At 37.5% G+C, this 576,716-nt stretch overlaps 12 protein-coding genes, 2 long non-coding RNA genes and 1 other non-coding gene across 38 annotated transcripts in view; 6 read left to right on the top strand and 9 right to left on the bottom strand.

Annotated features, from left to right (window-relative positions):
• LOC103037193 (POU class 2 homeobox associating factor 1) overlaps positions 1 to 22,406 on the bottom strand; it is a 26,380-nt gene extending 3,974 nt beyond the window's left edge. Inside the window, exons 1-2 of the mRNA XM_022674419.2 lie at positions 22,263 to 22,406; positions 4,926 to 5,041 (exon numbers count right to left, since the gene is read on the bottom strand). Of these exons, the coding sequence (XP_022530140.2) occupies positions 4,926 to 5,041; positions 22,263 to 22,278 (132 nt within the window). The 5' untranslated portion in view covers positions 22,279 to 22,406. The remainder of the gene's footprint in view (positions 1 to 4,925; positions 5,042 to 22,262) is intronic.
• Positions 22,407 to 52,631: 30,225 nt separating this feature from the next.
• zgc:113279 (uncharacterized protein LOC553749 homolog) lies at positions 52,632 to 71,684 on the top strand. The gene is made up of 11 exons (XM_007260521.4): positions 52,632 to 52,798; positions 52,927 to 53,179; positions 55,858 to 55,979; positions 56,078 to 56,099; positions 56,183 to 56,226; positions 57,801 to 58,369; positions 60,935 to 61,040; positions 66,158 to 66,304; positions 66,389 to 66,449; positions 69,130 to 69,287; positions 70,969 to 71,684. The coding sequence occupies exons 2-11, from the start codon at positions 52,957 to 52,959 to the stop codon at positions 70,975 to 70,977; spliced, it is 1,461 nt and encodes a 486-aa protein (XP_007260583.3). The 5' UTR covers positions 52,632 to 52,798; positions 52,927 to 52,956; the 3' UTR covers positions 70,978 to 71,684.
• An 18,369-nt stretch (positions 71,685 to 90,053) lies between these two features.
• atf5b (activating transcription factor 5b) lies at positions 90,054 to 94,883 on the bottom strand. Its single transcript, XM_007260522.4, has 4 exons — positions 94,629 to 94,883; positions 93,446 to 93,676; positions 91,940 to 93,074; positions 90,054 to 91,551 (listed from the first exon to the last, which is right to left on the bottom strand). The coding sequence occupies exons 3-4, from the start codon at positions 93,067 to 93,069 to the stop codon at positions 91,365 to 91,367; spliced, it is 1,317 nt and encodes a 438-aa protein (XP_007260584.2). The 5' UTR covers positions 93,070 to 93,074; positions 93,446 to 93,676; positions 94,629 to 94,883; the 3' UTR covers positions 90,054 to 91,364.
• A 338-nt stretch (positions 94,884 to 95,221) lies between these two features.
• LOC111194223 (uncharacterized) lies at positions 95,222 to 108,119 on the top strand. Its single transcript, XR_002650998.2, has 3 exons — positions 95,222 to 95,443; positions 97,216 to 97,272; positions 107,875 to 108,119. It is a non-coding gene; the product is annotated as an uncharacterized LOC111194223 (long non-coding RNA).
• A 29,123-nt stretch (positions 108,120 to 137,242) lies between these two features.
• On the bottom strand, positions 137,243 to 309,240 carry phldb1b (pleckstrin homology-like domain, family B, member 1b). Of its 15 annotated transcripts, none has more exons than XM_049467221.1 (27): positions 309,156 to 309,240; positions 273,737 to 273,838; positions 268,375 to 268,498; positions 264,292 to 264,462; positions 236,090 to 236,215; positions 222,985 to 224,483; positions 199,781 to 200,050; positions 197,937 to 198,083; positions 196,223 to 196,360; positions 188,024 to 188,152; positions 181,392 to 181,547; positions 179,936 to 180,046; positions 177,092 to 177,181; positions 174,124 to 174,240; positions 171,549 to 171,707; positions 169,252 to 169,392; positions 166,563 to 166,679; positions 166,349 to 166,451; positions 164,873 to 164,923; positions 162,428 to 162,716; positions 154,916 to 155,006; positions 154,645 to 154,791; positions 152,225 to 152,444; positions 151,641 to 151,726; positions 147,005 to 147,034; positions 140,374 to 141,717; positions 137,243 to 140,167 (listed from the first exon to the last, which is right to left on the bottom strand). In XM_049467221.1, exons 1-26 carry the CDS (start codon positions 309,228 to 309,230, stop codon positions 141,577 to 141,579), a joined length of 4,830 nt encoding a protein of 1,609 aa, XP_049323178.1. In that variant the 5' UTR covers positions 309,231 to 309,240; the 3' UTR covers positions 137,243 to 140,167; positions 140,374 to 141,576. The 15 variants fall into 15 exon arrangements, with proteins under 15 accessions (XP_049323178.1, XP_049323179.1, XP_049323184.1 ...); XM_049467222.1 differs by having other exon boundaries at positions 174,124 to 174,237; XM_049467227.1 differs by lacking the exon at positions 309,156 to 309,240 and adding an exon at positions 298,824 to 299,135.
• On the top strand, positions 258,884 to 309,184 carry LOC125782619 (uncharacterized). 2 transcript variants are annotated; one of them, XR_007425341.1, is made up of 4 exons: positions 258,884 to 258,966; positions 268,385 to 268,525; positions 308,104 to 308,160; positions 309,082 to 309,184. It is a non-coding gene; the product is annotated as an uncharacterized LOC125782619 (long non-coding RNA). The 2 variants fall into 2 exon arrangements; XR_007425342.1 differs by lacking the exons at positions 258,884 to 258,966; positions 268,385 to 268,525 and adding an exon at positions 273,251 to 273,340.
• Positions 309,241 to 313,013: 3,773 nt separating the features above from the next.
• On the top strand, positions 313,014 to 318,640 carry LOC107197927 (transcobalamin-2). Its single transcript, XM_015608649.3, has 4 exons — positions 313,014 to 313,142; positions 316,987 to 317,131; positions 318,306 to 318,436; positions 318,527 to 318,640. Exons 1-4 carry the CDS (start codon positions 313,067 to 313,069, stop codon positions 318,586 to 318,588), a joined length of 414 nt encoding a protein of 137 aa, XP_015464135.3. The 5' UTR covers positions 313,014 to 313,066; the 3' UTR covers positions 318,589 to 318,640.
• A 6,474-nt stretch (positions 318,641 to 325,114) lies between these two features.
• med13b (mediator complex subunit 13b) lies at positions 325,115 to 364,124 on the top strand. The gene is made up of 30 exons (XM_049467220.1): positions 325,115 to 326,069; positions 329,084 to 329,318; positions 331,663 to 331,831; positions 335,797 to 335,942; positions 339,121 to 339,318; positions 339,423 to 339,617; positions 342,042 to 342,201; positions 342,326 to 342,433; positions 342,538 to 343,239; positions 344,272 to 344,482; positions 345,305 to 345,335; positions 345,455 to 345,576; positions 346,442 to 346,532; positions 346,679 to 346,887; positions 347,949 to 348,148; positions 349,573 to 350,483; positions 353,021 to 353,188; positions 353,281 to 353,504; positions 354,618 to 354,807; positions 354,937 to 355,279; positions 356,468 to 356,684; positions 356,806 to 356,997; positions 357,932 to 358,155; positions 358,263 to 358,405; positions 359,489 to 359,647; positions 360,486 to 360,644; positions 360,757 to 360,917; positions 362,122 to 362,286; positions 362,392 to 362,492; positions 363,274 to 364,124. The coding sequence occupies exons 1-30, from the start codon at positions 326,004 to 326,006 to the stop codon at positions 363,404 to 363,406; spliced, it is 6,333 nt and encodes a 2,110-aa protein (XP_049323177.1). The 5' UTR covers positions 325,115 to 326,003; the 3' UTR covers positions 363,407 to 364,124.
• Positions 364,125 to 370,094: 5,970 nt separating this feature from the next.
• On the top strand, positions 370,095 to 427,083 carry auts2b (activator of transcription and developmental regulator AUTS2 b). Of its 4 annotated transcripts, XM_022674542.2 has the most exons (15): positions 370,095 to 370,246; positions 406,935 to 407,002; positions 407,120 to 407,218; positions 421,127 to 421,471; positions 421,560 to 421,801; positions 422,042 to 422,086; positions 422,402 to 422,497; positions 422,845 to 422,916; positions 424,180 to 424,209; positions 424,304 to 424,375; positions 424,535 to 424,676; positions 424,947 to 425,027; positions 425,125 to 425,208; positions 425,314 to 425,530; positions 425,658 to 427,083. In XM_022674542.2, the coding sequence occupies exons 4-15, from the start codon at positions 421,378 to 421,380 to the stop codon at positions 426,796 to 426,798; spliced, it is 2,316 nt and encodes a 771-aa protein (XP_022530263.2). In that variant the 5' UTR covers positions 370,095 to 370,246; positions 406,935 to 407,002; positions 407,120 to 407,218; positions 421,127 to 421,377; the 3' UTR covers positions 426,799 to 427,083. The 4 variants fall into 4 exon arrangements, with proteins under 4 accessions (XP_022530263.2, XP_007260587.3, XP_007260585.3 ...); XM_007260525.3 differs by lacking the exons at positions 370,095 to 370,246; positions 406,935 to 407,002; positions 407,120 to 407,218 and adding an exon at positions 410,687 to 411,187 and having other exon boundaries at positions 421,560 to 421,780; XM_007260523.3 differs by lacking the exons at positions 370,095 to 370,246; positions 406,935 to 407,002; positions 407,120 to 407,218 and adding an exon at positions 410,687 to 411,187.
• Positions 427,084 to 427,141: 58 nt separating this feature from the next.
• On the bottom strand, positions 427,142 to 440,051 carry zgc:112083. The gene is made up of 10 exons (XM_022674561.2): positions 439,756 to 440,051; positions 438,534 to 438,689; positions 436,486 to 436,712; positions 435,950 to 436,061; positions 435,268 to 435,420; positions 433,381 to 433,455; positions 433,068 to 433,188; positions 430,555 to 430,693; positions 429,257 to 429,381; positions 427,142 to 427,881 (listed from the first exon to the last, which is right to left on the bottom strand). Exons 2-10 carry the CDS (start codon positions 438,682 to 438,684, stop codon positions 427,476 to 427,478), a joined length of 1,509 nt encoding a protein of 502 aa, XP_022530282.2. The 5' UTR covers positions 438,685 to 438,689; positions 439,756 to 440,051; the 3' UTR covers positions 427,142 to 427,475.
• Positions 440,052 to 451,209: 11,158 nt separating this feature from the next.
• map6b (microtubule-associated protein 6b) lies at positions 451,210 to 466,490 on the bottom strand. Of its 3 annotated transcripts, none has more exons than XM_015608641.3 (4): positions 463,147 to 466,490; positions 463,004 to 463,116; positions 457,953 to 458,172; positions 451,210 to 451,453 (listed from the first exon to the last, which is right to left on the bottom strand). In XM_015608641.3, exons 1-4 carry the CDS (start codon positions 463,663 to 463,665, stop codon positions 451,247 to 451,249), a joined length of 1,059 nt encoding a protein of 352 aa, XP_015464127.2. In that variant the 5' UTR covers positions 463,666 to 466,490; the 3' UTR covers positions 451,210 to 451,246. The 3 variants fall into 3 exon arrangements, with proteins under 3 accessions (XP_015464127.2, XP_007260588.2, XP_015464128.2); XM_015608642.3 differs by adding an exon at positions 456,143 to 456,191 and having other exon boundaries at positions 451,374 to 451,453; positions 463,004 to 466,490; XM_007260526.4 differs by having other exon boundaries at positions 463,004 to 466,490.
• A 105-nt stretch (positions 466,491 to 466,595) lies between these two features.
• thap12b (THAP domain containing 12b) lies at positions 466,596 to 471,175 on the bottom strand. Its single transcript, XM_007260529.4, has 5 exons — positions 470,881 to 471,175; positions 469,694 to 469,814; positions 469,420 to 469,527; positions 468,856 to 468,892; positions 466,596 to 468,757 (listed from the first exon to the last, which is right to left on the bottom strand). Exons 1-5 carry the CDS (start codon positions 470,967 to 470,969, stop codon positions 466,881 to 466,883), a joined length of 2,232 nt encoding a protein of 743 aa, XP_007260591.3. The 5' UTR covers positions 470,970 to 471,175; the 3' UTR covers positions 466,596 to 466,880.
• An 877-nt stretch (positions 471,176 to 472,052) lies between these two features.
• trnap-cgg (transfer RNA proline (anticodon CGG)) lies at positions 472,053 to 472,124 on the bottom strand. Its single transcript has one exon. It is a non-coding gene; the product is annotated as a tRNA-Pro (tRNA).
• A 2,846-nt stretch (positions 472,125 to 474,970) lies between these two features.
• Positions 474,971 to 508,213, bottom strand: dyrk1ab (dual-specificity tyrosine-(Y)-phosphorylation regulated kinase 1A, b). The gene is made up of 11 exons (XM_007260530.4): positions 507,237 to 508,213; positions 493,388 to 493,584; positions 493,188 to 493,280; positions 488,278 to 488,466; positions 487,885 to 488,032; positions 486,158 to 486,444; positions 485,230 to 485,376; positions 484,832 to 484,972; positions 483,404 to 483,707; positions 480,011 to 480,135; positions 474,971 to 479,748 (listed from the first exon to the last, which is right to left on the bottom strand). The coding sequence occupies exons 2-11, from the start codon at positions 493,505 to 493,507 to the stop codon at positions 479,155 to 479,157; spliced, it is 2,148 nt and encodes a 715-aa protein (XP_007260592.3). The 5' UTR covers positions 493,508 to 493,584; positions 507,237 to 508,213; the 3' UTR covers positions 474,971 to 479,154.
• Positions 508,214 to 513,685: 5,472 nt separating this feature from the next.
• On the bottom strand, positions 513,686 to 541,942 carry alcamb (activated leukocyte cell adhesion molecule b). 4 transcript variants are annotated; one of them, XM_007260531.4, is made up of 16 exons: positions 541,651 to 541,942; positions 526,011 to 526,117; positions 525,373 to 525,586; positions 525,213 to 525,277; positions 522,245 to 522,332; positions 521,831 to 522,007; positions 521,240 to 521,364; positions 520,956 to 521,088; positions 520,695 to 520,807; positions 520,479 to 520,605; positions 519,833 to 519,954; positions 517,716 to 517,848; positions 516,888 to 516,917; positions 516,361 to 516,469; positions 516,098 to 516,211; positions 513,686 to 515,968 (listed from the first exon to the last, which is right to left on the bottom strand). In XM_007260531.4, the coding sequence occupies exons 1-15, from the start codon at positions 541,706 to 541,708 to the stop codon at positions 516,118 to 516,120; spliced, it is 1,695 nt and encodes a 564-aa protein (XP_007260593.3). In that variant the 5' UTR covers positions 541,709 to 541,942; the 3' UTR covers positions 513,686 to 515,968; positions 516,098 to 516,117. The 4 variants fall into 4 exon arrangements, with proteins under 4 accessions (XP_007260593.3, XP_007260594.3, XP_022530354.2 ...); XM_007260532.4 differs by having other exon boundaries at positions 516,361 to 516,466; XM_022674633.2 differs by lacking the exon at positions 516,888 to 516,917.
• Positions 541,943 to 576,716: the final 34,774 nt, after the last annotated feature.

Here is a 576,716-nt window from a genome sequence, read left to right as displayed (position 1 = left end):
TATAATTGCATTTTACATTTCCTAATTGAAGTTAATCACAGAATATTGTTGTGATTAACCAGATTAAATTTTTTTTATCAATTGAGACCACTAAAATTAACCTTTTGTGTTTATATGCATAGAACCATGATGGTTCATATTTCTTGGCTGATGAGGTAATAAAACTGATGCATATTAAACAGCATTACCAGGACCATGGTGTTGTAGGCCAGCAACCACACACAGACATTTATACTGCAGCAGATATCAGTTATTGGCAGGTAAAACCATTACATGTTGTGTTCAAAACAGTTGTCTATGGACCTCCATTGCTAAAGCTCTGTGAGATAATGATGGGTTGCTTTAATGAGCTACAGTGGATGAGAGACGGAAAGTGAAAAGTGGAACAGAGCCACCACAAACATCAGCTCAACACATTATAACCACATTATAACAATAAACACTCTGCAACATCTGTATTTCTGTGTTTATTGTGCAGCTGTGCCAAAACAGCCTACTGTACTGTACCTTCTACTGTCATGTCTGAAGAGTATTGGCAGCAGCATGGCATATATAAGTTAACTGCCTGACATTTCTTGCGCTGTGATGGATCGCTTTGTGTTTCAAGTGGTTTTGTTGAAGAATAGAGTGCTCTAGTAGGAGGAGAAGCCAGACAAACCAAGTCTCCCTAAAGCTGCGGGAGTCTCCCGCATTTCGGTAGCGGCTCCCTGATGCCCGCGAATCACATATAATCTCCCGGAATTCAGAACGAGTGCCCCAAATGCGCACACAGGCCACAGACTTTTTTTCTCTAATCACGTGTGGGAAGGAGAGAGAGAAAACAGAGAGGGTTCTGATTGGCCTGTTCTTTGCAAAGAGTCTGTGAGACAGCCAATCAGTTTTTAGTGTAGGCGGGCAGTGTTTTTCCCCCCTCCCGGACGGGATTTGTTCAGTGAGTGAGAGAAAGCAGATCATGGCGTATGCATGGGGGGGGGGGGGGGGGTGCGTTTAACCTCCCTGAAATCAACTTTTGCAACTTGGGATGTCTGAGAAGCTGTCTGGATATTCTATACACATACAGTATATCTAAATGTGCTGTGTTTAATGTATCATATATAATAAGAGGAAGAAACTAAAGAAACAAAACCTTTAGCTAAAACAAAAAAGGAAATGAATCAGCGGCACAATTGTGCCTCATAGAACATAGGAGGTGATGTGTGATTTAGAGATTATCAAAAGTTGAGTATTTTAATGCCAAACATGTCAGGAAGGATAGGTCAAAATTTCTAGGTCTAGTTTGCAAAAGTATGTTTTGCATATTGTGGCGTGGAAGAGGAAGGAAGACCTGTGAGACTCATGCTGAATGCTCAACAGCTCCTTTTATTGAACCAGCTTGCCACTCACTCACAGTCTTCAACAAGACTAGGAGAGTTAAACCATAACCACAGAGCTCAAATAGCCCAAAGGCCACCAACCCAGCTGTGTGTCTCCCAGATGGCAGATCCAGAGTGGTGCCCACCCTCTCTGCATAACCCCTCCCAAGGGAGATGCCCCACCCCTGTCATCCTCGCACACAGGAGAACAGAAACATGCCTGCAGGCAGCCACACACACAACCCAGAGCCACCACAATATTGTGAAAATTGGCAAAACATCTAAGTGGGCGAAAGTGCAAAGTCCAAATTGGAATGTTGAAGGTATTGACCCAAGGAATCCAGCAAAAAAGAGTTTTGAATGTAGGTCTTATGGTTTTGGAGTTATTAAGCAAAATGTGAAAAATGAACTTTCCTTGTTTGTAGTGTCGACCAATCGACCAATCGGTGCCATTTTTGTTGTCCTCTGAGATGCACTAATACTACAACTACCTACCAGGTTTCATGCCTGTACGAGTTACGGTTTAGGCTTTTTCAGGAGAAAAAGTATAGTAATAATAATAATAATAATAATAATAATAATAATAATGAGAAGAAGAAGAAGAAGAAGAAGAAGAAGAAGGAAAATCTGAGCTGAAACAATAGGGTTCTACCCTAAACAAAATAAACAGAAGCAATATAAAACCTATGGTACCATCAACCAGTTATCCAAACCATAATCCTATTTAACTACTTTATTTAAACCAGAAAAGAGATAAAACAATAACTGCAACAAGGAGTGGTTCTCTAATAAAATTACAGCCAACTGGTAGAGCCCTTATTCACCCTCCGCACTAACACCAGGAGGTTGAACAGCCAGTGGATCTACCTCAATAAAATAAATAAGCCCAAACCACAATATTAAATAATAATTATCAATTTTAGCTTGCCGTTTATACAGAATAGACTGTTATTCAGTAATGGCAGCTTAGTGGGAATGGTGTATATGCTGGTAAGAAAGGCAAATCAAAGCCCTTAATATGATTGCGAAAAAACCTGCACAGAAGTTTCATTTTTTCAAGGAGGTTATGCACCATTCCAACTGCATGCACAAACTTAATCTTCATGGAGAAATCACAATAAGGAAACCATAACAACATACATTATCACACATGTAGCACATATATATTAACAGTGGTCCTGAGACCAGTGAGAGAGCACAACTGGCCTTGCTCTCTCTGGGTGGGTACAGTAGATGGTGCCCTTTCACCTCATCATTCCTAGGGTGATGTGGATCAGCACAAGGCTGCGTCTGTGAGCTGGTGTATCAGAACCGAGTCGCTGTGCTTTCCTCCAAATGCGCTGTGATGCTACTCGGCAATGCTGCATCAGCAGCAGTTTAAAAAGAGGAAATGAAAAAAGCATAATGTGCCAATGGGACAACAGTGAGCCCAACAAACTTTAGAAAGTAGAATGTTTTCTTAAACGTTCTTAGAAGTTCTTAATCTGTAAAGGTTTCTAGATGTTTTAGAACCTTTTTTATTTAATACTTTTAAAAGTTAATGCTTTTAACGTTATTTTCTGTCAATGTTTAAATTTTTTGCTTTTTGTTGAATGTTCTGTTAACATTTTCATGATGTTAGTGTTCGTTATGGGATGCAAACCATTATTCTGTAGTGTTATATATAAGCTAATCTTCCTGGAACCTTTTCAAAAAGTTGCTAAACGTTCTTCTAATGTCCTTAATGTTAGTCAGGAGGTTTTTTTCCCTGGTGAACAGTCAGTCTGCTGTTGGCAGAGATACAGATCTCTCGGATGAGAAACAATCAGAATGCTGAAAGCCGATCACAAAATCTTCTTTTAAAAGCAGATTTAGAAAACATATTTTAACTCGCATACCCGAGATGAGCATTTCATCAATTTTGCGTTTTTGTACATACCACTTATGTTTTCAGTGCTAAAGCCCAATCTTCTTAAGCATGTACCAAAATAATTTTGTTCATTAAAAAAAAATTCAGCCCAGCTAACAAATTTTAGAACATAGAATGTTTTCTCAAACGTTCTTAGAATGTACAATCTTTCAATGTTTCTAGATGTTTTTAGTACCTTTTTTTAAACACTTTTAAAATTACTGTTAACATTTCCATGATGTTGGAAATGGAACGATATGTCATGCAAACCATTATTCTTTAGTGTTATATATAGGCTAGTCTTCCTGGAACCTTTTAAAAAAGTTGCTAAACGTTCTTCTAATGTCTTTAATGTTAGTCAGGAGGTTTTTTTTCCTGGTGAACAGTCAGTCTGATGTTGGCAGAGATACAGAGATACACTTAACGTGCACTGCACATTTTTTACTGTATCTTCTTTAAAAAGCAGATTTTACAAATTATTTATCTTGCATTTCGTCAATTTTGCTATTTTGCACATAACACTTATGTTTCCAATGATAATGCCCAATATTCTTAGGCATGTAACAATGGGATTTTGTTCATAAAAGAGTTGAATGTTTTCTTGAATTGTTCTTAGAATGTTAAATCGCTCACGGTTTCTAGATGTTTTTAGTACCTTTTTTTAAACACTTTTAAATTGACTGTTAACATTTTCACGATGTTGGAAATGGAACGTTATGTGATGCAAACCATTATTCTGTAGTGTTATATATAAGCTAGTCTTCCTGGAACCTTTTAAAAAGTTGCTAAACGTTCTTCTAATGTCCTTAATGTTAGTCAGGAGGTTTTTTTTCCTGGTGAACAGTCAGTCTGATGTTGGCAGAGATACAGATCTCTCGGATGAGAAACAATCAGAATATTGAAAGCCGATCGAAGAGGGCTGGTGCTGAACAGTACAGAGTGGGAGCTCTCCACTCTCACTTTTTTTTTATATGGAGCTGAGATGGTTGGTATCGAGCACCAGGTTGGACTATATTTATGTTTTCACATGTTGTCAGGTATAATTATGAGGTTGGTAGGCAAGCTCTTTGGCAAGGCCACTGAGTGATTTGCATAGGCCTGATGCCCTGCAGCAAGACGGGGGAATGGTTTAACTGACACGGAAAAACACCTGGATTATATAAGGATAAAATCCCCCTGGAGTTTGGCTGGTTTGTTGGCCGCCTTCCTCTATTAGTTCCCCACCAAACAGAGCCGGTGTCCAGCCGGGAAGCAAACAGGGCACGTCCCGGAGTGTGCAAACACCACGGACAAAAATGCCTCTTTTGTGCGTGTGACTTCTTTAAGCCCGGCAGATAATGCAGTCAATCTGACACTAAACAAACAGCCAGTCTTTATCACCTGAACGCAGTCTAATCCATGGATTAGCTCCATTCTCTTTCATATCTCAAAATGCTCTTTTACCTCACTTTCATTAATGAGACGAGAGCAGGCCATCTGATAAGGCATTAAAACGTGTAGAGACCTGCAGTAATAGAACAGAAGAGAAAAAGAAAAGGGCTGGAAGGACTAAATGTGTGTGTGTGTGTGCGTGTGTGTGTGTGTGTGTGTGTGTGTGAATGGTGGGTGTGTTTGCGTGTGAATGTGTATACACGTGTGTAAGAGTGTGTGTGTGTGTAAGAGTGTGTGGATGGTTGTTTTCTCACCGCTGTTGGGGGCACAGTTCTGGCTGTAGTTCCTCTCTTCCTGCGCAGGAGTTCTTTGACGGGGTCTTTAACTCGGACACCCTGATACGGTTTAGATGCAGTCTGCTCTGACAGTGCTGTGAAAAAAATAAAAATAAAAATAATAAAAAGGATTTCTATTCAAGCATTGCATAAAAAGCGTTCATGTGTGATAAGAAACATTATTTTTAAAAAAGCATAATTGTAATTGTCATAGAAAATATGACAAAAGAGTAAATATGCTAATAGTAAATTGTCACCAGGGCCAGGACAAGGTGAGACAAGTGCTGATTAGGAAACACAGGTTTATTGTTAACACAGATCCCAAAGGGATTGGTGTACACAGTACAACTAATGAACAACAGGGCAGCAATAAACAACAACATACCAGAACATAGTGAGCCAGAAGCACAGTTGGTACACGAGTAAACAATCAGGAGTAAAAGGATAAGGCAAGAAAGTAGTCAGAGAGGAAAGCAAGGTCGGTAAAGAAAGATCAACAGCAGAACTACAGGACTAGACAAGACAGTAAGACTGTAAACTAAAAGCGAAAAAGGGTGGATAAAAAAAAGGTAAAAAAAAAAGCCAAGAAAACGCGTTGTAACAGTGCTAGTAAACTAGATAATATTCGGCAGAGAACCAAAAGAACAAGGGGCTATTTATATAACTGCAAACAGGTGTGGGAAATGAGCAATCAGAAAGAGGGAGAGGCTGAACACTGCACTCTGACTCTGTCAAATCATTGTAGTTCAAGGGCTAAGAATGCTGGGAAGTGGAGTCTTTAGGAGAACAATTGTCCTGAATGGGCAGACTGACAGCGTGTTTTTTTTTTTTAACTTCATTTTAAAATTGATATTTTCCTGAATACAAATCAAACAGTTCACATCCTCCAAACCTTAAGTTTCATTATGTTTGACTAGTTTTTAGGTCTATTGCAGGTTTTGGGTTGATTCCTGTTACTAATCTGGAATTATTATTACGTGGAGTAGAAGAAAAAACAGGCAGAGATTTCAAATTCCTCAAATTTTTAGAGTATAAATCAGTTAATTTTCTGCAGAGAAAAAGGGGTTTTGTATCACCTACAACTGTAGCCTGTATACAGGACAAGGCATTTCAAGAGGTTAAAAGATTGTAATAGTTTTATCCTCTCTCTGGTTTCATAATATCATTTTACTCTTTAAATCTGAAACCTGATAAATACAAGATTTTAGTGGATCCCAATTCAATTTAAGCTGAAAATATCTGTCAAGCTGAAGATAGCATATATCTGATAAGGATAGTCCTTTGATCCTGTTGCAAAGGTATCAAAAGTATTTACATTTACACCAATTATTACTTAGTATACACATTCATTATCAGTCACGAATCAAGATTTATATATATATTTTTTTTGCGCAATTGTCCCACCCATTCAGCTGCTACTCAGCTGTACATCCCCGTCACTAGTGATGTCTAACGCTCGGAGGAAAGCGCAGCGACTCTGTTCTGATACATCAGCTCACAGGCGCAGCCTTGTGCTGATCAACATCACCCTAGGAGTGATGAGGGGAAAGAGCACCAACTACTGTCCCCACCCAGAGAGAGCAAGGCCAGTTGTGCTCTCTCAGGGCTCTGGCAACTGATGGCGAGCTGCATGACCAGGTTTCGATCACAGTGGCAGGGTAAAAATAATTGTAAATCTACATTTTAACGTCTGAGATGAAAACGTCCTAAAATGCACTTAAAACTAGGCTTTAAGAAGTGTTAATTGTTTTTTTATATGTCTGCTTTTATCTCTGTTGAACAATTTGAAGCATTTCAAACCCATTCACACTAAATGACTCACACTAAACACTAAATGTTTACATTATAATTAAGTCATGCAGAAAGAGTGAGTTTGGGAGTTTTGTAATTCCCCTTTATTTGCATGAATTTTTACAGGCAGGGACACTCATATTGGTTTTAAATTCTACATTTATTTTTACATTCTACAATTATTTTTATGTGCACTAAGACAAAAAGCTTAAAGGGAAAGTAGCGTTTTTAGTTCTTGATCTGTTACAGGGCTGCTGTGATGATAACTAGTTATCTACATTTATAACCTGCTGATTATTAATGCTCTAATGTTACAGTTATATAATACAATTTCACACTGCATTATAACTTTGATTTGATATGGTTTTCATAGCACCGTCGAAAACACCACCACTGCTATTATCTGTAACAGTCGAGCATTAATAATCAGCAGGTTATAAATGCAGATAACTAATTATTATCACAGCAGCCCTGTAACAGATCAGGAGCGAAAAATGCTCCTTTCCCTCCACCATCAGGCAAGATCAATACAGGGACCAAGACAGGGACTAATATCGTCCTTAATGTCTGATGGCCAAACAAGGACATTATTCACAGAAAAAAATGTTTACATTATAATTATAACTAAGTCATGCAGAAACAGTGAGTTTGGAAGTTTTGTAATTCCCCTTTATTTGCATGAATTTTTACAGGCAAGGACACTCATATTGGTTTTAAATTCTACGTTCAGGCGTATAAAACTTCTACACAGTGCTGTAACTCATGAGAAACAGTAGCCATGACAGTGAGGAGTGTTAGTCTGACCTGCTGATACAGTTTTTCATGGGTTAGCCCAAACTTGATGTGTTTACACAACTGAAAAATAGCCGCCACAGTTCATTTAGGTTAGCTTGACTTTATCGTCCTGTACTTGTGATATGTATTCTAAACTACGTGATAAATTTTTTACCTCACACTGCAGACGAGACATCGTTCAGGACTTATCGAGTCCTCCCACAGGATATAATGAAGTACTGGCTACTGAGCCAGACAGCCAATCAGCAACAACAACAACACTGATAAGGGAATTCTGCAGCGGCTGGGCAGGAGACGCCGTGTGTGTTTAGGAGGGAGTTTATTTGATGATTAATGAATCTAAAGAGCAAATGTGAGAAAAGTTTTTTGAAGCATTAAAGAAAAGGGATTTCCATCCTTTCTTCATTCACTACATGAGCGTAAGAGAGGGTGCACCTGTACTCAGCATTCATATTTAATCAAGCGATTCTTGGTAGTGATTTAAAATGCAATCACTCCATGAGTCACTGTTTGAGAACTGTACTGTTTGAGCACTATTTCCTGCAGTAGTAAAAGTCACACTTTCCCACCCTTAGGAAGAATCTTAGTTGGTCAATATTGACCTCCTTAAGCAATCATGCAATCATGTAGTGCTGTGAGAACCGGAGCTTAATGTAAGACCATTTTTTAATATATTTTTTATGTGTTGAGATTGTAGTTTTATTCATCAGACAAGCAGATACCTACGGAGGCTGGGAGGGGCCGTGGATTAAAAAAAAGAAAAAGAAGAATATAGCAGTTAGTGCTCACGATTTCTTTAATCCGTGCTCACGATTTCTTTAATCCGTGCTCACGATTTCTTTAATTCGTGCTCACGATTTCTTTAATCCGTGCTCACGATTTCTTTAATCCGTGCTCACGATTTCTTTAATCCGTGCTCACGATTTCTTTAATCCGTGCTCGTGATTTCTTTAATCCGTGTTCACGATTTCTTTAATCCGTGCTCACGATTTCTTTAATTCGTGCTCACGATTTCTTTAATCCGTGCTCACGCTTTCTTTAATCCGTGTTCACGATTTCTTTAATTCGAGCTCACGATTTCTTTAATCCGTGCTCACGATTTCTTTAATCCGTGCTCACGCTTTCTTTAATCCGTGCTCACGCTTTCTTTAATCCGTGCTCATGATTTCTTTAATCCGTGCTCATGATTTCTTTAATCCGTGCTCACGATTTCTTTAATCCGTGCTCACGATTTCTTTAATCCGTGCTCACGCTTTCTTTAATCCGTGCTCACGATTTCTTTAATCCGTGCTCACGATTTCTTTAATCCGTGCTCACGATTTCTTTAATCCGTGCTCGTGATTTCTTTAATCCGTGCTCACGATTTCTTTAATCCGTGCTCATGATTTCTTTAATCCGTGCTCACGATTTCTTTAATCCGCGCTCACGATTTCTTTAATCCGTGCTCACGGTTTCTTTAATCCGTGCTCACGATTTCTTTAATCCGTGCTCACGAATTCTTTAATCCGTGCTCACGATTTCTTTAATTTGTGCTCACGATTTCTTTAATTCGTGCTCACGATTTCTTTAATCCGTGCTCACGATTTCTTTAATCCGTGCTCACGATTTCTTTAATCCGTGTTCACGATTTCTTTAATCCGTGCTCACGATTTCTTTAATTTGAGCAAATGATTTTTATGCGCACTAAGACAAAAAGCTTAAAGGGAAAGTAGAATTTTTTTGCTCTTGATCTCTTACAGGGCTGCTGTGATGATACTTAGTTATCTACATTGATAACCTGCTGATTATTAACGCTCTAGTGGTACAGTTAGATAATACAATTACATTCTGCATCATAACTTTGATTTGATGTTTTTTCAGCACCGTCGGCGATGCCATCACTACGGCAAAATTTGGACACTGTCTTACCTAACTGTAACACCAGAGCATTAATAATCAGCAGTTTATAAATGCAGATAACTAATTATTATCACAGCAGCCCTGTAACAGATCAAGAGCGAAAAATGCTCCTTTCCCTCCACCATCAGGCAAGATCAATATAGAAACAAAGACAGGGACTAATACCGTCCTTAATGTCTGATGGCCAAACAAGGACATTGTTCACAGAATAATACTGTATATGCTGATGAGCCCTGACACTGTCCTCATAGGACCAGCAGGTACAGTTGCTTTTTTTTCACGGGTGCAATATACAGTAGTAGTTCTCTCATAAAAGGTTCGCTCACCAGTGGAGACCCTTATCCAACCTGTAAGCTAACATCAGGAGAGTCCCACTTTTCCCAAATTTTATCATTAATTTATTTATTTAAAGCATTTGGTTAACTTTTTCACAATTATTTAACATTAAGAACAGCTTCTAAGACATGGATTAGGGTTAGCCCCTTGGACTACTAGCATTTTAAATAGATATAAAATGATGGCTCACCAATGAAGATGCTACTCCACCCTCTAAACTTTCAACTTTAACTCTAAACATCAGGAGAGGGACTGAGGGTCCACCAGTAGAATTCCACTAACAGGGATTGGACAATGAAGCTGAAACACCTGGTTTAAGACCACAATAATTTATTGTGGTGACGGACAGTTCTGGTGGAAACAGGAGTTGAGGTGCACATTAAATTCTGCGTGATTTGTTCAGCCGTGGTTTTATGTTTTTTGGATACAATCCGGGTTAGCACCCGAACATCCCTTTCAGACAGCTTCCTCTTACAGAGTCCACAGTTAATCCTGTTGGATGTGGTCAGTCCTTCTTGGTGGTATTGGTGCCGACATTACCCTGGATACCGTGGCTCTTGATGCATCACAAAGACTTGCTGTCTTGGTCACAGATGCACCAGCAAGACGTGTACCAACAATTTGTCCTCTTTTGAACTCTGGTATGTCACCCATAATGTTATAGTGTGCATTGCAATATTTAAAGCAGAACTGTGCTCTTACCCTGCTAATTGAACCTTCACACTCTGCTCTTACTGGTGCAATGTGCAATTAATGAAGATTGGCCACCAGGCTGCTCCAATTTAGCCATGAAACCTCCCACACTAAAATGATGACAAGTTTTTCAGTTTTATTGTCCAACCCATGTATATTATACTACATCAACACAAACCCCCATAAATAAATAACCTCAATAAGAGAGAACGTGGCCGCTGCAGAGTATGCTGTGAGCTGCTTCATCAGGTCTTGAGCCTTGATTATTCACCACAATATATACAGTTATTCACTGTTCTGGAAGTACTGATATTACCCTCTCATAAAAGGTAATGAACCCCCTGCAGGATGAGCCACTGCCCCAAGCTACGTTCACCTTAAGAAGGTTCCTGTGTGGTGAAGGAGGCCGAATGAACAGTCGAGGCACAGTAGAGTCGTGACCTCAGATTGGGGGCACCACCGCCAAGAGGCAAGTGCTAATTAAGGTGGAGAGCTGGAGCAAAATTGGCTGCAGTTAGGCTGCAGGATGGGCGGGTTTTTATAGACTTTTTTAAGTCCTTGGGGCTTGTCTATGCAAAGCACAGTTGAAGCAGAATTCTGGGTGGTGGCTAGCGGGGATTTAGCTACTACATTTATGGGTTAAATTAGAACTCGTTTTCTAGGAACTCGTTCAATCTGATTCATGCACTGACTCAGTTGATGCGATTCTTTTTATTTGTTGATACTGATGATTCCTATTGAGACTTCTTTAGATGGTCCATAACAGATGACTTATACATACTCAATTAACATTTAACTGAATTCCTATTAAATGCAATTTAACTCTTAGTTGAATGCAAATGAATCTAAACAGAACCTACAGTAAACCTACACCTACACCTATACCATGAATCAACTCTAAAACCTAACCCTAAACCAAACCTTAATCTAAAACCTCAATCTAACCCTGAACCAAACTCTAAAATGTTAAGATTAGAAATTGGTTTAGAGCTGGGTGTAGGGTTTCATTCAATAGAGAGACATTTGCATTCACTTTAGAGTTCAGTTGCATTTAATAGACATGCATTTGAACATACAGTTGCAAGAAAAAGTATGTGAACCCTTTGGGATTAATTGGATTTCTGCATAAATTGGTCATTTAATGTGTTCTGATCTTCATCTAAGTCACAACAATAGACAAACACAGTCTGCTTAAACTAAAACCACCTGTTGCATCATCCGTCCTCTCTTGAGTTTCAGACAGTTTGGAGGACAGACGGTCTTAAGTTTTCCTGCAAAATGTCTTTTATAATATGCAGACTGTCTGTCTTACCAGGGACACATGAACATCAAGGCTTTTAGAGATACTTTTGTAACCTTTTCCAGCTTCAAGCAAGTCAACGATTCTTGAACGTAGGTCTTCTGAGAGCTTGATCTTTTGTGCTGAGAGGCATGATTCACATTAAGCAATGCTTCTTAAGAACAGCAAACTCAAAACTGGTGTGTGTGTGTGTGTTTTTTATAGGGCAGGGCAGCTTTAACCAACACATCCTTTAATCTAATCACATCCTGCCTCCAATTAGCTCTTAGAAAAGCCATTAGTCTAGGGGTTCTAAAAGTTCACATACTTTTTTCCCCCTTACTGTGAAGCTTAACATGTTGTGTTCAATAAAACCACGCAAACATATAATGATTTATGTGGTATTAGTTTAAGCAGACTGTGTTTGTCTATTGTTGTGACTTAGATGAAGATCAGAACACATTTAATGACCAATTTATGCAGAAATCCAAGCAATCCCAAAGGTTTCACATACTTTTTCTTGCAACTGTAAGCTGGATGTTAGTTAAGCATCTATGAGACATCTCTAATAGACCATCCAAAGAAAGAGATTTACACTGACATGGTGGGAAAGGCCTATTTTATCTCTATATTAATCAGTTAAATTACTTTCTTATTCAAACAGCAAATTCTTTATTATAAGATCAAAGCCTTCAGAAGCCTTCAGATGTGGGTTATGTAGATCACTGATGCCCTGCAGAAATATTACTCTGGTAATTAAAACACTGTAGCTACTTCTTAAGGTGCTTGCACACTGAACGCGGTATGCCGCGCGGCATTCCGCTGTGCTGCCGCTCTGCTCTACGCTGGTCAGTTGCGGGTGCGTTGCGCTGCTGCTGACGCCAAGCGTCTCCTGCTGATAATAGGCGGAGTTTTCTAAAACCCATCACCTCTGTGAGCGGTGTTTTGTAGTTTTGAGTCTCTACAGCCTCTGTGGATCTGTATGTTTCTCAGCCTCAGAACAAAGCTCTGATTCTTCTCTTCCTCCTGTTATCTCTATATGAGTGTAGGGAAGTGATGTACAGCTGAGGGGATTCACTAATCGCTATTATTAGTCTCTCGCGCACGTTTATTGTTGTTTGGACTACAGTTTCTCTCTAGTCGCGTGAGTTCACGTCATGCGTTTTCTGCCGAGGTACCGCTTGCCGCGAGGTCAAAGTTGAACCATGTTGAACTTTGCCCGCGGTAAGCGGTAGCGCGGTGGAGGCGTGGTTATGGGCGGGGAAACGCGCCGCTTTCCGCTCTGCTCCGCGGCAGCGACGCACCGCTCTACCGCTCTAGACACTATTGAATCCTATGGGGGTCAGCGTACCGCGCCGCACCTACCGCGTGCAGTGTGCAAGCACCTTTATCCTATTAATCTAAACATGTCGAGAGTGAGATTAAAGTGATTTTTTTTATTATTTAATGATTTAAATCTTTCTGATTTATTGGTCTGGTCACCGACTGCAAATCCACTGTTTTCTGTCTGGACTGCACATGCAGGACTATCCTCCCTAGAATTGAATGCATTAAACTAAAATATTTGATATTTATATAATATATAATACTTTACAACTGCCTAATAAAAGGCATTTCAAGTTGAATATTATGTATAATATTGTGTATATTAGGATGATTGCAATAAATTTGGAATGGTGGCGAAATACCCCAAGAAGCACAAAGGTGATAAAAGTCACATTCATTACTCTGTAGGTAGAAGTAAAGATACTAGTGTTTAAAATACTTCTGTAGAAGTTGAAGAAGTATCAACTCAAGCTTTTTACTCTTTAAGTAAAAGTGTTTAAAAAAGTACTGGATTAAAAACTACTTAAAGTATAAAAGTAAAAGTAATGTAAGGGGAAAAAATAAAGCCATTAAGAACAGAAGCTTAGGCCACGCCCTATAGTCCTATAGTTCTATAGTGCGCTACACCCAGCCTCCCCAAAACACATTTTTCTAAAAGCCATAATGACTATAATGTTAAAATATTAAAATGTTAATGTTGATAATATAATTTGGGATGCACTAGGCTGTTCCCTAATGTTTCAGCTGCATATATGCTGATTGCAAAATAATGTATTTTATTTAGTAGAATGTAAATATATTAAAGTTAAAGTTTAGTTGGACTGGAGTTTGTCTGGAGTTCTCTTGAGTCTCTGCAAGGATCATCTTCATACTAGACTACATACATCTGCTATGTTCTTACTGGAATGTGTGGGGTGGGGGGGGGCGTGTGCAGGTGTGATGGATCACAGTATAAACCAATAGGGTGTCGGAACGGTATATGTTTATACTTCTCTTATACATCCAATAACAATCAGATTCACTCCATCTGGATGGAGAGATTTATCTGGATACGGGTTTTATTGAACGATGAGAAGCCGGAATGAAAACGAGCTGAAATGAAATAGGAGTAACGAGGATATTTTTAAAATTTAAGGAGTAGAAGCTGAAAAATAATTACTCCAGTAAAGTACAGATAACCAACATTTCTACTTTAATAAGGTAACAAAATATTTATACTTGGCATCTCTGATGAAGCACAATGTTATAAGAACATTTATAAATATTTAGAAAAGGTTTCAGGAAGGTTAGCCTGTCATGTTGCTAAATAATGTTCCAGGAACATTCTGGAAATGTGTGACATAATAATGATTTGCACGACATTCCCACCTAGTCAAACACCAACATTATGTAAATGTTCGGCGCTCAGAGGGAACACAATTGGCCTTGCTCCCTCCGGGTGGGTAGATGGCGCGCTATCCCCACATCACTCCTATGGTGATGTCTGCAGCACAGGGCGTCTGTGAGCTGATGTACTGGAACCGAGCCGCTGCGCTTTCCTCCCAGCGTTAGCGCTGTGATGCTACTCTGTAATGCTGCATCAGCATCAGTTCAAAAAGAAACAGTGGCTGACTTCACATGTATCGGAGGAAACATGTGCTAGTCTTCATCCTCCTGGTGTGTTGGGGCATTACTAGTGATAGGGGGAGTCCTAATGAGTGGGTTGGGTAATTGGCCGTGTAAATTGGGGAGAAAATGGGAAAAAAAAGTAACATTCTTTAAAATGAAAATTGATACATTGACACAAGTGACACAAGTGACGTTGCAACAACTGTATCAATATGTTTAAAAACGTCAAATAAAAACATTCTGAGAACATCCAGACAACATCCAGACAGAGTGAACATTCTAAGAACGTTAATCGCAACCTTCAGAGAACATTCTAGTAATCAAAGACTGTTAGCTGTTCTTGTACAGTGGTGCACACTCTCATGCGATGTACAGTTTTCTTCTGATAAATGTTTAAGATATTTACATGTTCTTCACTGTTCTAGCTCGTACTGATGTTGTCTTCTCATGAATGTAATCCATCATGATGATAAGAACCACCTGTCACGTTCTCCAGCCCAACAACGGCTTAAACTCAGTTTTTCACTGTCAAATCAGCAAAGATCAAAGATCCGCTGTAGCTGACGTGACACTGCCTGAAGGCTAAAAACACTATGCAGCATACTATTGTTTATTTTATTTTATTTACCTTTATTTAATCAGGGTTGCCAAATTGATATATATGAAAAAAACTCTTTTACAAGTAAGTCGGGGCTAAGAAAGCAGCACATAAACAAAGATTGACCAGAAACTAAAGCTACACCTGAAATAACAACAGTTACAGTAATTAGAAATAATACACAAAAGCACTACAATAACACACACTGCCTGACCAAAAAAAAAAAAACACTCTCCACCTGGATGTAAGTAAGTAAATGATGTGGGGTTGGTTGGTTGATGCTGCAGTTGGTCTGCAGGTTTAGGTTCAGCAACAGTATGTGCTGAAAGAATGAGTTCAGCTGACTCTACCTGAATATACTGAATATAGACCAGGTTATTCCATCAATGGATTTATTTTTCTTCATATTCCAAAATGACAATACCAGGATTCATGGTGCTGGAATTGTGAAAGAGTTCAGGGTTCAGGGAGCATGAAATCATCATTTTATCATTTTCACACATGGATTGAGAGAGAGTTCACCACAGAGTCCAGATCTTAACCTCACTGAGAATCTTTGGGATGTGCTGGATGGAGAAGAGCTGCTTTGTGCAGTGGTCAGACTCTACCATCATCAATGCTGCTGCAAGATCTTGGTGAAAAATGAATCCAGCAACACTGGATTGAAATAAATCTTGTGACACTGCAAAAGCTTATTGAAACAATGACACAGTGAATGTGTAAAGCTGCAATCAAAGCTAAAGACGGTTCAACCAAATATTAGTGTGACCTTTTTTTTTCCAATTTGCTTTAAGGAACCTCAAATAAGTTTTTAAAGGTTCTTAAAAGCACTCAATAGTTTCAAACTGAAGAACCCTAAAATGTTCCTTAAGGAATTTATTTGTTCCCCTATTGAGGAGGTTAAACGTCCACCAAATAAAATCTAAACAAGTAAAATTGAAAACTCATTTTCAAGACAATAAATCTTATTTTTTTCTATCGTAAGAATTGTGTCTTATCAAGCATTAAATGTCTAAGATTGTTTTGCTTATTTTTGGAAGTCTCACTTTTTTATTTCACCTTTTATGAAATCTCAAAATAAAGATTAGTTGCACAGGAGTTTATCTGGAGTTCTCTTGAGTCTCTGCACGGATCATCTTCATACTAGACTACATACATCTGCTATGTTCTTACTGGAGTGTGATGTGGTGATGAGGTGTGATGGATCACAGTATAAACCAATAGGGAGTGGGAATGGTATACGTTTATACTTCTCTTATACATCCAATAACAATCAGATTCACTCTATCTGGATGGAGAGATTTATCTGGATAGGGGTTTTATTGAACGATAAGAAGCCGGAATGAAAACGAGCTGAAATGAAATAGTAGTAACAAGGCTATTTTTAAAATTTAAGGAGTAGAAGCTGAAAAATAATTACTCCAGTAAAGTACAGAAAACCAACATTTCTACTTTAATAAGGTAACAAAATATTTATACTTAGATACTTGGCATCTCTGATGAAGCACAATGTTATAAGAACATTTATAAATATGAGTGCACTTTTTTATTTCACCTTTTATCCAATCTCAAAATAAGCAAAAAGTCACCAGTCAGGTTGTTCAGGTTCTTGTGTCCAAATGTGTAATTTTAGATTATTTTTTCTTATTAAAAAAATCCTAGCTCACACAATTGGCATTAATATACAATACCATATACCATACATCAGTTTATCAATACACACTAAGAAAAATAGAGCTGCACCTTATATTAAGGTCCAATAGAGGACCTTTCAGTTTCAGTCTTTTTGTACTAGTAAAGGTTTTAAAGATTTTAAACATTACCATTATCTGAATATGTATCAAGAATGTGATGATCCAAAATTGTCTGGCTTTAAAAAGGAAAAATATATAATTAAAATATACATCTCTGGAAAAAATAAGAGACTAATTAAAAATTATGATTTGTTTTTAATTTTACCAAATTGAAAACCTCTGGAATATAATCAAGAGGAAGCTGGATGATCACAAACCATCAAACCAAACTGAACTGCTTGATTTTTTTGCACCAGGAGTAAAGCAGCATAAAGTTATCCAAAAGCAGTGTGTAAGACTGGTGGAGGAGAACAAGCCAAGATGTATGAAAACTGTGTTTAACAGATTTATTCCAATAAATATTGATTTCTGAACTCTTAAAACTTTATAAATATGAACTTTTTTTTTGCATTATTTGAGGTCTGAAAGCTCTGCATCTGTTTTTTTGTTTGTTTGTTTTTTTGAGCCATTTCTCATTTTCTGCAAATAAATGCTCTAAATGACAATATTTTTATTTAGAATTTGGGAGAAATGTTGTCTGTAGTTTATAGAATAAAACAACAATGTTAATTTACTCAAACATAAACCTATAAATAAGAAAATCAGAGAAACTGATTCAGAAACTGAAGTGCTCTCTTAATTTTTCCAGAGCTGTATATTGTTTATTAGCACAGTGATACAGAATTGTGATATGTGTGATACGTATGTACCTTTTGACTGATTAAATGGTACCAAGCTGTTTTTTTAGTGTGTATAAGCACATATTTCTCAATGTTTAAATGCATTTTTCTTGTTTTTGTAAATATATATTTTTTTGCCATGTATATACAGTATTATTAAACTGAATTTCTGTAGAAAATCTTGTTATTGCACTGACTGAACATCCATCACTGACTTAATAGGTAGTGCACAAGGCAAGACCACTGCTTATCTTTCTCTCTAATGAAACTGAAGGAATTTCAGTAAGAGTTCAGACCACACAGAAAAACTGCATAAATCACTTAATAACCGACCAGGAAAAATAAACAAACTCAACACAACCTTCTCCTATCTCCCACTCCTACACTTTAAGTGTGCTATAGCACTTTTAGACTAACACCCAGAAGTTTGGGACAGCATGAAAAACACAAATATAAAAAATAAGTAAAAGAAAACTCTGGATAAAAATGAAGAGAGCACTTCAGTTTCTGAATCAGTTTCTCTGATTGATTTTGTTATTTATAGGTTTATCTTTGAGTAAAATGAACATTTTATTCTATAAACTACAGACAACAATTCTCCCAAATTACAAGTAAAAATATTCTCATTTAGAGCATTTATTTGCAGAAAATGAGAAATGGCTGAAATAACAAAAAAGATGCAGAGCCTTCAGACCTCAAATAATGCAAAGAAAACAAGATCATATTCTTAAAGAGTTTTAAGAGTTCAGAAATCAATATTTGGTGGAATAACCCTGGTTTTTAATCACAGTTTTTTTTTTCATGCATCTTGGCATCATGTTCTCCTCCACCAGTCTTACACACTGCTTTTGGATAACTTTATGCTGCTTTACTCCTGGTGTAAAAATTCAGGCAGTTCAGTTTGGTTTGATGGCTTGTGATCATATATCTTCCTCTTGATTATATTCCAGAGGTTTTCAATTTGGTAAAATCAAAGAAACTCATCATTTTAAGTGGTCTCAATTTTTTTTTACAGAACTGTACATCCATTCCAGAATTCTGCGATTAAATTTCATAAAAAGTTGATATAGAGGACATTCATTTGATTTGGTGCAAAAGCAGTATCCACAAAAGAGTTTAAGGAACCTTAAATAATGATTTGAAGAGATGTATGTATTTTTCCCTATACATCCCTTAATATCATTAAACTATTCAAGGAATTGGGAAGTCTAAGCCTAAGAATCCCTGTTACCTCCTCTTGCTGATAGAACCACATGGGCAAGGGATTGCTTTAGTAAAGCTGTGTTAAACACTACAACATAACACACAACAATATAATATCTTGGGTTATTATTGTCTGCACTTAAATAAAAGCCAAATGAAATGTAAGAAACACTGTGCATTTTTCCTAAATTGGCTTTTTTGATTTGTGGTTGTGCGTGTATATTAGGGTTGTGACGATTCTCTAAATCCTCGATTCGATTTTATTTCCGATTTTAAGATCACGATTCGATTAAATTCTCGATTTTTCTTTTTTCTTTTTCTAACAGCAGAGAGGCCTATGCTAGTTTTAGATTAGTCTATGGTCAGTCATTGGTTTGATTCATCCAATTTACAATATCTTATTTTAAAAGGTGGGCTTGATATAAGTGATGCAAAGTGATTCAAGTGATCTGTAATACACCACATTAGGCACTAATGCTCAAATTTAAATAATTTAATTAAGATATATATGTAATGCCATCTAGTGGCTTTTTTTGGTAGCAGCAGTGTGCACTATTAAAACAGCAATGTGCAACATAACAAAATAAATAATAAAAACATACAGGAACAGTCATGTACAAAATAATAGAACAATTAGAGCCTTAACAAACTGAACTCTATCCTACTATAACAGTTAAACATTAAAAATAAGACTTTAAGACTTTTTCGGTCCCTGAGAATGACAAGTTTTTTTCTTTAATAAAGATATATTATTAACTTTATCTGAGAGAAAGATGCTCCTTAAGGTACCAAAACTATTAACATATTTGAGGCTAGACAAAACAACTGTTATTTTTATATGTTCAAGTTTTTCTTTAAGAAGATGAGAATGTCCACATTCTCTGGAGAAAGGGCAGCTCTTTGAGCAGTCACAATGTCCGCGTATCGAAAGTATCGGAATCGTGACACCCCTAATGTATGTGTATATTAGGATGGTTGCAATAAATTTGGAATGGTGGAAGAATTCAGTCAGTGACAAAATAAGCCAAAAGTATAGATACTGGGGTTTAAAATACTTCTGTAGAAGTTGAAGAAGTATCAACTCAAGCTTTTTACTCTTTAAGTAAAAGTGTTTAAAAAAGTACTGGATTCAAAACTACTTAAAAGTATAAAAGTAAAAGTAATGTAAGAGAAAAAAATAAAGCCCTTAAGAACAAAACCTTTTTTTTTTAATTGGCTCTTTCTTGAACTTAATTTTAAAATCAATATATTTTTTTAAATGAACACAAATCAAACAGTTTATGTCTCCAAACCTTTACTTTCGTTTTTTTATGTCTATTTTCAAACATGCAGAATTTGTGTTGACTCCTGTTACTGATCTGGAATTATTAATGAAGGCAGCTTCTTCAAGTGTCCTGAAGGAGATTTAAAGTTAGAATAGCAGCCCGTAAAGTTTTAGAGTGTAAATATTTTAAATTATTTTACTGCAGACACCTGTAGCTCTTATATGGGTCCATGCATGTTAATAGATTATTATATATATTTTTTTCATTTTTGATTTGTGGTTGTGCATTTCTATGAAGAAATCATGGTGGAAATCACAGTTGAGCGCAGAACTGCCTTGGAAATCACAAAAAATAATACATGTAATTTAACGTTTTTAAATCCAGTCACCTTAAAAAACAAGCAAACCACCAAACTAAAGCTCTGTAAGTTGTGGGTCAACAGTAGCTCTGAATAACTGCAGTCTGGCGGCACAATACAAGCACAGCAGGATTTCAGGGGGTTCAAAAAGAGGAAGCTCTGCAGCTGTGAAGACTTCTTTTTTTTATGCAGAAGAGAGACAATTGTGCTGTTTTGCATACCAAGATTAAACCACCAACCTCCCCCCATCCACCCCTCACCCCTCCAGAGCAGGACTGCTCTGCAGGGTGTTTAACACCTCCGCCGAGAGCGAGAGGACTCTCAAACGATAAGCTCATCACTACTCACGGTTTTATTATCACACCACAATAAAACACGGCGCATTACCACGCCTGCGTGATCCAGACAAACTGAATATAACCACTTCCACAACTGCACAGGGTTAATTATTACTGCTGGAAATAAAACAAGCAGCACCAGCTGACCATCTGGGTGCTGTAGGAACAAGCAATGAAATGAATATGGGCTAAAAAAAAAAAAACTGGTTATGGAATGTTTTAATAAAGTGATAAAAAACAGTGATATGAAAAATGTTGGGCTTTTCTGATCATTTTCATAATTTTTCTTCATAAATCATTGGTTGTTCAAGTCAGAAATTCTCCTTTATACTCAGTGTTGGGCACAATACTTTGAAAAAGTAATTAATTACAGTTACTAGTTACTTCTCCCAAAAAGTAACTAAGTTACTCCACTATAAAAGTAACTAGTTACCAGTAAAAGTAACTATTGCGTTACTTTTGTGTTACTTGTCCCCATTTATTTCAACGCCGTTATTCCCATCACTGTTTATACTAAATATCAAATGTTTGCAATCAGTGTTCAAAAATTTGCAAACTAAATTTCTATAATAAAATAAAAAGTAAAATTAAGTATATAGAATTGTGTCCGGCACGATGCCACCAATAGCTACAAAGCTTTAATGAATTTTTGAATATTAAAAATTAACATCAAGATCAAGAACCTATATTGGTTAGATTTGGTGTCTAACCAATCAAACCTGCACCAAGATTTTAGATTCATTTACATAACCCATGTCATTTTTAAATAGAATTGTTTATGAAATACCAAATTCTGAAGTGCTTTAACACATTATCAACATTATTTTTAATGCTGTTTTCACGATAATGATACTCTTGGCCATATAACACCAAAACTGAAAAACACTGAATTAAATTTCAAGAATACACTTCTGCAACAAAATGAAAATTTAAATAAATAATTGCATACGATATGATGTGGCACACCCCTAACTGAGATATTAAAAAATACAAGAAAAAATACAAGAATTTTACCAGAATTTTGATCCAGAATGTCACGATACTAATAATAATGCACTCCAAATATCTCCATATATCCAGGATTAAAGTATTAAAGTAAAATAAATGATACTGGACAGATATAATCTGTCTCTAGTAGATATATAATAAGAAATTAAAACAGTGTGAATTTTTCTTTAGCTAAAAATATGCCTTTATATCTCAATATTTTGTTTAAATGTACTTTTGTAGAATAAATAAACATATTTACCTATTTTTAAGTTTTTTGGCTTTAAAAAGTGTTTTAAAACTGCCCAAAATTTGCATTTAATCTTTTCTCTTTTGCAGTAAATATGTAATCATAAATTGTACTTACATTTTCCCATGTGCATACTCTGATTTGCAAAAAACAAAAAAAGATTTGGTTATTGTGTAAGCATTCAGATTTTCTTTCCGAATGTGCGCACGCTCGCCTCAGAATTCAGCATCGATTGCTTGAGTGAGCTGCTTTATAAAAGCTGCAGCAATGCAGTTTCAAGTGATGTCACCAAGATGCAGAAGCACCAGTTTCCCACTTAATTTAAATGTCTTGTGCTGTCCTTTTTTAAGAGTGCTGAGATCTTTAGCGTAACATTAAACACATTACAGCATTCAGACCAAACTCAACATTGTTTAATTTTAATAAGGACTCAAGAACTTACACAGTATTCTAGCTTTAGGAAATCTGAAATGTTTTTTATCCAGACCAGTTGTAAGCAGGTCTATCACAGTGATTTGATTTATCTACTGAATAAGAAGTGACAGCAGTAGTAAAGCTGGGCAGTGCTGTGGCTACTGCCACCATGGCACCATTGGACTTGATTTAACACAGTGGATCAACACCAGCAGATGACAGACATGTCTCTCCAAACCATCACTGATTGTGAAAAAAACTTCACACTAGACCTCAGGTTCAAAATGTGAAACTCATATATTATATAGATGTATTAAACACAGTGATCTATTTTAAGTGTTTTTTCTTTCATTGTTGATGATTATGATTATGGCTTACAGACAATGAAAACCCCCAAAAAACAGTGTCTCCAAACCATCACTGATCATCAGTAAATTTTACATTTCATTTTTAAACGAAGGGAGCAGAGTCTGGAGGAAGAGTGGAGAGACACACAGTCCAAGCTGCTCGAGGTCTAGTGTGAAGTTTCCACCAATCAGTGATGGTTTGGACAGAGGGAGACATGTCATCTGCTGGTGTTGATCCACTGTGTTTTATTATCAAGTCTAAAGTCAAAATCTTACAGCACTTCATGCTTCCCTCTGCTCAAAACAACTTTTATGGAGATGCGGATTTTATTTTCCAGCAGGACTTGGCACACTGCCCACACTGCCAAAAGTAAATTTTCTGAGACACTGATTTTTGGGTTTTTTAATTTTTTTTCATTTCTAAATGAGTCAATGCTTTTCAAGAAATGGAAAAAGTATAAAATGTCTCACTTTAAACTGATATCTGATTTGTGTTTATGTTATACTCTGAATGAAGTGTGGGTCTATGAGAATTACGATTCATTGCAGTTTGTTATTATTCACATTCATTTTACACATTTTTCAGAGTATCCCAACTTTTTTATAGAAGTTGAGAACATGGAAATCTATTTAACATATTGTATGATTTAAAATGATCATGAGTTGTTTGAATCTGCTGCCCAAATTACGTTTGTGAGAGTTTTGGAGCTGAGCTGAAACTGCCAGGCCAGTGGATTTATCAGTATCGAAAAGGAAGCACCTGCTCAGAGTTTAAGGTTCACTGACCATCTGATCATCACCGTGTTTCCTGTCCCAGCTCTTCTCAATTTTAATTTAGCACCAACAAACCCAAGGCCCGGCTTAAAAAGAGCAAAATAACAGACGATCAAGACCAGGAACAAGACAGTATTGACACAGCATCCAGCATAGTACATTTATCACTTAACCCCTTAACATGCCGTGTCCTGCATACAGGCTACAGGTGTAGGTGATACAGAATACTTTTTTCTGCAGTAAAATTACTAAATAATAATTTACACTCTAAAAAAATTGAGGGTTTTTAAATCTCCTACAGGACACTTGGAGAAGCTGCCTGTTTTCTCTCTACTCCACTTAATGATTCCGGTTTCAGGTTTGAAACAGACGAAAAAACTAGACAAATATAATGAAATTAAAGGTTTGGAGGATGTAAACTGTTTGATTTGTATTCAGGAAAATACTGATTTTAAAATGAAACAGGAAACTTCATTATTTTGACATTAGTAGATTTACTTAAATATATTTTTTTATTTTTTGTTTCAATTACAATTATGATTTCCAGTAATGTTTCTTATCAAACATGAAAGCTTTTTATGTAATGCTTGAATAGAAATCCTCAAGATTTAGTGGTGTAACGTCAAGCAGACAATTGCCAAAAGTCCTGGCCTGTTAATGGTTACATTTAAATTTATTGTTAATTGAGCCATTAATCATATATATATATATATATATATATTGTTACATCAGAACAAACCACTTTCTAATAATTAGCATTGCTCTTTGTATTCCATGGTCATTTCCACTGGGTTACCCTTAACAATTAACAGAGAACAATAATAATGAACAGAGAAAAGTAAGGAAATACAGAACTTACTGCATCTATATCAGGTTATGGTTACGGTAGAACAGCCTTTCTCCATGGCGCTCAATACAAAATGAAAAATACACTACTGTAGCTTCCTAAAAAACTGATGCATTTAAACAAGCATTGTCTAATGCAAACTACAGCGGTGGCTTGATGCAAAAAGATGCAACTGATGCAATTTCCATAGGCCTCAGTGGATACAAAGTAAGACGTCAAAGCAATCCATCAAAGTGCAACGTGCACAGTTATCTTGTCACAACACTACCTGTGATATACTGTTTACTCCCTTCAGGGTAGCGTCCAGTACATTCACTACCATTACTAAACGACCCACAAACAATAAGGTCAAGCACCCAGTGACCCACACTCAACCCCCTGACCTTTAATGCAGCTGTACGTTATCATAAACCTATCATTTTCCAGCTTTACGCCTGGAGCCACCAGTAAAGAGTGTCACATTGTTCAGAGAAGAGACACAGTTCCTGGTCACAAGTGCTCACAAGTGCTCACACGCAGCTGGCCCTCCACGCGGGAACTCACTGCCTGTGCTGTTCAGGGTGAGGATTTCACATTCTGCAGTCTGGAGCTGCGTCTGACCAAAGCAGCACAGCAGTGTAGGTGCAGGTAATATATGGCTTTAGAAGATTAGACAGAGATTAAGCAGTGAAAGCCCCTTCAGGCTGCCCTCGGGGATCAGGGCTGGGAGGAATCTGCCAGCAGAAGTGTTGCAGAGATCACTTAAAACATGTCATCTAGAAGTGAAGTGTGAACACACATTATTTAAAGTGACACATAATCATTAATGTCAAAAATACACGCGGCATATCTTTAAATACTGTGTAAAACATGGTGCATTGCAATATGTTGGAATATGAAGGAAATGTACTGTATTTATAACGGCCTATTTGTCCTAATTGATCAAAATTCTGATAATTATTTATAGTGTTTTAGTTAAGACTTTTATTACAGTACCAGGCCAATTTTTGGCCACACCTTGTCATTCAATGTTTTTATTTATTTGATGGAATAACTCTGGTTTTTAATCACAGTTTTCATGCAAATTGGCATATTTTAAGCACCACATACCTGTAGTCATTCATGTCAAAAATACACGCAGTTACTTTGTTGGTCTATTTTTAAATGCTGTGTTATAACATGGTATACTGCAGTGTGTTGGAATATGAAGGAAATGAACTGTATTTGTATCACATAGCTTATTTTTCCTAATTAATCAAATTTCTGATCAATATTCTTATTGAGACTTTTATTACAGCACCAGGCCAATTTTTGGACACACTTTGTCATTCAATGTTTTTATTTATTTGAGGGAATAACTCTGGTTTTTTAATCACGGTTTTCATGCATATTGGCATGTTGGCGGGCTCCAGCTCATCCCAAATCACTATCTCAGTTGATCAGGTTTAGATCAGGGGATTAATGTGGAGGATTAACACTTTTTTTTACTGTTTAATATGTAATTCCATATGTACTCCTTAACTGTTTATCCTGTTTACATTATTTTAAGCACCACATAATCAATAATGTAAAAAATACACGCAGTTACTTTGTTGGTCTATCTTTAAATACTGTGTAGAACATGTTATACTGCAATGTGTTGGAATATGAAGGAAATTTACTGTATTATTAAAATTCTGATCATTATTCATAGTTTTTAGTTGAGACTTTTATTACAGCACCAGGCCAATTTTGGACACACCTTGTTATTCAATGTTTTTATTCATTTGAGGGAATAACCCTGGTTTTTAATCACAGTTTTCATGCATATTGGCATCTTGGCAAGTTCCCGCTCATCCCAGATCACTATTTTATTTGATCAGGTTTAGATCAGGGGATTAATGTGGAGGATTAACACTTTTTATACTGTTTACTACATAATTCCATATGTATCCCTTAACTGTTCATCCTGTGGTAATGGGAAACACAAATAAAAAAGCCAAGTTAATCTGTTTTAGAAAGGTTAATCTACTGACATACATCAAGCAAAGAAAACATAATTCCATGTAAAGTTCTTCAGTATTTAAAAAGTGACCCAGGGATGAGATGTTCAGGACAAATGAGACAAGAAGATTTGAAATGCTGCAGGGCGCAAACCCAATACTGCCTATTTCTCAACGATCCCAATCCCAGCTGTGAAGCTTTTCCTCAGTGAGGAAAGGAGTGTGGATGATGCATACACAACATACTAGTGCATGTCAAAATATTATATTGAAAATATCATTGAAAAGTTGCTTTATATCAGTAATTCCATTAAAAATGTGAACACAGATCTATGTTAAGCATGTGTTTATTTTATAGTTGAAAACCCGACACCAGCAGATGAAATGTCTCTCCAAGTCTTTATTATCAAGTCTAAAGTCAGTGCAGTTTTGTTTTCCCACAAAATCTTACAGCACTTCATGCTTCTCTCTGCTGAAAACAACTTTTATGGAGACGTGGATTTCATTTTCCAGCAGGACTTGGCACACAGTACCAGTTGGTTTCATATAATATTCATATTTTCTAAGACACAGATGTTGGGGTTTTCATTGGCTGTAAGCCATACGTAGATCACTCTGTGTGTAATATATTACATTACATTACATTACATTTGGCAGACGCTTTTGTCCAAAGCGACTTACAATAGTCAAGTACAATGTAAAATAAGTTTAAAGGTAAAAACATCTTTGGATAGGGATAAAAGGAGGTCAAAGGGGAATAATTGGATAGAGGAGTGAAGGAGGGGAAGAAGGAAATGAGGTTAGAAGTAGTTAGTTAGTTAGAGGTGTTAGTAGAGTAAGTGCTCTTTGAAGAGCTCTGTCTTCAGGAGTTTATTAAAGATAGTGAGAGATTCTCCTGATCTGGTAGTAGAAGGTAGTTAGTTAGAGGTGTTAGGAGAGTAAGTGCTCTTTGAAGAGCTCTGTCTTCAGGAGTTTATTAAAGATAGTGAGAGATTCTCCTGATCTGGTAGTAGAAGGTAGTTAGTTAGAGGTGTTAGGAGAGTATTAGCTCTTTGAAGAGCTCTGTCTTCAGGGGTCTCTTAAAGATAGCGAGAGATTCTCCTGATCTGGTAGTAGAAGGTAGTTAGTTAGAGGTGTTAGGAGAGTATTAGCTCTTTGAAGAGCTCTGTCTTCAGGAGTTTATTAAAGATAGCGAGAGATTCTCCTGATCTGGTAGTAGAAGGTAGTTTGTTCCACCATTGGGGAACTCTGTATGAGAACAGTCTGGATTGCTTTGTGTGAATGTTTGTTTGGTAAAGCGAGGCGACGTTCATTGGAGGAGCGCAGCGGCCGGGAGGTAGCGTAAGCCTTCAGGAGCGAGTGCAGGTAGGAAGGAGCCTGTTCTGTCATCACCTTGTAGGCGATATATATCTATTTAATATATGAGTTTCTGAAATAAAGTAACTTTTCAATGATATTCTAACTTTTTGAGATGCACTAGTATTCCAGTGTTAAATGAAAAGTGATCAAAGGAAAACTATTTTTATTGTTAAATGATATACAAAACACTAATTGTAAAAGTTAATTGTATATACGTGACTATAATTCATCTCTATACTTAAAAGAACTTAGTTATGATTTACTATTTGTGATTATAAAATGAAACCACAGTACTACTATATTACTATTCCTATATTTGATCTCTGAACACATTTCATTTTAAATTATGTACATCTTTCATTAACGTATAAAACCATGTACAGTGTACAGTAATGTGGAAACGTTTATGGGCACCTTAAGCATTTATTTTAGCAATTTCAGCTAAATAACATTTGCCTGCAAAGCACACATCACAAAAGAACAAATGGAAATAAACTTACATGCAGTTTAAGGTAATAAGAATTCTTCATTTTGAATAAAACAGCTGATATTCTGTGAGCTAAAACCTTAATAATGTCTGTATTTATTCTAATATTATATATATATATATATAAACACAAACACACTCGTACACACTGACATGCCAAAAGTTATGGGACCCCGTGTCAAGTGCAGCAGTTGCCAGATATCCTGAAAAACACTTAACAAGTTGAACTGTCGGAATTGAAAGACTTGAATGACAGACTGTTCAGTGCTGCTAATGTGCTAATGTGCTAAACCCCCTGAAGTGCTAATGACCTCCTGAACTGATGCTTTTCCTCAGGAACTGCTGTCAGAATATCCACTTTCACTCAGGATCAGCTGAAAATATCAGAAACCTCAGATGCTACAGCTGGCCTGTCCTTCTCCTCTACCTTTCTCCATAAACTGCACATATCTGATATACTGTCATTTTGAGCATTTATTTGCAGAAAATGAGAAATGGCTGAAATAGCAAAAAAAAAAATGCAGAGCTTTCAGACCTCAAATAATGTGAAGAAAACAAGTTTAAAGTTTTTAATCACAGTTTTCATGCATCTTGGCATCATGTTCTCCTCCACCAGTCTTACACACTGCTTTTGGATAACTTTATGCTTTAAAACTCCTGGTGCAGAAATTCAAGCAGTTCAGTTTGGTTTGATAGGGCTTGTGATCAACCATCTTCCTCTTGATTATATTGCAGATGTTTTCAATTTGGTAAAATCAAATAAACTCGTCTCTTATTTTTTCAGAGCTGTGAATTTATATATATATATATATATATATAAATTCTAAGTAAAACAATCTTACATTTACAATAATTAGTAAGACTAAAAATTATTATCAGAGCAAGAAATAAGATATTTTTGCAGTATATATATATATATATATATATATATATATATATATATATATATATATATATATATATATATATATATATATATATATATACTGCAAAAATATCTTATTTCTTGCTCTGATAATAATTTTTAGTCTTACTAATTATTGTAAATGTAAGATTGTTTTACTTAGAATTTTCACCTTATTTCAAGTCATTTGAGCTCAAAATAAACACAAAAAGTCACAAATCAAGTTATTCTGATACTTGTGTAGAAAGTTAAGCAAGAAAAAAAAATACTTTTACTTATTTTGAGGCTTTTGTCATTGCTTATTTTAAGAATACTTTATAAAAAAATGTTGCTTACCCCACTGGCAGATTTTTTTTGCTTGATTTAAGGATTTATGTCACAATTTCAATAGATTTTATCTAGTTTATGCCAATGGCTGCTTTTTTAACAAGGTACAATACAGGACATTACAACAAAATCAGAATTTGAGTTTTATGTACTGTACATTTTTTTTATGGACAGTAAAATAGAAGTCGAATGTAAGATACGACCTTTTATAGAAGAGTGGGGTTAGAAATAGGCTAAAGGGCACGGTTCGGACTCGGTGCTGTGGGAACTACATGAAGCTGAGAAACCCTCAGCTTTAGAAATATCACCTTCTTCAACTACTGTCTGCGGGGCAAGCAAATACATTAAACTTCACAAAAAAATGCTGAGAGAGGAATGAACACATACACACGAGTAAAGGGTGAAGTGCAGTGTTAGCAGTAGAAATATTCCCCATGGCTTGTTAGCACTACAAATCCTTGCACCAGGGCACACCCATGCACATATTCACATTTAAACAAACAGGCATTGTGGCCAAGAGAGAAAGACTCATGCCAGCCTGCAGCCAACACTGTTACAAGTAACAGCAAGTTCACCTTCTGCAAACATGCCCGTATTTATTATGTACAGGAAGGGGAGACGTTCTTGTGAGGACAGCTGAACTCACCAAACGCTGTGTAAAAATCACTGTACCAAGAGACAAGAGCTGAAACACTCATTTATATATGTATTTATTATTTATTTATTTATGCACCTGACATTTTCTTTTAGTGCGTTATTTACTTTAACACATGGTTAACACAGACAGACCTTTCAGAACTGCTTTTTTTTTTTTTAGCCAGTGCCTTTTACAAATGGTGTGTGCCAAATTCAACTGCAGCTTGTATGTGCATGCCAAATTACCTCTTTCATTATCAGCCCTTTATATTGTTTTACAGTCCAGTAACTGCATGTGGATATAGACTACACATTCAGCCTATCATTGTTGTCCAATGAAAAACAAGCATCTCAATTTGCGTCAATTTTAAGTTAATTACATAATTAGACAAATTACTAAATTTTCTAAAGTCCTTTACACTTTACAAAATTTATTGATGAACGGACCAACAGAAATACATCAAAATGACCTGAAATAAACTCTTCTTACATTGACTTCTATTGAAATTTTAAAAAGTTTTTCTCACTTCTGTAGTCTTCTAAAGTTGCTGTTTTGGAGATTTTTGGAGTTTTTCATTGGACAGCGTTGATATAAGCAGTTATGCTTGTGTTATATGGGGTCATTATATTTTTTCTTAAATATGAAACTCAGAATTTATGCAACGCAGATGCAGCAAATCTGAAATTATGTATCTTTTTTTGCTTTTACGTATTAGTATTAGCAATAGCGCTACGTGCTTCTTCCTCGTACCCACACTGCATCTCTTGGTGCAGCTGTGCAGCTATAGCTGCAAAAACAAAACAAAAAAACAGCAAAAGCAAACCACCTGACCTTTTCTTTTTTCACCTCCTGGACCTGAGCATGAACTTCAGAGCAGCTGTTTCCTGTTTCTCCACTCCAGCAAAAGATGCTCCACAAATGAGCTGCTAACTCATCCATTTCCCTTTATAAAGCTACGAGTCTCTCCTCTCTCTAATATGAGGTTTTTAGTTGTTGTTCGTGAAGAAGGCAAAGTTTATACACAGTGTATCAGTGTGCAGCATGTGAGACAGTGTTTCAGATACAGATTTGTTTAACCCTTGTGTGGTGCTCATATTTTTGCTACTCGTTTACTTTGTTACGTGTATTTAATTCAGCAAAATCCTAAATCCTAAAGAGAAACACCACAAAAGACCTGGATGTGGCTGCAGTGTAACAATTCTACAAAGAAAAATCCATTAACATTTATGTTCCTCCTTTTTTTGTGTGTTGTTGGTAAGTTGTGTAAGCTTTCTTTATAAAAGTAATAATAATCTGCTTTAATTTCTTCTGCTTTTATTTTTAAAAATCTAATAAAGACATTGTTTTAAAAGATGTATCTTGGATGTATCTTGGAGTTTGACATTATTGTAAGGAGTGCCCCCTACTGGGTCTTCCAGGTCCAGAACTACTGAGTAACCCCCCTCTTTACTGTAGAGAGAGCTTCATATGGTTAAGACAACAGAATAAAACATAATTTTTCAAGGTCATTTACACAGTAAAGCCCAGTCTATAAAATCTAATGGAGGTAATGGAGTGCGATTAATACGCTGTGATTGGTTTAGCATTAGCGTTCCTGATTTTGCCTTTTGCCCTCATTCATTCCCATTTTCCTGGAGTCAGAGAGGAGTTAAAGAAAATTAATGAACGTGTCAAGGGTGTGGCGTTTCGTTCCTCATATTTGGGACTATATATATATATATATATATATATATATATATATATATATATATATATATATACAGACCTGAGCAATTTCTCAGTGATGAAGAAAGCAATCATGTTTCATGCTTTCACGCTTTAAACCACACCTTAAGCTGCCATCTTTCCTGAACTGACGCTTTTTAACAGTGCAGTTTCAGCTTGCACTCTGTTGCACAAGCATCTCTGGAGCTGGTTGTGTAAGAAGCTGCACATTCCTCACTAACATTTAGTTTAGTGTTAAATGTCTGTAATGATGTTAGAATAGTTTTATTTTTTTTCTTTTCTTATTTTATGCGCTCCAACACGTTGCACAATGCTCTAAAGGGACTTTTTTTTTTTAGTTTAAAGTAAGACAGACTTCCTCTTTCTGTGGCACAACAACGGTTGGTATGATGCCAGGGATTTTTTCTCCCCCCTAATGCTTATCTAGGTTAAACAACAGCTTTCAACTAAACCATGAGTCCCTTCCAAAGTACTCCATCAGCAGCTAGTGCTCAGTTATACCCTCCTGTACAGGTTACTCGATTTTTTTTTTCTAATACTGTTTTATAATCTCATGGTTCCAAGACTTCTAGAGAAAACTAGAATGGGAAAGTTCGTGAACGAACTTTAAGGTGGCTTGGAAAAGTGTGATAATAACACTGAAAAGTGGTTGCTAAGTTGTTGTTAAGTGTTTGCTAGGCAGTTGCTATCTAAATTGGTTGCTAAGGTTTTTACAGACAGTTGCTAGTGTGGGTGGTACGGTGGGCTGTGTGGGGTGTGCAGTATGGGGTGTGGAGTGTGCTACGGTGTAGCTATGGTATCTGTGGAGGTTGCTAGGTGGTTGCTATGGTGTTCATGGTGGTTGCTAAGGTGTTGCTAAGCAGTTGCTAGGTGGTTGCTAAGGTGTTGCTATGGTATTTGTGGTGGTTGCTAGGTGGTTGCTAAGGTGTTGCTAAGCAGTTGTTAGGTGGTTGCTAAGGTGTGGCTAGGTGGTTGCTAATGTGTTGCTTTGGTGTCTGTGGTGGTTGCTAGGTGGTTGCTATGATGTTTGTGGTGGTTGCTAAGGTGTAGCTAAGCAGTCTGTGGTGGTTGCTAGGTGGTTGCTGTGGTGTTTGTGGTGGTTGCTAAGGTGTAGCTAAACAGTTGCTAAGTGGTTGCTAAGGTGTTTCTAGGTGGTTGCTAAGGTGTTTGTGGTGGTTGCTAAGGTGTTGCTAAGCAGTCTGTGGTGGTTGCTAGGTGGTTGCTGTGGTGTTTGTGGTGGTTGCTAAGGTGTAGCTAAACAGTTGCTAAGTGGTTGCTAAGGTGTTGCTATGGTATCTGTGATGGTTGCTAAGGTGTTGCTAGGTGGTTGCTAAGGTGTTTCTAAGCAGTTGCTAGGTGGTTGCTAAGGTGTTGCTATGGTATCTGTGGTGGTTGCTAAGTGGTTGCTATGGTATCTGTGGTGGTTGCTAGGTGTTTGCTATGGTGTTCATGGTGGTTGCTGAGCAGTTGCTAGGTGGTTGCTAAGGTGTTGCTAGGCAGTTTTTAGGTGGTTGCTAAGGTGTTGCTTTGGTGTCTGTGGTGGTTGTGAGGTCGTTGCTAAGGTGTAGCTAAGCAGTTGCTAAGTGGTTGCTAAGGTGTTTCTAAGTGGTTGCTAGGGTGTTGCTATGGTATCTGTGGTGGCTGCTAAGGTGTTGCTAAGCAGTTGCTAGGTGGTTCCTATGGTGTTGCTATGGTATCTGTGGTGGCTGCTAGGTGGTTGCTATGGTGGTTTCTTATGGTTCCACATAAGTCAAGATTTCCAGAGAAAATGATCTTGAGAAGTGTTATTGCTTCTTAATCTGCTTCTGTACAACTGGAACTGAAAGAAGAAGCTGAAATCTCTTGATCTGTCGAACTAATTATTTCATTACAAATGAGTTTAATTTCTTGTTACAGTGACTATAAGAGTTTGTGGGACATTCCACTGAATGGGTGCAAATTACTTGTTATAACTCTCCAAAATTAAACGTTTATTAAAAAAAAAATAAGTTCAACTCTGAATCTAAAAACACATGTATTTAACTATAAACACACACTGGTCAATCTCAGGCAGCTTTACTTATTTTTTAACAAGGTTTTTAATCTGAAGATGGTTATTTTTTTTTTCTCAGTCCTGTTACCAAAACTCATGTGACATTTAAAAAGCATGTTTAAAACCAAGTCCAATTTTTTTGACTTTCTCCCAAGAAAGTCTTTATTTTAAATACATGGTTGACCGCATTTTCAAATAATTGTTATTTATGACAAAAAAAATCACTACACATGCATGCACATTGTATTTTTCTAAAACATGCAAAGCTTTTTTGATCTGATCAAGAAGACCCAAACCTGAAATTGAAATCTATTATCATGCAATTTATTAACCAAACGGATTAATGATGAACCAAACAGAATTGAAAACAAACGGTTTACACTAACTAATATTCACATTAATAAATTAATAAACCAGGTCAGTTTATGCTGACCAGCTCTGTTATGTGTTGGCTGATGTAAAAAAAAAAAATCATAAAAAGTAACCCAGAAGGATCAAAATCTTGATCTTTTATTGTTCATAGAGACCACCTTCATTCTTTTCAGGAGACTCACTTTACACTTCAAAATCATCTTCTTTTTGGTCGGTTTGATTTTCTCAGTAAGAGTTGCTTCAGACCCACAGTATTGCCTCATCATCTCAGTGAAAGGAAAGATCTACCAATGAATGTTTTAGACCTGAAGTGAGATTTGAGTTCTGGCAGTTCTTTATATGTTTCTTGAGAGATTTTGTATCTTAGAAAAATATATTTTTTAAACATTATTTTTGGAAATGTTTGGCTTTTTCCAACTCATTTTCCTTTGTCTTTCTCCTTTCTTCCTATAGGAATGTTTCACAATACAGTGGTAACAATTGAATATAGGTCATGATTTATTACATATATTACATATAATCAAGGCAATATATATTAAATGTATATACAGTTCTGGGGAAAAAAGACACCACTTAAAAAAAGAAATTGAAAACCTCTGGAATATAATCAGGAGGAAGATGGATGATCACAAATCATCAAACCAAACTGAACTGCTTGAATTTTTGTACCAAGAGTAAAGCAGCATAAAGTTATCCAAAAGCAGTGTGTAAGACTGGTGGAGGAGAACATGATGCCAAGATGCATGAAAACTGTGATTAAAAACCAGGCTTATTCCACTAAATATTGATTTAATACTATATACTTACAAAAATATACTTTTTTTCTTTTACAAGGGTGGTTATTTTCTCATTTTCTCATTTTGAGGAATATTACTCGTAACTCTTTCAGAAACTGGATGGTCTCGTCTGTGTTCCCTGAAGACTGTAAGACATACATAAATGTCATCACGGATATCCTAGCTGGTGGTACTCGGTCAGGCCTGAACTCGCACTCTTTACACTTTAAAGCTTCTCTCTCGTCATCAGTATGCGAGAGCACATGCTGTATTAGGTAGGAGAGAGGTTTGCATATTTTCACACACTGTCCTCTTCTACACCCCATATAGACTTCAGAAAAAAACTCAGAAATCTTTTCAGCACAGCAACCGAAACAGGGGTTGGACAATGAAACTGAAACTCCTGTCATTTTAGTGTGGGAGATTTCATGGCTAAATTGGAGCAGCCTGGTGGCCAATCTTCATTAATTGCACATTGCACCAGTAAGAGCAGTAAGAGTGTGAAGGTTCAATTAGCAGGGTAAGAGCACAGTTCTGCTCTAAATATTACAATGCACACAACATTATGGTATTATGTGACATACCAGAGTTCAAAAGAGGACAAATTGTTGGTGCACGTCTTGCTGGCGCATCTGTGACCATGTGATGCATCAAGAGCCACGGTATCCAGGGTAATGTCAGCATACCACCAAGAAGGACCAACCACATCCAACAGGATTAACTGTGGACGCTGTAAGAGGAAGCTGTCTGAAAGGGCTGTTCGGGTGCTAACCCGGATTGTATCCAAAAAAACAAAAAACCACGGCTGATCAAATCACGGCAGAATTTAATGTGCACCTCAACTCTCCTGTTTCTACCAGATTTTTTTGCATCCTACAAACCAAGATCATGTTATCAAAAATGAGACTATAATTACTGAAATGTTTAATATTTAAAAAAAAGTCTGGAAGAGATTTGCATATTCAAATAATCATGTGGAATTTCATCAAAGGTACAGAAGGTACTGTATCAAGAACCTTTTGCGTTGTGTTAATCATGTCCTGAAACAGCAGCAAATTTTGCAGAATATAAGGCACAATTAAAATCCTTTAATTTTCCAGAAAATCGACAGTGCACCTTATGATCCGATGCTCCTATGAATACTACCAGTCAGGTATTAAGGAGCAGTAAAGCCATTCCTCTGAAGTACAGAGTTAAAAAGGTGAGTTTTCAATGAAGTTTCTCCCGCACTAAGGCTGGGTGCAGCAGCATTAGCATTAGCAGCTAACCACAGCGCTTCCTCTTTCGCCCTTTAATTTCGAGTATATTGTACTGTAGTCTGCGTGTTTGCTGTGTTAAAACAAGCTATGTGGGAAGAACCGCTAGCTGATAGCGCCGTGGGTTACCACAACACTCAGGGTTCCTCAGTCTAGCGCTATCGGGTGGCATTTACATTAGCGGCTAATGCTCACGCTACTGCTCTCAGCCTTAGTGATGTAGAAAATCACCCTAAGAAAAAATATTGGAAATCTAAGCTTACTGTAAATAAACAGAAGTGTTTTACTCAGCTAAATAAACATTTTTCAGAAGAGAAATCTGTGTAGAATAAAATTGAGCGCTTGTTTAAGTTTAAATATATATATATATATATATATATATATATATATATATATATATATATATATATATATATATATATATATATATATATATTTAAGAATTACAGTTTTGTTTGCTTAGGTGCTTCCTCTAGCTTCACCATTAGAAGGGAAACATGGCGACACCCTTGCTCACTTTGATGTAGGCATCCTTATAATCCAGTGTGCCTTATGTATGAAAATAGACCAGTCACACAGTGGAAACGTGTATTGTGTTCAGAGGTGGAAGTAATGGTTGCCTTTTTGAATAAATTGACAATATACCACTTGAAACACTTTACCATTTTTGTGAAGGAGACATGTTAGTGTTCTGTCTCCCTTAAGGAGTTTTTTTTATAGAATAATCACAGGTTAAGAACAGTTTAGAAACCTGTAATTTTATATTTTTATTAGTCATCCACTGCAGTAGTCTTACTTTGTTGTTGCTAAGCTCAGCACATTCTTTCTGCTGTAATGAAATCCCAGTGACTTGCTCAGTCACACACCTATGGCCCATACATAAAGCATCTGGTGACCTAATCAGTGTGGAATTACTTCTGACTTTTACTACTGACTTAGCAGTGAAAGCTTTAACTCTATCATCCCCATCATCACTTCACTCCAAAGCATTTAAAAAAAAAAAATTCTGTCTGAATTATTTGGAGTGCTTTTATTGTACAGTTATTTTTTTTTATCTTCCTATCTCATAAAAATGAAAAAAAAAAAAAACAGAATAAAGGGTAGGGCACTATGGGACTGTGCCACCTAAACTTTTGTCCCTAATGCGATTTGTCCCCCTTACATTACTTTTACTTTTATACTTTAAGTAGTGTAGAAACCATAATTTTTACACTTTTACTTAAAGAGTAAAAAGCTTGAGTTGATACTTTAACTTCTACAGAAGTATTTTAAACCCTAGTATCTAAACTTTTACCTACAGAGTAATGAATGTAAAAACTTTCCACACATTTGAAAACAAGATATTGGTAAACAAAGGGAAGATAGGAGGTCTATATACAGGGGAACACAGGTGGAAATGATCAGGAAACAGGTGAAGATGTCTGTGGCAGTAGTTCATTTTCTGAGTCCGATTCTGGATATGAAGTAGTGCTAGAACCAACAGACATGACAACCTCACGTGTTAAATGACTTTCAACACTCAAATCTAAAAGATGCACCAAAGGCTCCACCACATTCTATATGACTATGACTAGGACTAGGTCTATGACCACCAAGAAATAATCCATATGTTCAGGGGCAGTACTCAAATACACTAACATGTAGCATTAAAGTGCTTATTGATTATCCAAAGAAGGTTGGCTCCATGGATTCCTGCAGTTCTACTATCATCTCAGCAGAACTGGGAATCATCAAACCAGGCTACATCCTTAACTAACCTGTTTTGGTGAAATTGTGCCTTTATGTTATGCTCTCTAAGATGGTTTTCTGTGGCTTCTTGTGTAACTGTAGCTTTTCTGCCAGCTCGATTCACTCTGGCTACTCTCTATTCAACTCTTTACGCATCTCCTTGTTTTCATTTGCAAAAATTCCACCATTCTGACTAAAGAAACTGTGCTAGAATTACTCAAACCAGCTTTTCAGGCACTAACAAGATCACATTTACCCCATTTTTTGAGGGTTGATGTGATTTTGCCTGAAGTTGTTTCTGCATGATGTTAACTCCCATATTTTACAACTTGCACAAAAGTGAACTTGGCCAATAAAATCCTTCTGATTGTGATTGTGAAAGAATCAGGTGAGTGAGTGAGTGTCCTTTGTGAGGGGTCAACTGGAACGCTCTCTTGTTATGTGCTTGTTATGATTAATCAGCATGTGCTGTACGTATCACTGCCTACATCAATCAAAAAACAGCAGAACCTGCTTCGTAAGCAGGACTCCTGCAGCCACACTTTCGCTGAATTGGACGGGATTACTCAATGGCTGGAACAGGCGCGAAGGGTAAAACCTGGAGAAGGAAGTTTCTTGGGTGTTTTTTTTCTTGAACTTGAACTCGATGGGGTTCCAGGTAAAGAGCCGTATCAATCTGTCAATCAGTTGTGTTACCACCTCTCGACCCTGAGAAACATGATTTAGTTCATATCTTTCCCAAACAATGTTTTGAAAAGCTTTTCACGCTGAAAGATTCCTGTATGAGGGCAATGTCAAGTTCTGCTCAGCGCTTGTGCTGTAACCTGTGCGGCAGCTGCAAGCTCGGGCACGTCCGGCCCATACCCGTTAATCATAACCCACTCCAAAAAATGCATGACTAGAGCCGTCAACACACGGCTGTGTTTGTTTTCACAATAGCAAGTCATCAATAACGTCCTTTAGATTAAAAAAAATCATTTGTTCTAAACCTGCAGAGAATCCTTTTTTCAGGGTCATCGCTCATTAATCCAGAACCCCAAACCCCCACCCCTCCCCATCAGGCACATTTAGTTAATCTTTGTGGGCTAATATTTTAGCACTCATCAGACCTGTTCAACCGTTTCTAGCTAAAAGTGATTACAATTCAGGGGAATTCAGAGACCAGGATCTCAACTCCAATCCCAAGGAATGAATCAGGGGACAAACTGTGACTTGAGCCGTGCAGGGATAAGCTCTGGCACTGTCTTATAAAGCACAGAGCTGTACAGAGCACAAGGTCAATCGATGAACTCATAGATTATTAAAAATTACACTCTGCTTATGACCCTAAAGTCCACTAATCACTGGTTTGTTATAGAGACTAACAGTAAATTAGTGTTGGTCTTTACCCTGCAAAAAGGCTTGTTAGTTTCAGCGTATTGCCTTCGTGCTCTGTACAGCTCTGTGCTTTATGAGGACTCTGAAATGCGTTTTATCCAGATTAAATCTGTTTTTAATTTTAAAAAGCTGCAGCTGCATCATATCTACACAGATAGCAAAAACAACTCAGGTCATTTCCATAACCTGATTTTGATCCAAATGCTTGGCTCGCATTCGAGCTGCATGTGCAAACAACCCAGTTGCCAAGTATAATATGAGAAACGACCAAAGCCGCATTTTCCAACACTTCTTCCCTCCTTATAAGGGAATTGCCCCAAAACCCGTGCTGAGTATAATACCTGCACTTGGCCCGAGGGAATCATCTCACACTTTTTTTTGCCAACTTTCTGATTGCAGAGTATAAACCACATTTTGCCCATTTACACATGGCTGAAGTCAATACATCTGCCAGTAAAAATTAGTGTTGTTTTTTTCCCCTGCAAAAATGCGAGCCAAGCATTTGGCCCAAAATCAGGTTATGGAGATGACCTGAGTTATTTTTGCTATCTGTGTAGTTACAGTTTCCAAGCTAAAATTTAAACAGAGTTAAACAGCTGAGAGTTGATTTTCACTCTCAAAGTGTGATTTTAACTCTTTCAGAGTTAAATGGTGTTCAGTGTGGGAGTTATTTGACAGAGTTGAATATTTCAGTGTTAATCCCACTAAACCCAATAAATACTGGCCAACTCCTCAGAGATTTAATTAAACTCCGCCCAGTTAAACACGTTATTTGCATAATGGGTGTGTCCCCCAGATCCTAACTTACCATCAGTGTGAAATCTTGCCCACCAGGGCTCCTTCCATTGGGTATTCTGTTATATTTTGTTTAATGGTTGTTTGTCTAGCTAATATATTGTAGGCTATAAGAGCAAGTTACCATCCTTTGTACAGTAAATTATGATTGGCTCAATTTCAATCATAAGTGTTGGTAATGCACTAAGAAATACAATGGAAAATTACACCCTAACCTGTCCTGAATAAGAATTAAATAATAAAAAGTCATATCAATTGACTAATCTTCTTCTCATTTATAATTTTTTTTAACTCTTTCCAGTGTTAGTGTAACAATTTAGGAAGTTAAAGAAATACAAATGCGAGTTAAAAAGGAACTCTGGCAAGGTGTTAGACGTTTAACTATTTTGAGTGTTGATTTAACTCCAAAGAGTGTGGAGCTATATAAACCCTGAAAAAGAGTTAAAATCAACTCTGTGGGAGTTGATTTAACACTTGCCTTTTTGCTGTGTAGCGGTCAATCTTGTAATAAACCACAATACATTAAAAACTGATTTAATCTCGCTAAAACACCTTTCAAAGTCCTCATAAAGCCCAGAGCTGTACAGAGCACGAGGGCAATACACTGAACTCATAGATTATTAAAAATTCCACACTGGTTATGACCCTAAAGTTCACTAATCACTGTTTTGTTATAAAAAGTCTTGTACCTTCTTGGCTGATGTATTGACTTCAGCTATGTGTAAATGGGCTGAATGTGGTTTATACTCTGCAATCAGAAAGTGTGGGATGATTCCCTCGGGCCAGGTGCCGTATTATACTCAGCAACCGGGGGGCTGCCAAAAATCATCTTGGGGCAATTGCTTTATTTAACTCAGCAACTAGGGAGTGTTGGAACATGCAGCTTTGGTCATTTCTCATACTATACTTGGCAACCGGGGTGTTAGCACATGCAGCTCGAATGTGCATTAAGCATGAGAAAAAAACCAGCTTATGGAAATGACCAGAGTTATTTTTGCTAATCTGTGTAGATACAGTTTCCAAGCTAAAATTGGAAAATAGTAGCCGTCAATCTTGTAACAAACCACAATACATTAAAAACGAATTTAATCTGGCTAAAACACTGTTTTGTTATAGAGACTGGAAGTAAATTAATGTTGGTTTTAATTCTGCAGAAAGGTGTTCACCACCTTGGCTGATGTATTGACTTCAGCTATGTGTAAATGGGCCAAATGTGGTTTATACTCTGCAATCAGAAAGTGCGGGATGATTACCTCAGGCCAGGTGCCGTATTATACTCAGCAACCGGGGTGCTGGCAAAAAACATCTTGGGGCAATTGCCTTATGTAACTCAGCAACTAGGGAGTGTTGGAACATGCAGCTTTGGTTGTTTGAATGTGAGCCAAGCATTTGACCATTTTTGGGTCTAGTCCTATAAGTACACATATTCAGGCTTGTTGTCTAGTCAAGTGCACATTTTAGAGCTTCAGGTGGTCCAACAAAACAAAATCCTGCACTGTGATCTGAAGATCGCTGCTTTGAATCCTAGATCATGCTGCTCGGCATCAGCAGCCGGAGTTCGAGAGAGGCCAGTTGGCCTTGCTCTCTCTGGGTGGGTAGATGGCACTCTGTCCACATCACTCCTAGGCTGATGTTGGTCAGCACAGGTGTTTTATTAGCTGATGTATAGGAGCAGGGTGTGCTGGCTGCCCTGATGATGCAGTTGGTTAGTTTCACATGTATCAGAGGAGGCATGTGGTGGTCTTCACCCTTTTAGAATTGGTCTTACAAATTGTGGAAGAAATGTTATAAAAGTAGAGAAAATAAATGATTTAAATCTGGTTTTATGTGCAGAGTTTGGGTCCAATGTTGAATCACACATTTTATTTTATTTTAAAATATGCATTTAGGTTCTAGACGTGAAGTGCACATTTTAGAACTGAATATGGTCTCGAAATACATATTTACAATCTGATCCTTAAAACCCAATCGTCTGCACTTTATTAAGAGATCAGTGGGAAGTCTGATCTTGAAGTACAGATTTGAGGTCTGTTCCAGAAGAAAAGGTTCATACAGGTGCTTAAAATACTTTAAAAAATGCTTGAAAACAAGCAATTTGACTAAATATTTAGCTTGTTAGATGGAGAAATAAAATCAGTTGCTTAAAATGACCATCAGTGTATGATAATGTGGGAAATGTGGGAGCTGACTCGTACAGCTAATCATTTTACCACCCCTGCTTTAATGGTTTAAGATTATATATAAGGGGGTATACTGATATATAACTTGTTAACAGTGTTGGGAAGGTTACTTTTAAAATGTAATCCCTTACAGATTACTGATTACATCACTCAAAATGTAATTTGTAACGTAATCAGTTACATTACTTCAAGTGAGTAACGTAATCTGATTACTTTGGATTACTTACAATATTGTCGTTTTTTTAAGCCTGAATGAATGTAGCAACCACATCTTGCATATTATTGTTTTATTTTTCCTTCCAGTTAATAGATAGACAAATAAAACAGCCTTTTCAATCACCCTATAAAAATACTTATGAAACCATTTAATCAAACAATTTTATAAAACACTTATAACCATATAAAACCAAACAATGTAACAACAACTGTAAGCTAACTATTTGCAGGTTTGCCACTTTCTGCAGGTGGATTTTTTGCCAGGATTATCTAGGGGTGTAAATCACAAGATTCATTACGATACGATACAATACGATTATTTTAGTCAGCGATACGATAATGTACGATACCTCAAATTATGTCTTTATACGATACAATTCGGTCCAATAGGATTTAATGCGATTACAATCTGTTCCTTTTCTAAGAACTCACAAATGCAAACAAAATATAATTTGAATGTTTTATTATTAAATGTCAAATGCAGTGTAATCTTAAACAGTAAACAATAATTCACTTCAACACTTTAATTTCCATTATTTAAGTTCCATTTGAGAACATCAAATGCAGAAGAAAATGTAAAAAAAAAAAGCGCCTGTTATATTTAGAGTTTACAATGTGTGTATGGATGTTGGTGATGAATAGTCAATCATTCTCTACATTTCCTGATTCAGTAGGGTCTTGACAAACAAATTACAAAATTTGTAATTTATATCACAATGCATTGAAGAGTTACACTGCATTATATTAGGTGTCCACCAGGCGTCTCCAAAGTGTTCAAAACCTCTCCAGTAAATCTGTCTCTATACAGCCAGAGTTTGTAATTTTTTTGTTTGTTTGTGATAAAATAAATGAATGTAAGTCTATTTCAGAGTAATATTAATACTTTTTGATGAAATGACAAACAAAATCACACGTATGCGCGCTGTGGGCGCACTTATGTTTAGCAGAGGGAATTTGGTGACAGCGGTTAGGCATGCCCCGCCCCCAGCCATTAGGAGACCAATCAGGGAAAATTACGTACCAATGTTTTCGTCTAAGGGTGGACTATTGGTTGAAATAGGTGTCAATCACTTTTGTGACGCTGGAGAAAGGCTATGACCTGATTTGATTGGATTGGATTGATCCAGCGCTCACGTTATTGGTTCAAAAGACGATCACTCAAGAAAAATAGTGGTTTGTGGACCGCTGAAAATAAACGCATGTTTGTGAGGAGAAGTGAGCAGGCGAATAAAGGACTTTATGGATATTTTATCTGCGGTTCAGTGCTGTACTGTGGATGCTGTGATAGTAAGTGAATTTTCTATAATCTAATATGATGTTATTTTATATACTAATAATATTTTATAAGGCTATTTTGTTGGGGAGGCGTGTTCCCCATGTAAACAATGTGAAAAAACAGGCTGTTTTCAGTTGGCGATTTCTGGCGACTGGTTTCATGTAGATGGTTGTAAATTTGCATGCAGGTAGTTAAATTAGTACTAAAGAATATGAGTCGGTTATTTGGTCGGTGTGTTTAGAATATTTGACGCTTATAAGCATTCAACTTTACATAGTCAGAACGGGCCCGCCGACGGGCTAGGGGGCGCTTCTGCAGTGAAAACATTCTGAGCAGGAGGTTGTGAATCATAGAATATTCTGATGTCGTGATTTATGTGAATGTGATTGCGTTTTGTCAGTGTTGGATCGGAAGACCAAAAATAGAAAAGTACCGCAATGTAATCCATTTATTTTAGCAGAGTAACTGTAATCTGATTACCATTTACTGAAGCAGTAACTGTAACGGATTACAGTTACTCATAATTTGTAATCTGATTACGTAACGCCGTTACATGTAATCCGTTACTTCCCAACACTGCTTGTTAAGGATTGTATATAATTGCATGTCTGGGTGCCTACTGGTGTATAGCTAATTATTATGAGTTTATATATAACCCAGAAACTGAAAAGTCCTTAAATCTGACCCTAGAAAAAGTGTATGAACCCTGAGAAGAACATATTTTGGATGCGGTCCTCAAGTGAACCCTTTGAGTCTAGACATGTCTCTTTCTGAGGCTCACATTAATGATGCCTATTAGAGACTTAAGGCCCTATTATTCACCCTGTACAAGATGTATCGTGATGTTCTGTGCTATCTTACAGTGGAATTATATATAAATATATTAAAGAAGCTTGCTGGAGTGGGGGGGGGGGGGGGGGGGGAGTGTGCAGGTGTGATGGATCACAGTATAAACCAATAGGGAGTCTGAATGGTATATATTTTTATATCAGATTCACTCTATCTGGATGGAGAGATTTATCTGGATAGGGGTTTTAATGAACGATGAGAAGCCGGAATGAAAATGAGCTGGATTAACGAGGCTATTTTTAAAATGTAAGGAGAAGAAATAATCAGATTCTGATAATTGTGTGAAAATATAAAAATAATTACTTCAGTAAAGTATAGATAACCTACATTTCTACTTAAGTAAGACAATGAAATTTGTGTACTTTATTAATTGAATTATATATTGGCATGTTCGAGTGTTTCCTTGGTTAGTACCAGGCCCTACAGCCTTGAGGTACGATATGAGTACTTTTTTGTACTCGAAGGTACACTCTTCATAATTGTACCCTCAAAGGTACAATATTGGTCTTTACAGGGTCAGATTTGTTTCCTCTGAAGTACAAAGTAATTTCTAACAGAAATAAGTACAAATGTGTACCATTTAACCTGCAGCCAAAGGGTACATTCAGTATACTGTATTACTGTACTAATGAACAGTATATATTTAAATTGCACATTTTTTATTTGAAAGCCAGACAATTTTGGATCATCAAGTTTTTGAGCCATATTTAGTTGATGATAATGTTCATAATCTTTATAATCTTTACTGGCACAAAAACCATGGGTACAAAAACCCACAATATAACGTACAGCCCCAGCGACAAGCTTTGTACTCTTTTAGGTACAAATCTGTACTTATATTTCTTAGAGTGAAGTGTGCTCACAGACTCCCCTTCATGAGTACTTAATGCACTCCTCTTGTAAGTACGGATCAGTCTTTTATAACATTATTTATAATTTCTCACGTTCCTCTGAAATAGTGTAACATCGCTCAAATAAACCTGATAAAACTGATGAACAGGAAGTTAAAAACTCGGGCAGTGGTGGCTCAGTTTTTTGAGTTTCTTGATTAATCGATAGCAAAGTTGTGTGTTTGATACTCAGGTCCAATAAGCTACAACCTCTCTGGTTCCAGGAGATTCTGACCCTGAAGTTCTCAGCTGGGATATGTGAACTGGGTTACTGATAACAGGGTTGTGTGGGTTGGATATGGGGGTTCAGCAAGCTGCTGTTGTTGCGCCATTGAGCAAAGCTCTTATCTCTTTATATGCATAAAATAAAATAAAATAAAAAGCACAGTTAAAGCTGGCTGTAGTGATTTAAAATATGCTGTAATAACTGTTTCCTATTAATATCAAGCTAGAAAATATATATATATATATATATATATATATATATAATCAACTGCAAATTTAATCGCATTAAATGGTATTCACGTTTTTGTAATCATGCTGAAATGACAAGAATGGACAAGTTTATATATATAGTTTTTTTTTATGCAAACTTATTAATCACAAACACCAAATAGAACCAGAAAATGTAATATTTACAGTCATTCTGCCCTCTAGTGCTACAGTATATTAATGCAATGTTAGATTTCTCACTGAACAGAGACAGAGGCTTTTTTAAATGCAATTATTAATAAACACAGATAAAAATGAAAGCAATACAAAGGATTCTCTGAGCTATGTCCTTTGGGGTGCATGTGATTCCATAAAAACCTTTTTAAAGAAAATGCGAGCGTAAGAACCCCTAAATTATAATTTTTTTAATGTTTCTTCTAAAATACACTGCACACAAATAATATGATAAGCACTCAACAACAAGCACACTCAGTAAATCTACTGAAACTTGCTGCATGCAAGAGTTTCAGCGTTTCTGTAGGAATATTTTATTAGTATTTCCTCGATAATACACTGCCACTGTGCTGTATTTTACAGTTATACTGACATCTAGTGTTACACTAAAGCACTGCCAGATTTCTCATAAAGAAAACTACCAAAAGCTTTCTTTAACCAGAGGTGGAAAAAGTACTGAAACATTGTAGTTAAGTACAAGTACCTTTACTTTGCTAAAATTCTACTCAAGTAAAAGTAAAAGTACCCATCTAAAAACCTACTCGAGTAAAAGTAAAAAGTACTCAAAAAAAATTTACTTTGAGTAAAAGTTACATAGTTACTTTTAATTATTTGATGTTAAAAAGTACAAATCAAATAAAATCTTTTTAATAAACTATTGATCCACATAATAATTTGGACCTTTCAGTCAGTATTTGTTCAGACCACCCCATAAAACATTTTCAAGAACAAGTGGCATAGGTTTCTATGATATATATATATTTTTTTTACTGTTAAAAGGTTATGGTCATATATGTGACTATAAACCGTATTTTTATAGTTTTACAGTTCATTATTATTTTTTAACTTGCCATTGCTATGCTTTAACTGCTATTTACATGTTTTTTTTACATTTAAGCAGATTGTTTAATGTTTCCAATAAAAACTTTGCATGTGCATGCGCAGTGCCATAAAGAAGCACATATCGATGGGTAGCATAACTCGACAGAACACCAGTTCCCCTGAGCACAGCTGATTCACACAGCGTCCCTCCCGCTAACTGTAATAATAAACACTGCTGGGAAAAGTTCAGCTGCGCTGCCATGGAGAACAAAACTCATTTTTTTAAGTTCAGACAATTAGTTTTTTCCCCCCCAGCATTTAATTATTTACTCAGTAATGGGGAGTTTTCCAATGTAATGAAGTAAATTACTTGCGTCAAAATGTACTTGAGTAAAATTAAAATGACCTATTTTAAAAACTACTTTAAAAATTACAAATTACTCATAAAATCTACTCAATTACAGTAATTTTAGTAAATGTTATTCATTACTTTCCACCTCTGTCTTTAACCCATTAGACCCTGTGTGTAAGCCCATAATTCACTTCTTCACTCTTATAACTACAGTTCTATAATAGTTATTTTCAGATTCACAGGCCCTACAACCATAGAACCATGTGGAATTCCTTAATTCCCAAAAGTTCCTGCATTCTGATTAATACAGTAGCGGAATAATTAACCTGGGGCTCAAGGGGTTAAAGGAGAACTCTCTGGTGTAGGGAAACATGATAAGTATGATTTTTTGATGAAGAGCCCACTTCCATGAATATTATAAAATAATAATAATAATAATAATAATAATAATAATAATAATAATAATAATAATAATAATAATAATAATAATAATAATAGGAATAATAATAAAAGAAAAGAGAATAAGTTAAAAAGCAATAGCACAAAACTATTAAAAAATTAAAAAATAAAATAAGGAAAGAAATAAAAAGGAAGTAAAGAACTAAGATAAGAACTAAAAAAAAGAAAAAAGTTAAGAATAAATTAAATTAAGTAAAACAGGTACAAGCTGTCTGAAGGTGGTTAGACATTAAAATGTTTGATATTAAATTGATAGATATTAAATGATTTTAATACATTTTAATAAAATTTTTGACTTTATTCTAAACTTTTTTATTTTAGTTTTTCTTTTAGTTTTTATTTCCTTTTTATTTGTTTCCTTATTTATTATTATTATTATTATTATTTCGTTTTTTATAGTTTTCTATTATTGCTTTTTAACTTATTTTGATTCTTCTATTATTTGTATTGTTTTTATTGCTTTTTTTTTAGTTAATTTATTTATTTGTATTTTTATTGTATTATGTAAGAGTTCATTTTAACTCATGTTTGTTGTATTAATCTTATTTTCTTTTGATCTTATTTTTTTATCAATTAAACCAAGTTTTATTATAATTATTAATTTTATCTATTTTTATTTTTTTTATCTATCTTTATATTTTATTTACTGTTATTTTTAAATTATTAAATGTAGCTATTATTTCCTCTGTCGTGCCAATTCCTGTTTCTGTAAATGCTCAGCTACGTTGAAAATGAGGGCTGTCCTCAATGTACTTCTGAGTCAAAATAAAGGTTGGTTGATTGATTGATTGATTGAACAGGATTTAAACATTTACATTACTTTATTAGTTCTTTCAACTCCCTCTGCTATATCTGTTATTAGTAGTAACTCTGAAAGCAGTGCTTTGACAGCCTCACCACTGGATGTCAGTGTTTAACTTCTTTTTCAGTACTTCTCCAGTACTGATCTCAATTCAGATCTTCCAGAGAGTTGGAGAAACTCTCACTGAAACATTGTGCCACATTCTCTCAGTTAATATATATATATATATATATATATATATATATATATATATATATATATATATATATATATATATATATATATATATATATATATATATATATATATATATTTTTTTTTTTTTTTTTTTTTACCCAAAAGTGAGCATTCTTCAGCACATCTGGATGAGAGAAGAAGACATCTGTGTGATCATTAACTGTACGTTTTAAGGTGAACTGATGTTATTTTCACAGCACTGTAAGTAAGCGGGTGGGGTTAGTGTGAGACTGCCCGAGGCAACGGCCTTCCCACAAGTGAACTGACACTCACTGATACAGGACACACCCTCAACATTTCTACTAATAATCATCATACCTGAACAAAGCATGTGAGGATTATTCAATGACTGGATCTGCTGCAATGTAGTATCTTTAAAAATAGTAAAGTATATACACTGCCTACTCCAAAAAAAAAAACAATCCACCTGGATTTCAGTAAGTAAATGATCTGGGGTTGATGCTGCAGTTGGTGGGCAGGTTTAGGTTCAGCAACAGTATTTTTTCTAGCCTGATGGCACGAGCATATTCCAAGATGACACCCCAAAGATTCCCAGTGAGGTTAAGATCTGGACTCTGTGGTGAACTCTCTCTCAATCCATGTGTGAAAATGATGATGTCATGCTCCCTGAACCCTGAACTCTTTCACAATTCCAGCACCATGAATCCTGATATTGTTATCTTGGAATATGAAGAAAAAATCCATTGATGGAATAACCTGGTCTATATTCAGTATATTCAGGTAGAGTCAGCTGACCTCATTCTTTCAGCACATACTGTTGCTGAACCTAAACCTGCAGACCAACTGCAGCATCAGCCCCACATACAGCTCTGGGAAAAAAGAGACCATTAAAAAAGGATTAGTTTCTTTGATTTTACCAAATTGAAAAGCTCTGGAATATAATCAAGAGGAAGATGGATGATCACAAGCCATCAAACCAAACTGAACTGCTTGAATATTTGCACCAGGAGTAAAGGCATACAGTTATCCAAAAGCAGTGTGTAAGACTGGTGGAGGAGAACATGATGCCAAGATGCATGAAAACTGTTAGTAAAAACCAGGGTTATTCCACCAAATATTTCTGGACTCTTAAAGCTTTATGGATATAAACTTGTTTTCTGTGCATTATTTAAACCATTTCATCTATCTATCTATCTATCTATCTGTCTGTCTGTCTGTCTGTCTGTCTGTCTACATTTAAATGGTAATATGTTTATTCTTTGCTGGATTTTTCTTTACTTTTTATTCTCTGGATTTTTATTTTGAACAGAGTTGTGTAACTTACAGAATGATCCATGTATTGTTATTTATTTCCCCCCTGTATTGCATTAAGCAGGGAAATGTAAACTGTGAACATGCAGTCATACATAGGTCATATTTTTTTCAGTTTGAAAAGCAGTTTTTAAGGAAGTAAAGTTGTGCAATATGATGAGTGTTATAATTTACTATAGGTTATATTTAAACAAAGCTTAAACCAAATTCCCCCATTCCTATAGACTGCATTTACCATGTATTCTTTGCACCCCCGTACCGTGACGGTATAAACAATACATGTACCATTATACCCTTAATATACTGTGTATATCTTTTAAGAGGATGACACAGATAACTACACTAGCTGTAAGCTAAGAGTACGAGGTTTTGAATTAAAAGAGGGAGCGCTATGAAAATACTGGAGGAACCAGTCTGAAAGATCTGATTAAAAGCAGTAACTGGCAGTAGGAACACAAATAAAATAAAAAAACACATCCAACGAACATTTTGCTGTAGATGCACTTTATGGATATAATGGTTGTATTGTACAAATTAAACTACATCCAATCACAACTCTGCTTCTGTAAAGCCACCTTCCAGCAGACTTCCAGACCCAAACTCTAATCCAGTGGGTCCTAACAAAGTTCCCAGGGGGTGTGAGAGTGGATCTGGACTTTATCCAGATTTCACAGTTTTTTCACTGAATCAGACACTGACTCACTGATTCACCTTTCTACTCGACTCTTTGAATCAACTTGATTCTGTTTACTCATGTATGTTGTGGGTCTGAATTATTGGTTTTGCTTAAAAAATTGATCATTTTTACCTCCAGTTTGGAAGGCCTTTATCCAACCCACACATTAGGACTCATCCTATCACTTTATTAGTGCCTCCAACACCAGGAGGGTGAGGACCAGGACATGCCTCCTCCAGTACATATGAATTCAGTTACTGTTTGTTTAAGAACTGCTGTTGATTCAGCATCACTGGGTAAACGTGCACTCTATCCATCCAGAGACAGCCTATCCAATTGTGATCTCTGACCCGACCCAGCCCGTGCCCGTGCACGTTCTGCCCGAGCCCGACCCAACCCGAACCATAAACTGTTATTATGAGCCCAAGCCAGACTGATTGAATGAGTGAAATATGATCACGAGGTGCCGCAGCGCTGCCGCTGTTGTGCCATATCCGACTCCCTGCTGAATCTGACTCCGCTTCGCAGACAGAATCGGCACAACACCGCCCGCTGTAAAACTCGGGGAGTGAAAAGCATTTACAAATAAATTAAACACGAAAATGAGGGTATTCTATCAGTCATTTCAGTTCGTTTTAGTTAGTTTTATAAACACACAATACAGTTCCAGTTAGTTACTTTTTATCTTTTAGTTATTGTTTTTATTAGATTCAGTTAACACAAAGGGTTTTTCACTTTCAGTTTTAGTTACTTCATTCGTTTTCGTTAACAATAATAATTGGTTACTTAGCAACATTGTGATTATCACATCAGAGCTTTATATAAAATAAAAATATAATTAAAAAACAGATGCCTACATCTCAGACTATTTTCTGAAGCCCGACCCAACCCGGCCCGAGGAATGTGGTGTGAAATCTCGGCCTGATCCGACCCGATTTCGAGTCGGTCCTTGGGTCAGGTCGGTTCGGGCAGAGAATCTAAGCTCTACACACCTTTTTGAATATAGAGCTGAATAACGTTTTAAAATATGAATTCTGTGGGGATATAAAACATTTAACAATATAAGCAGAGGTTACACTAGCTGCTGCATTTTAAAAAAGGAGGTAGTAATTACAGTATATTGGGAAAAAAACGTGATTGAAAGTTGTCTGTTTTGCCATTGAAAACTATGGGGATGGGTGGGGTTACACATCTTTCTGCAACCGAACAGCACACAATTCACATTATCATGCTGCAATAGCAAAACTATAGCACTCTGGACTTCATGTTGCTGCTACTTGCCTATTACTCTCCCTATTTATTTTTATTTTTTTGTGTGTATTTATCTTGATATCTATTTCGTTCTATTCTATTTGTATTGTGTTCTTTTATTTTGTTATAGTGTAAACTGGATCGTGAGATCACAATTTCGTTCCACCTCATGTACCACATGTGATGCGAATGACAATAAAATCTCCTTGAATCCCTGAATCCTTGAGTGCTTTTTAGAAGATAAAATTTGTCTTCATAATTTGTCTTCAAATCAGGATTTTTTTTTGCTCTTGCCTATTTGAAAATCAAACACAGAGACAGTCTCTAAATAGTGAATTATTTAGGATTGTTTGGTAACTTGTGTATTTAACAGTTGCTGGATGTTCCTCTTGTTTTTTTTTCAGTGTATCATCTTCACTGTCATGACAGAACAGGTAGAAGCTGAACCCCTGCAGGGCAGTTAGGCTAATTTCCAGCTTTCTGTCTCTTCTGTCTCTGTCCCGCCTCCCTTACTGCAGACTGAAAGACGTCCTTACCTCACACAACTATGCATTTCCTCGCACGCACACTCTCGCTGAGGAGCACAGGTGATTCTATATACAATATCACACAGTGACTGTGCTCTAATATTATTTTAATGATAGTTTTTTTAATGCTATTTATGGAACTTATATAAAAAACACTGCTTTTTTTCTTTTATTTTCTTTTTTTACAGCTTTACCGCTCTCTAAAGGGAGACTAGATAATGAGGAGTCCTCTGGAGGAGGCAGACGACGAGAGGATGCCGCAGAGCCGTGAGTGGAGAGATTACCATCATGGTGTTCATCAGTGTGACACTTCACCACTTCCAGCAGCACCAGCCTCAAACACAAACCCACCAAACTCGCCCACCTCAGCACTTACAGGGGTCGGTCTGGAGCTGCATAACCACATTCCAGACATCAAGCAAGCTTCAACCTCTTCAACAGGTGGGTTCAAGATTTAGGACTGTGTTTATTACCAGTAGTTTTTAATGTTGGTATGTGATCATTAGGTATTATCATTGTTTATATAAGAACACTATTGCAGCCTGGATCATTTCTAATGATGCTATTTATGATTATTAGAATACATAGATTAACTATGCAGTTGCAAGAAGAATAATCAAACAATTTTTTGAGGTTTTGGAGTTTCTGTGCACTTATCACAAATAAAATAGTTTTGTTATTATTGAGCTCATTGATATGCACTGCAAGGGTGGGCGATATGGCCCTGAAATAATATGATATTTCATGGTATTTTTGCAATATCGATACTCTTGGTGAAATAAAAAAAATAATCTGAATTAAAAATAAGAGTAAAAATAATAATTCAAGAATAAACTACTGCAACAAAATGTATTTTTAATTTTACTATTGCATACGATATGATACTGAACACCCCTAACTAAGGTATTAATAAAAGCAAAAAAAAAAAAAAAAAAAAAAAACAGATTTGTAACAGTGATTCAGTCAATGATCCAGAATGTCATGATACTAATAATAATGCACTCCAAATATCTCCATATATCCAGAATTAAAGTAAAATAAATGATACTGGACCGATATAATCTGTCTCTAGTAGATATATAATGGGAGATAAGAACAGTGTGAATTGTGCTTTTGCTAAAAACAGCCAAAAAAAAGTGAAAAAGTAGTACCCTGATGTGATAATTAGGGGTGGGTGATATGGAATGATATTTCAGTGTTTGATATTGTTCATAAAATAAAAGAAATGTTGGCGATATTATTGCATGTGATACGACATGGCACACCCCTAAAGTAAGCACAGTGCAGGCTAGAAAAAGTAAGTGAAACTCTTTCCAAGAGATAACTATCACAAATGATGTCTCAAATCATTAAGAAGATGAAATTGAAAGTGTTTAAGGTTTGAAAGGTGCTTTACCAATTAAATAAACGTACACAAATCCGTTCCTTCTGGGAATTATTGATTGTTGTGAACTATGGCTTCATGTAAAAGACTTAAAACAATGTGTTATAATAGAGAAGCTGGAATTTGCTTTAAAAATTTGCTAAACAATAAACCTCAGTTCAGTGTACATCAGATTAAATTTAGACAAATTGCCCACAAACTGAGAAAGTTTAGGCCCATTTCTGCTTTAATTGGGAGTGGGCATTCTGTTAAAATACAACACCCAAAGGTAACAGAAAAAGACCAACAGGAAAGACTGCTGCTGCAAAACATTAAAACCTGCCATACCTTTACCCAGGACCCACCAGGATGTTCCTCAAATGATTCTTCAGAAAACTTATATGGACAAATAAGGCAATAGTGAAACAACACTGTGTTTAAAAGAAAAAAACACTCTCCCATCCAACCATCTGTGAAGCATGGTGGAGGAAGCATCATGCCTCTGGTCCTTTAAAACCGGATCACCCAAAGCCCAGAAGTAAATTAACTAAAGCATGGTTGAAGACTTTGTGTTTTAGAACGAGATTCCTGACTTTCACTCTGTTGAAACGCTGTGGAGAAATAATGCTTCTGTATTTTCTTGCACCTGTACTGTCTCTGGTTATACTAGTTATACTGGCTACACTGTTTATCCTGCGAGAGCCATTATCTTTATATGCAGAAAACTTGCAGAGTGATGTTTTAATATCTTTCTTTCTCTTCTTCTATCTTAAGTAATTTTTACATTGCTTCACTGGAATAAATTAAAATGATAATTATTAAAATTATATAGAATAGATTTAACAAGGCTGCCAGAAATTAAGCCCAAGTGTGCATTTCAATTATTTCTTTAAAATATTAGGCTAATTGGTTGACACACAGGGTCCTATATTAGTGATCTACAGCAGCTTGATTTAGGGTGTCAATGTGTCTTTGCTATCGCAACGACAGGAAAAGTATGGTTTGCGCTGCTCAAAACACTCAAAAAGCATGGGTATGTTTTGGGCATAATGTTAAATAAACCAATAATTTTGTGACTTGCAATTTCCTTTAAGAGGCAGGTGCAGTCTGACTTTGGCTGATTGCTATTTTAATGGCGCAGTGGAAACTTTTTTTTTTTTTTTTTTTTTTTAAAGTTTGGTCTCATCTATTGCACTGGAAAAACAATAGTACTAGAGCCATTGAGACAAAGTAACTGTTTAGGGGTGGTTTATAGAATAAAAAGTCAATATAAAATATAACATATCACACAGACTTCCAATCCAATGGAAATAAAAAAACTATTGAATATTTAAGTTAATTGGATTTATTTGCTGTATACATTCTATAGTAGAATATTAGAGTCTTTTTTCAGTGCATTACAGACACAAAAAAAAAACACTTTTTTCATCTTTACCATCATTGGAGATAATTCAGGGCTAAAAGGGTTAAATAAGTTTAGTTTGGATATCCGAAACAATTATATGCGATTATACTTTTTTTAATGCAGTGCATGTTAGGTAAATTAAGGGTGATTGGAACATACTGTAGGGCTCCAGCTGTGAAAAAAGCAAAATCTAAATCTTCTTTATAACAAAAATGCATCATTTGTTTGGATATTTTCCATTTAAAAAGCTCAAAAACTGTCCTAATCACTGCATTTCACTCTATGTAGTATGTATACAGCACATAATAGAACATAATATGAATATAACAGCCAACTTCTATGCTCTTTTAGGTCCAAAATCCAGGAAAGGCAAAAATGATAATAGATACCTGGGTGTCAGAGTGAGAATGCCAGTAAAAGACATGCTGAGGAATTTTCGCATAGCCAAGGGCATGGATCCAAAAGAGCTGCAGGTATGAGCTCTCCTCCAACCCACAGTACAACCACACAGACTTCATACAGCTGAGGAATTCATTTCACTTATGCTATCTTTCTTTTCTGTTTGTTACAGGAGGACAGTAAAGGAACAAAAGGTTTGAATGAGTTTACAGTATAGTAAAGTATCACCACTCATCACAGGTATGATTTTTTTTTTCATTTTGATGTTTTTGTGTAGGTAAAAAACGAGTCAACACAAGCGCTGATCGGAGAAACAGACTGGTAGGTATGCTCTTCTAAATTGGTCGCTAACTAAAAAGTAAGTGGCTTAGTGGCTTAGTGGTTGGCATGTTCGCCTCCCAGCGCTGGGGTCATGGGGTCTGGGTGGAGTTTCAATGTTCTCCCTGTGTCTGGGTGGGTTTCCTCCTACAGTCCAAAAACATGGAGATCAACAATTGGATACTCTAAATTGCCAAAAATATGTAATACTCTAAATTGATCTGGTCAATTGGATTGCCCTAAATTGACTTGGTGTGTATGTGTAAAAGTGTGTGGTATGTATATACGTTTGTTTAAGCTTGTGTATGTGTGTGTGTGTGTGTGTGGGTGTGTAAAATATATGTATGACTGTGCCCAGATATGGACTGGCACTCTGTCCTGGGTAAATGCTGTAGTGCCCGATGCAGTCCTCCAAGTAGATGGTTGTTTCCGGTTGAGAGTATGCTGTGCTCTATTGGCTGCTGATTCTCACCGGTGTGGATGAGTGCTGATTTTGAATGGTTGTATGTGTATAAAAAAAAAAAAAGAAAAAAAAAAAGTGTAAATTGTAAAGCGTCCTTGGGTTTCTAGAAAGGCACTATATAAGTTAAACTTCATTCATTCATTCATATTTCCCCAATGGTGGAACAAACTACCTTCTACTACCAGATCAGGAGAATCTCTCACTATCTTTAATAAACTCCTGAAGACAGAGCTCTTCAAAGAGCACTTACTCTCCTAACACCTCTAACTAACTACCTTCTACTACCAGATCAGGAGAATCTCTCACTATCTTTAATAAACTCCTGAAGACAGAGCTCTTCAAAGAGCACTTACTCTCCTAACACCTATAACTAACTAACTACAGGGGTTGTACAATGAAACTGAAACACCTGTCATTTTAGTGTGGGAGGTCTCATGGCTAAATTGGAGCAGCCTGGTGGTCAATCTTCATTAATTGCACATTGCACCAGTAAGAGCAGAGTGTGAAGGTTCAATTAGCAGGGTAAGAGCACAGTTTAATGCAAACAACATTATGGGAGACATACCAGAGTTCAAAAGAGGACAAATTGTTGATACACGTCTTGCTGGAGCATCTGTGACCAAGACAGCAAGTCTTTGTGATGCATCAAGAGCCACGGTATCCAGGGTAATGTCAGCATACCACCAAGAAGGACCAACCACATCCAACAGGATTAACTGTGGACGCTGTAACAGGAAGCTGTCTGAAAGGGATGTTCGGGTGCTAACCCGGATTGTATCCAAAAAACATAAAACCACGGCTGATCAAATCACGCAGAATTTAATGTGCACCTCAACTCTCCTGATTCCACCAGAACTGTCCGTCACCACTATAAATTATTGTGCTCTAAAACCAGATGTTTCAGTTTCAATGTCCAACTCCTGTACTTTTAATCTCATTTCCTTCTTCCCCTCCTTTCCTCCTCTATCCCACTATTTCCATTTGACCTCCTTTAGGCCCTTTTTTTTTACCTTGAACTTCTATCAATATATGTACATCATTATTGTAAGTTGCTTTGGACAAAATCATCTTCCAAATGTAATGTAATTTAATGTAATGTAATGTATGTTTTTAGAAAAAGTGGCAAACCAAGAGTTTGGAGGAACTTGCCATCATAGTGGAAGTGCTGGAAGAAGATCTAAAGACCAGTACATCTCCAAGTCCAGCAAATATGCACCAGTCTTCTACCCAATCCCCAGAGCCAGGAGACAAAAACTGGTGTGAACACAAGACCCAACAGAGCTTTACGTTCGATTCACCTCCAAATCGAAGTTTCTGTGAAACAAATACGTTTCTCATGCGATCCGTCGAGCTCTACAACTCCTTCCCCAGTTCTGCTTATAACCAGACCATCACTCCCAACAGTCAGGAGGGTTATGACCATTATGAGTCAGTCTATTATAGACCCAAGAGCCAGGCTGGAATGATCTGCTCACCTGGTGAAGGTGAATACCAGGTGCCCTCTCCACAAGAAGCAAGTTGGTGTGGTTCCACAAGGGAGATGAGCGGTCCAGCGTATCCCTACTCAGTTCAGGAGGACTGGGGCAGTCTGGCATTCTTCTGGACCCAAATGAAAAGAGAGGAGCACCTACAGAGTTCTATAACTGACCAAGAGCTTCTGGCCCTGGATAAGTGTGGGAGAACGTAAGTCCATCTTTGTGGTACTCTAATTTTGTATAAAAATGAGTTGGAGCGCTTCTACAGTGTATAGACACTGTATAACTGTAAATAACTAAATAACTGTAAATAACGAGGGAGCATCTTTGCTGATGTTGCACTTATACATTGACGTAGGAACCGGGCCACCCAATATCAGAAATAAAAAACGATACTACAGAAAAAGCAGAAAGAAGAAATTGTTTTAAAATAAACTTTTATTTTCAATGTGCGCCAAAATCAGCACCCCCGCCATGAAAAGCACCCCCTCTCAGGGTCAGTGATGAGAGCAATAAATCGCAACAATAACTATATACTGCAAAAATAATTGACTTTTGGGTAATATCTTGTTCTGCTAACCAACTAGGAGGGTTTGGGCTATCTAACATTTATAATAACTGCTGCCAAAAATCTCTATAAAACTCAAACTTACTTTTTTTTTTTTTAAATAAAAGGACAGTAGAAAAAATGAAAAACAAGAATTTAAGCTAATGAGTTTTTATTTTTGTAAAAAAAATTGAGAAAATGTAAATATACAACAGAATTGACATGCCTGTGCATAATAATAATAATAATAATAATAATAATAATAATAATAATAATAATAATTAAAAAATCTGTTGTATTGTTATTTTAAATATTAACTGTTATCAGTTCATCATTTTTTTTGTCATGTGTATATTTCATATGTATATAATTCAGACATTAAACACATTTCTTTCCTAACAACAGTAAATGTAATGTGGAGTAACATGTTTAGGTTGTAAAGTCACCTTTAGTTGGATTTAACTAATACACAGAAATGTTGTTCTAAGTCACTATAGGGTGGGCTTCGATTCATTTTAACAAATGGGTCCACCCCTCAATGTCGAACCTGCTCCTACGGCTTTGCACTTACATATAGAAACAGCAAACAGAATTTTAAGAAAAATGAAAAGTTGAATCTTCTCTCAATGTTCAGATTTGTCCATTGTTGTATCTTGTAACACAAGTCTGATGGTATAATCCAACTTGCAAAAAACAAAAATGGAAAAATCCAAAAATAAAGAAAATATATATATTTTTTCATTTTCATGCACTACATAAAAAAGAACGAGTATTTACATACAATTTTACACTTTTACATTTAAAGCGTTCAGAAAATTTGATTAAGAAACGTTAAACTGACTAATTGCGCATGCCGCAGCTTGATTTAGGGCGTGTCATTGTGTCTTTGGTATCTGAGGATGCTAAAAAAAAAAAAACACGCCTTGTTGTGCAGCTCAAAACTAACAAAAGGCATGAACTGTTTCTCTTAATTAAAAGTGGGTGTGTTTTGGGCGTAACATGATGTAAAACATTCAGTGTGCTGGTTGTCATCCCCTTTAAGAGGCAGGTGAGCTCTGACTTTGGCGCGTTTGTATCTTAACACTGCAGCGCTTTTGCGCATCTCAGCAGAGGACACTGACCTGCACGTTCACACTGTGAAGATACACCAGCAGATTATTTAAGGGGACAGCAATGTTGTTTTGTTCCTTATTTTTTCTGTTTGTTGTTGATGTGAAAATGTGATTTGCACACTGCAACACCTGCATAAGTATCGACTCTGTTGATTGACTGTTATCAGGGTTTAAATGGGTCAGTTGCGCACCTGTGTTTTTTGCAGCCCTTTTTATTTCTAAACTCTGATGCTATTTTAACAGTGCAGGCAAATAGACTGTTTCCATGTGGGGCAAGTAATTTAAATACCTTTGACAAAATAAGTCAAGTTATTAATATAAATGTTAAAATATGAAGTGATTATACTGATTATTGATTATACGAAAATATATAAGAAATAAAGAAGCCTTTGTTTGCATCCATATCCTAAATAGTGATGTTCTACTGAAAGGAACTCAACAGAATGTGGTGCATGCCATTTGCTTACCTTAAAATATCAGCTTTATACACATGTTAATGCTCCACTGACATTAGAAACGGCACTATGTAACTTTGGAAAAGCATGCAGGTAGACCTGCCATAGTTACATTATAAACTTATGGAACAATTCATGATTGACTTGACCTCAATAATAATTGATGAATGTGATATTGTCTATTCTGTTTATTTGTAGGATTAATCACATGCATAAAAATGAACAGTATCAGCCAGTCATACAATAACCAATGCTTCAATAACTAACTCCATACACACAATGTTTTTAAAAGGGTATGAATGCATTGTTGTTATTCTATTATGTCTTTAAATGACAATATTTTTTCTCTCAATAATTCCACAATATCATCCACAAAAAAATGTATTGTGACAGACCTGATACTGTCAAATTACGCATACGCTTCTTTCATAATGTAACAACAATGTGGAACAGGAGGAATCCTTTATATTAGATATTGTTTCCCAAAATTCTGACAAAACATTACATAAACTAACCTTAAAAACACGCTATTCTTCGTTTAATCTCAGAAGAGGTGCAGGATATGCTTTACATTATATATGAAAAACAGTAATGCTGTATACTATCCTGTAGAAGATTAGATTACTGTACTAATCCTCAGATTATTGTGTTCCTCACAGGCTGCTACACAGAGCTGTAGACGAGGGGAAGCGAGCTCTCGTGTATGTGATCGCCAGAAGGATGGCAGAACTGAAGAAGCTGGATGTTAAAGATACAGAGGGAAAGGTAACACTCGGTTAAACACATCCTGAACACACACACACACACACACACACACACACATACTCTAAAACACTGAACACTCAACACAATAAGCGCTTTGATTTTACATAATTGGAATGTGATGAGTGGTAGCTAATGATCAAATGGATCCAGAGCATCGTTTCCTTTATGCTCACAAGTTCTGGCAAGAAGTGTGTTGATGTAACAGTTCCGCCTCCAGACAGGTTCTTGGCTCGGTCTCGTTTATTCATCCTCAGCTGAACCCTGAAGCGTAGCCTTCAACAGGCACGATAAAAAACACAGCGCTGTAAATGTACATGATTTGAATTTGATTTTAATACGAACGCAATTAAAGCAAGTGTGCTGATATATAAAACAGTTTACTCATTTGCAAACTTCATATTTCATATTTGAATCATGTAAATTCATAGTGAAGTGTTTTTTTTTTTTTTTTTTAGTATACAGTACCAGTCTGTGACCAAACCACCATCAATTACTCAGTGCATACATATTTACTCAGCTATTTTTTTTCTTCAGTTAATACCACACTGTAAGCCCGGATAAGTTGAATTTACTTTAAAAATTTGAGGAAACCGGTTGCCTTAAAAAGGTTAAGTATTAGGCGCTGAGTGGTCCAGCGGTCTAAAGCGCTGCCACAATGAGCGGAAGGTCGCAGGTTTGAACCCCCACTCTTGCAGCTTTACCATCAAGCTGCCGGCGCTCAGAGGGACCACAATTGGCCCTGCTCCCTCCAGGTGGGTAGGGTGGGCGCTCTCTCCCTACATCACTCCTAGGGTGATGTCCGCAGCACAGGGCGTCTGTGAGCTGATGTATTGGAACCCCCGAGCTTACCCCCGAGCGCGCTGTGATGCTACTGTGTAATGCTGCGGCTCGAAAAGAAGCGGTGGCTGACTTCACATGTGTCGGAGGGAGCATGTGCTGGTCTTCGCCCTCCTGGGGTGTTGGGGCATCACTGGTAATAGGGGGAGTCCTAATGAGTGGGTTGGGTAATTGGCCGTGTAAATTGGGGAGAAAAAGGGAAAAATTTTAAATAAAAAAAAAAAAAGGTAATGAAAACTTAGCATAAGTTAGCATAGCTCAGAATATCAAGTTATTACAACTAAAGGGAAAGTTGATTTAACCTTTTATTTTTGTCACACTTAGATAAGTTGAGTTTACTTAACGTTTTCAAGGTTTAAAAGAATTGCTCAATTTAAAGTAATGGGAAATGAAAACTTGAGTTAGAATAAATTAAAACAAAAAAGGTTATTACAACTAAAGGGGAAGTTGATTTTTTTTAAGGTAGCCCAGGGGGAATCACTACACACTGATGGTGATTGATGATAGTCAGAAACTGTTGGACACACCCAGTATGCAAATAGATTCTGACAGAAGCCAATAGAAAAGAAGCTGCCAATGACAACAGACTAAACTTAGTTATTATAAGTTGGTTCAACTCAAAGATCTCAGTTTGAATAGTACAGTATATGTGCCCACAAATGTTCAACTAACTCAAAATAGTTGAATATTGTTTAGAAATATCCAATTTTATGTGAAACAGACTTAATTATTTGAGTTAAAATAACGTATGGGTGAATAGATAAATATTACAATAACTACAAATTCTATGTCTTGACCAGAGGTGGAAAAAGTACTAAAAAATTGTAATTAAGTAATAGTACCTTTACTTTGGAAAAAATTCTACTCAAGTAAAAGTAAAAGTACCCATCTAAAAATCTACTCGAGTAAAAGTAAAAAAGTACTCAATTTAAAATTTACTTTGAGTAAAAGTTACATAGTTACATTTGTTTATTTAAAGTAAAAAAGTACAAATCATAAATAAAATAATTATTAAAGTAAATTGGACCTTTCAGGCAGTATTTGTTCACACCATACCATAAAACATTTTACTGTTAAAAAGTTATGGTCATATTTTTTTTAACTTGACATTGCTCTACTTTAACTGCTATTTACATATTTTTTTTTCCACATTCAAGCAGATTGTTTAATGTTCCCAATAAAAACGTAATGAATTATCATTAAAAACATGAACACATACAAAAAAAAAACTGTTGGCCGGTGCATGTGCAGTGCCATAAAGAAGAACATATCGATGGGTAGCATAACTCGACAGAACACCGGTTCCCCCGAGCCGCGCTTACAGACCCCAGGCTACACAGCTGATCCACACAGCGTCTCTCCCGCTAACCATAATAAACACTGCAAGTTCAGCTGCGCTGCCATGGAGAACAAAACTCAATTTTTTTTATTCAAACTATGTTTTTTTTTCCCCAGCATTCATTTTTTACTCAGTAACGTGGAGTTTTCCAAAGTAGCAAAGTAAATTACTTGTGCCAAAATGAGCTTGAGTAAAAGTAAAAGTACCTATTTTAAAAACTACTTTAAAAATTACAAATTACTCATAAAATCTACTCAATTACAGTAACCTGAGTAAATGTAATTAGTTACTTTCCACCTCTGGTCTTGACTTAGTTATATTAACTTAATACACACTAACAGCCCACAAATACAACAGCTACAAACAGCAAAAGTACCATAGACAATAGTAAAAACGACCACAACAATCAATACTTAATGTTCCTACAAGTACAGCTGTTCAACAAGGATCACACATTTGTATGGCTACAGTAACATTACACCAGAGCAGCCAAAACATTAAGTATGCACAAAAATTCACCAGTATTATTGTGGTTAGTTTCACATTGAAGGGCAGGCTTTAAAAAATAGGCCTTTTTTATAAGACACAACACAATATCGTTCTCATATACAGTCACAATTCCATGATAGTTATATTATTATTGAACTAATCCAGCATAAGCGCTGTTTTCTGACTAACCAATTTGTAGTAGCCCCTTCATCAGAACACTGCTGAGAAGGGGTTAGACAGCCGTGGCCCTGCCCCCGCAGTGAAAATCATGAATCTGATTGGTTAGATTGTCCTACGACTTTTCTATTAGCCTCATTACTACACTCTTCTCAAAATCAGAAGAAGGGTCCACACAGACACACTAGGGCAGAAGCCATTTTTAAAAGCAGTTTTGATTGGTTAGAACTGCTATCAGTCAGATATGCATCCTATAGCAACTGAAAAACGCAGAATAATGCTTTAAATTAGTTGCTTTTTATAAATTAGTTAATTTATAAAATGCATGCTTATAGTTTACAATAACTACAATATATATTTCCTGATTAAATATTATGTAATGATTTGCATGCACCTATTTTCACCCCTTCTCTGAAAGGTTAGAAGGGCCTCACTGCACACCACTGATTAATCCTACTAAAAATAATATATTTATTTGGAACATTTATCACATTTTACCACATTTTACAGTTTTAAAGTATGCTACTGGGCTATACACTTCATTTTAATAGCTGTAGCTACAATAATAACACTCACCTGTGCTCCATTTTCCCTTCCTGGTCTGGCAAAAGGCCCATCTCACTTTTAGCTGCCCTCAAATAGTGCCTAAGCAAAACAGAGGCATGCTAGTAGGCCCCATTTTGGGCCATACCATTTAGAGGGGAGATCTTTGGGGCTTTTTGGGGATTTTAATTATTCTTTTATTTTGTCTATGTTTATTGTGTGGGATTGTGGCCTATGATATGTAAAATTACTAAATTACTAATTTATATTTTACTATATATATTTTTTCTATTTTGTGTTTATTTGATTTATTGTTTATTTGTTTATTGCAAGTTTGAACACATCTGAAATTCAGTGGGGTTTTTTTTCATTATTTTAAAATATTCTGCATTGTAGATTAAAACAAAAATCATCCAAACTATGAAAAAAAAACATAAATAATTTATAGTTAACAAAAAAGTATTAACCCCTTAACAGACTAGGATTTTTGTTAATTGTCTGCCTGACATTACACCACTAAATCTTGAGGATTTCTATTCAAGCATTACATAAAAAGCTTTCATATTTAATAAGAAACATTACTGAAAATCATAACTGTAATTGTAATATAAAAAATATTTAAGTAAATCTGCTAATGTCAAAATATAATGAATAAAATCATAAAACTGGCTCTTTTTTCAAAGTAGCTCCTCTTGCTTAGATTAGACAGTTTTGCACATCTCTGCTGGATTTTCTCAGTCAGTTTTATGAGTTAGAGTCACCTGGAATTCAGGCTTTCAGTTAACAGCTGTGCTGAACTCGTCAAGAGTTAATTACTTGAATTTCTTGCCTCTTAATGTGTTTCTCAAGTGCAGTCACTGCAAAGACCATCAAAAAACGTTATGATGATGAAACTGGCTCCCATCAGGACCACCCAAAGAAGCGAAGAACAAGAGTATTCTCTGTCGCTTTTACAGCGGCAGTTTGTATTATTAGTTTGTTTCTAAACTGAAAGCAGAAGCATTTCTGAGAGGAGAAGAATATGGATAAAATATAGTGTTTAATGCTACCAGTGTGCTGAAACAACCATCTCTGCTAAGCCTAATATATTAATTTTAAAAACTGGGGTGCCGGGTCGTTTTCCACGAGAGTTCTTCTTCTGGCCACGTCACACATCTTTACGTACTTACGTCACACGTACAGCCTCTAAAAGAGGATCCGGCTCAGTTTTACTGAACGTGAGCAACTGGTGGAGCAATGGAGACTTCAGAAGAGGAAACTCAGAGCTCAGTAGCTCATTCACTCATAATAAAACTGTGCTCTCTCTCTCTGACTGAACATAACCTGGAATCGGATTCATCCGCTCAAAAGAAGACCACATCACACCCGCCTAGTTTAAAATGATTCTTACACATGCTCAGTGCAATTACCCATTCTCACCAGAGAGGGACCTCAATCCCATAAATCCCAAAACTTACAGACATCAGCTTTAAAGGAGGATAATAATAAATTATACAGAAAAAAACAGATAGAGGACTACAGTCTGTAATTATAGAAAAGTTAAAAGTATAAAAAGTTCTACTATATATTCAGTGGATCTGATTAAAAGGACAATGAGTGTAGTAAGTAGGTGGTATTCTAATAGTAGGTATTCTAATAGTAGTTTAACAATCAAAATTCACGAGCAGTCCTTCTGATTGATAGATATGTAAGTGGTGTGTTTTTATTTATTTAGTTTATTTTCTGTCTGCAGACTCCTCTCCACCTGGCTGCACACAGGAATCAGCATCTCGTAGTTGCAGATTTGATTTCTCTCGGTGCAAACATCAACGAGAAGGACCGATATGGAAAGACGTGCCTCCACATCAGTGCGGAATATGGATATGTCAGAGTTTTGGAGGTAGCGCTGTGTTCATGATTTACATGATGGTACTTGTTGTGTGGAATTAAAACTGTGAGATTGACGTTTCATTACTCTTAACAGGTGCTGAAGAGCTGCATGAGGAATGGAATTTATATTGACTTGGAGGCCAGAGACATGAATGGTATGTTGTTTTTCATTAAGAGTTTTCAGCTTCTGAATTTCAAGACTTGAGGTTCTACTATTGCAATCTTTACATGAGCCATGAACCGTGCACTGCGTAACTTGATTTAGGGTGTGTGTTTGCTAAAATGGAAAGTACACCATGTGCGGCTCGAAGCACACAAAATGCATGCAATAATTATTTTATTTAATCATGGATGTGTTTTGGGCATAACATAAAATAATCAATCATAGTTTTACAGTATGATACAGTTACATTATGATACAGTTACATTATGATACACTTACAGTATGATACACTTACATTGTGATACAGTTACATTATGTTACAGTTACATTGTGAAACAGTTACAGTATGATGCAGTTACATTGTGATACAATTACAGTATGATACAGTTACATTATGATACAATTACAGTATGATACAGTTGGTGTATGATACAGTTACATTATGATACAATTACAGTATGATACAGTTGGTGTATGATACAGTTACATTATGTAACAGTTATATTGTGATACAGTTACAGTATGATACATTTAGTGTATGATACATTTACAGTATGATACAGTTACAGTATGATACAGTTACATTATGATACAGTTACATTATGTAACAGTTATATTGTGATACAGTTACAGTATGATACATTTAGTGTATGATACATTTACAGTATGATACAGTTACAGTATGATACAGTTACATTATGATACAGTTACATTATGTAACAGTTATATTGTGATACAGTTACAGTATGATACATTTAGTGTATGATACAGTTACAGTATGATACAGTTACAGTATGATACAGTTAGTGTTTGATACAGTTACAGTATGATACAGTTGGTGTATGATACAGTTACAGTATGATACAGTTAGTGTATAATACAGTTACAGTATGATACCGTTAGTGTATGATACAGTTACAATATGATACAGTTAGTGTATGATACAGTTACATTATGATACAGTTACATTATGATACAGTTACATTATGTTACAGTTACAGTATGATACAGTTACATTATGATACAGTTATATTGTGATACAGTTACAGTATGATACATTTAGTGTATGATACATTTACAGTATGATACAGTTACAGTATGATACAGTTACATTGTGATACAGTTACAGTATGATACAGTTAGTGTATAATACAGTTACAGTATGATACCGTTACATTATGTTACAGTTACATTGTGATACAATTACAGTGTGATACATTTAGTGTATGATACAATTACAGTATGATACAATTAGTGTATGATATAGTTAGTGTATGATACAGTTACATTATGATACATTTACAGTATAATACAGTTACATTGTGATACTGTTAGTGTATTATACAGTTAGAGTATGATACAGTTAGTGTATGATACAGTTACAGTATGATATCGTTAGTGTATAATACAGTTACAATATGATACTGTTAGTGTTTGATACAGTTACAGTATGATACAGTTAGTGTATGATACAGTTACAGTATGCTATTGTTAGTGTATAATACAGTTACAATATGATACTGTTAGTGTATAATACAGTTACAATATGATACTGTTAGTGTATTACAGTTACAGTATGATACAGTTGGTGTATGATACAGTTACAATATGATGCAGTTAGTGTATGATACAGGTACAGTATGATACAGTTGGTGTATGATACAGTTACATTAGGATACAGTTACAGCATGATACCTTTACAGTATGATAAAGTTACACTAAGATACAGTTACAGTATGATACAATTACAGCATGATACAGTTACAGCATGATACTGTTACAGTATGATAAAGTTACACTCAGATACAGTTACAGTATGATACAGTTACAGCATGATACAGTTACAGTATGATACAGTTACAGCATGATACTGTTACAGTATGATAAAGTTACACTCAGATACAGTTATAGTATGATACAGTTACAGTATGATACACTTGGTGTATGATACAGTTACAGTATGATACAGTTGGTGTATGATACATTTAGTGTATGATACAATTACAGTATGATACAGTTACAGTATGATAAAGTTACACTAAGATACAGTTACAGTATGATACAGTTACAGCATGATACAGTTACAGTATGATACAGTTACAGCATGATACTGTTACAGTATGATAAAGTTACACTCAGATACAGTTACAGTATGATACAATTACAGCATGATACAGTTTCATTATAATACAGTTATGTTATGATACACTTATAGTATGATACAGTTACATTTTAATACAGTTACAATATGATACAGTTACATTATGATACACTCTGATACAGTTTATATAATGTAACTGTAAAGATAATAAATCCTGGAATGTCAGGGGGAGCTTTAGTAACAGTTTAAATCAACCGAGTATAAAACAGATTTCTCATAACTGTTGAGTTTTACACTGACATTTTTAACAACTTTATTCACTAATCAGTGACATTTCTACTACGAGTCTTTCCAAATTCTTTTTGCCCTATAACCATGAAGCCAACATAATCGAAATCTGTGACACTCAAAAATGATTTGTAGCGTTTTACATCATTTAAAGTGAAAAAAGTGAAATGAATCACCAAATGATACCAAATGTGTCTCAGCTAATCAACTAGATTTAGGGTGAGGGAGTAAAGGTTGTGTATTTACTGTGTGTGTGTGTGTGTGTGTTTGTGTGTGTGGTCAGGACTCAGTGCGTTGCAGCATGCCTCAGTGACTCTGAAGAGCACAGTGTGTGAGCTGGAGAGGAGCGTGACTGCGGATCAGACCCGGCTGCACTCTCTGCGGAAAGAGCAGATGATGGAGACGCTGGAGTGTCTTCTGCAGATGGAATGCAGCCTGCAGGTGAGTCACGACCACGTGTCCACGTGACTCATATGAAAGTGAACACACTCACACGCTTCCTTTGAATTTGTTTTCTTAAATTAAGAATAGGGATGGGCAGAGGTGAATGACGAACAAAGTATTTCAAAGTATTTATTACGCAATGCTCTGTATCACACAAACACGGCTTTCCACTGTAATAGAACACGTATCAACCAAACCAAAGGAAGAATGCCGCTGTCTACTTAACCTAAAAAAAGTGATACGTGTATACGCGTCACAGTTTCGCAGGTCACACTTTTTTCATTGGTTTGGTTTTTATTTGATAAAAATTTTGAACACCATTTTTGTTCCAATTCATTAAATCACAAAAAATACATTTCAGTGTGTAGTTGTAAGGTGACAATGCCAGTCAGCTGGAATTTTTCATAAATTTCCTTCAGGATAAATAAAGTATCTATCTATCTAACCATCCATCCATCCATCCATCTATCTATCTATGGGAGATAGTGGGAGACTGGTTCAATTACAGGTCTGGGCAACAATTTTTGGTTAACGCTTTATAATACAGCCCACATTTTAGAGGATAACTTCTCTGAATGAACCAGTACATTAAAATACTTACCAGGTCCCACAGGTACTTTAACTGTAGGTATAAATAAAGCACTCAGAACAACCAGGAAGAAGAGAGTAACAACTAGGCAACTTTTTGAAACTTATCTTGTATTTTCCCAACACTTATGGTGTAACTGTTCTCTATGAATCAGTATTATACAAAACACTTATGGGCTCCTACTCGTACCTAAATATAGGTTCCAATAAAGCACAGGAGAACCTGCAATTTCCCTCAACATGTGGTGCAATTTTCCTTTAAAATAATATATAATCATTTTGCCCTTTGTTCATGGCAGTTATGCCAGGCTTCATTTCAGTCACACTCCAGTGAATTATAGTTCTAATATATATTTTGTTTAGTTTTAAAGTGCTTATGTAGATGATGTCTCGTATTTATAATCATTGTCTTATGTTATATAGGCTATGTTCACATTACCAGGCTGAAGTGACTCAAATCTGATTTTTTTTTTGCTCAATGTGGCTCAGATCTGATTTTTTTCATTGCTGTGTGAACGTGCCAAATCAGTTTTTTTTTTTTTTGTCAAACCAGATTTGAGTCACTTTCATATGCGGTCCTAAATAAAACGCATATGTATCCGATCCACGGACATGCAACATGAATGTGAACGGTCAAATGAGAATTTATGCGTCTTTTTTCATTAGCATTAGTGCTATGTGCTTCTCTCTCGTACCCACACTGCATCTGTGCTGCAAAAAAACAGCAAAAGCAAACCACCTGGCCTTTTTTTACCTCCTCGACCTGAGCATGAACTTCAGAGCAGCTGTTTACTCTCCACTCCGGCAAAAGATGCTCCACATATGAGCTGCTAACTCATCCATTTCCCTTTATAAAGCTACGAGTCTCTCGTCTCTCTAATATGAGGGTTTTTGTTGTTGGTGAAGAAGGAGACGTTTATACAGGTATCAGTGTGCAGCATATGAGGCGCTTCAGGGACAGATTCGTTCACATTACACATTACAGATACAGATCACTTACATTTACAGTGAAGTGTATCATCGTCAAGCAAAAAATCTGATTTAAGCAATGTGATAAGTTTTATTGATTGTTCTTTTCTCTTTTCTCCAGGTCATGTAGCCCAGCAGAGGACTGTCCAGACCCGCAGCTGCTTCTCACACAGCGAGTGCTTTCTGCTGAACAAGGCAGTGTTGTTACCTGACGGTAAATGTTTTTGGGTTAATACAGGTTTGTACCTGCCACAGACGCAGCATAATTGCATGTTCTCAATACGTTTAATAGAGTAAGGACATCTGTGGCATGGTAAAAGCTATGTATTATGCAACCAGAGCTTTTGTGAAGTGAAATCACAGGAGAGAAAGCCTCCTGTCTCACTCGCGACACAATAATGCAACGGTTGTGCATCAGCTGGTTTCTGTGAAACTTCCACTGTTTGTTACGTTAAAGTAGCAGAATATTGAACTGAAATGTGGTGCGATCTGCAGCTCTGCTTCCTGTCACTTTAACGGGTTAGTCTCTTTTATAACTATGCTCTAAGAGCAAAAGACTAACAGCTGTGAAGGATCATCAGACCTGTAGATTCGTGCCATGTTCATATAAGGTTACGTGAACTTTTTGACTCACTTGTTTTGTTTGTTTCGTGTTTTCTGAAGCTGTACGTTTGATTGATGTTTGAAATTATATTGAACAACAATTAAATCTAATTATATTATATAACATTGGGACTGGGAATGTGGGGCTATTCTGTATAAATACCAGTATTCATTTACTACAGCATTTATATATCTGAATAATACTCTGTGAAAATGAATTGTGTGAATAATTCAGTTGCTTTGACTATGATTTTTGTCATATCGAATTTTGTCATATCAAGTTTTGTTTCCTTTAAAAAAAATAGGAGATAGTTATGAAATGTAGTGGATGTAGTTTCATAATCTCATCCTAGTTGGAGTTTTTGTGCCAATAACACAGAAATCAGTGCTGAAATGTCTCCATATTGCCATATTTTGCTTGTTTGTCCATTAATGCAAAAATACAGTATCTATTATGTCTTACTTTAAGTATGGAATCATATATACAGCTTCTAAAAATATTTAACAGACCATTTGTTTATGAGTCAGTTTCTCTGATTTTGCTATTTGTAGGTATATATTTGAGTAAAATGAACATTGTTGTTTTATTCTATAAACTACAGACAACATTTTTCGCAAATTCCAAATAAAAATCATTGTCATTTAGAGCATTTATTTGCAAAAAGATGCAGAGCTTTCAGACCTCAAATAATCCAAAGAAAACAAGTTTATATTCATAAAGATTTAAGAGTTCAGAAATTAATATTTTGTGGAGTAAAAATTTCCTTGGCATGTTCTCCTCCACCAGTCTTACACACTGCTTTTGGTGCAAAAATTTAAGCTGTTCAGTTTGGTTTGATGGCTTGTGATCATCCATCTTCCTCTTGATTATATTTCAGAGGAACTCATCATTTTTAATTGCTCTAATATGTTTTTTCAGAGCTGTATAATATTAAACACACATATTTTTAAATTGTTATGTAGTTATTTTATATATATATATATATATATATATATATATATATATATATATATATATATATATATATATATATATATATATATATATATATACATATGTAATAACTACTGATTCCAACATTGTAACACTGGAATATTTGTAAGTGATTCTAAAACCACTCCAACTACTACTATATATATTGCTCATTTTACATACAGTATACACCTAACACATCAGTTTATAGGTCATGTATTCACATTTATTAGGGTTTTGAGGGAATTATTTTGTTTTTGTGCATGGTAATTCAATAAAACAATAAAACACTCATATGTGCCATTGTCTTTTTGTGTTTTGCTCTGAACAATACATTCATGTATATTTTAGTGCCAATACATATCAGCATTTAAATAGCTATGGTTTTGAAATAATAATAAATCTAAAATTTTACATTAAATATAATGCAAACTGTGCAACGAGGGAGAATAGGCTAATCTCTAATCACATTTGGTGTGAGGGTTTTAATTATTACTTTGATCTCTTTTTTGGGTGCAGAATAAGTGAGGACAAAAACCATATTTCAACCATCTCTCACTTTTTTATGTTAAAACATTGTGCTTTATTTAGTGCTGGACAATATGTCCAAATTTTATATTACGATATCATTCTGAAGAAGGCCAGATTCATTCACATTACACACAGATACAGCTCACTTACATTTATGAATGTGAACCGTCAAGAACAAGCCAAATCTGATTTGAGTACTGTGGCTTTTAATGTGAACATAGCCTTAGTGTTTTGCATAGAGTCCCCCAACCTTAAATCGCCATGAACTTTTGCGAAAATGAACTTTTGCAAGATGTTTAATATTTAACTAAAGTGTTCATTTAACTCCAAAGAGCTTTATAAACCCTGGAGTTGAAATCAGAATACAGAAATCTCTGTGGGAGTTAACTAAGAAATTGACTTTTTTTGCTCTGTATCAGCTGCAGTCAATCATTGTCACTAAGAGGAAGTTAAGAGGCTTTGTTCTTGGTCTTGGCAAGTCAGTATAAATGGGTTTCAAAGTCCAGGCTGCAGTTGAGGTAAAGTGATATTTTATTTATTATTCATAAACAAGTTTATTTTATTTATTTTTGCGTTGTAACTGAGGCTTGTGAAGGATATATCAGTTATCAAATCAAATCAAATCAAATTTATTTGTATAGCACGTTTTACAACTGGTGTTGGCACAAAGCAGCTTTACAGAAACATGATCACAGGACAAAGAATCAGGCAAAACATTAAAGATAGAAAATACAGAATACAGAACCCCCAGTGAGCGCGGAGGCAAGGAAAAACTCCCTCAGAGCTGCAGGAGGAGGAAGAAGAAACCTTGGGAGGACCAAGACTCACATAAAAGGGGGGACCATCCTACCACTGGTCAAATGGCTTTTTAATAAATTTTTAAAAAGTCTTTATACATCCACATGGGTTTTATATATTCAGGTGTATAGCAGCTCCACTAATGGCTTATAGAGTAAGATGGATGATGAGCAGCTGATCTGTGGTGGGTGGTGGATGGAGAAGAGCTGACTTCAGAAACTTCCATCAGTCTGGCCGGACAGGAGACGCGAGAGCCTGAGGGTCCAACATCCATCGGTATCGGGTCAGACAGGTGGGCAGTCAGTAACTCGGAAGAAGGCAGAGAGATGGAATTAGTTTTGACTGGATTTATGTAAAACAGAGAATATAAAATATTATCAGAGTGTGGCTAATGACTCCGGCAGAACTGAATAAAACAGCCTAACTAAAGGCAGAGAGCCAGAAGGTAACATAGACATGGAGGCTCCCTGAAACACCTGCATCCACCCACTCCACCGTCCACATAGTTGTGTCCTTCAGATCTCCAAATGCCAGCCATGCAACTGTGTTTCATCCAGTTACATGGATTTACTGAATACTGTAAACAAGAGTGAGAGTAACAGAATGAACAGCTAAGCTCTTTTATCTTTAGAAGATGAAGGTAAATGTCAGATCATGACTCAACCCTCCTGACCTGCATTCCTCACTCAGGAACATCTCGACTGGTTTGATTTGTGTTCTGAATAATTACTGACTAGATGGAAGTAGAAAGGGCATTTTTCTGAAAGACAGTCACACAAGGATGGTTGCGCAACTAACATGACTCACATCGAATGCTAAGGTATCGAAGGTCATGGTATAATGTGGTATAAAGTGATTGCTATGGTTTGCTAAGAGGTTGCAATGCAGTTGTTAAGGTGTTGCTATCTGGGTGCCCCAGTATCCCAAATGGTTGCTATGACATGGTTGCTGTGCTTTGACACAAACAACCATGACTTCCTACTATAGGAACTATACTCTCAAACATGGGGATCTCAGACAATGCTCTGTCATGGTTTAAATCATAGCGCACTGGGTGCTCGTTCAAGGTGTCATGGCATCATCAGCCCACTGGGGTTCCCCAGGGTTCGATACTGGGACCCCTTCTCTTCTCAATATACACCGACTCTCTTGGTCAGGTTATCCGCTCACATGGCTTTTCCTACCATTGCTAAATCTCTCAAAGACTGAACTTCTGGTTATACCAGCGAAACCATCTTTTCTACACCTTTGAACTTCACGATAACCATCGACTCTCTCTCTCCCCGACAAAGGTTGCTATAGGAACCTGGGTGTTATGGTTGACGACCAGCTCTTCTTCACCCACGTGGCCTCAGTTGCTCGATCCTGCCGCTTTGCACTTTATAATATCAGAACTATTCTACCGTTTCTGACGCAACAGGCCACCCAACTCCTGGTACAAGCAGTGGTTCATCTCATGCCTCGACTACTGCAATGCCCTACTAACTGGCCTCTCGGCATGTGTAGTAAAACCACTCCAAATGATCCAGAATGCAGCAGCACGTCTGGCTGATCTTCAACCCGCCAAAACCAACAGGCACATTGGTCACCCCGCTGCTCATTGAGCTCCATAGGCTACCAGTTGATGCTCGCATCAAATTCAAAGCTCTTACAACCGCCTACAAGGTGATGACAGAACAGCTCCTTCCTACCTGCACTGATCACTCCTGAAGGCTTACGCCACCTCCCGCCCGCTGCACTCCTCCAATGAACGTCGCCTCGCTTTACCAAACAAACATTTACACAAAGCAATCCAGACTGTTCTCATACTGAGTTCCCCTATGGTGGAACAAACTACCTTCCACTACCAGATCAGGAGTATCTCTCACTATCTTTAATAAACTCCTGAAGACAGAGCTCTTTAAAGAGCACTTACTCTCCTAACACCTCTAACTAACTACCTTCTACTACCAGATCAGGAGAATCTCTCACTATCTTTAATAAACTCCTGAAGACAGAGCTCTTCAAAGAGCACTTACTCTCCTAACACCTCTAACTAACTACCTTCTACTACCAGATCAGGAGCGTTCCTCACTACCTTTAATAAACTCCTGAAGACAGAGCTCCTCAAATATCATTTACTCTCCTAACACCTCTAACTAACTACCTTCTACTACCAGATCAGGAGCGTTCCTCACTACCTTTAATAAACTCCTGAAGACAGAGCTCTTCAAAGAGCACTTACTCTCCTAACACCTCTAGCTACTAAACTAACTACTTCTAACCTCATTTCCTTCCTCCCCTCCTCTACTCCTCTATCCCATTATTTCCATTTGACCTCCTTTAGACCCTGTCTAAAAATGTTTTGCCTTGGACTTTTCTATGTCCTCTATTGCTAAATGTACATTATTATTGTAAGTCACTTTGGATAAAAGCGTAATGTAATGTAATGTGTTGCTAGCTGGTTGCTCTAGTATCCTAAATGGTAGCTGTGGTGTCGCTAAGTGGTGCTAAGGAGTTGGATGCTGGAATCTGCAGTGGTTGCTATGGTGTTGCTAAGTTCTTTTTTTTAGGTGGTTGCTTTGGTTTGTTAAGGGGCTGCAAAGTCGTTTTTAGGTGTTGCTACCTGATTGCCGTGTTATCCCACGTGGTTGCTGTGGTGTTGACAACTGGTCGCTAAGGTGTTGCGATGGTATCTGTAGTGTTTGCTATGGTGTTACAAAGTGGTTGCTAAGATGTTGCTATGGTGTCCTTTGCAATGTGCAGCCATAATGAAGGTCACAGAGGCTACAGAGATAGTGCCTAGTAATAATCAAGCACAGAGTCTCAGATCTTAAACCCATATTAGAGTTTTTTTTTCCCACATTTCTAAGTTTGTAACTGAAGGAAAATGATGACTGTAACTGTAATTTGTGAAATGTAATTAATTTGATCTACTGTAGAGGCTTATTTTTGTACTGTAATGCCTAAAACATGCTGTAATTTTCTAACAATTTTTTAATTTTGTCATGTATGAGTGTGCTATACTTTTTTTTGTTTGTTTGTTTATTTTTTTGCTATTTACTGTACTTACTTTTGATTGTTTGTTACAGGCAGGTAATATGCTGCAATTTAGTTCTGTAGTAGATGCTTGTGGTAACATTATTTTATTTTTGCTACGTTTTTCTTTTTGTTACACTGTAATGATTTTATACAATATCAGAGTCTTGGTAAGCTACTGTTTAAGTTTCTTTTTTTTTGTTTCTGCTAAATGTACAAAAATGTTATATTTATACTAAATAAAACATTTATATTAATTTTCCTGCAGTAGTATAATTCAATGTGTTGTCATTTATCGTAGAAACACCCTGAAATATCATGATTATGATTATAGGACCATATTGCCCATCCCTACTGCCATGTCAGAGTGCTGCAAAATTTTTGTAAATAATTATTTTATCTTACGGTATAATTTGTATTTTTTTTTTTGTTTCATGGGAGCAGACAGTCATCATAGAATGCCACTGCTAGTTGCACCATGTGTGATGGTGCAACTACATGTATATGACGCCATGTACAGTTGTGGTCAAAAGTTTACATACACTTGTAAAAAAACATAATGTTATGGCTGTCTTGAGTTTTCAATAAGTTCTACAACTCTTATTTTTCTGTGATAGAGTGATCGGAACACATACATGTTTGTCACAAAAAACAGTCATAAAATTTGGTTCTTTCATAAATTTATTATGGGTCTGCTGAAAATGTCACCAAATCTGCTGGGTCAAAAATATACATACAGCAACATTAGTATTTGGTTACATGTCCCTTGGCCATTTTCACGGCAACTAGGCGCTTTTGGTAGCCATCCACAAGCTCCTGGCAAGCTTCAGGTCGAATGTTTGACCACTCTTCTTGACAGAATTGGTGCAGTTCAGCTAAATGTGATGGTTTTCTTGCATGAACCCGTTTCTTTAGCACTGTCCACATGTTCTCAATGGGGTTTAAGTCAGGACTTTGGGAAGGCCATTCTAAAACCTTAATTCTAGCCTGGTTTAGCCATTCCTTTACCACTTTTGATGTGTGTTTTGGGTCATTGTCTTGTTGGAACACCCAACTGCGCCCAAGACCCAACCTTCGGGCTGATGGTTTTAAGTTTTCCTGCAGAATTTGGAGGTAATCCTCCTTCTTCATTATCCCATTTACTTTCTGCAAAGAACCAGTTCCACTGGCAGCAAAACATCCCCAGAGCATAATACTACCACCACCATGCTTGACAGTAGGCATGGTGTTCCTGGGATTAAAGGCCTCACCTTTTCTCCTCCAAACATATTGCTGGGTGTTGTGGCCAAACAGCTCAATTTTTGTTTCGTCTGACCAGAGAACTTTCCTCCAGAAGGTTTTATCTTTGTCCATGTGATCAGCAGCAAACTTCAGCCGAGTCTTAAGGTGCCTTTTCTGGAGCAAGGGCTTCTTTCTTGCACGGCAGCCTCTCAGTCCATGGCGATGTAAAACACGCTTGACTGTGGAGACTGACACCTGTGTTCCATCAGCTTCCAAATCCTTGCAGACCTGCTTCTTGGTGATTCTTGGTTGACTCTTGACCATCCTGACCAATCTCCTCTCGGCAGCATGTGATAGCTTGCGTTTTCTTCCTGATCGTGGCAGTGACACAACTGTTCCATGCACTTTATACTTGCGTATAATTGTCTGCACAGTTGCTCTTGGGACCTGTAGCTGCTTTGAAATGGCTCCAAGTGACTTCCCTGACTTGTTCAAGTCAATAATTCGCTTTTTCAGATCCACACTGAGTTCCTTTGACTTTCCCATTGTAGCTTTTGTAGCTGAGTCTAATCACTGGGTCAAATGAGCCCTATTTAAATGGGCTCATGAGAAGTCAACAGCTGTAGTCAATCAGAATCACTTACAAGAAGTGAAGAGGCCATGACATGAAGCTAATTTGATTGACACAACTCGCTACATCACCAAAATTGACAAATTTTGTTGCTGTATGTATATTTTTGACCCAGCAGATTTGGTGACATTTTCAGCAGACCCATAATAAATTTATGAAAGAACCAAATTTTATGACTGTTTTTTGTGACAAACATGTATGTGTTCCGATCACTCTATCACAGTAAAATAAGAGTTGTAGAACTTATTGAAAACTCAAGACAGCCATAACATTATGTTTTTTTACAAGTGTATGTAAACTTTTGACCACAACTGTATACTCCAGACAAACCAAGTCTCCCTAAAGCTGCGGGAGTCTCCCGCATTTCGGTAGCGGCTCCCTGATGCCCGCGAGTCACATATAATCTCCCGGAATTCAGAACGAGCGCCCCAAACGCGCACACAGGCCACAGACTTTTATTCTCTAATCGTGTGTGGGAAGGAGAGAGAGAAAACAGAGAGGGTTCTGATTGGCCTGTTCTCTGCAATGAGTCTGTGAGACAGCCAATCAGTTTTTAGTGTGGGCGGGCAGATGTTTTTCCCCCCTCCCGGGCGGGATTTGAGAGAAAACAGATCATGGCGGAGGCAAAATTGATAATTATTGTACTATGATATGAAATTTTTTTGATGTTGTGCAATTTTTTGTGATATTGTAACTGTCAATTTTTGTCAAATAAAGGCTTTTTTTCCAAAAAAAAAAAATTTAAAAAAAGGAAAGGAGAGGCAGGGCCTTCCAAAAAAAAAAGATAAAACTCATTTTCACCTCTGAATACTCTAAATTTAATAAAAAAAAAGTAAAATTAATTAATATAAAAGTAAAATTTTGTTATCCTTTGGTGTGTGTGCAAGTATTTTTTATTTTTTTTTTTTTGGGGGGGGCGGGGGTAACCTCCCTGAAATCAACTTTTGCAACTTGGGATGTCTGATACTCAGCTAACCATGCTGACAACTGACAGTAATTATGCTGACAGCAGACCGCAACTTTAAAGATGCTTTGGACAACAGACGAATGAGACGTAGGACTGTAAGTGGCAGTGAGAGGTAATAAATCAGCACAGGTAGGAGTTTTCTATTTTCTGGTGGTTTCTCTCATTCTTTTAAGTGTGTTTTTGTAGGCAACACCCTGGAGGCAAAAATCTGCAGGGACTAGTTTAACAATGCTGCTCTTCTCACGCACTGAGCGCCGGGGCGGCCTGTTCTCTCACCGCCTCCGAGTGGTCGAGTTGGATTCCAGCGACGCTGCAGATAAAGAATGAACAGGTGTGTTCTTCTCCAGAAACCTTCAGCAGCCCTTCCTGCTCATAAAAATAAAAAGAGCTTACACAAACAAACAGACCTGTTGTGCTTCATTCATGTTTTTATGTCTTTTTCATGTTTTTGAACATGTTTCTGATCATGTAACTAGAAACTCCAGAATCCCAACATGACGTTCTGATCTTCTTCATTAACTGTTCGGTAGAGAGAACCAAAAATCAGTCAGTGAAGACCTGGGGATCACATTGGCTCTTTGTGTTTGTTTATTTAATGCTGTCAAGCGTTATATAAATAAAATATATATAAATATATATATATATATATATATATATATATATATATATATATATAGCTCTGTGATTAATTCATTAAATTAAACATATTCAGTATTTTAACTGCACAGATAAAATGTATTAATAATTGCATGCAAGTTCTTTTCAAATTTCTGACTGTAGTCTACTCAAACAAAACTCTGGAGAAAAATAAGAGACCACTTAAAATTATGAGTTTCTTAGATTTTACCAAATTGAAAACCTCTGAAATATATAATCAAGAGGAAGATGGATGATCACAAGCCATCAAACCACCAAACTGAACTGCTTGAATTTTTGCATCAGGAGTAAAGCAGCATACATTTATCCAAAAGCAGTGTGTAAGACTGGTGGAGGAGAACATGATGCCAAGATGCATAAAAAACTGTGATTAAAAACCAGGTTTATTCCACCAAATATTGATTCCTGAACTCTTAAAACTTTATTTGACTTGTTTCCTTTGCATTATTAGCGATTAAGGAGCTCTCTCCACCATTCAAACGCCAATCCGATATCAATCCTGGTTTTAGCGAGGACTCTTCCTTTTTGGCTTCAGAGCTTGATTCACTCCTTAGATTCTTTGGGTTTACTATATGGATGAATGAGCTCTTCTGAAGTCTCCATTGCTCCACCAGCCACTCACGTTCAGTAAACTGAGCCGGATCCTCCTTTAGAGGCTTTATGTGTGCCGTAAGTACGTAAAGACGTGGCCAGAAGAAGAACTCTCATGAAAAGCAACCCGACATGAATAGAATGAATATATCAGGCTTAGGAGGGATGGTGGTTCCAGCACACTGGTACCATTAAACACAATATTTTATCCATATTCTTCTCCACTCAGAAATGCATCTGCTCTCAGTTTATATAAAAATAATAATACGGACTGCTGCTTTAACATCTTGTTAACGTCCAGAGGAACACTTCACATGGAGCCTAATGGGATCCATCTGAGTGCTGTAATTATAGGACTTATTTGAGAACCCAACTGGGTCTCAGTTAAAACACACATACAAACCTACTAAAGAGTCCATGCCCACCCACCTGTAACCCACCAAGCCCACATTTCACCCATGTGAGCCTCACACTTTCATGTGGCCCAGGGTGGCTGTAAAAAAGACATGTACAATAGGATATTCATTCCAATAACTCTTTTACTCTGTTTTACATACAGCTGACTCTGGAAGCTCTGTGAAGATGAGCTCATCTCACCTGGTAAAGACCCTCGTTTGCAGGTCTGTACTTGTCTGTTTGCTGAACCGGTGTTGCATAAAGCTGTTATTGTCCCAATAGACAAAGAGCGCCATCCAGAGGTAAAACTCCATCAATTACAAATAAAGAGTTCTACGTCCACAGCAGACCTCTCAAAAAATAGAATATTATAAAAAAAATCATGATTATGACTTACAGCTCAAGTCAAAGGTGGTCTCAGAAAATTATATTACCGTATTATGTAGCCAGCAAATGACATGACTCTCCAAACCATCACTGATTGGTGGAAACTTCACACTAGACCTCGAGCAGTTTGGACTGTGTGTCTCTCCACTCTTCCTCCAGACTCTGATCCCTTGATTTACAAATGAAATGTAAAATTTACTGATGATCAGTGATGGTTTGGAGAGACATGTCATCTGCTGGTGTTGATCCACTGTGTTTTATTATCAAGTCCAAAGTCAGTGCAGTTTTGTTTTCCCACAAAATCTTACAGCACTTTATAGAGATGCGGATTTCATTTTTCAGCAGGACTTGGCACACTGCCCACACTGCTTAAAGTACCAACTGGTCTTATATAATATTCTAGTTTTCTGAGAAAATGATTTTTGGGTTTTCATTGGCTGTAAAGCATAATCATCAACAATAAAAGAAATTGATGCTTAAAATAGATCACTCTGTGTGCAATGAATCTATATAATTAGAGTTAATCTTTTTAATTGAATTGAATAATTCAATAAACTAAAATAAACTTTTCAAAGATATTTAATGTTTTTGGGCTGTGAGTCATTTAGTAGATGTTTTATGAAAAATGGTGTGCATAAATTGTACATCAAGCATGATTTACAATAAGAAGTAATATAATTAATATTATTATTAAAACCAGATTGAATAAAGATTCTGAGATGTATGTCTGGGAGATGTGATATACAGTATAATTCAAAAATGTCCAAATTTCACTGTGTGCTGTTAAACATCTCGATCAATTGCAGCTCCAGATGAGCCCTATGTGGGGGCTTGGATGATTTAAGGCATTCCTATGTCCTGTAACACCTGCACCTTTAAGATCAGCCTCACCGGAGTACTAATAAGCTGACTCCGCCCATCCCACACACCTGTGGGACATCAGCTTATTACTGAGACTATTTATACTGGGACTTTACCAAGTCTAGTTGCGAGATATTGCCACTCTAGTGTCTTATCGAGCGTTTACGGCTGTGTTTATTATATCTGGTTTTTTGATCCTTGCCTGTTTTTTTTACTACGATTTTGCCTAGTGATTTATTCCTGGTTTTGAACTACTGCCTGTATTTTGGATTACGATTTTTGCCTTGCGTTTTGGATTAATAAAGCCTGCCTGCGTTTGCATCCACATCTCCTTGGTTGGTTCTTACATGTCCTTTCAAATAGCCCTGAACCAAATAAGATGAATGGTTTCAGCAATAATGTCCTAAAAAAAACAGTATTGCACAATGTTTCGCAATAAATACGAGGATCTTTGCAATATTTTTCATCAAGGCCAAATGCATGACCCCTTGTCACCATATAAAAGCATGTCTACACTTTTTGCTTCGGCATCTAACACTAATAAATATTACATTTCATCTGCTGAAAAAAGATTGTAAGGCATAAAATCTGCATGTCACAGCAGCACTTTCACTCTGTCTGAAGTGAAGGTCCCTGAACTGCTGTCAGATAATATTATGGGTCAGATCAGTTTGGATCATCCTAGAGCTTGTCTTTTCTGTAGCCTGTAGCTGGAATGCTTTTATACCGTTTCTACAGCTATAAATGTTTTGGTAAGTTTAATGTTGATAAAATATCAACAGGAAAAATTAAGGAATAAAGGAAACCACATGATCAATAAGACTGATCACCTATGTGAAATTACATGTTGATTTAAGTCAAATTAAAAACACATCTACTTCTGGCTCTCTGCTTTTAGTTAGGCTGTTATATTCACAACCTAAGAATGCCAGACAAAGCAAGTCTCCCTGAAGCTGTGGGAGTCTCCCGCATTTCGGTAGCGGCTCCCTGATGCCCGCGAGTCTCCCAGAATCTCCCAGAATTCAGAACGAGAGCCCCAAACGCGCACACAGGCGACAGACTTGTTTTCTCTAATCGCGTGTGGGAAGGAGAGAGAGGAATCAGAGAGGGTTGTGATTGGCCTGCTCTCTGCAAAGAGTCTGTGAGACAGCCAATCAGTTTTTAGTGTGGGCGGGCAGTGTTTTTCCCCCCTCCCGGACTGGATTTGTTCAGCGAGTGAGAGAAAGCAGATCATGGCGGAGGCAATATTAATAATTATTGTAATATGATATGAAATGTTTTTGATGTTGTAACATTTTTTGTAATATTGTAACTGTCAATTTTTCTCAAATAAAGGCTTTTTAAAAAAAAAAAAAAAAAGAAAAAGGAAAGCAGAGGCAGGACCTTCCAAAAAGAAAGTATTTCACCTCCGAGTTCTCTAAATTTAATAATAAAAAAAGAGAAAATAGTAAAAAAAGTAAAAATAATTAAAATAAAAGTAAAGTTTCGTTATCCTTTTGTGTGTGTGAGGTGGGGTAACCTCCCTGAAATCAACTTTTGCAACTTGGGATGTCTGGAATGCTTACTGTCCAATGAAAAAACGGTATTTCCGTTTTAGTGGATTTTTAGTTTACTGCATAATTTGAAAACAAAAACTGTCCCTTTAACTGTGTCATAAATCAAGTTTCTTATTAAAATAGACCAATAGAAATTCCCCCAAAATTACCTGAAATATACAGTTTTTACATTGACATCCATTGAAAGTTAAGAAGGTTTTTAATTCAGATCAAAATGTGAAACTCGTATATTATATAGATTTTTGTATGTATGACACACAGAGTGATCTATTTTAAGAGTTTATTTCTTTTATTGTTGATGATTTTGGCTTACAGCCAATGAAAACCCAAAAATCTGTGTCTCAGAAAATTTGAATATTATATAAGCACCACATATGTTGGTACTTTTGGCAGTGTGGGCAGTGTGCCAAGTCCTGCTGGAAAATGAAATCCTCATCTCCATAAAAGTTGTCAGTAGCAGAGGGAAGCATGAAGTGCTGTAAGATTTTGTGGGAAAACAAAACTGCACTGACTTTAGACTTGATAAAACACAGTGGATCAACACCAGCAGATGACATGTCTTTCCAGCAGGATTTCCAGCAGGATTTGGTACACTGTCCACACTGCCAAAAGTACCCATTGTTCTTATATAATATTCTAATTTTCTGAGATACTTTTTTGGGGGTTTTTATTGGCTGTAAACCATAAGAATTAACAATAAAATAAAAAAAACACTTAAAATAGATCACTCTGTGTGTTTAATACATCTATTTTATATATGAGTTTCACATTTTGAAATGTATTACTGAAATAAAGTAACTTTTTATTGATACTCAATTTTTTTGAGATGCACTAGTATATTGGCAATTCTAGCACAGATAATTTGTGAACTATATTTTGTGATGGATTATGGGTGTTTGAGCGTGATCTAAATATAGAGAAAAGTATCTACTGTTGAGATTTGGAAAAGCATCACAAAAAGGCTGATACACTACATAGAGCACTATTAGATAGATAGATAGATAGATAGATAGATAGATAGATAGATAGATAGATAGATAGATAGATAGATAGATAGATAGATAGATAGATAGATAGATAGATAGATAGATAGATACTTTATTTATCCCGAAGGAAATTTAGGCATCCAGCAGCAACAACACAATACAATAAGAAACAGATTCAAACATAAATTAAAACAAAGAAGAAAAGAGAAAAATATAAGGCCATTACTGTAATGATAATGATTCTGAATGCATTTAATGATTCACAACTTGCCATTACAGGGTGGACACATGCATAGCAATAAAAAATGAAATAAAAAGTAAAATAAAAAGTGATTAATTTGGAAAAATGTGATTTTTGTGTATTGTAAAATCTTACAAAATAATTTGAATAATCTGAATCTTAATCATTTGTTGAGTGTTATGAGATATTAAAAGGCACAGTATATAGTAACAATAACACTTTAGCATTTATTGTGTCACATTTTCTCATTTTTATAATGTGAGTGAGGCTTTTTGTTTCTTATTTCAGAATCAGTAAATAATTTCTACAGAATTGTTTGAACATTACACTCAGTTCCTCTGATCCCACTACTGGTGCAGTATTCTCTGCAGCAAAACTATAATCCACTTTATTCTTATTAAAACAAATGATAATATTCCACAGATGCTTCTTATGTGAATTTTATTCCTGCCCGTTTATTTCTGTGCCAGTAGGGAGAGTCGTACCCATTTTTTACACGTTCTTTGCACTGCTTTGCTCTGGTGCCATCATGGGGTGAAACTGTGCTTTACACAGTGAAGCCTCTCCTCTCGGCTATACTTCTAAAAACTGCTGTGTGATATCAGGATCATTAGGTCTAATTTCCAGGGTTATTGCAGAAGCAATAAGTGCGAGACATTTTAATAAATCTTTTTTAATAAAGCTGCACTGAAAGCTAATGATGAAAGCCAAGCCCTTATGTGGTAAACATCACTGTAAATGATATATATTCTACAACAACGTGCTCACCTGCTGTTTTTATTTGGAATATTTTATAAAAGCTGTTTTTCTGTAAACAAGGAAAACAAGAATAAATGCAATATAAACTCACCTACAAATGTTTCTAAAACTACTAAATCAAATAAAAGTGCCTGATTACAATAAGAGATTTATATCCTTTATATTTAATAAAGTGTTTTATGGTTTTCAGTGTGTTTTGGTTTAAGCGCCCCTAGAATTTGTTCGTTATTATCAAAACACTGTGCCTTTTGGCCCTCTTAACTTTCAAAAAATGTTTATACTATTCATCATATTTCACAGCTTGATTAGGTTTTATTTACCCCTTTTATTTCACATCATGCTACAAGGGGAACATTGTCAGGGAAAACTGACAATTCATAAATATATGAATTATTTGAGTCGCAAACATGTTAAATTTGAATATTCATGCTGAACATTTTCTATTTAAAAGATCATCTTAAGCTGTACCTCAGATGAATAAAATGCTATTTTTTATGAAAATAGCAAAATAAATTATTAAAATGCCAACATTATTAAAATGGATATTTTGCTATAATGAACCCCGCCTACACCATGCGGGGAGGGGAACTGTGATGATGATACTTGGGGTACAGTTCAGAACAGCTTGGGACGGTTCTCAAGCCAAATCCCCCCCGCAGCTAGGTAAGAGATTAAGATGAGGGTGGTGATGGGGTGGAGGCGGGTGCGAGGTCGAAAGTCACATAGGTGAGGAGCACCTGGGAGGTATAGGACCAGGGGGAGGAGCTAGGGAACTTGAGGCGTGGTTCATATCCCAAAACTTTGTTAATTCTTAACAACACTTAAAACTTAAAGATACACCTATGGTCAAAAATAAATGTTTTTTGAAAAACTGTTTGATTATTTTTTTCTTATTTTAAGAAATCCTAGCTCACACCATTGGTATTTATATACTATACCATATACCATACATCAGTTTATCAATACACAGTAAGAAAAAAAGGGCTGCACCTTATATTGAGTAAAAGTCTTTTTTTGTACCCCTTTTTGTTTGTACCAGTAAACATTTAAAAGATTTTAAACATTATCATCAACTGAATATGTCTCAAGAACTTGATGATCCAAAATTGTCTGGCTTTCAAATTAAAAATATATATTTAAAACATACAGCTCTGAAAAAAATAAGAGACCACTTTATCTGATGAGTTTCTTTGATTTTACCAAATTGAAAACCTCTGGAATATAATCAAGAGGAAGATGGATGATCACAAACCATCAAACCAAACTGAACTGCTTGAATTTTTGCACCAGGAGTAAAGCAGCATAAAGTTATCCAAAAGCAGTGTGTAAGACTGGTGGAGGAAGAGAACATGATGCCAAGATGCATGAAAACTGAGATTAAAAACCAGGGTTATTTCACCAAATATTGATTTCTGAACTCTTAAATCTTTATGAATATTAACTTGTTTTCTTTGCATTATTTGAGGTCTGAAAGCTCTGCATCTTTTTTTGTGTTATTTCAGCCATTTCTCATTTTCCGCAAATAAATGCTCTAAATGACAATATTTTTATTTAGAATTTGGGAGAAATGTTGTCTGTAGTTTATAAAAGAAAACAACAATGTTCATTTTACTCAAACATAAATCTATAAATGGCAAAATCAGAGAAACTGATTCAGAAACTGTTATTTTTCTTTCTTTTATGTTATTTAAACACTTCAAATAATTATCTGCACTGCAGACATGGCTAAAAACTCACCACTGTATACAATGTAGAAAAAGTACTGTAAAGTGAAGGTTAATATTCCTCTAATGAACAATTAATGTGTAAAAATGTGTTCATTTAGATTAAATCTTGTGAGACCGCTTACCGCTGTGATATGAAATGCTCATGAATATGCTACAGAAAAAAAGAATCAATAACTTTTTTAAAATATAAACTATAAATATAAATATATATAATTATATGAATTGCACAAATAAAACAAAACACCAAAAGAGCTGAGTTATTAAAAATAAATGAAAATTAAATACAATTTAATCACAGCAAAAACCTAACAAATACATTCAATATTAGAGTAGATACACAATGACATGCCAAAAGTCATGGGATAGCAGGATGTGAATTAATCATGAAGTTAATAGGCATTTACTTTTCCCAGGGGGCTACATCAAAACCTGGGTTTTTTTTATAGAGATCTGGACCAACAGAGTGATCTCAGTTTGAATTTTTTATCTTTAAAAATACAGTAATTATATGGTTTTGATAAGCTGTTACAAAGAGTACAATTAGGAAATTTGAATATAAAAGCAAGCATAGTGAAAACAGTAATATTATATCATTTGTGAACTAATTGTGAACATAATGTTAGTGTTTGTAATAAAGACCAGCATTAAATCCTCTTGGTTTGTAGCTTAACTACCTCATTTGCTGATCTGCAGTACTTTTTACTCTTTCTTTTTTTGTAACTATATTTCCTCCCCCAGTGTTTAAACTCTCCCCTGGGAGGGAAGATACAAAAATACATACTGAAGAAAAACACAAAGGGACTCCGGTTCTTTTTTTAGTGAGAGAAATCTAGTCTGTTTTGGGTCGGATGGGTTTATGAGGTGGATATGCAAAGGGCTGTAGGTGGTACACCTTAGAAAGAAAGCTTGAGAACAGCCTTGTCTGTGTAAGTTGTGAGGTGCTATCTTGTGATTGAGTGAGGTCTGATTGTGGGTGTTAGATGAATGAAAAAAAAAAAATCCATTTGTGAAATTGTGCTGCAGGCATTTAACATTCCTCAATTCACAGTGTTACATGTGTACTGGGAATATATTACAGAAGCCAATTAAACCAATTAAAGAAATTACCAGTTTATGTTAAAAATCATGGTACACAATACTAGTTCCTGTCTTTGACATATGATATAATTCGGCATGTCAGCATATATATAGATTAATTAATATATAAACAATTGTGTGAGATACTGATCTCATTTGTACTGTATCATCTGTATAGTAAGTCTGCAAATAACAACTTTTATAGTAGTTAAATCAGACTACTTGTAGAAAATGTGTTATTAGTCAGTGATACTTTTTGTTCTATCAACCTCTCTGCTTCCTGTTAGTGTATATACGGTATATATATATATATATATATGTATAGACAGACAGCTACTCACATGTCTGTAATTTGTAGGTATTTTTAAAGATGTATATATTTACAACACTTAAATATCTGAATATGTATTATATATAATAAATATTTGTCCATGTTTTTCTTTTAGTGCTGTTTTTAGTACTTTACTTTTAGTACCAGTAATAACAGGTAGTAGGTCCAAATTAAAACACACAGAATGTATTTTCTTATTTGTATGTCATTTATGTATTAATATTTATATATTCATATTCATATTTAGTATTGTCTTCCATTGATCAATTTGCTCACAACATAACATTTTTATAATCACTATTTTCAGTTATGATGACTAATTTTTGCAGCATTACTTTGTACACACAAAAAAAAACAGAAGTATGATATGAGTATTTTTTGTACTCAAAAGTACACTTTTTCTAATTGATCAGATGTGTTCCCTCTGAATTACAAAGTCTTTCCTAACAGCAGAAAGTACAGATTTATACCATTTAACCAGCCAAAAGTACATTATCACAATTCTGTATCACTTGTACTAATAAACTATCTATATTTTATTTATACATTTTTTCAATTAAAAGCCAGACAATTTTAGATCATGATGTTCTTGACACATATTCAGATGATGATAATGTTTAAAATCTTTATTGGTGCAAAAAAAGACTTTATAAGGTCTATATAAGGTACAGCTTTAGCAACAAGATTTGTATTCTTTTTAGTACAAATCTGTACTTATGTTTCTTAGTGTGTAGTATTATGTCTTACTATGTCTTTTCTGGGACTAAAGCTAATTAGCCAAATCTGGTTTAAATCCAGTATTTTTTTTGTTTCACATTGTCTTTGATAAAAACAGAAAAAGAGCACCCTTTACAAATGCAAACACAAATGCATACAAAAAAACCCCACAACAGCGTGATTTGGTTCGCGTTTATTGTGCCATTTGATTCGGATACACATACATGTTTCCACACGCAGAAAATAACCGCGCGTTAGCTCGTCGTGTTTCAATACTGATCGTTTTTGTTGGGCATGGCTTATTTATACAGCAGGCCTAATGTGCACCTGGATATTTAAAGATAGAAATGACATTAGGCCCACAGTAGTTTTTTTTTTTTTTTTTTTTTTAAGATTTTCAGCAAATGACAGTGATTGTTTGCCGCAAACCTGCACAAGAAAGCAAACAAACCCCTCCCCCTCCCCTAATGCTGATTCAATTAATGCAATTCCATGCCTTCTAAATAAATACAAAAAAAAAAAAAAACACTGAATATTTTTGGTGCGCAATGTTGATCAAGTAAATGACGATAAAAGATCGAAGGCAGAAATAATTAATGTCTACTCGCTATCGTAATGCACAAAGCAGTCATATAGTGGGTCATGCAGTAAATCCCAGTAACCCAAACATGCTTTTTTCAGTATTTCGGACATGCATTCAGTACCTGAGCCAGTGAAGTGAGTCACCAAGAAATCTAGAATTTTACTCGTGTGCTATAAACCACAGTACATTGGTTGTAATAAATGTACAGTATTTTTAAAGTGTTATTGAAAAAGAAAGCTTCTGCATCCTACGCTATTACATAAGCTACAATCCGTAAAATTCTGTACACGTAAGACAAAATAATGAAAGAAATTGTGAAAATATTAAAAAAGATCATGGAATTGAAATAAGCAAATGACGTATGATCCGTCTTCACGTCACGTTACAGTGCTCTTTATATAGTTACAGCATACAAAATAAAAAATAACTCATTTTAAAATAGCTGTTTTATCATCTTACTAAGCTGTACCATGCCCCACCCCATTAGCATGATCACTATAAATACACACCGGTCGAGTTAGCATATGCAGAATAGCTGTTAATTTCTCGTAGTTTGGTATAAATGATGATGCAATTCGCACTGAGCAATGTAATACAAAGATGAAGAGGATTTATAGAATGCATAATCTCTTTAATGCTATTGTTAAGTAAGAGTATCGCGTTGTTTCAGCTCAAGGCTATTATTATCACAGTGCTCCAAGACATTTAAAAAGTCCTTCATTATCACATCGTATGGCCTGCACTTCCAGTGATTAAGCAAAAAAAAAAAAAAATTCATGACCTTTTTCCCCTTCTTTTGAGCTCTGCCAACTACACTTGGAAAATCAAAAGCATGCTGCCTCCAGATCTGGTCAGAAAGTCCTCGCAGAAAGAGCTGATCTTTTAATGCTGGTGGTGAGAACAGATTTAGGCACTGGGATCCTCTTTCGAGCGCTGACTCCGAGCCTTATACACTTCGATTAGGAGGTCTTTGACGTACTGTATCTCTCGCTCCACAGACTCTGCTTTGTCTCGCAGCTCCCTGTTGCGCCCCTCCAAACCGTGAAGCTCCTCCTCCAAGCAGTCCTGCTCCGCCCTCTTACGCTGACGGTACCTGTTATTGTTGTGGTGACAGAGGTGGTGCACATCAGCATCAGCATCAGGCTGCTCTTTTTTTTTTTTAGTCTGAACCACATTTTTACAGACTAACTGAAGATCTACACATATTCTGTACAGACAAACCTAAATTATAGTATTAAAGCTGCTGATTTCAGAGCAACTTTGTAAAAACAATATAAATGCATGCTTTTAAATACAAATCTTTTAAATACTTTGCTGTTCAAAAGAAAACTGCAATCAACTCAAGTTTAACATGTAGTTATTATATTTTTATAATTAGCATGCATTAAATACTTGAATAAATACTCTATTATTATTATCGCTTTATTGTATATTTAAATCTTTTTATAAGTGCACCATGTAAAACAACGCTTCTACAATACCTGTAAGCAGCCGTCTTGTTCTGATCTCTCTTCTTCTGCTTGCGTTCTCCGTGGTTTCTCTCCGGGGGACCTACTTTGACATCTGGCTTGAACACACACGGGTTCTCCCGTGGCCTGTGCATTGGTTTCTGCGCTGGAAACTCCAGAGATCTAACGCAGTCCCCAGACAGACATTCAAAGCTTTGATCTACAAGGCATTCATGGTGTGAGTAACCACTGTTATTCTGCGATTCAACAGTCCCAGTTCTGACTGATTGATCCAGCTCATTCATAAAGCCGTGGTACGGTTCTAAATTGGCAGTGATCTGATTGAAGTAACACTCGGCCACTTCTGAATGTTTAAACGGCGGGCTGCTTCCGTTCTCCCCGCAGTGCATTGCCGGCATCACTACACCTTCGTGACCATGACCAGCCATCTTCATCCCGTGAATCTGACCTTCTCTCTTGTTGTGGACGTCCACCGGCACGTCGTAACTTTTCATCATCTCCGCTCTGTAAAAAACGTCTTCCGTAAAACAGTTCTTTTCTTCTTCCTTTAGCAAGATTGCACATTCTCTGACCTTCTTTGCGCTGGCATGGTTCTTCCCAAATATTTTGTCCACTGAACATTGGTCAAAAGCCATCTCTGTGTAACCTGAATGAGTCCCTTTGAAAGTCCATGTCTCTTTCTCGAACACTTCTACGTCTTTGCATCCGTTCGATGCTATCCTTTGGCTACTGGAGTGGGTCCGAACATAGCTGTAGGGGGCAGGTCGAGACATTTTGGGTCTGCCGACCGAGCCCCCACAGAAGCCTCTTAGGTCGAGCTCCCCTGTTGCCAGGGTAACAAGCCTGGGGTTTGTTTCGGACTGGTTTACATTGTACGAAGTACAGGGCAACTGGTAATATGACTGGGCGGCCATAGCTTGTAAGCCTTTGTCACATTTTTGCCATTTCTCCACTTTCATAGGCGTCGATTCGAACAGGTAATAATCCTCGAGTTGAGCAAGTTCCTCTTTCAGGAGAGAGGTCATTACCTCCAAGTCGGAGGGCACCTGGACATCATGCTCCAAGGGCGAAGGCGGTATGGATGAACCGGGAGACGATTCTGTTGAGGTTGCTTGTGGGTAGGTGTCAAAATTTTCCGTCATCCAATCTGTCAGAGAAAAAGTAAAAAAGTAAAAATTTAAAAAATTTAAAAAAGTAAAAATGCGTATAAAAATAAAAAGTGTCAAGCATAAAGCAAGGTGTTGTAATGTTCATTCCCATTCATTCCCATAAACTCATTCAATCTCATTCACTCATTTCATACATTCAATCAAACACGCTGAACAGCAAACGCAAACAGCAAATCGTTCTTCCTCGAAAAGCAACTATTCGTAACAATAACACACAATACAAAAACACACAATACGAAAAAAAAAAAAAAGCCAGTGGCTTTACTTACTGTACGCCATTAACACATATACTGCAGTGCGGTTTCCACCGACAATCGGGTAAAATAAAAAAAATCATCTCGCTGCTTACCAATTATGTCCTATGTCCGTGTTAGCTCCGCCCCTCTTCTCTAGGATTGGCCGTCGTTAGCCAGTAGGAAAGAGAACATTCTGAGGTCGACTGTGCAAATGAGGAGAGTTTTCCCGAGAAGGGTCTATGCCGACTGAATGCTGTCTGTTTTGGCTGAAATGCTGAATTGCGATCAAAGCGTCGGAAGATGAGCGATGCGTCACAAAGCACAAAGATGGGAAAAAGTAAAACCTGAAAAAAAAAATACATTCAAAAATTACTGTTAACATATTTTAAGCTTAAAAACTTCTGAAATAGAACATTTAACAAAATAATTAATAAGTTAACATGTCTCTCATACATTCAGTTTTATATATTTCATACATTTAAAAACCAAAAAACTCTTAAATTGACAGTAACCATAATAAATGCCCAAATTGAGAATGTAGTGTATATAATAAATACTCTACAGACAATCCGTATCCAGCAAAAAAAAAAAAAAAACATATTCTGAGACATTTTTTGAAACATGATTTACAAATTTACAAATCTGGGATAAATAACTGTATTTGTTTATTGTATATTCTAATTTATCATTTTTTTCCCACTTGTTTCTCTTGTTGTTAAGGTTGTAATTGCTGTTACCAACAATACAATACAAAACAAAACAGTGTGTTTAGTTCACTACAGTACACTACAGTTCACTACAGTACAGAACTCTGATCTGACTCACTTTCTCTGACTTTCCCTTTTTCTTTTCTTTTTTTTCCCTCATCTGTTCAACATCATCTGTGCCAAGAATCTGAATCTGAAACCTGAGTCACATGCTTTTTCTAAACTACTCTAGATGGTTGCCAGATATATTATTTAGAAGCACAAACAGAAAAACAGAAGACAGTGAGGTTAAAATACATTAAAACTAATTCTTTTTTTTTTAACGTAGGAAAAACTAAATTAAATACTTGGAAAAGTATTAGTAAGCAACTTTTGAGCTGAGAAAAGTCATAAACTAATGTATAAATAATTAAACCCTTTGAACTCAACTCAAATCACTGGTTTCTGCTTCTTCACACGAGAACAACTAACAGTTAGATCTATCAGAAGTTTCTCTAATACTCTATATAAAGAGAGCTGGAGTAAAGCAGATCTGGTGTTTGTTAGAATCAGAATCAGCTGCTGCTGAAAAATGAAAGTTGACACTCACTCCATGTTGAAGGACTGGCTGAAGTCTGAAGTGCTGGGCTCGACCACAAACTCAGTCCGGCAGATTGAAGAGCAGCTTCAGATCAGTGCAGCATCGCCTCCGTCGTGTTCGGTCACACAACCATTTGATGTCGTCGCAATGTGATCGGATCCGCTGGAAAAACGTTTAGAAAAAGTTTTGGGGACTGGGGAGCAAAACGCCTCTTCAAACACCAGCCTCCTCACACACTGTGTGTATCAATCCGCGGCGCGTCCTCCCTGAGCGCATATGCGAACTTTATATAGAGCTTAAAAAATATATATATTAAACGTTTTAAATACACCACAGGCTATAAAAAATATATATAAAAAGCCTTACGCGACATTTATTTATCTGAGTAGATAAATAGGTCTAGCAGCAGTGAGGAATAAAAAAATTAATATATAAAGCTTTTTTCCTGATTTTTTTTATCAGAAACTGTCACAGATAAATCAATAAAAATAGAAATAAAAAATAAAGCAAATAATTCTCTTCCAATTCTCTTCAATCCCGACCTCTAACAAGCAGCTCCTCCGACAGAAACCGTCAGAAAGTGAGCATGAGCAACACACACAAAAAAAACCCGACACTGTTTTTAAAGGACTAGTTAATCGCAAACGACGGAGGAAGGACACTATTTTTACATTTGAAGAGGAGATGTAACTCTCGTTGCAGCCCTGTTGCATCAGATCTGCTGGAGTCTTGCCCGTGTTGAAACTTTGTTGCCGCACACATATGTCCAAAGCCGGTAACAGCACAGCGCAGTACAGCATAACACAGCACAGCAGCACTGCAGGGTAATGAGAGCCGCTCCGTGAGGAAAAACAAGCTTTTTTCTCCTTAAAACATAAGCCTGTACATGAGAAACGTGTCTGAGAGGTTTGAAACGTTAGCCTTTTCCTCTTTACAGCCACAGATTTAAACCCCGCTCTGCTTTAACTGACTGACAGAAGGTTAAACTACTGTAATACACAGTGTTAAATTAATAAAACATAAATAAAATTGACGAAGAAGCGGTTTCCCGCCAATTAGAAACAAACAAACTAACAAACAAACCGAAAAAAGAGAGGAACGTCTCCACACGTATACGCTAAGTGTTACATAAACGTGTTAAACATGCAAGTAACGTTATATACAAACTTTATCCTGGAAAACAAACAAACAAACAAAGCTGATAAAATTATCCTACATTCATTACTCTGTAGGTAGAAGTATTGATACTATAGGGTTTCAAAAATACTTCTGTAAAAGTTGAAGTATCAACTCAAGCTTTTTACTCTTTAAGTAAAAATGTAATTCAGTACTGAAGTACTGGTTTCAAAACTACAAGTATAAAAGTAAAAGTAATGTAAAATGAAAATATATATATATACATTAAGGACAATGTTGAATGTTTGTCCACACATTGAAATTTTAACATTGAATCATCATAATTTCCTCAACCTTCTGCTTTTGAATCAGCATTTTACATTTCATCACCATAAATAAAATAAAAAAATTGGAGGGATGAAAAAGGGGTTTTACTTCTAATTTGCAGTAGCTGCTTTTTAATTTGGCACAGATTCTTCACCATACCTTGGGGAATGTTCATGTTCTATTAGTTTTACTGTTTTAGTGTTTTGTTTTAGATCAGCTGTTCCAGTAATCAGATTGGTAGTGGTGGGTAACTTTCTTTATACTCAGATTTAAATATTAAGAATTAAGTTTATTGTTGTTTTGTTAGTAGTTGTATAGTTCCTGCTTCTCAGGGATGTATATTCAGAGAGAGAATAAATAAAAAATGGTTTCACTCTTTAAAATTCAAATTGTTGATTCAATATTGATTAAACATTGAAATGCCAGCTGAGTTAGTTGGGATATTTCTCTCCAGGTCAAATCTCTTAGCAAATCTAAACTGATGATAAAAAAAAACAGATGAAAACTTTAATAGCCTATAGATTTAATCCTTAATAGTGGAACACATGCCACAGTTTGAGAACCAGTGCCATAAAATATATAGTATTTTGTATACAACGTGTGATATGTCAAAACGGTGAAACATTTTGAGCATTCTGAATGAGCTATGGTTTATGGTTTATTTAACATTGATTCAACGTTGAAATGCCAGCTGGGTTAGTTGGGGTATTTCTTTCAGGTTCTAAATATGAGCAAATCTAAAATAAAATAAAATAAAATAAGATGAAAACTTTGATTTAATAGACTATAGATTTAAGCATTATTAGTTTTGTACATCTACAGAAAAAAACTTTATTATGGAAAATGGGGTCAATGTGGTAAGTGTACAGATCTAAACCTATTTAACATATAAAAATAAAACTTTTCATTACTTTTGCTCAAATTGTTGTATGAAACAAATGGACAGTAATTGTGTGTTAAAATGCGTTAAATTTTTTTTTTTTTTTTTTACATGTAACTTTTAAGCTTTGAGCTCTAAATGGCATTTTTAATTTTCAATGTGTTGGTGAATATGCATGTGTGTGGATTCCTCATTCTATATGATTTATAGTTTTATGTGGTTTACAGTATTGCTTCCTCTTATGTGTTTTTTTTTTTTTTTTGTCCATGGCAGGTTTTCTAACCTGTGGGACTCTAACCGTGAGCTGTGAAGGTCCTCTAACAGGGAAAGGTAAGCTAACAAAACACCAATATAACTAAAATGATGCCATCTGACACAGTGTATAAGATCACTCTCTTGGCCAGTTAGCTTTCATTAGCACAGTAACAGGTGTAGGACTTGTGTTAAACAAGTATTTGTACAGATTTTTAAAAAGACACTTTGCTCCAGGTGGCTTAAGACATTTAGCTAAGAGGAAAAAAACACTTAAAAGTGATGAGTGTGGAACCTCTGGATTATAATCAGGAGGAAGATGGATGATCACAAGCCACCAAACCAAACTGCATAATTAATTTTTTGCACCAGTAGTAAAGTCATAAAGCTATCCAAAAGCAGTGTGTAAAACTGGTGGAGGAGAACATGATGCCAAGATGCATGAAAAAAACTGTGATCAAAAAACGTTTGGTTATTCCACCAAATATTAATTTCTGAACTCTTTTCTGAAATCTTTATGAATATAAACTTGTTTTATTTGCATTATTTGAGGTCTGAAAGCTCTGCATCTTGTTTGTTATTTCAGCCGTTTCCCATTTTCTGCAAATAAATGCTCTAAATGACAATATTTTAATTTGGAATTTGGGAGAAATGTTATTCATAGTTTATACAATAAAACAACAATGTTGATTTTACTCAAACATAAACCTATAAATAGATAAATCAGAGAACTGGTTTAGAAACTGAAGTGGTTTCCTAATTAATCATAAAGATAAAATGTTTTAATGTTACTAATAAGTTCATTAATCTGTACCAAGTTAATCTAAGGTGTCAAATGTCACATTTATACAGAATATTATTTCTTAACTTTTATTTATAAATAAAATGAAATGAAATGAAAATAAATAAATAAAAAAATTGCATGAATGAATAAATGAATGATAGTAAATGATTACTGTAAGGTAGTCGAAGCAAGTTGACATGATCTGTACACTGACACAAAAATTTTGTATGAGTGGTTGTGGGACCTGGCTTGAGAACCTTCTCAAGTTGTTCTGAAATGTACCCCAGCAACATAATCACAGTTTCACCCTCCCCCGCATTGCGTAGGCGTGGTTCATTATAGCGAATCTTAAGTATAAAACATATTCTGTTTTGTTTAATAAATATATATTGGGGGTGTCATAATTCTCTAAATCCTTGATTTTATTTTATTTCCGGTTTTAGGGTCACGATTCGATTCGATTCTCGATTTTTCTTTTTTCTTTTTTTTACAGCAGAGAGGCCTATGCCAGTTTTAGATTAGTCTGTGGTCAGTCATTGGTTTGATTAATCAAATTTACAATATCTTATTTCAGAAGGTGAGCTTGATATAAGTGATGCAAAGTGCTACAAGTGATCTGTAATACACCACATTAGGCACTAATGGTCAAATTTAAATAATTTAATTAAGATATATTTGTAATGCCATTGTGGCATGCTAGTGGCTTTTTTTGGTAGCAGCAGTGTGTGCTATTAAAACAGCAATGTGCAACATAACAAAATAAATAATAAAAAAATACAGGAACAGTCATGTACAAAATAATAGAACAATTAGAGCCTTAACAAACTGAACTCTATCCTACTATAACAGTTAAACATGAAAAATAAGACTCAGTTCCTGAGAATGACAAGTTTTTTTCTTTAATAAAGATTTATTATTAACTTTATCTGAGAGAAAGATGCTCCTTAAGGTACCAAAACTATTAACATATTTGAGGCTAGACAAAACAACTGTTAGTTTTTATATTTTCAAGTTTTTCTTTAAGAAGATGAGACTGTCCACATTCTCTGGAGAAAGAGCTGCTCTTTGAGCAGTCAAATGTCTGCTGCGTTTAACTTAGTATTATAAGTTTAACACTTAATATATATATATATATATATATATATATATATATATATATATATATATATATATATATATATATATATATATATATATATATTATTAAAGCCTAATGAATAAGGAATCAAATGAACAAATACCAAAAAGTAAGTATTGGTAAATATCTATATATATATAAATCCTAAAATTATCAATACTTACTTATTTGGTATTTGTTCATTGTTCGCTTTATAAGGACAAAGAGATAAATCGTTATAATAAATCTGACATTCTGACCTTTTATTTAAAGTTTTCTCCAGAACAAAAGTAGGAAAATATTTCTGTAAACACTGGTGAATGTGGTCTATTTTTACAACCCTTCACAACTGGCTGCTCTTTCCTTCCAGAGTGAAATCTGAGTGAAATATGATTAGTCTGTTTGTTGCTGTAGTAAAGAGAATACCCATGTCGAATGGTGTTTTTCCACTATTGTTACCAGGGAATTGAGAGCCCTGTGGTATTGAAGTGTACTTCACTTCATTTATTTATTTATTTATTTGCTTGTTTGTTTGTGTGAAAGGATTAGCTTTGTGTGCAGCAGGACTTAAATGCATGATCAGCTCTGGATTTCAGTGACCTATTTGGAATTAGGCATATAGAGGTGGGCGATATAACTCTAAAATAATATCATGATATATCATGGTATTTTTTGGCGATATGAGTTAAAAATATATATATTTTAAGAATACACTACTGCTACAATGAAACAATAAAAAAAAATATTTTTTAATACTTTTGTTGCATACAATGCGATATGATATGGCACACCCCTAACTGAGATATTTAATTATATATAATAATAATAATTTTATCAGATTTGTAACAGAAGTCAATGATCCAGAATGCCATGACACTAATAATAATACACTCCAAATATCTCCATATATCCAGGATTAAAGTACAATAAATGATACTGCACAGATATAATCTGTCTCTATTAAATATATAATGGGAAATAAGAACAGTTTGATTTTTTTCTTTTAATAAAAACAGTAAAAAAAAAAAAAAAAAAAAAGCAGTAACCTGTGTGATAATTAAGGGGTGGGTAATATGGCACCATATTTTAGGGTATAATATTATTCATGATATTTAAAATAAGATAGTTTCACACTATTCTAACAGAATAGCTCAGCTGCATCACAGTATGGCTAATTCTGGTATAATGAAATAAAGCAGTGGTCTCTAACCCTGCTCCTAGAGGCCTTCCTCCCTCAGGCTCCACCTCCAGCTCATATCACACACCCCTCTTTTTCTAATTAAGCTTTTTTTCTCTGGTCTGTTCAATTGGGGTTAGTGACAAATACTGTGTTGATTTATAAGCACACAAATGTGTGAATACTGTGTTGATTTATAAGCACACAAATGTGTGAATCCTGAACAATGTGTGCTGATTTATGTGTAATCTGATCAACAGAGCAACGTATATTTAAATTACGAAAAAATGTAAATTAAGAAAACATATTTATATCCTGCTTATGTTTTATTTTATATGTATTAAGGGTGTTCCATATCATATTGTATACAATAATATCTACATTTTTTATATGGTGAACAATATTACACCCTGAAATATGGTGCCATATCACCCCCCTAATTATCACATCAGGGTACTACTTTTTTCACACTGTTCTCATTTCCCATTTTATATCTACTAGAGACAGATTATATCTGTCCAGTATCATTTATTTTACTTAAATATATATGGATATATGGAGATATTTAGAGTGTATTATTATTAGTATAATGATTATTTTTATATCATTGACTTCTGTTACAAATGTGATAAAATTCTTTTTTTTTATATAACTCAGTTAGGGGTGTGCCATATATCATATCATGTGCAATAATAAAATTTTATTTGATTGTGTTTTTAGTAGTGTATTTTTGAAATCTGCTTTTTAATTCAGTGTTTTGTCATATTGCCATCATATTATCATATATCATTATCACGAAAATGCCATGAAATATCGTGATATTACTTTAGGGCCATATTGCCCACCCCTAATATGTATAATAATATGATATATATATTATTTGTGTCTGTTAGAAAGGCTATATAATTAGTGATATTATATATACGTAGAGTATAAATGACTAGAATAATATGTAAACATTTTTACAGTCTCATTTAATTGAATTGAATTAAATTGAATTCACACCCAATCTGTTCCTCACTGTTCATGTGTAAAAAATTCAGTCTATGTTGAATCACTGGTTTGGTAATGTTAGAAAAAGCACATTTACATACGTTCACCTGTTAGTAATAAGGGATGTAGCTTGTCACAGTAACAGTTTCTCAAATACGATATATTGTGTAATGAACAATTGTGATAAATTATATTATTGTAATTTATTTTTTTCTGTATGCCTTATGAGAGCATTATAATATAATTGGGCCCATTCTCTATTTGGAGTGTGAAACCATGTCACAAACAATACTAGGATTTAAACGTTTTTTGCCTTTAAATGTACTCAAGTATTGAAAGTAAAAGTAATATGATTTATTATGGCTCGAAAGTCCTTTTATCATTTTCATAGCAAGACTCATCAGTCATCTAATTTTAGGTGAAAAGATTGGAAGAGAATGTCAAATAGACAAATCTATTAAAATGATCATTAACATTAAACACAAAACATGAAAGCAAACACTTTCCATTTTAGCTAGAACCAAATGTCTCTAAATAACCTTTTTGTGAATAAGCAGTGTTTCAGTTTAACATTTATTTACAATCTTATTTAAAACCTGCTTTAAGCACAGATTCACAAATGAGTTTTCCTTTACTATACTGCATCTAATCCACTTATTCCATTATTTCTACAGCAATTGCCACTCCCAGCACTTTAGTTTGGGAGAAATATTGAGCTTAAATATTGAAATATTGAGCTGAGTAGCTACTGTATGTATTATATATTGCAGGTCAAAACTAGTTGCTTACTGTTCTCTGATTTGATGGGTTTGCTTTGTGCTTCTTTAGTTTTGATATGTTTATATGAACACATAAACCAAAAGTTACGACTTCTAACTTCTTCAACTTAACTAGATTTTTGCATAATGTAGTGGATTATAAAGTGAGATGTTTGATTTTGAAATGTAGTGGAGTTAAAGAAAAAAAAAGTGAAAAATAAAAAGAAACTTCACTAAAGTAAAGATATGCTACTTAAAAAGTTAAAAAGAACAGAAGTGCATTGCATATACTTAGTTATTGACCGTTTTTCTAAGTATTTATGTTTTGATTTATATGATAATAGTTTCTGTTTGTTTCATATGTCTGGTCTTGTAGCTTTTTACCATATTTACTGGACAGCACTATGTTTAACATTCGTTGCTTTTAAATGTGCTCTATTTCTTTTTATTGTACTGTGTAAAAGTTAGTTTTAGCGTAAATTTAACAGTTTTTTTATGTTGTATTAATCTTCTTTTGATTTTAATTTCTTGTCAATTAAACCAAGTATTATTTTATTTTTTTAATCTATTTTTATCTTTTATTTACTGTTATTTTAAAAGTTATTAAATGTAGGTATTATTGTTATTTTTTTATTTTGTCATGTCAATCTCTTTATATTGTATTTGTAAATGCTCGGCTACTAAACTGATTGTTTGATTAATGTATAAAATTGATATTGACACATACACACACATACAGTGTGGAAAATGGAAAATATATTGTGTAAAATGATTAATGATCATTTTTAAATAGAGAAAAAACCTGTAGACGAAAAAAAGCTCAGTAGTAAAATATTAACTTTAAAAATATATATTTTTTCTATTTTAAGAATGATTTAACAAAGGTAGACTCTTTTTTTTATCAGAAGTGTATTAAAGAAATAGGTAAATGCAATTCCCCCAAAAAAACACTATAATCTGAGCCATGGCTTTGACTTTAAATCATCCTGATGAAGTAAAAAATCTGACTAACCCTAACGCTGTGTAATTGCAGGAGTAGAAATGTGAGTGTATTGTAGTATTGTGTTTATAGGAGTGGGCTATAGTAGCTGTGGTGTGATATTCAGCAGCACATCGCTGGTTTGCTGGTACATTGATAAAGGTTACACCATAATTTCATCACCAGCTCCCAAAGAATCCCGCTGCCATTAATGTTTTATATGCAACTCAGGGTAACATTACAAATGCACGTGTGGGCTGTGAGGAGCCTCTGTTGCTAAGGTGGCAAGTGATCTCTTATCAGTTATATAGAATCAGTGCTCTCTTTTTTCTGTCTAAATCAATTAAGTGAGATAATAAATCAAGAATGACTCGTCTTGTAGTGGAATTTTTTGAGGACTGTGTGTTAAAATGAGGGGTGAAGCCACGCTGAAGACTTCTGTGCCGGTAGAGTTCGGAGAGTGAGTGAAATTATATTATATTTTTACTAAAGCTCTATTTTTATTTTTAAGATTTTACACTTAAGGGTGCATGCGTATTATAAAAAAAAAACATTTATATTTCATGGTTTTTATATAATAATTGTAAAAAATGACAATTTTAATAGAGAAAGAAAGCCACACATATTAAACCTGTAGGAGAAAAAAAAGTCAGTAGATAAAACTTTAAATATTTATTTATTTATTTATTTTTCAGATTTTTTAAGAATGATTTAACAAAGGTAGACTCTTTTTATAACAAGAATTAAAATATCTATTAATAAAAATAGGTAAATTCAATACCAAAAAAACACTATAATCTGAGCCTTTTGATTTGATTGGATTTGATTTGACTCATATTCATAAATGCGCCATACAATAATTTTTGTAAAACATTTAAAACAATTTTTACGCAGAAAATATTAATTTAAGCAGCTATATTTGTATAAAACTTCTACGTTTTAATAAAGATTTTTTTAAAGCCCCCTTTTAAAGAGTGTGCAAAAGCATTTAATCTGCTAAAACATTTTTCTACACTGTAAAGTGTTTAATCATAACTGTTAGTGTAAACACTGAAAATGTCACATTTTGATAATCACAGTGTTGATTTAACTCTGTCAAATTAAGTACAAATTTACAAAATAAATTCTCCATCAGTTTAAATGAATATTTCTTAATATTTTAAAGATAAAAAAACACAAATATATTATATTATCTTCATGGCTGCTCCAGATGAAGAGATATTTGAGGTGGGGTTGGTACAGAATTGCAGGCAGATTTCTGTGTGTTATTAGTGCACTTGATTCTTCAGTTAGAATAATTCTGAACTGATGCAATCCAGGCTTGTCCACTGGAAGGAGCCATTTTACAAACAAGTTGAAAGAGTTTCTTTTCCTTCTTTTCCTTTTTCACCTCCTCTCTTTTCACATGTCCACAGTGTGGTCGTATCGCACACTTCCTGTCAGCATCAGCCTGCCACGACTGTCCTGAAGGAAGCAGTTCCAATTCTTACTGTTTCCCATTTATTTATTTATGAATTTACTCCTGAAATTTACACTAAAACTGACAAAGGTTTGTGGAGGACCCCTGCTCATCCAAAGTTCCTCCTGCTAAAACAAGGAGTAAATTTTTTTAAAATAAGCAGGATTTATTTAAATGATTTTGCTGTAACTCTCCTTTACTCTCCCTACTTACTAACAAAGCTGATAAAAGTTTTCAAATTCATTCATTACTCTGTAGGTAAAAGTATAGATACTAGGGTTTAAAATACTTCTGTAAAACTTAAGCTTTTAATTATTTAGGTAAAAGTATAAAAGTACTGGTTTCAAAACTATTTAAAGTATTAAAATAAAAGTAATATAAGGGGAAAAAACTAAACAAATAAGGATAAAAGATTAGGCCACGCCCACAGAGTCCTGTAGTGCTCTACTCCCCTCTGCAAAACACATTTTACTAAAAGCCATAATGACTATAATGTTAAATTATTAATATGGTAATGTTGATAATATAATTTGGGATGCACTAGGCTTCTACCTGTTTCAGCTGCATATATGCTGATTGTAAATGAATGTATTTTAGCAGAATGTAAATATATTTAAAAAGTTTAGTTGGACGTTTGGAAAACTTAAGTTCCATTGAGTCTCTGCATGGATCCTCTTTATGCTAGACTACATATATTTAAAATTATTTAAAAGGAGTAACAAAGCTATTATTAATAAATGAAATTTGACAGAATAATAATAAGTCCAGTAAATTAAGAGATAACCAGCATTTCTACTTAAGTAACAGCAGCATTTAGTCTGCTAAAACATTTTCAACACTGTAAATGTACCCTTGTTAAATCAAAACTATTAGTTTTAACACTGAAAGTGTTATATTTTGATAATCACAAAGTTAATTTAAAGCTATAAGTGTTGATTGAACTCTGGATATTTACTTGGAAAATCGTTTTAAAAGTCTGGGCTCAGAATTCTACCAATGAAGTGTGGAGCTACTTTGAGCTTCTTAATGGTGTAAAAATACAGATTTCTTTGCATGACCAACACTATGCCCCAATCTCTTGCATTGTAAGCCTGTTGGGAGCATCGTCTAAAACCATTGTATTTGAGAATGCCCAGAAAGAATGGAATTTGGATATTTAACATATGTTTGTAGTAGGGGTGGTTGATATGGCACTAAAATAATATCATGATATTTCATGGTATTTTCGCGATAACGATACTCTTAGCGATATGACTGAACACTGAATTAAAAGTATTATTTCAAGAATACACTACTGCAAAAAAATGAAAATTACATTTTATTATTGCATACGATATGATATGGCACAGCCTTAACTGAGATATAAAAAATACAAACTTTTATCAGATTTGTAACAGAAGTCAATGATCCAGAATGTCATGATACTAATAATAAAGCACTCCAAATATCTCCATATATCCAGGATTAAAGTAAAATAAATGATACTGGACAGATATAATCTGTCTCTAGTAGATATATAATGGGAAATGAGAACAGTGTGAATTTTTCTTTTGCTAAAAACAGTAAAAAAGTGAGTAGTAGTAGCACCCTGATGTGATAATAAGGGGTGGGTGATATGGCACCATATTTAAGGGTATAATATCGCTCACGATATCCCTTAATGCACAGTGCAGACTAGAAAAAGTCAGTGAAACTCTAGTTTGTAGTCATTATCATGTTTCACTAGAACCTAAGTCCATTTCACAATGTATTTCTCTTTTAACAAGCTAGTTATGTTAATATTAAACTTTTTTGGTTTAAATTGGTTAAATTGTTAAAATGTCTACACTAAAATCAGCTACACTCATTGTTATGATTTATTTGTGTAGATTAAATGTAAATTGTAAAATTTTGGGAAGCCTTGCTCTTAATAATAATTTTTTAATAATTTTGGGCATGGTGAGCTTGGGTTGTGGAGCACCAGGCAGATTCCCATATAATACAGTTTGCTGGATTTGCTGCTCTAACTGACCCTCTAAACTGAGTAATTAACAGCTGAGTTGAATCAGGTGTGTTTGAGCAGGAAAAGCACACAACTGCAGAAATTCAGCTTCTGGACTCACCCACTCCTGACACAGGCACATAAACAGCTGCTCCAGAACACCCTATTCTATTAGCAGTGTTTTTGGAGGTTATAGGCAGTGTGTGTATATTTAAACACCTGTGTCAGCGATGGGTGCACCCTAACTTTATAAACTCTGAGGAAACACCAGCGATTTCTGGCTTTTTCCCCCTCTGGTATAAATTAGGAACAGCTCTGCCGGTGTGCATTGTTTTACATGTCGTAACAAAATTGTAATCCTTAGAGTGTACAAAAATTTACAGAGCATAAAGGGCTTAAAGGGGTTAAATTCACTAATGAGAGAGAGTGTTCACAAAAGCTGGACACTGTGTTTTATGGAAACTGACCCATACATCTTATTCAGCACACATTAATACATCCATTGTATTAAAAATATTGTTGCATCCAGAGAGAATTAACCAATTATTTTTACAACCATTTCTTTAACCATGAATATATTCTGGACAAAAATAAGAGACCACTTTAGTTTCTGAATCAGTTTCTCTGATTTTGCTATTTATAGGTTAATGTTTGAGTAAAATTAACATTGTTGTTTTATTCAATAAACAACGAAGAACATTTCTTCCAAATTCCAAATAAATTTTTTTATAATTTAGATCATTTATTTGCAGAAAATGAGAAATGGCTGAAATAACAAAAAAAAAGATGCAGAACTTTCAGACCTCAAATAATGCAAAGAAATCCCATCTTGATTATATAAATTGAGGTTTTCAATTTGGTAAAATCAAAGAAACTCATCATTTTTAGCTGGTCTCTTATTTTTTCCAGAGCTGTAGATTAACAAACTACAGATAACATTATTTCAAATATGGATTATTGTTATATTAACAGTCTATATAAACTGTCTATATCATTAAGGCCTTTTAAAATAATAAATTACTTGTATAACTGTCCAAGAACACAAGCCTGCCTGATTAAACACATCACTATCTAAGTCATTTTCTGAAACACATTGGATTAAACTGTACCAGCATCGCTGGTTTATATGAATAACCCAAAACACTGACTGCCCAGAACTGAGGAGCTCTCTGTTCAGAGTGCATTCAGAACTGCACAGTCCATCTCAGGAGCCGCCTTCACCTCACTACAAAATATCTCCACCATCTCACAGTCTCTTTCAAAATCTATTTACAGGGATCTGTTACATGGTTAGCATTAGTTGTTAGAAAAAAAACAGAGGTTTGTAGTAAAAGGTGGCTTTACTTGAAATATGTATCTGTAAATGATTTAAAACTGATTAATGATGGGCTCTTGTGCCATAAATTCATGTTATTTCTTTCTCGTGTTTTAGGTCATGGGAAACAAGGGTCTGTCACTCACAGCTACAGAAGTGCTGTGCGTGATGCTAACGATGTTGTGCTCTGAAAAGCAGAAGAAGAAAAGACTGTGCTCTCCTTCCTAAATAGCCAAAGAGGACATCATGGGCTGTTGGTTCTTCTCGGCGAAATTAAGGTATGACATAAATGTAGTTAAATAGCCACCAGTTTCAGTGTATGTAAAACACTCTCTACATTCCTGGGCCAAACACAATGGTGAGATGATTGAGTGCAGAAACCCACTAATGACTAAACTACGATTAATGTTTTTTTTGGGTTTCTTTTTTTGTGGGCTCTGGGTGGTCCAGCAGACTAAAGCGCTGCCACTATGATCGAAAGAATCATCTCGGTCATGCAGCTTGCCATCAGCTGCCAGAGCCCCGAGAGAGCACAATTGGCCTTGCTCTCTCTGAGTGGGTAGATGGCGCTCTTTCCCCTCATCACTCAAGTCAAACAGCACAATACAATACATGGAGAAATACATTTTAAAATTTTAGAAATTAAATAATAAATCCTTGTACACCGATCTGCAACATCACCATCGCTCTTCCCCTGTTTACTTTTGTGTGTACTTTTGTATCTTCCTATTGGTCAGGAGCACGTTGCAGAACATGTCAAAGTAAGTGATACAAAAAAACTGATCTTTTACTGCTCTTTGTCCATGTTACACTTCACAAACCTTTGGCCTTTGTCATGTTCGACACTAAAATCCGGATCTGGATTTAATTCAGGATCATGCTGCTTGCTATCAGCAGCCGGAGTCAAAGAGAAAGAGAGAATTGGCCCTGCTGTCTCTTCTGGTTGGGTAGATGGCATTAGTGCAGACCTCCCAAGTTGCAAAAGTTGACTTCAGGGAGGTTAACCCCCCCATCCATCCCCGGCCAAAAAAAAAACTGAACAAAAAAACTTGCACACACACCAAAGGATAACGAAACTTTACTTTTTTTTTAATTAATTTTACTTTTTTTTTTTATTAAATTTAGAGTATTCAGAGGTGAAATGAATTTTTTTTTTTTTTTTTTTGGAAGGCCCTGCTTCTGCTTTCCCTGCCTCCGCCATGATCTGCTTTCTCTCACCCACTGAACAATTCCCGTCCGGGAGGGGGGAAAAACACTGCCCGCCCACACTAAAAACTGATTGGCTGTCTCACAGACTCTTTGCAGAGAACAGGCCAATCAGAACCCTCTCTAACGAAATGCGGGAGACTCCCGCAGCTTCAGGGGGACTTGGTTTGTCTGTTAGTGGCAGGTGGAAAAGAGTCCTAAGAGTCCTCTTAGTGTTGAAAGCATTGCTATTGGTAGGACTAGTAATTGGCCTTCCAATCCGGTAAGAAAAAGGGATAAAAATATATATATATGGTTTGTCAATAATTTACAGGGTATGAGGCAGCTGATCAGAACATCTTTTAAATAGCCTTTCTTTTAAAAGGTCATATATACATATATATATATATATATATATATATATATATATATATATATATATAGACATAGGATTTGTTTCTATAAAGACATTAAGCAATAATACACAAGATACACAAGAGGGAGTGCTATAACGTGTAATATTGGCACTGTTGTGCCGCAGGCCAATATTACACATTATATTACGAACCTCGAGTGTATTATTGTGATTATACCACAGTTCCATTATCTCTTTTTGAGTTAAAGAGGATGAGAAAATATGATCTGTTTGGTTATAAACACTCTGAGTTAAAATAGTTCCATTGCTGCTCTGTTTGTAGCTGTGCTGTTTGGTTTGTAAGCGCTGCATTGTTTATAGGTTAACTGTATATGGCGGAATAATACATGGAGAGCTTCGTTTACAGTGCATTACCGGCTGATAACGGCACTCATAGAACTCCTCTCAGCCAATCACATTGCAGGGTTGGAACTAACTGTGCTATAATAGATATTAAGTAGCATTAAATATATATTCAGTTGAATTTTAGTTGAGCTTCTATGTGATGCAAATGAGAGACCATGCAAAAAAGGTTACCGAAAAAAAAAACCCTATCTTTTTACTTTAACTGCTATACTGATAATAATATGTGTAAACTCTAAACTGAAAACAGAAGCAGATAAGCTCCAGTATACAGATTTTATTTTGTATATAGACCTACACTTAATGCAGATGTGATGATTAGTATTGACGCAGAGAGTAGCCATCATATTCACCATATTCACCATATTTAAAGCATTTTTACAGTTGAGTAGTCAGAGAGTAGCATGTCTGTGTGTTATAATTGGCTGTTTAAAGGAAACTCAAGCTCTTACTGTGTTCACAAGAGAGCATGTCCAAGTCCTGTGGGGAAGCACATTATGCTTCTGACACAACATTCTTGCCAATCTAATTACACCACTCTCGTGCTGCGTCCAGGACATAATTTGATCTGTTCTGTCAACAGTCGGCACAGGAAACTCATATCAGAGCAACGGTAGAAATATGATTAACTGTGCAGCCCTACTGTTACCATTTATTAGGAAGCCTCAGTGTGGTGCATTATTTATGTTCCCCTACACTCTAAAAAACAGAGGTACGATATGAGTACTTTTTTGTACTCGAAGGTACATTCTTTATAATTGTACCCTCAAAGGTACAATATTGGTCTTTACAGGGTCAGATTTGTTCCCTCTGAAGTACAAAGTCATTTCTAACAGCAATAAGTACAAATTTGTACCATTTAACCAGCCAAAAGGTACATTCAGTATTCTGCATCACTGTACTAATGAACAGTATATATTTAAATTGCACATTTTTTATTTGAAAGCCAGACAATTTTGTATCATCAAGTTTTTGAGCCATTTTTAGTTGATGACAATGTTTATAATCTTTATAATCTATACTGGCACAAAAACCATGGGTACAAAAAAGTACTTTCACTGAAAGGTACTTTTTTGTACCTCAATATAAGGTACAGCCCCAGCGACAAGCTTTGTACTCTTTTAAGTACAAATCTGTACTTATATTTCTTAGAGTGTATGGTGAATCACACAAGTACAAGTGAGGGATTTTAACCAGTGTTCTGTCTTCACAGTAATGAAATATTACATTTCACTGCCTTTTTAACTGAGTTGTTCTCAAACGTGTCTGTATTCAGAGTTAAATTGACAGAATTATGTCATTTAGACAATTTATCCTACAGCACTTAAGCCCTGTCATTTATATTGCAGTTATAAGCTGTGTAAAATGGATTTCATATGTGTCAATAGGGCAGAAAAGACGTCATTAAAGGTGTACTTCCGCTAAAATCCACTTTTTCTTGTTCTTTGTGAAATATAGTAGCTCTCTCTGAGTTATATCAGTCGATCAGGAAAAGCACCATGTCTACGTCAACCTGTTAATTAGTATTCATGGCCACGGCCACCTCGACTCGCGACCGCCCACAGCCAGAGCTGAAACCAGGTCGTAATACGTCTTGTCAGATAGAAGCTAACAACACTAGGAACAGCATGGCAGTTCATTCCTGTGTTATATGTACGAATAACACATCAGTGTTATATACTTTACCCAGTAATTCAAAGCTAAGGAACAAATGGTTAGAATTTGTCTATGGAGGAACACCAGCAAAGTAAAATTGAGATAAATAGCTGTATGTTTAGAACAGTTCTGTTTAGTGTTTTAAGTAACTATAGGTTTACACAGGATCTCCAGAGGATTTTGCTTTTTACAGAGACTCTAAGACTAGGTCAGTGGCTGAACTGCACTTAGCAGGGCATTATTACACATGTTGTAAAGTAACATATGACATTGCAAAGACTGTTATTAGTGTAAAAACGTCTTTATTTTAAAGATGTTTCTAACTGTTGTTCGTCTCGCTTCTTCGCAATTCTGTTAGCCAATCAGAGGCGATATGTTTGCATGTATGCATATTATTGAGCAAGAGCTAAAATCCTATCATTTCTCCCCGCCCAGGGAGATCGCCTGTTCAAATCCTGGTCATGCAGCTTGCCATCAGCTGCCAGAGCCCTAAGAGAGCACAATTGGCCTTGCTCTCTCTGGGTGGGTACAGTAGATGGTGCTCTTTCCCCTCATCACTCCAAAGGGTGATGTGGATCAGCACAAGGCTGCGTCTTTGAGCTGTTGTATCGGAACCGAGTCTCTGCGCTTTCCTCCGAGTGTTAGCGCTGTGATGCTACTCAGCAATGCTCCAGCATCATCAGCAGTTCAAAAAGAGGCGGAGTCTGACTTTACATATGTCGAGGGACCTTTAACCTTGTGTTAGGGCATCACCAGTGATGGGGGATATACAGCTGAATAGCAGCTGAATGGGTGGGACAATTGTCCTAGCTAAATTGGGAGAAAATGGGAAATTAGAAATAAATAAATGAGTATAAATAGTTTTTGGTTGACTTACTGTACATAAAATGTGTATGGAAATCTTAGATAGGGAAATATTTAATACAAGGATTTAAATATTTATATATTATGTTGTTTAATGAAAAAACTGCTTTACAGCCACAGATTTTTACTTTTTTGCTTGAGAAGATTTCTGGTTCAGAAGGAACACTTTTGTCCTTATTGAAAATGACCTCTCCAGCTAATCTCCCATCTCCAAACTGCTAATTCTCTCTGCTCACCTCCTCAGTGAATAGCAATGCGTGGTGAGCACACTAGCGCACGAGCTGCAGTTGCATCATCCTGGTGGGTGCTAGACACTGCTGGTGCCTGAAGCGTGTATTTTATCCATTATATGGAAAGAGCTTTTTATGTCTAGAAAACTGAAGCAGTGAGTCATACGCTATATTTGTGACAGCACAGATGGACTGGGATGGAATGGAAAAAGGGAAATGTTTTAAATCCATTCAGATAAATTTGTGAATGCGTACATGTGAAATGTGTTTGGATCACTTGTCAGTTCCAGCAGCTGAAGTGTCCTGGATAAATTCAGTAGGTTAGTGGAGCAGATATTTTCTGCAGCTGCTGAAACCTGAACACAGAAACGTATCACAGGAGTGTAGTACTGATAAAACAAACCCACAAATATGGTACAAATTAGGGGAGTGCCATATCATACCATACGCAATAACATCACCAACATTTTATGATTATTATACGATATTATATGCTTAAATTTCGTGCCCTACCAACCACCCCTAATTAACAAATCAGGGTACTATTTTTTTTTTAGCAAAAAAAATTCATTTCCCATTATATATCTACTAGAGACAGATTATATCTGTCCAGTATAATTTATTTTACTTTAATTCTGGATATATGGAGATATTTGGAGAGCATTATTATTAGTATCATGACATTCTGGATGATTGACTTCTGTTACAAATCTGATAAAATTCTTGTATTTTTTAATATCTCAGTTATTATATTATATATTAGTTATATAGAATAAAATATATTATATATTATTTTGTTGCAGTAGTGTATTCTTGAAGTTTTCTTTTTTTATTTAGTGTTTTGTCATCGTCAAGAGTATTGTTATCACAAAAATAACATGAAATATTGTGATATTATTTTAGGCCCATATCGTCCACCCCTAGTACCAGTACATGTTGAGTTTATTTGACTATGGGTGCATCTGGCCCAGTGTTTAGAGTATTTAAGATTCTGAAATACAGAACTAGTCTGGACACACCTCTTCTCATTCAATGTGTTTTCTTTCTTTTTATGATTTTTTTTAGATTTTAAATTTAATATATTAATATTAAATATTAAAGCTATATAGGAACACATGCAGAATTGTTACTTCAGATTCTTCTACACATGTGGAAAAAATTGTTGGTACCCCTCTGATAATGAAAGAAAAACCCACATAATAAATAAAAAGTGGGGCTATATATAGGGCTACAGGTAGTCATTGTGCTGTTTGGTGACATTGTGTGAACCACACTTAACATAGACCAGAAGCATGGTTAAAAAGGTTTTGTGGAGGATGAATATTGTTTTATATCTTTAATATTAATCTACTATGGGAGCTCTGAGTGGTCCAGCATTCTAAAGTACTGCCACTATGATCAGGAGATGGTTTAAATCATGGTCATGCAGCTTGCTATCAGCTACCAGAGCCCTGAGAGAGCACAATTGGTCTCGCTCTCTCTGGGTGGGTAAAGTAGATGGTGCTCTTTTCCCTCATCACTGCAAAGGGTGATGTGGATCAGCACAAGGCTGCATCTGTGAGCTGATGTATCAGAACCGAGTCGCTGCGCTTTCCTCCGAGTGTTAGCGCTGTGATGCTACTCGGCAATTCTGCATCAGCAGCAGTTAAAAAAGAGGCGGAGTCTGACTTCACATGTATCGAAGGAGGCGTGTGCTAGTCTTCACCCTCCTGGTGTTGGGGCATCACTAGTGATAGGGGGAGTCCGATTGAGAGGGTTGGAAATATTAGCCTTGTAAACTAGGGAGAAAATTATACAAAAAATTTAAATAAAAGTATATATAAAAAAAGAATAAATATATATGACACTGCACTGTTTTCACAGTTTTTTCTCCCAACCCAGAAATACCACTGCTTTCAAATAAAAAAAATATCTTATGGATATCTTATCTCTGCTTTAATTGTAACTACTGTAGCTACTAATGAAGTGTGCTACAGTAACAAATGAACACAAAGCTTCAGAAAGTGTCTAATTTAAATTCCCTGAAATGTATAAAGAGAGAGAGGTTCAGTGGAAAAGTGCAGACCTGTGTTCACTCCTCCCAGGAATTATCCTTCTAATCTGCAAACTCTGTGAACCAAATGTCAAAACCTGCAATTACTGAACAAGAAGAAGAAGATCCTTCACCACTCAGCTGCTCTCTGTTACTCTGAGTCTGATTATATGAGTCAGATCTGTATAATGTATTACACCTGAACAGCCCACTGATCTGCAGAGGCAGAGGATCAGCTCAGTAAAGCATGATAGCAGAGCACTGCTGGCAGAATACTGTTTCCTCGCTAATCCTGGAATTACAAACACTAAACTGTATTTTCTTTTATTTTCTCTGAGATTCAGTCTATCTTGTTTGGGTTGATGTTTACCATCCACCACAAGCTGAACAAGCTGAAACTGAAGAACCTGGATTTTTTATGGATTATGATAAAAGATAAATAATCAAGTGCTTCATTAAAGGCTCTAATTCCATCACTTTTAAATTAATTTTAAATGTCTAGTTGTAGTCTCTAGTATGAATGAATGCCATGTTTTTTTGTAAAAAAAAAAAAGTGCTCAGGTGTTTCTATTTAGCTCTGTTTTATTTCACTAAATTAATGGACTCAGAAGAAAGACAGGTTTTGGACTCTTGCTCATGAATATTAACACATGCATTTATATCACCTCTGATTGGCTAACAGCACTGCAGTAGAGAACGTCTACCTGCTTCCCGTCTACCTGGTGATTTGGTGCTTGGGCAGTTTCACCACAGCAAATCCCCACAGTGTCCGCTCTATATCATAAAATCCGATGTGAATGGCGGCCGCTTTGACCGGTGTTCTGTCGAGTTGTGCTGCCTTGTCAAACTGTGCTCCCATAGTGTATCTTTAAGGTCTTGGTAAAATGCAGAATCAACTGGAGATCCGGTTTAAACTAGTGGTGTCAATCAATTAAAAAATTTAATCCAATTAATCACAACAAAATTCTGTGATTAACTGCAATTTATCACATTTGTTTTTCTTCAGACGCAAATTTTTATAGTGGATATTTAAATGTAAATAAAAGAATGAATTTAAGAAATGTAAAATGCAATTATATGTAAGTTATATTAGTGGTGTCAATGAAAGTTATATACAGTGCCCTCCATAATTATTGGCACCCCTGGTTAAGATGTGTTCTTTAGCTTCTCATAAATTGAGTTTTGTTCAAAATAATATAGGACCACGATGGAAAAAAAGAGTAAAATACAACCTTTAACTCAAGTGAATTTATTCAGTAGGAAAAAAATCCCACATTAAGAAATAATTATTTAACATCAAATCATGTGTGCCACAATTATTAGCACCCCTGATGTTAATACTTTGTACAACCCCCTTTTGCCAACAAAACAGCACCTAATCTTCTCCTGTAATGTTTCACAAGCTGGGAGAATACAGAAAGAGGGATCTTTGACCATTCCTCTTTGCACATTCTCTCTAAATCATCCAACGACCTGGGTCCTCTCCTCTGCACTCTCCTCTTCAGCTCACCCCACAGGTTTTCAATGGGGTTGAGGTCTGGGGACTGAGATGGCCATGGGAGGAGCTTGATTCTGTGTGCGGTGAACCATTTCTGTGTAGATTTGGCCACATGTTTAGGGTCATTATCTTGCTGAAAGACCCAGTGACGACCCATCTTCAGCTTTCAGGCAGAAGCCACCAGATTTTGTTTTAAAATGTCCTGGTATTTTAGAGCATTCATGATGCCATGCACCCTAACAAGGTTCCCAGGGCCTTTAGAAGAGAAACAGGCCCACAGCATCACTGATCCCCCGCCGTATTTCACAGTGGGCATGAGGTGCTTTTCTGCATACTCAGCTCTTGTGTTACGCCAGACCCACTTAGAGCATTTGTTGCCAAAAAGCTCTATCTTTGTTTCATCTGACCAAAGCACACGGTCCCAGTTGAAGTCATAGTACCGCTTAGCAAACTCCAAACGTTTGCGTTTATGATTGTGAGTGAGAAATGGTTTCTTCCGTGCATGCCTCCCAAACAGCTTGTTGGCATGTAGATAGCGCCTGATGGTTGTTTTGGAGACTTTGTGACCCCAAGAAGCTACCATTTTTTGCAATTCTGTAACAGTGAGCTTTGGAGAACTTTTTATTTCTCTTATCATCCTCCTCACTGTGCGTGGTGGCAAAATAAACTTGCGTCCTCATCCAGGCTTGTTTACCACTGTTCCAGTTGTTTTAAACTTCTTAATAATTCCTCTGACAGTAGATATGGACAGGTGTAGGCGAGTAGCGATTTTCTTGTAGCCATTGCCTGACTTGTGAAGGTCAACACACATCTGCCTCACTTGAATGGTATGTTCCTTTGTCTTTCCCATGTTGAAGATAAATGGCCTCTGTGTCACGTCATATTTATACCCCAGGGAAACAGGAAGTTGTGAATTACTAATTAAATGTTCCTACATACTCTGATCAACTTCGTAAACTACTGTAGAAGTGACAGAAATACTTTTATTAAATTTATTTCCTAAGAATTGTTAGGGGTGCCAATAATTATGGAACAGGTGATTTTATGAAGAATAATTATTTCTTAGTCAGGGATTTTATTTCCCCCTTAAAATTTACTTGAGTTAAAGGTTGGACTTTACTTTTTTTCCCCATCGTGGTCCTATATTATTTTGAACAAAACTCAATTTATGAGAAGCTAAAGAACACATCTTAACCAGGGGTGCCAATAATTATGGAGGGCACTGTATATATATAAGGTGAGATAAAATCAGCGTAGGTTGCTGGAATAAAGAATGCATGATAAATTGCATTGTAAATGTCTTGATTGTGAGAATTTCTGAATTTGAAATTAATTTGATGAGCATAAAAATCTCACAGGGCAGGAAAGCACGGTGTGTGTGTGTGTGTGTGTGTGTGTGTGAGTGAGAGAGAGAGAGAGAGAGAGAGAGAGAGAAAGAAAGAGAAATAGAGAGAGAGAAATAAAGCTCTCTGACCAGGTCAGAGATGGAAGTTCAATGGTTCAGCCAGGCAACAGATCAGTGCGTTGGGCGGGGGGTGGGGCAGATTACGGGAGAAGTTGGGGTTAAACTTGGTGCCTTAATTAACTTGTATTAAAAAAAAATAGTAGCGCATTACTGATTCCAAATTAACAGCGTGCGTTAACGCTGGTTGACAGCCCTAATTTAAACCTATATAGTTACTTACACAATATAGCTAACGCTAAACAGCTTTGTAAACAAAAGCTGTAAACTCCTGTGGGCGGTCCTGAGCCGAGGTGGGCGAGGCCACTAAATCACTGGTTGACGTAGACTCCCTAACGTCTCTCTGATCAACTCGTATTTCTGAGACCTATAGTATTTCACTAAGAACAAGTAAAAACTGGATTTTAGCGGAAGCAGACCTTCCAAGAACTTCCACAATATTAACAACACATTATTTGAACAATTGGCCTTCTCGTTTTCGGAGGCTGTTGCATAGATAGTATGCTGGTTTGAAAAATCAAGATTTTTTTTTTTGGCATCTGAACCTCATCCAAAATAAATATGCAAAATGATTCTCATGTTGGTTATTTCATGGTAAAATTCTATATAATGCTCCTTTAAACACTGACTCCTAGTGCTGTAGAATGTAGGACTGTAGTTAATGTTTATCCGCTGTGGTATTCATGCAGTAGAGAGCAAATGTTTGCTGTGTTTTCTTATCTTTTATCTCTCTGCTTATGGAAGCTGCAGTAGAGTAAGGTAATAACTGGTAATAACTGTTTTGGCCCGGACTGGAGCAGGTAAAGTCCCTGAGAGATATTGATTGATTGCTGGCTCTCTTTATCTGTAAACAGTAACTTACATTTTATAATCCTGGCTGGACTGCAGAACAGCAGGTTATATAATTTAATAATGTCAGGTGAGACAATAAAAGTGTTGGCTTTTTTTTTTTTTTACATTTCTGGACCGTCTGTAAGTGTGTTTTTATTGAAAATGGACAAGACAAATAGCCATGCTAATGAAAGCAGTTAGTAAAACATTATGATCCTCATAGGCGAACACTGTGTGAACCTAAACTCCAATTAGAAAATGAAGAGCTCAGACTAGACTAGTCTCTAACCACTTAGTGGACGAAGCTTAGCAACCAGACGGCCGTACTCAGAGTTGGCAATTTAAACTCACATGTTACATCAGTACAAATGCTGGGACTTGCACTTAATCGATTTTCTGGACAGTACTTTGAAATTATTAAAATTTCCCACCAGGTCACGCCTCTAAGGTTGCCAGGTTTTTCTTATTCAAAGCTTTCCAGGCATTAGCTTTTCATCCACACACAATCCCTTTCCTTTAAAACAAGCTCTTGCCTTAAGCCCTAATAAATTGGACAGAAATAGCAGATTGGCAAGAAGGGATTGCACTTTATGGGTGAAATGTGCATTTGGTTGCATTACGATGTAACCTAACAGCATGGAACCCAATTAAACAAAATAAAAAAAGAAATATGAAAGTGACAATAATTTATACTTTTATTAAACAGAAAAGGCAAGTTTAAAAAAAAAAGTCAAAGGCTGTGTTTAACCCTGTATTATTGCACGCATTACACAGCGGTCATTGCGCAATACTGGATAATAAACTGTAAACTGATGTGTGAACTAAACCTCAAGCACAGTCTAATATATGATTAGTTTATTCTAAATGACACCAATGAAAAAGATATATTTATTATGGTTTAGTTGCTTGTATTTTATGTTGACCAATTTAATCATTTTTAACCAACAAAAAACAAGAAAATATTTATTATTATACATATATGATGCATTTAATTCAACAGGCAAAGTTTTCTGCAAGCAACTATGAACAACAATTGAAATTTGGCCTGGATTAATGGTAATTTACATTAAAATTCACATATTTCTGTGTCTCTAACTACAACTGAAAACGAATTTTCTGCCACAGCCTTATTTTTAATGACCTGGTGCTCTAAACCTACAGGCCAGATGTGGTCCGCAACCATAAAACATCTGGCCCGTGAGGTTGTTTGAACTGTAATGAACGATAATGAAAAAAAAAAAAAAATAAAAAGCTTCTCTGGTGAGCTTTTGTTTACGTTCCTCCCCTGTTTCTCTGTCACGCTCGGCATGACTTTTCCGCCTGTTCTTGGGCTCCCTATCTCCTTATAAGGGCGTATTTTCCCAGGTGTGTCCCAATTCACAAAAGCCGGAGCAGCGGTAGTGTATTGGACCACGACCCTGACGTCACGGATTCGATCCCACGTGAAGAGCGGTGTGTTTATTTATTTATTTATTTTTTTTCTTTTTGGGTTTACCTGCTTTGAGATCAACTGTTCTGCAATTGGGTTCAACAACCCTCTGGGCTGGAGAGCTACTAGTCTGTAGCCCTCCATCCCATTACACTACATTTTTTTGTGGCCCACCACGTAATGGCTTGGAAAATATCAAACTTAATTGCCGACCCCTGATCAAGACAGCGCACTTGAGAGCGAGCGAGACACAGACAGTGCGAAGGCATTGTCGCGGTTGTTTTTACCTTGCTGTGCTCACTCTTTGTGTTCGTTTCATGCAAAGTATCGAAAACTATTTTTTTAGACCTTTTGGTACTCGGTAGTACCAAGACATTGCGGTTGGTGCTTTTTGGTATTGAATTTCGATACCCAGCCCTTACCACTGCCCAGTTGTACTTGTTCAAAGAATTGCAGGTAACTGAGTTTTGCGAAGGATACATCAGCTGCGTCCTGAAAATAAAGGGTCCTTTATTTTAGAACTGCCTTCTATGATGTAATGGTCCAGAAATTCAGCCCACCTCGTCTGCAACAAGTAAAAAACAACAAGTAAAAAGAATAAAGTATGTTTCAGTAAAGCATCCAGCCACAGCTATTTGCTCCAGTAGCCCGACTTAAACCCTGCCTTTACTGATCTCCAAAATAAAACAGTTTTTCAATAGAAAGCGGCCATTTTTTATACTGGAAGATGTGGATACGAAGATGAATGGAATGTCTTTAGTAATTTATTTATTGGAGATCCCGGCAGAGATCTGCTGCCCAGAGCTCAGTGTGTGGGCTGTGTGGAGCTGTGTGGATGTTTTATTTATTATCTGCTTTTTCTGATCAGGGTTGCAGAGTCCAGAGTCAAGCCAGAATCACTGAGCACAAGGCAGGAATGCCCCCTGGACCGGTCAGCAGTGTATTGCAGGGTATAACTCACACCCTCATTCACATCTAGTGAGCAATTCAACTTGGCCCGGTTGACCTACCATTACCTTCAAATTTTATACCGTTTTCTATGATGATTCTTTCGAGCTGTCAATTGCGCACCATGCAACTTGATTTAGAGCGTTTCCGAGTGTCTTTGCTATCGTAACGACGGGAAAGTACACCTCGAGTGGCTCAGAATGCACAAAAGGCATGTACTAATTTTTTTAATTAATCATGTGTGTTTTGGCCGTAACGTAAAATAAACCAATCAGTGTTTCACTTTTCATCTCCTTTAGGAACCAGGTGCATTTTGACTTTGGTGGATTGCTGTTTTAATGGTGCAGTGCTTCTGCACTTCTCAGCAGAGAAAACCAACCTGCTCGTTCACGCTGTGAAGATGCTCAAGCATTTTTTATACTGTTTATTGTTGACGTAAATGTTTGGTTTGTTCACTGCTGCACATCTTTGTGTATGTAACAAGATAGCAATGAACATCCGACTGTTGTCAGGGTTTTAATCAGTCAGTGATGCACCTGTGTTTACTGATTCTATCCGGGTAGATATGTTCATAAGCACTATTGCTATTTAAACGGCACAAGAAAAAGGTGTGAAAATAGAGTGCTGGCAGGGTGTAAGATAGCAATGAGCATCACAATGCACCTTGTGCAGGGCGTAAGATCGTTCCCTTTGACACATGCATAACAGGATACGTGAAAATAAAAATTAAGCTGGAAATACAGTTTTAAAAAAAATGGATACCACTTAAAAAATTATGAGTTTTTTTTTTATTTTACCAAATTGAAAACCTCTGGAATATAATCAAGAGGAAGATGGATGATCACAAGCCTTCAAACCAAACTGAACTGCTTAAATGATTTTTTTGCACCAAGAGTGGCATTAAGTTATCCAAAAGCAGTGGGTAAGACTAGTGGAGGAGAACATGTCAAGATTCATGAAAACTGTGATTAAAAATCAGGGTTATTACACCAAATAGTATATTGATTTCTGAACTCTTAAAACTTTTTTTTTTTGCATTATTTGAGGTCTGAAAGCTCTGCATCTTTTGTTGTTGTTGTTGTTGTTATTTCAGCCATTTCTCATTTTCTGCAAGTACATGCACTAAATGACTGTATATATATATATATATATATATATTTTTGGGAAATGTTGTCCATAGTTTATAGAATAAAAAAACAACAATGTTAATTTTACTCAAACAGTCAAGTTTCTATTTAAAATAAGAATAAATTTATAAAGGGTTTATGAATAGTTTATTAATGAGTTTATTAATGGTTATTAATTGGGTTGCAAATACTTAAAACATTAATAAGCAGTTAATAAATATATAACAACACAAAAATAGAAATGTCAACAGTGAGCTGAAAATTTGCAAATTTTATTCCACACACATTTATACTGTTAAACCTCAGATCTTCCTAAACACTGATCTTACTTTGTGTTTTCCATGAACCGGTCATATTAATATATTTGTAAGTATGTTTAACTATTTACTATAAATTAAATGACTTGAATGAGTTGAATTAAATGACTAAGCGAACAACGGATCACTGTTGCCTTTTTTTTAATTGATGTGTTGTAACTGTTAATCAATGATTTTTAAAGCATTTACAACCTAACCAATAATAATTAATAAACTCATTTATAAACCCTTTATAAGGGTAGTCTTATTTTAAAGTAGTATTAAAATAAGTTACGCTTCTTTTAAAAGATACAACCAGAGCTTAGAATGCATTGTTTTATCGATCGTGGCAAAGAAAACGGCCAAACACATGATACTACCACAACCATGTTTCACAGACAGGAAATTGTTTGTTTTTATGCTGGAATGCAGCATACACTGTTTCCTTTCTCCATATATAACATTATTGTCATTTAACCCTCCTGTCGTGTTCACCTCCTGCCCCTTTCATTCATGTTCCCGGTCAAAATTGACTGGTCTGTTTTAACTGCCCTTAAATTAGCACAAAAATAAGTGTAGAATTAGACCTAAAATAACTGCAGTGAAAATACACATTTTGTGATGTTTTCCACTTTCGCTCTACTTTCTCTGTCCTGGGAGAAAGAAGACCATTGCAAGTGTCCACATTTGGATTGGAATGTCTCCTCAGGTACCTGTTCTTCAGTTGTCTCTCCCTTTCCATCTGTTGACTGGTCAGTCTCCTCAGTCTGGATCAAAATCTAAGTTGTCTTTCACTTCTGAGACACCATCGTCTGGTTCAATTTCAGTGCCATTTTTATTATGTCCATAAACCTGGACCAGAACCTCTTTGACACATAACCACATGGTCAGGGGCCTACTCATTGTGCTCAGAGTAAAAGGAGTGCAAGGCAAACATCGAGCTATATATGAGGTTTGTGTGTATATTTTATACATTGATTAGTGGTTTACGTGGGAGGATCGCTACATAAGTGCGGGGAAAGGGATGTGTATCCAGAAAAAAACATTTTTCAGTCTGAAATGTGAGTGAGTGATTGAGTTAGGGTGGTGTGTATGGGGAATGCTTTCTTTTTTTTTTATAATTTTATTTCTAATTTTTCCCATTTTCTCCCCAATTTACACGGCCAATTACCCAACCCACTCATTAGGACTCACTAGTAATGCCCCAACACACCAGGAGGGTGAAGACTAGCACATGCTTCCTCCGATACATGTGAAGTCAGCCACCGCTTCTTTTCGAACTGCTGCTGATGCAGCATTACCGAGCAGCCAGCGTGCTTGGAGGAAAGCACAGCGGCTCAGTTCCAGTACATCAGCTCACAGACGCCCTGTGCTGCAGACATCACCATAGGAGGGATGTGGGGAGAGAGCACCATCTACCCACCCGGAGGGAGCAGGGCCAATTTTGCACCCTCTAACGCCGGCAGCTTGATGGCAAAGCTGCATGAGCTGGGATGGGGATGCTTTCTGTCTGATGTATGAATATAGTCTAGATACCCATTCATTTTCTATGCCGGTCAGTTTTGACCAGGAACACCACAGGTATAACAAGGTAGATAAAAACACTCAAAATTCAATGAAAGAGGTGCTTTTATATAACAGTTTTGTTTCACAAAATGAGTGAAGCAAATAAATTAAAAAAACTTAAGAAATTCAGAATGAATATGCTTTAATACGGACTGTGCCTTCCGCCAAAAAGTAGTTTCGCAACAACTGTAACAGAACTGTAACTACAAAACGGCGTATAGTTTATACAGAGTAACACAACGAAGGTAAGCTTGAAATAAAAAAAAATTGGGAATAAGCGAAGATGGTAAAGGTTAGGATCATGAAATAACTCTCCTTGCTGTTCTCAGAATTAAAAGGATCCGGAGCTATTGAAGGTCAGTGAGGGTTGCACTGGTGTCTGTATGGTTGTGAAGATGTTGCACCACTGGATGTAAGGTATCATATCCTGTCGACAGTCAGCGCAGTAGAAATGCACGGCTCCAGCAGCACTGGTGTCTTCCCTGCTCTAAAGTGTCCAACTCTACTGACGACACGCTTCACGGCTCTTTGGTTCGTTGGTATTAGTATAGTGACTGTCATGTCAGCTGGCGAGGAAACGCTCTTTCTCAGAGACGACAAAGAATACTGTAACTTCTGCTCGTCCTCTTCCTGTCTGATCTCTCCTGTCTCTCACTGGACGCCGTGTCTGTACAGAACCGGCACGGAGAGAGCGTACGCATGTCAGCTGCCTGATACTGAATAACAAACCAGCAGGCTTGTTACCTGCCACTCAGACTCCACCTTAAGCATGAAGAAATTCACCTAAAGCTTATAAATATTTTAAAATACTCTCTGTCACTACCTGTGTGTTTTTTATGCTGTGACTGTACACTGTGGGGTTCGAAAGTTTTTGAACCTTTAAAATGTTCTATATTTCTACATATATTTGACCTAGAACATGTATATACAGCTCTGGAAAAAATTAAGACACCACTTCAGTTTCTAAATATTTTTTTCTGTGATTTTGCTATTTTTAGGTTTATGTTTGACTAAAATGAACATTGTTTTATTCTATAAACTATGGACAACATCTCTTCCAAATTCCACATAAAAATATTGTAATTTAGAGCATTAATTTGCGGAAAATGAGCTTTCAGATAGTTTTCAGACCTCAAATAATGCAAATAATACAAGTTTATATTTATAAAGTTTTAATAGAAGAGTTCAGAAATCAATATTTGGTGGAATAACCCTGGTTTTAAATCACAGTTTTCATGCATCTTGGCATGTCTTCCTCCACCAGTCTTACACACTGTTTTGGATAACTTTTAGCTTGGTTTGATGGCTTGTGATCATCCATCTTCCTCTTGATTGTATTGCAGAGATTTTTATTTTTTTACAGAGCTGTACTTGAATCTGATTTTCACACAAATGCGGAAATTAGACGAGAACAAAATGAAACAAATTAAACAAAAATTATTAGCTTGCTCATTTATTTTTCCAATTCATCCAATATTACATATTACATTGTGAGTGGCAAATTTAAAAGAATGTGAACTATAGCTATGTGCTGCCCAAAAAAAGAAAATCTAAACTTTTCCGCCAACTGTTGACTAGAAAACAGTTCTGCACAGCGACTTTTTAGTGAATTGCTGCTTTAGGTCCCTCCTCAACATTTCTACTGGATTACTGTCAAGACTTTCAAAACATTCACTTTCTATTCTTCTTTAACCATTGGTAAGTCGAACGACTTGTGTGTTTAGGGTCATTGTCTTGCTGCATGACCCACATTATTATTATATTACATATTAATATAACATAAATATAACATAAATATTATATATTATTATCATTATGTTTCATCAATCATGGCATCATCAATCATTTTCTTATGTAAAACAGTATTGTCATTTTAAGTGAAACAATCATGTTTGGTCTCATCCGTCCAGAAAAAATTAAAATACTGCTCCATTAGCTTTCTGGCTTGTCTAGAAGAGCTTTAGCAAACTGTAAACAGACAGAAGAGTTGTTTTTTAAATAAATATAGAAAAGGTGGTTTCTCCTTAAAGCCCTGCCTCACACACTATTGGCCTTCAGTTGCTTAGGAGTTACCCTAGGTTCCTTTGTAACTCGCTGACTATTATACACCTTGCTCTTGGTCTGATATTACCCTTCTGGGGAGGGTTAATGATGATGTTTTCCTAAACTTGTACAAAATGTGTCTGATTATAGATTGTTGGAATCTAGTGACAAAAATGTATATTGCGATATATTTCTTAATTTCGGTCAATATGATATAATTTCGATATCAATATAAACATTTTGAAGGCCTCAGAAAAACAGCTTAAAATCCCTAGAATGGAAATCTGTACCTAATACTGTGTGAAATTTAATTTAAGTCTTTAAAGCCCCTCTCACAAAAACTATATAATACTTTAGAAATAAAATTAGTCAAAATAAATCACTGCTCACTTTTATCTGCATATAGCCTTTATATACAAACAAAATCATGACATCCCTGTCAAACATAAACCTATAATCTATACACAGATTCTGTAAATAATACATATCGCGATAAATATTTTGTCTCAATTATTGTCTAAACCTTTCTCAGTTTGATGAGCATTAAAAGTTCCTTTTTTCTGAGCTCCTCAGGAATCTCTTTGCATTGTGCAACAATACACTTCAAAAACGCGGTATGAAGAATGACTTCAGTCATGAACTGAAACGAGGCCTACAGGCCCATGCTGAAGGTAGAGGGCATGGTAGTGAAGGGCTTTGGTGGCCAATGGTGGAACAAACTACCTTCCACTACCAGATCAGGAGAATCTCTCGCTATCTTTAAGAAACTCCTGAAGACAGAGCTCTTCAAAGAGCACTTACTCTCCTAACACCTCTAACTAACTACCTTCTACTACCAGATCAGGAGAATCTCTCACTATCTTTAATAAACTCCTGAAGACAGAGCTCTTCAAAGAGCACTTACTCTCCTAACACCTCTAACTAACTACCTTCTACTACCAGATCAGGAGAATCTCTCACTATCTTTAATAAACTCCTGAAGACAGAGCTCTTCAAAGAGCACTTACTCTCCTAACACCTCTAACTAACTACCTTCTACTACCAGATCAGGAGAATCTCTCACTATCTTTAATAAACTCCTGAAGACAGAGCTCTTCAAAGAGCACTTACTCTCCTAACACCTCTAACTAACTACCTTCCACTACCAGATCAGGAGAATCTCTCACTATCTTTAATAAACTCCTGAAGACAGAGCTCTTCAAAGAGCACTTACTCTCCTAACACCTCTAACAAACTAACTAATTCTAACCTCATCTCCTTCTTCCTCTTCTCTACTCCTCTATCCCATTATTTCCCTCTGACCTCCTTAAGGCCCTGTCTATAGATGCTTTATTTTTAACTTCTATTATTTTTGTACTTAACCTCTTCTATTATTTGCACTTCAATATTGTAAGTCGCTTTGGACAAAAGCGTCTGCCAAATGTAATGTAATGTAATGTAATGTAATGTAATGTAATGTAATGTAATGTTCTTGCAGGTCATTTGATTTCTTGCTTTTTTCTTTCATTGGGAGGTGTCAACCATGAGGCATCCCTGTCAGCATGTATCACAGATTTGCACTTCTGAGGAGCAGAGAATGCAGGGAGTAATCGTTCTCTTTTGCCAAGGATTTCTTTTTCTTTTTTTTTGTCATATATGAAATGTAAAGATGTTACAATGGGTTCTTTGGTCGATGCCATGGAAGAAACACTTTTATTATACTACCAAACAGTTTTAGCTTGGTTTTGATTGGGTCTGATTTTTAGATCACAGGCAAAAACTTTTGCTCAGAGTCAGATCGGCGATCACTCAGCGCATGCTTAATCGTGTAGGGTTAACTGCTAAAAGACGCTCGCTGAGGCATCGCATAGTGAACGCTAACCAGTCACAGATGCCCAGCAAGCATCTAGCAGTTTTAATATCTAGACCAGTATTTTGGGGTAATATGTTGGTAATAGATTAAGACCATCAGCTATTTCCATTCATACTTAAAGCATAATATGACAACTTAAATGTAATTATATTTTACATTTAAGGCTTTTAACAGATGCCCTAATCAAGCTTGAATTTAAACCTTTTAGCTCTCACACTTTTTTATGAATCTCAACTGCCTATACATTAATGGAATTGAATCTTAAAGATGACAAACAGATCTGGGCAGTTTACCAGACTGGAATTAAGCCTAGACATAAACTATACTTCACTTCCAATGGGAAATCTCCATCCAAAATGCTGTGCAATCCAAGACTAGTCTTAATCCCTGTCTGGAGAAACAACTTCACTTTGATTATTATTTAATAACGGTTTGGTTTACTGCTTGGTTAAAGGGGCACTAAACCCCATGATTTTTTCTAATTTCACCTTTTTTCCAAATTTGAAAAAATTGGAAAAAAGAGAGGGTTTTTTTGGGAGAGGCACTGGGTGATGTATGGGTTTAGGGGCAGGGCAGGATGGAGGGAGAGCTGATTGCAGTAAACCGCAGCAGTGTGCCTCTGATAGTGGTGAGATGCAGATGGTTGGACATCAGCAGGGGGACGGTATTATTGATTAACTTATTTGCATATTGTGATGTGTCTGAATACCAAAGTGCACAAAAACATCCTGCACACCTATAGCACTGTTAAACCTGAGAGGGAGCTGCAGAGGGAGAAATTACCACAGTAAAAGCGTTTTTTAAAGGTTAGGAAATGTTTATAAAATGTTTAAACAGGACTGGTATGTTTCATTACTTTTAAGGAACACATTTCAGCCATTAATAAAAAAACATGGTTTAGGGTTTAGTGGCTCTTTAAGCCCACAGTGCTCTATTTTGGGGCCTATGAAACTGATGTTAACCATGACATCAGTAAGAGCAAAATAATAATTAAATAACATGGATTAAAACATTTTTGGTCAGTTTCCAAAACAGGGATTAGGGCAAGTCTTGGACTACACAACATTTTGAATGGAGACTTCCTATTGAAGGGAAAAGCTTTAAGATTTAGGATTAGGCCTAATAAATGCCTGTTCAAATGAAATTTTTAAAAATTAACTTTTTTTTTTTTTTTTTTTTAACTTTTTTCTACTTTTTTCTGACCTATAAACATAAAACGCAGTCATACCTTTAAGCTTTTCTCATCCTGACTTTTTATTTCTCTATATATGTAAATACATAAGTGGAATTGAATCTTAAATATGATACTTGGATAGTTTCCCAGCAAGGGATTAAGCCTAGTCTTGGACAATACAGTATTTTTAATGAAGACTTTCAATTGTAAGGAAAATATAATCTACAACTAGGCTTAATCCCTTGCTGGGAAAATATCCAAGTGTGTTTATCATATTTAAGATTAAATTACCTTAATGTATGTATATATATATATATATATATATATATATATATATATATATATATATATATATATACAGATTAATAAACAAACATCTAAATGAGAAACGCTTTAAGGTATGACTGATTTTATTTTTATAAGACAGAAAAAAAAAGTCAGAAACAATCTTTTATTATTCCTTTATCCCTCTAGAAAGAGATTAGGTCTAGTCCTACACTACATTTTTCCTTTAATGTAAAATCTCCATTCAAAATGCTGTAAAGTCCAAGAATAGGCCAAGATTTTTTGTCAATTGTCTGCCTGACATTACACCACTAAATCTTAAGGATATCTATTCAAGTATAACATAAAAATCTTTCATATTTGATAAGGAACAGTTATGAAAAGCATGCCTGTATTTGTAATAGAAAATATAACAAAACATATTTAAATAAATCTGCTAACGTCAAAATATAATGAATAAAATCATAAAATTGGCTTTTTCCTGAACTTCATTTTAAAATCAGTATTTTCCTGAATACAAATCAAACAGTTTATGTCCTCCAAACCTTTATTTTTTGTATGTTTGTCTAGTTTTTACATCTATTTTTACACATGAATGAATTTGGGTTGATTTCTGTTACTGATCTGGAATTATTAATAAGTGGAGTAAAAAGAGAAAATTCAGATACAGATACAAATACAGATTCTCCTGTAAGTTTCCTGTAGGAGATTTTTACATCCTCAAATTTTCTAGAATGTAGAAAAAAAGTTATTTTACTGCAGAAAAAAGGGTTTTGTATCACCTACACCTGTATCCTGTATATAGGACAAGGCATTTTAAGGGGTTTTCACCTCTGTCTGGGAAACGACCCCAGTGGGATTGATTATCTGTGATGGTGATAGACAGACAGAGAGCAGACAGACCCACATTGAAAGAGCTAGAATAAACAGAAATGTGATTTATGTGTAAAGTGTGAAGGATGAGAGATATCTGCAGTGGAACGTGAGCGGGGGAAGCGCTGTGTTACAGGTACAGTGGCTCTATAGGGGAGACCAGCATTGCGATCATCAGCGTCAGGCTGCTGTCGGGCTTCACGCCGGATGAGGCGTCTCTGAGGCCTGTGAGTGACACTTTAAGGGCAGATGTTTTCTTTGATCTCCCTGCTCGCATATCCCCGCTTCTGCTGCATGCTCCTCATCTGTGCCCCGCCGTAACAGCTGAACAGTGAACACACTCGTGAAACGCGTGGACCAGGAGAACGGAAACGTCATCATCTATTTGGATGAAGTGAGGAGCTCCTGCTGCTCCATTAGAGTCTATTTTGTTGACAGAATGGCACTAAAGGTTATAGAGCAGAACGAAGCTACACGGGGCGGAAAATAAGAATATATCATTATTGGACTCAACACTGTCAAAACAGGCCTTTTTCTTGAGTTCATTCATCATCAGTATCAATCGCAAATCCAGACCACTGAATTTTACTGTTTACTGAAAATTAAAATTAGGATTTTCTTTAAACTGTTAAGACCATGTACCACCATATCACAGAAACGCCTGTACCACACACACATGCTGCTACACAGTAAGCTACACATTTACATATGCATCTAAAAAAATGTAATGAATGAAACTGAAACACCTGGTTTTAGACCACAATAATTTATTGTGGTGACGGACAGTTCTGGTGGAAACGGGAGAGTTGAGGTGCACATTGAATTCCTCCATGATTTGATCAGCCGTGGTTTTATGTTTTTTGGATACAATCCGGGTTAGCACCCGAACATCCCTTTCAGACAGCTTCCTCTTACAGCGTCCACAGTTAATCCTGTTGGATGTGGTTGGTCCTTCTTGGTGGTATGCTGACATTACCCTGGATACTGTGGCTCTTGATAGATCACAAAATCCATAATTTTATTGAGTCTTACCATGGAAGAACTTTCTTACAAACTTCTGGTTTAGGAAGCAACTTCCACCATCATGACAAGCAAAGCCATGAATTAAAAAAAAAAAAAAAATTAAAAACATCCCTCCACACAGTGCAACAGTCCCTTTTTAAAAGAATGGCACAGCCTCTCTTCTCTGTTAAGACACTGGTTTACCCCCTGGTTTACCAGGTAGTACATTCCATTACCCACAATTCACAGCATGTCTATAACAGACATCCCAAGTTGCAAAAGTTGATTTCAGGGAGGTTCGGGAGGGGGGAAAAACACTGCCCGCCCACACTAAAAACTGATTGGCTGTCTCACAGACTCTTTGCAGAGAACAGGCCAATCAGAACCCTCTCTGTTTTCTCTCTCTCCTTCCCACACGCAATTAGAGAATAAAAGTCTGTCGCCTGTGTGCGCGTTTGGGGCGCTCGTTCTGAATTCTGGGAGCTTATCTGTGACTCGCGAAATACGGTACGAAATACGGTAGACTCCCACAGCTTCAGGGAGACTTGGCTTGTCTGCTATAAAGACAAGCTCAGTAGGCCCGCACTTCTTTTTAGACCACCACCCACTGACCCACACTGCAGACATGGCTCCTGGGGAACAGGCAGTGAAACAGTAAAACAGTTTTGGTGAGCTCAATAAAAATGTTAAAACTGTCCCATTCTATGGTCTGACTCTTCTTTTACTAGTGTGCACTCCTAGTATTGAACAGTTTTAAAGATGTTTGCTATTAGGGGTGTCACGATTTCGATATTTTATCGAAATCAATCGAAATTATGTCATGGTCTCGAGCCTCGAAGTCAAAAAGAGGATTGACGATCCCTCCCGCAAATGGTGCAGCACACTGTAGCTCAAAGAGCTGCCCTTTCTCCAGAGAATGTGGACAGTCTCATCTTCTTAAAGAAAAACTTGAAAATATAAAAATAACAGTTGTTTTGTATAGCCTCAAATATGTTAATAGTTTCGGTACCTTAAGGAGCATCTTTCTCTCAGATGAAGTTAATAATATATCTTTATTAAAGACAAAAACACTTGTCATTCTCAGAGATGTTTAACTGTTATAGTAGGATAGAGTTCAGTTTGTTAAGGCTCTAATTGTCCTATTATTTTTCACATGACTGTTCCTGTATTTTTTTATTATTTATGTGGTGTATTTATAATAAACCAATGACTGACCATAGACTAATCTAAAACTGGCATAGGCCTCTCTGATGTAAAAAAAAAAAAAAAAGAAAATCGAGAATTGAATCGAATCGTGACCCTAAAATCGGAAATAAAATCGAATCGAGGATTTAGAGAATCGTGACACCCCTATTTGCTATAGACCATAAAATTAGAATATGAGCAATGGTTTTAACCTTTTACGAGTTATTTGAAATTACAGTGAACAATTCAATAGAAATGTGAATATTTTAACAGCAAATTCAGGGCAATCTTAAAAACAGATAACTATGGCTTAAACAGTATTTAATATTGTAAAATAAGCAAAATTAAGCTATGTACATGGTTAGAACCCAAAGATTTACCAACTCATGTTTATATATACCATATGTGGGGCTCGTAGTGGGCCATGGCAGTGAGGAATGGCGTAGGGATCTGAGAACTGGTTGAATGAGTTAATGGCTGGGGTCAGAATGTTTCCAGTGTAACTTGTGATGGTTATTTCCTCACTGTTTCAGACCTAACGAGCTGTCATTTATCTCACGTTGCGTTCAGCATGTTTACAAGAGCTGTCAGATTCAGCAGCGGTGAGTCAGAGTGTCGTGTTGTCGTAAACATTTTACTTTACTTATCATAGTGTCCGCCATGCTCCTGATAATACTGGATACAGAGGGAATAATAGACTCAGGAAAAACTGTTCAACTGAGTGAAAATCAAGAGTGAATTGTCAGCAGTTTATAATGTTTTTGTAATTAACACTGTTACATTCAAGCAGTTTGTTTTCAGTTCTGTATGTCTCTTCCTGTATTTCCCTGGCAGTTTGATTCTCTCAATCTGGTACTAGATACTTTTTATACAGCTCTGAAAAAAGAGTCCACTTAAAAATGATAAGATTCTTTAATTTTAACAAATTAAAAACCTCTGGAATATAATCAAGAGGAAGATGGATGATCACAAGCCATCAAACCAAACTGAACTGCTTACATTTTTGGACCAGGAGTAAAGGCATAAAGTTATCCAAAAGCAGTGTGTAAGACTGGTGGAGTAGAACATGATGCCAAGATGCATGAAAACTGTGATTAAAACCAAGGGTTATTTCACCGAATATTGATTTCTGAACTCTTAAAATTTGAATATGAACTTGTTTTCTCTGCATTATTTGAGGTCTGAAAGCTCTGCATCTTTTTTTTGTTATTTCAGCCATTTCTCATTTTCTGCAAAAAATGCTCTATTTTACTCTATTTTACAATGTTCATTTTACTCAAACATAAATACGGTGGCCGAGAAAGCCCAGCGCAGTGCAAATTGAAAAGCGCTGCAAAAGCACAAAACACATCCATCAAAATTACAACACAGGCGCAGCAAATAGAAAAACGCGCTGCAAATAGAAAAACGTGCTGCAAATAGAACCACAACACAACGGAAGTGAGTCACAACACAACGGAATTTTCCCGGGGGACCTTAAAAGATGCTGTACCAGCTGTAACAGTTATACAAAGGACAATAAGTGGCAAACAAGCTTCTGAAAAGTAAGTTATGTTTATTACCTGTGATTACCACGGTTGTGTGCATATTATTAAAAGTTCTGCTTCACAAAACGCCTTGTTTGCCACTTATTGTCCTTTGTACACATAGTGAAGTCCGAGACGTTACTGAAGACGCAGCTTAGCTGGTACAGTATCTTTTAAGGTCCCCAGGGAAAATTCCGTTGTGTTGTGACTCACTTCCGTTGTGTTGTGGTTGTATTTGCAGCGCGTTTTTCTTTTTGCAGCGCGTTTTTCTATTTGCAGCACGTTTTTCTATTTGCAGCGCGTTTTTCTATTTGCAGCGCGTTTTTCTATTTGCAGCGTGTTTTTCTACTTGCAGCGCGTTTTTCTATTTGCAGCGCGTTTTTCTATTTGCAGCGCGTTTTTCTATTTGCAGCGCGTTTTTCTATTTGCAGAGCGTTTTTCTATTTGCAGCGCGTTTTTCTATTTGCAGCGCGTTTTTCTATTTGCAGCGCGTTTTTCTATTTGCAGCGCGTTTTTCTAGTTGCAGCGCGTTTTTCTATTTGCAGCGCGTTTTTCTATTTGCAGCGCGTTTTTCTAGTTGCAGCGCGTTTTTCTATTTGCAGCGCGTTTTTCTATTTGCTGCGCCTGTGTTGTAATTTTGATGGATGTGTTTTGTGCTTTTGCAGCGCTTTTCAATTTGCACTGCGTTGGGCTTTCTCGGCCACCGTACATAAACCTATAAATAGCAAAATCAGAGAAACTGATTCAGAAAATGAAGTGCTCTCAATTTTTTCCATGAGCTGTATGTCTCATAATTAATATTTCATGTTATTTTCGCGATAGCGATATTCTTGGCAAAATAACAAAACACAGAATTTAAAAAAAATAAAAATTAAATTAAATTATTGCATACAATATTATATGGAACACTACTAACTGAGATATTTAAAAAAAATACAAGAATTTTATCAGATTTGTAACAGAAGTCAATGATCCAGAATGTCATGATACTAATAATAATAATGCACTCCAAATATCTCCATATATCCAGGATTAAAGTAAAATAAATGATACTGGACAGATATAATCTGTCTCTAGTAGATATATAATTGGAAATGAGAACAGTGTGAATTTTTCTTTTGCTAAAAAACAGCAAAAAAGTCGTACCCTGATGTGATAATTAGGGGTGGGTGATATGTCAAGAAATTCCAGGCTATAATATTGTTCACAATATTCAAAAATGTTACAATATGATATGGCACACCCATAGTATGTAGCAGTTTTATTGGGATGTTCAGAAACGTTCATTTTCTTTTTTAAGGTTTCCAGCATTTTAGTTACTACTTAGTTAGTTAGTTTTCTCAGAGTTTAGTCTTTGTCTTTTTTTGTTGTTGTTAAATAATGAATTTAAAAAGCGTGTTCCTTCCAACTTTGCAAATGTTCTAAAAATGCTATGAAAGCTGTTTGTAAAGGACATTGTCGTTGTGCTGATGCTGATGTTTGACCTTCTCAAAAATAACAGGAAATACTAAAACGCATCATTATCACACTAAATCACAGGAAATGAACTTGTTCTTGTGATCTATTTGTTCTATAGGTCACTCTTAGTTGTGATACACAGTAAGGGTTGAGCTGTGGTTCCTGGATTGGGTGCAGATTTGCTTAATAACTAAAGAGAGACAGAAATTCCACACTTTGCCCAAAATACGAAGAAAATCCTGCTTTTAGATGAGTCCTTAGTTAGATGGTTATTTTAAATGAGCTCTTTTCACAAAGCAGAGGTCTGTTACTATAGCTGTGACTCATGAGCAACTTCAGTAATGAATAGAAATCAATGGCGGGTAATGCAAAGATTTTATCAGGCTAATGGGAATTTTTGTCTTTTGTCTTCGACATCTGACTTTTTCCCAACTTAAAAAGCAAAAGACAAAAGTCCTGTCTGGACCCGGTCTAGAACGAGGCCATGTCTGTGAAACTGACTCTGAAATGTTAGAAAAATAGTTTGGAGAGTTTGGAGTATCAATAAAATATTTTCACACACTCGCTACTGCTGTTTTTATAGGGTCAAAATAACAAGCCTTTTATGTTCACAGCTTGTTAAAATGTCATGTAAACACTGCGCAAACACTATTTTTAGTTTTGTGCTGAAAAATACAAATACTAAGGAATTTTCACATTTTTTTTTATTTTAAGTTTAAAGTTCTCATTTTTTTCTTGTTCTTTGTATAATACTATAGGTCTCTCTGAGTTGTATATTGATGCTGCACATGAAACTCTTTTTTCTCAGCCTCCACTCTCTGCAGTAACTAGAAAAAGAAAATCCTCAGAAATACGACTTGATCAGAGAGAGGTTAGGGTGTCCACAACAGCCAGTGACTTCATGGCCTCGCCCACTTCGGCTCAGGACCGCCCACAGGTAGAGCTAAACCTGGGCTACAGCATTAGGAGCTATAGCTAAGGAGGCGCTTACAGCTCTGTTTACAGCTCTTTTCAAAGCTAGTTAGCGTTAGCTACCTTGTGCAAGTAACTGTAGGTTTAAATTGGATCTCCGGTTGATTCTGCGTTTTACCGAGACCTTAATTTTACAATAAGTGAGCACGGTTGGACAAGGTAGCAACGTGATGAAACTGCTCAAGCACCAATCATCGAGGCTGAAGTAAGAGTTAATAGCCTTATCCCTAGGTTATTCATGCTGCTGTGGGGTGAGTGGCGTTGCGGCTACGGGGGTTATTCGCGCTGCCCTGGAGTGAGTAGCGTTGCAGTGGGGCAGTCTCTACTTGCACTAGCACCGCGGCATTAACAACTTAACAATTTCTCGGCCGCGCCGCCACTCGAGTCTGACGTTAAGTGAAGTTTAAGGGTGAACTTTATGTAGCACTCCATGTAACTCCATGTGGGGGGAAGGCAGGTAGGCATTCTCTGCTGCAGTGCTGTTAGCCAATCAGAAGTGATATATTTGCATGCATGAATAATTATGAGCAAGAGCCAAAACCTGTCATTCTTTAGAGACCACTAATCCAGCTAAATAAAGCAGGGCTAAATAGAAACACCTGAACACTTTTTTCACAAAAAAACATGGTTTCATGAGTGAAAACATGGTATTCACTCATACTAGAGACCACAACTAGACATTTTAACATGAATTTAAAAGTGATGGAATGAGACCTTTAAAATGTTGTTTTTTTTTTACTAAAAAATGTCAATTTATATTAAATGATTCATTCTGTCGTAGAGCTTGCCATTGCAAAAAAATTAAAAGTGAAAAGTTATTAAGCTGGAAAATATTTCTCTATAGTCTGAAGTGTTATATTATAGTCAAAAGAACAAAATATCTCATGATACATTTTGTAGTCTAAGTCTAGTGTAGTTTTTCTAACTTCACTTAAATTAAGAAATCCTCCGCTAGTAAAAGAATGAGGGAAAAGATGCTCATTAATGTTTCTTTTACATCAAATGTGAAGTAAATCTACATCACTTCAGTGAGTAAAGAAGAGGCTAACTGCAGCTCTTCAGTGTGCTTTGATATAAAGCAGTATCATTAAAATCTGAAATCTGACTCCTGGGTAATGAAGTTTCTTTTGAAAGCGCTGTTGCCTCGTAGCACACAGTGAACAAGAGCATCATTACAGAGGCTTTAGCCATTTCAACAAGAGACGAGAGAACGCAAGCTTTCTGTTCTTTTTAATAAACCTGAAAAAACTCCATCCAAAGTGCCACATGAATAGTACCATCATACCAATGTAGTGTGTCAGCGAGTGTGTGAGAGTGAGAAAACAGAAGTACTGAAAAGAGAATGTGTGTTTCTGTACAACCGAGTGAGATTCAGTCCAGTTCTGTACAGTTGTGTGCAAAAGTTTGGGCAACCGTAGCTTTATTAGATATTTAGTTTACTTCTTTAAACTTTAAACTTTTTTTACAATAAAAAAATTGAATACCTAATGTGCATTTATTCATATTTACAGCTCTGGAAAAGAAGGGACCACTTAAAAATTATTGTTTTTATTTATTTTACCAAATTGAAAATAATCAAGAGGAAGATGTTTGATCACTGCTTGAATTTTTGCACCAGGAGTGTAAAGCATAAAGTTATCCAAAAGCAGTGTGTAAGACTGGTGGAGGAGAACATGATGCCAAGATGCATGAAAACAGGGTTATTGCACCAAATATTGATTTCTGAACTTTAAACTTTATGAATATGAACTTGTTTTCTTTGCATTATTTGAGGTCTGAAAGCTCTGCATCCTTTTTGTTATTTCAGCCATTTCTCATTTTCTGCAAAAAATGCTCTAAATGACAATATTTTTATTTGGAATTTGGGAGAAATGTTGTCTGTAGTTTATAGGATAAAACAACAATGTTTATTTTACTCAAACATAAACCTATAAATAGCAAAATCAGAGAAACTGATTCAGAAACTGAAGTGGTCTCTTATTTTTTCCAGAGCTGTAAATGTTTTTTTTTTTTTTTTAACTTTTTTTTTTAACCCTTCTAAGCCTCACCACTTAACCTTACCCAATACCCAAATCATGTATTAGATAGCTCAAGAATTGAATTATTTTTGACCCTTCAAACCATAAACTCAATACAATTTAAGGCAATGAAATGATATCAGATTGATTCCAGGTCATAATTTGCACTGTGAGAACTTTTATTAAGAATTTAATGAGTCAAAGCAAAATCTGCAAGACCAATTAAACTCATAACTGCTCCTATGCTGGCAAGAAAGGCAAAGCATACCCCTGTATTAGAGTAGAGCAAGGGCTGATTTTCAGCAGACACACAGTTGTGGTGCACTACTCTACTATTCAGCGCTGCTCTGGGTGCCTATACTTTTACACACATCTCTATGTGTACAAAACACATGAAATAAAGTAACTTAGCAGTGAATGTATTCATATTCTTTACCCACATCTGTATAAATACTCATCTCATGTTTAGAATAATGAAATAAAAAAAAGAAAAAACACTGAAAAAGTAATCAGAATCAACAGTAACGGTGAGTTTTTGGCCATTTTCAACAACGTGAAATATACACACAGTTGAATTTCAGGAAAGAAAAGAAGAGCACATTGGTTTTATTCTAACAGTTTCAGAGCTGTTAAACAAAACTCATTTTAAATAAAACCTTTATTTTTTTTATTTCCCCCAGTAAACACTAAGGCATGAAAGATTCTCTGTGTTCTCACATCTGTAATAATCACAGCATAGTTCAGTCGAAGTCTTTCCCCATAAACTAACAAGAGTCAAGGCAGATTACAAAGACGTTCCACATTTAACGACTTTACAAGCTACTAATACACTGACTTTTTATTTTTTTTATTTAGGAATCTCTATTAAAGCTGACATCACGTTTTGTGATCAATCGTCGCTTTTTTTTTCTTTCTTTCTCCATCAATCCGAATACATGCCATGTGCAAATGTCCGTTAAGATTTTTCACAATACATCTCTCTCTTTTTTTTTTTTTTGTAAATAAAAATAACATAAAAAAGAAAAACTGCGATTGTGTCCCTGGTGTGCTGTTGTCCTGCTAGCCACGGACTTCCGTGCTCTGCATGATGAAGCGTGGGGGAAAATATAGTAATATCAAGGCACTGAATGATTTGCATTGTTATATTAACGTCCAGTAGATAGATTTTTCTTTCTTTTCCTTGTTTTTCTGTCCAGTAGTTTGATGCAGGTCGTCCTCCATGCCTTCAGGTGGCAGTGAAGAGTAGATGGCTGCTTCCTTAAGGGGTCCGGTCAAAAGATGTTGTCAGGACTTGGCAGATTTACACGTATTTAGATATTTAACTTTAAGAGAGTGTGTGTGTGTGTGTGTGTATGTGCGCACATGTGGTTCCGTACCGCTGACTTACACAGAGTGATGCAAGCAAACAGGAGCTATTATTTATATTAATATTATTATTATTATTATTACAGTGATAAACCTCTGAAGTCATGCTGTGACTGTGTAGTGGGGGTCATGCCCATTGTAGGAACTCTAAGCAGAGACGTTATTAATGAAGAGACCGGATGTTGGTTAAAAGAATATGAATAGGATTTCTTATAATGCTCAACATAGCGTCTTTGTATGGATGAAGCCCCGCCCTTCAATAAAAAGAGCCAATCAGCTTGCTAGTTGTGCTGAGATTGAAGGAGCTCCCCTAGTCATGGAGATCTGCGCAGGCGCAGTTACCAGTACAAGCTACGTTTTTTTTGGTGCATTATTGAGCCAAATGTTACAAACTACATATGAGATTATCAGATTTTATTAGCTATCTAAAATAATGTTTATTTAACGATGGCTTTACAAAGGCCTACAAGGACTTTGCTCAGGTTCTGTATTTCAAAAGCAATTTTGAAGCTGTTATATTTAAATGAATGGACCTAATCACAAGGCTGTTGAACCCACATGCTATCAAAAAGTCTAATACTGTATTTTTAACACTAGTATATGATCAGCTATTCAATTTGTAGACAACTGAAGTCTATAGTTTCTTAAATATAGCGAGAGATTCTCCTGATCTGGTAGTGGAAGGTGAATCTCTCGCTATATTTAAGAAACTCCTGAAGACAGAGCTCTTCAAAGAGCACTTACTCTCTTAACACCTCTAACTAACTACCTTCTACTACCAGATCAGGAGAATCTCTCACTATCTTTAAGAAACTCCTGAAGACAGAGCTCTTCAAAGAGCTCTTACTCTCCTAACACCTCTAACTAACTACCTTCCACTACCAGATCAGGAGAATCTCTCACTATCTTTAATAAACTCCTGAAGACAGAGCTCTTCAAAGAGCACTTACTCTCCTAACACCTCTAACACACTAACTACTTCTAACCTCATTTCCTTCTTCCCCTCCTTCACTCCTCTATCCTATTATTCCCCTTTGACCTCCTTTTATCTTGTAACCTGACCTCCTCATCTTGTAAAAGTTGTGATTGAGTTGTCAGTTTAATGCTCAGCTATGTAAGCTTACATGTTTCAGCAGTGTAAGTAGTTTAATACTGAATAGAATATATATGAAACTGAGCTTTTTAACGATTTCTTTCCTCTTTTTTTTAATATGTCATGTTATCATTAATAACTTCATGTTTGTGGTTGTCAGAAATGTTTGACTCTGACTCTGTCTTGATCTGCCGTCTTAGTGGATGTATTGCTCAACATCTATGCCAAGAATACAAAGAAATATGTGGTAGTTTTATGTTTTATATGTATTTTTTAGTTTAATGATGATTTAACAGTTCCTTAACTCAGAGTTCCTACTATGGGCAGGATGTGGACTACACAATTACATCACTTCCGGGGGAATATGCTCTAAACAGGGAGGAAATGACGGACTTTGGTGAATAAGGTTTTAGTTCTGTGGCACTGTGCGGACATTTATACTGCGATACCAATATATCTGAGAAATCTATGCACTTACTCTGATCTCTAAAATGAACTACCTGTATATTTTTTATAACTTAACTTACTCTCTCTCTCTAATTCAAAGCCACAGAATCTGTATTATATATTTTTCTTTTTTCACAAAAAAGAAAAAAAGAAAAATCTCCAGAATGGCTTTGACGTCATTTGGCAATATCCCACCTGAAATGTGAGGGAAAAAAAATCATAAAAAAAAAAAAAAAAGTTAAGAAACGTGATATTATGCATACTTAAAGAACAGAACTGCAGAGGAACGCTACGCTAAACTACAGCAAACAACAAGGCGCTTTCACAGCGGATCTCTCGACCGTGCGTAGGTTTGCTTCTCGAGCTCGTCTTCTAGGAATCCCTTTTTAAATCCAGGCAGACACAGAAAATCTGTGAAGAATGTGGATCTGTACAGTCGTGCTGAATTTACAACTTAATAAAAAAACAACGAACGAACAAACATGAACGTAATACAAAATAAAAGGCTTTTCCCCAAACAAGTAAACAGGAGGAAGAGGAGGAGGAGGAGGAGTCATTAGAAGTTTCCCTGCCGAAACCCTTTCCGTTTTGACCTTTTTCCACTCTGTGCTGTTCTTTATTTCTTTAGTTCATGAACTGCGTGTAGCCCTCTGCTCCTGTAACGATCACGTCCATCCATATCCTCATGGCCTCCGGAGACGGAGCCACCATGTAGTACAGTCTGTCGTGGGTCTTCACGCAGAACGTCAGCGAGGGATTGGGGCTCTGGAGCAAAGAGAGAGAGAGCGAGCGAAAAGAGCAGAATTAGAGATCAGAGACTGTCTATTATATATATATATATATATATATATTTTAGCACAGAAAAGCCTGAGATGAGTTTGTTATTCATTCTGACATGCAGTAACATGCAGAGCTTTCTTTACAGCAGGGGGGACAATTCCATATAAAATTCCAGCTCCAAACCAGCACTCAATAAGTGTGAGATACAGCGTACCTATCTCAAAATATGCTTCATAAATAACGTTAGGATGTTGTTCATAAGGTTACACATAGGGCCCTATGAATTTTTTTAGTTTTATTTTTAACACATTCCGTTTAATTTAAAATTTTAAAATGCTTTTTAAAAAGTTTGTTAGAGAAAATAGTGCTGGTGGAAAGATCAGGAAATCAATAAAAGTTAAAAAAATAACGAAATAGAGGAGCAACTAACTTCTATTGACTTTTAAAATATAAAAATACCCTGGATGTTTTTAGAATTAAATATAAAATGCAACTGTATATCGGTACGGTAATTTAGTAGAGTAGTTTAGTTTTTCTAACAAGGTGATAAAAGTAGAACTATTATAATTTAAAATGCAGAAATGCAAATGCCCACAAAACAATGCTATTCCTCAATAAATAAATAATCAGAACTTGCAGAAAGGCTGTTGACTGGATTAATAAAATACATTGAGATACTGATGTGCCCTGAATTTTGCAGTTAAGACGTTAGAAGCAAATCATATAAGGAGAATAATACACTGAGTGCTCAGTACTCAATATATTATACTTTCTTTACAGCAGGGGGGACAATTCCAACAATTCCAGTTCCTACAGTCCAGCTCCAAACCAGCACTCAAAGGTGTGGGATACAGAGTACTTATCTCAAAAACTATTCTTCATAAATTACATTAGGTATACAGTTCATAAGGTTACACATAGGGCCCTATTAATTTTTTTAGTTTTATTTTTAACATATTTCATTTCATTTAAAATTTTAAAACGCTTTTTAAAAACTTTGTTAGAGAAAATAGTGCTGGTGGAAAGATCAGGAAATCAATTAAAAACTATAAAAAAAATATGGGTGTGTTTTTTTATTTGTATTGACTTTAAAAATACATAAAACGTTAGACTAGATGTTTTTAGAATTGTATAAAATGCAACTGTATATCAGTACAATAATTTAGTAGAGTAGTTTATTTTTTCTAACAAGGTGATGAAGGCAGAAAAGCTCCAAACCAGTACAGATGTTGGACACAAAGTACTTATCTCAAAATATTCTTCATAAATGACATTAGGATGTTGTTCATATGGTTACATGTAGGACCCTATGAAATCTGTTTTATTTAACACTTATAACACTTTGTAAAGAAAATAGTATTGGTGGAAAGATCAGGAAAAAAATAGAGGAGCAACTAACTTGCATTGACTTTTAAAATAAAAAAAAAATAGCCTAGATGGTTTTTAGATTTGAATAAAATGCAACTATACATCTGTACAGTTTAATTTCATAATAGTTTCTCCACAAGGTGATGAAAGTAGAACTTTTAGCACAGTGCTTTCTATTTAAAATGCAGACATGCAAATGCCCATAAAACGATGCTATTCCTCAATAAATAAATAAAAAAACATTGCTGATAAGCTGTTGACGGGTTAATAAAAGACATTGGGATACTGATGTGCCCTGAATTTTGTAGTAAAGACTTTAGAAAACTTTGTTTTATATTGTTTATACGCATTTGGCTCCTGGAATCTAGTCCTTTGCACTTTAATACCCCAGCCAGCCAGCTTTAAGCACACACACCATGAAATACAGAAAAACAGAAGCATTTTAGGATTCAGGACAGATCATAAAAGAACAAATTCATAGTTGTTTTTTCTTAGATTTCCCTTTTCTGTGTTTATTTCTGAAACATTAACATGGCACACAAGATAACGCCACTACCCAGTCTGGGTGACGATGCTGCTCTACACCAATAAGAGTCCTTGGGAAAGACTCCTAATGCTACACTTCCATGACATGAAATAAACTGTATTTATAAAGGCTATTAATGTTAAATTACCAAAAGTATTAGTGAGTAAATCTGTATAAATAAATCTGTTAAAAATAGCTTTATATCAATTGTCCTGAAATCTTAAGTAGGTGTCATGCAGGGTAATTAATGCACACCTTTAATGAAGGGTTATTAAAGGCCATTATAAATCACTGCTAATAATCCCAGTCTAAGCAAACATAGTAATGGCAGAATAAAGCCGTTTTCACACCAGCACTATTTGGTTTGGTTAAAACGGACTCTGGTTGGTTTGTTCAATTGAGCAGGTGTGAAAACAGTAATTGCACTCTGGTGAAGATCAAAAGAACCACACCGGGACCTGCTCTGGAGTGGTTCACTTGTGGTGAGAACATGATCCTTTCTTAATCTGATCCAGCTATCAAATATACTCCTTTTTATTTGAGCTAAACTGCTGATAAGGTGCAGTTCAATCTGATATATTAGCAAGATAATGCTAATTACCACAGCCATGTACAAACGCTGTCTCTGCTGCTGCTCCATGCTGTTTACACGCATGGTCTGTGCTGTGTTCACTGCTTGCAGCCACGCGACTCATTTACTACATGTATCGTTCTGTGTTAAAGCAACTTCACACTGTACAGATATACATGGTTCTTGCTATATTTACTGCTTGTGAGGTTTACTGATGCATTTAGGTTTGTGCCTGTATGAAACCAAACAAAACGGAGGGAGAAACACTCCAAATAAATAAACTCATCAACTTATCCGGACCATAGAAACCAAATACAGATGTGAAAACGCCCTTAATACACTGAATGTAACCTTATCCCGTGTTTGATTACGGTAGGGGTTCAATACCAGCAATGCCAGTCCAGCACAGTTTGAAACAGAAACCTGGTACTGAACCTGGTAATTAACTGCTGAGTATAAATGAGTAGTGATAAACTACAGGTGGCAGGATTGTAAAACTGTGGCAGTGAGCTTGTATGAAAATTCACTACAGAAAGAAAAAAAATCTCTAATTTTTACACAATTGTACACAATTTTCTCACATTTTACTCGCCTTTCTCAGTTTGGTTAGCAGATTTGAATTTATTTTTGCCGAATTGAAGTAATAACCCAGTGATATCTGGCAACCAAATGACAAATCAACATGGGCTGAATGGAAGGTTTTCATCACATTTGCAATCTTCTACAAAAGGTAAAAAATAAAAGTAATCTGACCTGATACAAGTCTTTTTAAAATGTAATATCTAGATTATGTCATTTTCAAAATAAATTCATAGGTTCATTCATTTTTTTTTAAACATTCATGTTTGGACTGGTTAGGCTTTTTCCAATCCAGTACTGGAAGTTAAAAGTGCCTGCAGCTGCAGAAACAGCATGATATTTTTAACATGAATTTATCACCAGCACTGCTGCTGTTTACTGTCCACATCATCAGTGTGTGAAAGTGCTGCTCTGGCACCGGCTTTACAGGGAAACTGTAGCTGTAAGCTATTTAATACAGCTATTTCACTGTGACCAAAAAAAGGATGGCATTTACAGTTAAACCATTTACTGATTTATTATTTAATATAACATTGTGATACAGTTAAATCAGGTTTGTTAAAGCATACACCTGATTAAGGTTGTGCCATATCGTATCTTATCTTATGTATTAATATCACCAACATTTTTGAATATCGTATCGCCATATCACTCACCCCTAATCATCACATCAGGGTACTACTACTCTCACTTTTTTTTGCAGTTTTTTGCAAAAAGATAAATTCACACTGTTCTCATTTCCCATTATATATCTCTATAGAGATTATATTTGTCCAGTATCATTTATTTTAATTTTATATTTACTATTAGTATCATGACATTCTGGATCATTGACTTCTGTTACAAATCTGATAAAAATCTTGTATTTTTTAATATATCAGTTGGGGGTGTGCCATATCATATCGTATGCATTAATATAATTTAATTTTCATTTTGTTGCAGTAGTGTATTCTTGAAATATTTTTTTTCTTAATTCAGTGTTTTGTTATATCGCATAGAGTATCACTATCGTGAAAATACCTTGAAGTATCGTGATATTATTTTAGGGCCATATCGCCCACCCCTACGATTGACTACTGAGGCCCTATAGGACTGTAATTGGACCCCCTTTCTTCTTGATGTATAAATATAATTGTGATAAAGAGAGTTACTTGTTTGTTAATTTTAGGTTTTAAACATTAAATAAATCGATCTCGCATACAGTGCCTTGCAAAAGTATTCAGCCCACTTGAACATTTTTTTTAACTTTTGCCACAGTTCAGGCTTCAAACATAAAGATATGAAATTGTATTTTTTTGTGAAGAATCAACAACAAGTGGGACACAATCGTGAAGTGGAATAATATTTATTAGATACTTTAAACTGTTTTTAAGAAATAAAAACTGAAAAGTGGGGCGTGTAATATTGCCCCCCCCCCCCCCCCTTGCATTAATACTTTGTAGCGCCACCTTTTACAGTGGCAAGTCGCTTGGGGTTTCTCTCTATCAGTTTTACACATCGAGAGACCGAAATTTTTGCCCATTCTTTCTTGCAAAACAGCTCTAAAAAAAAAAAAAAAGTTACAAATATCCAATAAATTTCGTTCCACTTCACGATTGTGTCCCACTTGTTGTTAATTCGTCACAAAAAAATTACAATTTCATATTTTTATGTTTGAAGCCTGAAATGTGGCAAAAGGTTGAAAAGTTCAAAGGGGCCAAATACTTTTGCAAGGCTCTGTATCAGTGACCCAAAAAGTCTTGCCATATTTGATGAAAGTATGCAAACACACACACAAACACACACACACAAACTTACACACACAACATATGCTCACACACCAGCCAGATGTGCACTTAGTATGCATCACTTAGACACACACACACACACACACACATATCTCTCTGTAAAAGTGAGGAGGCAGCAGTTCAAAGATATGCTGGGGGAGATGAGGCAGAGGAAAAGTCTACAATTTCTTTTTTCAGTTAACACACAAAAGACGTCCTCTACAGCCACGACAAACACTGTCCACGACCGCAGCAGCAGCAGCAGCGCAATGCGCATAATCACTGCGGGGCTCGACTCGGCTGTGACTAATTGGTAATTAATCTCAAGGGGGGAGGATAAGAAGATAAGCTTGATCTCAGCAAAGGAACTGGAGATTGAATTCAGCTCTGTCTCTGGGCAAAGGGAGGCTAATCACATGCAGGATGCGGTCTGAGGGGCGGGTGCAAGAAAAGCATACATACATTTGTCAAGTTCAGGTTGAAAAATCCTTTCTGTGGCAACGGCCGGCCGAGCGAAAAGAATGGACAGGAAGGAGAGTGGAGGGGGAACAGAAAAAATGCACAGAAGATAAAAATCACAACAGAAGACGTGAGAAGCGAAGCACAGAGAGAAAAAAAGAACGTGAGCAGAATAGACTGAAAAGAAGCATCAGAATGGCAGAAAGTGCAGAGGAGTGTGAGGGTGTGTGAGAGTGTGCAAATGTGTGTGAGAGTGAGAGTGTATCAGTGCAGAAGCAGCAACAGAAGCATGTGGATGTAAAGTGTGGGTTCAGAGCTTTGTATATTTTTTGTGAGGGACTTAAACACTCTTAAAAAAATAAATAAATAAAAGTGCATTTAACCCAGTTAACTCACTCGTTCACCCATAGAGCTTAAAGTGGCATAATTTGCCCCTGCAGATAAATCACTTTTTTAGACCGTTATCCAGACTTAAACTACAGGGGTTGGACAATGAAACTGAAACACCTGGTTTTAGACCACAATAATTTATTGTGGTGACGGACAGTTCTGGTGGAAACAGGAGAGTTGAGGTGCACATTGAATTCTGCGTGATTTGATCAGCCGTGGTTTTATGTTTTTAGATACAATCCGGGTTAGCACCCGAACATCCCTTTCAGACAGCTTCCTCTTACAGCGTCCACAGTTAATCCTGTTGGATGTGGTTGGTCCTTCTTGGTGGTATGCTGACATTACCCTGGATTAGAGCTGGGCGATATGGGAAAAAATCTTATCACGATATAGTTTTCCATATCAGTCGATATCGATATGTATCACGATATAAATCAAATCACTTTGTGTCACACTTAAAGGTTTGTTTTTATTAGTGAGAGAATAAGGGAGTGATGGAAGTTTTATCACAATATTTTTTTCTGTATCTCCATAATTATTAGGGCTGGCCCGAATAGCATTTTTTGAGCTCCGGATATTTGGCAGTAATTGGTAGCGAATATTCCAATATTAGTTTTTAAAAAAAACAAATTAATCATGAACGCGAGCCAGAACCCGAGCTTGAACGTCAGCCTGACTCAGGCGCTGCATGAACTCGGGCTTTTTTCCAATTTTTTCCAATTTTCCATGACTGAAAAAAAAACTTGGGCTATAAGCTCAATATTAAATATTTCGTTTGTTTAGAAATTATTTTATATTCTTAAACCATGTTAAATTATATTAGATTAGTAGGGCTGGCCCGAATAGCGTTTTTTGAGCTCAGAATATTGGGCACTGATTGGCAGCCAATATTGGAATATTTGTTTTTAAAAAGACGGATTAAAAACTGATTAAAGTAAAACAAAAATTGCAACTCGGCCCCTTTAATTCACCACAAAGTTTTCCAAGACCCAGCCGGAAAAAAAAAGATTTCCCACCTTTTCCTCAGCTGGGTCGGGCTCAAAAAATGATTTGTGATAGGCTGTTTTTTGGTTTGTTTGTTTAAGCACTTAGGCTTTTGTACTGCTGCAGTGCAATATTTAGATTTTATATTCTGAAATTCGTTAGGTTTTATTTCTTTTAGCATTTTGAACTTTTTTTCCAATTTCAAATTTATTTTTTTCTGTTCGTTATGTTCTATCGGTCCTTGCGTTTTTTGTAGTTGAAGTTGAATTTAATATTGAAGTTCAATATTTCTAATTTATATTTTGAAATTCGTTAGATTATATTTATTATTGTATTTTGAGCTCACTTTAGTTGGTTATTTTCCAAATTCATATCTATTTTTCTGTTATTATTAAATGTTATTAGCTTATTAGCTTAGCTTGTCATTTAGCATACAGAACTTCTCACGGATTTTTAATGAATGTTGATTTATTAATTTAAAAGCTGTACCTTATTAAAAGTATTTTAAGCCAGACAGACACTGTGTGATTTTTTAATGAGTTTATCTGCACTTTTAAATGGTTTGTCCTGTAGGAAACGCACACGATTTGTATGCTGACACTGTTGTCTGACTGAGGAGCTGCTTTCCGTCAAATGCAGCCTGTAGGCAGGAAAAAATCCAGCCAGAACCGACCATATCATGAGCCAGTTTTAAAGCCAGTAATTTAGTAGAGCATTAAACTACAAATCTGAGATGTACCTGCTGTACTTCTTAATCTCTGCCCCCAAAACGGTCCATTAACTTGCTTGACAGACGCGTCAAATCCCCCGCGAGCACGTGCGGCGCACAGCGCACCGATTAATTCATGCGTTGAGCTTTAAACGCGCAGCTGAGCTGTAATTGGGGAAATATCACAAAAATCACAGTGTGATTTGTTACATTAAAAAAAAGACCATTTTCTTCCGCCTAATCTGAGAGGAAAGCGGTGTTCTCGACCGGCCCGAGTTCATGCAGCGCCTGAGTCAGGCTGGCGTTCAAGCTCGGGTTCGGGCTCGCGTTCAGGCAGATAATCTAAATGATAAATGATTTTGTGTTTTTGCACTTGGGCCATAAGCTCAATATTAAAAAGTTCGTTTGTTTAGAAATTATTTTATATCCTTAAACCATGTTAAATTATATTAGATTAGAGGAAAGTCATTTAGACATCATTCTTAAGGTGTTTTTGTCCTGTTACCGCTCCGCAAAAAAACCTCTTCCTTTAATCCGCGCCCCACATACACATTTTTGCAGCACCTGCCCCGAGGTCCTAATATAAATTGAATTAATTACATTTAGTGCTTAAAATATACTTAAAATTTATTTAAAACGTGCTGAACAGTGCGGCCGTTTATTCCCAAAGTCCAAACACTATGGTTGTTTGCATGTGTCGGGCCATACTCCACTATTCTTTAGGGTTTTTTGTTGCATGCATGAGAATAACTATTACAATTTTCTTAACTATTTATTAATTTGCTCCAGCGTCTTCTGGATTGATTACACGTTGTGTTTTCGTTGTTTGCCGCGCCACTTAGACGGAAATGGAAATGAATGTTTATCGAATTCTATTGCACAGGCTTATCATCGTCATCGAGGGAAAAATTATCGCGAAACAAATCGATATCGTTATATCGCCCAGCACTACCCTGGATACCGTGGCTCTTGATGCATCACAAAGACTTGCTGTCTTGGTCACAGATGCTCCAGCAAGACGTGCACCAACAATTTGTCCTCTTTTGAACTCTGGTATGTCACCCATAATGTTGTGTGCATTGTAATATTTAGAGCAGAACTGTGCTTTTACCCTGCTAATTGAACCTTCACACTCTGCTCTTACTGGTGCAATGTGCAGTTAATGAAGATTGAACACCAGGCTGCTCCAATTTAGACATGAAACCTCCCACACTAAAATTACAGGTGTTTCAGTTTCATTGTTCAACCCCTGTAGCTCCACACCTCTTTGCTAGAATCCAGAGGGCCCTGACATTTAGCATAGCCTTAGCATAACCTATAGCATAACCTAATCTCAGGGCAATTCCCAGAGATTAGTTTACGCTAAGGGATGTAAACAGTGTTTTTAATAAGCTTCTTGTGCACTTTTAAAGTTCCTAATGTCTTGTTTTAAATTTCAGGGCCCTCCAGATTCTACCAATGAGGTGTGGAGCTACTTTAACTATAACTGTCGCCAATTTAGTGTCACTGAGCAAAAACAGCACACTCAGAGGAAAGCTATAGATCCTCAGCTCTGATACAGCAGCTAACAGACGCCTGTGCCAGTCAGTAACCAGAGCCTGAGTGTATTCATACTGCTTTCTACCCATTATGGATAAATGGATTTAAACTGATTCTTTAACAGTGGACCCGTGGAACATTGTGTGGTGGATTAAATTAAACATTAAACGCTTTGAAAAGGTTTGAAAAGCTCTGCACAAGAAGAAAGTATCAACATTTTGACAGGTACTGTATAAGTCATTAATATAAGTAATAATTGAGACATTTGGAAACATCAAGTGATGGTTCTTCATAATGTGAATTGTTTGTTTTTTTACACTGACAGATCTCTTTTACAAATATATGTTCTCAATCACTGACCATTCTTAAAAAGAGAATTCTACTTAACCCTCCTGTTATTTACCAGTTTTAAAGTTTTAAAAGTTTTTAAAGTATTTTTTCAGTATGAGACGTCTTCCGCTTGCCTAAATTAGTGTAATCAACATATAATATGAAAATGGTTCATCTAACATATTTGCAAAACAAAAACTAAAACAAAATTTCCGTGTTATGTTTCAATTTTTTTTTATGAATAATGAGTGAATTATGCTAATTGAAGCATTTACTCTTAGTGGTAAGGAACAACACTGCACTTAATATTGATTGAATAATTAGTAATGGAGTTAGTAATAAAATAGTTTTGGTTTCAGACATCTTTTGGATAATTAAACATGATCCGGATCAATATGACCTGTGAAATCCATTTCTGTTCCTGACAAATGAACATAACAGGAGGGTTAAAATGCATTTAAGAGTTTTGACAAATATTCTGACGTTCCCCCAGAATTTTCTGATAAATGTGGCATTTGTTCATATTTATAAAAGCAATGCTGTGAATTCTATTATGTGTTTTATTTTTGGACTTTTATTTATTTTTTAATGGAACTAAAAGTGGTTCTGCTGAGGTCCGTCAAATACTTATTAGATGCACCTTTATTTTTAATAGTTCAGAATTTTTTTCTGGATTTTATAGTTTACCTTTGTGGCACTGCGTAGATGATCGTAGTAGACCTCCTCAATGGCCTGGAAGTAGATGACTCCTTTCAGCTTGGTCTCGTGTTTGTCTGTGGAGGGGAGAGAAACAAGGAGGAAATGACAGAGTGAGACGCAGTGAGAGCAGGACTGAAGCTGTGAGAGACAGTGATTGGGAGGCAGATGCTGTTATTATTTCAGGCTGTTAGTTAGCAGAGCTCCATTTGCCTCTGCTCGCCTCTGTAACAATTAGGGAGGGGGGTGAAAGTGAAAGCGCTCGCCCGTGCCGAGTGTGGAGCAGGATTTCCACAGCATTGCGGCGGATTTCATCAGCATCAGATAGGACGCGGCCGAGCTGCTGGATATTTGTATGCCCCCGGCTAACCCGAGGCTATCGGAAACCGCGGCAGCCTCCGCCAGCTAAGCAGCCGCTAATTACCCGTATCCCCCCACACCGCTAAGCAACCGGCTCTTTGTACTAAATCGCACGCTTTCTTCAAGCTTAGAGTGCAAAGACGCGTAAGAACACACTGGCAGAGGGGCTGGATTTGCATAGCTGAAGCGGCGAGGTGGTGAGGTGGTGCTCCTACCGGCGTAGTAGGAGAAGGTCCTCTTGAGGCGGTCGAAGACGAACCAGCGCTTCTTCCACGACTTGATCTTCCCGCCCATCTTGACCAGATAGCCCTTGCACATCTTCTCGGTGAGGATGACCTGGTAGCAGGTGTCGATGTTGTGGCCTGAGGACTCCACGTGCGAGCGCAGGTCAAACTCCTCTTTACGGATGGGCAGGTAGCGAGTCATGGGGCGAGCCTTCAGAAAAAAAAAAGAGAGAAGCAGAATAAGATCACTTATTATATTCAGGGTTAGGGGTGGGCGATATGGCTCTAAAATAATATCACAATATTTCAGGGTACTTTTGCGATAACGATATACTTGGCGATATAGGAAAACTAAAATAATTCATTCATTTCAGGAATAAAGTATAATGGTATAACTGTATAATCATAATGTGGCAAAATAAATAATATAGCATAAAATAATATAATGCAGCAAATAATATTGCAGAATATTTAGTGCATGCATATCGTTGCTGTCCAATGAAAAACACTCCAAAAAATCTCCAAAACAGAAAAAAACTTGTAAACTTTCAGTGGAAGTCAATGTAAACAAAGTTTATTTCAATGTAAGGGACGGTTTGTCTGTTCAAATTATGTAGTAAACAAAAAATTAACAAAAATGGAGATAAGTGTTTTTCATAGCACAGCGACGATATAAACTGCTAACTATATAAACTGACTACTTTTAAGATAGAACACCCCTATTATCACAATATGGATTTTTCATATCATGATATTTCTGTGTCACGATATATTGTATACGATATAATATTGCCCACCCCTATTCAGGGTTCATTCACTTTTTAACCAAAAAATTTCCAAGGTTTTTTATGACTTTTTTTAGGCCTTAAAGGCAAATTTCATGACCATACAATTTTTTAAACATCAGTTTAGACATGCACAATAAAACCAAAAAACAGCTAAAACTATAATCGAAATTATAGAAATTATAGAAGGTCTAAAATGACTCTGACACACAATATTAAATAATAAAATATGTGTCAGATTCTGAGAGCTCCGCTCTGTAGGGTTAAATTGCTGAATTAACTCAAAATAGATTTTCTCTATTAATAAACTGAATCACAAAGATTTGTAGACCAAATTTCCATGACTTTTCCAAAACTTATCCAGACCTGGAAATTGCTGTTTTCAAATTCCATGACTTTTCCAGGATTTTCATGATTGTACAAACTGTATATTTTAAAATGACTATTGCTCTCACGCAGCAGTGACCCCAGATTCCAGTTTATACATTATATGACTTTATATGAAAATTTTATTTTTCACTTCTTTTCCAGGCCTGTTTTTTGTGGATGTTATTAGGTCTGTCACAATAATGACATTTTTTAAATGATCATAAAATAAATTAACATGCCCTAAATAATTTTTATGTTTACTTTGGGCCTTGATATCTCGTTTCCTTGCATGTTAGTTTACATCCATCAATATTTCTGCCAGTCACACACTGACTAATGCATCAATTACTGTATCTGTATACACATAGAGCCAACTGTGACTGGTAAAGAAATATTTCTAATTCTGATTTTCTGTTAACTGATAACATATTATTTCAGGGGTCTGCAATTAAGTTTGGCCGCGGGCCAGATACGTGACTAGCCACAACAAAAAAAGAAATCTGTTTTGGAAAATGAAGTGTAATGGGATGGAGTGCTACAGACTAGTAGCTCCCCTGTCATCAGGGTCGCGGTCCAATACACTACCGCTGCCCCAGCTAGTGAATTGGGACACGACCGGGAAAGAATCGCCTTATGAGGAGATAGGGAGGCCGAGAACGGGCGGAAACTAAAGTCATGTCGAGCGTGACAGAAAGACAGGGGAGGAATATAAACAAAAGCTCACCAAAGAAGCATTTTATTTATTTATATATTTTTTCAATGTCAGCAGTTCCTCGGTTTTCCCTTCCTTTCACTTTAATTCTCATTAATGTCTGTTGTTTATTTGTTTTGTACTACATTGTAGATTAATAATAGACTTAACACTATAAAGCAACACATATGCAGTTAGGTAGTAGAGGTAAAACAAACAAAAAAAAGTTGGGTTGGGTTTTTATTTTAGGTGTTTGTATAGCCAGATATACAACTAACCCAGGGGAAGTTCTCAGCACCTCTAGAACTTTTTTTAAACAGTTGGAGAACCATTCCAGGAGAACCAGAGAACAGCAAAAGTGAGCAAGTTGGAATCAAAGCAAGTTTGAAAAAGTTTTAAAGAGTTTAATCATTTTAATGAAATCTTATTCATAAACTCATAAACTTTTTCAATGATGCTGCTCTTCACACTGAATCTCAGACATTGAGTCTGATCTGTGATCAGTCAGATACTACAGTGAGACTGCAGTCAGATCAGTGTCAGAGCAGAGTTGAGCTCACACTCACCTGAGAGAAGTTCTTCGCCCTCATCTTCACCTCCTTCTCGATCAGCTGCTGCCGGTGAACCGTCTCCTCCTGCAGCCTCTTCTCTGCCTCCTCCCTCCTCCTCCTCTCCTCCTCCAGCAGCTGCTTACGGGCCAGACTCTCTCGCTCCTGCAGGAGGAGAAACACACAGATATCAGAGGAGAGAGAGAGAGACGAGAGAGAGAGAGATAGACAGAGAGAGAGACAGAGAGAGAGAGAGAGAGAGATGAGATGAGATCTGGGCTTTACTCACTCTGGACTCGATTAGTCTGGCCTTCTCCAGCTGAGCTTCCTTCAGCATCTTCTCCATCTCTTCAATCTTCAGCGCGTCCATCCCGCTAGCACTGCACACAGTGAACACACACACTTCAGAATCCAGGATTTTACACTGTGTTCACTCTGTGGTATATGTGTGAATTTTGCCAATATTTTTGAATATTGTGAACTATATTATACCCTGAAATATGGTGCCATATCACATCAGGGTACTACTTTTTTACTGTTTTTAGCAAAAGAAAAATTCACACTGTTCTCATTTCTTATTATATATCTACTAGAGACAGATTATATCTGTCCAGTAACATTTATTTTACTTTAATCCTGGATATATGGAGATATTTGTAGTGAATTATTAGTATCATGACATTCTAGATCATTGACTTCTGTTACAAACCTGATAAAATTCTTGTATTTTTTTAATATCTCAGTTAGCAGTGTGCCATATCGTATCGTATGCAGAGACTGTAAAAAAGATGGACGCCGTGTCTCCGTTCCCATTCATTCAATGAAAATGAAGCCAAAATCTTCCGCCATGTTGGCGATCCTGCCACCTGATTCTGCGCAGTAGAGACCAGAGGAGGGAGAAAGACTGTGGAGAGCAGTCTACTCATTTAAATAACCCCGCCCCCGAGGGCTGCCTCGCGGTCACAGACTGCAGAGCGGGGCGGAGCGGAGCTGACTGTCTGTTATTGGTCCCGCCCATAACCAGCCCTTTTACCATAACCACACCTTTTTTGAATAGAGCTGAATAACGTTTTAAAAACCGAATTCTGTGGGGATATAAAAATTTACCAATATAAGCAGAGGTTACACTAGCTGCTGCATTTAAATAATGGAGGTAGAATTACAGTATATTAGAAAAAAACTTGATTGAATGTTGTCTGTTTTGCCATTGAAACCTATGGGGATGGGTGGAGTTACACAGCTTTCTGCAGCCGAACAGCAGGGGGCGCCCGACCTGTGGTGGCTTCACTTTTAAGAGACGAAGAGCTCTGTCCAGCTATATACAGTCTATGATCGTATGCAATAATACAACTGAATTTGCAGTTGCAGTAGTGTATTCTTGAAATAATATATTTTTTTAATAATGAAATATTGTGATATTATTTTAGGGCCATATCGCCCACCTCTAGTATGCATTATGTATCATTGGTTTTATCAGCAGAACAAATGTAGGATTATAAAATCATTAAGACCAATTATGAAAAGCAAATAGCTGACTGAATGCCAACCCAGTATTTCTTATTATGTCGGATACAGGTGCTCATTATGGTCTGTAGAATCTTATTGTAATAATTCCGTTCTTTTTTTATTGCATTTTGTTCCAATTCTCTGTCTAAACATCATGTGCTATGTTCACACTTACAACCTAAATCAGATTTGATTTTAGATCTACCTTTAGATCTACATCGCTTAACTTAAGTCTGATGGGCCTCAAGAGTGCACAAAATTACAGGTCGGCAGGTTGCCTCCAGAGCAAACGTTTGTATAGATAAAATAATTTTTGCTTTGATACCTTGGCTCAGAATAAACTAATCTGCATCCAATTTGGATGATTGAACTCTGTAGGTTTCACATATTATGCAAATGAGCAAAATAGGCATTTACAAACTAGTCCTAGGGTTTTTGCTTTAAAAATAAGACACAAATAGTTTTAAAAACTATATAATGCTATACCTATATAATGCTTCACCAACAAACAAATTAAAACATCATAGTTTAAACATAATTACATCCATTCATAAATGCAGCGCATTTCACAATGACCAAAAAATCAATCTGAACAAAAGTTTGGTAGAATTTTGGTGGACAGCTAGATAATCCATAATCATAACACATGAACACTTTCTGACAAAAACCTCAAAGCTTTATGATGCTAGTTTAAGCTTAAACCTGCAGATCACCAAACTGTTGTATTAGACCTTTCTGTCTATACTCTACAGTATTCACTACAGGTTCTTACTGTCCACATAGCTAATAGTAATAGTAGCTAATAGTGAAGATGCAGCCTGCTCTTCTGGAGATGCGTCACTGCGTGTCTGTAGTCTGTAGAGCGCTGGGGATTGTAGTCTTTGGGTTTATAGTCACTGACAACTGCATTTAATAATTATGAAAAATAAATAATAATTTATTTTAAATAAATAATAAATAACATACCCTGAAATATCGTGATATTATTTTAGAGCCATATCGCCCACCCCTACTGAGAACCCTGGGAATATTTTATATAGAAAGAAAATTAGAATTATATATAGATTATATTATGATATATATGTTAACCAGTAATACAGGTTTAGGGTTTTAAAGTTTAAAAATAATCACAACAATGCACAGCATTCAATAATTATAAATCAGATTTCCTAGCTATTTCTAAGGGCGTCCCCCAAGGTTCCATTCTGGGTCCAGTTTTATTTAATATATACATTAATGATATTGCTGCCTCTGTTTCTTCCTTAGATTGCAAAATACACCTTTAAGCAGATGACACAATCTTATATTGCTCAGCTGATTCTATACATGCTGCAGTAATAAAACTACAGAACTCTTTTAATGCTCTACAGATTGCGCTAAATAATCACAAACTAGTTTTAAATGCTAAGAAAACTAAGTTAATGCTGTTTTCCAGATCTCGTAATAGTGATGTTAATTGTGTAAATTTTACTACCCTGGCAGGATCCACCATTGAAAGAGTTACAGAATATAAATATCTCGGCATATGGCTGGATGAGAAACTCACTTTTAAACCTCACATTAATAAACTAGTCAGTAAATGTAGACAGAAGCGGGGTTATTTATATAGAAATAAAGCTTGTTTCCCCATGCACGCTAGGAAAACAATTGTTGAGGCAACCCTTTTATCTGTTCTAGACTATGGTGATGTCATTTATAAATATGCCTCCGCCAGTTCCCTCAAATTATTGGATCCAGTATATCACTCTGCTCTAAGGTTCATCACTGGCGACCCTTATAGAACTCATCACTGTGATCTGTACAGAAAAGTTGGTTGGCCTCCATTAGCTGCACGAAGGGAAATGCACTGGTTAATTTTAATTTATAAAACACTCTCCGGTCATATGCCAGAATACATCACTTCATTGATTAATTTTAATAACAGTAATTATCAGACTCGCTCCAGTGGTTGGATCAGCTGCCAGGTACCGAGAGTTTTTACTGAACTGGGAAAATCTGCTTTTAGCTACAGTGCACCGGCGAGCTGGAACTCACTACAGGAAACACTAAAACTCAGCTCACTGGTGTCACTCAATCATTTTAAACTTTTAATATCTAAACACCTTCAGACAGCCTGTACCTGTTTTACTCAATCTTAATTATTTATTTTACTTCATGTTTTAGTTCTCTTATTTTTTTTATATATATTTATATTCCTTTTATTTATTTTATATAATTTATTTATTTATATATTTATTTATTTATTTATTTTTTTATTATTTTTGTTTTTGTATTTACTTTCTTATAATTATTTTATTTTAATATTTTTTTTATTATGTTTTATCAGTAATACTGTTATTATATATTTTTAATTTTTTCAATTTTATTCTTATTACTAAATAGTTTTATTTTTTAGTTTCAGTTTTATTCTTCTGTTTCATAAATATTAAATATTTGCTTTTAATTTTGCTTTTTCAATCACTATTGTATTTGCTCGGCTACATTGAAAATGAGGGTCACCCTCAATGTACTTCCGAGTTTAAAATAAAGGTTGATTGATTGATTGAATTAAATTAATATTTAAAATTCTGTGGAAAAATCGCAGTTAAGATATTTTGACAAAAGCGTGCAATCCCTTATCCTGAAGGTGTCACAATACGGTCTTTTCTTCATGATCACAAACACACTATACACAAATAATAAAACCTCAACAGTTCCCCAACTTCGCTTGGTGACAAATAAGAAGATAATTGTGCAAAAATACAAGAAAAAAAAAAAGACTAATTAATTCAAGATGAGTTTCAATGTTTACACCAGCTTAATTGCTAGTTTTAGTACCCATGCACAATTAAATTCGTATTACTCTTTGTCGTGTTGCTCATTAAGAATCTTTAAAGAGCAGTCGGGTTTGGGGCGTTGGTACTGGAAACAAAAAAACTAAAAAAATCTGCACTAATTTACGGCTGGCAGGGTGGAGATGGAAACGGCAGCCCTCTGGCATCTGTTTACGGAAAAGACTTTTTTAAGTGTTGACATTTTTTTCACAGCCCTAATTACGCTCTTATTTATACTCGGAAAAGAACTGGAGACTTTGGTGGTTCATTCTGGCCTTTTTATAATTGGTAGGAGTTGCAAAATGCTTGTGTAATATACTAGTATATATATATATATATGGACACTGGATAAAGGGTAAACACTGCGTGAGTAAGATTTAGAGACATTCTTCTTTTAGAATTAGTTAAGAAATGTTTGCTTTTAACTTACATAAGACGTCTGTCTATATTCACAGTATATTGGATATATAACAGCACTATATTATTACCTTCATACCCTGCATCCAATACAAAGGACATTATATTTTCTTTATGTTTAAATGTTTTATTGCACATAACACTATTTGAGAGCTGTTTGTTGTTCATCAGAATAGACCATCAGAATCAGCCAATGAACAAGTTTATAAACCAATGAAACAGTAGCGTTAGCTTGGCCCCGCCCACTGCAAAAACATTGGAAAAAACAGTAGTAACAGTACTAGAGCCATTAAGGCAAAGGAACAGCTATTCTTTTTACTAATTTAATTAATGTGATTTAAAACACTTTTAATCAGGTTTTTTTTTTTTTACTGTTTATGTTTTACTGCAGCATGACGGCTACATTCTCGAGCTTTACACAAATTTTGGGAGTTATTCTGTTTTTTTTTTTGTTTGGTGTACTTTTATTGATCTACAAATTGTTTTATAGTATTGACAACCTGTTTTTATAATGTACATTACATTAATTAATTACATCAATTAATCATTGCAGTCGTATATAGCAGAATTTCAAATGAAGATATTTACCCTATTTATGATTTAGTATATAATTAATTTTATCTACAGAAAGTATCTATTTCCACTGGCAGAAAAAAAAAAAGTTCGCTTGTTTTAATCATTTTTTTCTTGAAAGAAGCATTTTTTTTAGTAAGCAATAGAACACACACTTTTAATGAATAAAATAATTGATTAACCTAAAGGGGTTTTAGGTTAATCTGAATACCACATTGGCCCTAAGACTGGAGCAAAGACCCTCTATCTAAGATGACTCAACACTCAACAACAGGCGTCTACAGTAAAGAGACCTTTATTAGTGCAGACCCCTGTCAGCTGTGCACGACTCTAACGGTCCAGACACCAGACAGTGGCCTTTAATTAAAAGGGCAGTGGCCCATTTAATGAGAGCTGGAGTCGCTGGCCCACTTTGCTGTTGCCCACCGAGCATTGTTAACTGGTTGATTGTTAACTGGTTGATTGTTAACTGGTTGATTGTTAACTGATGGATGGATGGATGGATGGATGGATGGATGGATGGATGGATGGATGGATGGATGGATGGATGGATGGATGGATGGATGGATGGATGGATGGATGGATGGATGGATGGATGGATGGATGGATGGATGGATGGATGGATGGATGGATGGATGGATATTAAGGTAAATATCTTAATCTGACTCATCTGTAAAACCTAACAACACTGATACAGATGCTGATACAGAGTAATAAGAGAAAGCTCAACAGAGAACTAAATCTACAGTAGATTATGGAGCCTCAAAAATCTAGTGTCCAAACGGCACTTTCAATTAATCCCAACATCAAAACTCTCAACATTTACCTTAACCCCTTAACAAGCCAGCATTTTTGTAAATTTTCTGCCTGATATTACACACAAAAATCCTGAAGATTTATATTCATGCATTACATAAAAGGTTTAATGTTTGATAATAAACTTACTAACTGTAAGTATTAAAAAAATATTTAAGTAAATCTGCTAATGTCAAAATATAATTAATAAAATCATAAAATTAAATATTTTCTGATATTACTTTTAAAATCAGTATTTTCCTGAATACAAATCAAACAGTTAACGTCCTCCAAACCTTTAGTTTAGTTATGTTTGTCTAGTTTTTACGTCTTTATTTTCAAACCTGCAGAATTTGGGTTGATTCCTGTTACTGATCTAGAATTATTAAGTGGAGTAGAGAGAAAACAGGCAGCTTCTCCAAGTGTCCTGTTGGAGAATTTAAAATCTTCAAATTTTCAGAGTGTAAATAAGTTATTTTACTGCAGAAATAAAGGGTTTTGTATCACCTACATCTGTAGCCAGTATACAGGACAAGGCATATAAAGGGGTTTTAGGTTAATCTGAATACCACATTGGCCCTAAGACTGGAGCAAAGACCCTCTATCTAAGATGACTCAACATTGAGCCTAAAATTGTCCAAACACTGCTGCTACCTTAAATGATCAGAAAAAAGAATATTTTAATATTCTAAAAAATAGAAATATTAAAGAATACCCAGAATACTCCAATTTATAGACAGACTGAATACTCAGAAATACCCGAAATAATATCACGATATTTCATGGTATTTTTGCAATAACGATACTCACTGACAAAACTCTGAATTAAAAAAAAATATTTCAAGAATACACTACTGCAACAAACTGAAGATTTTATCAGATTAGCAACAGAAGTCAATGATCCAGAATATCATGATAATAATACTAATAATAATGCACTCCATATATCACCATATATTCAGGATTAAAGTAAAATAAATGATACTGGACAGATATAATCAGTCTCTAGTAGATATATAATGGGAAATGAGAACAGTGTGATTTTTTTCTTTTGCTTAAAAACAGCAAAAAAGTCGTACCCTGATATGATAATTAGGGGGTATAATATTTCAGGGTATAAAATCGTTCATGATATTCAAAAATGTTGGCGATATTATTGCGTACAATACAGTAGGGCTGTATCTGTTGCTATAATTGACTCATTAAAAAATAATCAGAATCATATATATATTTTTATATATATAATTTTTTTTTCAGCCTGTGTGTTTTGAGACACTCAGCCTTTATTTAAGTGGTTTTAATCTCTTGTGTTTTTGAGGGGATTTTGAGGGAAGTTTTAAAATATTCTTAAACTCAGGCTCCAGCTTAGCAAACTTTCTCCAAACTGACTGAAAATGAAATGATTTCTATTTCTTAACAAAACAAAATAGAAATATTTGGAACTGGAAGACATGCCCAAATCTCATGAGCAGCATCCAGCCGACAGGCAACCAATCGTGAGCAGGCCTGTTCCTCCTCACGCTCACGCAGGTGCAGACTGGAGGAATAATGAAGGAATGAGCGGCGAGCGGAGAGAAACAGATGGCTGGTAATTGATCTGGGTGAGGAGATGGAGGAGGCGCGGCGGTGGCCGTCAGTAAGCTCGGTGTAAAACAGACAGATCGGGTGGTGTATGGAGCAGCGGGCGGAGTTCTGACCTGGACATGTTGTCGGGCGAGCAGGCCGAGTTGTTGCCGGTGGAGATGCTGGTGTCCATGCTGTCGGAGCTCTCCAGGCTGAGCGTGTCGTACGCCGGCTCTCCAGCAGAGGGGGCCGTGTGGTGCAGGATGGAGTGGTGGACCAGCGGAGGCGGCACCGTTAGGTGATGAGGGTTGTTGAGCTGCGTCTGAGAGCCTCGCAGCGCCTCCCACTGGCACTGAGCCTCCACTGCAGCCTTCTGCTTCAGCTCGGCCAGCCGACGCCGCTGCTCCTCGATCACCTGCTGCCCTGCAGAGCAAAGAAAGAGAGAGAGAGAGAGAGAGACAGAGAGAGAGAGCGCATCACGTTACAGAGGAATAACACACACACACACACACACACACACACACACACACACACACACACACACACACACACACACACACACACACGTATATACAGCTCTGAAAAAAATAAGACACAACTTAAACATGGTGAGTTTCTCTGATTTTACCAAATTAAAAAACTCTGGAATATAAATATATAAATATAAAGCTGAACTGCTTGAATTTTTGCACCAGGAGTAAAGCAGCATAAAGTTATCCAAAAGCAGTGTGTAAGACTGGTGGAGGAGAACATGATGCCAAGATGCATGAAAAAAAAACTGTGATTAAAACTTTAAGTCATTTCTCATTTTCTGTAAATAAATACTGTAAATAACAATATTTTGATCTGGAATTTGAGAAAAAATGTTGTCTGTAGTTTATAGAATAAAACAACAATGTTCATTTTACTCAAACATAAATCTATAAATAGTAAAATCGGAGAAACTGATTCAGAAACTGATTCAGAAACTGAAGTGTTCTCTTAATTATTTCTAGAGCTGTATAAACACTATAAATCATACACATACCTGTCCAATGTTTGGGGACACCTAGTGAAGCCATTTTTTTATATACAGTATTTTCTATTTTTTGTTTCTTTTTTTTTTAATATTCCTTTAAAGTCTATTGTTTTCTATAGTTACTGTTACATTATTACAGAAAGCTTTGCATTAAACTGTATGATTTATTAGGTAGTTGGTTTTAATATTAGTGACATTATCTTTCTTTCAATTTACTTTCTACATGAATTATTACAAGCTTTATATCATTACAGTTTATTTTAATACAGTACTTTTAACACCAGTAACAAAATATGGCGTAGAACTCTCAATCCTTTCTGCAGTTTAAGTGACTTTTGGACCATTAAAATGCTGATATGCACTGATATAGCAGAAGTCATCCTATGTTTTAAATTTTTTTTCCACTTTTTGTATTAATTGTTTTGGCTGCTGATTTTGCTTTGCAGTGTTTTTATTCACTATTTTTTATATTTTACTCTCCAACTTATTACCTGTGTGTATCTATGTAAACATAGATACAGAGATACAGTAAAAAAATATATATATGTAATATAGACCTAATAGTCCTCCAGTGAGAGATGATGTTGGAGGGCAAAAAGATAATGTTTAAATCAACATTTAGGCCCAAATCTGCTCTTTAATCCAGCCAAAACATGACAAAAATTACATTTATGATTTTTAAAACAATAGTTTTCTCGTTGTGATCTTGTTTTTTTCATTCTGCATATTCCATATTAAAATGGGTGCATTATCTGTCCCAATTAATTGTGTGTACCATTTGATATATTGTGCACATTGGGAAAAAAAAAAAAAAAAAAAAATATATATATATATATATATATATATATATATATATATATATATATATATATATATATATATATATATATATATAATTATAAACATTAAAAAATCCCCAAACATTTGACTGGCAGTGTACAAATGCAAATAAACAGACTGCATCAGCAAGTCATATACAGCAAATACAAATCCATTCACAGCCACAAAAAAAAAGACCATCAGCACCTGTTTGGGAATCAAGCATCTATTACAGTAGAAACACCGGATATCATAAAGATCACAGATAAAGCACCAAGACACCCGTGCATCCCTGCAGGATAACACGCTAACGCTGCACGGCTCAGTCATGCCCTCACACATACAGCACATAACCGTATGCACTGAATGCGCTCAATGTAAAAAAGATAATTAAATAAATAAAGAAATCAATTAAAAAAGCCCAAGCTAATCCCATCAGTCCTGAAGCTCTGCACTGTTTTCACTTCTTAACCACTTTAAATACTCCATGCTGGGAGACAACGCAGGGGAAACGCAGGCACACGTGAAGAAAGTGCAGGAAATACAACTCTGAATTAAAGGTCATGCCCCGTTAAAGGTCAGAATAAAGAATGAAGAAAAGAAAGAAGGAAGGTGATGAATGATAAAGTGAAGGAAGGTAGTGAGTGATAGTGGTGGTGAGGAGGAGGATGATGATGATGATGATGATGATGATGATGATGATGACGAGTCCAAACCCACTCCAGACTCCAGTGCAGTCTACCTGTGGGGCTGTCCGGGGTGGAGGAGGACTCAGACGATGAAGGCAAGCGGTCTGGGTGGAGGTGGGAGGTGGAGGTGGGAGGTGGAGGTGAGAAGTGGAGGTGGGGGGTGGAGGTGAGAGTTTAGGGGTTGGGGAGTAGGAGGGGCAGTGGAGGTGGATGTACAGAGTGGCAGACAGAGAGATACAAACAGCACAATGATTAGAATAAAACGTGAGGTGATTAGAGGGATGTAGGGTGGGGAGGAGTAATTAGAATATAATTGAAAAGTAACTTTATTTCAGTAATTCAGTTCAAAATGTAAAACTCATATATTATATAGATGTATTAAACACAGAGTGATCTATTTTAAGCAGTTATTTATTTTATTGTTGGTGATTATGGCTTACAGCCAATAAAAACCCAAAAATCAGTGTCTAATCAGAAAATTTGAATATTATATAATAAGACCAATTGGTACTTTTGGCAGTGTGGGCAGTGTGCCAAGTCCTGCTGGAAAATGAAATCTGCATCTCTATAAAAGCTTTCTTGATTTGGACTTGATAATAAAACAGTGGATCAACACCAGCAGATGACATGTCTCTCCAAACCATCACTGATTGGTGGAAACTTCACACTAGACCTCGAGCAATTTGGACTGTGTGTCTCTCCACTCTTCCTCCAGACTCTGATCCCTTGATTTACAAATGAAATGTAAAATTTACTGATGATCAGTGATGGTTTGTAGAGACATGTCATCTGCTGGTGTTGATCCACTGTGTTTTATCAAGTCTAAAGTCAGTACAGTTTTGTTTTCCCACAAAATCTTACAGCACTTCATGCCTCCCTCTGCTGACTGTTATGGAGATGTGGATTTCATTTTCCAGCAGGACTTGGCACACTGCCCATACTCCCAAAAATACCAATTGGTTTAAATATTCTATAATATTCTAATTTTCTAAGATTTATTTCAAATATGGGTTTCTTAGTCTATCGGACGGCATTTTCATCCCGCTAGCGCTGCGTTTGGCGGCTAATGCTAATGTTGCTGCATCCAGCCTTAGTGTTAGAGAAACTTTACTGAAAACTCACCCTTAAATATAATAAAAATATTGGAAATCTAAGCTTACTGCAAATAAACAGAAATGCTTTACTCACACAAATAAACAGTTTACAGGAGAGAAATCTGTGTAGATTAAAAGCCAGCGCTCGTTAGAAAGTAATTTTTTTTAAGAATTACAGTTTTTGTTTATTTAGGCGCTTTCCCCAGCTTCCCCATTAGAAGTCAAACATGGCGACACGCTTGCTTACTTCGATGTAGCATCCTTACTAGTGTCGCTTAATGTGCCTCATACACAGTACATGTGAAACTAGCACCATATATAATATACAGAATGCTTTTCGTTTTGTATTTCAGGTAAAATACTAATGTAGCAGACAAGATGTTCATTCAGTTATTTTTTTTGCCGAAGCTCTGATAAATAAAGCAGTGGTAGTACCTTTCTGCTGCAGGGCGAGCTGCCGCTTCATCTCGATGTCCTGCAGAGTGGCTGCGAGGTTGCGAGGGAGACTTCCTGTGCTATTCGCCACCATCACTGGACTCTGAGTAAGAAAATAAACCACGTTTTACACTCAGATATCAAATCACAGAAAAGGCATGATGTTTAAGTAAATTATGAGTAAAGAAGAGAGAGCTGGAGAGAGATTATTCACCCTGGAAGAAGTGTTGCGGCCGAGAGTAGCGGACGTGTACGTGGGCGACAGGCCAGCGCTGACCTTTGGCCTCAGTGAGGACTGACTGGCGTCGCTGTCCAGCCTGGAGCGATACACCTGCCCACCAGAGAAACAGAACACGTTACACACCAAACAACATCATTTTAAATTATATTACAATGTACAGTACACTGTTAAAGGTTGGGCACCACCAGTCAAAAGATGAGATGAATCAATCTACTACAGATGAAAAAAAAAAAAAAAAAAAGGTAAAGATGAAACAATCTCCTCATCATTTTAAGAAAGAGCAGAGTATTATTTTTGTTTTTGTACAATTTGAGAGAAACATATTGTACAACATGTAAGATAATTAAATGATAGACTTATATAAATAATAAATATAAATAAAAACAATAAATAGACATTACCTCAATAATATTTGATCATTTTGATATGGTCTGTTTTGCTTATTTGTACGTTTGTTAACATATATACCAGTGAACAGTATTTTAGCCAGTCATGCTAAATGACCAATCAGGTCTTCAATAACTGTGACTCCGTACACACAGTGTGAACAGACTGCAGTAGGTGAAGAAAAAACTATGATTAAAAAAATTATAATTGCTTTGTCATGCTATTTTATTAGCATTATATCTCTGCCATTTAAATGGTCTTCAAATGACAGTAAAATCATTTATCACAATAATTTTAGGGACGATACATCTATATATCTTATCGTCAAAGGCCTACTTCTGGGGGAAAAAAAAGGACAAAGTTTAATAAAAAAAAATAACATCTCTCCAACTGTTGAACATGGGGGTTAGTGTTGCAGCCAGTGGCATGTGAAAAAACTGATTCAATCGAATACCAGCATATTCTGAAAGCAATAACAGATGAAAAACAAGCCTATGGTAATGCCAAATTGGTCCCCTGACCTAAAAAACATCTAAGTATGTGGCTCAACCTCAAAAGAGCAATACATATCCAGACTTTATGAAAAGTCTCTGCAAGGAAGGATGGGCGAAAATCCTCCAAACTTTAAAAAGCTTTTAAAAGCAGGGACACTCTGCTTGTGTTCATAATTCATAACTTGTGTTCTTAAGTACTGACCATACTGTTTTTTCCTGTTTTGTTCATTTTAAATTGTAGTAGATGGAGATAAAACCTAGTTCCATTTAAAACATTAAAGTAATGATTCATCTTTAACTTAATGCCGTTTACTCACTTAGAAATTCACTGTAACAGATCAAACTTAGACCAGAGGTGCCCAAACTTTGCATGGCACTGTATAAATGTGTGTATATTAATGCATCTTAGTAATGAATTAAATATTAAAAACTGGGCTCACTTATCTATCGCACAGTGCATGTTTTTAACTAAACAGACTCCACTGTGTGTTTTGGCTAAAGAGAGCAGATGTGACCTTTTCTGGTTGACCTACAGAATGGTAGTGATGAGACTCAAACCGTATGGTGATGTTTCTTAGCAATCTGCAGCAGATCCTGAGCTTGCTACGCGTGAGAGATGTGAGATCTCTGAGTGTAGAGAGAGTTCAGTGATGAAGAAGGTGAAGCATGGAGGAAGAGGAGCAGAGGGTCGGGCTGTGCGGTTAATTCAATTTAATTAATTAGTCGCATCAGAAATTCCGTTATACGGACAGATATTGTCTGTTAACTCATTTCTTTACATGGTTCTTTTTTTCGTTTTTTGACTAGTGTGAATCATGTAGCTACAGAGTTTCTGTAAAAAATTATAGATTTTTTGTTTAGTACTGAAAGTGTTGCTCATGTGCGTCAGTCAGGATTTTAATCATTCTAATTATTCTATTAGTTTCTCAGGGGGTTCTGGGGTAATTTCTCTTTTATGGGGGGGTTTATCCTCTGTGATTTTATTCCTGCCTGGAACGACCATGTACGCGTTTTTCTCAGACGTCCTCTGAGCTTCTGAACGTGATGTCATGTGACCAAGAAAAAAAGCCAAAAACTCACCGGTCCTCCTGTTTTTTCAATTGCAGTCTAGATGCAAGAGTTTTATTACTGAGTGATACAAAGTGCTCCGGTGATAAGGTATAACACTGTTTTAGTCCAGTGGAGGAGTGGTGGGGAGAAACGATAGGATTTCGGCTCTTGCCCATGAATATTCATACATGCAAACACATTGCCTGACTAACTGTTGGGCTAACAGCTCTGCGAAGCAGTGAGTCTAGCTACATGTTTGTTTAAAGGTATGTCGCATCACTAACAACGTCATCTTATTTCGTGCTGGTACGGATAGTGCTCACACTGTATGTGTACCGTAAAGTCGAGAGCCAAGGTGGGCGGGGCCATGAATACTAATTCATGGGTTGATGTAGACACAGTGCTTTTCCTGATCGACTCGTTTTTCTAAATATGTTTTTTTCTTAGCAACTGCAGACAATGGTTGGTTGGTTGTTGGGGTTTTATTGCCACTTCAGCACAAATTTGGCTATTTGTGGCGTACACTTGCTTTTATATGTCTAGATAGAGTACAGTTGTTCAAAGGTGATAGCATGAAAAAAGGTTTCATGTTCTTTTCTTTTCTTTTTTGTTTTAAATTAAATTGTCCCAATTTAAAGTGTATCCTAATTCAACATCCTATATTATTCTACTATATTAATCGTTTTATTAGCTGTAGTTTGACAGGGCTAATCCGGGTCTACGTGGTTTACCTGCAGAGGCCTGCGGGAGTGAACTTTGAGCGGTAGAGGAGGGGGGCAGAGTGGGCTGCAGTCTCCAGCCTCCATCGCCTCCTGATACCAGCGCTCTAAATCTAGACCGGCCACTTGAGGCCTGAGCCACTCTGGGTGAACCTTCACACACACGTCCCAAAGCATGGAGGCGGAGCAGCAGAGGAGGTGGAAAGTTGTGGCATGAGAAAAAGAGGGTGAGGGAAGGAGGAGAAGAAGAACAGAGTGTTAATGAGCAACTGAAAAGTAAAGGTTTAGTGACAGAGCAGTGAGCAAGCTTCCCCTCAAACCAGAGGCACGTCTGCCAATAGAAAATCGAGTCAGTCTAAGAGAGAATCTCATTTGCTTTAGTTAGTGTATCTTACAATTTCTCCCAGACAAATTAACGGCTGATCTAATCAGTGAAGGTCGAGGCAGTTCTGGGCAGAGCTGCTTATAAACTGCAGCAACAACCACAGGAGCAGTTTCAGTAGCAGGTTCCTGTCACAGAGCTGCTCTACAGACTACAGACTCAGAAGATCCTTTATCCCAAGAGCCATGAGACTATTTTAGCTCCTTCCAGCGGAGCTGAAAGAGTTGAAAGGACCGATGAGGATCATGTACACCTGCACTTCGGGACTCTATTATTACTATTACTTTACCATAAAATCTGTACCTTTGCACTACTAAACACTACTGACACTTTACTGTACATTTTGTATATTCACACTCTGCGACTCTTTTTGACACTTTACTGTGCAACCTGTAATTTTTGCACTCCTGGACACTTTTACATTGTACTACATACAATTCAATACTTGCACAGGTTTTATTTTTTTTTTTCCCAGTATAGTAGTATATGCTGATACCTATATGCTTTTCCCTTTTATCTTATTTATTTTGTATTACTGCACTCCCTACTATTTACAGTCAGGTTATATATCCTTGTATATATCTTATAATAGTTTTAATGTTTTCCAGATCTGCCATCCACCTCTATTCCCATGTTTATCTTATGTTCTGCTAATGGTATGCTAACACAAAAGCATAAATTTGTCATTCTTCAGAAATAAATTATAGAGGTTATAGAAACTTAATGAACTGAATTATGAATTAATCCAACAATGAACAGCTTCCCTTTAATAGCAAATGAACAAAATCTAGAGTTCAGTACACGCAACTGACAAATACTGTTGTCTCTTCATTCAAACTAAATTTCATCCTCATCTTTCATAGACAAATTAAATGGCAACTTATGGAGAGTAAGAGAATAAAAAGGCTAAAAACAAATGCTTAGCTTCCAGGTAAAGCATCAAACACTGAAAGAATATGGCTGTGCTAATAAAGTGCTAAACTAAAAGCTAATCCTTCAAGGACCGCAACAGTATCAAGTACAACTAATAGGAATACTAAAAATATACAATCTTAAAAAATTATGCTAAACTAGGTGGCTGAGGGACAGATTGGTGTTAATAAGGAAAGGAAAGCACATTATTTGTTTCGTAATATCATTTGAAATCAGCTTGTTTTATTTAGACTAAAAGTAGCAGTGGCAATTGTGTTGGCTTTTAAACTGCAGCTGATCATTAAAAATAAATAGAAAAAATAAAAAAGTTGTTAATATACACTGCCTGGCAAAAAAAGGTCACAATCTAATATTTGGTTGGGCCGCCTTTAACTTTGATTGCAGCTTTACACATTCACTGTGGCATTGTTTCAATAAGCTTCTGCAATGTTACAAGATTTATTTAAATCCAGTGTGACTGGATTCATTTTTCACCAAGATCTTGCAGCAGCATTGATGATGGTAGAGTCTGACCACTGCACAAAGCAGCTCTTCTCCATCCAGCACATCCCAAAGATTCTCAATGAGGTTAAGATCTGGACTCTGTGGTGAACTCTCTCAATCCATGTGTGAAAATGATAAAATGATGATCTCATGCTCCCTGAACCCTGAACTCTTTCACAATTCCAGCACCATGAATCCTGGTATTGTCATTTTGGAATATGAAGAAAAAAATCCATTGATGGAATAACCTGGCCTATATTCAGTATATTCAGGTAGTCAGCTGACCTCATTCTTTCAGCACATACTGTTGCTGAACCTAAACCTGCAGACCAACTGCAGCCTCAACCAACCCCACATCATTTACTTACTTACATCCAGATGGAGACTCTTATTTAGCCAGGCCTTTCTTTACATAATTTTATAAAAGTTGCCAAACGTCAGGAAGAACATGTTTATAGGAGAGAAATATTTAAAGAACAAGAGATAAAAATAGAAGGGAAAAGAGACACACCTCAAAAGAGAGAGAAAGGGAGGAGCCATGAGGGGAAGGAAGGCAGGAAAAAGTGGGCGGAGTGAAAAGAGGCTGACGTGATTGAGCAGGAGAGGTGGGGGAGGAGTCCACCTTTGGCATCCCATAGATCTGGTTTAATTGGCCCACAGTAACGTACTCCTGGAGGAAGCCAGGAGGAGCACATGGACACAGGAAGGAGGAGAAGATTAAAGAGGAAGAGAGTGAAACAGGTCAAACAGGTAAAGACAGAGCAAATATCAATAATAACTTATTCCTAAAGAAACAGAATACTGATTTAAAAATCTACCAGTATAATATTCCTTTATAAGCTTTATTATAAGCTTAATGTACAGCTCTGGAAAATAAATAAGAGAGCACTCAAAAATTTAATTTTACCAAATTGAAAACCTCTGGAATATAATCAAGAGGAAGATGGATGCTATCCAAAAGCAGTGTGTAAGACTGGTGGAGGAGAACATGATGCCAAGATGCATAAAAACTGTGATTAAAAACCAGGATTATTCCACCAAATATTGATTTCTGAACTCTTTATAAATATAAACTTTTTTTTTTGCATTATTTGAGGTCTGAAAGCTCTGAATCTTTTTTGTTATTTCAGCCATTTCTCATTTTCTGTAAATAAATGCTCTAAATGACAATATTTTTATTTGGAATTTGGGAGAAATGTTGTCTGTAGTTTATAAAAGAAAACAACAATGTTTATTTTACTCAAACATAAACCTATAAATAGTAAAATCAGAGAAACTGATTCAGAAACTGAAGTGGTCTTTTAATTTTTTTCCAGAGCTGTATATCTAAAAAAATCATTTTTTTTGTTTACAATGTTTTTCAGTCTAATCTCTCTCTGCCACATATGTAGCACACTGCAGATTACCACATGCAAAATCCCCTTAAAATGTTAAAATGCACAAACCTGATTTCCAATTGAAGCCAATAACTTGCCAATTGCTTCATAAGTTGTAGTGTATTTACAGCAGCTGATACTATTTTCAGTTACAATGCAAAAAATTTAGTAAAGTATGAACATGACCAGTGATCCAATGTCTTTATTATAGCAAATAGTGCTTGGACCCCAATGGTTGGCACTTGGTGGTCTCATGATGGTTACAACAGGCCTTTGAAATGTAAAAACTAATGATGTTCTACATCAGTTTTAGAGATAGGCTTAACACTAACAAGCTGTCTGGGTTGCCAGCATTGATCATTAACATAAATGAACCATCACTTTCATCCACGATGAGAAAGGCATTAAAGAAATCTAAATATAAGAAAATGAAACAGCTTCAATGCTCACATTTTTCACAGCTTAATAATGCTATTTTTTTATTCTATTTTATTTTAAAGAAGTCAATGCTAACTGCTAAGCCCTGGTATCATGGTGTGGGGAGTAACTCTGTACAATGTCAGATTACATTTGGTCTTAAGTTTTATCTTTACTTCCTGCACATCCCAGTGTGCTATTTCAGCAGGACAATGCTCACCCGCTATTTCTGAACTTAGCTAACGTTTGTTGTTGAGTGTAAATGAAAGTCTATGGTAATCAGCTGTGCTGCAGATCTGGCAGATATGAATTAGGTTAAAAACACTGGAGTATTGTAACACCGCTAACAGCATCATTAATAATGCAGTGATCCCACAAACGCACACGCAAAGAACTGGGTCACGCATTAAAAAGCAGGAAATCTGTGAGTATGCAGCAGCCTAACGCAAGCTGGCAGAGTGAAACAGGAAACACAGAATGAGGGATAGAAAGAGAGAGGGAGAGAGAGATAGAAATAAAGATAAATTAAGAGAAAGTGTGGGGGAGAGAGAAAAAGTCAGATACAAACAGAAAGAAAGAGGGAGAGAGAAAGAGAGATTCATTGACAGAAAGAGTCAGACAGAGACAGATGGAAATCAAAAGAAAGAGCGAGAGAGAGAACAGAGGGAGATAGATAAAGAGAAAGAGAGAGATAAATTGAGAGAGAGAGAGAAAAAGAAAGTGGAAGAGAGAGAGATGGAAATAGAAAAAAAGGAAAGTGAGAAGAAGAGAGACAGATGGAGATAGAAGTATAAAAATAGAGAGAGGGATAAAGTGAAAGATAAATCAGATTAAGAAAGAGCAGGAGAGAGAAAGAGACAGCCGGAAATAGAGAGAGGGAAAGAGAAGAGCGAGAGAAAGAAAGAGAAAGAAAGAGATACATTGAGAAAGAGAGAGTGGGTGAGAGAGAGACAGATGGAGATAGAAAGAGATAGATCAATTGAAAAAGAGATAGTGGAGAGAGGTGAGAGAGAGAAAGAGAGAGATAAACTGAAAGAGTGGGAGAGAGAGAGAGACCGACAGGGATGGAGATACAGATAGAGAAGAGAGAGCGAGAGGGATAGAGATAAAGAGACAGACAAAGTTAGAGAAAGAGATGGGAAAAGAGAGAGACAGATGGAGATATAATGAGAGAGGGAAGAGAAATGGAGAGAGATATAAAGAGAAAGATAAATCAAGAGAAAGAGAGACAGAGAAAGGGAAAAGGGAGAGAGAGATAGATAGAGATGAAGGGCTGTGAGGTCTGGGTGATACCTCGCGGGGAGCAGCTACAGCCGGGGCGAGTGAGAGAGTGAGGCCGTGCTGAGCGGAGCTGCTGAGCTGAGGACTGCTGGAATACATCCTACACACATCCTCCATCCTGCAGTACTGCTGATCCCACCACCAAACCCATACACACACACACACCATACACACACCATCAATCACCAGCTCCATCCACTACTCAACTAACACCAGCAGATGACATGTCTCTCCAAACCATCACTGATCATCAGTAAATTTTACATTTCATTTAAAGTAAATCAAGGGAGCAGAGTCTGGAGGAAGAGTGGAGAGACACACAGTCCAAACTGCTCGAGGTCTAGTGTGAAGTTTCCACCAATCAGTGATGGTTTGTTTGGAGAGACATGTCATCTGCTGGTGTTGATCCACTGTGTTTTATTATCAAGTCCAAAGTCAAAATCTTACAGCACTTCATGCTTCCCTCTGCTACTGACAACTTTTACAGAGATGTGGATTTCATTTTCCAGCAGGACTTGGCACACTGCCCACACTGCCAAAAGTACCAATTGGTCTTATTTATACAGTATAATATTTTAATGTTCTGAGACACTAATTTTTGGGTTTTCATTGGCTGTAAGCCAAAATAATCATCAACAATAAAAGAAATAAAAACACTTACAATAGATCACTCTGTGTTTTATAAATACATCTATATAATATATATGAGTTTCACATTTTCAACAGAATTACTGAAATAAAGTAACTTTTTTAGCGGATATCATTTTTTTAATGACATTCTAATTTTTGCAATCGTACTTCCTATCCTGTTCCTTTAATTTAGGCCAAATTTTGACTGCATTTCCTTAAGGAACTGTTTTACTGTGTACTATTCATTCATTTATTCACACACTCCTGACTCTGGGTGTGCCATCATATCAGGGTACTACTTTTGTACTGTTTTTAGCAAAAGAGCAAAAGAAAAATTCACACTGTCATTTCCCATTATATATCTACTAGAGACATATTATATCTGCCCAGTATCATTTATTATACTTTAATTCTGGATATATGGAGATATTTTGAGTGCATTATTATTATTATTATAACTATCATGACATTCTGGATCATTGACTTCTGTTACAAATCTGATAAAATTCTTGTATTTTTTTTATATCTCTATAAGGGGTGTGCCATATCATATTATACACAGTAATAAAATGTAATTTTCATTTTACTGCAGTAGTGCATTCTCGAAATATTTTTTATTTATTTATTGTTTTGTCATATCGCCAAGAGTATCATTATCGCAAAAATACCATGAAATATAAGGACATTATTTTAGGGCCATATCGTCCACCTCTACTACTGACACACTCTCACCACACAACAGCACAGTTGTAGCTCAGTTGAAGGTGTCGGGCTGTGTGAGTGTGTGTGAGAGTGTGTGAGAGTGTGTGTTTACTAGAGGGTGTTTATGGGAGGTTTTATCAAGTTTTATCAAGTCAGTGCAGTTTTGTTTTCCCAGAAAATCTTGGAGCACTTCATGCTTCCCTCTGCTGACAATTGTTACTGGGATGTGGATTTTATTTTCCAGCAGGACTTACTTCCAGCACACTGCCACACTGGCCAAAATTGGTCTTATTAAATAATATTCTAATTTTCAGAGACAGATTTTTGGGTTTCGTTGGCTGTAAGCCAAAATAATCATCAACAACAAAATAAATAAATGCCTATAATAGATCACTCTGTGTTTAATATATATAAAAAATATTTTAAACTAAATTACTAAAAAATAAAGTAACATATCGCACACCCCTACAACTGACACACTCTCACCACACAATAGTACAGTTGTAGCTCAGTTGAAGGTGTCGGGCTGGCAGTGTGAGAGAGTATGTGTGTGTGTGTGTGTGTGTGTGTGTGTGTGTGTGTGATAAGTCAGGCTGCATGCACGGACCGCTGGAGCTCTGCTACCTCCAGAGGTGGGCGGGGATATGAGCTGCTGCAGGAAGTGTAAGAATAGGGCGCGGCCGGCCGACAGTAGGAGCTCTGGAGTTGGGCATCGTCTAACAGGTCAGACTCAGTGATGTGAAGCACTTCCTGTTTAGAGGTTTACATGTCAGCAATGCTCTGCCTCACGGGCTTTCATTTCCTGTTTCCCTGATCAGACGTGATGCGTATCGTTTATAGGATGTTGCAGGAGACGAGCGGATAACGACAATTCTACCAGTCTGTTTGGTTTTGCAATATCCTGAAATTCCTGATTCAACTTTTTTTTCCACAAGCATAAACTCCATTATTTAAAGATACACACAGCTCTAGAAAAACATAAGAGACCACTTCAGTTTCTGAATCAGTTTCTCTGATTTTGCAATTTACAGGTTTATGTTTGAGCAAAATGAACATTGTTTTTTTATTCTATAAACTACAGACGTCATTTCTCCCAAATTCCAAATAAAAATATTGTAATTTAGAGCATTTATCTGCAGAAAATGAGAAATGACTGAAATACAAAAAAGATGCAGAGCTTTCAGACCTCAAATAAGTTTATATTCATAAAGTTTTAAGAGTTCAGAAATCAATATTTGGTGGATTAATCCTGATTTTTGATCACAGTTTTAATCATGCATCTTGGCATCATGTTCTCCTCCACCAGTCTTACACACTGCTTTTGGATAACTTTATGCCTTTACTCCTGGTGCATAATTTGGTAAAATCGAAGGAAATCATTTTAAGTGGTCTCTTATTTGTTTCCAGAGCTGTAAATGTCTTAACTAGCTTGGTAGTAGATTTAAATGAAAAAATACTGTTTAAGTAAAGGTCAGCAAGCTATGAGTTCATTCAAGGTAAATGAGAGGGTCAGAATGGGTGAGAGATGGTAAATTAGAAAGCAGGAAGAAGGAAAGAGGAAATGTAAAGTTATTTCTATTGTACTTCTCTTTGTGTTGATTAACTTTCTCTTAGTCTGTTTTCAGCAGCAGTAATAATCCAGGCCTACCTCCTTTATTGTGCTGGAGCTCTTAGGGAAAGTTCTTCCGCCAGTTAAGCTGAGATATCTCTTCTCCAGACCAGTCAGACGCTCCTTCTCCTGTAAAAACACCCATTTGTGAGCTTCTGAAACATCGGTTTTAGCGCTGAAACAAATCCAAGACTAATTTAAGACAAATTTAAGCCTGATACAATTAGAAATGTAAAGTAAAAATGTAAAAATGGAATTTCGCTGATTTTGGAGAATGTTTGCTTAAATAAATTGTTAAATATACATGTTATTCAAGATACCTAAGGGTCTGTTTACATCTGGCATTAGCATACGGTTTGTATTAAGATATTATCAAGATACCGCATTTTTTGCACTGAAAGCCTCACCTAAAATCCTTTCATTTTCCAAAAAATCCTCAGTGCGTCTTTTAATCCGGAGCTCCTTATGTATAAATTCCACCAGTCAGGTATTAAAGAGCAGTAAAGACACTCCACTGAAGTACAGAGTTATACATGAGTTTCAGTTTAGTTCTCCAGCACCGAGACTGGAGCAGTATTAGCATTAAAGGCTAACTGTGCTAAGCGCTAGCTCTTTCCTCGTTCAGAGGTGAGTATATCGGACTGTAGACTGCTGCTAACCCTAGCACTGGGACTAGCACTGCTGGAGCAGCATTAGCATTACCCACTAACCACACTAAGCACTAGCTAGCTCTTCTGCCATTCAGAGGAAAGTATATCGGACTGTAGCCTAATGCTAACCCCGGCTAGCACTGCTGGAGCAGTATTAGTATTACCTGGTAACCATGCTAAGGACTAGCTAGCTCTTTTGCTGTTCAAAGGTGAGTACTATTACCCTGTAGCCTGCTGCTAACCCTGGTTAGCACTGCTGGAGCAGCATTAGCATTACCCGCTAACCACGCTAAGCACTAGATAAGCTTTTCAGCCGTTCAGAGACAAGTATATCGGACTGTAGCCTCCCCATTTACTGTGTAGCGCAAATCTAAGCTTACTATGAATAAACGGAAGCACTTTGCTTACCTAAATGAACAGTTTTTAAGAGAGAAATCTGTGTAGATGAACATCTAGCACTCGTTTCACTCTAAAAATAATGCGCCTTATAATCCATTGTGTCTTACCATGCAAAAAAAATGGTATATAATAGTAAATTCTGTTTACACTTGTGATTTAAATGCATCTCCAGCGTTAGTAGATATGATTCAATTTTCCACCACATAAAAGCAACATCCACATTTACATCATCACATCACTGCAGTGTAGACATCATGACTCCTGGCTTCTCTAAAACAATCCATTTCACACTAAACCAAGTGATTCTGGCCAAATCTCATCAGTGAACGATGCAAAAAACGTGAAAAATCCTCCATTAGTTCCACTTTACACTCTGTATGACATAAACAGACCCTTATCCACAGCTCTCAGCAGTGACTCATAGTCTCAGTTAATGATGGATGCCAGCAGTGTGGAGTTATTTTAAAGCAGAAAAGGAAAACAGACGAACACACACTTCTCACCAGTGTTTTGACTGCGGTCGCTTAAGCTAGACGCTCCTCATTAAAACAACAGTTCAATTAGACACACATAAACGCAGTGTGTGGCTAATTCAGGGCAGTTAGATGAACAGAGCATTCTCAGACAAGAAAATTAGCTTCCCCCCAAAAAAACGAATATAAATGCTGCATTAAAAAATGCAGCACACTGTAGCATAGTTAAGTAGCTAAGAGCTTAGCTTTTGAAATAAAGTGATAGTACCTAAAACGTACAAAATGTTTTCTCAGTATTAAAAAAAAAATCTGCTCAGAATGAGAATCAGAATTAAAAGCAAAAGCTTGGTTGGCGCACCTCTAAACATCATGACACCTTATGACCACATTTACACTTATCTGATTACACGCCCAAGAAACATTCAGAACAGACACAAATCCAATCACTCAAACCATTTTATCAAGTAGACTTGATAATTGAATTCCCCTAAAAAATAGAGTATAATTGAAAAGTTACTTTTTTTCAGTTCAAAATGTGAAACAAATATACTATATAGATGTTTTACACACAGAGTGATCTATTTTAAGCGTTTATTTCTTTTATTGTTGATTATTATGGTTTACAGCTGATAAAAACCCAAAACTAAGTGTCTCGGAAAAGTAGAATATTATATAAGACCAGTTGGTACTTTTGGCAGTGTGGCCAGTGTGCCAAGTCCTGCTGGAAAATTAAAGATTTTGCAGGAAAATACTGCACTGACTTTAGACTTGATAATAAAACACAGTGGATCAACACCAGCAGATGACATGTCTCTCCAAACCATCACTGATCATCAGTAAATTTTACATTTCATTTGTAAATCAAGGGAGCAGAGTCTGGAGGAAGAGTGGAGAGACACACAGTCCAAACTGCTTGAGGTCTAGTGTGAAGTTTCCACCAATCAGTGATGGTTTGGAGAGTCAAGTCTAAAGTCAGTGCAGTTTTGTTTTCCCACAAAATCTTACAGCACTTCATGCTTCCCTCTGCTACTGACAACTTTTATGGAGATGCGGATTTCGTTTTCCAGCAGGACTTGGCACACTGCCCACACTGCCAAAAGTACCAATTGGTCTTATTATATAATATTCTAATTTTCTGAGACACTGATATTTGGGTTTTCTTTGGCTGTAAGCCAAAATCATAAACAATAAAAGAAAAAAAAAACACTTAAAATACATCACTCTGTGTTTAATACATCTATATAATAAATGAGTTTGACATTTTTAACTGAATTAATGAAATAAAGTAACTTTTAATGATATTCTAATTGGTATACAGGTGGCTAATAGAGGCTAATGTGATCATGATTATGAAGATGTACCTTCTGAAGCAGCTGTAAAGTCACACTCCTGTCCTTGGCCAGTCTCTCGAACTCCTGCGCCGCCTGCAGACCCAGCTGACCGGCCTGGTTCTCCAGAGCTGCTACTTTCTCCTGCAGAGAAACAAACAGCTTCCTTAAGCAACAACAGAAACACAAACAGCTGCAGCTGCTGGGAGAACATGTGTCTGTATGACAGTCTGTGAATTTTCCGAGCTGCCTACAGCAACATTACTATCCACTACAGCAAAAACACCAGCTGAGGTCTAAACAAGTTCTTTCTGCTTTTCTACTGTGTGTTGAGTTGAGCTTATGCAGTAAAAAGAGAGAGAATTAGCTTAGAAACAATCCTGCTGAATAATGACTACAGCTTAAAATGCACCATATTTATGTACAGATATTCAGCAATCAAAAAGGTTAGGTTATTAAACTCTAATATGTTATATATATAATTATTATAATATCTGTGAAGTGTTTAAAACCGGCAAACGGCAGGTTTAAGTTCATTTTTACACTCTACTCGCATCAATTAAATTAAATAAAGTGTTCAGGATCACGTATTAAGCCTGGCATCAGTTTACTACCTCTTCTCAATAATAGCTATAATAGCTTTTAGTTTAGAAATATATTATATTGTAATGTTACGCCCAAAACACACCCATTATTAGATAAGAGAATAAATTCATGCCTTTTTTGCACCCTTGCGATACCAAAGACACACCATGAATCTGTTTGATGCTCAATTGACATCTCACCTATAGATCGCTAAAATAGGGCCCTTAGTGTTTGTTTGTATGTTTAACAAAAGATTGGTTGTCTTTCTCTGTGCCTTGAGGTAAATTTGTAACTAAATTTGCACTGCTGAAGTAAATTCATGACTAGAATTGAACTGTTAAAGTAAATGCATTGCATATTTTAGTTATAGGTTTGCTTTTTTTTTTTTTTTTTTTAAAGAGACATACAGCTTTGGAAATAAATTAAGAGACCACTTCAGTTTCTAAATCTGTTATAAACTACAGACAACCTATCTTCCGAATTTCAAATAAAAATATTGTCATTTAGAGCATTTATTTACAGAAAATGAGAAATAGCTGAAAAAGAAAGCTCATATCATATAAAACAAGTTCATATTTATAAAGTTTTAAGATTTCAGAAATCAATATTTGGTGGAATAAACCTGGTTTTTACAAAAAGTTTTCATGCATCTTGGCACCATGTTCTCCTCCACCAGTCTTACACACTGCTTTTGGATATCTTTATGTCTTTACTCCTGGTGTAAAAAGTCAAGCAGCTCAGTTTGGTTTGATGGCTTGTAATCATACATTTTGCTCTTGATTATATTCCAGAGGTTTTTAATTTGGTAAAATCAAAGAAATCATAATTTTAAGTGGTCTCTTATTTTTGTCCAGAGCGAGATCTGTAAAAAATGTGTGTGTGTTGTTGCTGGGGTGCTGTTTACCTTTCTTTTGGACACGCTGTTCTGGTACTGGGCTCTCTCCTGCAGGAGCTGCTGGGAAATGGTCTCACGCTCTTCCTCCAGACTGCTTTCCTTCTCCAGCTGCTGGAACTCCAGGTCCTCAAACTGCTTCGTTTCTGCCTCCAGAGTCTCTGCTTCCTATTATACACACACACACACACACACACACGCACCGAACACAGGGTCAGAAAACAGCATCAGGCGAGAGCAGAGCAGAGTGAGAGGTGGAGGCACTGGGCACTGGGCTACACAGCTTTATAGCACAGCCAGGGAACAAAAAGCAACAAGCTGCCAGGCTCGGGGCGAGTGATTTGGCTCGGCATACTGTATATTATGTCTGAAATTTTGGCAGAAAGTGAAATGTGGTACGTGTGCTGTAGAGTTATCGAATACCAGTTTTGCTGTGTCACCACTGAAAGCAGTAGTTTAACCCTCCTGTTACCTTTAAGTTTACTAACATCTTTTATGGTTGGGGTCAGTTTGACCCCAGCAATTTTAAACTACAGAAAATTATTGTACAATAATACAATTTCTACCCAAGTTAATGTCATGTTATATTTGTTTGTTGACTACCTAAATAGCCATTTATAAATAATTCTAACCCTCCACTCACCCCCCTTATACCACCATAATACATGTTATCTGACCATGGAGAAATATACACACACCATAAAATCTCATTAATTTACCTAAAATTAAAAACAGAGATATTATTGGTATATTGATGTTTTTATATTATGTCTAAGTAAATATTTTTGTAATCTAAAACATTTAAAATTAAACAATTTATATTAGCAACAACAGCAACACATATTATGTTTGGGCTCAGTTTGACCCCAGCAATTTTAAACCTCAGAAAATCATTATATAATAAAAATGTAATTGTTACCCAAGTTTATGTCACATGCTATATATGTTTGTTAAATACTTAAATAGCCTTACAAATAATAACACCTTTACATACAGAATACATGTAGTGTGACTACGGAGACATATTTCGTACACAGACTGATTTACATAAAATTAAAATTGAGAGCTTATTGGTCTTTTATGCCTTAAGTAAATCTTTTTTGTAATCTTAAACATTTAGAATTAAAAATATTTTATGTTATTAACCAATGTAACATTTTAGATTTTGGGTCTCCCCCAATATACATAGAAATGCATATACATAGACTGAGTTTAGCCTGCCTTCTGGCGCCGACTGCTACACTATGCGGAGTCTATATCAGTACAGTAATGGCGGTGCTCGGAGCTGAAGCTAGCGTTATAGGATGTAACCAGTGGTTTTTAATAAGCTTCTTGTGCACTTTTTAAGTTATTAATGCCTCGTTTTAAATTTGAGGGATCTCCGGATTCTAGCAAGGAGGTGTGGAGCTACTTTGAGCTGGATAACGGTGTAAAAAGTGATTTATCAGGGCAGTTAAAGTTATGCCCAGTGTCAACCAGTCTGAAGGGTGTTTGTACAAACTGTTAAAATTTCTGGATCTCTGAATGCTGTGAGAGAACAGAGGTGTGCTATTTGTCAAAGATAAGAACTTTTTATCATGTTTTACTACAACAAAAGTCCATTTTACACTGGAGTTCTCCTTTAAGCTCATTATAAAATTAAAACTATTTATAAATCGACAGGTTCAAGACTTAAAGGACCTGTTGCTAATGTTTTTGTGCCAAATATCACAGGACACCTTTAAATGTCTACAGTGGAGCCCATGCCTTTACATATTGTGTTTTATCAGCAAAATTCTATGGAAGATTAAAAAATTTGTAAAAAGTAGGTTTTCCATGATTTTGCCCCCTTCTAAATAATATATATTAACATGTAGTATTGTTCTAGATCTACAATGAAGCCCTGATGCTAATCTTGTCTGTATTGTAGTGAAAGAGAAGCTTTGCTTGATCTGCAGTGAATCCCTCATGCTTTCCGAACAGATCTCAAGGACGCTGGGCAGCGCTTGATATCAAATCATCAAACTGCATCTGACAGGGAAAAGCCAGAGGGTTTAGAGAGTTTGTGTCATCATGCTTTCTCTGAGCAGCCTGCAGGGTTCGTCTCTGTGAAAAGAGAGCTAGTCATCAAAAAATTCTGCCTTAAAAACAATGTGACAATGTGTGCTCCCTACCCTGATGAGCACAGAGCTAATAAAATAAGAGAAAATTCTTTCATTTCCCAAATTAAGCAGCAGTGGTGCTGTTTTATTCTGTATGAGTAAATTATTAAGATGTAAGCAAAGTCATTAAGAGCTGTTTGGAGAGAAGGTTTTGCCTTAAAATGAAAGTAAGAGAGGAAGGTGTACAGCCTTATAGGACAAATGTTTTGCAAACATTATATGAAGATATTTAGATCACTTTGTGTGTTTTTAGCAGATTTTTGGAGATGATGGGCAGAATGCTAACCATAGATTAACCATACATATGGGAGTACAAACACACCAGACAGTTCTTAGAGAGGTGCAGAGCCATCTTTCAGATTTGCTTTGGATTTGGTATGTCAAAATGTCTAAAGCAAACTTTAAAAAGCTATGTGTTGTGAATTTTTTAATTTTTTTTTTTTTATAATTTTATTTCAAATTTTTTCACATTTTCTCCGTAATTTACACGGCTAATTACCCAACCCACTTATTAGGACTCAATTGTGCTCCCTCTGAGCACCAGAAGCATGATGGCGAAGCTGCATGAGCTGGGGTTCGAACCTGTAGAGCTTTAGACCGCTGGACCACTTGGTGCCATGTGTCATGAACTTTATACTTGTGTGAAGTTTGGCATAACCATAACATCAATTCATGGTTATGTAACTGCTGCATCTCAAGCAAACCACGTGATTTATAGGCAGTGTTGGGAGTAACGGCGTTACTAACGCCGTTACTTTTTTTCAGTAACGAGTAATCTAACTAATTACTATGACTGTAACTATAACGCCGTTACCATTTCAGACACCCCGTTACTGCACGTTACTTTAGCCATGAACTTTTTTTTAACTTCGCTTTGCCCTGGTTAACCCCTCCTCTTTCCGGTGAACTTGAGCTTCTGGTCGCTGTGCCTGTGGTTTGGCGTGGTGAAGTGAGGCACAATTGTGACTATTTGCGTGCTCTTATCAAATCAGTGATTGCCGTGGACAGCCCAAGTTCCGAATTAAGGACGTTAAGCTCTTTTTAACCAATTATTCTTGTTCACTGAAATAGCGAAAACTGAAAGTGAAAAAACATTTGTGTTAACTGAATCTAATAAAAACGGTAATTAAATGGAAAAAACATAACTATCTCGAACTGTATTTTATGTTTATAAAACTAACTAAAACGAACTGAAATTACTGATAGAATACCCTCATTTTCGTGTTTAATTTATTTATAAGCGCTGTTGTACAGCAGAGTTGTACAGCGGGCGGTGTTGTGCCGAGCGCGCGGCACCTCGTGGTCCTTTAGTTCTTGTGTAAAGCGCTCGCGCTATAGCCGCAAAATACGACGGAAAACACTGAGAAACTGCAGAACTATGTATGGGATTACAATATGAGCGCCAGGCAGATGAAAGAGAAACAGGAGATACAGTATGTGAGAACATTTACCTGAGTAGCTCATACCAGAAATCTCTCTCTCTCTCTCTCTCTCTCTCTCTCTCTCTCACACGTTTCTTAGATTGATCTCTCTGATGAGATGTGTGAAAACTAATAAACGCTAGCAAGCCCACCCTAAAAACTTACTGAACAGAAAAAATAAAAACAAAATTAAATTAAACTATAATAAAAATGAAAAATGTAATCACGTAGCTCTGGGCGCACGTGAACGCCTCCGCGTTTCACTTGCAGCACTGTGTTTAGCTGTTCTTAAAAATCATTTTAATTAAATAATAGTTCTATGCTTCTATGTTACCGTGTTAATTAACATAATTCTGATCATATTTCGCTCATTTAAACAGCCCGAAAACAGACAGGGCTCATAATGACAGTTCATGGTTCGGGTTGAGTCGGGCTTGGGCAGAACGTGCACAGGCTCGGGCTGGGTCGGGTGGGATTTTTTGGGCCGACCTAAGCTCTATTCTCTTTTGGTGAAGCTGTTATATTAATACCATTTTAACGGTCATGAGATTGTTCTTTTTGTCCATTATTTTGTTTTGTTTATATATACATATTTCCTTTGAGTGTGGCTTGGTTTATTTAATTTCATCCCCAGACGCGTTTTTCCGTTTTTTCCAGTATTACAAGTTTTTGTTATTTTCTTTGGTTGTGTGGAGAATTTCGTTTTGTTTTTTTGAAATTCGTTAGATTATATTTTTGTCAACATTTTGGGTTCATTTTCGTTTGTTTTTTTTAAATAATAATAGTAAATGCATAATTGATTTCCTTTTTTTGAGGGTGAATAATAAAAGTAACGCAATAGTTACTTTTACTGGTAACTAATTACTTTTATAGTGGAGTAACTCCGTTAGTAACTCAGTTACTTTTTTGGAGAAGTAACGAGTAACTATAACTAATTACTTTTTCAAAGTAACGTGCCCAACACTGTTTATAGGTTGATATTGTTTTTTTTATTATTTTATAGAAACATTTGTTAGCAATGTTTTAACTTTTTTACCTGGTCCTAGCAAAAAAAAATAGGCAAAATTGGGCATCCAATTCCATTTTTTGGCCATTATTCATTTTTCTAGACACATTTTCAATATTCACCAAAAAAAATTGGTGAATGGAAAACCTGCCATAGTTCCCAAATATGTAAACCATTTTCAACCAAACCTCCTGCATGACTTTGCTTACAAAGAATGAATTATTCTGACATTTTGGAAAATTGCCCCTTAAACCTTCACAAAATGCAAAATATTCTTGATACATGAAAAGAAGATATGCAGATGACTCAACCCACCGGTTAATATCTACATTAATAGATTAGTAGTAAGGTTAGGTGTTAAAAGGTATCAGTTCAGACTCAGTTCAGACAGACGTGCACATCTACAGTACAGATTCAGAACAGAGGCACTGCAGTCAACAGACTTAATACTGAAGATACCAAACAGCCCTCTATCAGCTTATATACAGGGCTCAGCTCCAACAACGTCCAGGAATTCCAAGGAATAGTTCAACCAAAATGCAATAATTTGGTAATGGCATTACCTAAAAAGGGCCAATTCTTCATTTGGGTTTTCTAACATATACAGCTCTCGAAAAAAAAAAATAGAGACCACTTAAAAATGATGAGTTTCTTTGATTTTAATAAATTGAAAACCTCTGGAATATAATCAAGAGGAATATTGATGATCACAATCCATCAAACCACCAAACTGAACTGCTTGAATTTTTGCACCAGGAGTAAAGCAGCATAAAGTTATTCAAAAGCAGTGTGTAAGACTGGTGGAGGAGAACATGATGCCAAGATGCATGAAAACTGTGATTAAAAACCAGGGTTATTGAATATGAACTTGTTTTCTTTGCATTATTTGAGGTCTGAAAGCTCTGCATCTTTTTTTTTTTGTTATTTCAGCCATTTCTCATTTTCTGCAAATAAATGCTCTAAATGTGAATATTTCTATTTGGAATTTGGGAGAAATGTTGTCTGTAGTTTATCTATTATTCATTATGATTTATGGTTACTAAGCATCATTTGTCATTAGCAGCTGTGCTCCAGCCATTATGGTCAAACTATTCCTCTTTTAAACCTGCCATCACCCAGATTTCATTTGGAGTTTCCAGCAGATCTAGCGCCAGCTATTTTTTTTGTTCAGAGCCAGAAATGCAGAAATAGCACTTTTACTTTTTTTTTTTTAAGTCATACTTGAGCATTTGCATCATGCATACCAACATCCCACTGATCCCAACATCAGTTCAGGTCTCCAGAGTGACTGGTGAGGGGTTGGGGATGTGTGTATGTGAGTGTGTGTGCATGCGTGGCATATGTGTGTGTGTTTACAGTACAGGCCAAAAGTTTGGACACACCTTCTCATTTTCAATGCGTTTTCTTTATTTTCATGACTATTTACATTGTAGATTCTCACTGAAGCATCAAAACTATAAATGAACACATGTGGAGATTTATGTACTTAACAAAAAATTAGCTGAACCTCCACAGTCACCGGACCTGAACCCAATCCAGATGGTTTGGGGTGAGCTGGAGCACAGAGTGAAGAAGGCAAAGGAGCAACAAGTGCTAATAAACACCTCTGGGAACTCCTTGTTGGAAAACTTTTCATTTCAGGTGACCACCTCTTAATGAAGCTGATTGAGAGAATGATGCAGAGAGTGTGCAAAGCAGTAATCAGAGCAAAGGGTGGCTATTTTGAAGAAACTAGAATATTTATATATATATATATATATATATATATATATATATATATATATATTTTTTTTTTTTTTTTTAGTTATTTCACCTTTTTTTGTTAAGTACATAAAATAGTTTTCATAGTTTTGATGCTTCAGTGAGAATCTACAATGTAAATAGTCATGAAAATAAAGAAAACACACTGAAAAAGAGAAGGTGTGTCCAAACTTTTGGCCTGTACTGTATAAGATCAGGTGGTGCAGGAGGTAAGGGGGTGCAGTTGGTGTGTTTGGGTCCTCAGAGGGTTGTTTCAGGTGATGGGCAGCAGCACAGCTGGCAGTCCCGGTGTCTGCAGGGGCGAGCGAGACTGACCCTTTTGAGTTGATCCTGTAACTGCTCCCGTAGGGACTCAGGACAGTTATGGAGCTGGCTCTTCAACTCATTGTAGGCATCCTGAAGCCTCTCCAGGGCTTCCCTCTGGGTGTCAACATTAGCCCTCTCCTAGAGAAACCGTCCAGGAATAGAGAGAGAGAAAAGAGAGAGAGAGAGAGAGAGAGAGAGAGAGAGAACACTGCTCAAATCCACGCCATGCACAAGCATCTGAGGTTAGAGGAGGACATGACGACAGAGTTGTTTGGCCAGAGACAAAAACAACAAAAACTGCAGCTACTAGGGATGCACTGAATATTTGGCAACCAAAAATATCTGAATATGTGCTGAAAATGGCATAAAAACAGTTTTTATGTGTTCAGCAGAATAAGGGAGACACCGAATAAATTATACTGTACAATCAGTCAAGCAAGGAAGCTGACAAACGGCAAGTTTAAGTTCATTTTTACACTCTCCTCGAATAAATATATAATTGTAACATTATCTGAGCTAACCGCTTTAGTTTTAGCATTTGATTGTTTTTCAATGACTAGCTGCCATTATCTGTGTAAATTTCCCTCACTTGTGATTTGGATAACAATACAGAGGTACATTTATGACTGGAATAGCACTGCTTAAGTAGACCGATACTTAAAATAGCACTGCTGAGGTAAATTAATTGTTCTTCAAATGAGGCCAAAACATTCAAGCTAATTCATACTGATTCTTTTGATTTAGAACATTTTTGTATCATGTTTAGGAATACAATTTCTAGTTGATTGGATTTATTTTATATAGTGCTGGGCGGTATGGCCAAAAAAGCATATTACGGTATTTTTTTTAAGATTCTGGCAGTTCTACTGTATTTTTATTTTATCTTATTTATTTATTTTATTTTTGTGCATGAGTAGGCTTTAAATTACTATGGGGTTTACTTTGTCCCACAAAATTAAACAATATATGAAGAAATCAGAAAAACAGCTGAAGAATTTAAACAAGAGACCTTAAAAAGAGATACGCCGACAACTTTAACACGGCTCCCTTTACAAAATTAAATATTTTAATAAATAGTTCCATAAACGCTATAAATTGTCCTAAAAAAAATTATTATGAAGTATTCAAAGAAATATAATTTTCAAAAGCTCTTTTGCACAAGTAAGACACAAGTTTAATATCAATTCACAATATGTTATTACTGAAGCCATTAGAGGCATTACAGTATTACAATCAGCCACAAATCTCTTCCTTCTTCAGTTAAAAAATCCATTCAGATCATCTTTCAAGCTACAGTATTAATATATTTAAAAGGGCTGTAGTTACTGCTCTATTTTACTCAAATAAAAACACTCCTACAGTAGAAACGGCAGCAGGAGCCGATCTCATTTCTCTCTACAGGCAGGATAGCACTAGACGAGCATTAGACTGTGGTTTGACTCCACAAGGCTGCAGCTCCTTCTTTGGTGGTGCTGTTCTACATGGTGCTCCAGTGGCTCCTAGTGGTATAGCAGTATGAGAAAATGCAAAACTGCCGCCCAGTACAAATTTTTAGGGCTGTGAATCTTTGGGAATCCCACAATTCGATTCAGAATCAATTCTTGGGGTCATGATTATTTCAAATCGGTTGGATTTCTTTCTGGATTTCATCCTCCATAATTTAGCGGCGCAACAATAAACACCGTAACACGACACTACATGCCCCTCTGTAGCCTAATAGGGAGAGGCAGTAAGAGCAAAAACTTTCCCTGTCCTGTTGCTGCTGTCTCGTGACACTCACCTACTGTCCTGCGGAGCTCAACTTCTGTCGCGCTGAGCTTTTTAACTGTACCGTGGAGCTCAGCTACTGTCTCGCGGAGCTTTTTAACTGTAGCGTGGAGCTCAGCTACTGTCGCTCGGAGCTTTTTAACTGTACCGTGGAGCTCAGCTACTGTCTCGCGGAGCTCTGTAACTGTAGCGTGGAGCTCAGCTACTGTCTCGCGGAGCTTTTTAACTGTACCGTGGAGCTCAGCTACTGTCTCGCGGAGCTTTTTAACTGTAGCGTGGAGCTCAGCTACTGTCTCACGGAGCTTTTTAACTGTACCGTGGAGCTCAGCTACTGTCTCGCGGAGCTTTTTAACTGTACCGTGGAGCTCAGCTACTGTCTCGCGGAGCTTTTTAACTGTACCGTGGAGCTCAGCTACTGTCTCGCGGAGCTTTTTAACTGTAGCGTGGAGCTCAGCTACTGTCTCGCGGAGCTTTTCAACTGTACCGTGGAGCTCAGCTACTGTCTCGCGGAGCTTTTTAACTGTACCGTGGAGCTCAGCTACTGTCTCGCGGAGCTTTTTAACTGTACCGTGGATCTCAGCTACTGTCGCGCGGATCTTTTTAACTGTAGCGTGGAGCTCAGCTACTGTCTCGCGGAGCTTTTTAACTGTACCGTGGAGCTCAGCTACTGTCGCTCGGAGCTTTTTAACTGTAGCGTGGAGCTCAGCTACTGTCTCGCGGAGCTTTTTAACTGTATCGTGGAGCTCAGCTACTGTCTCGCGGAGCTTTTTAACTGTACCGTGGAGCTCAGCTACTGTCTCGCGGAGCTTTTTAACTGTAGCGTGGAGCTCAGCTATTGTCGCGCTGAGCTTTTTAACTGTACCTCGGAGCTCAGCTACTGTCGCGCGAATCTTTTTTTACTGTACCGTGGAGCTCAGCTACTGTTTCGCGGAGCTTTTTAAACCTTTTTTTTTTTGTTTTTTTAAAGCTCCGCACGACAGTAGCTGCACCCGCAAAAAAAAATCTATTTTTTTGAAAATGAGAATCGATTCTGAATCGTTCAATGTTTGAAACGCGATCTGAGCTCGAATCGTTTTTTTCCTGCACCCCTACTAATTTTATATTAGAATTGTAGTGTCTTATTTTGTATACATTACAGATAGAAAACAACATTCTTAAATTTGTCCATCACTGGGACGTAATTCAGGTCTGAAAGGGTTAATAATGAAAACCTCTGTATTCAGTCTTTGTTTAGTCTTTTGCCCAATTTTGTTTTTATTTCAGTGCATCTCTAACAGCTACAGCAGCATTTATTAGAACATAAACTATTCACACTAAATGGACGACAAGGCAGAACAGTACATGTGGGAGTTAACTGGCCTAAACAGCAGGACTACAGGACTGAAGGCCTTCAACAGGGCCGAACAGGCTTCTATCTTCAGGCATGTCTCAGCCAGAGGCTGCGGCTGAAGTGTCTCACTGGTGTCTGCGTGATGATGCGCCACCTCAGTCTGATGGCTGAATTAAATGGATTATTTCCTAAAGCCTGGCGATCAACATAAGCTGGCTGATAGGAAGCTTTTCCTTTCTTTCGTTTCAGAAAGAAAGATTTGCGACAACAGTCAAACCATTACTCTGGTAACCTTTAGAAGTTAGTCTCTTAGATCAGTCTAGCTTCTACATCGACATGCCTGAATGCATACGGGTCACATTCATGCATTTTCCATCTTTCGCATGAATAAAACATTCCCAGCCACATCACGACACACATTTCTCAGTACTCTGTCTGTGTGCTGGAGTCAAATGTGACCAAAACCCAATAAAAAGTAGAGAAGACTGTATCCTTAAAGAATACGAGGAGCCGGTAAAACACTGGTGCGCTCACATTGGACAGAGTAGGGCAATTCATAGAGTCAAACTCAGTCAGGTAAACAGAGGCAGCACATGAACTATCATGAAGACACGTAAAACGTTTCATAGATTTGTAGAAGAAGTCAGAGATCCAGAATGTTAAAATACTAATAATAATGCACTCCAAATATCTCCATATATCCAGAATTAAAGTAAAATAAATGATACTGGACAGATATAATCTGTCTCTAGTAGATATATAATGGTAAATGAGAACAGTGTGAAGTTTTCTTTTGCTAAAAACAGTAAAAAAAAAAAGTACTTAAAACTGTCAAAAACACTCCAGAGACAACAAAAAGTGCAACTTTTAGGAATGCACAGAATATTTGGCAATCGACCAAAAAGCGACTGAAGAAAAAAAAAGAAGGGTACCACTAAAATAAGACTTCCTTTATACAGGGTTTATAAATGGTTTATAGTTTATAGTTAGGTAATTATAAACCATTTATAAACCCTTTATAAAGGTAGTCTTATTTTAAAGTGGTACCAAAAAAAGTATCCTGTACAACCACTCGAGCAAGGGAAGTTTAAGTTCATTTTTATATTTTACTCAAATAAATATAATAGTAATATATTAGCTAAGCTAACTGCCCTAGCTTTAGCATTTGTTTGTTTATCATTCTCTGTTTAAATTTCACTCACATATGAGTTAGATAGCACCACAGAGGAACATTTGAGGTGCATTTATGACTAGAATAGAACTGCTTATGTAAACTGATACTTAAAATAGCACTGCTGAGGTAAATGTATTTGTTCTCTGTTGGATTAAAAAGGTAAAATTGTAGTTTGGAAATTGTTTTTTTCTTTAAAATGACAAAATACATGTAAACTATTTACTGTAGGTATGAGTTTAACAAGTTTGGCTGAAAGAAATCTGAAATATGTGCCTCAAAACAGTAAAAATACTCTTAAAACCATTAACTCGATTGTGTGTTTTCAGATACAAGACTTTATATTTTCTAAACTTGAGTTATTTAAGCATCAGCTAGCTAAAGCATGCCAAAGCTAAACATATTTCTCTCTTTTGTCACTCATTTTCTGTCCATTCAAAAGCAGTTGCTCAGTCGGAGTTGTTCTTGTCTAAATGTTTATAAGTGTTTGTTTTTTTTATTCAAACTTTGCTGAACATTTCACATAACACCTAAGTTTAGTATTAAACTAATAAAAAAACAATCAATACATTAAAATGTGTTCTCAGGGGCTGTAAGGATATAATCGTATCTGGGCTGGGTGGTGGCTAAATCTCTCACTCTCTTAAAGCTACATTGGCTCTAATCTAATCACTGTAAAGCTGCACATGCAATGTGATTTCATCCTTCCTGCTGGTGCGGCTCTTTACAATGTGTCTCATGCCTCAGAAACTCATATTGATATGATTATTCACAAAGCACTGATTCACGGTTTCTGATACATCTTCAGGAACCTCTTCACTCACAAGACACAAGACATTTAAAGAGCTTCAGAAGTCCCGCTTTTACTTTAAAAGGCCTAAATATTCACCACCAGCCTACAAGCTAACAAGAATAACCACCACAACCGCAAGCAAGAAGAACGAATAAGAATTACCACAATAAAACAAGACCAGAAGACCCTGTATATACAGCTCTGGAAAAAAATGAATAGACCACTTAAATTTCTGAATCAGTTTCTCTGATTTTGCTATTTATAGGTTTATGTTTGAGTAAAATGAACATTGTTGTTTTATTCTATAAACTACAGACAACATTTCTCCCAAATTCCAACAAAAAAATATCGTCATTTAGAGCATTTATTTGCAAAAAAAGAGAAATGTCTGTAAAAAAAAAACAAAAAAGAAAACAAGTTCATATTCATAAAGTTTTAAGAGTTCAGAAATCAATATTTGGTGGAATAACCCTGTTTTATAATCACAGTTTTCATTCATCTTGGCATCATGTTCTCCTCCACCAGTCTTACACACTGCTTTTGGATAAGTTTATGCTGCTTTACTCCTGGTGCAAAAATTCAAGCAGTTCAGTTTGGTTTGATGGCTTGTGATCATCCATCTCCCTCTTGATTATATTCCAGAGGTTTTCAATTTGGTAAAATCAGAGAAACTCGTCATTTTTAAGTGCTCTCTCTTTTTTTTCCAGAGCTGTATACTGTTAAACCACTCGAGCAAGGGAGCTGACAAACAGCAAGTTTAAGTTCATTTTTACGTTATCCTTGAATAAATGTGATTGTAACATTAGCTGAGCTAACTGCTTTAGCATTAGCATTTGTTCCTTTATCAAAGGACTGGCTAGCATGCTAATGCCAGAGTTGTGAGTTTGCGCTAAGCTAATAGCCTTAAAGGTACGTCTTCAGGAACCTCTACACTCTTTTACACGCTTTTTCTTTTAAAAAGGTAAAGTGTGACAAACAGAGGACATTCAAAGTGTTTTTTCACAGAGCTTCAGAAGTCCCACTCTTACTTTAAAGGTCTAAATAGTCACCACCAGCCTACAAGCTAACAAGAATAACCACCACAACCACAAGCGAGAAGAACGAATAAGAATTACCACAATAAAACAAGCCCAAGTGCCGAAGTGCACCTGAAAACCCTGTATATATAAGAAGTTTCATTGACCACTAAAGCCACCATGCTAATCCCAGAGCTGTGAGTTTGTGCTAAGCTAATAACCTTATAGACAGAGGGAAAGGGAGAGACAGGAGGACACAGTGAGAGCAGCAGAGAAGGCGTGAGTGCGGAGTGGAGCGATGAGTGGGTTAGTGGTTAATGGAGGCTGATTAGTGAAGCCAAGCTGTGTGTAGAGGACCTGATGAGGGACCAAAAGAATCCAAAATTCACCTCAACCGAATGTTGCCTTCATGAACAATGATTTGCCAAGCTACTAATTCTCTAATTCTGACTTAAAACAATCCAATGAAACACTAAACTCCTCAGATCCTCTGATGGAGATGGCCAGATAATGTGATAATGGAGAATGGAGGTTTTGGCTAGTTTTAAAACTGCGTCCCTTTTTTTATTGTCTGTTTTTTTTTTTACCTGGGGATGGCAAAAGCGACCAGCATAGGTCTGGAGTGGCCATCCTGGAGAATAGCATGCCTTTAAGGAATGTCAAAGACCAGAGAAGGCTGTTCAGTCCAGAGAGGCTCACCAGCATTTCATTCACACACACACCAACATACACACACACACATACATACATACATACTTCTAGCTGGACAGAGCAAACTTTTAACTCCAAGTGCCAAAAAATGTCATATGAAGAGCTATACAGCTTAAATACAGCTATGGTAGCTTCAATGGTAGAATAATGGTAATTTATAAAAAAGCACAAATAAAAATGTACACAAATTTCCCTCATTCCAATAAACAGCCAAGATTCAAGGCCAAAGTGTATGTAGATAAAAAATAACGATAGCTTATGCGCATATATTACACCTTTATTATTATATAAAAGCTAGCTACTGATTCAATTCAGGCCTTAACAGAATATGATTTTAAACACTTCTTTCAGTTACAGTATTTTTTGCACTATAAGGCGCGCCATCAATAAACATCTATTATCTGGTCTATTTCCAGCTTTACCGCTTCTATTCAGCAGCGGTAAAGCTAAATAAACAAAACTGTAATTCTTAAAAAAAAAGTCAGACAAGTCAAACAGGCACTGGATGTTAATCTACACAGCGCTACACTGAGGAACCCTGAGTGTTCCGGTAAGCCAGGGTGATATTAGCTAGCAGTTTGTCCCATGTAGCTTGTTTTAACATGCTAAACGCACAGGCTACAGTTCGATATACTCACCTCTGAACAGCAAAAGAGCTAGCGCTGGTCAGCGGCTAATGCTAATACTAATGCTGCTCCAGCAGTGCTAGCAGTGGTTAATATCACCCTAAAATCATCAGTGCTCCTTATAATCCGCTGCCCGCATTTACGTCCCGCTAGCGATGCGGTTAGTGGCTAATGCTAATGCTGCTGCACCCAGCCTTAGCGCTGGAGAAAGTTCACAAAAAAAAACTCACCCTTAGACAATTAGAACATTAAAAATCTAAGCTTAAAGTAAATAAACAGAAGTTCGTTACTCACCTAAATAAACAGTTTTTAGAAGAGAAATCTGTGTAGATTAACATCCAGTGTGTTTTATAATCTTCTTATACTTATTAGACTGGTTATTGTTTTTGACATGTGCGATAGTGAGCTTTGCTAATGCTAGCACTACCTCTAGCATCTGTAGTTGCAAAAACACCACTCTCTTGCTCTCACACACACACACACACACACACACACACACAGGGGTGTGCATCGACTGATGAGTGTATTGAACAGTGACGGCTGTACCAGTTTTAGTCAATTGCCTTTTAAACTCAAACTGGATGCAGGTTTGCAAATCGATGAATTTGGGCAACGTGGAAAGTTGTGTACATTTGTTTTCTGGCTGAAATATCACTTTCATGTAATATTTCTCTACCTGCATTTTCATTTCAGAGTACTAAAGTTTACAGTTTACAGCCAGTGAAATGAGTTCTGTAGTTTTATAGTGAGTTTTCTTTAAGCTTTGAGTGTGTTGTTTTGTGTGCACGCTGTACCTTGTCTTTCTCCCTCTGGATGGCGCTCTCCAGTTCGTTGAGTTTGTGCTGCAGCTGCTCGATGATCTGAGTCTCAGCCTCGATCTGCTCCAGCTCTGCCTGCTTCTCCCCCTGAAGCAAAGCCCTCTCCATCTCCGCCTGCACAGAAACACACACACACACACACACACATCAGAACATCTGTGTCTCCTGAAGACATTGCTTTCTATAATGCAGAACCCATCCTTAAATGATTCTGATATTTAACAACATTCCACAATTCCATTTTGGGGATTTGGAGACCCCTCTGGTGAGAGTGAGTAATTGCACACAGCATATACAAGAGTACTTTTAATGCAGGTACATGTAATAAATTGTGCTTTTGAGTATACAGTTTTGTTCATTTTGTTCATTTATAAAATACAGTAAATATGTAGATAGCAAGTAATACATCCAAAAAAATGATGAGTTTCTTTGATTTTACCAAATTGAAAACCTCTGGAATATAATCAAGAGGAAGATGGATGATCACAAGCCATCAAACCAATCTGTGTGTGATGCCAAGCTCAGACTACACAACATTTTTGCCTCTCACAATGTTCACTATGTCAGATTAAGCTGTTATCTTCATCTTCATTTTATCTTCACTACACGTTAGTCAGCGACCAATCCTCGTCCGTGTCCTCGCGTGAGTTCGTAGTTCATCGCGGGGGAGAAGCATAGAATCTGACAATCATGCCTACAGAAGCCCTTTGCGTGATGGAAGCGCTTTTGTGCTGAAGAAACTAAAAAAAAGAGGGAAAAGCGACTGTAGGCTCCTGGGTTCCTGGGTGACCCAAATGGACATTACATGCTTTTTGTACTCCAGAGAGAACTTAAGGTATGGTAAAGATGATGGTATTAGATGATTATTAGATTATTTTTCTGTTTCTCTGGTCCAACGAACTACAGGAGCACCGTCCTGCTTTCTTTTCCTGTGTTTACATCTGTGCGCCACAGAACGCTCTTTCTTCCTATTGGTCAGAGTCAGGGAGTGCGTCGTGGAGCAGCATGTGTCAAACTAGGAGATAAAATACAAAAAATTCTTACATGCTAGTCTTTCCGTCAGACGCTCCGACGCTGTCGCTCACGTCAAATTATTGATATTTGACTGTGTCACACTACACGACCTTTGTCGCTCACGACACTGAAATTCGAATCCGAAACACGCAATGTGTGCGGGTCAAAATCGGGCTAAAATCGTGTAGTCTGATCCGGGCATGAGTTGGTTGGTTGTTGGGGTTTTATTGCCACTCCAGCACAAAATTAGGCTATTTGTGGCATAAACTTGGTTTTATATGTGTAGATATAGTACAGTTGATTCAAATATTACATAAGTCACTACATATGTGTCAAATTTGATGTTTAAGATTAATATCCGATAAAAACTTTAAAATCTTTCCTGTTGTTTTTGTTTTCCAAAAAGGTCCTTCATGTTATTTTCTTGATAGTAAAATTTTCTTATATGGTTATGGGCTGGACAGTCGATGAGGATGTGTTTCATAGTTAGTGTGGTGTTCCACGATGGACAAGATGGTATTTCAGCGTTTGTTAAAAGATGTCCATGTGTTATTTTTGAGTGGCCTATACGGCATCTTGTGTAAATTGTCTGATCTGATCTTGAGTTGTGTTTGAAGGTTGATCCGGGCATGAGAGTGTATGTGTGTGTGTGTGTGTGTGTGTGTGTGTGTTTTACCTCCTGTTTGGACTCTTGAAGCTGCTGTTCGAGCTCTGTGACTCGGGCCTTCAGCTCATCAACCCTCGCCAGCACTCGCACCCGCTCCTCCTCCAGATAACCCAGCTCCAGCACCGACCCACCGCCCAAGACCCCCGATTCCTCCACCTACACACACACACACACAATTTAACAGAAGTCTCAGAATAACTCTCAGACATATGCTTGGATTATACAGCGAGGCAGATTTATTTGTAGAGCACTTTTCACACGCTTTACATAAACACAGAAAACACAGAAGACAAAGTTACAGGTAAAAGAAAGTTACAATAAAAGAAAAGTGCAAAAAATACAACTGTGATTTTACTCGAGTCATTAGAGGACTATCTTACAAAAACTATCTTACAGTAATGAATCAATTCCTAGAACACCTGTGCCTCAATATTTCAAAACCCCCAGGAGTTAATAAACCTTAAAAGAACTTGTACATGTTCACCATGCAGATGTAAATACTAAATTCTCAGCACTCTGTTCTCAGCTGTAAAGCTAAGCTAAGTCAACAAAACTGTAATTCTTAAAAAAAAAACATTTCAGAAGAGTTAGACAAGTCAAACAAGTGCTGGATGATAATCTACACAGATTTCTCTCCTGACTTATTTGGATGAGTCACTAGGCTAAAGGCCAATAATACTCACCTCTGGACGGCCAAGAGCTAGTGCTTCGCGTGGTTAGCGGCTAATGCTAATACTAATACTCCTAAACTGAAACTCCTGTATAATGCTGTACTTTAGCTTAGAGACTTTACTGCTCCTTAATACTTGACTGGTAAAATTCATATATAAGGCACACCGGATTATAAGTCTGTATTTTATGTACTGTATTTTTCACATTATAAAGCACACTTACAATCCTTTTATTTTCCAAAAATCTACAGTGGACCTTATAATCTTAATAAAGGAGTTAATAAAGCTTAGAATAACTTGTACATGTACACCATGCAGATGTAAATACAAAATTCTCAGCACTCTAGATGACAAAGAACAACAAACCTCACGCTGTTTATCAATCCTTAAGACACCCATGCTCGAGAACTTATAGGAAACTACAAGCAGCTCATTTATAAAGCTTAAAAAGAACATGCGGAGAAGATTTTAAGGTGAAACTAATTACAAATTATTAAAATAATCAATGTTCATGGATTCTACCTGCTCTTATTTGTAAGTATATGCAGCATATGCATGCTAAAGAACATAAAGAACAAAAAGAACCACAAAATGTACCACATTTTCAACCACAATTGGTGAACTTATTATTAGATGATACAGGACTCCACTGATTCTCATGAAACAGGAATTTGTATACATTTGTTCCTAAAGCCTACGTACATGTGTGTAATCCTGTCTTTATTTCTTCCTCCAACTGGGGTGAATTTTTACCTTCTGGACCTGGACTACCCACCTCTGTGTGTAAGTAACTATAGGTTTAAATAGGATCTCCGGTGGATTTGGTGTTTTACTCTGAGAGATTCTAAGACTAGGTCAGTGTCTGAACTGCACTTAGCAGGGCATTATTACACGTGTTGTAAAGTAGGATATGACATTAAAAAAGACTGTTATTAGTGTAAAAATGTCTTTTTATTTTAAACCTTTATAACCGTTTTAACTGTCTCGCTGTCTCGCAGTGCTGTTAGCCAATCAGAGACAATATGTTTGCATCATCTGAGCACTTTTTTCCCCCACAAAAAAACAACTCAAATGACATTCATTCATACAAGAGACCACAACTAGACACTTTAAATGAATGAAAAAACATGTAATGTAATGGCCCGGGTTAAAGATGGCACATGATGGCAAAGGTGTACTGACCTGTGCATTGTCTCCGTTCTGCAGGCTGTGTGCGGTCCTCACCTCCTGGTGTGTGCTCTCAGTACTGCTGCACTCCTCTCTCACAGTGTCCTCGTCACTCTCCCGCTGTCTGTGAGCCATCCTCAGCGAGGTGGCAGCGGCCAGGTCCACGGAGGGCCGTCTGACGCCCGGCGCCTCACCCGAGACCAAACCAGAGAAACCCATGCCCGGCTCGTCCCCCTTATTGTACTCCGCACACAGGTTCAGGATGGTCTCCAGCCGCTGGCGCTCCTGAAAGAACCACAAAAAAGTTGAAGTCAGAAGAGCTGGACCAGGAGGAACTCAGCGATCTGATTTCTGCTGCCTCAGAAAGAGAGAGAGAGAGAGAGAGAGAGAGAGACAGAGAGCACTGACCGATAGTGATCTGAAAGAGGAGGAAATAAACAGAAGCTCAGCTGCCTGGAGCTGCTCTTATCAGGCCCAGGTCTTCAGCCACTCTGAAACAGCATGTTCTGGCTCTTAGAACACACACACACACACACACACACACACACACACACACAGCCAGACTTACACTCCCTACCATATAAAGGAGCAGAGCGCTCCTGTTTTGTAGGGATCCTCCCTCAACTGAACAACAAGACACCACGACTCCGATCTCCTGCAGCTCCGTCTCTGAAGGAGAACAGCTGTCCTGACGTCTTGTGTCTCAAGCCCACCTTGAACTGCATACGGGGGAGGGGGTGATGTAACACACTGACCTTTTAACACCACATAGCATAGCAACTCAACTTAACTCAACTCTCTAAAAATTATGAGTTTCTTTAATTTTACCAAATTATAATCAAGAGGAAGATGGATGATCACAAGCCATGAAAGCAAGCTTAACTGCTTGAATTTTTACACCAGGAGTATGAGGCATAAAGCTATTCAAAAGCAGTGTGTAAGACTGGTGGAGGAGAACATGCCAAGCTGCATGAAAACTGTGATGCATAAAAAAAACAGGGCTATTTCACTAAATATTGATTTCTGAACTCTTAAAACTTTATGAATATGAACTTGTTTTCTTTGCATTATTTGAGGTCTGAAAGCTCTGCATCTTTTTTTAGTGTTATTTCAGCCATTTTTCATTTTCTGCCATTCTGTCATTCTCTAAATGACAATATTTTTATTTGGAATTTGGGAGAAATGTTGTCTGTAGTTTATAAAATAAAACAACAATGTTCATTTTACTCAAACATAAACCTATAAATAGCAAAATCAGAGAAACTGATTCAGAAACTGAAGTGCTCTCTTAATTTCTTTCAGAGCTCTATGTGACCGAACCAGCTCCAAGATTAATTGCATTATTGCATTCCTTAATACACTCATAATAAAAACAAAATGGAAAAAATAAATAAAAGACAGGAATGAAACTTAGTGTCTAGTGCATCAGAATGGCAGTGGGCCAGGCTTTTGTCTTGGTAAAGACGACCAACAAATCAGTGTGTGAAGACAATGTGGTCAAAGCAAAGATCAATGACCTGTCATGTAACCGACATACAGAAGGTCTGGTGTAAAACTAGTATGAGTATCATCACTGATCATCAGTAAAATTTACATTTCATTTGTAAATCATGGGAGCAGAGTCTGGAGGAAGAGTGGAGAGACACACAGTCCAAACTGCTCGAGTTCTATTGTGAAGTTTCCACCAATCAGTGATGATTTGTAGAGACATGTCTGTCATCTGCTGGTGTTGATCCACTGTGTTTTACTATCAAGTCTAAAGTCAGTGCAGTTTTGTTTTCCTACAAAATCTTACAGCACTTCATGCTTCCCTCTGCTACTGACAACTTTTATAGAGATGTGGATTTCATTTTCCAGCAGGACTTGGCACACTGCCCACACTGCCAAAAGTACCAATTGCCTTCAAATAAAATTCAAATTTTCTGACACATTGATTTTTGGATTTATCAGCTGTAAGCCATAATCATCAACAATAAAAGAAATAAATGCTCAAATTGATCACTCTGTGTGAAATACATCTATATACATATTTTCAGTGGTGTTCTAATTGTTTGAGATGCACTAGTATATTTTTCAGACTTGGCACTGCAATCTGACACTTCCTTCTGGGTGCAACTCTTACTCCGACTGCTTATTTGACAGTGATTGCATTACAATACTTATTTCTGATGTTTCTTACATTATTTTTTTATTTCTTTAATCATGTAGCAACCGTCAATGTACTGCAATGCTGCCATATATTTATTCCATTGATTGCTTTAGAAAAGCAAGGATAGAGTGATGGCCAGGATGGCCTGAGAACACTGTGAGCATTAGGTCTGAGATGCACCGCACTGCACACCTTCTGCAGTTGATCCTCACGAGGAAATCCACATGAGAAAACTGAAGATGAAAGAGGAGCCGGTGCTTAGTCTTCCAAGAGCTTCATTTCAGCTCATTCTCCATAATGCTCTCTAAAGTCATACAGAGACGCTGCTGCACTGTGATCTAGCGAGATGAGGCTTCTCCAAACCCGCCATTAGCCTAACCTGTAATCTGCAGCTCACACGCCCCTTAGTGATGTGAGAAACACAGCTGGGGGCACTCGTGCACTGAAGCACATGCAGCTCTTCCCATACAACACACACACACACACACACACACACATCAGAATCACTAGCTGTGTGAACTATGTGTTGAAGTACCTCCTCCAGAGATGGCTAAACATCAAATACCAGTTACTGGTGCCAAGAATGATGTGTGTTTTTAGAAATACACTATTTTCCACTGTGGAAATTGTGGGTTTAAAGGAATATCCAATTTTTAAATGTAGAAATTATTTATTTTTACAAATAAACGTGCTGGTAAGAATGGGTAATTGCACTGAGCAGGAGAATAATTTTAAACTGGGAGGGTGTGATGCGGTCTTCTTTCAGAGCGGATGACTCCGATTCCAGGTTATTTTCAGTCAGAGAGAGAGAGAGAGAGAGTGAGAGAGAGAGAGAGAGAGAGAGAGAGAGAGAGAGAGAGAGAGTGAGAGTGCGCTCAGTCAGTAACTTCACTCCTTCGTTTCTTTGGTTTTACTGTGAGTGAATGATCTACTGAGCTCTGAGTTTCCTCTTCTGAAGTCTCCATTGCTCCACCAGCCGCTCGCGTTCAGTAACACTGAGCCGAATCCTCTTTTAGAGGCTGTATATGTGACGTAAGTCTGTAAAGACGCGTGACGTGGCCAGAAGAAGAACTCCCACAAAAAGCAACCAGACACCCGCATTTTTCAGAATTAACGATAATTACCACAGCTATTAACAAACACTGTGTCCATGCATGTGCACTCTGTGTTGCGTTCACTACTCACAGCTGAGTGACTCAGTTTACTATGTATACATCTGCGCTGCAAGTCCAATCAGAGCCAATCAGAGGAAACAGCCTGCTCGCGTGGTTTATTGGTGCGCATTTTGGTGCGTTTAGGTTAATGCCTGTGTAAAACCAAACCAAACAGAGGGAGAAAATGCTACAAATAAACAAACTAATCCAACTGATCCAGACCAGAGAAATGAACTACAGGTGTAAAAAAAAAAACGCCTTTAAACACCTTAATTTTAAGAGTGTAGTATCAGATGTATCTGTGGAAGGTTATACATGGAGTAAATGAAATAAAACACACATACTGTAGCACAGTAGGTCAGTCCACAACAGAGCTCCTCAGAGCTGTGCTCTTACGCCCTGCTATTTACACTGCTGACTAACGGCTGTGCTACAAATCCCAGCTCCAGCCACATCATCATGTTTACTGATGATAATACAGTAGTGGGTCTCACCAGCGTACAGTAAAGAGGTGGAGAACCTTACACTTGAACAAGGCCAGGAAGGCCTTCAATGAATATAACGTTCTGCCAACAAGAGCTTCTTTTACAACTGCTATTAACTTTTTCAATGAACCATTAGATTCAGATCAGCTCAAACTGCTCATATATATTTCTATGACCGATCAAATCTTCAGTTTCTACTTGGAGAAACTTGCTCATATTTTAATCAAAGAGAGAAGTCTTCCCCGGCATCTGACAAAGCTGTTCGCCTGAGGAAATTACACGTCTTGAATCCCGAGCAGACGTATCCTTTAATCCCTCTGTTTCAGAGCTCCTGACTGCTCCTGCAGCGCTACAGCCTTTGAAAATGTCTTTTATTCCTCTAGACTAATTGAAGGCTCACAAAGTGTGCAGCAAGTTCCTCACCAAGCACATCTGGCCCGGAGTAGAGTTCACGGATTTCTGCAAAAATTAACACAGCAGTTCCAAGCAGCCAGAAAACACAGAGTCCAATTAAACCAACACTTTTATCCCGAGAGAAGACGAGGCCGGGCGGACTTTTACCTGCTCAGAAACAATACACTCTGCTTTAAAAGCTTCTCCACATGCGGTGAGCAGCTTCCCTCAGGCCAGGAAAACAGCCACACAAAACTCTGCTTGTAAAATGTTTTAAACCCCAGGCAAGCTGCAGCACGAATATAACCTCCATCCTGGCCGACAGAGTCTCTGAGATCCTCCACTTCCACTTAGGCTCTCAGGGAGATAAACAGAGACAACTTTCTACTACGGCTGTGCCATATCATATCATACGCGATAATATCGCCAAAATTTTTTAATATCGTGAATGATATTATAACCTGAAATATTGTGCCATTTCACCCACCCCTAATTATCACATCAGGGTACTACTTTTTTTTTTTACTGTTTTTAGCAAAAGAAAAATTCACACTGTTCTCATTTCCCATTAAATATCTACTAGAGACAGATTAGATCTGTCCAGTATCATTTATTTTACTTTAATCCTGGATATATGGAGATATTTGGAGTGCATTAAAAATAGTACCCACGACATTCTGGATCACTGACTTCTGTTACAAATCTGATAAAATTATTTTTAAATTTTTTAAAATCTCAGTTAAATTAAGGGTGTGTCATATGTCATATCATATATGAAATAAGAAAATTTCATATTCATTTTGGTGCAGTAGTGTATTCTTGAAATAGTTATTTTAATTCAGTGTTTCATCATATTGCCAAGAGTATTGTTATCGCAAAAATATCATGAAATATCGTGATATTATTTTAGGGCCACATCGCCCACCCCCTTCTTTCAACCATCCATCCCAAACATTCTCAATACACATTAGAACTGCACACAATCCTCACTAGTGATGGGATTTACATTGCAATATAGCTTGCAGTATTTTACATATAGTATAATAATCTGTGAAGAAGAGTAGGTGACTATAGCTGTGGGATGGGGGTGGGGGGAGCTACACTCCAGAGTTTTTTAAACTTTTAAACTTTTAGTTTCTAATCACAATCAGAAAGCCTGTGATTGTTTTAAATGTGTTTTTCAAATGAACTTATCTTTTTTTTACTATTTTAATTTATTTGATTTATTTGTATTTATTTATTATTATTTTTTTATGTTTTTACTCTAATGTTTTATATATTGTGATTATCATGTTCTTAGTTCATTATTATTATTCATTTTATCATTCCTTATCATTTTACTTCACTTTTACTATTATTCTTCTTTTTCTTTATTTTAGATTTTATAAATGCTTTACTTTTTATGTGTCAATTTGTTTTTATGGTCTTTTAGAATTCTTTTTACATATATATTTTCAAATTAATATATATTAAATGTTGATTTAAAATTAGTATTTCTTTTATTTATATTTTGTTACTATTTTATTCCTTATTTCTAATTTCTTATTAAATGTTTTTAATCCCTTTTATACTGTAAATGTGTGTATGTTTAAATATGATTAAAATAGTTTTAGTTAATTTTTTTAGTACAGTTAAGCAGACTTGGCACAATTTAAGTAAGACTTTTTTTTTTACTACTTTTACACAATTAAAGTATAATAAGTACAAAAAACATTGTTAGATTTTAGCAATTTTTAAATATACTGAATAATAATGTGGCTACAAGAACACTTTAGTGCACTTTGGCATAATAATGCTTAGTATACTTAAATCAGCTTTTTTATTTGCTAGGGTTTGTTAGAAAATGTCGGTTTTCTATGATTTTGACTGAAAGAAGAAAAAACCACAAAAATACAAAAAGCTCCACGAATGTACCCTCACTGTGTTTGTAGTAAGAGGTACTAGTTCTCCCACTGTGAAGTGATTCTATTCTCTGGGGGTCTGCTTTAGCTTTCTGGCTGCCTAACAAACCCACACATGCTGAGACAGATGAGCAAACACAGTTCCTCCTGTTCCAGCCCACTCAGAAACACACACGCCAGCCTGCCGCTGTGTGCTGCCTGTGATAAGAAGACATGCTGCACAACAACAAGCCGTTATACGACTGTTCCTTTCTGAAAACACTGTGTAAGCAGGTTCAGTACCGTCCATCAGTACTGAAACTTCTTATAAAAACTAAAAACATGTTATTTTACCTCAGAATTAAACAGCATGTTTTTTTCCTTTTAAGGTAAGCAGTTGAAATCAGGGTCTGCTCTGACTGGCTGCTGTTTTTCCTCACAGTGACAGCTCACAGCTCACAGCTAACAGCTAAAGCAGTGTAGCATAGCATATCAGAGTTCTGTTTATAGCACTGTAACAAGACAACTGTCATTACTGTAGTTACAATTATTTATTTTAGTCTTACTGGCTAATCTTGCTTTACTTTCTGTGTTTTCCTTGGCATATTCTGTGGTTAGCTAGATAAAGAGGCTGAAGCTGGTTAGCAATTGTTAGCATTTAGCCTGCTACCTGCCTAGCATGTGTTTATCTCCCTAGGTTTGGCTTCTTCACACAGCGCTTTTAAAGTTTCATTCTGATGTTTGGTACACTCTAGCCTCAGCTTTATTTTGAGTGATTATTTTGACTGAATGTAGTAGAGAAGAGATAGTATAAAAGCTAAATGTTCAGCTGGAGTTAGCTTGTAGCCTAGCATGGATACCTGTTTGCTTTCCTGGCCTTGAAACTTTTATGTTACTGTTATGGAACACATTTTGGGGGTCCAGTTGATTTAATAAATACTAGGGGTGTAACGATTCTCTAAATCCTCGATTCGATTTTATTTCCGATTTTAGGGTCACAATTCGATTCGATTATCGATTTTTTTTATGCCAGTTTTAGAATAGTCTATAGTCAGTCATTGGTTTGATTCAACAAATTTACATTTTTTGTTTCAAAAGGTGGCCTTAATATAAGTGATGCAAAGTGATCTGTAATACACCACATTAGGCACTAATGGTCAAATTTATATAATTTAATTAAGATATATATGTAATGCCATCTAGTGGCTTTTTTTTGGTAGCAGCAGTGTGCACTATTAAAATAAATAATAAAAAAAATACAGGAACAGTCATGTACAAAATAATAGAACAATTAGAGCCTTAACAAACTGAACTCTATCCTACTATAAGAGTTAAACATGAAAAATAAGACTAAGACTTTTTCGGTCCCTGAGAATGACAAGTTTTTGTCTTTAATAAAGATATATTATTAACTTTATCTGAGAGAAAGATGCTCCTTAAGGTACCAACACTATTAACATATTTGAGGCTAGACAAAACAACTGTTATTTTTATATATTTTTAAGTTTTTCTTTAAGAAGATGAAAATGTCCACATTCTCTGGAGAAAGGGCAGCTCTTTGAGCACAATGCGGCTACAGCGTGCTACGCCATTTGCGTAGCGTGCTGCGCCATCTGCGGGAGGGATCGTCGATCCTCTTTTTGACTTCAAGGATCGAGACCATGACATAATTTCGATCGATTTCAATAAAATATCGAAATCGTGACACCTCTAATAAATACTATAAATGAATGAAGTTACACTTGTATAGCACCGTTCTAGAACCCCCAAAGATTTACACTTAACACATTTTACACACAACCATTCATAATCAGCACTCATCCACACACCAGTGAGAAGAGGCAGCCAATAGAGCACGGCGTACTCTCAACCAGAAACAACCATCCACCTGGAGGACTACATTAATTACTACAGCATTTACCCAGGACAGAGTGCCAATCCATATATGGGCACACAGTCATACATATATTTACACACACAAATGTACATACATACCACACACTTACACATACACACCATATCAATTTACTTGGACGAACGGAATAAAATTTCTGGATCTCGGAACGCTGCTGTAGAGTGAAGGTGTGCTATACAACAAAGGTAAGTACTCTTTTTTATGTTTCACTACACCAAAAGCTAATTTTACACCGAAGTTCTCCTTTAAAATTGAGAACCGTTTGAAATTCAGTAGCTTGGAAAGTAAGGCCAAAGAGCTCCTACAAAAAAAATATGTGCCAAAACTTCAGCTATACTCCAGTAAACACAGGGTTTTACATTGTAGGGCATCTTTAAAAAGTGTGTGATGAGAATTGGATTGGGTGTGACCGTGTCTGACAAGTGACAGATTCAGTAAAAGCAGAGCAGACAGGGGGGAGACAGCAGTGATTGATGGTGTTCTTCACACAGACAAGACACATTCCTACTCTCCTTCATTTCCGCTCAGGCATTTCCACACAAATCCCCCTGTGCACTGACCAATCAGAGCGCAGCAGACCAAAGGCCATGCCACCTGACCCCAACTTTACGTTCCAATGCCCTCGCACTGTCTGGAATGACACTCAAAAAGCACTCACAAAACACACACACACACACACACTCATACCAAACACACAAGGCCCTCCCATGCTGCCTCACTTTACCTCCTGCCACCTCTCTCTCTCTATCTATCTTACTCATGTTCTCTATCAGTGTGTGAACACATCATGCCCCAAAATAATCCTCACTTTAAATACCAGATGATTGATAGACTTGTTACTAAACACATACAGTTTTATGCAATAATTTTGGGCACTTATATGTGTTTTTAAAATCCACTTAATCTTGTTTGCCCAGCCCAGTAATTTAGATTCTGTGTAAATTCTGTTTACACTAGTAAAAGGTAAAAAATCCACCGCAGTGGATTTTTACTTTCTGGACCTGGACTACCCACCTCTGTGTGTAACTATAGGTTTACATAGGATCTCCGGTGGATTTTTTTTGCAGAGACTCTAAGACTAGGTCAGTGGCTTACACATGTTGTACAGTAACATATGACATTGCAAAAGTGTAAAAAATGTCTTTATTTTAAAAGGTTCTAACTGTTGTTCATCTTGCTGCCTCGGTGCTTTTAGCAAATCAGAGGCAACATGTTTACATGTATGAATATTCATGAGTAAGAGCTGAAACCTACACTTCTCCCTCGCCCCACAGGACTAAAGCAGAGTTATACCAGATCACCGGACCACTTTTTTTCACAAAAAAAAAATAGCTCACATGGAATTCATTCATACTAAAGGCCAAAGGCTTTGAACAACAGCTTTGAAAAAAAGCAGTGTGTAAGACTGGTGGAGGAAAACATGCCAAGATGTGTTTAAAAGCCAGGGTTATTCCACCAAATATTGATTTCTGAACTCTTAAAACTTTATGAATATAAACTTGTTTTTGTTTTGCATTATTTGAGGTCTGAAAGCTCTGCATCTTTTTTTTTTTGTTATTTCAGCCATTTTTATTTGCTGCAAATAAATGCTCTAAATCAGGGGTGTCAAACTAATTTTGGCCGAGGGCCACATTGGCATATTGGCTGTCCTCTGAGGGCCAGATGTAACTTATAAATGTAATAAAATGTAACCAAATGTAATATTAAATGAATGTAATTACTCCTTAATGTTAAATAACTCTCAATATATTATTTATTCAATCAAATATTACAGTTGCATGGAAAAAATGTTTGCTTGTTGCTCTATTAACATAAATCCTTTTAATTTGTCATGTTATGAAATCCAAAAACTCCATCAATCAAGAACCAAACAATTCAAGTGAATAGAAATGACATCAAGTTATATTAACTTTGATCAAAACGTTTGATACTGAAATAAGGCTTAATAAATATAAAATCAAAAATTGTGAGCTGTGAAGAACATTAGCAGTTCCTCATCCAACCACTAGTCGGAGCTGCAGCAGCAGCACAAGCCCGCAGTCTTTACTACGTCAGAGCTACAGGCCAGCCACGGGCTACAGAGCTCAGCTGAGCCAGTCTGGAGCGTTTTTAAAATGTTTAAGTTCTTCTGTGTATGAAATAAAGATTTTTAACCCCACTAACCGGATAATACAGCTCTCTACAGTTCATCTTTCAGCCCAAGCAGCTAACAGCAGCAGTTTAGAGCAGCGTCACGGAATCACTGCTCGAATTACATTAAAAACAGGTCAGTTAGCGCGCTGCTAACCTCATATTTTTTTATAACTACGGAGTTTATTGGAGGTTATTGAAAGGGTTATTGGGGGCAGAAATCAGTAAAGGCTGGTTAGATAAGTGATTCACGTCCTCGTCCTTTGCTGAGGTGAAACTGCGACTAGCGCTGTCACAGTGATGTTTATTAATGTCATTAAAACAGATTTTGTCAGGTATTGTCTTATAAATATTTACACAGAACTTATATCTCTCCTAAAAAGCGTTTATTTTGGTCAGTAACACTCTTCGTAACACAAAAGGCATACCGGTCTTTCGCCTTGAAACACAGCCGTCCGTCTGCATCAACTTTTCTTTTTCTGGACATTATGGGATAAACATTTGTATGTCTCAATTCCATCCGCGAAGTTACGCCTTCCCTCCGGCAGGGTTTCCACATCAATGACTACACTGCCGTGTAGTGGCAGTAAGCCGTGACTTTGCGGGTAATACAATCGACAAGCATTGTGGGAAATGTAGTTTTTGGTCAAAGAACGCTCCTGACCTATTTATTATAGACACTAAGATCTTACAAGGTCTCGCGGGCCACATAAAAGGACGTGGCGGGCCACATCTGGCCCGCGGGCCTTGTGTTTGACACATGTGCTCTAAATGACTATTTTTATTTGGAATTTGGGAGAAATGTTGTCTGTAGTTTATAGAATAAAACAACAATGTTAATTTTACTCAAACATTAACCTATAAATAGCAAAATCAGAGAAACCGATTCAGAAACTGAAGTGGTTTCTATGGCATCACTCCAAATAAACCTTTTTTCACGCTGGTTGGTCACACTGAGCCTGGAAACAACAAGCCGTTCAGAACAGGACGCTGTGTGTTTACGCTGCTAACTCATCTGTGTAACATGTGGGCACCTCTTCACCTTGGCTGTAGATCTTCCTCCTCCCTGTGCTCTATACTCTATTGAGAGGGACTCTACTCTATTAAGGGTCTGGAAGCTAGCTCACTCAGTCTGAGCCGTTACTCAGCACAATCCGTCCAGACGGAGCGGTTAGCGTCGGGTGAACACGCTAATACGACGTTAAATACGAGGGGCTGATTTAAGCGTGGGGCTAATGTGGAACGCCAATAAACTGGCTATAAAAGCATCACTGGAGACATCATTTCATTCCTCGCTTCAGTGTGTGAAGTCGCTAGCTGTGGATCTGTTCCCAGACTTCAGTATTAAGCTGCCCCCCACCAAACCCACACCCCCCCATACACCCCCGCCTCCCCATGAGCCAGAGCCCCCCACTGCACTGCTAATACAGGCTAAGCTCCCTCAGACCTGCAACAAAAAGACAGATGGCTCCTGACCTTTTGCCATTTGCTGTGTTTAGTGAAGAATCTCTCCACTGGCTAAAAGTGTACAGGCTATAAAGAGCTAATATTAGGTATAAATAGAGAGACTGTTAGGATGGTTGGTGTAATTAGAAGCTTAGGGTTCTTAATACACAGGAATGAGAGGCATTTCCAGTAGGAATCTTAAACACATAAGCCTTGGGTCTGGGTTACATTTGGTACTTTCTTTAAGAAGAATCATTTCTGGTTCTCTAAAAAGCCGTGTTTTTGAAAAAATCTGCGAGTGTAAAATTACAAAATGAAAATCTCTATATCCAGGGTTCATACACTTTTATTATAATAAATGTTCATTATTTTTTCATGACTTTTCCATGTTTTCAATTCAAATTCTCATGACCATACATTTTTTAAAACATCAGTGCAGACATAGACAACAAAACCAAAAAATCAACTAAAAATATAACAAAATAATAAAAAAAAAAACTACTAAATTGCTTTGAGCAATGCTGACATAATGTTCAATAATAATAATAATACAATGTGGGTCAGATCCTGTGTAGGGCTAAATTACTGAATTAACTCTGTGCTGATGTATTTTATTAGCTCAAAACAGCTTTTCTGAGTCGATAAATGGAAACACACATTGGTAGACTGCAAATTTTCACGACTTTACCAAAACCTTCTGTGTATTTTTATTTTAGCAAAACTTTTCCAGGCCTGGAAATGGCTATTTTTAAATTTTCATGACCTTTCCAGGTTTTTCATGACTGTACGAACCCTGTATATCAGTTTAAGTAGAGATGCTGATGCAGATATACACATTTATAACTAATAGAGAGATAAGACACCCTGGTATAACTTTAAAAAAACAAATGTACCATTTATTTACCTTACATTTTAGCTTTCAAACAACTGCATGAAGACAGCAAAATTTGGCAAGAGGGTAAGTTTCACAGTTATTTAGCTAAATGGATCTTACATAGGCTGGTCACAGCTTTAAAACCATTTTTTAGATTAACAGGACAAATATAACAATAGATCTATTGAAACTAGTGTCAGAAACCTGTAGTAGAGCGACCAGAATCACTTGGTCTTTTTCTGTAATACAGTAAATACATCAGCAAGTGTCTGTTTAAAATTTCAAATGCAGATAATTCTAAAAAATATATAATAATAAATACATAAATTGATAAAAAAAATTATCAGCCGATAACAATATAATTTATGTCTCCTTAAATTTAAATACTCTTTATAGAGCATTTTAAGTTATAAGGTTGTTCTTAAAACCTTATAAAGGTTTCTCAGATTTTTGGACAGTATAAACAAGAGTGGTTCTCTAAAGTGGCAGTTCTTAAGGCAGTCCTCAGAGACCCCCGATAAAGCTCAGTATCAATTTATAGGTTCATATTGAGACCCCTAAATTATTTGGAGGTTCTTTGAACTATATTTAAAATTTTAAATTATTTTATTCCATTTACAAAAGTGGTTCTGTAAAGTTGCGGTTCTCAAAGCAGTCCTCAGAGACCCCCAAAAAAGGCATAATGCATAAGATAATAGGAACAGGGTTCTTGCACTATTTTAAAAGTCACATTTAATTATTTTTAAGACCTTTTTAAAATAATGTATTGTATTGGAAATCAAAACTTAACATTTCCCATTTGTTATCATTGTATACGATAACATAGCTAACCCGCCGCTAACATTAGCAATTTAGTTAGCTTGCCGCTAATGTTATGTTAGATAGCTCGCCACAAATGTTAGCTAGCTCTTTACTAACCTTAGTTCTCTTCCTGTTAATGTTAGCCAACTCTCCACTAACCTTAGTTCTCTCCCCGTTAATGAAGCTCACTCGCCGCTAACATTAGTATGTTAGCTAGCTTGACGCTAATGTAGCAAGACTCTGCTAACCTTAGTTCTTTTCTGGAAAATGTTAGCTAGCTTGCTGCTAATGTTAGCTCCACTAGCTTTAGTTCTCTTACCGCTAATGTTAGCTAGCTCCCTGCTAACCTTAGTTCTCTCCCTAGTAATGTTAGCTAACTCGCCACCAGCATTAAACTCACCGTCTGAAAATGTAATACTTAGAGCAAATTTACAGCAAATTTAAGACAATTTAGGACCTTAATTCCCCAGATTTTAATTTACGTCATTTAAGACTTTTTAAGGACTCGCTCTGAAGTGCACTTCAGAGACCTGTCTTGTAGTTCCCTAAAGAACCACGTTTAAAAAGGATAAAGGAGTAAGGTTCTCAGTAGAAGAAACTTTTAAATGTTTAATGAATCGCATAATGATTCAGTATAAATTTGTGGATTCTTATTAGAAACCTTACATTACATAGGGGTTATTTAAACTATAAAAAATTCCCAAGTTTACATTGTACAACATTAACAAAAGTGGTTTTATAAAGTGACGGTTCTCAAAGTAGTCCTCAGAGACCCCCAGATGGTCGAACACGTGGTTCCTTACAGATGTTATAAAAGGACTTGGAGTGTAAAGAATCTGTTTAAGTCAAAACTAAGGACCATCTGGGCGTCCCTGGGGAAAAGAATCAGTTCTCTGAGAAACCACTGAATGAAAAGTTGTTGAGAGAGATGCTTTTTAAACTGGGCAGACTGGACCATATAAACTATATGTTTAAATAAAATAAACATTGTTTTTTTTATTCTATAAACTACAGACAACATTTCTCCCAAATTCCAATAAAAATCTAAACATATTGTCATTTAGAGCATTTATTTGCAGAAAATGAAAAATGGCTGAAATAACAAAAAAGATGCAGAGCTTTCAGACCTCAAATAATGCAAAGAAAACAAGTTCATATTCATAAAGTTTTAAGAGTTCAGAAATCAATATTTGGTGGAATAACCATGGTTTTTAATCACATATTTTTTCATGCATCTTTGCATCATGTTCTCCTCCACCAGTCTTACACACTGCTTTTGGACAACTTGGTTTGCTGGATAGCTTGGTTTGATGGTTTGTGATCATCCATCTTCCTCTTGATTATATTCCAGAGGTTTTTAATTTGGTAAAATCAAAGAAACTCATCATTTTTAAGTGGCGTCTTATTTTTTTTCCCCAGAGCTGTATACTTACTGCTATATAAACTTATATTTGATAAGACTGTAAAGTAAATGATCAATCAACAGCAATGGAATCAGTCCTCAGACCATGCTCCCAGAAGCAGCAACCTCTGGAGATACCAGGCCAGAGCCTACGACACAGACATAGAGCAGCAACTGTTGGCTGGATGTTAATATTAGAAGTGTCCTCAGTTACCTTCATGAGCGCTGCCAGGTTGTGCAGCAGCAGCGTGGGCTTCTGCTGAACGAGGCTCAGCAGGTACAGCAGGGTCTGCTCCCTGCTCTCCACCACCCCGTTCCCCTGAACGCGGGCAGATGTTTGCCTCTGGCTCATGCTTCTCTCTCAGGTCACAGTGCTCCAGAAGGAGCCGGCGTTCACCAGAGCCGCACTGATTCCCACCACACGTCTGAAATCTGAATGATCACAGGACCAGGACCGGTGCCAGCTCCTCTCCAGACACTCCTCCTCAAAGGAGGGAGAGGAGGGGCTTGAGCTCCAGGGGGAGGTGCTGGCTGAAGCGCTGCTGTGCACTCCATGCACCCTGAGTCTGACGCTGGATGAAGATAGTCCTCCTTGAAAGCTGTGATCTGCAGCTTCAGAACATCAGAAGATTCAGGATGCTTATGATCATCATTTAAATCCCCCAATTTTTTTATTTTACCCGATTTGATTCACTTGATCAGCTCAGCAGCTCATTTACAGCCAACTAATGAACTCAAGAGGGTTGCCAGAACAGGAAAAACAAACAAAACCTAGAGCAAAGACTGCTCTACAAGCAGCAGAGTACATACACCTTTTAGGTAAAAGGTAAAAATCAAGCACTTTCAAGGCTCATTTTAAAGTTTTTCCAGCTGTAGTAAATTAATGATAATGGTAATACCTCAAAACTGCGATTGAGCGACAATCAATATATCGCAAAACTATTTTACACACTTCAGAGGGACTATGCTACTGAGAAAATAAAAGCTTCTAATAAATAAATAGCAGGAATTATGGATTTATTTGTGCCAGTTTTACACATTTTAAATACCAATGTTCTTCACCGCATGTTTACTTTATAAGTTTGATTGCTTTTTGTCACACTGCAAGAGATGGTATTATGTTTAAGTAAACACAACCAGAATTGTGTTTCTTAATACCAGAAGGAGAAGAAATTAAAACCTTTTTTTTTTACGCTCCGCAATTGTTTTGCACCTTTAAGCAAACTTAAGTTTTGCTGACTTCACCCTTAGCTCAAATGTGAAAAAGGGCTAAAAAAAATAAATGTGAGGGCAGTTTGGGAGGGTCACTAGGTGATGTATGGGTTTAGAGGCAGGACAGAAGGGAGAGCTGATTGGCTGAGCTGCAGCATTAAGACATCAGCATGAGGGCTGTATTATTGATTGATAGACTGATCTGCATATTGTGATGTGTCTGCGTACCAAAGTACAAGGACACATCAATCTCTCGTTTATTCTAATTTCAAGCAGTACAGGCATGTTTCATTACTTTAAAGGAACACATTTCAGCTATTAATAAAAAAATATATATGTGGTTTAGGTTTTAGTGGCTCTTTAAGTCTATTCTTGGACTGCACAGCTACACATTTTGAATAGAGATTTCCGAGGAAAAGTTAGTCTAGGAATAATCTCTTTCTAGGAAACCAACCCTTCATGTTTTTCCTCTTCCCATCTCACCTAACCAACTAATAAGTTGCAGAGAATGTGTGAAAGTTCAGGGAAAGCAGAGGAACCTCTAAAATGTGCACGAGCCAGGATCAGGATTGAGGAACACTGCAAATTTAGAGTTCATAAATATAAAGTGAGCTATGAGAAGGAAGTGAACACGGCCGCATCAGAATTCACTGTGGGAAGTGTTTAGACTGACGCAGCACATGCTCACTACTCACCACTGGCTTGATTACACAAGCTGAGAAAGTCATCAGTGATCCAAATAATCTGTACTAGGAAAAGTGAAGCTGCATGTTGCCTTCTCACCATTCCCTCTTTCACTCCCCCCTCAATCTCTCTTTCTCTCTCTCTCTCTCTGTTAATCTCCCTCCATGGACCAAAATCAACCCTCAGCCACAAGTTCAACACATCAGCTATACTTCTACACTTCTAACTGTTACTGTGACTCAAATGATCTGTTTTATATACTCGCTAATATTTAATTTACTCAGGGGTGTCCAAACTTTTTTTGTTGGGGGCCAGAAGGAGAAATATATGTGCAGTCACTGGCCACAGCCTCTTTAATAAAACAAATAATAAAATATACTACTTATAATAATACATTTTCTTGATTACTATCATTTACACATCATTTTACTTGAGTTACTTTATCTTTATCTATCTCTGACAGTGTTGTTTAAACTAAGATTTTTTTTTAAATTAAGTTTCGTTTCATAATGTCTATTAATATTATTATACTTCTACATTATGGCAACTGATTCCTGACATATAAAAAAATTAAATTACTATTTAAAAATGAAATGGATGGATGGATGGATGGATGGATGGATGGATGGATGCCATGTTCTCCCAAAAGCACAGGAAAATTAATGTAGGCATAATTAAGAAAGGAAAAGAGATGAGGAGTGTTTTAAATTGGGTTTATGTGATAGCGACACCTAGCGCTCAAACTTTGAATCTCACATTATAAAAACCTGCTTAATAGCAGAGCAACTTTCATTTTATTTCTAAAATTCCTTAGTTTAAACACCCCTGAATTAACTTAACTTAAATTAACTTAAAATAAATGATACTGGACAGATATAATCTGTCTCTAGTAGATATATAATGGGAAATGAGAACAGTGTGAATTTTTCTTTTGCTTAAACCAGTAAAAAAAAATTTAAAAAAGTAGTACCCTGATGTGATTATTAGGGGTGGGTGATATGGCACCATATTTAAGGGTATAATATCGTTCATGATATTTAAAAATGTTGGCGATATTATTGCGTACGATATGATATGGCACAGCCCTGTAGGGCTGCAACTAAAGATTATTTTGGTTTGATTATATTATTTTTCCAATTAATCAACGATTATTTCTGCCATGTCCTCCATCTCTAAAAACGACAGAAGAACAGCTAAACATGAGATATAAAAGGCTATTAAATGTCCGCATGTTGTTTAAATGTGGAGAGTACTGATATTTAGTGAGTTAATATGTAATCTGTTGTGTTTCGGCACTTTTGGAGACACAGACCAAGTTTCTTCTGTCCCCAGCTCTGTGTGTAATGTGGTACTGTTACAAATTAACGATTAGTCGACAATGAAATTTGTAGTTGACAAATATTAATAATCCACATTGTCGATTATATCGACTAATCGTCGCAGCCCTACACTCCTATACAGCATATAGTGTTTTTCCTCTTTATTATATTGAGTAATTGAACACAGTCCATGTTAAGGGTAATGGAAATGTGATGTCACTATATGAGCTTTAAAGATGAGCTCATCTCTGGCAGGTCCGGCAGTCTTACTGTAACTCCAGTGACTGGCAGATCGCTCTTCTGGACACGGCAACCATATGCCAAGTGTGTGTGTGTGTGTGTGTGTGTGTGCGCACGCCAAGCCTGTCTCTCGGGCAACCCTAGAGCCTGGTCACAATTTTGGTGTGATAAATCACACGCTGCAGCAGCCAAGACCTCAATCAGCTTCACCACTTATCCAGATCACATGACCGAGGTCAGCGGCTCACTGAACTGTTTCCACAACTAAACGCAGTCGATCGGGAGGGTTTCTGTCCTTCTGCGCTTTCTAAAACCCTTCCGGTTAAAAATCCAAGCCCTAACTAAATTTAGTGACCATCCTGTAGAAGGAGGTACAGTATATATATATACACATACATATATATAGGCTATAAAGCTCTGACTAAAACACTGGACATCAGGGGTGTACCATAACGTATCGTTCGCAATAATATCAGCAATATTTTTGAATATCATGAACGACATTATACCCTTAAATATTGTGCCATATTACCCACCCCTGCAGCTGCTAGGGTTGAGCAATATGACCCTAAAATAATTTCACGATATTTCATGATATTTTCGCGATAATGATACTCTTGGGAATATGACGAAAGAATACACTACTGCAACAAAATAAATATTTTATTTTATTACTGCATAAGATATGATATGGCACACCCCTGATGAACAGACAACAAAAAATTATGTATTATTTGTAACAGAAGTCAATGATCCAGAATGTCATGATACTAATAATAATGCACTCCATATATCTCCATATATCCAGGATTAAAGCAAAACTAATGATACTGGACAGATATATTCTATCTCTAGTAGATATATAATGGGAAATGAGAACAGTGTGAAGTTTTCTTTTGCTTAAAATAGCAAAATACTAGTTCCCTGATGTAATAAATAGGAGTGGGTGATTTGGCACAATATTTCAGGATATAATATCAAACAATACGATATTTAAAAATGTTAGCATTATTATTGTGTACGATATGATATGGCACAAACCTAGCAGCCTCTGCAATAAAAAAAAAAAAATATATATATATACATATTACAATTTTTTTTAGGCCATATCGCTCAGCTCTACCTGATGGATACTGGTAGGAACAAGCAGCTAGGGGTGAAACGATTACTCGAGTAATTCAAGTAATTGTTGTGAATTTAAAAATATAACTTGTCTAAAAAAGGAAACCAATTGGTCATTCATTATTAAGCCAAATGTCTTATTTTCTATTGTGTATTTTTTTTCCATTGCACTTTAAGCAAGCAAATATTTTTTATCCAAATACTCGATTAATCGAATCGATTTTTCAGCAGAGTACTCGATTACTAAAATAATTGATAACTGCAGCCCTACAAGCAACAAACGAGTAACTTGATATTGCACAAAACAATGCACATCCTGCAATGTGACTACAGCACATGTACATCGCAATGACAATGCTGAAATAATACACTGTGCAGTCCTAATTGAATGGTAACCTCTGTATTGTGATTATAACCTGCTATAACCTTTAAGTTTTTGTAATGCAGCCCTACATGCAATTCATGCAGTCATATTACAAGCTTGCTTTTAGATATTTGTTCTTTATCTTCTTCTGATTTTGCTAAAACTGGTTTTAGAGCACAATAATTTATTGTGGTGACGGACAGTTCTGGTGGAAACAGGAGAGTTGAGGTGCACATTGAATTCTGCCGTGAGTTGATCAGCCGTGGTTTTATGTTTTTTGGATTCAATCGGGGTTAGCACCCGAACATCCCTTTCAGACAGCTTCCTCTTACAGCGTCCACAGTTAATCCTGTTGGATGTGGTTGGTCCTTCTTGGTGGTATGCTGACTTTACCCTGGATACCGTGGCTCTTGATGCATCACAAAGACTTGCTGTCTTGGTCACAGATGCTCCAGCGAGACGTGCACCAACAATTTGTCCTCTTTTGAACTCTGGTATGTCACATAATACCATAATGTTGTGTGCATTGTAATATTTAGAGCAGAACTGTGCTCTTACCCTGCTAATTGAACCCTCACACTCTGCTCTTACTGGTGCAATGTGCAATTAATGAAGATTGGCCACCAGGCTGCTCCAATTTAGCCATGATGAAACATCCCACACTAAAACACTGACAGGTGTTTTAGTTTCATTGTCCAACCCCTGTATCTGTATTCTGTTTTCTCTGTCTATTTGCATGAGCAACATCCCAGCAAGACACACATCTTCTACACGTTCCACGCAACTGTGATTCTGATTCAGGCCGTCTTCTGTACGCCACACGCTCGGCTGAGCTCACCCGTCTCCGCCGAGCATGTCCACGGCTCCGGGCTCACTGTGGCCATGTGGCACGCTTCAGCTCCTTACAGATCTCTCACACACACACACACACACACACACACACACACACACAGAGTTGAGACACCGGATCCTGATGTTCAGGTTGAACTGAAGACACCGTTTGACAGATGTCACGGGTCGAGCGTGAGCTACTGTTTATTAGATGTGTTAAAGAGCTTTTAATTAGGATCTCATAATCTGATAAGAGCTATTTATAGTAAGAAACACAGTGAGTAATGTTTTTTTTTTCTAAGCAGGTTTCAATTTTTCACAGTAGAGATTATAAAATTTCATTTTAAGCTGAAACCTGATCATGTCTGATGATCTCTGATACGGCACAATGGCATAATCTGATAACTCAATCTGCTGTTCATGCTCATTTCTTATTGGATTAAAAACACACACACACACACACACACACACACTGTGCAGCTTTCCCTGCCTTATCTCTTCAGCAAAGAAGCTAGACACTTTTGTGCATTGTGTGCTGTTTGCACTCACTGGACTTGTGCAAATACGCTCAACTTGCTCAATATATCTGAAAGCAAAGTCAAAATCAAAGGTTATTTTTTTTAATTAATTTTTTTTTTTTGCTGGTTTGGCTTGGCTTGTTTCACTCTGAGCTAATCCTTTTAGAGAGCGCACATATTGATTTTGTCTTCAGGGCCTTTTGAGTTTAGGGACGGCAACAGGCCCAATAAAAGTGAAAGGATTTCTTTAAAAAAATGCATTATGGTATTAAAACGCCATGTCCCTGGAGCCATGTGACTTTTAATGTTGAATATTGGTGGATAATAACGAGCATTTAAAGCTTTGGGAAGTAAAAATTAAATTTGGAAACAAACCCTTAAAGCAGCAGCATGCAAGAGTTAGTATTGTGTGCTCCTGAGCTCCGCCTATCAGTGAGGAGCTCAGGCCATGTTCACATTACAAGCGTCACACAACTCTGGAAGACCACTTCAGTTTTTGAATCAGTTTCTCTGATTTTGCTATTTATAGGTTTATGTTTGAGTAAAAGGAACATTGTTGTTTTATTCTATAAACTACAGACAACATTTCTCCCAAATTCCAAATAAAAATATTGTAATGTAGAGCATTTTTTGCAGAAAATGAGAAATGGCTGAAATAACAAAAAAGATGCAGAGCTTTCAGACCTCAAATAATGCAAATAAATCAATATTTGGTGGAATAACCCTGGTTTTTAATCACAGTTTTTTATGCATCTTGGCATGTTCTCCTCCACCAGTCTTAATCACTGCTTTTGGATAATCGTCCATCTTTCTCTTGATTATATTCCAGAGGTTTATAATTTGGTAAAATCAAAGAAACTCATCATTTTTAAATTGTCTCATTTTTTTTCCAGAGCTGCATGTGACTAGCCTCTGGACAGTATTATAGTAGGACTTGCTAAAAACTGCAAAAAAGTAGTACTCTGATGTGATAACTAGGGGTGGGTGAAATAGCACGATATTTCAGGGTATAATATCGTTCAAGATATTAATATTTTTGGCGATATTATCATGTACGATACGATAATGCACACCCCTAATAATAAGTATTTCCCCCAAAAAATCTTTTAATAAACATGTCTTAAAGGTAGCAAAAGAAGAAGCCTAATAAAGTGTTAGTCAAGCAATTAACTGTGACTATGAGTCACAAAGACACAATAAAAGCCCCTGGCATTATAAATACGATTGAATAGAATAGAGCTCTGGTGTAAACGGCTATCAGACTATCAGAGCGTGACACTGCAGACACAATTACATCATCACCTCCTTCTCTCTCAGGAAAACACTCACAGTATCAGAATCATCAGAAAAGAGCGAAAATGAGCCGCGCTGGACGCAAAGAAACTTTCAGAGTCTGGCCGACTCAACAGACCGGACAACAGACTGGAGCGGCATGTCTGTCTCTCCCGCCCACCCCACCGTTAAAAGAGACAACAAACAATGGCGTCGTCATGGAGAAATCAGAGTCTTCTGCCACAGAGAGACGACAGATCACCGCAGTCACTTTCAGGCAGATCTGAAAGGCTTCTGTCTCTATTCAGTCCTGCTTATTGAAAACATGCCCTGTGCTTAAGTTTTAGAGTATATTCATATTTATATTACAACACAAAAAAGCAAATTAATCACTTTATACAGCAGTTATAATTGTTTCTCACTAAATTACACCAATATTTGCCAAAAAAATGAATTTAAAGACATGCATTGAAGGAATTCTTGCTTTGTGTTTTTGATCTTTTCTCATGTATGTGGAATACAGGAACAAGTGATGCAGTGAAATGAACATTTTTGACCAAAAAAGAAATTAAACATTTGGTTGAATACAGACCATTTAATGTGGCATTTTATATAACAAGTACTGTATGGCAAGTGCCGGCCTTGGCTGGGCTGGAGCATGATGCTAGGCTGTTTCTCTGAGCTGGACAACTCACCAAGCTGATGACAGACTGTGGCTATAGCCTTTCTGATGTCTCTGATGTCTTTTTTTGTACTGTTTTGTGTCAGTAAAGTGCCACTGTTGCTGAAAACTATTCTAACAATAGAGTAAACACTATATTGTGACCTAAAATAAGTTAGCTATCGTTTAGTGTGCATTATTTTCACAATATTCATTTCACTTTTCGTGCCATTTTTGAACTAACATTGCCAAATAACTTCTAAATTGTAAATTCAAACTTACGAAAATTAGAAAAGTTTCGTGAAAATTTTCGAGCAGCAATGTGTGGGTTGTTTGTGTAAAAATATTGTTGTTAAATAGCACTTACCAGCCTCTCCATCTCCTGCTCGCGAAGACGCTCCTCTCGCTGGCGGCGGTGGTACTCCAGCAGCTCGTCCTCGTTGTCGCTGATCTCCGTGATGCTGTTCTTGCGCTCCCTCATGCCTGGGTGAGCCAGGCGGAAGTCCCTGTGTCCTACCGACATCTTCCTGTGACTCCTGGGGCTGGCCATGGGCGAGGAACCGGGTAAAGAACCCAGACTAAAGGCTGGAGATAAGATGTTCCCGAAGCTTCCTTTTCTCTCACCGCCGCCCTCCATCAGGCCGGAGGTGGGCGAGGGGCTGCGGGCTCGGACCAGTCGGGGGCTGAAGAGCTCCTCTGTGGGTGATGCAGCTTTGCGTCGGAGTCTGGGACTGTCTGGAACCGATTTGGCAGATGGGCTGTCCGGTGTCCGGAGGGTTCCCGGGAGAGCCCCTGGCAGCACAGGTACCCCTCGACGAGCAACCGAGGGGCTGAGAGGGGGCAGTTCTCTCATGCTGCTGCTACAACCAGCCTCTAAGTTCCTTCGGACCAGCCGAGGACTTTCTGGAGGCTGCAGGTTGCGTGGCTGCGGCTGAGGCTGGATGATATGGATGATGGGGTCTAGAGGAGGCTGGAAGGTTCGTGATGGTGGGGAGAGTTGCTGCGATGGGCTGGAGGTGGGGGAGCGGTCTAGTTGGAACTGATCGCAGAACGGGCTGGATGGGCGATCTTGAAGGCTGGTGGTCAGCTTCACCCTGGGACTAGATGGAGAAGAGCAGGGGGACGTGGTGGTGAATTTGAGGCCAAGTTTGGGGCTCCCTGGCACCACTATCCTACCAACAGATGGAACATCATTGGGCATGGTTGAGAGGGAGAGTGAAGGCAAAACTGAGGGCAATCTGGGGCTGTTTGGAGCCTTGCCCACCGAGTTATCCTGACTAAGACCCCTGCGGCTCGGCTTTGGGCTGGGAGGCGCTTCCAGAAGAGCCTTCCTTTGGAGCCGAGGGCTTTCTGGAACCTTCTGGCTTCCACTACTGTTGTTGGGCAACATGGTCCTAGGCTGAGGTACAGGTGGCTGGCTGGTGTAATTGTAACTGGAGGACCTGACCGGCACTGGAGGCAGAGAGGAAATCTGGTCTGGACAACCGCTCGGTGAGGGACTCGTGAAGCTGCCGCTGCTTGCGGCTGAGGGCGAAGAGAGAGGAGAGAACGGTGGAGAGGTATTTTCATAGCTGGAGCCCACAGACATAGCACCAGGGCTCGTAGGGGGAGAGAGGAGGTAGCGACCACCTCCGTTTAACAAGGGGGACAAAGGAGACTGTGCAGCAGGGGGGCCAGCAGCCTTCTTAGGCTCGGAGGAGGAGGAAGGCTGAGGATCATCCATGACTAAGGAGTCCATAATGTCCTGGAGGTCCTTCTCAATTGAATTGACAATGGCACTGTGCTCAGGTCGCACTTTCTCTTTGGGGGCTGGGCGAGACTCAGGTGCTTCCGACTGATGGTTCCCATTGACCAGGCTCTCAGAGTCTGTTGGAAGGAAAAAGCTGCCGTCAGCAAACACACCACAGCAGTTAACATACCCCAACAACAGTACCCTGCACTACATATCATGTTTTTGTAACTGCCCTAATCTGATAAAACTTGTCGAATAACCAATAAGTCCATAACTGGGTTCAAGTTGATGTGTTAGGCCAGGACAACACTAACATATACGATTACGATTAGATTAGGATTGGGGACCACACTAACCTTTAGCATTAACTAGCAACTAGCGGACTGAAAAAAATCTGAGTACAGATTTTTAAAGGAAAAACATAGTCTTAATGTTAGTCTAGGCCTAATCCCTGTGTGGGAAACTCACCCATAAAATAGTCCTTTTTTAAAATCAATATATTTGGTTTTGAAGGAAGGGCAGCAGAAACACATTGATGTCATTGATTATAATATTATGCCCTCTTCTCATTCAGCAACACTACGTATTTCAATTTAAAAGAAAAAATCTTAAGTACTGCTAACTTAACATTGAGCAAAATTAAGAATTGTGAATCTGTTGGCAGGTAAAGAAATTAAAAGAAATTAAATGTTAAAATGCAACAAAGCATGAACGCTAAACATTTTTTTTTTTTACCAAAATCTCTTATTTTGCTATTTATAGGTTTATTTGTTTTATTTATTTGTTTGAGTAAAATGAACATTGTTGTTTTATTCTATAAACTAAGAACAACATTTCTCCCAAATTCCAAAAAATATTGTCATTTAGAGCATTTATTTGCAGAAAATGAGAAATGTCTGTCTTTTCATGCTTCTTGGCATGTTTTCCTCCACCAGTCTTACACACTGCTTTTGAATAACTTTATGCCTTTACTCCTGGTAAAATCAAAGTAACTCATAATTTTTTTAATGGTCTCATTTTTTTCCAGAGCTGCATTTCTCTTAAAATGTCTTGTGTATTAACCTGTAACTTTTCAATCTGCTGAAAAATGTTGGGGTGGATGAGTTTTTTTTTCAGAATAATGCTGTCAACTAAACAATATTAGATTTTATCGTAATCCAAATTATATTTGGATCACAATCCTTTCTAATATAATTTAAGCAAAAAACATATACCCAACAGAGAGCCTAAATTTACATCATCATAACTTAGCCTCAAAATAATTGAGCTTTTGCTGAGTAAGTGTGGAAATGACTCTCTCATAAAGCCCAGCTCTCAGAAGAGGTCAAGCACATTAACAAGAGCACATTTCACATCTCACCCTGACCAAAGCTCTTGTGTAATAAATGGACGCTGAGGCTGCTTCACCTGCACTCAGAAAAAGTGCCTTATTAGGCTTTTAAGATAATGGCACCTGGGCTGGAGGATCTGCACCTGCTAAATACAGCAAATGCTGAATTTAAACACACGAGAGAGTTCATTAATTTAATAGAATAGAAGAAACAGAAAGGCTTTGGGAGAGAAAGCAACAAACAGAGATGGGGCTTTAACTGGAAAAGGGGTTAAACCACTACAACCATTCTTAAAAGGGTTCTTCAACGTTTATTTACCAAGGAAAATGGTTTCATATAGAACTTAAAGCATCTTTTGGTTGATGAAATGGTTCTCTGATGGTTCTATAAAGATTTGATGCAAATTAGCATAAAAAAGGATTACCCTACTATTATTACGAGACAAAACACAGACTTCAGCACCAGCTATGCCTAATTTCTTGCTTTAAGTGTACAATATCCTACAACTCTGCTGAAAATAAGAGTGTAGCCAGCTCAAGCTGCTCAAGTAAGATGGTTGACTAGTTTAGTTCCTGATCAGTATGGGGTGTGTTTTTGTATGAGTTTTTTGGATTAGCTGGTCTTTAATCATGTTTAACCTGACTGAGCCAGACAATCAGTATGACCAAACTTGACCATGCTGGCAGATCAACATGATCAGAATGGTTAAGAACAGCATAGCCTTTCTATACCTGCCCTTCACATATGGACCTCAAAAACTGCACTTCTTTAAGCCCAAAACAGACTAGATTTATCTCACCGAACAAGAAACAAGCACTGAAAAAGTGCATTTTAACAAGATAAACAAGATAACAGATAACAAGATAAAATAAAGTGACCATCTGTATTTGAATACAGCATGCTAAAACATACTTTTAGATTATGCCCTGAGGTGCAGTCTCTATTCAGATTGAATGAATTTGGTCATTTTAATTGAGAATTATAAACACCATGGTGGCTCACGTAACCAGCAACTGCGTTCTCAGCCAGAATTAGGGTCTTCTGGGACCTACCAGACACCCTAATGTTTAAATGAATATATGTGGTTTTGCAGGAATAGTAGCAGAAGACCACTTATTGCCACTTTTTAAAATATTATGCCCTCTTCTGACTCAGAGACACTAATACTTTCAATTTAAAAGAAGAAATCCTAAGGACTGCTGCTTTAACATTGAGCAAAATTTAGAGAAATGTCCCAGGACCTACCAGACACCCTGTTTATTAAATAAATGTATATGTTTTTTCAGGAAGGGTAGCAGAAGCACACTGATGCTGTTTATTTTAATATTATGCTCTCTTCTCGCTCAGAGACACTAGAACATTCTATTTTAAAAAGAAGGAATCTTAAGTACTGCTGCTTTAACATTAAGCAAATTTGAAAGAAATGTCCCTCGACCTACCAGACACCCTATTTTTTTAATAAATGTATATGTTTTTTTTTTTTTGTCAGGAAGGGTAGCAGAAGCACACTGATGCTGTTTATGTTAATATTATGCCCTTTTCTCACTCAGAGACACTAGAACTTTCAGTTTAAAAAACGGAATCTTAAGGAATGCAGCTTTAACATTGAGCAAAATTGAGACACCCTGTTTTTTTAATTAATACATATGGTTTTGCAGGAATGGTATTAGAAGCACACCAATGCCAATTATAATGTTTTGCCCTCTCCTCCCTCAGACAATAGTAATTTTAATAGAATAAAACCTGCTTACATTAACATTAAGCAAAATTGAAAGAAATGTTTGAGGACCTACCAGACACCCTGTTTTTAAAAGAATATATGTGTTTTTTCAGGATTAGTAGCAGAAGCACATTAATGCCATTTATGTTAATATTTTCCCTCTTCTCACTCAGGAACACTACTATTTTCATTTTCTTTTAAAAGTATAAAATGATTAAGGACTGCTGCTTTAACATTGAGCAAAATTGATAATGTTTAATCTGTTGGCCTTACCCTCCAAAACAGCCCTAGTGTATTAGCTAGCTATTTGGCTCTATTGGGTAAATTAAATGCCCATCTCTGCAGTATAGGGTATGATTTAGCCTGGATGCCAGATTTCCAACCACATTAACCTTCAAAAATCATTTTTAAACACATTTAAATCATTTACCAGCAAAAGTGAGTAATGAGCTGGATTTTTCAGCAGAGTAAACCAACTATCCAAACCACATTTACACGAAATTACATTAAATATATGCTTTTTAAATAAAAAATAGAGGATATTATCTCGGAAGTGCCTCCATTATGAAACACACTGTGCTCTCAAACTCCTCACAAATAATGTATAACGCCGTTAGCTCATACAGATCCCCCAGATTCCTGCTGTACAGCCAGAGATCTCCTTAAAAACACACTAATGATCTGATTTCTGATTAAATCTCTGATCAGTTTTAGTATAAAATCTGATTTTAAGGCTCGCTGTTAGCAGACTCCAGCGTTAGGAGGTGAAGGCTCCTCTCTGTCTGTTCATTCTGTATAATAATCTGATATATTTGGGGTTTGCAGTCAGTTAATCAGCAGAAACGCTCAGTACTTACATATAAGGATAAGCTCTACCGTTCTGGCCCCTAAACCCAAACCAGCGTTCCGGATCCGACCGACCACGCTGGCTAAAGCCGGCCGCACGGTGCCCAGGCAGGGCGGAGCAGCGGTTCTCCTGTAGCCGGGCTCTGTGCACTCAGACTCGGCCACAGCGCGGCTCAGCCCCGCCCTCCCCCTGTCCGCGGTGCTGATGTGACGCACTGCTGGAGGAGCTGCGCGAGAGGGGCGGGGCCAACTGCTGCACTCGCTTCCTCTTAAAGAGACAGCGCCCCTTAAATCCCTCAACCACAAACACCTATATAACCATAATCAATTATTCTATTTACAAAAATAAATAAATAAATAAATAAGAATCCACTTAAAAATGATGAGTTTCTTCGATTTTACCAAATTGAAAACCTCTGGAATATAATCAAGAGAAAGATGGATGATCGCAAGCCATCAAACCAAACTGAACTGCCTGATTTTTTTGCACCATGCGTAAAGCAGCATGAAGTTATTCAAAAGCAGTGTGTAAGACTGGTGGAGGAGAACATGCCAAGATGCATGAAAACTGTCATTAAAAAACAGGGTTATTTTAAAACTTTATGAATATGAACTTGTTTTCTTTGCATTATCTGAGGTCTGGAAGTTCTGCATATTTTTTTCATTAATTTGAACATTTCTCATTTCTGCAAATAAATGCACTAAATGACCATTTTTTTCATTTGGAATTTGGGAGAAATGTTGTCTGTAGTTTATAGAATAAAACATAATTTTACTAATTTTACTCAAACATTTACATATGAATAGAATAATCAGTGAAACTGATTTAAAAACTGAAAGGTCTTAATTTTTTCCAGAGCTGTATATGCTGTATTTATTGTATCTATTGTAGTGTTAGGTCACGTTCACATTACCAGGCTAAAATGAATGTGGCTCAGATCTGATATTTTTATGGGGTCCTAAATCAGATACATATTCGATCCAAAGTCAAAGTGGTTTTTATTGTCATTTCAGCTATATACAGAGTACACAGTGAAACGAAACAACGTTCCTCCAGGGACCATGGTGCACATAAACACAGTGTAGACAGAACAATAGTGCAACAGTACAAAAGTGCAGACAGACAATACAACACAATACAGACAAAGAAATAATAAATTACAAGACAGTGTGCAAATTATGCAGTGTGCAAAAAGTGTGCAAAAAAGACCAGTGAGGTAGTAATTACCTCTATTACACAGTGTGCAATAGAGTCCAGTGAGGTAGTAGGGTTTTTAGTGCTTTCCATTTTCTGGGGTAAGTGGGGTAAGAGTGTGTGTGCATGTACAGAAAAACCATCAGTTCAGTCTCTGCAGTTGAGGAGTCTGATGGCTTGGGGGTAGAAGCTGTTGCAGAATCTGGTCGTGCTGGACCGGATGCTGCGGTACCTTCTTCCCGAAGGCAGGAGGGAGAACAGTTTGTGTGAGGGATGGGTGGGGTCATTCACAATGCTGGTTGCTTTGCGGATGCTGCGGGTGGTGTAAATGTCCGTGATGGAGGGGAGAGAGACGCCGATGATCCTCTCAGCTGTCCTCACAATACGCTGGAGGGTCTTGCGGTCAGAGACGGTGCAGGTCCCAAACCAGGCAGTGATGCAGCTGCTCAGGATGCTCTCAATGGTCCCTCTATAGAAGAGTGTGAGGATGGGTGGAGGGAGACGGGCCTTTCTCAGCTTCCGGAGGAAGTAGAGACGCTGCTGGGCTTTCTTGGCTGTAGAGCTGGTGTTCAGGGTCCAGGTGAGTTTATCTGCTAAGTGGACACCAAGGAACTTGGTGCTCTTAACAATCTCCACAGAGGACCCGTCGATGTTGAGTGGAGAGTGGGTGTGTTGTGCTCTCCTGAAGTCAACAACCATTTCCTTTGTCTTGTCCACATTCAGGTGAAGGTTGTTGACTGTACACCAGTCTGTCAGCCGCTGCACCTCCTCTCTGTATGCTGACTTGTCGCCTTTGGTGATGAGACCCAGCACGGTTGTATCATCGGCGAACTTGATAAAGCTGTTAGAACTGTGTTTTGCAGCACAGTCATGAGTCAGCAGGGTGAACAGCAGAGGACTCAGGACACTGCCCTGGGGGCCCCAGTGTTCAGTGTGATGGTGCTGGAGGTGCTGCCCCCAAACCGGACTGACTGGGGTCTCCCCGTCAGAAAGTCCAGGATCCAGTTGCAGAGGGGGGTGTTGAGGCCGAGCGAGCTTAGCTTCCTGATGAGGTTCTGTGGGATGATGGTGTTGAATGCTGAACTGAAGTCTATAAACAGCATTCTGACGTAAGTGTCCATCTTCTCCAGGTGGGTGAGGGAGAGATGAAGGGTGGTGGTGATGGCATCGTCCGTGGAGCGATTGGGACGATACGCAAACTGCAGGGGGTCCAGTGAAGAGGGCAGTCGTGTCTTGATGTTCCTCATGACTAGCCTCTCGAAGCACTTCATGATGATGGGTGTAAGTGCAACGGGACGGTAGTCATTGAGGCAGGACACTGTGGACTTCTTTGGAACGGGAACGATGGTGGTGGACTTGAGGCACGTTGGGACAGTGGCGCTGCACAGGGAGATGTTGAAGATGTCCGTGAGAACATCTGTCAGCTGGTCTGCGCACTCCCTGAGCACTCTGCCGGGGATGTTGTCTGGTCCTGCAGCTTTTCGTGGGTTGACTCTGCGCAGAGTGTTCCTCACATCCACTGCAGTCAGGCACAACACCTGCTCGTCCGGCTTAGGCATGGTCTTTCTCGCCATCGTGTTGTTTTGTGCCACAAACCGTGCATAAAAGTTGTTCAGGGCATCAGGGAGGGAGGCATCACGTTCACAGGACGGTGGCATTGTCCTGTAGTTGGTGATTGCCTGGATGCCCTGCCACATACGCCGCGCGTCACCCGTGTCCTTGAAGTGGCTGTGGATTCTCTGGGCGTGTGCGCGCTTTGCCTCTCTAATGGCTCTTGACAGGTCGGCTCTCGCTTTCCTCAGGGCCACCTTGTCACCCACTCTGAAGGCGCAGTCACGGGTCCTCAGCAGCGCACGTACCTCAGCAGTCATCCAAGGCTTCTGGATTGGGCGTGTAGTGATGGTCTTGGAGACAGTGACATCATCAATACACTTGCTAATGTAGCCAGTGACTGATGCTGCATACTCCTCCAAATCAACAGAATCGCCTTCAGTAGCAGCCTCCCTAAACATGCTGAACGCGGTTAGCCCGGCTAGCTGAATGGTGCTGTCCGGAATGTTGTCGTTCAGCCGCGATTCCACAAAAACCAAAGCACAGCAGTCTCTGAACTCACGCTGGGTTGTTTGCTGGAGTCGGATGTAGTCCAGTTTGTTGTCAAGGGAACAGACGTTTGCCAGAAAGAGCGATGGTATAGCCGGCCGGCTAGGACTAGCCTTTAGCCTCGCGCGGATCCCAGCTCTCTTTCCGCGCTTCCGCTCGCACCGCTTGCGATGGCACTTCCGCTGGGCTCCGGCGTCAGGAAACACCGCGGGCTGGCGGCCTGGGTCTCTTAGCAGGCTAAGCTCAAGTAGCGTCTGCAGAACCTCGTCCGGTAGCGTGTTTTCTGGCTGATTTCTCCACTGTAGCAGGGTCTGGCGGTGGTAGAACATGTGCACGGGTGTTCCGATGCACATATTTGCAGGAAATAAACGGAAAAAACGACAAATAGTAACACAAAAGCACCATTTAACGGACCCGGAGCGGCCGCTGCGTGTTAACGCGTCGCCATCTTGGGTAGGAATCGACATGAATGTAAACGGTCAAATCAGAATTCATGCGTCTTTTTGCTTTTATCCATTAGCATTAGCGCTACGTGCTTCTCTCTTGTACCCACACATCTCTTGGTGCAGCTGTGCAGCTACAGCTGCAAAAACAGCAAAAGCAAACAGCCTGTCCTTTTTTCACCTCTTTGACCTGAGCATGAACTTCAGACCAGCTGTTTGGTCAAGCAAAATTAGTCGAGACAGACTTGTCTAGTCTGTAAACACATTGTGTTTGCAATTCCAGGTTTTCTCTTAGATGTTTCTAGTTGGTTGCTATGGTATCCTAGGCGGTTACAGTGCTTGCTAGATGAATGCTACACTGTTGCAAGGTGACTGCAGTGGTATTTTAGGCAGTTACTATGGTGTTATTTTGTGGTTGCTAAATTGCTGCCAAGTGGTTGCTAGGCAATTTCCCAGTGCCCCGGATGTTTATTTTCCAATATTCCAGACGGTTGCTTTGGTACCTCATGTGGTTTGTTGGGTGTTATATGTGTTTTTGTATCACTGTGACATAAAAAGGGTGAAAACACTTTTGCATTTCATTCGTACCTGTAAAAAAAAATGCAGAAAAAAACTCTGCCTCAGTAGTACAAGAATAGCCAACCACCCAGTGACTTGGACTGAGGTGAGCGGATATGGGGGAATGAAGAGAGGGGAGAAAGTAGAATGGGGTGAGAGGGGGCGGAGATAAAAATACACCCTGTAAAAGATATCTCCGTTACTCAAAATAAGTGTGTTCAACAAAGCCGTCTGGACTGGGAATGTGATGGAGGTAGGAACAGTGTCAGCTGACGCTACAGACTGAGACAGGGTGTCCTCCATTGAGCCCTGCACACCGTGTTCAGGTAATCACATGGCTGTCTGATCTGATCTGGTTAGCTGACCATAGCATTAGCACTTAAATTTGCATAATGAAACAGCTTGAAATCAGCTTTGTATTAATCAATTTCAGTTGAATACAATCTACCAACAGGCTGTAGTCTTCATTTAAAGGAGAAAAATGGAATTATATGTAATGCATTGGATAGATATAGACAGATTAGATCCCAGAAGGACTACAAGACGAATGCTGATCTGGATAGTATTCTCCTGAACAGGGAAGCCTGAAAGCATACAAGAGTTGGTGACTAGATCCCAGTTGGTTTTGTGAAGTGCAGCTTCTCACTGCTTTAGACTCTTGGTCCTACCACTTACCCCTACCCCTCTGTTTTGCGTGTGCACGCTGAGGAATAAAGGTGTCCTAATTCTTGTTAGGCTGGAAGGGTAGGTTAGGGGACGGGATAGGGTTTGTTAGTCCTTCATACAGAGATTTTTCAGATTCAGCACACTTCAAACTGGGGGGTATGACAATCACTGGTAAGAAAACAACAAATATAAGAATTGTCCTTGTTAAATGTGGCAATTAGCATTATATCACCATAGTTTAATGTGTAGTTTCAATGTTTTATGGCCATATTTGTTTTTATAACAAGCATAAAAAGCATAAAATCGCTAGTAGTTTGTCTCAGTGGGTAGCTAGCTAACTAACTTTTCCGTTCCACCTTAAACGGTGCAACAGACAACAGGGGCTGCAGCATTTAAGGCGGAATGAAAAAATTAAATAAAATAAAAGCAAATCAAAGCTAATTTCAGCTCCCCTTTACAGAGGAATCCAGAAATGGACAATAATTTAACTAGTAAGTTAATAAGTTAAATAGTTAACCTGCAGCAGCTAGGTTGCTGAACTTTAGCGCTCCTGATGACGTATCGGGTGATTGAAGGGTTTCCCAATTCTTAATGGGAGGATTTCACCCCTTCCTCTTGTACCTATGTTCTAAAAGGAAGGGTTACACTCAAAAATAAGGGATAGGGTCAAGGGGTGAAATGGAATTGGGCCTGTTTTACCCCAAAGCAGACTCCTGAGAGTCCAGATCAGGCTTGACTACAGGAGTGAAGGCACCACCTTGGGTTTGAGTTGGCGTCTATATCCTAAAATAAGTAATGGAGGGATGGGGCCCAGTGCAGGAGCAGATGAATGGTGTGTACTGTTGCAGTGCCAGCGGAGGCTCCCTTACAGGTGCATGCCTACAGTTACCCCTCGCTGACAGAGGGAGCCGGCAGCGTGGACCGGGTCTGCAGTTGCCCCCATGCAGCTTTTATGAGGCTTCGTTAAGGCGGGTTTCTGAGCAAAGCCTGGCTCTCAGCCTCTCCCTCTCCCAGCGGCACACAGCCTCCTGTGTTCAGCTGTAAATACACCCAAACCGGGCAGCCGCAGCCTGCCTTTTCCTGTTCGGCTGCCACGAGGTACGAGCCTAGCAGTAAACACATCTGATCTGCTGCATTTCCTGAGCTGTAATGAATTCCTTCCGATCTGACGGAGCTTCTGTTTTACACAAATAAGCATCCCCTGCTGCTGAGAGATAAATATGCTGTCCTATTGGCTGCATTCACTGGCCTGTATATTATTCTTGTTGTATTTATTGGTAATTCCAGTGGTTGAGTAGATTGTGATTCAGCATTTAGCTTCTACATACAGTATTTTCTACAGATCTTTTATTTCAATACATAGGATAATTGATCCAAATTGACTAGTCCATGTCCCAGGTGACAAATTTAAGGGTTTGCCGAGCAAGCACAATTAACCATATAACAAAATGAATTACATGACTTTTTGTGTAAAAGTAGTGCATCACAAAATATTAGAATATCATTAAAAAGTTACTTTATTTCAGAAATTCAGTTCAAAATGTGAAACTCATATTTTATAGACCTATTTTAAGCAATTATTTCATTTATTGGTGATGATTATGGTTTCCAGCCAATTAAAACCCAAAAATCAGTGTCTCAGAAAATAAGATTATTATGTAAGACCAATTGGTACTTTCCAGTCCTGCTGGAAAATGAAATCTAAAAAAAAAACACTGCACTGACTTTAGACTTGATAATAAAACACAGTGGATCAACAGCAGCAGATGACATGTCTCTCCAAACCATCACTGATCATCAGTAAATTTTACATTTCATTTGTAAATCAAGGGAGCAGAGTCTGGAGGAAGAGTGGAGAGACACACAGTCCAAACTGCTTGAGGTCTAGTGTGAAGTTTCCACCAATCAGTGATGGTTTGTAGAGACATGTCATCTGCTGGTGTTGATCCACTGTGTTTTATTATTAAGTCTAAAGTCAGTGCAGTGTTTTCCCATAAAAAAATATATATTACAGCACTTTATGCTCCTTCTGCTAAATATTACAATTTTCTGAGATACTGATTTTTGGCTTTTCATTGGTTGTAAGCCATAATCATCAACAATAAATAAAATAAACACCTAAAATAAACCACTCTGTGTTATACATCTATATAATATAGTGCTAAAGGGGATTTTACCACTGGGACATTCCTAGCAAGAACTGTGCAACACTGCATAACCCACATAATATTTGTGCACAATTCAGCAATATTACTATACCGCCTAAGTTTACATTACATTTTAGTTAAGATATCGGTTCTAAATCTCTTAGCTTGTCCAGAAATGCATGTGTTAAGCGTGTTCTTTGGTTGTCGCTCAAATTTGAACACACTGGCCAGTGTTCATCCTTATTCACACGATATCACCTTACAATATATACAGGTGCAGACAAGCCTTAAGCCTAATATTGTGCTGAAAGTTTTTTTAATGTTTTATTTTTGTTTATATCTTATAAGGTATAGTTAATTCTCAAGTCTCAATTATGACTTTTTGGCATCACAGCTATAGGCTAAGCAGTGCAGCCCAACCAGAATTCATCATCTTTTTCCGATGTATTTCATTCTGAGACAAAATAATAGGGTTGTAAATGGGCTTGTAAAACAACATCTAAGCATTTGACCCCAACCAAAGTTGCATACTTACTCTTTTTATACATTTTTACATCAAAGAACAACTTAAAGTCCCCAATAAATGCATTAAATAGCGTCTTGTGATTTAAAATTCTGTATTTGAATTTTTTTACTTTTAATACCATTTTTTAGCAGCAGCAGTAGTAATAATTTTGATGCAGAAGCACTGCAGTTTGTGTGTGTGTGTGTGTGTGTGTGTGTGTGTATATTACCTGAGTTGACTCTTGTCTTCATGCTGGATGTGTGCTGTCCCTCTGTCCTCATGCTCTTCATTCTGAATGCCTCCTCGGGGTGATTGAAGCGGAAAAAGGACGACTGGCCAAAACACAGCATACAGCCTGAAAAACACAGCCAAACAAGCACTTTTAGGCATTTATTTAAATAGCTGATTCAGACAAAAATCTACATGATTTTGCCATTTCCCATCTCCAAACCACATTTGGCATCATTAGCTAAAAGGCTAATGTAGCTAACAATAAATTATCAGCAAAAATATCCAGTTAACATTAAATAAAGTGCATTTAAAGTAGGAAATGACAATATGGTCAAAATTATTTTAAACTCATCATGTATTCCTTAATTGTGGTCAACACAATATTCCTAATTACAATATTGATATTAAAAGTATAAAAGCAGTCATCCATGGTGTACATAATCATGCACTGAGAGAGTTGGGCGATATAGTAAAAATACTGTATCATGATATTTAAAGACATTTTAAAGACATTATAATACACAGTATTTACCCCAATATTTTAACATGCAGACAGTCAGCAGTGGTAGATTCTTAAAAACTGATATTTAAATACTATTTCAAGCAGAGTACAGTGTTCTTTATTCAGTTTTTTTGCTGCACACCATCCAATTATCCAATTAAACAGTTTTTTTCATCACTATCTGTAATGATATAAACAGTTGGGTTAGTGTATTTCAAGCCCTGATTATGTCAATGATATGCTTAAAAAGGCCAGTATTGTCAATACAATATGAAAATCTATCACAATACGATAAAATATCATGTCATATTGCCCAGCTCTGATTTAAAACTGGTTCTCGTGGACTAGGACTTAGATTCTTAGAGCTTATATTCTTTGATTTTCTGCCTGAACTCAACTTTCCCACCACTATCCTCGAGTCAGGTCGGGCTCAAGAACATTTTATATGATGTAAGCGTCTGTTTTTTAATGCAATTTGTATTTTATGTAAAGCTTTTTTATTATTAAATAATAGGTCTATGCTTCTTCAGTGTTGCAATGTTAATTAACAATTAATCATTCTGAACAGATTTCGCTCATTCAAACAGCCCGAAAATATTCTTAACACTCTACTTACCAAAAACAAATAAAAAATGTTGGGTTTGAATCAGGCTCGGGCATAATGACAGTTTAGGCCCAGTTGGGCCTGATCTAAACTCTATCTGGGACCCCAATAAAGTAATTCTTTTCTCCAGCCCAACAATAAATAAAATATATACTCCCTGGTGGTCCCTGAGGCCTGTTCACAATATACAATATGATGCATTGTATCGTTACATCGGCAGAAAATTACGTAAATTTGATTTCTGCCAGTTTGGTAGTTAAAACTACCAGCTTCCACATTTCACACTCTTGTGTTACATTCACAAACGATCACGACTGGACCTCTCTCAGGAGCTGAGTGGCTTTAGCAGTGTAGTGTGAGAGGTGCAGTCGGGGGCATGGAGCGTTTGCTCTCAGACTGTGACAGAGAGGGATGGGAACAGGCAGGAACATCATTCAGTGCACTGTCAGCTCTGTAAACTGCCTCTGCGCATGCTGAGTGAGGAGGAAAGAACAACAACACAAGCTTTTTTTATATATTATAAATATTTTATAATACAGATTTATTAGCCACAGATTTATTTGCATTAGTTTTTTGACAGTCTGTCATTGGCCAGAATAGTTAAACATTGTTAAAACATTAATTGGCGATTTCAGCCTTCTGTGAATATTCTTAGAATACATAGCCAAAACTATATGGACACTGGAGAGTCTGTAGGACAGCAATTAAGTTTGGCCGTGGGCCAGATATTTTCTAAGTCATTATGTGGCAGGCCACAAAAAAAATTCTGTTTTGTAAAATGAAGTGTAATGGGATGGAGTACTAAAGACTAGTAGCTCTCCAGCCCAGAGGGTTGTTGAACCCAATTGCAGAACAGTTGATCTCAAAGCAGGTAAACCCAAGAAGAAAGAAAAAAATAAATAAATAAACACAACACTCCTCACACAGGATCAAACCTGTGTCGCCAGGGTCATGATCCAACACACTACCAATGCCCTGGTTAGTGAATTGGGACACGGCCGGGAAAAAAACACCCTTATAAGGAGATAGGGAGCCCAAGAACGGGCAGAAAAACGAGAATGGGCGGAAACTAAAGTCACACGACAGAAAGACAGGAGAGGAATGTAAACAAAAGCTCGGCAGAGAAGCATTTTATTATTTTTTTTTTTATAAAATCCAAAGCCCTGCAATGGACTGGTGGCCCCGTCCAGGTGAAATTCCTACCGTGCATCCTATGAGCTAAAGGAAGAGTCCTAAAGGTTCTTTGGCTCTACTGCGACCCTGACCAGGAAGAAGTAGACAAGAAGATAGATGGATACAAGACATCTTCTAAACCATGGACATTAATATGTAGTTGACCTGCCTTTAAGAGGTTATAACAGCTTCAAATCTTCCAGGAAGGCTTTCAAGGGAGGAAGTGTAGTCAAGGTTGATTGGGAAATTTGTGTCCATTCAGTCAAATAAGCATTTGCAAGGTCAGCTACTCTGAGTTCCTCTGGATGAGAAGTCCTGGCCACCAATCAATGCTCCAGTTGATCCCAAAGGTGTTTAGTAGAGTTGGGAAAGAGGCTTTCTGAAAACCACCAAGATGCATCAAACTATGTCTATTGCTGGAGTAGAAAAGGGTTTTTTTCCCCAAAAAAAAGCCACAAAATGATGTTACATTAACATTAGGGGTGGGCGATATGGCTCTAAAGTAATATCACGATATTTCAGGGTATTTTTGCGATAAAGATATACTTGGCGATATAGGAAAACTAAAATAATTCATTTATTTCAGGAATATAGTATAATAGTATAACAGTGTAATCATAATGTGGCAAAATAAATAATATAGCATAAAATAATATAATGCAGCAAATAATATTGCAGAATATTTAGTGCATGCATATAAACTGCAAACTAAAACAATTATACAATAAATTCACCTAAAGCTTCACAGTAAATAATAGACTACTTTTAAGACAGAACATCTCTATTATCACGATATGGATTTTTAATATCATGATATTTCTGTGTCACGATATATTGTATACAATATAATATTGCACACCCCTGATTCACATTACAATCCACTTTGCTCAAATCAGATTTTTTGACGGTTCACATTCACAAATGTAAATGATCTGTATCTGTGTGTAATGTGAACAAATCTGTCCCTGAAACTCCTCACATGCTGCACATTGATACACTCTGTATAAACGTCTCCTTCTTCACCAACAACAAAAAAAACTCATATTAGATAGACGAGAGGCTCGTAGCTTTATAAAGTGAAATGGATGCAGCGTTAGCAGCTCAAATCTTTTGCTGTTGTGGAGAGAAACAGCTGGTCTGAAGTTCATGTTCAGGTCGAGGAGGTGAAAAAAGGACAGGTGGTTTGCTTTTGCTGTTTTTTTTACAGCTATAGCCGCACAGCTGCACCAAGAAATGTGTGGGTACGAGAGAGAAGCATGTAGGGCATGCGTAAAAGCGTAAAAAAGACGCATGAATATGAGTTCACATTCATGTCGCATGTCCATGGACCGGATACGTATCAGATTTAGAACCGCATATAAAAGTGACTCAAATCTGACTTGAACAAATCTGATCTGATTCACTTCAGCCTGGTTATATGAACGTAGCCTTAGAAGCATAAATAATTAAACAAAAAGTTACTGGAAATCAAAACCAAGAAACAACCCAAAACCCTTATTCCACCTTCTACAAGCTCTACTGTTGGTAAAACATATGTAGTTCAAAGATTCTCCTAGATCAGGGCTGTCCAATATCATCAAATGTTATGTTATGGCTGCAGGTTTTCATTTTATTCATTTCAGTTGATTAAATAAGTGGAATCAAGTGTGCTGCCAATGGTTTAGCATAAAAACCTTTAGTCACATCAACCCTTTTTGGATAAGACTGAACACTCAGTCCTAGATACCTCCAGTTTAGCATTGCACATATTGATCTCAGGCTGCTTGACCATGGAAACCCATTTCATGAAGCTCCTGACACACAGTTCTTGTGCTGATGTTGCTTCCATAGGCAGTTTGGTGAAAGATCCACCACATGTTCCTCTAGCACTTCAGAGATCTGGGCTGTCTGTGTGGTTTAGCATGTTGTGGCTCAGCTGTTTTGCTCATCGATGCTTTCATTTCACACTAATAGATGACCAAATAGTTGGTGAATCCCTTGGTCAATTCTTTAAAATCACTTCCACAGCATTATCCCTACTCAACCAAACTTTGCATGTACCCCTATGCCATCTATTGTACGGTTTATCTATAGAGAATATATGGCTATATGCTTTTAGTGTAAGGCCATACATACAGTTGCACGAAGAAGTATGTGACCCTTTGAGATTATTTGGATTTCTGCATAAATTGGGAAATAAATGTGTTTTGATCTTCATCCTGTAAAGATGACTGCAAGAGCACAGCGCAGAATAATCAATGAGGTGAGGAAGAATCCTAGAGTGTCAGCTTAAGACTTACCGAAATCTCAGGCACATGCTAACATGACAAAATATACTGTGGAGAGATGAAACTAAAATTGAGTTGTTTGGAAGGAAAACACAACACTATGTGTGGAGAAAAAGGCAGAGCACACAGTCATCAAAACCTCATCCCAACTGTGAAACATGGTGGAGGGGGCATCATGGTTTGGGGCTGCTTTGCTGCCTCAGGGCCTGGACGGATTGCTGTCATGAATGGAAAAATTAATTCCCAAGTTTACCAAGGCCCATTTAATGACCAATTTATGCAGAAATCCAAGTAATCCCAAAGGGTTCACATACTTTTTTTGCAACTGTATACTGCTAGTAGCATCATCTTGGATGTGGCTGAAAAACCCAAACATAGTGTTGCAAAGACCAACACTAAGATAACAATTCATATAGTTCTAATATATAGTTCTAATGTCCAAACTCCTACATAAAATGTACTGAAGTAACACTCTCATATGCTCATATGTAACATACAAACAGTATCTACAGCTAGAGGACAGGTAACAGTTAGGGGTGGGCGATATGGCTCTAAAATAATATCACGATATTTCAGGATATTTTTGCGATAACGATATATTTGACGATATAGGAAAAGTAAAATAATCCATTCATTTCAGGAATAAAGTATAATAGTATAACAAAATAATCATAATGTGGAAAAATAAATAATATAGCATAAAATAATATAATGCAGCAAAAAATATTGCAGAATATTTAGTGCATGCATATAAACTGCAAACTAAAACAATTATACAATAAATACACCTAAAGCTTCACAGTAAATAATAGACTACTTTTAAGACAGAACAGCCCTATTATCACGATATGGATTTTTAATATCATGATATTTCCGTATCACGATATATTGTATACGATATAATATTGCCCACCCCTAGTAACAGTATACCAAGTTTTTGTTCTCTTACTAAATAAAGCAGATGCTGAGTGAATAGAGTTCACCAGATGCTCTTTTTGTTCCAGACTGAAGAAGAGGAACATTTGATTACCTCTCAGGTCCAGACAGGACAAAGTGTGACAGGAACACATTAGATTCTACAGCATCAGTCTACCAGAGTATAAAACACAAATACAGCAATGTTTTCATTCTTAGTTCTTCTGTCTGAGAAGAAATGTTGACTTAGATTTTTTTTTTCCTGGACTGACTAGTCACAGCATGCTCACTACTAAGAAAAGCAACAATAAATAAAACTCTAGGGCTGGGAGATATGGCAAAAACGCATAAACAATATGTTGTATAGAAGTATCATTATTTTCACAATGCAAAATATTGATTATAATACTTTAATATACAGATTTGGAAAAAGAGACCACTTAAAAATGACAAGTTTCTTTGATTTGACCAAACTGAAAACCTCTGGAATATTATCAAGAGGAAGATGGATGATCACAAGCCATCAAACAAAACTGAACTGCTTGAATTTTGGCACCAGCAGTAAAGGCATAAGGTTATCCAAAAGCAGTGTGTAAGACTGGTGGAGGAGAACATGCCAAGATGCATGAAAACTGTGATTAAAAACAGGGTTATTCCATCAAATATTGATTTCTGAACTCCTAAAACCTTATGAATATGAACTTCTTTTCTTTGCATTATTCGTGGTGTGAAAGCTCTGCATCATAGTTTATAAAACAACAATGGTAATTTTACTCAAACATAAACCTATAAATAGCAAAATCAGAGAAACTGATTCAGGAACTGTGGCCAAAGCTGTATATATGCTTATTAGCCTGTTTTAGTGCAGCTCTGCACAGTACAGAAAATTGAAACTGATATTTTTCAGGGATGCACCAAAATAAAAGTAAAGTAAAAAGTAATAAAAGTAAAATGATGTTTTTGGCTGAAGGCAGAACACTAAAGACTAAATATGCATGTTCTCCTCCACCAGTCTTACACACTGCTTTTGGATAACTTTATGCCTTTACTCCTGGTGCAAAAATTCGAGCAGTTCAGTTTGGTTTGATGGCTTGTGATCATCCATCTTCCTCTTGATTATATTCCAGAGGTTTTTTAATTTGGTAAAATATTACCAATATTTTTATATATACATATATCGTCTGACTGTAAATAATTACTGCAGAGGCACCCAGACAAGTCAAAACTGAAGTGCAGAATTGTAGCCTTTTTAAAATGTAATTTATTGGGTGAAAAAAAGGCTAATGGCTAACGCTAACACAGCTAAACATCAACAGCTAGCAGTGGGCTTTCAACACCCTGCCAATGCCAGGACAGATAGTTGGCCTTGTAATTTTATTACGGAGACATTAATTCAAGGCTCTGACTTACGAGACAGCGCAGGCAGCGCAGACAGCAAGACATCAGGACAGCTACCTGCAGTTTAACACACTGATCTCCGCAGTCTGACCATGCAGATGCTCACCTGCTGTTATTAAATCTAGTCTATTTTCCTCCAGGATCTCTCCCTGTGTGCATTAGAGCTCTGTCTAATACTCAGATCCAGTGTAAGGTATGCAGTGAAAGACACACCCCTCAGATCTGTGTTTCTGCACGTCTCCTCTCTGTGACTGTAGGGATGATATTTATGAGCTACATATTACAGAACAAAGTCATGACTTGACTCAGGTAAAGATGAATTGCAGAGAGCTTCAGTCATGCCTGACTTGACTGGACACACCCTCAGAACGCCGTGCCCAGAGGCTGCAGCTTTCAGACGACTGTGATCCAACTCTTACTGGATTAGTGTTATTTATTCATCATTAATCCCAGCAGCCAGTGATCCAGGTGCTGCAGTGTAGTGCTGGTGTAATACTCCAAAATAGAGCTGACCTCTTAAACCCTACACTTTGGTGATTAGTATTGAGAGGTGTCAAGAAACTAAAGTACAAATACTTCATTATCTTACTTAAGTAGAAATTTTGGTTATCTATACATTACTTGAGTAATTATTTTTCAGCCAAATTATCACACAATTATATGCACTTTCTACTAGAGGTCGGCGATATTGCCCTAAAGTAATATCACGATATTTAATGGTATTTCCGTGATATCAAATCTTTTAGCGATATGACAAAACAGTAGATTTTAAAAAATATATATATTTACAAATGCCTAAATACAGAATTGCCATTAGAACCATCATGCTTAATTTTAGGAATTATACCAGAGGAAGTAATAGATAGAAACCAGATATTAATAGTAACAATTCTTCTTTTGATCACTAAAAAAATGATTACAGTCTCCTGGATAAAGCCACAGCTAAAGCCACAGCCACCCCCAATATAACAATACATAATAACTGCAAACCTAATATTAAAAACATTTTTAATTTTTAATCTTAGATAAAGTTGCATTTTTTCCTTTTCTTACTTGAGGAATTGTATAAGAACTTTGGAGGGGATGCAAAGTAGAGTAAAACTTTATACCTGTATTATATTGTAAGCACACATGTTCTGTACTACTGCACTGCACAGAAAATACAAAAATAATAATACACTCCAAATATCTCCATATATCCAGGATTAAAGTAAAATAAATGATACTGGACAGATATAATCTGTCTCTAGTAGATATATAATGGGAAATGAGAACAGTGTGAATTTTTCTTTTGCTAAAAACAGTAAAAAAGTAGTACCATGATGTGATAATTACGGGTGGGGCATATGACACAATATTTCAGGATATAATGTCATTCACAATATTCAAAAATGTTGGCGATATTATTGCGTACGATACGATATGGCACACCCCTACTTTCTATAATTTAGAAATAGCTTAGTTATTCCTGTTTCATTTCAGCTCGTTTTCATTACAGCTTCTAATCGTTTAATAAAAACCCCTATCCAGATAAATCTCTCCATCCAAATCACACCTGCACATGCCCCCCCACACACACACACACTCCAGCAAGAACATAGCAGATGTATGTAGTCTAGTATGAAGATGATCCGTGCAGAGACTCAAGAGAACTCCAGACAAACTCCAGTCCAACTAAGCTTCTTTAATATATATATTTACATTCTACTTAAGGGACATTCCAGGATTTTGGTACATTTCCTGTCCCACCACTTCAATTTTAAATGTACATATCCAAAATATCTAAATGACAGTTTTGTGAAAAATGTACTTATTATAAGACAAACTCTAACATATGGTGGAAAAATAAGCTACTTAGATATTATTCAAATAACCGAATACCTTTTTGGGCCACCTCAAAAAATGGCCGTTTTCTCTTGTCCCACTCATTGGGTGACCAACTCCTTTGGCAAATTTAACAATTAAAATAAGCTCTAAATAAATGACTTCCTCTTGTATATTGTTGATCTGCATCTCCTTTACTTATGAAAACGACTTCTTTGGTCTACACTGTTTTGCATGTTACAGTTTTTATGCTATTAAGTCGTGTCCCACAACATGTGCGCAACCCTGTTACCATAAGGAATTTTACCTGCAGAGAAAGAGTTCAAAATATTTTTCAACTGGCACAAAGGAAGTGACATCACAAGGACATTTTCTGCCCACATGGCAAAAGCAAGAGTAAGTGCTCTAACAATTTTCAATTTTTTTTCCAAATATGTTTGTCCAGGTTGTGTGTGTCACTCAGTGAACTCAACCCTGTTACTCATATTGTCAGACTAATATTGAGTAGAGTCAAAATGTACTTTATATACTTATATAACCATGTTTGTGCTTGATCTTGTATACATAGCTAAATTTTACAGTTAGCATCTGTTCCTGGGGTAAACCACAACTTAGCCTAGATTTGCAACCCTGTTACTCACAACCCTGTTACTGTAAGTTACCAAATATATTGCATAATCTAATTAAAACAACTGCTTCGATACCTGAGCTTGACGAATCAAACTTTTTGATAGTCTATTACCTGTATTTAATAAATATATGACTAAAAATGATCAAATTGAAGATCACATTTTCAGAAGTGACCACCCCTGAAATGTACCAAAATCCTGGAATGTCCCTTAAACACATTCATGGGCATTTTAATATAACATTATAGTCATTATGGCTTTTAGAAAAATGTGAGAACGTTGATGCTAAGTGTTTTAATAATGCTGTTATATGCTGGCTAAGTTATTATTATTATTATTTTTTGAACAACATGTGGCTATTGCTGCTTGATTTTGGGTTATGTATATCATACCTATGTGCTGGGTGCCATTTAGCTTGCAGTGCTTTGTACCAAATGTGAGGAGCAGAAATGTGTTTTTTTTATGTAATAAAGTCTACAGTGTTCTTCACTGCAATGTCTAGCTCATGAAAAAGCAATTTTGAGTGCATCATTTCTCATGCAGTTTTTTCAGTGTCTCTGAGGTCAGTCTGAGTGAGATATCAGAAACGGCATCCTCATGTTTTCTCTACGACACAGAAGCCCTGGGCTACCGTTAGCAGAGCTCACACCACAACGCATTAGGATCAACACAGGAAGCCCTGTGTCCTCACAGCTAAGCGCCTCCACTGCAGCATCAGGGTTCAAACCCACATGACTCAGCACAGTCCTCAGCTCAGCCCTGACAAACCCCTACACCGCCACAGTGTTAAATTTTCTGTCCTAAGTGTTAATTTAACACTGTCCTACCTAGGTAACATGGACATGGTCCCAATCACTATAGTGTTAAAATAACGCCACCACAATTTTATTTATTTTTAAATTTCATTTTCTCCCCAATTTACAAGGCCAATTACCCAACCCACTCATTAGAAGAGTGGCACATGCCCCTCCGATACATGTGAAGTCAGACTCCGCCTCTTTTTGAACTGCTGCTGATGCTGTATCATTGCCGAGTAGCATCACAGCGCTAACGCTCGGAGGAAAGCGCAGCGACTCGGCTCTGATACATCAGCTCACAGATGCCTTGTGCTGATCGACATCACCCTTGGAGTTATGAGAAGAAAGAGCACCATCTACTGTACCCACACAGAGAGAGCAAGGCCAATTGTGCTCTCTCAGGGCTCTGGCAGCTGATGGCAAGCTGCATGACCAGGATTCGAACCGGCAATCTTTAATCTTAAAAATTAATTCAAGTTAATTAAACACTGTATGGAGTCATATATTAACTCTATGTAACTGTCATCAGTCCGTTTTTTTATTTCTGAACTTCAGCTGAAAATATATACCAAAGTATCTATAAAATATTATAAAATGTGAGCTATCCCAGAAAGAAATTACTTTTTTTATTCTATCTAAGCTTTATTTATTTATTTATAACATCAAAAACTGCCCAAAAAAACAAGTGGTTCTCCCATAACACAATAACTCTTATCCACCATAAAACCCACCACCAAGAGGGTGAATAACGCTTCATCAGGAAAACCACCACAACTAAATCATATTTACCTACAAACACATAAAAAAAACACGCACACATACACACACACACACACACACACACACACACAATAACCCCAAAGAAAGAATAATGGTGAGTGCAAAACATGCTGAGAGTAAAGCAGTGCAAGTTCTGCCCGAGCCCAACCTGACCCGAGCTATAAAATGTCATTATGAGCCCAAGCCCGATTTAAACCCAACATTTTTTAAGAAGATTGTTAAAACTGAGCTTTTAAAAAACATTTTCGGTCTGTTTGAATGATCGAAATCTGTTTAGAATGCTTTTAAACAAAACATTGCAACACTGAAGAAGCATATACCTAATATTTAAGAAAAAAAAAAATATATATATATATATATTTATTTTTTTTAATTTTTTTTTTTTACAGCTACACACAGTGCTGTAAGTCAAGTGCATAATACGGACAAGTGGAAGAGCTTACGTGTGCGTGAGCCCCAGAGCTGCGTGATTATAACATTTTAACTTACTTTACTATATTGTGATTATCACATTATAGCTTTATTTAAAATAAAAATCGAATTAAAAAACAGAGGTCAGGTCGGGTTCGGTCAGAGAATCTAAGCTAAACTCTCACTGAGGGTTTGTTAGAAAAACCCATAGAGTTAAAACACATTTACACTGTGATTTTAATGCTGTGGATTTTACTATGTACAGCAAACAAACCATCACTGTGTACTTCAGCTTCAGTCTAACTGTGAACATCAAACACTGATGTGTGATGTCTGATCCAATCACAGACAAGATGATCCTACAGAACATCTCCCTCAGACCAAGTCCTTCATAATACACCCAAATCCAACAAAGAGCTGTTGTATCCCATCACATAACTACACAGGGTGTTTACATGATACAGAATCAGAGTCGAGGTCACGCAGAGCAGCGAGGGATCAGATACACTATCTGTGTTTATGTCTGGATGAAAGAGCAAAGGTTTTGACACAGTCGGACAGTTCTGAAGGAAGTGAGTCACATAAATACTGAAAACGGGAAATGCAAGACTGTGATATGAGTAGGGCTGTTCCAGACTTAGAATTGTGTCAGTCAGATCAGAGGTTGTCGTGGTTGTTAAATATGAATAATTGACTATTCGTTCATGTTTTTTTCCTTATATAATTATCTTAATTATCTTAATCAGAAAATTCCTTGTGATTTACACCACACTGAACAACTCTTAAACCTACCACAGAAATAATCCTGCACTTTACTCTCTACACTAATGAACTTTTTGCACTTTTTTCATATTTCACTGCTGTAGATAATCATGTACTTACTTGCAAATAATATCCATAACACATTACTGTTATCATGTATATATTTCCATCCTGTATGTACATTTAACACTGATTTAATAAATATATATATATATATTTAGTTAGTTTGGTATTTTTTGCTTTATTGTATATTTTCTTATTTTATCTTTATCTTTTTTCTTACTGTGCACATGAAAATAGAAAATAAACTCTTTGAATCTTGAATTAATTTTTTAACATCTTTACCAATAAAAAACAGTAATCTTTTCTTTTATTTTTTGTATTGTGTTTGGTCCAATAATATGAACAGATATGAACAGTGTTTTGTTTTTTAAAAAAAAAAGATTTAAAAGATTTAAAAGTTTTTTTTTATATATATTCACATCTTTTAAACATTTGCCATAAAATCTTGTAGTAAAATTAGATGCAAAATCAAAATAATGCATCAAAATAAATTTTAATATATGTTATGTAAAGTTAAATAATTCCATTCATCAAAACCTCTGTAACTATAATACTCTAAAAATAGTATGCCACCAAAAACAATCCAAATGTTTAGTGATTTACTAAAGAGAAGTGAAAATGCACACTATTAAAAAAGACACAGTGAACTGTAGTGTATATATTCATAAGCAATCATGGAACAATCAGGTTGGGTTCATTTTTAACAGCTTCCTTAATGACATACAGTGACTCTGTGAAACTGTGCACATTACCAAATGGATGAGCAGAACTTTAAAGGGTTAAGATGATTCCTATGATGAATGATCTCAATTGCAGCTTAATTTAATTACCCACATATAGGGGATTAAGCCTTGTCTCGGACTACTTAGCATGATTAATAGAGATTTTTTACACTGAAAAGAAAATATCATCTATGATGAGGCCTAATCCCTGTCAGGAAAACTGCCCCATAATATTGTGCCATCAAATGGATTTGTGGAATAATGAGACAGACAGCAGGCATGTATTATTATGTCTTTATGTTTAAAATAAGCTTCTATAGCCTATTTTATTTTATATTTAAATTACATTAAAATATATTAAAACAATGTATGAATGAAAAAAAAGCGCTGCCCACCACAAAATAATCAACCAACTAACAGCTCTTTTTCAACAGGATTAAAAATATTGGAGATGACGATGCAAATGTGTGTGTTTGTCTCTTAGAACTCATAGTATATGTAGGAGTAAACACGAGGTAACCACATGGCCTCCATTCACATGGTTGGGCACGTGCGTGTAAACGCATGTGTGGAAAGCTGTGCACCTCAGCCCAGCATAGTTTAGCACAGATATTTCCAGTTACAGCTGAATTCACACTTTTAATCCCAGAAAAACAAACGCTCTTAGTAACCTTTTAAAAAGCCATTTAAATGTCTGATTAAAAGGACGATTACTATTGTTTTGCTGTGTCTCTCAGGTTTTGAGTTGAGCTCGGCGTGGACTCAGCTCTTGATTGGTCTGGACGTGAGACAGTGCACGGGTGGGGTTGGGGCTGGTGACATCATGGGCCCTGCATTGTTTAATATTGCGATATATATTGTCAAAAAAAAGAACATTTGCAATGTAATTTTTTTCCAATATCGTGCAGCCCTAGTTAATTAAGCTATAGAACACCAGAGGGAGTGTGTTATTCGCAATAACACACAACATTGAGTGTTCTATTGCTTTTATACAACAGGTTTTTTTTTACAAAATAAATAAAGAAAATAAATCAAAGAACCTTAAGATATTCAGAATGAATATGCTTTAATGTGCCTTCCGCCAAAAAGTAGTTCCACAACAACTGTAACAGAACTGAAACTTAACTACAAAACGGTGTATAGTTTATACAGACTAACACCACGATTGTTAGCTTGAAATTAAAATTGAGAATAAGCGAAGATGGTAACTTAAACGTTAGGACCGTTAAATAACGCTAATACTCGTCTTCAGGTGAAAGCTTTGCATTTTTTGAGCATTTCTGCTTGTTTTGCTGGGTGGTGTTGGTTTTAGCTAGCCGGCTGGACTGTGGTTAGGTTAGCGTAGCTTGCTTTAGCTCAGCATTAACTTAGCTTAGCCTAGCTTGGCTGGTTAGCATTCTGGCTGTCAGACGGCATTAGCCGAGCGATTTTCTTTCCCTTTTTCCACAAAAGACGAGCCAGCGCTGCGGGCGAGCGTGCCGTGGCTGGGCGCTAGCCTGTGCTAAGCTAATGCTGCTGCTGGTGCCGCTGGAGGTGATGATTTTAAACTGTCCTGTGTGTATGCGCCAAGTTTAGTGTGAGAAGGCTGTGATGTTATCACAAATATAATCACGGCTAGAACACTTCTCAAGTGAGGTCGGAAATAACGGTTGTATAATTTGTCATAAAAATGTCAATTTCATGTGTTTTACTCTCTCCGACTGGTTATATGACTGGTCAATTTTCAAGAAGCAGTCCTAGTCATGAGCTGACCAAAACTGACAGGTCCTCCAGAGCTCTGGAGCATCTGCACTCTGCCCCCAACACTCAATCCTGCGTAATCACCGCTGGCCCTCAGTTGGCCCAGTTGATGGATTCACCCTAATTCTCTGTAAATGTGTGGGTTTTCACAGTGGATTTACCGAGCGTGGTGGTGTAAGGCATTAATCTGAATACAGAGACAGTGCTGTGAGAGATGAGGGCGTTTAATGGAGTCATGAATCATCATACCTGCTGAGGTAGGAGCAATTCACTCCTGTGCCGTCGTATATTACTACATCCCAAAAGCACTCAGGCCTCTAATAAACCACAGCGCTGCTGCTGCAAAGCTTCCTCAGATAAAAAGACTGTCACGCAATATCTACCCTGTTAAATGTGAACAGACTGATGAAAAAAGCGTGGGCTTGTAAAACGACTGAAGCAACCATATAATTTTATGTGGCTTTTAATAAACAAGTCTTACAGCCGAGCCTTTTACATCTCAGAACTAAATCACGAGGAATAGTCAAGAAGTATTTGTCCACAAATTCTTGAAATGAAATTGTGTTGAATTTAATGGCCTATATAATAGAAAATTGAATCTTGTAAACAGGGCAAAAAGAGGAACTTGAAGATTAGTCCTTGTTACAGTCAGCCCATTTTCATACTCCCAATCCTCACACTAATATACTGAAACTCTGCTCTCCACCGAAAAAACATAAGAAACCACTTAAAAATGATGAGTTTCTTTGATTTTACCAAATTTAAAACCTCTGGAATATAATCAAGAGGAAGATGGATGATCACAAACCATCAAACCAAACTGAACTGCTTGAATTTTTGCATCAGGAGTAAAGGCATAAAGTTATCTAAAAGCAGTGTGTAAGACTGGTGGAGGAGAACATGTCAAGATGCATGAAAACTGTGATTAAAAAACAAGGGTTATTCCACCAAATACTGATTTCTGAACTCTTAAAACTTTATGAATTTTAACTTGTTTTCTTTGCATTATTTGAGGTCTGAAAGCTCTGCATCTTTTTTGTTATTTCAGTCATTTCTCATTTTCTGCAAATAAATGCTCTAAATGACAATATTTTATTTGGAATTTGGGAGAAGTGTTGTCTGTAGTTTAAAGAATAAAACAATTTGATTTAGAGCTGTATATGGTCCCTTGAAAGATTTAAAGATAAGAAATAACTTTAAAGGTAAGTTTAGAGATGGTTATGCATTAGTATTGGACACTTTCAAGCCTAATTCTTGATAATTTAGCCAATACTAAGAGCTGGACAGACTATATGACCCATGTTTTGCAATTTTCTGCTGCAGACAGTATTCTGCTGCAGATAGCAAAATGAACATGTTGGCACAAAATGAATATGTCTGCAGAAACCCACTAAACTCAGTGTTAAATTTCACATTTTGTGTATTGAACTTTTGTTTCACATTGTCTGACTTAAAAATACACATATTTGTACAACTTGTAAAAGAAACATGTCTAATAAAGGAAGCGGATCAAACACCCTTAACACTCATAACCAGATACCCCTTTCTAGAGTGCATCACTCAATCCAGTACAGTGAGTAGCAGAACCCAGAAGAGCTGTCAAAGATAACTAACAGCACTCTGAGCTCCACAGTGCAGTTCTATAGGGGAATTCACATATTGTCACTATTCAAGTTCCCTCCATAAATGACCTATTTGATTTAAAACAGATAAAAGCTGCAGTGTTTTCTCTGTGTTTTCTCAGTGTTCCGGTGAACACATTCTTCAGCTATTTCCAAGTTCTAAACTGAGGAGGTTAAACATAGTATGTGTTTCCCCTGATGATTGTTTATAGCGCTGAAGACTCTGCCAGTTATTATAGATCGTTTTACCGCAGGTATTTTAGTGGCAGGGGAAGGTTATTGTACACTATGTCAGTTTCCCATTGCAGATTCCTGCTCTGGATATGAGTGTCTGCTTACATGTGAGCCAAAGACCCACCACAGCCAGCAGCTCTCAACCAGTCTCCTGGGTTTCTGTATAATATGATCATCTGCACACAGCAGTTCATGCAAACTGAGACAGTTCTGGCAAACGCCAGACCAGCTAAAGAGACATGGAAGCACTTTTGGCCGTCTAGACGCAAGTTCTGTCCAAACAGCAAATTAGGCCTAATTATCTACTGGGTTATTATCAGAACACTGTGCAATTTTTTTGGCGACTCCAAACTTTTACAAAATTACGTTTTTTAACCTTTTTGGCTCTATCATATTTATAAGACCTCAGACTACACAAAAATTATGTTTTACAGCTTAGTCACTTTTTACTTTTTTTTCCAGTCATGGCAAGCTGCACAACAGAGTAGGCAATTGGTGGAAAATTGGCATTTGATGAAAATGTGGTTGACCTATCATGTTGACCTTGCATTTTAATTTTCTATAATTATTATTGTAATTACTGTGATATTTTACTGTACAGGGTGGACAGCTTAAGCTTTACCTCAGCTAAGAATAAAGACAATATGAGAAATATTTGAGTGCAATAATGGTATTTTAAGTGAAATTAAAATACCATTAATTAATAAAAAAAAAGAACTATCCACCTGGATGTAAGTAAGTACATTATGTGGGGTTGGTTGATGGTACAGTTGGTCTGCAGGTTTAGGTTCAGCAACAGTATGTGCTGAAAGAATGAGGTCAGCTGACTACCTGAATATACTGAATATAGACCAGGTTATTCCATCAATGGATTATTTCTTCCCTGATGGCACGGCCATATTCCAAGATGATATTTTTGGTTTTAATGAAAATAGCGATATGATTATTTAAAATGCAATTGTGTGTTATTTAACCACTTTAAATAATTATTCAGCTTAAACAGGCAGCACTGCAGACATGGGGAAAAGCCTGTATCCAACATCAGAGAACACTGTCTAAAAATTGTACAAAAATTTCTTTAAGGTGAAGGTTAGCATTCCTCTATAATTATAATAATTCACATAATAATGTGTTTATTCGTTGTAATTTATACAACCATACAGCAAAAACAAAAGGGATGTTATATTAATATTGACTGTACGTTCTTGGTGGGATTTAGATAGAGTCAATAATACTATACACTTACACACTGACACATACAGTAATGACACTTCCATTTCCACTGGTTTTTAAGCCTCATGATGCGTTTCCTGTATGCAGGACGTTTTCACACCTCGGCTCTCTGCCAGACTCCAATTTCACTGCATTACAGTCGTCTGCACTGACAGATGACTTCCACCACAAACTTCATAATTAAAATCCATGCATCCGTTTGAGAGACGCCGTGAAAGTGTCAAGGAACTGGCACACTCAACAGGAAGCTGCTCCGACCATTCGCCAATTCAACTCAACTCAACTCAGCAATAATGACACACATTCATTCACTCTCTTAAAACATTCTTGAAAGGAGTCTTTCCTTATCACAGCTGTAACTTCTAAAACCTGCACTCATCAGAGAGAGTGCTGTTTGGGCCCTGTTCCAAATACACAGGGTCCCTGCATCTGCTTACAGCCTGTCAGGAGCCCGCAGAGCAACGTGACAACTGGTGCCCACATCACTTTATCATATATTAATACCAAGAGCTAAACTGCGAGTGCAAAAATTATTTATCGCATATTTCACTCACTTTATAAAGAGTGTGAGTAACTGCACCTTCATGCAAAATCAATGCATTTATATGCACTAGGGTAATTATATCGGAAAACTCTGGGTCACCTTGACACTTTGACTTGCGACGTGACTTTTACATTACCTTCACTGACTTGGATTTTGGCCCAATCCTATTATACTTTAGCACTTCACTGCTATGACATCAGAATGGCAGGGTCACCTACGGGTTCTTGAAGAGTTGTCCCAATTTGTAGGTGGAGAATTTTACCCCTCGAAGGGTTACTCTCAAAAACTAGGATTAGGTGGGTGGGCTCCAAGTGGTCCAGCAGACTAAAGCACTGCCACTTTGATCGGGAAATCGCTGGTTCAAATCCCGGTCATGCAGCTTGTCATCAGCTGCCAGAGCCCTGAGAGAGAACAACTGGCCTTGCTCTCTCTGGGTGGGTAGATGTCACTCTTTCTCCTCATCACTCTTAGGATGATGTCGATCAGCACAAGGCATCTGTGAGCTGATGTATCAGAACTGAGTCGCTGCGCTTTCCTCCAAGCGTTAGCGCTGTGATGCTACTCGGCAATGCTGAATCACATAACCAAAGAATTTTGTATTAATTGCATGATGCTGTATTGACTCAGGACTTGAGTGTCAAGACTTGGGACTTGTAATTTAGTAACTTATTCCCACCTGTGGTGAATTGCAAGCATCCAATATAATCTTATTGAAAAAACAAAGGCCCACTTTACTATCAAATATGAATCTTTTTTATTCTTTTTTTAATGTGTGTAATTCTGTCCATTTTACAACTTTTTCAATATTGCTGCAAAAAGGAAAATACACTTTTTTGCACCATCTGGTTATATTTGCATGCAAACACACACTGAGAAAACAATCAAAGAAGTCAGTCATCATACACATGTGCCACTAGTAGAGTTGTCTTTAGATCCCACTGTTTTGAATGCTTAAAAATATAATTTTTCCTCAGATTTCTGTTTTTTTTTTTATTTCTAATCTGGTCTCCTTTTTATATGACAGTTATCTTTTGATCTTTTGAATTGTGATATATCACAATATACAAAATCAATACCCCTGTGTAATGGGACATAGGTTCATACCAAAATCAGCCTTAGCAAAGACGTCTTGAAGAACCAGAAAAGAAACTGTGGGGCAGGGAAAAGAGCAGTGACCCATCTTGGTCAAGAGACTTCCAAACAAAAAAAGGCTACAGAAACCACACACACTGGTTGCTATGGCATTTTGTGTTACGGCGTATGGAAAGCATCCACGACTAAAGAGAACCAGTCAAAACCCAGCAGGTCACTGACTGGGCCAAGTGCACAGCAGGCACGACTGAACAATGCAGACACGGCCTAACCCAGCTTTTGACCCTTAGATCATGGGTGGGTAATTCTGGTCCTGGAGGGAGGTATTCCTGCACAGGTTTGTGATGTTCCTGGTCAAGTGTACCTGATTCAATTTACATGTTAACTTTAAGTTTTATTAGTTCTGTTTAGCACAGGGGAATTAGTAATCTTTGCTGAAGTCAGGCCTGTATTGCAATCCCCCACATTGGAAGGTCGCAGTTAACATTAGAGTACACTATTAAAATGGAAGTACATGGTTAATTTTTTTTATTGGTAAATAACAGTTCAACACAATGTAAGAGGAGATTAAAGCCCTATCTAGGTGGGATTAGTTTCTCAGGAGGTTCTGGGGAAATTTCTCTTTTATGGGGGTCCCCTGTGATTTTATTCCTGTCCGGAACAACCATGTATGCGTTTTTTCTAAGACGTTCTTTGTATAATACTATAGGTCTCTCTGAGTTGTTCATGATGCTGTATATGAAACTGTTCTTTAGCCTCCCTTGTCTGCAGTAGCTATTAATAGAAAATCCTCAGAAATACGAGTTGATCAGAGAGATGTTAGGCTGTCTACGCCAACCAGTGACTTTATGACCTCGCCCACCTCGGCTCAGGACCGCCCACAGCCAGAGCTGAACCCGGGCTACAGCATTAGGAGTTTTAGCTAAGGAGGAGCTAACAGCTCTGTTTACACAGTTTACAGAGCTAGTTAGCGTTAGCTAAACTGTAGGTTTAAATCGGATCTCCGGTTGATTCTACGTTTCACAACTCGACAGAACACTAGTCAAAAATAGCGACATTCGAGTCAGTTTTGATGATATAGAGCGTACTCTGAGCCTTCAACGTGGTGAAACTGCCCAAGCACCAAATCATCAAAGTGTTAGTAGCGTTAGCCTTAGTTTATTCATGCTGCTGCGGGGAGACCGGTGTCGCGACGGGCAGTCTCTTCTTGTACTCGCACCGCGGCATTAATGACATTTCTCAGCCACGGGGCCACTCGAATTTGAAATTAAGGGAAGTTTAAGTGTTAACTTTACCTAGCACTGAGTGATATATCTTTAACTAAGGCTGTATCTCTAAAAACATTTTGTCTTTTGAGTTTTAGAGCTGTAAAAAGGACTGTGGGGGGGAGGCTGGTAGGAGTCTTTCTTCAGAGACCTCTTATTCAGTGATCTAAAGCAGGGCTAAATAGAAACACCTGAGCACTTTTTTCTCAAAAACTACTAGAGACCAAAACTAGACTGTTTAAAATGAATTTAAAAACGATGGAATGAGACCTTTAAGACTCCAACTTGGTGCTTTTCTGTCAGTAGGTGTCAATAGGTGTACACACAGATTTCAGGTCCCTCCCTGACCACACAGGAACGCCAGAATCCTGAGGTCAAGCCTTACCACAAGGAACTCATACAGACTTTCAGGCTCCCACTCAGACAGCTATGTACAAATAAAGCTGAGTAAACTGTCAGATTGTGCAAACTCTAGGGTGCTGCAGCCGAGCTGAGAGAGAGAATGAGGATTAGAGCACTTGGGTCACATTGACCAGGAATAGCTGTGTAACAGTATACAAGCACACAGCACCATGCCAAAACGAAACTCCGCTGCCACTGCAATGCACTGAGAGTGTGGGCCAGGGTTATAAGCCAAGTTTTCAGTTGTCAACATTGCTGTATCTATGGTCCATAGCAAAAACAGTAAAGCAGACCAGTGTGGGTTTAATGTATTTTATGTAGTAACATTTGAGTCATTTTGATCTTAAAATAAAGAAAAGGCAGTTTTGGTTTAAGTTCTTTCAGCTGATACAGCTTCTCATTCATGTGGCATACTAAAATCTAATACACTCTAAAGTTTAGTGAATTCAATATAACGTTACATATCAATACATACCAACATAGAAAATGTTTCAGTAAGAGTGCTATGATAATTAAATGCATTTGACAGAACTGCACAAAATATATACTTACAATGGATGCATCAAAGGATGTGCAATTTTGTGTTAAGCAAATTTAATAAAATGTGACCACTTTTCTGATGTTATTGGGAATCTTCCATGACATATCTATCAGAAGCAGATTGGATCTGCCAAACATCACGTATTTCATTATATCATTTATATTCTTAAATATTGCAGATATGTCACAGAAACAAAAATGTTATAATGTACTTTTTTCAGCATTGTGCAGCCTAAATATCTGATATTTCCATATACAGCTCTGGAAAAATTTAAGAGACCACTTCAATTTCTTTGATTTTGCTATTTATAGGTATATGTTTGAGTAAAATAAACATGAACTACGGAAAACATTTCTCCCAAATTCAAAATATATTTTTTTCATGCATCTTGCCATGTCCTCCTCCACCAGTCTTACACACTGCTTTTGGATAACTTTATGCCTTATACTCCTAGTGCAAAAATTCGAGCAGTTCAGTTTGGTTTGATGGCTTGTGATCATCCATCTTCCTCTTGATTATATTCCAGAGGTTTTTAATTTGGTAAAATCAAGGAAAAACATAATTTTTAAGTGGTGTCTTATTTTTTTTAACAAAGCTGTATTTCTACAAGAGCAAAAGTAATGTAATTTCTATTAGACACTTGTAATATATTTTAGTACAAAAGTAAGCAACACACATGCAACATTTTTCCTCCATTCATTCATTCATCCATTCATTCACTTACTTACTTCTAAATCCAAACAGCCATGTCTCTTTTTAATCCTCCACAGAGAAATAAATGAAGACTGTCTCTTTAAAAATGAGCCACGTGGGATTTTTCCCTTACAGGCAAATTCAGAGCTGAAGTGAATGGCAGTGATAGCGTGTCTTTGTTATGGAAATGCTGCTCAGCGTCTCTCCATTGTCTCCTACTGTTTCTGTGATAAACTAAATAAATGAAATTATCAGAGGAAGATTTGAGCAGATCCAGGCTTGAGTTGAAACACGTGAGCACCACTTCCACAGGTGCTAACGTTACACTATATCCGGTAAAGTAGTCCTTAAAGATAGTTCTCCTCCTCTGAACTGGGCTTTATCTCCCGGCCGTGTCTGTGTTTAGTCCCCCGGGTGAAGCCTGGACTCTGAGCCGGCGCTGGGTTCACTTCCCCCGGCTGAGGGGTGGGATCTGAACCGCTGAGCTGAACGGTGGCAGGAGCTCAACAGCTGTCTCCGTCAATGGATCCAACTCATTTCCTCACTCAGAGAAAAGAGGGGTAGAAAAAGAGAGGGAGGAGGAGGAGGAGGGGGAAATAGAGAGAGAGAGAGCTGCTAATACTCCTCCTCACCCCTGAGTCACTCAGCTCCTCTACACTGAGGTATTTTACATATATTTATATACTTTATTATTCACCAGGTTATAAACACAAAACATACAGAGAAGAGTCTCACTTCTGAATTATTAGCTTAGCCCTGACATATACTGTCCAATAATATAGTATTAAATCTCTTTTTATTCTAATGTTTTTCTTCATTGTGTACAAAAACATGTGTTTTTTTAATATAGGTGGTGGATAAAGTACAAAAAAAACACTACCTGAGTTACATATAAATAAATATTACCTCAGTAAAAGTATGTAGAATTTAGTTCTGTGACATATTTTGTGATATTTCTGAAAGCAGACTATTTGTGTATATTTTGGTATTTACTATGTTTACTTTTAATATTTTTTTGTAGTCTACATTATCTAAATATTGTCACCTTCCTAAAATAAATATGTCTTATTTATATATAAATATTACCTCAGGAAAAAACAATGTTGAATCTAGTTCTGTGACATATTGTACTGTAATATTTTTTGAAAGCATACTAGTTTGTATATATTTTTGTATTTACTTGATTTACTTTTAATTGTTTATAGTGCATTTTATTTTATTTTTGGGGACAGAATTAACTTTTTTGTTGCTAAATCATCTCCTCCTGATGCTGCATGGCCATCTGTGGTAAAATGTCTACACCCTCAGTTAATCAGAAATTTTATTTTGCTTCTTTAGAGCTACCTTTCAGCTAAATTTACTGAACTAATCTCCACAATTTAGGGCTTGACCCCAATGGGAATTAATGATATTTTTACTGTAATATAAATGTTGCTTCTTATCAATAAAGGCTTTTTTTTTGCGTTGCATTTATTCAGCAAAATAGCAAACGAAGTCCATAAAGTTGTTAGAAACGCTCTATAGTTTGTGTCTGTCAAAATTATAAAATATATTCATAAAGTTTTAGTAGTTCAGAAATTAATATTTGGTGGAATTCCCCTGGTTTTTAATCATAGTTTTATGCATCTTGGCATGTTCTCCTCCACCAGTCTTACACACTGCTTTTGGATAACTTTATGCCTTATACTCCTGGTGCAAAAAGGAGTGGTTTAATGGCTTGTGATCATTCATCTTCCCCATCCTTCCTCTTAATTATATTATTCCAGAGGTTTTCAATTTTCTGTATTTTGTACTTTTTGGAGACAGCTTTATTTTCTTGACATAGTAGAAGATTCTTCTGCGCAGAGCTGCTCTTTTTAAGCTACGTGTTTAGAATAAACACAGTCCTTGTCCTTGTAGTAATTTCAAGATTCAAAATTAGCTATGCAATTTGCACTCACCCACTGATCAGACATTAGCCTACACAAAACAGAAGATTACAACCCAAACACACACACACACACACACACCCCTCCCCCTCAAGACCTGTTTGCTCAAATTATTCCCAGTCACAAAAACCTTGAGAATGCTGATCTAGGATCAGACTTCACTGTGATATGTATGATTATTTCACTGATATAAGCAGATTGTGGATCAGGGGGCTTTTATATGAATACAGGCACAGGTTTTTTTTTCCGTTGGGTCACGCAGACGCCCATTCAGTAATGTAGCAGAGTGATTTCACACTCGTGTATCACGTTTGGGTGTCTTTTCACGCTGGTGATGATCGCACGAGGGGGGACAGCTGTGATGGTTTGAATATGCTCACATCCAATCGAGTTCCAGTTTAGTCCGCTGACGTGACTGCTCTTATTTGATTGAATGAGGTCAGTCGGCTATGAACTCTGTTGGGGACAAAGGACCGGCGCAGCTAAATGAGTTAATTTGCTTCGATTTAATGAGTTGCCTCGGGAACAGAAGTTCAAGGGGTATATCCCCGAAGTTGAGTCAAAGACAGCAAATCTACAGCAAACGATTTGTGACATATACTGCAGATACAGTACTGGATATCTGCGTGTCCCTTGGCACAAAGAACACACGTGTACGTGACCTTTCCCACACCTGCCAGGATAATAAAGCTGCAAAGCAGAGAGCCAAGATAACACTTCCTTCCTTTCAGAGCAAATGTCAGGCTTTAAAGCTGTGCGACACTGTGTGCATTCTGGCAATTATCCTCTGTTAATGGATTGCCATGAAACATATTGTAGGTATATTGTGTGCAGGTAGGCCTGTCATAATAAAATCTTTTTGCAAATGATATTTTGTCCCAGAAATTATTGCGATAAATAATATTATTGGCATTGTTAGACTACTAATTTGGCACTAATTAAATGATAACATAATATCGTAACAAAGGAATTACACCCTTTTAAACCTCCTATTAGGGGCGTGCCAAATCAAATTGTCCAACATTTTTGAATATCGTTAACGATATTATACCCTGAAATATGGTGCTATATCAAACACCCCTAATTATCACATCAGGGTACAACTTTTTTGCTGTTTTTAGCACAATAAAATCACCTTGTTCTCATTTTCCAAGATATAACTACTAGAGACAAATTATATCTGTCCAGTATCATTTATTTAACTTTAATCCTGGATATATGGAGATATTTGGAGTGTATTATTAGTATCATGACATTCTGGATCATTGATTTCTGTTACAAATCTGATAAAATTCAGATTGTTGCAGTAGTGTATTCTGAAAATATTTTTTTATTAAATACCATGATATTATTTTAGGGTCATATCACCCACCCCTACCTCTTATTATGTTCTGGGTCAAACTGACCAGTTTTAAAGTTTGAAGATCTAATAAAAATTGCTAAAAGTATTCTTTTCAGTATGAAACTTCTTCTGCTTGCCTTATTTAGTAAAATCAACATATAATATGAAAATGGTTCTCTCACATCTTACATATTTGCAACCACCCCCTGCAAAAACTAAAACTAAAACAAAACTGCAATATTAAGCTTTAATGTTATGTAAAATTTGTGTTTTATATGTTGGTCTTTTAAAAGTAATGAAATAGTGAAACTTAAAAAAAAAAATAGTTTGAACGTGAATTTTTTAATGAAAAATGAGTAAATTATCCTAATTGAACCATAACCTGTTAGAGGTAACAAACACAATTGCATTGCTAAATATTAATAGAATAATTAATAATGGAGTTAATGGAGTTAGTAATTAAATATTAACACTACTTTTTAGGATTTTTTTTTGGTTTCAGACATCCTTTGGATAATTAAACATGCACCGGGTCAAAAATGACCCGGGAACAGTATTGCTTTTCCTGACGAATGAACATAACAGGAGGGTTAAAGACAATAAACTTTCCATTTCTGCTTACACATCTAATTTTGGAACCTGAAAAAAGGTTCCAGCTTGAACCAAAGTTTGTTAAAGTAGGTTCTTCAGTGTGTACTGTAATAATATACACACACATTGCAAAGTGCGGAGGCAGGGGAACCGTGGGTCTGTCACACACCATGGTGTGCAGCCCCGGTCTGTCCCAGCTGGTGCACGTTGAACCAGCATAAAGACCTTGCTCAGCCTTCACTCAAGAGATACCTTGGTGGTGAGAGGAAATGCTGAGGCAACAGGAACCTAAAAGACACTAAAGTTAAGCGACTAGAGCTTAACTTTAGCACTGGGCCGTTACTATGTTTCTTTAAGTTTAAATTTTGAGTGTTGGCAGAAGGCAGTTTTCCTAATAAAGGTACATTATGAGTTAATTCACTCCCTGCTTTTGCACTACCGGGTCACTGCAATATATGTACGTGCAAACACAATAGATGATATCAAAATTATTAAAATGATTGAGGTCATGTCCATTTATTGAACGATTGAGTCGATAAAATAGTTACTGTGACAGGCCTATATGCAGGAGAAGCAATGAAAGATGAAAATGCTAAATAGAGTTCAGTATAAGTCTCCATTCAAAAACAATATAAATATCATTTCACTCTCAGGCTCATATTTCCAAAACACTGTGACTCAGTGCCTGATAGCGTGTCACAACAATCAATTCCTGCTGTCCAAACAATAACGATCACTGGAATTCACTGGATATCACACCGCTAAACTGTGGGTGCAACATAAAGGTTCCCCAAGGAGCTTGTGGTCGGCCATAGTATCAATAAAATAATAAATTACTAAATAGAAGAATTACTAAAGAAGAAGAGAAGAAACTATGGTGCTCCATACAGATGACAAAATACTCGCATTGAAACCTCCAGTATGTGTGTTGTGTGTAGTAACAGCCTGAAATATGGTGTATTGACCCCAAATAAGTCAATGTTTTTACTGATTACACTGCAAAAAAACAAATCTTATCAAGTTCTAAATACTAAACATTGTAAGTGTAAGATTATTTTGTTTATTGTAGGAATAATGATCTTAATTAGTCTAATTGTAAGGAATATCAACTCAAAATAAGCACAATCTGATCCCCAGTGATTTTCGCTTAATTTAAGTTTTACTTTATTCATTTTATGACTGTGAACTGATTGCTTATTGAAAGAAGTTAAAATTAAATAGCCATTTTAGATGGCAGATTTTCTTTGCTAAATATAAGCATATACATCTAAATATACATATTTTTTGTATAGTTTTTACCAATGGATTATATTACTATATATTAATTGTGGTATTGGGATATGGTACTAATATTAAAATTTTGATCCACTCATGATATTGAAATTTTGATTGTTCGGCAATACTGGTATTATAGCTGATATTAATACTAATAATGAAATCTTGAGTATCAGCCATTAATTGACTTACTGATATTAAATCTGGAGTATTAGTCAGTATAAATACTAATACTGAAATCTTGAGTATTGCCTATTACCTACATTGAAATTTTGAGTGTCAGCCAGTATCAATACTTATATTAAATTCTTGACCATTGACTAATACTAATATTAAAATCTGGACTAACAGTCGATTTTGATAATAAAATAGAAATCTTTAGTATTTTTAAATATATATATATATTAAATTCTAGAATATTTGATGATGTAGATTGTAGTAAGATTTTTTTTAATTTTATATTTATCTACTAATATACTAATAGGAAAATATTTGAATTCCTTTCCTCCTCTGATATTGATCCAGCATTTTCTGGTGAAATCAGGCCTAATCTGATATAGTTTAAGAAAACACTAAAAGACTGTGTTTCCATTAGCCTTGTACAATACACTGATTTCTATTTTAAATTCTGTGGTTTTTGGTCTCTACAGAAGAAGCTGCAGTCTTGAGTAACTTCTCCTTGTTATTATTGGGCAGTGACGTAATGGCGAACACAACACCACCTCAGGAAATGTCCTGTAATCAGATGTAATCACTGTACTCCTGTTTACCCAGTATCTTCTTGTTTACTCTTTGATAAGATATGAGTGAAGGATTTGACCAGTCTGCTTTAACTGGTTGTGAATAGATACCTTGAGACAGGCGCACAGGCTTGGTGACTGGAAATCCGTCCATGCTGCACTGGTTTCCACAGGGGTGCAGAGTGATCACGCCAGCCTTGTTCTCAATGAAGCAGTGCTGAGCAGTAACTCCAGGCCCCTGGATGTTTATGTCCATAGCTCCATGGCCCAGTGTGGTCCTTCCTGAAATGATAGATAAGATTAAATTTGAGCACTTCAGCCATGATTCAATGTGTAAGTGTGTGTGTGTGTGTATATATATATATATATATATATATAGAAAGCACGTAGCAAAAAGTAAATACAGCCCTATCCAGAGGGGATTAGTTTTCTCTTTTATGGGGGATCATCTGTGATTTTATTCCTGTCCAGAATGACCACGTACAGGGGTTGTACAATGAAACTGAAACACCTGTCATTTTAGTGTGGGAGGTTTCATGGCTAAATTGGAGCAGCCTGGTGGTCAATCTTCATTAATTGCACATTGCACCAGTAAGAGCAGAGTGTGAAGGTTCAATTAGCAGGGTAAGAGCACAGTTCTGCTCTAAATATTGCAATGCACACAACATTATGGGTGACATACCAGAGTTCAAAAGAGGACAAATTGTTGGTGCACGTCTTGCTGGCGCATCTGTGACCAACACAGCAAGTCTTTGTGATGTATCAAGAGCCACGGTATCCAGGGTAATGTCAGCATACCACCAAGAAGGACCAACCACATCCAACAGGATTAACTGTGGACGCTGTAAGAGGAAGCTGTCTGAAAGGGATGTTCGGGTGCTAACCCGGATTGTATCCACAAAACATAAAACCACGGCTGATCAAATCACGCAGAATTCAATGTGCACCTCAACTCTCCTGTTTCCACCAGAACTGTCCGTCACCACAATAAATTATTGTGGTCTAAAACCAGGTGTTTCAGTTTCATTGTCCAACCCCTTTATGTGTTTTTCTCAGACGTCCTTTGAGAAATGTCACCTCGCATTTAATAAAATAGCTATTTGTCCACTGCTATGCATCATAATTAAACATTAGGCATCGTTTCCACAGAGATGCACGTAAACACAACAGCGAGAGGAAATGGAGGAGCTACTGAACGTTTTGTCATGTGACCGAGAAAGCCTAAAAACTCACTGATCCTCCTGTTTTTTGGAGTCCGGATGCAAGAGTTTTATCACTGAGTAGAAGTGTGAAACATTTTTCACAGACATCCCCCTGAGAATCTAATCCAATTTATATAGGGCTTAACTGACTTTGATTCTTATCATGCATACACTATGCGTCCCTGCAGAGCAGTGCCAGTGTAATTAGAGTGTAATTGTACTTGTAGGTTTTAATTAGCCCCTTAAAACTGCAATGGCCCATATGTGGGTGTACACAGTAGTTCATCACTGTCAAAAACTACACAACCTACACAACATGGCCTTTTTCAGCAGGATAAAGCTCGCCCACACACTGCAAGGCTTTCCCAGGAATGTCTTTGCAAGATTGTTACACCTCCTTATCCCCTTAAGGTGCCAGATTTATCACCAATCAGGGTACTAGAACTTCTTTCAATAGTACAGTTTCCCCTATTAGTCGTATTCTTTCATTCTATGTAATATTGTAATCACGTACATACACACAGCTCTGAAAAAACATTTAAGAGACCACTTCAGTTTGTGATTCAGTTTCTCTGATTTTGCTATTTATAGCTATATGTTTGAGTAACATTGTTGTTTTATGCTATAAACTACAGACAACATTTCTCCCAAATTCCAAATAAAAATATTGTCATTTAGAGCATTTCTTTGCAGAAAATGAGAAATGACTAAAATAACAAAACTCAAATAATGCAAAGAAAAGAAGTTCATAAAGTTTTAAGAATTCAAAAATCAATATTTGGTGGAATAACCCTGGTTTTTAGTCACAGTTTTCATGCATCTTGGTATGTTCTCCTCCACCAGTCTTACACACTGCTTTTGGATAAATTTATGCTGCTTTACTCCTGGTGCAGAAATTCAAGCAGTTCAGTTTGGTTTGATGGCTTGTGATCATACATCTTCCTCTTGATTATATTCCAGACGTTTTCAATTTGGTAAAAGCAAAGACATTTTTCTTCTTTTTGGTGCACTACTTTTCACAGCAGTTATTATAATCTCTTCTCTTCCACACCTCAGTCTCAGTCACAAAGATACGGACTGTTAAGTCACCAGGGGCTGAATGTGGGTCTGGCCTCAAGAGGCAATGACTCATGAAGTGTTCACTGAGACACAACAACAATGGATCTAGAGCACGGCGGTCAAGCGTTAACTCTCCTGGCCAAGGTAAACACGTGAGACTCTGGCGTAAAGAAAAAAAGCACATTCCTCTCCCGTCTCCCCAGCTGGTCCTGTCTCTAGTCTTATCTCCGCTCAGGACAGCGAGATAAGCCTGAACCCGGGGAACCCCTGTAGCTTCAGTAGAACCATTATTTCACTCTGTATCACCTGAACTCACGAATAAAGAAGCTTCTCATATGGAAGCCTCTGAGATTCTTCCAGAACATTCCATACGTCTTTTGTAGACACGCGGACAGATGGGCTCAGATAAAGGAGTGACGGTGAAGAAAGGCTGGGGAGTATCAGAGGGAGATAGAGGGAGGTGGGTAATGGAGGGGTTGGGAGAAGGCCATTTTTAAAGGTCTCCTGTTGCTGCTGGCTCAGGAAAAGGGGGTGGGGGTGATGACAGGGTTGGCTCATTAGCCTTTCAATCTGTAGACAGAAATGGGGGAGGGGGTTTTGAGTGTGTGTCTGTGTGCGTCTGTGTATTTTCAGTAATGGTTTTGGCCTAAATTCAGGTATGGACAATACTCAGTTTATCTAAGGTTGTGTTTTTGCCTTTGCTGTCAGTAGGTGGCGTACACAGGGTTCCACCAATTGTTCTAGAATTTCAGTACAATTCTAATGTTGAGATGTAAATCAGGCGATTCAGAATGGTTTGCTGTAATTAAGCAATAATACACAAGAAAATACGATCTGTTTGGAAAATGCTTCTCTGTTTGTAGCTGCGCTGTTTGGCTTGTAAGCGCTGTAAGCATTGTTGCTAGGTTACCTGTATGTGCCGGAGTAATACATGGAGAGCTTCGGTTACAGTGCATTACCGGCTGATAACGGCACTCATAAAAAGCCTCTCTGCCAATCACATTGCAGGGTCGGAACTAACTGCGGTATAATATGGTATATAAAGTAGAAACCTACTGATGTACAGGTATGCTATGTTCGCACTGCCAGCCCAGATCCAGTTCAGATATCTGGATTGTATCCCGATTGCTCTTTATTAGTCAAGATCAAATCCACTGGAGATCCTATGTAAACCTATAGTTACACAAAGAGGTCTTTAGCTCTAAATTACTGGGCATAGGAAAAAAGCTCTCAGACAAATACTGGTGGGGAAAAAACACAGGTCCAACATAGTTGTAACTTTTATGACTGTTTGCTTGCAAAGCGTCAAAAGCCACTAAACCTGGACATAGGAGTCTGAAAGATGTGCCTCCAAAGATAGAACCCTCCAAAGATAATTTGTTCGATTGTGTGCTTAAGTTTAAAGCTTTATTTTTAAGGCTTCAGTCATTTTTAGACTCTAAACTTTTTATTATCAGTATACTCTGTGTATCTGTACTGGAGCTAAGATTCTCTGCCCGAACCGGCTGAGATTTCCCACCACTTTTCTCGGGCTGGGTCGGGTCAGCCTGTGTCTTTTAATGCTATATTTATTTTATTTAAAGCTATGGCGCAATAATCACAATATAGCAAAGTAACAAATAAAACTATGTTTTAAATAAAAGTTTTACTAATTAGAATTTCATAATCACGCAGCTCTGGGGCGCAGTGTGCAGCTCCTCCCCTTGTTCTCATTTGACTTGCAGCGCTGTGTGAAGCTGTTCTTAATAAACATTTTTATTAAAATAACAGGTCTATGTTTCTTCAGTGTTGCAATGTTATTTAGGTACATAATTCTGAACAGATTTCAGTCATTCAAGAAGTCCTGTCTCAGCCTGAACACTGGGGTGAAATTGGATTTTACAAATAACATTTTAAAAAAGTTTAGCCATTTCTGTAAATACTCTTTACTCACCCTCCGGCAGGGGCAGCAGTGTGATGGCCACGCTGAGACGGCCACTTCCGAGACTGACCAGATGGGGGCGCTCTGCCTGGACCTTCAGCCCGTTTCCTGTCTCAATCAGGTCCAGTGGGGTGCTCTGTGGAGGCAAGCAAAGGATTACAAGGTCAGAGTTCAGTCTGTGAACATTAAATGAACTAAATTAACTTGATTCAAATGTTTACCAATCAGTTCAACCAATTAGCTGTGTTTCTGATGTAATAGACTAAAATGCCGCGGCACATGTGACAGGCGTCATGGATGAGTAGGAATAAGAAACGTAAGTGCAGAAATATGATTTATTTAAACAAACATGATATACAAAAGCAAAATTGAAAGAAAACACGAAATAAGAAATAAGACTGGGATACTAAATTAAGACAAGAACTAAAACTAGGCTAAGATAAGAAAATAAGAAACTGTATAACAGGAACAACACTAAGATCTAAGACTAGATAAACTTAACATGCAAACATGGAATCTATGAAATACAACTCCAACTAAGCCCACATAACAACAGACCTGGATACATGAAACACAGAGATTCTATTGAACACAAAAATTACAAAAGACTCAACAAGGAAACACTTAAACTAGGGGCTATATATACACAGAGAGAAGGTGAGGAACACCTGGGGAAGGAAACAAAGGTGGGTGGGGTTACAAACAAAACACCAGGTGACAACACTAAGGGCTAGGGCAGGGCTAGGGCGGAGACAGGACCAATAACACAACAAAGCAATGTGCTTAAGGAGCACATAAGGAGGTAAAAAAAACAAGAGAACTGAGGAAAAGAACAGAAGACAGATACAGGCTACAGGTGTGACAACAGGACAGTAACCAGTATTGTGTTTTTGAATGGATGTGATTTTTGCCTTTGCAACAATTCTAGCCAGATGCTGCCGGTCACAATCATTACCATTCACTGCACTACTGTTCACTGTGGGTGGTAATATTAGCTTTCTATGACATTGATATTCCAGGTACACACGCGATACTGTGGACTAAGCAATGTTTACTGTCAAATACACAACCTGTACCATCCATGTGACAACCATTATCAGGTCTCACTCCAATATGAAAGTTGCCGGATTAATATTTTTTTTATAATTATAAAATGTATGTTGGTGAGTTACTGTTGAATTTGTTTCTGCTGAGAGTTTAAATTTTTTATACTATATAAAACATTAACATTCCTTGTATTTTAGTAGTATATTCTTCAAACTACTAAAGTACTTTTCAGATTTTTGTCTGCAAGAATATTTGTATTGTAAAAATACCCTGAAATATTGTGATTTGTATTTTACACTTTTACTACCAATAACTGGTTAAATTAAGATTTAAAATGTAATATTTCTCTACAAATCCCAAAGTGCAGATCTATATAGGGACATTTTGCTCACACGCTGTTTTACGCCAAGTGTGTGAGCTTCCCTTCTGCTACGCCTCGAGGTGGAAAAAAAAGTCTGCAACGTTCAAAGGCAAGAAAGGGGTGGTCGCCATGGTAACGGTGGGAGCTGCAAGCGCCTGGGAAGGAATTGCCAAATCTTTTCTTTTCGCTATCTTGCCATGACATCCTCCTCCCGACGAAGATACTGCATTCGGCTAATGATCAGGACTCCACTGCATGCCACTGCATTACTGAGAACCTTCCAGATCATGCTTTGATTACACACGGCATGCATTTCCAACCTATATATTTCATATATATATATATATATATTCATTAGTATTATTATACACTTATTATCAAATAAATAGTAGCCCTGTCAGGTTCTCATCCTGTTCTGTGTCTCTCTCCTGTCTGTCTGTCTGTGTTTTTCCTCCCCTCCTGTTTTCTGTGTTCTCCATGTTGGTAATTTGTAGCTCCGCCCCTCATTACCTGTCGCCGGGTGTTTCTGTTTCTTGTTCCCTGCATGTGTATTTAAGCCCCTTGTGTTTTAAGTGTTAGTTTTTTGGTTCTTGTACGTTTCTTTGTCAGTTCAGGTTGCATGTTTGTTTGTCTCTAGTCTACTCCTTGTTTCCCTGTTTTCTGTTTTGGTTTATTTTTTTAATAAATATGTTTGCGTTTGCGTCCGCTCTCCACGTCCTCTCCTTGCTGCACCTGATATGCACCCAGAAAGAAGTGTCGGATTGCAATGCTATTCAGAAGGAAGATAAACGTTACGCAGAACAATAAATGTTTTTTATTAAGATCTACACAAACAGAATAACATCTCCCATGTCTCAGTGTGGAGTTGTAGATGTCCTATGGCTTCCCACACGTATTTAATTGGGGATAGGTTTGCAGATGCAGCTGGCCATGGCATTTGTGCCTTAACATCACCTGTTTTTCCAAAATTCACTGCAAATATACCCATAAAAAGCCTTTTTTTGGAGTGATGGCCTTTCTTATATGGGTATCTTGCTTCTGGATATACAGCTCTGGAAATAAATAACAGACCACGTAAAAATTATGAGTTTCTTTGGTTTTACCAAATTGAAAACCTCTGTAATATAATCAAGAGGAAGATGGATGATCACAAGCCATCAGACCGAGTTGAACTGCTTGAATTTTAGCAGCAGGAGTGGCATGAGGTTATCCAAAAGCAGTGTGTAAGACTGGTGGAGGAGAACATGATGCCAAGATACATGAAAACTGTGATTAAAAACCAGGACTATTCCAGTAAATATTGATTTCTGAACTCTTAAAACTTTATGAATATGAACTTGTTTTATTTACATTATTTGAGGTCTGAAAGCTCTGCATCTTTTTTGTTATTTCAGCCATTTTTTAATTTTCTGCAATAAATGCTCTAAATTACAATATTTTTATTTGGAATTTGGGAGAAATGTTGTCTGTAGTTTTTAGAATAAAACAACAATGTTCATTTTACTCAAACATAAACCTATAAATAGCAAAATCAGAGAAACTGATTCAGAAACTGAAGTTGGTAACTGAAGATGGTAAGAGGATTTCTGAGATAGGGAACACTGTTTTAGAACAAGTGCTAATAAAGGGTTATAACAGGCCTGCTGCAGGGATTACAGCCTCAGTACTGGGAGTTAATAGCGAGGCTGAGCTGATATGATCAGCATTATGTGGAACAGAGGATGATGATGATGATGATGATGATGATGATGATGGTAATGGTAAAGCAGAATCTCTCTTCTGAAAGATTAGCTTTAGATGCGGAACAATATATTTCTGGTTGATAATGTTGGTTGGGTTTGACACCCTGTGGTTTCAGTGAAAGTAACAATAAAAACAATTTTGTTATAATTTAATTTCTGATACATCAGCTCACAGACGCAGCCTTGTGCTGATCGACATCACCCTAGGAATGATGAGGGGAAAGAGCGCCATCTACTGTACCCACCAAGAGAGAGCAAGACCAATTGTGCTCTCTCAGGGCTCTGGCAGCTGATGGCTAGCTACATGAACAGGATTCAAACCGGCGAACAACTGACTTTTTTAACTCACGATTTCTGATTGGTGTAGCCCAATTAATACACCTCTTTTAAATGAAAGATAGCACTGATAGCACATGATTGCATGCCTCATTACACATTTAGGCTCTTATAACAGTAATGACAGAGTATAAAGTATAATCCTGAAGAAAAAACAGGAACATGATTCAAAATAAACTAGAAAACAAATGGTCAAGAACATGGCATTTTTAGTGCCACTATGATCGGGAGATCACTGGTTCGAATCCCAGTTATGCAGCTTGCCATCAGCTGCCGGAGCCCTGCGACTAAACTACAGACATAATTTCTCCCAAATTCTGTCATTTGGAGCAAATATTGTCATTTGGAGCATTTATTTGCAGAAAATGAGAAATGTCTGAAATAACAAAAAAGATGCAGAGCCTTCAGACCTCAAATTATGCAAAGAAAACAAGTTCATATTCATAAAGTTTTAAGAGTTCAGAAATCAATATTTGGTGGAATAACCCTGGTTGTTTTTAATCAAAGTTTTCATACATCTTGGCATCATGTTCTCCTCCACCAGTCTTACACACTGCTTTTGGATAATTTTATGCCATTACTCCTGGTGCACAAATTCAAGCAGTTCAGCTTGGTTTGATGCCTGTGATCATCCATCTACCTCTTGATTATATTTCAGAGGAAAAACATAATCATTAAGTGGTCTCTTATTTTTTTCCCCAGAGCTGTATTAGAAATGGCTCTATTACAGAGCCCCCAGAACTGAGACTTGCTCTGAGGAGCTGTTTCACGCTAGGCTAGACCCTCCCGCATTGAGGCTGACCAGGTTAAAGTCTCACTATCAGATTAATGTTTTCTGAATTTCTTTCAGTTCGTTTGATGCTTGGTTTCCTTTCTCACTGTGTGTTTCTCTTTCTGCATAACAGCTCTCATTTGAGGGTGAAGTAATGCAGTGAACTGTGATGTTTTTTCTCACTCAGTGCACCATTGAAATTCAATGTGTGCACTGTTTCATTTCTTATACTTCAGAAATCATTTTACTTTAATATAAAATGGCACATTTACTGTACACCATCCAACAAAAAATGTTTTAAAAAAGTGTTTATTTGTTGTTGCATGATCTATTTTTTACTGTGTAGATCAAAAAATGCCTTAGGTTATCTATATTAGCTTTGTAGCTCTAGTGCAGTGACGTGCAGACGCTTGGGCAACTGCCCTTTTTCCGTCCTTGGCTGATATTGCCCTTCCGAGGGAGGGGAAAAAATAATATAGGCAAATTTTCTTTATAATTCTTAATTTTGATTGAAGTTTCATAAAACAAAGTTTTCAGAGTCAATCATTCAGATTCAGACACCTCGAGAGATAGGCAAAAGGGAGGGGCGCGGGCGTAGCGGGGGACACGCAGCACGCTTCACTAGAAAAAAAACAAAGTGCAGCACACGACCGGGCGGCGCTTCAGCCGTCTAGCAGAGGAGTTTGAAGATGGCGTGGGAGTAGAGCGACTGCCCTGAAGGTGAGCTTGAAATGTAGCCTTCACAGTACTACAAGACATGATCACAATCAACTTCTCTAAAATCCGATGCCGTCGAGTTTAGGACGTTTAGTGATCCTAAATAATCTGACAGCCACCTACTGTGCCACGTTTAGGTAGCAAAAAAGCCCGACAGCCAGCTAGCTTGCAGTCAACGTTTTACATGGCTCAGGTTGTTTTGTGGGAGGCTAACCAAACTAAGTTACATGCAGCTGACGAAAGAGACGAATACAGGAGAGAGGCCCTTTCTTCAGGTTAGAGCAACTGCCCTTCAAGATTCCTGTGCACGTCCCTGCTCCAGTGGAAAAGTAAAGAAGCAGGACAGAGCAGATAGACTGTGTTTAAAAAATAGATCCCCATAGTTTTATATGATCTTACCTGTAGCACCTGATGAGTCTGGTGACTATGATCCGGTGGGTTTCTGTTCAGGCTGTCCATGTTTGCTGTGTTCTCCGTCACCTCCTCTAACACGTGAGCATCCTGCAGGACACAAGAGCACAGCCTTGAGAAATCTGCTACTACTTTTTGTTTTGTCTGAACAAAAAATCTGCAGTGTATTTCTGGATGTTACATAAACTGTTTAGTTCCTTCTATCAGCAAGCATAAGGGTTACGTCTGTTTCTGAAACCGTTAGTGGCCCAGCTCTCTGATAAGAAATGTTTTCTATTTTCTATCCATGCCAAGATGCATGGATATATTTCTCGTGTCTGTGAGGGAAATACGACAAAAATCCAGAAGTCTTAATTCACAGTTCCAGAGAATGAAACAGTTAATATTTAAAATTTTTATATGATATCAAAAAGTGCTATATTACACCCAGAGGTAAGAGTTAGAGTGCTGGAATAGAAAAGGCTAGGTGATTTCTATTACAGATGTGGGTCAGTGAAGTGTTAGGAGTCTTGCCCAAGCACTCTGATTGGTGTAACACAGTATAGTCACCCAGACCAGGAACTGAACTCCAGTCTCCTACATGATGTGTTAGCTCACAAGCAGGCAGTGGTGTTATCCACTGTGCCACACCAACCACGCTCAGTGTTAAAAAAGATCAGATTGGATTTGTATGGGCTGACACTCAAGCGTTAAGTGATCGCATTTGAATTTGTATTGTCTTATACTCAGCATTAAGTGATCAGATTGGATTTATATTGTCTTATACTCAGCTTTAAAAGTGATCTGATCGTGTTCATATTGTCTTATACTTTAGGTGATCAGATTGGATTTGTCACTCAGCATTGAGAGATTGGATCAGATTTTATATTGACTGATACTCAGCATTAAGAGTTTGGATCAGATTTGTATTGGCTGAGACTCAGAATTGAGAGTTTGGATCGGATTTGTATTGGCTGATACTCAGCATTGAGAGTTTGGATCAGATTTGTATAGGCTGATATTAACATTAAGAGTTTGGATCAGATTTGTATTGGCTAATATTGGCATTAAGAACTACAATCACATCAGTATCAGCATCAGATCAGTATTGACTGATACTCAGCATTAAGAGTTTGGATCAGATTTGTATTGGCTGAGACTCAGCATTGAGAGTTTGGATCAGATTTGTATAGGCTGATATTAACATTAAGAGTTTGGATCAGATTTTCATTGGCATATATTGGCATTGAGAACTACGATCAGATCAGTGTCAGCATCAGATTAGTATTGGCTGATACTCAGCATTGAGAGATTGGATCAGATTAGTATTGGCTGATACTCAGCATTGAGAGATTGGATCAGATTTGTATTGGCTGATATTAACATTAAGAGTAGGATCAGATTTGTATTGGCTGATACTCAGCACTGAGAGATTGGATCGGATTTGTATTGGCTGATATTAACATTAAGAGTTTGGATCGGATTTGTATTGGCTAATATTGGCATTAAGAACTACGATCACATCAGTATCAGCATCAGATCAGTATTGACTGATACTCACAGTAAGAGATTGGATCAGATTTGTATTGGTTAACAGCATAGAATTCGGATCACATTTATATAGGCTGATATTAACATTAAGAGTTTGGATCAGATTTGTATTGGCTGATACTCAGCATTGAGAGATTGGATCAGATTTGTATTGGCTGAGACTCAGCATTGAGAGATTGGATCGGATTGGCTGATATTAACATTAAGAGTTTGGATCAGATTTGTATTGGCTAATATTGGCATTGAGAACTACGATCACATCAGTATCAGCATCAGGATCAGATTTGTATCAGTTGACAGCATTGAATGATTGGATCAGATTTTATATTGGCTGAGACTCAGCATTGAGAGATTGGATCAGATGTTATATTGGCTGATAAATAGCATTTTGAGATCAGATTGGATTTGTATTGTTTTATAATCAGCGCTAAGAGATCAGATTTGTATAGGCTGAGACTCAACATTGAGAGATTTGTATTGCTGACATTGCCATTGAGAGATATGATCAAATCAGTATCTGCATCAGATCAGTATTGGCTGATACTGATTTTTTGATTAGTAACGGCTGATATATGGCTTTAAGAGACTCTGAGTGAATCAGTACCAGGTGATCGAATTAGATCAGTATCTGCTGTTAATCAGTATTAAGAGACTTGAATCAAATCATGGGCAAAATATCCTGATCAGATCATCAGGACTACCTATGAATTAAGAAAATAAGGAAAGAAAATTCAGGTATGACTCAGCTGTAAACTCGTCACCCTGTGGAGTTCTCAGCGTGTGAGACAGAGAGTGGAGCCGTGGCGTGATTTCCCCCCTGAGACACTCCACAGCTCTGATTAATGGAACCGGCTCACACAGCGGAGACGGCGTTTACAAACAGATGCGTCGGATTTCCCCATTCAGCTGAGTCTGAGGAGCATTCTCACATTCTCACATTCTCCGCCGTGATCTCTCGAGACCCGACACCCTCACACACACTCACTGCCCTCCCCGGAATTCCTGCCGGCTTACTCACTACCTGGCTCTGAGCTTCTCTCTGAGCGGAGCGGAAAAGAAATGAAGCGACAAGTTCAAAAATGGCTAGAAAATTGGTCCAAAACCTATATATAGAAACTGGTAGAGTTCTGTAAAGTGGCTGAACCTTCTTTTAACAGCCGTTTCTGCAGTGAAAAGTGCTTGCGGTAAAATCAAATGTGAGGAGCTCCTCAGATTGCACTAAGCTTCAAACCTCAAATTGCATCGAGCTTCAGTAATTGCTGCATTTACTTTCCTTGATTGTGGCTCTGTTGAGAAATCTCAAAAACACTTCACATCTCAGAAGTGGTTGCTGGATGGGAGGGTGTCATATTGCCTCATAACTTTCATCATGCTGCAAAACCTCTTTAATCATTGTGTGTATTGAGTATATGCGGAGCGTACTTGTTTTTCAAAAAGTTTTTAAAAAGTTAATAGGCACACAAAAAAGAAAAACAACAGCTTATTAAAATAAGCATTAAACATAACCATTAAGAAACAGCCACTTTGTAGGATGCTTAAATATTACACATCATCAATATAATCAAATGCACAGCAGCTTTGATATAAAGCATACTTGATATAAAAGTATAAAAAATATTAAGCAAAAAAAGCAAAAATCACTTTTACCTTTTACACCTTTTCCAGTTCTCCAATAAATACATAAATCCCGTTTACCTCAAACAACAGTAAATGTAATCCTTCTACAGAGAACCTAATGCTACATGTATTATTATTGTCTGTCTATAGTCAATAGACTGTGGTAGAGGAGAGGAGGTTCAGCCTCTCAGTCGAGTCGCTGGCCTGTCTGTACACGCTACGCTGAGCTAGAGCCTGCATTCCAGCCCACCAGCCAAACCCTGATAACAGATGCTGGAGAGCGAGTCAGAAAAATGATGGAGAAGCAGAAGAAAAAAGGAAAGAGAACAAGGCAGAACACGAAGAATAACGAGAAAAAAAAAATGTGCAGCATGTTGAAGCTTAGACACAGCAAACATGCAAAATCTCAGCTGAACAATCAGAACAATGAAGCCGCTGTATGTAGGTCAGTGGAGTGCACCCTCAGTAACAGAGCATTCTGATAGTACAGATAGTAGATTCTCCCATTTGGGGCTGAGGCTGATGTCAGTTGGGACATCATTTGGTGTGCACAATATGGAGAGAAATAACATCACAGATCTACAGCTCCACTTAAAAATGATGTGTTTCTTTGATTTTACCAAATTGAAAACCTCTGGAATATAATTAAGAGGAAGATGGATGATCACAAGCCATCAAACCACCAAACTGAACTGCTTGAATTTTTGCACCAGGAGTAAAGCAGCATAAACTTATCCAAAAGCAGTGTGTAAGACTGGTGGAGGAGAACATGATGCCAAGCCGCATGGAAACTGTGATTAAAAACTTGGGTTATTCCACCAAATGTTGATTTCTGAACTCTTAAAACTTTATGAATATGAACTTGTTTTAAGTTTAAGTGTAAAAGTACTGGTACCAAAACTGCTTAAAGTATTAAAGTAAAAGTAAAAGTAAAAGTAATGTTAAATAGAGGAAAAAATGCCATTAAGGACAAAAACTTTACAGAGTCATATGTCCTATGTGGATCACAGTATAAACCAATAGGGTGTCGGAATGGTATGTTCATACTTCGCTACATCCAATCACAATCAAAAGCTGAAATGAAATAGGAGTAACGAGGGTATTTTTAAAATGTAAGTTCAGATAATTGGGTGAAAATGTTAGAAGTAGAAGTAGAAAATAGTTTGAAAAATATTTACACCAGTAAAGTAAGTAAGATAACCAACATTTCTACTTCAGTAACAAAGTATTTGTACTTTGTTACTGGAGAGCTCTGTTGTTTATTGTGCTTTTTCTCTTTTAGTGTATCATGTGTGTTGCTCTTACCAACTTGAAATTACAAAATAAAGGTTTTGACTTCAGCCATTCATATGGCGACTGAGCGATTACAGAGCAAACAACGATTTGCCTCTGATTTCACGCTTTTGGAAATTTCCTAAAACTCCAATATTATGTAGTATGTGCCCATACTTATTTAAAAGTCGGGGCTTTTAATAAGCATCAGCAAGCTTTTGGTGATGAGGACACTGCTGTCAGTTCACTAGTTGTCCTTCTTTGAAACTTCTTAGTAGGTTCTGTTTATTGCATATTGAGAGCACCTATTGAGAAGCACCATTGAAACCAGATATTTAATTATAATTTATCAGTCAAAATACTCAACGACTACTGACTTCACATTGAATCTCAATTAGCTGTTAAGATCTCTTTGCCACTAGCTTCTCTATTTCACCACAGTCTTTAAACTCTGTACCTCACACGAGTGAGACTAATAAACAGGGCAGTTCACACTGTGTGTGTGATTAGCAGCAGCTTTAGTAATCTGAGTGCTATTTCAGACTCGTTCTGAGAGCATTATGTGGTCAAATAAAGGAGAATCTGGATGCTAAAGACACCTGTTGTCTTGGTGGAGAACAGATGGACTGGGACAGGATGAGGCTGGATAATTGGCTAATTGCTAGCCATATGAGAAAGAGCTCTGAATTGGTTCTCCAAACCACAGGCCACAATCACAGTGAGGACACAAACAAGCTGGTCTCTGAAACGAGCAGGCCGTGCCAGTGCAGAACATGCGTGGCAAATTGTGCATTCTTTCTTTCAGCGTCTGAGTCTGCAGGGTCATAAATAGCAGCTGGAGAGCATTCTGGAGCTGAATGTACCAGAGTTCAGACTCTGTTCAAACTGCTGGACTGTTGACATGCTGGTTGTTTTGTGAGATGTTGGTCCTGCAGTACCTTCACCCTTCATATCTTAAAGCTACATCCAAAATACATGAATCATTCATCAGATTATCGTTTAGATGATTTGCTCAGATCTTGACGGTTCGTATTCATTATTGTAATGCTAATGCTGCTTCAGCAGTGCTAGCTGGGGTTTGGAGCAGGCTACAGGCCAATAATTCTCCCCACTGAACGAGGAAACAGCAGTTAGCGAGTAATGCTAATGCTGCTCCAGCAGTGCTAGCTGGGGCTAGCTGGAGTTCCTTCTTCCCCTCCTTCACTCCTCTATCCTATTATTCCCCTTTGACCTCCTTTTATCCCTATCCAAAGATGTTTTTACCTTTAAACTTATTTTACATTGTACTTGACTATTGTAAGTCGCTTTGGACAAAAGCGTCTGCCAAATGTAATGTAATGTAATGTAATGTAATGTAGAAGCAGGCTACAGGCTGATAGTACTCACCTCTAAACTGGGAAATAACAGTAAGTGGCTAATGCTAATGCTAATGCTACTCCAGCCCTGACGCTGGAGAACTAAACTGAAACTCACCCTTATAACGCTGCACTTTAGCGGAGTACCTGAATGGTAAAATTCATACATAAGACGCACTGGATTAAAAGGCGCACTGACGATTTATGGAAAAATTAAAGGATTTTAAGAGCACCTTATAGTGCGAACAATAAAACACATAAAAAACATTTTTCCATCCCAGTTTTCCATCCCTATGTTTTTGAAAATGATTTCATAAACACCTTGATGAAATAACTATAATAGCATAATATGAGCCGTTTATATGACTATATGAAGAAGGGTGAAAGCACAGATGTACAGTAAATCAAATTACTCACTATTCCCTTTGTAGTGTACTGTACAAATCATGACATTACGGATTCTAACTCTGACTCTAAACAGTGCATTATATATTTGTAAGTAGACAGTATTTATGTTTTTATATTAATATGCTGAAATCTGAAATCTAAAGTTATTTGAGTGTAAACATCGTATTTTTGGGACGTACTTAGTTTAGTATACAGCTCTGGACAAAAAAAGAGGCCACTTATAAATTATGACGAGTTTCTTTGATTTTACCAAATTGAAAACCTCATATAATAATATAATCAAGAGGAAGATGGATGATCACAAGCCATCACACCAAACTGAACTGCTTGAATTTTTGCACCAGAAGTAAAGCAGCATAAAGTTATCCAAAAGCAGTGTGTAAGACTGGTGGAGGAGGTGATGATTCCAAGATGCATAAAAACTGTGAAATATTGATTTCTGAACTCAACTCAACAACTTTATGAATATGAACTTGTTTTCTCTGTGCATTATTTGAGGTCTGAAAGCTCTGCATCTTTTTTTTGTTGTTGTTATTTCAGTCATTTCTCATTGTCCGCAAATAAATGCTGTAAATGACAGTATTTCTATTTGAAATTTGGGAGAAATGTTGTCTGTAGTTTATAGAATAAAACAACAATGTTCATTTTACTCAAACATAAACCTATAAATAGCTAAATTAGATAAACTGATTCAGAAACTGAAGTGGTCTCTTTATTTTTTCCAGAGCTGTGTAGGAAGTAAGAAGGTAAAAATCTCCAGAAAGCCATAATTTCCTAATTTTTCTCTCCTCCTTTACACTGGACTGAGCTCATGAAGATAGGCTTGCTAATTACCTGGCGAGCTGACTCAAGGGTTGTAGGAGGATCTTGGAAAATGCAGACCTCAGGGATTGGGAAGCAGTGGAGCAGGAGAAGCAGGGTTTAGATAACTCGGAGAGAAAAGAGCAGTCAGAGGATCTGAGCAAGAGCCTGGAGGTCTGAAGGGAGAGCAGGGACTCCTGACAGACTGTCTCTGGAGGGAAGAAGTGACTGCACTGCTAGGAATGTGAATCTTTCACCACCTAATCCTCTACTTCATATTAGCCAGCAGGGGTTTAAAGCATGTGAAGGAATCTGGGCACATTCAGTCCACTCCTGCCTGCTGTTAGGATAATGAAGTTTCCTCCAGGACTCTGCTTCATACGCTCAATAAATACTAAATGGGTAGAGACAGCGTGATTAGTTAGCAGGAGATGCAGGATATGGAAGTGCAGAGGAGCCGTGCTCTCAGAGGGACCTGCCACAGTGGTGTAATAACAGCCTACTGGTTCCTGCCCAGCGGCGCTGAGGACTATTCATCGTGGAATTTTAGTCTGGCTTGAGGAAAGAGGGAAGAAGAGGAGGAGAGAGGATTTCTGCTGGCTGGTTATCTTCTTTCGCCAGCTGTCTAATCCTAGACCTCCACCTGGTGGTAACCACCACACACACACTAATGTGTGTAATGCTAATGCTATCTGCCCATAATACACACTCACAATTCTCCCTGCATACACTTTTAAAGAAAAAAAGATATCAGAAGTGATGCTGTAGAAAAGTGATTTTTTGGTTCACTGAGAACATTTCAATGGTCGTTTCTATACAAGAATTTTTGCACTGATCTTATTCTGAAGGAACTGTAGTCTTGAGTCACGTACCACATGTTTTTTTAAGCTCTTTAACTCTTAGAAAACAGTTTCTGTTTAATAAAGAACAAATAGTTCAGATGTACTCCCAATGGTACAACATGATACAGATCCAGACTCTTAAAACCCCTGGAAACCTAAATCAGACTTTTCTTTCTAATTATTCTATTCAATGAAATAAAATAAAATAAAAATGTATAAAGTATGAATATGATATTAAAGTATAATAATGTGCAATAATGCAATAAAGCAGTATTGCACTGCTTTGCACTCAATGTAGAGCGGGCAGGCATTAAATGACGTTAGCATACCCCTGGCCATTCACAATGCTAGCATGGCTCTGCCCTACCTTCAGCTCTTAATTAAGAGCTAAATTATGAGAGCTAAAGCTAATTCTGGTAAGCTAAAGTTAAAGCTTAACCTAAAACTAATGCTAAAGTTATATTCGGAGACCTACACCTAAACCTGGAGAGCTAAATATAAACCTAAAGTGCTAAAGATAAAGCCAAACCGGGAAAACTAAAGCTTAAGTTATATTGGGAGAGGTAAAGCTAAACCTGGAGAGCTGAAGCTAAACCTGGAGTGCTAAAGCTAAAACTAAACCAGGAGAACTAAAGCTAAAGTTATATTGGGAGAGCTGAAGCTAAACCTGGAGAGCTAAACCTAAAACCTGGAGAGCTGAAGCTAAACCTGGAGAGCTGAAGCTAAAACTAAACCAGGAGAACTAAAGCTAAAGTTATATTGGGGGGGGGGGCTAAAGATAAACATGCAGGGCTAAAGCTAAACTGGGAAAACTAATGTTAACGTTATATTTGGAGAGCTAAAGCTAAACCCGGAGTGCTAAAGCTAAAACTAAACCAGGAGAACTAAAGCTAAAGTTATATTGGGGGGGCTAAAGATAAACATGGAGGGCTAAAGCTAAAGTGGGAAAACTAATGTTAACGTTATATTTGGAGAGCTAAACCTAAACCTGGAGTGCTAAAGCTACACAGGGAAACTAATGCTAAAGTTATATTTGCAGAGCTAAACCTAAACATGGAGGGCTAAAACTAAACCTGGAGGGCTAAAGCCAACCTGGGAAAACTAATGCTATAGTTATATTGGGAGAGCTAATCCATCTGTTGAGTCAGTGAGACTTGGTCTGTTTACAAAATAAATCTTTCAGATAATGTAAATATTTGAATGTGTGTTTTAACTAAAAATATAAAAAAAATTAGTAATACTATATAAATGAAGTAATTGTAATTAGGTAATAATGTATGCAGAAATTAAGTAAAGGTTACTAAAAGAAAGGATTGGTTCAGCAAAAATAAATGAAGTAAAGTTTACTAAAAGAAAGGATTGACTGAAGTTCAGTTCACTTATTTACTCTGTGTAGCATTTAAGTTTTGAAACAGAGTAGAAGTTAATTAAATGTATCTGAAATTAAATTTAGCCATGCTATTATACCAGCAGTCTACAGAATGCTTGGAGCAGCTGGTTGAACGTTTGCTGGCTGCGTGACACACAGAAACACGTTGCCTGAGGCCTGCGTTTCTTCTTCAGAGACACCAACCTGCAGAAGATGTGTTCAGACTGGAAGACACATGTGGAAAATGGGTTGTGCAATGCACCACATCGTGCATGTAGACAGGATATTGAGGGGCAGAAGAGAAATACTTGACATTTCTGTGAGCGTATGATTATGGCCTCTCCAGTACCCAGGGAAACGTGTGGCTCGCTAAGCAGCATTTACCGTTTCAGAGCAAGCCACAAGTATGTGAAGAAATGGCTCAAGGGAAAAAAATGGGCAAAACTGTCAAGTGTAGCTGGAGCAAGAAATGTGTAGGCAGCAGTTCAGGCATACTGTGAAATTATGTAACAGCAGTTTTTGGACAGAAAATGAACCCTAGTTTGGTATGTATGATAGCAGATTAATGCCGGACAAAAAATGAAATACACTCATCTTCAAAGAAATAAGAAGTTGCTGAAAGAGGTGCATCCAGAACTTTTAGTTTTAGTTTTAGTCTAAACTTTTAGTTTTCTAAACACCACCAGAAACATGTGACTGTTTAAATGTTTTTTTTATTAGTTTATCTTTTTCTTATTATTTAATTTATTTGTATTTATTTATGTTTTATTCTAATGCTTTATATATTGATTCTTATGCTCTTAGTTTATTATTGTTCATTTTACATAATTTCTTATCATTCTTGTCATTTTACTATACTTTTACTATTATTATGTTTTTCTTTATTTTATATTTTATCATTTTTTTTTACTTTTTATGTGTCAATTTTAGAATTTTATATTCTTATTAGTGTTTGTATTTCTTTTATTTATTATTTTTTACTATTTTATTCCTTATTATTTCTTATTCAATGCTTTCAATCACTTATACTGTAAATGCTCGGCAACACTGTAAATGAGGGTCACCCTCAATGTATTCCAGAGTGAAAATGAAGATTAATTAATTGATTGGTTGATTAATATGTCTGATTGCAATGCTATTCGAACAATAAATTATAAAAAAAATTGCCTGATAAAGGCAACTCTTGCTTATATTTATTATTATTTTTTTTTTTTATTATTATTATTTTTTTTTTAGCCTATTTTTCTCCCCAATTTACTAGGCCAATTACCCAACCCACTCATTGGGACTCCCCCTATCACCTATCAATAATGTCAGTACCATCTGTTCTATCTGTTACTATCAGTAACATCTGAAGTCAGACTTCACCTCTTTTTGAACTGCTGCTGATGCTGTAGCATTGCTGAGTAGCATCACAGCGCTAACGCTCGGAGGAAAGCGCTGCGACTCGGTTCTGATACATCAGCTAACAGACACAGCCTTGTGCTGATCCACATCACCCTAGGAGTGATGTGAGGAGAGAGCGCCATCTACTGTACCCACCCAGAGAGATCACGGCCAATTGTGCTCTCTCAGGGCTCCGGCAGCTGATGGCAAGCTGCATGAACAGGATTCAAACCAGCAATCTCCTGATCATAGTAGCATCCCACACATTTTCAATCAGGGATAGATCTGGAGGTGCAGATGTATTAGTATCGGTGTCTTCAAGACAAGTTCTTGAGATGGCGGCAGCATGTGGACAAGCATTGTCTTGATGGAATCATATAATTCAGAAAGGTATTGCCACTGGTTGTATGACCACATTAATGCAGTGCTGGTCTGTAAAAGTCTGTATGAAAATCTGTAATGAAATCTAAAGGTGATCTGACACCAGGTCTTCTGGATGTGTCTCCATTGGTCGCCTCCATTAGGACAATAGCAGGACTGCTATAATCCTGAGTCACTCCATAAGAGCCAGACTCCTGATTTTATTCCTGTTAGTTCTTTTATTCTGGATGCAACCTACAAAAAATAATTAAAACCTGTCTTACATATTTCCTTCTGTTGGCTGCTTTCCTTTTTTCTGCCTCAGTGCTTTTAAGCCAGGCAGTAAAAAGGTTACGAGACGTGTAAGAGCCACCTGGTGTTGGTTTATAATGCTGAAGGGAATCTCTGGTGTTCTGCACTGAAGCTTCCTTGTTTGTAGAGACTGAGCTCCACTGCAGTTTGACGAATCAGGAAGCTGCCTGCCCTGTGAAGACCCTTAGACAAGTGCAGGTCACAGGAACACGATCAAACGTGTCTTTAGGCATGTTTCTGGTAATGTCAGTTAAAATATATAGCCTTCCTTTAGAGGGAGCCAAGAACTAAAGGAAGCTGTAAACTGGGCTGTATGCAAAAAGAAGCCTGGAAGAATGTAGGCAGGGCAAAACTCATGTGGAGAAGAACATGGCCTTTATTATTTTTACATAAGAATTGTAAATTCTGTAAAATGACTGTTGGTGACCTAAAAATAGTATCATGAGCTTTTACAAAAAACAGATATATTCCAAAAATAAATATTAGTCCTAATGGGCCTACACAATTAATAATCTTTTATTAATACTTCATTCCAGTCCTGATCAGATCAAATTGGACTAACAAACCCTAAAACTACTGCTTCCCCACACTGACCCTCCTCTGCGCTCTGAAAAACCAGCAAGCTTATTGGCCGTTTCTCCTCAAAGGCGGGACTTTCTCCTTGATCTGGCACCATGATTGGTTAAGAAACACAGCGATCAGTCACCTTAACAATAACGTTTTTAAAATTGTAATATAATACGGAAATTTACGGGAAAATACTAATACGGGAGGACGGCGGGAAAAAGGAGTAAAATACGGTAGTTTCCCGGCCAAAACCGGAGACTTGACAGGTATGAATTCTGTGTTTTAAAAAAAAAGTCGCACAATTTAGAATGATCTATAATCACACAGCTCTGGCCTGCACAGTGCTTACTGCACACATGAGCTCCTCCACTTGTTCGCATTATGCACCTGATGTAAGGTGACCATATTTTCATTTGGGTAAACCAGGACACCTGGCTAAATGACATCAACACCTAATTTGCATAATACATGTTTTTAAAGCTGTAAAGGATTATGGTTGTGGGAGTGAAAAAAGTGTGTAAAAAACATCCTAAATATGTTAGAAATGATGCAAATGAACAACTTCTGCTTTTTAAATAGGTTTTTACAGTAACTTCATTTTTACGTGAATTACATAAATGAGTTTTTTGAGATGTTCTTAAATGTTATTATAACAGCAGCAGTTAGACTGAACTGTTATTTCACGTTTTTTTAGGGTTTTTGTTTGTTTTATTTAATTTATTTACGTTTTCTTAACTTTTCTTTATTTTTAAACCTATCGTATACAAATTGTTCAGTGGTTCAATAGATATTTAGTTTTTTACAAAGAGTCAGACACTGACTGACTGAGACTGTGAAAGTTAAATTCAGTCGGGGGGAAAAACAAACGTTTGGTCACCCTACCTGACGTGCAGCACTGTGTAGCTACTAATAGGCCAACAAAATGGAGACAAATGACATTAGATGAGCAAATTTTGGCCTATTGCATTAAGGAAAGTCAGAGGTATGGAGCTACAGCCTGAAAATGTTTTTTAAAAAGCAAAATTTAACGCTCTACCTCAGGGCTGTATGATATATCGCTTAAGCATCGTCATTGTGATGTGCACATGCGCAATAGTCACATCACAGGACGTGTGATGTCCACGAATGCAATGAAACCCCTTTCTTGACACGAGAAATAGATACACAGCATTCTGAGTGAGAAGCCGTCTCTGTGTCTGCTGCTGAGAAGGTGAAGGAGCGTGTGTAAACACGAGGTAACCACATGGCCTCCACATGGGTGCACATGTGCTTTTTAACGCAGCGCAGACAGCCTGTCGAAAGTTGCGCACAGTTTTGCGCAGATATTTCCAGTTACACCTGAATTCACGCTTTTAATGCCAGGAAAAAGCACTTATTTACCATTTAAAAGGCCATTTAAATGCTTGATTATTGTTGTTTTGCTGTTTTTCTCGGGTGGCTGTGGGGCTGGTGACGTGACGGGTCCTGTATTGTGTAATATCCCGATATACATAGCCGAAAACAAAATGAAACCAAACAAAAAATGTAAACAAATCACAAATCCTTCAGTTTCATATCAGCCCCAACACCAGACTCTGTTTCATTCCTGAAGGTAGTGATTATTTTAACAGTAGGCCCAAGCCTGCCATGCATCCAAATTCCAATCTTTCTCCCACAACAATACACACATAGATAATTGAGGGGATTCTCTAACTTCTGGAATCATGGGATCCCATCACTGGCGCGGAATAAAATTCCAGTTCGACCCGTAATTACAGAGTCACATGGTGGGTGACAGCACAATAGCCGTTCCTGTACAATAGCGTAATACTGAGGGTGTGATCCTGCCCAAACCACAGCTCACTGAGATAGCCATCCTCAAAGGGAGCAGAGCAAAGAAGTGGAAAACAAGTGGCAGAATAAAAGAACAGCAGGAGACTGGCAGGTCTATATGTAGACTTCCTGTAGGACTCCTGTAGACGAGCAGGCTGCTTCCTGTGAACCCGTGGTGTGGTGATCCCTCTTGAGGCAGAGAGAATGGTACATCACTGTGCATCACATTGTTGAAGCATGGCTGACTGTGTCTGATATATGAGAAATACTACCGACACAGACAGTATTCTGAGGCAGAGAGGCACCCAGTCATGTCTGAAATGATCTGCAGTATTGTTGCCCTGTTAAAATGTGTAGTTCTTATTGTGAAAACATGCTTGCAAGTTTAAAGGAGAACTCCGATGTAAAATGGACTTTTGTTGTAGTAAAACATGATTAAAAAAAAGTACTTACCTTTGATTAATAGCTCACCTCCGTTCTCCCACAGCGTTCAGAGATCCAGAAATTTTAGGTTTGTCCAAACACCCTTCAGACTTGGTGAATTGGGGCATAATTTGCCCTGATAAATCGTTTTTTTCCACCGTTATCCAGCTCAAAGTAGCTCCTCACCTCCTTGCTAGAATCCGTAGAGTCCTGACATTTAAATTGAGGCATTAATAACTTAAAAAGTGCACAAGAAGCTTATTAAAATCCACTGTTTACATCCTATAACGCTAGCTTTAGCTCCAAGCGCTGAGATTACTGAACTGAAAATAACATAGACATATATATACATAGACTCCTTCTGGTGTCGGCTGCTACACTATGCGGAGTCTATATCGTATATATTTCTGTCATTATCAGTACAATGACGGTGGCACTCGGAGCTGAAGCTAACGTTATAGGATGTAATCAGTGGTTTTTAATAAGCTTCTTGTGCACTTTTTAAGTTATTAATGCCTCGCTTTAAATGTCAGGGCTCTCCGGATTCTAGCAAGGAGGTGTGGAGCTACTTTGAGCTGGACAACGGTGGAAAAAGTGATTTATCGGGGCAAATTATGCCCTTTATCACCCAGTCTGAAGGGTGTTTGGACAAACTGTTAAAATTTCTGGATCTCGGAACGCTGTGGGAGAACGGAGGTGTACTATTCATCAAAGGTAAGTATTTTTTATCATGTTTTACCACAGCAAAAGTCCATTTTACACCGGAGTTCTCCTTTAAGCTATAGCATCTCTTGCTGCTTCATCCAGTGACCACCTTCTTCTTTGAACTGTCCATTTTAGAGGGGGTTGCCAAATATGGAACACAATAGCAGACAAACACAGCATGCTCCATCTTCGGCACCCTTTTAAAAAGGTCCATGATCAGAGACGTAGTAAAACGTAAATATTGGCAATGTATTTGATATATGATATAAGACAGCTTGGAGCACAGAAGGACTACAAGACGAATGCTAAGCTGGATAATAAGCTAGTAGAGATGGGTGGTTAAAGTTGTTTCAACAACTTTACAGTACTCGTACTCAGAGGTCTGAGTCCAACTAGGTTATCAAGGCTGTGAGTATTTGAGATAGGTAAAGTGATCCAGACTAGTGCTGGCCATTACTGTAATGCTACAACATGCTAACGCTAACTGCTGTAAGTTACAACAGAGGACAAACAAATCTCAGCAGCAACCAGCAAAACAAAATAGATAGAAACTAATATTTGACTCTATTTATACTCAATTTAGTTACACGTGTTTATACATTTTGCGATATTACACACTTTCTCTCTTATTTGGTGCTAGAGACTGTAAAAAAGATGGACGCCGTGTCGCAGTTCCCATTCATTCAATGAAAATGAAGCCAAAATCTTCCTCCATGTTGGCGATCCTGAAACCCGAATCTGCGCAGTAGAGACCAGAGGAGGGAGAAAGACTGTGGAGAGACAGCCTACTCATTTAAATAACCCCGCCCCTGAGGGCTGCCTCCACAGAGCTCCCGCAGTCTATGGTCCCGTCCATGCAGTCATTGGTCCCACCCCGGCTAGGTGTAACCCAGCCCTTTTACAATAACCACACCTTTTTGAATTTAAAGCTGAATAACGTTTTAAACAACGAATTCTGTGGGGAAATAAAAATTAGACAATATAAGCAGAGGTTACACTAGCTGTTGCATTTAAATAAAGGAGGTAGAATTACAGTATATTGGAAAACGTGATTGAAAGTTGTCTGTTTTGCCATTGAAACCTAGGGGGATGGGTGGGGTTACACAGCTTTCTGCAACCGAACAGCAGGGGGCGCCCAACCTGTGGTGGCTTCACTTTTGAGAGACGATGCTCTGTCCAGCTATATACAGTCTATGCTTGGTGCATATTGTTTCATTAAAGATGTAGTTCCAAGCTTCCTCGCCAGAGCCGCAGAAAAGAGACTGCTTGGTAGATCAAGTAGACCCGAGACCCATTCGTCAGCTGTGAAGTGCGTAAACAACACAGCCTTAAATTCACTTTCTGCTCTGATGATGGGTTTGGGCTTAACTGAACTGTGATGAAATCCAAACCACAGGGAGATGATTTGGTCTAACCAAAAGTACTTCAAGAATAGGATGAAGAATCATCGCCTCACTTTCAGAGAAAAGAAAACAGTACCAGTGCTCACAGATTTACAGTTTGGGGAATTCATAAAGTGTGGAACTACTAAAGAAAAGCCTAAATAATCACAAACAATAAGTTTGAGTTAAAGTAATGATGGAAAGTCATGTTGAAATAATGTAGGAATTGGCAATATGACAATTATTTATGGTATTGCGTTACATTTTTTAATCGCAGTACACAATATGATTTTACTAGTTTATTGTTGATCTATACTGTAACTGTAGATTAACTCTTATTTATAAACAGGCACTACTCTACATTCTCCTACCTGTGTAACAAGAACAAATAAGAGTGTCACTTAAATGAGTAATACTAATAATAATAGTCCCAGGTTTGCACTGCTGTTATCTACAGGGGTTGGACCATGAAACTGAAACACCTGGTTTTAGACCACAATAATTTATAGTGGTGACGGACAGTTCTGGTGGAAACAGGAGAGTTGAGGTGCACATTGAATTCTGCCGTGATTTGATCAGCCGTGGTTTTATGTTTTTTGGATACAATCCGGGTTAGCACCCGAACATCCCTTTCAGACAGCTTCCTCTTACAGCATCCACAGTTAATCCTGTTGGATGTGATTGGATCTTCTTGGTGGTATGCTGACATTACCCTGGATATCGTGGGTCTTGATGCATAACAAAGACTTGCTGTCTTGGTCACAGATGCTCCAGCAAGACGTGCACCAACAATTTGTCCTCTTTTGAACTCTGGTGTGTCACACATAATGTTGTGTGCATTGCAATATTTAGAGCAGAACTGTGCTCTTACCCTGCTAATTGAACCTTCACACTCTGCTCTTACTGGTGCAGTAATGTGCAATTAATGAAGATTGACCACCAGGCTGCTCCAATTTAGCCATAAAACCTCCCACACTAAAATGACAGGTGTTTCAGTTTCATTGTCTAACCCCTGTATGAAAGTAGACAAGTACAGCTCTGCCAAAAATATGTAATTAATTACACCAGAAATATGTAATTGGCTTTCTGCCTTAAGCCACATGCTGGCATGCAGAGATATTGGACTTAAGCTTATTAAAATGTAAAGCTGTCTTTCATGTGTCTTTAGTGGGTGATTGGTAAAAGCACAGGCCTGACTAACACATCGCTGCCTGTGATTCTGCTCCCTGTAACCCCACCCGCGCACCCCCGTACGTTCAGGGGGTCCACAACAGTCAGTATATTCCAGCAGGGTCTTGCTCAAATGTTCCGTTGACTTTGGCTGTTTGTTTCCCAAAGACATGGAGCTCGACAGGCATTCCAGCGCTGCCGGCACAAAGAGTTCTTTTCAACATGCATAATCCCTGCAGAGGAGTGGGGAAGGGGCCTGGCCCTCCTCCACCATCAGCAGCAGCAGCGCACATTCACATGCTCACACACTGCCTTCAGCAGCGCAAGCCCCTGAGTGCTGCCCAACCTGCATGAAGAAACCGTTGGCTGTGTCTGAATAATGAATTCGTTCTGTGTTCTCCAGCACGTCGTACAGGGGAGCATGTTTAAAACTCTGTGTGGAAAATGAGCAAATCACAGTCTCTGTTCAATATCAATTCCAGGAATCCTAAACTTAAACTTAGTAAAAATAGCATGGTTCTAAATAGTGCTAAAAAAGAGCTCTTTGACTCATTTCTTGGTAAAGAACAATCTACAAAAGGTTTTCTGTGTATATAAGTAAGCATTTAACCATGCAAAGAAGAAATTATGATTCAATTATGGACCAATAAGTCTATGAGTCTACACAGAAGCACTGCTTTACTAGAGGACCATTAAAAACATTTGCTTTAAATTGTGTAGGTCACTACATAACAACAAATGTACATTGTTGTCTTACACCCCCCTAACAGTATATTTTCACACCTTACACCTGCGTCATTTAAATAGCAACAGAGCTTACAAATATATCTACGCTGATGGACATAGTGTTTTAAAATGAGGTGTGTTCTGGTAAATTTCTGCTGTATTGCTATCTTGACAATGGAAAACACAGGTGCACCACTGACTGAATACAGCCTAGACAGATATCAACAGTCAGATGTTCGTCGCAATCTTGTCATTGCAGGTCAGTTTCCTTTGCTGAGAAGCGCAAAAGTGTTTAATAACCGCAATTAAAATAGCAATCCACCAACGTCAGAGAGCACCTGGCTCTTAAAGGGAATGGAAAGTGACATGCTGATGGTTTGTTTCACATTACACATAAAACACACCCATGATTAAATAAGAGAATTAGTACATGCCTTTAACGCATTTCAAGACGTGCGAGATTATATGTGCTACGTGTAATAGCAGTGTAACCACATCCATCTCTTTTAGCAAAACTCCTCCCATTACAACCAAAACTTTTTGTACAAATTGCTGTACAACCAATGATTTCCACACAGCAATCAATTTTTATGTGGAGATGCATTTGACTACCAAGTGCAAGTGTAAATGCGTGTGGTTAAGGAAATTAGGTGTGTAAACGGAGCCTAATAAAGTCAAGCCTAGTCAGGACAGTCTGTAGAGCATATGTTTAAGGAAATGTTCCAAGTAGAGCATCCAGCCTCACTGCTGGACTCCCAGCCTCGAGTTTCTCAGCTAATCTTCAGCCTAAAACCGCTGACAAAGAAAATCCCAGAGCCTGGAATTCAATTCATCCACCAAGTGCCAGACAAGTGGGGCCTCCAACCTCAAAGACCATCACCCCCAGTCTCCCCCTAAAGTAGAAAGACGTCAGCACTCACCTTTTCACCGCTACAGCGGCAGAGCTACAATGAGCTTTTCCCACAAAGTCAAGTGTCCTCGAGTCACCCCCTCTTTCTCTTCCTCAGCTAATGTTACGGCACACATTGGTAAGCAGAGAACAGACAACAGAAGAAGCCACAAACACAACCCAGACCCAGTCTGAGAGGAAGAGAGAGAAAGAGAGAGAGAAAGAGAGATAGAGTGAAAGAGAATAGGGGAATTTCACCAGTCTGGACACTACAAAAGTAAAGGAGGAGCAGCAGAAGAAGGAGGTGGTGGTGGAAGCGAGGGAGAGGAAACAGCTTTGGAAACGTCTTTAGCTAATGGAAATCTCGTCAATGACCTCCTTCCTCCATCCTGCTGCTGGAGATCCTCGCTTCTTTCAGCTCTGCTTTAAAGCACATCACTTTCTGTTGTTATGAAATTTCACATTCAGGCATTCAGGCCTCCCTCACATGATTTCAGTGTTTACTAAAAAAAAAAAGAGGTACTAGTGATGGCCACAGTTTGACCCACTGTGTGCTCTCTGGTATGTGGATGTCTATTAAAGCGACACAACAGCTGGAGGCCATACTATGCACTCTGAGAACTGAAGGCGCCAAAAAGCTTTCTTTGTAGCTTTGGGTGCCATAGAAGTTCATCGCTGCTTCAAAGGAACCATTCAACAGAGACTTTTTTTTTCCTAGAAGTGAAAGCTTTAGTGCAAGTTCTACCAGAAGACTCTGGTATATATACACAGCCTGGCCCAAAAATAAAAAGTCTTCACCTGGATTTAAGTAAGTAAATGATGTGAGGTTGGTTGGTTGATGCTGCAGTTGGTCTGCAGGTTTAGGTTCAGCAACAGTATGTGCTGAAAGAATGAGGTCAGCTGACTACCTGAATATACTGAATATAGACCAGGTTATTCCATCAATGGATATTTTTTTCATATTCCAAGATGACAATATCAGGATTCATGGGGCTGGAATTGTGAAAGAGTTCAGGGTTCAGGGAGCATGAGATCATCATTTTCACACTCGTATTAAGAGAGTTCACCACAGAGTCCAGATCTTAACCTCATTGAGAATCTTTGGGATGTGCTGGATGGAGAAGAGCTGCTTTGTGCAGTGGTCAGACTCTACCATCATCAATGCTGCTGCAAGATCAGGGTGAAAAATTAATCCAGCAACACTGGATTGAAATGTGTGCAGCAATCAAAGCTAAAGGCGGTCCAACTAAATATTAGAGTGTGTGATCTTTTTTTTTTTTTTTTGGTGGCGACTTTGTTTCTGGCCAGCCATAGTGCTGGGCTTTAAACAGCATTGGCTTTACCAGAAGAGACTCTAATGCATGTCACTCATGTCTCAACCAATCATCAGCTTCCATATATTTTTATAAGACCTCCCTTTATATACCTAATCTGCTTTGATGACTCTCACTGGCTAGTGTGTAAACAGTGTGTAAACAGTGGGTAAACAGTGTGTCGAGGATGTCTCAGAGCGAGTGTGTTTGTATTCAAGAGCAGAGTGGACAGCAGCAGCGTGAAATGCAGATGTTACAGCTGTTAAGCCGCCAACAGCTAACGCTCTTCCAGCTGGTAGTGAGAGTAAGACAAACACAGGCCTTTCACATCTGAAATCTAACAGATGATTAGCAGAAGGACTAAATCTTCACACTGTATTACAGTTATACTCTTACTCATATGACACAAAATAAAATGCTCTCAGTATTAAGTATAGCTTTTAAACAGCTTTTAGACAGTGCAGCATTTATAAGCTGACTGATGTTTACCTGTTTATGCAATATTAGTAAATATCACTACTAAAAATGTATTTGTAATCTAAAGCTCTACCGCGGGAGATTGCTGGTTTGAATCCCAGTCATGCAGCTAGCCGTCAGCTGACATAGCCCTGAGAGAGCAAAATTGGCCTTGCTCTCTCTGGGTGGGTACAGTAGATGGCGCTCTTTGCCCTCATCACTCCTTATCATTAATAATAAGTTATAACACATACATAGAAAGGGCAACAATGACCTGTTGTTTGCCAAATAGTGAACCCACAGCCATCTATATTGTTGGCCTTTCTATGTGTTATAACTGATTAAAAACCATTTATAAACCCTTTATAAAGGTAGTCTTATTTTAAAGTGGTACCTTTTTTGCTGTGTAAAGCGACATAAAAAAAATCACAAAGCTGCGTATCCGGTTGGGACTAAAGTGATTTACTGCTATGTTATTTTAAAAACGGTAGTTACAGTGCTGGTTTACTCACCACAGGACTGTGGGTTCAACGCAAGAATAGCATGGCTGACCCTGTGCTCTGACCCCTGCCGTCTGAGCTGGGATGTGTGTTGGATAAGAGCTGGGAAAGTAAGTAAACCCACTGTTTACTTGCTGTTTTGGCACACAGCAAGTAGGAAGCAACCTTTAAACTCATTGAGGCTAGAGAAACCCCAGTAATACATGAGGAACAGCCACCATTAAGAAAGAAAACACATCAGTAGGATCTCAGAGGGTCCATAAGACACTACACTGTAATCCCTGATGAGTTAAGTGAACTCAAACAGTTTGAGGAAAGTGTCTGCCTGTCATGTAACAGTTATTGATAGCAGAAATCTGCATTGGTTTATTAGTGGCCGTTGTAGACTTCAGTCAATGTAAAGCCATGCTCAGCAAAGATAACTTGTTCTAACAGCCTTTAACACCAAGGCAAAGCAGCTGTAGTCCAGTATACTGTATATCACAAAAGAACTCATAGTAGACAGTAGTCTGTGGGGGGAATGACTACACATTGATGGTGGGCAAAGGGAGAAAAAAAGACAAACGCATTATGCAAATAGATCAGGGGACAGCAACAGGCAGCCCGCAGGCCAGATGTGGCCTGTGAGGCTGTTTGAACTATAATAAACAAAATAATGAAAAAAATGAAATAAAATGCTTCTCTGGTGAGCGTTTGTTTACATTTCTCCCCTGTTTCTCTGTCGCGCTCGGTGTGACTTTATTTTTCCACCTTTTTCTGTTTTTCCCGGTGTTTTTTCCCGGCTGTGTCCCAATTCACTAGCCAGGGCAGCGGTAGTGTATTAAACCCCAACCCTGATGACACGGGTTCGATCCCACGTGAGGAGCGGGAGAACCTTTGTGTTTATTTATTTATTTTTTTCCTTTCTTCTTGGGTTAACCTGCTTTGAGATCAACTGTTCTGCAGTTGGGTTCAACAACCCTCTGGGCTGGAGAGCTACTAGTCTGTAGCACTCCATCCCATTACACTTCCTTTTTCAAAACCACGTAATGGCTTGGACAATATCTGGCCCGTGGCCAAACTTAATTGCCAACCCCTGAAATAGATGGTCCTAGAAACCAATGAGAAATATGTTTTGCTCGAGATTTCACTGCAAAAATAAATAAAACAACCCAAAATCACCCTATTTCATACAAATGACTTATTGCAATCAGTGATTACTTAATTACATAATCAATTTATTTTAACTTAGAATACGCCAAAAAGTTGATCTTACACAGATGAACTGAGCGCAAACCTTCTATTAATCTGAACTAAGATTGAGTTAGTTTGACATAATCAGCATATCTTCACTGTCCAGTGAAAAACAAGTATCTCCATTTTTGTTGATTTTTAGTTTACTACATAATTTGAACAGACAATCTGTCCCTTGCACTATGCCAACATTTCTTGATGAATGGACCAATAGAAATACTTTAAAATGACCTGAAATTAACTCTTTTTACATTGACTTCCATTGAAAGATTAGACGTTTTTTTCTCTCTCCTGTAAAGTAGCTGTTTTGGAGATAATTATTTTTAATTGGACAGATATTCAACGATATTTTATCCCAAATTTCTGTAGTATTTAATTTATGTTAACTAAATGTACTCAATAGGTAGTGCAGTTAGATTTGCTAGTGAAGTTAAATTCTCAAAAACACAAAAACAGAAACTCCAAGACCAAAATAAGCAACTCTCATGACCAGATAAGAAGAAGATGGATCAACACCAAAGTAATGAATCGAAAAAAAGAAATCTAGGAACAAAAAAAACAATTGGTCACAATCCAAAGCAAACCACATACTGTAATAAAAACCAGTCTGTACTAATGATGTGATGTTTGACAGATGGAGGGAGATGAATCAGAACTGCTCAGATTTTACTTCCAATATCCCTAAATAACCTCAGAACCAGAACATTTCAGCCTGTTGAGAGAATCTGGATCAGAGTGCAGACAATTAGTCGGGCACATGGAGGGTACGCCGCAGAATTGGGGTCGAGGGTAAACACTGTGACTAGATTATTGCAGTGCTGTCCTCATTGCTTTGACAGCACAGAACAAAGCCTTGATTATTAGAACCAGAGGCCAGAAAACCAGGGGAACTGCTTTTTTCTCACTGCTGAGCTTTAAAAGTGCATCTGATCATGGAAAGCTCTCTCTTCTGCATCAATGGCCTGCTCTGTTTGAAGGAAAGCTAACCTGGCTTTGACCACGTTCTTAAGCTCTCTCTTTTTCCTCTCTCTTATGATCTTCTTCTAATCCATCTCTCTCAGTAGTTCTGCAGTAAGTTTTCATTTTTTCATTCTTTAAGCAGCTCAGATAACAAGAAGATGGCCCAGTTTCTTAAAGCTAAGCTTTCCAATAATGCTAAAAGGCAGAAAGCTCATAAAAGCTGCTAAATAAAGTCTAAATAAGGATATTTTGGTTGAGGTTGATGCATTTGTTACACTGTATAAATGTCTTTCATCATTAACAACACAGATTGCATCTTCATTTACTTCATTAACACTGATTGGTTTGTGGAGGAGCATGCATTGGTAGAATGTTGTCAATTTAGCATCTTATTTTTGATTAGACATAAAGGTTACAGTTACAGTAGATACAGGAATCACCCGCATAGCCTTTTAAACCCATATCGCTTTGTGACAAGCGTGCACATGAAGGGGAGTCCGTTTTTTGTTTTTTCGATACAAAACCAGTTGTGTTCTTCTTCTATTATTTAGTTTATGATAGTATCCTGTCTCTATAATGTCCTGTAATTGGTCCGAAAGTCTGAACCGGAACAAAATTCAGTTGATCTGTACCACCTCTTCAATTTTGGTTCTTTGGTCATTTTGGTTTGGCTAGCTTGATAGCCTGCTTCAACTTCCATTAACTTGTGTGAAAGTCCACCCAATCCAAAACAGTCCTTTCACATTTCAAACAAATTGAATTATGATTTGGTTCATTCAGACCAGGACCACCTCTTGTGGTTAAACCCAATTTTTAACCTAATTAGTGGCACCTTTCACACTTGCTATTTTGGTTCAGATGGTAATAGTGTTCCTCAGATTCTTGCAATTGGTTCAAAAGTCTAAACCATCCAAAAACAAGCGCTTTCACACTGCAAACAATCTGAATTAAGGTCCAGTTGATCCAAACCAAAACCACCTCTTTTGGTATGACCAGACTGTCATTCAGGGCACCTTTTACACTTGCTATTTTGGTTTAAGTTGCAATAGCCTGCATCTACATCATGTAATTGGTCAAAAAGTCTAAACCATCCAAAAACAAGTGCATTCACACTGCAAACAAATTAAATTAAGGTTCAGTTAATCAAGTTTGAAACCACCTTTTTTGGTTGGTAGGACCAGACTGTGATTCGGGGCACCTTTCACACTTGCTATTTTGGTTCAATGTGCATAGCCTGCCTCAACATCCTGTAACTGGTCAAAAAGTCCAAACCATCAAAAAAATGAAGGTTTATTTGATCCAGGCTAAGAAAGGCTCTTTTGGTTGGAGTGTATTTTGTTTTTTGATCCTTTCTAAACCAAAATAGCAGGTGTGAAAGATGCCGCAAACCATGGTTTGGACTAAAGGGCCAAAATATGGTCCAACCAGAAGGAATGGTTTCAGTCACAGGTACGGACCAGATGTGAAAGAACCCTAAAACAACTCTTCCTAGGATACTGAATTTGTTCTATATGATGACGATGACAGTACTGCCAGTATGAAAAGATAAGAATGGCACCACTAACCACAACTCCATTATCAGTGTCCTCTCAGACAGTTTGTATTCCAATTTAGCCTTCTTCCGCTTTACAAAATATAAAAAATAAAAGTATATTAAGAAGATCTTAGAATGCAATTTAAAACAAACCTGTTGACCCCTCTGAAAATATCCAAAGAAATCCAAAAGTAGAAGAAGAAAATGAAGAAATTTCAAGTTTGTGGAAGCATGGAAGAGGTGTGTTGTCGGAGGCTCCTGAAAGTTTTAAAATTCGACACGCTGAACACACTTTATTCCAGTTGTGAGTTTCTCTCAGTCTCTCTCTCTCTCTCTCTCTCTCTCTCTCTCTCTCACAAATGCACTTCCTTCCTCTGTCTCTGTCTGTCGCTATCTCTTCTCCCCACTCAGTCTTTCTTTCTGTCTTCTGGCTTTCTTCCTTGCCTTTCTTTTCCCACTCGTTCCTTCTATCTCTGCTGTTCCACCTCCTTCTCTCTCTCTATCTCTCTCTCTCTCTCTCTCAGTCTTCCTGCACCATCAGCCAGCCCCTCCTAGTCCAGCACAAGGCCATCATTATGCCAGTCAAAGAAGTCCTGGCTTGTTCTGCGTCCTCCTGCAGGGATCTGGAGGGAGGGGGACCCATTTAAAGCCCTGCAGAAAAAGTCAACAAAGCCCTCCAGCTCTGCTGCTCGTGGCCAAAAGTCACCTGCGCTTCAGTGCTCCTCTGCTTTGGAGAGCAGCCGAGTGCACCGGGGGGCTTTTCTGAACTGGAGGAGAGCCACAGCTCAGTAAAGTTTAGCTCAGTTCAGTTCCTACCTACTGCTTTAGTGAGTTACACATGCTGTCCTGGAGGATCCAGCAACAAAGAACCAAGACTGAACATTTTCTGACTGCACTTTTTATAGCATGAGCAGAATAACACAGACACAGGCAGCTGAGAAAATGATGCTTGTTCTTACAGCCTACAGCACAGAGACCAGGCAGTTAATCATTATATACAGTATGATCTGATGAAAGTTTACCTCAGGTAAGCATTACTGAGTAGCATCACAGTGCTAACGCTCGGAGGAAAGCGCAGCGACTCGGTTCCGATACATCAGCTCACAGACGCAGCCTTGTGCTGATCAACATCACCCTAGGAGTGATGAGGGGAATGAGCGCCATCTACTGTACCCACCCAGAGAGAGAAAAACCAACTGAGCTCTCTCAGGGCTCCGGCAGCTGATGGCAAGCTATATGACCGGGATTCGAACCAGCGATCTCTCGATCATAGTGACAGCACTTTAAACTGCAGGACCACTCGTGCCCCAAATAGCTTGACATTTTCATGAAGATAAGTAAACGAATAATTAATGTGTCAAAATTAATTATTTTTAAAAAACTGCTTTAAAACTTAAAAAAACAAAGAATATATATTTTTAAAAACAGCATTACTTAACAGGTAAACTTAATAATAATGGTGACAATTAGCTGTAATTACGACAGTTAAAAAACCTTAAATGTTAAATGTTTCAACTAATTATTAATTAATGCTAAATAAGACATTATTAAATATTTGTAGTAATTTTAAGTAATGATTAATTACGTCTTAATTAATGCTAATAAATAATTTTGAGTCATGAGTACTGTTAATTAATGTACCCTTATTGTAAAGTGCAACAATTCAACCTAACCAGGCAGAACTGTGCACATGGTAAAATCATTCCCCTATTAAAGAAAACTGCATAAAATGTCAAAAAAAAAGTGAAAAATGAACATTCCTCTGTGATTACAATAATTAAAAATATATATTTTTACAGTGTTCCCCTGAAACTGAAACGACTAAGCTAATGATGCACGGTATATTCATATTGACCCACTTCACATCAGGCCATATCACTGCAGGGATTTGCATAATGCATGCTGGGTATTGTAGTAAGATTTGAAATTGTGAATTCTGTCAAACCAATTACACTGAGTGATGCAAGACACAAGAATACTAGCTACAGAATACTATACATAACCTGACAAACGAGACATGAAATGCTAGATTTAGACCAGGCTCCTTTTTTAAACCATCGCAAAGAAGAACATGCATTTCATTTATGTTCATTTCTCTCGCGGCACGGTTTGAGATTGCCGGTGCTGCTGGACCGCGCCTGTGTTTAGATGAGATTCAGCTGCTGTAATTGGCCGATGCCACCATGAGAGGTTCACTCTAAGCAGCACGCTATTCAACCTCATCCAAAAAAAAGAAAAACAGACTGATTCACACCAAATGAACCGTAGAACATCTATTCAATCTGCTCCTTTGAAAAAAATGCCTCTGATATAAACCAGAGCAGAATGTGAGGCCTTACAGATATTTACAGTATGAACCTATAAAACATGGTGGTGTAGGCCTCATCACAAACACACACACACACACTCACACACACAATCTCTCTCATGAAAGCTGCCTGTATGTGGGCATGGCTGGTGCATGGTTAGTGGTCTCTCTCAACCAGTTATTAAAGTGTAATTAGCAGTGAGATTTCTGAGCCGTGCTCTGTGTTCAGTGTAAAGGAGAGGGTGGTTCAATCCGTCACAAATTCAGCTGATAAACACTTGTTTGTTCACACCACACTGTGGGCTTTTATGACACTGTATCTTTTTAATTTGGTTTAGCTAGATTTACATTAGCTGAATTGCACCAAATAAAAAGTATAAAATCCAGATGTTGAGTACACAAATGGTATATTACTGATAAAGTATCCAGCCCCTGGTCATTTTCCTTCCCAATAAAAAAAAAAGTTGTGATAATGAAAAAAATGTATTTTATGAACAGTACAAGCCAAAAAACAGATTTTGACATTTAAAAACAATTGAATTTCTAGCACTGAATTTTTTTGCATTGAATTATTGCATATATCATTTTGTTGTAAGTAAATTAATCATCCAAACTATGAAGAAAAACAAATGAAACAGTCACTATGATCAGGAGATTGCTGGTTTGAATCCTGTTTTCGTAGCTTGCCATCAGCTGCCAGAGCCCTGAGAGAGCACAGTTGGCCTTGCTCTCTCTGGGTGGGTACAGTAGATGGCGCTGTCTCCTCTCAATTCATCACTCCTAGGGTGATGTGGATCAGCACAAGGCTGCGTCTGTGAGCTGATGTATCAGAACCGAGTCGCAGCGGTTTCCTCCGAGTGCTTTGTTAGTCTTCACCCTCCTGGTGTTGGGGCATCACGAGTGATTACTAGGGAAGTCCTAATGTGTTGGTTGGGTAATTAGTAGGGGTGTCACGATTAAAATTATGTCATGGTCTCGAGCATCGAAGTCAAAAAGAGGATCGATGCGCGCTACGCAAATGGCGCAGCACACTGTAGCCGCATTGTGACTGCTCAAAGAGCAGCCCTTTCTCCAGAGAATGTGGACAGTCTCATCTACTTAAAGAAAAACTTAAAAAAATATACAAATAACAGTTGTTTTGTCCAGCCTCAAATATGTTAATAGTTTTGGTACCTTAAGGAGCATCTTTCTCTCAGATAAAGTTAATAATATATCTTTATTAAAGAAAAAAACTTGTCATTCTTAAGTCTTATTTTTCACGTTATAGTAGGATAGAGTTCAGTTTGTTAAGGCTCTAATTGTTCTATTATTTTGTACATGACTGTTCCTGTATTTTTTTATTATTTATTTTATTTTGCCCATTGCTGTTTTAATAATGCACACTGCTGCTACCAAAAAGAAGCCACTAGATGGCATTGCATATATATCTTAGTTAAATTATTTAAAATTGACCATTAGTGCCTAATGTGGTGTATTACAGATCACTTGTATCACTTTACATCACTTATATCAAGCTCACCTTTTGAAATAAGCCTTTCTGCTGTAAAAAAAAAAGAAAAAAGAAAATCAAGAATTGAATCGAATTGAATCGAATCGAATCGTGACGCTAAAATCAGAAATAAAATCGAATCGAGGAATTAGAGAATGGTGACACCCCTAGTAATTAGCAGTGTAAATTGGGAAAAAATGGGTAAAAAATGGTATAAAAGTGTAAATTATCTGTATTCTAAAAAAAAATCCTGGAGAATTTCTTCAAAAGTAAAGCGGCTTTCCTTCAATGACCCATTTTCCTCTAAATATCTCCATTCCTATCTCAGCCACCACAGCGCAGCCCCGAAATAAAAGCATGAAGCTGTATTTAGATCACTGATAGCTGCAAATGGGCTGTAATAGACCTGGTCCTCTATAAGTCTTTCATACTTACTGAGGGTGTTGTCTTAATTAGACTCCAGTGGCTGCGTGTTTCAGCTGAACCCAAAGAGACTGGGGGGACGGGGGGACGGGGGGAGTGCTTTTCATTAGAGATAAAAAGAACCAAGCTTTTACTGTCACCCCTCCCTGCACACACACACACACACACACACACACACACGCACACACACTTCTGTTCTCTTTAGTACTTAGGCTCTTTGTGCTCATATATATTTCCATAGAGAGAAAATGTTTGATATTAAGACTGTAGTAGAGGGTGTGAACATTTCAATTCCCCCTGTAACAGATGGAAACTGTAGCTACAGTACAGCATTAGGGACCATATTCCCAGAGTAAGAAGGCTGGTCTGGGATCAGTTCATGACTTTTACACACTATTAAATAAGATCACATGGACTGATAAGGCCTGATCTCAGATCAGTGAGCTTTCTGCGCTTCCTGTACACTTCCTGGTCCAGATTTCATCAGTTAAATAAAGCCTAATCTGATCCCAGGCCAGCATTCCTGAGCAAATGTGTGGATTACCTAAACTAATATGGGCCTGTATCATTTTTTAAAAGGTTTCTAAATGTCTGTTATATAGTAATGCACTTTTTTCCCAAAAAACGTAATTTGTGATTATGAAAAAGTATATATTTTATATACAGTACCAAATCAAATTCAGTGTTAATAATACACATAGAATTATTAAGTAAATGAAAAAGTGTAAAACAAACCAGAATATGCTTTATATTTTAGATTCTTCAAAGCAGCATCTCTGCTGGATTTGAGGTAGAGTCACCTGGAATTCAGGCTTTCAGTTAACAGCTGTGCTGAACTCATCAAGAGTTAATTACTTGAATTTCTTGTCTCTTAATAATGTGTTTGAGAGCATCAGTTGTAAAGTAGTGAAGAGGTAGAGTTACAGGTATACAGTGAATAGTGAATATTTGAGTAATGTTCTAATCCTTATTTGGCAAGAACTTTCGGTACCACTTTAAAATAAGACTACCTTTATAAAGGGTTTATAAATGGTTTACAATTAGTTTATTAATAGTTACTAATTGAGTTGTAAATGCCTTAAAAATCATTAATAATCAGTCATAACACACATACATAGAAAAGGCAATAATATACATGGCTGTGGGTTCACTATTTGGCAAACAACAGGTCATTGTTGCCCTTTATATATATATGTGTTATGACTGATTATTAATGATTTTTGAGGCACTTACAACCTAATTAGTATCCATTAATAAACTAATTGTAAACCATTTATAAACCCTTTATAAAGGTAGTCTTATTATAAAGTGGTACCGAACTTTCTTTAAGAAATCCGAAACATTTCAAAACTTTAAAAGTATCCTCAGGTGAAGTCACTGCAAAGACCATCAAAAACACTGTAATGATGAAACTGGCTCTAATCAGGACTACCACAGGAAAGGAAGAGCAAGAGTTTCCTCTGTTTTGTACAGGATAAGTTCATCAGAGTTAACAGTTTTAGAAATTGCAAGTTAACAGCACTTCAGATAAGAGCAATTAAATGCTTAACAGTAACCTTTAAGTTACTACATGATTTCTTATGTGTTCCTTCATAATCTGGATCACTTCAGTATTCATTTACTACATAGGAAAAAAATCATATATAACATTTGTGTCCAATGTTTTTCACTGGTACTGTAATTAATCAGCTATGGGTTAAAGAGGGGGTGTCCAAACTACGGCCTGTGGGCCATTTGCGGCCCGTTTCCTTTTTTGGAGCGGCCCGCGAGGTATTTTAGAAATAGAATGAAAGTTGGGCCGCTGTTACACAGGTTTTTATAATGTGAGATTCAAAGTTTGAACGCTAGGTGTCAGAAACGGGCCAAAGAGTCTAAAAGTGGCGAGAGTGTTCAGTTGTTCCGCAGAAAAAGGGCAAATGAGTCTAAAGGTTGCTGTAATTAAGGATTTTAATATTAAGAGACATCATGAAATGAGACTTCAATTTGAAAAATCTTAGTTCACACAACACTGTCAAAGATAGATAAAGATAGTAAGTCAAGTAAAATGGTGTGTAAATGAAAGTAATCAGGAAAAAGTATTATTCAAAGTGGTATATTTCATTATTTGTTTTACTACAGAGTCTGTGGCCCGTGACTTCAAATATGTTTCTTCTTCTGGCCCCCAACAAAAAAAGTTTGGACACCCCTGGGATAAAGACATTTTTGAAAAGTTATTGTAGCTATTAAAAATTTCTTTCTGCCATTATGTTACACTCTCAGAAGTGTGTATGTCTGCTGTTTGAGCCAGAAACTCTCAGTCTAGACACTAGTATATGATGCTGTAAGATGTGGTTGTCAACATCTAGTGACATTCTTCTGTTTTGCATGTATATGTGACGCCATACATGTGTTTCCAAAATGACATACAGTGCTGAATCTACTACCCCTGCCTTCAGTAGTACATCTACAACCTAATTTTAGATCTTCTGTTGCAATTCTTCTGTTCATCTGTTCCTGGTGCTGCATGGATTCACTGTGTATCAACAGTGTCCCCTAGTGGACCTTGTGTAACATATCCTCTATCCAATATAAGAGATCACTCTTATAAACCTCTGGAATATATTCAAGAGGAAGATGGATGATCACAAGCCATCAAACCACCAAACTGAACTGCTTGAATTTTTACACCAGGAGTAAAGGCATAAAGTTATCCAAAAGCAGTGTGTAAGACTGGTGGAGGAGAACATGCCAAGATGCATGACAATTGTGATTAAAACCAGGGTTATTCCACCAAATATTGATTTCTGTACTCTTAAAACTTTATGAATATGATCTTGTTTTCTTTGCATTATTTGAGGTCTGAAAGCTCTGCATCTTTTTTGTTATTTCAGACTTTTCTCATTTTCTGTAAATAAATGCTCTGAATTACAAAATTTTTATTTGGAATATGGGACAAATGTTGTCCGTAGTTTATAGAATAAAACAACAATGTTTATTTTACTCAAATATATACCTATAAATAGCAAAATCAGATAAACTGATTCAGAAACTGAAGTTTTCTCTTAGTTTTTTCCAGGGCTGTATATTGCTTTATAGATAGCATATACAGAAACACCACTCCACATTTCCAAATAGGTCTAAACAAAGTAGTGGCTTGGTTGTGTAGTATAGCACAGTGGTGTAATTGTGTTTTTCACACATTAGTGTTACTGTTAGGTCAAGCAAGTTCTACCCCCAAAAATAACCAACTGAGAGCAACACTGTGGCCAGAAGCTGACCACTTAGGCTACGTTCATATTACCAAGCTAAAGTGAATCAAATCTGATTTTTTTTTTTTTGCTCAATGTGGCTCAGATCTGATTTTTTTCATGGCTGTGTGAACGTGCCAAATCCATTTTTTTTATCAGATTTGAGTTATATGGTCCTTATATGGTCTTAAATCTATGGACATGCGACATGAATGTGAAATACTACCAAAAGATAAAATGCGTAAAATAAATGCTGTAAATGTAAATGTTTCTGTATGTTTATTTCAGTTGCTATAAGGTGCTTATGTAGATGTCATGTAGCCTTCTAAACTGTGCCCTACAGTAAAGTGTTTCCCAACATTAATTTAAGACACTACCATACATTGATGTCTGGTTTTAATAGTTATATTCTTATGTCAATTCAGATTTTTTCATGGCTGTGTGAACGTGTCAAATCAGATTTTTTCAAATCAGAGTTGAGTCACTTTCATATGTTCTAAATCAGATACGTAACCAATCCATGGACATGCAACATGAATGTGAACGGTCAAATTAGTATTCATGCATCTTTTTGCTTTTACGCATTAGCATTAGCGCTACGTGCTTCTCTCTCGTACCCACACATCTCTTGGTGCAGCTGTTCCGCTATAGCTGCAAAAACAGCAAAAGCAAACCGCCTGACCTTTTTTCACCTCCTCGACCTGAGCATGAACTTCACACTCGATCCATGCAGGACCATGCTCTCTAACTGTACACCAGCCAGATAGAGCTGTAAGAAAGGTGTTTCCAATAAAGTGGCCAGAAAAGATTCAGAGTTAAGAGTTACTGTAGCTCCTCCAGGTCCTCCCCTGTTTTCACACACAAATATAACACATCCAATCCAAACCCCCCCCCAACTAAATGTGAAAACAGTGCCTGCGTGTTCCAGCGTAACAGCAGAGTGTGAAAAAGACCCCAGACAAAGACCCCCGAGCCGGCAGGACCACTGTTTGTTCTGTTTGATGGGTCACGCAGAAGAAATTCCTCATGGCCACTCAGAATGAGGCTAATTTCCCCTCTTTCTTCTCTCTCTCTCTCTCTCTCTCTCTCTCTCTCTCTCTCTCTCTCTCTCATTCTATTAATCTCCATCTCTGTATCTCTCTCTCTCTCTGTATCCCACTCTGTCTTTATCTCCCTGTCTTGCTCTCTCTCTCTCTCACTTTCACTTTCTCATACTGTCTCTCTCATTCTCCCTCCCTCTCTTGCTCTATGTCTCACTCTCCCTCTCTGTCTCTCTCTCACTCTCTGTCTGAATCTCTTGCTGTCTGTCTCGCTCTCGCTCTGTCTTTATCTCTGTGTTTCTCTGTCTCTCATATTAGGTTTCAAGTCTCTCTGTTTTTCTTTCTCTCTCTTTCTCTCTTTGTCTGTATCTCTCATTGTTTGTCTCTTTCTCTCTATCTTTCTCACTTTGTCTCTCTATGTTTCTCTGTCTCTCTGTTTTTCTCTCTGTCTTTCTCTCTCGCTGTCTGTGTCTCTCTCTCTGTCTTTCCCTCTCACTGTCTGTCTGTCTCTCTCTCTGTCTGTGTTTGTCTCACTCTCTCTGTCTTTCTCTTTCGCTGTCTGTCTCTCGCTGTCTATCTCTCTCTGTTTGTCTTTTTCTCTTGCTGTCTGTCTCTCTCTCTCTGTCTCTCTTTGCTTGTCTTTTTCTCTTTGTCTTTGTCTTTCTCTCTCTCTCTTTCAATTTTTCAATTTAAATAGCTTTATTGGCATAATTGCAATTAACAAATTTGGCCAAAGCAATAAAACAAGTACTTAATATACAAAAGGTAAAAATATAACAATAAATAAAATTAAATCTAAAGGAAACCATATAGATAAATTAAAAAATAGATAAATGGATAAGATATCAATAACAGTGTTATTATTGTGTTAGTAATTATTCTCTCTTTCTATTTCTCTCTCTCTCTCTCTCTCTCTCTCTCTCTCTCTCTGGTTATCTGGGGACAGTGTTGCTCAGGTTGATCTCGGGGGGAAGGCAGGGAGCAGCTGGGAGAACAGTGACAGGTGATGAAAAACTGAATTTCACTCTTTATTTCACCCGGGAAAAGCTCAGAACTCACTTTTACGATGAGGGGTGTTCACTACTACAGTTCACCATTTACAACTGACTGAAACTGAGAAACAATGGTACCAACAGTTCTCAGTTATACTGTTAAAAGGGCACTACTGGGCCAGATCTCGTCATTAGCTCTTTCTTATATCCTGACATCACACTATGTTTTTTTCTGTTATGGTAGATGGTAAACCATGACTATTAGAGCCAGGCATTCAGTTCAGAACAAAACAGCAAAAACTCTATTAACCTTCATTAAACCCCTTATTATCTTTATATCTAAAATCAATTTTGACCCAAATAAATGTTTTTTTTTACCATTTTACCAAGCAGATATAGCATTAATCCCAACCATCAAACTTAACGAACATGCAAATATATATATATATTTTTTTTTTTCTAAGTAGCGTACTTCTAGTATACTTCGTTGGGTATAAAAATATATTTTAATATATTAAATATTTAAATGTGTTACACATTTACTTAATTTTTTTTTTAATTAGTAGTAGTAATTTAACTAGTAGTGTAACAGTGTTTTTACACACTTTGCTAAAATCTGATAAAATTTGATAAAAATACAAAAGTATATTTGGAAAAAAGTGTTTTAGAAGTATATTAAATTACATTAAACGGTAAAAGTGTACTTCATAGTAGTCTATTTTTTAAAATACACTATATTGTACTTAAAAAAAAAACTATATATATATATATATATATATATATATTATATGATCAAAGTTTACGTTCAAATATTTGATAAAAGCATAATATTAATGTACTTTTAATATATTTTAAGTATATTTACAGCATACTTAGACATTTCTCAAAATGTTTTAAGTACAATTTGGTACTTTTTTTGCATTTTTCACCAGGGAATGAATACTTTGTGGCAGAGCACATCATGTTAAACATCATGATAAGCTGATGAGAGAAAGGAAAGTTCTACCTGAAAGCGAACCTTCTTCAACATCATGTTCGGGTCCAGCTTGGCCGGCTTGTCTGAATCCACAGTTGTAAGCATTAATTCTGATCTATATTCCCATTGGTTTCCACAGTGAAACTCCAAGATGAAATGTATTGCAGGTCTTCAGAACCAGGGTAAAAGATAAGACAGAATTTGTAGATATGAATAAATATAAACAGTATAGACGTGGTGCTGCTGGTGCTGCTGGTGCTGCTGGTGGTGACCTGGTGTCTCACTCCCACTCACTCTCATGTAAACCCTCAACAAAGCCTGGCCCTGAGCTTATCTGCTTGCTCATTCATCCGAAAGAACGGCCCACCCTCTTTTATGACTAGAAGAGCAGTCATTAACACCCTTTCCTCCACTCCCACCCAAAGAACCCCCCAATAAGAGTACAGTTCACCCCCCTCTCACCTCAACACCCACTGGCCTGTACAAATACAGCTGTTTTCTCATATCAGTCCCACTGTAGAAATGTGACTGTGCTTCGGGTACCACTTTAAAATAAGACTACCCTTATAAAGGGTTTTTTAAATGGTTTATAAATTAGAGTATTAATTATTATTGACAGTGATGGGAATAACAGCGATGAAATAAAGATGTTACTAATGCTGATACTTTTTTCAGTAGTGAGTAATCTAAATAATTACTCTGACTGTCACTATAACGCCGTTACCACTTCCCACACCCTGTTACTGCATGTTACCACTTAAGCAATGATTGGCTAAGGTATAGTAAGATTACGTCTTCAGCCAATCAGAGAAAATAGGTGGGTGGGTGTTTAGAGCGCGTGCACAGTGGCGGGTGTTTACAGCGCATAGTGAGAGATGGCAAGTGAGGAGGACTCCAGCGGCAAAACAGCCTTTTCCAGACGTAAATACCGACACTATTTCAAACTCACTGAGGTTATCAGGACCATCAAACCACCAAGCTGAACTGCTTGAATTTTTGCACCAGCAGTGTAAAGCATAAAGTTATCCAAAAGCAGTGTGTAAAACTGGTGGAGAAGAACATGATGCCAAGATGCATGAAAACTGTGATTAAAAAACAGGGTTATTCCACTAAATATATTGATTTGGACTCTTTATGAATTTAAAGCTTTATGAATATGAACTTGTTTTCTTTGCATTATTTGAGGTCTGAAAGCTATGCTTTTTTGTTATTTCAGCCATTTCTCATTTTCTGCAAGTAAATGCTCTAAATAACAATATTTTTATTTGGAATTTGGGACAAATGTTGTCTGTAGTTTATAGAATAAAACAACAATGTTAATTTACTCAAACATAAACCTATAAATAGCAAAATCAGAGACACTGATTTAGAAACTGAAGTGGTCTCTTAGTTTTTTTTCCAGAGCTGTATCTACTTGTAGAGGTTCCTAATGGTGTCCTATGCAGCTCAAATATTCTGACACAGTTCCTGAAGATTTAAAGTAGTTATAGGAGGAGTGTTGAGTTCATGTCCATTATCATCCCACACAGGTTCAGTCAGGAATAGGTCTGGCAACCCACTAGTAGTCAGAGAGCACCCTCTGGTGAGCTGAATGGAGCACTGACACAGTCATCACTGATACTGCAGCTCTGTATCTTCTGCTTTACTGAAGAGAAGTCCATCCATCGATGGGAACTTATTAAAATACATTATTAAATTATGCATGATCTAGAGGGCACACAATATGTTTTCTCTTTTTCCTTAGAACACAGCCAGGCAATAGGGTCCTTTGTCTCTTTTTTGCCACTATAGAGAGCAATTTAGTGCAAAGAGGCACTAGGACAGGGGCCACAGGGAGTACTGCCATAATTCCCGGTGGGCCAGTCTATGTGTGGGCCACTGAAATAGCTAAAAATAAAACCTGGTTGAAAAATTCTATTATTGAATTGTACATTGGTCCACATAATCCAGGTGCATTTTCATTAGCAATTTGGAAGTATGTAAAGGTCACTTTAGTTGCTTTATATGAGGCGCATGCGCACTAGAATGTTAATACTTGTACATGTGGAGAAAGAGTTAAGATAAGAACCGATATGAACGCATGGTGTTTAGCTCCAGGTTTTAGCCTAACTGGGTTAGACTGGATTGTGATGTGCTCCCCAGCTGTGGGTGCTCCCCAGCCCAATAAATGGTCTCCATTACCCTGCACCGGCTGTTTCCTGTGTGTTTCACTATGGAGGACAAGGCAAGTAGCTATCCACCCATTAGCGTCTCTTCCCTCAGGCAGCATTTGCCCACCGGCCCAGACATTACAAGGTCTCTTTGGGTCAACCAGTGGTCTGTAATTTCTTTCTGTGGGTTGTAGGAACCTTTTCCTTAACTAATGAACTTGTGATGAGCTTTGTTTTTAGTGAACACTTTAAAAAGTAGGTGTTCGGAGCTCCGAGTGGTCCAGTGGACTACGGCCCTGCCACTATGATCGGGAGATCGCTGGTTCATGCAGCTTGCCATCAGCTGCCAGAGCCCTGAGAGAGCACATTTGGACATGCTCACTCTGGGTGGGTACAGTAGATGGTGCTCTCTCCCCTCATCACTCCTAGGGTGATGCTGATCAGCACAAGGCTGCGTCTGTGAGCTGATGTATCAGAACCGAATCGCTGCGCTTTCCTCGCTGGCTAATCAGTGGCTAATTTCACATTTGTCGGAGGAGGCGTGTGTTAGTCTTCACCCTCCTGGTGTTGGAGCATTACTAGTGATAGGGAGAGTACTAATGAGTGGGTTGGGTATCTGGCCTTTTAAATTGGGGAGAAAAGGGGATAAAAATTAGAAATACATAAAAAAAAAAAAAGTAGTTGTTCCTTAGGGAATTTTTAGGGTTGTTTTTTTTATTGTTTTAAACTGTGGGGGAACCAAGTAAGACACTTTATGCAACCTTCAAGTAAAGGTGTTTATATTAAAATATTTCCTTAATTACCTTAAAGCACCTTAACCTTGTGCACCTTAGACCCTGTGTCCTCATATAAGGACCTCATATTTTTGCTTCTCTGCAACATTATAACTTAGTAATTTTGCAAAACTTTAACCCTTTAGCCTTATATGGACACACTGCTGTATCATCTAGTGGTCACATGACAACACTCAACTGATTGAAATTAAGAGGTTGGGAATCCCAGTCAAAGGTTTCTACAGCCAGTTCAGACAAAACATGGACCAGATACAAAGCTCTCATCAAATTTTATGTTTGAAACTATTCTCCTGATGTTTATTTGCTCACTGTCAAAAGATAAAAGTTGGTTTTTGGACTAATTGGGTCAAAGATAATTGAACACATTTTTTTTTTTTGCTTGTTATATCCTAAAGTCAGGGTCCCAGGAGGCCACTTTAATACCTGATGTAATATACAGTTTTAACAGTGAATTTGAGTCTGATCAACAATGTTTGAGTGAATTGTATTCCTAGCATATGTCAGCAATTTTCCCACACAGATTTACCTGGACATTTGGTGTTTGGTTCCCACGGTTAATGGAACTGTGGGAACTTACAGTAATAGAGTCTGTCCAGAAACAACACACCATGTATTCAATTAGCACGGTAAACTCTGATATCAAAGATTTTAATACTGTATGTCTAATATATCTAATACTGTTACCTTGATTAGCAGAGATAAGCTGTGCTTGTTTTTTTTATTCCAGGTAAATTAACATTAGGTCACAATACAAACAAAAGTCACTTGTGTTAATCTTGTGTTTGATTATTAAACGTATTATTTGATTATACTGTTAAACTGAGCACATATTTAACGTATCAGTGCCTGAACAGAGGGCTGATATGTGTAATGAATAATGAAATAATGGAATAGGAGTGTTGTGAAAGTAGGGTGGGGTGGTGATGTGACAGTAGTGCAGTATATAAAGCTTCCTCCTCAGAGCAGAACACACAGACTGATCTCCAGCATCGTCACGATGGCTCTCAAACTCATGTTCCTTCTTTCTGTGCTGCTATTCGCAGCCCTGATGCCTCCAACAGCCTTCACTTCAGGTAAGAACTCACCCACTGCATAGCCTTCATACTTAAATATCAGGTTAATATTAGTATAACATGCCATTTGTGTTGCTGTATAGTAGTCTAAATTTAAAAGTTCATGCAACACTGTCTAACAACGAATGAATACATTATTACGCACATAGAGGAATGCTAAGCTTTATTTTACAGTACTTTTTGCACATTTTTGTACAGTTTTTTTAATGTACATTTACTACAAGAAGTCCGTAAAATTTAGTACTGATTTTGAAGGGATAAGAATTTTGGCACAAATTAATGAGATAGGATCTCATTTCCACACCTTAATAAGTTTTGGCCACTCATTAGGATCTTGTTCCCACACCTTAATAAGTAGTGGCCACTCATTAGGATCTCATTCCCACGACTTAATTAGTTGTAGCCGCACCTCAGGATATCATAAATACACACGTTAATAAATTCTGGCCACTCATTAGGATTTTGTTCCCACACCTTAATAAGTTGTGGAAACTCATTCATCGATCAAATATCATTCCCATGACTTAATTAGTTAACCTGCACCTCAGGATCTCTTTCCCATACCTTAGTAAGTTGTGACCACTTATTAAGGATCTCATTTCCACACCTTAATAAGTTTTGGCCACTCATCAGGATCTCATTCCCATACCTTACTAAGTTGTGACCATTTGATAGGATCTCATTCACATAACTTAATTAGTTGTAGCCACACCTCAGGATATCATTTACACACGTTAATAAATTTTGGCCACTCAATAGGATTTTGTTCCCACACCTTAATAAATTGTGGAAACTCATTAGTCGATCGAATATCATTCCCATGACTTAATTAGTTAACCTGCACCTCAGGATCTCTTTCCCATACCTTAGTAAGTTGTGACCACTTATTAAGGATCTCATTTCCACACCTTAATAAGTTTTGGCCACTCATCAGGATCTCTTTTCCATACCTTAGTAAGCTGTGACCACTTATTAAGGATCTCATTTCCACACCTTAATAAGTTGTGGCCACTCATCAGGATCTCATTCCCATACCTTGGTAAGTTGTGACCACTTATTAAGGATCTCATTTCCACACCTTAATAAGTTATGTACACTCATTAGGATCTCTTTTCCACACCTTAAAACATTTTGGCCACTCATTAGGATCTTGTTCACACGCCTTAATAAGTTGTAGCCACTCATTAGGATCTCATTTCCACAGTTTAATAAATTTTGTCCACTGTGTAACATTGAATGAACACATTATTTTACACATAGAGGAATGCTAAGCTTTATTTTACAGTCCTTTTTGCACATTTTTACAGTTTCTATGCATTTTATTACAGGATGTCAGTAAAATGTAGTAATGACTTTCTAGGAATAAGAATTTTGGCACAAATAAATGAGATGGGAGCGACTACTCGATTTATGCACTGCTGTCACCTCTAAAACAGTGTGATGATATCCACTTAGAGTAAAAATATAATAACATTTTTGTTTGGAAATTAGTAGCTACATGTTAATAACATTCATGAAGGCTACAGGCTAGGTCTTACATATCTTCTTATAGTCGTTTCCTCTCTTGTTTTTGCATCTTTAGATTAATTGCTTACAGCCTCAAATATTAGATTAGTGTTAGTGAAAAAAAACATTTTGATAATATTTCATAAATAAACAAAATGAACAGAACAATACAATCAAATGTGCTCTATTATGTGCTCTAATTTCCCAAACCCCCCAAGGTTTACTTGTTTTTCTTTGGACAGCAACTATTTTATACTTCTGTATCTAATATAAATATGGCACATGCTATTTGCACCCGGGTGTATACAGCAGTGTGTGCTATTTGCACCCGGGTGTACGCAGCAGTGTGTGCTATTTGCACCCGGGTGTACATAGCAGTGTGTGCTATTTGCACCCGGGTGTACGCAGCAGTGTGTGCTATTTGCACCCGGGTAAATCCAGCAGTGTGTGCTATTTGCACCCGGGTAAATCCAGCAGTGTGTGCTATTTGCACCCGGCTTTACATAGCAGTGTGTGCTATTTGCACCTGACATTATGGTTTTAGAAGAGATTAGTACTATTCTTTTGTGTTTTGTGACAAAACAAATTTTACTTACAGATTATTTTACAAGAGGTGAACATACTTTTGTTTGGGATTATGGGGTGGACCTCAAAGTTTGTTCTTATTGAATGAATTTTGTTTTTCACTTGGGAGTCTCTTCTTTGTTTTTCTTTACCATGCTCTTAGAATTTGAATAGCATTTTAATTATCCTAAGTCGCTTGCCACTAATGACAGTAATCACATGCTACAGTATATACTACATTATAATATACACCGCCAGTGATAAATTATAATATTTTTAGGTTGAGGTGGGATGTGGAGTGGGGGAGTGTGGGGGCAATGGGTAGGATGGGGGTTGTGGGGGTGGTGGTGGGAAATGGGAGGGTGGGGGGTCTCGGGGGGACCTCACAAGATTTAGTCTTTATTAGTCCCTGCTGCTACAATTCGATCCCGAATGTATAGCCGGATCTCGTTCAATTGGCTGTGGCTTATGGATGCAGGAACTCCAAATTTCAAAGCTTCAGCATTCTGAAAAATCACACACAAACACACACACACACACACACACACACACACACACACACACAGAGTGAACACACATCCACTTCTTTTTAAGAAGCTGGTTAGTGAATTCAAGTGTTTTGTGGAACAGGAATATCACTAAAATCTGCAGGTCAGGTTGTCTCCAGGAACATCAGGTTGGAAAACACTGGACTTAAGCCAGGCCTACAATTTAGTGCTTGATCAGAAGTGAAAGAATTTTGAGAGAGCAAACAAGTATACCGTTTTACCCTACGATCAAACTCCAGAATAACAAGCTACTTTTATTTCACAACTGCGCCCTCAGCACAGGGAAATACATGGCAACATAACATTTGCATCGGCTAATTTGTCAAAATATTCTCTTTTTCAAATTCACAGTTTACTGTAGTCACATTTTCAAAACTCTAAATACACATAATCTGTCTGTTGTGGACTATACTACTGATATAATTCATTTTGCTATCTAGAAATAAGAGTTGGCTTAATCGTTCGCTGGAATAAAAGAAATCGTTCGCACGAATTAGAGAAATTGTTGGCATGAACTGCTACATCGTTCGCTCAATTTAATTATTTTTTTTTACCCACGGCCCCTCCCGGGCTCTGTACTAGCCAGCAATAAGCTAGCTAGCTAGCTAGCTAAATTAATCAGAATAAGCAACAAAATACAAAACTTTTTACTTAATAACTAAGATAAGGTTAGATACAAGTTACCTAACTGCCTCAAACTTTAATTCAATCAAATAACTTAAACTGAGATCCACCAAAACACTAGCTTAGCTTATTCGTTTTCAGTCAACAGTGTTCGATAGATAATAATTCTCACACTCTGTCTTAAATATTTATCTTAAAATGTAGAGTTAAATTGAGTGATGGGCCTTTTATACATAAATAATAACCAAATTCTGCTTACCATTTCCTATTGTCTCCGTTTCCCCATCTGTGAATTTGCGCCTTTTCGCTCCCTCGCATTCATTGGTAGACATGCGCAGATGAGTTCTCTTTCTTTTTTTTTTATTAAGGGGTGAAAATAGCCTTGCTGTGTGGCATGTGCTATTTGCACCCGGGTGCAAATAGACACTCCGTATAAAAAATATTTGGTAATACCTATTTCAATGGAACATTTAGTTAATTGAATTGTGCATTTGTGAACAGATCCTTTTTAGAAAACAATATAAATTACTGAATCCACATTAGGAGCAACAAAAAAAAATAAATATAAAGTTATTAATTTCAGTATCATTTTGTGTTTGCAGATGTTGAGTCACCCTATAAAATTTCACTGGTCGTATACAACTCTCTTACCACCGCGAAAAACCTCACCTTCAGCACTGACATCGCTTACAGAGGCATCTTACTCGGAGCCATGAGGAAAATCGCTGCAAAAACCAATGATTTTAAGTAAGTTACGCCAACTTTCCTTATTCAGATCTAACATTATTACAGTGCTTTTTTGAAGTTATGGCCACACATTATGATCTCATTCAGACACCTTAATAAGTTGTGACAACTCAGTAAGGAAATCTTTCCCACACCTAACACATTAGGATCTTGCTCCCATGCCTTAATAAGTTTTGGCCACTCATTAGGCTTTTGTTCCCACGTCTTATTAAGTTGTGGCCAGTCATAAGGATTTAATTACCATGGCTTAATTAGTTGTAGCCACACCTCAAGATCTCATTCCCACACCTCAGTAAGTTGTAGCCAATCGTCAGGATCTCATTTCCACACCTTAATAAGTTTTGCCCATTCATTAGGATCTTGTTCCCACACCTTAATAAGTTATGGCCACTCTTTAGGATTTAATTCCCATGACTTAATTCGTTGTAGCTGCACCTCAGGATCTCATTCCCACACCTTAATAAGTTGTGTGCACTCATTAGGATATCATTTTGACACCTTAATAAGTTGTGGCCACTAATTAGGATCTCATTCCCACACCTTAATAAATTTGTACTCATTTCTACACTTTTTTACATTTTGTCCACTCATTAGGATCTTATTCCCACACCTTAATAAGTTGTGGCCACACCTTAGGATCTCATTACAATTCCTTAATAAGTTGTGACCATGCATTAGAATCTCATTCCAGTACCTTATTAAGTTGTGACCTAACCTAAAGATATTCCATTAGCTAAATAAGTTGTGGACATACCTTAGGATCTTGTTTCCAGGCCTTATTAAGTCATGGCCATGCATAAGGATCTTGTTCCTGCACCTTAATAAGATTTGGCCACACCTTAAGATCTCAGTGCCAAAGCTTTATAAGTTTTGTACATGCATTGTGATTTATTTCCAATAACTTAATAAGTTGTGGCCACTCATTAGGATAAGATACCTTAATAAGATAACATTCCAATACCTTAAATAAATGGCACTGGTGTCACTATTGTGTTTAAAATGCTCCACCATCCCTTTTTCATATGATTTACAACATAATAAACAGGTAATATCTGGTCCTTAGTGGGCCTGTGCTCAGAAACTGAATAATGATTATTATTTTCTAATAACTTAGACAGTTAAAGAAGATGTTTAAGGGATGTTTAAACTGAAATGCATCGTTTGATCTGTACAGATTCACCATCAAAGATGATCTGAACTACGGGCCTTTTCTCGTGAGTGTGAACGGCGTGGCTGGAGGTGATCAAACGTACTGGGAGCTCCTGTCCAAGCGTGCGAATGGCACCATCATCTGGCCTGACGTGGGTCAGTACTGATTCCTGACTGTTATTAGTGATGATCTGTGTGATTTTATATTAAATAAACAATGACAGACTGTGTGCTTCCCTTTTTCAGGTGTCGGATGCTTCATTCCCGACCCGGATGATACTGTGATCCTGAAATACACCACCTGGTGATAGGAAAAGTCTGGTGATGGTGTGATACTTTACCGCACGCTCTGTGTTAAACAGTGTTGGGAGTAACGGCGTTAAAACTAACGGCGTTACTAACGCCGTTACTTTTTTCAGTAACGAGTAATCTAACTAATTACTATGACTGTAACTATAACGCCGTTACCATTTCCGACACCCCGTTACTGCACGTTACTTTAGCAGCTCTATGAACTTTTTTTTTTTATTTCGCTTTGCCCTGGTTAACCCCTCCTCTGTCCGGTGAACTTGAGCTTCTGGCCGCTGTGCCTGTGGTTTGGCGTGGTGAAGTGAGGCACAATTGTGACGATTTGCGTGCTCTAATCAATTCAGTGATTGCCGTGGACAACCCAAGTTCCGAATTAAGGACGTTAAGCTCTTTTTAGCTGCTCCGGTTTTTGTGGTGCTGCTGCTTTCTATTTTAGAGCTTAGATTCTCTGCCCGAATCCCACCTGACCTGAGGACCGACCCGAAATCAGGCTCCTATTTTTATTTTATATAAAGCTCTGGTGTGATAATCACAATGTTGCTAAGTAACCAATTATTATTGTTCACTAAAGCGAACGAAATAGCGAAAATTGAAAGTGAAAAACATTTGTGTTAACTGAATCTAATAAAAACGGTAATTAAAAGGAAAAACATAACTATCTCGAACTGTATTTTGTGTTTATAAAACTAACTAAAACGAACTGAAATTACTGATAGAATACCCTCATTTTTGTGTTTAATTTATTTATAAGCGCTGTTGTACAGCGGAGTTGTACAGCGGGAGTTGTTGTGCCGAGCGCGCGGCACTCGTGGTCCCTTAGTTCTTGTGTAAAGCGCTCGCGCTAGCAAGCCCACCCTAAAATGAACAGAAAAAATAAAAACAAAATTAAATTAAACTATAATAAAAATGAAAACTGTAATCACGTAGCTCTGGGCGCACGTGAACGCCTCCGCGTTTGACTTGCGGCATTGTGTGTAGCTGTTCTTAAAAATCATTTAAATTAAATAATAGTTCTATGCTTCTATGTTACAGTGTTAATTAACATAATTCTGATTATATTTCGCTCATTCAATCAGCCCGAAAACAGACAGTTTATGGGGCGGATCGGGTCAGGCTCATAATGACAGTTTATGGTTCGGGCTTGGGCAGAATGTGCACGGGCTCCGGCTGGGTCGGATTTTTTGGGCACGATCTAAGCTCTATTCTCTTTTGGTGAAGCTGTTATATTAATACCATTTTAACGGGCATTAAATTGTTGTTTTTGTCCATTATTTTGTTTTATATATACATATTTCTTTTGAGTGTGGCTTGGTTTGTTAAATTTCATCCCCAGACGCGTTTTTCCGCTTTTTTCAGTATTACAAGTTTTAGTAATTTTCTTTGGTTGTGTGGAGAATTTCGTTTTATTTTTTTGAAATTCGTTAGATTATATTTTTGTCAACATTTTGGGTTTATTTTCGTTTGTTATTTTTTGTTATTTTTCTAATAATAATAGTAAATGCATAATTGATTTCCTTTTTTTGACGGGCGAATAATAAAAAGTAACGCGATAGTTACTTTTACTGGTAACTAATTACTTTTATAGTGGAGTAACTCCGTTAGTAACTCAGTTACTTTTTTGGAGAAGTAACGAGTAACTATAACTAATTACTTTTTCAAAGTAACGTGCCCAACACTGGTGTTAAACTTGATTTGTCAAAATGTCAAATAAAAGCACACTGATGGTAAAGTTCACTAATTGATCTTCGTCTGATAAACATTGTTACTCAAACTCTACTCTACCTTTACCGGTGTTACACACAGCTCATGACTCAATCTCATTTACCTAATTTCCTTCCTTTAACAGCTTTTAGATAAACTGTTACACAAGTTCTCTTACTAAACAGCACTGCAGATTAAATTAAAGAGTTAAGTCATGCTGTTAGCAGAGTGCTGAGCCCAGAGCAGCATCTTCAGAGACAGTATCTGCAGACCAGTGCTTCAGTGTACTAGCTAATTAACTAAATTAATATTAATAAATTAATTTATTAATTTAAAATAATAAATCCTGTAATTAACTGCTTTGTGACTAAGTAATTATTTTTAGGTACTGATTATTGTTATTTTGAGTTAGCAAGTTGTTATTTAAAAAAGCTCATTATTTTGAGACACTAAGTATTGTGATAGAAAGTCATTATTTTAAATGCTATCTCAGTATATTAAAATACTAAGTCATTATTTTGAGATAGTACATCATTATTTTTAGATGCTATCTCATTCTTTTTTAAATACTAAGTCATTATTTTGAGATACTAAATCATTATTTGCTATCTATATTAGATGCTATCTCATTATTTGAAGATACTAAGTTAACAAATATGACTTAGTATCTCAAAATAATGATTTAGTATCTCAAAATAATGATTTTGTAATAAATTGTGGCCATGCATTAGGATTTCATTCTCACTATCGTTCACATACCTTAATTGAGATACTAAGTCGTTATTTTGAGACATTAAGCCATTATTTTGAGATGCTAAGTCATTATGTTGAGACACCATTTCTCATTATTTTGAGATACTAAGTCATAATATTAATTTAGTATCTTCAAATAATGAGATAGCATCGCAAAATAATCCCTTAACATCTCAAAATAATGACTTAGTGGCCATGCATTAGGATCTCATTCTCATTCACACACCTTAATTGAGATACTAAGTCGTTATTTTAAGACACTAAGCCATTATTTTGAGATATTAAGTCACTATTATAAAATAATAAGTCATTATTTTACGATACTATGTCATTATTTTTTATTTAGTATCTTAAAATAATGAGAAAGCATCTCAAAATAATCACTTAGTATCTCAAAATAATGACTTAGTAATAAGTTGTGGCCATGCATTAGGAGCTTATTCTCATTCACATGTCTTAATTGAGATACTAAGTTGTTATTTTGAGATGTTGTCTCGTTATTTTGAGATATTAAGTCACTATTTTAAAATAATAAGTCATTATTTTGAGATACTATGTCATTATTTTTTTTATTTAGTATCTTAAAATATTGAGAAAGAATCTCAAAATAATCACTTAGTAATAAGTTGTGGCCATGCATTAGGATCTTATTCTCATTCACACACCTTAATTTGGATACTAATTCGTTATAATGAGACACTAAGCCATTATTTTGAGATACTAAGTGATTATTTCTGAGATGCTATCTCATTATTTTAAAGTACTAAGTCATGGTTTTAAGATACTGTTTACTATCATAAAATAATATCTTAATACCTAAAAATAAAAAAGATAGCATCTCAAAATAATGGCTTATTATCTTAAAATAACAACTTAGTACCTCAAAGTTCTGAGTTATTATTAATTTGGGATAATGAGATAGCAATTTACTTAATAATGAAACAAATTACATGCTGGATGTTTTGTCTATTGTTATTTTATAGGTGGTGGGTATGGGATTAGACCCTTATCACTACTCTGCTTTCTGTTAAGATATGTGGGCAGCAGAGCATCAATTCAGCATTTCTTCTGTGTTTAAGATAAAATACATATTATGTAGAGTGAATTTTCCTAACAAGAGATACAGAAGATCTGTTTAGTCTTCTTCAAATTAATAAGTCAATAAAACTCTAACACAAGCTAAGATGGCAAATTCACATGTTTTCTTAAATTAACTCTTGTGTGGTGTTCGGGTCTGTGGGACCCGTTTTCATTTTTCATCAAATGATACAAAAAATATTTTTTTTCTAACTCAAACTCATTGGCATTGGCTAATTTTTTGTGAAAAACATATATCAAAACACATTTTCGATAAACACACACTGTACACCCCCCCCCCCCCCCCCCCCCCACACACACACATTTATATTACATACAGTATGTTTGGCCAAGGGCTAATAAACATTGCTTCATTTGTAAATTTGAAACTAAACAAATTTTCTACTCATATCTTGAGTTTAATTCATTTTCTTTTACATTTTATTAAAAAACTAATAAAAAAAAGAAGCACTTTTTAAAAGAAATGTAACGTAAGAAAGGTAAAGGGTAAATATTAACCATGTAAGCTGTTTATATTGCTTGCAATTTAGGTGAAGCGAGCATGTGTAAAGCATTTTAATGTAAAATTGCTTAATTTAGCTGAATTAAATACAAGTAACAAAGTAAACGAGTAACAAAAATATGAACACCACACAAGGGTTAAAATCTGGAATGATAATCTCAATTCACAAATCTGAATATTATTGAAAATCTGTGGTGGGATTTAAAGTGAGCTGTTCATGCTCAAAATTATCAAACCTGACTGAGCTGGAGATGTTCTGTAAAGAAGAAGGATCCAAAATACCTTCATCCAGAAGCCAGACTCTCATTGGAAGCTAAAGGAAGAGTTTAGAGGCTGTTATTTCTGCAAAAGGAGGATCTAATAAATATCTAATAGTCATTTTTCTGTTGTGCATAAATCTGTTAAGATTTATGCACCTGCCTAATTGTGTTTGAAGAATTATTGCACATTTTCTGTAAATCCTATAAACTTCATTTAATTTATCAAACATCACTGTGTTCCTCTGCTATATAATATAATTACCTGAAACTGAAGATCCTAAAAACAATAATTTATAAAGGAAAATCTTGAAAATTATCAGGGATGCCCAAACTTTTTCATACCACTGTATATAACTTTAATATTGTGGTATAGTGACGCCCCCTCCTGGTTTCAGGGGGAGGACAAACTTAGTTCAATGATATGTAAAAAAAAGTTTCACAACTATTACAGTTTATAATAACATGTAAAATCATGTTTAATAACAGCACTAACATTAAGTGATATATGAGTTAAATTGATTGAGCATGGGCCTACTCATTTAGCCTGGAGAGTTACTGACCTTCAGATGTTTTTATTACATGGTTTAATGTGATTTAACTCTTTTATCATTGGCTTCGACATTGACTTTGTCCTATATTTGGATAAATGATATGTCTTTATGAGTTTAATGTCTATATGTATTTACTTTATGTCTCAATATATTCCAGAATCTGAAATGCTAAAAATGTTCTACATTAGACTAATTCTTCCTATTACTATACTATTAATATCCCTGCATTCACGTGTTAATAGGGGTACAAGATCCAATACTAAAATTATGTCTAAAAAAAACAATTGTAATTTGAGTATTAGGCCACAGACTGGTCTCTAAATACTTTCTAAACAGTTTTTTATAATATGATTAATGTTTTTGCTTATTGGACAATGTGTAGGTCAACAGAAAGCAGTCCTTAAGATTTTTCTTTTTATAGAAAGTAGTAGTGTTCCTGAGAGGGATTAGAGTAAAATAGTATTATAATTGATATTAATGTGCTTCTGCTACTATTCCTGCAACATATATTAATTTTAAAAACAGGTTGTCTGGTAGAAAAGAGTATTCAGGGCTGAAAACACTGAAGACACTTTGGCCTATATTTTTATTTACCTGTTTTTGCATTTTTTTTTTGCTGTTTGCTTTTTGAGTTGACAGAAAAATACCAGTATGTTAAAGAAAATGTATTTTTTTAATCAAAGATTACCTGTTCTTGAGTGAATAATTAAGTTGCAAAGTAAGTAATTTTGTCATAATATTTTTATGTGTGCAAAAATAAATGTCAAAATGGTATTTGCATTTTCTGTTTTATTATTTATAACTATATTATTTATCTGATATTATTAGTAGTAGTAAAAATAATGGTTATGTTTTAAATGAGAATTTCTACAAGTTAAAACAGAGTTGGGACTTTTCTTTCCTTTATTTTATTTTATTTTATTTTATTATTTTCTTTAATCCCTGGTGTCATTTTAGGCTAAAGCGGTTTACCATACTTTTTTTTCCAGGATCTTTTTTGTTTTTCCAGGAAGTTTTGTGTTTATAATAAAATGAGAAAAATACATTCAAAAACCCTGCATAACATCTACCTATGATCAGAACTGTTATCCAGAAAAAATAGAACATTTCGTTTCTGAATGTTTTATTTAAAATAACTTTGGAAAACTCTAGCTAAAACTCTTGCTAAATTATTTAATAGCTTTTCTAATAAAGCAAATTACAGGGTATATACTAAATGTAGTTAAATATATTATTTTTATTACATTTTTTAACTGTAAGGTCTCTTCTGTCAACTTTACTTTGAATCTGATAATTCTCTTCAGGAAATACTGTTAATCTGCACAAATTAAATTTTGGTAAAAGTAAACCCTGTTTTAATTAATTTTTTGTTTAATTTAATTTATACAAGTTTTATTTTCCTGTAAAACATTTTTGGTTGTATGTATTAATTATCTTTGATGCCTTTTGTTTGTATTGTGATGTTTTATTTTGGAAATTAATTATAAAAAATAATAATACTTTCATTTCCAGGAAGAGAAATCCCAGGAATGAACCGATTCATCCTGCTCGGTGATTCGTGACCGCGCAGATCCAGCCTGCGGACTCGGGAGTCAGGAGTCGGGAGTCGGGAGTCGACTCCTTCTCGCTCTTTATTCGACTCCCAGCGCTGCCAATCGGAGCTAAAGAGTTGTGTCCCTCCGGCCGCCATTAAAGGATACGACCCATGTATTGAAAAAAGAAGCCCGGAGAGACTCCGCGGAGGAGCGGACTAATGTTTCGCCTTTTGGCCGCGCTCGCGTTTCGGCTTGTAGCGGGTGTTTGGTGAGGGGTTTCTGATGTGAGCGGGGCTTTTAAGAAGAAGAGCGCTGCGAGAGGAGCGAGCGAGCGGGCGGCGGAGGATTTTCTTTAATTACTGAATCACTTTTATTCGACTTGTCTGGCTGGGTTGCCAATCAGTTAGCTTAGCTTAGCTAACAGCTAGCTAGGTTAGCTTAGCTAGCTAGCCTGTTAGCTAAGGCTGATGCTAGCGGCTGCTGAGTAAAGGGGGAGGGGTGAATGTAGTAGGGCTTACAGTTTAGCGGCTCAGCGATTTAGCGAGCTTTAGCTAACGTTTAAATCCGATAAAATTTTCTTATTTATCGGATGTGTTAGTGATTTATGTGTTTAGTATTCGCGGGGTGTGATTTTAATGTGTTTTAATATAGACAGGATTGTTTTTTTTGGTCGATGTTCGCGCGTTAAAACAAGAGGATTTGAGGAGTTAAGCTAGTTAACGCTAGCTAACATAGAGTTAGCTTAGCTTACCTAGCTAAGCTAACGCTAACTTGCTGAAGACGTCTTGACTGAGGGGAGGGGGATTTTTGTGGTTATTGTTTTAAAAAGGAGCCGAGCCTGGCTGTGTGAGAGTGGGGTTGTTCTTTAGCTAGTTAACTAACCCAGCTAAGCTAGCGTTAGATATATACATATATATATCTGCTCGGAGGAACCACTGGGAAAATACTCAGCGGCCCTCAGCTCAGTTCCCCCGCTATGAAATAAATGATGGACAGACTGGCTTCACCCTGAGGATGAGTTCTTGTTTCGTACCCAACGGGGCCAGCCTGGAGGACTGCCACTCCAATCTCTTCTGTTTGGTAAGAAACTCGCTCAAATCTACAGTTAGCTAACTATCTAACACAGCCTTCTTTCAGCCAGCTATTTAGCTTTTTAGCTAGCCTTCATAGCTATATAATAGCTAGGTTAGCTACACTATGGAGACCAGCTCAAAGTAGCGGCCGAGGCCTGTTGAGCTGAATCAGTGATCACACAGAGAACATTGTGTACAAGAGTGGAAACAAATTCGTAAACATGCATGCAGTAAAAGCTTACGGGAGAAAAATAGCACAGGTTCTCATGTGCTATTTTTAATTAGCTAGATGATAAAGACGAATATCGAGTAGGCGTAGTGTACTAGCGCTAACTAGGCAAGCGAATCCCACAAGTAAACAATGTCACAGCTAACCCTTTGCTAATTTTAGCTAGCGTTAACCTATATAGCATTAACCTACCTAACCTAGCTAGCTAACAGCTAAGTCAAGTGTTTGCAACTTGGTGCTCTAAATAGCTAACTAACCATCTAGGCTACATCTTAAAAATATATTTACTCATATAACTAGATTATGTTGTTAGACATTTGTCATCAGTTTCTGGCGATTATATAAACACAACTTTTAGCTAGGTAGCTAAAGTATGGGTTAGCTGGCTTTTTTGCACTAACAAAAACTCTGATTTTAGTGGTCTGTTTGAAAACTTGTTCTAGTAATAAAATCGGGTCTGCAAAAACATAATCTGACCACACATCTAGACATACTACCATTGTTACTATTGATACTGATTTTTTACTAAGAGAAATTGTAGCTACATAAATCCATATGCTGTGATTCTGACTAGTATTAATTGTTGTTGTAGTTAGATATATTGTTGATTTTGTAAATAAAATGAATGATTAAATAAATAAATAAAGTATGTCTATATGTATGTATGTGAGAAGATGGATAGATTTTGAGACAGAGATGTAACTCTAGCTAAAGTATGCACTAGCTAACCTGAAATGGCACGACTTATAGCTACTTTATAAGTCATCACTCAACAAAGTAACTAGTTGGAAAAATTAGTTAATCTACAGACCTTTAAAATGCATTTTTGTACTAGGATGAAATCTCATTTCACAGATCAGCTTTAAAAACATGTGCTAGTAATATCAGGTCTGCAAAAACGAGTTACATTGTTAAACATTGTTACTATTGATAGGTTTTTACTAGTAGAATTTGTAGCTTCATAAATCATAAATGCTGTGATTCCTACTAGTATTAACTGTAGTTGTAGGTATCATAAATATTGTGAATTTGTAAATACAATATGCATATATGTATGTATATAAGTAGAAAAGACATATCCAAAATGTTAATTGATGCTTTAGCAATATCTTACATTTTCATTGTACTAGTGTAAATTATCTTACTGGTATGCAGATCTGGGATTTATACTAGTGGTGATATTATATGCAAAAAAAAAACTGTGAAGTTTTTACTTGTGAAACATACTTCCAGATAAGGTAATAAATAACTAGTTAGAAAGGCTTTATCCACTGTAAGCCACAATTGAGCCTGAAATTGCATCGAAACTTAAAAAGTAATTTCTTAACCAATTAGCTAGATTATTTACAGATCTCTGGAAGGCTTTTTTAGTCAGAAGAACTAATTTCAGGGATCATCTTTGAAAAAAACATAATCTGATTAGACATACTACCAAGACCATAAACTACCATGGTACTGAATGATACTGTTTTTTTTTTACTAGAATACATTTTAGTTCTGTGTATGTAAACTCTATTTCTGACTAGTGAAAATTGTAGTTGTAGGTGTAAGCATACTTGTTTTTACTTGTTAAAACTGAAATTGTAGATTTGAAAAAATAAATAAAAACAAATGTTCCAGTCAGAATTATTTACTGGTATGCAGGTCTGGAATTTATACTAGTGAAGATATCATCTGTAATTCATTTAATATCAGTGGTATCATATGACTAATCAAAGTTACATCAAGAATATGTGAATCTGGTAATATGACTAGTCAGAATCACTTTATCAAAGTCTGATATCTGCAGTTCTATTAATAATAATAATACAAGTAAATATTTTGTAGATGATATCTGAAACACGTTTTTGCCATTTATGTAAACACATCTTGTAAAAATCCAGCTTTCGCTCAGTGTTAACTCGTTGGAATAGAGCTGGAATTACCATTAGGGGATTATGAATGGCACTTTTGTGAAGAAACACAATGAAGATTAATTAAAGTCACCAAGGATTAAATTACAGGTTATTATGACAAGGATTATATGTTAATCTTTAGAGTTTAATTTTGTTTACTAGCTAGCACTACCAGTTATCTTGTGCGAGCTACAGTTTACAGTGTGAGTAGAGTAAGATCCTTGTTTACATCATTGCATTTGGTGTTTTGCACTTGCATTTGTCTGTGGTGTTTACTGATTAGCCAGTGCCTTGTCTAGAGGTTTTGTAACAGTGCAGACTTACCCCTTTAAAACTATTATTGACCTCTGCACTGTTCAGCTTACATGACTAAAAAAATATGTTTATATGTTTAAATAAATATTTACTTTCTTGAATAGTAGACACCTGTATTTCCTGCAAAAAAAAATAATTTAAAAAATCACAATTTCCAGTCTGTTTGTATTGTTATTTACTGGTATGTACTGGAAATAAGCCTAGGTGGAGAAAGTAAGCGAGTGCAGGGATGCTTAAAGTATGTTAGCTAGTTTATCTATGAATAAGCTCATGTAGTGCTGAATAAATGAGTGCGCTGAACTGGTTATGAATGTTTGCTTAAGATGCATTCTTTTGTTCTTAAGGGAAATACTTTGGAGTGCTCCGACAGTCAGGCCTAATCCCAGGCGTGCATTCTGCAAACAGCTTACTGACTCATGCTCTTGTCGGCTGTCTGCATTTTGCTGGTCATACGTGTAGAGCTCATTAACAGTCATGGTGTAATTGCGTGTTCTCATACATTCTTGCATGGCTTATTTGATTACCATGTTGAAACAGTACCCCCCCCTCTCTCTCTCTCTTTTTCTTTCTCATTGACCCCAGGCTGACCTCACAGGCATCAAATGGAAGTGCTTTGTATGGCAGGGCCCCACCTCGTCCCCCATACTCTTCCCGGTGACCGAGGAGGACCCCATCCTGTGCAGCTTCAGCCGCTGCCTGAAGGCAGACGTGCTGAGCGTGTGGCGGCGGCACCAGACACCCGGTCGGCGTGAGCTTTGGCTCTTCTGGTGGGGCGACGACCCCAACTTCGCCGAGCTCATCCACCACGAGCTCTCAAGTACGTCCTCGTCTTTCTCCTTCCCGCAGCTCGTCACTCTCACTGTCACGAGGAATCACCTATCAACCGGGTCATGTGGCCAACGCATTAGTACAAAGGCCACTATTAACACGTTAGGGAACTTTAGTTTTAAAAAATCCTGCATGTGCTGCAGTGCTATAATTGTCTGAAATTGTAAATCAGCTGCTGAATTTCCACATTCAGTACTCAGCACTCTGCACAAGTTCCTAATCATGAAGTTGGGAAAGTTTAGCTTTTGTAAACACCTCGCGGGTGTTTGCTCTCACTTGCTAGTGGGATCATGTTTCTGAGTGCAGCTGTGCCGGGCTCAGTGTGGCAGATTGAGGAATGAAGAGCCCACAGATGCAGAGAAAAGCTCCCGTATTTCAGTCTGGGAGGCGGAAGCTCGGCTCGTAAAGCAGACGAGGCTGACCTTTACCTGTTGTTCACTGAGCTCCTGATCTCTGTGCTCATTATGCAGAGTGATTGCTTGTGTAGACCTGAAAGCAGCTGATAATGCTTTCAGCCTTCACTAAATGTTTGAACGCTTCCGTAGGGAACTTTGTATTATTATATATTTTTATGTACATTGCTTTTCCCCAGTTTCTGCGTTCTCTGACTTTTGGTTTCAAATTCAGCCCGTAAGAGTTTGTTTCTGTTGCTGGCATTGGTTATCAATGGCGCTTTTTGTTTTTTTTGCTCCTAACACAAGAGCTTAAAAGGTTCATATTAATATAGTTTAAGTTTTTTTTTTCATGCCTTTAAACATGCCCTCGTTCATTTTGCCTGATAGTTTTCCCTAGGGTTAATTCCCAACGCCATCTTAAATGGGCTTCTATCATTCTGTTAGCTCAAATAAGGTTGGCTAAATGGAATATACTACTGTGAAAAACTTTAGTATAACAGTTTAAACATTCATTAAAAATGATTTACAAAAATACAATATTTAAACCTTTTCTATTTTGTAAATAACTTACCAAGACATTGTTATTTTATAAATCTGTTTTAACACTGAAATGCAAAATGTTTTGTGCATGAATATAAGCTGCAAATCTAAATAAATATACAAAACAAACCGTTCAAGGTTTTCTCTAAACAGTGAAACATGCAAAATAAGCTACTTTCAAGAAAGAATGCTGCTATAATACTGCAATATTATGTATGTATAATACGGCACACATTAAGTGTCAAATCTACCAATGCCAAAACTCTGCATTCTAATATATATATATCAATATTTCTAATAACAAATAAATGTCTCTCTTTAAAATAGAGCAGGAAGTTACTTCAAACTGCTCAATGCTGCAAAACCATTATATTGCGTTTGTTGGATTATTGGTTATGAACTTCTCTATCTGTAATAAAATAAATGATACAGCTTCATTACTCTACTAGCTTTGCTAGTTGGCAAGGTGTAGAGGTGGTGTTTATCTGTGTGGAGAGATAGACATGCTGAGCTGGAACTGTGCAGTTGTTTTGGCACAGTAGTAACCTCTCTCTCTCTCTCGCTCTCTCACTCATGAGATTTAAGTCTCGGCATTGTTGTTGCTGCACTGCCCAAATCCACTGTAGCCAAACAAACGTGACCTGTGCACGTAGCACAAAAACAGTGAGAGAAAGCTTACTGTGCATGGGAAATAGTGCTTTCCTCACACTTTAAAACTATTTTTAAAAGTTAAAAATTTTGAGATTTGCTTAAAGTATAAACAAGAGGTCTTAATAATGTTTGAGGAACCATTAAAGCAGCCATATAATCTTTTCGGAATTGTAATAGACCTTTATCATTTAAAAAAATCTATATAAAAGAATTCCTTTTTTAGAAGGTTTCTTTAGATTGCATTCAGCAACCTGTAAAGAAAGTTTTGAAATGCATATTTATTTATTTATTTATTTATTTTTCAAAATGGAAAACAACCTGTTTAGTAAATATGTTTTGATATATTTTAAATACTGCTTTTGGTTAGGGCTGCACCGTGTATTTTCTGTACCAGAACCACAAGCCCAAATATATAAATCCAAACAGTAATTTGAAACAGTAAAATGCTGTAGTGTGATATTGTGGTTTTGTTTTAGTGTTATTGTTGCACTATCCATAACTAGCTGTTGATTGTGATCACACAGACAGTTATGCGGGGTAGCAGGAAATAGAGGAACTGCTGCTTTGCACTACAGCTCTTTATCTAGCCTGTGGTTTCCATTCACTTGCTTTGGTTCTTTAGTCACTGACTAAGGTTAAGACACTTCTGATAAAATGGTGATAGTAATCACATGAGTTAGTGCGTGTGTGTGTTAGACTGCATTGAGGACTTGTTGACACTGATGCCATGAGCTTTTCTTCCATTAGGTAATGAAGACGGGGTGTGGGAGAGCGGTCTGACCTACGAGTGCCGCACGCTGCTCTTTAAAGCCATCCACAACCTGCTGGAGCGCTGCCTCATGAACCGGTGCTTCGTGCGCATCGGCAAGTGGTTTGTGAAGCCCTACGAGAAGGATGAGAAACCCATCAACAAGAGGTAAACAAACTACTGAAGTGGAAAAGGCGGTTGTGACAGTTGTGTTGTGGTTGTTTCCCCCCAACTGATCATGTGATGCCTTCTATAAGTTGCGGCTTTCTAATCACTATAAAGTCAGATTGCGTTACACTTGTATTAAAGATGCTTATACACTTGCGTTTGAGAATCTGAAAGATTTTCATGCTCTAGTTTTCAGGTGTTAACTTGAAGCTAAAGTGTTAGAGCGTAAACTACTACTACTTTTTTTTCCCCATGGGAGTTAAATGTATGCACCTGTTTTTGTTTGCAGATGGTTGGTTTAGAGAGACAAGAGCAAATTAAAGGTGCATGGCATTCAAAGCCAGGGGTTGCTGATATTAAAAAAATATATATATTTATATGTAATGTCTGGATACTTCTGAAATCCATGTCTGAATTTTTAGCAGTTCACAAGTAGTCTTAATTTTAGACTGGAGACAGTATGCTCATCTAAAGTACCGGTACCAATCAAAAGTTTTTTGACGCACCTTAAATTCAGTGTTTTTTCATTATTAATATATTCTGCATTGTAGATTAATACCAAAGTCATTCAAACTTTATAGTAAACAAAAAGTGTTAAACCAGAATATGTTTATATTTTAGATTCTTCAAAAGTAGCACCTCTTGCTTTCATGACAGCTTTGCACATCTTGGCTGCATTCTTTCAGTCAGAATTATGAGGTAGAGTCACCTGGAATTCAGGCTTTCAATTAACAGCTGTGCTAAACTCATCAAGAGTTAATTACTTAAATTTCTATTTAAGTAATGTTTTAATACATATTTTAAATAATACAATTTTAGTCGCAAAGACCTTTTAAAGATGTTATGATGAAACTGGCTCAAATCAGGACTGCCCCAGGAAAGGAAGACCAAAGGTTTCCTTTTGTTGTACAGGATAAATTAATCAGAAACCTGAGATACTGAGGTTTATTTGATCAGATTTATAACAGAAGTCAATGATCCAGAATGTATGTTATAAAAAATTATACTGACCAGATATAATTGGTCTCTAGTAGATATATAATGGGAAATAAGAACAGTGTGAATTTTTCTTTTGCTAAAACAGCAAAAAAGTAGTATCCTGATGTGATAATTAGGGGTGGGTGATATGGCACAATATTTCAGGGTATAATATAGTTCACAATATTCAGAAATGTTGCCCTTATGATTGCATATAATTCAATATGGCACACCCTTACTATTGATATATTTGATGCCACTAACATAATGATAGTACAGTAGCATAAAATGTAGTTTTATTAATTGGAATATAATTTTTTTTCTTTAATATTCTAAATAAATAAAATATATGTAAAAAATAAAATAAAAACATGTTAATGGGCTCTACTTGCTCAAACAACAGGCAATATTAAGGTAAGTACAAATGAATATGGGTAGTTGATGTCATAATTAATGTGACCTTATAATTAACTTTGTGTGGTTTTGATGTCTTGTTTAGCAAGTTAGCTAAAAATAGCATGCTAATAGAGGACCTTCCAGTGAACAGGTTTCTGGTACAGCCCCAGTTCACAATGTGACGCGAAGAGCAAATGTCTAGTGTGACCACAGCTTTACTCAGGTCAAAACTTGTTCTTACACTGATGCCTCTAAAGAAAAACACCCCCATCACACCTCCGATCAGTCACTGTGTTTATGCTGGGTAATGGTTTCTATGGAGAATGCTTTTTTTTTACATGGTTAGGACCAGTAGTATAGATGCTAACAGCACCAAAACAAAGCACTTTTCGACGATCAGGTTCTAGTGATCGATCAGGTTTGGTGACCAGGGTCCAAGGTTTGGTTTTGTTTGACGAGAAGTAATTTGGTCCCTCAGGGCTGAAGTGTTGTGGTGTGTTTATGGTTATGAGAATGTGTCAGAAATAGCTCCTAGGCTTCCTGTTCTGGGGCGTGCTCTCTGGGCTGCAGTGGCTGTTAAGGATGCATACGCTGGAAAATGTGACTGCTTCCTCTGTCTGGGTTTGCAGAGTCGTTTTGTGTTTTTTTTTTTTTTTTTCAGAAAACCCCATGTTCACAGCGTGGCTTCGACACCCGCAAGGTCTACAGGAACGAGCGCTACACTCTCGCTCGTGTGAACCGCCTTATTTTTCCAGACCGACGGCAATCCTGAGTTCTTGCTAATTTGCTGCGCTAGAAGTGTTATTCCAGGCACATAATTTGAAGTGCTTTGATTCCTTAAGCAAAGCAACAAACCGAGCGCGGTGTAGCCCTGATCTCAGGCTGTGTTCAACACTGCAGGGCTGCGTACAGGCTTTGAAGTGCCATCTGTTTGTGCTGAGTTTGTGCTGCTGAGTTGATAGCGTGCCTTAATGACACTCCACACAGTGCTCAGCAGACATATGAGGAATGCAGACGTCCCCCAACCAGCCACACATACTCAGTCTCTCTCGCTCGCTCACTCACACAGTCTCTCTCTCTCTTTCTCTCTCGATGTGCACAACACCCTATGGCTCTGCACCTGTGTGGGTGAAATAGCACTTTCCTGTATTTGAATTCAGATACTAAAAGAAGCTCTCTTAGTATAGATTGATACTTTCAGATATCAGCCTTCAAAATGTTAAATATTAGGGGTGTAGGAAAATATAATAGTGTGTGTATGGAGAGATTTTGTTTGCAATACTGTGTTATATCGTATTGTACTGTCAGATCCCACTATGCATTCTGATTGCATAAATAATATACTGTATTATATATTGAATATTGTATAAATGTGTAATAGAAAATAGTGTTATAGTATGACTGTTTTCCTAAAAATTTTATTGAAAAAATCACAGTTCATTCCAAAAATAAAATACGACGAAGATATTTTACCACATTATGAAAAGAACTGTATCGTACACAATAATATCGGCAACATTTTTTAATATCGTGAACGATATTATACCCTAAAATATTGTGCCATATCACCCACCCCTAATTATCACATCAAGGTTCTACTTTTGTACTGTTTTTAGCAACAAAAAAATCACACTTTTCTCATACCTATTATATATCTACTAGATACAGATTATATCAGTCCAGTATCATTTATTTTATTTTAATTCTGGATATATGGAGATATTTGGAGTGCATTATTATTAGTATCATGACATTCTGGGTCATTGACTTCTGTTACAAATCTGATAAAATTCTTGTATATTTTTAATATTTCAGTTAGGGGTGTGCCGTATCATATCATATGCAATAATAACATTTAATTTTCATTTAGTTGCAGTAGTGTATTCTTGAAATACTTTTTTTAATTCAGTATTATTTCAGGGCCGTTTCACCCACAACTGGAGTTGACTATGGTTTTTCGGCATATCAAAGAATACTGACCCAAATAACCCAACTCTTCTTTACAAAAAGTGTAATTAGGTCTGTTTAAGTGGATGTTGTGCAGCAAAAACTGAATGAAACTGAATCACTATCTTATGTGAGAGGGTGTATTAGAAAAGCTTGTTTTTTTTTGTTTGTTTTTTTTTTCCACTAGCAATTTTGCATTTTGTCTTCGTGTCGCACAGTCTGATACATTTTGTGTATTAAGAATGTTGTGATATAATCATTTTTACCATATTGCACAGCTTTACTCCAAATGCAAGTGCTCTCTTGGTGTAAGCAGCAAACAGGCAAGCAGGATCAGTCAGCTCTGTTTTAGTGTTGGCTTGAATGTGAGATCAGTGGATAACTAAGTTTTTTGCTCTAAAATCCCAATAAATTTAGTGTCTGAATTCCTGGCTCTAAATACTGAATGTTTTATTTCACTTGTCTCCAGCTGATACACAGAACTATGTCGATCAGGGGAACTTTCATGGTCAGGCTTATAAATCACTGCTCTGCACTCGCTCTGAACATGCTGTAACACTGATTGTGGGCACACTGATAAATGCACTTTATAACCTCATAACCCCGATTCTCATCTTTACTTGTATTTTGACTTTTTTTCCTAGTGAGCATCTTTCCTGCGCCTTCACCTTCTTCCTGCACGGAGACAGCAACGTGTGCACCAGTGTGGAGATCAACCAGCACCAGCCCGTCTACCTGCTGAGTGAGGAGCACCTGACCCTGGCCCAGCAGAGCAGCAGCCCCATGCAAGGTAGGAACCAAGCCTTTCATCCTGGCACAAGCGTTAGTCAGCTGCCTGAACTGGTACTTTTGTGGCATTGCTGCGAAAAGACCTTCAAAGCTCTGCGGGAATGTGTTATTATCGCTTTTTAGCTCCCCTGTCTACAGTTATGTTTATAAACAGAGCATGAAGTGAAAGAGAGGTTTTTTGGGAAGTGATTTGAAATTATTTGACAGTATGTTGGGATATAAACATGGTTTTTTTTTGGTGCTTCTTCTGTATCTTTACTCTATTCTCTGAATTTAACAGAGGTGTCAAGTAACAAAGTACAAATACTTCAATACCTTACTTTGAAATGTAGAAAATGTTGGTTATTGATACTTTACTGGAGAAAATATTTTTCAAACAACTTTTTACTTACATTCTATACATTTTTCACACAATTTGTTACAATTTTGAGGAGTAGAAAGTACAGTTGTTTTAAACTGTTTTTTTTTAAATGTACATTACATACTGGTAATTAACCTCATGCAGTAAATAAACATTACCTCAATCGTTTTTGCTGATTCTGATATTGTCCATGCATGTTTTACATAAAAAAACTTAACTCCTACACAATGGAATTGCATTAAAATGGCATCCCAAACACACAAACTATTATTTATTAAGTTCAGTGTCTTTTTAAAAGGCGCAATTGCACGATTATGCTATTATATAATTGCCAGTAGCATTAAATTATCTCAAAATGAGAAAATTAAATTGTTAAAATAAAATCAGTTACCACAACAGGCCTACTCTTTAGCAGTGCAAAGAGTTTTTTGTTATACAGCTCTGGATAAAGAAAATAAGAGACCACTTAAAAATTGAGTTTCAAGCTGAACTGCTTAAATTTTTGCACCAGGAGTGGCATAATGTTATTTGAAAGCAGTGTGTAAGACTGGTGGAGGAGAGCATTCCAACATGCATGAAAATTGTAATTGAAAACCAGGGTTATTCCACCAAATATTGATTTCTGAACTCTTAAAACTTTATGAATATGAACTTGTTTTCTTTGCATTACTTGAGGTCTGAAAGCTCTTCATCTTATTTCCAGACATTTTTTATTTTATTTTCTGCAAATAAAGGCTTTAAATAACAATATTTTTATTTCGAATTTGGGAAAAATGTTCTCCGTAGATTATAGAATAAAACGGCGTTGTTTTATACATTGTGTTATACACACACACACATACATATACATATATATATATATATATATATATATATATATATATATATATATATATATATATATATATATATAATGAAATAAATGATCACCACTAGTCTGGTGGCAGGCGTGTTTTTCCCTCTGTGCTCAAGGGCACAATAATGGCAGAGTTACAGCATCACGCTGTACTACTGGGACTCTCCAGTCTGCTCTGCTGCTAGTCATTAACTCCGTACAGAACCACTCTGGCACTGATGAGGTGCACTACAGCTACACACTTACAGCTAAATTACATCACCGCTGCCTTTTGTGGCGTTTGTGTTAATCTATTTTTATATATGTCTTTTTTGTCCTATCCTCCGTTACCCAGTCTGTCATGCATCTCAGCTGTATTACCATTCCTGCCAATAGGTCTTCAAATATTAATGTATAAAAAGCCTTTCCTTGTTTTCACATAATGTTCACTTATCCGCCCGTCATCCAGAGTGCTCTGCTCTGGTGAAAGAGGTGTTATTCTCTTGTTCAGTAATGGCTGAGGTTTGACTCCGATGAGGCTTTTCCTCAGTAGGCAGGCAGGCATGTCGTCATTCATTATTAGCCTCCCTCAGGGCGTTTTAGTCAGTTACATAAGCTTTTTATGTATGTAGGCTTAGCCAAATGTAGCCCAGTTTTGCTCCATTCAAAACAGCTTCAGTTCTCTTAGTATTCACTTCCTCTTTTACTGCTGCTAAATGGTCTTTTGTTGACTGTAAATGAAAGTTGCAAAAAACGTACTGAAGACATCTGTCTCAGAAAATAATAGAGGTTGCTGTTCCTGGTTTAACACACAACAAGTAATACTACTAAAATGGTCTCACATGTCAATAACATCAATATATGTTCAAAAAAGGATTCAGAGGAATATTGCAGTTATCTGATTATTTAAATAGTCATGTAAACAGCATACTTTGATTTTTTTTAAAATCAGATCAAACAATCTATTAAAGATAGTATTGAGAAGTTGGAGTAGTAAACAAATGTCTCATATAAACTGCAGATTTTTCACTTTGCGTGTGTAAAAACAGAACATATTACCAGAAACAAGCGAGCAGCGGTTAACACACACCTGCGAAATGGTGACTGAACACTTTCGGAACAGCGCTGAAACTGAAAGATTTAAATGATCATTATCTTCAAGCTGCTGTGTGTTCATGTTGCAGTTTGATGTTTTAAAAGAACAGAAAGCAGCATAAAGTCATCATGTCTTATTTTGGGAGGGTTTTTTTGACTGGTTTCAAAGCAAAATAGTGAATATTGTCTAAACTTATGTGAACTTGGCTCTGGAGAGATGATGGTTCATTAAACACAGCAGTGTTCCAGTATTTAATATAGAGCCTTCCTAAAAGAGTACAGCAGAGGTTCCCAGCATTTTGCAACTTGCAGTCTAATCAGCTTTTACAATTTACATAATACTTGTTAATGATTTAATAATACTTAAATTTGGTCTGTTAATGTAGAGAGCTTGTATTTTATCATTACGTCTGTGGTCTTAAAATGATGCTATCATTTTTTACAATAAATTGAAGTAACATTTGTCCAAAAATATATATAAATCTTATCATGACCGGTCTATGAATGAGCAGATGTCTGCTTTTGGAGTTGTAGTGTATGTCAGCAAATCATATTGAAAATGAATCCTAGTCATTTCTTATTTTCTCATTATTTTTAGGGTTTATACGGTCATGAAAATCCTGGAAAAAGTCATGGAATTTGAAAATAGCAGTTCTTTAAAAAATACCCAGAAGGTTTTGGTAAAGTCATGGAAATTGGATCTTTAATTAGTTCAGTAATTTAAGCTCTACATAGTGGAGCTCTCAGGATCTGTTGATTTTTGGTTTTATTGTCCATGTCTGCACTAATGTTTTAAAAATTGTATGGTCATGAAAATTTGCCATGAAAGCTGGTGTTTTGATTAAAACATGTATGAACCCTGTATTTTGATGCTTTATTTCTTTTCAGTGATCCTCAGTCCGTACGGTTTGAGTGGGACACTAACTGGCCAGTCCTTCAAGCTCTCTGATCCTCCAACTCAGAAGTTAATAGAAGAGTGGAAGCAGTTCTACCCCATCAGCCCCACCACCAAGGACACTTCAGAGGACAAGGGGGACGATCTAGACTGGGAAGATGACTCATTGGCTGCTGTGGAGGTTCTTGTTGGTAAGAGAAATTATCAGGCTTATAATAAATATATCATAATGCTCTTTATAACGTATAACCGGAGTGTTAAACTGTGTATGTGTGTGTTCTCTTTGCCTGCTCAGCTGGAGTAAGGATGGTGTACCCTGCCTGCTTGGTTCTGGTGGCTCAGTCGGATATCCCAGCCCCGGCTGCAGTGAGCTCCTCTAGCTGCACTGGGCTCGGCTCTGGAGGTCATCACAATCACACGACACACAGAGAGCCTGCCATCTCATCAGTTACGCTCACTCCTCCAACGTCTCCAGAGGAAGCACAGAAAGGTACGATGAGGAGACTGACTGTGATAATATTTAAATATAATTTAAACCTGACAGTAGTCTATGGCTGGGTACACCAGCGGTCCATATATTACAACTAGCCTACATTTGAACTGATGAAGGTTTATGCATTTCTGAATGAAGCTGGGTTGCTCCATACATACATGCATGCATGTGTACATGTACACGACCAGTCAAAAGTTTTAGAACACCCCTATTATTTAGTAGTCCAGTAGCAGTGCTGTGTGGCCCAGACAAGCTGCTTTATTATGTTTCTCATCTTAGTAATGACTTTATTACTGCAGTTCTATACCTGTCAGATCTCTAGTTCTTATCTTCACTGCTGAAACTGAGACATCCAGTCTTGTTAAGCTGCGCTAAAGGCTAAAGCTGTTTCCATGTGGGTCAGCCAGACGTGACTCTTCCTGTAGCAGTTTTTTTTTTCCATTTTCCAAGTGTCTTTTAAAGGTGTAGGAAACAGAGCTCTCCGCATTCTGGCATCATCTGTTCATCTTTTTTATTTTAATTTGTTTTCCTTAAAGGCTGTGGTAGTACAATGCTTAATTTTGAGCACTGGATTTTGTACCATGTCCAGTAATTGACTGGCCCTAAAGAGCATAAATGGCAAAAAAAAGAGGAATAATTGTGTGTTATTAAACTTTTGAGCAGTAGTGTACATAAGAGCTAGTAGCAACTTAATACTTACCGTATTTTTCGGACTATAAGGCGCACCGTATTATAAGACGCACTATCAAAGAACGCCTATTTTCTGCTATTTTTCCATACATAGGGCGCATCGCATTATAAGGCGCGTTAAGTGACACTAGAAAGGGTGCCTATATCAAAGTGAACAGGGGTGGCGCCATGTTTCCCTTCCCCCACCGGGGGTGGTCGCTTGCCGGTGGAGCGTCTCAGTATACAAATCTAGCTATTTCAAAGTCAAAGATTCCTCTCCTGAAAACTGTTTATTTGGGTGAGTAACGTGCTTCAGTTTATTTACAGTAAGCTTAGATTTCCAGATGTCCACTAAGGCTTGCTGCACCAGCGTTAGCATAGCTATCCGCTAGCACGCTAGCTAGTCACCTAAACTAGTAAAGTTAACCCAAACTTAAACGACAGCGTTACACTGAGTAATCCTGCGTGTTCTGGTAAGACAGTGAGATATTAGCTAGCGATTCGTCCCCCGTAGCTTGTTTTAACACGGTAAACAAGCAGATTACAGGCTGATAAAACTCACCTCTGAGAGAGTTAGCGCTTAGCATCTAGCTAATGCTAGCCAGGCAAAGCAGCACAGACTTACAGGCCGATAACTCACCTCTGAACGGTGAACGCTTAGCGATTAGCATCTAACTCTAATAATACTGCTCCAGCAGTATTAAAAGTGCTAAATTTAGAAAATACTGATCTCTGAACAGTGAAAAAGCTAGCTAGCTAAGCGGTTAGCATCTAGCTAATGCTATTGCCTGCTCCAGCCTCGGAGCGGCACGGCTCTGCACGGAGTGTGTGTTTACTGCTCCTTACACCTGACGGGTAAAATTTAGATAATACTGATCTCTGAACAGTGAATAAGCTAGCTAATGCTATTTGCTGCTCCAGCCTCGGAGCTGCACGGCTCTGGACTCTGTATAGCACTGAAACTCTGTATAACGCTGCACGGAGTGTGTGTTTACTGCTCCTTACAACCTGACGAGTAAAATTTAGATAATACTGATCTCAGTGAATAAGCTAGCTAGCTTAGCGGTTAGCATCTAGCTAATGCTATTGCTGCTCAGCCTCGGAGCTGCACGGCTCTGGACTCTGTATAGCACTGAAACTCTCTATAACGCTGCACGGAGTGTGTGTTTACTGCTCCTTACAACCTGACGAGTAAAATCCATACAAAAGGCGCACCGTATTATAAGACGCACTGTCAATTTTTGTGAAAATTAAAAGTTTTTAAGTGCGCCTTATAGTCCGAAAAATACGGTACACCTTGTCTTAAGCATATGTTGCTTGTGACTAAACAGCAATCAGCAATCGGATTATATATGGTATATGTTGTAAGCAAATTGTGTTGGTCGACAGGAATCACTTTTAGCATCAGGTACTAAGTCATGCTGCATCCTTTTGTTTATTAATATTTTTGCACTGTGTTCAATATGAAAGCTCCCTGTTTGAAGGGAGCATCTTGCTTTTGGCAACGTGTTTATTTATTGTTGTCATGTTAAAGCATTAATATTTACTATTAATACTCAGATCTTTAGTTATTGTAAGAAACTACATACAGATTTGCAGTGATGCCATTGGTCTAATCTGACCAGTTTTAGCTAAGGACTTAATAAATGCTTTACACACACACTCAAGAATGAGCATGTGTAAAAGTGGTGCGACCTGGACCTGCTCCAGACTAATTTCTGATTAATTTGTCCTTTTTATCCTTTACTGTAGTCTGTCAGCCTGCTCCGAGGTGGATGAAAGTCTCGGCGGTGTCTGATGGCTTCAGCGTGGACAGCACCAGTCATCACGGCGGCAAGGTTCCACGCAAGCTGGCCAGTCAGTTAATGGAGACCGTTTGGCAGGAATGCAACATCAATCGAGCTCAGAATAAGTATGAATCCCAGAATCCTAATTCTGTATTTGGATAACTTCCCCATTTTTTTTTTCTTCACACTGCGAGCACGGAAAGTCACAGCCTTCACCAACATTGTCGTATGTGAATTTGTCTTTTGTAGAAGGAAGTTTTCAGCTGTGACCAATGGCGTTTGTGAGGAGGATAAGGATAAAGATTGCGTTTGGAACTTCGTCGAACATTATCAAAGGAGTCAGTGCAATTGCTCAAGGTATGGCTTAGATTCTGGTTGTTAAGAGTTCTTAATAGATCTAACATGATCTATTGATTATGCTTTCTGTTTATGCAATAAATATATTGTTTCGCTTTCTCCAGACACAAATACATGAAACAGCGTACAGGTAGCACCCCAGGGCTTCCTCCTTCTACTGGCCAACCAGCTCAACCCCCATCCAGGTACAAGGCAGTGGACAAGATGGAGAAAGCCGAAAAGCAGCAAAAAAGACCTCAGACTCCCTTCCATCACCGCAACCCTGAAGATCTCAGCCTGGATTCAGAGGGTGGAGGCCAGAAGCTTGGCTTGCGTGGCCAGGAGGACAGCCACTACCCCAGTCTCCACCATGTGGATGTTGCCATGGTCAAAGTCCAAACGCTTCACGCATCATCTGGAGACATTGCAGGGTCACCTCAGCCTCCGCCGCTCAGCCCACATCCCTGTGAACGAGAGGAGGAGACGGCAGGAGAGCTGAAACGCTCCTCCACGCCTGTCAACCAACAGTTCTACCCTTCCTCCTCCACTGAGCCCTGCTTGTTGCCTCAGAAAAACCTGGCTGACTCTTCTGCAGACCCCAGGTCCTTAGGCTGCCCTGAGTCAGCTTTTTCAGGCCCTGTGGAGCCCACGGTGTATGTGGGATCTGCAGTTAACCCCAACGAGGACGCGACTCTCAACCCCTGGACGTACTTTCGACTGCCTGGCAAGAAGAACGCCAACCTGCAGCCACCCTCACTTCCTGTGGACAAGCTGAAGTTGGATGGCAGTGGATGTGGAGGCTTGGATGGCATTATTTCTGTCACTGAGTAAGTCAAATTTGTCATAATGGCATATAATGAAGTATGATTTTGATTCTGAGCAAGTCACCTTGCTTTAAACTTGTAGCTCAGAATTACATTATGACTGTCCTGTCTGGTGTTGAACAGTATACCGGTTCATTCGGTATGCCAGAGGGGGATTTAGAACCGGTATGCGCTTTTCACATACCACCATACCACTAGAGGCGCTAAAGAGCAATGTTTAGAAATGTAGAATAAGCACAGTAACGGCAGTTCAACTTAGTCTCACTCTGTCCTTCCTAGAGAAACATAAAAAACAGAACTCCTGCAGCTTCTGCTGCTGCTCCTTGCAATATGAGTAACTATAGCCCTTTTAAATATATTAATACTGTAGAGTGAACAATAATATTATTGACCAATGACCTGAATGTACTTGTTAACTGGAGAACAAGAGGAATTATAATAAACTGATAAACAGCGGCTTAAATACTGTAATGCCTCTAATGGCTTCAATAATAACACACTGTAAAGTGATATTAAACTTGTGTTTTACTTGTGCAGTAGAGCTTTTGAGAGATATCACAAAAAGTTTGATTTTACTTACATCTTGAGTACAATTTTAGGTTAATTTATAGTGTTTATAGAACTATTAAAAAAATAGTTTTAAAAAAAGAATCTGTGTTAAAGTTGGTGACGTATCTATTGTTTACATTTTTCAGCTGTTTTTCTGCTTATGAAATCTGATTTCTTCATATATTATGTAATTTTGTAGGACAAAGTAAACCCAGTAGTACCCAAAGCCGTAATTTAAAGCCTTAATGTTTGATTATCTATGTACTCCTAACAGTAGAGTAAGTCATTAAAGCTCAGTCTTGGAAAAAAAAAAGATAAATAAATAGTAATAGTTTATTAGTTAAAAAAAAAAAACATTTTATTTTTTTTTATTTTTTTTTTTATTTCTTCAACTATAAATCGTGTATCTTATCAAGGACTGTTCTGGAAAGTTAATGAACCTTTTGAGTCAAAGTTTTCTAAAATGTGCTTTTCTGTTGTTCGCAGGATGATGGCCTCCTCAGTGAGGTCGCTGAAAGTGTCAGAGGAGCGGGTGAAGATGTACATTCAGAAAAAGAACCAGTACCTCTCAGCAGCAGTGTGCGACACCGACCACGAGACGGACGCAGATCCCTATGCTTTCGTAGAGGGAGATGAGGAATTCACCTTCAGTGATAAAGAGAAGAAGCCTGGAGCCGAGCCTGGCAAGAGGAATAAGGTCAGTCCTGTTGAGGCTTTCGAATTTTCTGTCTGCATTTTAAGAGCTTAGAAATGTGAAGATTATCAGTTTGAGGTGCTTGAACATTCTCACTTAATCTCAACAACAGATTAATCTAACCTGACAAGAGTTTTACATGAACCCACTGTATCATTTTGAAGATGTATGTCAAAATTGACCTAAAATGGCCTTTGGAGAGAGAATTTTTTTTTTCTTCAAATGTTGCTAACAGAAGGAAATTCCTAATTAAATGGTAGAAACGTGTTTAGAGCAGAACACACAGTATGGCAATGTCTTTTAAACAACTTTGCAACTACTGGCTCGAAAAATGTGTATTTCTTTTTGGGGTATATTATATATATACCATCGTTGCGTGCTTCTCCAGAGCTTAAAAATTGTCATATATTACTCTCTGAAGTCGTAAAACGTTTTTATAGGGGGGAAAATGGCCATTTGTCTAAGATTCTTAGACAATTTTTTTTGTCTAGTTTTTGGACCCTGGTTATTATTTGGAGCTGTTTTTTAAGTGTTTTTTTCCTGTTTGCTTCTTTACATCATCCCATTAAATCATTTTATTTCACTTGATTGTAAATATAGACTTTTATGGCCTTTTAACTTGTCCCTATGACTACAGATTTTTCTTAGGGCCGCACAATCATGTGGCGATATTGCCAATACAAATTTTCTTAATGTATCAGGTTTCCTATTTTCATGCAGAAACATTCATTGTAAATGTTGGTTTTGTTTTAAGCATTTATGATTTTAATGTAAAAAATATACAAGAATAATAAATAGTTTTTCTTATTTCTTATTGTCTTTTAGAGAGATGATGGGAGCGTTTCTTCGACTGATGGTGAGTATGCTTTAAAGAGCTGCTACTAAAAGAAAGAACCAGTTTCTGAATGTTTTTATTTGTTTTTCTTGCAAGATTTAACAGCTCATTTAAAGTTGTTTCTTATATTGTCCTGACAGATGGTCAAGGTTCAGGAAACAATCAGCCACTTCCTTCCACCAGCCTGATGCACGTGACTGACCTGATTGTTTCCATAAACGACCTGGACAATCTCTTTAACTCTGATGAAGATGAGCTCACGGTTTGTATACACTAAATACAAGCTTTTCTTGTAAAAATTCACACTGTTCTCATTTCCCATTATATATCTACTAGAGACAGATTATATCTGTCCAGTATCATTTATTTTACTTTAATCCTGGATATATGCAGATATTTAGAGTGCATTATTATTATTATTATTATTATTATCATGACATTCTGAATCATTGACTTCTGTTACAAATCTGATAAAATTCGCAGTTAGTGGTGTGCCTTATAATATCAGATGCAATAATAGAATTTAATATTCATTTTGTTGCAGTAGTGTATTCTTGAAGTTATTTTCGCCATATTACCAAGAGGATTGTTATCTCGAAAATACCATAAAGTATTGTGATATTATTTTAGGGCCATATCCACCACCCCTAGTGAGTATAGTGTAAAAATGAACTTAAACCTGCCGTTTCTTATTGTCCGTGCCGGCACCCTCACTCATTCACTGATTGTTGCTCCGGGTGGCAATGCGTGCGTCAACCTGTGGGTGCTGCTGGAATAAAAAATCCTAATGATGATGAAAACACTGCAGTGTAACTTAATACACCTTTAACTGTTTATTGTAAACTATTGGGACTATCCCTTTTGTGTTTTTTGCTACCAAAAATTTGATGCACCGTTAAATGATAGACCGAGATTAGTATGTGGTATGTGCTGAAAGTGACAACATGTGTTGTAAGCAACATTATGATGAGCTGTCCATCATTGTTGGTCAATTTGGAGGATTTTGGACACTTTTTGGGTACAGATGAATCTCCTGGTTCTTTCTGAATGTGCAGATGCTGTGCAGGTTATGGCAACATGACAGTCCCACGCAGGTGAACATCTTTTTCTGATTTTTTTCCCCACAGCCTGGAGCTAAGAGAGCTGGGACTGGAACACAGGAGAAATTTGGTGGAAAGGAGCCCAAATCAGTAGCAGCTGACAGCCTGTCCTGTATACGTAAGAGCTGTGGTCCATGTGCTGTTGAAATACATTAGCATGGTTTTGAAATCCTTCATCTGCTTTAGTCAGGTGAAGGTTCTCTGAAGCCAGTTGGCTTTTAAACATGGAATAATGGTGGACTGTGTTTGTGTTTGTTTACCCAGACTCTGCAGACCTCCAGTCCTCCTTCCCCACACCTCCATCCCTGGAGCAGCACATCATGGGCTTCTCCCCGATGAACATGGGTGGAAAGGATTGTGGCTCTGTGGAAGCCGGGCCGGGTTTCACTCTGACTGACGGGTCAGCTTTTGGTGGCACTTTTAAAATGGAGGTGGAAGAGGGTTTCTGCAGCCCCAAACCCTCAGAGATTAAGGTGAGAAATAAGGAGTTTTTTTTGTGTGTGTTTTAACACTTTAAGCCTACAGAGTATTGGATGAAACATTAAAAGACATTGCAAAATTGTGGTGTCCTGCAACACAGTGCAATATTAAAAAATTCAAAATTTCTCCAAAAGTAAAAAAAAAAAAAATCAGTATGTCATTATTAATAGTATTCTCTGTTTATCAAAGATTAGAATAAATTAAAGTAGGGGAATGAATGAATACAAATACTATGTACAACTTCACCGCTGAAGTCCAAATAATATACTTGTGCATCTCAAAAAATTAGAATATCATTGAAAAGTTGCTTTATTTCAGTAATTCAGTTTAAAATGTCATGTATTATATAGATGTATTAAACACACAGAGTGATCCATTTTAAGTGTTTATTTTTTTATTGTTAATGATTATGGCTTACAGCTAATGAAAACCCAAAAATCAGTGTCTCACAAAATTAGAATATTATATAAGACCAATTGGTACTTTGGCAGTGTGCCAAGTCCTGCTGGAAAATGAAGTTACATGAAAGTTACATGAAGTGCTGTAAGATTTTTTTCGGGAAAACAAAACTGCACTGACTTTAGACTTGATAATAAAACACAGTGGATCAACACCAGCAGATGACATGTCTCTCCAAACCATCACTGATCATCAGTAAATTTTACATTTCATCAGTGATGATTTGGAGAGCTGTGTCCTGCATTGCACTACATTACACTAACAACTACACTATTACATAATGCTCCAAATTTAACAATTCTGAGACAGTATTGTAACAGTACTCATACTCAATTAGAAACAAAAAATCCCATAGTAGATATATCATAATAAATTATGAATGCATGATTTTCCTGTTTGCCTCATCCAACTTAAAACAGAAAACAAATGTAAATCGATGTTGCATTTGCTGCAATGGGACTGTTGCACATGTATGCTCTGCAAAAGATTACACTGCAACAATAAACGGTTTGTATATTGTGTTCACCAATTTTATTGTATTTTAAATAGACAAAAAGGATGCTAATGTTGATGTTCTGTTCTCTTGTGTTTCCAGGACTTCTCTTTTGTCTTCAAGCCGGAATCCTGCCAGGCGTTTGTGGGCTGCTCTCTGTTTGCTCCTCTGAAGATGCTTCCTAGCCAGTGCCTGCCGCCCATCAAGCTGCCGGAGGAATGCGTGTTCAGGCCCAGCTGGACTGTAGGAAAATTGGAGATGCTCCAGCCAGTGCCTTCCATGTCGTTCCTGAACAAGGACAGGTATATTGCAGTTGATGGTGGTGGTGATGGTCTACTTGAAATTGAGACTTTCATTAATTTATTTATTTTTAGAAGATTAGAAGATTTTAGAAGATTATTTTTTTATTATTGTAAACACAATACATTTTCTATACAGAAGAAAAAATACAAATCACAAATAAAATGAAAGGCAGCAGAAAGAAGAAAAAATCTTATAATATCTGCCCTTTTTAGGGGTCAAACAGAAGTAATTTACCAAAAACAAAAATAAACAAAACCATAAAAACCCTTCTCGAACAACAGTTCCAAACAATTACACCTTATACTTTTTTATATTTTTAAACAACCATACTTTTATCATTTTTTTTAAGCACAAACATTGATCTAGCATTTTTAACATCGCTCTCCAAATTATTCCATAATCCTATTCCTTGAATTGAAGTACATCGCCAAATTATACAAAATTATACAAAATTTAATTGGATGTTTTTTTTTAATGAGCCTTATACTTTTTACTCATATTTTTATATACTTATACTTTAATATTTAAATATGTACTCCAGACAAGTTGCAAGTTTTTTTTTATTATTATTATTATTATAATAACAACAATAAAACAGTTAGACATTGGCCAAACCTCAGGCTTAAAGATTAATAGATTTGGGCCACAGGATTCACTTTCAAATGAACAGGAAATGATGTGCTGTGTGAGCAGTGAGAGCTTTTACAACTCACAACACTTTTATATTCATAGCCAGATTATAAATCTTAGAAGTGGTTTATTATGGGAACAATCTGTCCTCAGCTTTCTATGCGGAGGATAATCAGCTGTCTGCCAAACAAGCTTAGTAATAGACAATGGCTATTTTAGGCAAACATGCAGTAAACACTCTAGGGTGTATGTCTCTGACACACACATATAAACACACACACACACACACACACACACTGAATTATGAAATTTGTTTATTTTTTTCCCTACATTCTAGGTAGTGCTGTGCGATATGATGATAAATATCGTGGGGACGATAGAAAAGTGTTTATCGTGCTACTTACTGTCTACCGTCCCTATCGTTTCTACAGTAATTTCACCAATTATTCATGCTAATATACACTTTAAAAAAATGTTAATTGAGTTTATTTTGATAACTCAGTTTAAATACCTCTATAATTTTGAAAAAAAAAAAAAGCTACTGCATCTACCTCATCTGTTTTCATTTGATACATATATATTGCTGCACTAAAAGGTAGTAATTCTCATTTGTGAAAGTTATCATGATATATATTGTTATCGTGATACAAAAAAAATCCATATTGTGATATATGATTTTTTCCCCATATCGCCCAGCACTAATTCTAGGATATAAATCATTATTTTCTGAGAAGTTATAAATGTATTTATGTATGTATGTGTTAATTAATTTGGTTCCTGTTTCTGTTTGCAGTAACATTCCCAGTGTGGGCAGTGCTGTGGATCAAGACTACAACCAGTCCTATACTCCCCAGACCAACACTCCCTTCCTGTCGAACAGCGCTCCACCCAGCAACAGTGGCGCAGGCATTCTGCCCTCTCCCGCCACCCCTCGCTTCTCTGCCCCCACCCCACGGACCCCGCGCACTCCCCGCACACCCCGAGGCCCAGCCAGCGTCCAGGGCTCGGTGAAGTACGAGAATTCGGACCTGTACTCTCCCGCCTCCACCCCCTCCACCTGCAGGCCGCTGAACTCCGTGGAGCCGGCCACTGTGCCCTCTATCCCGGAGGCGCACAGCCTCTACGTCACCCTCATCCTCTCCGATTCCGTCATGAATCTGTTCAAGGACTGCAACTTCGACAGCTGCTGCATCTGCGTGTGCAACATGAACATCAAGGGCTCCGACGTGGGCGTGTACATCAGCGACCCCAGCATGGACTCGCAGTACTCCTGCATGGAGACCTGTTCCTGCGGCTTCAGCGCGGTCGTCAACCGCCGCTACGGAAACGGGGCTGGCCTCTTCCTGGAGGACGAGCTGGACATCGTGGGAAGGGGCTCCGACGCCGGGCGAGACACGGAGAAGCATTACGAGGCTCTGCGGGCGTCCTCCCTGCACAGAGCGGGCACTCTGAGAGAATGCCTCTCGGACGAGCTCATTCTGCTGCTTCAGGAGCAGTGCACCAATCCTTTCTCCTCTCTGATCGGACCTAAGCCCATCAGTTTAGACCTCCGGCTCCCTCTGCGCCTGGAGGAGAGGGACTGTTACAACGACTGCTACCTGGCTCTGGAGCACGGCCGCCAGTTCATGGACAACATGTCCGGAGGGAAGGTGGACGAGACGCTGATCAAGAGCTCCTCTCTACATCCCTGGGCCAAACGCAATGGTGAGATGATTAATTGATTAATTAATTGCAGAAACTCCCAAATTACTAAACTAGGATTTAATTTTTTATTATTAAAAAAGTATTATTGATGGCAGCTTGCCATCAGCTGCCAGAGCCCTGAGAGAGCCCAATTGGCCTTGCTCTCTCTGGGTGGGGTACAGTAGAGGGCGCTCCTTCCCCTCATCACTCCTGGAATGATGTCAATCAGCTCAAGGCGTCTGTGAGCTGATGTATCAGAACCAAGTCGCTGCGCTTTCCTCCGAGTGCACTGTGATGATGGTGCTCATCAATGCTACATCAGCAGCAGTTGGAAAAGAGGCGGAGTCTGACTTCACATATGTCGGAGGAGGCATGTGCTAGTCTTCACCCTTCTTGTTTTGTGGTATCACTAGTGATTGAGGGACATACAGCTGAGAAGCATCTGAATGGGTGGGAAAATTGACCAGACATTGGGAGGAAAGCGCTAGAAAATACTGAAAATAATCTCATTTGTAACCCTACCTCTAGTTTCAATTGTACGCTTCCTTCGAAGCAGAAATTTAAGTACCTTTAATTTGCTTTTATTTTTCCATTCCACCTTAAATTCTGCAGCCTTTGCCTCCTGTTGCACCATTTAAGATGGAACTAGAAAGTTAGCTAGCTAGATACTGAGGTGAGCTACCAGCAATGCATTATGCTCGTTATGCATTGTAATAAAACATTAAAACTACATATAAAATTATTGTCTCATAGTGGTGATCATAATTCTAACAAGGAAAATACTCATTTATGGCTTATATATAACCCTTACACTTCCCCCTACCCCTCTAGCCTAAAAAGAGGATTTAACAAGAGAACCTCTAGGCATGCATACTTAAAACAGAGAGGTGGGGCCAAGGGGTTAAATGGTATTGGCCCTAAACGTAGGCTCTATCATAGTATTCGCTCATTGTGATAAACAGTATACTTTATCATCACTACTTGTAAGACGAACGCAGGTCATACGCATTTGAAACCACGTTTTAGCCACCTGCGTTTACAGCTTGTGTAGGCAAATGTCTCCAGTTAGTCAGGCTTGAAATGTGAGTGCTGTGTGGGATGAAATGTGTGAATTCGCTCTTTGTGCAGCAGATATTACTGGTGTTCTGGTTGGGTGAGTTTACGCTGGAAGTTTTATGTGGCTTTATTTTTTCCAGATAAAACTTTGATACTCGAGATGCGTGAAATTACCAGGTTTAAACAGCATAATTGGTCCTTGTTAACTGAATGTTTTTAAGACCTTGAAGGAAAATCTGTGAACAAACAGCTTTTGATTACTTTTGATAGTTTTTAAAATCAGTATGACGCCTACAAATTGAGAACGTATCCATATTACCCAGCCCTGCATTTTATTTATTAATGTTGCTTGGTGTGGCACAGTGGATAACTCCACTACCTGCTTTTGAGCTACCACATCATATGGGAGACTGGGGTTGAGTTCCTGATCTGGGTCAGTGCTGCATTACACCAATAAGACTCCTAACACTACATTTGTCCACCTTTGTAATAGAAATAACCTTGTAAGTCACTTTGAATACAAGTGTCTGTCAGCTAAATGCCTTAAATGTATATTTTTCAAGCTCTGTTTTTGTGTGTCTGATGTCTGCAGGGAATATTAATTTCACCAGAAAGTTGATGAATGGTCACCATGGCTGTACTTGCATTGATTTTGGCTGTAAATGTTTATTTTTTATATAATCTATAATCTTTTTCCTGATGTTTAGGCTGTCAGAAATTCCAATGTTAGTTTTTAATGCCGGACTCTCTTGTTGAGTTGTAGGATATATTTGGTAGCAAGTCACATTAGAGCTAGGCAATATGTCAGTATATTATCGCAATGGGATACAGTTTCTTATTTTATCGATACTTTTATACAAGTATTATGGCTTATTCATTTATTTTATTTATTTCCCTCTTGCATTTTTGTATTATATTGAACTAACTCTCACAGTGTGCTCTAAAACGTTTGATTTATTTTTTTAATTTTAGGGCTGCAACTAATGATTTTTATGGTAGTTAACTAATCTTTTTTAGTCTTTTCTATTAGTCAATGATTATTTCTGCCATGTCCTACAGCTCTAAAAGCTATAGAAACAGCTGAACATGAGATTTAAGTCATTTAAATGTCTGGATGTTGTTTAAACATGGTAATTACTGATATTTAGTGAGTAAATATGTAATACTGTTGTGTTCAGACACTTTTGGAGACACAAAGTTAAGTATAAACTGTGTAAGGGAACCATTTACCCATCTTCCATTGCGCTTTTGTCCCCAGCACTTTGTGTAATTAGCCACTGTTTCAAATTATCGATTAGTGAACAATGAAATTTGTCAAAAATCGATATCGCCAATGATATTGACTAATGGTTGGGTAATATACATAAATTAAATAGGGCTGCAATCAGCTTTTTTAATTTGAATAGCTGATGTTAAATATCTTTTTGCATCTTTTTTTTCTTGAAGAGATAAAATCAGTGATTAAGTCAGTGTTTAATTCCTGTTTTCCTCTCTTTCTTCAGCTGTGGACATCAGCTCACTGTTCTCTCAGGATGTGCTGAGGATGCTGCTGTCTCTGCAGCCTGTGCTGCAGGACGCCATCCAGAAGAAGAGGTCTGTTCGCTCCTGGGGTGTCCAGGGCCCTCTTACTTGGCAGCAGTTTCACAAGATGGCTGGCAGGGGAACCTATGGTATGAGATCCTGTTGAGATGATTTGCTTATTAGGACAAGTTCTTTCAAGTGTGCAGTTGTGATTAATCTCATTCTTCACTCCTCCTGTCAGGCACGGATGAGTCTCCTGAGCCTCTGCCCATCCCTCCCTTCCTGGTGGGTTTTGAGTACGACTTTGTGGTGCTGTCCCCCTTCGGCCTGCCCTACTGGGAGAAGCTGCTACTGGACCCCTTCGGCTCCCAGAGGGATATTGGCTACGTGGTGGTTTGTCCTGACAGCGAGACTTTGCTCAGTGGTGCTAAGAACTTCTTCAGGGACTTGACTGCAGTGTATGAGGTATGCTCAGACTGACCTATTTGGTATTTTAGGGAAGCAATTGATCACCAAAACCGCATTTTAAAATGGGCAAAAGTAGAGACAGTCCTCTAGTGTCTGGTTGATGGCTATTTTTAATTTTATGACCTACTTTTGTCTCAAAAATAACAGTATGCCATACAGAGTCAGAAATGATAAAAACAAGCCGATTTCAGTCAGTTTAAGTGTTTGATGCTTTGTGATTAATTATTTTTTTAGCTATTTCACTACTGTCTACTGTCCTACAGTACCAATCAAAAGTGTTTATTTATTTTCCTACATTGTAAATTAATACTGAAGTCATCCAGACTATGAAGAAACACAAAAGGATAAATGTAGTAACTTAAAAGTGTTAAACAAACCAAAATAAATACTCTGTTAAACATTTACATGCTTTTATCCGAGGTGCTGTTAATTTACAGTTTCTGAGGCTGGTAACCTAATAGGCTGATAAAATAATCCTGTGCAACAGAGGAAACTATGCCCTTCTTTTTCTGAAGCATGCCCGATTTCATCATAATGTTTTTGATGGTCTTTTTTGGTGACTGAACTTGAGGATACTTTTAAAAGTTCTTAAAATGTTTTAGATAAACTGACAGTCATTTTAAAGTAGTTTTTTTCTTTACTTAGTTGAGTAGTTCTTATCATAGTATAGAATAGAATGCCTTTTACTGTCACTATACACATGTACAATGAGATTAAAAAGCCACTCCTTTTCCAGTGCAAACGTTAAGAGTGTTTTCACACCAACATTTATTTGGTCTGGTTAAAATGTGGGTTTGCTTGTGAGAACGTGATCCGGTCTTGATCCAACCCAGCTATCAAATATACTCCTTTTATTTGAGCTAAACTGCTAATTAGCTGCAGTACAATCTGTTAAATTAGTCAGATAACGCTTATTACCACAGCCAAGAACAAACACTGTCTCTGCTCCGTGCTTGTTAACATGTGCTGTATGTGCTGCGTTCTCTGCTCGCAGCTGAATGTACTAAATATTCATCTAATTGAAAACGCTGTAAAAACGCCCTTAAAGAAAGATGAATTCAGTTTTTGGATTAAAAGTTTTAAATGCGTTTTCTGTGTGTTATTTTGCAGGCGTGTCGACTCGGACAGCACAGGCCGATCTGCAAGTCCCGCGCTGACGGCATAGTGACAGTAAGCAGCGGTGACCTAAAGCCTCTGACAGAGCAGCCTCTCAGCGACTGGTTCCTCAAGATGTGCAGCAGCAGTAGCGAATTCTTCACCAAACTTAAACTCTATGCTCAAACTTGTCGACACGACTTGGGTATGATTTATAATAATTTCATGCTTAAATTTTACGTTATTTAAAAATGTTAGAACTCTTAAGTACTTATGTTTCCAGTTGTTTGGTTTAGTATAACTGGAGTGTTTTTCTCTCTCTATTTTGCCTTAGCTCCATACCTGGCAGGCCAGACTTTAGACAGCTCCCTGCTCTCCCAGCGAAACCCCCCCTCCAGCTCCTCCTCCCCCTCCCAGCCAGCCAACTCCAGCAGCGCTTCCAATGCCACCAGCACCTCTACACCAAACACTAGCAACAGCAACCCAGCTCCCACCACCACTTCCTCTAACTCTCAGGGCATTGGAGGATTATCCTCTGCCAAACCCGGCTCTGTTCCTCCGTTTGGAGCTCCAAGTATGCAGGCCCCTCATCAGACTGCTGTCCCTGGTGCCGGAGCCATGGGGGACAACACGTCAACCAGCAGCCAGCCTCAAGCCCCTGCAGAGCCTCTCGAAAGGTAGCTTTTTTTTTTTTTTCTCTATTGAGATGTTCAGATGTGATGGAATGTGGCCTCATATTGGTTGGTTTTCTTTTAATCACCATCTGCATCTGCAATCTGATCCGAGAAAATCTCATTAAGAAATCTGGTAGCTGGAGTTGGCGAAGACGTGAAAACAGACAGTCCTATTGAAAAAAATAAGCGAGCACCCACAAGATGGAAACAAAATACTTCAGTCATGCTGTAACTGGAGAATTAAAATAATCTTATCTAGCTGATGTATCTAGCTTTATTGTAGCCATTTAAGCACTTCAGTAATCGGAAATAGTACAAAATCCAGTGCTTTTAAGGTAAAGAAATGAACTAAAAACTGAAAAAGTAGTTGTAGTATTGTAAAAAATATATATACATTATAAAAAATATTTAATAATAATGTTGTAAAAGTATATTGTAATATTGTAGCTGGTAAGTAGCTAACTGGGAATAATATGAGCTTTGTTGGTGGATTGTAAAAAAAAATTAATTTATAAAGTCTTTGTCTATAGTAAAGTTCTGGAACAGATGGAGTTACTGCTGTTACTCTCTACAGCAGCATTTACACACTTACAGCACATTCACACTTTCGTCATCATAATAACTAGAAAATACACAAACACAGAAAACCCTCTAACTATCAAAAGTAGAAGTCTTTTCTTTAGAGAAATTTCAGAATAAGCCAGAGAGCGGTGAGTACTGTTTCCTACACCTTTTAAAGACGTCTGGCTGACCCACATGGCAACAGCTTTAGCCTTTATCTCTGATAAACATGATTGGACTGGGTCTCAATTTCAGCAGGTCTGTCAGATGAAGTGCAGTAATAAAGTGATTGCTAAGAGTGCTAAAAAGCAGCTTGTCTGGGCCATGCAGCACTGCTATTGGACAATTAAAAAAAAGGTGTGGTAAAGTGTGGTGTGTTAAACATCAAAAATGCTTTTAAAGCAAAAATTTAATTGTACTCATATAAACTTGAGTTTTCCATTATCTGATTTCGCAAGTTCATCGGTGAAAACATTGATCGGAAAACTGACAAACTAATGTTCTGCAGTATTTGGATTTTTTATGTATTTATTTTGCTTTAAAATCGAGGGACGTGATTTATTATATTCACTTTAAAGCTTAAACAAGCTTCTGTCTGTATGGTTTTGACTGATTATTGTCCTTTTACAGCACTATGGAGAGGGAGAAGGTTGGAGTGCCTACAGATGGCGACTCTCACGCAGTCACCTATCCACCTGCCATCGTGGTCTACATAGTTGATCCCTTCAGTTATGAGGAGAAGAGTAAAGCCTCTAACTCTAACATATGGACTCTGGGCCTCCTCCGCTGCTATGCAGAGATGCTGCAGTTTCTTCCTCCACATATCAGGAATGCTGTATCTGTTCAGGTAAGCTGAATCTGTCAGTCTGTTGTTATTTTAGGCTTTGTTTTAATGTAGTACTGAAGAAGTGTTCAGCAATATTTATTGTGTATTAGTGAGCATTAATTTATGTGTTCTGTTCCTGCAGATAATTCCTTGCCAGTATCTGCTGCAGCCAGTATGTAGCGAAGAGCGGCACATGTACAGCCAGCATCTGAAGTCTTTGGCGTTCTCAGTGTACACTCAGTGCAGGCGGCCTATCCCCACCTCCACAAATGTCAAAACACTAACAGGTTTTGGCCCTGGACTTGCCTTGGATACAGCATTACACAGCCCTGAGGTATATAAAGATTTCTTTGCATGTATTTGTTTTTTATTGCATACAGCTCTGTATTTTACCAAATCGAAAACCTCTGGAATATAATCAAGAGGAAGATGGATGATCACAAGCCATCAAACCACCAAGCTGAACTGCCTGAATTTCTGCACCAGGAGTAAAGCAGCATAAAGTTATCCAAAAGCAGTGTGAAAGACTGGTGGAGGAGGAGAACATGCCAAGATGCATGAAAGCTGTGATAAAAAAACAGGTTTATTCCACCAAATATTGATTTCTGAACTCTTAAAACTTTATGAATATGAACTTGTTTTCTTTGCATTATTTAAGGTCTGAAAGCTCTGCATCTTTATTTTAGTCATTAATCATTTTCTGCAAATAAATGCTCTAAATGACAATATTTTTATTTGGAATTTGAGAGAAATGTTGTCTGTAGTTTATAGAATAAAACAACAATGTTAATTTTACTCAAACATAAACCTATAAATAGCAAAATTAGAGAAACTGATTCAGAAACTGAAGTGGTCTTTTAAATTTTTCCAGAGCTATATATAAATGGTAATGGTACAGTTGCCATTACCGTACATTGCACCAGATCATTTGTTTTGTAATTACTTGATTAAGGAGCTTTGAGAATTGTAATTTGTACAAACATTTTAGCCTTAAATAAAAGTTTGTTGCTCTTTATATGTATGCGAGAATTGCATAATATTATTATTCTATCAGAAATATACATTTTCTTAAAATTGACAATACTAATGTTTATCAAATTAATCTTGTATCAAGTAACGATAGATGTATGTATGTAACAACCCTTTGATTGATGAATAAAATAAACATATTGATAAAAAAAAAAATAATCAAATGGCACAAACTATTGTAATCATGCCAGGCCTAACTGACTTTGCCTTATCTTCTATTTTCTCTATTTTAATTTCAGAGGCCCGAGTGTCTACGGCTCTACACACCGCCATTCATCCTGGCCCCAGTTAAGGACAAGCAGACTGAGCTCGGCGAGACTTTCGGCGAAGCGTCACAAAAGTACCATGTTCTCTTTGTGGCCTACTGCCTGTCACATGACCAGCGGTGGCTGCTGGCCACTTGCACCGACCAGTGTGGAGAGCTGCTGGAGACCTGTATCATCAGCATCGATGTTCCCAACCGGTCAGTGCCACGAGATGACGTGTGCCTTAAACCTTTAAATGACCATGTTTAGTGCTGTGTGTGTGTCTGTGTGTGTCTAACCAAGAGGGCTTTGTTTAATCCCACAGTGCTCGGAGGAGAAAGGGGTCGGCCAGGCGTCTGGGTCTTCAGAAGCTGTGGGATTGGTGTCTGGGGCTGGTCCAGATGACCTCATTGCCTTGGAGAGTCGTGATTGGCCGTCTCGGCAGGATAGGTCATGGAGAGTTGCAAGGTATGATATTTATCTCTTATATTACACACTTCTTACGCCCAGTTCAGATGTACTTTGGAGATTTTCCTATTTCCCTACCTCCATTTTTGAAGAAATTTTTAACCATGTGGATAAAGAAATGACTGCATGAGCATGCTAACCATGTAGGGGACAATAGAACCAGAGTATCAGTTTTACCGGTTTAATCCCAAATGAAATATTACTTTTTAAGTAGTACTATGGAAGTCTTAGTATTATGGATTTTACGCACTTTAAACATGGTAAAATAACAGTTTTTAGGTTTATTAATTTGTTGAAATCTGAAATCTGTGCTATGTGTGTGAACTTTATGACTATAAGGCACGCCGTATTATAAGGCACACTATCATTGAACATCTATTTCCAAACATAAAGGGCACTGGATTATAAGGCGCATTGAAAGCGACTAGTAAAAAAAATACAAGGGAGTCGCCATATTGTCAATCTATACAGATTACTCTCCTAAAAACGGTTAATTTGGTGGTGTATAGCGCTTTCATTTATTTGCAGTATGCTTACATTTCCTATATTTTTAACAGCATGAGTAGCAGCAGCACTTAGCTCTAGTAAATGCCTCCCGACAGTGCTATACTGAGGGACCCTGAGTGTTCCGGTAACCCAGGGTGTTATCAGCTAGCGGTTCGTCCCATGTAACTTGTCTAAACACAACTTGTTTTAAACACGCAGACTACAGTCTGATATACTGACCTCTGAACAGTAAAAGAGTCAGCGCTTAGCTCAGTTAATGCTAATACTGCTTACTGCTGGAGAAACTTCACTACAGCTCCTGTAAAACGCTGTACTTCAGTGGCGTGGCTTTACTGCTTCTTAATACCTGACTGGTAAAAAAAAAATTTTTTAGTCAAATTTAAGCATTTTAAGTGTGCTTTATAGTGCAAAAAACAGTTCTGTTTTCCTTATCCACACGACAACACACAAAAAAACACAAAAAAAAACTTTTTAAATGCCTTTTTCAGTGTGCAAAGGGGCCTCAATTCTGCATACTGTCTCTACACTCTAAACTAACTGTCCAAGCTAATTTTTGTTTTGTCTCTTTACAATCAGATTGGAGCATCCTGCTGAGCAGACAGAACCTGCAGACTCTGAGCCGCCGGCTGAAGGAGATGTGCAGAATGTGCGGCATCTCCGCTGCGGACAGCCCCAGCATCTTAAGTGCCTGTCTGGTTGCCATAGAGCCCCAGGCATCCTTTGTCATTATGCCAGGTAGGCTATCCCTAAAGAATTCAGATTAAATAGGAAGGACAGTCTTGGCTACAGGGGTCATTGAGTGGTCCAGCTCAGCTTACAGAATTTCTTGGTCAAACACGACCAATAAACTTAGAAGAGTAACCTACAGTATGGTTTTTGAGTATGTTGATGATGTCTTGTTTTATCCACAGTCTGTAGCAGGGATTCTTAACCCACATTTTCTCATAGTCTTTAAGTCGAGACCCGCTTTTAATTGAATACAAACCAAACAAAAACGTATTTTTGAAAAATAGCCTTTAAAAGCATTTTTTTTAAGAAACTGAGAAAAAACATGCCGTGTATAAAAGTTACTTCAATAAAATTAAATATCAGAACTACACAAGATAAATATGTTCTCAAAATTAGACAAATATTCTTTAAATTAATTGTTTTTATTCTTTTTCTTTTTTTTTTATTATTATTATTATTTTTACTTTTGTATGCCAACCCAGCAGTTGGGAATTACTGGTCTAGAGGAAGACATATATCATATATATCACATATATTTTTATCTCTAAGCTGTGTAATACATTACTGTCACAAATGAACATTTAATCGACAATAAATTTGTAGTCAACAACTTTAAATAATCAACAATGTTGATTATATCGACTAATCGTTGCAGCCCTATTTGGTAAGCATATTGTTGATACAATAAAATATTGATATATTGTCCAGCTCTAGGCACGCACCTAGTCTGTAAATTTTTATACATTTTGGATTCTTACAAACAAATCTAAGTGGTTGAAACTGTGTTTTGACTTGTATTCTCTCTCTCTGTCTCTGTTCCTCGTTGTTGTGTGTTGGGGTACAGACTCTGTGTCCACAGGCTCTGTGTTTGGCCGCAGCACTACTCTAAACATGCAGACGTCTCAGCTCAACACCCCTCAGGACACCTCATGCACCCACATACTGGTGTTTCCCACCTCCGCTGTGGTCCAAGTCATCGACACGCCCTTCAACCCCATCCACGGTCAGTCTACTACTCATCATCTGCTGTTAAATCAGATTCTGATTTTTGCTATTAAAGTAACTCTCTACTGCCCTTTTTCATGAGCTGATCACACTCGTTTCTGTCTCCTCAGATGCGTCAGATGCTATGGGAGGAATGGATGGGATCCTGGATCTCCTGGTGTCTGAGAACGACGTTGACCCGGACCTCATTAACATACTACCCAACTCTCCGACCACCTCACCTGTGCACTCACCTGGCTCCCACTACCACCACGGAGGAGATGGCATCAAAGTATGATTTACACTTTTCTTTTTTTATTAGTTTATTTGTTTTTCCTTTTGAGCATATGTAAATTATTTCTAAGTTATTTTATTTCAAAATCTTTCATGAATGAAGACGTAAATCTACATAAAGTACGTTTTAGGATACTTTCACACGTCAAGGATTTGAGGAGATTTTGTCATTCACGTCACATGTAGTCTATGTGGTGGAACGAAATTGTTACACGAAAAAGCATTTGTTAAATAGTTAGAATAATAAAATAGTTAAATATAAAGATGAAATAAAATAAAACAGAATTAAATAGACATACACAAAATATAAAGGGGAGTAGGGAGTAGTATAAAGTATCTTTGTGTGTAAAAAGTGTCAGTGTTTGCTCTTTTTTTTGTTTGAGTCTGAACCAAAGTAGCAGATTTGAAAGGCGGTCATGAACCACAGACTTCGGTACGGCCAAAAAAGGTGGTATCAGTCTGGATCTACTGAACCATGGTCCAGTTTGTCTGCAATGTGAACGCACTTCTCTAAATGGTTAAGTTTCTTTAAACAAACCAGAGGAGAAAACAACTGGTGTTCTGCGGAAATTTGACTACGCTGGGTGTACAGCCGCGTCGCGCTTCAGTATGAACACAAACGCTTAGACTGGGAACTCATTTATGTACTGTAACAGTAGATTAAAGGTCTCATTCTGTCTTTTTTTTTTTTTTTTTTTTCTTTTTTTTTTTAAATGTCTAGTTGTGGTCTTTAGTATGAATGAATGCAATGTGAGCTGTTTTTTGTGAAACATTGCTCTGGTGATTCTATTTAGCCCTGCTTTAGTTCACTAGATCAGTGGTTTCTAAAAAAAGGACAGGATTTTGGCTTTTGTTCATGAATATTCATACATGCAAGCATCTCGCCTCTGATTGGCTAACAGCACTGCAGCAGAGAACGCCTACCTGCCTTCCCCCCACAGTCAATTTTACAGCTCTTAAACTGATTTGGTGTTTGGGCAGTTTTACCACTTTGAAGCCCCACGTAGCTGATGACGTCAGGATGTAGTAAAGTTCTTTAGTCTGCTTAATAAACTTCTGTGTGAAAACAACTTACTGAACCAAATATTATACAATTTATTAGTCCTTGCACAAACCTTGGTGCAAAATCTGGTCCAGATTTTCTGATGTACAAATTTCCTTTAAGAACCATATCTCTAACTCTCTCTCTGTGTATGTTCCAGGGCCAGAGCACAGACCGCATGGAGTCCCACGACGAAACCCCCAACATTCTGCAGCAGCCCATGGCGCTGGGCTACTTCGTGTCCACGGCCAAAGCCGGCCAACTGCCCGACTGGTTCTGGTCCTCCTGCCCTCAGGCCCAGAACCAGTGTCCCCTGTTTCTGAAGGTGAGTGCAGCTTCTTGTACTGTATCGCCGCTGTATCACATTTTATCACTGTATATAACACTGTTGGGCCTGTTTAACATGTGATCTCCTGTATTTCTCTCTCAGGCCTCTCTCCACCTGCACGTCTCCTCAGTGCAGTCTGATGAGCTGCTGCACAGTAAACACTCCCACCCTCTGGACTCCAACCACACCTCCGATGTGCTCAGGTATTACAACACTCCTATTCACTTATACAGTGTATAAGTGTTAGATTGTTTTATATTGTTATTAGTGGGCATTGTATGCTGCTTAGTTAATAAGAGATATGGGAAACTTACTCTATCATTTCAGTTTATTATAAGAAATTAGAAATAGGAGAACTAAATAAAATTACCATAAAAAACATCACACAACGTAATATATAAAATATAAATTAATGAAAAAATAGTAATAGTAAAAGTATATGATAAAATGAAATGATAAGAAATGGTTAAATGAAAAATAATGAACTAATAATAATAATCCAAATAAAACATAAATAAATACAAATTATATTTTAAAGGATAAACTGTCTGATTGGTAAATTAGAGTCCAAGTATAACAGAGTGTAAAATATAAAATAGTTTAAAGAAAGTAATGTTTGGAAACTGTACTTATTAATACTACCAAACAGCCACGTTTTTATTTAGAATTCTTAATTATAAATACATATTTATAGGTTTCTCATTAAACTTGTCTTTATACACCCTAGTTTAGAGCCATTAAAGCCTATTTAGCTTAGTGTTTGTAGTCACAAAGTCGCAATAAATGTATATTTATATATGATGTATAAATATTCTATGTATTTTCTAGGTTTTTCTGATTGCCTCATTTAGAAATTCAATATGTTTACTAGTAGGTAGTGATTAAAATATTGTGGATTGTTAAAGGGGATCCAGGGATGAGCTGATTTGTGATGGATCTGTGTTCAAAAGCAGAAACAGTTAACATCTTCTTATTATGTTGCAGGTTTGTACTGGAGCAGTACAACGCCCTCTCCTGGCTAACCTGTGACCCTGCCACGCAGGACCGCCGCTCCTGTCTGCCCGTGCACTTTGTGGTGCTCAATCAGATGTACAACTTCATTATGAACATGCTGTAAGAGTGCCGGGCCGCAGCAGATCACCGCGCTGCACTGCCGCTGCTGGCCAGAGTGCTGCTTCTGGCCAAAGCACACACACACACACACAAACACACACACCACCAACCAGTCTAGACACCGGCCACCGCCGAGTGTCCATCTCAGACAACTGGAGTTAAAGGGACTCGTCACACAAAACTTTCTTTATGATTTCTGAATCGACCTGAATTTTAGGTCTGGGTGAAATGAAATGCCTGCATATGTATCTTATTTATTGTATGTTTTTAAATGTGGAATTTCTTAATCTTTTATATATTATAGATGCCCGAAGGTGTACGCTGCCTTCCCGCTGACATGAAAAATGGTTTATCACGTATCTGATTGTCTTAATTGCAAGACAAGGACTGACCCAAGTACATTTTGCTGTAGCTTTGCTTTTAGAGAAATATTTTCTCCAAGTGGAAAGACGTTTTTATTGCTACGATGTACAGATGAATTAGGCCGGCGCTGTTCTTACCTTTGTGTGGTGGGGACTTGCAGATAGGCTGTAGTTGCAGAATTCCTGTACAGCGATTTAATGTGTTCAAATAAGAGGACAAGAAGTACACTGTCGGATTATATATTTTCTATCAGATTTACAGAATTGTGTGTGTATATATCTATAAATGTGTACATACAATATTGTGCCGCTATGGATGGTGCAGCCAATGTTTTAGGAATAAAGTGCGTCAACCTGAAACTGTGGTGTGTTTCGTTGTTTTGTTTAAGTTTATGGGGGAATGGGTACTGCGAATTGGTGCATATCCGACATGCGGCGATGCAACTTTCTGTCCAACACGACATTTACTGTGGAAAAGAACAAATAAAAACTTATTCAGTACAACAAAATAAATCAGTTTCTGCCATTTTGCCACAAGAAGTATAGTAATGTTTATTTGGAGATCTATATCTAGTGCAAATTTGTATTAAAAAAAAGAACACCTCTCCAACTGTTAAGCACTGAGGCTTATTGATCATGATTTGGTTTGTGTTGCAGCCAGTGGCACAAGAAACATTTCACTGTTAACCCTTGTGTGGTGTTCATATTTTTGTTACTCGTTTACTTTGTTACTTGTATTTAATTCAGCAAAATTAAGCAATTTTACATTAAAATGCTTTACACATGCTTGCTTCACCTAAATTGCAAGCAATATAAACAGCTTACATGGTTAATATTTGCCCTTTACCTTTCTTATGTTACATTTCTTTCAAAAAGTGCTGCTCTTTTTTTTATTAGTCTTTTAATAAAATGTAAAAGAAAATGAATTAAACTCAAGATATGAGTAGAAAATTTGTTTAGTTTCAAATTTACAAATGAAGCAATGTTTATTAGCCCTTGGCCAAACATACTGTATGTAATATAAATGTGTGGGGGGGGGTGTACAGTGTGTGTTTATCGAAAATGTGTTTTGATATATGTTTTTCACAAAAAATGAGCCAATGCCAATGAGTTTGAGTTAGAAAAAAAATCTTTTATTAGTATTATTTGAGCATTTGATCCGAACACCACACAAGGGTTAAATTGAATGGATTTAATAAAACACAAAACACACCATCTTTAAAAAAAAAACAAAAAAAAAAAACAGAAAATCTGCATAAAATGCCTCAAAACCTATTTAAATTCCTGCCCAGATTTTTACAGATGTCCCCCTGAGAAACTAATACCATCTGGATAGGGCTAAACCCACCCATTATGTTCTGGGTCAAATTGACCCATTTTAAAGTTTGAAGATCTAATAAAAAAAAGTATTTTTTCAGTATGATTTTTTTCTGCTTGCCTTAATTAGTGTAATAAACATATAAGATTATGGTTCAGCTCACATATTTGCAACAACCACCCACTGCAAAAACTAAAACAAAAAAAAGCAACATTACGTTTCAATGTTAGGTAAAAGTTGTGTTTTATATGTTGGTCTTTTAAAAGTAATAAAGTAGTGAAACTTTTTTTTTTTTTTGGCCTGCCACCACCCCACCCCCCCCCCCTCCTCTCTTTGGAGGACTAAAAATACTTTATTTTTTATTACTTGTTAAACCTCTCCTACATCCAACAGCCCAACTCTTTCAACTTCACCACAAAAAAAAGGAGAGAGAGAAAGCATAAAGGAAAAATAAATAAAACCAATATATACATAGGCATATACAAACACAAGTAGTGAAATATTTTTAAAAAGTTTGAATGAAAGTTTTATGAAAAACGAGTGAATTATCCTTATTTATGCATTACCTGTTAGAGGAAAGGAACACTATGGCACTAAATATTGCTAAAATAATTAATAATGGAGTTAGTAATGAAATATTCACACTGCTTTTTAGGATTTTTTTTTTTTTTTTTTTTTTTTTGGCCTTTTAGACATCTTTTTGATAATTAAACATGCAGCAGGTCAAACTGACCCAGGAACACCACTACTATTTCTGACAAATGGACATAACAGATCAGGAGGGTTTTAGACAGTCCTGCCAAAGACCAAAGCCTAGACTTCAGACTGCAGCTAAAATCCCACATCCGCACAGCCCATCATCCGTGTAACTACCCAACCACGTCCGCTGTCATTGTTCTGCTGCTGCAGAGATGAAGGTAGATAGCAGCCACTTGTTCAGTGTGACTCTAATAGATTCTGCAGCCTCCCCACCCCCCCCCCCCCCACCCCCCACCCCCCGAGCTCTGTCATCATCTCGCTCGGAGAATAACGACGCCGGGAAGTGATTGTCTTGCTCTTTCTTGCCGGCTGGCTTGCAGTAACTCATCATCTGATGGAGATGCGTTAAGAGCTGCAGCGGGAGCATCAGTGAAGAAATGTAACCGTGTCCAGAGCTCTATTATTGCTCTCCATTATGAGGAGTCACTGAATCTCTTCCTGTCATCATGTCTTAAACCGATACGCTTCTTATGGCCCTTTGAGTGTTATCAGCGCGGCCCTGCCAGCCTCGGCTCGACGTGATTCGCAGAGCACCCTGGGATATATAAATACAATTATAGTAGAGGAATAGTAATGATCTCCCTCTGATGTACTAACATTATGAACTCATATAGAACAGCATCATAAAATACTGCTGCTGCTAAAAAAAAAAAAAAAAAAAACCTACAGAGAAATCTTCATAAATTAGATTTACATGCAGCTGGGATAAACATGCACCATAACATTATATGGACAGAAGTATTGGGACATATGCTCTTTATTGTTACTTTTCTGTAAAAAGGGCTTTTACAAAGAGTTGTATGTTGAAAAACACCAATACCTTATCCCTAACTCACCAAAACCTTCATGACAAGGAATTATAAGAGTTTAAGGCTACGTTCACATTGTAAGTCACATGCCTCAAATCCGATTTTTTGCTCAGATCTTAATGGTTCACATTAACAAATGTAAGTGATCTGTATCTGTGTGTAATGTAAACGAATCTGTCCCTGAAACTCCTCACATGCTGCACATTAATACCTGTATAAACATCTCCTTCTTCACCAACAACAAAAAAACTAATATTAGAGAGACGAGAGACTCGTAGCTTTATAAACAGCTGGTCTGAAGTTCATGCTCAGGTCGATGAGGTAAAAAAAGGCCAGGCGGTTTGCTTTTGCTGTTTTTTTTTTTGCAGTTATAGCTACACAGCTGCACCAAGAGATGTGTTTGTAAAAAATACGCATTAATTCCAATTTGACTGTTCACATTCCTGTTGCATGTCAGTGGATTGGATACGTATCTGATTTAAGACAACATAGGAAAGTTATGGAACCCCTAAGGTGACATCATAAAAAAAATAAAAAATGCGTGGCCTCGCCTTATTGAGGCATGCTAACAAGATAATGAAGACGTGGGAAAGAGTTAATTTAATCTAGCCGAGAATAATAAAGCTTGCTTTTTTTTGTAAATCAATGTCCATGAAGAAACTGAATATTACATCAAAGCTCCTTTAATCCAAAAATAATCTTTAGTAGGAAAATGGAGATTGAACTGGTTTATTTTTATTTTAATCTCTAAATGAATTATTGTGATATTTTGAAGTCTCCTGCAGTGAGACGTGGAATAATTCTAAGTAAAATACACTTAATTTTCATGCTAAAAGCTGATTGGCTCAGACGTAGACAGTATGCAGACCTGTTTACCTTCCTTAAGCAGTCATATTGTGCACAACCCCTGAGAGATGCTTGATTTGTTAACTGTAAAAAATAAGAAAAACTTTTGGCCACGCCTTAATGGCTACTATTTAATTAACTCGTTTCCACCCCTTAATAAGTCATGGCCACGGCTTAATTATCTTGTCCCCACGCCTGTTCCCAGAGATTAAAATAAAAATAAACCTCTCTCCTTTTTTTTTACTTAAGATTATTTTTGGATTAAAGGAGCTTTGATGTAATATTCAGTTTCCTCATGGGCATTCATTTACAAAAAAGCAAGCTTTATTATTCTCGGCTAGATTAAGTTAACTTATTCCACACCTTAATTATCTCATTCCCATGCATTAATATCTCGTTCCCATACCTTAATTATCTTGTTTAAGTGTCTGAGAATTTTGAAAAGCGCTTTATAAATGAAATGTATTATTATTATTTTTTATTATTATTAATTATCTAATTTCCATGCATTAGTATCTCATTCCCACGTATTAGTATATCATTCCCATGCATTAGTATCTTGTTTCCATGCCTTAGGATCTCATTCCCCTGCCTTAATAAGGCCACGCATTATTTACTTATTTTTACATGATGTCACCTTAGGGGCTCTGTAGAAAGTGACTCAAATCTGAATTTTAAAAAATCGCTTTGGCACATTCACACAGCTGTAAAAAAAAAAAAAAAAATCAGATCTGACCCAAATTGAGCCAAAAATATTATTGTCATTATAAGTCACTTCAGCCTGGTAATCTGAACGTAGCCTAAGTGATATCTGATGCATCTCCTGCAGGTTAGTTCACCATTCTTTAGCTTCATTTAGACACAATACTAGTTCCTGTCCCATGATATTTGGCATGGGTTTTGAATGGCACTGCGCCTTAACTTCATTCCCAGGGGTTCTCAAACAGCTTCCTACAGCTCCCTACATATAGAGCACCCAAAACAATGCATTATTTGTCTAAAGCAGAAGCAGCCATGCTCACCATATGGCTGTTGAAGGCCTAGCTGGTTTCTCACTGGCTCACATGACGCTCTCCAGGGAGTAAAACAGCTTCTGAGATTCAGAGATTCAGTATATCTGTTATAATTACTTCCTGCCTCAGTACACCCCATCCAACTCAGCAGCTAATTATGAAGCCCTTCATCAGCTGGACTGGATGTGATGAGGAAAGGGGGGGGTCTGGCCTCCCAGAGATGGAGTTAACTGATGGGCCGTGTCCAAAACGGAAGGCAGCTGCCTCCATGTCTTGTTGCCTACACTGCCTTCTTTCAGAGGCAGCAGTGTGATGAACAAACCTACAACTGGAACAGATTTGAGATTCACGTTAAAAGCAGCAGAACATCATGATGTTGACAGGAAATTGGCATCTACTGTTAACTGGTTGCAATACTAATTAAAATCATTAGATATAAAAGGCTAAATTTGGCTTTGCACTAACAGTGTTGCTTTTTCTCTCAAGATGAGTCAGGGTTAACCCAAAGAAGTAAACCTTAGCGAGTTAGTATTTAATTTTAGGCATTCGGTTTGGATATGACTCGATCCTGTACTTCTTTATGCATTATTTTTACATTTCTCAATATGAGTTCTTACTTATGTTCTTGCCTGATCTTTGAGTTTCATTCTAATACTCAAGTATGGAGGCCCTTTACCTAAAAAAAGGGGACACATTTTATGTAAATTGCTTTTTACTTTCTTTTGAGATATTAAGCCATTATTTTGAGATATCAAGTCATTATTTTAAGATACTATCTCATTTTTGAATTGCTTAGTTATTATTTAGAAATACTATATTTTAGATACTATCTAAATTTAAGAGATACTATAAAAGTAATTGTTTTGAGATACTACATTATTTTTTGAGATATTAAGTCGATATTTCTAGGTACTAAGTAATTATTTTGAGATTCTGAGTTACTGTTCTGAGATAATAAGTCATTGTTTTGAGATACAAAGTCATTATTTTGAGATATTAAGTCATTGTTTAGAAATACTACATCAGCAAAACACATCTTTAAATAACGACTTTCAAAATAGTAAAAGTATGTTTGATAAGCATTCATTTTTCCATCATTGAAAAAACACTGATCTGCAACTTCAGAATTGATTTATTTGTTCCCAATGATTTTACATTGATTGAACATTATAGTTTTATATGCATAGTTTATATGCATTAAACTTTACTTCCATCAATGATGTATCTTGTTTGTATTTTATTCTTATAGTTGTATTGTTGTCGTACAGTGTAGAAACAGACATTTAAATAATCTTCATTAATATTACTATTATTATTATTTGTGATGAACATCTGTCACCTAGTACTTCCTGCCCAACCATTCAGAAGTTTTAAATTAACAGCTTATCAAACTAACTTTACCAAGCTTATATTTACGATGATTTAATGTCAGAACTGCAACATTTACGTTTAAGGTTTGGGACCCGTTCCAAATCACTCCCTGTGCAGTGCACTGCTCCTAAAGAGTCTACCCTCTGGTGAAGTCAACCCCTACAAGGAAGCGTGGTTTTAATGAGGCAATTTTGGGACACAGCCCGTTTCTCCATCTGCAGCCCCACGCGCTCTGCACGCCGACAGAAAAACACATAAACACTGCAGAGAAAAACGAAAGAAAACAGAGAAAAAGAGAGAAAAGAGGGAAAAATCGAGGTCTGGGTCTTCAGTAAAGCAGCTCCTTCACACGCCATGGCTCTGACTGTGAGTATCTGCTGTTTAGTTTTACTAAACACACTTTATTACGTTCATTAAATCACTCATTAAAATTTCAAAAATTAGTTTTATCACGTTCACATTTCCAATTCCACCTTAAACGTTAAACTTAGAGGACTCTGCTTTTTAAGGTGGAATTAAACATTTAAAAGAAACTCTGGTGTAGTTTTACGTTTGTTATTTCTGCACAAAATAAGCAGAAATGTAGTTATAAAAACTCTTCAAGCACTTCTAAAACAGTGTAAAACAGACTCAGTTTAACGTTTAAAACGTTTAAGGTGGAATTGGAAATGTGAACGTGATTTCTAACTTTGTTGTAGTTTTACATGAGCTGTTTGTTATTTCTGCACAAAATAAGCAAAATTGTAGCTATAAAAACTCTTAAAACACTTCTAAAACAGTGTAACTTGTTTGCCATTTTAAGGTGGAATTAAAAATGTGAACTTGTAATAAAACAAAAAATTTAACTTGTGTAGTTTTAGGTGGATTGTTATTTCTGCAAAAATAAGCAGAAATGTAGCTATAAAAACTCTTAAAACACTTCTAAAACAGTGTTAAATAGGCTTAGTGTAAATTGTGAACCATTTTAAGGTGGAATTGAAAATGTGAAAGTGATAAAAAAATAACTAAAAACTTTTAACTCTGGTGTAGTTTTATGTGGACTGTTTATTTCTGCACAAAATAAGCAGAAATGTAGCTATAAACATCTAAAAGCACTTCTAAAACAGTGTGAAACAGGCGTAGTGAAAGTTGTTTGCCATTTTAACGTGATAAAACTAAAACTTCTAACTCTGGTGTAGTTTTATGTGGATTCCTAAAGCACTTCTAAAACAGTGTAAAACAGACTCAGTTTAACGTTTAAGGTGGAATTGGAAATGTGAACGTGATAAAACTAAAAACTTTGTTGTAGTTTTACGTGGACTGTTTATTTCTACACAAAATAAGCACAATTGTTGCTATGAAAACTCTTTAAGCACTTCTAAAACAGTGTAACTTGTTTGCTATTTTAAGGTGCAAATGAAAATGTGAACTTGTAATAAAACTAAAAACTTAAAACTGGTGTAGTTTTAAGTGGACTGTTAGTTATTTCTGCACAAAAACTCTTAAAGCGCTTCTAAAACAGTGTAAATCACACTCTAGCTTGAGTAATAATGTGGGTAGAGATTGATTCCTAACATTTTTATAATTGTAACAAGTAACGATGCAGCACATCAACAACGCATCACAATAAAAACATTAAACTCATCCAAAATATGTAGTGAAGTAAACACATTTTAGTACTTAAGTACCATATTGAAGTACTTACTCTGATGATAACTTCATAATGCAATACTTTTTACTTCCTTTAGTAGTATTTTACTTCCAGTACTTGAGTAGTATTTTTTTTTTCAAATAAAGTATTTGCAATACATAAGTACTTAAGTGCGAAGCTTAAGGAACACTTCAACTTCTACCCAAGTAACTTTTTTTGATAGAACACTTTAACTTTAATAATGTACTTTTGTACATTGTCTGGTTCTATAGTACTTTGTACATGTCTGTGTAAGGTAATGTAATGGTTTCTCTGCATGTACGTGTTTGTACAGCAGATGGGGCTCTTGGGCCTGTTTTGTGCTGCAGTCAGAGCTTCAGTGGTTGACAGCAGATGGTCAACTCTTCTGGTTTTCTGTCAAATTTGATTTTAACCAACAAGAAGAATGTGAATGTGGGGTGTGTTCTTGGCTGAGTACCAGCAAAATGAAGCTGAGGCCATATTTACATCCTTAGGTTATGTGTGTGTGTGTGTGTGTGTGTGTGTGTGTGTGTGTGTGTGTGTGTGTGTGTGTGTGTGTGTGTGTGTGTGTGTGTGTGTGAAATTGTATGTGTGTGTGGGTTGAACGAACACCTGTTGAGCAAAGAAAACAGTCACTATATGTGTGTGTATGTGTTTGAGAGTGTGTGTGTTGCTATGCCTAACTTAGAGAGACCTGGCTGTTGTGTGCATTGTTGCTGTTTTGTGTGTGTGTGTTGGCTATATCTATAATACTCAGAAGGTATTATAGCTGTCGACTGCAGCGTTTTCAGACGTCAGCGGCTCTGACAGCTGAGACGAGCCCGGGAGAGCGAGGCCTATCGACCGCTTGTCACTCAAACGTCCAGCCGGACGAAACTGGTCAGGCCTTTAATAGCTGGTTCGCGGCCTTGGCTCTGACCCAGGGGGATATTACCTTTGGCTCCTCGCCGTGCCGAGGCCTCGGAGATCCGACCGATAGAGAAGCAGGAGTAATCTGACTCCTGTAATTGCCTGTCTGGCCTGACATTTCTAGTTGGGGAGGTGGATGTGGGGGGAGAAAGGGCCTCACAGGACCGCAGGGATAACAAAGTCATCATTATCTGCGCAAAAAGGGGCGTATAAAAGCTCATAACATAGCGGGAGTCGGAAAAAAGGGGAAAGAGAAGGAGGCTGAGGAGGAGGAGGAGGAGGAGAGGGAAGAGAGGGGGGGGGGGTGTAGTGGAAATGGCTTCCAGCACATAGTCTGAGCATCTGGCTGCTGAAGTTGGTCGACTTCAACTGCATGTGGAGTTGTGTGTGTGTGTCTGTGTCTCTCTGTGTGTGTGTGTGTGTGTGTGCACTTTTTTACGAGGCAGTTACAGTGGTTATGAATGTGTCTGATTGGGGGATTTGGTGCTAAGCTTGCTAAATGTACGAAGCTTTCAGTGACGACGACGACATACAGGGGCGAGAAGGAGGTTTTCTCCTCAGCCTATTGCAGCCATTGACTTCACATCTGGGTTAGCATTCATGCAAGAATAGCGACCTCTGAAAGGCCGCTCTCTCTCTCTCTCTCTCTCTCTCTCTCTTTCTCTTTCTCTTTCTCTCACACACACACACACACACACTCACAAATTCTCTCTCTCTCTCTCTCGCTTTCCTACCCTCACTCTCTCTCTCATGTTACAAGCCCCATGCGACCTGGCGTTTAAGTGTCTCAGGAAATTGCTCTGACTCCCCACATCAGTCAGGCATAATGGTGGCATCGTATTGCCGGCGGGAAAATGAATGGCGATAAAAAGGGGAGATGATAGCTGTGGAGGGCGGAGAGGGAGGCAGGGGCTTTATGGAGGCCGCTCTCCTCTGCAGCTCAGGTCGAGGCGTAGGCTGCTGCCCCTGCTGCTGTTGTAGCTGCTGCTGCCTCAACTAACAATTTTTTGTTTTTTGATTAGTAGAACATTTTTTGAATGTTACAGAAAGTGTAGTGGCCTGTACTTTTGACCATTTCAGTAAAGATTTTGGAAATCTAATGTAGAAATCTGTGTAGATTAAAGTCCCGTGCTCGTTAGGGCTGCAACAATTAGTCGATATAATCGATAATGTCGATTATATAAATTTGTCAACTACAAATTTCTTTGTCGACTAATTGTTAATTTGTAACAGTCCTGCATTACACAAAGTGCCGGGGGGACAGAAGTGCAATGGGAGATAAAGGGTAAATGGCTCACTCACAAAGTTTACACTCATCTTAATCTGTGTCTCCAAAAGTGCCCAATTACAACAGATCACACAATTACTCACTTTTCACATTTAAATAACATCTAGACATTTAAATACCTTTTAAATCTCATTTTCAGTTGTTTCTATTGTTCTTAGAGATGGAGGACATGGCAGAAATAATCGCCAAATAGCCAAATCGAAAAAAAAAAAGATCAGATTAGTCGACTACCAAAATAATCATTAGTTAGAATGCTTGTTTGACTTTGAAAGAAAATGTATTTTTTTTTAAAGAATTAAAGTTTTTTTTACTTCAGTGCCCTCCAGCGGCAAGACCTGCAGAATTACAAGGGTCCCCTATTCTCTTTCACCTTACATTCAGCTTAAAATACCCTATATTTAATGGAAAATATAATAACATTTTTCATTCTGTTGCAGTGGTGTATTCTTGATTATTTATTTTTTTCCTCCAATTCAGTGTTTTGTCCTATCACCAAGAATATCGTTATCGCAAAAATATCATGAAATATTGTGATATTATTTTAGGGCCGTATCATCCACCTCTACTGCAACAGGCTTAAAATGCTAGTGATAGGTACATAGTGCTAACCATGCAAAGAAATCACTGTTTTTACACCATTAACACACTTCGAGGGCCTGACGTTTAAAACGAGACACTGAGTGCTTTGAAAGTGCACAGGAAGGTACACAGTAGGATAAGTTGACTGACGAGCACGAATGAATTGTTAGGATATGAGAACAGATTGTAACGTTAATTCTGTGGTAATGCTTTAATATTAGCTGTAGAGATATTTTCCGGAACAGCTACCATGTTTTGCCTATTCGTTTGTTCTCATTAGTCAAATTATCCTGACTTTATTTTAAGACAACGGCTCCTGAAGAACTAGCTGAAGGTACTGTGTGTATAAACAGTGTTTTTAATAAACTATCTGTGCTCTTTTAAAGCTCTTAGTGCCTTGTTTTAAATATCAGGGCCTCAGAATTCTACCATTAAAGTGTGGAGCTACTTTGAGCTTGTTAACGATGTAAAAATAGCCTTTTCTTTGCATGGGTAACTATATGCCCCAATCACTAGCATTGTAAGCTTGTTGTGAGCATCAGCTAAAAGCTCTTTGTTTAGAAAGCTGGGGTGAATGAAATTAGGCTATTCTACAAAAGTTAATTCTTGTTATCATGTTTCACTACAACTTAAGTTAATTTTACACCAGATTTCACCTTTAATGTTTTTGAACTTTCTGGTGGTGTTGCTTTAACAATGATGCTAATATTCATGCTTTACCACAGAATTAATGTTGAAATCTGTTTTTAGTCAACTTTCTGTGCTCTTTTATATCTCTTAGTGCCTTGTTTTAAATATTAGGACCCTCAGAATACTAACAATAAATTGTGAAGCTGCTTTGAGCTTGTTGTTAATGGTGTAAGAATAGTCATTTATTTGCATGGTCAACTCTATGCCCCTATCACTAACATTGTAAGCTTGTAGATAGATAGATAGACAGATAGACAGATAGACAGACAGACAGACACTTTATTGATCCCAGAGGGGAAAGTGATTGTGGGAGCATTGGCTAAAAGTGCTGTGTTTCAGATTGCTGGGGTCTGAATGGAGGTGGACTATTCAACAAAAGTTCATACTTATGTTTCACTGCAAGCCAAGTTAATTTTACACCAGATTTCTCCTTTAATGTTTTTAAACGATGCTAATATTCATGCATTACCACAGAATTAATGTTGCAATCTGTTCTCCTATCCTACCTATTAGTTTGTGCATGTCAGTCGACTTATTGTACTGTGTAAAAAGTGTTTTTGATAAACTATCTGTCATTGTTTTAATGTTTTAGGATTTATTTTTATTTAGGGATGTTATTTTTAACATTTCAATAATGTAAGTATTTGTCTAACAATGATGTGATGCAAACCTTTATTACATTATACACATTTTTAGAACATTCCTGGAACATTATTTCTGTAACATTAGATTCTAACCCATCTGAAATCTTTTAAAAATGTTGCTAAATGTTCTTATAGCGTTCTCTGTTATCTGGGGCTGTCGGGGGTTGGTGGGCTGCTCTCAGGCTAATGGCTAATGGCTGCCGTGCTCAGGCGCGGGGGAATGTAATTAATCGCCTACAAATTTCCTCGGTGGATGGGCACGAAGGGAGACACGGAGTGGAAAGGGCTGCTTAGGAGGGGATTAGCTCAGTTTTTAATTACGTTTACTTTCAGAAGGCCTGGCGTGGATGCTTGGCTTGGCACAGAAAACAAAAGGAATGTCCTCAGATGCAGAATCCTGTTTTAGGAAGTAAAACCTAAAACATGGACCTTTAACATCAACATCACCATCCTGAAAAAATCAAGCTGATCAAGATGGTCAAGATGTTTAAGGCGGTTGTTGATCTTAGCTCTTGACCATTTCAGGCATGGAAAGGAACTTTTATTTGCATAGCACATGTATGTAAGTATATATACAGCTCTAGAAAAAAAGAAAAACACTTAAAAATGATTTTCTTGAGTTTCTTTGATTTTACCAAATTGAAAACCTCTGGAATATAATCAAGAGGAAGAAAGAGGATCACAAGCCCTCAAACCAAACTGAACTGCTTAAATTTTTGCACCAGGAGTGGCATAAACCTATCCAAAAGCAGTGTGTAAGAATGGTGGAGGAGATGAACTCTTTATGAAAACTTTATGAAAATGAACTTGTTTTCTTTGCAACACATGAGGTCTGAAAGCTCTGCATCTTTTTCTTTATTTCAGCCATTTAATATTTTCTTCAAATAAAAGCTTTAAATGACTATTTGTTTTATTTGGAATTGGGGAGAAATGTTGTCTGTAGTTTATAGAATAAAACAACACTGTTCATTTTACTCAAACATAAACCTATAAATAGCAAAATCAGAGAAACTGATTCAGAAACTAAAGTGGTCTCTTAATTTCTTCCAGAGCTGTATATATATAATATACACATCTTACATACACTACATATGGTAAAGCACCTTTCATACAACAGTGACAGTAACACAACAGCTTTACATCAACAAAGAAATAATATATAAGGTTAGGGGTGTGCCTTATCGCATTGTACGCAATATCGCCAACATTTTTGAATATGATGAACGATATTATACCCTGAAATATCGTGCCAAATCACCCTACCCTAATTATAATATCAGGGTACTAATTTTTTCACAAAAAAAATAGCAAAAGAAAAAATACACTCTGTTCTCATTTCCCATTATATATCGACTAGAGACAGATTAAGTCTGTCCACTATAATTTATTTTACTTTAATCCTGGATATAAGGAGATATTTGGAGTGCATTATTTTTAGTATCATGACATTCTGGACTTCTGTTACAAATCTGATAAAAAATATTATTTTTTAAATATCTCAGTTAGGGGTGTGTCATAGCATATTGTATGCAGTAATAGTACATTTTTATTTTCATTTTGTTGCAGTATTTTATTTTTGAAAAGTTTTTTAATTCAGTGTTTTGTCATATCGCCCGCCCCTAGTGGACAGAGCCTTAAAAAGTACCTCCTATAAACTTCCATGGAACAGCAGCTAAATCATTTTCTGCAACTTCAATATACCACTAATGCATCACTGCACGACTCTCCAGCCGTTATGCTCTTATTTCTATCTTATGGGAAGCGCTGATAAAGAACACAGAGTCTTATATTTCATCTGGGACTGTTTTACCGCTTCATGCTCATTTGTTGTGGGCAGTGATACATATCTCTACCACATCCTCCCTCTCAGGCGCATTAACAGGCAACTAAAGCTGGCACAGCCAAACTCAAACAATATCCCAAGGTCATTTTTCCCTTTCGGTTGTGCAAGACTAATTTGAAGCTGAAACTAGATGCAATTACATGCCCCATAGACGTCTACCCGGCACGTCTCACTTCATAAGCATTCACGAAAACACCTAAAGAGGTTTTGAGGGGAAAAAACAGGCTATTCCTTTAGGAACGTCACAGCAGCAGAGTCTGTGGCATAAATCTCCGTGTGTCAGGAAGTCATTAGCATCATGTTGGATGGGGCAGGAAAGTAATCATCTTTGCTTCATACCATTATAATGTAGCTGTCTGTCAAATAGATTAACAATTCAGGTAGAGGCAAGTGTTTTCTATGAGATGGATCGCACATCGCTGGCAAAAGTGTATTGATTGCGACGCTGTCGGCACCTGCAGCAAAAATGCACTTGGATCACTTGAAATCCAAATCAAATTAACTCTTTGCTTCATACGTTATGGCAGCACAATGCATCTTTCTGTTAATGGTTATCGCGGCGTTGGCCTGTGTGAATACTGATACCGCAGGAAGACGTTTTATGGGAACAAAACCTCTAATAAATATCACATTTGTTCACCGTGTGCCGTGATTAACCCGGCCGCTCTCGCTTTCTGACATTTACAGATGAGCGTTCTGAGAAATCCCTGCATTTATGTGGTCTAATGAACACATAATAATGTTAGTGGAAGTAACGCAGGCTTATCATTAATCATGTCACACTGTAGTCATTTAAATAGGGTGACCATATTTCAGTTTAAAAAAAAAAAAAGAAAAAAAAAAAGGACGCTGGGGACACACAGGCACCTATTGTAGTCATAATGATGTGGCACAGGGGCTTTAAGGAGGCCTAAGTGTGTGTCTGTGTGTGTGTCTGTGTGTGTGTCTGTGTGTGTGTCTGTGTGTGTGTCTGTGTGTGTGTCTGTGTGTGTGTCTGTGTGTGTGTCTGTGTGTGTGTCTGTGTGTGTGTCTGTGTGTGTGTCTGTGTGTCTCTGTGTGTAACTATACTAAGTAAAACTATACTAAGTAACTATACTAGTAACTATACTAGTAACTATACTAGTAACTATAAGTAAAACTATACTAGTAACTATATTAAGTAAAACTATATTAAGTAACTATACTAGTAACTATACTAAGTACAACTATACTAGTATCTATACTAAGTAACTATACTAGTATCTATACTAAGTAACTATACTAAGTAACTATACTAAGTAACTGTACTAGTAACTATACTAAGTAAAACTATACTAAGTAAAACTATACTAAGTAAAACTATACTAAGTAAAACTATACTAAGTAAAACTACTAAGTAAAACTATACTAAGTAACTGTACTAGTAACTATACTAAGTAAAACTATACTAAGTAAAACTATACTAAGTAAAACTACTAAGTAAAACTATACTAAGTAACTATACTAGTAACTATACTAGTAACTATAAGTAAAACTATACTAGTAACTATATTAAGTAAAACTATATTAAGTAACTATACTAGTAACTATACTAAGTACAACTATACTAGTAACTATACTAGTATCTATACTAAGTAACTATACTAGTAACTATACTAAGTAACTATACTAGTATCTATACTAAGTAACTATACTAAGTAAAACTATACTAAGTAAAACTATACTAAGTAACTATACTAAGTAACTATACTAAGTAACTATACTAGTAACTATACTAAGCCTTTAATGTTCTCACTCGGAAAGAAGATTTTCTTTTTTGGTGTGGGGCAATCTATATTTTTAAAACACATCATAATAATGATAAATATTAATAATATAATATTTAATAAAAATAAGTTTGAGTGTTGGTAGCAGAGTGCCGATGCTCCAAAGCTCTGGAGGACCTGTCAGATTTGGTCAATTTAAGACAAATTTCAGACCCCCTGAAATTTGACAAGTTGAATTATCAGTCAGAGACAGTGAAATGCATTAAGATAACATTTTAATGACAAATAAAAAAAAAAAAAACAGGAAATATGTTTTTAAAATTATCTAGCAAAAACAAAATCTTAGTTATAAAGTATGGAGGCTGTTTTTGAAGTAAAGAATTCTGGGATCAGTGAACACGTCAAACTTCTTCATATGTGTAAGATGACTTATATAGGCCAATATTTATTATATATTTCATATACATTATATAGGCCTTTTGTTATAATTCAATTTATCAACAACTCCCAAATTATAATACCGGTATGTTGAAAATTGTATATATTCACATTTAAAACTACTGCAAAATCTATCCAAATGTGGTTTACAAATAAGTTAAGGGCATACTACTCACACAGTTACTTTTATAGTGGGTTTTATTAGCCTAACACACATTTAACAATTGATAAAGATGGCGCAATCAGGTTGAGTTAAGTTTAATACCTTTTAAATTAGATATACTGATTAAAATGTGCTCTACTAAACTGTTGAACAGGGTTAATGTTATATGCATTTACCAAAACATTTAAATGGCATTTACTGCAGTTAATTTTTACTTCTACCACTTTTTATTTATTTATTTATTTTTTATTCCAGTGAAAACTGAATAATTGGTCATCATAGCATGATTATAGCTAAAATTCTGTTCCCTGTTATATTTGTGCACAATCATATAAAAATAAGCACAATAGACAATATCACTATCAAAAAATATTGAGGTAATGTCCATTTATTGTATGATACGCCCATAATGTAATCATTGTGACATGCTTAATAATAATAATAATAATAATAATAATAATAATAATAATAATAATAATAATATTTTGATTTCAGTCGACAGCAGTTTAGCTCTTTGTCACCCTGGTGTTGTAAGATGTGTTTAATCCTGGACTGCTTATTGATACATGCCAGCCAATCAGAACACTCATATGTATAGATTAAGGATGTAAATAGGGGTGTGCCATATCGTATCGTACGTGATAATATCGCCATAAATTTTGAATATCGTGAACGATATCACATCCTGAAATATGGTGCCATATCACTCACCCCTAATTATCACATCAGGGAACTACTTTTTTTGCTGTTTTTAGCAAAAGAAAAATTCACACTGTTCTCATTTCCCATTATATATCTACTAGAGACAGATTATATATGTCCAGTATCATTTATTTTACTTTAATCCTGGATATATGGAGATATTTGGAGTGCATTATTATTAGTATCATGACATTCTGGATCCATGACTTCTGTTAGAAATCTGATAAAATTATTTTTTTAAATATCTCAGTTAGCCATATCATATTGCATGCAATAATAAAATTCTAAATAAGTTTTCTAATTCAGTGTTTTGTCATATCATCAAAAGTATCGTTATTGTGAAAATACCATGAAATATCGTAATATTATTTTAGAGCCATATCGCCCACCCCTAGATGTAATAACAAAAAAAAGCGTTTTTTTTTTAATTGTACCCCTTTTTTTTTTTTTTTTTTTTTTTTTTTTTACACACAGTTGTTAGGTCACACTTTATTACACATTAAAATCAAACTGGAAGGATAAGGGCTAGTACCTGTCTCTTCAAAGTCATGCAAAGCAGGAAGTCATTTTTTCAACCTGCCTTTTAACAAAACCTTGTTGGACAGCTCAACACGCTCGGAGGAGAACACTAATTGGCAGATAACAGACGCCCCCATTGGCTAGCTTCACATTTAATGAAGTCCTAGAGTCCCAGAGAGAGGTCAGTTTTATGCTCTGTTGGTTTTCCAGACACGGAGGACTGGGGCATCTCTGGGGACTGATCTGGCACTCTCTGATGGTAGCAGGGTCAACATAGTGGCAATGCTTGTGAGCCAAGCTTGGAGAATGAATATGTAACAGTCATTGACAGTCTGTTATACATGAATCTATAAATATAAATTGTTGCAACTGGTAATTGGACAAATATATACAACCCCAAATCAGAAAATGTTGGGACAGTAGGGAAAATTCACATAAAAGCTGTGTTTTCTTTGGCTTCTATTGGATTGCAGAGAGCAGGGGGTGTGCTTTCAAACCTCAAATAATGCAAGGAAAACAAGTTTATATTCATAAAGTTTTAAGAGTTCAGAAATCAATATTTGGTGGAATAACCCTGATTTTCAATCACATTCATCTTTTCATGCATCTTGACATGTTCTCCTCCACCAGTCTTACACGCTGCTTTTGGATAACTTTATGCTGCTTTACTACTGGTGCAAATATTCAATCAGTTCAGTTCAGTTTGGTTTGATGGCTTGTGCTCATCCATCTTCCTCTTGATTATATTTTAGAGGTTTTCAATTTGATAAAATTATATTTCCAGAGCTGTATGTGTGTTGTGTTGGTTTTTTAATAGTGCTGTCTATTATGTCCCAACAGATTTTTTTTTATTTTATTTTGATTTCTTTTGAATACAAAGAGAATGTAGGACATGAGCCTATTAATATATAATCAGCATATCATATTTTCTCCAAATTTTGCTGTTCTTTTGTATTAGTGAAGCACCTAATAAGTGTTGTTTGTAATGTTATAGCGTCTGATGAAACAGAAACACATTGATGTGCTTGTGCTGGAATGAGGCCACGGCCAAATGGGCACTTCAAAAGGACCCAAAACCTCATTATCTGGGCCTGAATAGGGAACGGCAGAGATGATGTTGACAGAGACTTTGCGCTGAAAGATCATGTTTTATTAGCCGTGTCCCAGAGGAGAAAAAGAAAATCAACCTTCCAGTAAATTGGAACGATTACAGTCAGAGTAACGATTTTTATCAGCAGCAGAGTTACCTGATATCCGTTGGCATCAGCAGAAGCCCTTAAAAATGTCTCTCGTATTCACTCGTGGTTAAATACACGAGGCGTAATTGGATTATCAATAGGTCATGTTTGTAGTACATACTGCGACGTGTAATCTGTGTCATTGTGAGGAATACTCGTGTTGGCGCGTCTGCGGTTGTGCGCTGCGTACCATATGCCGGCTGTTTGCTGACCCAAGAATGGTGGGTGGGGAGAGGAGCCCATTAACCCGGCTTGACCCGAGTTCAGTTTAGCAGATTAGGGAGGTCAGAAAGAGTGGAATCAGCTTCTCCTGGAGAACATCTGATCACAAAGCCTCATCCAATTACAGACTTATGTCCCAGTAAACGAGATCTATGAGTAAATGGACACCAATAGACGAGGAGCTGTCAGCCAAGGTGTTCCACAGAGCCAAAACAAGAACCACTGGAGGAGACATGGGCATTCAGACAAACAAACTTTGATTATTACTAATGAACGGCGAATTAAAATGAGCGCTGTGTGTCGTTTTGGGTTTTCAGCTTGTCAGGACGCTGCATAGGGGAATAAATAAATGCCAGATGATAGAACTGAAGAAGAAGCCGTAGAGAGAAACAGGCAGGCCTGTTTAATCAATATTTTGAGTATGTCCTGTAATTATTATGATTGCTCTTGATTTGTCTTGAGCTCATCACACAGGTTATCATTTACAGGGCTGTCTTCTTCAGACGCTGATTTTTATCCTCTAATGGGCTTGCCTGCTTTGAATGGTCACTCAGCCAGTAAATGGATGGATATGCCGAATTTAATGAGCGCCATCTGGGCCTCAATTGAAAGGGAATGAAGTGTTGACCCCAGATCTGGTACCTATTGTCCATATTGATAGCTTGTATAGCTTACATATACTTGATAGCCAAGAACTGAAGGAGAAACTTAATTTAGAAGTAGTTCTGTATGGAGTTTTAAGTCCAGATTAATTTACATTATATAGTATTATTATATAATTTTATAATATTACTTTTCAAACAGACCAGACTGGTTGTCTAACAGTATTAGAGTTTTTTTTTATGTAAATACCTTTTGCAGTTTTATGGATTTAGATTTAGTTGGTTAATTTTTCAGGTGACAGAACTTTTATTACTCAGGAATATCAAGGGAAGCCATGTTTTTGTGTCCGGTAAGTAACAAATAAAAAGACTTTTAAGCACTCTGGCTAAGTTGGAAGCTGGTGAGGACTCGCTGTCTTCTACACAATGTCACAAAACATGATATAGTTTGTCTAAGAAATATATTTACTCTTTCTGAACTTTAATAAAAAAATTACAACCAGCCACAGTCCAAAAACATGGAGATCAGGTAAATTGCATACTCTGAATTGATCTGGTGTGTATGTGTTTGTGTATGTAAATATATGTATGATTAAATTGGCACTGTGTCCTGGGTAAATGCTGTTGTGCCCAATGCAGTCCTCCAGGTGGACCGTTGTTTCTGGTTGAGAGTATGCTGTTCACTATTGGTTGCCGCTTTTCATCAGTGTGTGTATGAGTGCTGAGTATAAATGGTTGTGTGTAATATGTGTAAATTGTAAAGTGTACTTTGGTTTCTAGAAAGGCGCTATATTAGTGTTACTGCATTTATTCATTTATACTATAACATCAGCTAGAGTAGTTAACATCTAGCTGGTGTCTAGAGTAGCTAACATAAGATAGCATTGTTTAAACCTAGCTAACATCAGTTAGAGTAATAACTGAATTTAGTCTAATAAATATAATAAGTAAGATAACATCAGCTAGAGTAGAAAACATGCTAGCTAACATCAGTAGGAATAGTTAACTAACTATAGCGTAGCTGATATCTAGCCAACATCAACTACAGTAGCTAAACCTAATGTAAGCCAACATCAGCTGGACAAGCTACAGGCATGTTATCTCTCCAGTCTCATCCTTGACCTTCAGTCTTGGCAAAACGGTCACATTAAAGTACTTTGGGACAGTTTCCCAAACAGGGATTAAGCCTTTTGAATGAAGATTTGTTTATTGAAAGAAAAACACTGCTTACAAATAGACCTAATCCCTATCTAGGAAACAGTAAATTTATTTTTATTTTCCATCCTTTTCTGTCGAATACTGGTTGGTTATGATTGAAACACTCCATTCCAGGAGCACTGCACTTGTAAGCACTTGTGATTTTACGACCTAATTATTATGTGGCTGTAATATCAATAGTGACATAAATATTGGTACGATATCGGACGATGCTCAGCATTAAGGCTTGGATCAGGACGTTCTCAGTAGTGGCTTTAGGCTTTATACAGTAAAGTCAAACCTTTACTACTTGTTTTGAAAGCAAAATTACTGTAGCAGACAGACAGTAATAAGATTACAGCTGCTATTGAGAATTAAGTACCTAGAGGATTATTTTGTGGAGTAACCCCCCCCCTTCCTCCTTCCTCGTCCTTTTACACAAGATAACACATAGGGAAAGGCTGCCAAAAAGCAAAAAAAGAAAAAAGAAAAAGAAAGAGAGTACCTGAGTTTGTATGAAGGATTTTAGAATGATTTTGATTCAAGTGCAGCTATTAGCGGCTAATTTCACACTTGAGTGTATGGCGTTTTAATAGAGCCCGGTCGAGATGGAATTTCTGCCAGTCAGCCGAGAATACATCACTGAGGCCTAATCCTTCCGATTACTGATTACAGTTTTAATTGGGTAATGCGTAATCTGTACGATTAAATTCTGGAAGTAATCCTCCTCCCAGCCCTGTAATCACATGTGACATTGAGACGTATGGAAGCGGAGAACAATCATGTTCTGGTTGTAAAAGAGGAGAAAGGGAAAAAAACGATTTGCCGCTGACAACCAGCTGGCTCGCGGCCTGTCGGAAATCTGACTGAATGTATTAGCCGCCTGTGCCTTAGCTTGTGTGGGCCCAATTTGTCGTCTCTCATCTCTGTGCAGCTCGAGCATCTGTGTTATCGCAGCCACTTTCCTGCCCCCCCGCCTGCTTCCTCCCACCACGTTCCTCCCACCACGTTCCTTCAACCACGTTCCTTCAACCTCGCCTGACAGGCTAACCAGAGCAAACCCTCCGTGATCTCCTTTGATGTCGGCTCCTCGGAGAGACGTGAAATGAAAAAAGGCGCTCGCTCGAAACCACCCCGGTAAGGCCTAATCAGCTGCCGCGGCGACTTCCATTTAGTGCGCTCTGTCGTAAAAAAAATCATCTGTCACCGAGCTGGTGTGCCGCTCGTGTCAGGCTCCGTATTCTCCCATCGACCGCCTAATTTCTCACGCGGCGCAGAATTTATCTTCGCGCCCAAGCCGTCCTGACAGGTTTGTTATCTGCTGGCCTGCTCGCCGAGCCCCGGGGAGATGAGGCGTAGCCATTAGCCGACGGGAACCGGAGTGCGTAAATGTCAAGTAAGCTGTCATCGGTGGATATCATCGCTATCGGGGAAGCCAAAAGACTGTGTTAGAGACTGACATGTTCAGTGTGGTAAACAGCGTGGCGAATCTCACCTGTCACAAGCCATTTGCAAAATTCCATCTCGGGGTGTTACTAAAAGCATGAGAAGAGGGAGATAATAGCTTGTTATGGGCCATCCTTCAGGCCTTCACAATGTGTGTGTGTGTGTGAGCGCACATCGTCTTGCCCTTCTCTACTTCTCTACTTGTGAAACCCAAATGACCTCGCAAGGATAGTAAAATAAAGCAAGAAATGCCTGATCAGGTTTTTTTTTGTGCTGATTCCAACAGTTTTGCAGCATATCTCTCATACAAATTGTGCGGTTATGCAAGAAACTAACCATCCAACATTCCAACATTTCCAACAAATCCATATTTCCATCAAAAGTTACATACTTACTAGTAGTGCCAGTCGATTAAAAACATAAATCTGATTTAATCACAATGATATTTCTTGTTTAATCATGATTTATATTAATGATTTTTGCGGATTCCAACTGTTTTGCAGCGTATCTGTCATACAAATTATTTGGTTATGCCAAAAAACTAGCCATCCAACAATTCCTTTTTTCCCAATCACAAGTTACATATTCACAGGTACTGACAGTCAATTTAAATATATTAATCTGATTTAATCACAACGATATTCCTTGATTAATCATAATTAATTTAATGATTGAAAAAAAAATGTTTGTATTTCCCTGTATTTTTGGAGAGAGACAAAAATGATAGTGTAGTGTGGTTTGCCAGGCAAACAGACTACAGTCTTTTATTTTACTATTATATCTCCAGGAAGTTTTGATGCTTCTTAAATCAGAATCTTTTAATATGATGAGTAAAAGTTTAATGGAGAAGTTTAGGTGAAGAAACTGAGAGAGAAGCATGTGAGAGGGCTAGTGTGTGTGTTAGTTATGAGATTTAATCCTTGTTCAAGATTGCATAAAATAAAATCTAGCTCCCTTCTAAACTCAACAGAATTTACAAAAACAAATAATGAGTTAATGTTTCCTGATTAATCATGTGTTGGCTTGTTAACATTGACAGCACTGATACCTACAACTAGGGGTGTGTCATATTGTATCGTATGCTGTAATATCGCCAACATTTTCGAATATTGTGAACAATATTATGTCCTGAAATATCGTGCCATATCACCCACCCCTAATTATCACGTCAGGGTACTACTTTTTTTTTTCTTGCTGTTTTTAGCAAAAATAATATTCACACTGTTCTCATTTACCATTATATATCTACTAGAGACAGATTATATCTGTCCAGTATCATTTATTTTACTTTAATCCTGGATATAGGGAGATATTTGGAGTGCATTAATAGTATCATGATTTTTTTTATTTTTTACAATATTTTTGTATCTCAGTTAGGCATGTGCCATATCATATCGTCTGCAATAAAAAAAATACATTTTCTATTTGTTGCAGTATTGTATTATTTAAATATATTTTTTTTATTCAGTGTTTTGTCATATCGGCAAGAGTATCATAATCACGAAAATACCTTGAAATATCATGATATTATTTTAGGGCCATATTGCCCACCCCTACTTATAACAATGTTTTAAGATTTAAGCCTGTTACAAAATTCAGTCTCCGCCTTTAACCCATCTGTGGTGGTGGATACAAACACAAACACACACACACACACACACACACCTGGAGCAGTGGGCAGTCACCTCAGCCCCTGGGGAGCAGTGGAGGATTAGATGCCTTGCTCAAGGGCACCTCAGTAGTGGATGTTGAGAGAGGAGAAAGTGCTGCCCTTTCACTCCCTCCACCCCCACATCCTGCTGGACCAGGGGATCAAACTAAAAACATTCCAGACCTTAGATCCACTTATCTATCTGTTAGGCCCCGGTTTTCCCCGTACAGCTGTTTTCCTGCTTTTTAAAATAAGAGCTCTGGTGTAAAATGGGCTTTTGATGTAGTAAAACATGATAAAAAGTTCTTACCTTTTAATAAATAGCGCACCTCCGCTCTCCCACAGCATTCTGAGATACAGTAATTTTGTACTTTTTGCCCAGCACTCTGTAAAACGGCAGTAATGGGCATATTTTGCCCCAATAAATCACTTTTTCCACCGTTATCCAGACTCAAAGTAGCTCCACACCTTCTTGATAGAATCCGGAGAGCCCTGCCATTTAAAATGAGGCATTAATAACTTAAAAAGTGCACAAGAAGCTTATTAAAAACCACTGTTTACGTCCTATAACGCTAGCTTCAGCTCCGTGTGCCGCCATCACTGTACTGATAATGACAGACATATATTTCTATATATAGACTCCAGCACAACAAGGCAGGCTATGCAGAGTCTATGTATGTATATATGTATATATGTATGTATATATTTTTAAGACAATTTTATAATTCTTGTTAGTTTTCCAGCTGAGCTGTTTTCTGTAGTGATGTTTAGTTGCTTTGATAATCTGGTATCTTCAGAGGAGCATGAATCCAATCCACCAATCCACCTACTCAACCCACAGCCCTTTATCCTGCCATTCACACTCTCTCATATGAAGTGTTTCAGGACTGGAATGCTTTTAAAACGCGCCCCAATACAGGGCAGCCAATCAGAACAGAGTTCATTCAAATACAGTGTATTGGTGTCTATATAAGGCACTTTTGGTTGATCATTCAAAAATAGCTAGCTGGGGTGGGCAATATTGCCCTAAAATAAATGTACTACTACTTTTAAAAGATGTTTTTATATAGATTATATATAGTACTGCAACAAAAATGTTTTTACTTCTTAACATTTTTTAAACTTTAGGTGCAAAAAAAAAAAAAAAAAAAAAAAAAAAACCTTAAACAGTAACTTACCAACACTGGATTTGTATAAAATAATAAAACAAAATAAACAATGTTACAAAAATGTGTATTTTTGGTAAAATTGTTTGAACAGTAAATAGTAAAACAAATACTAAATAAACAGCTTTCACGACAAAATACCACTACAAGAACTTTTTATTTTTATTTATTTTTTATTTTTTTTATTTTTTCATTTTACGACACGATATGGCACACCCCTAATGCCATAAATATAAGTGTTAACCTTTAGAGTTAGGCCTTTAACTATGTTGTTATTATTGTTTTGGGTATAGAGTATCACAAAGTACTAAAAGTTTAATACTTTTTTTTAAATACTGTAGTTTGTGGTGTTCTCTGGTATTGATTCTCTCAAAACATAAAAGTACAATGCAATTCTATAACCTTAAATTCTCTTTTTACATGTGCTAGCACCGGGTATTCACTGCGTTATGTCTTCATTTGAATAGTTGTTTTCATCTATTAATTAAATGAAAGACTATTCAAGAAAATAAATGTTAGGCTGTAAAATATAATATTTTTCAATAATAGTGCTAAATCCAGAAAATGTCTTGGTGTAGTATTGTTATGGTCTCTTCTCAGCAAAACTAAAAAAAAAAAAAATAAATAAAAAAAGTATGAAATCATGATGCATAGGCCTGTCACAATAACAATTTTCAGGACGATATATTGTCCCAGAAATTATTGCGATAAACGATAATTTTGTCATTTAAAAGCTCCACAATAGAAAATGCTTTTTTCCTGCTTCTGGGCTCCCAAAGGAGCTTTAAGACAATGTGCCACAGTAATAATATACTAGCATAATAATACTATTACACTATTTTACAGTTAAACTAACTTTATATTATTAAGAACAGACACTGGGCTTCCAATATAAAAATATTTTGTGGGTATATTTCTGTGGGTTCTGAGAAAACTGCACTAAATATTAAACAGACCTTTAAAAAAAAATAACAAATACATTAAAGTAACATTTACATTAATTCAACTTTTTTAACTCTAGATATAACACATAGGCACTTGCAGATTCCTTTTTCTGATCATATATATATATGCATGCTGTAAAACACAGATTAGCTCAAAAACACAAATGTACTGAATTTTACCCATTGTTTTTAGCAAAAAACAAAAAGAGCTCATTAATATATGAATTATTAAGTTTTTGAACTTTGCTTAAAACGTACTGTTATTATATCTGTTAAGGATATTTAAATATTTTAATATTCTAATTCCAATGTCTGAGTAACCTTAATAATTCCATAAGTTCCATGCTCTTAGAAAGGGGGTGTAAGTGCATTGTTATGAAATTATCTTAATTATATTAAAATGACTAGAATATCATTTATTACCATAATATCTTGGACAGTATATCATCTTAACAAAAAAAATAGTTATCGTTTAAGGTCAGTAAGTATTGAAATAAGAATAATGTGTGTGTGTATGAGTGTGTGCGTGAAGGATTGAGCGCCACAGTATCTCCCAATCTAAGAACACACACTGCTGGTTCTCATATCCTTTATCTAACGCCTACAGCTGACCTCATCACTTGTGAGCAGCGTGAGTTTCTAAACCCTTCCTTTTCGCCCCACTGGGTATAAGCAGCCCGTGCCATCTGCCACTGAGCTGACGGACGACCCCTCTGTGCTTCTTGCCCCTGGCCGCTGCGGGACCGCGGGCCCCCGGGGGCCGAGTAGAGGGAGATCAGGGTTAATTGCGCATTGAGAGGCAGAATCATCAAAGGGGGTTGGAGGCGAGTGCCTGCCGGAGCGTCTGGCCGTCAGAGTTGATGTGTAATTCCCAGGGTGACGAGAGCGAGCGCAGGTCCAGCAAAGTCCTCTTTCTGTGGGCCAGAGCGCCGAGTCTGAGAGCTTTCCTCCCCGTTCGGAATTGATTACAGCAGTTCGGGGGATGGGGTTAATTATGTGTTGGATGTTGTGCCAGAGGTTAAATACATGTGTCTTTATTCTCTAACTGAAGCTTGTCAAAACACACCGTTTCCACAAACACGCCGCCGCTGCAGGAACACGGCTTTGCGTGAGAGAGACATTACTACACTTACTTTTTGGACTGGAGGAAAAAAAAATGGTGCTTACTTTGATATGGGGTTGCTACATGTTTGCAATGGAGCTGTTTAGTGGTTGCCAGGTGGCTGCTTTGGTGTTTCTCTATGGTGGCTATGGTATTGTTGGGTAGGTAGGTGCTTTGGTGTTGCTCCCTGGTTGCTATGATGTCCCAGGTGGTTAATGGATCTTGTAGTATCCCTAGTAGTTGCTATAGTGTTGCTAAAAGTGGTTGCTATTGATTAATATGGTGTTGCTGTGATCGTACAGGTAATGTTGTAAGGTGTTGCTAAATGGTTCCTAGATGTTTCTATGTCATCCCAGGCTGTTGCTATGTTGTTGATAGCAAACTATAGCAACCCTGTAACAACACTAAGTGGTTATCTTGTTTCTAGTCATTTTTTGTAATATCCCCAGTAGTTGCTATAGTGTTGCTAAGTAGTGGTTGCTATGATCATACAGGCAGTGTGTTAGGGTGTTTAGATTTGTTCGATGTTATCCTAGGTGGTTGCTATGTTGTTAATAGTGTTGTTACAGGAATGCTATAGTTTGTAGCAGCACAAAGTGGCTAACTTGTTTCTAGTAATTTTTTGTAATATCCTTAGTAGTTGCTATAGTGTTGCTAAGTGGTTGCTATGATCATACAGGCAGTGTGTTAGGGTGTTGCTAAATGGTGTTTAGATTTGTTCGATGTTATCCCAGGTGGTTGCTATGTTGTTAATAGTGTTGCTACAGGGATGCTATAGTTTGGCTAAGTGGTTATCTTGTTTCCTGGTGGCTGCTAGATTTTTGATGTTAATTGATTAGAATTTCTTTGGTTTCTTAGGTACTTTGCTATGGTGTTGCTAAATGTTGCTAAATGTTTTTTGTTATGGTATCCCAGGTCATTGCTATGGTGCTGCTATAATATACCAGGTGGATGTTATGGTGGTGTTGGGTAGTGACTATGGTGTTACAAAGTGGTTGCTGTGGCGTTGCTTAATGAATTTTGTAATATCCCTAGTAGCTGCTATAGTGTTGCTAAGTGGTTGCTATGGCATTGCTAAGTGGTTGATCTTAATGTTATGGTGTTGCTGTGCTCATCCAGGTAATGTGTTATGGTGTTACTAAATGGTTTTTAGATTTTTTCGATGTTATCCCAGGTTGTTGCTATGTTATTGATTTTGATGCTACACAGTTGCTATAGTGTTGCTAAGTGGTTACTATAATGCTGACAGATGTCTGCTAGATAATTGCCATTGATTTATTTGATGTTCTTTGATGGTTTTTCAGGTACTTTGCTATGGTGATGCTAAATTTGGCAAAAAGTTGTTGCAGTGGTATCCCTGGTCATTGCTATGGTGCTGCTATGGTAACCCAAGTGGATGTTATGGTGTTGGGTAGTTGCTCTGGTGTTGCTAGGTGGTTATGTTGTTGCTTAGAGTTTGCTGGATGGGATCAAAAGTGTTGTAGGTCAGTTGCTATGGTGTTACAAGGTGGCTGCTGTGGTGTTGCTAAATGCTTCCTAAAGTAGTTGCTAAAGTGTGTGCTATGGCGTTACTTAGTTAATGCTGTAGTTTCCTAAGTGGTTGCTATGGTATTGCTAGGTGGTTATGGTGTTGCTTAGGGTTTGCCAGGTGGGTTCCATAGTGTTGCAGAGTGGGTTCCAGTCATGTTGCTTGGTGGTTACCAGAGTGATGCTAAGCAGTTGCTATGTTATCCCAGGTGGTTGCTCTGTTTGTGGTGTCTCAGGTGGTTGTTTGGGTGTTGTTAGTGTATATGTATAATCGTGACATGTTGTAAAGGGTGCACAAATGCTTGTACTACATTCAATCTTATGGGGGGAATGTAGAAATGTGTTGCACAGAGCCAAAACAATCTAGAGTTGGAATAAAGTCAATATCTCAGCAACAGCGGGACGAGTTAGCTGTCAAAAATCCGGCAGAAAAATAATAAGCAGAAGAAGAAATTGGATAACAATGTAGTTATCCGTAATTAGTGCTCGTATTTCTATACTCTTCATACACTTTTCAATGAGGTGCGTTGTGTGTGAAATCCCCTGCTAGCTGTAAACACCAGTGTTGTTTTTCTTCGGCAGTGACGTGCGATGCCGAGCGCTGAGTGTGTCTTTCTCCTGATGCAATGTATCCGAGCGCGGCTATAGAACTGACAGATGGTAAGCATCCCAAGGACGCTGGCGAAGCCAAGCCTCACGCAGAGCTATCACAGCACACAATTTGTTTCAGCGCAACTGCGTGCCAAGGCATCCTCAGCGGTGGGCCAGCAGCGGCCCGCTCTCTCATAAGCATGCAGGAGCCGAGCGGAGAGGCGCAATCTCACCAGGCAGAGACCCTCTTCGGCGAGAAGCTCCAGGGTAGCAATCAAGGCCTACGCCAACACACATATTGACAGAATTTCTAATGCATTCCTGATTGTGAAGCGTCTGCCTTCACAGATTGACGGGAAAGTATTTTGGCGGAGAGAGTTTAACGTCCTTATAGACTCTAACCAAAAGGAAACAAGGCCAAAACGAAATGTTTTTCTTTCCTTCTCCACGCTTCAACCTTAGAAGTCGCAGATAGCGCTGGCGATGACAAAAGCATGGTGCAATTATTTCCCATTTGGAGCGAGATTGAAATAAGCGGAGGAGCTCTGATTCTAAACTTTCGATCGGTGCCACATTTGAGTTATTGAGTTATTTGATCGATTGTTTTTTGGACCTACGGTCTGTTTTTGCCGAAGGTCCTTTGTCTATTTTTTGGCTACGTAGACCCTGTCAATACCGAATGTACGTCAAGCGTACCTGGAATTTCTAAAGTAAATTTGTGATTGAAAGTCTTGTTGTTTCCAATTCCACCTGCTAGTTAGGTCTCCAATCATATGATTCTCCCAAGCTGCAAGGCTAAAAAAGGCTTGAACATGCTTCTTTCTGTTATATTTCTCCTAAAAGAAAACTAAGTCAAAACCTAGTCAACAATGTCAAGTGTGCTGGAATCAAACTTAGTGACGGGGGAGAGGGACGGCCATGCTACACTTGTTTCCTTGAGCTCCCAATTACATATGGCTGCAGTGGCATCATTTGAGATTGAACTTGCCAGTTCCTGACAATACATCCAGCACATTATTAGGGTTAGCATTAGCTTTTTAGCCTTGCTTTTATATGCGCTGAAAAGATTTGAACCATTGAGCCTCAAATGGTCTTGACTAGTGGGCTGGGTTTATGTATAACGAGTCAAGACTGTTATGTCACAGTTTTGAAGTTTTGGAATCCGTCTGTTTTCCAGCTAAGTTGAGGTTCTTGTTTTGTCTGATGCACATACCAAAATCTCATTGATCATGACCTTATGCACATCTATAACCTTAACTTTTGCAGCAAGGCAGATTTGAAAATTTATTAATGAATAAATATAAAAAAACTTGCAACGTTTGAAGTAGGCCTCATATTAGACCCTTTAAATTATTAACATCAGTCAAATGTAAAGCAAAGTGTCAGCACAGAGCGCACATGGTGGGGTGAGGGTGGTCGATACTCAGATAAACTGCCTGTGTGTTCAGTTATTTTCACTGGATGTTATGGATAGCCGCTCTCGAACCTATCCTTTCCTCTTTTCCGGCCATGAAAAGCGGGAAGGGGGCGTTGGCAGCGATTTCCCGCCTGTCTCTCACTCCCCTCCTCCCCCCTAACACACACACACACCACCCTCCCACCCCTCCATAATGCATGAGCTGCTGGAGAGGCTCATCATTAGGCTCGGCCGGCCGGGCTGGAGACGGCTCCCGGGGGCGGCGCTGGACAGAGCTGTAAATTGGATGGCCCTGCCCCCGCTGAGCCGAGCGGCCAAGTCGGTGCGCGCGAATGAGAGAGCGCGCGCCGGAGAGCGGGGGCCGCGCGGCGCTGGAGCTCGGCGGGGGCGCGCCTGCCTGTCAATTACGGCACTCCGGTGGAGGCCGTGGTTCTGGCACGCGCACGATCTGCCACCGCCGCCGTCATTACCAGCTCGGACGGGCTCACAGCCCTGTGCCATATGCGCGCAGTCAGGGCGCCGCCGTCTGTTCGCCGCGGCAGGGATGCGGGGATGAGGCAGCAAATGGACCTTGAAATTGATATTGGGCGGGAGAGCTCGAAAGCTCTTCTGTGCACCCTCCCTTCGTACCCCCGCCCACCCCCATCCCCTTAAAAAATCAAATCCACAGGCGAAATGCAGAAGCTTTTCACGGGTGTGTTGTGGTGTCTCGTGTATGGAAATTTCAGCCTGTTATTACGGTAAATGGTGCATGATAATGGAGACCGTCCATTGGCAGGTTTTTATGGTTATAGATCGCTTCGGATTCATCGTCCAGAGGCGTTAACCAAAGGAGTGTGCTTTTAATTGCACATTCAATTGAACGAAGCAGGGGGGAGTCCGCCCACAGGCCCTGAGGTTGCTCAGAGTTCGTCATTTGTCAGATAGGCTATTAACCGTGTTTGCCCTACAACAGCAGCAAATAACGGGCCTGCTTTTCAAAGCATGTTTTGGTAAACCAGAACTTTAACTTCTGGTCTGATCAACATTGGTATGCTCTTGTTGGTACACTACTCAAGACTGGCACCAGTACACTTTTAAAGACCAACATCGTTTTGCTGTTACATATTTTATTTTTCTTAAAAACCAATGTCAGTACACTCCTTATGACCAACATCAGTACATGTTTAAAGACCATCAGTATACTATTAAGGATCACAATTAGTACACTCTTGATGACCAATATCAGCTCCCTCTCAAATATCAACATTATTGCACATTAAAAGATGAACACTAATATATTATTTTTTTAGTTTATTTATTTAATTTTTTTTCTATTTCTCCCAATTTAGCTAGGCCAATTGTCCCACCCATTTAGGTGTATAACTCCCATCATTGGTGATGCCACAACACAAGGAGGGTAAAGACCATCACATGCCTCCTCCGATACATGTGAAGTCAGACTCCTCCTCTTTTCAAACTGCTGCTGATGCAGCATTACCGAGTATCATCACAGCGCAATCGGAGGAAAGCGCAGCGACTCGGTTCTGATACATCAGCTCACAGACGCCTTGTGCTCATCAACATCACCCTAGGAGTGATAAGGGGAAAGAGCGCCATCTACTGTACCCACCCAGAGAGCAATGCCAATTGTGCTCTCAGGGCTCTGGCAGCTGATGGCAAGCTAAATGACCAGGATGCGAAACAGTGATCTCTCGATCATAGTGTAGCCCACTTAGAAGTAGCCCAAATCTGATTTTCTTACCAAATCCATTGTTTTCTTTAATTTTTGTGCTCTTTAACTGACATTTGTAAAAGCAGTGCTTCAAGTGGCACAGCTGTGTCACATATGACAAAAATTATGATTTTACCTGCTGTGTGAACATATGCTAATGTCACATCTGGCACAGTAACATGACACATGGCTACATTTTGCATTTAGGATGAGTTCCTGTTCCTGTGAGTCCCCCCCCCACAAAATTGTTATATGAAAAACAGTCCAGCTGTTTTAGTGTTAAGAACATTAGGCAAATTAGTACAATCATATTTATTTGATGGGAGCATGAGGTCTTCTGCAGTGATGTGCAGCTTTTAGTTTTTATTACTCTGCTGAGCTGAGCTGTTAACTGTGTCCAGATCAGTATCCAGTTCATCTGGGGATCATTGTTCTTTTTGTTTGAAACATTCTCTTGTTTTGCTGGTATGTTCAGGAGACTTTGTAAGCAGAAGCTTAGCTTGGCTAGCTTCAGGGCCTCATTAGCTAGAACCTTGAGAGAGGTTTGTTTTTGAACTTCTGTTCTGCTGTTGTCACTAAAATCCGACTTGTCATTTGTAATTGAAAAATAGCTGATTTTAATTGACGTAAATTAAAATTTAAAGAGCCTTTTAAGAACTAGTTCTTTACAGCAACAAAAATGATTTCATTGGACATTTTTAAATACCATATACAGAAGACCTAAACACAAAGCATTACCTTTAACATGAAGCATTTTATACGATATATTTATAAGATATATTCTTATTACATTCAGCTGAGTTGTCTGTTACTGAGTAGAAATGTTTTTTTTTTTTTTTAGCTTCTGATTCAGCCCACTTACTATTCTATAGTTCTATTTCCACACCCCTGGTTGCCAGGTATGTAACACAACACGCATGACCAGAAACATAAACCGTGAGTAAAGTAATAGCAATGCATTTAATATATATATGGAGACAGCTTAGCACCCAGAAGAACTACAAGACGAATGCTGAGCTGGCTAATTTTCTCCTGAACAGGATAGCACTGAGCTTCAGCTAAAGTGAGCTTAAATATATTTAAATAATGATTTCAAATCTCGTTTTTTTGTTTTTTAGTCATTTAAATATTTGATTGCTTGCAGTCATACTCCGTGGTCCATGTGCAGCTGCATTCTGCTTATTTCACTTTTGCTCTTGATGATGGTATAGCCTATTGCCATTGAAAGTTTCTTTACATAACCCACTGTAGTGGATGGAATTTTAACAAAGTTTTCTTAGTTGCAATGAAAAAAACTGCCTTGGAATAAAGTGCATATATTATATACGTTCCCTAAAAGGTAGGTAATTCATCTCATTCTTCAGCATTTGATAAACAGTCATTAGTATGATGACCCTTCTGAGATATGTACGCTGAGAGGTGTCATCAATTAGCCCCTTCTGTTCAAACCAATTATTTCCTTGTGGTGTGTATATCAGTGTGTGTGTTTGTGTGTGTGTGTGTGCTTGCGTGTATGAGTGTGGGAGTCTGCAAGCTCCGGTTCACAGAGTGTGTTTGCTGCCGGCTGACAGAGGGTACAAGAGAACCTTACCACCCTGTCAGCTCGTGATTTCTCCCGTGTGTTTTCATCGGCATTGCACCAGAGGCTATTGTCAGAGATGACATATCGCCGTCTCGGCACTACTGTTTTTTTCCCCCTTCCTTTCTTTCCTTTTTTTCGAGGGCTATTTGAATGTACTTGGAGGGAGCGTAATTTGTTCTTCGCAGATAATATGACCCTTAGCGGAGCAAGATCATGGGTCGACCGAAGTGATATTTTCTGTTAATGACGGTCGTAGATCATTTCTGACGGCGCGGGTTTAGAGGCTAGCGGCCTCCTCCGGGACTCGGCTGCCATAAAGCGGTGAGACATGAGGACCCTGCGGAGGGCAGTGCAATTTCATGAGCTTATTCAGAGCCCTCGGTGGCTCGAGGCTGAGCCTCTCACTGTCCTGGTGATTAATACCTCCCAAGTCCCATCATCTTTCTTCTCGCTCTCCGCGGGCTAGGGCACTGCATTAGCGCTGGTCTAGATGTCCTCAAGGTGATCGCTGCAATCATTCTCAGCATATAGGGCTACTACTCGGGGAGCGTGCCGGGATGTGAAATATAGAGAGATCAAGCAGTGGCGCTTTAACTCCTGCGGTGGGGAAAGGAGAGGTGGGACATCCCCATCTGCCAGATGCTTTAGGTAGCAGACCAGGTTCAAAGACTGCAGACGAAGAGGTGAGGGGTTAAACAAAAAGACGCAGATCACAGCCGGCTCTGCAGATGGCAACAGTTGTTAGATCTTCTCATTTAGGTTGTTCCATTGATTGATGGAAGAAAGCTGAGCTCTGGCAAAGCACGTGTAAACTGATTTCATTGTGTGGATTTCAAGGTGTGCCGTCCAACCAAGTCGACAATGGGACAAAAAATGATCTACGACTTATGAATTACAACACTACTTCTTTACCGAGCCTAGGGCCTCTCGTGTTATCGCTCTGAAAACCTAAACTCTAAAAGCGCCAAAAGAAAAGCACCTCTCTGCTGGCTCTCTTCCCCTCCATCCGCACTCATGGCAGCAATGGGAGCCGCATGATTATGATGGAAATCTCACAAGCCATTACCATGAAGAGGCTGGGCCCGATGGAGACAGCTTAATGGACTCATTTGTAATTGGTAGGGGGCAATGACTAAGCTACCATGCTCTTTGTCTGATGGAGTATAGAGGCATGCATGCAAATGTGACAAATGAATAGGGATTGAGGCTCTCAGGTTTTTTTTTTTCTCCCTTCTTTCCCTTCTCCATCTCTCCGAGCCAGCAGAGTGACCTTGAGAGACTATGCAATAGGTGTTAAGAATCCGTATAAAAGGCTGTTAACACTGGGGGCAATGAATGGAAAGGAACAATTCAAGACATCTAAAGGGCCATATTCATTAGCTGTCACATGTATTGGAGCCAAGAAGAAATGGCTATGTGCAAAGCAGCCAGCGGAACATCAGGGCAGTGCGCTTCTTACATTCATACCGCATTCATGCCGCGGTCCCAAGATCGTCACGCGGGCCTGCCGAAACGCACCGCCTGCCGTTAGGTTAGGAGACTTCGCACCGAATGTACAATCGCTCCGGTCTGCCCCAAGTGAGGAGCTCCGCTCGTGAGCAGTGGAAAATATTTCAGTTGTCAATCAAAGAAAGTGTTCAAGTGAAGCCTGCCAATAGCCCAGTTGGCTTGGCAATGTTTTAACCATGCACTCTCAGGGCTGCACGAGTTAATGAGTAGATTCTGCTTTTTCAGCTTTGTCACGAATAATCATGTTCATGTCGTTCATCTGCCTGGCAGGCAGAGGGGAAGAACAAAAAATATGCTTCTTTGTGAGAGCTGCTTTTTGTGTGTGTGGCATTGGAAAAGAGCCTGCTCATCACAGATGTCCAAGGAAAATTACACAAGTGGCTCGTTAATGAACGGCTGAGCGGTCTCGGGAGGAGGCCACTGAGGCAGCTCTTTAATGAGCTGGGAACCTAAACACTGCCAAAGTTTACCCCGACCCTGCCTCTTAGTCCTGGGTCAGTCGGAAGAGCGATTCAATTCAGGGCCACTGAAGCAGAGGGGAATGGCATCACGCTGATTTCCCTCTTTCAGCTCCCAAGGCAGGAATAATGCACTTTTGTGCCGCGCATCCTCGGGAATTATGGCTCCTAATTTGATTAGGCGAGATTTGATTAGCTGGAAAATGGGGATTTCACTAAAACTTTCACATGCTTAATTTATCCCGCGCAGAGCAGACGCAACATTGTATCATCCCAAGCAAAAGGGCATTTGGGACGCCTTTTCAGTGGGTGGATGGGCTTTGAAACCCAGGAGGACTGGCGTTTCGCTATGGTCCCAAAGAAGTCCAGATTCCCTTTGATTCCTTTTCTCCGCTGTGGACAATCAGGGCCATCCCCAATGCGTGATATAACCTTAGCTGACCGAGGTCTTAAGCGTTCAGTCTTAATGATGGATTGAGCCAGGAGTTTTTAACTTGTAGGAGGCTGGAGAAGGAGGCGAGTCTTGACCCGAGTTTAGCCCACACCTCACAATACACCGGGAGGCGATATACTTCTTTCCAAGGCCGATTGCCCATTAATAATAGTCAATAAGAGTCACAGGCCATTACAGGCCGATGGTTATGGAGGACATGCGCTGCTCCAGAGGGCCACTATGGAGGAATCTATCCCCATTAACAGTTATCTCGTTTAATCAGCTCTCCTTCTCTTTGGGCCATCAGGCCGGACCTGCTCGCTGAAATTAATAGCCAGGCTGGAGCTGAAGGGCTAAGACATCAATTTAGTCCTCCTCCAGACAGAAAATCGGTGAAAACAATCAGGCCAAGCTACACTAATGACTTTGCCTTTGAGGCAGGTCTACAAGATTTGCCTCGTTTTGATTTTTTCTCCCCCTTTCACAGATATGAGTATGTTGTTGTGGTCTTCCTCGTCTTCATTTCTTCAGTTAATTTGAAGGCGTACTGAACTGCCGTGTGACATTGTTATGAGACCGTTCTGGTTCATTATCATAAAAACATGATTTAGAAAGGATTCATGCAAATGGGCACTCGCCTCATCAAGAGACCAGCTCGCGCTCTCCGCAGCTCATTTTCCATGATTATGTCTGCCTCAGGTTTGTAGCCTTTGAGAATAATTACACGTTTATTAGAAACTCACAGTTTTGAGAAGTGTAATCATTTTCTAGCAGCTTTAAATGCAAGCGACGAGGAAACGAGACTGTTGGAGGCGTTTTGTCGATAAGCCCCGCTTAACAACGAATGGATATGAACAAATTAATGGTCTAATGATGTAAGATCTTGCTTGATAAAGTGTCGCAAGTACGCTTTAGTGTCCACCAAATGCTGCTTGGGGGATCGTTTCCGCAACTCCGCAGTTCCCCTGCGCTGCACGCCATCCAGTTATAAAGGATGAAAAGTGAAGCGAACACTCGAGCAAGTTTCATGCACTCCTGAGCCCATAACTTTAAATTGTTCCTGACCGGGCCACAGTTAAGATGTAATACTAAAACAAAAAGCACCATTGTTGTGGTCGGCAACTCCACAAACTGCATTTGTGCGAAGCAAGGTTGAGTGGTCTTTACTTTATTGCGCATTTGCATGTCTTTTGCATACAATCCCCCAACCAACCTCGACGACTGATTAAAAACAATCTGCTTTTGAATATTCAGTGACTTTAACATTCATTTTCAAGTGTTCTTTCACAAGCACTCTCCAGCACCCAACCAAAGTATTTGGACGTTGAGCATTATCCACTTATCATACAAATCACACAGTGCACAACGTAATAGGAGGATAAATTCAGATCAGTTTGTTGTAGTTTGTATATTAAAGCACCCAACAGAACGCAGCACAGTCTATTGTTTAATAATCTCTTTTGCTTGTAATGAGTTTGTAGATGTGCATAGCTAATAAGCTTGTGCATGACATTTCAGCTGATGATTATTTATAATTGCGGTTAATGAGCGATTTGTCTTTTTAAATCTCTTTCATGCAACTGTTAATGTTCAAGCTTAAAGAGACCAAACTAGCTGCTTGCTTATAGTGACTAGAAGCTGATTTGATACGTGAGCTAGGTTATTACTAGCTAATACTCATGTGTGTACAGAATCATATGCAGATTTATAAAAGCTTGGAATCACCAACAAAGTTAGCAAATAAGCTTAAATTGCGCAGGGTTGCATACTGTCAGTTTTCCTATTGGTTTGGTTTCACAAGAAAAATACAAGTAAACTACTTCATCACAGCAAACCATGTGAGAATGTTGTCTCTGCTTATTGGTCGAACCTCTCGGAGATGGGAGCAAAAAAAGTAAATACAGGAAAAATGTCCTGCATGTGATTCTGAACTAGTGAATATTTCTGTGTAATTTAACATAAAGCAACAGCAGAGTTGCCATTTTTTCATAGCTCCAGTCATCATTTGTGTAATTCATTAAATTAAACTGCCAGCAGGTATCTTGAAGGGGTGGGACCAGGCCATCAACGACAAGGTTGTGGGTTCAATACCTGGGTTTGGAGGGATGCCAGCACAAGTATGATTTATATGGTTGTCTTGTCTTTTAGCTCAAACTTGCAGAGTTTAGATATTAGTTGGGTTTTAGATTTAGACAAGATCAAGTTTTCACGAAAAATGAATTAAGCATTCAAGGGTTAAAAAAAGGGTAAAAAGAGTCCATAGCCGAGCTTACATAAAGTTAAAGGGATTGAAAATTAAGTTTAAATTATAAAAACAAGCAAAGATTAGATTGAAATTAAGAAAATAAAGTCATTCAAAATAAAAGGATGCAAACAGGCTAAAATGTATAACCAGGCTATAAATATAAAACATATAACCAGACTAAAACATGCAGGTGTAAAATAGCAGAGGTGTTCTGTTTTAACCTCTTAGCAGGTTTTATAAGATGTAAAATGATGCCAGAAACAAATCAGTATCGCCTTTCAGAAAACTGCTTTAAAGAATTATTAGCATCAGTAAGATCTGACCAGCTTTTATCTGCACATATTACACTGTACCACCATGTATTTCTTCTTAAAGCAAATCTAAATAGATATTTTTATCAGAGCCTATTTGCATTGACTCATTTGTAAAAAAAAAATCATTTATACACAAATACATTTTTATTTGCATAATATTAATTAATTTACTGCTTTCTTATGTTTCATTTTATTTGGCTCATGTTTTGCTTGCAGTGACCTCATTCACAATATGTACACCTGCTTCTAATGATCCCATTCAGCTACTTTAGGTATGAATTGCTGACACAAATGTTCAAATGCACGCAAATGGCGTATATAGTCCCTGTAGAGAATTTATTTCATTAGAATAAAACTATTGGCACCATTGCTAATGCCACACAATAGAAACAGAAACTGAAAGCAGAGTGAACTTGAGCAGGTGTTCCAATATTTTTGTCCATATCGAATGGATTGGGTGATATTTCCCTAAAATAATATCTCTGTGTATTATGGTATTTTTGCGATAGCGATACACTTGGCGATATAACAAAACACTTAAAAAACTAAATAAAAAAAAAGATTCATTTTATTATTGCATACAATATATGATATGATATATATGGCACATCCATAACTGAGATATTTCAAGTACAAGATTTTTTTATCAGCTTTGTAACAGAAGTATTTGATCCACAATGTCATGATACTAATAATAATGCACTTAAAATACTATATATCCAGGATTAAAGTAAAATAAATGATACTGGACAGATATAATCTGTCTCTAGTAGATATATAATGGGAAATGAGAACAGTGTAATTTTTTTTTCTTTTGCTTAAAACAGCAAAAAAAAATGTAGTACCCTGATCTGATAATTAGGGGTGGGTGATATGGCACAGGATGGATATTACAGGGTATAATATCGTTCATAATATTAAAAAATGTTTACAGTAGTCATGATCGTCTTACAATAACTGTGAATAGATTCCAAACTGTCACAGTTCTCTTAGCTAACATTACTTGCCAATGCTTTTTTTAACCATATAAATACATGACTACACTCCCTGTCTCCCCCTGTTTTACTGGCTATTCTGATCTCCAAGGCATCAGATAACTGTGTAGGGTCATTTGTTTGCATCACTTCATTCATTCTTGAGTATGAGTATAACCAAAACTCTGATATAAATATGGTTTGTTTGGTTTGCCTTCGCTTTCAGATTTGTAATTCTGATCTTTCCCATTCCGAATGCTGTACAGGATGCTGCCAGCTGAAGCATCAGGCAAATAGATCTGGACCATTTTTGTGGGGGTGGGAGGAAAAGAAGGGAAGAAGGGAAAAGGCAGCCGCCTGCTGTTCTATATACTCTCCCCCCCCCCCCCCCCCCCTTCTTGATCAGTCTCACAGTGTGTGTCATCAGCCGAAGGAAGTGGAGCCCATTTCTCCTCGGCCTGCTGACTTGCCGAGGCTCTGCATCCCGCTGAGGAGTCGCAAATAACAGCCCCGTCCCAGCGGGACGGCTCGCCGCGCCTCCAACAAGGCCTTGTTCTGTTCGGGCTCTGTGAGATGCAATTAGACACCCCCACAGGGCTGGCGGGGCCGGCGGGCTGGAAAGGGAGAGGCGCAGACCTCCCTGCTGGCCTGGCTAGCCTGCGGGCTTTGAAGTCCTTCGCTGTGTCTCCTCCGTCGAGCCCTGCCCTTTGGGGAGCGTTTGGGAGCAGAGCGGCGTTGGGGGACGCGAAGCCGCGGGCGAGCCAGTGTGCACACAGCTTGCCTTAATCTTCACCTACAGGCCTTTTTTTTTGGTTAGATGTTATTGACCACAGGGCTATTTCCCCATGGAAAAACTGTTTCAGAAAGGATTTCGTGTGATTGTGGTCTGCTTTGTTGGTTTTTCAGCCCTCTTTTTGCAGTTGGTGTCAGGTGACCGGGGGTTTCAGCCTCGTTGAGGCAGCTGTCGGCAGGTTGGGCTGTCAACGGATAGAACAGCAAGCGTTACACTAAAATATCTATATTTCACAGTGAGGAGAAACATTAAATGCAGCATTATGTGGCTACAAATGCTACAAATTTTTCTTTAAAACATTTCAGACCTGAATTATTAATAAAAAATGTAAGAATGCTTGTTTCTGTTTGTAATTCACAAAAAAGAAAATTTTTTGTGTTCTTTTATTTTGTTTGTACTTCTATTTTATCTATATTTATCTATTTTAACAACCGCTTGGGTGTAAACTGGATTGTGAGATCACAATTTCAATTTCGTTCCACCTCATGTACCACATGTGATGCGAATGACTCCTTGAATCCTTGAATCCTTTCAGAACTGAATTATCTCCAGTGATGGCACAAAAAATGTAAGAATGCTTAATGTTTATGTCTGTAATTCACAGAAAAAGAAGAGTCTGATATTCTACTATAAAATCTATATAGCAAATGACTTCAATTTGCTAAAATATTTAATACTTTATTTATTTTCATTTTCACTTTGCATCCCTAAACAGTAAAAAACATTAATTAGTAAAAATTAGCCGTTACTTTGCCTCAATGAGACTAGTACTACTGTTTTTCCAGTGTTTTTGAAGTTTAGTGGGCAGGGCCAAGCTACTGTTTGATTGGTTTATAAACGTGTTCATTGGCTAGTTCATGGTCTCCGCTCTGAAAGTGTTATGTGCAACAGAATTTTAATATAAAAATGAAGAAAATACATGATGTTCATTATAATAGATGCAGGGTCTGAAAGGGTTAAATTTTAAATTCAAAGCAGTGGTACTCTTAACTGGAGAGGGGGCAAAATATTTGAATGCTCATTTACGCATCTTTAAACCAAAGAAACACGAAATTAAAACTGACTAGGGCTGGCAGGCTGAAAGAGAATAATACAGTGCCCTTGCTAAAATCACCAGATTAATCCCTCACTCTGAAAGGACAAAGCAGCACAATGCACGTTTTAATTTTTGATGTAATTAGCTGTTCACAGTAACAGATATTTTGACCCAATGTACCCCGACTTCTGCATTCCGACTTCTGTTGAATGCTTTGGATCTTTTTGTTGTGAAAATCAGCCCATTTGTTTTCTTATAGTTTATTATTGCCAGTGTCTCATTTGCTTTCAGAACTTTGAGAACTATATCTTTATGTACCCTCAAATACTGCAAAGAAAACAAGTTCATATTCATAAAGTTTTAAGAGTTCAGAAATCAATATTTGGTGAAATAACTCTGGTTTAACTTTATGCTGCTTTACTCCTGGTGCAAAAATTCAAACAGTTCAGTTTGGTTTGATGGTTTGTGATCATCCATTTTCTCTGGATTGTATTCCAGAGGTTTTCAATTTGGTAAAATCAGAAACTCATAATTTTTAAGTGGTCTCTTGTTTTTTTTGTTTTTTTTTTTTTACCAAAGCTGTACATGTAAGCTCAGTTTAGTTCTGATATCACCTTACCTTAACCAGTGACCAGCTTCCAACTGTATTTAAAAGACTGCTAATGACTTCTGTTTTCCTGTGTTTAGAAGCAACTGATCCACATTTCTCATTCATCCGATTGCCCAGGGGATTTTGGCTTTGCCCCTGCCTTCTAAACACAATCAGCAAAGGTGCTGAGATTCTGATGATGGGGCCTATATAAATCAAAGGCTTATACTTTAAAAATTGTTTCTGATCAAATTGCTTGCCATAAGCAGCCCGAGAGTCTAAGAGAAAGCACAGGCATCTGTTAGCTGATGTATCAGAGCTGGGTCACTGCGCTTTCCTCCAAGCATGCTGGCTACCAAGTGGTGCTGCATCAGCTGCAATTTGAAGTGGCGGTGGCTGACTTCACATACAGCTCTGGAACAAAATAAGAGACCACTTTAAAATGATGAGTTTCTTTGATTTTACCAAATTGAAAACCTCTGGAATTTAATCAAGAGGAAGATGGATGATCACAAGTCATCAAACCAAACTGAAGTGCTTGAATTTTTGCAAAACAAAAAACAAGGGTTTTTCCACCAAATATTGATTTCTGAACTCTTAAAACTTTATAAATATGAACTTTTTTCTTTGCATTATTTGAGGTTTGAAAGCTCTGCATCTTTTTTATTGCAGCCATTTCTCATGTTCTGCTCTAAATTACAATATCATTAGGAATTTGGGAGAATTGTTGCCTGTAGTTTATAGAATAAAACAACAATGTTTATTTTACTCAAACATAAACCTATAAACAGCAAATTCAGAGAAACTGATTCAGAAACTGAAGTGGTCTCTTATTGTTTTCCAGAGCTGTATATCGTATGAAGCATGTACTGTCTTTACCCTTCAAGTCTCTGGGGCATTACTAGTGAGCCCAGCTCACCATTTAGAAGGCGCAGTCAAATCTGGCAACCCTGGCACATTAAAAAAAAAATTAAGTTAAGATACTGATTAGAGCTGAATAGACAGAACCCAGTGAAATAAGATGGAATGTGTGTTGTGTATGTTCAGTGAGTTTTTTTCCCTTGGTTTGGTGTTCATATGTAACATCTTGACTTGCTAAACACAAAAATGCTGTTTTTATTTTCATATTTCAGGATCCCCTTACTCTTTCAGACGTGAATTGTTGCCTTATTTCTGGAGTCCACATGAAGCAAGTTGGGTGGTGAGTATAATTTCCTGAAAGATATAATATTGCTCCAGTCTCTTCCAGATATTTGAAGCTGTTATTTACAAGTAAAAGTAAACTTTTCATGTTTCACCTCTGTCTCCCCCTCTTTAGGATATCCTTCTGCTCTAAAGGATCATCTGGTGTACATAGTTGTTCGTAGGATTGACATGGATTGTGAGCTTTTTTCCAGTCAAGTGAACTTTCCACCAAGTGAGTACATATATATGTACACCTCACCACAAAAATTAAGAGTTGAGATTTGGGATGGTAGTAAAATACATTACTTCAGAGAACACATACCTAAATTACTAGTTGGTTGTGCTTCGCTACCAATTCAGAGCTTGTAGTGACATTCTTGTGCACTTAACCTGTAAATATGATATGTTTGACCTAACACACTGCATGAATTTTTAATATTTGGAAGTTTGGTAATCCCTGTGGATATATCAAACTTTAAATTTGGATTTGACTTTCTGTAACAAACTGAAAATTTGAATCCGGTGTAAGAATATAAACAGCCAAATATACTTCTTTAAATATTGTTGCACATATACACTACCGTTCAAAAGTTTGGGGTCACATTGAAACGTCCTTATTTTTGAAGGAAAAGCACTGTACTTTTCAATGAAGATAACTTTAAACTAGTCCTAACTTTAGACAAATACACTCTGTACATTGCTAATGTGGTAAATGACTGTTCTAGCTGCAAATGTCTGGTTTTGGTGCAATATCTACATAGGTGTATAGAGGCCCATTTCCAGCAACTATCACTCCAGTGTTCTAATGGTACAATGTGTTTGCTCATTGGCTCAGAAGGCTAATTGATGATTAGAAAACCCTTGTGCAATCATGTTCACACACCTGAAAACAGTCTAGCTCATTACAGAAGCTACAAAACTGACCTTCCTTTGAGCAGATTGAGTTTCTGGAGCATCACATTTGTGGGGTCAATTAAACGCTCAAAATGGCCAGAAAAAGAGAACTTTCATCTGAAACTCGACAGTCTATTCTTGTTCTTAGAAATGAAGGCTATTCCATGCGAGAAATTGCTAAGAAATTGAAGATTTCCTACAACGGTGTGTACTACTCCCTTCAGAGGACAGCACAAACAGGCTCTAACCAGAGTAGAAAAAGAAGTGGGAGGCCGCGTTGCACAACTAAGCAAGAAGATAAGTACATTAGAGTCTCTAGTTTGAGAAACAGACGCCTCACAGGTCCCCAACTGGCATCTTCATTAAATAGTACCCGCAAAACACCAGTGTCAACATCTACAGTGAAGAGGCGGCTGCGGGATTTTGGGCTTCAGGGCAGAGTGGCAAAGAAAATGCCATATCTGAGACTGGCTAATAAAAGAAAAAGATTAAGATGTGCAAAAGAACACAGACATTGGATAGAGGAAGACTGGAAAAAAGTGTTGTGGACGGATGAATCCAAGTTTGAGGTGTTTGGATCACAAAGAAGAACGTTTGTGAGAGGCAGAACAAATGAAAAGATGCTGGAAGAATGCCTGACGCCATCTGTTAAGCATGGTGGAGGTAATGTGATGGTCTGGGGTTGCTTTGGTGCTGGTAAGGTGGGAGATTTGTACAGGGTAAAATGGATTCTGAATAAGGAAGGCTATCACTCCATTTTGCAACGCCATGCCATACCCAGTGGACAGCGCCTGATCGGAGCCAATTTCGTCCTACAACAGGACAATGACCCTAAACACACCTCCAAATTGTGCAAGAACTATTTACAGCAGAAGCAGGCAGCTGGTATTCTATTGGTAATGGAGTGGCCAGCGCAGTCACCAGATCTGAACCCCATTGAGCTGTTGTGGGAGCAGCTTGACCGTATGGTACGCCAGAAGTGCCCATCCAACCAATCCAACTTGTGGGAGCTGCTTCTAGAAGCGTGGGGTGCAATTTCTCCAGCTTACCTCAACAAATTAACAGCTAGAATGCCAAAGGTGTGCAATGCTGTAATTGCTGCAAATGGAGGATTCTTTGATGAAAGCAAAGTTTGATGTAAAAACAATGTTATTTCAAATACAAATCATTATTTCTAACCTTGTCAATGTCTTGACTCTATTTTCTATTCATTTCACAACGTATGGTGGTGAATAAGTGTGACTTTTCATGGAAAACACAAAATTGTTTGAGTGACCCCAAACTTTTGAACGGTAGTGTACATATTTTTGTTTGTGACTTACTTGTAAATCTCTATATTGGACATGCATATACCTTGTAATATTTATATTAAAGATTAGAGGGTTAAAGGAGAAATACGGTTAGGATTGTGAGTCTGTTGGGAGCATCAGCTAAAAGCGCTGTCTTTTGAAATGTTGGGGGTGAATGGATGTGGGCTATTCGACAAAAGTTTGTACTCGTTATCATGTTTCACTACAACACAAGTCTATTTCATACCAGATTCCTTTTTACAGAATCTATCTAAAGCCCTATCCAGATGGGATTAGATTCTCAGGGGGTCCTGGGGTAATTTTCTTTTTTATAGGTAGTCCTCTCTGATTTTATTCCCGTCCTTGACGACCATGTATGTGTTTTTTTTCAGACGTCCTCTGTGAAAATTACAGGGTGAATTATTTACTGTTTTGGTGGTCCTCCGGTAATTTTAGTCACATCTCTGAGCTTTGTCTCCTCGCGTTTAATAAAATAGCTCTTTGTCCACTGCCGTGCATTGTAATTACACTTTGGGCGTGCGTTTCCACGGAAATCCACGTAAAAACATAACAACGATTGGAAATGGAGGAGCTACTGAATGCGATCTCACGTGACCGAGAAAAAAGCCTAAAATCTCACTGGTCCTCCTGTTTTTTCAATGACAGTCTAGATGATGGAGTTTTCTCACCTAATAGAAGTGTGTAATATTTTTCACAGACATCCCCCTGAGAAACTAATCCTGTCCAGATAGGGCTTAAAACGTATAAAACTAGAACGTAGTAGTTAAGGTTGTGAGCCTGTTGGGAGCATCGGCTAAAAGCGCTGTATTTTGTAATGCTGGGGGGAACAGAAGTGGGCTATTCGACAAAAGTTAGTACTAATTATCTTGTTTCACTACAACTCAAGTTCCTTTCACACCAGATTTCTTATAATAGAATCTATCTAACACTGTATCCAGCACAGCAAACCTGACCTTATACCACCATTAGCCATTAACTGGCCCTAACTTCTTCATTTCTGTGTGAGCCAGAAGCACCTCATCAGCATTCTGCTCACCCCCGCCCTGTAATCAGCAGTACGGAGGCTCTAGTCTAATCGGCGGAGGGAGAAAAGGGAAAGGGGGTGAAGTCTTGGATATGGAGCAGGTGATTGTTGTGCTGGAGCAAAGTGCCTGCCTGCCTTCTTTCTGTGAAAGCGTGTTGTTTTTTTCCCTTTCGTTTCCCACTCGTATTCCGACAAGCCCCGCCTCTTTATACGCTGGGCTTGGCTACCAGTTGCGAAGGACTGATGAGGAGCAGCCAATCCTAGCCAACGAAGAGGCGTGGTAGTGTTTAGGACCTGGCCAATCCCTGCGCAGCATTGTGCTGGAAAGTGTTGGAAGCGCAAGTTAGCAGTTTTAACCAATCCTAAAGCGGAATGAGGGAGGGAAGCAGCCAATCCTAGCCCGATGAGGGCGGGACTTGACTGATTTTAGGTGGGAAAAGAAAAGCAGCGCGCGCAAGAAAGAGAGAGGGTGGAGACTGCGAGGGGTGGAATGCTGAGGGTCCGCGTGCGGGCGCGAGTCTCGCGTCGACCGTCGTCGGGCTGAGTGACAGTTTATCGCTAGTCAACTTCGCAGAAAACTCGGATTAAACGTCGTTTTCTGTCGCTAAAGAAGCAGCCAAACGCTCCCGCCGGCTTCACTCGAGGGATTTTAATGGATACGGATTGTTTTTTTCGGTTGAATTCGGTGTGAATAGGCTTAGCGTTACGCTTTTCACCAGTCTTTCTTTAGCCAGTTACGGTAGGATACGGTAAAGTTGGATAAACGGTAAACGTTCACAACGCAGCGTTAACTGGAGCTGCCTGACTTTTGAGGGCTTTAATCTGCTAAAAGTTCCCAATTTCTTTGTGTTGGAACATTTTGTGGTTGAAAGAACCGTCCAAGAAAGACTTCTGAGTGTTTTTGCTGGATTTTGCTCTGTTTGTGGATTACTGCCTGCTCTCCTTTGTACATTAGACCCTGTCGATGAATTGGGTAAGTTTTCAAAACAACTAAACGTTGTTTTTAGCGTGCATTACGTATTTTATTGTTGATAATTAAGTAAAAATCATATTTAAACAACTGTTATTTAATCTAGCTAACTAACATTCCCTCATAGACGTCAGTTAACTAGCAAGTGTTTAAATTCTGACATTGAATCAACGTTCATTTGACCTGTCTTAATGTTTTAAATGGTTGGTCTCTTTCCCAGGTAACAGCCAACGTTATAAGGTACGAATAAGCGCGTTACAGAAATAATGTTGCAGGAACGTTCTAAAAACGTGTGATATTATAATGGCGTGCATCACAACGTTATTAAAACGTGTCATAATGGAAACGTTGAAAATAACATTCCTAAGGCTAAACGTTAAAACAAAGACGCAAAGTGACCTTGCAGCAAGTTTAAGAGCACCCAGAAAACTTGACAGATTGAACTTTCTAAGATCGTTAACTGTAACATTCAGAAAACGTTCTACTAACCAAAAATGATCAGCTTGGTCTACACTCCTTATAGGCGAAAGGTGATTGCCACAAATATTAATAGCTAAGACATATAAAACTAGAACGTTGAATCTACGATGTTGTTTCTGTGCATTAGTTAAAATGTAAAAATGAACTTGTTGATTTATGACATTGAAACAACGTTCATTTGACCTATCCAAATGTTTTTTTTATATTGTTAGGCTCTTCCCCAGATAACAGCTAACATTATAAGAGCGTTTAGCAATGTTTTAAAAGGTGGGTTCTCCACGAAGGTTTACCCGAAATAATGTGGCAGGAACATTCTGAAAACGTGCGATATAATAATAATGTGCATCACAACGTTATTAAAACATTGAAAGTAACATTTCCTAAAACTAAACATTAAAACACTGGCGCAAGTGACCTTGCAGCAAGTTTAACAATATTTAGAAAACTTGACAGATTGTAAAACCTTGACTGTAACGTTCAGAAAACGTTCTATTAACCAAAAATTGTTAGCTGGGTCCACACTCCTTATAGGCGAAAGATGATTTCCACAAATTATTATAATAATAGCTAAGACATATATAAAACTAAAATGTCAAATCACAGTTGAATTAACAATGTTATTTCTCTGCATTAGTTATAAGAACGTTTATAAACATTTTAAAAAGGTTCTATGAAAGTTAGCCCTTAACGTTACAGAAATAATGTTCCAGCAACATTGGATTGAATCTAGGCCTGTCACGATATCAACATTTTGTGTAGGATATATCGCCCCAGAAATTATTGCGATAAATGGTGTTATTGTCATTTAAAGGTCATTAAATGCCACTGACAAAATGATAACAGAATAACTTAACATTAAGGAATTATACCCTACAATATTTTAATAAGTAATAGTTTGAGTAAATATACCTTTTCCATCACCTGCCGCAGTCCACTCTGTGTATGGCGTCACAGTTATTGAAGCACTGGTCAGTTAGCATGACTGGCTAACATACTGTTACCTGTTATACATGTAAACAAATTATTAAAAAAAAAAAATTTCCAACTATACGAATACTAGCATTATGGAAACATTGAAAGTTGCATTAAAACACTATAACACCTAAAACACAAAAACACTTGCAGAAAAATGGTAAATTATTGTTTTAAAAACATCTAGAAAAGTTGACAGATTGAGCTTTCTATGCATGTTAACTGTAACATTCAGAAAACGTTCTACTAACCAAAAATCTACATTCATTATAGGCGAAAGGTGAATCCAACAAGTAACAAATAAGCTAAATGTCCCTTTTACACTGCAAGAACACAGTACAGACTATAAAAATATAATACAAACAAAAAACACACAAACACATAAATACATTACAAACATTTAAAACCATAACCTTAAATCAACTATGTTGTTTCAGTGCATTAGTTAGAGATGTAATAATGAACATTGATGCAACATCCTTTTGCTACCTGGGGTTTAGTGTAGGACTGGGCAATATGAAGGTATTATGTCATATTGTATAGTCTAGCTTTAGGTATATTCTGTTAGTATGATACACAATATATTTTTCAAAGTATACTGTGGATATCTCTAGTGCATAAAGTAATCAACCTAAATACATTTGGTGTATTGTATGTTTTTTTTTTTTTACCAAATCCAATTTAGTTACTTTTAATTGCTTTTAAGCTAAATGTAAACTTGTTTTGTGACAATGTGAGAGACAGTTATTGGTCAATACTTTTTCACAGATTTAGCTAGCTAGTTAGCTGTCCTCTAGCTGTCCTGTATCTGTTAGCTAGTTAGTTATAGTCTGATTTTATTAAACGTTGTTAATTTTTCCGCTGTTTTGTAAGCAGCTAGAAAATTGTTGTTTTCGAGATTTTAAGATCTTGCTCTGGATTTCAGCTAGCTAGACGCCTTAATGATAGCTAGCTATATTTCCTACTGTGCAGTAATGTACAGCTACTGAAGTACATACACAGTGCTGTAAATGCCACAAAAACGTAAACCATATTTCACTGCATCTCTTGTGGGATACAAATAGTAGTCAGTAATGTGAGAAATGTCCAGTGTAGCTAATATCTCATATCTTTTGTTGGTGTACGTGAGCTGCATCAGGGAGTACTTCTTTTACCTTCTTGCAGGGCTCTGGTGAAAGAGGGCAGACTCATTAAATCAAAGCATGCAGTCATTTTTATGAAGCACTTACAGCATGGTTTGATTACGGAGATAAAACAAGGAGAGAAAATGAAACCTAGGCCAGAAATATGGGGCAGGCTGTATATTTTATCACTTGTTTCCTAAATGATGGTGTGCTTTACAGTGTCGCTCCATTTCACACACATTCGCTTCATCCTGATTCTGATTATGATACGTGTGTCATTTTACGGCCTCGCTTCATTCATTTGTTCATTAGTGAGTAGGCAGCTGGTCCCTGTGGATGCCTCAACCGTATCATATTGGAGACTGAGTGACAGTGTCTTCTGTGCTTGTGGGAGAGCGAGAGGAAAACATGTGAAGCTATTAGCCAACAGGATCACGTAAACCCAATTACCTGATAACAGTGTCATCACCTCTGCAGTCCCTATCAGCACAGATTTCCAAGTAGCACACGCCATTCCCCAGAACTCGTAGCGTGAATGTCCATTCATGTTGAGTGGTCATTCATTATGGTGTGTGTTTCACAACCATTGACAAATAAGGGGCTTAAATAGTATGAGGGTTCTTATGGTGTATCACTGTGCTGTTTGCATTAATTGCATTGAGTTAAAAGTTAATATCATACACTCCTAGCACTGGTAGTGTCAAACCACGGTCTCTTTTTAATTTTTTTAAATAACAGTCAAAAGCACCCAGCAAATTACTTACATTGTGGGTGACTGTTAGGTCCTGGGTAGTAGATATGGTTAAATATTATGAAATGTTGGTTTGAAACATTGATTAGATTTAAACATAAATCCAAAACTATACCATTTTTAACAACATACTTTGTGGGCATTATATCATGATTCACCACTATAGCTAAAACATTGCATATCCAAAAGGTATATTATAATATATTGTTATACATGCATATATATACATAAATATTACACACTAGTAGCCATGTAGAACCATATTAATAAGCTTTTCTCTAAGCTTAATAAGCCTTTCAAGAAAATATTTTAACATGCCATCATTGATGTGAGTTGGTAAAAATGTATTATATATATCTGTGTACTGTAAAGCAAGGCTCACATGGTTTTTCTCGTCTCAGTGGAATCCACTGCTCCTCTGAATTGTCTGTTTATTCAAGAGGATTTCATATAAGTTTCTGTGTTTTAATAAGGGCTTGTTTATTCTGTTGTGGTGGGCCTGACTTCTGTTGGAATGCAGCAGTGCTACATCTCTTATTAGCTTTGAGCAGATGGTATGGTGAGCAGTCCCTTTGACTGAGTGCTGGGCAGAAAAACACAATAGCTCGTTTACCAGTTAGTCCTAAGATAACTCAAAGACTTGTGAGACTGAGCCAAGTGTGTTCCAGTAATCCCTAAAATAATTGGATTGAAGAACCAGCACCATTACCATAAATCACTTCAACCTTATTGAAGGTTACTTACACAGACTGCATTAATCATGACATTTTGATAAATGCTGCCATGCTTCTACAGTGCGTTTAATGTACTGCCATAAGAGGGGAAAGTATGACCACTGGTTCAGAACAGTTTAGACTTTTAGTCTGCCTTGTGTTTTCTCTCCATTAAGGAAGCAAGAAAAATCAAAACAGAAGCTCTTAAGAACTTAAGGTTGTGGTTATGCAGTCACCAGCAATAGTTAATGGAATTTGGGTCTTTAAGCAGCAGTGCTTTGGAAAAGCCGCTGTCGAGCGCATATGTCAGCAAGAACTGAGGCCTGGTCAGTGACCCTGAGCAACAGTGGCAAGGCCTGCTGGGATTTAGGTGTCGGGGGTGAGCGTCAGGCTCCCGGGCTGGGGCTCTCTTCCAGGGGCTCCAAACGAATGACTGTCGGATATAGGATCCTTCTGCGTTTGGAGATGACATTCAAGAGGCTCAAGGCATTAGTCGTCACCGAATGCTGCATTGCACATTCTAAAGGTGGAGTTAGAGTTCAGGACTGGAAATCTTTTTTTTTTCTTCATAGATGTATCCAGTTGCATCCTTTGGAGCACCAGTGTCATTGGAGGCTCGGTTAAGCCATAAGCCTTCTTAATGCAATTGAGTTAAAGGACACTTGCCGCAATTATAGGCGATTAGGTTGTTCATTGGGGCCCCAGATTCTCTCAGTAGTTCTTGGAACACATCGTAAATAAGACGTCATGTCTTGGCACCTCATCTGTGCAGATTAGCATTTTGATGCTGGAGTGAATATATAGATAATCATAAATCATAGACACTCATGCATGACAAAATAATTAGTGTTTAACCTTTCGTATGACCTCATTTTGAATGTCCTCTGGCTGTGCTAGGTAATGTCACATGGTGTAGCCTCCATTACAGCATAACTGAGAGATGTGAGAGAAAAAAAGGGCTCTGTGACAGACAATGCTGGTTTCTAAAGCATGTAAGCCTTTTAAAGCACGAGTATGTGTCCAAGCTGAGGGTGGGACTGGTGACATTAGTTGACTTGGGAAACGTGTGAGCTGTTGGTACGGTGGTTCTGCTGAGGTGCCATTTAAAGTAAGGTCCCGGAGGAGCTCGCCACAGCTCATCCGCCTGGCTGACACCCAGCTGTCAAACGCTGACAGCTTCCCTCAGCACTGAAGTCTTACCTTGTCACTGCCTGGAATAACTAGAGGGGCTATTTGTGGAGCTGTCTTTTGCCCAGGCCTCGGTATTGGTCATAGAATGTGGCAAATGGCCATGGCAGAAGGGTTTTTGCACCTCTGAAACTTCTGTGAACAATGTCTATTAAAAGACGTTCCACGATGTTCACGTTCCTGTCAGTGCTTGAGGTTTCGGGATGAGTTTCTTTTACTGCTTTTGGAGCTGAAACCCCACTGGGACACAGAGCCCAGGTGTAAAGTGTAGCAGGGTTTCCAGATACTGCTTTAGTGTTATTGCTATCCAGATCCCACTGTTTGTTTATTCTATTTTTATTTTAATGAAATGGGATGCGCACAATTTGCTGGAAGAACTTTTGCAAAGCCCTTTAGAAGCATGATTTAATGCTTTTGGAACACACACTTCCAACTCCTGCACTCTGGGCTGTACTACAACCCTATCACTGAATGAATGTTCAACAACACGGAAGAAGGAGAAGATTGGGAGCATATTGCCCTCTAAAAATTGATATCCCGAGCCCTGTATGTGGAAATATGCAATGAAATGCTAAAACGCATTGAAAAGCTATGAACAGACTCCACATACTGGAATTGCTGCAATGTTATTGTAATGTGTATTAGATGTGGAATATAAACCTGTAGAGAGTAATCTTCACATGTTGTGAAATCAAAAACATAAAAAATGCTTTAGTGCAAAAGTGTTCTACCAGAATGTGTAGCATCTGTGGAATTTTCTGTTTTCAGTATGTTTGAGGTTTCTTACTAAAGCCTGAGGCTGGAAGGGCAGGAATGTAGAAAGATTTCTTTGGTTCTTTCTGGGCACCAATAACATTTCTGATTCCAAGTACGTTCAAACCGCCCTAATTGCAACTGGCTTGCGGATGAAACGCAGGAAAGAACCCATCCAAGGCCACAGCATGATATATTAATTCCCTGTCCAATGCAGACATAGGTATGAATGTTAGTGCTGGCAGATCCTAGGAGGCCGGGGGAACCTGCACAGGGTTCACATTGTTCTTCTGGTAACCTGAGCTGGGCCTAGGCATGAGTGGAAGGGGGGTTGGATAGTGTGCGGCCAGGGTCAACTCTGTTGAGAGATCAGTGAGACAGCTGCCCGTTTGGAGCTTTCAGCGCGGCTCAAATAAATACTTTGACTACCTAACTTACGAGCGTTAAGATCTCGCCCCAGCTAAACACACACACACATTAGAGCAGCAACTGTTTCCAGCAGCCCGCCGCGCTGGCACTCTGGACGAGGCCCGGCCCAACCCGGGCTCCTTCCTCATTTGTAAGGTCATTCTTTAAAGCGATCCATTATAGCTAAGGAGCGGAGGGAGTCTCCAGGGTCCTCCGCTCTGCAGATTGTTATACCGCTGAGCTGCGGCTTTGGTTTCTAGGAAGCAGGCGGTCCGACACATCCCATAGGCATTGACAGCTATTGTGTGCATGCCTGCCCTACATCACCGCCACTAATCCCTAACTGAGAGAAACCTGACCACTAAATAATGAAAGAGCTCAATGCCAGCACACTCACCTATTTCCTGGCACAGGCGATTTGCACGGCACAATTCATGTGCTCTTTTCATGGTTGCTGTCTTACATCGCGCATTGTGAGGGGATTATCTTCAGTACCATGGGTGTCTTACTCAAATAACACCCTGTGTTTTACTGAATGTCATTTTAAATCCAAGTGGTCTCACAGAACAGTTGGCTGCGATTACTAGGGATGCAGTAAACGAAGTAAACTTCTTAATGCCTATTCAGACTTCTTTTATGTTGGATAAACTAAAAGAATTTTCATTACTTGATTTACTTTATTTGCACTTTATTGGGCTACATTTGCATTTTTAATTGCAATTATTAAAAGAAAAATAATTTGTGTTCGTAAAAAAAAAAAAGTTAATCAATTGTATGTATACTAATTGCATGTTTGGAGCAAACATAGGTGTATTCTAATTTTAGTGGATTCAGAATTATTTTTGTACCCCTCATTATTATATCATATTAGTTGTGTGTCAGTAACGCCAGAAAACATGGGTTGTTTTAAATGATTGGCAACATCTCCTATGAAAACCAGTCCCTTTTATGGAGTGTGTGGTAACATAATACCCTTTATGTAGTGATTTGCTGCTGCTAGCTTTCTGTGGTGCATTCACAATCCAGTAGGCTTAGTGTTAAGCAGGGGAGAGTGTGTGTTTCCCCCTGCCACAGTGAGAGAGAGAGAGAGAGAGAGAGAGTGAAAGAGTGAGTAAGAGAGAGGAGGGGGAGCAGACGTAAAGGAAGTCTTCGCTTAGCCTGCGAGTTACCGTACACCACAGTTCGTGATCTTATTTTCAGACAGAAGTGGAGTATGCAGAGTTTTTTCCTTGGTGCCTTATTTGAGAGCCATAGAAATCAGAGGAGGAACGCTTAACACAGTTTCGCTGGACGCTGAAGTTTTCTCGCCTAATCGCCTAAACCTGTAGAGTTTACTTTGGTGGATGTATGTGGAGGACTTGAAGCTGTTGACGTATCTCTGAAAGGCCAGTGAGGTCCCTAATAGGTATGGCTGTGTAAAGTATTGTAATCTTTACTTTCTTGGGGGGGGGGGGTTTGCCTGTTGTCTGAACTTTCCTGGGAATGGCTTACGAAAACTGCTTGGCAAAGGAAAAGTTTCAGTTTCTGTAGCACTGAGGTGTAGTAGTGCCGCGTAGTCTTCAGATGTTGGACAAATGTTGCTGGATATGCGAGTAGTTCTGTGGAACAGATGTGCCTTTAGCTGACTAGGCTTCATTCACAGCTAAGCTAACAGCAACGTGGGAATCTGTCAGCGCACAAGAACAACTGTTTCTCTGTTTGAGTCATTCGCCAACTGCACTCGGCCGGTGCCGTACACGGCCCGCGATGTTACGGATGATTTATGAGCTGTCCCCTGTCTGCTCCGGAATGGCCGCCACAGTAAATGCTTTACTGACTTTGCCTCGCGGGGGAGCTTACCTCCAAACCCTACCTGATTCCTCTGCCTGTGCCTCTTTTGTGTACACACAAGCCCCTTCCAACTGCTCCTTCACAAGATTAAGGGCTTTCCCTGGCACTCCGACCAGGACAAAAATTTAAAGAACAAGAGTATTTAACCTCCACCTAATCTTGCCTTTGTGTGAATGCAGGGATTAGGCCATTAGACTCAGCATGCCTGGAAGGTTTAGCTCAGTAATGGGGTTGATGAATGACAAAAACTGCTTGGACAAGAGAGGTGCCAACTGAAATAGGAAGACGCATTTGCTGGTGGGCTGACAGCTTGAGAAGCTTAGCCCTAATACCTAACCTGCATCAAAAGAACATTAATGTGCCATGAATCTAACTGGAAATAAGCATTTAAAGTGCTAATCGGGAATTTCAGCATGACAAAATGAAAGCCTTGGAATTTTTCAGCAAACTAAAAAGGTTTTTGTAGGGGTGTTTCCTGTAGGAATACACAGATTAGGCACTGTATGAGAGAATAATCCATCAGTATGGAGAACTGGATTTCTGCAAAGCTCTAAATAGTTTGGAAACAATAGAGTAGTGCCCTTGACGTTAAAGCAGCACAAGTGTAGCTAAAATAATGTGTTTTATAATAAGCACTAGTAATATCGTATCCTGAAATGCTGCTTACTTATATTGTCTTGCGTAAGGCAATTATTAGTTTATACTTCTACAACTACAAGAGTGCTGGGCCATACTGCCTGTATGGTAGGTCCCACGCTTTGTAGCACAAAAGCGCTTTCCTTTAGGCAGCAGCACTCTTGCCTGCTGTTCTTCCTGGCGTTACCATGCTCACCCCCTGTGGTTGCATCACCCTGCTCAATACAAACTGTTCACCAGGGGAGAACTGGTGCTCCGTGGAGAGGAATAAGCTGTTCCTGCGGCTCCCTCCTCCAAGGACCCCCTGGTGTTCCCAAAAGAAGCTTTACTCTGAGAGAGCCTAACCATCCATTATGGACCTCTCAAAAGACCTTTCACTCCAGATACAACAGGCTCCAGGGGGGAAAAGGCTTGAATTGACAGCTCCACACAAAGGAGATTTACTGCTTATCTTCATGTGCATGAGTGGCATTCAAAAGGAGGTAATTGCAGGTTGTATACATCGGCAATCCTCTTGGGATTTCAGTCCTCCACCCCATTTGCATTTACCATTGGTGCACCCCTGGGAAGGTCCAGTAAATGTCAAAGTGACACCAACATTAGCCATTAAATGCTAGGTTTACTTTGAGCGAGGCCGAATTAAAGAGGGCGGCAGCGTAATGCCATGGAAAAGGTGCTGCAATAAAAGAGAAAAGGCTCTCTTTTATTTTCCTTAACCCCTGCTTTATTAGCTTTTTCAAATGACGTGTCCTGCCTGCCTTTCTCTGCTCTCTGTTGCCTTTGTCCTTGCTGCACTGCTCTGCCCTGTTTAACAACATTAACTGATAGCATTATACTAATATCCTTTCTAGGAACGACATGTTATCAAATGAAATTAGTGGATTATTAGTGGCCTAGTCCTAAATTGGATTATTCCCAGTAATGCAGTTTGAGTACTCTGGATGTATTTTCGTACTGACGTTAATCCACTGCAGTGAGCTCACTGTGGTAAACAATGTGAAGGTGGATGAATTTTGATATGCAATAAAATTGCATTGAAGGGCATGAGATGTTTGCACTGATATGATTTATTCTGTGCTATTTGCAGGTATCAGTGATGTCGCTGCCAGTACAAATGCGAGACCAGACAAAAGTGGGTTTGGAGGTACCACAGGTGGAAGACTAGAGCGAGATCTGCAGTTCCATCAACAGAAGAAGGACAAAGGAAGAAAACAGTTGGATCTTTAAGAACGTTCAAGAAGGACGTCACTAACTGTGTTCCAGGACAACTAGAGGGAAAGTTGTTTTTGGTGTCACAAAACAGCTTCTGTGTGCTCCTGAGTTCAGCAGTATTCCACCATGTTCTCCCCAACTGCAGCCATCCCTCCTCCACCCCTACTGACAGGAAGTGCACTCGCTGTGCCCGGTGCTTCACCTGCTGGTCCCTACACAGGTAAGGCAGTCTCCACATGCTCACATCTCCTCCACAAGTAGACCACCAATATTTTTATATAACTAACTGTTCACTGATTACCTTACAGAGCAGGACCTGCTGCGTCATGAGCTGAACTCTCGCTTTCTGGCCTCTCAAGGTGTGGAGAGAGGACCTTCACTGGCTGGGCCAGCGTACCTGCGCACCGAGTTCCATCAGCACCAGCACCAGCACCAACACCAGCACCAGCACACGCACCAACACACACACCAGCACACCTTCACGCCCTTCCCACATCCAGCCATCCTGCCCGGCCCTGCTGCACCACTGGTGCGTACCCCTGCCAGACATGTGAGGATGAGTACTTTTGCAGGGCAGCCAGAACAAGCTGCTTTTATTCTGATTTTATTCATTTACTGCTTTTAATACACAACTACTTTGTTCATTACTACTTACTTTTTGTAGTATGACAATAGATATTTAATCAGTGAGGATAATGCTGAACCTATGCTACAGGATAATTTGTTTCATGGTTTGAACCAAAGCCTGAATGTCTATAAAAGATTTTGTTTGCTTTTTCTTTCCTTTCAGTTCGACAAATACCCACCAAAGGTCGACTCTGTCCACAGGCACAATGTAAGTCTAATGCTAATTATATGTACACACAGTGTGTGTTTGCCTAAAAGTTGCAAATTGCGTAATTCTTTCACACAATGAATTGTATCTCCAGCTACACTAAGAATCCTTTTGAACTTTTTATGTAACTTACTTTAACTGGAAGTTTAACTGGACTAAAGCCTCTTTGTTTTCACTAAGCACTGAACTCATGAAAAGCTCTTTTGTTCAGAGATTTTACAGCTTATTTTTATGTAAATTAGCATCCTGACCCATTAGCACTTACTGTACTCCGTTTCACAGACTAATGATATACTGCCACACCATGTTTTACAGTTACTCCACTCCTACCCACCAGTAATGCCTGGGATGTCTCCCATGGTGCCCCCAGCAGGAATATTCAGCTCTCTGCAGGGAGCCTTCCAGCCCAAGGTATTACACAAATCGCTTGAGACATCTACCTGTTTTATATCACCTCTGAGTAACATAAAGCATTTAGTTATTAAAAATGGAAAAGCCCCATTGGGCAGAATTATACTGCATTGTAATTTCATATTAGTGAATAGAAGTGCTGACAGATGTCCAAAGGGGTCTTGAATTGTGGTGTTAAGGAATTTTATAGGCTGAGCCCAAAGGTTGGTCCAGAAATGCAGTTTATGGATTTATTTAATCAATACAAATTTTAAGTTAGTTTTTTTTTTTCTTACAAACATTTGCTTTATATCGTCATATATTATTTGTAGTATAATGTTTGTTTTTCCACATTATTGTTTCAATAGGCCTCAAACCCACTTGATATAGTACCCAGAGCTGGAGCGATGCCCCGCCCTCTCATGCAAAAGGACTCTAGAGTAAGTCTAAAATATACTTTATTCTTCATTGTTTTTCTCTGTTGCATTGAGGCAATTATCAGATCTGGATTTAATTTCTCATGTTCATAATGTGCACATCTAGTAACTTGTGTATATATATCACAGAAGCCAGTTTATTTTACACAAACAAATGCTTTAGATTGCTGTCAAATGATTCTGTGCAAATGCTTGCTTTTTCCCCAAAATTATCAGTCGCGTTGGTCATGCATCAACATCATAATGTATTATATATTACTCTGACATGTCCTACTCACCAGAACCGCCATTAGTTAAATTTATTGAGACCTGTAAAGATTTTATACATTTCTATTAGATTTTTCTGTTAAATATCTCCTGAATTGACAATTAGCTATCAGGTGAAGCATAGTAAAGTAAAGTCCTTTTACTAGGACTTTTGATCAGAACTGTGTGGGCATGTTGTAGATAACATAAAGGCATGTAATACGTGTACATAGCTGTATCTTGTCCAGTGATTTCTGTCAGAATTGTTGCAGTCAGGCTCTTATAAACAATGACGTGTAATTTTGTACTGCTGAAATTAATATTTAAAGCTGAGGAAGAAGTGCAGCATTTTAAAAGCATTTTCAATATTTCAAATAAAAAAAATTGCATTGAGGAAATCAGACTATACTGATACATGACCTCATGATTAATCATTTAAACTGTCTTGTTTCTTATAAATAACTAAATAACTTTTAATTTTGATGACTCAACATATTGCGCCATATCACCCACCCCTAATTATCACATCAGGAAAACCATTTTTTGCTGTTTTTAGCAAAAGAAAAATTCACACTGTTCTCATATCACATCTCATATCACATCTACTAGAGACAGATTATATCTGTCCAGTGTCATTTATTTTACTTTAATCCTGGATATATGGAGATATTTGGAGTATCATTGACTTTTGTTACAAATCTGAGAAATTTTTTTTATATATCTCAGTTAGGGGTGTGTCATATGTGCAATAATAAAATTAATATACTGTATTTTTTAAATAATTCAGTGTTTTGTTATATCGCCAAGAGTATTATTGCAAAAATAGCATAAAATATTGCAATATTATTTTAGGGCCATATCGCCCACACCTTCTACAGTGTAAATGTTACTATTTATCTGAGAAGTGCACCAAAGGGACTGAGGAAAACTGTAATAAAGAACTTGAAAAGTCTGTTGAGAAAACTATTATAGATTGATTAAAGAAGACCGGTTAAAATATATTTCTTCTGTTTGTTTCAGTTGCTGGATTCAGGGTGTCATACACCGAAGGTAAGACATACACCACTTGCTATTAATTAAACTTTATAAATTGGCTCACTCAAATCAGAAATTCACATATTTCAAATGTATTTTGTTTTTGCAGAAGCCAGGGAAGTGGTGTGCAATGCATGTTCACATTGCTTGGCAAGTGTATCACCATCAGCAAAAAATCAAGGTATGTTTGCAGATTTATCACTGGTACTATAGCATAGCTTTCACTGTGTTTATCTCTTTTAGTAGCAGTGTGAGTGTACCATCTCTGTGTTTACCAGATCTGTTGGTTGGCTTTGCGTCATTCCCACCAGAACCCCTCTCTTGTCTGTGCGCATTTCAGAAGCAGATGCAAATTGAGCCTCACAAGTTAGACTTTGGGCTGAAGCCAGAGTTCCTGAGTCGACCCTCTGGTGCAGGCTTCACAGGAATGATCCAGCAACCGCGTGACTTACCCCGCCCCTCCACCATCTTTTCCAGTGCTGGTAAGTATCAGAGATTCGGTTACATCCAGAGACACAAGGGCAGACCAACATTAATGGGCACTTATTATCCGAGTCTACTGTATTTCAGTGTGCAGCGAAGATCCAATAAATCTATAGAGTCATATTCACATGGGCTGTGCAATTACTCTAGATGAACTGATCTAAAGAGTACATCTCTACTGGCAGAATTGTTCAGGGAATATACAACAGGAAATACATTTGAGCAATTGCAGATATAGAAATATAAATGACTTTTTTTTTCTTTGCCAGGTCCAACACACCCTTCAGTATCCCCTTATGGACACTTGCCTCACCCTCACACCAACCTGCACACCCCACCCTTTCATCACGGTAAGAGTAAATTACCATGTGGTTAAAGTGTGACTCACACTTGGCCAACATTTTAAAAGGATGCTAATAAAACCTTATGCTTTTCTTCTTTGTGTAGAATCTCTTAACAAGCCACCTGCTTTTGGAGGTCTGGGAACATTAAGCACCACAGCCTTTGGAGGACTTGGAAACCCCACATTAAGTAAGTAAATAAAATGTAACATCTTTTTATTAGTAAAATAATTGATTTCTCAGTTCTTTCACAGCTTCTTCATCTAAATTGATCTTCATTTCTAACCCTCAACAGCACCAAGCTCTGCTCACGGGAGTAAAGACTGTAAAGCAGTGCCACCTTCAGCCGTACCACAGGAGCCTTGGAACAGACTTCACCAGACGCCCTCCTCTTTCCCTACCCCTCCAGTGTGGCCTCGACCTCCTGAACCTGAAAAGACGACATCATCTGCAGGTCTGGAGAGATCAACAGACAAGAGAGACTCCCTATTCAACAAAGAAGAGCAGGAAAGGTTCGAGACCCTCAATATTATTTCTTCTCAAACAAAGAGTATTAATGATAGACAGCAGGTCAGAAACCTGAAACATTGGTTATTGCTTTTTTTTTTTTGCCCACTTTGCTTTACTTACTTATTGCAGGGATACACAAGGGAAGCGCCTTTCGCCTCCTGTCACGAGTCCGCTGGCTCACAAGCAAACACTGGAGCCTTCTAGAAGCACGTCTCCTGATCCTAAGGATAAGGACAAACCCAGAGACAGAGTGCAAACACAAGACATCCCTAATCAAAGTGGAGAGCCAGAGGATCAAAAGCACAAAGACAGCCAACGAGAAGAGAAGAGGGAAAAGATTGTGAAGTATGACCAGCGTCCAGTAGAGGATAAATCAGCTTCTGAGGATACTTTGTCCCCAAAGCAACAGAGGGTGGAGGCAGAGAGGCGCAGCAGTGATGGATCACACTGGGAACCAGAGGCAAAGAGAATTAGAGTGGAGGCTGAGCCTCATGTAAAGAGTGTCCAGATTAAGGTGAAGGAGGAGAGGAAAGAGGAGCAGGACTCACCTGAAGTCAAGCCACCTTCTAAAGCTTTGGAGAAACCACTGCATGGACGTGGAACCCCTGGAATGCAGTCTTCACCTGTGTCGTCTATTCCTATGGCTGTAGGAGTCGCAGGGGTTCCAGGCGGCATTGATAGGACTCGTCTGATTGCGCCATTTGTTGGGATGAGCCCACTGCCTGTTGCTGAGAGACTGCCTTATTCTCCACAGCACTGGGATCCTATGCGGAGTATGTACAGGGGCATGGACCTTCCTCAGAAAGAGTCCCTTCCCAAGGATCTGTTGCTGAGGGCAGATCCACTACAGCGTGCCATGTTGGGGCAGCAGATTTACCCGCGGGATCCCTTCCTCCACTCACTGGCCCTGGAGCAACAGAGGAACCAGCTGGAGGAGCGACAGCGCATGGCCCTCCTGCGGGAGGAGAGCGAGAGGGGCCGTCTGCTGGCTCTTCACCACGCAGCCATGGACCCCCGCCTGGTCCATCCAGGCCTCCTGCCCACAGCCTACCCCGGCCCAATGTTCCCCCGCCTGGGACTGCCCCAAGCTCCGCACTACGGCGCACTCAGCAAGACTCTGCCTCCTCCCGGCTACATACACCACGCTCCTCCACCCTCCCTGCTGCCCCCTCTCCCCGCTCGCTCAGCCTCCCCCAGACGGACTACCCCTCTGCCAGACCGGCAGGACAGATCCATCCCTCACTCATACAGAGACTCAGAGGCTCCATGAGCCCGACAGCATGAGGGCCCGAGCGAAGGCCAGGCCCAGCCAAGCACTTCATATTAAAACGAGTGTACAATATTGAGATGATGTACAGGGGTGAAAATCATCGGGGCAGCTTTCTGGATGCAGATTAAGTCTAGTCTTTCATATTAATTTGCTGTGTCAGTTGTGACTCACAGTTCACTGTCCTTCCTCATCGTCTACTAGGCTTAATCCATCACCAAGAGACTGGCCCATAATGTTTTTTCTTTTTTTTTGTGAAAAGAATTAAAATAATAATTTTACGAAAAATGTAACTTGTTTATTTTGTTTGTTGTTCATAACAGAGTAAGGCTGTTTAAACTTTTTAAAAGGCCATTTAAAAATAAGCATACCTGAAGGAATTGTACACCAAAGTTTTATACAAGTATAAATAACGACACAAAAATATTATCTAAAACACAAACGTGAAACAGACAAAATCCTCTCTATAATTACACTGAGAACCTGAGATTTTGAAAAAATGAAAGCTGACATTGTAAAATGCTAAAAACTTAAACTTTAAAACAAGCTAAAATTCTTAGTCCTCTGAAAAACTGAAATCTAGAGGTCCTGTAAGCACAGGAGCACTACTCTTGTTCAGTAGAACTTAATGAGACTATGTGCTATGTAAATCAGATGATATAACACTGATAATGTTCCTCTCACACTACATCCATACCCAGCCCTCTGGCCACTGCAGCCAGGGCTCGGACTGCACCTGATTCAGTAGTAACTGGCTGCTCAGTGGCGTCCGGCTCCCCGTTCATCTCGCTCACTGTGTCGAGGACGCAGTACACAGGAGCACAGTCCTTCACAGGGCTAGGTTCAGCCTCACCCAGGAGCTCTGGGCTGGATGATGAGGAAGAGGAGGGATATGAGGAAGATTGCGTGGGAACATCGTTCACACACTCTGCCTGCAGTGCTGGCCTCTTACCCTGGCCGCCTGACCCAGAGACCTTGCGTGGGGTGCGCTTTTCCGCCATGTTCTTTATCAGCTCTTCTGTAACCTCCACTGTCTCAAAGCGAACCATGTTGAGTCTCAGGTATCCGTCCTCGTCTTCTTTATACCTGATTTTCAGAAAAGAGGATGTAAAATACAATTACTTACACCACAAGAGCATGAGCACAAACAAAAAGAGATGAAAACACTAATCGCAACCTAGTGTGAACTTAGAGTGCAAACCATCACTTTAGTTTAACGCTACATGATTTTAAGCCAGATTTTTTGTTGACAATGCACAGAAGTAAAAAAACAAAAAAAAAAACAAAATGAGGTAACATTCAACAAATCTGTGTTTTTCTTTTACTTCTGTATATTTTCCCTGCAAATCAGAACACAAACATGCATCACTATATATATATATATATAAATTATTTTTTTTTATTACAAACGACTGTAGAGGTGCAAATTCAAAGGAGCCATATGGTAATTCTTAGCCAACGAACACTTAATTTTTACGAATGTATCACTGGCATAACTTGTGAGCCAAAAGAAGCACTATAGCTAGCTTTTTAATAAAGTTAACTTAACCTCTAAACGTTTTAGAAGAAAATTCTTTATTTTCGTGCTTTTGCTGACATTTGTTCAGAGAAAATGAAGAATTCTCTTCTAAAACAAAGTTGGGAGAAACAATTAGTTCCAGTTAGTGATTATTTCTATTCTTTGACATTAGTTTGTAAGAAAACTGTTGTTTGAGATAGTATTACCAGACTACTAAACCACTAAAGTTATCAAGAGTTGATGCCTTTGGTGGATCTCAGCTTAAAAGTTATCAAGAGTTGATGCCTTTGGTGGATCTCAGCTTAAAAGTTATATATTTTATCGGTTATTCCGCTAATTTTTATTTGAGCTAGCTAGCTTATCACTGGCTAGAAATTTGCTAAATGTCAGTTAGCTATGTGGTTATACAGGATATTTTTAATCATGTTTCTTCCTAACTGAAGGAGTTTAGTAAATACAACCAAGTATTATTAACCAAGTATTAACTTGGTTAATAGATTTCTAAGTTAGTTATATTGGTATATAACTCAACTTGCTCATCAACGGTTCATTGTGTCCAATAGTCATGATAAATGCACCAAAAGACATAACAAAACTTGGAACAAAAGCTTTTTTTTATATATATATATTGACTTTCATTTAAATATTTTTGCAATAGTACATAAATATACTTAGACCTGGGTGCAAATAGCAAATGCCAAAGGAAATAAGGGCTTATTTTTTGCATGAGTAACAAAATTGAATGCTGGTAGAAATAACAAAAAAAACACAGCATCACAATTTGATTGCATCAAGCAGACCAAATATTACGGCTACAAACAGCATACTCTTATTAGAAATGACCTTTTAGTGTGTATGCAGGGCAAAACGTAAAGAGAATAAAGCTAAAGTAAAATACACACAATCAGCTAATAAAGAAAGTATGAGTCAAGTGTTATATACCTGAAGCGCGAGTGTCCAGACGGCCATTTGAGCTGATGTTTCTTTCGCAGGTGGAGGGTAAGGGTGTAACACCATGAGAAGTTCTTGTCACACAGATGACATTTATATCTGGACACCATGTTTCCCTGTTAGGAACAATTAAAATATATTACACCCACCTGCCAGCGCGTTTAGACACCCCTACCTTGGCAGAGCATGGTGCCAAAACACAATGCCAGACTGTAGCTGTAGCACATACGCTAACAAGGAATTTCTGTTCACATTATTCAAGCCTCTCAACAGTGCTAAAAAAAAAAAAAAATCGTTTCTGACCACAGGCTTAATCCTCTTATCCAGGTATTTTTTTGGGTGGTTTGAGGCACTTTCAGCCAATTATGAGGAACAAAATACCTCAAAAACTCCCCATGACAGTGTCACTGCTGCACTGAGAATGGTCCACTGTACAAACAACATCTGGTCAACAGTCCTGTGGTCAGAAACTCGCCAATGGTGAACGAAGCAGAGGGTGGCTGACAAATTGACAACAGATGGGGAACGGCCTGTAATTGAACACTTAAAGGTAACTGACCATTAAAGTAGGTAGACCTCAGTGAGCAGTAAAAAAAAAAAAACACAAGAGGAAATGCAAAACAGTTGCTTCTAACAAAGTAAACCAGGAGTATAAATCATATGTAAAAAATTTAAACAAAAATATACGCAGGCCATTTTGCGGCCCGTTTCCTTTTGTGGAGCGGCCCGCGAGGTATTTTAGAAATAGAATGAAAGTTGGCCCGCTGTTAAGCAGGATTTTATAATGTGAGATTCAATGTTTGAACTAGGTGTCAGAAACAGGCCAAAGAGTCTAAAAGCGGAGAGGGTGCGCATTTCTAGCGCAGAAAAACGGGGTAAGAGTATCTAAAAGCGGAGAGTGCGCATTTGTAGCGCAGAAAAACGGGCCAAAGAGTCTAAAAGCTAAAAATTAATAAGTTTAATATTAAGAGACATCATTAAATAAAACATCAATTTGAAAAATCTTAGTTTACACAACACTGTCAAAGATAAAGATAGTAAGTCAAGTAAAATGGTGTGTAAATGAAATAATCAGGAAAAAAGTATTATTAAGTTTCATTATTTGTTTTATTACGGAGTCTGTGGCCCGTGACAAATATATTTCTCCTTCTGGCCCCCAACAAAAAAAAGTTTGGACACCCCTGCTGTACACCACAAAAAAGGCCAAACCCCTTCTGTTACATTCATGATGGAAAAATTCTCTACATCTCAAATCAAACGTGAGGGTGTAGCGCCCCCTGCTGGCTCACCTCGTGCACTCTCTTGTAGTGCTGGTTCATGGTGTGAGCCATGCGAGACGAGTATCCACAGCCTTCCACTGAGCAGTGATACGCTGCTCCTTCATTATGGGTCTCCATGTGCTTCCTCAGATCATGCTGGTTCTTGAAGCTGAGAAGCAAGAAAGAAAGAAATTTAAAAGATTAATCATACACAATTTGCTGTAATTAATCACAATCAGATTTTCCTTAACACAAATATTAATAATGGATATTTAAGTGTAAAATAAAATAATCTAGGTAAGATCAACACAATGTGATTCAGGGTTCATACACGTTTTAACCAATACATTCCCATTATTTTTTTCATGACTTTTTCATGCCTTCAAGGCAAATTTTCATGACCATAAGATTTTTAAAACATCAGTGCAGACATGGACAATAGGGCTGCAACAAACAGTCGATATAATTGACAATGTCGATTATTTAAATTTGTTGAGCGCAAATTTTATTGTCGACTAATCGTTAATTTGTAACAGTACAGTTCACTCTCAACTTAGTTTGTGTCTCCAAAAGTGCCCAAACACAACAAATTACATATTTACTCACTAAATATCAGTACTTTTTCCACATTTAAACAACATCTGAATGTTTATATAGCTTTTAAATCTTATACTCAGTGGTTTCTAAAATTTTTAGAAAACGTGGCAGAAATAATCGTTGATTAATCTACCAATCAAAAAAATAATCATCAGATTAGTCGACAACCAAAATAATCATTAGTTGCAGCCCGAATGGACAATAAAATCAAAAATCTACTAAAACTAACATCAAAAGTGATTATAGTAGGTCTAAAATAAATCAGATAAAATGTTGACACACAATCTTTAATAATGAAATGTGTGTCAGATCCTGAGAGCTACATTGTGTGGAGCTAAATTACTCTGAGCTGATTTATTTTTTAGCTCAAAATAGATTTTCTTCATTGATAAACTAAAAAAAAGATTTGTAGCCCAAATTACCATGACTTTTCCGAAACTTTCTGGGCATTTTTATTTTTCCAAAACTTATCCAGGCCTGGAAATTGCTATTTTCAAATTCCACGACTTTTCCCGTTTTTTCATGACCATAAAAATTCATTTTAAAGTCAACATCATTAATGGACAGGGAGTCTTTTTTCACCCCTTATTTAAAAAAATAAAATAAAATTAACTTAAATGCACGTCTACCAGCTAACGACTGTACAGTCATTGCTACCAATAAATGCAAGGTGCAAATTCAAAGGAGCCAATGGTGATTCTTAGCCAACGAATACTTAATTTTCACTGATGTATTATTGGTACAATTTGTAAGCTAATAGAAAAGCGTTATAGCTAGATTTTTAACACAAATTTTTATAAAAGAAAATGATCTACACAATGGAGCTTTTAGGATCTGACTCACATTTTATTATAAAAACAATTATGTCTTAGCCAACGAATATTTAATTCTTACTGATGTATTATTGGTACAATTTCTAAGCTAATAGAAAAGCATTATTGCTAGATGTTTAACAAACTTTATAGAAGAAAATGATTTTCTGTGCGTTTGCTGACATTTGTTCACAGAAAATAAAGAATTCTCTTCTAAAACAAAGTTTGGAGGAACAGTTAATTCCAGTTTAAGATAATATAGCTAATAGTTTGAAGAAAACTAGTGATTTGGTAGATTTAGTAGTCGGGTAACACCAAGTTGAAAACAATTAAGCAAAATGTAAAATAAATGTAAAATAAAAGAATCAAGGTAAGATTAACACAATGAGATTTGAACCAGTTACATTTCAAATTCATTCCAAAGTCAACATCATTAATAGAAAATATTTTTTAAAAAGCATGAAGGAAAGTATCTCCTTAAGGTTCAGATGGTTAAATCTGGTATTTTCGTGATATCGATACTCTTAGCGATATGACCAAACACTGAATTAAAAAACATATTTTAAGAATACACTACTGCAACAAAATCAAAATTACAATATATTATTGCATATACAATATGATATGGCACACCTCTAACTGAGATATTAAACAATATACAAGAAGTTTTATAGATTTGTAACAGAAGTCAATTATCCAGAATGTCATGATAATAATAATGCACTCCAAATATCTCCATATATCCAGGATTAAAGTAAAATAAATGATACTGGACAGATATAATCTGTCTCTAGTAGATATATAATGGGAAATGAGAACAGTGTGAAATTTTCTTTTGCTAAAAACAGTAAAAAAGTAGTAATTATAATTATATATCAGAGTATAATATTGTTCAGAATATTAAAAAATGTTGGTGATATTATTGCGTACACCCATATTCTAAACACACTTTAGACACAATTCCATTCATCACTAGAATGCCTTTCCTGAACACCAAAAATTACACATCATCTAAGGGATATAGTGAATAAAACACTATACTAAAATCTGACAAACCCAATATTAGAACTGTTTTGTAATGAACTGTAGATGAGTGTATTTCTTCTAAAGTTTAAGGTGTGGAAAATGTGCTACCTGCTCTCACAGAAGTCACATGGGAAGGGCCGTTCGTCACAGTGCCGGAACTTGATGTGGATCTTCAGGGTGGAAAGGGACGTGCAAGTCATGTCACAGAGGGGACATTTTATGTGATTCACTGCAAAACAACAAGCAGGCATAAAATTTACTAACAAAATTAATAACCAAATGGACATAAATTAACAGTCAATAGGAAACGGCAATTAGAATGGTAAAACAGTGCAAAAATATATTTCATCTGAGCTGAGGCGAATATTATAAATAAGAACTGATTTAACGTATAGAGAAGCTTATATATAGAGATGCTCACCGTGCTGTCGAACGTGATCTCTCAGCAATCTTTCATTAGCAAAGCCCTTGTCACAATGGCCACAGGTCAGAGTATCTAATATATAAACAACCATAAAACAGTGTTAGTAACAACATAATAAAATAAATGTTTTTCATGTACAGTACAAGTTTGGACACCTTATCATTAAGTGTTTTTCTTTACTTACCGACATTTTCACACTATAAGGCACACAACACAGCTATAAGCTGTAAGCTGTACTGCTAAGCCAAATAAAAGTAATTCTAGAAAAACATATATTTTAAAGTCAAACGAGCTCTGGATGTTAATCTACACAGATTTCTTTGTGTAGTAAACTGCCTCTGTTTATATACAGTAAGCTTAGATTTGCAGATTTCCACTAGCAGCAGGCTGAACAGCAAAAGTGCTAGCGCTTAGTGGCTAATGCTAATACAGCTCCAGTCTCGGTGCTGGAGAGCTCAACTGAAACTCCTGTATAACTCTGTACTTCAGCAGAGTGTCTTTACTGCTCCTTAATACCTGACTGGTAGAATTCATATATAAGGAGCACCTGATTATAAGACGCATTGATGATTTTAGGGAAAATTAAAGAATTTTAAGTGCACCTCATAGTGCCAAGAATACGGTAAATTATTTTCTACATTGTAGATTCAAGACAAACAATTAAGGGACACAAATGGAATTACAGGCTAAACATTAAAATAAATAAATAAAATAAAACAAATGTTTGTCCTCCACATTAATCCACTGATCTAAACCTGATGAACTGAGATGGTGATTTGAGGTGGTTTAATTGGGATGAGCTGGAGCTTTAAGATGCTGAGAAAACTATTTCAGGCGACTCTCCTTCATTGAGACACTGAGATAAAAATGCCATGAGTGTGCAGTTCTCTCCTCAAAAACAAATCTGATACAAGAATCTAAAGTATAAAACATATTCTGGTTTGTTTAACACTTTCTATTTACTAAAAAATTCCACATGTTCCTGTATAGCTTTAATATAGTCTTCAATATAAAATTTACAATGTAAAAAACTTTTAACTAGACTTGTATGCGTTTTTTAAATTATGCCTTTGTCTCCCCCATCTGGCAGTCCTAACGGACAATGTTAAATACACCTTGTGTTAATGTAGAATATTTGTGGTTTTAGATGATCTATGGCTATGTTCACATTATAAGCCACATTGCTCAAATCCGATTTTTTGCTCAGATCAGATTTGTCTGTCTTGCTGGTTCACACTCACAAATGTAAGTGATCTGTATCTGTGTGTAATGTGAACGAATCTGTGCCTGAAACGTCTCACATGCTGCACATTAATACCTGTATAAACATCTTCACCACCAACAGAGAGACTCGTAGCTTTATAAAGGGAAATGGATGAGTTAGCAGCTCATATGTGGAGCATCTTTTGCTGGAGTGGAGAGTAAACAGCTGCTCTGAAGTTCATGCTCAGGTAGAGGAGGTGAAAAAAGACCAGGCTGTTTGCTTTTGCTGTTTTTGTTGTCAGCTATAGCTGCACAGCTGCTCCAAGAGATTGTGTACGAGAAAGAAGCACGTAGCGCTAATGCTAATGCGTAAATCGGATACATATCAGATTTAGGACCACATATGAAAGTGAGTCAAATTGGCATTTTAAAAATCAGATTTGACATGTTCACACAGCAATGAAAACACAGCAAGAAATGAGCCACATTAAGTAAAACAAAATCTGATTTTAGTCACTTCAGCCTGGTAATGTGAACGTAACCTAAATGAAATTACCAACATTTGTTGACTTGTGTGTCCTGATTGATCCATTTTTAACCTTTTTATAGTTTCAGCACCAGTACACACATACAAACACTTGTAGTTAATATGTGGTATTATATAAAGAGCAATACACTGACCTTCAGGCTCAGCTTGTCTCTGAATGTGATCATAGAACTTGGTGTTGCTGGAGAACATGCAGCCGCAGGTGGGGCAGGCCACTAGGCGCTCCTGGGTGTGGCTGCGCAGGTGCTCCCGCAGCCGATACTTTATCTTAAAGAACGCATCACAACCTATAACGCACCAATTTAACACAACATGTTATTAAGAAGAAATTAACAGGCAAAAAAATTTACAGAATTGCATTTTTTGCATGTTAATTCCACACAAATGTTCTCTGCAAAACAAAACAATTAGTTCCAAAATTCAATAATGTATATATTTTTATAGATACACTATCACTATCTGCAGTTTAGAACATCATACACATACAGCCAGTGCATCTCTCAGCTTGTGCTTACAGTTTCACAGGTTTTAAAGGCAGCTAATTAAACAAGATAAAGAACATTTCATCTTAAGAGATGATGTTTACCCTTGAGCTTATAGACAACTGTCGATTGACCACCCCCCCACAAAAAAGGTATGAAATGAAAATGATGTACATGCACTTACATAATATTACATTTAACTACAATTAAACTAAATTTAATTTACACCCCATATCAACAGGTTCTCCTGTGCCGTGAACACAATCCCCATTTTCAAACAAAGTTCAAAATCTTAATGATAGATCTTTTAAAGGCTATTAAAGCATTTATTCACCTTTCCAGCTGCAGAAAAGGGCCTGCTGTCGGTCTGGGAGCGGCTGCAGTTCTGTGCAGTGTGCATGCATGTCCACATGTCTGTAGAACCACTCTGGATTATTGAAAGTGCTCTGGAATAACAAGAGGAGAAATAAATTGAATAGCACAGAAGAAACCACTATGTTGATATTTAATGTTTATTATGATTTTTAATGGTTAATAGAGGTGGGTGATAGGGGTGGGCTATATGGCCCTAAAATGATATGATATTTTAGTTTTTTTTTTGTGATAGCGATACTCTGAGTTATAACAATAGATAGAATAAATCAACAATAAACTACAACAACAAAATAAAAAAATCAAATTCTATTACTGCATACAATATGTTATGTCCCACCGAGATTTAAAAAAATACTTGTTCGGTACTGATAAAATTGTTTCATGTCTTGTAAAAGAGTTTTCTTTTTATTCTGTAGTTTTTGTTATTTATGTGGCCACCACCTGTAACAAATAATGACCAAACAAGTGAGTGCGTCTGAAGAGGCTCATACTAACATCACAGTGTTCCCACTGACACACGAATCCCTCTGAGATGTCTGTGATGAGGTTGTTGCTGTGGAGTTCCTGAGTGCAGCTGGGCAGCTCCGGATGCGACTGCAGAAGTTGGGTCCCAATGAACTTAAGTTTGCTGTGGAAGATGTGGAAATGCGCGTGAGCGACCAGCTCATTTGGGCTCCCCATAGCCAGGAACTCACAGCCCTGCCACAGACACGGGTAATCATCTGAAACCAAGAGAAACGCTCAGTTAAAGCTCATTAACTTCATAAATCAACAACACTGGAACAGGAGAAATTGTCTAGCGTGTAAATTAGGAGTCAGAGATATGATGAGAGTCATGGTGCACGCTAGGGGTGGGCGATATGGCCCAAAAATAATATCGCGATATTTCATGGCATTTTCACGATAACGATACTCTTGGCGATATGACGAAAAACTGAATTATTTCAAGAATACACTACTGCAACAAAATTAATAATAAATTTTCTTTTAGCATATGGTATGATATGGCACACTCTTAACTGAAATAAAAAAAAATACAAGAAATTAATCAGTAACATTAATTGGTAACAGAAGTTAATGATCCAGAGTGTCACGATACTAATAATGTACTCCATATATCTCCATATATCCAGCATTAAAGCAAAATTAATGATACTGGACAGATATAATCTCTAGTCTCTAATAGTCTCTACTAGATATATAATGGGAAATGAGAACAGTGTGAATTTTTCTTTTTGCTAAAAACAGCAAAAAAAGTAGTACCCTGATGTGATAATTAGGAGTGGGTGATATGGCACCATATTTCAGGGTATAATATCGTACACGATATAAAATTTTTTTGCCGATATTATTGTGTACGATACGATATGGCACACCCCTAGTGCGCGCTATACTATTCTGAGCATTTCGTGGATATCATCAGTGCTTAAGAAACACTGGTTAAATGCATGTTTCATTATAAGGACTGAAATAAATTAAATCCTGTCTAATTGGATGGAGTTAAAAATATATTAAAATCAATCAGTATAAAAGAGTTTTTGGCTAATATTTGTACCATACTGCCCACCCCTGAATCGAATTTCAATACCAAAAAGGTACCGACCGAAAAGTCTCGGTACTACAAAGTACCGAATGGTCTATTTAAAAAAATATATATATTAATTACTTATGTATTTTTTCTAAGCTTTTTTTCTCACATTCTTTTCAAGCAGATACCATCTTAAAATTTTGTCTAAGAAAAAAATAATCCTGTCTGTCTCTTCCTTACTTCTTTCCCCATCTCGCCCTCTCTCACACAAAAATAACTTTTTTTTTCTTTATTTTAAGAGGCAATCATATCTCAGCATATACACATCATCCAAATTTTGTCTCTTAATACATTTTCAAAAAACATCATGATCAAAGGAAAAAAAATGGGGGGTTGGTCACATGTCTGGCAAATAGGAATAGCATGGGAAAACAAATATATAAACAACCATTTCTTATTCCAAAAAGAACTCTTAAAACCTGAAATGCATCCAGCAATATGCTAAGAGATGCTGGGTATCTGTATCAAACTCAAAATATTGTATCGGTATTAATTTTTTTAAATTATACCCAGCCCTACCCTTGGATGAGTTAACATTAGATTAACTCAGTAAGATTTCTGAGCAGTAAGTACATTTAATTCAGTAAATCCTACCAAGGAGTCAGATATTTTTTAAAGGTTGCATACAGAATAAAAAAATATTATTTTAACTGCAATGATTGTCACCACATGGGTGATGTTGATGACATGATGTAGAAAGTTCTGTACTGTGCTCAGTAAACTGCAGTGTGAAGCCAAAAAAACTAATCTGACTAAATGTACACAATTTAACAAACATAAACCCTGGTTTGGATTCTGGTCTGCTTTTAGATGTGAGAAACATCCTTACAAAATCTAGAAATTGTTAAATATACTGTGCACCATGAACATTACTTCATGCAGACGGTGATGCACTTGAGTAGTTCTGAGAGCTGGGTTTTCTCCCGCTTTCCTTCAATTGACAAATGACACTTACCGAGCTCCTCCATCGTATCTCCTTCACCAAGATGCTCCTTCAGATGTTCAGACATGTGATCACTAAGCTCCTCCATGCTTTCTCCCTTGAAAGTGCAAGATGCCCACTCACACGCAATCACCATGTTGGAGAGCTTCTTTCTCTTTGCCATTTTGCCTGTAAAATGTCACACTTTAAAACCAGTACAACATTAACCACCCCATCCTGTTGAGCTTTTAAAATCAAATTATATTTATCTAATATACAGTTGTATCTAGAAATGCTTATACATATTTTTAAATACACAATATAAATATATTAACGCTACATATATATATTCAAGATTCAAAAGATTCAAGATTCAAAGAGTTTATTGTCATGTGCACAGTAAGAAACAAGTTTCCTCGTACAATGAAATTCTTTCTTTGCCCCTCGCCAAGTATGCCGCATAAAGATAAAAATAGAAAATATACAATAAAGAAAGAATAAATGTATATATATATTTGTTTTTATTTATTTCTTTTTTTTAAACTCTGAACAAATATACAAGACAAAATTATGAGTTTCTTTGATTTTACCAAATTGAAAACCTCAACTGCTTGAATTTTTGCACCAGGAGTAAAGGCATAAAGTTATTCAAAAGCAGTGGGTAAGACTAGTGGAGGAGAACAGGGTTATTCCACCAAATATTGATTTCTGAACTCTTAAAAATGTATGAATATGAACTTGTTTTCTTTGCATTATTTGAGGTCAGAAAGCTCTGCATTTATTTTTTGTATTTCAGCCATTTCTCATTTTCTGCAAATAAATGCTCTAAATGACAATATTTTTATTTTTATGGAATTTGGGAGAAATGTTGTCTGTAGTTTATAGAATAAAACAACAATGTTTTTTATAATCAAACATAAAACTATAAACAGAAACTGATGTGGTCTCATTAAAACATTAAATTATATTTCGAGACAAAATGTATTTTGTGTCAAAATGTAATGTTTTAACATATATGTATTATATGTAAAGGTGTCAACCCTACATTTAGTTTATATAATATACATAATTTGCTATTAGTAGAAACAGGAGGCAGACGAAGCTAAGATACAAAACACTAGTCAGTTAGTTAGTTAGCTCGCTAGTTTACAAGAGCTGGACACAAACAATTCAGAAATACACACATTAAACAGTCTAAACTCCAGACTACAGTAATTAATACACTAAATAAATAGTTTGTGGTTAAATTACTTACAGTAAAGCAGTAGGAGCGGGGCAGCGGAGGGGGTTTGACTGTTTGAGTCTGTGAGTGTTTGGTTCAGTGCTAACAGGCTAACAGCAGCTGAACCTGATTAACAGCCAGCCAGACGCTTCTAAAGCTCTCAGCGGAGTTAAAACTACACACACTATAAAACACTGCGCTTCATTTACTGTTCAAAAGCTAAAAATGACGGATATTCTGATCTAAAACTGAGCTCAACACACAAACAGCGCTGCCGCCGCTCTCACTCAAACTACAGGCGGACTCGCAGCTACGCGGGATCATTCGTTTCTGACTGAATCAACGAAAATACAAAATAAAAGTCCCCCTACTATAGTAATGGATCGGAGGCAAACGGACCGACTCTAAGAACCGACTCTTTGAAGTGAACAGGGGGAGTCGGTTCCTTATTGTGAAATAAAAAGAGACCACTTCAGTTTCTGAATCAGTTTCTCAGATTTTGCTATTTATAGGTTTATGTTTGAGTAAAATGAACATTGTTGTTTTATTCTATAAACTACAGACAACATTTCTCCCAAATTCCAAATAAAAATATTGTAATTTAGAGCATTTATTTGCAGAAAATGAAAAATGGCTGAAATAACAAAACTCAAATAATGCAAAGAAAACAAGTTCATATTCATAAAGAGTTCAGAAATCAATATTTGGTGGTATAACCCTGTTTTTTATTTACAGTCTTTATGCATCTTGGCATCATGTTCTCCTCCACCAGTCTTACACACTGCTTTTGAATAACTTTATGCCTTTACTCCTGGTGCAAAAATTCAAGCAGTTCAGTTTGGTTTGATGGCTTGTGATCATCCATCTTCCTCTTGATTATATTCCAAAGGTTTTCAATTTGGTAAAATCAAAGAAACTCATCATTCTTAAGTGGTGTCATCTTTTTTTTACAGAGCTGTATATTATTAGTGCATTAAAAATTGAATATCATTGAAAAGTTTTTTCTTTTTTATTTCAGTAATTCAGCTCAAAATGTAAAACTCATATAAAATAAAGATGAGATGTATTACACACAGAGTAATCTATTTTAGAAGCTTATTTATTACCTTATTGTTGATGATTATTAATTAAAGACTTTAAAAAAAAAAAATCAGCACATTTTAATATTATACAAGACCAAAAGGTACTTTTGGCAGTGTGGGCAGTGTACCAAATCATGCTGGAAAATGAAATCTGCATCTCCATAAAAGCTGTCAGCAGAGGGAATTATTATTCTTATTAAACAAAAGTTTAATTGTGCTTTAATAGCAGAGTAAGTAAACTCAGTAAAGTTTATATATAAGTAAAAAAATCAGTTTTCAAATATTATACTTTTCTAAACAAATTGGTCGACTGCTGTTTGTTTATGTTTGTCATTGCATTATGAAATATAATAATTACACTATTGTGCAGAAATAACCCCAAAACACTAGTTGTTTCTTTTTCTTTTAAATATTCCTCTTTTGTAAATTATACAACTATTTTTTTTTTTTTTTTTTGCAAATAAGGATAATAAGGCATAATAAGACAAATAATGTTTTATTATGTCTGGCCAAAAATACAGCCAGTGATAGCAAAGAGATTTGAATAAATGTTAATTTTTGTTTGCATGGCATCTTTTAAAGTTGATGATGGAAAAACTCAATGTATTTTTGCTTGTTATAATGCTACTGTTAGAATGGTATTTTTTGTTACAAAGTTTAGAGGTTCTGTTCAATTCTAGGATTTAATCTAGGAATTTGTAGCTCCCAAATTTGTGCTTAGAACTGTACATTAGAAATAGCACACAAATGAATAGAGCTGCAGTTCTTAATGTTGACCACAGAGTGTTGCCATTTCCCAAGGTATGACCTTTGTTATATCAGATTTTAAAAAAAGTAAATGCACACTCATCTTAACAAAACCAACACAAATTTTAGTTTTTTTTTTTTGTTTTTTTTTTTGAGAATTTAAAACTGTAAGCAATCCTAATGATTCCAAAAAAGATCTAAACTGATAGTCTAATGCCTAGCTGTTCCGTCTTCCTTGTTTAGATTAATACATTTTTAACCCTGCCAGCAGAGCACAGAGCTCAGAGATTATTCAATTATTCATTGAATTTGGCAAGGATGAATGAGTCTGCGAGGTTGAACACTCTTGTCTCTAAAAGCATCTTCATTCATCCACCTTACTGGAGCTGCCTAAAGGACTTCTCTCTTCTTTTTTCCAATATCATATGTTTAAAGTACTTGTTTACCTAGGAATGCACAAAGAGCATCTCTGTCTAATCATATAATATGGTTTTGCTTTTTCTTTCGTCCTTTTTTATTTTAAGTTAATTTATTTTTGGTTCACTCTCTCCTAACAAGACTCATACAGATAAAACCAGAACTTGAACAATAGATTCTATACCAAAACGCTCAAGATGTTTTTTTTTTAAAAGAGCCAAAAACATTAATCGCCTTCATCGATTAATATTTGATGCCTGGATTAAAAATTTACACCAGAAAAAGGCCAATGTTCTGCTCTGCCTCACTGTAAGCATCAGACTATATAAGGAGGAACAGAACTGGAAGTTTCAGATACTGTTTCAGGAAGATTATGTAATATTCTGATCTTCTGTCCTAATACCAAGAGAGTCTTTCTTCTCTTTTTTTGGTTTATTCCTTCCAACAGAGACCCAACTGAGAGTCTACGTTGACATGCAATGCAAAATGTTCTGGTACAGGAACTAGTATTGTGTCCAATGACTTTTGCCATGTCCCAAGGAAGCTATAGAGTGCTGCAGTGACCTATGGGATATGCGTGTGTGGCCTCCTGCATTGAATGTGGATGTGAATTCTGTCAGTCATTCATATGTTTGAATGGACAGTTCTAGCCAGACAACACCAGTCACGATTATTGCCACCCACTGCACTGTACACTTTGGGTGGTAATGCCTTATATGACAGATTCCTGGTATATACTGGTGGTACTGTGGATCAAAGAATATTAAATGGCGTATATCTCTTCACTGATCTCTATAAATAATAATACATTTCAGACTCGCTCCAGTGGCTGGATCACCTGTTAGGTACCAAGAGTTTTTAGTGAACTGGGAAAATCTGATTTTAAAATGATTCAGTGATCCCAGCAAGCTGGAATTTACTACAAAAAATCCTTTAACCCTCTCATGCATGAATTATAATAAACTCAGTCAGGATTTTTTTTCTAAGTGTTTTTATACATCCTTAGGGATGTAAAACAAGGTTTGAAAAAAATATATATTCTATCTTTATTCGATAAAGAAATATTTATCTGTCCACTCAAGTGTACTTCATGCATTTTTTGTTGTAAAAAAAACACAAATGTAATTCAGTTATACAGTTGTAATATGGTATTCTGTTGGAATAGTGGAACTGAGGAGGATATTGTGACACAAGAAAATGTCTCTGAACCGTAGAACCTTATAGAACCTTGATTGTGACTGGTATTATCATACTGTATTCTTGTCAAGTCTCTGAACTGTTAAGTGAGCATATTCTCTTATAGTATTTTATAGCATGTATCATATTTCCTGTCAAATCATGCTTGTTGCTAATTTCTGAGACTATTTTCTATGATGGTTGCCAAAGCATACAGGGCACAAAGCTACAAGACACTGCATGCAGATGTACTTGGTTCTTCGTGTGCTGGCATTTTATACTTTCTTGAGCTGGGGCCAGTGGTTTCCAGGGGCATACTGGATATTGGGGTGCCCTTAGTTTCAACAGCCTCATCTCCTTCATCTCCGTTCCTCAGCCTCAACTCCCTCAGTAACATTTCCAGACTCACCTTCACTATCACTGCTTGACCCTACTTCTCTGCTTGCAACTGTCTGTACTGGCAGACATTCCTCAATTAAAGAAGTTGATTTACAGCCAAAACATTAAACAATATGAATTATTTTAAAAACAACACTGGAAGTAATTGACATTGCATTAAAGTTGAAAAATAGCTAATGATGCATGATGTACAATTAAGTGGACAGATGATTAATCAACAATTCCCTCAAATATAAAATCTAAATTTCGAAAATCTTTACATAATATGTCACCTTAGATGTTACTTGATGTAATTATATATTTTTTTACCTGCAGTGATATAATTTTATAAAAGGTAGAAACAAAAATAGCCAAGGTGTTTGGTGGTTTTCCCTGTCTGCCGGCCATCTTGATTTCATTGACTTCTTTTTCCCATTACAATGACCAACCAATGGGATTTTTTTGTATAGGATGATGCAATAGCTTCCACTACAGTGGACTATATGCAGCAGTGCCCAAAATTGCAAGCATATTTAAAGAAAAAACAATTTTAAACAGCTGTACACTGTAGTGACCTCTATGCATGAAAGGGTTAAAACTTTTTTTGTTTCTAATCACCATCAGAAAGCCTGGGATTGTTTTTTATTAGTCTATCTTTTTCTTATTTTAATTTTTATTTGTTTTATTTTTTTATTTTTATTTATTAATTATTTTATTTATTTATTTAAATGTTTTATATTATAATTCTTATTCTCAGTTCTATTTCACTCATGATCCATTTACATACTGCTATCCGATGACACTTGTACGGAGCCTGTAAGATGACATCATGTAAAAAAAAAGTAAAAAAAATGTGTGGCCACGCCTAATTAAGCAGTCGGAACAAAATCCTAATGCATTAGAACAAGTTAAATATGGTGTGGGAACGAGATCATTAATGTGTGGCCTTGACTTATTAAGGCATGGAAACAAGTTAAATAAATCGTAGCTATTAAGGCGTGGCCACAAGGTCCTTTTGTTTCATAGCTAACAAGGGTTGTGCTCAAAATGATGCATAAGTAAGGTAAACAGTCTGTGTCTGAGCCAATCAGCCTTTAGTATGAGAATAAAGTGCCTTTTTATGTAGAATTACACCATGTCTCACTGCAAGATACTCCAAAATATCACCATAATTCACTCAGAGATTAAAATAAAAAGAAATCAGTTCACCCTCCATTGTCTTACTAAAGATAATCCCTGGATTAAAGGCGCTTTAATGTCATATTCAGTTTTCTCATGAGCATTAATTTACAGAAAAGCAAGGTTTATATTTTTTCTCCAGCTAGATTTAATAAACTCGTTCCTATGCCTTAATAAGTCGTGGCCACCCCCTTTTTTACCTTAGGGGCTCTGTACTTTTAGGATTTCAGTGTAGATAAAATAAACTCAATAAAAGGTCTCTGATCTACACTGTTTATAAAATTTTCTTCTCTTCTCAAGCTCATTTAAAACGGTCATGCACAGTTAAACAGTTCTGTACTTTAAAGTGTCATGATTCATTTATACATGACCATTTTCCAACCTCTTGTTTTCCCGTAAGCGAGAAGTGTACAATCGAGAAAAAAGAGCCACAAAGTGTTCTTTGACAAAAAGCCTCAAAAGAACCATTGTGTGAGAAACAGACGCATGTGAGTGAACTTCTTAGAGGTCTGCTAAACTTTCACATGATGCAATGATACCAACATAAGGGTTTCCCAAGAATGTTTTAATTATTTGAAGATTCTTTGAATCCTTAGCAGCAATATGTGAGAATTTGTATTTCTTGCTCCAGGGTTTCCCTACAGGTGGGAAGATTAAAGGGCATGCTTTAAAACACCACTATAGAACTATAGAAGCTGCATACACGCACTTCTGGACAAGCTGAAAGAGGTTCCGTATTATTGCACAATTTTGCACAAGGAAATTAGAATATTATATAAGACCAATTGTTACTTTTGGCAATGTGGGCAGTGTGCCAAGTCCTGCTGGAAAATGAAATCCACATCTCTTCATAAAATTGTCAGCAGAGGGAAGCATGAAGTGCTGTAAGATTTTTTGGGAAAACAAAACTGCACTGACTTTAGACTTGAAAACAAAACACAGTGGATCAACACCAGCATATGACATGTCTCTCCAAACCATCACTGATTGGTGGAAACTTCACACTAGACCTCAAGCAGCTTGGACTGTGTGTCTCTCCACTCTTGCTCCAGACTCCGGTCCCTTGATTTCCAAATTTAAAAAATGTAAAATTTACTGATGATCAGTGATGGTTTGGAGAGACATGTCATCTGCTGGTGTTGATCCACTGTGTTTTATTATCAAGTCTAAAGTCAGTGCAGTGTTTTCCTGTGCAGTATTTTCTGGCCCTTCAAAGCAGAATAAATCACAAGACATTATTTTGACTGCTTTATTCATTTCATTCAAAGCAAGCGAACACCATGAGCAGGTCACACATACAAACGCATACAGGTTTGGCATCTGGTGGCTCTACGTTGCTCTCTACACAGGCACTGTATTCTGAAATGGACAGCATAGCTTGAAGATAGCACCCAGGGTAGTGTGCACGGCACGTCTGTAGGGCAATCCATCCAGGAGGTGCGGTTTGCTGGGAAAAGGCTGCAGAGGGGAACTGATATCGTCTCATCTCGAGACGTCAATGACAGCACGGCCATTTAAAAAGAAATGTCTCTTACAGAAGCCTGCGATGACTCTGCTTATCTGTTAAAGAGACTCTCAGACGTTTGTATGGTCATGGAAAACCAGCACCGTTCCTATTTCCCAGAAGAGCAAAGGCAGAAGACCAAAGACGTACGTGTTTTAGCAGCATTCTTCCATATTAGCTTAACTACAATGAGAGCAGGCAGCTTTAAGATTAAATGAGCTAGTTATTTCTCAGTACATACAGCATAACACATATCGGATCACTCTTGAACGTTGACCCTTTGGTGAAGTGAGCGTGTAAATGCTTTAATGGGTTAATGTTGCACGACACAGGGACACAAACATACACACATAGAAAGGCCACTTGAGCCTCACATCCTTTCAGACTGAAAAATGACCATTTGAATTGTGTATATAATTCATAAGCATAGGGGTGTGATTTCTGGGTTCAGATCCCAGACGAGCCCCCAATGCTGTGAAGAACTGATCTATTACCAGGCCACAACAGAAAGTAAAAGACGTTTTAGGCCCCCTTCCCTTTCATGACCTGGAAAAGCATCCTTTTCCTGACACACCCAGCACTACCATCCACTTTACATTCTCTAAGCTAGTAACTATACTAGCTGTAATTATAACGAAGCTAGACAGCTTTGTTATAGTTACTCCAACTCAAGTCTTTGGGGAAAAGTAGGAAACAAATGTCTTTTTGATTTGTCCAACCTTTTTTCCTTAAAAATGTAGGATAGTATTTGGTAAGCTGTGTTTGCTGCAGTTGATTTGGTACGTGGTAACCTGTAAAGGCATACATCTTCCATTGATTATTATTGATTGATTAGACTCAGACTGGTTCATACATCTATACAGTGTCTGGCATTTCTTATTTCTTCCTCTTGTTTTCAACTGTCACAAAAACAGAGGGGTAGGTGTAAGTGGTAGTAGAGCTTAGATTCTCTGAAATCCGACCCGACACTAATTTTCCCACCACTTTCCTCAAGAAAATAGTCTGTGATGTAGGCATCTGTTTTTAATGCTATTTTCTTTTTATTTAAAGATATGGTGCGATAATCACAATTTAGCAAAGTAACAATTCAAACTGTGCTTAAATAAAAGTTGCAGTGCATAGCCTTATTTAAGCTATTTTTGTGTGTTTTTTGCACATAGACTATAAGCTCAAAATAAAAAATTGTTTGTTTAAAAATTGTTTTCTATTCCTAAACCATGTTAAAGTATATTAGATTAGAAGAAAGTCATTCAGGCATCATTCTTGTAGCCTAATTGAAAGATGTTTAGCCCTGTGGATTATTGATTGCATTGTTAGGTCTATGCTTCTTCAGTGTTGCAATGTTAATTAACATCATTCTGAACAGATTTTGCTCATTCAAACAGCCCAAAAAAGTTTTCAAAAAGCTCAGTTTTAACGCTTTACTTACTAAAAATAATGTCTGGTTTAAATCGGGCTCTGGCTTGGGTCGGGTCAGGCTGGATATTTTGGGCCCGATCTAAGCTCTAAGTGGTAGGGCATAAGGGATAAAATGGGATTGGCTACTGATCTGGCAAAGGGTCTTGGGAGAGAGCCCTTTTTGCTTTCTGTCATGGCCTGACCCTATATTATGTCAGTATTGTTTTTTGTGTGTGTTTTCTCGGGCCTGATTTATTCCTCAGCAGAAGCTTGTTTAAACATAATACAAAAATCTGCATTGTGGCAAAGAAGTCACCAGACCCAGTGATGTTAGCATTATGTTACTAGAATGGCTTGTTCTAACCATTTTATCACATGTGATAATATGTAATAATAAATCTGGCTCTTGGCTGTTGGTGTCTGTTTTGTTGGCATGACATCTACTGTAAACACTGCATCACTTTAATTAGTCAGTGACTGTGATTATAGCAAGGAAATACTAAACTGCTAGGAGCCAGATGTGCATAATCAACATTGATTCTTCTGGTGTGTGAGCTATGTGTAATTGGTATGTACATATTCGATGTGATTTGATTACAGTTATGCCCATATGATGCATATCTAGTAAATGTTTGGAAAAATGTGATTTTTTTCATGTGATTAGAAAGTCCAAGGTTAGTAAGAAGTAATTTCTGAAAGGGCTGAGCACTTCTGGCTCAAAAACCACATGCAATGAAGTTAAGTGTTTGCCCTTGGCTGTGGAGAAGGCTGGTGTAGACAGAAGGAAGTGAAGACATAAGCAAATAGGTTTATACATGGTGGGGGTGGAGTCATTATGGAGTGAGTAATGGTGGAACATTTAAAGGAAAGTGACAAAATCAGGCTTAGGGTCTGCATCTAAAACTTAAAGAGGAAATCCAGGTTTTTCTGCAACAAAATTTCCTCAGAATTAAATGGTTAAGACACAATAAATGTCATTCAGTGTGTTTTGATGCGAAATCACTCACAGTAAAAACTGTTATGAAAGTGACAACAAAAGTTCTCCCAGGAGACTCTATCTCAATGATTCAATTGACAATAAAACCACTTGACTTGACTTGACTCACCTCTACTTGCAAGCCTATATTTTTTGCTTTTCTTGCTATATATTTTATGCTTTCAGATGCAGACTTTTCACCTTCTCTCTTCTTCTTTCTCCCTGTTGCCACCAGTTTGATCTAGCCCAGTGGCTCTGCCCCTGACTTTAATTCTTATGTGTAGGAGGATCTGTGAGGGTTCAAAAGATAAAAGTTAGAAGACAATGGGGATGGATGGATGGATGGATGGATAGATTAGTATCTATCAATTTGTTCAAATTCTCTTGCACATTTGCCTGTAGAGTCTTCTGATTGAACTAAAGTGGTGAATCAAACAAGACCTCTGATTGGTTTCATAACAGGCAGGCATTTTTGTCAATTTTCTGCTAGATTTTGCATACCTATTTCCTTATTTCTATTCAAGCATTGAATTAAAAGTTGTCAAGTTTGATAAAAAACGTTTGAAAATCCTAACTGCAATTAAAAATATTTAAATATTTAAAGTAAATCAGCAACTGCAAATATGATGAATTCAAATCATAAAATTGGCACTTTCCTGAACTTTCCTGAATAAAATCAATCAGTTCATGTCCTCCAAACTTTTCATTCCATTATGGTGGTCTAGTTTTATGTCTATTTTCAAATTTAAAAATTTGAGGTCCTCATACTGATCTGAAATTATTAAGTGCAGTAGAGAGAGATAACAGGCAGATTCTTCAAGGGTCCTGTATGAGTCTCAAAAGCCCTCAAAGTTTTCTGAATGTATATAAGGTAATGTACTGCAGAGAAAAGGGATTTTGAATCATCTACATTCGTTAAGGGCTTTCTTATAGAAGGTTACTGCATTAAACATTTTACTGCTTTGTGTCTGAGATACTGAACTATTACGTTAGTTGTAAGAATTTGTTTGGTTTTCTTTAAATCCATTCAAGGTTTTCAGATTAGAGTTTGCCAAATTTCTCAAATCAAAAGAGCCAAAACTCAAAATCCTTAAATCTCTCCAAGTTAATGTTCTGGGTCCTCTTTTCCTCAACCACAGTGACTATCAGAACAGTGCTGTTTTTATTAAATAGGTACTGTAAAATTACAAGCAGATTGAGAGTTGGCTGCTAAGTTTAAAATACTGTGGAGAAATTCAGAAGGCAGATTCCATTACTAATTTTTTTTTTCCTCTGTATTTCTGTAATCTGTTTAGTTGTGAACTGACCTCTGAACCGCATGCCTCTTTCAAGCATAACTTTACAATTCTCATTGGTGGTGAGAATTGAGAATTGATTCAGGACCACTGAGAAGCACCTGCAAGGAAAAAAGAGCTGCAGGCTCTTAACGGTCTAATTGGCAGTCCTATTTTAGATACGTCACTAGTGGCTTTGAATAGTACACAAAGAAAAATTACACTGTGATCCTTGGTTTCTGACGAACCATATCGCATCAAAACACTCTGAAAAACTCTTTCCCTTAAAGGCCACATTCACAAGAACATTCTGGAAGCTCTCAAAAATGTACCTCCTCAGTAAAAGCAATGTATTGATGGCCATAGTCAACCCCAAATGGCAGTATGTGAACTCGCACTCTGTTTCTGCAGATACAGTTCTCCAGAATTGGACTTTTAATGAAAAGGCCTTCAGTCAGTTAAGTCAATCAATTTACATTCTGTGAAGACCAACAACAATGACCAGGAGTTCACATACACTATATAGCCAAAAGTATCAGCTCACCCATTAAAAATGAATGAACTCAGGTGTTCCAATCACTTCCATGGTCACAGGTGTATAAAAGCAAGCAGCTAGGCATGCAGATAGCTTCTACAAACATAAGTGAGCTCAGTAAACTCCAGTTGTGAAATTTACTACTGTCAGTGATATTATAACACAGTGGAAGAGACTGGAAACGACAGCCACTCAGCGGGGTCAGCGGATGCTAAGGAGCATAGTGCACAGAGTTCACCAACTTTCTGCAGAGTCACTACAGAATCACTACACACCTCCAAACTTCATGTAGCTTCAGAGTTCATCACTACACACCTTCAAACTTCATGTAGCTTCAGATTAGTTCATCACTACACACCTTCAAACTTCATGTAGCTTCAGAGTTCATCACTACACACCTCCAAACTTCATGTAGCTTCAGAGTTCATCACTACACACCTCCACACTTCATGTAGCTTCAGAGTTCATCACTACACACCTTCAAACTTCATGTAGCTTCAGATTAGATCAAAACCAGTAGAGCATTGAGAGAATCATGGAACGGAGATAGTTTACATGGCCGAGCAGCTCAAATCCATCCAAGACTTACATCATCAAACACAGCTATACAGGTGAGCGGATACCATGGATGGCAATATAGTGTATCTACACAGATATTTGTGAAAGTTGTCCTTGTGAATGTGACCTAACAGACGCAGCCTGAAGAAACTGAGCGTTAATAAATGGGATGAACTATGAAGGAGTGATCGTCAGTCCCTATAATCCCCTAATGCACAGCCCACCCCCTCCTGCACCCCCGGCCACCCTCCCCAAATCCACACACACACACACACACACACACACACACACAAAGTGCACTTAATCCTTCCCCTCAGCCAGTCTGTTGATGATTTCTTTACTCTTCTTGGTGACGCCTCCCTCTGGGTTTAATTCCAGGTTGCTCACTGAGGTCTTCTTCTTGGCAGGTTGGGTAGCAGTGATTTGCTTTGCTTTAGCCTTACTCGCTGTTTTGCTATGGCTTGTCGTCTTTTTTGGTCTTGAGTGGGATGCGCTGGACCTTTCCACCTACAGTCAGAAAAATTCAGATGTTATGTTCAAAAGAATCAGAGGCAAAGTGTCTTAGAAAAACTCTGATTTAACCTCTAATGTGCATCAGTTTAAACATGCCCAAATATGGAACTCTGGGTTCAAGCTAATTTAGACTATTAGAAAAAATAAAATGCCATGCCCTGTGACAAAAAAGAACTTATTCTTACTACATATACACAATACAAGCAAACTATATAGCACTGATATGCACTGAATAATAGTTACATACAATATGTATTTAAAAAAACTGTATACAATTAATAATTACTTAAAAATGAATTACTTCATTCATAGCATCCAGTGATATTTGTGGGACATTAAAGGTTTTTACAAATGACATGCCATTTAGCAATATAAAAAAATATTAGTAAAACAATAGTAACCAAAATATTTTAAATACATTGTTGCTAAAATGGCTAAAAGTGAATGCTTAAACCAGTCTTAAAGGGGCATTGAAAAAGGCTGAAAATGGGAGGAGTAGTTTAACAAATAACAATGCTTGTTAAGCCAAAAATTTAGAGTAATTAGAAAAAAAAAACGTTAACATTTTTAGAGAGAGGTTTTGTGCGACATCAAATAAAAAAAAATCTTAAAAAAAAAACTTTTTAACGTTTTTAAGAATAATTTTCTCAGAGGACGTCTAAGAAAAACACATACACGTTCGTTCTGGACAGGAATAAAATCACAGAGGACCCCCTATAAAAGATAAAATTACCCCAGAACCCCCTGAGAAACTTATCCTGTCCAGATAGGGCTTTATACACAAATGGAAAAATTGCTTAAACCAAGAGTTCCTTATTTGGGCATAATACTGACTGCCAAAATGACTACATGACTCAAGAGGTCTATACTTGAACTTGTACATAAATAACACACTTATAAAACATAGTAGTACATACGAGATTATACTTTTCACATCAAGCTATTTGAAAAGTTTTAAAGCTCGCTCTCAAACCTGTGCATGTATCAATAATTCACCACAGTTATTGGTGAATATATGTGGCAACAAAGCAAAACACCCAGTGGCTCACTAGTGCAAATCAATGTGAGAAACATTTCACATTAAAATAATTCCACCATTCTGAATTATTGTCAGCATTACTGTGCTTTTGTTAGTACTGATATGGCTGGCAGTAGTCTGTGTTACAGTATGATGCTTTTGGGCCCTATTTCAACAAATGCAAATGACATTTTCAACGCAAGAGAAATGTGGCTCAGTGGAATATGCCTTATATAATATAACATCACCAAACAAATGTCACCAAAAACTTTGTATTTCCATTTGTGTAACTTGCTTTTTAACATGTTGAATCTGGCAGTTGTCTATTGATTTACACAAATGTCATGATAAATGGCGCAATGGTAATGCTCCAAAATTACAAGGAATAACGTTTTTTTACACTGACTTCTGTTAAAAGTCTTTTCTTTTTTACACTGCAAAAAGCAAAGCAAACTTTCTGTAGTAAGAGTTCTTAAAATCTCTTCGTAAATGTAGACAAAAAAATCTGGACACAAAAAAAAATTGGAAACATGAAGCAAAATAAATGAACTGGTCACCGTGCTAATTCTGAGTTAAAAATGAATAAAATCAGGAGAAAAATCTAAGTGAGACTGATTAACGTCGCTGTTCCTTACACTTACAATTCTTGGTGAGACAAAAATTCTGAGTAATCAGAGAAAAACATTGACATTTTAGAAATACAAGGTTTTGTGTGATGTCAAATGTATACAAAAAAAAAAAATACTATAACTTTTTCACACTAATGAGGATCTAGCATTTAAAGGATATTTATGAATCTGATATAAATATAAAAAAAACTACTGAAAAAAATTAAATACAGCTCTGGAAAAAAAAAATAAGCGACCACTTAAAAATGATGAGTTTCTTCGATTTTACCAAACTTAAAATCTCTGGAATATAATCAAGAGGAGGATGGATGATCACAAGCCATCAAATCTTGTTGCACCAAGAGTGGCGTAAAGTTATCCAAAAGCAGTGATTAAGACTGGTGGAGGAGAATATGCCAAGATGCATGAAAACTGTGATAAAAAAGCAGGATTATTCCACCAAATATTGATTTCTGAACTCTAAACTGAACTAAATCTTTATGAATATGAACTTTATTACTTCATTATTTGAGGTCTGAAAGCTCTGCATCTTTTTTTCTCATTTTCTGCAAATAAATGCTGTAAATTACAATATTTTTAATTGGAATTTGGGAGAAATGTCTGTAGTTTATAGAATAAAACAACAATGTTCATTTTACTCAAACATAAACCTATAAATAGCAAAATCAGAGAAACTGATTCAGAAACAGAAGTGCTTTCTTATTTCTTTCCAGAGCTGTAGATTGGAATTGACCATCTGCTTCATATTCTACAAGGTTTTAAACAGTAAAGAGCATCTTATCTCTAGATATAAATCACTAATGGTCTGTAAATTAACCTGAATGACCAACTATCTTGCGTAAGCCATTTGCATCAGTTCAGACTGGGAAAAAAATAGGGCCCATTACCTCAGATCAGTGCTTCTTAATCCTGCTCCTGGATACCCACAGTCCTATTACCTGTCTCAACACACCTGATCCTGAACTCTACTAGGTGTGCTGAGGCAGAAAGCAGTTGAAACTGTGGTGGACAGTGGGTCTCCAACAGCGGGATTAAGAAAACGCTGCTCTATTCTAATGAAAATGCCACTTTGTGACGTGCAGATAAATGAATGGTGTTTAGGGACTCATCTTCACAGTGAAGAAGTTGAGCATTCAGAAAGAAGACAAACTGTCAGCACCTCCCTGTGTGCATTCAATCCTCCCGCACTAGTGCTAGTCCTAAACTCAGACTGATTAATACATATTATTAGCATACTAATGAAACCACCTGACTATACACTTCCTTTTTTGCTTTCCACCATCAATAAATCAATCCATCCATTCATTCATTAATTCATTCAGAGAGTGAATTATCTAAGTGAAGACACAGATAAGATTTTAACAGCAATACAATACACAAAGCAACAATGATAATGTAGCTTAATGGCTTCTTTCCAGTGCTGAACTACAGAAGAATATTTCATTTGTACATTTACATTTGATGTTTATTTCTGTCAACGTTTACTGTCAACACTTAATTTTTACGGCTAATTTTTCCATGAATCTACTGCGAGAATAAATTTTGCAAGCCTTTGCTTGCATGGTTAGTCTTGTTAACAGCTCAATATGAATGTTGACATGAAATTTAGATCACATGTGTAAAGTTGATGGAAAGTGCTGCCTGTATATTATTTAAGATAAATTTATACTGGCTATATCTTAACAGGAGCTCGTACACTTACAATAAATCATTCAGCCATAACATTAAAATAAAGTAAAGCTGTACATTAAGATACTGTACACTGATTATCTTGTTACTATGGCATCTGACAATGATGTTCCAAGAGATAGGAACAGTGTTATAGTGTTGGGTAGCAAGTAAGCAGTCAATTCTTGTGTTGATATGTTGGAAGCATGCAGGTCTTGTGAGATGTTCCTGAGGAGACATTCAAAATACACTGCCTGGCCAAAAAAAAAAAACTATCCATCTGGATGTAAGTAAGTACATTATGTGGGGTTGGTTGATGCTACAGTTGGTCTGCAGGTTTAGGTTCAGCAACAGTATGTGCTGAAAGAATGAGGTCAGCTGACTACCTGAATATACTGAATATAGACCAGGTTATTCCATCAATGGATTTTTTCTTCCCTGATGACACGGCCATATTCCAAGATAACAATATCAGGATTCATGGGGCTGGAATTGTGAAAGAGTTCAGGGTTCAGGGAGCATGAGATCATCATTTTCACACATGGATTGAGAGAGAGTTCACCACAGAGTCCAGATCTCAACCTCATTGAGAATCTTTGGGATGTGCTGGATGGAGAAGAGCTGCTTTGTGCAGTGGTCAGACTCTACCATCATCAATGCTGCTATAACATCTTGGTGAAAAATTAATGCAACACTGGATTTAAATAAATCTCGTGACATTGCAGAAGCTTATTGAAACAATGCCACAGTGAATGTGTGCTGCAATCAGAGTTAAAGGCGTTCCAACCAAATATTAGAGTGTGTGACCTTTTTTTTGGTGACTCTTTATTTGGCCAGGCAATGTGTTTTTAATGTTATGACTGATCATCTGTCTTGGTAAGATAGCTAGCTATCTGCTGGGTTGATTTAAAGAACTTGCACCAAGGGTCAGACACTAAAGGGCACTCTGAAAAAAGACCAACATAAATGCCTTAATTTGTAGCTTTGTAACAAAATGATGTGTCTGTAAATATTTTGCTTTTTTTTCCCACAATCCTAAAAAGTTCATGCTACTGAAAATATAAAATGCCATACAACATCGTACACACATTTTGTCTATGGTTTTAATGTAAACCAGCTAACCTTCCTGAATGTCCCTGTATAATTCACTCTCTGTCCATCTATTCACTGAATCATACCACAATCATTAATAAAGTCACTTTCCCGTTACAGCACTGAACTCTAGGTGGTCACATTGGCTCGTTTGCGGAGGGATTGAATTTGACCCATGGTGAGTGGTCTAATCATCTCAGTCACGGTGATGGTGTGCTGTGGTGAGATGCTCCAGGTCCTCCATGCTTTGCGTAAGAGATGTAAAAATAAACACACCTGACTAATGTAGACTTAGAACAGAACTGCTGTCACTGTCTGAACAGTCCTATGAGGATGAGAAGAGGGACTGCATAAACACATACATACATGTGTGCACAAATCTCTGGCTGAATCTCGACACATGCATGCCTCACATACCACTATGAAACACTGTATAAGATAATTATATTAATCTGTGGTTAGGGTGGTGTTGTTCCACGAGATAAAGAAAAAACTCTGAAATGCAAAAAAATAAAAAATAAAACATTTGCAACATTCTTCAGATTTTTAACACAAGTTCCTAAAGGTCAAAAGTTTACATGTACGGACCATTAACATAAACATCTGGACAATATTGAGATTTCAATTATTTCTTTAGATTGTCCCTTTTTTCTGGGAACGAATGTGAGTACAACATACACTTACACTGAACATCCACCCAATAACAACACACAAAAAAAAAAATTTGGTTGCACTTAGTTGACTGACTAGATACAGATTAAGCACTTCCTGACTCTGTCCAGACTAATTACTACCTGACTCCGTCTAGGCTAACTGCTACCTGACTGTCCAGGCTAATTGCTACCTGACTCTGTCCAGACTAATTGCTACCTGACTCTTTCCAGACTAATTGCTACCTGACTCTGTCCAGGTTAATTGCTACCTGACTCTTTCCAGACTAATTGCTACCTGACTCTGTCCAGACCAATTGCTACCTGACTCTGTCCAGGCTAATTGCTACCTGACTTGGCCCAGGCTAACTGCTACGTGACTCTGTCCAGGCTAACTGCTACCTCACTCGGTCCAGGCTAACTGCTACCTGACTCTTTCTAGACTAATTGCTACCTGACTCTGTCCAGGCTAATTGCTACCTGACTCTTTCCAGACTAATTGCTACCTGACTCTGTCCAGACTAATTGCTACCTGACTCTGTCCAGGTTAACTGCTACCTGACTCTGTCCAGACCAATTGCTACCTGACTCTGTCCAGGCTAATTGCTACCTGACTCTGTCCAGGCTAATTGCTACCTGACTTTGTCCAGGCTAATTGCTACCTAGGTTCAGGCTATCTGCTACCTGGCTCTGTCCAGGCTAACTGCTACCTGACTCTGTCCAGGCTAACTGCTACCTGACTCGGTCCAGGCTAACTGCTACCGGACTAGGTTCAGGCTATCTGCTACCTGACTCGGTCCTCGTGTTATCTATTGCTATATTACTAAGGAATTTAATCTGCCAGTTAACAAATACCAGAAAGACTGGTGTGCATAGAGCCTATTTTCACTAATTCTGATTTCAGAAAATCTCCACAATTTATTTTTTGTAGTTTTTAGCTATTACAGTATGTTGTTTATTTATTCTATCTCAGAAAATTAGGATATCAGTAAAATCATTGCAAGTTTGCTGAAGCTTGGTGTATGACGTTTGCTGAAGATAAAGATAATGACTGTTCATTAAAAATAAATATAACCAAAATGTAAGAAATGTGTGTGTATATAACGTTAGTGTGAAGAATTATGCATGCAGTATATATGAGACTAACTGTCATAAAAGAAACTTTTTTAGCCTGTGAACCACATTAGCCTAGTAGCCTCAGTGCCAATCAAATGAAGCAAACTCCAGACACCAAACATTTAATGACACAAAAACGAATTGCATTAGATTTTACTGTAGGGGCTCAAACTGGTGAAGCAATGCTATCCCAAGCGTCTTCCTACCTTTTCTAACAGAGAGTAAATAACCAGGAATAAAACCCTGCACACAGTCATACTACATTACCTTCATTATGATTTGATTAGATTCAGTAGGCCGTGTCTGAAACATGTCTGTACCTTGATGGGTTCTTTGCTGCTGGGCTCGCTGTAAAGGCTGCGTATCCTCCGCCGCTCCATTACTTTATTGTCTGTGGGCTGTGGCTTCACCTGTTCGCCCTTAAAGGTGGCACTGTAGCTCGTCTCCAGACTGGCCTTCTCCTCTACCAGCAGTTTATACTGGGATTTGGCTTTAATAGGTTTTACTGGCTTAACATTGGAGTATGCTTTGAACTCCGTCCTGAAAAAAAAGCAACAAAAAATAATTTGACAATTTACCATTTACCATTATCATCATCAATTACATACCAATATGCTTTTGTGAGTGTAAATATTAAATACAAATCATTTTTACACAGTTGTTCCTGTCAGGAAGTGCAGAAGCAAAGAAAGGACACAGAGAGCAGATGCAAAGGTATTTATTAAAAAGATAAACAAGAAAACAAACTAAGAACCAGAAATAAACCAAAGCATAGAAATATGTAATACAAAAAAACCCAACAACCTAACAGACATAAGGACGTACAAGAACCTACAAAGGGGAACGGAAACACCCGAGGTCATGTAACAAGGGGGCGGAGCTACAAATGATCAGTTAAGCAGGAATGGAACATGCACGGATGGAAACGGTTAACAAACACAGATTTACACACACACAGAAGGGAGATGACAGGGAACAGGGCAATATGTGACAGTTTCTAGTATTATTTATCTAACACCACAGATTATTTTTAAGATTTCCAAAATAATAACTATTGTGATTGTATCATATTCATCAACATCCAATTAGAAATCTCCACCTTTTGGCTCCAACTTGATGGTACACAGAGCATGCACAGAGAGTGCATACTTTAAAAATGTGCTTCAAATTCAATATCCTTTGTCTTTCTATAAAAAAAATCATGCTTACCAAAACACATGAAAACAAACCATGTGAGAATGATCATCTTCATACTTGGCTACATACGTCTGCTATGTTCTTACTGGAGTGTGTGTGTGGGGGGCGGGACGAGTGCAGGTGTGATGGATCACAGTATAAACCAATTGGGTGTTGGAATGGTATATGTTTATACTTCTCTACATCCAATCACAATCAGATTCACTCTATCTGGATGGAGAGATTTATCTGGATAGTTTTTTGAAGATGACCAAGCAAAACCCGAAATGAAAACAAGTTGAACTAAAATAGGAGCAATGAAGCTGTTTTTGTTAATTTAAGGAGTAGACAGTACAGGTAATTGTGTGAAAACGTGAGGAGTAGAAGTAAAAAGTCGTCCGAAAAATAACTTAAGATATAGATAAATACTTAAAGGAGAACTCTGGTGTAAAATGGACTTTTGGTTAGGCCTGTCACAATAAGATTTTTTTTGTTGGCGATATATTGTCCCAGAAATTACTGCGATACACAATATTTTTGGAATTTTAAGACCATTAAATGCCACTGACATAATGATAACAACAAAATATGAATTAATCATTTATTATAATTAGTTTGGGAATTATATAATTATTTCTTCACCTACTTTAGTCCACACTGTGTGTACAGAGTCACAGTTATTGAAGAATGACTGGCTAAAATACTGTTCACTGTTATATATGTGAACAAACATACAAATAAACACAATAGATATCACATCACGATTATCAAACATTATTGAGATCATGTTTATTTATTTTACATATCATCCATTCTAAAGCATATTTGGCTGAATGACTGAATCCTCGAAAGCTGTGGGAGAACGGAGGTGTGCTATTTATCAAAAGTAAGTACTTTTTTTATCATGTTTTACTACAATAAAAGTTCATTTTACACCAGAGTTCTCCTTTAAGTAAGGTAACAAAGTATTTGTACGTATTTTTGTACAATTCTAGCAGAAATAACATCCATATTCATCCCAAGAGGCTCAACATGCATATCCCACAGGTCAGTGCAGCATTCGTTAGTTTGCACTGGGCATGGAAAAAGTCTTGGGACACGAAAATAATTTGTGTTCCATGACTTTTAGCTTGTCAGTGTATAATGAGAATGCCATCTTGCTCATTTCTGCAGCAAGAGCTTCATAAAAAAACAGGGCAGGAATTGGGCAGCATAGCCAGGCATGACTCATCAGATTTTCGGACAAAAGATGTGCTACAGAGATACAGCTGTTATCAGTTCAGTAGATTAGGCCTGCAAAGATGCTTGGAGATAAATTAATGCAGATCAGGAGGGTTTCTAGTTACAGTATAATGGCACTTAGGGGAGGTCAGTATGACACTTTTTTAGTTTTATCTTAATCGTGACCAGGTTTAATTCATTACAAAAAGATCATAATTAGGACTGTTTAATTGGATTTAGTGCAATCAAGTGTGCAAAAATGTCAAACTGTGTCAAGTCAGCCACTGCACACTTTTTAAAGGGGCAGTTTTACTGCAGTGTGTCTGATTTAGCATATCAAATCTTATTATTTCAGTATATTAATCCAGAATCATAATCTTATGCTAGTTATTATAGGAGCATGCATCAAAAACAAGATCTAAAGAAGCTTATAAGATGACTAAACTGAAATGGGCTTTATAGGCGACCCCATTTGCCTCTGTAACAGATACGCTATGCTAAAGACAACACAGACAGCCTGTGAATGAAATATGACCCCTGCTGAGAGGAAAGGAGGAGAATCAATGAAATGGAAGAGCAGTAATAATGAGATTACCCCTTTGCTTGGATCTAAAAAGCCAGCTAAGTCACAGAAAGCATGTAAATCAGTTTCAGTGACCATGTTCATTCTTGTACAGCCTGTATGGTTACAAAGCATTAAAAATGAAATGAAGGAGGCTGTAAATATGCAGTGTGGCCTTGCTGCACTATTAACCATTAGACGTCCAAGGTGTATTGTTATTGTTTAGCTATTAAAATCGTAATATTAATGTTAACTGGACATCATAATACATAATCAGATTTCTGTGCAAATCATGGTGTTATAAAGGGTCTTAGGGCTAGATGATGAAAGTTTGGTGTGTGGTGACAAGGATAATATAGCAAAATGCTAGATGAACACTTAGTATAATTTTTAGCATTGGATCAAAATGAAAAGATCTAATGATGCTCTATTTGTGAAGAAACACCATGACAACTCAAAAAAACATCCTGAATACAAAAAAAAAACAGTTCTGTAGTACAGAAAGGGATTATTATTTGGTTTATTTGACCTCGTTTGCACCTGGTCTCTTCATGTGACTTATATCTAGATTGTATCCTAATAATAGGGGTGGACCATATACTGTAAAATACTAAAATACTGTAATATCACAATTTTCATATGACAAAACACTAAATGAAAAAATATTTTTAAGAATACACAACTGCAAAAAAATGAAGAATTTTATCAGATTTGTAACAGATATCAATGATTCAGAATGCCATGATACTAATAAAGCACTCTAAATATCTCCATATATCCAGGATTTAAGTAAAATAAATAATAGACAAATGTTTCAATGTAGTCAACCTTAAATCTGATTGCTATGTGAGACAAAATATGTAAATGCATGAAGTTTGGAGGTGTGTAGTGATGAACTCTGAAGCTACATGAAGTTTGGAGGTGTGTAGTGATGAACTCTGAAGCTACATGAAGTTTGGAGGTCTGAAGTGATGAACTCTGAAGCTACATGAAGTTTGGAGGTGTGTAGTGATGAACTCTGAAGCTACATGAAGTTTGGAGGTGTGTAGTGATGAACTCTGAAGCTACATGAAGTTTGGAGGTGTGTAGTGATGAACTCTGAAGCTACATGAAGTTTGGAGGTGTGTAGTGATGAACTCTGAAGCTACATGAAGTTTGGAGGTGTGTAGTGATGATGAACTCTGAAGCTACATGAAGTTTGGAGGTGTGTAGTGATGAACTCTGAAGCTACATGAAGTTTGGAGGTGTGTAGTGATGAACTCTGAAGCTACATGAAGTTTGGAGGTGTGTAGTGATGAACTCTGAAGCTACATGAAGTTTGGAAGTGTGTAGTGATGTAGTGACTCTGCAGAAAGTTGGTGAACTCTGTGCACTATGTTCCTCAGCATCCAGCTAATGGTGGGTACCAGATGGAGGGGACATCCCATTTCCGAAGGTTTGTGCAGGTATTTAACATTCCTCACTCCACAGAGTCAGTGAGGTCCTGGGAATAGGCATAAAATGCATTATCACCCACAGTGGACAGTGCAGGCAGTGAGTGGTAATGAAACAGAGAACGCTAGTGTTTGGCCTCACAAACATATCCAGCAGGTCAAGTTAGCTTCTTTAGCTTCCACTGGATATGGCAAAAGTCATAGGATACAATACGAGTTTCTGTTCCTACAGATTTCTTGTATCCTGCAGAGCAATAGATCACATCACCAGGACTAGAACCTGGAGCAGGATTAGAACTAGAACTACAACCAATACTAAAACAAGAACCAGAACCTGGACCAGGACTAAAACCAGAGGCAAGACTAGTTTCTGTCTTACAATATGAGGCAATATGTCTAACAATATGTCAGTGTAGAATCTGAACCAGATCTTAGACAAATAAAAACCTGGTCCTGGTTCTAGTCCTAGTCTAACCAGGATTAGAACTAAAACGACAATGAATACTAAAACAAGGACCAGAACTAGAATCTGTACCAAGATTAGGACTAGAACCAGAAGCAGAGCAAGTTTTTGTCTTACAACATGTCCCTTGTTCGTGTGGAATCTGAACAGCAGATTCTATACAGATGTGCTGAAGCTAAATTCTGCAGGGCAGTAGATCAAGATGACCAGGATTAGAACCAGAACCAAGACAAAGACAAGAACCTGGACCAGGATTAGAATTAGTACTACATCCTAAACTAGAACCAGAACTAGAATCTGTACCAGAACCTGGACTAGAGCCTGGACCAGGACTTTAGAACCAGAACAGATGTGCTGAAAACAAGAGCCTGAGCCTGGTTCAGGACTACATACTGGACCAGAACTTGGTTCTACTTCTAGTCCAACAATAAAACATGCACTAGAACCTGAACCAATAGGCCCCTAATTGAAGTGGAAAATGAACAGTAATAGTGATTGGATGGAATGAGTCTTTACCTGTAGGAGCTTCCAGACGTCACTTCCTGTTTAATCTGCCTGTTCAGAGCATCTACGGCAGACCTGGCTTTAGCCTCGCCCTCCTCCTCCTTCTTCACCACCTCCTCCTTCACCTGCTGCTTCTTCACCACCTCCTCCTTCACCTGCTGCTTCACACTCTTCTCCTCCAGGCTCGCGGGCTCCTTCTCCTTCCTGCTCTTCTTCCTCCGCTCCTTGCTCTCCTTCTCCTGCACCCTCTCCTCGATCTCGCACTTCTCCACGCCCGTCTCGCGCTCCTCGGGCTCGCGTTTGCCGGGGGGATTCGCTCCTTTGGGGATCCAGGGGTGGTCTCCTTTCCTGGGGATGGGCCACGGCTTGTAGTCCTTCTGGTACTGGGTCTGGTCTGTGAAGGGGGCTCCGGAGGGTCTGTACTCGTGCTTGGGCTTGCAGCTCTTCTCGGGCCGGACCCTCCAGGCCCTGAAGTCCTCGTGCATGACGCTGGAGGAGACGCCCGGAGCCGCCCCGTCCCGCCGAGCCTCCGCCGCACCCCCGCCGGCCTGCTGCCCGTCCGCCACCTCCGAGTAGCTGGAGGAGAAGACCAGCGGCACCGCGATGTCCGCCTTGTCCAGCTCGCTCCACAGCCGGCTCATGCAGCAGGCGCGCGCGATGCACGGCCACGCCATGACTGCAGAGAGATGGATGGAGAGATGGGGAGAAAGACAGGGGGTAGAGAGACACTGAGAGAGAGAACGATAAGAAGAAAAAGAGAGACAGATAAAGAGAGAGATAATCAGTCACAGTGAATCACTGGGTGGGTTCCTCCGGATGCTGCTGATACTGATGCTGCTGCTGCTGCGGAAGAGGAGGTGATGCTGCTACTGATGAGCTCCTGGTCCTCCTCGGGTTAAAGCTGCAGCTGAACGCGTGGTGAGCTCTGCTGGGCTGGTGGTCTCGCAGTGCAGTGCTGGGGGGCTCAGAGGACTAGGCAGATGGAGCTCTGCAGGGAAGCAGCAGCAGCACCTGCAGCAGAGGAGGAGGAGGAGGAGGAGGAAACGCCCCGAGTTTAACCCTTTAACTGAACTGACTGTCCACACACTCCTCACTACTGTACTCTACTGACAAACAGACATACAGATATTTAGATAGACAGATAAAGATATATATACAGACAGACAGATAGATGAATAGATTAACAGATGTATTCAGTTCCTGAATTTTAATTAAGATTGCAAAGAGGAAGCAGATTTGAAATTCAAAATACATAATTAAAGTGTATTCATCAATAAAGCATGACATTGTATATTGCATATGTTTACAACATGGATTTCATACAGATATGGTATGTACTACAAATAACATTTAAAACATACTCTATTTTCCAAAATACCAATATCCAAGTCCTAAGAACAGTTGTCCAAATATTTAGGCCATTTGAGGAACTGGTGACCAATAGATGCAACGATGGTAACCTGTAATATACTTTAATAAAGGATAATTGCAAACATTGGATGATTACCAAATCATTGTTTTATTTGTGTGCTTTATTAAACTATTAAATAAATGATTTGTGCTGACCAATACCACACACTTAGTGATGAGAGAGCATGGTCAATTGTGAGTGAAGTGTGGAAGTGAGGAAAAAGTGAGGAAGTATATTAAGAAGTGAGGGAATGAGTAAATTGGGGGTGAGATTGAGAAAGTGTTTGAGGGATTAAGTGTGAAGAAGTGAGTGAGGATATATATGAGGAGGAGAGTGAGAAAATGAGGAAGTGAGTGAGGAATTGCACGAATGAATGAGTGTGTGAGGAAGTCAGTGTGTCAGTGAGGAAGCGAGGGAGTGAGTGCAGGTGTGTGTGAGGGAAGGTGTAAGGAAGGTAGTGAGAAAGTGAATGAGTGAGGAAGTGAGTGCAGAAGTGAATATATGAGTAAGTGAGTGAAGAAGTGGGTGGGTGAAGAAGTGAGTGAGGAAGTGAGTGAGTGAGGGAGTGAATAAGTAAGTGAGAAAGTGAATGAGTGAGGAAGTAAGTAAATGAGTGAGAATGGCAGATGTTTTGCTCTGAATGCTGTCTGTCAGTGTTCAGTATAGTTCAGTACAGGATATAATCTCTACACTTTGATACTCAATACTAATTTTATTCTGATTACTCTGCAGTGGTTCAAGTTGTGCTTATATCCCCACAGTGGACTGAAGGCTGATCAGTCACACCCATATTCTTTTGTTTCCTTCCTACATGAGAGACATGTACCATCTAGTGGTGCTGGCCATCATAGCAACTGCCTGAGAAAAGAGAAAGAAGGGATAGAGAGAGATTTGTCTTGGATTAAAATGTTAGTAAAGGAGCATGGGTTTAGTCTATAGGCTGATTCATGAAAGCCTATAGACTAAGGCTACATTCACATAACAAGCCTCAATAATCAATCATTTGTTTTTGCTTAGACAAGATCTGGCTATGATGACAATTCACATTTATTCAGAACTGTAAAAGTGACCTGTGTCTGTAATTTAAACAAATGTGTAGCTAATACTAGGACCTTGCAGTATTTTGTTGTTTTGTTATATATGTTATACATTTTACCAAATTCCTCTAGATTTTAATGATCCAACATGTCACGATGAGAATAATGTAATCTGTGTAATAATAATTGGACTAAAAATGATATCATGTGTAGATATTGTTAATCTGGTAGATATTGTCATGCAAAATGAGATCAATGTTAATTTTCCTTTGTATCGAGCAGCTAAAAAGTTAATTTGTAATTTGACATTGCACAAAACATTGCATGTGTACATTGCGATATTAATGCTAAAACAATATATTGTGCAGCCGTATGTTTTTTTTTCCCTCTTAGACGTTTGTATTAAATATTTATCCACATTTGTACAACATTAAAGTGACACAAATCTAATAAAATAAAAAAAGAAAAAAAAGAAAAGCCCATTTCAGAAAAAGCAGGCTTAAGGTTTGTTAAGTTACAATTATGACCATAATTGTGTGTACCATGTATTTTCTTAATGTGACTGCATGCACAGAACTGCAACAACATATCTAGTGTCACCCTAAATAACTCAACTTATGAACGGCATCAAATAAAAAATGGCAAAATCTGGCCTTTACCTTCTTTAGGGCCCTCAAAAAAGTGATAAAGAAAGAGAGCTTAATGGTCAATCTTACAATTAACTATAACATTAAAGAGCCTAAAAGGGCATATTTTTATTTCTACCTTTACTTTCCCAATAGTATAGTGTGTCAAAAAAAAAATAGATTAGCATGATTTATCACTCACCTTGAATGCAGTGCTTCTTTAGTTTAAAACAGGAGATGCTAGGCTAACACTGCTAACAAACACTCAACTTATTAAGCATTTCCAATGTCATCTCTGGTAAATACACACCAAAGACTTTTCCTTACCAACAAACATATGTATTCAGATAGAATTCTAAAGCAAATAAATGGCCTGTGTTAGCAGAGCTCTGTTCTGAAGTAAAACAAAAAAAAAGGACCATATCAAACATGTTTTGATTGACTTAATACATTTGAAAAAAGAGACAAACCATTTTCAATTGATTTTACCCCAAAGAACTGTGTAAGGAATTTGATTATCCTTTAAGATGTATATTAAAATGCAGAATCTTTTTATTTACACTTTAAATTAGATGAAGTATGATCATTCATCATCACATCTGAGACCAGTCAACAGTCAAGAACACAAGATTCAACACAACTGTTACAACAGTATAAACGCGTACAGCAGTATAAACATTGCAACACCAATCAAATAAGATAAATGCAAAAACATGGCAATTACAAAAATAACTAATTTTATTGATGTCTTTAGACAAGATTTCCAAAACTGGACTCACAGGCTACGTGCTAAGTCTATGAACTGGTGAAATTTCTCAATCGATTTCATCCTCTGGATAACTTTTGATATAACGTTCCACCATTTCCTCTAAATCCATTTTTACGTGGTAGTTGATGTTTAGCACCGCCAAGTTCTTTGACCTGTGGCTGACCGGTGTGTCCAAAAGGTAAGCCTGCAAGCGTTTCTGACCAATCTCGCCTTGACCGCCACCATGCTTCAACACTGGCAAAGAGGCCAGAATTTTTAGGAACGCGTTGACGTTCGGGAAGAACTTGACGTCCGAGTGATGCAGCGTCTCGTGGATGGTGCATGGCAGAGTCACTTCCTTCCCCCTGTGCTTCCACTTGATCCTCCAGCAGTGCAGTTCTGCGGGCAGCGTGTCCGGCTGGGGAAGGTCGTTCCTGAACACTTCTGCATGCGCCTCCTCAGATGTATTAAACTTCATCTGGCCCATAACTGCTGGAACCAGTGAAAGGCACCTGAGAGCTTTGAGATGGTTGTCCGAGAAGATCTCCTTGACTTCCTGAGTGACGTACTCCATGACCGGAAGGGTAAGGTACTCTTTGAAGAACGACTCTGCCTGTATTTCCAACGTTTCGATTGCCTGCTGTTTCCTAAGAAACAGCCTTGGGATTTTGACTGGGATTTCCATAGCCGTTGCCAGGTTCACCGCCTCCTCAAACCAGAACTCGTGGTAGACCTCAACGTTGTCTGTGACCTCGTGTAAAGAATGCAAGACGGCCGTTAGACTGCTGGCTGCGAAGAACACATCGAGCGTCTCTCCTTGCAGGTTTTTGCCAAACGCTCTGGTGAAAGACAGTGCGTTCTTCAGCACAATCAAAGTGACGATAAACTCAAAGTCTGCCAAAGCTTCTGAGATTGAGTAAGCATCACTTGTGATTTGGTCGTTCCACTTCAAGTCCTCATTGTCGTGTACGCTGTCCATGCAGAGCAATAGCGGCTCCAACAAATCTACAGCCATCTCAAACACATTATGAAGATCCGTCCACGTTTCACGACAGCTCTCTTTTAGATAGTTCCCTTTCTCTACGTTGTTGTGACAGTAAATGGAGATGGCACTGTCCAGCTCTGCCTGCAGGAGTGGAGAAGCCTTAAAAAACGCATCAGCCTTTCTCAGAACGGACATTACCACCTGAACTCCAGTCAAGGGAATACTGTTGGCCAGGTGAACGTTTAGTGAACAAGTAGAGCAAGGGGTGTTTATAGCTAGAGGATATTTCTCCATGAGCTGTGTAGCCACAGCCTTCATCCTACTGCCAAGCACCCCAGAGGCAGCGTGGGCTTGGCCTCTACAGTGCTCCATACTCAATCCCCACTGCTTAGTGACGTGAGATTCCAATTTATCGGCCACAGAAAGCTCCTCTCCATCAAACGAGAGGAACTCTATAAACTCCTCCCGAAGTGTGTTGGTTTGGTCCACAAAGCGCAAAAACACAGGGATGTGCTGGCCCTCAGGAAACTCCACCAGCTCCCCAGTCACCAGCGAAAAAAAGCGACTGTCTCTTACCTCTTGGAGGAGTTCTTCCCGAACACACCTTTCACAGATGTCCAGGAGCTGCCTCTGCTGTGTGGCTGGACAGTACTCCTCATTAATGGATGCTAATTCAAATTTCCCTCTCAGGAATTCATCCCCTGCATTTATACGATTTTCCAGCAGAGTATGAAAGGTGCTCATGAAGACGGGGTGACTCTCCTGCTCCTGTTTCGACTGGAAACTCAATGGAAAGTTTTGTTTTCCTATTAAAACAATCACTTCAAACAGTGATCTTAAGAAATCTCTTAGCTCTTTTTGATGTGGACTCAACTGAGGTACATCATCGTTTGTCTCTGTGCCGTCCTGACTGTCATTTTTTTCCTTTTTGGAAAGCAGGTGTTCAAGTGAAGACTCCACTGGGGGAGGCAGAAAAAAATTAAATGTAAAAACATTTACAGCCAGAATAAAACAGAATCTTTAGCTGCAATTCAGATATCTTATACGAAATACTCACATCTCCTCTCTTTTATTTTCTGGACCTCTTCATCTGTCTGAAGAAAAAAAAACAGAGCAAACAAAAAATATATTATATTAACGTTTAGGAATGAATACTTCAGAATGGCACAATGTACTTCTTATACCTGTAGAAGGTTTTGACTTGTGTGATCGGTTGATACAGTAAAGTTAATTTTATCAAATGTATGTTATATATGCAATAAAGCAGTGTTTCTATTCCTGCTTATCAAATTTGTAAGAGATACACGCTTCCATTTTGTTTTCAGTAAATATGCAAACAAAATACTTTATAATGTGTTTATAAAGCCTTAATTATGGTTTGCACTATAAATGGGGCTGATTTTTCTATTTGCATTTTGCTTGCCCTGTTGTTTAATGACAAGGTTCTTTTATGAATATGAGCAGAGTACACACATAAATACACAGAAACACACAGACTTAAAAATATGTGTTTTAAAAGACTAAAAAAAAAGTCCTTTCTCCTGTAGAGCTGTCATTTTTAAGATACATTTTTTGTCCGATATCTGCAAACTTCATGAATGAATTTGCGAAATTTGCTTACCAACACTTTGATCCGTTTGCGATGTCTGCTGTGCGGATTGCTGAGGTGACTGGTTAAATCAAAAATTGTAGGAATAGCAGTGTCCCTTAATACAGTCCTGTAAGGGCTCTGAAATTACAAAAACAAAATCAAATTCCTTAGTGTGAATTTACAAAATAAAAATCTGCAAACATTCAGACCTTGTTTAAACCTTATCAGGACACAATCCAGATGCTAGTCACATGAAGTGAGCAGATGTAAACAGGGTCTCTGATAGCAATCTGATGACACTCACAGTTTTACAGATCATCGCTGGTTCAAAGTGCTTGGCACAGAGTCGGTAGTGCTTGTTTAGCTGGTCAGGAGTTTTCTCTTCCAGGTCTGCCCGACGGCAATTCTCCACCCACAGCCTACATCTGTGAATGCAAAAAACAGATACACACTAGGGGTGTGCCATATCGTATCGTACCCGATAATATCGCCAACATTTTTGAGTATCGTGAACGATATTAAACCCTGAAATACGGTGCCATATCACCCACCTCTAATTATCACATCAGGGTACTACTTTTTTTTTTACTGTTTTTAGCAAAAGAAAAATTCACACTGTTCTCATTTCCCATTATATATCTACTAGAGACAGATTATATCTGTCCAGTATCATTAATTTTACTGCAGCTCTGGACATATGGAGATATGTGGAGTGCATTAATAGTGTTGTGCAGTAGTGTATTCTTTGAAAAAAAAAAAAAAATCGGTGTTTTGTCATATCGTCAAGAGTATCGTTATTGCAAAATGAAATATTGTGATATTATTTTAGGGCCATATCGCCCACTCCTACTACACACAAGTAAAACTATTACTATATAGTCGTCCTAAGGTAGTTATTGTTCTAGAACAAGACTGAAATAGTGTACTAATAAATAAATATCTATTTAATGAGTAAGCTAAGTTAACCCTATGTCATAAATTCAGCAGAAAGTGGACTATAGCAGATTCTGCTGTTTAAAAGAGATTAAAATTATCTCGTTTCTGCTGCTTAGCCTGGGTGTTATCTGTGTTCTGTTATCTATTAGAGTTGTATTTGTGTGTATATGTGATGCTACAGCGTTAGCATTAGCTACTTTAAAAGCAGGGAAATCAGATAAACACACACAATTTGCCTGGAATTACATGTTAAATGAGATTAAACAAATAAGATATATGTCCAGGAACAGGGCTATAAAGTTAGCTAGCTAAATAAAATAACATAAGCTAGCTACTTAAGTTAGCAAACTAAGCTCTGACCTATGTTAATGTTAGGTTAGCTAGGCTAGCTAAGCTAACTAGGTCAAACTATTAGCTAGTTAGAAGGCTAGCTAAGCTACCTGAACTTAAAATTAAAGTGTTTTTCTGTCAGTTGTTGTAGCTACAGTAGCTCATTGTAACCAGTCTCTTTATTTATATCTATCTGTTAGCACTGAACCCGCGGTTTGGACCTACCTCTCCGGGTCTCTAGGAAACCGAAAGAAAGCCAGGTCGGACTGGGTGCTCTTTCTGGTGCAGTTCGGGGCCGCGCAGAAATTGGGCATTGTGTGTAAATTAGTATAAACACGCTGAGAGTGAGTAAACGGGGGAATAAACTGTGGGTTAACTTAGTTAACGCTAGCTAACTATAGGGCTTGTTGTTCTTGCTAAGCTAACTACATTGTTAACGTTAGCCAGGCTAGCTAACAAAGCGCCAAGCTAAGCAGAAGAAGCGTCTGAACTACCCACCCACAATGCACCGCGACGCTGTCCTCCCCAGCAGTGTGCTCCAGTCTCAACCACGAGACTATACAAACAAAACCAAAGCACTAAAAGTACTATAAACTTATATATTATATAGATAAATTACACACAGAGTGAACAATTTTAATTGTTGATTTTTTTATTTTATTGTTGATTATTATGGCTCACAGACGATTAAAAAAAAAACGAAAAATCAGTGTCTCGGACAATTTTAATATTATATAAGACCAGCTGATGCTTTTGCCAGTGTGGGCAGTGTGCCAAGTCCTGCTGGAAAATGAAATCCGCATCTCCATAAAAGTTGTCCACTGTGTTTTACTATCAAGTCTAAAGTCAGTGCAGTTTTGTTTTCCCAGAAAATCTTACAGCACTTCATGCTTCCCTCTACTGACAACTTTTATGGGGATGCGGATTTCATTTTCCAGCAGGACTCGGCTCACTGCCAAAAGTACCCAAAACGCTTAAACTCTTTTTCTTCCTTAAGTTTTGGTTTAGGTATTTTAGCTTTTTTGATAGGTGTTTAAATGTGAATAAAAACAGTGTTAGAACCACATAGATTTGTATTATTGGTGTGTTGAAATTTCTTAAAAATAATTTATAGTTGTATTAATCACAATAATATTTTGTTACTAAATCATGAATAAAATAACATTTTTTTAGATGCTGATACTTAACTGTATTTTTGTGAATGGGACAGACTAGGTCCCTTTTCTACTGTTTTATAGTATCTCAGGATAGTTTTTATGCTTTTTAAAGTATAACTTAATATTGTAATGTGCTACTTGAGTTAACTGAGTTATCTGAGGTATCATAACAGAGGTAAATGCTTAATACTTGTTCTATTTTTGTAAATTAATTTAAATAAGAGATAGATAATAAAAGATGGGCTCGTCCGGGATTTGAACCCGGGACCTCTCGCACCCGAAGCGAGAATCATACCCCTAGACCAACGAGCCGCGCGCTGTGACGTTGCTCCGCTGCCTTACTAAGAAGATACACTGCACTGAGCGCGGCCCTTTTTAGACAAATGTAGCTGTAGATAAATATAGCTAGAGTTATTTACAGATTTTATTTTAAACTATTAATTTTTTAAATAATTTATTTTCGCCTTTTGTAAATTAATAGCGTTCTAATCAGCAGCTTTATAGAAAAACAGTCCGCCAATCAGCCACTAGTGTTTTGCCGAGATCTGCTTCCCAGCGTTACGTGCTCCCTAACGGTACTGCGCATGCGCCAACCTACGCTTTCAAATTGTTTCTCGTGTTTTTTTTTATAATAAATCTGTTTTTTTGTGCGAATTAAACAACATGGACTCATTGCACAAAAGTGTAAATGAAAATAATATTAATAATAATAATTAATACAACAATTATTATAAAAAATACAAATACAGTTTGTTATGACCTCTCATTGCCATAACTTTAATATGATTTAACAGTGATTTAGTATACTAACCTACATCTACTGGGAACATGCTCTAAAAAAGAAATATGAAAAATATATATAAAAAATAAATATATACTAGAGTAGCACCTTTTGACAAGGTAGCACAATTCAACAGAACGAGACCTGCTACCCTGTCAAACCGTGCTACCCTAGTGTATATTTACACATAAAAATACCTGGAAAAAACTTTAAAAACATTGATATTTTTAAAAAATTCCCTACAGAAGTCTAGGTATGATATTTAAATAAATGTTTTTGGATTTGTATTTTTATTTATCTTAACACTTTCAGACCCAAATTATCTCCAGTGACGGAAAAAAAGAATACTGTTTTCTGACTGTAATGCACAAAAAAATCTACTTAAAATCAAATTAATCCAATTAACTAAAATATTTAATAGTTTGCTTTTATTTCCATTGAACTGGAAGCATGTGTGTAATATTTTATATTTAATATTGACCTTTTTATTTCATAAACCACCCCTAAACAGTAAAATGATTTAAATAAAATTGTTCTATATTACATTAAATTAGAGAAATTATCTGTTAATTTGCTGTTACTCCATGGCTGTAGTCCTACTGTTTTTCTAGTGCAGTGGGTGGGGCCAAGCTACTGTTTCATTGGTTTACATCTAAGAGAGCGCTTTAGTTTCTAAAACAGGTTTTCTGATTTTGCTATTTATAGGTATATGTTTGAGTAAAATGAATATTGTAATTTAATTCTATAAACTATGGAAATCTTTTCTCCCAAATTCCAAATACAAATATTGTAATTTAGAGCATTTATTTGCAGAAAATGAGAAATGGCAGAAGTAACAAAAAAAGATGCAGAGCTTCCAGACCTCAAAAGGCAAAGACCAAAAAGTTCATATTCATAAAGTTTTAAGAGTTCAGAAATCAACATTTGGTGGAATAAACCTGTTTTTTTATTACAGTTTCATGCATCTTGGCATGTTCTCCTCCACCAGTCTTACACACTGCTTTTGGATAACCTTATGCCACTCCTGGAGCAAAAATTGATGGTTTGTGTGCATCCATCATCTTTTTGACTATATTCCAAAGTTTTTTAAGTTTTTCAATAATTATTAAGTTATTTTTTCCCAGAGCTGTATAAACTTGCTCATTGGCTGGTTCATGGTCTATTCTGATGGACAACAAACAGCTCTCAAATAGTTTTATATTAAGAAAACATTAAAAAAATGTCCATTGTAATTAATGCAGGGTCTGAAAGGGTCAAGATTACTTTTTGTGTAAACTGCCATTTACACATTTTTAACACTCAAACAAATAATAACAGGGCGGCTCCGCTTGTTTAATCCACCCATGTAAACCAGAAATAACATAAAAAAAGAAAACATTAAACAACATTTACTAAAATGTGGGTCTGCATATGCGCACTGGTGATAAGAAGCACATATCAACGGGTAACACAACTCGACATTACACCGGTTTATGGAGAGCCTAATCACTCCTTTTAATAGGATTTTGAATACTGAAGAACTATGAACGAATCCCGGTCATGCAGCTTGCCATCAGCTGCCGGAGCCCTGGGAGAGCACAATTGGCCTTGCTCTATCTGGGTGGGTAGATGGCGCTCTTTTCTCTCATCACTCCAAAGGGTGATTTCTCTCAGCACAAGGCTGCGTCTGTGAGCTGATGTATCAGAACCGTGTCGCTGCGCTTTTCTCCAAGCGTTAGCGCTGTGATGCTACTTGGTAATGCTGAATTATCCGCAGCTTGAAAAGAGGCGGAGTCTGACTTCACATGTATCAGAGGAGGCCTCTTCACCCTCCTGGTGTTTGGGCTTCACTAGTGATAGGGGGAGTCCTAATGAGTGGGTTTGGATAATAGGCCTTGTAAACTGGGGAGAAAATGCAATTAAATATATATATATATATATATATATATATATATATATATATATATATATATATATATATATATATATATATATATATATATATATATATATGGATAGCAACACCAGCATCATCAGCTTATATGAAGTTAATTTGCAAAAACAGATAAAAGTATACAATTCTGAATAAAATAATGCACATCAGTACGTCCTTATTTAAAAGTCTATCAGAAAAATAGTCTACAGAACGATGTCTGGCTTCCGTATGACAGTGCAGGAAATAAAATCACTTCCAGAAAACCTCTAGAATGAGGTTTGGAGCTCATTATGAGTCATAAAGCAAGAACACGAGAAATGTAATCCCAGACCATTCATTACAATCCCATTCAGCAGAGTACTTTTCCCATCCTTCATTCCATACAGAATTTACAGAAATTCAAGTATTTCAAGCATTCAGAGACTGAGATTAGTAAAGAAATGAAGAAAACAGAAGAGAATGTCAAGTAGGTTCTTTTTATATATATCATACATAAGACTGAATATAATACAAAGGGCATTTTCATATACACAGCAAAGTCTTGACTAGTTCTTACAATCTGTGGACACTTATCCTTTTCCCCATGCTGTTCAGTTATATAGTGCATGTTGCATGTTAAAAAACAACAGAAAACAAAAAAAACAAAAACGTGTAAAATGGCAGCAGAACATCTTACAACAAGTCTGAGTTCAAGTTCTGTGAAAACCAAATTTTACCTCATGAACACTTGAAGAAGGCTTGGTCTCCCACCAGCACAGCAGCATTAACCATACTGTACGGTCTAACGGTGAGTGTTGTGGTGCGGTGGGTTTGGAATACTGAGCCCTCGGGACACTAAGCTCCTCAGAGAGCAGGAATGCTGATCTCGACCTGAAACCTCTTACATTTTATATGGATTTTGCTCAGGTCCCAGATCAGCATTCCTTCTCCTCCATCTCCTCGGCTTGTTTTAATGCTTTGTGCATGCAGGCTCTGGTGAATTAACCATAGTCCTCCTCTTACAAAAGGCCGAACAACAAACAGAAAGCCTTGTGGAAACATGCATACTTTACCCTGTGAAAGAATTCCTCAGGTACAAGATTTCTCTTGTCCTCTAATAGAAGAAGCCCTACCATTTAGTGTCATTCTTAGTGCTCTCGGAAGATTGCACCAGTGAGCAGAATCCGAGGAAAAAAAACAAAAACCAAAAACACGGAGAACTGCTCTCGGAAAAATCACGAACCGAACGGATGAGGATGCGGTCGATATGCCAGCCAGCAGGAGTAAATGTAGTGAGTTCTCTATACTTCCTTTATTTAAAAAAATAGAAATATATACATAAATTCTATTTCAACTATTAAAAAGGGGCTGCATTTCATGAAAACCTCACTAAATCAGATGTCACTTAGTAACAGCTGAAACAGGTACACACTTAAAGTCTCTTACACATTTTTAAAACTCTTATTTTGGAATGTTTCACGTCAAGTTCAGCAAACCGCCGGCTTCCCCTTCCCCACCCGAATGGCATCGATTATAAAAATGATTTTGTTTACAAAGCAATCTAACATTTAGATAAACCGTATTCTTCGTTATCGTCGCTTTTCTCGGGATATGCAAATGTATCAAACATGATTAGGTTCAGAAGACTGTAGTGACGTCTTTGAGTAACGAACAAGATGATCAAAACGTAAGAAAAACAACCATCGCCGTCTTTCTGGAACGACAGAAAGCGCCCTGCTGTCTGTTCTGAACTGCTCGATCCAAAAGAAGTAATACGTAAGGTGGTGTTGGTCTTAGCGGACATCTAGCCGATGTTTCAGTAACTCAACCATGCTGTGAATCCAAAACTGTGCCCTACCTATTACCTATCCCATACAGATAGAAACCCAGGTCCCTACACAGACCAAAGACCTCTAATTTCATCGGATACAGTATGTAAGTTGATAATGAAGTGTTGCCTCAAGTTGTGAGGTGCTATCTTGTGAATGAGGCTGAACACTAGTCAGTGTGCTCATGGGAAATGTCATATCAATTATCGAAATTCGATCAAGGTCTGATAGTGAGCGCCAGATAGACAAGACATAGCATTTAGAAAGAGACGCACAGGCTCATTTAATATTTCTTGATCCACAGTGTTACGAATGTGTGCCAAGAATGCATGGAAAAAAGTCACAGGACACAATACTGTCAATACGGGCATGTCTCTCTTTATAGAGCAATATTACAGGGAACTTAGAAAAATTTAGAGAATTTAGAAAAAACAGTGAAAGATTTGATTTTGGTCAGGCATGTGATTACAAGACTTCCTTAGAGAAGCTGAGCAAGAATCTTCAAAACAAACAGGGCAAGGAATTATGGGTATCCCATGGCTGATATAGTGTATATTCCAGTTACACTGCAAGCTACCTATTGCAATGCAGTTATAAGGATTGGCATAGTGACCAAATATTTTTGTACTGCCAAACAGAACTTTCAACGTAGTGCACTACACAGTGAAAAGGGCACAGTTTTGGACAGAGCTTAGGTGAGCTCTCCTACGCAAGAGTAGCATTCGCTTAGGCGACTGTAAAGTGACTAAAAAACCCACAACAATCCTTCCTCTCTGAAACATGCAAGTGCCCAGGCATTCCTTTGTGTCCGTGTGCCAGCGGCAGAGTCGTCCCCAGATTCCCTTTGAGGAGCAGGTTATGGGAAGCAAGCACCAAACCAAAGGTCCGACAGACCGGGCGTGACGGTAGCTACAGTTGGACTGCCTGAATGTTTATTTATTTCGAGTAGAGTAGCTACTTCAGTACTTAGAAAGGTAGAAATCAGCATGTTATTCAAAGTAAGTAGAAAAGGCAGCGCCACCCACCGACTGACCAGAAATACAAAACAGAAACACTTTCCATCCCCGGACCTTTTTGCAGATCGTTCAGCTTGCTGCTCTGTAGCCTGCAGAGCAGCAGACGGCGTAGCTGGCGTCTCGCTAAGGTGATGCTCCTGACTGACATCATGTTTGATGTACTGAAATACAATGTTTAATAATATTAATGTTATCAATACAAATAAAAAGTGAAACTAAAAAAGTTGATGGTAGGGTGGGTGTTTAACCACATGATGAGCGATTCGATCAACATTAAAAATGATGTACCAAGTTCAGCAAATGTCCCAGTTCGCCATAGTAGGTGATAGACGTTTATATGGACAAAGTTGATACTTTAATAAACCTTGCGTTGAAGTGGTGAACTGCTACATTATTGGTTACAGACACCCAGTACTATAAAATAACAATTGCTTTGGTATAAAAAAAGAAACAAAAAGAGAGAGAGATAGACAATCAAACAGGAAAAAAAACAAAAAAACAAACCAAAATGTGTGTAAAATTCACAGCATAATTCAAGAGGAGAAAAAGGCAGTCACGAATTTCAGCACATGTTTCTGTACTAAAAGTTGAAGAGGCAAATAGAAGTAGACAGTCTTCAAACGGAAACCGTATACTCAAAAGGGAAAAGGGAGAGAATTAAAAAAAAAAAAAAAAAAAATCAAGCATCTCAAATAGGGGTGACTACCTTCATTTTGAAATCCCACTTCGGTAAGAAAGAGCTATATAGGAAGTTGCGTTTGGGACATTTGACCCTGTAATTAAGAGTCCCTTTAAGTCCCTTAAATAAAGGCCTCTTAATAACTTACTCTTTTACTCTGTTCAGCGGCCCCCTAAACAATTAAGGACCCTTTTTTTTTTTTAAATGTTCAAAAAAAATAGAGAAAAGCCATCTTTATCTGTAGGTCACCGTCAGTCTCATTTTCATTCAAAAATCCAAAAAACGTGTAAGGCCAATAAAGATGCTTAACAACAGCCCCAATTACTCTGGATCAGACCTCCCTTCAGAGCATTTCCTCCTCCTCCTCCTCCTCAGTTGCCACATACAGAGGGCTCCCAGCCTGGACAGTACTCCCATGGACTCACAGCTAGCTGCTGGAGACACTTCCGTGTGCCCCCCTTTAAGAGTTACACAATACAGACAACACAAACATCACTGCAAGTACTGCTTCCTCGACACGCTACAGGTTAACACAGCTCTTTTGAGAGGCTTTGCTTAAAGGGTAAATAACTTAACAAGCGGTCCCAAAGAAAAAAGAGGGGGAGGAAGAAAAAAAAAAAAGAAAAGAAAAAGGTTTTACTGTTTAATGGATGTTTTTGCATTGCTTTACATATAGCTAGTTGTGTGGCAGCACTCTGCTCTGAAATGGTTGACAAAAAAGACAAAAAGGACAAAAACAAGACATAAAATCAACAACAAAAAAAAAACCTTAAAACAAGATTTTTTTTTTTTTTTTTTTTTTTTTACAAAACAAACAGAAAAATAAACGGACGGGAAATCAGTACTATGTGCAGTAAGTGAACTTTCAAACATAAGTGTCATTTTCTCTATGGTAATTTTGCAGTATTACTAATGTGTCTATGAACTGAGAAAGGAAAAGAACAATTGAAATACATATATACTTTAAATACTCTTCAACTGAAACGATTCAGATTCAGTGATATCTCCCCTAAAAAGTGAGCAGCTTTTTGTTCTCTATGCACCTTGTCAAAAATAGGAGAAAATGAAAAAAACATCACCTAGAAATCAAAAATTCATAAAAAATTATAACCACACACAGAAAACCAACCATTTTCAGCGTAGTCACGAACTGGCCATGGAGCTCTGCTGAACACATACTCCAGTCATTGGAGAATCTTCCCTATCAATGCCTTGCCTCATGCCCAAGTGTCCCTCTGTTATGAAGTGACCTGGTCCAGTATTTGTGGCGACGGGGTAAGTTGGATGTCCAGCTACGCCAGTCTCTTGGCGAGGATTTGAGAAGGCACCCAAACCCATGCTCATGCTTCCATTGTGGCTGAAGTCCAGGGCAGGAATCTGGCGAAACTGGTAGGCCTGGTTGCCGTGGTTTCCCGTGGAAGAGGACGACGTGGAGGAAGAGGATGCGGAGGAAGACAGAGATGTCATGGACAGATGACCGTGCACAACCTCCATAGAATCCTGCGTGGAGGAGCTGTTGGTTGGGGAGTTGTAGAGCCGTGGCCGAGGGTGCGCCGTGATGACCTGTCCGTGGCGGTGATGGTGGTGGTGGTGGTGATGGTGATGGGGGTGCAATGCCTTAGGGTGCTGGGGAGGCACATGAAAGGTGGTCTCCTGGACTGGGTGGGTTTCTACAGTGACAGGGTCTGATCCAACACTGCCAGGCCATACTACAGGTGGATGGTAAGGCTGTCTTGTCTGGAAGGACAAAATGTAAAAATAAAACAGAACGGTCAATGCAAGAACTAGAGCAACATTCATATATATTATCACTGTCTAAAGAAAAACATGTATCTAAGAAAGAGAGAAGTTTTGTACAAAATGTAAACTAAGAATGTAATTTAATGTAAAATCCATTTATATTGGTTTATTCAACCATATTTATGTAGCATCTACACTATCCAATTAATGGGGAAAAAAAGAAAAACTAAAATAGACAAGAATTAAGAACCGGGCTTACCGGAGGACAGAGGTTGTCACAGTCTATGGTTGGCATTGCTGTGACAAAGTGCCCCCCACTATGTCGATGGTGATGAGTTGGATCCGACCTTGCTCTGCCACTGGTGCTTGTTCCAGACGATCCTCCTAGAAGAGAACTGCTATTATTATGTTGTGACTACAGCTATACAGTTATGTTTAAACTGCTATTAATTACACTGTATTACACACAGTATGAAACTAAAATATAATGATATTTATATTGGAGTGCATAATTAGTATCATGACATTCTGGATCACTGGATTACACATCTGATAAAATTCTTGTATATTTTAAATATCTCAGTTGGGGTTGCGGCCTATCATATGGTGTGCAATAATAAAATATTTTTGTTTATTTTGTTGCAGTAGTGTATAGTAGGGCTGTGACGATAATTTTATTACCGCAATACCGCGGTTATGGGACGTCACCGCGGTGATGAGCTCATTACCGTCATTACCGCATTTTTTTATGGCTGTCAAATCTGATTGACTGCGTTTTGAGCGGTAGTAAAATGCTCCATATAAGCACAACTGTGGTGAATTCAGTATTAATATGTCAAGTGTAAGTCCTACACTATAGGGCTGTGCAATATATCAAATATATTTTGATCGCGATAGATATTGGTGTCAAACGATCTCAAAATTCATAATATCGAATATAAATTTTTTTGTCATTTATCTGTGCTGCCGCTGCACTGGCGCGGCAGCGAATGGGTTAAGCAAAACGCGGTGCGTGGTACTCATTGAGGTCCTGCTCACTTCGTCTCCATTGAGGCTGCTGAAGAGAGTGAAGATTAGCAGCACTAATATTGGCTCGGAAATGGAAGCTACAGGGCAGGCTCAGTAAGTTGAGAAAAAAGGAAGAAAAAGACTCAGAACAGAAGAGAATCATCTGCAAGATTTGCCGGAAAGTGGTGTCTGCACCTCTCGCCAACACATCAAACTAATTCACCCACCTCAAGGTAAACCATAGAGCCATGTAAGGTGTTCCGTGGTCACATTTTGAGAAAGTAAAATATATTAATTCATTGTCTGGCTGCTGGCTGTTCTGCGTGAGCACCGCGGAGAACGCGCGGCATTGCGCCTCAGTCTTGGTAAAAATAGTAAGGTTGGTTGAAGTGTAGTTCAAACAGCAAAGCAATGATATAAAACTATAACCACCATCTTTACTGAAATGTTGTTATCTGACCAAGTCTGAGGTAAAATGCGCTGCGCCTTGTCTCTTTCACAGCACGCGGAACTGAGTTCAGAACCGCTACAAATATAACCATATGAAACTCAGTTCAGATAAATAAACTTCAGATGAGTAAGGACACGTAAAGTGAAACAAAAATTGTCAAACATAAAGGACAGGTTTCTATTATTTTAAAATGGAACTAATGTCTTTTTTTTGGTCGGTTGTCTCTTGCGAGCCGATTTCTTAACGTCACGACATTTTAATCAACATATTATATGACGCGGGTCCCGTCAGGATATCTTGCGGCACAGACAGAACTGAATTGTTATTGGCGGGAACAGGAGTTTAATCAATCCAGAGGATGTGGGAGCACATTAATAAATAGTTAAGAAAATTGTAATAATCACGCAGTGATTCTCATGCACGCAACAAAAAAAACCCTAAGCACAAAAAAGGAGCGGAGAATGGACCGACACGCGCACACACACACCGATTTTTTTTTTGTAATGTGGTAAGAAACGTGACCGCGCGCGGTTTTAATAAATATTTTTTTTTATTTTAAGCACTAAATGTAATTTATTAAATTTATTTAGGACCGCGGGGCAGGTGCGGCAAAACTGTGTATGTGGCGGGCTGATGCGGGATTAAAAGAAGGATTTTTTTTGCGGAACGGTAACGGGACAAAAAAGAAATGATGTCTGAATTAATTTCCTCCAATCGAATATAATTTAACATGGTTTAAGAATATAAAATAATTTATAAACAAACGAAATATTTAATATTGAGCTAATAGCCCAAGTGCAAAAATACAAAATCTGTAATACTCTGCACTGCACAATTCAAACGAAATAGCCGTAACGCAGCTGCGCTCCTGCCCTGCGATGCAGCCGAAGCCTGGGCAGCAGCAGAAATTCTGGGGTGAAAACTACATAACTACACAACATAAGGATACATAATGCACTCCAAATATTCAGGAGGGAAGTGAAATAAATGATACTGTACAGATATAATCTGTATCTAGTAGATATTTAATGAGAAATAAGAAGAGTGTGAATAAAAAAAAAACAGACGCCTATCACAGACTTCTTGAGCCTTGAGCCCGAACGGCCCGAGGAAAGGGGTGAGAAATATATTTTTTTCGGGGCCGGGGGTCAGTGGAAAATTTTGCTGTGGATTAATTCGTCTTTTTTTTTTAAACGAATATTAGAATATTCGCTACCAATTACTGCCGAATATCCTGAGCTCAAAACCGCTATTCGGGCCAGCCCTAAAATAGATCTATGGATGGAGAAGGGGGAGGCGGACAAGCTCCTCCTTCAAAAAGTCTGCACGGAAAAAGACAGGTTAGCTGTACAATGACGAATTATACAGGCAGCATATGTTCACTTGTTATGCTGTATTTATGGTTTATGTAGAAGTTGTATGTAGGCTGTATGGTTTGAAGAATAAAGATTTGTTACCAATAAATTTGCGGTGTTTTTTTTTTTTTTGGGGGGGGGGGGGGTGGGGGGGGGGTTGGGGTCTCGCGGTTAACCGCAATATCGCGGTGATGCGTTAGTTTTTTACCGCGGTTATAAAAAATCAATACCGCCCCAGCCCTAGTGTATAGTTGAAATATATATTTTTATTCAGTTCTGTCATATCGTTATCGCAAAAATACCATGAAATATTGTGATATTATTTTAGGGCCATATCGCCCACCCCTAGTCAGTACACCCCTGAAGTGTTTAACACTCATAAAAAATCAGTTGGTTGATTGGTTATTGGGGTTTTATTGCCACTCCAGCACAAAATTAGTCTATTTGTGGCATACACTTGGTTTATATGAGTAGATATAGTACAGTTGATTCAAAAATTACGTAATTCACTACATGTGTGTCAAATTTGATGTTTAAGATTAAGATCCGATAAAAACTTTAAAATCTTCCCTGGTGGGTTTTTTCCAAAACGGTCCTTCATGTTATTTTGTGGATGGTAAAATTTTCTTATATCGCTATGGGCTGGACAGTCGATGAGGATGTGTTTCATAGTTAGTGGGGTGTTACACGATTGACAAGATGGTATTTCAGTGTTTCATAAATAATCAGAGATGTTTTATATTTTTAATATTGTCCTTAAATATCAACCCAGCTGTCAATTCTCAGACGATTATTCAACAAAACGAAAACATGTCCAGTTAGAAACCCATTTAAACACCTGAGCTTGAGGATGTACTAGAAGTGGTCCCTGAGGACTGCGACTGCTCAAGTGCAGGACTTGTTGAAACACTACTGCTTGTATTTGTTCCTTCATCTGCTGTCTTCTTAAAGAAGCTGTGCTGCAGGGCATAGTAGGGCTGGATTCGCGTCTTAGGGTCATAGTCCAGCATTCTGAGTACAAGGTCCTTGAACTTCAAGTAATCAGCTACTGCATGGCCAGATTCCCCAGCTCGTCGACCGCCTGGTCCACCAGCCTCCACTCCCAGGATGGCATGGAGCTTTCGAGAAGCCGGAGGTTTATACTGTTCACACAAACAAATTACAAACGTGTTGAACTCAAACATGTTGGCAATGATAAAGCAGTCAAAATGAGCAGATTTAAGTCAATTACATAATCAGAAAATAAAACTTAAAGGACCTTTAAGGATTATATTTTCTGTAGTTACTAAAATGATAAGGATATATCAATGGATATTAAGGGAACAGAACAAGTTAATAATAGTTAGTAATAGTTTCAGCCAGTATGTTCTTATTGTAACTCTTTGTTACATAACAATAAACTGTGTAGCTTGCAGCCCTGTGAGCCGTTTGTCCCAGTCCCATTTCCACACACAGTGTTGGCAGGTATAGAACACAATAGCAAGCAAACAGTGAACTGAAGCAATGGAAACAGGCAAACTGGCTATTTTTACCTAATCAGATAATAACTGAGCTAACTATTGTTTGCTAATTTATGAAAAAAGCATTCACAGGCATGGGCATTATAACTAATTTCAACACTTGGGGTTATTAAGGCAGTTAGTATTAGACAATCAGATCAGTCACAAACCAAAAGCTTCACTCCGTATTTAGTAGTAACTAACTCAGTGTGTGCATCTTTAGAGGAGTGTTTTTTCTTTTCAGGATAATAGACCTTGGGTGCAGCAAAAGCTTACAGAGTAATATAAAATCCACAAAATTTGCTTGTAATGTGCAAATAATACAACTTTGTGAGCTGATCAGTGAATGTATTCGACTGCAGAGTATAACTAGTCATTGCTTGCATGTCAATTTGGCAACCCGCTTGAGAATTGTGTCTGGTAAAGGCAGGGTGGGGTAAACAATCACTACAGTGTTTGGTAATTGGACAGCTGCAGCCATTTCACACAGTTGTTCTCATTTAGTACTGATTGTTCCTTTAACTACTTTTTTCAAACAACCATCTCTTATTAAAATAATGATTAATGTACAATGTAATTGACAATGAACATCTTGGTAACACACCTACAAGCAAGTGTGGTAGTACCTTGGATGGTTCAATTATTTTAAAATCACAATAATAACACACATTTTTTAATAATCAATGTGTTAGTAAGCAGATTAATTGTGTAAAAAAAATAAAAATAAATGAATCATCATTAGGTGCAGCCCTAGTGAGAAAACTCACCCTTTTCCCGTCTTTGGTCTTCTTTACACTCCATGATCCATCCGACAACTTCTCAAAAAACTTTCTGGCTTTTGGTGCTAGGTCCATTATGTGATTGGGTGGGATGCCAAGAACTTCAACTATTTTGTTCATTTGGTCCACCTGTAAATGAAGGAGGTAACATTTTTAAATTTTTAGTTTTTAATGACAACTTGATGTGTAATACATACATTTAATACGTTTTATTACTGTCTAGATCTTCTATTTTATTTAACTATTCATCTTTTATTAAAAAATCTAATAAAATGAATCCTAAAAGGACGACTAATAACATGTAACACTTTCTAAGAAGCAATAATGCAGACAAATGTACAGATTTTGTTTTAACTATGCTGAGAAGAATTCATCTCTTATTTTACCTCATTGGCTCCACTGAACAGAGGCTCTCCTGTATGCATCTCAACAAGTATGCACCCTAGTGACCACATGTCTATGGCCAGATCATACGGCATTCCCAAGAGCACTTCAGGGGAGCGGTAGAATCGACTCTGGATGTACTGATATATCTGAGAAGAGAGCAGAAATAAAAATAAAAAAAGTTTCATTATGCAGGCAGATGTACAGATAATTCGATATAACCAAAAACATTAACTATAAAAAACTTTGACGTGTCGTTAATGTGTTGGCGTGCACAAAAAAAAGGGGGCGAGTGAGGAAGACATGCATACTGAGAATAGAGCATCCTTTTTGGCATTTTCTTATGCCTAGTTGACCAGTAAGGCTTCAGCGTGGGTGGGACTTGCAGCATGAGACAAGTGGAAGACGGAGCGATAGAAAGACGTACATACAATGCAGCAGCAGTGCAGCGCCGAGTGTTCATTAAACACAAACGAATAACATTTGCCTTCAAAATACTCTAGTCTGTCTTTCCCGAATGGGGTAAACTAATGAAAAACTATCAAAACATTTAACAGTCGATGTCAATAAGTCTATATTGTAAGTTATTGTGTGTATTGTTAGTGTGTATTGTGTATATTGTAAAGTTGTTTGTATAATATACCTAATTTTACTATTCGACTTGTTGTAAATACTACACATGAACACCTGTACTCTGTGACGTGACAATAAAAATATTGTATCTTGTATCTTGAATGTGCAGTAAAACATGCATTATTAAATCAGGAGCCTCGTCAGTAGAAAGTACAAACAGAAGACATGACAAAAAATAATAATCAGCTTTGTCGACTGCTAAAACTTTCATTAGTTGCAGGTGTAGTACAGGCACTAACATACAAACTAAGACAAGACTGAGAGAAACACTAGATATGAAAAATGGGGGCACTGTACCCTTTGTCCCAGTTGGCAAGAACTCCCAAAGTCCACAATTTTGATGGCGCTTCTCTTCGGGTTACATAGCAAGATGTTCTCTGGTTTGAGGTCACAGTGGATGATGCTGAGCTCGGGGGTGGCGAGAAACAGCAGTGCTGTGCAGAGCTGCTGGGCAAACTTCCGGGTCAGGTTCAAAGAAACTCCTCTGAAGTTCGTATTTCGTAACAAGTCGTACAAGTTGTACGACAACATTTCAAATACTAAGCAAAGATGATTCCGGAACATGAAGTGCCGCTTCAGATGAACTGAGAATAAGAAGAAGAAGATATTACATGAGTAATCTTTCTCCCACTTATTTACAATGATCCAGGGCTTAAATATTGATGGATATTTTATTTTGCAAAATCCTCAAAAACACCTTCTAGGACCACTGTAAGGCTTGTCACAATAATTACCTTATAGACTAAACAATATATTGACCCATATTCTATATATAGAACCTCTATCATTTTTGCTGACCTTTATATTGTGCATTGTGTGTTATATTTATATTGTGTGTTCACATTTAGTGCTTTTCCACCAAAAGAACTCTGGTTCTTAAACCAGTTCTGTTAGGGTTTATAAGAACCATGATGTTTTTTAGTGACCCAACCCGTGTTTTCACCAGTTTTAGTGGAACCGCCAAAACACACATTATACGTAATTAACAGAGGGTGCTACACAGAGGCAGTGCTCCTGTATAGACAGACACGCCCACAGGTGTCATCACGGTTTGTGCTGAAGGACCTAGTATTCTTTCGGTTTCTGTTGCGAAAACGAACATTCCTGGCTTGGACCTACTTTTGTTGGTGGAAACACGGCAAACCGGCTCAAAATTAGGTTTCGCGAACCAGAACGATGTTGGTTCCACAATGTGTGCCCATTAATATAAATAAACTAGTATGTCAACCTTATTTATGTTTTATGTGTTTAAAATATATATGAACATTTTTATTATCAAATTCTAATGTCTAAATAATTATTTTTAATAGCTAAAAGGGTAATGTGTAAATGCATTACTATGATACTATTATTGTTTCAATGCCATACAGCAGTCTTAAAACGACTGTTAGATTTTTTATCACACCTATTTTTGGGACAATATATGGTATATCGTGTTTTGTTACAGGCTTTGTGTTTTCCTGTTCAGGAGAAAAAGTATCTGTTAAGATTGTTATCAGATTTGTAACAGAAGTCAATGATCCAGAATGTCATGATAATAATAATGCACTCCAAATATCTCTATATATCCAGGATTAAAGTAAAATAAATGATACTGGACAGATATAATCTGTCTCTAGTAGATATATGATGGGAAATGAGAACAGTGTGAATTTTTCTTTTGCTAATAACAGCAAAAACCCTGATGTGCCATAACACCCACCCCTAATTATCACAATATTTCAGGGTATAATATCGGTTCACAATATTCAAAAATGTTGGCGATTTTATTGTGTACAATACGATATGGCACACCACTATTTAAAAACACATGCACAAATGTACCTAAAAAAAACGTCAGACATCTGTTGAATCTACCAATTATTTTGGGGCATTTCTATTAGTCCATTACCCATGAAACTTTGATACAATATAAATGTCAATAAGTAAAAAACAAAAATTAAGCTTTAAGCTTTTTGTGTGACCAAGACGATACAGTGGTTTAGCTTAAACAAATCATAATTTTCAAACATAAAGGGTCTTACCTATATAATATTTCATTTCTGTGTCATGTTTGTTCATGAGTTCAAGAAGCCGCACTTCAATCTGAGCTTGATTCAGAAAAGCTTTCTTGTTTTTGATGATCTTAATCGCGACCCACTCTTGCTCAGCTCGGTCGTAAGCTTTCACAACCTGCAACAAGACAATTCCAGAAAACATTAGATACGAGACCACAGATCACATCATTTACATTAAAACACACTCCAGCACTCCAATGACTGAATCCAGAATAAAAAAATGTATTATATAGCGTAACAGATTTAATCTTACCATTTGTATTACTTAAGATTTTCACAAAATATTTATAATAGCCTACTCTCAATATGAAAACTAAAGGCAAATAAAAACATGAATATACAGTGTATAATGAGTCATACCTGTCCAAATGACCCCTTTCCAATTAGAGAATCGATTTCATAACGGTCCATCCATTTCTCTCCATTTTTGACAATGTAGTCAAAGTTGTCATCATCATAACCCTCATTGACGACTTTCCTCTCTTTCTTATGGCTGGAGTCCTCACCTTGACCCTGTTGATGCCGTCGTTTCTTTTTTGCATAATACACCTACACAAAACACACACACACAAAATTCAAAAAGCACTTAGACAAAGGAAAAAATATTAGACACAAACTGTAAACACATGTCCTGTAATTCATGTTAGAATTGTAGCTATATGATGCGTCACTATATGGCCAAACTTTGCATCCTATTTTATTTATTTTTTACGATTCTATGTAGGAGTGGGCGATATGGTCCTAAAATATAATCACGATATTTCATGATATTTTCACGATAACAATACTCTTGACAAGATGACAAAACACTGAATTTAAAAAAAATCATTATAAATCACCATATTATTGCCTACGATATGATATGTCACTCCCCTAATTCTGTGTTTATTATATTTTTTATTGTTTTGCCATGATTAGATATTCATTTAGACTTGCAGCTAATTCTTGTTTCAAGAAGACATATCTTCTCATGTGCTTTTTCTGGTGCTTCTCTCTTTGGGTAAAGCCAAAAGAAGGCAATAAAATCTGCTCCACAAAAAACAAATATGTAAGTGCAAACAAAGTGTGAAAAATGATTACACCAGTTTCTCAATACAGCGGCTCTGGATCTCCTGACAGTACACATTTCAACTCTACCCCAGCTTTCAGCAGCAGGTTCCCCAAGTTCTGGATTGCTTTCCTTCTCAGCCAGCATCACGACTGCAAAAGCTGAATTTTATCACAATAAATTCAGCTCCCTCACAGACTCCCGGAAACTATTTGCTACTTTTAAATCACTACTGAACCCTCCTCCTCCTCCTCCGGCTACATGCCTTACTGCTGAAACACTTGCATCATTCTTTACTGGAAAAGTGGCAGCTATCAGCAACCAGTTTACTGATGTAACATGTAGCAGTCCTACTACATGCTCTGCAGCCCGGTGTCCCTCCACCGAAGGCGTTGCTCTCTCCTCGTTCACTTCTCTCACTGAGAACGAGACACTGGCTCTCCTAACACGTAGCCGTCCTACTACGTGTCCGCTTGACCCAATTCCCTCAAACTTACTACAAACCATCGCACTTGCTATCATTCCGGCTATCACTCACACCATCAATGCCTCTTTAACTTCTGGTGTTTTCCCAACTGCTTTCAAACAAGCACATGTGACACCACTGCTTAAAAAGCCTTCTCTCAACCCCGCCCAGGTTGACAACTACAAACCGGTCTCACTACTACCCTTTCTCTCTAAAACACTCGAGAGAGCAGTTTTAAATCAGGTCTCTGGCTTCCTCTCCCAGAATGACCTCCTGGACCAGAACCAATCTGGATTCAAAAAAGGACACTCTACCGAGACGGCTCTGTTGTCTGTGACTGAAGCGTTGAAAACTGCTAGAGCTGCAGGCCAGTCCTCAGTGCTCATTCTGCTGGACCTCTCAGCCGCCTTCGACACGGTCAACCACGACTTCCTCCTAACTATACTTTCAAACATGGGGATCTCAGACAATGTGCTGTCATGGTTTAGATCATACCTCACTGGGCGCTCGTTCAAGGTGTCGTGGCAAGGACAGCTGTCCTCAGCCCACTCCCGATCCACTGGGGTTCTCCAGAGTTCGGTACTGGGTCCCCTTCTCTTCTCAATATACACTGCCTCTCTTGGTCAGGTTATCCACTCACATGGCTTTTCCTACCATTGCTTTGCTGATGACACCAAGCTATACCTGTCATTCTCACCTGAAGATAACTCAATCTCTGCACGGATATCGTTGTGTCTCTCTGACATATCCTCTTGGATGAAGGAGCATCACCTTCAATTAAATCTCTCAAAGACTGAACTTCTGGTCATACCAGCAAAACCATCTTTTCAACACAACCTCTCTATAAGCATCGACTCTCTCTCTCTCTCTCTCACCGACAAAGGTTGCTAGGAACCTGGGTGTCATGGTTGATGACCAGCTCTCCTTCACGCACCATGTGGCCTCGGTTGCTCGATCCTGCCGCTTCGCGCTTTACAACATCAGGAAAATTAGACAGTTTCTGACGCAACAGGCCACCCAACTCCTGGTACAAGCAGTCGTCATCTCACGCCTCGACTACTGCAATGCCCTACTAACTGGCCTCCCGGCCTGCGTAGTAAAACCACTCCAAATGATCCAGAACGCAGCAGCACGTCTGGTCTTCAACCAACCAAAACGGGCACATATCACCCCGCTGCTCATTGAGCTACACTGGCTACCAGTTGATGCTGGCATCAAATTCAAAACTCTTACAATCGCCTACAAGGTGATGACAGAACAGGCTCCTTCCTACCTGCACTCACTCCTGAAGGCTTACGCTACCTCCCGGCCGCTGCGCTCCTCCAATGAACGTCGCCTCGCTTTGCCAAACACTCACACAAAGCAATCCAGACTGTTCTCATACAGAGTTCCCCAATGGTGGAACAAACTACCTTCTACTACCAGATCAGGAGAATCTCTCGCTATCTTTAAGAGACTCCTGAAGACAGAGCTCTTCAAAGAGCACTTACTCTCCTAACACCTCTAACACACTAACTACTTCTAACCCCATTTCCTTCTTCCCCTCCTTCACTTCTCTATCCCTTTATTTCCCTTTGACCTCCTTTAAGCCCTTTTAAAAATGGGTTATCTAAATTCCTATTACTTTTGTACTTCATTATTGTAAGTCGCTTTGGACAAAAGCGTCTGCCAAATGAAATGTAATGTAATGTAATGTAAAGTTCGAGGGGAGCTGGAATACAGCAAAAATGTCGACCTGCTGCGAGTCTGCCCCTAAAGACAGACTGAGAAACAATGTAGCAAAAAATATCCAAGGGTTCTGCCAAGCAGAATTATGCTGCTGCATTTTGTTGTAAAACTAAAAAACCTTAACTCACATAGTCATACAATTTGTATTTTGTTCTTAACTTTTTAAATATGTAATTCATCATGTAACTGCTATTCCTGTTTATTTGTGTGACATTGTGTGATTTTGTGAGCTGGGACATACTGTTACAGACTGTTCCGTCTAAAATAGGGGAGATATTGATATTGCAATATTTTGTTTTGAAATACTGTATTAGTTTAAGAAACACTGATTTTTAATGACTAGTTTACATGTAAATATTGGCGGCAGATTGTAGTTTATTATATGTTGTATAATGTTAGAGCTGTACAGTATATAAAATATTTTGCTGAGTCTTTATACATTTTTTTTGGTATCGACAATATGCATATTGGGGATTTCATCAATGCTTAAAAAAAACACTGACCCAAATGTACATTTCATTGCATAAAGTGTAAAAAAAATCCTGTATTATAAATTGTAAATTGTAATATAAATTGTAATATAAAATCACTGTGCTGAGTATTTAAATAGGAGATTTAAAAAAAACTGCCACTCCAGTAGGGGTGGGAATCGTTTACTATCTCACGATTCGATTCGATTCCGATTTTGGGGGCCACGATTCGATTCAAAATCGATTTTTGATTCAAAACGATTTGAATTATAAAAATGTCTGCTTCTGGCTTATGAATCTTATTGAAAAAAACCCCTCCATAATATACACTGGTCCTGGAGCAGGTAATGTGTTACAAAAACAATAAAATGTGCAGGAATGTGGGTCCTCAGTGACAGAGGAATCACTGGGATATCACAATGACGTTAATGAACAATAAATAAATAATAAATAACACTGCTTTATTACCAGGCTACTAGCGGTGGTGTGTAGGTGACGCTGCTGGGCTGATGTGATGATAGCAGTGGAGCGCTAAAGTTCAGGAGCAGCTGCTGATTAACTAGTTAATTTAAGGTCGTTGTATTTCTTCAGAAAGGGGGCAGGAGGTGGAGAAATTAATTCATATGGTCCATTCCTTAATTCCTCTGTGATGAGGAGCTGAAATTAGCTCTGATTAGCTTATTGTATTTTTCCGTTCCGCCTTAAATGCTGCAGCCCGCTGCCACCTGTAGCGTTATTTAAGGTGGAACTGGAAAGTTAGCTAGTTAGCTAGCTAACAGTTACTGAAACTAACTACTAGCGATCTTTTTTATGCTTGTTATGAAGCATTCTGCCATAAAACATTGAAACTACACGTTAATCTAATGTAATATAGTGCTTGTTCTGCCATCTTACCGGTGATTCTCAAACACCTACGCTCTGTGTGTGTCTGGAAGATCTCCGTTTGAAAGGACAAGCGCTATCCCCAGGGTTGCCAGGTCCAACAAAAATACCCAGCCCAAAATCAGTCTAAAACCCGCCCCTCAGAATCGATTTTGGGACATTTTAAATCGATTCTGAATCGTAGTAAATGAGAATCAAGATTCTTATGTGAATCGATTTTTTGGCACACCTCTACACTCCAGGTACATTTGGTTTGAGAGTCAAACAACATAATAAATAGTATTCATCATTTAAGATTATATTTAAATATTGTAAGATAATATTTTGCCATATCACTCAGCTCTATCAGGGAGTAATTATATATACCAAGGATGGTTGCTTTTATGCTGTTCATACTGATATTAACTGAAATTCCCTCCAATCTCATGTTGTGTGTAACCCTGATCACTATAAAACAATTTACAATATGACACTTTTCTTTTAAAATCTGATTTTTAAAAATCACAAAATATTTGTAAATTGTAACCCCTGTATCGTATTGCCAAGTTCTTGTGGAAGATGTGTAGAAGATGTGTGGTATGTGAAGCTCACTGGCATCACCCATTCCACATAATAGATTACAGGTATGTTGTGTAGAGTGAGTTATTTAGCAACTCAAAGTTGTGTAATTTCTTACCTCATTAATATGTTTGTAGGTTTTGATCAAGTCAATGGAGAGCTTCCTCAAAGGAGCTACAGCTGGGTCACGAAAGCACTGGGGCATGTGCCTCTGTATTTAGAGAAAGAAATAAAAAGAAATAAACAAAAAGACATTAGTCACAAGACAAGGTGAAATGGCTATTTGCTGTTTTGTAAGAACACATGAGCAGTCATTACCTGGTTGGCAGTGAGTGCTTGTGTCTGGTCACTGTATGGCAGTACAGTGACAGACTGGTCTGTACTCTGCTGGTGACAGTCACTGTACTGCTGGTGCGAATGAGGCATCGGAGCAGCCATCTGAAGACCAGCAGCATTGAAAGAAAAAGAGGGTGCAAGCCGGACGGACCAGGGTTTGCATGCTGAGGTCTCTCCCCCTACGAGAAAGATATACAGATTAGTGCTTAGTAAAACATTGCATTGAGAGCATTGATGTTTCTGTGTGATCCATTGTGCTTACTACAACTAAAATATTACATATTCATACAATATTTCATATTAAAATATTACAATTTGAAAACCTCTGGTATATTCAAGAGAAAGACTGATGATGACAAGCTATCAAACCAAGCTGAACTGCTTGAATTTTTGCACCAGGAGTAAAGGCATAAAGTTAGCCAAAAGCAGTGTGTAAGACTGGTGGAGGAGAACATGATGCCAAGATGCATGAAAACTAAATACTGATTTCTGAACTCTTAAAACTATGAATGTGAACTTGTTTTCTTTGTATTATTTGAGGTCTGAAAGCTCTGCATCTTTTTTTTTTGTTATTTCAGCTATTTCTCATTTTCTGCAAATAAATGCTCTAAATGACAATATTTTTATTTGGGAGAAATGTTGTCCACAATGTTCATTTTACTCAAACATAAACCTATAAATAGCAAAATCAAAGAAACTGATTCAGAAACTGAAGTGGTCTCTTAATTTTTTTTTATATATATACACACACATGCAAACACAAAAAAAAAAAAAAGAACAGAACAGTGAAATTGGCATGTGTGTAATTAAATAGAAAAAGAAATGTGATCTGAATGAACTGAATTAGCTCCTCACTAACCTCTACAGTGCTGGTAATAAGCCTATATGAAAGCAGTGAAGTGGAAACGTGTTACACTAATTTGCCCTCTTTCATGAGTAAATTCTGATGATTATTAGAAGAATGCTCATTTATCAGCATCCCTCACCAGACAATACAATGCACTGCAGCCACACAGAATCCCACCACTATTTCAGAATCCCAGCAACAGCACCTAATTAGCATAGCCTATCACCAAGAAGATACAGTGTGATTTGGCAAGCCCATAAAGGTTCAAGCCAATCACAGAAGAGTATGCAAATAACCTACTTTTGTTGCCAGGGCAGAGCTGTTCCCATTTTCCAATAAGAAAACAAGAAATAAACAAGAAATAAAACCGAACTTTGGCACACTTCAAGGCAGCATCCAGCACACTGGAGCCTGACGGCAACACAGACGCTGAATGTGAGCTGAGGATGGAGGAGCAGAGAATGATTCAGCTGACCTGACCGAGCCTCGGCAAAGAAAAAAATTCACACAAAGCACAAACTCTCAGGAACGTGCACACGCTTTCCAACAGTGTTTTTTTTTATTGCTGAGGAAACCACACACCACAACACCACCACTATTACTACTACAAATTATGTCCATGTATACTGAAACCTTAATATATCAGACATTAGTCACAAACCACACAAATGGCTTAACTGTGAATATGTTCTTGTCATAACCATCCCATAATTCCTGTAAACTGTACAGGAAGAATAATTTAGATTTTCACTTTTTCTATCATATACAACTTTCAGCAGTTTCTCCATACAAAATAAATACAAGTAGCAGTCATAGCTTTGGTGTGAAGCTATTGAAAATCTGTGAAATACACCAGCAACAACTGAATATAACATTTCTTAAAATAATCTAACTCTAGTTCATAGTTTACATGAGCTTTTTTTAGGTGAATGTATGTATTTGCACTAAGCATGCTACACAGTACTTTTAAAACCTGCACTGTGGTTTAGTCTTTTTTTTATTATTATTATTTTTTTTTTTAGCGTAAATAAATCCAGGGATTTTAGCGTGGACTTTGTTGCGCTCTCTTTTTTGTTTGTCAGCTCTCTTCAGTTCAGACTAGTAATTGTGTAAAAAATATTTATAATATATAATATAAATAATATTGATATTCTACAAATATATCAGCCATTCTCGACTACAATTATTAGTTTACATAATTTTTAATTTATTAACTGACAGTACCATTTAAAGTGATGCACAAGCTATTGTTTCCTTTACATTTACATTATTCTTCGCACTATAAAGCGCACCTAAAACCCTTTTATTTCCCCAAAAATCGACGTGGGACAAACCGCTAGCTAATGGTGCCCTGGCTAATTGTAAAACAATCAAGTACAAAGTTTAGTTTGTTCACAGGGCCAAAGGCAAAAATAGGGAACATTGTACACACTTTTAAATTAGTATTTAACGAAATGTAGGACAAAAGGGCATCTTTGTGTTGTCACAATACCAAAATTCTTAATTTTAACTTGCTTAAACATTTCAGTACTTTTACTGTAATAATTAACGGAATTAATTATAATTAATTATAATAAAAATAAAAAAATATTCTTCAAGTAAGAACTTAAGTTTGTGGAATTTCTTTGATAGTTATTTTTGTGAGCTGTCTCAGAGGAGATTTTATTATTTATTTATTGTATTTTATTTTATGAATGACGTGCTCTAGGACTTGATAAAACACAGTGGATCAACACCAGCAGATGACATGTCTCTCCAAACCATCACTGCTTAACCTCAAGCAGCTTGGACTGTGTGCCTCTCCACTCTTCCTCCAGCCTCTGGTCTTTTAATTTCCAAATCAAACGCAAAATAATCTGATGGTCAGTCATGGTTTGGAGATAGGGTTAGGATTTATTTATTTTGTACAATAAATGAACATGATCTCAATAATTTCTGATAATCGTGATATCGTCTATTGTGTTTGGTTATGTTTGTTCACATATATAACAGTGAACAGTATTTTAGCCAGTCATGCTCTAATAAACACAGTGAGGACTAAGGTAGGTAAAGAGATAAGAATATAATTCCCAAACTAATTATAATAATTGATTAATTAAATTGTTGCTGTATTTAAAAAGTGTATAATTGCTTTTTTAAGCTATTCCTTCATCATTATGTCAGTGGCACTTAATAGTCTAAAAATTACAAAAATATCTTGTATCGCAATAATTTCTGTGAAAATATATTGTCCACAAAATATTCTTATCTTGACAGGCCTATTTGGAGATATGTAATATTCTAATTTTCTGAAACATTGATTGTTCAGTTTTCATTGGCTGTAAACCATAAAAAATAAAAAAATGTGTCAAATACAAAGTGCTATTTTTGTGCCGTTAATTTTTGATAAAAAAACTCCACTGCATTAAAACTGAACAGAAATGGCAGAACACATTTAGGCCTTTCTAACCTTAAGCCTCCCTAAACTAAACCTTGGGCAGCATTAGGATTCCTAAACTCAAATCAACAACAGCTTTATCCTCCCTAAACTAAACTTATGGCAGATTTAGACTCCCTCATATGAACCGATTACAGCATTATCCTCCCAAACCTGACACTAAGACAGGTTTGGTCTTCTTAAACCAAAATTCTTGCAGCTTTAGCACCTAAACTGAACCTACATAAATTTTAACATTCCCAAACCTTTCCCAACATTGAACCTACAGAAATTTTAACATTCCCAAACCTTTGGCAGCCTTTCCCTTTCCAAACTGAACCCATCACAGCTTTATCACAGCTTTAGCCACCGTTAATTTAGTTTACAGAGGCTATAGTCTTCCTAAACTGGGTCTACAGAAGAAACTAAACCTACAGCAACTCAAGCCTCTCTATAGTGAAACTTTTAGGACTGCAACGATTAGCTAACATAATCCACAATGTCGAATATAAAAATGATCAACTTCAAATTTCAGTGTCAACTAATTGTTAATTTGTAACTACATTATATTATATTTATAATAAAATTACACTGTGCTGGGGACAGAAACACAATGTTAAGAGTTAAGAATGGTCAAGAGCTGCTTACTCAATCAGTTAACATTCAGCTTGGTCACCAGTTACAAAAATATATATATTTCATATTTTCTCAAAATATATCAGAACATTTCACATTTAAATGTCTTCTAAGCATTTAAATCCCATATTCTATCATTTTGAGGTGATATGGAAAGCTAGGAAGAGGAGACAGACATACAGGAAGCAGAGATGGATAGCAACTACAGCAGATTCAGCCTACCTACTCAAACTATGTCAGCCTTGGCCTGCCTATACACTATACCTAAAACAGATTTAGATTATCTGTTGAATTAGCAGCTTCCCAATACTGAACCCACAGCAGCCTACGCCTCACTAAACTTAATCAACAGCTTTAGTTTCTCTCTAAATTGAATCTATGGCAGTTTAAAGGCCAATTTATACCTCTATGTCAAACCTACATAGCTTACTACCTACTACTACTACACTGCTCTACCTGCAGGTTGCATGCATTAGCCTATGCTGTAGCCTATGTTGTAGACCGACGCATATCCCCCATGAATTGTAACTATATGATGCAGACAGCAGCACCTGTGATCACACCCACGCCTGTGGTCGAGCTGTGGTCACACCCACGCCTTCCCACCTTTTGCAGTTTTAAACCTAAACCATAAAATTATAAATGCTCTCCACTGTATAAGGCACTCTAAACCTTTGGTAGCCTTGGTTTCTCTAAACCAACATTATAATACATAATACATTACATTATGAAATTACATAATAAACGAAAGTGTTTATCCTCCACAATAGGAGTGGGTGATATAATATTGATATCTTTTTTTTTTTTTACTCGATAGGATTTCGCCATATCCCGATATTGTGATGTTAGGACGCAGGTAAGCAAACGCAGGCAACAGTGGAGAGAGCGGTAGTGCTCACACTGAGGGTGATTTAGTTTAGTTAGTTTAGTTCCTAGATTAGTTTGCAAAATGGGGAGGACTGGATAAGCAATTTATTCTGATCTGAAGGAAAGGTTAGTAGTGACAACAGCTGATCACGGCAGAGTAGAGCGGCCTGCTGAACGAGACGGAGGCTGTGGGGCTTTCAGCAGAAAGCAGCTTCGCTTTTACTCAGACACAGATATAGGTCATTCAGCACAGTACTGATGTTCCGTCAATTTCTATAAGAAAAGCTACCTTTAATAAAACAGAGGGCAGGATATGCCGTACGGCAGAATCAGAGAATGCTCCCAGCTGAAATACAGGTAGGATCTGACTGGTGTTCTGTGAGTTGTGCAACCCTGTCAAACCATGCTACCCTATAAGTATTTCAGTTTTAAAAAGCTAAAAATACCAAAAAAGCATCATATTAGAAACCGTATTAGAAAATACTTTCAGCAGAAGTCTAGTTAGGCGATTAGTCGATATAATCAACAATGTCGATTATTTAAATTTACAGACTACAAATTTCATTGTCAACTAATCATTAATTTGTATCAGTACCATATTGCACAAAGTGCTGGGGAAAGACATGCAATGGGAGATGGGTAAATGGGACACTTAGTTTACACTCAACTTAGTCTGTGTCTCTAAAAGTGCCTAAACACAACAGATGACATATTTCCTCACTAAATATCAGCACTTTCCACATTTAAACAACATCTAGACATTTAAATGCCTTTTAAATCTCATAATCCGCTATCATTTTTAGAGATGAAGGACAATAATCGTTGACTAATCGACTAATGGAAAAAATAAAAATCAGATTAGTCGACTACCACAATAATCATTAGTTGCAGCCCTAGTATCAGGTAAAGTTTAAAAAGTTAAGGTCATATATACCATTAAAAACTTTTTTTTATTTTTTTTTATAGTTTTATGGTTTATTGAAATTTAACTGCAAATTACAGCATTTTTTTAACATGCAAGCAGGCTGTTTAATGCTCACAATAAAAACTTAAGGAATAATCATAAAACATGAAAAAATGTTGAGTCGGCGCATGCACACGTTCATAAAGAAGCACATATGAAAGGGTAGCAAAATTTGACAGAAAACCAGCCTAAAGCAGTAAATCAGGATAAAGATAAGCTAAGGGTGATATATTTTCATTCTTTTTACTTGAAATGCCATTTGTAGTTTCATAACACTAAAGAAAAAAAAAACAGTAATCCAGTTATTTTATAGCTTACATAATCCACTCGAGGAAAACAAAATAAGTATTACAAAAAAAAAAAAAAATACATGTAAACTAGGGGTGTCACGATCTCGATATTTTATCGAAATCGAATCGAAATGAGGTCATGGTCTCGAGTATCGAAGTCAAAAAGAGGATCGACGATCCCTCCCGCGCGCGCTACGCAAATAGCGCAGCGCGCTACGCAGACGTTAATAAACATCACTGTGACAGCGCTAGTCACAGTTTCACCACATCACTTATCTAACCAGCCTGTACTGATTTCTGCCCCCCAATAATGCTTTCAATAACCTCTAATAGCCTTTAATAGTCTTCAGTAGCCTTTAAAAGACTTACCTGGCGGCCGTGGTGTGTCCACTAAACTCCGTAGTTATAAACATCCTGAGGTTAGCAGCGCGCTAACTGACCTGTTTATAATGTAATCCGAGCAGTGACTCCGTGTCGGCTGTTCTAACCTGCTGCTGTTAGCTGCTTGGGCTGAAAGATGAACTGTAGTGAGCTGTATTATCCAGTTAGTGGGGTTAAAACCTTTATTTGTTTACAGAAACAGTAAAAACGGACTGGCTGAGCCCTGTAGCCCGTGGCTGGGCTGTACTGAAGTAGTGACTGAGTGAAGGGGGCGGGGCTTGTGCTGCTGCTGCAGCTCCGACTAGTGGTTGGATGAAGAACTGCAGCTTCATGTAAGTGAGCAGTTTCACCAGCCATCCACACACAGCTCTGATAAACTGCTTGTTTTAATAGTGCACACTGTTGCTACCAAAAAAAGTCACTAGATGGCATTACCATATATATCTTAATAAATAATAATAATAATTTTTATAATATTTATAATAATAATAATAAATATATTATTTAAATTATATGAGGCATAAAATAATAACAAGAAAAAAAAACAAGAAAATCGAGAATCGAATCGTGACCCTCAAATCGAAAATGAAATCGAATCGAGGATTTAGAGAATCGTGACACCCCTAATGTAAACACTTAAGATACATGGTTCAGCTCATGCACAAAGACGCTGAGTAGCCCATGTCGATGGGAAGCACAGACTGACAGAACACTGGTACAGTCTCAGATCAGCGTGCACAGGCAGGGCCGGTACAACAGTTTTTTTAAAATCATTTTCAGGATGTTTGAATGAGTGAAATTTGTTTAGAATTAATTGACATTGCGACACTGAATAAGATCTATTACTTAGGAAAAACGTTTATTAGGAACAGATCTCTGAAACATGAACCATGGTCCACAGGCCTAAACACAATGGTATATTAGGCTACAAGAATTCCACTAATCTAATATAATTTAACATGGTTTAAAAATAAAAAAAATCGTTATAAACAAACAAATTCAGCTGCTGCATTTGCATACTGCTTATTATTGATTGTTTTTATTCACTGGTTTGAGCAGTTCGTATTAGTTATAGGTCACATTTTGTATGCATTTGATCAGGACTAGGGGTGTGCCATGTAATGGTGAGCAACAATATTATCAATGTTTTAATATTGTTAAGGCACAAATATATGGTGACATTGTGTTAGGGCCATCAACAAGGTACAACTTTTACTACAGACAGATTATATCTGCCTAGTATCATTTTATTTTAAGTGTATTATAGCATAAGGACATGTCTAATCATTGACTTCTGTTACAATGGAAAATCTCAATGTGCCATATCAAAGTGCAATAATAGAAATGAAATGTAATATTGATTTTGTTGCAGTAATATGTCCTTGATTATTATTAGTAGTAGTAATTAAAATGTTATATAGTTTTGAATATCGCTATCGCAAAAATACACAGAAATTTTGTGATATTTTTTAAGGGTCATATTGCACACCCCTACTCCTCAATCCCCTGATCTAAATCTGATCAACTGAGCTTACAAAGCTCAACAAAGCAGTAACATTGTTCAGCACCTCCAGGAACTCCTTCCTTTAAGACGCTGAGAAATTTGTTCCAGGTGACTCTCCCTCATGAAGACTCTGAGATTAAAATACCAAGAGTGTGCAGATCTGTCCTTAAAGATAAATGTACTACTTAGAAGAATCTAAAGTATAAAACAATCTGATTTGAATGGACTAGTGGGTATGGGTATATTTCAAAAAAATAAGAAATTTATGAAGCATGTTATGTTTTATGTAACTAAAATGTCAGTATATCCATCCGTACAGCGTTGTTGAAAAACAATGGCTTAATGTTCTGAAACCACATTATGTTTTAACCACACGTAAACATTTGAGTGGCCATTCCAAACCTGTGTATTGATTAAAGGTCACAGGACTGCATGTAGCCATTAGTTGTTTTTTTTATTATATTTAACTATAAACTTTAGAGCTGCAAGGAACAACGCTTTTGGAATTAATGGTATTTTATTGTGTAATTAAATCAAAACGTGCATTTATTATATACTCTTTACTGTAAATTAACACTAATTTATAAAACAGAAATACAAAGAAAATTTGGTTTCTACAAACCAATTTGCATGAAGTACAGGGAGATAGTCCATGTGTGTGATGGGATGTTGGAAGGTTATTTAAGTTGCTCCTTAAATGCAACACGAAAGCACAAGTAAATGGACTAAATGTGTAAAATATTACAAACACAACCTTGGCTTAAACTCTGGTCTGGAATTTCAGGTTTAAACAAGCCTTAAAACTATGGATCGCTGCAAAAAACAATATACCCAACAAACCATCATACTATCCAGTAGTACATGAACCAGACGACAACAAATTAATTTAGTAGTTTAGAATAGAGCATGTTTCTCATGTCCTATGTTCTGAACATAGGCTGCCTTTAAGTCGTGTCGGAAATAATGTATTTAAGAGATGACAGCACATAAACTCCACAAACTCGTATTTACCAGTGGTTAACTCAGATTTTTAGATAAGCCCTGTGATTCCCAGTTGGGGGTGTGTCAGTATCAAGAGGTCATGGCGGCTGCCAGTATGGATCCTGCTCCTACAGTGGACTGTAAAAAGCTTTGAGCTTATTAGCAATAGTTTTAAGCTGTATGGGTTTAAAACAAAAAAAAACTATAAAAATAAATAAATAAATAAATAAATAAATAAATAAATAAAAATAATAATAAAAATAATAATAATAATAATAATATATATATATATATATATATATATATATATATATATATATATATTCACCTAATGCGAGTTTTTCATGATAATAGCCCAGAAGTATAAACAAAAGGATTTTCCACATGGCGTCCATTTCCACCTAACCAAAAAACACTCGAACGCATGTCAAATTGTAATTACCTCAAACCTTGTAAGTAGGAATTTCCAAGGAGACTTTGAAGACAGCAATAGATATTTTATCAAAAATAGTTTAGTCATGATGGGCACCATGCCCCAAGCTAGGCATTAAAACAAACCTCAGCTGTAAAGTATAGTCATGTATGTATATTGAGTTTTTACAAACATTTCTGAATGCAATTCCACAAATATCACTTTTAAACAAGGAATTAACTGCTTCAAATCAAATTTTGTTTGAGTTTGCCTCAATGATAACAGCTATTGATAACTGATAACCATTTCCCTTTACACCTTGTTTTTATAATCAGGTGCTTCTACAGACCTCGATCAACTCGATCAGTTATCATAGTCTAGAGCTAAAATGAAACTCACAATAGCAATGGTGTCTTGGACACATTAACAGGGAGTTCGGATGTCATATTAAACCGTATAGATTAAGAATGGGATATCACTCAAGTTCATGTGAATGCATATGAGCAAATACTCTCAGATGGATAGTGTTCATTTTGGGACAGAACCAAACTGTGTAACATTTAACACTACACTGAAAAAACACTACTTTGATACATTCATTCCTGTTCCATGTTCCTGTATGTAACAGCTATATAAATAAATTAGTGCTAAAAACAATAAAAAAAAAAAACAATAGATGATTACAAACAGACGTTGCTTGCAAATACTATATACTATTTAATTCTACATTAACCAAATGTGATCCAAAATATACCATTAGTAAAGCACTAACAAGCCTGTAAACCAAAAATAAGCTGAGATTCATCCATCAGTACTGACATCAAACTAAGCTTACATCACTAATGCCAGGTTCACACTACACAAATTTGGGCCAGTTTTTCAGTCGCCAAAAGTTTTTCGTTTATCGCCGGCAAAAACTCTGCTCAGAGGCAAATCGGGGATCACACGGCACTCACGCTGTTTCGTAGTGTGAACTACTAAAAGACGGTCCCCAAGCTGATTGGTTGGTGAGCTGATCCTGGAGATACAGGTAGAGCATGTTTAAAAGGCATATAACTGGAGTTCAAAAGTGATCAAAAATGATGTCTGCGGTACTGAAACATTTGACATAGTTCTGCGTTGAGGACATAAGCACATATTTTAGTATAAAACTGATTAGACATTTATAAACCCTGAATTTGCTCAGTCGCTTCATATGAACCTGTTCATATTGGACTCACTGCAAGTGCGTATTCTCACCTGCAGAGATTCTCTGGCATGGCATCGCTAGTTCTCGTGCGAGTTTAGTTCTGATGGGTTCTTGTGACGAAGAACAGGAGAGCAGCCAGGTGAGTCAGCAATTTCCCACAGTGGGAAATCGTGTAATTTGTGACCACGTGTCGCTGATCAGTCATTTGTTGTTTGTTAGTCTCAACAACTGTGTAGTGTGAACCTGGCATTAGTTAGCTATATCAGTGCCAGTTACAAATCAACTAGATAGTTTAATGACTGGACAATTAATGACGAGCACCCTTAGCTAACAATACTCTTTAGCTTGATTAGTTTCAACAAAATTAAGAAAAATGGATGCTTTAAATGAGGAAAACAACAGTGACGCTAGATAACTAAGCTAGCTAATGTTTGAAAAGGTCTGAATACAGACAGCCATTTACAGATTTAAAAAATATTATCAACTTGCTTCGTGAAGGGCAAGAAAGCAGTTATCCAACATGTTCAAGACTTTTCTGAGGAGAAAAAAACAATTAAATTGGAATGCAGCACAAGCCAATAGCTTGTGAGCTAATCAGCTAGCTAATGTTAACTTACTTTCTAGCTCAGTTAGATAAGCTAGCTACCTCGCAAGCTAAAACCAGAGTAGAGGAGTGTTACAAGTACAAGACACCTGTTATAGTGGAGATGTGGCACCAGTAAAACCAGTCAAGGGTGAAGGGACAAAGTAGCAATGTCCCCAGTAAAAATAAAAGTAAAAGCAGAGTATTACAGATAAAACCAGTCAGAGTTGATGAGTGTTGCAGGTAAAACTAGACAGAGTAGAGGGATTTTCCAGGTAAAACCAGTCAGAGTGGATTAGTGGCACCAGTAAAAAACACTCAGACTGAAGGGTCAAAGTAAGAGTGTCCCCAGTAAATATTAGTATGATCAGCAAAACAAGAGTGGATTAATGTTACAAATAAAAACAGTCAGTGTAAAGGAGTATTACAAGTAAAAATGGAGAAAAAAAAACAGTCAGAAAGAGTGGAGGAGTATTACAACCTAACACCAAACAGAGTGGATGAGTGTTACCAGTAAAAATAATTTTGACCAATGTAACAATGAAAAGTGTTTTAGAAAAAAAAAGAAAAACCTAGTCAAGAGTGGGAATGACAAGCATGACAAGTAAACATGTAGGACTGTCACCAATAAACCAGTCTGAGTGGAAGAGTGAAGGAATGTTACAAGTAAAAACAGAGTGGATGAGTATTACCAGTAAAAGGAATAGTGACCACTGTAACAAGGAAAAGTGTAAAGAAATGTCTCAAATTAAACCAGTCAGTGTTACAAATAAAACTAGTCAGACAGAGTTAAGATGTTACAAGTAAAATGAGTTAGTGGAAAAGTGTTACAAGTAAAAAACAGGTCAGGCAGAGTGAATGAGTGTTACCAGTAAAAAGAAACAGTCAGTTAAAGAGTGTTACAAGTAAAACTAGTAAAGAGTGGGAAAGTGTTACCAGTAAAAACCAGACATGCTTAGAGTGGATGAGTGTTACAAGTGAGACACCAGACAGCCTGAAGGGTCAGAGTAAGTAAGTGTCCCCAGACTAGCATGACAAGTAAAAGTGTAGGACTGTCTCCACACAGTATTGGAACTTTTCAAAAACTGATGAACACAATCCATACCTGCACTACTGCTTAAACCTGCACTATCATACCCACTTTAATTCCCCCTACAACTGTGACATTTAAAGAACTGTATGCACTCATTCACTTTGCCAGCCTTATGCTTCTATACTACTATACTGCACTAAAGTTCTATTTATAATCACTATTAGCATCACTATTGTCTTGTCACTGTGTCACTCGTCTCAGGTATGACCATAAATGTGTCTCTCATTCTTTTATATTTATATTTTTATCTTGCCGCACTTGTAAATTTGAAAAGGAGAGTAACTTAATTTCAATCCTCTGTATGCCCTGTACATATGCAGCATTTACAATAAAACTACTTGACTTGACTAAAATCAGTCAGAGTGGAAGAGTGTTACAGAATGGATGAATGTTACAAGTAAACGCAGTTAGACTGAAGGGAGAGGGTAAAAAGAAAGAGTGTCCCCAGTAAAAAAATAAGTGTGACCAGCATGACAAGTAAAAGTGTAGGATTGTCACAGATTAAACTAATGCGAGCGGAAGAGTGTCACAAATAAAAGTCAGAGTGGAGTCAAGGAGTGTTACTAGTAAGCAAAATCAGTCAGAGTGGAGGAGTGTTACAGAATTGATGAGTGTTACAAGTAAAATCAGACAGTGTGAAGTGGAGGACTGTTACTAGTAAGTAAAATCAGAGTGGAGGAGTGTTACAGAATGGATGAGTGTTACAAGTAAAATCAGACAAAGTGGAGTGGAGGAGTGTTACTAGTAAGTAAAATCAGAGTGGACGAGTGTTACAGAATGGATGAATGCTACAAGAAAAATCTGACAGTGGCGTGGAGGAGTGTTACCAGTAAGTAAAATCAGAGAGTGTAGGAGTGTTACTAGTAAGTAAAATCAGAGTGGAGGAGTGTCACAGAATGGATGAGTGTTACAAGTAAAATCTGACAAAGTGGAGTGGAGGAGTGTTACTAGTAACTAAAATCAGAGTGGAGGAGTGTTACAGAATGGATGAGTGTTACAAGTTAAATCAGACAGTGGAGTGGAGGAGTGTTACTAGTAAGTAAAATCAGAGTGGGGAGTGTTACAGAATGGATGAGTGTTACAAGTAAAATCAGTCAGTGGAAGAGTGTTACAAGTAGAATAAGTCAGACTGATTGTTACTAGTAGTCAGCAGTGTTCCTAGTAAGTAAAACCAGTCAGGCTGAAGGCAAAACGAGTGTACCCAACAAAAAAATAATTGTGACCCGCATAAAAGTAAAGGATTGTCACCAATTAAATCAGAGAGAGTGGAGGAGTGTTTAAATACAGGTAAAAGCAGTCAGTCTGTATGGAGGAGTGTCACTAGTGTAATCAGCTGGGTTAGCTACCTAAGCTAACCGAGCTAACTTATCGTACTTAGCTAGGTTACGGTACGTTAGCTAACGTAACAGGCAACATATTTATTTTAGTTAATTAGCTATCTAACGCTAATTCCCAGCTATGTATCGCTATGAAGGAAACATAGTTAAAATAAACGTAAGATTAAGATATATGTGTGGTAGCTAACTGTTAGCCAGGTTAGCTAACGCTAGCTAACTACTTTAGCTAGCTCGTAGGCCACAATGGTCCAGCAGGCTAAACTAACCTGGCTAACATTACAACACACACACACACACAGCCGAAAGGCCTATAGGTTAAATATTCGCTCACCTTTGTTGGTGTGATCTTCATTTAAAGTCCCAGAGGTGCAGTGAGAAGAGGTGAAGCCACTCTTCAGCTCAGCCCGGCTCGCGTTAACGTTAGCTGAGCTAGGTTAGCTCCTCTGTGAGATTAGCCGCGATACTCCAAATGACTGAGTTCCGTTAGCTAAGGCTAGCTAGTTTTTTTTAGTTAGCTTAGCTTCGTCTTATCGCAACCAACGGGCATCAAAATGGCAACCGTGCCCGATTTCCCCAGCCTCGGCCGTTCTGTGTGAAGCTGCCATGGCTGGTTGGCCGGAGGTCCGTGAGGCGGAGCAGAGGCTCGGGTGTCCGTTACTGATAGTTAGCTTGGTGGGTAGCGTTAGCAGCACCGCCGCCGCTGCTGCCGCTCTCGCTCTCTCCCGCTGCTTCTAACTGGCGTTAACTAAGCTAGCTGTTACTACCTTCTACCTTCACAGCTCCCAAACACACCCAGTTCACTAGTTTAACTAGCTATCTGAGAGGTTTTTAACCAGGTAACTAAGCTAATAATCCGTATTAACAGTCCAAGCGCCTCTTCAATGTAAATCCACCGCTTTCCTCCGCACGGTTTTCTCCCAGTTTTCACAAAATGGCGCGCCTCCAGTCGGCGCTGCGCAGCGGACCGGGCCGGTGTTCTGTCGAGTTGTGCTACCTTGTCAAAACGTGCTTCCCTAGCGTATCTTATTTAAAGGCAAAAATACTAAAGAAGCATTATATTAGAGCATGTTCTCAGTAACATTACAGGTCTATTTACTATTATTTATTTTTTGGACAGGCTAAACCACTGTATCATGGCAAAGTTATGGCAATGAGAGGTCACTACAAAATTATTTTGATTTTTTTTATAATAAATAATAATAACAACTTTTGTATTAATTATTATTTTCCGTTTACACGCTTTACATGCGCAATGCCAGTGAGTCCAGGTTGTGAAATGCTCAAAAACCGATTAAAAACAGATTTATATATATATATATTTATATATATATATATAAAAAAAACACGAGAAATAAGTTAATTTTAAAAAGTGTACGTCAGCGCATGCGCAGTTGCCTCCGGGAAGCACATATCGACGGGTAGCACAACGCGACAGAACACCGGCGGAGCGGACCAAGCGGACACTCGGAGAACAGCAGCCCCAGCTCCGAGCGCTCAGACCCGCCTAACCTCCTCCTCCTCCCCCGCTCTCCCTGGCTCCCGCCGCCGCCGCCGCCTCTCCCGCGGTTTCCTCACGCCCGCAACGAGGGGTAGCCCCTTCTTCCCACGACGCGGCCGCCCGTTCCTGCCTGTGAGCCCATTACTGCATTATTCCGGCGGGAAGAGGAAACATTTGAACGGCTAAAAAAAAGAGCCACCGACAAAATGGCGACAGCCTGTGCTGTTACTATGGAAACCGTCACTCAAGCAGCAACGTACCCGGATGTAACAATGACGACCGAGAGCGGTGTAAAAAAAACCGCCGCCATGACAGTTTTTCTTAGCCAGTAATAACGGGTTATTAATGCCTATAAAACCTAATTCTTTATGTATTAAAACTAACTTAATCAATCATAAACTGACCGTGAAGCACTGTGTTTTACCGCGCAATCACTTTATACTTTACGCTCCTCTACAGATACAGATAACTCAATTAACCTAATGTTTAAGGGAGAGTGGGTTGTTGAGTTGTGCCGGTTTTTACTTCAAATTACTTTAAAGGAAGGCCATAACAGTAATGCTTCCAACTAAAACATATACAGCTCTGGAAAAAAATAAAAGACCGCTTAAAATTATGAGTTTCTTTGATTTTACCAAATTGAAAGCCTCTGGAATATAATCAAGAGGAAGATGGATGATCACAAGCCATCAAACTAAGCTAAACTTCTAGAAATTTTTGCACCAGAAGTGGCATAAAGTTATTCAAAAGCAGTGTGTAAGACTGGTGGAGAAGAACATGCCAAGATGCATGAAAACTGTGATTAAAAACCAGGGTTATTCCACCAAATATTGATTTCTGAACTCTTAAAACTTTATCAATATAAACTTGTTTTCTTTGCATTATGTGAGGTCTGAAAGCTCTGCATTTTTTGTTATTTTAGCCTTTTCTCATTTTCTGCAAATAAATGCTATAAATGACAATATTTTTATTTGGGAGAAATATTGTTGCTGGGGCAAATGTTTTTTTTTTCCCTTTGGCACAAATCACCCCAACCCCACCATTTTGGAAAAAATGCATCATTCAGCAGTTTTAAGCTAACATTATGCTAACTGTTTACACTCATAATGTAGCTTACTAAACCATTAACACATGTGCAAAATATTTTCAAACTTGTCTATAACTGTTCAGACACAACAATCAAAAACCTTGACCATAAAACTTTTACTTTAAACGGCAAAAAAACAGTTTTATAAAAGTTAAATATGCTTACTTCTCATGCAAAGAGGCTCACTTTTTTGCAGGATGTGTGAATTAGCTGACTTTTTCAAAATGTGTGGTCACAAAACAAATTTCTTCTATAGTTTCCTACAAACAAAGGGTGGCACAACTTCCCCACTGGCACAGATCACCCCATTTTCCCCTATCAGAGGCACACTGCTGCTGCTGCAGCTCAGCCAATCAACTCTCCATTCTGCCCCGCCTCTAAACCCATACATCATCCAGACATTACTGTAGAAGCTGTTAAAGCTGTTTAGAATAGTCTGAGAGAGTAAAATGCTAAACAAAGTCGTTTGTTGTAAAAGTAATGCTTCCTTATTGGCCAAAGCACATCCTATTCACTCTGCTTATAGCACCATGGACAGCAACATGCAGCTGTACTGTACAGAGTGAAACCATAGATTGGAAACACTTAAAGCAGCAGTACTTAAGATTTTTTTTTTTGATAGAAAGCAGTGGTCTTTCTAAGAAGGTAGAGGTCACATTATGTAATAAATTGCATCAATAAGGTTCTGCTAGTATTCAGATTTAACCCATCCATGCAGTACTTGCACCAGGTCTACTTATTTTGGAAGGTTTGTACTTTTTATTAAGTAATATTGAATCTACACTTATATTGTTTCTTTATTACATTTAAAAGTGATGTTTTCGTCCTTGAATTCGTCAGGCAAAACATTCATACTTGTTATAACTCTATATTGAAGTGTGTGGCTTTATTTGTAACTTTTAATTTCAGTTACTGTTTTTATTTAGTCTCAAAACATTTGTTTATATGTGGTTTGTAAATGCTTGCAGTGTCTGTGGCTAGCATGAACAAGTCCTGTAACATCTAATGCATTTTCCCTGTTAGCAGCTGACCTTTTCACTCATCACTGAAGCAAGTCTTCATGAATTCGCTTTCATTTTTCATGACAGTGCACTTCTCACTATACATGCCAAACCTTTTCAGTCTGTGTAGACTATTAGGCTGTTACAGAACGGCCTAGAGTTTATACAAACCAGCTACATACAGCTCTGGAAAAAAATAAGAGGCCACTTAAAAAAGGATTGAAAAATGAGTTTCTTTAATTTTACCAAATTAAAAACCTCTGGAATATAATCAAGAGGAAGACGGATGATCACAAGCCATCAAACCACCAAACTGAACTGCTTGAATTTTTGCACCAGGAGTAAAGGCATAAAGTTATCCAAAAGCAGTGTGTAAGACTGGTGGAGGAGAGAACATGATGCCAAGATGCATGAAAAAAATTGTGATTAAAAACCAGGGTTATTCCACCAAATATTGATTTCTGAACTCTTAAAACTTTATGAATATGAACTTGTTTTCTTTGTATTATTTAAGGTCTGAAAGCTCTGCATCCTTTTTGTTATTTCAGCCATTTCTCATTTTCTGCAAATAAATGCCCTAAATTACAATATTTTTATTTGAAATTTGGGAGAAATGTTGTCTGTAGTTTATAGAATAAAAAAACAATGTTCATTTTACTCAAACATAAACCTATAAATAGCAAAATCAGAGAAACTAATTCAGAAAATGAAGTGGTTATTTTTTCTGGAACTGTATATACCAGGTTACACACTTATGGAGTACACCTGATAGTTGGTAGGTAAAGGTAGGATCACATTGTCACCACAGATAAACAGCTCTGGAGTTTATTTGAGACCAGGCTAAGACCAGCCACCTCTCAATGGTGTCTCAGTGTAGATGTTTTTGTTAAAAACCTTGAGGATGATTACTGTATTCATACTGTATTCCAAATGGTGAAAATGAACTGGAGTCTGAATTAACCAGACCAAAAGTGCAGTGTGAAGACATGCTAATAATAAAAAAGTACAATTTGTGTCACTATTTGGAACTACAATTAATTGATTATTGCTTTTAATAAAGAACATTGGAAGCAGTCTATTTCTTAGATGGTATGTGTGGAATATATGTGCAATAAAACAATTACTTAATATACCAACATCACATACCAAAGTTCAGGAGATGTCACTGGAGGAATCCATGCTGTAAAGTGCCCTCTCTAGTAGCAGTAAAGAGACAAAATGGCCCACTGGCTGCTCTTCTAGTGGGGAGAAAGTGATTGAGTGCCAAGTATGTGTGGCTCCTTTCAAAAAATTAAAAAATGTGCCCTCTGGATCATGAAGGAAATTATAGTGTGTCTTTATGGTCATCACAGTGCCCATTCATCATGAAATTTAAAATGATTTAATAATGGATTTGTAGATCTAGGATTATTACTAAAAGGTTATTTAGTAAAACTAAAACAACAACCTTAGTAAAACCTTACCTTATTACTTTAAACCACCAAAAGCTAAAACAAATTACATGTGTAAAACAGTAATTTATGGAGCCATTAAAGAGTGGAACTGCTTACCTGATTCACTACTGAACACTAATAGCAAAACAAGGTTAAAAAAAACTAATTAAAAAACATTATCTAAAAGACATGGACGATAGATGAATATCTGTCCAAATGTGAACTATAAGGGATAGATTTAAAATAGTAATTATCAGTCATACCAGTTATTTTCTTAAAAAGTTTGTGTATGTATTGCCTATGAATTTGTGTACACCTAGTATACAAATATATGTTGTACTTGTCTTTCTTTTTGTTTTGATTGCTTATTGTGTTGTAAAATGTATTTATTAGTATATAACTTTTTTTTGTTATGTGCATTAAACTATGACGTGTGATTTACCGGTATATTTATGTGTGAGATGTTAGTTGGACCTCAGGAAGAATAGCTGCTATTGCAATCCAAATAAAACAACAACAATATGGGTGCCCGTATGCCCCTAAAATATAAAACTCTGCCAAAATAAAGTGCCTTCTGTGCCACTTCTTCTAGACAGCGTCCCAAACAGTGCCCATTCATCATGAAATTTAAAATGATTTAATAATGGATTTGTAGATCTAGTATTAGGATTATTTGAAGATTAGGATTGTAGATTTAGATCAAGGATGCTAAAAATGCTAAACCTTAAAAACTTGATTAACTTGTCATTTGAAAACCTTTTTAAACTGTTTTACAACTTCATAATGAATGAACCATTCTGTAAGTCAAAAAAACATCAGAATAAATTGTTGCATTCTACTCAATGTTAATAATTATATGCATCTCCTCTCAAATAATCCAATAATGAATATACTCTATGATTGTTGTCTACGTTTACATTGACAGTATTTGGCAGATACTCTTACTTTGATGCAGATACTCTGAGATGTTCCCAAACGTCTGTCCTTAATATGAGGTTATTACACTGCCTGAGCAAAACAAATGTCACCACCCAAAAAAAAGGGTCACACACTTTAATATTGAATTGGACCACCTTAAACTTTAATTACAGCACACATTCACTGTGGCATTGTTTCAGTAAGCTTCTGCAATGTCACAAGATTTATTTAAATCCAGTGTTGCATTAATTTTTCACCAAGATCTTGCAGCAGCATTGATGATGGTAGAGTCTGACCACTGCACAAAGCAGCTCTTCTCCATCCAGCACATCCCAAAGATTCACAATGAGGTTAAGGTCTGGACTCTGTGGTGAACTCTCTCTCAATCCATGTGTGAAAATGATGATGTCATGCTCCCTGAACCCTGAACTCTTTCACAATTCCAGCACCATGAATCCTGACATTGTTATCTTGGAATATGAAGAAAAAATAAATCCATTGATGGAATAACCTGGTCTATATTCAGTATATTCAGGAAGTCAGCTGACCTCATTCTTTCAGCACATACTGTTGCTGATACTAAACCTGCATACCAACTGCAGCCTCAACCAACCAACCTCACATCATTTACTTACTTACATCCAGGTGGAGACTTTTTTTGGCCAGGCAGTGTATGTTTAAGGTCTAAATTTTTCACTTTTCCTCATTTATGGAAACCCAAAGTTGAATACCCAACCCAACATGTACTGTAAATGCATTGTTTAGATCACTGCCAAAATGTGGGCCATTAAAAATGCATGTAAACCCATTCAGTTATTTGAATAAAATGAACATGTGCTGAAGGATTTTCTAAAATGTATACTTTATTTAAACAAAGGTACAAAAAACAAACGAAAACAGAAAAAAAACTAATGAAACAAAAAGAAAGAACAGCATTATTTACAATACTTCCATGTCTGCAATCACTCTCTTTGGTCTCACTGGTCACTTAAATGCAAATAGAACAGCTAGAGAAATTGATTCTGGCATACAAAGCACCAATATACAGACAGAAGAATAGCAGATCAGAATCAGTATTAGAATATCACATTTGTACAGCAGCCTGCGAGAACACAGCTCTCACTGAGTCTCACTGCGCATTTCAGAACCAGCTCAACTGTTTTTCGAGAAACGTACTAAACTAACAGAAGGATGAAACAAAGCCAACGGTTTCAAAGCATCAAAATTATAAATAGAACACAAAAATAACAAAACCTCAGCAATATTTACAACTTTAAAGCATTCATTCTCTTTTAGTTTAAGTTTTGTACCGCAACTATGATGTGTGTGGTTCTACACAGAATTCCAATTTCAGCATTTAATACTCTGAAGTATTCACATTAGGGTTTTTAAATGAAGTAAGCTCAAGTACACAGGAAGGTTACATAGTTTAAACATCAGGGTTTTTAAAAGGCCTTCAAGTCTGCAAGGTCTGATCACCAGCAGAAATAGAAAATAGCTGACATTTTCCATATTGCAGCTATAGATTTTAAAGCAATACTCCAAGAGTTTAGATAGCAGTGCTTAACTGACTAATTTGCAGATTTCACTTGTCTAATTTATGAAACTTCAAAACAAATCAAAACAAATACAACGTCAAATAAAAGTTTCTTCAAAATCTCTCTTTCTATTTTTGTAAGGTTTAGCTTGGGTATAGGTTTATCAGAGTATTAGGTGTTTCACAAAGCAGAATGTCATAGTTCATAGTCATTATGAATGTTCTTCACTTCATCTCCTATTGGGATAGATTTGAATTTAGGTTTAAGTTTTGTGGCTAAACTGAGAAATACCCATCAGATTAGCCTATGTGGCTGTCATGTAGGTAAAACTGTATCAGCAGGTTGAGAGTTTGACAAAAACCATTCACTATTATCACATTTTTTTCTCTCCCAGGCTATTAATTTCAGCCAATGTTATCAGCCAGACAATACAGTTCTGAAAAAAAAATAAGATCCCACTTAAAAATGACGTGTTTCTTTAATTTGATCTAAAACCTCTGGAATATAATCAAGAGGAAGATGGATGATCAACAGCCATCAAACCACCAAGCTGAACTGCTTGAATTTTTGCACCAGGAGTAAAGGCATAAAGTTATCCAAAATCAGTGTGTAAGACTGGTGGAGGAGAACATGCTTCAGAAACTGAAGTGGCCTTATAATTTTTTCCAGAGCTGTATATTTGCCTGGCACCAATCAACAGTTGCCATTACTGTAACATCCTAGCTATGATTCAGAAAAAAAAAAATTGTATATTCATCAAAAGAAAAGATGGATCCTGAACCAGTAGTACTGACTTTAACAACAATATATCAGTACTCAGTGTATAGAGTCTATATTCAACTTACTTCCTTAAGTCACAAAGAGTTAATGTTTAGCTTTTTCATAATTTCATCATTAAGTTGTCATCAATATGTACTATTCTGGAAGCCTTACAATCAGATTTTACTTCCATAAAGTACCCTTAGTTTTAGATGATTAACTATCCAGTAAATGCAGATCCATGCCCCCACATGCAGACTTACTTTAGCATTTTATTTAATGAAGAACATAATTAATGCTTAGCAAAAATTAACTGAAACCTGAGCAAGTGCTCAACCAACTGCAAAAAATATACAAAAAAATAACTGTTAATGTGATAACTGTTAATAGTAGCTGTGTATCAGATGCTATGCCCAATTTGATCTGAACAATTGGTGAGGAACAGAAATATATATATATATAAAAGCAAACAGCTACCAAATAACACCTTATTTCAAAAAGCAAAGGGAGTCACAGTATAAAGGCTAGTTTTTTTTACATGTGAGGTAAACCGGCCGAAACAAATGGCATCTAATTTTAACAATAAAAAAAAATGTAAATGGCAACATAATTAACGTTAAACATACACAAGTTTCCAAACAGATACATTACACAGAACTCTATACAACACACATAATTTAGAAGGTCTCAGGTTTGGTTGGAGGATGGAAAGATCATTACAGACATCAGTTCTGACAGTGGTCCATCAGCTCCGTGTGATGTCCTCCTATCAGCTTTGCGTACATCTGCGCAGACTGCAATACAGTGTGCTACAATACTGCCTCCTCTCCTGTAAAACAAGGATACTACATCAAAAAGGATTCCAGGAAAGCAGTCACTGGATTATAATAATGAAAATGGAAAGTGTAAACAATATGGCACTGGATAAAGTACAAAAGAGACACTTCTCATTTCTCACCCTGAACGGATCCTGTGGTTTTACACCTCTGCTTTTTGACTCTGATTCTCCTCCAGCTTTTTGCTTTCCTCCGTTGTGCCATCCTCTTTTTCTCCAGTTTTCCAGGTACCTTGCCTATGCAAAAGAGACACATTCAGAATACATCTAATAAATAAAAATAAAAAATACAAATAAAATCCAAGCACTAAAAAAAAAAATTTTTTTTTATAGAAAATACAAAAGTTTGTTGTCCTTTTTGAATTGTCACTTTATTATAATGGTACCTGGTTCTCTTCATGTATATCCAATAAATCAGGCCAATAGCCACAGCTGCCAGAATCACACCTATGACGACCCCCACTGCCACTCGAGTCTGGTCATTTGAATCTTCTGCTGAGGAAATGGGCAGAAACAAATAATGAACTGGAAGCCAGGACAATAAGTGTAGACAGCCAGGGGAGAGTGGAGAATGAAAACTGTGGTGTTATCCTTCCATATAACAACATGGAATATGCAAACAATACGTATGCAGTCAGACGCTTATTATTGTAGACACACAGCAAAACAAAGAATATAAAACGTTGATGGTTAAAACAGGTTCTGTCAGGATGCTGGGCAGGTCAGAGTCCGCTCTTAAGGTCCTCCTCATTCCACCAGACCCAATGTATTATTAATAAGACCATCTCAAATAGTATTGAAAACACAGAGGGCAATGTGTACATATGTGATATGCTATTCTATTGAATGACTAAGAGTTTCTGACAGAGAGTCCTCTCACAGGAAAATAATTATGAAACCTTATAGAACTCACCTCGCTTGTCCACTGTCACCTCCTCAAATACTGCAATCAGATACAAAATTATTCAATTTGTGTGTATTTATTGTCAGTGTAAATTGTCAGTGTTCATCAGTGAGTGAAAATGATTGCAGAATATTTATGTTCATACATATCCCACTATCAATCAGATCCCAGTATAACTAGGCTATAGTGAATGTAGTGCTCAAAAGCTAAAGGCCTAATGCAGAAATAGCTTAATAAGTCCTGTGGACACCCCAAGAGCAGAATATTAGAAAAACACTTTTTTTAAATAAATCGAGACATGTAGCCTCTGTAATAGACATGCCAAAAGCTCTTGAGTTGGTGGTCACTGGGTTTGCTTAATAGGGCACTATCTACAAGTTTGGAAAGCATGCAAAGTGACAGTATGTGATCAGAGACAGAGGAGAGAGTCCAGCATCCTGATAACCCAAGAAAAGAACAGAAAGGAATAAAGAAACAGGAAAGGAAGGAGAAGCTCAAGCAGCACTGGATAGATCCTATTAAACAGAAACTAGCACCATCTTCATCGCTGTCATAAGAATATCCTGTATGAGTAAAGAGTCACTTTATATAAGAAAAACAAAAACTTTCTAGATTTGCTTGAAGAAAATGTCTTAAAGTCTTAAAGGCATTTCTGATGACAGCAGAGTCAGCGGTAAGAGTTTAGTGTGAGTCAATTAAGACTTTTTGTTAAAATATTAATTCACCCACGACAAGCTGAGTGAGAACCGTTGAGTGAGAACAAACCCAGGAAAAGAATGTGAGTGCTTGGATGTTATGTGACAGATCCGTGAAGCTGCGGAGGAGGACTATACTTACGAGTTGACACATCAAGGCTCTTTGAAGCCTGGCCCAGTTCATTAGAAACAGTGCAGTTAACTGTGAGATTGACTGTTGGAATGATGGTGATTCTGTGCGTGACCCTCCCTCCCACGTAAGGAGTCTCAGTAGCCTGCAATTACATTGTAGAACATAGAAGAACATGTATTATCCTGCCATTCAGCAACTAAATTAACCTTCTGGTTAGGTCAATGTCATGCTTCATATCTTGGTAGTAATTACAAATACAAGGAAAATACAGAATCTGTCAGTAGATAAATATTACAAAAATATTGCAAAGCACTGCTGTAATTCCACTGAGCACCACTGGAGCGCAGCATGGTACCAATAAGCTACTCTGCTGTCACTCATTTCACCACTATCCAGCACTAAAAATAGTTACACAAAGTCCTTTGTTATTATGTGATTTTCATAGAACAAGTAGTTTTTAAAACGAGCAAAGGAAATTATGGTGTTATGTGCTATTATTATCTGTGTAGAAAGAACACCTTGAACAGGGATGCAGCCATTAATCTAACGCTGCTGTAGTAAACAGACTCTGGACAAGATGTACCAAGTATTTAAAAAAACTGACACACAAGCCAAAGGCTACGTTCACATTACCAGATTGAAGTGACTCAAAACTGATGTGAATTCTTGCCTGTCAATTCCAATCTTTCCAAACCAGATTAAAGTTACTTCCTAAATCGCATATGTATCTATAGGCGTTTTCAGACCAGAACTATTTGATACAGTTAAAACAAACTCTGTGTCGTTTGTACTTTTAGTGCAGTTAAAATGAGCAGGTGTGAAAACAGTAATCGCACTCGGGTTCGGATCAAAACAACCAGACCGAGACCTGCTACAGAAGGCCCCAAATAATCTATGGAGCGGTTTACTTGTGGTAAGAATGTGATTCAATCTTGAGCCGACCCAGCTATTAAATATACTCCCTTTATTTGAGCTAAACTGCTGATAAGGCGCAGTTTAATCTAATATATTAGCCAGATAGAGCTAATTACCAGAGCTATGAACAAACGCTGTCTCTGCTGCTGCTCCATGCTGTTTACATGCATGGTCTGTGCTGTGTTCACTGCTCCCAACTGCGTGACTCTTTCTTTCGTGCTCTTTCCATTGAAAAAGCTGTGTTTAAAGCGCATTTTCAGCGTTCTGTGTTAAAGAAGCTTCACACTGCACAGATATACACACTGGAACACAGAATCTACTAACTATACTCATGTACCAGACAGCTCTGACCAATCAGAGGAGACAGCATGTTTGCTTGGTTTAATGGTGTGCATTTTGGTGTTTTAAGTTTGTGCCTGTGTGAAACCAAACCAAACAGAGGGCAAAAACACTCTAAGTAAACAAACTCATCAACTGATCCGGACAAAAGAAACGAACTACAGGTGTGAAACGCCCTAATTTGTGAGTATGCAGCATGACTGTACCCATGTGCTTATTGCTGATTGTGACAGGGGCAACATGCACAAATGTACCAAATTTCGACTGATTGGTTTACATTAGAGACAGATACAGATACAAAGTCACATCTAACATGAACAAAAAATCTGAAAAAATGTGCAGTTTACAGGCAATGTGCACCTCCCTCATGCAAGTGCATTGGAAATGGGATCACAAGAAATATGGATCATGCAGCAACTGGCAGCTTTGCTAAGTGCTGTGTTAAATTCATTCTGAACCTCTATTATAGCATAGGTACTGGATAGAGACCAAGAAAGCATGAGTGATGCTCACAGAGTGTCTCAATGTCTTCATAAGGAATGATTATATTGTGATGTCTAAACTGCTCTCAAAAGATCTGAAATATGCCTGCATTTTGTCTCATGGGAAATTAGTTTTTTTCCCAAATCTATTTCTACTGTCAGAGTGAAAACCAATAAACCTTAGAAATGACATTCTGAAGCAGTAGAGAACGGTTTCCGAGTGCTCCCCTATAACATATCAATCTTATTTAGAATCCCCCAGCTTTGCTGCAGCCTCTAATAAAAAGGAGGCTGACACAGTCTTTTATGAGGTCAAAGCCATGAGTTGATGTGTGTGTGGCAGCAGAAAGCAGGGTGTTCAGAAGACAGCGTTAACGAGTTCATCCTCACATTAGTGCCATTGATGCTCCACTGGACTGTAGGTTTGGGTGATCCTTCAGCCTCACAGCTCAGGACTTTGAAATTGCCGTTGTTACTGAGTTTCTTAGACAGCTTGTTGATCACTGGGGCACCTGGAAAAAAACAAGCAGACACAGCATTATAAAATAAAGTCACAGTCTCAAAACACATATACAACAATCAGCCTTAATATTAACACATCTCCTTGTTTCTATGCTTATTTTACATCTCATTATAGCTCAGCTGCTTCAAAAAAGATGTACTATAGTCTGTAATTATAGAACTAGAAAGTAATAAAATGAGTGCAGGTAAGAGGATAGAACTAGAAAGTAATAAAATGAGTGCAGGTAAGAGGTGGTGTTAACATTCTTGCTAAAATGAAGGAAGTCATTTATTTAGGTTTGGCTAGTATTATGGACATAATTAATTAGAAATAGACACATAAAGGTGATATAAATATGTGTGGTTTCATAAAGAACCTTGTTTGTAAAAGTGATGTGAGCTTCAGAAACCGTTAAGTACACTTCTTAAAACCTTTAAAAGGTTCTTTACACTCACACTTCTCTTTTACAAGATGGTTCTTCTATGGCATCAGTTTAAAAAAATAAAACTTTTGTTAAGAGTTATTTTCACTTACCCTGTATAATCAGTTCAAACGAGGCTTTTCTGAAGAGTCCAGGCATGGAAACAACACATTCGTAAACCCCAGAGTCTGAGTACTTCAGCTTGTCAAACTTAGGAGGTGAATTCAGGCTGATGTTGTTCTAAAGCAGAATATCAGTCATTAGTCCCTGTAAAGCCTCAAAAATGTAAATTTTTAAAGAAAAATATTAAAAAAGTAATTTTATTCTACCTTTGACCAGGTGACTTTTGGCTCTCCGGATGCGTTCACAAAAAGTGTTGGCTCAAAGCTCTCATCTAACTGTTTAACAACTTTTCCTTTTGTGATGCTGGTGATGTCCAAATCTATAACAAAAAATTAGAAATGTACTATCATATATATATATATATATATATATATATATATATATATATATATATATATATATATCAAGTCCACTTTTATCAACATAATGTTTAATTGGTCAAGATGTCTGATGACAAAGTGACTTACACATAACTGTGATATTCACAGAGGCTGCCATTGCATCGTTATCCACTAGGGAGCACTTGTACTCTCCAGTATTGGCTCGTGTGACGTTGGTCAGAGTGTGACTGTCTGAGTTCTCCACTTTCACCTTCTTCCCCTGCAGAGACAGAAAGACGAATATTTAGCAGATTCCATCAGGGTCAGCAGAGCTCACCCTGCCTCTGGCAGCAGAAAAGGGCTGCGCGACTCTGTAGGAGTGAGACGAAGCCTCGGAATGAAGCGCCAGAGGTGCTATGAGGCAGGCTTACCTTGATGTGGAAGCTGTAGCTGGAGGGTGGTGGATTCCCATCAGCTTTACATTTCAGGGTCACATTGTCTCCCTCCTTGATCGCGTCTGCAGCAACGACCTGGAGACTGACCTTCTCAGTGGGGTCTGTGGAGAGAAGAGGTGTGAAACTGGGGGACTAGGTCGAAATGGAAAGCCATAGAAGGCTGAACAGATAAGGGCACTTCAGGGATCCTCATAATGTGCAAGTGAGAGTCTTTATCTCAAGAGTGGCGGTTTTAGGCGCACTCCAGGGGTGAGGAGAGCTTTTGAGAGTGGCAATGGGGCCAATACCCTCATAATCATGCCCTAAGGCACCCAACAAAGCCCCATTCAACCTTCAATAGCCCAGCTTCACATCTTTTTGAATGCAATTCAGCCAGCCAGTAAATTCTGATAAGAGTCTTTGGGTGAGAAAACTCAAATGGAAAATGACCCGCTCTGAACCAAAAACACTCAACTAATCAGTGCAATTTGCTTATTTACAATGATGCTGCTTGTATCCATCAATAGCTAAGTGTATATAATTATCGTTATTTAAAAAGCAAGGTTGTGGTGCAGAAGAAAGACTTACAGTTAATGACGAAGTCTACAGGAGTGGACACTAAATCTGCTGTCAAGCTGCTATGTTTCACAGCACACGCAAACTTAGCATTCAGGTCTTCCTTCACAGCTGTGTACTCAAGTTTAGAGGATGTAGATGCAAGGCCGGTTGTTTTGTCTGTCTGCACAGTCGTGGTGATCTTTATAGCTGAAATCACAAATAACAAAACATTTTCACACTGTAATTAAAACCTATTAAAACAAATTATTTTTATTTTTTAATAGCAGCTTCTCTGTACATTATGTAAACATTTCGTTATGAACAGACCAAAAGGAATGTTTTATATGTAGTGTTTACATTATGTTTTTTTCATGTATATATATAGTAATGCCACATTCTCAAGATCCAGCTGGCATTTTGATTTGAATTTGCAATGCTTCATACCTTTCTCATCAGACATGAGCGGCACGTTGTTCTTTAGCCATGTGATGTTAGCTGCTGGATTGGCGTCTTTGGTAGAACACTCTCCAAGCTGCAAAAAATAAGAAGCAGAAGTGCCACAGTGAATATCAAACATCTAATCTATAATAGTTTGTCAGAAAACAGAAGTAGTCCTACTGCTGACTGCTGCAGGAAAGATCAGAAAAAAAGGTAAAGCAAAAGGGTGAAAGTGAAAAATATATTCTTTTTAGAAGACGAGACTATGTTATACATGACTTTCAACTATGTATAATACCACAGACCATCAGACTATATCTTGAAAGATCACAATGGTTGTGGGGTCAATAGCGCACATACGTGATTAAATCTGCACTTGCAACCCTCACAAACAATTACACAACACAGACTCTATATAATTAAAGGCATTCTAAAGTAAGACAAGTAGACAAAAAAATCATATGGGGGCATGATGCAGAATCCAGGTGTTTGCATCCATGTTTGAATCCATGTGTTCTTAGCAAGCACCTATTCAGAATAAACTCTACCATGAATCATTAGGCAGAAGGGCTACAACAACAGAAGACCACGTCAGATATCTTTCAGACAAGAACAGAAAGCTGAGGCTGCAATGGATAAAGGCTCGCCAAACTTGATTATTCTCTATGTATGTGCTGAACAGTGATGGCATGGTTACTTTGAAAAAAAGTAATCTAAAAAGTTACATTATGGATTACTTGATTTTAAAAGTTCCTAAGTTACTTTCAAATTATTTTATTAATTACCTATCAGCAGCTGCCGAGTGTTTGTATGTATGTGTTCAGTCCAAGCGCTAATTTTAGCCTTTTAGCTTGTTAACTCGCTATCCTGTTGTTTTTTGGCGTGGTAGCGGCCGACAGTCCCAGCAATAAAGAGATGGCTGTGTTCCTTTACCCTGATTACTACCTTTTAAACATGGTTGTGATGCTCAGGGGAGCTAGTAGCTCCGTGGGCCAGAACGAACTAAACTTTCCCTTCCACCCGTTCTGAGGTAATACCCAAACTTTGGTTCTTTTTCAATGGAAAGGAACCCAGAAACATTTACTAAGCGACGCTTTACTGACATCACTGGTGCTGAAGCGCACAGATGGTAGAGTCAGAATTTGGCACCATCACTGAATCCATGAACCCACCTCTCTTTTGTCAACAGTATAGGCTGGTGCAGGTGGTGTAATGGTGTGGGGAATGTTTTCCTGGCACACTTTGTGTCTGTCAATACTATTCACCGCTTGAATGCCACAGCTTATCTGAGCATCGTTAGTGATCACGAGTCAACACTTCCATTGCAACAATTTACTATTACCACTCATCTTTAAATGAATCAGAATCTAAAAGGACAACTTTGAAATATGGCAGAACCGAACACTTACAGCATAAAAGTGACCAAAATCTCTTTTGTGAAAGTAAAAGGAGGCCCTACCCAGTTTTAGTATAGTGTTCCTAATAAAGCGCTCAGTGGTGTAGAATAATAGTGTTTAGCCACAACCTTTCATACATGGATACAAGAAAAAAGCTTTTGGTCAGAAAGATTCAAAGCTAACAATCAAAGGGTAGTTTCAGACGCCCCACTTTAGATGAATATCAAGTGCTGCTGTCATAACACTGCCTTTCTTTTAGACTGTAAACTTTCATTTTAAAATGTTCTTGTTCCACTGTTTTTGAAGCAACGGAACACAGACTAGAAAAAGGCATTATAATTCTAGTCATCTCTGTGGAAAGAAACCTTTGAGGTTTATTAAAGTACGTCTGTACAAACACCCAAGACGCCATGAAGATGAACACTGAAAAATCTTGACTTTCTCATTGCTTTGGTGTGCTTCCTGGGAATTCCACATTTTTAGGGGTGTAGCAGTAAAAAAAAAATCATGGTTTAGTTCACGCTAGTGGTGGCCAGTATAATGGTTTATTATGTTATATTATGAAAGTCTCTCCAAATAAGGGCACACCATAACAGGTATGATGTGGCAAATTTCTGTTTTGTGTCCATCTACTACACAGCCAAAATAGATAATTTATTCAATTGCATTTAACAAGTGGCAAAAAACAGCACACTCTGAAAAACTGAGAAAACACAGGCCCCATGGTTAAAACAACTCGGGGGGGCTCTCAGATGCAGATTTATCCTCTAAACATTAGTGATTTTAGCCGCCTCAGTTAGCTAAGACAAGATCTGCGGTGTGATGTTTAGCCTTTTAGCTAACATAGCTAGCTAGCTAGCTAAACTAAGCCAAGCTGGCTGGCTATGGATCCATCCAATGTTTGTTTTAAAATAGTGGAATAATACCATATACCAGGGGTTCTCAACTGGTCTCAGCTTGGGACCCACGTTTTCTCATGGTCATTAAGTCACAACCTACTTTTATAGAATAGAAACCAATTTATTTTTGAAAAATAGCCTTCAAAAACCCATTTAAACATACATATGCATGCAAAGTGAATTTAAGAGCAATTAAAAAAACTGTATAAAGTTGATACAATAAAATTAAATATCAAAACTACACAAAATAAAAGGCCACAAAATAAGATGTTTTACTTTTCTGCATATCTCTGCATTCAGAGTATATTAGTAAGAAACTCTCTCTGTCTCCTTTTTCCTAATATAAAGTACAAAATCAGATGAGCATTAATGATTAATTTTTTTTTATTTTCAGTGATTCTGACAGATAGTACTGCAAGTCACAATTTATTGTTATCAAGTGTCAAACTGTACCCACAATCATTGTGGTAGAACCTATGACATGTTAATAAAGCAGTGAAAACACACTACAGTGAACATATGCATGTTTTATGTGGTTAGACACTTACACATGCTCTACGACTGTCTAACAACACTAGACGCATTGTCTTCTTCCGATCCACTGTGATTTAGTTATTTAAAATAAAATAGTACGAAATTGAAATATCATAACCATTACATATTAAACAAATTACATACCAGTGTTGGCTTTCCAATTTCCATTTCTTTAGCTTGATTGGTGATTGTGGGTGCAGAGGGGGTCTCTGTAGTAAAACAGAACAATAATTACTCATAGATATAGAAAAGAACACATATTTATGACCAAATAGTTTAATCTATGTTATCTTATCATACTTACTCAGAATTCTCACTTGAACAGGGTACTCAAGTATGTCTTCACCCGCAACCAACATACAGGTGTACATCTTCTGATCGGACAGCCTGGTTTGGGTAATGCGCAGGCTTAGGTCCTGTGTGAGGTTCACTCTCCCTGTGTAATCCACATCAGGGATAATTGCAAGATTTTTATCTGAAAGTTTTAGGAGGTCACCAGTGCTGCCGTCCGCTTTGGTCTGTGGAAAAAAATAAAACTTTTTTTCATAAAGCAATGCTAGCCATAATCAGATACAAATATATATTTATAGATTTATTTACAGGAGACCCAGAACTATGCATCTACAGAGTAAATAGGGCAAATAAAAATACAAAATACAAATTTGCAATCATATCAACCTCCGTTTTAGGAAATTTTTCACATTTTGACATGTCTTTTATAATGTGTATTTTTCAAGTTCAAGTTAATATATAAATAAAAACGTCCACATTCCTAATCATTATCTAGTCTAATCCTTTTCATCAAGAACTGTTGGAAAAATTTAAAGGACAACTTCAGGTTTCAAATTAAATGTCAAAAGGTGAAAAATTCTGAATAACTGGATTTAGATTTTTCTTCTAGCCTCACTAAGAGTGCATGGTATTAATTGTCTCTAAACTTACATATTTCCATTTGGTTAAAAAGAGTTTTTCTGGCTTGTCCTTCCCTTCGCCGCAAGGCACGTCAATGGTCTCTCCATACTTTCCGACAAAGGTTGGAAGTCCTCTTACTATAATAAACAAACAAAAAATAATAGTTATGAATAATAATAAACAACTCAATCATTCAATCCAATATGACAGACTGTACATTCATATGGCTTAGAAGCATCTACATCTACTGTCACGCTGTATTAATAAAATGATCAGAATGTGTTATTTATATATTATAGTACATAAGATTTATTTGTTAGATAATAAAAAAGGGTAATCTTAAAGCTTTACATTATGTGGATGATTTTACGACTGTATGCAATATAATATAATACAATATGTTTTGTTTTGTATTCTTGCACCACTGTTGTACATTTATGAATCCAATATCCTTGATTATACTCTGACACAAGAGCTTTTTAACTCTGTTCTTTAAGGGCATGTTGTCAGTTAATTTTGCCAATTTTCTTGTTTAAACATATGACCTAAACCTGTTCTTTACAACACGAATCATACCAGGTGTGTTTAAGCAGGGAAATTACTAATATGTTCAGCAAGGAACTAATCAATGTTCCCAACTTTTTGTAGACACCTGCCCACCCAGCATTTTATCTGAAATCAAGGGTGTTAATATTGAGTTTGTCCCCACTTTGCTGCAGTAACAGTCTCTAATCTTCTGTAAGGCTTTAAACTAGATGCTGGATCATTGCTTGGGGGAATTGAATACATTTTGGATGAATAATTCTGAAAAATACCCAAAAGGGTAGGGATTTTGCGGCTACAATTTGCATGGTATGACCTAGTAAAGAAATGTCACATTCACAGTTAGATTACATTATGCAACTACTTAAAGACATAGACGTAGTTTCTAAACACTTTAAGTATTATAAAGTATTTTTCTTTTTGTGAATTTAAAATATGCTTGTTACTTCACTACATCTTTGAGTCAGAAACTATGAATATAAATAAATGAATAAATAAACAAACACACACAATAATGTAGATCCCTACTATATTTAAACTGTAGCCCATCTACTGTATTTTATTCATTTTCTAATGTATTTGTAGACCACTATGTTATATTGTTTTATATATGAATATATCAAATATATATTATATACTAATATAATCATTTTTGTTATTTTTTTACTATAACTGTTTCACACAGTCCCCCAGGCTAATTCACTATAATAGAATTTGCCTTGCACTCTTCTCCAGAGTAATTACATTGGGACAATGATATCCTGCTGTCAATACAAGCTTAAAAAGATTGTACTGAGCGTACTACATGTACAAATATTTGTTGGTGCCCCTTCTAATAAAAGCATTACTAGCATTGAGGTACTTTAAGTCCCATCCATTGGTAACACAGGTGTGCAACCGCAAAGTTGCTGTGTTTGATATTAGTGACTAGAAGTGCAGTGTGTGTGCAATAGACTGATGCAGAGCAAATTGGCACTGTAAAGATCATGCTCTCTGAGCACAGACAAACAAAGAAAAAGAAGATCTCCTGTGATCATACACTGTGGCTAACATACTGCTTGAATGCTGTAACACCACAACAAAGGTACTGGACAGAGCTCAGTCTCTACTGAAGTTACATAGCTCTATGCAGCCCAATGCAAGTTTTATATCCATCATGCTGGTGATTGGCATCCAGAGCTCCAGAGACCATTCCATTCTGTTAGAAGCGTTTTCTGAAGTGATTATCTAACACGGGTCTGAGTTACAACTAAAACAGATCTCTGGATAAGTTTGGACACCTGGATAGGTTCTGTAACCTTATGCAAGTTCGAGAAAATAAAATACTTTAAATATATACACACAGCACAATAGTTTGGATCAAGGATTTGAATGTTTAAATTATGGTAAAGGCCCTGGTCTGTTTGTCAGGCAAAGCAGTAAGAAAGTTTGAATAATCAAATGAAGCTTAGTCACATTCAGGGTTTTGAAATATGCACCCAAGCAAGCCTTTTTCCACAAAAACATCATCAAAATGCCGAGGCAAAATGCAACTATATTTATTGCATTGTAAAGATAATTGCCTTACCTAAGTGATCAATTGTCTGTTTGATTTGGCTCTATGGTGCCAGGTTGAATACTAAGCAGAAAAAGGCAGGTATGAAAAAACAACCTGTTGTCCCTGAAGAAAAGCTCTCAACTACACATTCACAGGGGAAATCAGACCTACATCTTTCTCTCCATCTCTCAATACCACTTTCTTCTGGAGATGATCATATAAGCCCTCTGTTATTAGGTGCTGAAATTGGCTCTTGTACAGCGAAAGGTCCACAAAGATAAAACAGCAAATAACATCCAAAACCATGGAGCATAAAAGGACAACTGCATCTGTGGACAGTACAACTTTCAGACAGTCAAGGCACCTCTGAGATACAAGTTATTATGCCAGACAGATCGTTAACTTTGTGAAAGCACAACTTGATGACACAAGTACAAGTTGTGTACATGCAAAAAAATGTGGTTGACAAGGTATGCACCTTCTAGGCTTAATTATACACAGTCAAGTTACAATATTATAACCACTTCCTTGTTTCTAGCTCTGCTGACCATATGAAAGCACTTTGTAGTCCATAGGTTTTTATGTATACTTTATCATTTTCCTTCATCCCTGTTCTTCCCTGGTCCTGAGATTACAGGACCACCATATAACAGCTATTACCTGGGCAGTGACTCATTCTCAGCACTGCACTGTTAGTATGTGTTGTGCTGGTACAAATGGATCAGACCAATCAGAGCTGTTGGAGTTTTTAAACAGTGTGTCCACTGCTATACTCATTTTCCAGCGGTTATTCATCTTAACAAAATGAAATGTTGAACTGTAATGCATACACAGTGTCACAGCTTAGCCCATGTCTGCCTTGTGTTTCTCCCTCATTTGGTCTCTTGTGCTCCTGCCCCTCTGTTTACCTGTCATGTTTCCCAGCCATGTGCTTCTGTTGTGTTTTGGTCCTGTCTCCGCCCTAGCCCCACCCTGTCATCAGTGATTTGTAACCCCGCCCCCTCTTGATTGATCCTCAGGTGTTTCCAGTTTCCTGTTCCCTCCTCATGTATATAAGCCCCTTTGTTTCAAGCCTTCTTTGTCTAGTCTTTTGTTGGTTTGTTTGCTGTCCGTGTTCAGGTTTGTTTCATGCTGTTTCTTAGATTCCTGTTTTCAAGTTTAGTGTTTTGTAGTTATGTATTCAGTGTAACTTTGGTTTATTTTGTTTGTTTGTTAATTTGTTTTAGTTTTTATTAATTTAATAAAATTAATTATATTCTGCACTTACGTCCATCCCCTCACTTCTGTAACACACAGCCTTTGGCTTTGTGCAATGATCACAAACTTCGTTTCCACAGAAGTTGCTGAGACCTTCATGCACGTAATAAATAGGCATGCATGTCAGACGTTCACCACAGCCAGAGTAAAAGATAACATACATTCTTATCTGTGGCAGACTGTTGAGGAATGACTGTTGCAAGCATGACAGTACATACTTTGAACAGTTGCACACATGTAACCGTTCAGACATCTTACTTATTCTGGGTCAAGTTTGCCATCAATCCTACTTATCTTGATCAACTGGATCATAAACCATAAAACCAAAGTAATATCTGTTTGTAGTTTTTGAAATGTCAAGAATCATCAAGAATGATGAATTCTTTCTTCCCAGAGATGGAGCCCCCTGCCATTGCCACCAAAGGAGGTTTCTGCTGAAGAATCCAGACCTGTATAGACTTGTTTCAAAACAGGTCTTAGTTCCTGCGCATGCTATTTTCAAAGGAACCCTGAACAACAAAAAGAACTGATGACAGTCTTTGACTTTCTCTAGACTGTTTTATCAGTTAAGTCTGCATCTCATTCAATTACAAACAACCATTTGTAATATCCTTACAACAATTCATTTCAACAAGATCTTTAAAAGATCAATACATCAAAGACAGATGGATTTAACTCACACAGAAGAAAATAAAAAAAAAATCAAAAAATAACCTAATTAAAAATAAAATAAAAATAAAATATATGCACGTTTATCTTTTCTAAAATGTAATTTCAATGTAAGTAAAGTGTAAAATGAATCACAAATAAATAAGGCCTATTCCAAGCTTTCTGAGCCAAGTGAAGTTTCCATGGGATTAACTGAATACACCTTTTATTTTTTTTAGACTGATCCACTGTTTACATTTTTGCTGTGGGTTTAAATTAGTCATGGTTTGTTTGGTCTGGTGTAGAGTGACAGCAAAATAGGCAGAAGAGAACCCGTCCAAGTAGAATTGCTAGGCAACAGCTGTCTATTATCTACATGCGTTTATAATAGTCTTGCTGTTCCCTGGATGCCACAGGCAGTGATGGCCTAAAAGACCTCCTCTCCATCTAATCCCACTCAGCAAACAAAACACTCCATAACACCTACATTAGAGAAGGGAATGAATACCAGATGAACACACAAACAGGGAACGGAAAAGGAAGTGCGTGAAAAGGGAATGTCTCCTCAGGGCTGACGGCTGTGCACCAAATGAAGTAAACAAATGGCAGATACCCCTATCCTTCTATGCTAAACAAACAGGTGCTTTGTTTCAACAGTACACTTACCCGTCACCAACCTACTCATCTGTTTCACCCAAACAAACGCAAAGTACTTTACTATTGCTCACAATTGTCCAAATGTAATTTTAAACAATTAGTTTCAAGTACTTTAACTCTAAAATGACTATCACTCTATGAAATGCTAGATAAGACATGGGAAATATGTGTGTCCCATGACTTTTTCCATGTCCCATGAAAGCTACAGACCTGAACTGACCTGTAGGATGTGTATGTGGAGCCTCCTGCATTGAATGTGGATGTGATTTTTGCCAGTTGCTTATCTGTTTGCAAGAACAATTCTTGCCAAAGTGCGCCGCTCATGATCAATCCAAGTAATGTTAAATCCACATTGAATGCGCCCATTTTGTAGCCCACTTTTTATAATAACAATTTTATATTGTTCAATATCTTATAATCCAGTCTGACTGACCTCCCAGATTTTTTTAATACTGCTATGATATCACCCTATGTGTAATCTGACTTAATGCAGCCGTTTTATTTTTTTTTTGACTACTGATGTACAACAACCTGGCTATTACATAATGTGCTGGATGTGGGATGTTGTTTTTTTTCATAACAGTGTGTCTATTTGGCCAATTCTTTTGGTTCTTTTGTGATGGTTTCTATACAGCCTAATTGAAGAAAAAAAACATGGCCAGAGTGCATTTTCCCACATAACAGTGGGAGAATATCTTGGTCATTACACAAATACAATGTGTTTGGCAAATAGAACCACAGATATGGGTTTTTATGTTCCACTGTAAAATATTTTTACACTGCAGACTCTTGTCTAAAATGTTGTTTTTTTCATTTCACGTCTGAGAATAACATGCCTAGAGGACGGCTCAGAAAATAAAGGGTTTTAAAATAGCCAATACCTAAGATCCGTTAAAATATTCCTGCATCGACCCATTTTCTGAGCCATTGGATCAGATCAGAACATCCCTACATTTCAGTGCTCTTCAATATGTATCTCATTATATAGGCAGAGACATACTGTGTCTGTGTCCTTAGAGTGCTTTAGGGATTTTCTGCAATGATAAATGAGATTATAATGATGAAGATTTCTAATTTTGACTAATTAAATATTTAAAGAAACAATCTGTTATTCAGATATTGATTAATAAATACATTAAATAATCATTTTTAAGTAATGGATTGAGCAATGCTACCATCATCTGCTTTCTAGAGGAAGGAGCTGCTTTTAGGAGAAGGCTGGATGTTCACTAACCATTAACCAGAGAGAGCAAGAGACACAACCATAAGGGTGTGTGTGAGTGTGTGGGTCTGTTTCAAATAAAGAGAAGCCAGATTCATTACAAGGTGCCATTTTCAACATTCGACAGGCTGCCCACGAATTGATTTCGAGCCCACACTGCTTCCCCAAATGTCCTCCTCTATTCAATACAGCAAGCAAGTGCCATTAAAGCTCCTCCAAAATGCCATAAATTAAATGAGTGAAACGTCCATGACAGACCAGCGCTTCAAAAACAAAAGTCACTGGGCAGGTTGAGGGATAAGTGCACTCTGGAATCACATCCATTAAGTTCTAAATTATGGATTTGATGGGAGGTGGCCCCAGGGGGCCTTAAAGGATGTCTGAAAATGACAAGCCCATCACAGCAAAACCCAAGACCGACCCTAAGGATCCAGCTACTTCCATTAATGTGTACCCATTAAAGCAACACAAAGAACCATTAACAAAATACATCTAAGACGCTTCCGCCAAGATCCATTAACCTGTAATATAATTCATAGGCTTTAGGTTATGACTGTGTCGACATTCTGCAGTCTATAGAAAATGTCTAGATTACCTCATCCTGCACATTATACTATCTAATAAGTAGCTTTTTCCACTGCAGCTTTATCAACTCTGATCCCACTCTAAGCTGTGATTACATTCAAAAGTAATTCACAGCGTAGCCATTTTTTAACCAACATGCTACCTGCTTAAATGTTTTTCCTTTTTTATTTGAACCCATTTTGACATTAATTTCCAAAGTGCTTGCAGAAGAAGATTCTGTCTGCCTCAAAAATGGCTCATATTTTCATCAATTAAAAAGGACCGCATCAGGAAATCTTTAAAGATAACCTATGATATAGACACTACTAAAGGCTGTGTAAATTTGTGTAAATTATCCATCACTGGTTGGCAAGTTTGGAATGGAGTGGGCTAAAGTACGGTGATCATCCAACATCTTTACCTCACTAAAGCTCTTTCTATCTAAATGTAAAGCTAAATGCAATCAAATCTAACAGCAACCCCTCAAACTAAATCTAGTAGAAATCGTATTCTGGACAGCAGAGACAGAAGAAATCATTAACAAGCGAGTGTCCCAGTACTTTTGACTATAAAATGTATATAAGATGCTATTCTTAGTTTAACATTAATTTAGCCCTAATTAGTATGAATAAACTTAAGGCAGGTTTTTGGCACAGGCTGCTTTTTTATTAATTCAAGACCAATCAGAACAGAGATCATTGACCCAAAACATCCTTAAAGTCACAGGAACATAACGCAACCTGTTTTATTCTGATGAGATGCTCAAAAATAGTCTTGTCAAAATGATTCATGACTGTTTCTGGTACACAAACCCACACAAAAGTCTGAAGCACCTCAGGGCAAGAACTAAAATGCACGAAAATTACAGGATATGTTTACTAAAGGTTACAGACCCTGACACTTCCTGAGTGTAGAGACTGTTCTACATATCAGAATATTCCTGTTAAAATACTGGTCTATCCTCAAATGCCATTGCCTCAGACAGCAGAGTTGAAAGTTTTTTTTGTGTGATCATGGCGGCTTCTTTATCTACACCACAGATGCCTGCAGGCTGAGCACATTTAAATTCCAGAGCCTTTGTGTTCATAATATCAGTGCAAGACAACATAGAGGGGGCAGCTGCTGATCAGTAATGGTGCCAAAACACGAAGGTCAGATAACTTGTGTTGAGGGTTCAATAAGCCCTTTCTCTTGGATCAGCCTTGCAAGTCTTTCATGAGAACACTGCAAGGGGCAGCAGAGTGAAAGAATTAAGTGCTATTAGCTGCACAAACATAAGCTGAGCAAATATCGATCTCTAAAAGATATCTGATAAAAGTTTGAAGTTGCACGCATCGCAAACACTGTCCTTTTTCTTTGTAATTAAAATGAACCAGTACACACTTCTCAGTAAATCATTGTAGTCCCTTTAGTATGCAACTTAAACCAGAACAGTGTATCCTGTTCAAATTTCTGTGTGGTTTAAGGCCTGTCTGGAGCCAACTTCTTAGAGGGTCATGCAGGTCTTAAGAACCACCTTGACCTGCCTGACCTGTGGGATATTGCCTGCAGAACAGAACATAAAAACAGCTAGAATGTTAATGCAGAGTGGCTTATGTGGCTTGTCAGCACAAGGCTGTCTGTTTTTAAGCATTTACTTAAAGCAGCCGTCCTTAAGCTTTTTTCTTTTAAATTGAAAGCAGCAGTTTCTCTGCATGTGGGGGATATTCTAAATATCTCCAAGTGCTTCTGCAATCCTCTATGCAAAGCCAAATATATTACCTTCATAAACTGAGAGGTCTGGTAGGTTTTTCTGAGAGTGTTTCTGGCCAATCATCTGAACAACCTTGTTGAAAATTTTTAAACCAAACAAACAGAATTAGAACTAAAGAGACCTAACAAACTGAAAGAGAGTGAAACTCTAAAAGGACACTGCACCACATTGCACGTTTTAAAAGCACGTTTTATGGATTCACTGGAAAGAATTGTTCCAGTTTCACTTCTCACACTTTCAGGCTTGTACCACCAACTATAAATTTAGCAGTGTCAACACAAAAGCCACACTGACCCAGTTTGGCCAATATTAGAAATGAATAACTTTTACAGCCCCACACACAGAAAAGGCAGCCAGGAAATACCCTGTTCAAACTCCGGCGCTCTTTGGCCCCGCCACAGAAACTAACAGACAAGAGAAAAATGCGGAAAGCGACTTTTAAATGCACTGTCGGGTATGAGGGGCTGTACACCTGGAACAGGTGTGCCTCCTGCAAACCACAAGGGCATCTTGTGCTGGCTTGCACATTCAAAGCAAAGATACTTCAAAGTTGCTTTAAATGAAAGCTCGTCCCACCTGCATCCTATTCTCCCTCTTCCTGCCCAGCCTCAAAGAATCAATGTCCTAGATTTAGGGTTTTGCCCACCAAAGTACAAGCCCATACAGCAGATCAATGTTGATCCTTCATTGAAACCTAGACATTGAAATCACTAGAGGCAGCAGATCAAGACAGCAGTCACACAGTGGTTAAAGCAACAGAACACTTAACCCCTAGACGTCTAGTGCTACTACTCTTGTCTTTATTATAACTCAACAATTCAATGCAATATGAAACAATAGCAATATACTGGGGTGCTGTAAGCAAGGCAATATTTTGCAAAAAAACATCACTGTATGCATAAACTTTGAGTAAAAGTCAACTTATTTAGTAATCAGATCAGAGGGATCCAAAGACAGGGTACAACACTGTTATCTAGCGATCAGGATTTAAATACAAAACAGAATGAACCAATGTCTGTTTCAATCTTTGCATGTAAATCAAATCACTACTGTTTATAAGTATTAATACAGTTATCAAACCATAAAACCAAAATGCTTCAATATATATTGATCATTTTTTACACTCTTACTATTCAACTGTAATTATAAAATGTTTTTTTAATTGCCTACGCTGTTATTACAGAATCAACTGCATTTACAGTTAAATTACATTTTTATCCAATTGACAGAGACTAGATTAAAAAGTTTTTTTTTTCTTTCACAAATAGTGGTACTGATTGAAAGATGAGCTACAAATGACAAATAATTGAAACTCAAATACACCATGCTGTTGGCATCACCAGCAATTACTGTGACTTCTAGGGGTTAACAGGAATTGGGAACATAGCCAGCAGTGCTGTGGAAAACTACACTCTCAAAGAAACACAATTACGACACCTGTCTTTTGCGATTACTGCCAGCACTGTGAGCTGAGCTTTAGCAGCAAGAGGTGACAGTTGAGCATTTGCCTGCTGAACTGAGACTGAGAGGGTATTTTTTTCTTCAAACCAGTTGAACAGGAATTAGTTTGGTGAGTGAAAAACAGTGGCGTCTAAATTACTATTTCTCAAAGAGAAGTTTGTGTGTAATTTCTTGCCTTGTATCGCCTTGAGAAATGTTTTATATATATATATATATATATATATATATATATATATATATATATATATATATATATATATATATATATATTAAATCTGAGGGCACATTCAATAATTCAATTTAACATTTAAAATTTTTCCTTCACTTTTCCACCACATACATTTTTTTCAAACAGTATAAGAGTGCATGGACATGTAGGACATGTGGTTTGGGATAAGATTTAGTTATGCTGGTCAGAACGCAAAAGCATAATTTGATAACAATTAAAAAGATAAACTGAAATGGGTGAACTGTGCAACTTTTATCTGTCGCTTGTCCACCCAATGCCTTTTTATAACAACCATAGAGAATGCTGCGATGTGCCACTGTGCTACTAGAAAGTAAAATCAGCTTCAACCCCCTGCAGGCTCTTAAAATCTGAAACTGTACTACTAATGGTCACTCTAATGCATTGTAATTACACTGATAAAAAGAGTTTCTGCATATTTGTAGGATTCCTGCTTGGAATTCACAGTAGGCTACCAAGTAACTGTGGCTATGAAATATAGACTCTAAAGTGAAGTACACACAGCTCTATGCAGCACTTTTGTATTGAAGAAACAAAGTGCTCAATACAACGCAAACCAATAATGAACAGACCTCCAGCTATGTCTACAAACTACGGTCCACTCAATTATCAACCAGTTCATAAAGTAAACTCAGGGAGCAGATGATGCTGAAAATGAATTTACAATGGGCTCTGTTTAGAACAATATACGTATGAATCATACAAAAGATCCATCAAATGGCCCTTTAAGTTGTTGTACTTGTAGCCAGAATCACTGCTTTTACTGAAGCTGAATCACTAAAATCAGACAAAAAGTCCCAACAGCTTATGTTAGATTTAAATAAAGCCTTGTGTTGCTTCACATACAAGTGAATTAAAAAGTCAGCCCCTCTAAATTTTTCAATTATCCAGCGTCTTGATAATTACTGTGGGGCACAAACTCAATCCCAGCATTTACTGTAGCAGCCGGGTTCATTTCCTGAACACACCCTCTCAATGAGATGTATGCAGAGCGACTCCTTTGTCTGCCCGCAGCTGGCGCATGTTAAGCTATTGTAAGACAACAACAAAATAAAGCCATTTGCTGCCAGCATGGAAGACAAAAGGCATCCATAAAGCTCTCCACTGTGCTCATTCACAATGAACCAAAGGTGGCCTCACTGCACAGGATGAAGCCAAATTACTGTAAAGCGAAATGGATAAATCTACATAATCATTCCAGCCACCTTACTTCCCACTGACAGAACAGACAGAACTGTCTCTCACACAATGTGGGTTGTGCTCATATGAGACCCAAGGCCCAAGAGATAAGCAAGGGTGTGAAATTAAAACAAACAAACAAAAAACACAGAATAGATAACACTCTTTCTGCAGGGGTGTATACATTTGCGTTTAATTACAGCAGAGAAGGCTTCCCTGGAGATGTCGAGACTCGCGACAATGCATGCATCAGTTAAGAGAAACCCGCCCAACAATGTAGCCCGCAGGGGTCTGCGGAAGTTCTTGGGGTTACTGCATAACAAAAAGGGGAACAACAACCTGCCCTATTGTCCAGCCTCGGGGTGGGACTCCAGAAGCACTGGAAGTTTCAGAAAGCCGAAGGCAACTTCATGCATTTCAATGACAGGCATTCCTGCATGACAACGGTGCTGCTTAGAACACAGCGCTGTCCCTCTCGCCCTGTCGTAAAGCAACGTGTCTCCTCCCTTTCTAACACAAGACAATTGTTCTCTTGTTTTGCCTGATAACAGATAAAGTGCTTTTATGAATAGCAGGACTGCTAGCAAAAACCCAGAGATATTGCAGGGGGGGTGTTGGGGTGGGGATTGAAGATTGAGGAGAGGAAAATCATATCAGCATATGCAGACACAAAGGAACAAGTGGAACAAGTATTTAAAATTGATAAAGCGATACCAGTTTTGTGGTTAAAAATGCACCACAGCTACTGCTCAGAAAGTATTGCTTACTGCCATAGGCCAAAACAAAACCATTCATTTTAAAACCGCACTCAAAGTCTCTGAGGCATTTTCCAATACCGCACAAATGCAAAACCATTACCCACAGAAAGAAAAGGCCTCATGCCAATAAGTAAGCTTAAATATATTTAATACAAACCTTTAAAAAAGTGTTACTGATTCTGCACGTGTCACTTAAGGTAGGCCAAAACCCCTTTAAAGAGGATGGACTGGAGCAGGCAGAGTAAAGCAATAAATGGCAGGAAGACTAGATTTTAATTACTGTGACACAATAAAAGAAATCAACAGCTGTAAGCTCGATGGTAGGATCCCTCCCTGCATTTCTTTCGGAGACACAAATGTCGGCGAGAACCGAATAAATATAGCTCTACAAAGAGATTTTGAAATAGAATGCTGAACTGCATCACAATGAAGATATGAGAGTTTCAAAAAACAGAAACTGACTAAAGCTGACAGTGTGTTCTGGGGACAATGCAGTCATAACTTTAAAATTATCTGCTGACAAACAGAATTGGGTCTGTCATAGACTGAGAATGCTGAAAAGGCCTTATGTCTACATGGTGACAGTAAACACGCCAAAAGGACGTGTGAACGAGACACTTTTCTCAGAAGGGTTCAAATTATGCACGTCAGGAGAATCCCACCCACTAAACAAGTACTACCAGGTGCAACACTGCCAGCGGTGTGTGTCCTGAGTGGTCGGGGGGAGGGGAGGCAAGGTGACAGTGCACTGAGAACAAAAAACAGATGTCGTACTGTTTGCTATAGGCCCCTCTCAGGCCTACAGAATCTTATCTGGTCTGGCAAGAGTCACTGTTTTAGAAGATAGATAGTAGAACGACAGATATTCAGTAACGTACTGAGGGTGTAGAGATTACAACACGGTGTGACAAAATCAGAAAAAATAAAATAAAATTGCACCAGAGTACTGAAATACATGGTGGACATGCCATTTTTCTGTCTTCTTAGAGTCTCATTTGTTCTTGTTTGTGGAACCCTTGATATGTGAAACACAACAATACTTGCTTACTGTGAAAAAATAAAGTTCTATTGTTGAATTGATTACTTCTAATGTTTTTATACTTTGATCAATTACACAAACCTGCTTTGCAATACTTTGTTACAAAAGTTACATTTTCATTATTCCAAGCCAAAAATGTTTAGTAAACCTTTAAAACACTTACAATATCAAAATCCTCAGCTCTGTACCTCAGCATGAAAACGTGAAAAAATGTATGTCACTTCACCCTACAAAACACCTTCACTCCCTATTTTATACAAGAAATCTAATAGTTTACCTGATAAACAGCAAAACAGACTAAACAAAACACATTTAAGAATAGTAACTGGTGGAATTTAAAACCCACAGAGCTCCAGTTCTGTTGCATGCTTATCTGATAAGTTCTACAGGGCTGAGACAAGCCAGACAAAGGGCCACAAAGTCAGAAGGCATGCAATGCCCGTACCACTGCAGGACATGCTGTCAATCACTCTACACAAGGCACACTCTTATTATACAGAACTGAACTCTATCATTTGAAACACCAGCCCTGCCACTATATTGCCTCATACTGCAATTGTGAAACGCCTAGCCATTTATTAAAGTTGCACTGAGAAAACAATGTAAAATGTTACATGGTTAAAGATAAGCAATCAATATTTTTGAATTGATAAATAAATATTTTCATTACACAAGGATGTGAATATCTTGGTTTATCTGGAGAGCACAAAGTAATGATAAAAGGGACTGGTTTGAGGTAGGGATGCACAATATCTGCATGGAGAGAAACTGCCAAAAAAATTTTGGATTTAACAAACACTTTAAACAAACACTGTTATTTTAACCTCTAGACTCAATAAATTGGCTGCTATGCCAAGACAAGAAGAGACAAGAAGAATAACAGATATTGATATCAGCCAATAGATATCATATTGGTACATCCATTGTTCGAGACTAATTTATCTACTATGGATGTCATCAATAACAGTATTATAAATGTCAAATCAGTATTTTGCAGCTTAAATTTTCCTGACAAAAATGAAAAGCTCCAAATCAGTCTTTTCAGTCCTTTCAGAACTGACCAAATGGGCCATCATCACTTTTCTCTGAGCCAAATGGCTCTTCTGTGGGGTTCTGTGAGCTCCTGATACAATTTCTCAGAGGGTCTGCATAATGTGGAGCAGCTTAATATTCTACAATGAGGATAATTGTGATGATTATAATGATAGTTATCATGATAATGCAGACAGCGTGGAGCTGAGTTTTGCATCAATACACTCAGCTTGAACTGCTTCACCTGAGGAAAACTAGATCCACATTCAAGCCTGAGGGAGGGAAACCAACGCCTTTCTTCTTCTTCTTCTACCCAACCCCCCTCTATCTTTCTGTGTCTGCCTTTCTGTCTCTCTCTCTCTTTCACTGACACACACATATTTACATTTTAACTTAGGCATTCAATACAAGTTAAATACACAAATCATTCTACAGCACACAACCAACAGTTCATACGCAATACCAATATGATCATCTAACTTTATGGATAAATTAAGCCTATTTTCCTCCAGATGTGCCAACTGCCTATTATTGTAGATATAGAACAATAAATAGAACTGGCTTGTTTGAACTAAACCTTTCAGAAAACAAAATCTGCAAACCTCTAGCAATAGCCAATCTGTGTATATGACCAGGGCTTATAAAATATAGTTATAACCAAAATATAGTTTATAACCAAAATGAAGTGGATAATACTTAAAATCCAATTATGAGGAGGCTTACAATGCTTACTTTTATCAAAACACAATCTAAAAGCTACACTTCTCATCTACAGTAAATACAGACATATCGGTGCATTTTTACTACACATTTTAACATTTTAAATCTGAGAATTGACCAAAAATCTCAGTATACCCACCGCCTCCTTCTCTCTTTCCTAAAAAGAGTTATCTGAAAATGCCCGCTTCACAATTACAGCCAAATACAACAGGTGCAAACTTCAACCAACAGCTCCTCTTCTATGCAGCTGTTCATGCCCTAAGCTTTTGTGTTGTATTACTCTGCTATAAAACCTATATAGCAAATAATACAATTAACTAAACTATTTAAAAGTGTTATTTATCATTGGAACCCTGTGTGTAATATTTTAGATTTCATATCGACGTTTTTACTTCATAAACATACCTAAAGAGTAAAAACATGACTAAAAGGTATTCTAAATCACATTAAAATAGTAAAAATGTGGGCGGGGCCAAGCTACATTTATCGGTTTATAAACTTGTTAAATGGCTGGTTCATGGTCTATTCAGATGGGCAACAGCTCTTGAATAGTGCTATGTTCAACAAAACTTTAAAACATAAATAAAAAACAAATATTGTAATAGATGCTGGGTCTGAAAGGGTTAATGTTATCTACACACCTATGCAAGATAGGTAGTTAAATATTTCTTCTCCTAAAGCCTTCTTCATTTATCTTAAGATTTTTTCTTCTTTTTACTTACATGAAACCCACTTCAGTAAACATACCTAAACAACTCAACACAAATATCAGAGCTAAGCTAACAGTCCAAGCCATTTAAGGCTAGTTTTTTTCCCTATCCTGAAGCAGTTTAAGGAGGTTTATCATTAAACAGAGTTTAGTCAGGAGTCCCCCCGACCCCCTGCTATCTGTTCAGTGTTGTGTTACAGTCTGCTGTGAGGAGGAAAGCCAGCTAGCACACACAAAAGCAGCAGCAGAAGAGCTCAACGAAATAGAAAAACAGATAAAGTGACTAATAGTCTGAAGGGTGGTTAGCTAACTTAGTTAAGTTAAGTTTAGGTTAGGATAGTTACCTGTCTCCAGCAGGGATATGATGAGCAGAGCAGTCTCAGAAAACCCCAGAAAACGCATCCTTCACTAGAAAACAGAGTCAGCGACCCCTTTCTTGTGTGAAAAAGCCAGAAATGTGAGAAAATCACGGTTTTCCAGAGGGGTTTCTCTCAACGGGAAAACCAGCTAACCTAGTTAGCTAGCAGTAACGGTCGCTAAACTCGCAGCGCGTGCGTCAGCAAATTCAAACTTCAGGAGCCGTTGGGCACGTGCGCCTCTCTCCTCTCCTGCAGCAGCTGTGAGCGTGCGGATCGTTCGCACCTCTGAACGCGCGCGCGCCTATAGAGCTCCGAAGCCCCGCCCACGCCCCGCCCTGACCTGCCCGTCAATCACAGCGGTTTCTGCTGTCGAGGGGCTTTATTGTAAGGAGCCCCTGTAGGGAACTGGTGTATATTTTTAAGTGAAAAAGTGGTGAGCACCAGATAGTAAGTGATGAGCACCAGAAAGTAAGTGGTGAGCACCAGATAGTATATGCACTGATCTGTACATGTCTTCACAGACTGATACAATTTCAAAACCATATTTATTTAGCTAGTAGCCAATTGCTATGTAGGCTGCTATTGCAAAGAGCCAGCTAATCTAACTCTGGCTAAGTTAATTTAGCTTAGAAGGCATGCATTGCTCTCTGTGCAATATATGGTAGGCTTGGGTGAAAGTAGGCGTGTGTGTGTTTGTGCCCAAAATCATTTTCTACAAAATGATTCCTTAGCTCGGGGCTCATAGATACCTAGCTAAGACATTCCACATGGAAATAAAGTAGTTATTGTTAGATTACCACTTAGTATCTGGTGCGCACCACTTACTATCTGGTGCTCACCACTTAGTATGTGGTACTCACCACTTAGTATGTTGTGCCCACCCCCTTTTTTACGTTAAAAGAATACACCATGTATCTTTTTATGGGCTCCGTTTTGTTGTTGTAATTTAGCTAACTAATGCTATTTTAATGTAATACAGTACCAGTCAAAAATTTGGATATACCTTCTCCTTCAATGCTTTTTTATTTTTCTTTTTTTCTCCTATTATGACTATACAGACTATGAAGGAACAATGTAGTAAAGAAATCATGTAGTACATTTAAAAGCGTCAAACAAACCAAAATCCTCTGTGAAGCATTTAGGTGGGCTCTTATCTGAGGTGCTGTTAACTTCTGATTTCTAAGTCTGGTAACTTGGTCTTGTGCCCTATCTGAACGGGATTAGTTTTCACAGGGGTCCCGTCCGGAACGACTATATACATGTTTTTCTCAGACGTCCTCTAAAAAAATTACAGGATGAATTATCTACTGTTTTTCGCTGATCTCTGTGGTCCTTGATAATTTTTGTATAGTTGTTACAATTTTTCCAATTGACATTTTTGACTGACCTTTATTTCATTAAGTATTTTTTTTCTTTACGTTTTTTCTTTACTCTTTACATACAACTGATACTCTACACAAACACATGAATAAACACATTAAGCTTCCAAGAAATTCAAGTAATTGACTCTTGACAAATCTGTTAACTGAAAGCCAGCTGATTGAGAAAATGGCAAGATGTACAAAGCTGTCATCTAAGCGAGATGTGGCTATTTTTGAGAATCTAAAATATAAAACATATTCTGGTTTGTTTAAGACTTTCTTGTGTATTAAATAATTCCATATGTTTTCGTCATAGTTTGGATGATTCAGTACTAATTTACAATACAGAATAAAATAAAATAAGGAAAAAACACTGAATTTAAGATGTGTCCAAACTTGTGACTAGTACTGTATATGCCTAAATGCAAGATGGTGAGTGTTAAGAAGAAGACAATGACTTTGAATGTTGAATGTTATCAGAAAGCTATGAAAACCTGAAACCTGTTCACTATTTTTGGAGGGTTATTGTTTGGAAGTAACCTTTGACATCAGTGGCATTACAACCTGTATACTGTTTTCTTTTGAGAGCCTGAAGACACTGGAGCTGAGCAGTTAACCAGAATGTGGAGTGTACACAAACGAACAAGGTAAGGTAGCCTGGGGGAATGACAACACTACTGATGGTAAGTGGAGAGAGACACGCCTAGCGTGCAAATAGGTGGTAATGGTGGAGATGTGAGCTTTGTGCAACTTGGTTTCAAACAACACAGCTGATGTCTCTCTTTCTATACCCAAAAGACTACAACTCAGCGCTTACACTATAACTAAATATCCACCATTTCTCCTTTTTGGGAGAAATCAGTTATTCTCTTTACTATTGTAACTATTTTTATTCTATATGTATGCATACTAATATAAATAAATCAACAATTAAAACAGAATCTCTGATTGATATATGGTTATTCATTGGAACTTGACAATTATTAAGGGTCAAATAGCAAATTTTCAATATATAACCCATTTTGCTTTGAATTTACTTTTATATTTATTGGATGGATGGATGAGGTCTTCTCTAAGTTTTAGTATTTAGCTTCTATATCACTTCTACAGACTATCTGTTCACTCTTTTAAAAAGTTTTTTTGAATTTTGAATTCTTTTGATTTCTAATGAGTACAAAAGTAATTTATGTTAATCATTAACAAAATTGCACATATTAAAAGTCACAAATGAAATTTCCAAAAGATATGTTTATTAGAATAATCTCAGCTGAGGACGAAACTCCAAAGAATCAAAGAAACAATGGGTGTCAGCCCACTACCATAAGTTGAAATACAGGAACAAATCAACTAGTACTTGTACTGTATTATTTTTAATATAGATTAAATGTTAAATGAATAAACTAAATGTTTTTATATGCTATATACATTTTGATACGGACATACAAACAAGGTCAGTTGACCTCACTTCCCTTTTGGTCAGACATTGTGTGTGCAGTAGGTACAAATTGAACGAAACCAAGGCCATGGATTAGGTCTACCTATGGCGTTATCACTGAACCACAAAGGGCTCTCACAGAGAAGCTCTCACTCCCTTGGAGTGAGTCACACACTAATGAGCTGGCTGACCCAGCATGTTCGGTCAGAGAAGTGAAGAGAATTCAAGCACCATTAAGTGAGGCCTACCTAATACAGAGTACATTTGTAAACGTGGTCTGTCACACAACACTCATGTGTACGGAATGTGTGTATAGAGAACAGTTGGTGATTAATGCTACTTTTTCTGAAAGCTGCACATCAGCAGAAGTAAAAGCAGTATAGTGTTATACAGTTTATTATGACTTCCATCTATGTGTGTAGCATTACATCAGTCATGCTCACAGTACTGTCCAACTTCTATCTGCGGAAATGTTTTCATGTGTTTGGATATGCAAAGTGATATCACAAACAGTGCTAGCAATGCTAACAATGCTAACAATTCTAACAGACTTAAGAGAGATGAGAGCAATTTCATAGTTTGGGGGAAGACATCAGGTGTTCTGGTTTTGCACTCTCTAGTTTTGTCTCCCCAGCAGTTAAGTTTGTGATTTCTGCTTGAACTTTTGGGTTGGTTATACCAGTATAAGAAGTGATTTCACATGGGTGAATTCCTTATCCATCTTCAACATTAAAGACCAGCTTAACCCCTTAACAGACCAGCATTTTTGTCAATGGTATTGCATGCCAAAATGTTGAGGAATTCTATTCAAGCATCACTTAAAATTATTTCATGTTTGATAAAAAAAACTTATTAATAATACATTTTGAAGTGTGTTTGCAACAGTTAAAATATAATAATTACAAAACTGATTTTTTTAATGGATGATTTTGTCAGTACAAATCAAACATTTTAATGTCCTCCCAAACATTTTGTTTCGTTATGGTTGTCTGATTTTTATGCATGTTTTTAAATTTAGGAATTCAGGGTTGATTCATGTTACTGATCTGGAATTATTAAGTGGAGTAGAGAGTGAACAGGGAGCTTCTCCAAGTATCTAAATTTTCTCTAATTTTCAGAATGTAAATAAGGTATTTTACTGCAGAGAAAAAGGGTTTTGCCTCACCTACATTTGTAGCCCTTATATGGGTAAAGGCATGTTAAGGGGTTAAACCAACTGCAACTGGTCTTGTGGTGTATATTTAAGCAGGACATGCTGCTAAACAACCAGCCCTGCATGAACACTAGATTAACATTAACCTGGAATACACAACAGACATAAATCTTTGTTAAACTATTTCTTATTTTGTGTTGAAGTAAATTTCAAAGACATTTAAAGACAGAATATTTGACACCTACTGTAGTATTAGACTCACTTGACTGCCTATTTGCATGGGTGTCAACTTACAAGCAAAGGTTTGCAGCAAGAGTGTCATCTCACTTCTGATGAAATTTAAGTTTCAGGTGAAACCAAATCTCGATTCCAAGTGATTCTCATGACTCATGAAAATAGGTTCCTCAGTCCTATAGTCCTGGTGACACCTTGCCCTGCTCCTTTTAGTGGTTTTCCACCTTTGACACCCTGTGCACATCTAAAAGGACTTGTTAATAAGCAATAAAATTAAAAAATTTAATCAGATGTAATGAATCAAGGGAAAGTTCAATGTGCAAGGAAGGGTGTAACAAGGACCAGGACTGAAAAAAGTAGTAGTTTCTCTCCTCATTGTAATGGCTCACCATCCAACCCAACACCAAGAGTGTGAATAATGCTGCACCAGAGGAACCTCTACAACTGAATCCTGTTTACCTAACCAAATACTTAAAACACCGATTAACCTACCACACCCGCCCCAACAACATAAAGCCCCCTAAATAATCCCAATAGAAAGAGGCAATAGAAAAGAGGCAACCGGAGAGCATGCTGGGGACTCCTTTGTTAGCTCTTAAGCATGTCACTATAAGCTTTTATAGAATGGTAACATCACAGTTGTACAACATCTGTTATGCATTATGAATTTACTAATAAAAATACTGCAAAATGTCTTGAAATATTTATTTTATATTAGCTTCAACTTCAACAAATTTGGTTTTTGTTCTTCTCCTGTAAATGTGACTTTCTGGAGATACAGTTTTTTTTTTGTGACAGCAGCAATATGCTGCCTAGTATTGTTATTATACTGTAATGTATTTATTTGATTTATTCTGTGCAAATTTTGTTTTAAGATAATTTCCCACTTTACGCATGGGTATACCCTAACAAGCAAAAGTTTGTAGCAAGAGTTTCATCTTGTTTCCGAAGAATTCTTTGTTTCTGGTGCAACCAAACCTCTGCTTCCAACTGATTCCCATGACTCAGCGCACTCTGTGGTTATCCGCATTGTACACGGTCTACAGAAAAAAAGGACTGTTAAAAAAACCCTGAAAAACCTGCTTGTGCTACTTTGGGAATATTATACTGCAAAAAGTGTAAAACACCTGTGAAACGAAACACCTCAATATCAGCAAAGAAGATAAAAGATATATGCTTTTATTGTATTTTATGGCTGGTTATACGACGAAGTTGATAAAATACATTCAATACTTTCACAGCCGGATCTATCAGATTACTGACCTACATTATGACTGATCAAAGAGCACTGAGAGATTATGAGCATGTTTCGAACTGTGATGATGAGCATGAAATATTCTGCTTGCTTTAAATCTATTCAGAAATCAAACCAGTCTGTCTTTAGTAATCCAGATGTACAACTCTGAAAAAATTAAGAGACCACTTTAGTTTTTAAAGCAGTTTCTCTTATTTTGCTATTTATAGGTTTATGTTTGAGTAAAATGAACCTTGTTTTTTTGTTCTAGAAACTACAGACAACATTTCTCCCAAATTCCAAATAAAAATAGTGTCATTTAGAACATTTATTTGCAGAAAATGAGAAATGGCTCAAATAATGCAAAGAAAACATGTTCATATTCATAAGGTTAAAAAATTAATATTTGGTGGAAAAACCCTGGTTTTAATCACAGTGTTCATGCATCTTGGCATGTTCTACTCCACCAGTCTTACACACTGCTTTTTGATAACTTTATGCCACTCCTAATGCAAAAATTCAATTCAATTCTCTTATTTTTTTCTAGAGCTGTATATACATTGTGTATTATTACATGTGTTGTAACTCTGGTGGACAGTGGTGTCTACATGTGAATTACAGAAGTGATAAATATTGTTGCTCTTTAGTTGTTTTTAACTGCATGGTATCTTCACTGTTCAACTTGTATCTACTGTATGTGGCTTTTTGCTTTTTCATTAGGCATTTTTTTAAATATCTGGAACCACAGCAAAGGGTGGATTGAAGCACGAGCAGCACGAGGCCTCCGTATTCGAATCTGACTGTTGTTAGATTCCAAACAGAACCTAGATTCATCACTCAAGAGAGCGCTGAGAGATGTTTTTCACTCCCAAAGTGTAATTCATTTTTAAATGGTGTTTTGACAGAATTGAATATTTCAGTTTTAACCCAAACAAACCCAAAAATATACAATGCATTTCCTCTTAAGAAGACTGGTCAACTGGGCAAAATTTCTTCTAGTGCACTGTAGAGGCATGTCTAGCAGTCAACAATCTCTTACTAAGAGGTACTACCTAAAAATAGCCTCTGAGAGACTTTTTTTTAGGGCAGCAGGGGAAGCACTTTTAGCCTCTTTACATTCTTTATCCTCTTTACATTCCTTATCCTCTTGTGTCAAGACCCCACCAACAACATGCAAGTGGTCCCACTGCACCACTGCATGCCAGTGAGCTACCACATCATGTGGGAGACTTGGGTTTAATTCCCAATCTGGGTGACTATAATGCTCTACACCAATAAGTGTAGTCCTTGGGCAAGACTCCTAACACTACACTGGCTCAACTCTGTAACAGGAATAACCCTGTACTGTAAGTTGCTCTGAAAAAGAGTGTCAGCTAAATGCCATAAATGTACAGTAATTAGACCACACCCTTATAACAATCACTTACTTATCTGAAATAACTTAATGGAGTTTTGCAGCAATCTGGACGCATCCAGTTCTGGTGGAAACAGGAGAGTTGAGCTGCACATTGAATTCTGCGTGATTTGATCAGCCGTGGTTTTATGTTTTTTTGGATACAATCCGGGTTAGCACCCGAACATCCCTTTCAGACAGCTTCTTCTTACAGCATCCACAGTTAATCCTGTTGGATGTGGTTGGTCTTCTTGGTGGTATGCTGACATTACCCTGGATACCGTGGCTCTTGATGCATCACAAAGACTTGCTGTCTGGGTCACAGATGCGCCAGCAAGACGTCCACCAACAATTTGTCCTCTTTTGAACTCTGGTATGTCACCCATAATGTTGTGTGCATTGAAATATTTTAAGCAAAACTGTGCTCTTACCCTGCTAATTGAACCTTCACACTCTGCTCTTACTGGTGCAATGTGCAATTAATGAAGATTGGCCACCAGGCTGATCCAATTTAACCACAAAACGTCCCACACTAAAATGACAGATGTTTCAGTTTCATTGTCCAAACCCTGTTTGAGGTAAACTTATTGGTACAGAAAATGTGACAACCCTATTCTGTATATTAATACTCATATATTATTAATGGGACTTCGCACTGCAAGTTCAGCCCTGCAATACATCTGCAGTGTTTCTAGGCACGGCCCTATAGTCTATAAACCAATATTGCTGCAGGCACGTCTGAATATGCAATATGCAGCTTTTATAATTAATGTACAATTACAATGAAATAAGATCAAAGACTCTGACCAGCTCTTTTTTATTATTCTCTTCTAATTTACATTTTTAGCTGTTAATATTGAGGTGAACAGATAGAACACTTTAGGAGCGCAGTGTGGATTGTGTGTTCTGACTTCATTCAAGTTTGCATTGTCCTCTCCCTCACCTCTCATTGGCTAGGCCTGATGGTGACCATGAGCCTCAATGACTTGCTTTGAACAAAGGGAAGCTGGAGCAGTGCTGGAAGGTATGAGTGTCCCTGCTTTTCTTAAGCTATCGGAGAAATTGAGCTTGGAATCCCACATATTTGATCTGGTATGTCGCTCTTGGGTCTGTTTTATGAGCTTGAATGTCTGTTGGACAAGCACATTTGTTGCAGCAGTCTGAATAGCCTCTTAACAACCTGACCCTGACGAAGCGATATTTGAAAGTCTGAGCATGGAGGAGTGGCACAGAGGAAGAATAATCACCAGACATCATGAGCAATTGTATTGATTGCCCCAGAACCTGAAAACAGCTTACATTCAGGTTCTTTAAGCAATGCATCATTGTCTTATAAGCTGCCAACATTTTTTTTTGTCAGAAATACTGTACTGTACTGTTTTGCTATTGAGAGTTTGAATTACATTATTCACTCACCATCCAAGGTTTTCTCAAGGGGTGGAAGCCCGGGGCGAGTCAACCTACGTGGATCCTCGTTAGCATCTCTCCAAGGAACCGCTCAATTCTGCATTTAATTAATCTCTTCCCTTTTCCTTCTTTCTGTACTTTCCTAACTTGTCTGGGTCTTTGCTGCTTCAGCTCGTGTCTCAGACGGCCAACTCCAGACTACTAACAAAACTTCAAAAAGCTGGCTACAGGCACAACCTTCACCAGAACTGTAGCTGTGCAGAGCAGTCCTACATCATTAGTTCTCAGTTCTGGGTCTGGAGTACCATTGGCCTACGTGGTGTAGTGTTTTTGTTGCTCTGAAAACCCAGCACGCTCTCCAGAACCATGCCCTCGTCCACTTTGCCTGACTGTTACCCCTCAGGGAAAAAGGCCTAACTGCTATCTTAAGAGCCACAGTGAGGCCAGACCATAACCCCATCCCTGCTTTCTTTCCTGATAAAAAGAACATTGATCAAATGTTCATTTATTGGTTGCAATACCATATAAAACATATTTTAATGTTAATGATCGAAAAACAAGCTTAAAACAAACAACCTTCAATTAACATTGCATCATAGGCATTGGTTAATGTTGGAATTCTGACTCTGAATCAAACAATGAAATTCTGAATCCATGTTCATTTAAAGGTTTTGAAAGATTGTGGCTCTAAATCTACACTCACAATGATTTTAGATGGAAGGTTATCCCCTCAAATAATTATAAATAATATAAACTATTGTTTTTCAAATGTCCCCGTTTCTACTCTACACAACAAGAACACAGTACAAGCTATAAGAATAGAATACAAAAGTATTATAGTTTAATACAAATAATACATATAAAATCATTAGGTTGAATCAATGTTGAATCAATATGCATCTGACCCTTATTACCTGTCCCCAAGTGGTTCCTGTTGCCTGTACTCTTCAGGGTATACGCACTGCCTGGCCCAAAAATAAATTCTCCACCTGGATGTAAGTAAGTAAATGATGTGGGGTTGATTGATGCTGCAGTTGGTCTGCAGGTTTAGGTTCAGCAACAGTATGTGCTGAAAGAATGAGGTCAGCTGACTACCTGAATATACTGAATATAGACCAGGTTATTCCATCAATGGATTTTTTCTTCCCTGATGGCACGGCAATTTCCTATGATGACAATGTCAGGATTCATGGAGCTGGAATTGTAAAAGAGTTCAGGGTTCAGGGAGCATGAGATCATCATTTTTACACATTTATACTGTATTTATCATGTCTCGTCTTGTTCTGTGTCTCCCCTGTCTGTCTCTGTGTTTTTCCTGCCCTCCTGTTTATTTATTTACCTTTCCCCTGCACGTGGCCTTGTGTGTTCCTTATGATGTTTTTACCTGCATTCATTTGTAGCTCCGCCCCCTTGTTACTTGTCCCCTGGTCTTTCCTGTCCTTTTATGTGTGTATATAGTCCCTTTGTTTCAGTGTTCAGTGTCAGTTCTTGTACATTTTCTCGTCAGTTAGGTTGCTCGTTCCGTGTCTCATTTTATTTCTTGTTTTCGTTAGTCAGTCCTGTTTGTTTAATCATCCTATTTCTTTGGTTTATTTCTGGTTCATTATGTTCAATATTACTCACAATTGCATCCGCCTCCACGTCCTCTCTCTTGTTGACAGAAGGACTGACTGAACAACAGTGACAATAGTAATGACAATAGTATTACCATAGTTTATATTGTAATTTTTTTTGCTATATGGCAAATAATGATTGAGTTAGTTAATTAATCATTCCAGTCACATGTACCAGTTACACCTAAACATGGCAGTTTTCATTCATGTAACTGAATATATGAAAACTGCAAGAACTCAGAAAAAGTGGCATGCCATAAAGTCAACATTTCTCATTTATGATGCAACAAGTCTTGGGCATCAAAGTTAAAATGAGGGCACCGAAGTTAAATGTAAAACATGATCCTCCAACCTGCTCGAGAACGCATTATACGACACACTCCACACAGAATTCATGCAAAGCTATGTTGGGGCCCAACTATAGAGCAGCAGTGGAGGCCTCATTATACTCCATGTGGAGCAGAGAGGGGGCTGAGAGTGGAGGAGGATTCTATGACCCTGTCATTTTCTCCTGGCTGGCAGAAGTTGAGGGTCCCCTTAATGGCTGGTTCAGTGTCAGTCAATACCCAAACTCCAATGCATGAATGCTTCATTAGTTCATTTGACTGAGTGTGCTTGGCTCTAAGACCAGTGAAGTTTGACTTGGTTTTCACTGTGGATTTGCTCTTAATTGCATTTTCTGTCCTGTGCAGAACTCAGACTCTACACCTCATGTTAACAACCTCAGAAATTTGTCACTGTATTATTATGCAACACAGTTTTTATAGGCTATAACTTTGCTGATAGCCCTTGTGAAAAGGAAGTACACTTAAGAGCATTAAAAGTATGTTCAAATGAATTAAAAAATTAAAGTTCACATTAAATATACTTTCTCTGTATTTACATTAAATGTATTTTTAAGCATTATGCTCTAAATTGTACATTGTGTTGATAGAAAATATATGTAGTGGCATTAAATACTGCTTAAAGTGCACTTTAGTGTATTTTTTTCCCAGTGTCATTAAAGTGTATACAATATGTGCATCAATATGCAAAGCAGTACATTTACCATTTACAATATACTTTAAGTGTATGTATATATATATAAAGGTGTTTAAAAAAGCACATACTTAAATCTACTATCTAAGTTTGCAGAATTTGTACGAAAAAAGCACTCAAAAACACAATTTAATGTTTTTATGAATATTTAAATATAGCTTAATTACAACTGAAATATACTTAAGTTGCCATAAGTTGTTCCAAAATAGTACATTGAGTATCTATTTAAGTAGATATTTTAATTTTTAAAAGTATGTACTTTTCCATGTTAAATATACTTTAAAAATATATATACTTCTTTTACAAGTAACAGACTAAATTCTAAAAGAGGATTTAGAAGCAAGCTAAAGTCTGCTACTGAAAAGTCCAGCTAAATCCAGTTTCTGCTAGTAACCGGCTTTAGACTGTCTAAACTGGACACTGAAAGTCAATGTGGTTTAACCCTTCGATCTCCAGCCTATTTTGGTGTGTTTTTTTTCTCTCTGTATTTGTCAGTTCCCCTTTCACTTGTTATAACACAGTTATATTAGGAGACAGCCACATGCTACTACTTTTCTTTATTTCAGCTGCTCACAAATGTCATAATTTAAGATAAATACTTTCATAATTTGTAAATCTTCATGGAATTGATCATGTTTTGATAAAAATTGTACCTTTTTTAAATTATTTACCTTATTTAAATGTACAGACTTCAAATCAATTCACACAAGAGTTTTCTTTTCAGTAATAGTTAGATTAGAGTGTATATTACTAAAGTATAGGGATTTTGATGATAGTTTATTACATGGTTTATTACTGTGACAGAATACATGAGCAGCACCAGGCGAATTTATTTTTCTTGATAATCACACCTCTAGATTTCTCAAAAACACTTCAGTTCAGCAGTAGGTCAGTGCTATGTTTATAAACGATAGGGTTCCCTGTTTGTCATAATGTATGCATCATGTACTGAAAAAAATATTCACTGGTTTCACTAGGTAGGATTTTCTTGATTTTTGATCTTTTTAAAGAAGTAACATTACAGCTTGAAACTCACTGCAGCACTCCATTGAGGTGTAATATGAGGAATAGCGGTGCTCTCATGTCTGTGCTGGAGCTCCTCTGAGCTCAAACCAGACTCTGCAAGTTTTCTGAGGCGGCCGCGACCAACGCTCGCGAGAACTGCGACCTGCTTTCCGACCTTTAGTTCTAACAGTCCTACAAAGACTGCTGGTTCATTCTTTACAAACTAACATACAGACACTCTGGCAGAAGCTGGAAAGAGACCGAATAACCAATACCAAATGTGATGCGAATGACAATAAAGTCTCCTTGAATCCTTGAACCTTGAATCCTTGAAAATCCATTTTGTCTTGTTCTTTTTGAAATACTATAGGTCTCTCTGAGTTGCATACACATGCTGCACATGAAACTTAATGCAATAGATATAATCTAAAGAACACAAGTTTATATTCATAAAGTTTTAAGAGTTTTCATGCATCTTGGCATCATGTTCTCCTCCACCAGTCTTACACACTGCTTTTGGATAACTTTATGCTGCTTTACTCCTGGTGCAAAAATTCAAGCAGTTCAGCTTGGTTTGATGGTTTGTGATCATCCATCTTCCTCTTCATTATATTCCAGCGGTTTTCTTTTTGGTAAAACTACAGAAACTCATCATTTTTTCCAGAGCTGTACATTCATCACATTTTTTGTACTGTTTCTTTGCTCTATGTTTGCGCTTTATGAGGACCTGTGGAGTGCTGTGTTGCTCTATGTTGCACCATGGTCCTGGAGGAACTTAATTGTGCTCCACTGTGTACGAGCAAACCTCTTGAACCTTGATTTTGATCTTGATTGCTTGATTTTCAATCCACTGAGATGGTGCACTGAGGCAAAACGACAAAAACTATAAATGTAAAAAAATACTCACAGATCTGACTGTATCTACAGTAGCATGTGTGTCAGTTATGAAACCTGCACTGCAACCAAATGTACAGACCATAGAGAGACTGGATGCCTGTGTGTCCCTGAAAAGATCATTTTCATATGCCAGCAAAGTTTAGCTGATTTGACCTGACCTTGATTTGGAGCTCTGAAACACCTTAAGACTCCGAGTTGAGATTCTGGTAGTGTTATTATTCTCTCCAAGGGTGATATATCAGCAAGACAGGGCCATAGATGTATTTCAGCTAAAGGTTATCGGCGGAATATCAAAGGCACGCCAACAGAAATCGACATAAAAGAAAACGTTGCTTGTTGAGATAGACAGTGCCCCACAAAACCAGTTTGAAGCTGAGAATCAAAGAGCTGTCATGAGGAGAGCTCACAGGGACTTTATTACTGCACTTCTGGAGGTTGGAAATGAAACTGTCGTGCTTGCTGTCTAATTTGCAAGCTTTTTTTCCTCTCAGTTGTCGATTCCAATTTTCTACACTGGACTGTGGCTCAGATAAAATACAATCAGACTCTGTTTTCCTGTCCCTAAAATTCTATAATGTCCCTCACAACTAAAAAATCTACTTTTTTTGCTGAAATAATGTGCATACAGTATAGACTACATCAAGCTCCTTATAATAGTTGAACTTTTTTTTTTTTTTTTTTTACCTTATTTGCTTTAAGGTATTCCTGATATGATAACTATTGTTTGTTTGAACACCATATCGTCCTACAAAACAATTAGCAATAATATAGATTATTAGATTATTTAAATGTTTAAACATAAGTCAAGTCAAGTCAACTAGTTTTATTGTCAATACTGCATATGCACAGGACATACAGAGAATTGAAATTACGTTACTCTCCTTCCCAATTTTACAGCAAGTACAGATAATAGATATAATAAAGGAGAATGGGAGACACTATGTGTACAATACAGCAGAGACACAATAGACATACATGAGACAAAAACAAGGTGCAGTGGTGTGGGGGAGGAATAGATATATAAATATAAGTAAATAAGTAAAAAATAGATATATAATTATAATATAAAAGAGTGGGAGACACTATATGTTCAATACAGCAAGACACAATAAACATACGTAAGACAATAGTGCAATATTGATGGTGATTGAGATGGAATGACAGTAAAAATAGTAAATAACAGTAGTGCAAATAAGGTATATGGTATATAGCTTAAGGCTGGTAAAATGAATGGGTGCGTAAGTCATTAAAGCTCACCTTCCGCGAAAATCCGATTTTTCTTGTTTTTTGTGGAATACAGCAGGTCTCTCCGAGTTGAATGTGTACACCTGCACATTAAACTGTTTTGCAGCCCCCATTGTCTGCAGGAGCTAAGCAAAGAAATCCCCCCTCCCCCCCTCCGAAAAACGGGTGAATTTTGAATTATCTTTCTGCCTACGTAGGCAGAAACTCACAGACCAGCCCACCTTGGCTCGAGAAACTCCCAGAGGCGGAGCTGAAGCGACGCAACATCACCGCTCATCAGTTAGGAGGTGGGAGGCAGTGAGCGGCAGAGCGGCGGAGGGGCGTCGCAGTGCTCCTAGCCAATCAGAGGAGAGATATTTGCATGCTGTTTGCATGTATGAATATTCATGAGCAAAGCTGGAATCCGGTCATTTTGGACACACCCCTAAAACAGTCCATTAAAAAAGAGCTATACAGAGACACCTGAGCACTTTTTTTTTACAAAAACGGCTCACATGTCATTCATTCATACTAGAGACCACAACTAGACATTTTAAAATGAAAGAAAAAACGACGGAAGGTGAGCTTTAAAGTTTACAGTTTAATTAAGTGGAATTAAAGTGCGTGTATATTATTGTATATTACTATGACTGTTATTATATTAAAAATATATAGTGGCATTAAATACTGCTTAAAGTGCACTTTCATGTATTTTTTCCCAGTATCATTAAGTAATAGTAGCATTAACAATATGTGCATCAATACACAAAGTAGTGCATTTAAAATATACTTCAAGCGTAGTAAAATGAGGTTTAAAAAAACACAAACATAAATCTATTTATGTTTGCAGAAGTTGTACAAAAAACTCTCAAAAACACAACCTAATGCTTTTATTTTGTATTTAAATATAGCTTTATTACAACTGAAATATACTTAAGTTGCCATAAATTGTTCTAAACTAGTACATTTAGTATGCATTTAAGTACATATTTTAACTTTAAAGTACGTACTTTTGCATGTTAAGTGTACTTTTAAAAATATACTTAATACCCTTTTCTTTTACAAGGGATATTCTGTGTTGTTTTTTTCTACTGGACTTGAATCTCTGGCAGTAAAAAACTCAACAGTTGGCAATACTTTGCAAAGTTCAATAGACAAAACATAATTATTGGGACAGGCCTACCTTAAGACCTCATTATTTTATAGCAGTTTTAATTGCTTTAAATAATCCCAAAACTACAATTAGTAATATGCATAGTATGTAGTTTTGAGAGTCTAGACTTTAAGAATGTTATTAGAATAATTCTGTGAAGGTCAGACCTTCCTCTGAGAAGTGGAGCTAGAACTGTAAGGACATGTTTTTTTAAATGAGGAAATAAATCATAGTCAACATTGTTCCCTGTGGGATCATGCTGCAATATAAAACATCACTACAATAATTATGACACAATAAACATTGTAGACACAATAAACAGACTGGACAGTGCAGTGCAGACAAAGTTCTCAGTATTGATTATGTGTGGGTTTGATATTCATACTTTGATATACATTCATGAGAAAAAAGTTTTTAAACATGTTGTAGCTCTCCAATGAAAAACAAGCATCTCCATTTTTGTTGATTTTTGGTTTACTACGTAATTTGAATTCCCCTGTTCCCACTGTTCTGTACACTGTGTTAAAATGTCCTAACGAATGGACCAATAGAAACACTATTTTTACATTGACCTTCATTGAAAGCTAAGAAAAAATTATATTTCTCTTACAAAGTTGCTGTAAAGTTTTGGAGGGACAAGTTTTTCATTGGACTGCAACTATATGGACATTGTTTTTTGTTTTAATAACACTGAAAAATGGACGTAAACTGTAATGACTGGAAATACAGCTCTGGGAAAAAATAATAGTTAATAAATTGAAAACCTCTGGAATATAACCAAGAGGAAGATGGATGATCACAAGCCATCAAACCAAACTGAACTGCTTGAATTTTTGCATCAGGAGTAAAGCAGCATAAAGTTATCCAAAAGCAGTGTGTAAGACTGGTGGAGGAGAACATGATGCCAAGATGCATAAAAAAACTGTGATTAAAAACCACCAGGGTTATTCCACCAAATATTAATTGATTTCTGAACGGTTATGACTTTAGCAATATGTTTTCTTTGCATTATTTGAGGTCTAAAAGTTCTGCATCTTTTTTTTTGTTATTTCTCATTTTCTGCAAATAAATGCTCTATATGACAATATTTTATTTGGATTTTGGGAGAAATGTTGTCTGTAGTTTATAGAATAAAACAACAGTGTTCATTTTACTCAAACATAAACCTATAAATAGCAAAATTAGATAAACTGATTTAGAAACTAAAGTGCTCTTTTAATTTTTTCCAGAGCTGTATAATTGTATGTAAAAAAAGTCTATGTTAATATAAAAGACATTTCCCCCTGTGGCTAAAATAACTGCAATTAGATATTTTCAATTAGATCATTTCAAATAGCTTTTCTGATCTGGCTCACCTGAATACTGATTCACTGCACCTGTAATTGATTAACTTGTTTGTATTTAAACCCTATTTGTATCACTATTTCTTTACAGGTATTGCCAGTCCAGTTGTTTGTATCCATCATGTATGAGACTCTGAATCTATCTTTTTTATTTTGTTTTTGGCTTATTTGTTTTGCTGTTTGGTTTACTGGTTTCGACTCATGTCAGACTTTACCCATGTCTGCTCTGTTTCATTTCCTGGTGTTTGTGCTAATGCTTAGCTCATTTACCAACTGTGAGCCTGTTTAAATCAAACTCTTATTGACTTTGTAAATCTGTGAACATCTGATTTGTTTCTCTAGTGTTGCCCCTATAACAGACATTAGCTGGTAGAAAAAAAATCACGTATATATGATAGCTGAAAAAAAAACATTTTAGCTATATAATACTATAAAAAACATTGTTGATTGTCTGATGAAGAGCTTATCAGGTCCTGCTGTAGTGAAGCATGACACCATGACATTTCCACCTCCATGCTTTACTGCTGATTTGAGGTTCTTGTGCTCAAATGCTGTGTTTGGTTTATGCCAAGCTTGCATTCTGTTACTGTGCCCAAACGATCCAACTTTTGATTCATCATTCCAGCGCATGCTGTTCCAGAAGTCCTGGTCATGGTCTAGGGGTTCTCTGGCAAACCTTAGTCTTGCTCTGGTGAGGGTTTCCTCATTTTACACCTCCCCTGAAAAACAAACTTGTTTGGCTGCTAGACTTGCTAGGGCAGTCTGACCTGGCCAGTTTTGCAGTTGTTTCGAAATTCAGTTTAAATTTAGTTAAAAATGATTTTGTGTAAAAGTGGAACAACAGGTTTTTCAGATAAAAAATAAACCCTTCATCTACAGTATTGTGCAAATGTTTTAGGCACCTGTGGGAATTTCAGTAAAGAAAAAGCTTCTTACCTATGAAGTACAGGGGTTGGACAATGAAACTGAAACACCTGTCATTTTAGTGTGGGAGGTTTCAAATATTACAATGCACACAACATTATTGGTGACATACCAGAGTTCAAAAGAGGACAAATTGTTGGTGCACGTCTTGCTGGAGCATCTGTGACCAAGACAGCAAGTCTTTGTGATGCATCAAGACCCACGGTATCCAGGGTAACCTCAGCACCAATACCACCAAGAAGAACCACTCACATCCAACAGGATTAACTGTGGATGCTGTAAGAGGAAGCTGTCTGAAAGGGATGTTCAGGTGCTAACCCGGATTGTATCCGAAAAACATAAAACCACGGCTGCTCAAATCACGGCAGAATTCAATGTGCACCTCAACTCTCCTGTTTCCACCGGAACTGTCCATCACCACAATAAATTATTGTGCTCTAAAACCAGGTGTTTCAGTTTCATTTTCCTCTCCTGTAAGTGTTTATTAGCTTAGTAAAACACATTACAGCATTACAATAAATACAATCAGCATTTTACAGCTTTTACAGCCCTGTTTTCCTTAAAACATCTCCTAATCTCTCCTAATCTGAGTTTAATCTGTGTATAAGAACACCATGATATTTGGTTTGTATTTGGTTTGTAAGCGCTGCATCATTGCTAGGTTACCTGTATGTGGCAGAGTAATACATGGAGAGCTTCAGTTGCAGTGCATTACCGGCTAATAATGTCACTCATAAAACACCTCTCAGCCAATCACATTGCAAGGTCTGAACTAACTGTGGAATAATATGGGAATATTTGTTTGCATGTCAACTCGCATAGTACAACCTGAGGAAATTCTTCACAGTATTATTCACAGTAATGTGTTGCACCTGAATTGATTTTGGACATTACAACTTTTCCTCAGAACATAATTTTATTTTACAAATGAATTTAAAAAGACATTTCTGTCAGTGGTAAGTGTTTAGTTGTATTACCTTCATCTCTAAATGTACAGTTTGGCTTTGCTTTGCTGCTTCTGAGCCAGGGCAGCTTGCCATCATTGATTGGATAATGCATTCTGAAATTTACCAGCAAATACTGAAGAAAAATACCAGGACTTCACTCTGCGTGCTCAAGTGAACGTGGGTCATGCAGCAAGACAATGACCCACCTCTCTTTGTTCTAATCCTATCTGAATAGGGCTTAAGCCAGGCTCCTGCAAAATCTAACTCTCTCCAACTGTGTTGTAATCATCAGCAGCTGATGTGCTAATTTTGAATTTTAGAGACAAAATTAGATAACAAATAAAATAGAGATAAAATAGTAACAAATTCGGGGGTACCCTGACTTTTCCCAATGGGAAATTGCTAATTGCTAATTTATGTTCCTTTCAATTTACATCTTCTTTTCCTGTCAGTTTTACACTATTTGTTCTGTAATGTTACCTACATCTCTTAATATGTTTAAAATGAATCTCAGATGTCCATATTTAATTTTTAGTTTAGTTGAAGAGTTCATAATATTTATTAGTACAGCAGCAAACATTGCCTGAGGAAGTGTGAAAGAGGTTGAGTGGGGGTGCATCAAATTTGAGATATGTGTGAATGTGTGTGTAGGGGGGAGGGGAGGCAGTCACTGTGTTTTAAGGAGTCTAATGGCCTTTTGTGTGAGAGTGTGTTTTGTGTGAGAGTGTGTTTTGTGTGAGAGTGTGTGGTGTGTGTGTGTGGGGGTCAGTTGAGTTCAGTTTCTGAGCTCTGAAGAGTCTAATGGCCCTGTGGGAAGAAGCTGAAGGCTGGCAGTGATGGCCCTAGAGCTCCGGTACTTTCCACCAGATGACACCCCTCATCTGTCTGTGTGAGGTATGGGTGGGGTCCTCCACTCTGCCGGTGGCTTTGGGGATGCTGTGTGTGGTGGAAAAGTCCGTGATGGACGGGAGAGAGACCTTGATGATCTTTTCAGCTGTCAGCTCTCACTGCCCACTGTAGGGTTTTACAGTCACAGATGTTGCAGTTTCCAGCAGATGGTGATGCATCTGCTCAGGCCACTGTCTACAGTCCCTCTGTAGAGCATTTTATATTTAATTAGTAAATGCTTATAGAGCATTTTAAGATAATAGGTAATGACGGATGCCCATTTTTGAATAAAACAGTTAAATCAGCATTATGTAGCAGTTTCTCAATCAGTTTCTCTGATTTTGCTGTTTATAGGTTTATGTTTGAGTAAAATGAACATTGTTGTTTCATTCTATAAACTATGGACACCATTACTCCCAAATTCCAAATAAAAATATCGTCATTTAGAGCATTTATTTGCAGAAAATGAGAAATGGCTGAAATAACAAAAAAAAGATGCAGAGCTTTTAGACCTCAAATAATGCAAAGAAAACAAGTTCATATTCATTATTCATGTTCAAAGTTTTAAGAGTTCAGAAATCAATATTGGAATAACCCTTATTTACAAGTAAGTACATGATTATCTACAGCAGTGAAATATGAAAAAAGTTCAATAGTGCAATTATAACATTTTTGCAGTAAAGTGAACATATTGACCTTTAAATGTATAGAGAGATAGAGAGGACAAATTATTATATTTTTTATTGGATCTGAATGTTTTTACTGGATTTTCTCTCCAATGCTGAGAGAAGAATGTTTAATTGTAATGGTTTGTCTCTCAGCTATGCCCAGGTAACTAAAGTTTTCCATTTTATGGCACTTTAAGGCAACTGATGTTCTTAAAATAATGGATTTTCAGAGCTTGCTGACTTTATTAGTCCTGTTTTACCAGCAGAAGCCATTAAACAGAAACTGGCAATGTTCTCAATTGCACCTTATTTTTAAATCTTTAAAACTAATTTTGTATACTACCTTCTACTCCCACTCTCTTTCTATTAATGGATATGCTGGAAGTACTAAAGGAGTGGAAAGCATTTGGTTGAGTAGATGTCAGACACTCCTGATACGTCTTGTAAAACCATTGGGGGACGAGATGCCCTTATTACATCAGCGAAAGCTGCAATCCCAGCCTCCTCTCCTCTCCTCTGCAAAAAAACAAGTAAATAAAAATTTATAGAGGTGTCAGTCTCTGGCTTTGGCTGACTCTCTTAAAGATGGAAATGTCTGGGTTCATATGAATATCTGAGCATCTGGAGAGCCCTCACTTTCTCATTTTCTCCTCCATTGATTATTATTTAATGACAAACCAGTTCTAACATTTTGAATGACTGAGAACTGAGGCGACGCGTTACATAAAACACTGACGCAGAGCAGCTTTTCATCTCTGCAACTTCATGACATGATGTGGAGAAGCACTTTATTCCATACAGCCCGAGACCAGATCTGGCACAAGATGATCCGAATAGCGTTTGAATCTCAGAGGAGACTTTCATGGAGCTTCTTTTTCAACAACAATGGGCGAAACACATTTTGAAGGGTTTAAATAATTATCTACGTACATAAGGATCTTAGGAAGGCAAGTGCTTTTCACTCTTTTTCACGTCCTTTCCGTCCTTGCCTGTGGCCACTAAGGGCTTATTCAGTATTTTGGTTAGCCTACAAACAAACTTAGCATTTTAATGAGCAGTGTGTGTTTTGTGAGACAGACTGTCTAAAACCAATGATGAGGTCACTCATTCTCAGTACATTCAATTCAACACTATTGTCTACAACTTGTCTGAAAGGGGGCTTTCACTTCGACCTTGTTTGGTCCGGATTTTCAGGCTTTTTCAGTTTGGTCTGAACCAATGCAGCAGTTCTGAAAAGTGCCATTGTGCGACAATGGTCTGTAAAGGACTAAATGGACTAAAATTTGGTCCGACCAAAATAAGTAGTATCAGTCCAGATTTTTACAGCCATGGGTAAAAAAAAACCCACTTTTTTTGGATGGTTTGGACTCTTTGACCAGTTACAGTGTAGGAGCCTAGGTTTAGTTTATAGATAGAGTGTTTATCTGGTTGTTGGATTATTGTAAAAAAATTAATAGTAAAGTTATTCACTATTAATATTATATATAATATTAGTACAAGTTTAAATATAAGTTTATTATATATTAGAGTTAATCATGTTAGAAAATATGGTAATATGTAAAATTTATGGTGTTTACACATATATGTAGAATAGAATAGCTGTGGGTAATTAGATTATCACATAAGAGAGAGGCTGTGGGAGGAGCTAAGCGTTCCATAGAGAAACAGGAGAGGGAGGGGTGAGTTTTAGAGTGTGTACCGGAGATGGAAAAGATGGAGCCATTAGACCAAACAGTTTTTTGACCTCTCTCTTTTGTATAGCTCCCTTCTGGTTAGGACTTTGGATAAAAAAACAATACTGTATCAATCTATTGTTTGAGAAATAAACTGTTCAACTTTTAATGCAGTGGTTCTGTAGATAGTTTGGACGCATATAATTACTTTCTCAGTGGAAAAGTTGGGAATATTTGTTCCTGTAGTAGAGAAGGCATCACTATAGTGTATTTTGAGGTTGGATCAAGTCAAACGCTACCCAACACGTACTCTGCATGATTTATAGCTAAGAAGGAGGGAGAAGTTGTGAGCGGACACTGTAACTGCACGGCAGGTCACCAGTGTGAAAAACTAAAGCAGGCGTGTTTACTATGGAGGACCAAAAATGACATAAGTATAAATAAATAAATGTTGACATAAATAAATGTGCGCCACATATGAGCTGCTAACTCATCCATTTCCCTTTATAAATCTACAAGTCTCTCGTCTCTCTAATATGAGGTTTTTGTTGTTGGTGAGAAACACGACGTTTACACACGTATCAATGAGCGCATGTTTCAGGGACAGATTCGTTCACATTACACACAGATACAGATCACTTACATTTGTGAATGTGAACCGTCAATAAATCGGATTTGAGCAAAGTGGATTGTAATGTGAAAGTAGCTTAAAAGTCAAAGTTGCGTCCCAAGTTATCAAAAATCATGACTCAAGTCCAAGTCATGTAAATTGAGACCAAACCTCTGATTGTTCTGAAACTAATTTCTACTATCACGACTCCGGAAGAAATGTTGTCAGTTGAACAATTTAATGTTTTAACATATTTAGCAAAACAAAGATATATAAAGAGGTTATATTGAAACATTCTTCTAGTAGAGTCTAGGGGCGTAGGCCCCGTCATCGGCCCAGGGCTTGATTCATCTGGGCTCTGCAGATCCTGTCGTACATTGGAGACGGGGGCGGAGCCAACCCCCGGGCAACCAAACGGGACCAACCTGGAGGCGGTGGGGAAAGAGGAGGGTAAGAACGACCATCAGCGTCTGAAAGGCAGCAAAGGTACTGAATGAGTGATCTTATTTAAAGGCAGAGGGAACAGCTGATTGGATAGGTAATTAGGTGACGTAGCATTGGAGTCTTTAGTAGAACTTTCGCTGCGCTTTCGCTGCGCTTTCATTGGGATGACTACAAGCAGAGTAAGAGTGGGATAGTAATGGTTAATTAGAATGCTTATGCTAATGTATTTCCCAGACCCTGCTATTTTCTATTACATTAGCTGCTTAATATGAAACTGTGGTCAGAGGATACCAACCTCTTGTGAACTTTCAGACTGTCAGTGCAGACCTGCAATTGTGGCCCTTTCATTCACATGCTCTGTCAGCTGTCATGCTAGCCTTGCTAACAACCCCCATATATATCTGTTTATAGCCTTATTACTCAGTTTTCCACTGGGCCTCTCAACCCGTTTCTTCTCGGCGTGTCATGTTGATGGAGGTTGCAGAAGGAATTCCTGTCATTCTATCTCTTCTCTGTTTTTTCAACATCTTGTTTTTGTTCTATAAAAACTCCAAACAGCTGAAAAACAACTGAAACAGGATTTTAAAAGGACTACAAGTTTGAAAGTAAGAGCCTGCGGTAAATACATCCCCGGTGCATTTTTCCTCCTCTTAGTCTCGCCCTCAACTCCACAGATACTCCCAGCACAGCTTCTAATATAGTGTGACACGGCAGGTTAACATCTGCTTAAATGTACTGATTTATCATATTAGACACCACTGAGCCCCAAGGTGGTCTGACTGTCTCCCATCCAATAAGGAAGATGTGTTTTTATATGTGTGCATGTATTTCACAGCTCGAGCGGAGAGATTATTATCATTCTGACAGGTGGATCCGGTCACGACACGTTTTTGCTCAGAGGGGAAGATACCTCACCACACTGGGGTCGGATTACTGCTGAGTGAGAAATAACTCAATAGTTTTTTGTGGAATGTGAGAAAACACTGTAAACTTTTTTAAATTAATTAAAAAAGTCAAATAAATAAAACATTTAAGCTGAAATCCTTAAGTTTTTTATTTTAAAGTAAAGGCAGTAGTATTCCCATTCCCATCACCTAAAATAAAAATCCAGCACATATTTGTTTCTCATTACATAATTTGCTATCTCATTATTTGAAGCTACTTAGTTAATAAGTTAATATTTTCAGACACTCTTATATTTTGAAAGACTAAGTCAATATTTTGACATATCATTTTATTTTGAGATACTGAATCATTATTTTCAGATATCTCATAATTTTGAGATACTGAGTCATTATTTTAAGGTACGTATCTCATTATTTTGAAATACTGAGTCACTGGTTTGAGATACTAAGTTATTACTTTGAGATACATGTTATATCAAGACACTAGGTTAGTATTTTGAGCTACTATCTTGTTACTTTATTTTGAGATACTAAGTCATTATTGTTAGATACTATCTTGCTATTTTGAGATACTATTTCATTATTTTGAGCTACTATCTTGTTACTTTGAGACAGTATTTAATTATTTTGTGATTATTTTTTTATTTTGAGATACTAAGTCATTATTGTGAGATACTATCTTGCTATTTTGAGACACTATTTCATTATTTTGAGATACTATCTGGTTACTTTGAGATACTATTTAATTATTTTGGGACACTAAATCATTATTGTGAGATACTATCTTGTTATTTTGAGATACTATTTCATTATTTTGAGATACTATTTCATTATTTTGAGATACTATCTGGTTACTTTGAGATAGTATTTAATTACTTTGTGACACTAAGTCATTATTGTGAGATACTATCTTGTTATTTTGAGATACAAATCATTTTTTTGAAATACCATCTTGCTATTTTGAGGAACTTTTGCAATACTATCTTGTTATTTGGAGATAGTAAGTTATTTAAAGATGTTTTTGCTGATTTAATATCTCAAAATAATGTCATTTGAACTCAATATTCTCAAGTATTTCTAATAGAAATTGAAATTGGTGTTGTGTTTAGCTCACTAATATTTAAGTAAAGTGGAAAAAGTAAAATTTCTCTAGTATTTCGAGGTCTGACTGTATTTAACATGACAAAGAGAAGCTGTTTTTAAATAAGGTGAATCTTCAGTCCAGAATAATGCAGAAATGTGAATAAAAGAACTGATTCTCAGTTTTAAAGCAAAGTAGCCTTAAGGATGGGTCAGAGATGAAGCAGCACTCTGCCTGACTCTGCCCTGCGGGTAAACCGTGGACAGCAGTCACAAAGCAGGAGACACGGATGTTCCAGTAAAGAAAACTTCAAAGCGAGAGGCTGTGTGTGTATTTACTCTCTCACAGGGTTTACTTATGAGGGTCCTGCTCTTAGAATTGTCCATCTGGTTTCAGCTTTCTCAACACTACCGAGGGATCAGAGTGAAGAGATTGAAATTCATGATGAAAAATGAGGATGAATCGAAATGCATGGTGTCTTTAGATGTTGTACACTTTTAACAGAGAGCTTTCACTGATGCCAAAATGCTGAAAGAGCATCTGGGGTTCTTCATATCTAAGAGCAGCTCACTCAGCAGCTACACACAGGATTTTTTCACACCGTTTTTAGACTTAGACTTACACAACCTTTATTGTCAAACATAATACGCATGTGTACGCAGACATCTGATACATTTGAATCAGAATTAGATATAAAAATACATCAATGTGTTAAATAGCAGCACAAATTGGATTTTAAATTTAAAAAATGATAGGTGACATCGTAGGATTAGGTATATGATATAGATACATAATGTACATCTGCATAAATATACATACCTCCAAGGTAGCAGCATAAATACCTATAAATAAAGTGACCTGTGAAGTTAGAAGTTGTTTCATGTACATATTTCATGTAAGGGTAGATAATTAGTGCTCAGTTGGCATATGGCTCAGAATTTCCTCAAAATCGACCAAAGTGTTAAGAGTTTAACAGTCTAATGGCTTGGGGGAAAAAACTGTTACAGAACGTGCTGGTCCTGCACCAAATACTCCTGTGTCTTTTACCAGTAGTCCACACTGTTTCTGCCAGGGGTTTCGAGATAGACAATTGTTTATAGACCACTGAAGTTGTATGCCATTTTTTTGGTCCTCATTAAGCCTATATATGGCAAGTTTATAAGTTTATAAACCAATGAAATAGCAGCTTGGTCCTATCCACTGTACTGGAAAAACAGTAGTACCAGAGCCCTTGAGGTAAAGTAACAGCTATTTGTTTAGAAATTTAATGTGATTTAGAACACTTTTTAATAATGTTTTATTTTTTACTCTTTAGAGGTGGTTTTTAATCACAGTTTAATGCATCTTGAGTTGTTCTCCTCCACCAGTCTTATACACTGCTTTTGGATAACTTTATGCCACTCCTGGTGCAAAAATTCAAGCAGTTCAGGTTGGTTTGATGGCTTGTGATCCTCCATCTTCCTCTTGATTATATTCAAGAGGTAAAAAGTAGAATTTTACTAGAATTACTTATTTTCTGTGCATTACAGAGAGAAAACACTGGAGATAATTTAAGTCTAAAAGGGTTAATATGTGATTGTCCTTGAACTTGTCAATGTAATGTATTGAATAAGTGGAGTTTAGGAGTCTTACAGCTTCTGGAATGAAGCTGTTTCTCAGTCTGTTAGAAATTTTGGGCTTGTCTGAGATCCAGACAGAAACCAAAACCAGAACCAAAACTCTTTAATTTCAGAGACAGTGGCCAGACAAAACAATGGAGGAGACCAGCCATCTAGACTCCACCTCAGACGCCATAACAGAGCATTTGCAATTAAATGGTAGGAGCTCCAGTTAGCCCTGTAGCCTGTAGATGTTTCTCTAATGCTGTTATTTAAAGGAGTTAAAGCACCTAAAGGAGGTGTCAGCTCTAATTACTAAAGCACATCCAGACTGTAGTACCAGCGAGGCGAAGACCGGCCCACCCAACAAACTGAAACAGTAAACAAATTAAACTGCCTGAAGGGTTTTGAGGGCAGAAGGAAGGCAGTTGGAAAAGTTCCAGAAGGCTGTAATTGGCATTCCTGATGCAATATAAGGAATCTCTCTTTTTTTTGGGTTTAGTAAGTCGATTCAGTAAACATTTAAACTGCAAAGCAGATCTAAATTAAAGTAATGTTTCTGATAATTAATAAAATACACTATACAGCTCTGGACCACTTAAAAAATGATGAGTTTCTTTGATTTTACCAAATTGAAAACCTCTGGATTATAATCAAGAGAAAAAAGGATGATCACAAACCATCAAACCAAACTGAACTGCTTGAATTTTTGCACCAGGAGTAAAGCAGCATAAAGTTATCCAAAAGCAGTGTGTAAGACTGGTGGAGGAGAACATGATGCCAAGACGCATGAAAACAGTGATTAAAAAAAACAAGGTTATTCTGCCAAATATTGATTTCTGAACTCTTAAAACCTTGATGAATATAAACTTGTTTTTGTTATTTCAGCCATTTTTCATTTTCTGCAAATAAATGCTCTAAATTACAATATTCGTACTTGGAATCTGAAATAAATGTTGTCTGTAGTTTATAGAATAAAACAACAATGTTCATTTTGCTCAAACATAAACCTATAAATAGCAAAATCAGAGAAACTGATACAGGAACTGATAAACATGAACCTATTGGTGTCATACCTAATACCAGTTGTGGGATAGAGGGGTCTAAAGCCCCCCTCCAACACTGAGCCGTGTTCTCTGGAACGATGGTGCTCCTTATATATAAGAATGGAGGAATAGATTACTTAAAAATTTGCGCTGCTATGAACAAATTTTGCTGTTCCAAATAACTGTCATGATTTATGTTACATTCTCAGCAACCCATTAGTGCCCACAATGGTCCAACTGTCATGGCTGCGTTTATGGGACTTGATATTCAATAGTCTGCATGCAATTTAATGTCTTTTAAAATATTGTCTTATTGTTGCCAGACAAAATGTTGAATTATGATGTCAAAATAATGAATCATTCACTTTCTTAACAGATAATTAATAGTGTATTTGTAAATGTATTTAGTTTCTTTACAACAAAAGCACTGCTATATTATGCTAGGTCCAGTTTACTTAAAAAAATGATTTCCCTCCACACAGAAAATTTTTTGCATGAGCTCACAGGCCCTGAATGAGGCGACTGTACAGAGAGACATCATCAACACACCACAGAGAAGGAAGAAAACACAGAGGTTTAATCCCAAATGACACACGACTTCCTAAACAATGAATGTTGTAAGGGCGTCGAGTGGTATGGTTACAAAACTCATGTGACATTTAAAAGGCATGTTGAAATGCAAGTTCACTAATTCCTTTGATTTTCTCTTAAGAAAGTCTTTATTTTAAAGATGTGGTTGACTGCATGTTCAAATAAGTGATATTTATGACAAAAAAATCACTCCTGTTACTGGCACTCAGTCCTGTTAGTTTTTATGTTTTGAGTAACAGGAATTAAAGTAACAGAAATAAGTTTTTAGCATAGAATTAGCAAAAACATGAAAAACAGCTAAATGGCTGGTATGCTAATAGCATGAGGACACTGAGTACACTGTAGTGATTTTCCCACAATTTGTATTTTAAAATTAAACAAATAAGATGTAAGAATTAATTTAGGTAACAGGACTGAGTGTTGAGATTGAGCTCCTCAGTCATCGTTACAATAAGATCAAATATACAGAAAAACTAATCAGGGAACTTAATTTTGGTTTTCCCATGATCTTCAAAAGAAGCAGCTGATGTCACTTCCTGTTGTAGATGTGACTTCCTGTTGTAGAATGTTGCAGATGTTGCAGATGATCAGGGTAATGTGTTATGGTAACAGGACTGAGTGAAACCCAGGGACACAACTAAAATGTGTATTTTAACTTAAATATCATGCATTTATTATAAAAAATATATATCTTTAAAACATAGATGGGATTTGGAGTCACACAACAATGCAAAAAAAAATATTAATCTCTGAAGGATTTTAATGATTATAATTAATGGTAAAGTTTATATATAGAGAGTTGGGGCAGGTAACAAATGCTATATGTTTCTTTTGCAATTATGTCAATGTACAAGACACTAGATAGATAGATAGATAGAAAGATAGACAGATAGATAGATAGATAGATAGATAGATAGATAGATAGATAGATAGATAGATAGATAGATAGATAGATAGATTAAAACAAAGAAGAAAAGAAAATATATAAGGCTGTACAAAATAGATATTTACAGATATATCTACAAATGGAGCAGTGCAGTAGATGTTGCTAATGGTCATTAAATAATTAAATAATTAACAGAGCAAAGTGCAATGTGCAATGACATTGATTATGAAAGTGACTGATGTGACAGAGAAATATAATATAAATATGCATCTGTAACAAATATAGTTCTAAAAAGAGAATGTGAATATGTGAATACCCAATCATGAGTAAAGTGTACTTGAATGTAAGTGAGGTTGGGGAAGTGTTAGTGTAAATAATTAACTACTATGCTTAATAATAAAATGTATTTTAAAGTTATTTTGTGTGAAGATTCATACATGTATTTTTCTGGGAAGAGAAATGGCACCCATTTATTAGTCTCGTTATTTTTAATCACATTTCTTTTATTTTAATAGAAACTGTTTAGAAACATTGTGAATACTTGTGAAGTGTGGAGTGGAAAAAGCACAAATGTGAATCTTTTGAAAGCTCTGTTTGAATTCCATGGAGGTCTGTTTGAGATCCATTCCTGCCATTTTCTGAATTTCATAAGCCCCCTGGCAGTTTCTGGGAGACAAAACTGCGCTTTGGCCTTTTCATAGATGGTCACATTCCAAACAGAGGTCAATACCCACCCTCCCCGAATGGCCAAAGCCCAAACAAGTTCTCATCCAAAAGCAGCACCCCCAACACCACCACCACCACCACCACCACCACCCACACCCCCACTACCACTACCACTGCTACTTCTTTGTCAGAACATACTCTCCATTTTTCTCTCTCTCTCTCTCTCTCCCTCTCTCTCTCTCACACACACCCTCTCTCTCGCCCAAGGCTCAAGCCTGCATCACTAATGTTCGTGTCTTCTATGGATTTCCTCCACTGCATTAGTGGTGGGCTCTTCTTATGCTCCATTAAAACCACAGATCACTCCTATGAATTTTTCATATTCCCAAAGTCAATAAACCATCTTGCTGTCTAATACTTCAGCACGCCTGTTCCTGGTCTAAGGTGTTTGATAGCAGAATTGTGTAACAGGGGAGTGTTTTAATATCCTACAAATACTCTTTAAAAGCTGATAGAAATGACAAAATCATTTAGAGTGATGTTTTTTGGTCTTTAAAGTAACAGGATGTAACAATTTAACCTTAAAAATAATAATTGTGGTTCTTTACCAACTTGTGCTAGGATAATTGCTTCTCTTTCATTTCTGCTCCGGGCTCAAAACACTGCTAACTGCACTATGTGACTTTTGTGAAGCAGGCAGGACACGATTTGTGAGATGTTATATGCATAACGTCGCTAAATGCTGTGTAATTAAGGTAATTAAGGTAAAATCCTGTAAAATTGCTCTTCCGTGATGGTAAAGCAGTGGCAGCTTTGTATCTCTCAGCTTGTCCAGAAATGCATGTATAAAGAGTGTCCTTTAGTGGTGGCACAAAACATATATTCTAGTTACTTATTGTAGCGGGAACCCAGGGACAAGAAATGCCAATTCTCACATAATGCTGCTTTTAAGAATCTTTAAATGAATAGTTTAATGAATTGCTGTTGGAAATTAAATCTATGAGCTTGGAGAACATTTTAACTTCTTACATTTACATCCATTACTTAAATAAAACAGGACTTTAAGAGTTGTTTAAGGTGAGTTTCTATACTGGAAAGCACAGCATGGGCTCTGGAACACTTGCAGAACTCATTGTCTGTGAAGACAACAAATGCAATTTAAAACCGCATCATGCAAAGAAGAAGCCAAATGTCAACACAATCCAGAAATGCCATCATTTTCTCTGAGCCACAGCTCATTTAAAATGGACTGAAACAAAATCGAAAACTGTTCTCTGGGCAGAGGAATCAAAGTTTGCAATTCTTTTTGAAAGGAACAGATGCTGTGCCCTGCGGACTCAAGAGGAGCAGGACCGTCCAACCTGTTATCAGCATACGGTTCAAAAGCCTGCATCTCTGATGGTATGGGCTTGCATCAGTGCCTATGGTGTGAGCAGCTTATCTATGCTGAACAGTATATATAGAGAGGGTTTAGAACAACATACGCTTCCATCCAGACAAAGTTTCTTTCAGAAAGGCCTTGAAAATTTATTGCATCCATTACTTTGCAGACGAAGAGTCTGGGTACTGAACTGGATGCATGGAGTTCAGATCTTTGGTGCATCATAAAACAAAATCTCCACCAAAGGCGCATAGAACTGCTGCTAGGATCTGAAAAGAATACGAAGATTTATCTCCCAAAACTTCACCAACTTCTCTCTCTCAACTTCCTAGACATGTACAGACTGTTCCCGTTAATGTCAGTTTTCTCTGCTGAGAAGCACAGCGCCATTAAAATAGCAATCCGCCAAAGTCAGAGCACACCTGGCTCTTAAAGGGAATGATGAGCAGGTGACACGCTGATTGGTTTATTGCACATTACACCCAAAATTAACCACACCCATGATTAGTTAAAATGATTAATACATGCCTTTTGCGTGTTTTGAACTGTGCAAGGTGTACTTTTCCAATCTTTATAGATAGATCCCCATATTTCAGCATCAACAACTTTTAACAGATACAAAGATGGATTACTCTCTGTAGAAGAGGGATAATGCCTCAAATGAGCCACAGTAGAGTGTGTGTATGTATTACCGAAAGAGAGAGAGTGAGAAAGAGAGAGAGAGAGAGAGAGAAAAGGATGGGAAGAGGTGGGAGGGGTAAGGTAGTGAGCTTGTTTTGAGATTTAATCCATATGTATTTCTAAATAAATAAAAATTGATATGGCGGCACGGTGGCTGCATGGGTTTCCTCCCACAGTCCAAAGACGGCACGTTCAGGCTAATTGGATGTCGGATACAAATTGCCCCTAGGTGTGAGTGTGTGTCTGTCTGTCTGTGTCTGTCTGCCCTGTGATGGATTGGCGGCCTGTCCAGGGTGTATCCTGCCTTCCGCCCGACGCCGGCTGGGATAGGCTCCAGCACCCCCCCGCGACCCTTAATGGATGAAGCGGTTGATAATGACTTGACTTGACTTGACTAAAAATTGATATCGCTTCTGAACTCAGTAAGCTGTACTGTGTTTACATCAATAAATAAACCACTAATGCATCTCATAACGCATTCATTTCCATCATTTACCCCTTACAGTTTCCAGATTAATCACATATTTCTTTCAAAAATCTGTACAAACCCCCCAAATGTCTGTGTGAGAGTGAAAAAAGACAGCAGTAGAAAAAAAGACTGAAATCTCTCCTGATAGCCGAGGCTAGTGACCAAATCTTAAATCAAACAACCGCCTGCTGAACGCAGCTCAGCTCCTCAAAAAAAAAGCACGGGCAGCCTTTTCTATAGTCTATAGCGTGGTGAAGTTCACTGAGACTTCATGAAAACAGATGGACCTGTCTGAAGGCAGTGTGGAGTTCTGAGGATGTTCCTTGAATCCTATTAAATTTAATCTGCGAGAGCTCAACAGACACTGACCTCAGGGGGGGTTTGGTAATGAAAAGACAAACGTTCCTAAGAAAAATGGCGTAATTTTTTTATCAACTTCTCTTTTCTTTGAGCCTGATCTTCAAATGTCTCCTTGATCAGAGCTCTTGCATTCCTTCACTTACTGCACTTCTTCTGCTGAGTAAAACTCCAGAGATGATCTGTAGTATAGGCTTTGAATCAAAAATTCGCTCTCATTTTTTTCTGCAAATTCATAGGATGGGTAAAGATCTCCTACTAGGCACTCAGCAGGGAGGCTACGTGAGGAGAAATTTTAGGAAGAGGACAGGGTATTGCTTCCACTCGTTTTCCTAGCCATTGTCGATCACTTGCCCAGTGTGTCAAATGGCAGACCTTTGCTCGGTGTCACATGCAGAATGCAGCACGCCCTGTGCATAATGCAGAGCGTGGCTTTTTACCTTTTAGGGCGGCCTGAAGGCAGTCTGCGCTGTGCTTTGGGACGTCTGGTCCCTGTTATGAATTATGAAAGGCGTCCTGCTCCCCCGGTGCCCGGGGGCCGGGGCCGTGGCTGCTCCGACCCAGTAGGAGGTCTGTAGAGTGGAAAGCTCTCCTCAGCTCTTGATATACAGCAGCATGGCTGGCAGGAGCTCTGCAGGCTGCCGTTAGCTATTAGCAGAACAAAGGGCCAGGAATTTCTCAGGAACTGCGGCCCACTGAACTTTTCTCCAGCCTCGACCTTGTCCGTGTCCACTAGGCAATAGGGCTGTTTTATCATTAACTGATATTAAATAGCTGTAAGCTGATAGCTTAATCCAGGGGTGTCCAAACTTTTCTTGTTGGGGGCCAGAAGAAGAAATATATGTGCAGTCACGGGCCACAGCCTCTGTAATAAAACAAAAAATGAAATATACCACTTATAATAAGACATTTTCTTGATTTCTGTCATTTACACACCATTTTACTTGAGTTACTGTCTTTATCTATCTTTGACAGTGTTGTGTAAACTAAGATTTTTCAAATTGATGTTTCGTTTCATAATGTCTTTTAATATTAAACTCCTTAAATACGGCAACTGATTCCTGACAAATTAAACATACACGCTTCCTTCTGAACTAATCTAATCTAAAATAGTAATTTTCCCAAAGTGCCTGAAATTTTCTGGGTTCACCATCAATTTTTAGTTTCTTTGGAGTTGTCATGTTCTCCCAAAAGCTGAGGAACAATAAAGTGGCAGTCTGTATTATTTTGTCTTTAGACTCTTTTGCCCATTTTCCCTGCTACAACTGTGCACTCTCTCTGCTTTTAGACTCTTTGGTCCGTTTTCTGAAACGTAGCATTGAAACTTTAAATCTCACATTATAAAAACCTGATTAATAGTGGGCCAACCTTTATTTTATTTCTAAAATACCTCGCGGGCCACTCCAAAAAAGGAAACGCAAATGCCTTGCGGGCCTTAGTTTGGACACCTCTGGCTTAATCTAACATTTATGTTTGGCCAAGTTAATGAACAATTCAACATGTTTTTATTTATTTTTAAATGAGATTACATTTACAAGCCTCTTATATTCCAGAGTTTTTTTTTTTTGGTAAAATCAAAGAAAAAGGAGATTTTTACACAGCAGTGCTCATGTTACATAAGTAGGCTGGAGGCAGAGCGAGGCAGAGCATTGCAGAGTGAGGTAGAGTGAGGTAGAGTGAGGTAGAGTTCCACAGTGAACTCACACATTAAACTACCTACAGCGTTAGCCTGAGAAACATGAATGCATCCAAGCCAAGTGATAAAAAGTTTTGTTTTTGCTATGCAGCAACTGGTTTTCATGAACCTTCAGTCCAATAGTGTGATTTTCCATTTTCAAAACCCACCAACAAATTTGACATGGTTTGGCAGCTGGTGGTGTGTGTCCATATAGCTCCAGGGCTCTGGGTTTGCGGGTTCGGTCTTCGCTCTGGTGTCTTCCTATGCCCTTGTGGGTTTCCTCCAGGTGCTCTGGTTTATTTCACCTCTCAAAACACATAAATTGGCCAAGCTAAATTGCCCCTCGGTGTGTGGAGCCCTCAAATAAACTGGATGATGAGTATTTTAGCCTTTGTATCCAGCGATTCTGAGGATGACAAATATTTTGACGTGTTGGAAATTCTGTACTGTTGGGTTTTTCTGACTTGTTTATGAGAATATTTTATTGCAAAACCTTAAACCTGCCAACCTTAAAAGTGTTAATGCATGTAATTAATTTAAATTTTAATTTGGATTTTTTTACACAATTAATTACGCCACCAAATTTGACCCCAACTTCTGCCGTAGTGTGCCCTGCACTCATTGTTTCATCTGGTGAAGATGAGATAGGATCCCATTTCAGTTAAATTTGAGTGGAATTAAAGTGCATTACTGTAGTGAAAAAGGAAAAAACACAGCCGCTCTCGTTTAATATTCTAGGAATTATTGATGGCAGTGGGTGGGGGGGGGGGGGGGGGTCTTTCTGCCCAAGCTGGTCTTAATGAGATGTGTGTGTTCTCACTGCTTCTAGCCTAAATAACCCATTGTTTCCGCCCATCAATACGAGCAGGCCATTAATCATTTAGTAGCACAGATACAGTCTATGATGGCACAGACAAACAAAGGCCCAGTGCCCTCCAGATTTGTTGATGCCCCGGTAAAGATAAAAGAACATGGCCATGAAAAAGGAAATGTTGTTTATCAGCTGGATTTTACAGGAAAAACGTGTGAAAAACTGACTAGGCTGGATAAGCTTTATACTGCAGTGCT

The sequence above is a fragment of the Astyanax mexicanus genome, chromosome 18 (assembly GCF_023375975.1).
Source record: "Astyanax mexicanus isolate ESR-SI-001 chromosome 18, AstMex3_surface, whole genome shotgun sequence".
Classification (NCBI taxonomy): Eukaryota; Metazoa; Chordata; class Actinopteri; order Characiformes; family Acestrorhamphidae; genus Astyanax; species Astyanax mexicanus.
The sequence above is the reverse complement of the archived record's forward strand: the minus strand, read 5'-3'. Positions and strand labels throughout refer to the sequence as shown.

Bases quoted from the DNA above. Each gene is read 5' to 3' on its own strand.
- LOC107197927 (XM_015608649.3), top strand. From the start codon at position 313,067: ATGGCTCTCAAACTCATGTTCCTTCTTTCTGTGCTGCTATTCGCAGCC. The intron at 313,143-316,986 runs GTAAGAACTCAC...TTGTGTTTGCAG, and splicing joins TCCAACAGCCTTCACTTCAG to ATGTTGAGTCACCCTATAAA. The intron at 317,132-318,305 runs GTAAGTTACGCC...TGATCTGTACAG, and splicing joins GCAAAAACCAATGATTTTAA to ATTCACCATCAAAGATGATC.
- atf5b (XM_007260522.4), bottom strand. From the start codon at position 93,069: ATGACGGAAAATTTTGACACCTACCCACAAGCAACCTCAACAGAATCG. The intron at 91,552-91,939 runs GTATTGTAGAAG...CAACAATAACAG, and splicing joins AACAAGACGGCTGCTTACAG to GTACCGTCAGCGTAAGAGGG.
- alcamb (XM_007260531.4), bottom strand. From the start codon at position 541,708: ATGCGTTTTCTGGGGTTTTCTGAGACTGCTCTGCTCATCATATCCCTG. The intron at 526,118-541,650 runs GTAACTATCCTA...TGTTTATTATAG, and splicing joins CATATCCCTGCTGGAGACAG to TAAGAGGACTTCCAACCTTT. The intron at 522,333-525,212 runs GTATGTAATTTG...TATTTTTTGCAG, and splicing joins AAATTGGAAAGCCAACACTG to CTTGGAGAGTGTTCTACCAA.
- phldb1b (XM_049467221.1), bottom strand. From the start codon at position 309,230: ATGCTTACAACTGTGGATTCAGACAAGCCGGCCAAGCTGGACCCGAAC. The intron at 198,084-199,780 runs GTCAGTACACCT...GTGTGTGTGTAG, and splicing joins AGAACGGAGACAATGCACAG to GTGGAGGAATCGGGGGTCTT. The intron at 181,548-188,023 runs GTCAGTCTCGCT...TGTGTATAATAG, and splicing joins TACAGGATCAACTCAAAAGG to GAAGCAGAGACTCTGGAGGC.
- zgc:112083 (XM_022674561.2), bottom strand. From the start codon at position 438,684: ATGGCAAAGAGAAAGAAGCTCTCCAACATGGTGATTGCGTGTGAGTGG. The intron at 436,062-436,485 runs GTTAGTATGAGC...TTGTTATTCCAG, and splicing joins GTCAGTGGGAACACTGTGAT to AGCACTTTCAATAATCCAGA. The intron at 433,189-433,380 runs GTGAGCATCTCT...GTTGTTTTGCAG, and splicing joins AGATCACGTTCGACAGCACG to TGAATCACATAAAATGTCCC.
- dyrk1ab (XM_007260530.4), bottom strand. From the start codon at position 493,507: ATGGCTGCTCCGATGCCTCATTCGCACCAGCAGTACAGTGACTGTCAC. The intron at 493,281-493,387 runs GTAATGACTGCT...CTCTAAATACAG, and splicing joins AAGCACTCACTGCCAACCAG to AGGCACATGCCCCAGTGCTT. The intron at 488,467-493,187 runs GTAAGAAATTAC...TGTTTTGTGTAG, and splicing joins CCTACAAACATATTAATGAG to GTGTATTATGCAAAAAAGAA.
- thap12b (XM_007260529.4), bottom strand. From the start codon at position 470,969: ATGCCCAATTTCTGCGCGGCCCCGAACTGCACCAGAAAGAGCACCCAG. The intron at 469,528-469,693 runs GTGAGTGTCATC...TTGTAATTTCAG, and splicing joins CAGCGATGATCTGTAAAACT to AGCCCTTACAGGACTGTATT. The intron at 468,893-469,419 runs GTAAGCAAATTT...TTTTTTCTTCAG, and splicing joins GCAAACGGATCAAAGTGTTG to ACAGATGAAGAGGTCCAGAA.
- zgc:113279 (XM_007260521.4), top strand. From the start codon at position 52,957: ATGAGGAGTCCTCTGGAGGAGGCAGACGACGAGAGGATGCCGCAGAGC. The intron at 56,100-56,182 runs GTTTGAATGAGT...GTTTTTGTGTAG, and splicing joins GGACAGTAAAGGAACAAAAG to GTAAAAAACGAGTCAACACA. The intron at 61,041-66,157 runs GTAACACTCGGT...TTCTGTCTGCAG, and splicing joins TTAAAGATACAGAGGGAAAG to ACTCCTCTCCACCTGGCTGC.
- med13b (XM_049467220.1), top strand. From the start codon at position 326,004: ATGAGTTCTTGTTTCGTACCCAACGGGGCCAGCCTGGAGGACTGCCAC. The intron at 356,998-357,931 runs GTATATAAAGAT...TTTTAATTTCAG, and splicing joins CAGCATTACACAGCCCTGAG to AGGCCCGAGTGTCTACGGCT. The intron at 358,156-358,262 runs GTCAGTGCCACG...TTAATCCCACAG, and splicing joins AGCATCGATGTTCCCAACCG to TGCTCGGAGGAGAAAGGGGT.
- map6b (XM_007260526.4), bottom strand. From the start codon at position 463,665: ATGGCGTGGCCGTGCATCGCGCGCGCCTGCTGCATGAGCCGGCTGTGG. The intron at 458,173-463,003 runs GTAAAGACTCAT...CTTTTTTTTCAG, and splicing joins ACGTCTGGAAGCTCCTACAG to GACGGAGTTCAAAGCATACT. The intron at 451,454-457,952 runs GTACAGACATGT...TTCTGACTGTAG, and splicing joins GCAGCAAAGAACCCATCAAG to GTGGAAAGGTCCAGCGCATC.
- auts2b (XM_022674542.2), top strand. From the start codon at position 421,378: ATGTTCTCCCCAACTGCAGCCATCCCTCCTCCACCCCTACTGACAGGA. The intron at 424,210-424,303 runs GTAAGACATACA...TTGTTTTTGCAG, and splicing joins CAGGGTGTCATACACCGAAG to AAGCCAGGGAAGTGGTGTGC. The intron at 425,028-425,124 runs GTAAGAGTAAAT...TTCTTTGTGTAG, and splicing joins CACCCCACCCTTTCATCACG to AATCTCTTAACAAGCCACCT.